This window comes from Typha angustifolia, chromosome 13 (assembly GCF_048772165.1).
Source record: "Typha angustifolia cultivar Huaian chromosome 13, ASM4877216v1, whole genome shotgun sequence".
Lineage (NCBI taxonomy): Eukaryota > Viridiplantae > Streptophyta > Magnoliopsida > Poales > Typhaceae > Typha > Typha angustifolia.
Genome location: NC_133251.1, coordinates 37,501 through 496,471, shown reverse-complemented (window position 1 = coordinate 496,471; position 458,971 = coordinate 37,501). Strand labels below are relative to the sequence as shown.

General features: G+C 38.7%; 78 protein-coding genes, 4 long non-coding RNA genes, 3 other non-coding genes and 2 pseudogenes across 135 annotated transcripts in view; 50 read left to right on the top strand and 37 right to left on the bottom strand.

The window, feature by feature from the left end:
• The first annotated feature begins 429 nt into the window (after positions 1-429).
• LOC140774344 (UPF0481 protein At3g47200-like) lies at positions 430-3,165 on the top strand. Its single transcript, XM_073117306.1, has 2 exons — positions 430-560; positions 1,222-3,165. Exon 2 carries the CDS (start codon positions 1,343-1,345, stop codon positions 2,999-3,001), a length of 1,659 nt encoding a protein of 552 aa, XP_072973407.1. The 5' UTR covers positions 430-560; positions 1,222-1,342; the 3' UTR covers positions 3,002-3,165.
• A 6,461-nt stretch (positions 3,166-9,626) lies between these two features.
• Positions 9,627-13,286, top strand: LOC140774338 (UPF0481 protein At3g47200-like). 3 transcript variants are annotated; one of them, XM_073117299.1, is made up of 2 exons: positions 9,627-9,637; positions 11,442-13,286. In XM_073117299.1, the coding sequence occupies exon 2, from the start codon at positions 11,503-11,505 to the stop codon at positions 13,066-13,068; it is 1,566 nt and encodes a 521-aa protein (XP_072973400.1). In that variant the 5' UTR covers positions 9,627-9,637; positions 11,442-11,502; the 3' UTR covers positions 13,069-13,286. The 3 variants fall into 3 exon arrangements, with proteins under 3 accessions (XP_072973400.1, XP_072973399.1, XP_072973401.1); XM_073117298.1 differs by lacking the exon at positions 9,627-9,637 and adding an exon at positions 10,787-10,879; XM_073117300.1 differs by lacking the exon at positions 9,627-9,637 and adding an exon at positions 10,837-10,879 and having other exon boundaries at positions 11,452-13,286.
• Positions 13,287-15,202: 1,916 nt separating this feature from the next.
• LOC140775184 (UPF0481 protein At3g47200-like) lies at positions 15,203-17,877 on the top strand. 2 transcript variants are annotated; one of them, XM_073118460.1, is made up of 2 exons: positions 15,203-15,284; positions 15,945-17,877. In XM_073118460.1, exon 2 carries the CDS (start codon positions 16,039-16,041, stop codon positions 17,719-17,721), a length of 1,683 nt encoding a protein of 560 aa, XP_072974561.1. In that variant the 5' UTR covers positions 15,203-15,284; positions 15,945-16,038; the 3' UTR covers positions 17,722-17,877. The 2 variants fall into 2 exon arrangements, with proteins under 2 accessions (XP_072974561.1, XP_072974560.1); XM_073118459.1 differs by having other exon boundaries at positions 15,212-15,284; positions 15,935-17,877.
• A 938-nt stretch (positions 17,878-18,815) lies between these two features.
• Positions 18,816-21,530, top strand: LOC140774019 (UPF0481 protein At3g47200-like). 2 transcript variants are annotated; one of them, XM_073116837.1, is made up of 2 exons: positions 18,816-18,944; positions 19,772-21,530. In XM_073116837.1, exon 2 carries the CDS (start codon positions 19,872-19,874, stop codon positions 21,405-21,407), a length of 1,536 nt encoding a protein of 511 aa, XP_072972938.1. In that variant the 5' UTR covers positions 18,816-18,944; positions 19,772-19,871; the 3' UTR covers positions 21,408-21,530. The 2 variants fall into 2 exon arrangements, with proteins under 2 accessions (XP_072972938.1, XP_072972937.1); XM_073116836.1 differs by having other exon boundaries at positions 19,762-21,530.
• Positions 21,531-22,572: 1,042 nt separating this feature from the next.
• LOC140774010 (UPF0481 protein At3g47200-like) lies at positions 22,573-25,189 on the top strand. Of its 2 annotated transcripts, none has more exons than XM_073116824.1 (2): positions 22,573-22,726; positions 23,445-25,189. In XM_073116824.1, exon 2 carries the CDS (start codon positions 23,882-23,884, stop codon positions 25,064-25,066), a length of 1,185 nt encoding a protein of 394 aa, XP_072972925.1. In that variant the 5' UTR covers positions 22,573-22,726; positions 23,445-23,881; the 3' UTR covers positions 25,067-25,189. The 2 variants fall into 2 exon arrangements, with proteins under 2 accessions (XP_072972925.1, XP_072972924.1); XM_073116823.1 differs by having other exon boundaries at positions 23,435-25,189.
• Positions 25,190-26,012: 823 nt separating this feature from the next.
• On the top strand, positions 26,013-30,733 carry LOC140774252 (UPF0481 protein At3g47200-like). 2 transcript variants are annotated; one of them, XM_073117167.1, is made up of 2 exons: positions 26,013-26,037; positions 28,812-30,733. In XM_073117167.1, the coding sequence occupies exon 2, from the start codon at positions 28,869-28,871 to the stop codon at positions 30,564-30,566; it is 1,698 nt and encodes a 565-aa protein (XP_072973268.1). In that variant the 5' UTR covers positions 26,013-26,037; positions 28,812-28,868; the 3' UTR covers positions 30,567-30,733. The 2 variants fall into 2 exon arrangements, with proteins under 2 accessions (XP_072973268.1, XP_072973270.1); XM_073117169.1 differs by having other exon boundaries at positions 26,014-26,037; positions 28,825-30,733.
• A 4,192-nt stretch (positions 30,734-34,925) lies between these two features.
• LOC140774136 (auxin-responsive protein IAA30-like) lies at positions 34,926-36,533 on the bottom strand. The gene is made up of 5 exons (XM_073117000.1): positions 36,172-36,533; positions 35,832-36,064; positions 35,435-35,576; positions 35,273-35,334; positions 34,926-35,202 (listed from the first exon to the last, which is right to left on the bottom strand). Exons 1-5 carry the CDS (start codon positions 36,396-36,398, stop codon positions 35,165-35,167), a joined length of 702 nt encoding a protein of 233 aa, XP_072973101.1. The 5' UTR covers positions 36,399-36,533; the 3' UTR covers positions 34,926-35,164.
• A 2,286-nt stretch (positions 36,534-38,819) lies between these two features.
• On the top strand, positions 38,820-39,765 carry LOC140774925 (auxin-responsive protein IAA3-like). The gene is made up of 4 exons (XM_073118111.1): positions 38,820-38,941; positions 39,048-39,241; positions 39,351-39,450; positions 39,539-39,765. Exons 1-4 carry the CDS (start codon positions 38,820-38,822, stop codon positions 39,612-39,614), a joined length of 492 nt encoding a protein of 163 aa, XP_072974212.1. The 3' UTR covers positions 39,615-39,765.
• Positions 39,766-40,286: 521 nt separating this feature from the next.
• On the bottom strand, positions 40,287-42,889 carry LOC140773845 (uncharacterized). The gene is made up of 2 exons (XR_012106533.1): positions 42,673-42,889; positions 40,287-40,922 (listed from the first exon to the last, which is right to left on the bottom strand). It is a non-coding gene; the product is annotated as an uncharacterized lncRNA (long non-coding RNA).
• A 772-nt stretch (positions 42,890-43,661) lies between these two features.
• LOC140774704 (histone acetyltransferase GCN5-like) lies at positions 43,662-57,191 on the top strand. 2 transcript variants are annotated; one of them, XM_073117792.1, is made up of 13 exons: positions 43,663-44,368; positions 45,039-45,103; positions 45,291-45,371; positions 45,578-45,649; positions 51,819-51,987; positions 52,515-52,558; positions 52,831-52,930; positions 53,902-53,970; positions 55,109-55,163; positions 55,949-56,064; positions 56,280-56,373; positions 56,450-56,591; positions 56,733-57,191. In XM_073117792.1, exons 1-13 carry the CDS (start codon positions 43,769-43,771, stop codon positions 56,794-56,796), a joined length of 1,671 nt encoding a protein of 556 aa, XP_072973893.1. In that variant the 5' UTR covers positions 43,663-43,768; the 3' UTR covers positions 56,797-57,191. The 2 variants fall into 2 exon arrangements, with proteins under 2 accessions (XP_072973894.1, XP_072973893.1); XM_073117793.1 differs by lacking the exons at positions 56,280-56,373; positions 56,733-57,191 and having other exon boundaries at positions 43,662-44,368; positions 56,450-56,586.
• Positions 57,192-58,185: 994 nt separating this feature from the next.
• On the top strand, positions 58,186-65,678 carry LOC140774703 (histone acetyltransferase GCN5-like). 2 transcript variants are annotated; one of them, XM_073117790.1, is made up of 13 exons: positions 58,193-58,935; positions 59,425-59,489; positions 59,672-59,752; positions 59,954-60,025; positions 61,180-61,348; positions 61,908-61,951; positions 62,214-62,313; positions 62,741-62,809; positions 63,642-63,696; positions 64,583-64,698; positions 64,916-65,009; positions 65,087-65,228; positions 65,374-65,678. In XM_073117790.1, the coding sequence occupies exons 1-13, from the start codon at positions 58,318-58,320 to the stop codon at positions 65,435-65,437; spliced, it is 1,689 nt and encodes a 562-aa protein (XP_072973891.1). In that variant the 5' UTR covers positions 58,193-58,317; the 3' UTR covers positions 65,438-65,678. The 2 variants fall into 2 exon arrangements, with proteins under 2 accessions (XP_072973892.1, XP_072973891.1); XM_073117791.1 differs by lacking the exons at positions 65,087-65,228; positions 65,374-65,678 and having other exon boundaries at positions 58,186-58,935; positions 64,827-64,966.
• Positions 65,679-66,212: 534 nt separating this feature from the next.
• On the bottom strand, positions 66,213-68,733 carry LOC140774702 (pentatricopeptide repeat-containing protein At3g62890-like). Its single transcript, XM_073117789.1, has one exon. The coding sequence runs from the start codon at positions 68,623-68,625 to the stop codon at positions 66,397-66,399; it is 2,229 nt and encodes a 742-aa protein (XP_072973890.1). The 5' UTR covers positions 68,626-68,733; the 3' UTR covers positions 66,213-66,396.
• A 1,024-nt stretch (positions 68,734-69,757) lies between these two features.
• LOC140774642 (chitinase 2-like) lies at positions 69,758-70,917 on the top strand. Its single transcript, XM_073117719.1, has one exon. The coding sequence runs from the start codon at positions 69,878-69,880 to the stop codon at positions 70,784-70,786; it is 909 nt and encodes a 302-aa protein (XP_072973820.1). The 5' UTR covers positions 69,758-69,877; the 3' UTR covers positions 70,787-70,917.
• Positions 70,918-71,045: 128 nt separating this feature from the next.
• On the bottom strand, positions 71,046-78,093 carry LOC140774641 (cyclin-A2-1). Its single transcript, XM_073117718.1, has 12 exons — positions 77,828-78,093; positions 76,470-76,832; positions 75,931-76,249; positions 75,507-75,613; positions 75,107-75,199; positions 74,797-74,930; positions 73,552-73,627; positions 73,407-73,483; positions 73,260-73,293; positions 73,016-73,165; positions 72,786-72,920; positions 71,046-71,710 (listed from the first exon to the last, which is right to left on the bottom strand). The coding sequence occupies exons 2-12, from the start codon at positions 76,767-76,769 to the stop codon at positions 71,654-71,656; spliced, it is 1,482 nt and encodes a 493-aa protein (XP_072973819.1). The 5' UTR covers positions 76,770-76,832; positions 77,828-78,093; the 3' UTR covers positions 71,046-71,653.
• Positions 78,094-80,751: 2,658 nt separating this feature from the next.
• Positions 80,752-84,339, top strand: LOC140772900 (GDP-mannose 3,5-epimerase 2). The gene is made up of 7 exons (XM_073115150.1): positions 80,752-80,907; positions 82,016-82,456; positions 82,963-83,056; positions 83,166-83,295; positions 83,421-83,553; positions 83,680-83,887; positions 83,979-84,339. The coding sequence occupies exons 2-7, from the start codon at positions 82,041-82,043 to the stop codon at positions 84,132-84,134; spliced, it is 1,137 nt and encodes a 378-aa protein (XP_072971251.1). The 5' UTR covers positions 80,752-80,907; positions 82,016-82,040; the 3' UTR covers positions 84,135-84,339.
• Positions 84,340-84,779: 440 nt separating this feature from the next.
• LOC140773853 (uncharacterized) lies at positions 84,780-87,282 on the top strand. Its single transcript, XM_073116623.1, has 3 exons — positions 84,780-84,917; positions 85,019-85,237; positions 86,702-87,282. The coding sequence occupies exons 2-3, from the start codon at positions 85,046-85,048 to the stop codon at positions 87,062-87,064; spliced, it is 555 nt and encodes a 184-aa protein (XP_072972724.1). The 5' UTR covers positions 84,780-84,917; positions 85,019-85,045; the 3' UTR covers positions 87,065-87,282.
• A 1,958-nt stretch (positions 87,283-89,240) lies between these two features.
• Positions 89,241-90,916, top strand: LOC140773224 (calmodulin-1-like). The gene is made up of 4 exons (XM_073115698.1): positions 89,241-89,438; positions 90,149-90,306; positions 90,427-90,507; positions 90,612-90,916. Exons 1-4 carry the CDS (start codon positions 89,366-89,368, stop codon positions 90,744-90,746), a joined length of 447 nt encoding a protein of 148 aa, XP_072971799.1. The 5' UTR covers positions 89,241-89,365; the 3' UTR covers positions 90,747-90,916.
• An 868-nt stretch (positions 90,917-91,784) lies between these two features.
• LOC140774843 (ATP sulfurylase 1, chloroplastic-like) lies at positions 91,785-95,524 on the bottom strand. The gene is made up of 5 exons (XM_073117989.1): positions 94,923-95,524; positions 93,249-93,654; positions 92,537-92,797; positions 92,310-92,396; positions 91,785-92,207 (listed from the first exon to the last, which is right to left on the bottom strand). Exons 1-5 carry the CDS (start codon positions 95,513-95,515, stop codon positions 92,070-92,072), a joined length of 1,485 nt encoding a protein of 494 aa, XP_072974090.1. The 5' UTR covers positions 95,516-95,524; the 3' UTR covers positions 91,785-92,069.
• Positions 95,525-96,285: 761 nt separating this feature from the next.
• LOC140773223 (uncharacterized) lies at positions 96,286-105,495 on the bottom strand. Its single transcript, XM_073115697.1, has 11 exons — positions 104,786-105,495; positions 103,501-103,765; positions 101,293-101,455; positions 100,402-101,194; positions 99,847-100,270; positions 99,556-99,737; positions 98,799-98,958; positions 98,459-98,689; positions 98,016-98,366; positions 97,736-97,837; positions 96,286-96,850 (listed from the first exon to the last, which is right to left on the bottom strand). Exons 1-11 carry the CDS (start codon positions 105,277-105,279, stop codon positions 96,617-96,619), a joined length of 3,399 nt encoding a protein of 1,132 aa, XP_072971798.1. The 5' UTR covers positions 105,280-105,495; the 3' UTR covers positions 96,286-96,616.
• Positions 105,496-105,868: 373 nt separating this feature from the next.
• On the bottom strand, positions 105,869-125,929 carry LOC140773320 (protein SPIRRIG). Of its 2 annotated transcripts, XM_073115806.1 has the most exons (19): positions 125,245-125,926; positions 124,545-124,614; positions 124,360-124,445; positions 123,295-123,430; positions 123,135-123,191; positions 122,424-122,600; positions 120,889-121,080; positions 120,738-120,803; positions 120,282-120,396; positions 119,009-120,174; positions 117,102-117,804; positions 116,904-117,006; positions 115,697-116,796; positions 113,957-115,607; positions 110,738-113,803; positions 109,708-110,016; positions 109,251-109,557; positions 108,988-109,134; positions 105,869-107,710 (listed from the first exon to the last, which is right to left on the bottom strand). In XM_073115806.1, exons 1-19 carry the CDS (start codon positions 125,457-125,459, stop codon positions 106,532-106,534), a joined length of 10,845 nt encoding a protein of 3,614 aa, XP_072971907.1. In that variant the 5' UTR covers positions 125,460-125,926; the 3' UTR covers positions 105,869-106,531. The 2 variants fall into 2 exon arrangements, with proteins under 2 accessions (XP_072971907.1, XP_072971908.1); XM_073115807.1 differs by lacking the exons at positions 105,869-107,710; positions 108,988-109,134; positions 109,251-109,557 and having other exon boundaries at positions 109,830-109,996; positions 125,245-125,929.
• Positions 125,930-128,643: 2,714 nt separating this feature from the next.
• LOC140774025 (uncharacterized) lies at positions 128,644-132,410 on the top strand. Of its 2 annotated transcripts, none has more exons than XM_073116844.1 (7): positions 128,644-128,798; positions 129,535-129,875; positions 129,993-130,112; positions 130,219-130,377; positions 130,978-131,150; positions 131,651-131,756; positions 132,047-132,410. In XM_073116844.1, exons 2-7 carry the CDS (start codon positions 129,633-129,635, stop codon positions 132,074-132,076), a joined length of 831 nt encoding a protein of 276 aa, XP_072972945.1. In that variant the 5' UTR covers positions 128,644-128,798; positions 129,535-129,632; the 3' UTR covers positions 132,077-132,410. The 2 variants fall into 2 exon arrangements, with proteins under 2 accessions (XP_072972945.1, XP_072972946.1); XM_073116845.1 differs by having other exon boundaries at positions 128,681-128,798; positions 129,559-129,875.
• Positions 132,411-132,736: 326 nt separating this feature from the next.
• On the bottom strand, positions 132,737-135,895 carry LOC140774027 (transmembrane emp24 domain-containing protein p24beta3). Its single transcript, XM_073116847.1, has 4 exons — positions 135,567-135,895; positions 135,036-135,222; positions 134,753-134,860; positions 132,737-133,085 (listed from the first exon to the last, which is right to left on the bottom strand). The coding sequence occupies exons 1-4, from the start codon at positions 135,795-135,797 to the stop codon at positions 132,952-132,954; spliced, it is 660 nt and encodes a 219-aa protein (XP_072972948.1). The 5' UTR covers positions 135,798-135,895; the 3' UTR covers positions 132,737-132,951.
• Positions 135,896-136,202: 307 nt separating this feature from the next.
• LOC140774453 (probable aldo-keto reductase 1) lies at positions 136,203-140,813 on the top strand. The gene is made up of 7 exons (XM_073117459.1): positions 136,203-136,396; positions 136,475-136,642; positions 136,763-136,966; positions 137,065-137,237; positions 138,005-138,101; positions 138,222-138,375; positions 140,461-140,813. Exons 1-7 carry the CDS (start codon positions 136,331-136,333, stop codon positions 140,652-140,654), a joined length of 1,056 nt encoding a protein of 351 aa, XP_072973560.1. The 5' UTR covers positions 136,203-136,330; the 3' UTR covers positions 140,655-140,813.
• Positions 140,814-143,624: 2,811 nt separating this feature from the next.
• LOC140774189 (protein indeterminate-domain 12-like) lies at positions 143,625-146,525 on the bottom strand. Its single transcript, XM_073117079.1, has 3 exons — positions 145,993-146,525; positions 145,525-145,924; positions 143,625-144,412 (listed from the first exon to the last, which is right to left on the bottom strand). The coding sequence occupies exons 1-3, from the start codon at positions 146,177-146,179 to the stop codon at positions 143,878-143,880; spliced, it is 1,122 nt and encodes a 373-aa protein (XP_072973180.1). The 5' UTR covers positions 146,180-146,525; the 3' UTR covers positions 143,625-143,877.
• Positions 146,526-149,865: 3,340 nt separating this feature from the next.
• LOC140774914 (acireductone dioxygenase 2-like) lies at positions 149,866-154,268 on the bottom strand. Its single transcript, XM_073118101.1, has 7 exons — positions 154,129-154,268; positions 151,421-151,532; positions 151,181-151,275; positions 150,975-151,089; positions 150,740-150,864; positions 150,161-150,231; positions 149,866-150,086 (listed from the first exon to the last, which is right to left on the bottom strand). The coding sequence occupies exons 1-7, from the start codon at positions 154,144-154,146 to the stop codon at positions 150,032-150,034; spliced, it is 591 nt and encodes a 196-aa protein (XP_072974202.1). The 5' UTR covers positions 154,147-154,268; the 3' UTR covers positions 149,866-150,031.
• A 4,749-nt stretch (positions 154,269-159,017) lies between these two features.
• LOC140773010 (probable UDP-glucosyl transferase 73B6) lies at positions 159,018-160,747 on the top strand. Its single transcript, XM_073115316.1, has one exon. It carries the CDS (start codon positions 159,075-159,077, stop codon positions 160,560-160,562), a length of 1,488 nt encoding a protein of 495 aa, XP_072971417.1. The 5' UTR covers positions 159,018-159,074; the 3' UTR covers positions 160,563-160,747.
• Positions 160,748-161,614: 867 nt separating this feature from the next.
• LOC140774917 (probable UDP-glucosyl transferase 73B6) lies at positions 161,615-163,134 on the top strand (annotated as a pseudogene).
• Positions 163,135-164,386: 1,252 nt separating this feature from the next.
• LOC140775143 (uncharacterized) lies at positions 164,387-167,126 on the top strand. 2 transcript variants are annotated; one of them, XM_073118407.1, is made up of 2 exons: positions 164,387-164,712; positions 166,168-167,126. In XM_073118407.1, exons 1-2 carry the CDS (start codon positions 164,445-164,447, stop codon positions 166,884-166,886), a joined length of 987 nt encoding a protein of 328 aa, XP_072974508.1. In that variant the 5' UTR covers positions 164,387-164,444; the 3' UTR covers positions 166,887-167,126. The 2 variants fall into 2 exon arrangements, with proteins under 2 accessions (XP_072974508.1, XP_072974507.1); XM_073118406.1 differs by having other exon boundaries at positions 166,165-167,126.
• Positions 167,127-169,180: 2,054 nt separating this feature from the next.
• Positions 169,181-173,952, bottom strand: LOC140773477 (ETO1-like protein 1). Of its 2 annotated transcripts, none has more exons than XM_073116063.1 (5): positions 173,153-173,950; positions 171,336-173,045; positions 170,939-171,230; positions 169,912-170,221; positions 169,181-169,607 (listed from the first exon to the last, which is right to left on the bottom strand). In XM_073116063.1, exons 1-5 carry the CDS (start codon positions 173,284-173,286, stop codon positions 169,387-169,389), a joined length of 2,667 nt encoding a protein of 888 aa, XP_072972164.1. In that variant the 5' UTR covers positions 173,287-173,950; the 3' UTR covers positions 169,181-169,386. The 2 variants fall into 2 exon arrangements, with proteins under 2 accessions (XP_072972164.1, XP_072972165.1); XM_073116064.1 differs by having other exon boundaries at positions 169,484-169,624; positions 173,153-173,952.
• Positions 173,953-175,771: 1,819 nt separating this feature from the next.
• On the bottom strand, positions 175,772-181,213 carry LOC140774060 (protein TIFY 4B). Of its 5 annotated transcripts, XR_012106552.1 has the most exons (10): positions 180,826-181,205; positions 180,587-180,738; positions 180,313-180,470; positions 179,992-180,076; positions 179,745-179,913; positions 179,504-179,578; positions 178,248-178,305; positions 177,938-178,155; positions 176,656-176,807; positions 175,773-176,571 (listed from the first exon to the last, which is right to left on the bottom strand). XR_012106552.1 is itself a non-coding variant. In XM_073116899.1 (9 exons), coding segments are annotated over exons 1-9 (1,038 nt in total). In that variant the 5' UTR covers positions 180,947-181,206; the 3' UTR covers positions 175,772-176,785. The 5 variants fall into 5 exon arrangements, 4 of the variants coding, with proteins under 4 accessions (XP_072973000.1, XP_072973001.1, XP_072972998.1 ...); XM_073116899.1 differs by having other exon boundaries at positions 175,772-176,787; positions 180,826-181,206; XM_073116900.1 differs by lacking the exon at positions 176,656-176,807 and having other exon boundaries at positions 180,570-180,738; positions 180,826-181,213.
• Positions 181,214-182,847: 1,634 nt separating this feature from the next.
• On the bottom strand, positions 182,848-184,479 carry LOC140773719 (hydroxycinnamoyltransferase). The gene is made up of 2 exons (XM_073116424.1): positions 183,984-184,479; positions 182,848-183,901 (listed from the first exon to the last, which is right to left on the bottom strand). The coding sequence occupies exons 1-2, from the start codon at positions 184,410-184,412 to the stop codon at positions 182,978-182,980; spliced, it is 1,353 nt and encodes a 450-aa protein (XP_072972525.1). The 5' UTR covers positions 184,413-184,479; the 3' UTR covers positions 182,848-182,977.
• Positions 184,480-187,180: 2,701 nt separating this feature from the next.
• Positions 187,181-188,393, top strand: LOC140774494 (EPIDERMAL PATTERNING FACTOR-like protein 4). The gene is made up of 2 exons (XM_073117509.1): positions 187,181-187,508; positions 187,906-188,393. Exons 1-2 carry the CDS (start codon positions 187,436-187,438, stop codon positions 188,142-188,144), a joined length of 312 nt encoding a protein of 103 aa, XP_072973610.1. The 5' UTR covers positions 187,181-187,435; the 3' UTR covers positions 188,145-188,393.
• A 1,021-nt stretch (positions 188,394-189,414) lies between these two features.
• On the top strand, positions 189,415-190,950 carry LOC140773992 (protein LIFEGUARD 2-like). Its single transcript, XM_073116799.1, has 4 exons — positions 189,415-189,877; positions 190,024-190,137; positions 190,259-190,416; positions 190,512-190,950. Exons 1-4 carry the CDS (start codon positions 189,625-189,627, stop codon positions 190,716-190,718), a joined length of 732 nt encoding a protein of 243 aa, XP_072972900.1. The 5' UTR covers positions 189,415-189,624; the 3' UTR covers positions 190,719-190,950.
• Positions 190,951-192,893: 1,943 nt separating this feature from the next.
• On the bottom strand, positions 192,894-194,955 carry LOC140773967 (uncharacterized). Its single transcript, XM_073116768.1, has 2 exons — positions 194,642-194,955; positions 192,894-194,442 (listed from the first exon to the last, which is right to left on the bottom strand). The coding sequence occupies exons 1-2, from the start codon at positions 194,918-194,920 to the stop codon at positions 193,258-193,260; spliced, it is 1,464 nt and encodes a 487-aa protein (XP_072972869.1). The 5' UTR covers positions 194,921-194,955; the 3' UTR covers positions 192,894-193,257.
• Positions 194,956-195,231: 276 nt separating this feature from the next.
• Positions 195,232-205,683, bottom strand: LOC140773500 (protein NETWORKED 1D-like). Of its 2 annotated transcripts, none has more exons than XM_073116098.1 (8): positions 205,413-205,683; positions 205,122-205,182; positions 204,859-204,955; positions 204,672-204,756; positions 203,688-204,018; positions 198,985-202,895; positions 196,812-198,779; positions 195,232-196,529 (listed from the first exon to the last, which is right to left on the bottom strand). In XM_073116098.1, the coding sequence occupies exons 5-8, from the start codon at positions 203,788-203,790 to the stop codon at positions 195,384-195,386; spliced, it is 7,128 nt and encodes a 2,375-aa protein (XP_072972199.1). In that variant the 5' UTR covers positions 203,791-204,018; positions 204,672-204,756; positions 204,859-204,955; positions 205,122-205,182; positions 205,413-205,683; the 3' UTR covers positions 195,232-195,383. The 2 variants fall into 2 exon arrangements, with proteins under 2 accessions (XP_072972199.1, XP_072972198.1); XM_073116097.1 differs by having other exon boundaries at positions 203,688-203,963.
• A 2,475-nt stretch (positions 205,684-208,158) lies between these two features.
• LOC140774316 (serine/threonine-protein kinase 54-like) lies at positions 208,159-211,918 on the top strand. Of its 3 annotated transcripts, none has more exons than XM_073117270.1 (7): positions 208,159-208,294; positions 208,780-209,224; positions 209,988-210,109; positions 210,262-210,470; positions 210,553-210,727; positions 210,967-211,101; positions 211,525-211,918. In XM_073117270.1, the coding sequence occupies exons 2-7, from the start codon at positions 208,918-208,920 to the stop codon at positions 211,729-211,731; spliced, it is 1,155 nt and encodes a 384-aa protein (XP_072973371.1). In that variant the 5' UTR covers positions 208,159-208,294; positions 208,780-208,917; the 3' UTR covers positions 211,732-211,918. The 3 variants fall into 3 exon arrangements, with proteins under 3 accessions (XP_072973371.1, XP_072973370.1, XP_072973368.1); XM_073117269.1 differs by lacking the exon at positions 208,159-208,294 and adding an exon at positions 208,301-208,591; XM_073117267.1 differs by lacking the exon at positions 208,159-208,294 and adding an exon at positions 208,301-208,591 and having other exon boundaries at positions 208,721-209,224.
• A 1,252-nt stretch (positions 211,919-213,170) lies between these two features.
• On the top strand, positions 213,171-217,572 carry LOC140774317 (homocysteine S-methyltransferase 2-like). The gene is made up of 7 exons (XM_073117271.1): positions 213,171-213,497; positions 214,278-214,334; positions 214,416-214,645; positions 214,764-214,893; positions 215,305-215,508; positions 216,322-216,393; positions 217,005-217,572. Exons 1-7 carry the CDS (start codon positions 213,321-213,323, stop codon positions 217,152-217,154), a joined length of 1,020 nt encoding a protein of 339 aa, XP_072973372.1. The 5' UTR covers positions 213,171-213,320; the 3' UTR covers positions 217,155-217,572.
• Positions 217,573-217,828: 256 nt separating this feature from the next.
• LOC140774314 (uncharacterized) lies at positions 217,829-222,521 on the top strand. Of its 10 annotated transcripts, none has more exons than XM_073117259.1 (5): positions 217,829-220,025; positions 220,729-220,812; positions 220,887-220,970; positions 221,328-221,848; positions 222,404-222,521. In XM_073117259.1, the coding sequence occupies exon 1, from the start codon at positions 218,295-218,297 to the stop codon at positions 219,981-219,983; it is 1,689 nt and encodes a 562-aa protein (XP_072973360.1). In that variant the 5' UTR covers positions 217,829-218,294; the 3' UTR covers positions 219,984-220,025; positions 220,729-220,812; positions 220,887-220,970; positions 221,328-221,848; positions 222,404-222,521. The 10 variants fall into 10 exon arrangements, with proteins under 10 accessions (XP_072973360.1, XP_072973364.1, XP_072973363.1 ...); XM_073117263.1 differs by having other exon boundaries at positions 221,328-221,410; positions 222,404-222,507; XM_073117262.1 differs by lacking the exon at positions 222,404-222,521 and having other exon boundaries at positions 220,887-220,960; positions 221,328-221,410; positions 221,511-222,367.
• Positions 222,522-222,586: 65 nt separating this feature from the next.
• LOC140774313 (ATP-dependent RNA helicase SUV3, mitochondrial) lies at positions 222,587-231,659 on the bottom strand. Of its 5 annotated transcripts, none has more exons than XM_073117255.1 (17): positions 231,347-231,658; positions 230,846-230,966; positions 229,656-229,777; positions 229,381-229,571; positions 229,087-229,227; positions 228,367-228,489; positions 228,119-228,196; positions 227,335-227,503; positions 226,671-226,783; positions 225,910-225,990; positions 225,280-225,345; positions 224,899-224,963; positions 224,756-224,801; positions 224,564-224,680; positions 223,861-223,952; positions 223,671-223,772; positions 222,587-222,940 (listed from the first exon to the last, which is right to left on the bottom strand). In XM_073117255.1, exons 1-17 carry the CDS (start codon positions 231,372-231,374, stop codon positions 222,907-222,909), a joined length of 1,689 nt encoding a protein of 562 aa, XP_072973356.1. In that variant the 5' UTR covers positions 231,375-231,658; the 3' UTR covers positions 222,587-222,906. The 5 variants fall into 5 exon arrangements, 3 of the variants coding, with proteins under 3 accessions (XP_072973356.1, XP_072973354.1, XP_072973357.1); XM_073117253.1 differs by having other exon boundaries at positions 231,305-231,656; XM_073117256.1 differs by lacking the exon at positions 231,347-231,658 and having other exon boundaries at positions 229,381-229,549; positions 230,846-230,863.
• A 2,677-nt stretch (positions 231,660-234,336) lies between these two features.
• Positions 234,337-239,756, top strand: LOC140774199 (type I inositol polyphosphate 5-phosphatase 4). The gene is made up of 15 exons (XM_073117091.1): positions 234,337-234,913; positions 235,015-235,102; positions 235,408-235,476; positions 235,654-235,741; positions 235,839-235,943; positions 236,044-236,544; positions 236,772-236,907; positions 237,203-237,396; positions 237,496-237,604; positions 237,872-238,020; positions 238,101-238,389; positions 238,480-238,539; positions 238,662-238,756; positions 238,926-238,983; positions 239,074-239,756. The coding sequence occupies exons 1-11, from the start codon at positions 234,884-234,886 to the stop codon at positions 238,321-238,323; spliced, it is 1,692 nt and encodes a 563-aa protein (XP_072973192.1). The 5' UTR covers positions 234,337-234,883; the 3' UTR covers positions 238,324-238,389; positions 238,480-238,539; positions 238,662-238,756; positions 238,926-238,983; positions 239,074-239,756.
• Positions 239,757-241,534: 1,778 nt separating this feature from the next.
• LOC140774648 (FCS-Like Zinc finger 13-like) lies at positions 241,535-244,400 on the bottom strand. The gene is made up of 2 exons (XM_073117724.1): positions 243,938-244,400; positions 241,535-242,064 (listed from the first exon to the last, which is right to left on the bottom strand). The coding sequence occupies exons 1-2, from the start codon at positions 244,321-244,323 to the stop codon at positions 241,938-241,940; spliced, it is 513 nt and encodes a 170-aa protein (XP_072973825.1). The 5' UTR covers positions 244,324-244,400; the 3' UTR covers positions 241,535-241,937.
• A 1,964-nt stretch (positions 244,401-246,364) lies between these two features.
• Positions 246,365-250,686, top strand: LOC140774926 (F-box/kelch-repeat protein SKIP30). 2 transcript variants are annotated; one of them, XM_073118112.1, is made up of 2 exons: positions 246,365-246,536; positions 249,299-250,686. In XM_073118112.1, the coding sequence occupies exon 2, from the start codon at positions 249,362-249,364 to the stop codon at positions 250,403-250,405; it is 1,044 nt and encodes a 347-aa protein (XP_072974213.1). In that variant the 5' UTR covers positions 246,365-246,536; positions 249,299-249,361; the 3' UTR covers positions 250,406-250,686. The 2 variants fall into 2 exon arrangements, with proteins under 2 accessions (XP_072974213.1, XP_072974214.1); XM_073118113.1 differs by lacking the exon at positions 246,365-246,536 and adding an exon at positions 246,813-246,836.
• A 274-nt stretch (positions 250,687-250,960) lies between these two features.
• LOC140774231 (FCS-Like Zinc finger 8-like) lies at positions 250,961-253,991 on the bottom strand. The gene is made up of 3 exons (XM_073117138.1): positions 253,204-253,991; positions 252,104-253,090; positions 250,961-251,456 (listed from the first exon to the last, which is right to left on the bottom strand). Exons 2-3 carry the CDS (start codon positions 252,952-252,954, stop codon positions 251,366-251,368), a joined length of 942 nt encoding a protein of 313 aa, XP_072973239.1. The 5' UTR covers positions 252,955-253,090; positions 253,204-253,991; the 3' UTR covers positions 250,961-251,365.
• A 4,717-nt stretch (positions 253,992-258,708) lies between these two features.
• On the bottom strand, positions 258,709-263,718 carry LOC140773744 (uncharacterized). The gene is made up of 10 exons (XM_073116460.1): positions 263,529-263,718; positions 262,526-262,690; positions 261,502-261,682; positions 261,090-261,146; positions 260,932-261,002; positions 260,424-260,502; positions 260,285-260,344; positions 259,651-259,751; positions 259,491-259,551; positions 258,709-259,248 (listed from the first exon to the last, which is right to left on the bottom strand). The coding sequence occupies exons 1-10, from the start codon at positions 263,660-263,662 to the stop codon at positions 258,844-258,846; spliced, it is 1,314 nt and encodes a 437-aa protein (XP_072972561.1). The 5' UTR covers positions 263,663-263,718; the 3' UTR covers positions 258,709-258,843.
• A 1,012-nt stretch (positions 263,719-264,730) lies between these two features.
• On the top strand, positions 264,731-267,058 carry LOC140773445 (uncharacterized). 2 transcript variants are annotated; one of them, XM_073116004.1, is made up of 3 exons: positions 264,731-265,490; positions 265,634-265,789; positions 265,899-267,058. In XM_073116004.1, the coding sequence occupies exons 1-3, from the start codon at positions 264,747-264,749 to the stop codon at positions 266,193-266,195; spliced, it is 1,197 nt and encodes a 398-aa protein (XP_072972105.1). In that variant the 5' UTR covers positions 264,731-264,746; the 3' UTR covers positions 266,196-267,058. The 2 variants fall into 2 exon arrangements, with proteins under 2 accessions (XP_072972105.1, XP_072972107.1); XM_073116006.1 differs by having other exon boundaries at positions 264,732-265,490; positions 265,637-265,789.
• On the bottom strand, positions 266,835-268,313 carry LOC140773446 (uncharacterized). Its single transcript, XR_012106477.1, has 2 exons — positions 267,281-268,313; positions 266,835-267,160 (listed from the first exon to the last, which is right to left on the bottom strand). It is a non-coding gene; the product is annotated as an uncharacterized lncRNA (long non-coding RNA).
• Positions 268,314-270,618: 2,305 nt separating this feature from the next.
• LOC140774720 (uncharacterized) lies at positions 270,619-275,546 on the bottom strand. Of its 4 annotated transcripts, none has more exons than XM_073117811.1 (6): positions 275,317-275,546; positions 274,023-274,248; positions 273,717-273,889; positions 272,015-272,571; positions 271,815-271,881; positions 270,619-271,358 (listed from the first exon to the last, which is right to left on the bottom strand). In XM_073117811.1, the coding sequence occupies exons 2-6, from the start codon at positions 274,238-274,240 to the stop codon at positions 270,859-270,861; spliced, it is 1,515 nt and encodes a 504-aa protein (XP_072973912.1). In that variant the 5' UTR covers positions 274,241-274,248; positions 275,317-275,546; the 3' UTR covers positions 270,619-270,858. The 4 variants fall into 4 exon arrangements, with proteins under 4 accessions (XP_072973912.1, XP_072973911.1, XP_072973913.1 ...); XM_073117810.1 differs by having other exon boundaries at positions 272,015-272,577; positions 275,317-275,545; XM_073117812.1 differs by having other exon boundaries at positions 272,015-272,577; positions 274,023-274,229; positions 275,317-275,545.
• A 1,160-nt stretch (positions 275,547-276,706) lies between these two features.
• LOC140774915 (uncharacterized) lies at positions 276,707-279,619 on the bottom strand. Its single transcript, XM_073118102.1, has 4 exons — positions 279,537-279,619; positions 278,924-279,242; positions 278,497-278,608; positions 276,707-277,373 (listed from the first exon to the last, which is right to left on the bottom strand). The coding sequence occupies exons 1-3, from the start codon at positions 279,617-279,619 to the stop codon at positions 278,501-278,503; spliced, it is 510 nt and encodes a 169-aa protein (XP_072974203.1). The 3' UTR covers positions 276,707-277,373; positions 278,497-278,500.
• LOC140774930 (uncharacterized) lies at positions 279,506-284,767 on the top strand. Its single transcript, XM_073118118.1, has 10 exons — positions 279,506-279,665; positions 280,320-280,379; positions 280,462-280,501; positions 280,849-281,027; positions 282,445-282,483; positions 283,114-283,200; positions 283,299-283,359; positions 283,666-283,790; positions 284,183-284,274; positions 284,365-284,767. The coding sequence occupies exons 1-10, from the start codon at positions 279,618-279,620 to the stop codon at positions 284,477-284,479; spliced, it is 846 nt and encodes a 281-aa protein (XP_072974219.1). The 5' UTR covers positions 279,506-279,617; the 3' UTR covers positions 284,480-284,767.
• Positions 284,768-284,899: 132 nt separating this feature from the next.
• On the top strand, positions 284,900-286,287 carry LOC140774929 (late embryogenesis abundant protein D-34-like). The gene is given in 4 exon segments (XM_073118117.1): positions 284,900-285,208; positions 285,211-285,447; positions 285,518-285,808; positions 285,914-286,287. Coding segments are annotated over 4 exon segments (873 nt in total). The 5' UTR covers positions 284,900-285,025; the 3' UTR covers positions 286,076-286,287.
• A 1,411-nt stretch (positions 286,288-287,698) lies between these two features.
• On the top strand, positions 287,699-288,791 carry LOC140774608 (late embryogenesis abundant protein D-34-like). Its single transcript, XM_073117673.1, has 3 exons — positions 287,699-288,043; positions 288,213-288,503; positions 288,630-288,791. The coding sequence occupies exons 1-3, from the start codon at positions 287,699-287,701 to the stop codon at positions 288,789-288,791; spliced, it is 798 nt and encodes a 265-aa protein (XP_072973774.1).
• Positions 288,792-290,504: 1,713 nt separating this feature from the next.
• LOC140774603 (uncharacterized) lies at positions 290,505-291,484 on the top strand. Its single transcript, XM_073117666.1, has one exon. The coding sequence runs from the start codon at positions 290,570-290,572 to the stop codon at positions 291,209-291,211; it is 642 nt and encodes a 213-aa protein (XP_072973767.1). The 5' UTR covers positions 290,505-290,569; the 3' UTR covers positions 291,212-291,484.
• A 968-nt stretch (positions 291,485-292,452) lies between these two features.
• Positions 292,453-302,116, top strand: LOC140774698 (uncharacterized). Its single transcript, XM_073117784.1, has 10 exons — positions 292,453-292,682; positions 292,881-296,122; positions 296,471-296,585; positions 296,688-296,776; positions 297,493-297,731; positions 298,243-298,329; positions 299,127-299,226; positions 300,077-300,290; positions 300,369-300,973; positions 301,490-302,116. Exons 2-9 carry the CDS (start codon positions 292,952-292,954, stop codon positions 300,920-300,922), a joined length of 4,569 nt encoding a protein of 1,522 aa, XP_072973885.1. The 5' UTR covers positions 292,453-292,682; positions 292,881-292,951; the 3' UTR covers positions 300,923-300,973; positions 301,490-302,116.
• Positions 302,117-302,674: 558 nt separating this feature from the next.
• On the bottom strand, positions 302,675-304,889 carry LOC140774789 (photosystem II D1 precursor processing protein PSB27-H2, chloroplastic). 3 transcript variants are annotated; one of them, XM_073117908.1, is made up of 4 exons: positions 304,756-304,889; positions 304,181-304,323; positions 303,660-304,086; positions 302,675-302,945 (listed from the first exon to the last, which is right to left on the bottom strand). In XM_073117908.1, exons 2-4 carry the CDS (start codon positions 304,240-304,242, stop codon positions 302,808-302,810), a joined length of 627 nt encoding a protein of 208 aa, XP_072974009.1. In that variant the 5' UTR covers positions 304,243-304,323; positions 304,756-304,889; the 3' UTR covers positions 302,675-302,807. The 3 variants fall into 3 exon arrangements, with proteins under 3 accessions (XP_072974009.1, XP_072974008.1, XP_072974011.1); XM_073117907.1 differs by having other exon boundaries at positions 303,660-304,081; XM_073117910.1 differs by having other exon boundaries at positions 304,213-304,323.
• A 261-nt stretch (positions 304,890-305,150) lies between these two features.
• LOC140774790 (putative H/ACA ribonucleoprotein complex subunit 1-like protein 1) lies at positions 305,151-307,372 on the top strand. The gene is made up of 4 exons (XM_073117911.1): positions 305,151-305,419; positions 305,512-305,660; positions 305,783-305,898; positions 306,974-307,372. The coding sequence occupies exons 1-4, from the start codon at positions 305,278-305,280 to the stop codon at positions 307,137-307,139; spliced, it is 573 nt and encodes a 190-aa protein (XP_072974012.1). The 5' UTR covers positions 305,151-305,277; the 3' UTR covers positions 307,140-307,372.
• A 379-nt stretch (positions 307,373-307,751) lies between these two features.
• LOC140773203 (myosin-12) lies at positions 307,752-318,531 on the bottom strand. 2 transcript variants are annotated; one of them, XM_073115653.1, is made up of 40 exons: positions 318,305-318,531; positions 318,066-318,194; positions 316,999-317,142; positions 316,752-316,897; positions 316,515-316,671; positions 316,339-316,397; positions 316,094-316,253; positions 315,855-316,004; positions 315,640-315,776; positions 315,419-315,565; positions 315,063-315,164; positions 314,892-314,949; positions 314,696-314,797; positions 314,564-314,601; positions 314,093-314,219; positions 313,838-314,008; positions 313,597-313,728; positions 313,401-313,507; positions 313,205-313,265; positions 312,930-313,107; positions 312,635-312,840; positions 312,374-312,493; positions 312,157-312,255; positions 311,867-312,082; positions 311,567-311,706; positions 311,346-311,447; positions 311,127-311,241; positions 310,980-311,054; positions 310,814-310,879; positions 310,515-310,685; positions 310,264-310,419; positions 309,671-309,877; positions 309,429-309,575; positions 309,242-309,312; positions 309,029-309,128; positions 308,892-308,948; positions 308,751-308,807; positions 308,594-308,674; positions 308,285-308,367; positions 307,752-308,187 (listed from the first exon to the last, which is right to left on the bottom strand). In XM_073115653.1, the coding sequence occupies exons 1-40, from the start codon at positions 318,305-318,307 to the stop codon at positions 308,061-308,063; spliced, it is 4,704 nt and encodes a 1,567-aa protein (XP_072971754.1). In that variant the 5' UTR covers positions 318,308-318,531; the 3' UTR covers positions 307,752-308,060. The 2 variants fall into 2 exon arrangements, with proteins under 2 accessions (XP_072971754.1, XP_072971753.1); XM_073115652.1 differs by lacking the exon at positions 318,305-318,531 and having other exon boundaries at positions 318,066-318,293.
• On the top strand, positions 316,754-318,112 carry LOC140773204 (uncharacterized). 2 transcript variants are annotated; one of them, XR_012106434.1, is made up of 4 exons: positions 316,754-316,895; positions 316,980-317,058; positions 317,646-317,789; positions 317,974-318,112. It is a non-coding gene; the product is annotated as an uncharacterized lncRNA (long non-coding RNA). The 2 variants fall into 2 exon arrangements; XR_012106433.1 differs by lacking the exon at positions 317,974-318,112 and having other exon boundaries at positions 317,646-317,967.
• Positions 318,532-320,546: 2,015 nt separating the features above from the next.
• LOC140775120 (uncharacterized) lies at positions 320,547-323,247 on the bottom strand. The gene is made up of 2 exons (XR_012106686.1): positions 322,475-323,247; positions 320,547-320,899 (listed from the first exon to the last, which is right to left on the bottom strand). It is a non-coding gene; the product is annotated as an uncharacterized lncRNA (long non-coding RNA).
• Positions 323,248-324,005: 758 nt separating this feature from the next.
• On the top strand, positions 324,006-328,702 carry LOC140773137 (YTH domain-containing protein ECT4-like). Its single transcript, XM_073115529.1, has 9 exons — positions 324,006-324,219; positions 324,824-324,897; positions 325,031-325,169; positions 325,393-325,466; positions 325,815-326,402; positions 326,733-327,320; positions 327,412-327,624; positions 327,706-327,849; positions 328,055-328,702. The coding sequence occupies exons 1-9, from the start codon at positions 324,192-324,194 to the stop codon at positions 328,301-328,303; spliced, it is 2,097 nt and encodes a 698-aa protein (XP_072971630.1). The 5' UTR covers positions 324,006-324,191; the 3' UTR covers positions 328,304-328,702.
• Positions 328,703-330,057: 1,355 nt separating this feature from the next.
• On the top strand, positions 330,058-331,208 carry LOC140774306 (NADPH-dependent aldehyde reductase-like protein, chloroplastic). The gene has a single exon (XM_073117244.1). It carries the CDS (start codon positions 330,165-330,167, stop codon positions 331,047-331,049), a length of 885 nt encoding a protein of 294 aa, XP_072973345.1. The 5' UTR covers positions 330,058-330,164; the 3' UTR covers positions 331,050-331,208.
• A 542-nt stretch (positions 331,209-331,750) lies between these two features.
• On the bottom strand, positions 331,751-331,834 carry TRNAL-CAA (transfer RNA leucine (anticodon CAA)). The gene has a single exon. It is a non-coding gene; the product is annotated as a tRNA-Leu (tRNA).
• Positions 331,835-331,887: 53 nt separating this feature from the next.
• LOC140775073 (PHD finger protein ING2) lies at positions 331,888-336,345 on the top strand. Its single transcript, XM_073118321.1, has 7 exons — positions 331,888-332,042; positions 332,145-332,216; positions 332,880-333,070; positions 334,749-334,812; positions 335,236-335,486; positions 335,591-335,629; positions 335,961-336,345. The coding sequence occupies exons 1-7, from the start codon at positions 331,997-331,999 to the stop codon at positions 336,060-336,062; spliced, it is 765 nt and encodes a 254-aa protein (XP_072974422.1). The 5' UTR covers positions 331,888-331,996; the 3' UTR covers positions 336,063-336,345.
• Positions 336,346-337,125: 780 nt separating this feature from the next.
• LOC140774256 (uncharacterized) lies at positions 337,126-341,842 on the top strand. The gene is made up of 4 exons (XM_073117174.1): positions 337,126-337,493; positions 337,719-338,627; positions 340,943-340,990; positions 341,075-341,842. Exons 1-4 carry the CDS (start codon positions 337,299-337,301, stop codon positions 341,507-341,509), a joined length of 1,587 nt encoding a protein of 528 aa, XP_072973275.1. The 5' UTR covers positions 337,126-337,298; the 3' UTR covers positions 341,510-341,842.
• Positions 341,843-341,982: 140 nt separating this feature from the next.
• LOC140774856 (glucan endo-1,3-beta-glucosidase 8-like) lies at positions 341,983-343,810 on the bottom strand. The gene is made up of 3 exons (XM_073118007.1): positions 343,767-343,810; positions 343,335-343,678; positions 341,983-343,212 (listed from the first exon to the last, which is right to left on the bottom strand). The coding sequence occupies exons 1-3, from the start codon at positions 343,788-343,790 to the stop codon at positions 342,099-342,101; spliced, it is 1,482 nt and encodes a 493-aa protein (XP_072974108.1). The 5' UTR covers positions 343,791-343,810; the 3' UTR covers positions 341,983-342,098.
• A 360-nt stretch (positions 343,811-344,170) lies between these two features.
• LOC140774096 (protein EMSY-LIKE 3-like) lies at positions 344,171-351,452 on the top strand. The gene is made up of 8 exons (XM_073116952.1): positions 344,171-344,470; positions 345,732-345,934; positions 346,139-346,248; positions 346,346-346,538; positions 350,009-350,239; positions 350,588-350,653; positions 350,751-350,808; positions 350,892-351,452. The coding sequence occupies exons 1-8, from the start codon at positions 344,443-344,445 to the stop codon at positions 351,077-351,079; spliced, it is 1,077 nt and encodes a 358-aa protein (XP_072973053.1). The 5' UTR covers positions 344,171-344,442; the 3' UTR covers positions 351,080-351,452.
• A 416-nt stretch (positions 351,453-351,868) lies between these two features.
• Positions 351,869-353,584, bottom strand: LOC140774913 (cation/calcium exchanger 1-like). Its single transcript, XM_073118100.1, has one exon. The coding sequence runs from the start codon at positions 353,543-353,545 to the stop codon at positions 351,869-351,871; it is 1,677 nt and encodes a 558-aa protein (XP_072974201.1). The 5' UTR covers positions 353,546-353,584.
• A 345-nt stretch (positions 353,585-353,929) lies between these two features.
• Positions 353,930-361,019, bottom strand: LOC140774857 (phosphoserine aminotransferase 1, chloroplastic-like). Of its 4 annotated transcripts, none has more exons than XM_073118011.1 (5): positions 359,579-361,019; positions 358,058-358,183; positions 357,809-357,883; positions 357,633-357,704; positions 353,930-354,766 (listed from the first exon to the last, which is right to left on the bottom strand). In XM_073118011.1, exon 1 carries the CDS (start codon positions 360,980-360,982, stop codon positions 359,744-359,746), a length of 1,239 nt encoding a protein of 412 aa, XP_072974112.1. In that variant the 5' UTR covers positions 360,983-361,019; the 3' UTR covers positions 353,930-354,766; positions 357,633-357,704; positions 357,809-357,883; positions 358,058-358,183; positions 359,579-359,743. The 4 variants fall into 4 exon arrangements, with proteins under 4 accessions (XP_072974112.1, XP_072974111.1, XP_072974110.1 ...); XM_073118010.1 differs by having other exon boundaries at positions 357,809-357,930; positions 358,063-358,183; XM_073118009.1 differs by having other exon boundaries at positions 353,931-354,772; positions 358,063-358,183.
• A 2,052-nt stretch (positions 361,020-363,071) lies between these two features.
• On the top strand, positions 363,072-368,460 carry LOC140773707 (5-methyltetrahydropteroyltriglutamate--homocysteine methyltransferase 2-like). The gene is made up of 14 exons (XM_073116403.1): positions 363,072-363,606; positions 364,138-364,491; positions 364,606-364,693; positions 365,305-365,432; positions 365,509-365,700; positions 365,796-365,998; positions 366,078-366,241; positions 366,463-366,543; positions 366,632-366,798; positions 366,880-366,985; positions 367,096-367,346; positions 367,462-367,534; positions 367,618-367,746; positions 367,848-368,460. Exons 1-14 carry the CDS (start codon positions 363,491-363,493, stop codon positions 368,211-368,213), a joined length of 2,418 nt encoding a protein of 805 aa, XP_072972504.1. The 5' UTR covers positions 363,072-363,490; the 3' UTR covers positions 368,214-368,460.
• Positions 368,461-368,597: 137 nt separating this feature from the next.
• On the bottom strand, positions 368,598-375,507 carry LOC140773724 (uncharacterized). 2 transcript variants are annotated; one of them, XM_073116429.1, is made up of 14 exons: positions 375,356-375,507; positions 374,897-374,948; positions 374,671-374,762; positions 373,948-374,566; positions 373,792-373,859; positions 373,578-373,660; positions 372,624-372,723; positions 372,212-372,297; positions 371,677-371,759; positions 371,410-371,534; positions 371,224-371,325; positions 370,596-370,889; positions 370,384-370,506; positions 368,598-369,300 (listed from the first exon to the last, which is right to left on the bottom strand). In XM_073116429.1, the coding sequence occupies exons 2-14, from the start codon at positions 374,898-374,900 to the stop codon at positions 368,911-368,913; spliced, it is 2,169 nt and encodes a 722-aa protein (XP_072972530.1). In that variant the 5' UTR covers positions 374,901-374,948; positions 375,356-375,507; the 3' UTR covers positions 368,598-368,910. The 2 variants fall into 2 exon arrangements, with proteins under 2 accessions (XP_072972530.1, XP_072972531.1); XM_073116430.1 differs by lacking the exon at positions 368,598-369,300 and adding an exon at positions 369,311-369,727.
• Positions 375,508-375,646: 139 nt separating this feature from the next.
• On the bottom strand, positions 375,647-376,736 carry LOC140773725 (uncharacterized). The gene is made up of 2 exons (XM_073116432.1): positions 376,557-376,736; positions 375,647-376,433 (listed from the first exon to the last, which is right to left on the bottom strand). The coding sequence occupies exons 1-2, from the start codon at positions 376,663-376,665 to the stop codon at positions 375,772-375,774; spliced, it is 771 nt and encodes a 256-aa protein (XP_072972533.1). The 5' UTR covers positions 376,666-376,736; the 3' UTR covers positions 375,647-375,771.
• A 1,654-nt stretch (positions 376,737-378,390) lies between these two features.
• LOC140773640 (binding partner of ACD11 1) lies at positions 378,391-382,254 on the top strand. Its single transcript, XM_073116301.1, has 8 exons — positions 378,391-378,551; positions 378,676-378,779; positions 378,963-379,041; positions 380,248-380,322; positions 380,397-380,459; positions 380,548-380,885; positions 381,172-381,295; positions 381,952-382,254. Exons 1-8 carry the CDS (start codon positions 378,546-378,548, stop codon positions 381,970-381,972), a joined length of 810 nt encoding a protein of 269 aa, XP_072972402.1. The 5' UTR covers positions 378,391-378,545; the 3' UTR covers positions 381,973-382,254.
• Positions 382,255-382,637: 383 nt separating this feature from the next.
• On the top strand, positions 382,638-384,706 carry LOC140773639 (ammonium transporter 2 member 5-like). Its single transcript, XM_073116300.1, has 2 exons — positions 382,638-383,915; positions 384,026-384,706. Exons 1-2 carry the CDS (start codon positions 383,039-383,041, stop codon positions 384,538-384,540), a joined length of 1,392 nt encoding a protein of 463 aa, XP_072972401.1. The 5' UTR covers positions 382,638-383,038; the 3' UTR covers positions 384,541-384,706.
• Positions 384,707-385,919: 1,213 nt separating this feature from the next.
• Positions 385,920-390,435, top strand: LOC140773638 (uncharacterized). Its single transcript, XM_073116299.1, has 10 exons — positions 385,920-386,124; positions 387,208-387,466; positions 387,597-387,801; positions 387,896-387,986; positions 388,131-388,276; positions 388,443-388,686; positions 388,856-388,960; positions 389,188-389,370; positions 389,460-389,661; positions 389,749-390,435. Exons 2-10 carry the CDS (start codon positions 387,247-387,249, stop codon positions 390,234-390,236), a joined length of 1,884 nt encoding a protein of 627 aa, XP_072972400.1. The 5' UTR covers positions 385,920-386,124; positions 387,208-387,246; the 3' UTR covers positions 390,237-390,435.
• Positions 390,436-390,652: 217 nt separating this feature from the next.
• On the bottom strand, positions 390,653-402,876 carry LOC140773868 (serine/threonine-protein kinase TOUSLED). Its single transcript, XM_073116642.1, has 16 exons — positions 402,135-402,876; positions 401,355-401,444; positions 400,941-401,135; positions 400,616-400,666; positions 400,274-400,381; positions 400,147-400,191; positions 397,418-397,530; positions 397,092-397,158; positions 396,210-396,276; positions 395,012-395,109; positions 394,675-394,854; positions 394,272-394,482; positions 393,397-393,661; positions 392,101-392,155; positions 391,595-391,756; positions 390,653-391,065 (listed from the first exon to the last, which is right to left on the bottom strand). The coding sequence occupies exons 1-16, from the start codon at positions 402,339-402,341 to the stop codon at positions 390,970-390,972; spliced, it is 2,010 nt and encodes a 669-aa protein (XP_072972743.1). The 5' UTR covers positions 402,342-402,876; the 3' UTR covers positions 390,653-390,969.
• Positions 402,877-403,209: 333 nt separating this feature from the next.
• On the top strand, positions 403,210-406,208 carry LOC140773869 (uncharacterized). The gene is made up of 4 exons (XM_073116643.1): positions 403,210-403,562; positions 404,011-404,169; positions 404,610-404,691; positions 405,847-406,208. The coding sequence occupies exons 1-4, from the start codon at positions 403,242-403,244 to the stop codon at positions 405,996-405,998; spliced, it is 714 nt and encodes a 237-aa protein (XP_072972744.1). The 5' UTR covers positions 403,210-403,241; the 3' UTR covers positions 405,999-406,208.
• A 201-nt stretch (positions 406,209-406,409) lies between these two features.
• On the bottom strand, positions 406,410-407,594 carry LOC140774903 (uncharacterized). Its single transcript, XM_073118087.1, has 4 exons — positions 407,309-407,594; positions 406,968-407,071; positions 406,653-406,771; positions 406,410-406,500 (listed from the first exon to the last, which is right to left on the bottom strand). The coding sequence occupies exons 1-4, from the start codon at positions 407,592-407,594 to the stop codon at positions 406,410-406,412; spliced, it is 600 nt and encodes a 199-aa protein (XP_072974188.1).
• A 1,126-nt stretch (positions 407,595-408,720) lies between these two features.
• LOC140774902 (ubiquitin C-terminal hydrolase 12-like) lies at positions 408,721-411,625 on the top strand (annotated as a pseudogene).
• A 790-nt stretch (positions 411,626-412,415) lies between these two features.
• LOC140773787 (uncharacterized) lies at positions 412,416-415,596 on the bottom strand. The gene is made up of 8 exons (XM_073116524.1): positions 415,444-415,596; positions 414,964-415,176; positions 414,511-414,702; positions 414,243-414,442; positions 414,059-414,140; positions 413,665-413,800; positions 412,800-412,892; positions 412,416-412,691 (listed from the first exon to the last, which is right to left on the bottom strand). The coding sequence occupies exons 1-8, from the start codon at positions 415,546-415,548 to the stop codon at positions 412,621-412,623; spliced, it is 1,092 nt and encodes a 363-aa protein (XP_072972625.1). The 5' UTR covers positions 415,549-415,596; the 3' UTR covers positions 412,416-412,620.
• Positions 415,597-415,653: 57 nt separating this feature from the next.
• On the top strand, positions 415,654-415,726 carry TRNAR-CCU (transfer RNA arginine (anticodon CCU)). Its single transcript has one exon. It is a non-coding gene; the product is annotated as a tRNA-Arg (tRNA).
• Positions 415,727-418,448: 2,722 nt separating this feature from the next.
• On the top strand, positions 418,449-427,455 carry LOC140775121 (kinesin-like protein KIN-12G). Its single transcript, XM_073118383.1, has 21 exons — positions 418,449-418,850; positions 419,430-419,585; positions 419,685-419,768; positions 420,041-420,160; positions 420,243-420,356; positions 420,582-420,674; positions 420,891-420,980; positions 421,170-421,240; positions 421,429-421,503; positions 421,599-421,686; positions 422,232-422,290; positions 422,402-422,465; positions 422,548-422,613; positions 422,993-423,151; positions 423,231-423,335; positions 423,700-423,935; positions 424,173-424,242; positions 424,323-424,379; positions 424,674-424,733; positions 424,842-424,921; positions 425,444-427,455. The coding sequence occupies exons 1-21, from the start codon at positions 418,662-418,664 to the stop codon at positions 427,239-427,241; spliced, it is 3,834 nt and encodes a 1,277-aa protein (XP_072974484.1). The 5' UTR covers positions 418,449-418,661; the 3' UTR covers positions 427,242-427,455.
• A 920-nt stretch (positions 427,456-428,375) lies between these two features.
• On the top strand, positions 428,376-432,139 carry LOC140773549 (myosin-binding protein 7-like). Of its 2 annotated transcripts, XM_073116163.1 has the most exons (4): positions 428,376-428,620; positions 428,793-430,014; positions 431,732-431,778; positions 431,865-432,139. In XM_073116163.1, the coding sequence occupies exons 2-4, from the start codon at positions 428,869-428,871 to the stop codon at positions 431,959-431,961; spliced, it is 1,290 nt and encodes a 429-aa protein (XP_072972264.1). In that variant the 5' UTR covers positions 428,376-428,620; positions 428,793-428,868; the 3' UTR covers positions 431,962-432,139. The 2 variants fall into 2 exon arrangements, with proteins under 2 accessions (XP_072972264.1, XP_072972263.1); XM_073116162.1 differs by having other exon boundaries at positions 428,376-430,014.
• Positions 432,140-432,616: 477 nt separating this feature from the next.
• Positions 432,617-436,531, top strand: LOC140773550 (E3 ubiquitin-protein ligase SINAT2-like). Of its 2 annotated transcripts, XM_073116165.1 has the most exons (5): positions 432,617-433,057; positions 433,826-434,152; positions 434,924-435,012; positions 435,211-435,597; positions 435,825-436,531. In XM_073116165.1, exons 2-5 carry the CDS (start codon positions 434,119-434,121, stop codon positions 436,140-436,142), a joined length of 828 nt encoding a protein of 275 aa, XP_072972266.1. In that variant the 5' UTR covers positions 432,617-433,057; positions 433,826-434,118; the 3' UTR covers positions 436,143-436,531. The 2 variants fall into 2 exon arrangements, with proteins under 2 accessions (XP_072972266.1, XP_072972265.1); XM_073116164.1 differs by lacking the exon at positions 434,924-435,012 and having other exon boundaries at positions 432,629-433,057.
• Positions 436,532-436,778: 247 nt separating this feature from the next.
• On the top strand, positions 436,779-436,935 carry LOC140775221 (U4 spliceosomal RNA). Its single transcript, XR_012106709.1, has one exon. It is a non-coding gene; the product is annotated as a U4 spliceosomal RNA (small nuclear RNA).
• A 195-nt stretch (positions 436,936-437,130) lies between these two features.
• Positions 437,131-440,316, top strand: LOC140773487 (uncharacterized). The gene is made up of 5 exons (XM_073116078.1): positions 437,131-437,532; positions 437,880-438,756; positions 438,836-439,212; positions 439,384-439,673; positions 439,800-440,316. Exons 3-5 carry the CDS (start codon positions 438,957-438,959, stop codon positions 439,800-439,802), a joined length of 549 nt encoding a protein of 182 aa, XP_072972179.1. The 5' UTR covers positions 437,131-437,532; positions 437,880-438,756; positions 438,836-438,956; the 3' UTR covers positions 439,803-440,316.
• Positions 440,317-440,897: 581 nt separating this feature from the next.
• Positions 440,898-444,621, bottom strand: LOC140773486 (uncharacterized). Of its 2 annotated transcripts, none has more exons than XM_073116077.1 (10): positions 444,451-444,621; positions 443,990-444,134; positions 443,677-443,902; positions 443,536-443,594; positions 443,350-443,414; positions 442,890-442,967; positions 442,700-442,790; positions 442,535-442,606; positions 441,787-441,897; positions 440,898-441,376 (listed from the first exon to the last, which is right to left on the bottom strand). In XM_073116077.1, the coding sequence occupies exons 2-10, from the start codon at positions 444,131-444,133 to the stop codon at positions 441,008-441,010; spliced, it is 1,215 nt and encodes a 404-aa protein (XP_072972178.1). In that variant the 5' UTR covers position 444,134; positions 444,451-444,621; the 3' UTR covers positions 440,898-441,007. The 2 variants fall into 2 exon arrangements, with proteins under 2 accessions (XP_072972178.1, XP_072972177.1); XM_073116076.1 differs by having other exon boundaries at positions 442,700-442,793; positions 444,451-444,620.
• A 981-nt stretch (positions 444,622-445,602) lies between these two features.
• Positions 445,603-448,887, bottom strand: LOC140773842 (protein STRICTOSIDINE SYNTHASE-LIKE 3-like). The gene is made up of 4 exons (XM_073116612.1): positions 448,411-448,887; positions 447,218-447,493; positions 446,455-446,622; positions 445,603-446,364 (listed from the first exon to the last, which is right to left on the bottom strand). Exons 1-4 carry the CDS (start codon positions 448,740-448,742, stop codon positions 445,971-445,973), a joined length of 1,170 nt encoding a protein of 389 aa, XP_072972713.1. The 5' UTR covers positions 448,743-448,887; the 3' UTR covers positions 445,603-445,970.
• Positions 448,888-454,351: 5,464 nt separating this feature from the next.
• Positions 454,352-458,971, bottom strand: part of LOC140772970 (phospholipase D alpha 1-like) — a 5,017-nt gene continuing 397 nt past the window's right edge. For all 3 annotated transcript variants that reach the window (XM_073115249.1, XM_073115251.1, XM_073115250.1), the window contains 3 exons: positions 457,121-457,195; positions 455,069-457,016; positions 454,352-454,901 (listed from right to left, as the gene is read on the bottom strand). In XM_073115249.1, coding sequence (XP_072971350.1) covers positions 454,465-454,901; positions 455,069-457,016; positions 457,121-457,195 — 2,460 coding nt within the window. In that variant the 3' untranslated portion in view covers positions 454,352-454,464. The remainder of the gene's footprint in view (positions 454,902-455,068; positions 457,017-457,120; positions 457,196-458,971) is intronic.

Below are 458,971 nucleotides of genomic sequence, written 5' to 3'. Positions count from 1 at the left end.
CAGCCAGACGTATGCAATTAGAAAGGAAATCTTTTTTTATATAGTGAAGATCGAAATAGACTACGATTAGCAATTTATTATTTCGGATGCAATCAAATAGGCAGTCTTTTTTTATTTAGTCAAGAGAAATAGACTATATATGACTAAATGCAATTTGATAGACAGTCTTTTTTTATTTAGTCAAGAGAAATAGACTAATATGACTAAATGCAATTAGATAGACAGTCTTCTTTTTTTATTTAGTGAAAAAAAAAAAGATTATGACCAGCAATTGATTATTTCGCGTGCAATTTGATGGGCAGTCTTTTTTATTTTTATTTTTTTAGTCAAGAGAAACAAACAATGCCGAGCAATTAATTATTTTTAGTTTGTCAATCAATCCAATAACGAAGGCATGCTCTTTTGCATTTCTATACACCCATCTGTAAGCTTCTCTCTATATATATACAACAATGATGTGTTTGTTATGCGAGTAGAAGACGATCGAGCTCACTCGCTAATTGCAATTTGCTGGTGATTGATACATATGTTACTGCTGAAATTAGAACGGCAAACCTAAGGTATGCCTCTTTTGCTAATTAGGCCTAACTATATGGTGAAATATTCACATGAAATCTCATATATATATATATATATATATATATAAAAAGAGGGGTATGATGTACGGTAGGATTCAATTGCGAGAGGTAAAGAAATAGTTCTGCTGTGGAACAATAATTTAGGATGTGAGAGAAAGATAAGATCTTTTATTAAAGTACTTTGCTTTCTTTATAGCATCGATTATTGATATGTTCTTCCTTCAAACGATTCTCCAACCAAATAAATATGTGCCTCCTGTTTTTATTTTTGACGTTTTGTTTTATGTTTTGGTTGTGGGGAGGCCTCATGCTTGTTTGTTTTAAATTAAAAAAAAAACTGAAAATTTTAATAGTGCTTTAATTAAATTGATGTTATTGTGATTTAAATTTTAGCTAATATTAATGTCTATTATGGTAGAAAAGATACACGTATAAGATTTTCTATGATATACATAAAAAGATAGCGAGTGCGCGTTAGGATAATATTATAATATATTAAAGCTAATGATGCTAAATTGATAAATACAAGCTCCGTCGTATAGAAAATCGAATGCATAAATTATCTCATGCATTCTTAGCTACTCAAAAACAATTTCCTTTAGAGTAATTCTGTGAAATCTAAATTGCCATAGCTCTCTTCTAGCTATCTGCAGGTGGAATAAGTAAGGATCTTAATTACCAGTATATAATTAAGTGTGATCAAGCGGTTTACATACCTGTTGCTATCTATTACGAATTGGGGAGCAGCCGATCAGTAATAAAGAATGAGAAGGGTCAGCCGAGCTTCCGAAACAATAGTTGGAGCGGCGGGTCCAAGAGACGTCTCTCAAGAGATCGAAAATGCTTCCTATCTGAAAGAAATAGAGATGAGAAATGCTTTGCTATTATCAAAGGACGATTGCATTTATGAAGGACAAGGTGGAGAAACAACTGAAATCAAGATAAGAAATGACTTCCGCCAAGCTAATTCCGAAGGACTAATTTGTAAAGCGTCGGCTGGAAGTCTCCCTCGAGAGATTAAAAATGCTTCGAAGTTTTTAAGGGGCTTTTTCTCTCGTGAAAAACGAGATGAAGAACATAAAACAGATAGAAGTGCATGCTTTCTGAATTCCGTCCATGATCAGGTCAGACGAGATAGAAAGGTAAACGATAATATCTCGTGCACAATTTACCAAGTCCCACCTAAAATCCGCTCAACTCATGCGATGGCCTACACACCTATGTCTGTATGCATCGGTCCCTTCTTCTGTTCTGACCGAATTAATGAAGAACTAAAACAGATGCAAGACTACAAGTGGACTTGTGTGAGAAAGTTGATGTCCCAAGACAAATCTTCTCCTTCTCTCCAAGTCTGCTTAACAGAAATGAAGAAACTGGAGAAGAGAATCCGAGCCTCCTACTCAGATGAGATCAACATGAAAAATTTGAGCAGCGACGAATTAGCTGAGATGATGCTGCTTGACGGATGCCTCATTCTCCATCTCCTGCTAATGCATTCTGAGGGTGCTGAGATAAGAAGAACAGAGGCGACAGATGAAGATGGCATGCAAGTTGTCGGTATCTGGAACTTAATGAAATATGATCTTCTGTTGTTGGAGAACCAAATACCTTTCTTTGTCATCATACGCTTATTCAGAATGTATAAGAACAACTCTGGACCGGATATTCATGATGAACCAGATGATATTCTTGTGGATTGCGGCCTCAGGCTATTCAGCAGTATCTATCCATGCAGAAGAACATATACTTCCTTCTCTATTAGCAGTAAGCAAGTGCATCATCTGCTCCATTTGGTTTACCTGTCAATTCTTCCATCCCCTCCGTCGCAGCCGTCAACCAAAAACGCTATATTAGAGGGATCACCGCATCGGATACCAAGTGCAAGGGAGCTCCACGATGCTGGAGTTAAGTTCAAGAAGAGTAAGAATGCCGGCAGCTTCTTGGACATAAAGTTCAGCAAAGGAGTCATGGAGATCCCATCTTTGGAGGTGTATGATTACAGCAACTCACTGTTTCGGAATCTGATAGCCTTCGAGCAGTGCTACCCCAACACCCGTTGCCAGATAACCACCTATGCTGCCTTCATGGATTGTTTACTCAGCACTCCCGAGGACGCGAGACTACTGCACCAGAGTGAAATTCTCACCAACAACATGACTACTGACCAAGACGCAGCTCGCTTCTTATTCTTCAGCCGCCTATGCAATCAAGTTCACTATACAACTGACAATAGTTACCTCAGAGACCTGTGCGTAGAGGTGAACAAGTATCAACACTCAAGATGGCGCAAGTGGAGGGCAATCCTTGCCGGCAACTATTTTAGCAATCCGTGGTTGATCATTTCGTTAATTACTGGTGCCATTCTGCTGCTCCTCGCTGCTGGACAGACCTTCTTTACAATCTATCCATTTTATCACAAATAAATTTATTAGTTATGCGTATATGCCATGTATCTCTTTATATTTGTCGTTACGCTTCCTGTGTTATTGTGCCTTTTATCTGATATATTAATTTGTCAGTACAATCTATGTATTTGTATTATGTAATAGCTTTCATGCTAATAAAAGATCACAACTTTCGTAGTGTCCATTGAGCCATTTCTTTTTGTTGGAAAGGAGCTCTCTTTCCCACCCAAGAGATCTATGACAATGAAAGCTAAAATTGATGCCAATTAAGAAACATATGCAATTAACAACACCAAGCACCAAAGAAAGCTAGAACACCATGTTTATGTGTAAAACCCTTCTCAAAGGGAAAAACTCACGGAGCATGAATTTGAATCCACTATCAAGAGAATTGGTACAAAGAAGATCACCACAACAAGTCTCTTAAAGTCACAAGTATGCCATCCACAAAAAACCAATAACCCTAGCTTCAAGTTAACAAGTTTAGATAACACCTCCAATAGATAAACCCAAACCTTCTTGAAGTAAGAAAACCCTTGTAGATGTGAAGAAGAAAATCCTTGTGCCTTTGATCCCAACCAAGAAATCTTCTAGTTGCAAACCCTTGTTGTATGTAGAGAAAAACCTCCTTTTCTCTTGTCTTCTTTTTCACTAAGTGGCATGAGCAAAAAGTACACCTTAACAAAAGTCTCACTCAACTAATTATTGGCCAAGTGAGTCACCTCATGGGGTTAGCCCAAACCAACTTGGTTAAATAAACCCAACAATCTCCCCCTCTAGACCCATGAGGGGAGTCTTCATTCTCTTAGTGAATTTCATGCCAAATGCCAATACTCACCAAACATCAATATACACCAAGTCTCTACAAAGTTCTTGCTTCACCTTTGTAAGAGCCTTGGTCATCATATCCGATGGATTATAGTCCGTGGATATTTTCACAAGTCTCAACCATTGCTTCTCCAAAACATCCCGGATCCAATGGTAGCGGACATCAATATGTTTGGTTCTAGCATGATAAGTTGCATTTTTGCTAAGATCTATGGCACTTTGACTATCACAATGGATTACATATCCATCTTGCTCCAAACCCAATTCTTGCAAAAAGTTCTTCAACCACAACATTTCTTTGCAAGCTTCGGTAGCGGCTATATATTCCGCTTCGGTGCTAGAAAGAGCAACACACTTTTGAAGCCTTGATTGCCATGATACGGCTCCCCCTCCAAAAGTAAATATATACCCCGAAGTAGACCGTCTAGTGTCGACATCACCGGCCATATCGGAATCCGTGTAGCCCACTAAGTGAGATTTTCCACCTCCAAAACATAGACATAAATTAGAAGTGTCTCTTAAATATCTCATCATCCACTTCACGGCTATCCAATGCTCTTTTCCCGGGTTAGAGAGAAATCTACTAACTATACCAACCGCATATGCTATATCCGGCCTTGTGCAAACCATTACATACATCAAACTTCCTACGGCGGAGGAGTAGGGAAAACTCTTCATTTCATTTTTCTCCTTCTCACTTGAAGGACATTGCTTTGAGCTCAATTTGAAATGACCCGCAAATGGTGTTCCAACCGGCTTGGCATTATTCATATTGAATCTCTTTAGAATTTGCCCAATATATTTCTTTTGTGATAGCCACAACTTCTTTGCTTTCCTATCACGTTTAATTTCCATGCCCAAAATTTTCTTTGCCGGTCCCAAATCCTTCATATCAAAAGATTTACCCAAATCTTTCTTCAATTTCTTGATCTTCTCTACATCCTTGCCAACTAGAAGCATATCATCTACATAGAGCAAAAGAATGATAAAATCACCATCCGCAAACCTCTTAACATAAACACAATGATCCGCATTTGTTCTTTTATATTTGTGGCTCATCATAAAACCATCAAATTTCTTATACCATTGCCGAGGTGCTTGCTTCAATCCATACAAACTCTTCTTTAGCTTGCAAACCAAGTTTTCTTTGCCCTTATGAACAAAACCTTGGGGTTGCTCCATGTAGATCTCCTCCTTCAAATCACCATGAAGGAAAGCAGTTTTGACATCTAATTGCTCCAATTCTAAGTCTAGACATGCAACAAGACTTAGAATAATCCGGATAGAAGACATTTTAACAATCGGTGAAAAGATTTCATCAAAGTCAATACCTTTCCGTTGCTCAAAGTCTTTAACAACTAGTCTTGCCTTGTACTTGACTTGATTATCACCTTCATTCTTCAATCAGAACACCCATTTATTCTTCAAAGCTTTTCGGCCCTTTGGTAGCTTCACCAAATCATATGTCTCATTTTTATGTAAAGAATCAATCTCCTCTTGCATAGCCTTTTGCCATTTGTCCTTTTGTTCATGCATATTTGCTTCTTGAAATGTTTCCGGCTCTCCAACATCATTAAGCATCACATACTCATTAGAAGAGTATTTTCTTGATGGTTGTGAGACCCTTATAGATCTTCTAACTTACGGAACCGGTGGAGGTTGATCTTGAGAAGATTGCTCATGTATAGGTTCTCCTTGTTGGCTAGAATCTTCAAGAGGATTTTCACCAAACATTTCATGTTCATCTTCTTGAATATCTCCCCCTTCATCATGAATCACCGGAGGAGAAATAGGCCTCAAATCAACAAGTTCACCTTCACTAGCTTGTGGCTTCTCAACCTTGTCAACATCTTCAATAGTTTGGTCTTCAAAGAACACAACATCTCGGCTTCTAACTAACTTCTTAGTTTTTGGATCCCAAAGCCGATAACCAAACTCTTCACCTCCATAACCCAAGAAGATACATGGCCTTGACTTGTCATCAAGTTTACTTCTTTGACCTTTTGGAACATGAACAAAAGCTTTGCACCCAAATACCTTCAAGTGCTTGAAAGAAGCATCTTTACCGGTCCATACCTTCTCCGGATAATCACCATTCAAAGGCTTTGAAGGAGACCGGTTAATTAAATAGCATGCGGTCCGCATTGCCTCTCCCCAAAATGATCTTGATAATTTGGCATGTGACAACATACACCTCATTTTTTCACAAATAGTGCGATTGATCCGCTCCGCCACACCATTATGTTGAGGAGTATCGCTTTCCGTCTTCTCACATCGGATACCATGCTCCTTGCAATAGATTTCAAATGGACCTCTATATTCTCCACCATTATCCGTCCGAATACATTTCAAAGGCTTTCCGATTTCCCTTTCAACTTTTACATGAAAGTGCTTGAAAATGCCAAATACTTCATTCTTGTGCTTCATTGTATATGCCCACACCTTTCTAGAAGCATCATCTACAAAAGTGACAAAGTAAAATGCACCACCCATAGATTGTTTTCTCATGGGTCCACATACATCGGAATGCACCAATTCCAATAAATCATGCTTTCTACTAGAAGTATATGAAAATGAAATTCTACTTTGCTTTCCAATAATACAATGAGAACACCGGTTTAATGCATACCTTTGACATTAGAAATGAGTGCTTTATTTGCAAGTACTTGGAGACCTTGCTCACTCATATGACCAAGCCGTTTATGCCATAGATCCATAGATGTCTCTTTCTCTATGGTATTAATTTGCCCATTGTACACCTTAGCTTGAGTCCGGTAAAGTGAGCAACATTTTCTCCCCCTTGCTAAGATAAGTGCACCTTTGAGTAGCTTCCAATTTCCATTAACAAACCGATTTTCAAAACCATCATCATCCAATTTGCCGGTGGAGATTAAATTCAAACGAAGATCCGGAATATGCCTTACATCCTTGAGTACTAGCTTATTACCTAAACTAGTCTCAAGATGTATATCACCCAAGCCCACAATTTTTGCAACTCCATTATTACCCATCTTCACAAAACCAAAGTCTCCAGCCTTGTAAGAAGTGAAGAAATCCAACCTTGGGGTAGCATGACATGAGACTCCACTATCAATAATCCAATCCAAGTCTTGGTTTGCAATGGCAACACAAGTTTCGTCACAAGCGGATAATATCATCAATTCTTCATCCGAAACCGCGGTGGTATCATTATCCTCTTGTTTGCTTTCACTTTTCTTCTCATTCTTCTTTCTTGGAAACTTGCAATCTCTCTTCATGTGGCCGGGTCTACCACAATTGTAACAATGTATACCTTTTCTTGACTTGGATCTACTTTTAGATTTATCACGATTGTGAGAAAAACGACTTTTGCTCCTCCCTCTATTTTCTGAAATAAGAACTTGTGAGTGTGAAGAATCTATATTCTTCTTTCTTGTTTCATTCTCAAGCAAACTAGCTTTCACCATGTTCATTGTCACTACTCCGTTCAATGCCGTTGTTGTGAGAGTAACCACCAATGTTTCATAACTTTCCGGAAGAGAACTTAAGAGTAGAAGTGCTTGAAATTCATCATCCAATACCATCTTCATGGTTGCAAGCTCATTCACTAAACTTTGCATTTCATTCAAGTGATCCGCCATTGGTGTGCCCTCCTTGTACTTCAAATTAACAAACTTCTTAAAGACATAAAGTTTGTTATTTGCACTTTTCCTCTCTTGCAAGTCTTCTAGCTTCTTCCATAATGTGCTAGCCGATGTCTCATTCTCCACATGATGGTAGGCATTATCTTCCAACCATTGCCGAATGAAACCAACACATTGCCGGTTCAAGAGCTTCCATTTATCTTCCGACATATCCTTTGGCTTAGCATCATCACTTTCCAATGTAGCATGCATTTCTTTGCAATAAAGCAAGTCTAGCATCTTGCCCTTCCATGTCCTCCAATTGGCACCATTTAAGCTCATCATTCTACTTGTATTCACTTCCATAGCTTTCTAGGGAATTTTATCAAACACCTTATGTGCACCAACCAAGGCTCTGATACCACTTGTTGGAAAGGAGCTCTCTTTCCCACCCAAAAGATCTATGACAATGAAAGCTAAAATTGATGCCAATTAAGAAACATATGCAATTAACAACACCAAGCACCAAAGAAAGCTAGAACACCATGTTTATGTGTAAAACCCTTCTCAAAGGGAAAAACTCACGGAGCATGAATTTGAATCCACTATCAAGAGAATTGGTACAAAGAAGATCACCACAACAAGTCTCTTAAAGTCACAAGTATGTCATCCACAAAAAACCAATAACCCTAGCTTCAAGTTAACAAGTTTAGATAACACCTCCAATAGATAAACCCAAACCTTCTTGAAGTAAGAAAACCCTTGTAGATGTGAAGAAGAAAATCCTTGTGCCTTTGATCCCAACCAAGAAATCTTCTAGTTGCAAACCCTTGTTGTATGTAGAGAAAAACCTCCTTTTCTCTTGTCTTCTTTTTCACTAAGTGGCATGAGCAAAAAGTACACCTTAACAAAAGTCTCACTCAACTAATTATTGGCCAAGTGAGTCACCTCATGGGGCTAACCCAAACCAACTTGGCTAAATAAACCCAACACTTTTTCCTCATTTCACAAGAAATTTCAAACATATCATTATTTAATCTTAGTTGCAACGCACATAACACCTTGTCAGAGCAAACAGGTATCTAAAAGTTTCACCGAATGCAAAACTTTTAAGCCGCTATGAACAAATAAAATCGCAATCTTTTCGAATCCAACTAAGGAATCCCCATATAAATGACAATAGAGTGTCACATTCCGCCGGCACCACGGGCGATCTCCGTACGAAATCGTTGCAAATGGTGAAGAGATCGAAATCGAAGTGGTTGCGGTTGAATGAGAGCAACAGGGGAGCAATCATGAGGCTCATGTTGTATTATTTCTTCCAATCCATGAACCAAAGGTAGCAGCACAGGAATAATAATTAGATAGTAACATATATAATTATTACACATAATAGATTGTCTTGCTGATACGTACAATAGCAAGACAGGATCAAGCATCACATAAACCAAACAATAAACAAGCAAATCTGCATAGTCACATAGCAAGAGAGAAGTATTATTTCTTCCAATCCATGAACTAAACATACCACATTACTTTATCTTAAAGATAATATTCAGTTGGTTAAAAGGGCTCAAATTACCGGAGTATTTTTAGGTTCAAACCCTAACAGTAATGGTTTAAATCTGAATATACCACTTCTCCACCCTTGTTGTTTGCTTATCATTGTCCACTACCATATTTACCTAATTCGCTCGAGTCCGACATACTCTCCTTATTATGGCCATGTTTTTGGGGATTCATAGAACTATATATCTTCGACATACTCTCCTTATTATGGCCATGTTTGTGTCTTAGTGCTTGAAATCCTATTTTTCTTTGGTGATGTTTACTCTTTGAAATAAATATGAAGCTTTTGTCAAAGAGTCATTGCCTACTTTTCTTCTTATTTTGTGTATCATACCATCTTCAATGAATAAAAGAATATATGTCTATGACCTTTCCATTAAAATTAAATTTAACTTCTCTTTCAAAAAAGAAAAAAAATATCACATTACTTCAAACAACTTTGTAGTTGGTGCTTCTTTTCTTCCCCTCCCGCTCTCGCAACTCCTCTTTTGCTCTCGACCGGTCTTCATTGTTGACATCGCCAATGTTGTCCCCTCACCATGCCAGGATCGTCCCAAGACCTTCTTCCTCCTCTAGCGGTTGTCGGAGCCTACGTTGGTCAAACTTTTTGCCTCACTGACATCGTGCTCACCCCTTTCCATTAACAGGCACCACAGTAACTACAGCAACATCTCTCACCATTCTTCTTTCGCTTGTTGGTCCGGGTCATTTTTGCCGAGTATTGCTTTGTCTGTGAGATTGTTGTTCTCTGCTTTTTTTTGTAGCATTGGTTATTGTGGGGTTATTTGTATTGTGGGAGGTTGTTCCTGAATTGGTGGATGCTCTGGCCTAGCTAGTATCTCCTATCTCATTTTCTCAGTAGATTTAGTTGCTTATGTTGCAGATCTGTATTTCAGGTCTATTGTGCCATCGCATAGAACGTTGAATCACTTTTGCCTACTTTATTCTCTCAAGCTTCATGCTGCTCCTTCTTATGGTGCAGCTAGTATTGGCCAAGCGGCTTACTTATTCTAGGGCAGTTATCCTATCCTCTCTATTCATTTGCAAGACAGCTTGTGTAATGCTTAACTTGATATTATTCTTCTCCGTTGGTCAGCCTGTTTGTGAGCGAAGTATTAGGACTTGTAAAAGCTTGTCACTCTATTTTTCTTCTTCATTCGATATATCTAGCTATATTTGCTAAAGTTAAATGAATCACTAGTTTATGAACTTTCTCTCTTATAAATAAATAAAAATATATATATATATATATATATATATATATATATATATATTAAGAGCATCACACACAACTTATTTGGTGATGAGGATCTCATTAAGGTACAATAGTCTCATGTCCCCAGGAGTGTTTGAGCAAGCAATTCATTAAGACTGCTGGGACAGTTACGTTGCATCTGGTAGCATTGTTTCGAAGCCAAACAGATCGATTCTGAGTCCTCTACTACTTCAATAATTCAGCCAACAAAGTATGTGTTGTTTTCAGACATTAGGGCCAAAATATAATTCGAGTCAGACGCATGCAATTAGAAAGGCAGTATTTTTTTAATGTTATTTAGTGAAGAAAAAACAGAGTATGACCAGCAATTGATTATTTCGCATGCAATTTGATAGGCAGTCTTTTTTTATTTAGTCAAGAGAAACAGACAACGCCGAGCAATTAATTTATTATTTTTATTTTGCCAGTCGATCGGATAACGAAGGCGCTCTCGTTTGTATTTCTATATACCCATTTGTAAATTAATTGCTACTCTCTCTCTCTCTCTCTCTCTCTCTCTCTCTCTCTCTCTATATATATATATACAACAATGGTGTGTTTGTTATACGAGTAGAAGACGATTGGCAATTTACTGGGGATAGACGCAAATGTTAGTGCTGAAATTAGAACGGCAAGCTTACGGTATGCCTCTTTTGCTAATTAGGCCTAACTATATGGTGAGATGGTCGCATGACATCTCATCACTAAAATCTCTTTGCTGATGAAACACTTCTTTCTTGTTTGTCTAGCTTTTATTTTTCTTGTTTGTCTAGCTTTGGAGTAGGTTCTCTCTATTAAGGCGTGATATGCTCAATATTGATTTCTCTTAAGCCTACAAAATGATAAGAGTTTTCTGCACTCAACATTGTTTTCTGTTTGACGATAAGAAGATAGCGGGGTGATTTTTAAAAAAAAAAAATAGAAAATTTGGAATTTAATAATACCTTAATTAAATCGATATCACTGAGATTCAAAGTAATATCATACTTTCTTTAATCATCCGAGCACGATTCCATTGCTAAAGATCGTGAGTGTTTGTTGGGATAAATTTATAGTATATAAACCTCTAGTTATGCTAAATTGAGGTAATCCAATGCATCAATGGCGTTATCCAAAGCATTTTCAGCTACGTACCCAAAGGAATTAATTTCCTTTAGATTAATTGATTATTATGTAAACCTAAACTGTTATCGCTCTGTTTTAGCTTTCCCCAGGTCTAATATAGAAGTGTGATCAAGTGGTTCACATACCTGTTGCAATTTACAATGAATATTGGGAGCTTTCTCTCAAAATTTCTGAATGTTGGGAGCAGACCACGACATTCATCGGGTCCAAGGCAAAACCCTCCAGAGATTGAACATGCCGGAAATTTGTTTAAGGACAGGAAGATAGAACTGAGAGGCTACGATTTCACTGATGAAGATCAAGATGAAGAACATATAATAGATATAAGTGAACACTTTCTGAATTCCTTCCGTGACCAGGTCAGACGCCATAGGAGGGTACTTGATATCCCGTCCACAATTTACCGAGTCCCACCTGAAATTAGATCGACTCATGCGAAGGCCTACACACCTATGGCTGTACGCATCGGTCCATTTTTTTATTCTCGAAGAAATAGTAAAGAACTAAAACAGATGCAAAACTACAAGTGGACTTGTGTGAGAAAGTTGATGCATAACGATAACTATTCTCGTTCGCTCAAATCCTGCTTCGCAGCAATCAAGAATCTGGAGCCCACAATCCGAGCCTCCTACTCGGATGAGAGCACAATGAGCACATTCAGCAGCGACAAGTTAGCTGAGATGATGCTGCTTGATGGATGCTTCATTCTCCATGTTCTGCTAAAACATTATGAGGAGGCTGAGATAAGAAGAACAGAGGCGATTGAGGAGGCTGAGATAAGCAGAACAGAGGCAATAGATGAAGATGACATGCAAGTTATCGGTCGATGCTGGATCTGGAACTTAGTGACATATGATCTGCTGTTGTTGGAGAACCAAATCCCTTTCATTGTCATCGTACACTTATTCGTACTGTATAAGAACAATTATATCCTATGTATTCTTGACGACCCACAAAATCTTGATGAGCCAAGAAAACATCTCGTGGAGTGCGCCCTTGGGCTATTCAGAGATATCCATCCACACAGAGCAGATGTTTCCTTCTCCGATAGATACCGTCAGGTGCACCATCTGCTTCATTTGTTTTACCTGTCAATACCTCAATGTGCCCAGCCCACCAAATCCTCCCGAGTCGATACATTGGAGGAAATACAACATTGGGTACCAAGTGCAAAGGAGCTCCAAGATGCTGGAGTCAAGTTCAAGAAGCGGAAGAATGCCAGCAGCTTCTTGGACGTAAAGTTCAGGAAAGGAGTCATGGAGATCCCACCTCTTGAGGTGCATGACTACAGCAACTCCCTGTTTCGGAATCTGATCGCCTTCGAGCAGTGCTACCCCGACACCCCTTGCCAGATAACCGTCTACGCTGCCTTCATGGATTGCTTACTCAACACTCCTGAGGACACGAGACTGCTGCACCTGAGTGGAATTCTCACCAACAGGATGACTTCTGATCAAGACGCAGCTCACTTCTTCAGCCGCCTATGCAATCAAGTTCACTATCCGACTGACAATGGTTACCTCAGAGACTTGTGCGTAGAGGTGAACAAGTATCAGCGGTCAAGATGGCACAAGTGGAGGGCAATCCTTGTTCGCAACCATTTTAGCAATCCGTGGTTGATCATTTCCTTCTTGGCTGCCATTTTCCTGCTGCTCCTCACTGCTGGACAGACCTTCTATACGATCTACCCCTTTTATCACAAATAAATTTACTAGTTATGCATATATGCCATCTCTCTCTCTCTCTCTCTCTCTCTCTCTCTCTCTCTCTCTCTCTATATATATATATATATATTTGTCGGTACGTTTTCTGTGTTATTTGTCGGCACAATCTATGTATTTGGGTGACGTAATAGCTTTCATGCTAGTAAATCGTGGCGAATGTTGAAGAGATTGAAATCGAAGTATTTGCGAATGAAGAGACAGAGGAAACGGTTAACTTGGCTCTGCTTTAAATTTCCATTGCAGTTGCTAATCTTATTTTGTTCAAACAGTTTGGGGCAGATGTTTTTATAAATCATAAGTGACCGTGACGCGATCGTTACAAGATTATACTGGTTGACTAGAGAACCAAGTGTATCACCACCACCACAGACAAGAGGTAAACTTAGCCCGGCCTGGGTCTGTAATCGGGACCGGATCGATTCGAAACCGGACCGGCCTTCAGCCTTCGTTGGAAACTCGATTTGGGCTCGGGTTAGGCTTCCTCGGCCTGGGCCGAACCGAGCCGGTCTCCGGTCCGAAAACAAATTAAAGTATATAAGTAATAGTATAACAGTCTAAGACTCACATTCAATCAAAACTCGATAGGCGACATGATAGCACTCTAATTATTATTAATAATATAACAGTCTAATTTGATGTAAAACATACGAACGAATATATAGATATATACATCATATGCGTAGATAATTAATTTCTTGGGTTATTAATAGATATATCATAAAGAATGTTTGTCCAGCTAGCAGTCAAGAGCAGGCAACTGACGTTATTATCTCCCACAGATTGCTAAAATAGACGAACAACTCTACAAGGTAATTTCTGTACATGTTGAGCAAGCAATCCACCATAGACAGAGTCATGATTCGACCACGGTCGACTCAAGTCTAGCTAGTTAAATTTATTTATTATTTTTAATTTTAAATTAAAGTAAATGTAAGTTTAATATGATAAATTGGATTCGATCAGCTATGATCTTACTTCTATAAATATGAGTAGTCATGGATTAATTAGGATGTGTGGGATGAATATTAGTTTTAGCTATTTTATTATTGTATATTTATTATTTTATATAACTATTAGATCGTCTTTATTTTTTTAAGAGTAGATGTTAACCCTAAAACGCTTTCAAATTTTCAAACCTTAGTTACTATATTCCTCCACGAGCCACCCTATCCTATGGCCGACTATCACACCACCACCCACCCACCCTCCCGGCAATTGTCGCAACGTCGAGTATTTCTATTTCTACCATGTTCTAACATTTTTTCACTATTTCGATCATATCCTTTTAACTTTGAACTCCAAATCCACTCAAAACAAAAGTCAAAAAAACTTAACACATAAGGCTACCTCCCATTAATTCATAATTTTCTTATATACAAATCATTCTAGATTTGATCAGTTGTATTCAGCTAATACCCAGTCCTCCTAATGGAAGAATTCTAGGTATCCAGAGAAAGAAGGTTACAAAATTCGGAGGGGAAGAAAGGAAGGCCCAAGAATACAAGTGACACTAGAACCTCCCAGTCGGCTATCTCTTCAAACATGCACAAATTTGACTTCCCTAAAATCTAAAGTCAGTCTAGAACAATCGGCCACAAGCTTCTTCACTCTCCACGACCACTTGGCTTCTTTCCTCAGCAGTCTCACCGCTTCTAGGCAGTCTCACAGCATATAGATAGTTAGTCGGCAGTAATTAATTTGGTGGCCGGGTAACACTGTTCCAATGCATTCAGATCGATTCTGAGTCCTTTACTGCTTGAATAATTCAGCCAGTAATGCATGTGTTATTTTCAGACGTTAAACCAAGAAATAATTTAGCCAGACGTATGCAATTAGAAAGGAAGTCTTTTTTTATTTAGTGAAGATCGAAATAAGCTACGATTAGCAATTTATTATTTCGGATGCAATCAAATAGGCAGTCTTTTTTTATTTAGTCAAGAGAAACAAACAATGCCGAGCAATTGATTATTTTTATTTTGCCAATCAATTCGATTAGGAGGGGCGCTCTTTTGCATTTCTATATACCCATTTGAAAGATTTTCTCTCTCTCTCTCTCTCTCTCTCTCTCTCTCTCTCTCTCTCTCTCTCTCTCTCTCTCTATATATATATATATATATATATACAACGATGATGTGTTTGTTATGTGAGTAGAAGACGATTGAGCTCACTGGCTAATTGCAATTTACTGGTGATCGACGGTATGCCTCTTTTGCTAATTAGGCCTAACTATATAAATATATATAGTGAAATATTCGCATGATATCTCATATATATATATAAGAAGGGTATCATGTACGGTGGGATTCAATTGTGAGAGATAAAGAAAGAGGTTTGCTGTGAAATTAGTAACTTAGGATGTGATTGGGAGAAAGATCAGATCTTTTTAAGTACCTTGCTTTCTTTATAGCATCGATTATTGATCTGGTCTTCCTTCGGAGGGTTCTCCAACCACATGAATGTGTGCCTACTGTTTTTATTATTATCTTTTTGCTTGTTTTTTTTGTTTTGGTTCTCGAAGGTATCATGCTTGTTATCTGTTCTCTTTGAAAGAAGTAAAAACTTGGCCAATTAATCCGATGCTAGCTTGCGATTCAAATCTTAGCCAAACATTGCTGTCTGTTATGCTTATGATGTATAGGATTTTCTGTGATACACAGAAAGATAGTGAGACTTTGTTATAATAAAATTATAATATATTAATGCTAGTGATGCTAAATTGATAATTACAAGCTCCGCTGTATAGGAAATCTAATGCATGCATTATTTCATGCATTCTCAGCTACTCAACCAATTTCATTTAGATTAATTTGTTATCCTGTGAACCTAAATTGCCATAACTCTCTTCTAGCTATCTGCAGGTGGTACAAGTAATGCTCTTAATTACTATTATATAAAGTGTACATACCTGTTGCTATCTATAAGAATTCAGGAGCAGCCGGTCAGTAATAAAGAATGAGTAGCGTCAGCCGAGCTTCCGAAATAATAGCTGGAGCGTCGGCTCCAAGTCACATCCCTCAAGAGAATACAAATGCTTCGGAGTTGTTAAGGAGCGATTTCATTAATGAAGAGCAAGATGAAGAACATCAAATATTCATAACCGATTTCATCAATGAAGAACAAGCTGAAGTATATATAATTGAAAGTTCTTCGGTACCAGAACACATCTCTCCAGTGATTGAAAGTGCTTCGGCTCCGGAACACATCCCTCCGGAGATTGAAAATGCTTCGGAGTTGTTAAGGGGAGATTTCATTTATAAGAAACAAGATGAAGAACATAAAATAGATATAAGTGAACACTTTCTGAAATCCGTCCATGATCAGGTCAGCAGTCATAGAAAGGTACATACTATACCGTGCACCATTTACCGAGTCCCACCTGAAATCCGATCGACTCATCCGGAGGCCTACACACCTAAGGCTGTCTGCATCGGCCCCTTCTTCTATTCTGAACGAAATGGTATAAATCTAAGACAGATGCAAGACTACAAGTGGACTTGTGTGAGCAAGTTGATTCCCAACGATAACTCTTCTCGTTCTCTCCAAGTCTGCTTAGCAGAAATGAAGAAACTTGATAAGAGAATCCGAGCCTCCTACTCAGATGAGATCAATATGAAAAATTTGAGCAGCGACGAATTAGCCGAGATGATGCTGCTTGACGGATGCTTCATTCTCCATCTCCTGCTAAAGCATTCTGAGGGTGCAGAGATAAGCACAACAGAGGTGATAGATGAAGATGGCATGCAAGTTATCGGTAGATGCTGGATCTGGAACTTAGTGACATATGATCTGCTGTTGTTGGAGAACCAAATCCCCTTCTTTGTCATCTTACACTTATTCGTACTGATTAAGAACAATTATAGGCCATGTAATCTTGACGACCCACAGAATCTTGATAAGCCAGGAAAAGATCTCGTGGCTTGCAGCCTTAGGCTATTCAGCAGTATCCATCCACACAGAGCAGATGCTTCTTTCTCCGATAGATACCGTCAGGTGCACCATCTGCTCCATTTGTTTGACCTGTCAATACCTCAATGTGCCCAGCCCACCAAATCCTCCCGAGACGGTACATTGGAGGAAATACATCATTGGATACCAAGTGCAAAGGAGCTCCAAGATGCTGGAGTCGAGTTCAAGAAGCGGAAGAATGCCAGCAGCTTCTTGGACATAAAGTTCAGGAAAGGAGCCATGGAGATCCCACCTCTTGAGGTGCATGACTACAGCAACTCCCTGTTTCGGAATCTGATTGCCTTCGAGCAGTGCTACCCCGACACCCCTTGCCAGATAACCGTCTACGCTGCCTTCATGGATTGCTTACTCAACACTCCTGAGGACACGAGACTGCTGCACCTGAGTGGAATTCTCACCAACAGGATGACTACTGATCAAGACGCCGCTCACTTCTTCAGCCGCCTATGCAATCAAGTTCACTATGCAACTGACAATAGTTACCTCAGAGACTTGTGCGTAGAAGTGAACAAGTATCAAGGGCTAAGACGGCACAAGTGGAGGGCGGCCCTTGTCCGCGACTATTTTAGCAGTCCGTGGGTGATCATTTCCTTCTTGGCTGCCATTTTCCTGCTGCTCCTCACTGCTGGACAGACCTTTTATACAATCTACCCCTTTTATCACAAATAAATTTACTAGTTACGCATGTATGTCATATTGCCATGTCGGTACGTTTTCTGTTTTATTGTGCTATTTATCTATATACTTGTCGTTACAATTTATGTATTTGGGTGATGTAATATCTTTCATGCTAATAAATCGTGGCGAATGTTGAAGAGGTCGAAATCGAATTATTTGCGAATGAAGAGACAGAGGAAACGGTTAACTTCGCTCGGCTAACTAATGACTAAATGGTCCGACCTTTGACCGAGTCAATGTCCCATCTGATTTTGACAACTATGCTTACAAATTGAAAGGTTCTGACCATGAAACCCTTACCACCACACCTACAAATCTTCTTAGTAGCACACTAAGACTTACGTTGAATCAAAACTCGAAAGGCTGGAATTAATAGATATATAAGAGAAAGCAGCAACATTACATTTGGCAAAGCACTCGACATGATAGCATTCTGATCATTATTAATAGTACAAAGGATGCAAAACACAGGGACAAATATATAGGTATATACATGATATGCGTAGCTAATTAATTTCTTGGGTTATTAATGGGGTAGATCATAAAGAATGTTTTTGTCCAGCTGGCAGTCAAGAGCACGATATGATCACCCACAGATTGTTAAAATAGACGAACAACTCTACGAGGTAATTTCTGTACATGTTGAGCAAGCAATCCACGAAAGACAGCATATAAGATAGTTAGTCGGCAGTAATTAATTTGGTGGCCGGGTAACAATGTTCCAAGGCGATCAGATCGATTCTGAGTCATCTACTGCTTCAATAATTCAGCCAGTAATGCATGTACTATTTTAAGACGTTAAACTAAGAAATAATTCAACCAGACGTATGCAATTAGAATTCTTTATTTAGTGAAGATCGAAATAGACTATGATTATCAATTTATTATTTCGCATGCAATCAGATAGGCAGTCTTCTTTTTATTTAGTCAAGGGAAACAAACAACGCCGAGCAATTAATTTTATAGACCATGATTAGCAATTTATTATTTTGGATGCAATCATATAGGCGGTCTTTTTTTATTTAGTCAACAGAAACAAACAATGCCGAACAATTAATTTTATAACACAAATAGGAGGCCTCTCTCTCTCTCTCTCTCTCTCTCTCTCTCTCTCTCTCTCTCTCTCTCTCTCTCTCTCCGGAGCAATATGGTATATTCATTGTGAAAGTAGAAGACCGTCGAGCTCATTTCAGATCTGAATTTTGCACAGCAAGGTATATCTAGCTCTTGTGCTAATTAGGGATATATAACTATATGCATGGGTGACTTCACATGACACCTTCTCTTGTGAAAGTAGAAGGCTTTACTTTTTAGCATCAGTATAAGAAATTAATTTGTGTGTTTCTTCTATATATAACATATATATATATAGTTAATTTCCCAGAACTTCTTTTTGGATGGGGTTCCAGTTTGGAAGTCCAAAGCTCTTCTTGAGTGATAACTCTCCTCTATGGAAGCCCATGTATCTAAGAGGGTAATCGTATACGGTAGGACTAAATTGTGAGAGATCAAAGAGATTTGCTGTGAAATACCTTAATGTACTTTGCCTTCTTCATCGTAATCGATTACCAAATATGTTTTCTCCTATGAATATCCATACAAATGTGTGACTCCTCTTTTTATTATTGGATTCTTGTTTGTCCTTTGCTTTGGCTCCCCTCTCTCTTAAGGCGTTGTGCACTCAATACTGTTGCCCCATTCTTTTTCAGAGAAATGAAAACTTAATAATAATTCTATTAAAATAATATTATTTAGTCAAATTAAAAAGATATTCATATAATACAAATATTTTTAACCGTTTAAACATTATTCCATTGTTGCTAATATTGCCGTTTGTTATGCTAATAAAAGAAGCTGCATAGGATTTTTATGATACACAGAAAGGTAGTTAGTGTTTGTTAATATAGAATTATAATATATGAAATATATATAGTAGTGGCTGCTATTATGCTAACTATTTTCAAAGCAATTAATTTCCTTTAGATTAATTGGTTGTTATGTGGAACCTAAATTGTTAAAGCTCTCTTTTAGCTTTCCGCAGGTAATAGTAAAGAAGTGTGATCAAGCTGTTCATATATATATATATATATATATATATATAGAGAGAGAGAGAGAGAGAGAGAGAGAGAGAGAGAGCTAAAATGGCAGAAACTTCAGTCTTGGCCGGCTTATCATCAGTAAACGCAAGCGGCCTAAAGAAGTGGAGTGTCCGAGACGTGATGGACGGAACGATCGACGAGACGATTGAGAATGAGGGAAAGTTAGGAAGGGAGAGATATACACGACTGATGGACTACGGATCCTACGTTTACACTGATGAAAGACAAGCTGAAGAACATAAAATAGGTATGAGTGAGTTATTTCTGAATTCCGTCCATGATAAGGTCAGACGTGATAGGGTACGTGACCTCCGGTGCACAATTTACCGAGTCCCCCCTGAAATCCGATCGACTCTCCCGGAGGCCTACACACCTATGGCTGTCTGCATCGGTCCCTTCTTCTATTCCGAACGAAATGGTACCAAACTAAGACAGATGCAAGACTACAAGTGGACTTGTATGAGAAAGTTGATGCCCAACGACGAATATTCTGGCTGGCTCAAAGTCGGCTTAGTGTTAATGAAGATTCTGGAGCCCACAATCCGAGCCTCCTACTCGGATGAGATCAAAATGAGCAGCGACGATTTAGCTGAGATGCTGCTGCTTGATGGATGCTTCATTCTCCATCTCCTGCTAAAGCATTCCGAGGGTGCTGAGATAAGCAGAACAGACCCGACAGATGAAGATGGCATGCAAGTTATCGGTAGAATCTGGATCTGGAACTTGGTGAGATATGATCTGCTGCTGTTGGAGAACCAAATCCCTTTTGTTGTCATCATACACTTATACATACTGTTGATCAACAACAATTATGGACCAGAGGATTTTAATGGCGCAGGAAGTCATCTCGTAGCTTGTGGCCGCAGGCTATTCAGCAGCATCCATCCAAGCGGAGCCGACGCTTCCTTCTCTGCTGAATGTGATCCAATAGTATGCCATCTGCTCCATTTGTTTTACCTGTCAATACCTCAATATGCCCAGCCAACCCGATATAGGTACCGAAGCGCTCTATTGGAGGAAGCACCGCATGGGATACCAAGTGCAGAGGAGCTCCAAGATGCTGGAGTCAAGCTCAAGAAGAGGAAGAATGCCATCAGCTTCTTGGACATAAAGTTTCGGAAAGGAGTCATGGAGATCCCACCCCTCGAGGTGCATGACTACAGCAACTCACTGTTTCGGAATCTGATCGCCTTCGAGCAGTGTCACCCCGGCACCAACTTCCAGATAACTGTCTACGCTGCCTTCATGGATTGCTTACTCAACACTCCTAAAGACTCGAGACTGCTGCACTTGAGTGGAATTATCAACAATAGGATGACTGCTGACCAAGACGCAGCTCACTTCTTCAGACGCATATGCAGTCAAGTTCACTATTCATCCGACCGTAGTTACCTCAGAGACTTGTGTGCGGATGTGAACAAGTATAAATTGTCAAGACGGCACAAGTGGAGGGCGGCCCTTGTCCGCGACTATTTTAGCAGTCCCTGGGTGATCATTTCCTTCTTGGCTGCCATTTTCCTGCTGCTCCTCACTGCGGGACAGACCTTCTATACAATCTACCCATTTTATCACAAATAAATTTACTAGTTATGCATGCCATGTTTCTATACATTTGTCAGTACGTTTCCTGTCTACATTCTATGTATTTGGGTGATGCAATAGCTTTCATGCTAATAAAAGATCACAACTTTCGAATTTTAAGGGCTTATCTATGGTGCTCATTAGTCCAATTATTCTTATTTCTCAAGAAATTTCAATCCCAAAATTCTTTAGTCTAAGTTCCAAAACACATAACACCTTGTAAGGACAAACAGTTATCTAAAACTTTTAAGCCGTTATACCACAATACTTTACATGTAGTAAGCATAATAGAATTTGAGAGGAGCAAGCAAAAATGCAAACTTTTTCGAATCTAACAAAGGAAACTCAAGTTCCATATCAAAATAATAAATACAAAAATTGAGAGAGAAAAAATAGCTTAAGCTCTGACCTCTGAGTCACACCAAAGCATAGCTGCCCTAAAAAAAAGTGACACACTCTGTGCAAGCTTACCCGCTTCTCTTTCTTTCAAAGTATAACTCAGAATCTCGTTCGTACATTGCCAGATAGTACAGTCATTCGACACTTCTCTATGAAAACCGTATTTCTCCAATTCGAACAAAACAATAGATAAAAAAGATTGAGAGAGAAAAATAGCTTAAACTTGACTAAGAATTTTGTGTTGTATTATTTCTCATGAACAAATAGAATATTTATAAGTATTTAAGACATTTTGAATTTCTTAAAAACTTATGACCCCTAAATAAATCCAGCCTATTAATTATTTTAAAATGACCGTACGGTCGTTATAAAACTTTTAAAATTCTTGTAACATTTGAGTTTGTAAATTTCTTTAATTACTAAATTGAAATTTAACTAAAATTCTAACATTAATAACAGCATGCACTTGTATCCTGCAGGAATTAGTATGGATACAGGAATTAATATAAATTTGAAACCAGCTGCAAGACTGCAAGCAGATCTGTCTAATTAAGCAAGTTGATACATATATACATATATATACGAAGAAGAATACCCTCTTTGTGAGCCACAAAAAACATATTAATTATTTGACCTTTTATTCCTCCTCATTTCTTGCTCCATTCATTGTTTCAGCATTGTCTGGCAGTAGACAGCCAAGTTGAATGTTACACGTCGACTTATCCCATCAGAACATTACAAGTTTCATTAAACTCAACACTGCAATTTTGATTTCTAATCATCTAAGGGGAAGCACTTCACTTATTTGTTCCTGGCGCCTCTCTCTCTCTCTCTCTCTCCGAACAATATGGTATGTTCATTGTGAAAGTAGAAGATGGTCGAGCTCATGAATGTCACTGCTAAATTTGCACGGCAAGGTATTTCTCTTGTGCTAATTAGGGATAACTATATGCTTGGGTGACTCAAATGTCACCTCATAATTATGAACCCTTTACTTTTTAGCATCAGTATAAGAAATTTGCGTGTTTCCTAATTATACCCAGTTAATTTTCCAAAGCTTCTTTTTGGATGGTTCAAGTTCGGAAGTCCAAAGCTCTTCTTGAGCGATAACTCTACTGTCAACTATCCTCTGTGAAAGCCCATGTATCTATTATCTAAGAGGGTGTCATGTACGGTGGGACTAAATTGTGAGACATAAAAGAGATTTGCTATGAAATACCTTATTAGGGCTTAGGGTGTGGGAGAGAGATATGATCTTTTAAGTACCTCGCTTTCTTTATCGTAATCGATTACTGATATGTTTTTCCTGTGACTGGAGGGTTCTCGTACCATACAAATGTGTGCCTCTTCTTTTTATTACTGTCTTTTTTGTTTGTGTTTTGTTTTAATTCTCTCTCTCCTTTTAAAGCGTCATGCACTCAATTACTGTGTTTATAAATTTAAAATATCTCAGTTAAAATAATATTGTTGGGATTGAAATCCGAAAATAACCTCTTTAACCATCTAAGCAAATAGATAGTGGAGTGTTTGACAATCTCCGCAGCTTCGGAGATCTAATGTTGCATGAATGGCAGGCATTATCGAGAGCATTAATGCGAACCTAAATTGTCAACGCTCTCTTTTAGCTTTCCGCAGGTCTAGTATAGAAGTGTGACCAAGCGGTTTACATACCTGTTGCTATTTAAAATGAAATCTGCAATTGCGAGCAGCTGGGCAGCAGTAGTAATGTACTGGAATGCTATCTTCTCGAAAAGAAAGAACAGTGACGGGACGACTAAGCCCAAACGAATTTCAGCATCAGCAAATTCAAATTCCTCGGCTCCAGGAGAAATACCTCGAGAGATTGAGCATGCTGGACAGTTACTAAGGGACAGAGGTATACACGACTGACAGTCTACAGTAACACTGATAAACAACAAGCCGAAGGGTATAAAATTGATATTGGTGAACACCTTCTGAAGTCTGTCCATGATCAGGTCAGACGTAAGGGTTCGGTAAACAAAATTATCCCGTGCACCATTTACCGAGTCCCACCTGAAATCCGATCGACTCATCCGGAGGCCTACACACCTATGGCTGTCTGCATCGGTCCCTTCTTCTATTCTGAACGCACTAGTACAAGACTAAAACAGATGCAAGACTACAAGTGGACTTGTGTGGAAAGGTTGATGCCGGACAACAACACTCGTCGCTGGATCCAAGCTTGCTTAGCAGCAATGAAGAATCTGGAGCCCACAATCCGAGCCTCCTACTCGGATGAGATTAATATGAGCAGCGATGATTTAGCTGAGATGATGCTGCTTGACGGATGCTTCATTCTCACTCTACTGATGAAGTATTCTGAGGGGAGAAGGAAAACCGCAAAAGAAGATGCCATGGAAGTTATCGGTAGATGCTGGATCTGGAACTTAGTGAGATATGATCTGCTGCTGTTGGAGAACCAAATCCCTTTCGATGTCATCATACACTTATGCATACTTCTTAATTACAATTATGGACCAGAAAATCTTGACGAGGTAGGAAATCTTCTCGTGGCTTGTGGCCGCAGGCTGTTCAGCAGAATCCATCCAGGCAGAGCAGACGCTTCCGTCTCTGCTAAATATGATTTAGTACACCATCTGCTCCATTTGTTTTACCTGTCAATACCTCAATGTGCCCGGCCGACCAAATCCCCCCGAAACGCTCTATTGGAGGAGAAACCGCATTGGCTACCAAGTGCAATGGAGCTCCAAGATGCTGGAGTCAAGTTCAAGAAGCGGACGAACGCCAGCAGCTTCTTGGACATAAAGTTCAGGAAAGGAGTCATGGAGATCCCTCCTCTTGAGGTGCATGACTACAGCAACTCCCTGTTTCGGAATCTGATCGCCTTCGAGCAGTGCTATCCTGACACGGGTTGCCAGATAACTGTCTACGCCGCCTTCATGGATTGCTTACTCAACACTCCTGAGGATGCGAGACTGCTGCACCTGAGTGGAGTTCTCACCAACAGGATGACTGCTCACCAAGACGCAGCTCATTTCTTCAGCCGCCTATGCAGTCAAGTTCACTATGCATCTGACAATAGTAGTTATCTCAGAGACTTGTGTGTGCGTGTGAACAAGTATCAACAGTCAACATGGCACAAGTGGAGGGCAGTCCTTGTCCGCAACTATTTTAGCAATCCGTGGTTGGCCATTTCGTTAGTTGCTGGCGTCCTTCTGCTGCTCCTCACTTCTGCGCAGACATTCTTTACGATCTACCCCTTTTATCACAAATAGATTTACTAGTTAATGCATGCATATGCCATGTAATAGCTTTCATGCTAATAAAAGATCACAAACTTTCGACTTTTAAGGCCTTATATGTAATGCCCATTGATCCTTTTTTGTTTACTTCATTTCACAAGAAATTTCAATCCTAAAATAATTTGATCTAATTTCCAAAGCACACATCACCTTTGTAGGACAAAAAGTTGTCTGAAAGTTCCAGCAATACTTAAGAGAATGTGTTGAGGAACAACTAAGAGTCCCCCAAAGTTTTCGAATCGAACTACGGAATCCCCAAATAAATTAACAATAGGCGATCTCCAACGAATTCATTGCCAATGGTGAAGAGATCGATTGAGAGCAGTGGAGGAGAAGGGGACGTGTGGAGTGGAGATACATATAGGAGAGAGGTCGCCGTGGCTGTCATGGTCTCGACCGGTTTGAGTGGGCGTTACAAAATAGAGTAACAGAAAAACAAACTATATTTTTAGCCACAAAAGTTCTGAAAATTTTGGGAGAAATTTTTTAATTATGTTCGATCTCCGTAATTCTTTTTACAGAGCTGATTGAGAATAACCCTCTCTGACGTCTCTCCCACGATATCCATCATTAGTAGGCCATAAATCGATTGATGTTAACTTTAGTGTCGAGTTGGTCCCCTCCTCTCTCACCCGTTCTCATAAGAGCAATACGATATTTTGTGCAAATTTTTTGTAAAATATAAAGCTTGATGCACAAACATTGGAGGTGCACTTCGTTACTTTAGGATTGATTCCTAGAGTGTTTAGTAAAATATACGTCCAAAGTCTAAAGTTATGGGAATCAATCCCTTTCTCTAATTAAGAAGCATCCAAATAGCTCTCTTATCATGTAGAGTCGTTCCTCACGGTTCTATAAATATCATTCATGTGTGTCACTCACTCTCTCTCTCATATAAAGACAATTGCGTTTTTGTTGTATGAGTAGAAGACCAGCTCACTAAGGTATGCCGCTTTCACTAATTAGGCTGAACAATATGATCAAATATTCACATGACATCTCATATATATATATATAAGATCTTTAATATTTTAACTACTACTCTTTTCTTAATAGTAATCGATTGATGATATGCTCTCTTTGGAGGTTTTTCGAACCACATAAATATGTGCTTCAGCTATTTATTATTATCTTTTTTGTTTTTGAAAAATGAAAATTTAATAGTGTCTTAATTTCATAGAAATTTAAATCTGAGTCAATATTGCTGCCTGTTATGTTTATGAAAGATGTTATATAGAATATTCTATGATAAAAAGGAATACAGTGTGGTGTTCGTTAGGATAAATAATAATATATTAATGCTATTTTATGTTAAATTAGATAATTACAAGCTCCGGCGCACAGGAAATCGATTGGCATGCTTTATCCCATGCATTAATTATCAGCTACTGGGAAACAATTTCCTTAAGATTAATTCGGTTATTCTATGAACCTAAGTTGGCATAGCTCTCTTCTAGTTGAGTGCTGGTGGTACAAGTAATGCTCTTAATTAGCAGTATATAATTAAGTGTGATCGAGCGGTTTACATACCTGTTGCTATCTATGCGAATTGGGGAGCAGCCGATCAGTAATAATTAATAAAGAATGAGAAGGTTAAGCCGACACAATGGACAAGAGATGCAAAGTGCTTCGGAGTTATTATGGTGCGATTTCATTAATGAAGAACAAGCTGAAGTACATGCACTTAAAATCAATAAATATAACAACCTAAATTTCGAAAATAAATAACAAATTTGGAAATAAGTATTTAATTATTCTATTCTATAACCTATGGCATTTTAGTCCTAGACTTTTGAGAATATTTAGTTTCTAACATATTTGTATTATAATTTTTTTTTCACATATATCCTTAAAAATCACTTATTTACTTAGATATGCATCTAAAGTTCATATTTATATGTATATTACTTATATTACTCATATTTAAAATACTAATTTTTTACATGAATACTCTTTGGAGTAAATTTTTATTAAAATTTGAATAATTTAAATATAAAAAGATAAAATATCCTTATTTTAGGTTTTAAGTATTTATCTTAGTTGATGGTAAATTTATTAATTTTTTATTAAATAACTTTATTTGAAAGTAACCACAAGGGTATCTATATAAATAACATATATTTTGAGGGATATACATAAGATCATACTACTTTTTTAGATATCTAATAATTTTTTAATTATGTAGAATGATATAGATATTATTTTAAAAAAATCACCAATTCGATCGGGTGAACTATCAGTTGAACTAATAACCTAATGATTCGACTTTTGACCGGGTCAATGTCCAATTCGATTATGATAACTATATGAAAATTAAATAAATTGGGATTAATCGATTAAGACAAGTTTTCATTCATATTTTCTTAAATTTTATTATTCTTAATAATGTAAAGTTGATGAATTAAAAAGTAGATATTTTTATTTATTCTTTTCATGTACAATTTGATGAGATAAGAAATTTTGGTATAGAGGATATCAATTATGCTACATGCATTAGAAATGAATAAATTTATTATTCTAAGAATTTTTATTGAATAATTAGAGATGTCATGATTATTTATATTTTATAGAAAATTTAGATTTATTATGTTTTAAGTATAAAAAGAGATTATAATATTATATTTCTAACGAATTAGAAATATTTTTAATTTAAAATAATTTCATATTTATGAAAATACTTAATATTTATTTTATTTCCAAAAAATAAGATATAATATAAAACCTTCATTCTCATATATTTTATTTACGATAAATAAAATATAAGAGATATTTAAGGAAAAGTTTTTTGAGAAGATGATCATAAATAAAATATATTATTTATGAGATGTAAAATGTTACAAGGTGAAATATTAGATTATTATTTATTTATGTTTATCTATACATGACTTACAAAAAAGTGTTTATATATATATATATATTAGAAAATATTGATATCTTGAATTATAGATAATTTATAAATAAATTATAGTTAGAAAAATTGAGAATCCAGACAATAGTGGAATTATAATATATTAGATTTAGAATGAATAAGTATAAATAAATACAGATAAAAGTGAAAATTAGAACCCAATTTGAGAGATAAGTGTGATTTTTTAAATGTAACAATGCAACGTTCTATTAGGTGACTTTTGCGGGATTAGAAAAAAAATATTCTTAGATTTTCAACCGTTGTGATTCTAATATTACTCAACATCTAGTGAAAAAGTCAGTACGACACTACAGAGGTATCTACTGTGATATTAGACAGATTAGCTATCTAGAAAAATTTTAGACGCTAACTCGATGATAAATAATAGTGGGATGTGGCCATAAGTTAGAGTATCTAACAGAGATATTACGATATATTTACAAATTTTGGCAGATTTTGATGATAGTAAACTTTTATAGATCAATTCTTATTATATTAATTTATATATTACGAATAATTTATAATTTAATTTAACATATAAATTTTGATTAAGTAAGATAGATAAAGAAAATTATATATTTTTCGAGATGGCTTATATATTATTAAAACTTATTTTCTGGTACATTAATATTTATCATTAAATATATTGTTAGTAGAGTAAATTATTTGTTGTGCGTCTGCTCATGAGAATTTGTCGGTTTGCAAAAATTCAAAACGCTGATAAGGAGGACTTTGGATGTTAAATACCTTTCGGCTGTTTCAATCAATTTTTTTATTTGATTATTATTTTGACTTTCGTAATTTTGTTAGTTTTATCGTACAGATTCGCGAACACCGTAAAAAAGATTTGATAGCCTACCAAGTTTGATGGAAACACCATCGTTCCATCCAAAATGTATCCCTGTAGAGATTCAAAACGTTTCGGAGTTGTCACGGCGCGATTTCATTTATGAAAGACAAGATGAAGAACATAAAATAGATATAAGTGAAGACTTTCTGAAATCCATCCATGATCAGATTACACGAGATGGAAGGGCACAGATTACACGAGATAGAAGGGCACATAGCGACAACTGCACCATTCATCGAGTCCCACCTGAAATCCGATCGACTCACGAGATGGCCTACACACCTATGGCTGTCTGCATCGGTCCCTTCTTCTATTCCGAACGAACTGATATCAAACTAAGACAGATGCAAGACTACAAGTGGACTTGTGTGAGAAAATTGATGCCCAACGACGAATATTCTGGTTCGCTCAAAGCCTGCTTAGCAGCACTGAAGAATCTGGAGCCCACAGTCCGAGCCTCCTACTCGGATGAGATCTATATGAGCAGCGATGATTTAGCTCAGATGATGCTGCTTGACGGATGCTTCATTCTCCATCTACTGCTAAAGTATTCTGAGAGGGGCAGGAAAAGCACAGGAGAAGATGCCATGGAAGTTATCGGTAGACGCTGGATCTGGAACTTGGTGACATATGATCTGCTGTTGTTGGAGAACCAAATCCCTTTCATTGTCATCGTACACTTATTCGCACTGCATAAGAACAATTATTTGCTACGTATTCTTGACAACCCACGAAATCTTGATGAGCCAAGAAAATATCTCGTGGATTACGGCCTTGAGCTATTCAGCAGTATGCATCCACACAGAGCAGATAATTCCTTCAATGTTAGTTACCATGTTGTGCGCCATCTGCTCCATTTGTTTTACCTGTCAATATCTAACTATGTCGGCAGTACCAGTACTAACTATGTCGACAGTACCAGTACTATCTATGTCGACAGTACCGGTATAGTCTACCGACCTTTCTCCTCCGTATCTAAAATAGCTGGGATTCCATGGAAATCCTCGCTAGTCCGTTCAGGGAAAGAAACACTGCAACCAGCACGGCATCCAAGGAACATTTTGTCCTCCGAAGTCGGTCCATTGAAAGAACAGCATCGGAAACATAAATGCTTTGGGCTGAAAAAAGGTTCCCCCCGAGACGGTCCATCGGAGGAAACACCACATTGGATACCAAGTGCAAAGGAGCTCCAAGATGCTGGAGTCAAGTTCAGGAAGAGTAAGAAGGCCAGGAGCATCTTGGACATAAAGTTCAGCAACGGAGTCATGGAGATCCCACCTCTTGAGGTGCATGACTACAGCAACTCCATGTTTCGGAATCTGATCGCCTTCGAGCAGTGCTACCCTCACGTCTCTTGCAAGATAACTGTCTACGCTGCTTTCATGGATAACTTACTCAACACTCCTGAGGACTCGAGGCTGCTGCACCTGAGTGGAATTCTCACCAACAGGATGACTGCTGACCAAGACGCAGCTCACTTCTTCAGCCACCTATGCAGTCAAGTTCACTATGCAGCTGACGAGACTTACCTCAGAGAATTGTGTAAAGATGTGAACAAGTATCAACAGTTAAGATGGCACAAGTGGAGGGCGGCCCTTGTCCGCGACTATTTTAGCAGTCCGTGGGTGATCATTTCCTTCTTGGCTGCCATTTTCCTGCTGCTCCTTACTGCTGGACAGACCATCTATACAATCTACCCCTTTTATCACAAATAAATTTACTAGGTTTGCATGCATTCCATGTTTCTATATATTTGTCAGTACGTTTCCTGTGTTATTGTGCTGTTTATCTATATATTTGTTGCTACAATCTATGTATTTGGGTGATGAAATATCTTTCATGCTAATAAAAGATCACAACTTTCGAATTTTAAGGGCTTATCTATGGAGCTTATCAGTCCAATTGTTCTTATTTCACAAGAAAGTTCAATCCCAAAATTATTTAATCTAAGTTTTAAACAACAAAACACCTTGTCAGGACAAAACAGTTATCTAAAAACTTTTAAGCCGTTAATCCACAAATACTTTATATGTTAGGTAACCATAATAATAAGGGAAAATTGTATTTCTCTCCCTTTCTTTTTCTTATTATCATTTCGACTCTTTTCTTTTTACCTGCCTAAATCAACTCCTCCTTTTTATCGTAAATTTATAAAGAAGTCCTCATTTTCCTACCTTATAAGAATGAAATTTCTCTTTTCAATTTCTTCTTTTCTTTATAAACTCATCTTTAGGTATCAAGAACTTATCTTGGGTTCTACATTAATATTCTGATAGAGTTATTTTTTTTCATTAATTTTTATCTCATCCATGGTGTTGTGGGGAGCAGCCCATGCGCATGTGATTAGAAACCAATTAATATAAACTTGATTGATAAGTCGAGTAATTAATTTTGGGAAGGCCAGCGCTCCTTCATGGGGAAGGTCTTAAATATTCTCAGCTAGAAAGTAAATTGATTTTGGAAACAGTTCTAGCTTTGGAACTCAAGCTACACTATTTTGAATTCACACTAATTTAAAGGCAAAAATGAGAATGGGATTTTTGAAAGAATTCCCAACGATTTTAATGCCAATTGTTATATTTTGAACAATACAAGGGTAACGGTGATATAAGAAGTGGGAGAGAGTTGGCCCATGCTAATCCAGCCGCCTGCCGGCCACTTCCCCTTCTCCTCCACCGCTATGATAACTACTCTGATCTTAGAAGTTAGAAGTTTCCTCCCTCTCTTCATCTGCAAATACTTTGATTTCAATCTCTTCACTAGCAACGATTTCGTCGGAGGTCGACCGTGGAGTCGGCAAAAAGGTCTGGATTTTTGTTTGCTCCTCTCAAATTCTAAGGACAATTTTATTTTACCCCCTCTGTTTTGCCTTATTTTTATTTCGAAATCGACGTCTCCTTTCTACACTTGTTATCAACTAAACCCCTGCCATTAATTTTCATCACAGAGACTAGCTAGTTGGATTTCAAGTTAAACTAACACAAATTACTAGTATAGCTTTAGATATTTATATCCATTCTGTCAGTAAATCCGACCCGTGAAAAAAAGAGTCAACGACTTGAGGAATGGAAGTTATAAAATTTTAAAAGTTTTCGGTTGGAATTATATAAAAAAGAAACCTAATTTTCAAACGGTGGGTATGCATCAATTCAAGCAAGCATCAATCTCAAGTAGATACAAAGAAATACAAACGAAGCTGCCTTGGTTATTCGCTAAATTGACAGAATGATCTTAATGGCGTACGTCTCGCTCGTTGTTTAATGCCCGAAAAGAGCAGGTTATTGACTTTCTATTTATTAACAAGAGTGGCTAATTATTTAAGGGTATGCAAGTCAATTCTTCCTCAAGTGGATACAACATGATCATTAGTCTAACCGCGTACATCTCGCTGATTAATTAATTAATAATCTCTTTTTTTAATGCCAAAAAAGAGGAACGTCAATTGACATTTTATTTTGAAACAAGGAAATACCGTTTACTTATTGCCTTCTTAAACTCCACTCTGCAATCTTGATTTCTACTCATCAAGAGTTTGGGGTTTGTTTACATGTCACCTCATAATTAAGAACTCTTTACTTTTAGCATCAGTAGAGGAAATTAAATTAACTTGCGTGTTTCCTATACATATACCTAGTTAATTTCCCAAAACTTCTCTTTGGATGGTTCCGGTTTGGAAGTACTTTCTTCATCTGATCAATTAATAATATATACTTTTTCCTATGGATAATTTACACTCTAATTTTTTAATATTTATAAATTAAATTTTATAATTTTACTAAAAGTGTGTAGAAAGTATTTTAGTGCGAAATTTAAACTAACACCATTTGAATTATCTACGAGTGTATAGAAGTGTGATATTTAAACTGGCAGGAGTTGTCAACTGGAGTGCCAGAATGGTGATCGACGAGACGAAGGCCGTAGGCGAAAGAAGACAATTATCAAATGCAAGACAAAGCCCTCGAGAGATTGAGAATGCTGAAACTTTGTTAAGGGAGAGAGGCATACACGACTGGTAGGCTACGATTTCACTGATGGAAGTCAAAGCTGAAGAAACATGAAATAGATATAAAGTTTCTGAATTCGGTCCATGATCAGGTCAGATGCAATAGGGTACATGATATCCGGTGCATAATTTACCGAGTCCCATCTGAAATCCGGAGGTCTACACACCTATGGCTGTATGCATCTCGGTCCCTTCTTCTATTCCCAACGAACTAACTAATATAAATCTAGGACGGATGCAAGACTACAAGTGGACTTGTGTGAGAAATTTGATGCCCAACTACGAATTTTCTGGCTCGCTCAAAGTCTGCTTAGTAGCAATGAAGAGTCTGGAGCCCACAATCCGAGCCTTCTACTCGGATGAGATTAATATGGACATCAATAAAATAGCCGAGATGATGCTGCTTGATGGATGCTTCATTCTCCATCTACTGCTAAAGTATTCCGAGGGGCGCATGAGAAAACACAACAGATGAATATGACACGCAAGTTATCGGTAGATGCTGGATCTGGAACTTGGTGAGATATGATCTGCTGCTCTTGGAGAACCAAATCCCTTTCTTTGTCGTCATAATCTTATTCGTACTGCTTTATAGCACTTATGAACCAGAAAATTTTGATGAGGCAGGAAATCATAACATAGCTTGTGGCCGCTGTCTATTCAGCAGAATCCATCCAAGCAGAGCAGATGCTTCCTTCTCTACCAGATAGTAAACCATCTGCTCCATTTGTTTTACATGTCAATACCTCAATGCGCCCCGCCAACGAAATCCTCCGAAAACAAACTATACGAGGACTCACCTCACTGGACACCTAGTGCAAAGGAGCTTCATGAGGCTGGGGGTCAAGTTCAAGAAGAGTAAGAATGCCAGCAGCTTCTTGGACATAAAGTTTCACAGAGGAGACCTGGAGATCCCACCTCTTGAGGTGAATGATTACAGCAACTCTCTGTTTCGGAATTTGATCGCCTTCGAGCAGTGTTACCCTGCCACACGTTGTCAGATAACCTTTACTGTCTACTCTGCTTTCTTTGAATGCTTACCTCAACACTCCTGAGGACGCGAGATTGTTGCACCTGACTGGAATTCTCACCAACAGGATGACCACTGACCAAGACGCAACTCATTTCTTCAGCCACCTATGCAGTCGAGTTCATTATGCTTCTGACGATAGTTACCTCAGAGACTTGTGCGTAGATGTGAACAAGTATCGACTGTCAACATGGCACAAGTGCAGGGCGATCCTTGTCCGCAATCATTTTAGCAATCCTTGGTTGATCATGTCCTTGTTGGCTGCCATTTTCCTGCTCCTCATCACTGCTGGACAGACCTTCTATACAAACATTTATCTAAAAGTACGTTTCACTATATGCAAAACTTTTAAGCCGCTACACTAACAATACTTAATAGAAGTTTAGAGGAACAAATAAGAGATCGAAATCCAAGTGTTTGTGGATGAAGAGAGGGAGGAAATATTTATCTTCTGGGATAGGATTATGACTTATGAGAGCGGTGGCGCAGATGGGGAGGTTTGAGACAGAGGTCGCCATGGCTCTCCTTGTTTCGATGGCCTTCGAAAGAGAGCCGCTCTTCTTGGGTATTTTTTAAGTCATTTTGGATTAATAAAAGCCCATGGGTTAAGTGGGCTGTATTAGCATGGCCCCAACTATCTCAGTTCTTATAGAATAATCACCATTAATATTGTTCAAAATACACCAATTATTGGATTCTCTCCAGAATCCCATTCCCTTTGTTCCTTTAAATCACTGTCAACCCAAAATACTGTAGCTCGAATTCCAAAGCTAGATCTGTTTTCCAAAATCAATTTACTTTCTAGATGATAATATTTTTAAGTCCTTTTCTTCGTTACTTTGAGAAATTGTATCCCACGAAGGACCACTGGCCTTAATTATCAAAATTAATTACTGGACATATCAATCAAGTTGATACTAATTGGTTTCTCACCACCATACACATGGCCTGCTCCCCTCTACATGACTGTTGATATATAGCAGTTAATTACCAGAACAGGAATAACTAATCAAGATTCTCATAATTAGATAGTAACACACATAATTTTTTATTACACACCAAGGAATAATATAATAAGATTGTCTTGCAGATACAACTAATAGCAACAGTACAGTGCATCAAATAAACCATACATTAAACAAGCAAATTAGACTTAATAACATAGCACAAGAGCAGTATTATTGCTTCTAATATCCATGAACTACACATACCACGTTGCTTCAAACAACTATAGATATCTATATTTAAAGAGCATCACACACAACTTGATGGTTTCAACTTCAGATTCTCCTCTTGCATTTCTCCATGGCTCTTGGTGCTGTGACAGATATCCAAGTCAACGAGAATGGCCAATTGAGGAACAAGTAATGAATGAAGAGATTACTGACCGAGTCCTTTGGCTTCTGATCCTCTCATTATCCTCAAACGCTTGCATGACTCTACAAACATTCTGGATATTGATTCAAGAGAGGTCAAATTTTAATACTAGAATTAGGGTCAGACGGGTACTTTACTTTAAAGATCAAACGGAAAAGAAAATTCTTTCTTACTCCCAAGGGACATCGCCGACGAGCATCCAGTCGCCGTCTCTATCTTCGTACGTCGGCACGAACTCTGAACCATTTAGAAGATCCTTCAACTTGTTCTCATTCATGAAGTCTTTTCCTTTAATTCCTTGTGAATCAAAGTTGCCTTCATATTTGATAGAGATACATCATTAATTAAGTAGATTATGTTCTTAATTTTTAGGACAAGAATCTTAAGAAAAAAAAAGAAAAGAAATACTTATCATTATCCATTTCACAAGATCTTATATATGCAATAAACAAAGTAAACATTTTAGCTAACTTGGTGGTTTAGTTATTACAAACAGCGTGCATAAGCTTACAAAAAGTCTGAATAAAAGAAGAATGGAAGTGTTTTATGAGTAACTTTTTACGTACGTACTTATGGTGAAACAGCTGAACATTGACTCCAATGCGGTGGATAATTCCTGGTAACTTTTGTACATCTTCAAGTCCACCTTGCGTAGATAAGGTGCGCCGTCCATGCTGACCTTCACGAGCGATGCGCCGTTTAAGGACTTCTCACCTTCGTGATCTATCTTGCTCTTCTCCGCTTGGACGGTCATGATGTTCTTCCTATATGATCGGACCGGCGGCCAACCCACCACCTGTGCCCTAATATTCTCAAAATTTCCATAACAATAAAAATAAAATAGACTTTATTTTGTTCACACAAAGAAACACACACAATATTTTGAAAATTAGAAAGAAAGAGAACGTACTTGGGAGCGGGAGGTTTCTCAGGATCATTGACAGAAGCAAGAAAGTTAGCACTCTTCGCCTTCTCCGTCTTCTCGTCCTTCCTAGTCGAGAATTGAAGCTTTAAGTTTACCATCTCCCCGAAGCCTCTCTTCGCCTTCGCCGAGTTCTTCATGACTTCCCCATCACCCGGTAGCCCGAGGCGGAGCTCCGTCTCCTCAAATCCTAACCCGAAATTATCCGGCGCCATGCCGCCACTCGAACAACTCGACCAAATTCTCCAGCCCTAGTTAACTCTCTCTTCCTCCTCCTCCTCCTCCTCTCCTTCCCTTCTCAAAAGCTTAGTTAAGGTAGCAAGAGAGAAGAAAGGATACCAATAGACTATATATATATCCCACATATACATAGATAGCAACTTCAATAGTTGTATAGAGTTGAATGATATATAGAGTGGGGGCTCCCTTTGTCGTCCATTCCATGGTTGGCGGGGTGCATGGAAACGTGATCGGTTGGGCCAAATGAGTAACCGACACGTGTCGAGATAGAGGAGGGGCCGATTTTTTTCGAATATATAAGGATATTCTTCTCTTAATATGATATAATATAATATATTATATATGGAATAGATGCGTGGCAGTTGGAGAAGCAGCAGCCAATGGGAGGGCGAGATTCTGCTCGGCTCCTCGTGGGGCCAGGTCAACGCAGGTCTAGGGTTGGAGTAGTAAAGCATGTGCATGGGGTCAAAGTGGGGGGTAGTGTAGAACGGTTAGAATTAGAAGGCCTTTCTAACGTGGGTTTAGGTTGGCATTGTCGCCAAACGGTCGTCGAACCCGGTCAGCTCCTATATCGAGCTAGATTCGAAGAGTTAATAGATATAGTGGATAATATTAGGTACTTTGATGTCACTTTTGAAACCATGCATGCATATATTTATATATATATATATATATATATATATATATATACATATATGTATATGGTGAGTGCATTAATTAATTGGATGTCACTCAACTTGTCCTTAATTCGGCCACAGATATTGCTGCTGCTTCCGGTGGAAGCCCACATGACTCTCCTCTCTCTTCTTTCACTATATATATATCTGCAAAGCCCTGTTATATGAATGGAGATGGCACCAAATTCCAATTCAAACTTTGGCACGCATTTAAGGAAGCAATTAGTTGGATCTTATTAAGATTACACGTGCAAGTGCTCGTACAGGTCCAGACAACTCCACATGCACACGCGAATGCTTAATTGCTTCTAATTATACGTGGGTACGAATGTGTCTCGGAACACGCGTGTGTGCAGTCACTCACTCGATCGCTGGCAAAGACAAATGTGTAGGTCTTTGTTCATTATCTGCTGCAGTTACCACGTACATGCATCCTTGAGTTAACTACAAGATATGTTTGTATATATCTATCTAGTTAGCTAGCTCTAATATTTTCTAACTCGAGTGATTAAATTCTGTCCCCACTCGTGGGGGCCACTGAATGCTCGATCCATATGTGCATGCATGAGTGGATCAATCAAAGGGGATGGTGATGAACAAAGGAGACATCCAACCACAAGCTTTAAAGGGATTTGTACTGCCTTGGCTGGCATGAAGGGGAATAGGTTTGTTTAATAAACATCTAGTGGACGTGTTGTGTTGGCTTTGTCTACGTGTAGAATCTAACGGAGGAGATAAGTTTTTCTCCTGTCTCCTAAGCTTTCTTATGCTAACTCATCAAAATTACAATTTCTCCTCAATCCACTTATAATATTATTGATAAAAAGTCCAAAACTAATTCCTCCTCCTCATTTTTGTTTCTTTTTCGTTTTAAATGGTAAGACCAAGCACACTGATTCAGAGAAAAGTAGCAGTAGTGTACATCATCGGTGGATGTTCCATTAATTATTTAATTTCCTAGCTTGGTGTCATTCCCACTCATACATGGACCAGAAGTTGGACAAGAAGTCAAGCTATAGTTGGAGCATCATCATCTTGCCACTAATTATGTCTATACACGTGGGGATTGCTACATGACCATGGGAGTGCCCAAAACTCAAAGCTTTGCCTACAAACTCACAATAATAATATAAAAATAAATTAAAACTTTTAATTTATTATATATATATTCTAACACCGAAAAAAAAATCTAAGAGAAAAGAACTTTTTTTATTAATTAAAAAAAAAAACATATCATGTGCATGGGTGTGGCCCCCCCCCCCCGAGATATATTATACCTTTGTGGGGAACCCAACATGAACCGCATGGCCCATGGGCCAAGACCCCACCCACATGCACCCAAGATCGAATTGCTAACAAGAATATATTAATATAGTCGATCGGACCACCCTCCAAGGAATTTTGTCCACCAAACCAAGGCCAAATGCCCAATCTAGTGGCCTGGCCTGCCCTACATTAGTCTAGCATGGCCCTTCAAATGTGCCCCCCCAAACCCCTCTCTACCCAAACTGTCACCGTCCCCACCTAACTCCATGCATAATAATGCCTTGAGAGAAAGAAAGTATAATCACATTCCCCTACCTAGATCGTCTACTATTAGTATATATATAGATGCAGACTAGCAGTTGTTAGTATTATATACAATTCCCTCTATATCTTCTCTCTTATATATGTAACATCTGTAAGCACATCACCTTGAGCAAGTTGCAGTTGCAAATAATGGAGCAAGAAGCAACCGAGTTGAGACTTGGACTGCCAGGAACCGGACCGAGCGGCCCAAAGAGGAGTTCGTCGGAGGTTGACTCGGCCGAGAGCCGTTGCGAAGCTAAGCCTGCGGCGAAGTAAGTCATTCTATGAGATGAGCATGATTCGTATATATATTAGATATGTGCGTGCGTGCTGCACGAGTACTGGAGAAGTGATTGCTTAACGATTATAACACGGCAGGGCTCAAACAGTAGGATGGCCGCCGATCCGGTCTTATAGGAAGAAGAGCTTCCGAGCAGTGAAGACGGGGCGAGTGTATGTGAAAGTGAGCATGGATGGAGCTCCTTATCTGAGGAAAGTTGATCTCAGGCTCTATGAAGGTTATAAGGAGCTTAGAAATGCCTTGGAGGACATGTTCAGCTGTTTTTCTCAAGGTACGTAGGAGGATCGATGGTATTGCCTCATATTAGTAGACAATCTGTTATATGTATGGAAACTATATGGCAACTTATAGTCTTGATCTTTTATCATCTTTTATATCAGGAGAAAACTTGATGATGGATGGGGATTATGGTTCAGAATATGTAGTCACGTATGAAGATAAAGATGGGGACTTGATGTTAGTTGGAGATGTTCCATGGGAGTAAGTAGATTGTTTGATGAGAGTGTTGGATTTTATTTTATGGGCTTTTATGTTGACATCCCTCTTCTTTCTCTGTGCTCTTCTGTAGGATGTTTGTCTCCTCATGTAAGAGGCTAAGAATAATGAGAGGCTCTGGAGCAAGGGCCTCTGGATCAAGCCACTGAAGGTAATGGAAGACAAAAGGAGATGACATGAGCTATATATGCATTTTCTTTTTTGTTGCTTCAAGTTCAAGAGAAGTTTCTGAGGTAGAATGCTTGATACTGAAACCAACCATTAGACACTTTCTTGCGTATTATTCAACTGTATAAAGGAGACTTGCTTGCCATGTGTAAAAAGATTTTGAACAAGTTCATGATGAGCGCAGGAGAAAAGATAAGCAAAGGAATCATATCAGTCATACATTTCTTGTCTTGGAACACCTGTGCTATTCTTCTAAGACATACAATATTATTGATGGGAAGCTGATTGCTTAGTTTAAGTAGGCAAAATTATTTGTTAAATTGGGTTGCACAAGAGAATAAACACCAATTGCATTGTTATCATTTCAGCATAACCAGAGGAAGTAAGCAAAAGAGAGATTATCAGCCTGATGACATAGGCATCCTCTTTAAGTTGGATTCTGCATTGGCGAAAAAGAAAGATAAATTTTTTTTATAACCAACTGTGAAAGATGGTGTCAAGCCAATCAATCTGGATGACTGAAAGAAGCAAAGAAGGCAAGGCTTCCCATGAATCCACCCTCCTCAAAAAACACTGCTTATCAATAATTTAATTTCTTTATTATTATCTACATAAGAAAACCTCTGTATGTTAACACACATTATGCACACAAATAAATAAAACACATCCAATACATCACTTAACCTGATCTGTCATATAGCATGAAACAACAAAAGAACCCCCACAATGAAGTATTGTGAGTAGTGAATGGTCGCCATAGTAACAAGAATAACAGTATTGACCTTTGCCGACCCAACCTTCACTCTCCATACGACCAATTGAGAAAAAAAAAATTACAGTGAGTTCTGCATAGTAGGCTCTGTAATCACCCCAAAAGAAAAGATGAAAGTAGAAAAAACATTGCTTGCAGAAGGTTCATGATGTAAGTAGTAGAGCCTAAGCTCAGGAGTAGTTGCTGGGCACGTGCAGATGAAGAGCTCAGCCTATAAAGGGGCATTTGGTTCGGGCTTGATGACAGAGGCTTCTGACTTGCAGTCGGAACGATGGATGAACATCTCGAGGAGAAATGACATTATGTAAAAGGCCCTGGACACAATGGATGGCAGTGTTGTCCTAATACCTTCTTCCATGAACACTACTAGCTGCCTTCCTGCACCATCATTTGACCAGTTCCCACAGACCTGTTGCTTGCTTGCACCCTCAATTTCCTTCCCATCTATACATATGAATAAGATCATAAGATATAGAGTAAACATGGAACCATGCAGTTGGCAGCAATCCTGTGCAATCTGAGGAAGAGAAGTTTCCTTGTAAGAACAGAGAATAAAGGAAAAACGTTCACATTGAGAGGTATGGAGAAGAGGCTAATTTTTTTTAAAAAAAAAATGAACATGTACATCTGCAAGTTTTTGCATATCAGTTCAGCATGCACACAAGTAGAAATCCATACCAGAAACAAACTTATAGACTTAAATCTCATAAATCATATTGAGAGTTTGACAAAGTGAGACTAGAGAAACATATGCATAACAAGCTTTAGTAATAGGCTTTTAGTTCCGTTCAGAAAGTGGAGAACTAACATAGAACATTCTAATTAAAGAACTCTGAGTCATTCCAGTGCTTGAGATGATGAACTTATGGCGGCAGCAGTAATATATTCTTCGTGACTTGAGCTACAAGCGAATCAACATTGATATTCCATTGCACATCCATTTTTCCAGAACAAATGCAATGCATTTTGCTCCAGGTCCATTATATCCATTAGCAGCTGTGAGTATATTAGCAGGAAATTTCTACCTATGTGCAAATCAGCTTTTGAATCTCTTTGTAAAGTCACTCCCCTTCTCACTTCCTAAGTGCTTCAAAGATCATTCTTTGCAACAATATAGCATATGTTGACCCATTCCCATCCCGCTTCGAGCAACTAGGGATCTCAGTAACTCCCAAACCAAAAGATGTTTATTGCAGGATGAGTACCAAACACTCTAAATGTCAGATGATTAACCCAATTCTATTGTTCCATTTGGAAAAGACGTTTAGGCTATTGTTCTTAACTTCCAATGCCCCATGAGATTTTCTCTGAAATGGCATGGACATATTTGCTTGTAGGAGGAGTTGAACTCATGTCAAAAAGCAAAAGAATAGGAGCAGAGGCAAGAATCAAGTCGGTTAGGTTACTTAAGGCTGCAAAAGACTATTACTGGATAAATAATTAAAAAGCAGAATTGTTGTGTGTAAAAAGTAGAAACTAAACTAGAGGAATGAAGCACATACTGAGTAAAAGCACAGTGGATACACAATATACATAAGCATCTCTTGTTGCTACCTCTATAGGTGGGGATGGATTATTGGCTATATGTTGCACCACAGAATCAGTAACACATGGCCTGCTCATATTGCGTGACATTTGGTAAAAGAAAAACCAAAGATTGAATTAAGTAAGTCAAGCTAGCTCTAAAACATGAAACAAGTATACCAAGCTACTTGCTGGGAAGAAAAGGTCACCTCTAGCATAAGAATGGGAAATTGAAACATGACAAATTGGCAACCTAACAACACGATCTTATTCTCAAGGCTGATCAAAGAAAGCTTTCAAGAAACTTAGTATTGGTTCAGAAATCCTACGAAAGGGGAAGATAATACATCTCTATACATAAACATCCAGGACGATAGTATGTCTTAGAAAGTTAATCAACAAGTTGGATGAAAACAAACTATACACAAGTCGCAGTAAGACTAAGTAATGAATGTTCACAGGCAGGCTAAAGATGAAATACGCAGAAGGATCTATATCAAAAAGGATGATAAAGAGTTTGCATAAATAAATGGAATAGAAATCGCACGCATTCTTTCAAAAATACACATTCTTAAATCCTCCAATATTCAAGCTTAAAATCACAGACGAATGCATTAGTTACCAAACCAAGAAGGGACGCAATTGCAAAAAACGGAAAATTGTCTAAATATAAGAGACACAAAGGTTCCCCTCACAGGCGTCGTCCTTCTCCTGCGCCTATGCAACCGGGCACGTGTACTCACCAGAGAGGCGGCGGAGCCACGCCGGTAGCGCCGCCTGTGGTAGTCCGCTGAGGCGATGACCCAATGGCGCGTCTCCGGCGGCCGCGTTGTCCGTAGATCGGAACGACCCGACGGGGAACGTTTGGGGAGTAGGGGGATGAGATTCGAGCGATCGGAGAGGATGAAGAAGAAAATCTATTACAATATCTGGAATAGGTGGTTAGGTAAGTAGGTTAGGTGTTCCTTTTTCCAAATATCCCCTGCAGTAAGGTGTATATTGTGAGAACCCACCATAACTTTTGCAAATTACATCAGATTTTGTGTTTATTCTTTTTATTTGATATATATTATTTTACGTTTATAAGATATGGAGAGCTTTGCATGATTGATCTAAGTTTTGTACTGGAACAATGCCTATGAGACTACGACGTGCTGACTCGTATAATGAACCAATATTTATACTGCTCCATTATATATTAAGGAACAAGTGAAGATAAGAATAAGCCCTTCTAATTTATACTACTACGAAGGGATGAGAGCATTAAGAAGGAGAAGAGTTGATCTGAGTGAGCTATCTATTTATTACCTTCTACAGACTGTTGAACGGGTCATCGGATTGGATAATATTTTAATGCAGGCAAATATTAATTATCTACTTACTTTTGAAAGATTGAGATGAGAACTTTAAAAGCAAAATAATAATAATAATAATAATAATAATAATAATAATAATAATAATAATAATAATAATAATAATAATAATAATGGAGATGAGAGGAATCCATCTTATTATATGATATTAATAATGACATCTCGATGGGTTAAGTAGGGTTGGATTAGCTTAAACTTATTAATTAAGCCGTCGGATGGCACTGGACCACTCCCATCACCGGATGGAATATCCCATTGGGCCGGCCCGTGTTGGTTGGACCACTTAGCTCATGGGCTCCAATTGAATTGAAGAACGACGGGGCTTCTGGAAAACTCAGCATCCATATACGATGATTTAAACTAATTGGTAAAACTTTCTTGGTCGGTCGAAGCCGTACCGGCGGTGAGGGAGAAGCAAGCTAGAAGTAAAAGCGTAATTCCTCTGCACACCCACGACGAACCCTAGATGGACCCGGTCCGATCCCGGAGCTCTCAAACACCTTCCCCCTCCCACTCCGCCTCCGCCTCTGCCTCCAGCGCCGTCCATCACAAGCGCAAGTTTCCCGGCGCCCCCGGCCCCTCCGCCGCCTCTGCCGCCGCACCCTTCTCTCTCTCCGACGCCGGTGCCGTGACCTCCAACGACGACCTAGACAGCATCAGCGCCCGCGAGGAGGAGGACGACGACTCGGATGAGGAAGACGACGACGATGACGAGGAAGACGATGACGATGACGAGGAGGAGGAGGACAACGACTCCATGAGGACATTCACCACCGCACGCTTAGAAACCCCTGGGGGAGGAGCCGCCTCTGGTAACCCTAGGAGCAATAAGCCACCGAAGCCGGAGAGTAATCCGATTCCTAAGGTCGAGGCTCCGGGTAGTGGAGCAGCGGAGATTGGTGGGAAGGATGGGAATGCCGCTCAATCAGGACAGCAGAATGCCGCCAATGCGGCGAGCTTGATGCCTGGGATCGTAGTGAAGGAGGACACAGTGAAGGGGATTTTTACCGAGAATATACAGACGAGTGGGGCTTACAGTGCCAGGGAGGAAGGGCTGAAGAGAGAGGTAAAACATTCTGTTATTTTGTTGGAAAAATGATTTTTTTTTTTTTTCGGTTTGTTGTGTGCGTGTGTGTTGAATTGTAGAATTGGCTAAAACAATATACAGAGTCATAAACTGCTTCCTGAAATTCCTTACGGTGAAACCTACTTTTGGAATAAAAGAAAATCTGAAACTTCTAGCTGTATTGCTACTAAATACTTTTAAATATGGTTGAACCGATTGCTCAATCGAGTAGATGTTGACAACCTTGGCACATAGGCTACAAGAAATTGTAAAATTAGCTAAACAGTTTACAAAGTCATAAACTGCTTCCTGTAATTCTTTAAGGTAAAACCTATGTTTGGAATAAAAGAACATCTGGAACTTCTAGTTGTATTTCTATAAAATAGAACTTACATCACCAAAAGCATGTGTTCTATTCTATTATAACAGTGGACGAGATATTTTTCTCTTCATATCACATAATTGAATATAGCGTAATTATTTAAAGGAAAAAACCATGGAGCTTACCTGCAAAAGTGTATGTATTTTGGTTAACACTGCAATTAATGTTCCCTTAGTCATGGTTAACTTGAAAGGGTATGAAATAAAAAATCTGCTAGTCAAAAGAATGCTGACATCATAATGTCTGTTCTTTCCTAATATGTATTTGAATAGTTCTTTTTACTCCCAGGAAGATGCTGGAAGACTTAAATTTTTGTGCTATGCAAATGATGGAATTGACGAACATATGATATGGTATGTTTTTTAGTTGATCCCCTTCTCCTTCCATCTACTGTTCCTCTCACTAAGTTTGAAGGCTCAGCTGTATAGTACTTTATTATATATTCATAATCTCAATGTATTTGAATGTTATTGGGAAGTACCTGAAAGTTTCAACTGAAATTGCACATTTGTAATTAAGATTTTGATTTTCTTTCTTTAGGCTTATTGGATTGAAGAATATATTTGCTCGGCAACTTCCTAATATGCCCAAGGAGTACATTGTTCGCCTTGTCATGGATAGGTAAAAAAATCTTATTTCTTTTGTTCTTTCTCGAATAAAATTTCCGACTTCTGATAGATAGGTAGAAGAGGCTGAATCTGTTCTGTTCTGTTCTTGTCATTATGTTGAGGAATGAAGAACTAACTTGAGTTCTCTGAATCAGAATTCAATATCTTGCCTATTCTATGCATCTAACTAAATTTGCATTTTCTTTTTAATTGCTGCAGAAGCCACAAGTCAATGATGGTTATCAGGCATAATTTGGTTGTTGGAGGCATTACATACCGTCCCTATAAAAGGTGAAGCTGATGATATATTATTATCATATTGAAAATGTTCTGCATTTTAACCTGGTTGGTCTTTAGATAGCCTTGAGACTCTTTAGATAGCCTCTCTCTCCAGCGGGATGTCTGCTATTTCTTTTCATGAATTGCGAGATATGTAATTATCAGTGTTTACTTAAACATATTTGACCTATCTATGACCCTTTTTTTCTCTTGCTTTTATCAATTAAAGGATTTTTTGTGTGGTTTTACAGTAGATTTTTAGTGAGGTCCATGTGAGCAGCGCATGAGTTGGTCTTTACTTGTCTAAGAATGCATAATTGATAATTTGCATAAGGAAGAGGGGCTTGATAATTCTGAAGTAATCAGTTTAGGGCCCAAGTACCCTGCAAGTTTGGGCTATTTGTTTCACCTCCTGCCCTCCTCATATCTTTTGTGAGATACAACATTTGTAAATTGATGACCTAGGCCTTTACCAAACTAAACAGAGAATATATATGCTCAATGTCTAAGATCTGATTTCTGCGGTCCAACATTCTTTCTTTTGGAGAACCATGAAATAAGTATCATCTGGTGGGGATAGCGGCGGCTACGATGGCAGCGGCGGTGGCGGCAGGGGGTTGCAAGAATGACAGCGGCGGACGCAACGACGGCAGTGACAGGACCACGCAGGGGCTACAGCGACGGCGGCGACGACGATGGAGATGGGCTGCGGCAGGGGCAGTGGAAGCGCTAGCAGTGGTCGCAGCAGCAGAGATGGCTGCGGATGGGCGGTTGCGATAGGAAATTGCAATAGCGAGTGACTATGGCAGGGGCTGCAGAGGCGGGAGCAACAACAGGGGAGGCTGCGGCGAGGTGCAAGGGCAAGGACGGCCGCGACGAGGCTGCAGCGGCAGGGAGTGCAGCGACTGGTGGGGTTGGGGGGGTTGTAGCAGCAATGGTAGGTAGCGACGGTGGTGAAGATGATGGCACGCCAGAGCAAGGGTCGTGGAAATCGGCGGCGACGTTGTCCGTGGAGGTCAGCGGCAGCGTCGGCGAACAGAGAAAGATGGGATGATATATGTGAGTGACAGCTGAGGCTAAAGAGGAGGAAGATGACGATGGGTTTGGATCGGGTTGGTTCGGTTGGAGAAGATTGGGTTTAGTTAGATGGGTGTGGGTTATGGGTAAACGGGTCGAGTTTGGGTAGGTATCCACCAATTCACTAAGGCTAAAAGATGGGCTAGGTTAGGCTGGTGGGTTTAGTTGGTTAGTGGGCTTTGGGTTTTGGAATGATGAGAGGTAAGTTAGTGGGTTAATGGGTTTAGGCTTTGGGTTGGTTGGGATTAAGTTAAGAAGGTAGATAAGATAGGTATTAATCCTAAAATTATGGGAACTAATTCTCAAAATTATGGAAACTACTCCCTAAAATTATAGAAACTAATTTCCAATATTATGGAAACTACTCTCTAAAATTGTGGAAAGTAATCTCCAAGATTATAGAAATTAATTCTAAAATTATGGAAACTAATTTCTCAAAATCAAGGAAAAATAAATAAGGAAAAAAATTATCTTCTAAATTTCGAAATTTTTGAATTTAAAATTAAAGATAAAGATGAAACAAATAAATTGAATTTTGGAATTTGATTTTTTTTTAAGAGACGCTCTCTTATTTTTATTTTTTTTCAATAGACGCTCTTTCTTTTTCTTTTTTCTTTTGATCTAAAATGAGGAAAGAAAATTTATTGAATAAAGCTTACTTGTGATGATCTCCTTGTGTGGAGATTTGGTGATGGTAATGGTTTATTGTTTTCCTCGTTGAGGGTGATCTCCTTGCGTAACTCAGATCCTAATGTTATCGAGCGATGGATCTCATAGCAATCTGGTGTTCATGGAGTGATTGATCTGACGAAAAAAAGATGAGGCGTAACGTAGAATCCAGGCGGTGGAGCATTCATAAACTAGGAAACGATCTGCTCTGATATCAAAGCTGATGCAGGACAATGTAAAAAGTTCGGAGAAATAATCAAACCCGTGAAATCCACCAATCGGGTGTCGAAATCTTAGAAGGTGACTGGTCACAACCCTCGTTAAGCCAAAGGGCCACGGGTTTTAGGGCTATTTTCGTCTTTTGTCTTTTACTTTATTTTACCTATATTAAGGTTTGTAATTATCTTTTATGGGTTAATAAATATTTTGAGAGCTTTTACATATTGAGTGTTTGTTGGTGGATTCCAACGTCGGTGGATTCCGACACCCCGATTGGTGGATTTCACGGGTTTGATTATTTTTCCCTACTTCTTCCCAACTCTGCAATCAAGACGTTGTCCTACATCAGCTTTGGTATCAGAACAAATCATTTCCTAGTTTATGGACGCTCCACCGCCTAGATTCTATGCTATGCCTCATCTTTTCTTCGTCAGATTAATTGCTCCATGAACACCAGATCGCTACGAGATCCGTTGCTCAATAACATTAGGATCTGAGTTACGTGAGGAGATCATCCTTAACGAGGAAAACAATAAATCATTACCATCACCAAATCTCTACACAAGGATATCATTACAAGTAAGCTTTATTCAATAGATTTTCTTTCCTTGTTTTAGATTAAAAAAAGAAAAAGAAAGAGCATCTCTATTGAAAAAAGAAGAAGAAAGAGCGTCTCTGAAAAAAAAAATCAAATTCCGAAATTCAGTTTATTTGTTTCATCTTTATCTTTAATTTTGAATTTTGAAAATTTTAAAATTTAGAAATTCAGATTTAGAAGATAATTTCTTTTCTTATTTATCATTTCTTAATTTTGGGAAATTAGTTTCCATAATTTTGGGATTAATTTCCATAATTTTGAGGATTAGTTTCCATAATTTTAGGGAGTAATTTTCATAATTTTGGTAATTAGTTTCCACAATTTTAGGGAATAGTTTTCATAATTTTGAGAATTAATTTTCATAATTTTAGAATTAATACCTATCTTATCTACCTTCCTAACTTAATCCCAACCAACCTAAAATCTAAACTCATTAACTCACTAACATAAACCTCTCATCATTCCAAAACCTAAAGCCTACTAACCAACTAAGCCCACTAGCCTATCTTTTAGCCTTAGTGAATCGGTAGAAACCTACCCAAACCCGACTCGTTTACCCACAACCCACACCCACCTAACTAAACCCAATCTCCAACCAAGCCAACCCGATCCAAACCCATTGTCATTTTTCTCCTCGTTAGCCCTAGCCGTCACTCATATCCATCATCCCATCTTCCTCTGTTTGCCGACCTCCACAGACGATGCCGCTGCTGATCTCCACGACCCTTGCTCTGTCGTGCCACCATCTTCACCACTGTCGGTGCCTACCGATGCAGTAGCCACACCCCCCCAGCCGCTGCAGCCGTCCCTATCGTTGCACCTCGCCGCAACCTTCCCTGTTGCTGCTCCCCGCCACTACAGCCCCTGCCGCGGTCACCTTTGTCGTAGCCACCCGCTGCTGTAATTTCCTATTGTAGCCATCTCTGTTGTTACTTCCGTAGCCCATCTCCACCGTTGCCGCCATCACGCTGTTGTTGCAGCTCCTGCGTGGTCCTGCCACTGCCGTCCCTATAGACACTACTGCCGTCGCTGCTTTATTCCGACCACGAAGCTCTTCTATTCCTAAATTCTCAGAAGAAACTAAATTCAAGATATGCTCGTTGGATTGAGTTCTTACAAAAGTACACTTTTGTATTCAAATATAGAGCTGGGATTGAAAATAAGGCGGCTTATGCGCTTAGTTGAAGGGTTAACCTTCTGTCTGCTTTTAGTATCAAAGTCACTGGGTTTGACAAAATGAAGGAGGATTATACAACTTGCCCGGACTTTAGCGAAATCATTCTCACTTTGCTGACTGATCCAAATTTAGCTTTGGACAGTTATTCCCTCCAGGACGGCTACTTATTTAAAGATAACAAGCTTTGTGTTCCCCGTACGTCCGTGCGTGACTTCCTTGTTTGGGAGATTCATACCGGTGACCTATCGAGTCATTTTGGATGTGATAAAACCATTGAGGAAGTGGAGCGCCAATTCTATTGGCCAAGTCTCAAGCGTGATGTCGCAAAATTAGTTGGTCAATGTAGGACTTGTCAATTAACAAAGCACAGAAAACAAAACACTGGACTTTACACCACGTTACTTGTACCTGATCACCCGTGGCAGGACGTTGGTATGGATTTTGTCTTGGAATTGCCTCGCACATATGGAAAACATGATTCAATCCTCGTGGTTGTGGATCACTTCTCTAAAATGACTTATTTTATTCCTTGTGCTAAGACCTCTAATGCGTCACATGTGGCCAAATTGTACTTTGCCTATATCGTCAAGTTATATGGTCTTTCAAAACTTTTGTTTCCGACTGAGATATTTGTTTTATGAACTATTTTTTAAAAACCTTATGGCACATGGTTGGTACAAAATTAAAATTTTCTACTATCTATCATCCTCAAACCGAGATTGTTAATCTAGTTTTGAAAATCTTTTGCGCTGTCTCGTAGGTGATCATAACAAAAATTGGGATGCCATTTTTTCTATAGCCCAATTTGCATATAATAACTCCATTAATAGGTCTATTGGCATAAGCCCATTTGAAGTTGTTCATGATTTTAAAGCACGCAAACCTTTAGATCTATTGTTTATGTCATTTCATTATAGAGTCTCTGAGTCTACCGAAGTATTTATACATCATATTCATTCTTTGCATCAAGAGATTACTAAGCGAATTGAGACGAGTAATCGTTAGTATAAAATACATGTCAATTTGCACAAACGTGCCAAGGAGTTTGATGTTGGAGATCATGTTATGATTCGTCTCAGACCCGAATGATTCCCTTCAGGAGCCGTTCGGAAGTTGTATGCCCGTTGTGCAGGACCTTTCCAAGTTCTGAAACGTGTAGGTGCTAATGCTTATGTCATTGATATTTCTCCTGATTATTGCATTAGTTGTACTTCTAATATTGAGGATCTAGCAATCTACTAACCACCTATACACATCCTCATCGAACCCTATGCTACATCTACTACCATTCCAAACATCCCTGCTGTGCCACATACTACTCCTTTCCCATCCACATCACAAGAAAAGATAGATACTATTTTGGATGATCAAATAACATCTACTGCAAAAGGAGGGGTTCACCATTTTCTCGTTCGATGGCACGGGCGATCAGAGTCTGATTGTACGTGGATCACTCGCGAGAAGTTACAGTAGCTTGACTCTGACATTTTGGAGTACTATCAGAGCCAGTCGACTGGGTCGAGTTTCTTTCACCCTAAGAAAGTTGGTGGGGACACCACTTTTCGTCACGTTTATTTTCGTAGGCACAAAAGGGCTGCACCCGTGGTCTTTTGGCTTAACGAGGGTTGTGACTAGTCATTTTCTAGGACTATTTTCTTCTTTTGTTTTTTACTTTATTTTGCATATATAAAAATTTGTAATCATCTTTTATGGGTTAATGAATATTTTGAAAGCTTTTGCATATTGAATATTAGTTGGTGAATTCCAACGTCGGTGGATTCCGATGCCCTGATTGGTGGATTCCACGGATTTGATTATTTTTCCTACTTTTTCTTCCCAACTCTGCAATCGAGACGTTGTCCTGCATCATCATCTCACTCGAAGTGAGTTGTTTTGAGTACATTATCTCCCTTTATTATCAAAGATTGGCACCGCTCAAACAAGCATATCCATGCAATCCAATTGGTGGCACATTTTGCTTGGTAGCCTCCTTTTAAATATTCTTTTTAAGATATTTCCTTTTTGGAATTCTTTCTTTCAAGCTAGGAGGGACAAATGCTAATAGCCTCATTTCACTAATTTTTGTAGCACTGGGTATGTGCTAATAAGAAGTGTTATTATATTATTAGTCTGATGAGAAGAAGCATGTTCAGTATGGTGGATGAAAGAAGAGCATCAGTCTATTGATGATCTGTGATTTGAGGTTCAAATCTGTTATGTTTTAAGCTCAGGCCATTATAAGGTCTCCCAAGTGGAAGATATATTCTTTTCCTTTTCCTGCTCATCTGTCTTGTCTAATTTCCTGAGTTCTGACATATTCCACTGTATATATATATTTAGTATCGTGCTGCTGTATATATACTATTACATCGCTTTTTTCTTTTCTACCTTCTGGATTTCTGCATACTATATGTTTACATATTTTTAATAATTTCTTGTAGTCAAAAATTTGGCGAGATAGCATTTTGTGCAATCACATCAGATGAACAAGTTAAAGGTTATGGCACAAGATTGATGAATCACTTGAAACAACATGCTCGTGATGTTGATGGGCTTACTCATTTTCTAACATATGCGGACAACAATGCTGTCATCTATTTTATAAAACAGGTGCACTATATGAGTCTTGTTAGTTGATGTTTATAGTTATATTTTAACCCCTTTGGTTCAAATTGTCTTTGTTCCATGATATGATGTTGTGAAGCCATGAAGCCATAGGATGTGCTTTGTCCAGCATATTTCCTCGTCATAATTTACTGAAAATTGGCAAAACAGAGGCATTCATGACCTTATTTTGCAAGTCTTGTGAAATTTTGTGTTAGCATGAAACTATATGCTATGTCTCTCTGATCTCTCATGCACACACACACACACACACACACACACACACACACACACACACACACACACACACACACACACACTTAGAGACACACAAAATATACTTGTGTTCCACTTTACAGTTGCTTGACCATATATTCATCTATAAATTGCAGTAGTCATCCTTGTGGAATTTGATATTTTTATCTGTACCCTGCAGTTATGGTTAACTTTATCATTGAACAATTCCACATACTCTCAAAGAAAGTTCTTTTCTCAAGCATCTACTTACACTGTGCTGCACACATACATTGTAGGGCTTCACAAAGGAGATCACCTTGGAGAAAGAAAGATGGCTGGGGTACGCAAGTTATTTTGCAATTATGGATTCCATTTGTTCAAAGTTTGGTGACTGTTAAGTAATAATGAAGTTTACTGTAAATGTTTCTTTTTACATTTTCATTGATTACGTAGTGTACCTTAAAAATCGTGCTCTACATGCAGTCTCTGCCGTAGTTATTCCATCTACATTATGTTTAGCTTGATACCTTACTTATAGTCTCCTCCATAATGATTCCATCTGCATTATATTTAGCTTGCCACCTTGCTTACAATTTGCTTTCTCCAATACAGGTATATTAAAGACTATGATGGAGGAATATTGATGGAGTGCAAGATTTTTCCAAAACTTCCCTATACAGATTTGGCAACAATGATACGCAAACAAAGGCAGGTAAAGTGGAAAATGGTTACAATAACCAGCCCCGACGTGTCCATTTGAGTTCAATTATAGCTTATACTAAACAAACACTGCTCACTCAGAGTCTAATATCAAATTATCCTTTCATCTTGAACTCATTTGCATAGGTGTGAAAACGAATCGAATACGGACTAGATAGTATTCAACCCATATCTGGATCCATATTTTTAGTCCGAATGCAAATATTGGATGGATAACAAAATTTAAAACCATATTCTAACTAAAAGGATACAAATAATTTTCAGATTGAGGATCGGATCTTAAATAGATATTAATCGAATTTTAAACGAATTATGATTTTTTAGTTATATATAATTAATACAAAAATATTAAGAGTTTAGAAAAATAAACTTTTTGTATATCAAATATATATAAAATTAGAAAAATTAATCTCTATAAATAATATATAACATATCATTAATAACAATATTAATATTCACTAAGCAAACTAAGAACTGTAAATCATTCAAAAAAGTATGTGGGTAAATGGATATTCGATATCCGTATTCGAATCCGAAAATTATATCCGACTCATATTCTAATTCGTATCCAGTTTTTTTTTTAAAAAAAACTTTTATTCATATTCAAGTCCGTATCCGAATCGAGTTGGGTAGCGAGTCTGGTCGGAATTAATTTAACCCGTTTTCACCCTTACATCTGCATGATTCCAACTCTTATCCTTTAGCCCTCCCCCTCTCTTCTTTGACCTGCTATTGATATACAAGACTTTACCTGTATCTTGTTTGACGGAGACATAGTTGACACAATGACCAATTGAGTCAGCATGATCTCTGATACTTTTCTGAAAATTTTGAAGATAGAACAGGCCATGGACACCGATAGTTGACAAATGACAAGCCTTTTGCTATTTGGTTTCTTTTGTCACATGTAGTTTATTTAAATTATCATTTCAGTGCATCTCATATACTTATATTTTAATGCAGGCAATTGATGAGAAAATTAAAGATCTCTCCAACTGTCACATTGTTTATCCCGGAATTGACTTTCAAAAGGTTATATATATGGTCCTTAAGTCTGTACATATTGCTTATAATGATTTAGTAAATATAATTGATACTCATTTTCTCTATTTATTTTGTTTTCCGATGGAGATTGAAATAGTGAAGGCAGTCTTTGTTTGCGAAAAATTCTATTTATGTCTTCCATGGTTGCTCCTTTACGGCATATACCCAAACACCCAATCTATAGCATCTTGAGAATTTATCCTGCTGAGAGTATGAGGGATCATATGATGTGTGACACCATTGATTGTTTACTTAACTGATATAAAACAAGTCAGTAGGTAATTTTGGAATATGCGAGATGGCAGAAATGGACAAAAATAATATGGTGTTCTGAGGTATGCTTATTGGCATCCATGATGACCGTAGTTCAAGGTAGATTGGCATTGATACCAATTTTCAACTTTTGAAGCAACTTGAAGGTATTTCCAATTGCAGAAGATGGCTTAATGTAGGTATACCAGAACTCATCACCAGATTATGTCATTTGCTGCTACTTCATCTTTTTGTTTTTACATTTTATCTTAAATTTACTTGACCTGTTGTAAAATGTGGATATCTTAGTGAAATTTCAATGCTGGCCTCAAGTTAACTTGGTATTCAGCAGCCGGTACTTCAGTGAGATACTTATATAGTTATATGCTCATATAGAATCAAGATATCTATTGCTGTCCTATCTGAGCAACTGGGCTATCATCCCTGCGTCCTCTCAAGAGTATAACCATATTGCTGCGGAGCTTTTGGTATCTTATGATAATTTCAGACCATTAAGATTATGAGTAGAGAAGTAAAAGCTTTTAAGTGTCATACCATAAGGGGCCATGGTGTGACTGGCTTATGAAAATCTGGCTCAGTAAGCCTGTATGTTCTAAGTAGAAGGCTCAAAGTATGAACAGTGCAAATTATGCATTGCTTGACCTTCTTGAAGAGTGAGAATAGAACTGTTATGTCATACTTCTAACAAACTGCTTTAGATTGTTTCTGCAGCAGAAGCTCTGTTATCATGACCTTTATTGTATTTTAGCTCTGTTATCATGATCTTTATTACAGTTTAGTTGTTTATCATCTTGATTTTTTATCTTCAATTACCAATAAATAGATTCTAACAAAAAAATTTCTTCCTGTCCAGAAAGAAGCAGGTATCCCAAGAAAACCCATGAAACCTGAGGACATCCCTGGTCTCAGTGAGTAACACAGCTTTTCTTAGAAAATTTTCAGGTCGGACACAATGTTTCTTATGAAAGGGCTTTATTGCTAAATCTGATCCACAATAGGTTGCAAAGATATTTTCATTTGACTTGAATTTGTCTCCAAGAGAGAGAGTTTATTTGATTGCTATTCACCAATGAATAGAGGTGCATTCATGAACAAAACCCACTATATCCGTTAACCAAATGCCCCTATGAAAAAGATCAGCTGAACCATTCTCTGCTATTGGTAGTATGGTGCTGCTGCTAGTATCTAGTGTTGATAATATATTTGGTTGTTAATTACTTGTTACATTGATAGCAGTATATTATGCAATGTCAATGTTGCATCAATGGAAATACTTGCATTCTAGAAGCTAAAAGTGCACTGCAGTGTTACAATACTAGAAGAAAAGAATCTTTTGTTGTATTGAAATATAAGCAGGAAAATACAGTTGACTATTCTTACAATTATTTCTTCCAGTTTGCTCAGGAATTGTCATGAATTTGTTTTAGTCAAACAATTTTCTTCCTGCTGCTACTATATTTAACATGTTATCTTGATTGTTAATTTGATAAAAATGATATTTAAGAAACCCATTTTTCTGTTGCAAATGAACTTGTTTATATGAGCATATGCATATGATGTTTTCTTAGTAGCTATGTTGGAGGTCTTTACTAATATATAAAGAGCCTCTAAATACTGTTATGTAATTTCTAGAATATTGCGCACCCTTTTGCTTATTGATAATTTTCTGATTCAAGATTATATTGCAATGCAGAGGAAGCAGGTTGGACTCCTGATCAATGGGGACACTCAAGAATTAAGACAGCAAATGGAACAGATACCGTTGCCTATCGGCAACAACTGATAGTCTTTATGCGAGGACTTTTGAAGGCAAGTTTGGTGGATTGTTTCTCTTCCTTTTGTTCTCTTCTCTATGAGCTTAATCATGTTGTTTGCAAGTATGGTGCATTAAGTTTCTTCAAAACTGTTTTTTGTTATCTTTCAATCTTTCAATAGGATAAACATACACGTTGGCCATTCACATAGTATATCCTACTTTTCTACTGTGTCATAAACATATAGAATAAACATATAGCTGCTGACAGATGATGAATGAGCATCCAGATGCTTGGCCATTTAGGGAACCGGTAGATGCACGAGACGTACCTGATTATTATGATATCATTAAAGATCCAATGGGTAAGTAGCAAACTGTTTGTTCTGAAGACATGCTTGTATCATTTAAAAATGATTTGTGGGCTCACTTTCTTTACAGATTTGAGGACAATGTCAAAGAGACTGGAGTCAGAGCAGTATTATGTTACTTTTGAGATGTTTGTTGCTGACGTCAAGAGAATGTTTTTAAATGCTCGCACATACAACTCCCCTGAGACCATATATTACAAATGTTCTACGCGGTAAGGCATCATTGACTCTGCTGTTTCACATTCTTTTATCTTGCTTCTTTCTACTGTCATAACAAAATTATTTATTTATTTATTTTATGGGGGAAAATGACCCTTTCTCTAGCTAATTTCTCTTTCCTTCTTCGGCTGCAGGCTTGAAAACTACTTCTCGAACAAAGTCCAGGCACATTTATTTCAAACGTCAAACAAGAATTAGTAGGAACACAAAAATCAAGCTCTGCTTGATCATTTACTAAAAGTTGGAGAGTTAGACCTGCAACTGTAAGAAGGGACTTATGAAGTCGAGACATGTAAAATGTTCACCAAGTGGCTAGGTAACAGAGGCCGCTCCATTTCTTCATGTTGCAAGTGCTTAAAGATTAGCATTTTAGTTGACCAACATACTGCACTGATTATTAATCAGCATATAGGTCAACCGATACTGTTTCTGCCTTTTTCTGATGAGGTAAAGATTCTAGTGTAAACGAAACACGAGCCTTTATGGTCCTTCAAAATTCATCATTGTCTAGGATTCTCTACGCCAGATGTAACTTTTAGGAAGTACTGAATTGATTCATTTGGAAAATATCTTGAATGCGCGTTGCTGCAAGAGATAGTTTCGTATAATGTTTGATAAAATCAGTGGATTGCAGCACAGGTGGAACTCTTAGAATACGGCAGTATTTATGTTGCATTCATTCCATATGAAATGAATTCTTCCAAAGTCCAGACACCCATTGTCAAGGTAACTAGAGCCATCGTCTTCAAAGTAAACTCTTGCGGTTTCAATAAGCAGGAAGCTCGAGGAGCAGCACCCCTTACGTTCTGATACAAGTATTGTGGTATAGGGGTAAAAAGAGTGTTAATCTAACGAAATTTGATCTGGATAAAAAGGAGGGAAGAAATACCCTACATGATGGTGAGAGACTCTCACCAGAAATCGTTACAGGAACATCCCCGGTCTTGAATATGGTAGAAACGACTAACGATCTCGAACCACAGTATCCCTATTCCACATCTTGGATATCCACTTAATTGCAGAGTAGCAGTAGCAGTCCTCACAGACTTTAAAAGGTTCTTTAGGACATGAATTGGCACAGGTTAGATGTCAATGTCATAATACTATTTGGGTGGATTACTTTGGAGAGCGTACGAGTGAAGGGTATATGATGAAATCGGTTCCTCTCCTCTTGGTCGGTCGTCGTGTGTTTGAATTCGAACAGCAGTTAAAAAAGTTGGCCGTTAGAATAGTGCGATGACTTTATGGTCTTCTAGTGAGAGTGTTATACTTTGTGAGTATTATTATGATAAAAACTCGGTATTCCTCCTCTACAGTTAATCAATAAAAGTTTACTTAGAAAATCTTCGTGAGTATTATTACAAATGGCCGTTTGAATAGCTCGGATAATAGAGAGATTACATTGGATAAATCGTTTTATCTTAGAAAATCTTGGCAAATAAGAAATGGAGCTGGATATCTTTATCACGCGAGAGAACATATGAGTTTTATCAGTGGGCCGGCCCGTATTGGTTGACCCACTTAGCCTATGCGCTCCAATTGTTAAAAAAGTGAAGGGGCTTCTAGAAAATTCAGCATCCATATAACATAAGACGACGATATGGAGGACTAATTTGCAAAAAAAAAAATTCTCAGTCGATCGAAGCCGTACCGGCGGTGAGGGAGAAGCAAGCCAGAAGTAAAAGCATAATTCTTCCGCACACCGACGACGAACACTAGATGGATGGCCATGGCTCCGCCACGGTCCGATCCCGGAGCTCTCAAACCCCCTCCCCCTCCCACTCCGCCTCAGCCTCTGCCTCCAGCGCCGTCCACCACAAGCGCAAGTTTCCTGGCGCCCCCGGCCCCCGAGCCGCCTCGGCCTCCGCCTCAGCACCCTTCTCCCTCTCCGATGCCGGCGCCGTGACATCCAACGACGACCTAGACAGCATCAGCGCCCGCGAGGAGGACGACGACGACACGGAGGAGGAAGAGGACGACGACGAGGAGGAAGAGGACGACGATGAGGAGGAGGAGGACAACGATTCCATGAGGACCTTCACCACCTCACGCTTAGAAACCCCTGGGGGAGGAGCCGCCTCTGGTAACCCTAGGAGCAATAAGCCACCGAAGCCGGAAAGTAACCCGATTCCTAAGGTCGAGGCTCCGGGCAGTGGAGCAGCGGAGAATGGTGGGAAGGATGGGAATGCAGCGCAAGGAGGACAACAGAATTCCGGCAATGCGGCGAGCTTGATGCCTGGGATCGTGGTGAAGGAGGACACCGTGAAGGGGATTTTTACCGAGAATATACAGACGAGTGGGGCTTACAGTGCCAGGGAAGAAGGGCTCAAGAGAGAGGTAAAACATTATGTTATTTTTTTTTGGAAAAAATGATTATGTTTTTGTTTGTTGTGTGTGTATGTGTGTTTGATGTTGACAACCTTGATGCATAGGCCAGAAGAAATTGTAAAATTAGCTAAAACAGTTTACAGAATTCTTTAAGGTAAAACCTTTGTTTGGAATTGAAAATACATCTGAAACTTCTAGCTGTATTTCTATAAAATAGAACTTATGTCACCAAAAGCATGTTTCTTATTCTATTATAACAGTGGAAAAGATCTTTTCTCTTCATATCACATAATTGAATATAGTGTAATTATTTAAAGGAAAGAACCGTGGAGGTTACTTGCTGTGTATGTATTTTTGGTTAACACTGCTATTAATGTTCCCTTAGTCATGGTTAACATGAAAGGGCACAAAATAAAATATCTGCTAGTCAAAAGAATGCTGATGTCATAATGTCCGTTCTTTCCTACTATGTATTTGAATAGTTCTTTTTACTCCCAGGAAGATGCTGGAAGACTTAAATTTTTGTGCTATGCGAATGATGGAATTGACGAACATATGATATGGTATGTCTTTTAGTTGATCCTCTTTCCCTTAGTTGTTCCTCTTGCTAAGTTTTGAGACTCAGCTGTTTAGTACTTTTCTTATATCTTCATAATCTCAATGGATTTGAATGCTATTGGAAAGTACCTGAAAGTTGCAACTGTAATTGGACATTGTAATCAAGATTTTGATTTTCTTTCTTCAGGCTTATAGGATTAAAGAATATATTTGCTCGGCAACTTCCTAATATGCCCAAGGAGTACATTGTTCGCCTTGTCATGGACAGGTAAAAAAAGCTTATTTCTTTCGTTCTTTCTAGAATAAAATTTCTGACTTCTGATAGATAGGTAGAAGAGGCTGAATCTGTTCTGTTCTTGCCATTATGTTGCGGAATGAAGAACTACTTTGAGTTCTCTGAATCAGAATCTAATCTCTTGCCTATTCTATTCATCTAACTAAATTTGCATTACATTTTTAATTGATGCAGAAGCCACAAGTCAATGATGGTTATCAGGCATAATTTGGTTGTTGGAGGCATTACATACCGTCCCTATAAAAGGTGAAATTGATGATATATTATTTAAAAGGTTAACCTGGTTGTTGCTCTTCAGATAGCCTTGAGACTCCTTAGATAGCCTTTCCTTTTCCAGTGGGATGTTTACTATTTCTTTCATGAATTGCAAGATATGTAAATTTGTTTACTTAAACTGTTTGACCTATATTACCCCACTTTTCTCTTGCTTTTTATCCCATTGAATTTTCTTTTTGTGGTTTTACAGGAGATTTTGAGTGAGGTCCATGCGAGCAGCGCATGAGTTGGTCTTTACTTGTCTAAGAATGCATAATTGATAATTTCCCTAAGGAAGATGGTTTTGATAATTCTGAAATAATTATTCTATGGCCCAAGCACCACAAAAGTTTGGACTAGCTCCAACTGCTATAGCCATGTTAGTGGGCTATTTGCTTCGCCTCCTGCCCTCCTCTAATTTTCAGTCAGATTCAACATTTGTAAATTGATGTCCTAGGCCTTTACCAAACCAAACAGATAATATATAATGCTTAATGTCTAATGTCTGATTTCTGCGGTCCAGCAGTCTTTCTGAGAACCATGAAACAAGTACCATCATCTCACTCAAAGTGAGTTGTTTGAGTATGTTATCTCCCCTTACTATCAAAGATTGACACCGTTCAAATAAGGCATATCCACTGGTGTTATTCGATGCAACTGGTGGCACACTTTGCTTGGTTGCCTCCTTTTAAATTTTAAATATTCTTTTCAAGATCTTTCCTTTTTGGAATTCTTTTCTTTCAAGCTAGGAGGGACAAATGCTAATAGCCTCATCTAGTTAATGTTCATAACACTCGTATCTGCTAATGAGTCGCTAATGTTCAGTATGGTGGATGAAAGAAGAGCATCAGTCCATTGATGATATGTGATTTGAGGTTTAAATCTGTTATGTTTTAAGTTTAGGCCTTATAAGGCCTCCCAAGTGGAAGATATATTCTTTTTTTTTTCCTGCTCATCTGTCTTCTAATTTCCTGAGTTCTGACATATTCCGCTATATATATATATATATATATATATATATATATATATATATATATATATATAGTATCGTGCTGCTGTATATATGATATTACATCTTTCTTTCCTTTCTACCTTTTGGGTTTCTGCATGCTTTATGTTTACATATTTTTAATAATTTCTTGCAGTCAAAAATTTGGAGAGATAGCATTTTGTGCAATCACAGCAGATGAACAAGTTAAAGGTTATGGCACAAGATTGATGAATCACTTGAAACAACATGCTCGTGATGTTGATGGGCTTACTCATTTTCTGACATATGCAGACAACAATGCTGTCGGCTATTTTATAAAGCAGGTGCACTATATAAGTCTTGTTAGTTGGTTCAAATTGTCTTTGTTCCATGATATGATGTTGTGAAGCCATGAAGCTATAGGAGTGCTTTGTCCATCATTTTTCCTCGTCATAATTTACTGAAAATTGGCAGAACAGAGGCATTCATGACCTTATTTTGCAAGTCTTGTGAAACTATCTTGAAATTTTAGTTGTGTTAGCACGAAAACTATCTGCTATGTCTCTCTGGTCTCTCATACAAACACACACACTCTTGATCTGAGGTGCGAAGAGAAACATCTCTTATTTATGACTTACACTCCTCAATCCCTGCCTGGAAAATTGAACACATGGAAACACACACAAAGTATACTTTATGCCCCCACTTTACTGTTGCTTGATTCCCATATATCCATCTATAAATTGCAGTACTCATCCTTGTGGAACTTGATATGTTTTATGATTTTATTAGTACCCTGCAGGTTTGGTTAACTTTATCATTGAACAATTTCACATACTCTCAAAGAAGGCTAGTTCTTTTCTCAGACAACTATTTACACTCTGTTGCACACATACATTGTAGGGCTTCACAAAGGGGATCACCTTGGAGAAAGAAAGATGGCAGGGGTATGCCTGTTATTTTGCAATTATGAGTTTCATACTTTCATTTGCTCAAAGTTCGATGACTGTTATGTAATAATGAACTCTAATGCAATTATGCTCTTATTATTATCATATTCACCAAGATTGATATTTTTTATTTTTACATTCCCAATGATTACTTGGTGTACCGTAAAAATCATGCACCACATGCAGTCTCCTCTGTAATGGTTCCATCTATATTATATTTAGCTTGCTACCTTGCTTACCATTTATTTCTCCAATACAGGTACATTAAAGACTACGATGGAGGAATATTGATGGAGTGCAAGATTGATCCAAAACTTCCATATACAGATTTGGCAACAATGATTCGCAAACAAAGGCAGGTAAAGTGGAAAATGGTTACAATAACCAGTCCTGGCATGTCCATTTGAGTTCAATTATAACTTCTTCTGAACAAAAACTGCTGACTCAAGAGTCTAATCTCAAATTATACTTTTATCTTGAACTCATCTGCAGGATTCCAACTATTATCCTTTAGCCCTTCCCCTCTCTTCTTTGACCTGCTATTGATATACAAGACTTCACCTCTATCTTATTTGATGGAGACATAGTTGACACAATGACCAATTGGGTCAGCATGATCTCTGAATAATGAATATCTTTCTGAAAATTTTGAAGATAGAACATGTCATGGACACCAATAGTTGACAAATGACAAGCCTTTTGCCAATTGATTTCTTTTGTTACATGTAGTTTATTTAATTATCATTTCGGTGCATCTCATATACTTCTCATATCTTAATTATGCAGGCAATTGATGAGAAAATTAAAGACCTCTCCAATTGCCACATTGTTTATCCAGGAATTGACTTCCAAAAGGTTATATATGGTCCTTAACTCTATACATATTGCTTATAATGATTTAGTAAATCTAGTTGATATAACTCCATTTATTTTGATTTCTGATGGAGATTGAACTTAAGATGGCAGTCTTTGTTTGTGAACAATCCAATTTATGTCCTCCACGGTTGCTCATTTATGGCATATACCGGAACACCCAATCTGTTGGCATCTTGAAAACTGGTCATGCTGAGAGCACGAAGCATCATATGACACTTGACATAATTGATTGTTTAGTTAACTGATATAAATTAAGTCAGTAGATGATTTTGGAGTATGCGAGATGGCGGAAATGGAGGAAAAAATGTAGTGTTTTGAGGTATACTTATTGACATCTATGACAAGCGTAGTTCAAGGTAGATTGGCATTGATACCAATTTTCAACTTTTGAATCAACTTGAAGGTATTTCCAGTTGCAAAATACATCTTTAGTGTTCTCTATACCAGAATGCTTCACCAGATTATGTCATTTACTGCTACTTCATCTTTTAAGTGTCACTCGTAAGGGCCCATGGTGTGAATGTGAATGGCTTATGAAAATCTGGCTCTGTAAGCCTCTATGTTCTAACTTCTAAGTACAACACCCGAAGTATGAGCAGTACCAGTTATGCATTGTTTGACCTCGAAGAGTGAGAATAGATGGTTTCTGCAGCAGAATTTCTGTTATCATGACCTTTATTATATTTCTTTGCTCTGTTATTATGATCTTTATTTCATTTTAGTGATTTTTCTTCTTGATTTTTTACCTTCAGTTCCTCATAAGTAGAATGGATAGGAAAGATGTCTAATGAAATGTTTTCTTCTTGTCCAGAAAGAAGCTGGTATCCCGAGAAAACCCATGAAACCTGAGGACATTCCTGGTCTCAGTGAGTAACACAGCTTTTCTTTGACAATCTTTAGGTCAGACACAATGTTTCTTATGGGAGGGCTTTATTGCTAAATCTGATCCAATAGGTTGGACATGCAATGATGTTTTCGTTTGACTTGAATTTGCCTCCAAGAGAGGGTATATTTAATTGCTATTCACCAATGAGTAGAGGTAAATTCATGAACAAAACCCACCATATCCGTGAACCAAATGCCCCTATGAAAAGGATCAGCTGAATCATTCTCCGCTATTGGTAGTTTGGTACTACTGCTAGTATCTAGCGTTGATAATATATTTGGTTGTTAATTACTTGTAATATTTATAGCAGTATATTATGCACTGCATCAATGGAAATACTTGCATTCTAGAAGCTAAAAGTGCACTGCAGTGTTACAGTACTAGAAGAGAATAATCTTTTGTTGTATTGCAATATAAGCAGAAGAATGCAGTTGACTAACTTTTATTCTTACAATTATTTCTTCGAGTTTGTTCAGGAATTGTTATGTATTTGTTTTAGTCAAACAGTTTTCTTGCTGCTTGTCTGCTACTACATTTAACATGTAATCTTGATTTTTAATTTGACAAAAAATGGAGATGCTACATAATAGGGAGGAAGTACCTAGTATTATCATGAATGGATATTGAGAATGCTTGATAAATATTGCTATTTGTTAGGGCCTTTATATGATGTTTAAGAAACACATTCTTTTGTTGCGAATGAACTTGTTTATACGAGCATATGCATATGATGTTTTCTCAGTAGTTATGTTGTAAGTCTTGACTGATATATAAAGAGCCTCTAAATACTGTTATATAATTCTAGAATATTGCGCACCCTTTTGCTTATTGATAATTTTCTGATTCAAGATTATATTGCAATGCAGAGGAAGCAGGTTGGACTCCTGATCAGTGGGGACACTCAAGAATTAAGACAGCAAATGGAACAGATACCGTTGCCTATCGGCAACAACTGATAGTCTTTATGCGAGGACTTCTGAAGGCAAGTTTGGTGGATTGTTTCTCTTCTTCTTCTTCTTTTTGTTCTTTCTCTATGATCTTAGTCATGTTGTTTGCGAGTATGGTGCATAAGGTTTCTTCAAAACATTTTTATTGTTTTCTTTTTAATAGGATAAACATACACGTTGGCCATTCACATAGTATATCCTACCTTTCTACTGTGTCATAAACATATAGAATAAACATATAGCTGCTGACAGATGATGAATGAGCATCCAGATGCTTGGCCATTTAGGGAACCGGTAGATGCACGAGACGTACCTGATTATTATGATATCATCAAAGATCCAATGGGTAAGTAGCAAACTTTTTTGTTCTGAAGACATGCGTGTATCATTTAAAAATGATTTGTGGGCTCACTTTCTTTACAGATTTGAGAACAATGTCAAAGAGACTGGAGTCAGAACAGTATTATGTTACTTTTGAGATGTTTGTCGCTGATGTCAAGAGAATGCTTTTAAATGCTCGCACATACAACTCCCCTGAGACCATATATTACAAATGTTCTACGCGGTAAGGCATCATTCACTGTGCTGTTGCACATTCTGTATCTTGCTTCTTTCTATTGTCATATCAAAATTATTTCTTTTCCTTTTTCCTTTTATGGGAGAAAATGACCCATTCTCTAGCTAATTTCTCTTTCCTTCTTCGGCTGCAGGCTTGAAAACTACTTCTCGAACAAAGTCCAGGCACATTTCTTTCAAACGTCAAACAAGAATTAGTAGGAAAACATAAACCTAGCTCTGCTGGTTTATTTGCTAACAGTTATGAGAGTTAGACCAGCAACTGTAAGAAGGGACTCAGAAGTCGAGACATGTAAATATTCACCGAATGGCTTATGTAAATATTCACCAAATGTCTATGTAACATAGGCTAATACTCCACTGGTATTTTTATCTTATGATGACTGATTACAGGCAATGTAAATTTCTATTTATCATAAGCAGTATGTTGGTTTTTTAATCTTAAGAGGAATGAGTATATCGGTCAAACAAAACTGTTTCTTCCTTTTCCTGATGAGGTACAGATTCTACTGTTGCGAAAGAAATAGGATCCACGTGTATTTATGCTCTCTCAAAAGCCGACATTGTCTACGATTCTCTATACGAGATGTAACTTTAGGCTCATTTGGTAAACATCTCGAGTGTGCTTTGCTGGGAGAGGGATCTTCGTATAATGCTTGACAAAATCAGTTGGATTGCAGCACAGGTGGAACTCTTATATACGGCAGTAAATACTGCCATTTTGAAATGGATTCTCCCAAGGTCCAAACACGGTGGTCATGCTGTTTTAAGGTTACTAAAGCCATCGTCTTCAAAGTGCCCACATGTCTCTCGGCCATTATTAAACTCTTGCTGTTTTAATAAGCAAGAAGCTCGAGGAGCAGCAACCCTCACGTTATTTAGCATCTTCCCATAAAATCTTGTCCATCTGGACTCGGACAGAGCAAGTGGATTCCCGTGTGTATGCTTCACATTTATTTCCAACTAGATATTTCCACCGCAGATTTCGTGTCATGTTGCTCTTTACAACAGTAATTAATTTATTTATTTTTTAATTATATTTCCATATCTTATTCTGATACAGGTATTGTGGTACAGCAAAAAAAAGTGTTAATCAAACGGAATCCGATCTGAACAAAGAGGAGGGAAGAAATACCTTACACGATGGTAAGAGACTCTCACCAGAAATCGTTACAAGAACATCTCCCGTCTTGAAAATGGTGGAAACGACTCCGATCTCTAACCACAATATCCCTATTCCAGATCTTGGATATCCACTTAATTGCAGAGTGGCAGTCCTCACAGACTCTAAGGTTCTTTAGGACATGAATTGGCAGGTTAGATGCCATTGTCATAATACCAAAAGCAATTGCCATCTTTTCACTGTGAGCAAACAATGCGTGCTCCTTTTCCTCCTCATCCACATCGACTGTTATTTGTGACACGATCGGCGAATACCCTGCCGACTTCAATCTCTTTGCAATTTCGTCCATCATAGCTTTGATTTCCATAATTCGTGGATGCGATTGATCACCAGCAATGAACTTGTGGATTTGACCAGCGACGGCGATTGAGCTGTAACCTGCAGTCTTTCTGACCCCCCTCTGTTCCATTAAGCCCCTGATCTTTGAAGCATCTGCCCACCTTCTTGAATCCACATATATGTTATACAACTGGACGTACACAGCGTCTTCGTGAGGCTCTAACCTGAGTAGATGCTCTGCTGCATTCTCAGCTAGACTTATTTCCTTATGCATTCTGCAGGCGCTTAAGATGGAACCCCATATCACAGCATTTGGTTCCATCGGCATAGTATGGATTAGCTCCATTGCCTCTTTTAAACGCCCAGTACGACCAAGTAAATCAATCATGCAGCCATAGTGCTCAATCTCAGGCTGTAACTTATACAAAGATCTCATCTCTTCAAAGTACATTTGACTGTCCTCCAGTCGGCCGGCATGACTGCAAGCAGTCAAGACACTAAGATAAGCGACTGCATTGGGTCTTATGTCATCTTTCTTCATCAAAGAGAAGTGCTCTAGAGCAAGATCTCCCATTCCATTCAATGCCAGGCCTGCTATTGTTGCAGTCCAAGTGCGGACATCTTTTTCATCCATTCTTCTGAAGACAAGCATTGCCTCATCCACCTTCCCACATTTCATATACATGTCCAAGAGTGAAGTCCCAAGATATACATCCCACTCAACCAACCTCTCCTCAACACAGGCATGTAACGCTTTACCTTGGGCCAATGCACCTAAGCTTGCACAGGCTGTGAGCAAACCCACAATGGTGAAGTTATCTGGTCGCATGTGAGAAGAACGCAGCTCTGCGAATAAGAACAATGCCTCCTTAAGCTTACCACAGTGTATGTACCCAGTGATCATTGAGTTGAATGAGATGACGTCATGAACTTGCATTTGATCAAACAAGGAACGTGCTACATCTACATCACCTATTTTGCAATAACCATCAATGATTGCATTCCATGCCTGAGGAATCTTGGCACCCATTGAAAGGAAAACCTCATGGGCAGCTTTAATATCTCCGCATTTTGAGTACATATCGACAAGAGCAACCACAAGATTGTTACTAATGGCCATCTCATCCTTAACAAGCCCATGGATCCGTCTGCCCAGTTCCAAATCCTTCAACTCGGCACATGATGACAGAACAACAACCATTGTCACAACATCTGGCGCAACATTATCCGACAACATTTTATTGAAAAAATTGACAGCTTCTGCAGCCTGGCCAGCCCGACAAAACCCTGCAATCAGGCTAGTCCAAGACACCACATTCCTCGCTGGCATTCTATCAAACAATTCCTTGGCTTCATTGAGAAACCCAAATTTGGCAAGCCCACTGACAATGGTGGTCCACGAAACGACATCCTTCTCCTTAACCTGATCAAAGGCTCGTCTTGCATCATCTACCAGCCCGAATTCCATATACATATGAATTAAAGAGTTCATGATGAGACCATCCGATTCAGGAAAGAGTTTAGTAAACACCCCTTGCACCATCAAACCTTCAACTTTTGACAAGGAAATGCTGCAGGATTTAAACAAGAAATGGAAGGTGTAGGCATCAGGACCCACACTGTTCCGATGCATTCGGTGGTACAAACGGATGGATTCTTCGGGAGCATGGACTCTGTAACAAACGCGGATGACGGTGTTCCAGATAAAAGTTGAAGGGGAAGGCATTTCGTCGAACAGCTTGAGGGCATAGGAGAGAGCGCCGGGTTCTGAAGAGTCCGCGATCGATTTCAAAAGGTGGGTCATCGAAGGAGGGTGGAGAAGAGCTCCTGACACAACCATTTGGGCGTGGAGTTGGGCGGATCGCTTTAGAGAGGAAGGAGTTTGCCATGGGAGGCGTTTGGAGAGCGTATGCGTGAAGGGCATATAATGGAATCGGAACCTCTCCTCTTGGTCGTGTTTAAATTTGAACGGCAGTTAATTTTGGCGGTTTGAACAAAGCGATGGTTTTATTGTCTTCTAACGAGAGTGTTATCTAATTAATTATCTTCGTGAGTATTATTATGATAAAAACTCAGTACTTATCCTCTCCAATTACTTAATAAATGTTTACTTAATAACGACGATGCAAGACGTATCAAACTAAAACTCTAGCGTTACGTCTTGTCATGTGCTGTCTCCCAATTTATTATAGAAGATAATGACTGGCTACCAGAATCTGGAAGAAAAGAGGGACATTTAAAAGTTTCAACGCAGTACTTTTCTAAAGTAGAACATAGAGGATAAATTTTCAGGGATGCAAGATAGAGGAACTTTAATGCCGGTTTTAATAGCTGGGATAAAAGAGATTGCATGACATAAATCTTGCCAAAGAAGAGACAGAGAGCTAAAAGAAAATTAAAAAAAAAATAGAATAAAGGGAGTTTATCTGGAGCTTTTGGTTGAGGTGAAAATTGCCAATTTAATCATCCTCTACAAAGAAATTCTAAATTGAAATTAGTAGTCGTAAAATGTAATAACCTAATGGAATTTCAAAAATAGTTGTAAGGAATTCTGAAAATAAGATAATATAAAATTCGTCACATAAAATTACAGTTTGTATTTCATTTTAAACGTATTTACTGTATTTTAGAGTAAAGATGGAAAAGAGCAATAAAAATTACTTTTACAATTGAACTATATTTAGTTTTTATATATATAATAATGAATATAAGTATGGCCAGCATTATATAACAATTATCTCAAATTTGTTTCAACCAAACACCCTTATCTTAAAATAAGTCTTTGTTTTATTTCAATCCCATTGAAAAACGGGAACAAAACGTCTCTGTCATCTTCTATCATCTTCTCTTAATCTACCAGTCTTCTATCATTTACTAGAATTACTAGTATCCTTAAAGAGTATAGCATCAGATTAATATGTCCCTTGCCTATCGTCGAGAAGGATAACCATTGAAAAGTCCATACCAGCAAATTCAACCAAGAGGAAATTGCTAGGAAGTGATTAAGTTTAATATGGAATTTTGACACTTCTCTAGGATGCCTCCCAAAAGTCTTGGAACCTTTGCGTTCTCATATCTACCTGCTTGACCACCGCACAGCTATTAATAACAAGGTGCCATCTCAATTCTCAGGAAGCCTTCAGCAGAAACTAAACTGCTCGAGTTCTTTCTTCCCCATGGCTTCCTCAAAGCTACTCTCACTCTTTCTACCTCTGCTTCTCTTAGCCCTTCTTGCGCCAATTATCGCAGCGACAAACTCGAACCATTTCGCAGAGTACATCGGAGCTCAGTTCAAAGGCGTCAAGTTCACCGACGTACCCATCAATCCGAGCGTCGACTTCCACTTCATCCTCGCCTTCGCCATCGATTACACGACTTCAACCACGCCCCCCTCACCGACCAACGGACAGTTCAACGTCTTCTGGGACACCGCCAACCTCTCCCCCTCCGACGTCTCCTCCATCAAACAGAGCAACAGCAACGTAAAAGTCGCTCTTAGCATTGGTGGAGACACGGTCAGTGGAGACCCTGTAAACTTCACTCCTACCTCTATAGAGTCTTGGGTCAGCAACGCCGTCTCTTCGCTGACTACTATCATCCAACAAAACAACCTTGACGGCATCGACATCGACTACGAGCACTTTGAATCCGATCCCGATACCTTCGCAGAGTGCATTGGGCAGCTAGTGACAAACCTAAAGAACAATGGGGTGATATCATTTGCTTCCATAGCTCCCTACGACAATGAAACGGTGCAGAGCCATTACCAAGCATTATGGAGCAAGTATGGAAGTGTCATAGACTACGTAAACTTCCAGTTCTATGCTTATAGTGCAAGCACAACGGTGTCGCAGTATGTAAGCTTCTATGATGCGCAGACATCGAACTACAATGGAGGTATAGTTTTGGCTAGTTTTGCCACAGGTGAGACTTCAGGATTGTCGGCAGAGACTGGTTTCAGTGCCTGCCAAAGCCTTCATATGGAAGACAAGCTTCAGGGAATCTTCCTATTTTCTGCAGATGACTCCAAGAGTGGTGGGTTTCAATACGAAACACAGGCACAGGAACTTTTGGCTAACGCATAGTAACTCCATCGTACTGTTCGGTTTCTTGATGGGAATGAAGCTGCAGTGTTAGTAAAGAATAAGAGAGAGAGTTCTCACAATGTAATACTACTACCCCAAGTTTGATATCAGAATTATTGCGTACTTCGAAATCTTGAGAACGGTGATTTTGAACTTTTATATTCTAACAACCGATGCAACTCATCTCTGTCTCAAAACCAATTTCCATCAGAGATTGAGCAAGGGCCCACAATTATTAATTAGCACATAAAAGATAATAGCATTTACAGACAGAAAGAACTTGCATTTGGGAAAGAAATAGATGAGTCTGGCTTTGAAACTCGAGAGTACATACTAAGTTACAAAATGTAAGGCAGACAAATATGCATATTAAAGACAGTTAGACAATCCTTCAGATACAAACAAATGTAAGAAATATTGAAAGGAGAAAACAATGGCACTTCTGATGACAGAAAAGAAGAAAATGGAATCTTTGTTTTCAATAGTTACAATTTGATCTTACAGATAAGAATATCGACTCCACGTACAAGCAATGGCTTTACATGGGACAAGAAAAGCTCAACACGGTGTTGGCCATTTGTTTTCGCATGTAATCACAAGCTGTGTTTGCCACTCACATCCCTCTCATAAAAAAAATTGCATTACACACAGACAGACTTGAAATTAACAAGGTCACCATTGGACAATGTAAAGAAGACGCACACCACAAGCAAACAAAAATTATAAAAGATGAAGACACAAATGAGAAATAGATAGAGTGGACAATGTAATATACGCTGGAATTCCAGGAAGGTAAAGAGACAACGTTAGGTGAGGCCAATCATCAATTGGTGACAGCCGAGTGGAGATGGAAGAGGTCATTGATTGTTAGCAGAAGAGAGACGGAAGCAGCTCTGGAGACGTGAGAGTAGCCACAGCCTCAAACTGTAAAAGGCAATGATAGTCACTATAGGCATCAACATGACAAAATGTTTTTTTATTTTTCTTATCGTCTAGCTACACGAACATATATTTGGAAGTGCAAGTGTTAAACATAAGAGAAGGAAATCAGAAGACAATGCCAACAAGCTTTATTGTTTAGGAGACAAAAACAAAGTTATAGAGTTGTAGATTGTCGTGGGTTAGACAACAAAGGTAAATCTGAAAACTTTCCAAAATGGGTGACAAAAGGCAATATTTTCAAAATCGATGATTAACCAAATTTGTTCACCGTAGATATATGCAGCCATTATCATCCAAGAATTTTCAGACAATATGCAATCACTCAAGAATGACACAAATTAGTGTATGGTCCACAAAGTATAATTAAAATGGAAATGCTTTGATCCTTTTAAAAACTATATATGTACAGGATACCCTATGTGGCAAATTTGCAATTGAATATATGGTATAAAAGCTCTTCATGTAATATACTTTTGGTCTACTAATCTGTACCACCTTTTCCTGCTAAAAAAAATTCCTACCACCTTCTCCTGCTAAAAATAAAATACCTACCACCTTTCCATGTTTACATGTTTACTCCCATGACATCAGGACATCCTACTTAACCAGTAACTTTGAAATGGACACTACAAAAGACCCACAGTAATACTCGATCCAAATAACCTATCGGGCTGCTGAGCCTCCAGAAGTTGGTGCTAAATTAAAAACTATGAGATATGACAGGAATAGAAAGTGCTCGCTATGGAACTATGTAAGTCATAAAGCCTAATGTCTACTGATCTAGTCCGCCAGTGATGTTAAGCCTGCCTAACTTCATGAAATGAGACTTATATTACTAAGGGCAACCTTCAAAAATATAGTAAACATTTACGCACATACATGTTTTGCAAGATCTAAGCATATCTCAAGATTGCAATGTCAGAGGCAGAACTTTATAGTATCATTTTCCCAACTCTTGATGAGCTCGGCAAGAAATTTAGACTTTTGAAGGACACATTTGCATAACATAATCCAATTATTGCATTAAAATTTCTAAAAGCATGTTCGAGATGCATACCTTCTGTTGCCTATATTTTTCACGTATTGCATTAAGGGGACAACTCTTGGAATTTAGTTGTAACTCTTGTAATGCACGGACTGTTACTCTAAGATCAATGCTCTTGTAAGAGGTATAATGCTCAAGAGTTAGGTTCTGCAACAAAAAAAAAAAAAAAAAAGAATCAAAGAGTCACGATAATTTTCTTTACTAAAAGAACATAGAAAAAGGAATAAGAGTCCACCACAGACCCATGGGTGGTCAGACTGATCCAGTGTCCATCGGGCTAGGAAGACAGCAGATGCTGCCACTCTCGAAGGAAGAAACTTTAGAAAGCTATATTCCACCAAAGTCAGCTCCGCCAGGTAATTGGTCAAGTACCCCAAAGCTAGACAAGGAGCCTGGAGACAAAGTTGGGACTTACATATCCAACTAAATGTAAATAAACATAGTAGAACAGCTAATTTTCAGACCAATATTTTTCTGAAGACTTACCTTCTGAGAAGCTTGTGCTGCTCGAAGGAATCTCCTGAATAAATTTAAGGAATTGCAATCAGAAGAGATGGCTTCATTGAGATTAATAGAAAAAAAAATTATACAGTTATTGACTGAAACATAAAAGACAACTAATGACTTAATAACCTGAGAAATGTTTTTACGGTGGGTACGGAAAGTTGAAAACCTATATAGCTAAGCACTTGATTCTCCATTTTCAGCACCTGCTTTTGAGAAGTTATCAGTACGTGTACTAAAACACAGTTTTTTTCCAAACAAACAGAGGAAGTACCTCAGCCTTCGAATAAGTGTTATCAGTGATAAAGCAAAATTCTTCCACACGAGGAGCACAGATCTCTTCATATTTTCTGCATGCAGTAAAAAGCAAAAGGTTACCCTTATCCCATCGTAAGATTATCGTTTGACCACATCATCATTCAAAACTTTCCTCATCAAACTTGATTCAGTTACATTTTTACAACAAAATACCAAGAAAGCTCCCAAAAATTAAGTAATCCTCCAAGAAAACTGCAATTTTATGGAGATTGATTGCATGAGAAAGACAGAGAAGATTGTAAGACAGGGCTACTTGGTTGAATAGGAGACGTGTTAGGACAAGCCATTGGGACATCTATAATGAGCAAAATTTCACAACAAATAATATAGCATACAATAGGTAGAGAAGACATTCTAGGAAACTTGTAATGATGATCCAAGGAGACTTGTAATGATGATCCGTCACATCTTTTCTCCAATGATTCTATTATTTCTATTTCGATAGCGCCAAGTGGACAACAACACTTGACAGCGGGACTACTTATAGCAAGAAGGGGCTAGAAAGAAAGCGGTTATTCCTGGAAGGGAGAATGCTAAGTTAAGAGTGAAGATGAGGATGAAAGACCGAATGATGAGCAGTGTCCGTGTGTGTTATATCTTACTGCTTTCTCTAAACTCGACTCACACCCTTTTACATGTCTCAAGCTAGGCCAAACTTATGCAACTCTAGACCAAAAGTTTGCATGATTTGATGTGATTTATCTAGCAAATGATTAAAAGCAAAGGATGCAAGCGAAAATGTGGGAGTCACATGATGCATATTACTTAAGTCAACCAGATAAAGGCGATGACAACTTCGAGCTCCAAATATTTGACTAGATTAAAGGGCATCATTCTTTGATAAGATCAAATTTCGGTAGTTCAATAAGATTTTTTATCCATGCATTCAGCTTGAAATGCTTAATGATGATATTTGTTTCCATTAGCTAGTTTTCTGTCTCAAATATTACTCAGCAGAGTCACACAAAAAGCAAAATGAGTTATTAGAAGTATTCATAGAAATCGTGATGCTATAATCCATGAGAATGAGTTCTTCAAGCGAGATGTTTCTAGTGATTTTTCATAACAAAGTATGTATAATTTATTGAAAGATACAGTCAGCAACAGAATAAAGATAATCACACCATTTATTTATATCCCTTTATCCACAAGTGTTAACCAGGAAGAAAATGAAGCCATTATACCACAAGGAGAAACTTACGAGGCAATTAGCATGCAGGTAATACCAAGAAGCTGCAGCCTCTGTCTTTCAATATAATTTTGAGAGAGAAACCAGTCAATGAGATAAATTGTAAGATAGAGTGTATCAGGAACAAGCCTATATTCCTCAGAAACCTGGAAAAAAAAAAACATAGTTAAATTGACAAGATCCTCCAATATGCTGACAGCTCAAAAATTTGACAATCAAGGAGTTCATTGTTATGTTAGCTTTGTAATAGAAAAGGGCAACAAGCAACAAAATCTCAACCAAGTGTAATATGAAATTGAGGGAGAAACAAACGCTCACAAACCTCCACAAGCCAATCAATCAAAATGCCTCGCATGCTCTGAGTAATATCTCGCTGCAATGTTTCCATGAAATTGGAACAGGGTCTTCCAGAGAGCTGAATAATTAGAAATGCTTAAAAACCACCCATATGAAATAGTGATTCATGTATGAAGCATTAAACAAGTGCTGACCAAAGATGATTACAGGTAGTACTTTAGAAGGTACCAAAGAAACATATGCACATTATGGCATCACAACAATTTATAGTGGTCCTTTAATGAAAAACCAGTTGACTGCACTAAATTTGATAACTAGGACAGTTGTAGATGAATACTTATGGAAAGGGTACTCTCCAATTTTAAGAAATTATATGTAAATTCATAGCCAAGACAAGAAAGTATAACAGTGAACATTACGCATACCTCTGCAGCACGTAGATTAGTATATATCTCCGAAGCATAAATGCTACACATTTGAGGATTGGCATTTTCATTGTCAATATTTATGATGCCCAAGCCAATGGAATCTCCTGAGTCAACACAAAGCTTATCTTTAGCTGCACTATCCTATTAATCCTTGCAATGCTTGATGCACATGTAAGTTAAAAATTACACGATAAATAATGGTTACATATACTCAGATCATCCAATTTTATCATAATAGTGATTTCAGGTGAAAAACGTACAATGCTCAGTGATGTGTTGAAAACAGTGCTCTACTGTCTAGAATGCTGTTTTTGGCCAGAAAAAATTCTAAATAACAGTAGATTGATAATTTGACACCAACTCATCATTCAACAATCAACATAAAAGTTAATACACAAAAAGAAACTAGAGTTGGACTGACCATTCTTTGAGTCACCATTATATCCAGGCTGATCTCTGAAGCTATTTTCCTCAAAGAAAACTGTATCATAGACGCTTTCCTCATGCCTGACACTCTCCTCATTTTTCAGGGATAATATGTGTTCCTCCACTTTCAAGAAAGCAGCGGATTCATTTGACTCTAATGCATGAAAGTCTTGTACTTCATCAACTTGCTTACTACTTGTGATACCACAAGTCGACAACTTTTCGCAAGTGATAGTAGGGTTCACTTTCAGACCTTTCTTTGTACATTGTTTGACCATGCATGTACCCAATTTAACGGATTGAGAGCCCCTAGGCTGAAACATCAAAAAAAGCAAATTAGTTTCTTAAAAATACTTGAAGACCCATAATAATGAGGGAATGGTGATAAATGGCAAGCTTATTATTTTCACTTTACAAAATAGAAGTAAGATTTTTCTCTTCCTTCATATCTTTGATATTATTGTATAGGATCACCTTCAAAGCTTAAAGAAAAAGACAAAAAAGAACATATAAAAACCAAGTAAGAATGCATACATTCAGCTTTGCCATAGGTATGCAATCTTTGCGTAAATTCTCACAGCACACATTAGTGACATCCTTGAGCACTGCCCGCTTTTTATGCTGGAAAGTTGAAGTTCGTGAAGAAGCAGTATTGTTCTCATCCAAAGCTGCTCTCTTCAAATTTCCCCGTATTGCATGACTCTGATCAGGTTTCACGCGTGGTGGTAGCAAGGGAGGCACCCCACCATTTGCACGATTAGCAGCAGCTCGAGCTCGTGTGATTCGACCAATAGGCACTTCTTGCCCAGCAATTACTGGATTGTCCTTCTTCATGGCCAAGTAGGCCTCAAAGAAGAACAGATGTAAGATGTTCAGATGAAAAATTGCTCATAGACCCTGTCAATCCATTTAAATTGCATAGTCAGTAAACATCAGTCAAATATATATTTCCCATCTGAATTCAGTGCATAAATGGGGTTGTCTCAATGTCTCATCTACCAAGTAACAAAGTACAAAGGCAGACCAAGATTAACAATACAAAGAGACTCTTTTACTGTGTTTATCAGATTTTCATACATTCAACATCTGACAATCTGATAATAATTGAGTTTAAAAACCAATCACAAATTGTCACCAAACTTCAAATTAATTACAATAATCAAAAAAAAAATTGATGAAGTTATTTTTGTCATCAACTTCATACACATCTCTTCACTTCACCTAAACACCCAAATCTTTTCCAGTTTACCCATTCCTCACCCACTATCGAACGACAGTGTTCAGTTTTTTCAACTTTCTGTGAGGCTGAACTGCCACTAGTAACTAATGGTACTTAATGAAGCTTATAAAAACAGCATCTTGTAGAAATGTAGAATGTACGCTTAATTCGAGCGCTATAAACAGTGTGACGTAACAGCTGGACAAAAGTAGAATTATCCACGCAGATCAATAGAGATATCTACAAACTACACCTCATTAGACTAATAATGAGGAATAGATGCATCGAGATATTAGACAATTTCCCATATTGAGAAAGGAAAACCACCACTTCGCTAGTGGCTGCAACAAAATGACAAGAAGTAACAAATTTAACTGAAAAACTCCACATTTAACGAAAAAGAACACATTTCTTGAAAATGCAAGACAACAGATGAATGAAAATGCCAAATCCCTAGATCCGCGGCCACCTGAGCGAGGCTTCGATGAAATCCCCCAAATCTCGATCTAGGGATCAAAACCACGGTCCCTAAATCTTGCCGCAGCATCGTAACTAAATGCAGGTAAACAAAAACAAAAAACAAAATAAAACCGGTAAAAGAATATTTAAGAAACAAACGAGAGAGGCGAAAACAAACAGATCGATCGAATGAAATCAACTAAGAAAACCCTACCTAAACCCCAGAACCTCCCGCTCGCACTTCCAGATCCAAGACCTTCCGTCACATTCGCGTCAAAAAGAGAGAGAATTAGGTCGAGCGGAAGAGAGGCAACTCCCAAATCCCTGTCGCCTTTCGAACCGAGGAGAGAGAAAGAGAGAGAGAGGAGTGAGAGCGACTTCTCTCTCACTCTCTCTAGATTCTTGAAGAGCGACGAGGACCAAAAGAGCGAAGGCGAAACCCCTTGCTTTCTTCCCAAATTTGGCGCTCGATCCCGATTTCAATTTCGAAATGGGTTCGGGTTCGCCGCAAGTGGATCGATCCGCGAAACCGACCGTATTAAATTAACCCCTTGCGCGCGGTGAGCAAACTACGTACCGTCGGATCTTGAACTAAGGGTTAGAAATGGCTATTGAGTAGAGTAATTCAAATTCCGGTACGAAGGCAATAGGTAGCCGTGGTATCAGAGTATTTTAGAGGGAGCAATTCCATAGAAGCATCGCATGCGCGTTTGTCACATGAGAGACGATTAATCTCCGGGCCTTTTTTTTTTAATTAAATCTCTGCAATTGTTTGTAGTATAAACTAGCCTCGTTCAAAATTTGGTTCCCTCCTACTCAAATGTTACATTCGAACAGTACTTAATATTTGAATCAAACAAAGTAATGCATGTGACTCTTTTGTTCGTATTTTCCTATCTTAATTGAGACCTCTAATAAAAATAATGCAAATAAAGTATGCTTCTTCTATTTTTTTCAAAATATTGTGTGCATCACTAAACACAAATCATGGAGTACTACAGACGAGATCAACAAACACTTTTATGTACTCTTTTGGACATGATTTATAAATAAGAAGCAATTGTTTTTTCCTTTCTTAAAGGAAATTAGTAAGATCCAATTTTCATTTAGTCATAGATGATTTATTATAATTTTATATCTCAATTACAGTAGGAGTGAGTTTTAAACTTCGCTGAAATACAAATTTAATACTAACAAAGAAATAATAATATAAACTCTCATGAAAGAAGGAATTGGAGGATGATGAACGACGATCTTAGAAACAAGTTTCTCTCTTGGACCATATGGACTTGCGCTGCAAAGAGAAATGACAAGAGGCAAGTAGGAAAACACTATTACAACCCGTCATAAAATTAAACTAACAAATTTACAACAATAAGACTACATACACTGCTAATAACAATCATCCATTACTATAGCCCACATAGCAAAACAACCTAGACAAAATAAATATAGGGCACCGAGCATTGGTCGAGCCATGTGGAGACTAAACCCCAACTGAGGATTCGACTTCAAAACAAAGCCAGGCTCAACTCTTCGTCCCCAAGCCAAACTAGCCATGCATAACACCTTAAACCAACAAACTCAACTCCGATCATGGCTAGAACACAAAATTATTACAAACCCATGGCGAAACTCTAGTTAAGCAATATTCAACCATGTCCATGAGGGGCACGGTGATTATCAACCCTAGGAGAGAGACAATTATGATAAAAAAAAATGAGAGAGGTAGAAGAAGCTCAGCCCGCCAACAAAAAGGGCAATTATACAATGGACAAAAAGATTTTGAGATGAGATAGTTGAGAAATTGTGAATTCGCTCAAAAGGATAGAAGAAGAAGAAGAAGAGGAGGAGGAGAGGGAAGGAGGGGAGAGGGAGACCAAAGCTAGGGAGCTAGAGGAAGAAGGAGAATCACCTCTATCGGGAGACGAGCTCTCTAATGAGGAGGAGAGAAAGAAATGCAGTAGATACCTCGGGAGAGTTAGGGTTGCCGTACAAAAATAAATAAGCGATCAATTTTTATTTAAAAAAAGTGCTCTTTTTGTTAGAACCAAATGTTACACAGGAGATCAATTAGTAGAAACTTTGTGGTAAAGGTAGAAATATTATTTGGAAGCAATTATGGTGACTTAAAGGGGATTTTATGCAATTAATCAATAAATTCACTAAATAACTCTTATGTAAATCAATCAAGGTGATGCGTACGCAAAAACGAATAATATAGTATAGAATGATGTGTTGATATCGTATAGGATTACATTACATATCGGTTCCTCTGCAATATAAATCTGCAAGTCAGATTACTTAGAATTGGCATAGATGTGTTTGTAGTGCTGGATATGGATACAAATTAAGATTTAGTCAAGATGGAAACCATTAAGAGGTGATTAAGTTAGTACGCAATCTCTCAATTGGATATGGTGTTAGATTTGGATTCACCTGCCAGTTTACACAGTGGTAGGATTGATGCTAACAACCAACCAACCTCTGATGTTAACCTCTCTCTACCTGCCGCTGTGTTCATTATTCTTAGATCTCTAATATATCTTTAAATAATAATAATTCAAATATAAAACTATTGTTTTAAATGGACATATATGCATATATACATTGCAAATTACATCAATGAGATTACTCTACAAGAGGCGACTTTACTATAGTCCTATAGTTTAAGTGCTATAACTTATGACAAAAATCACCGGTTAAATTCTTTAGGCCTGGAGCATTATCTGCTTATATTGTAAGCTCGATTTAAGGAAATTGATACAGTTAATTTAATACTAATCTCTCTGTCTAGCCTATATGATTAGTCTGCTCATGATCTAATCCTCGCAAATTCTATCCGATCAATCACCACCATCCATTATGCCAAGTAGTCATCATGTGGATGGTACACCGTACATCAAGCAAAATATCCGGCAGAAAAGTGATCACGTCGGTCCAATGACACGCCCGGATCTACACCCTGCGACTTGGGCCCACAATTATGGCCCAACAATTTCGTAGTTTGACCTGGTTTTTGGATCCAGAGACACGCCTGACGACGTGCGAACCGCACCTATCAATCAAAGCTTACGAGGTCCAATTATTAAGTCGCAAGTTGAAGTGCCGTCTTCTGCTACCGGATTTTAATATGGAAAGCGAAAGCGAGAAAAAGAAAAAAGAACACGACATTGATGAATAATTGAATGGCAACAGTCGATGACTCGATATATAGGGGAAAGGAGCACTTGGATCTCTCCGTAGACGTTGCTTTGTTCTCGTTTTGGGCCACTTGGGTGTTCGACTTTGGAGGTAAAAATGCAGACGTACAAATCTCTAGTATTTTCCGAATTTTAACGCAGCTTTCGTTAGGGATTTTGGTGGGCATCTTGATTTCGTCGAGGTTGAACGAGTGGCGTGATTTTTATTTTTAATATTTCGAGTTTATTTTTCACGTTATACTCGCTTTGGTCGATCTCTAGGAGCGGTAGTGTGGATGTGATTGTAATGCGAGAAGGTAGGCCCTTTTTTTTCGCTGGTGGAATTCGAGTTCTAGTTTCCAATAGAGTGGGGAGAAGCCTTTTTTTTTTTTTTTTATGTGGGTGATGTGTTATTTGAAATTTTCTTTTATGCTTTATAGCTGGAAGTACGTTTGTTTTTTCTTCCTCTGTGTTTTTTGGTTTTGATGAGATGATTATCTTCTTCTTCTTCACCTCCTCCCTTGGGCTCAGCAATGAAATCCTTGCAAAATCCACTTATCGTGTTATACTTTTTAAGGAGAAGTTACTTGTTCCTCACATTAGTCTTTGCTTGTATCTGTAAAAGTTCCTTATTCATCACAATATCTTTGCTTGTATCAGTAAAAGTTACTTATTCCTCATAGTACTCTTTGCTTATATTGACAATCGTTTAGTCTCCCCATTAAATGCTTGATGTGGAGTTGCTGGTTTCTCACTTGCATGATTTAAGCTATATCGATCTTGTCTAATCCCCACAAAGAATCTGGTGAGAGTATATTACTAAAAGTTATGTTATGTATGTTTAGTTGCATTTTTTTCAGTCAATGTATGCGTAACAGAGGGAAAGGACTCACTCAGTCAATCATGTATAGATGCAATACAAGGAAACAGCTATTGTCAGTTTTCGCAAGAAAAATTCGATCTGCCTTTCTTTGAATTTTCTTGGACTTAGTAGCTTCCGGTCATCTATTTGTCAACCATTGTCAGGGTTTCCTTTTCTAAATTTTAACTTTCAGTGTCCTCCAACCTTTGTTCATCATCGACCGTTATGAAATTAGTATATATTGATTGATATAGGTCTGCTCCATCTCCAGTTCATCAGACTAACAGGGTTTGATATTGCAAATAGTGTTACTTTGGCAGTTATCAGTCGGTAATTTTGCTTTTTGTTTATTTTGCAGAACTTCCAGAATTCACAGTTGCAGAATGGGAAGCAGTGGAAATGATGGAATTGTCTATGGCGAGTACACTTACTCGGAATTGGAGAGGGAGCCATACTGGCCATCCGAGAAGTTGCGGATCTCAATAACAGGAGCTGGTGGCTTCATTGCCTCACACATTGCGAGGCGTTTGAAGAGTGAGGGCCACTATATCATTGCTTCTGATTGGAAGAAGAATGAGCACATGACTGAGGATATGTTCTGCCATGAGTTCCACCTCGTTGATCTGAGGGTCATGGACAATTGCTTGAAGGTCACCTCAGGTGTAGACCATGTCTTCAATCTTGCTGCTGATATGGGAGGGATGGGCTTCATTCAGTCAAACCACTCTGTCATCATGTACAACAACACTATGATTAGTTTCAACATGCTTGAAGCTGCAAGAATTAACAGTGTGAAAAGGTCCGTTGTTTCTTAATTGGCATCAACTAGTCGTAGAATTTCTTTCCTATATATATAAGGTGGATTCTTTCACAATTTATGTTCATTTTCTTTCTGCATCTTGCTCTGGAATATCTGAATAGGACGAACCTAAAATTATGTGTGTTTTTTATCTTGGGGAAAGTTAATATCAGCGCTCATAGGAAAACAATATGCACTGATGAAGATATTATTTTGATTTAAATTGGGATTCCTCGGAAAGCAACAATGTTAGCAATTTCCTTTTAACTGTGGCAAAGGGTTTCAGTAAGGTGGTATTCTCACTAAATTGGAGTATGGATACATATGGTATACTTTTGCAATATGTTCTACAGAAATGCAGTAACTTCTGTTGATGTTTTATTCGTTTCTCTGCGTGCTTTTGAGATTTATTGATTTAAACGGTAAAGTTATGATCTGTGATTCTCTTTGCCATGCTTGCCTTTTACTTCACCTGAGAAAATGGAAATTGGTGGTCCAACTTGCAGGTTTTTCTATGCCTCCAGTGCCTGTATCTATCCTGAGTTCAAGCAGTTGGACACTAACGTGAGCCTGAAGGAATCTGATGCTTGGCCTGCAGAGGTTTTTTGATCTCAAACTATAAACTTTGTTACTTGTGTGCAGACTTGACCTCTTACATCTCTCAACGGTAAACTAAGTTAATATCTATCCTCTGTTGGCACTGATGTAGCCTCAAGATGCTTATGGTTTGGAGAAGCTAGCAACAGAGGAATTGTGCAAGCACTACACCAAGGACTTCGGTATTGAGTGCCGCGTCGGCCGATTCCATAACATTTACGGTCCATTTGGAACATGGAAAGGTAACCTGTGAACCTTATTATTGGCTTATGATTACGTTTACTTCCTACAGTCATACTAATCATGGTGGCTAACATCATAAGCTGTATATACTAACCATGGAGGCTGTTCTTGACTTGCACTGTAGGTGGGAGGGAGAAGGCACCTGCTGCTTTCTGCCGAAAGGCTCTTACTTCCACAGATAAATTTGAGATGTGGGGTGATGGGCTGCAGACTCGATCATTCACTTTTATTGATGAGTGTGTTGAAGGTGTCCTGAGGTAAAATTTCGTTTTCTTTTCTCCATGGATCATGTCTTTACTGTCTCAGAGAACATGAAAACTAGTTGGTTGTTGAGCCTGCGAAGTTTTAATTTCCCCTTACAATTACTTTTGATACCTCTTAAGATTGACGAAGTCAGATTTCCGAGAGCCTGTAAACATCGGAAGTGATGAAATGGTTAGCATGAACGAAATGGCTGAAATCGTACTCAGCTTCGAGGACAAGAATCTTCCCATCCATCACATTCCTGGTCCGGAGGGTGTTCGTGGACGTAACTCCGACAACACTCTTATTAAAGAGAAACTGGGCTGGGCTCCGGCAATGAGACTGAAGGTACTTTAAAAGAACCAAATCCTCTATCAAATGCATGCAACTTCTTCCATTGTTTATTACTCAGTGATGCTATAATTCCAAATGACAACAGGATGGACTGAGGATTACATATTTCTGGATCAAAGAACAAATCGACAAGGAGAAAGCTCGGGGAGTTGATCTATCAGTTTACGGCACATCTAAAGTAGTGCAAACACAAGCTCCCGTTCAACTGGGCTCGCTCCGCGCAGCAGATGGAAAAGAATGAAAGTTTTCATATATTTCACGTTATTTGATCATTTGTTTGTAATTCCCTATTACATTTAGAGGGTGAAAAATTTCCGGCTCTGATACTAGCCGAGTGTCATTGCATATGTTCATCGTGTATGAACTAGTTACCTTATATATATTGAGTTGTAGTCTTTGTATGTCTTGTACTGTGAGATACAGAATAAAGTTTGCGCGTTTACAAAGGAGTATTGTGTGATTACATTGTTATTCTCTTATTGTAATTTAGAATTTTTATATTCTGCTATCGAATTCACTCCTTAATCGTAGAGTAACTGTACTTTGCAATCCAATTCAACCCAACAAACTTAAATTGCTGTACAAGAACTAGGCGGTACTGTTTCTTTTACTTGGGACTATTCCTTAAAATCACTTATGATTAATGTCTTAAGCTAGGTATGATAAACCTGATGAGAAAAATTAGATATCACAAACCACTCAAATAATTACTAATAAACCAGTTTCTTATATGCGACTCGGAACTTTACGAAAAAGTACTCTTTCTTTTCGAACAGAGCAGCCCAACGAAAAAGCCCAAAAGAAGCCCAAAAGTAGGCCTCATTTTGAAGCAAAACCGTGAAAATAAAATTCCACGTAGTAACTCCACTTCCGACAGCATTTAAGAGAAAGATTCGATTCTATCCTTCTCCCCGAACGAGTTCCTTCCTCCCCTTCATCCAAAAGGTTAGGGTTTCTCTGGTCTTCTTTCGCTGCTTTCAACTTTCTCTAAAGGAAAGGGCTAGAGAGAACCGCTGTCTTCAAGGTAAGATCTCCAATCCTTAAGCCTAGTTCGCCGTGGGAATTAGAATTTGAAAAGGCCGGTCTGTTAAATCTGGTTTATTTATGTTTTCCTTTTTCTGTTAGATTTGAGTGTTGCGCTATTGGATCGAGATGGGAGCTTTTGTATCGAGGTTTTGGTTCATGTTGTTCCCTGCTAAGGAGTACAAGATTGTTGTTGTTGGATTGGATAATGCCGGGAAGACAACGACGCTCTATAAATTACATCTTGGAGAGGTCGTGAACACGAATCCTACCATTGGGAGCAATGTGGAGGAGGTGGTTTATAAGAATATACGCTTCGAGGTCAGTAATTCTTGCTTCTCGTATTCATCTACCCTTTTTTATTAGTATTTTTATTGGAAGGTTGCAAATTTGGGACTTTTTGTACGTCGATGATAATTACAATCAATTAGATCTACTAGATTTTGGGCCTAATAGTGTATATCAATCCTTTTTTGCTTCATTGATCGAAGCCAAGTTGGGTGGGCACGTTAAAGTCTTAAACTCACCAGTCCTTCGCTTCGCATGTGAGCTGGATCCACCACACTACTTTGAATCAAACATTATACTCGATTTCTCTTCCTCTCATATTAGCCCCAATACTATCTATCATTCGTTTGAATTTATAACAAATAATAAATAAATAGTATATAAAGCTATGAAATAGTTGTCTTTGGATGTGATGGATGTGGTCTGTTGAGGTATTTATTGGCGTTTACTGAAGGACCTCGAGCTGATGACAATATCAGCTAGAATACAAGTGTCAGTTAAATGAAGCCATAAGGTGAAATGTAAGGATTCGAACCTGAGGTACAAACTTGAATTGCATTCTTGCTGGAGAGTAGTTGCCTAGGGATTTCGTAAATAATTTGATTCCACAGAAGAAGAAAAACAAAGCATTGTCACTTTGAGTTAAGAGGTCGTCTTATTTTGCTTTTGTAAGGGACAAAATTGAAGGCTCCAAGGATCAGTGGCCACATTCTTCTTATTTTCTTGCTTGCTTTAGTACTGAAAGGTACTTCTGTTGTGTTTGTGCTGGATGGAAATTAGGAGATCATCAAATTTGTATATTTGTCATGAAGGTGGACATTGTAGTTTGACTGAATGCCACCACAATTTTACGAATTATCTAGCAGATAGTACAAATCTGGATTGCATACTGTCATTGGATCTTCATTAAGAGTTTGAGGACAATGGTGATTGGTTGTGTTATTACCTTAGGTCTCTGATTGGTATATTTACCCTCATCTGCTGTTAGATATTGATGATGATTTTGTTGGGAATCAGTGGTGATTATTAGATGAGGTAGTTGAGGCATAGATGATACTTCTTGGCCAGACCAATAAGGTTGCTGAATCGGATGATTAAGTTTGGCCTCTCGACAATGGGGTCGGAAGGCTTTTATGTGAGCAATACATGCTGTCTGAAGCTGGTGATCGGAGTATCTAGATGTTGCTAAAAAGAACATCTCACATTATGTAGAGTTAATAGACACATTCACTATTATGTTATGTTAATTTGTCGGAAAATTATATCTATCGAATGCCGCCATCCACTACATCAGATGCATCATTGTCTATCCCCATATTGTGTAGTTAGAATCCCTTGGAAACAGATTAGGAGATTGTTTTGGTGCAAGTATTTCTGATAGTGATATCTAAAGAGAAATATTATTTTTATTTTATTTCTTAATGATTCTAACTCTGTTCTGCTCACTCCTAGCTCTTGATCTGTAAATATTCATCTTGTGCTCTCTTAATAAACCAGGTCTGGGATTTGGGAGGACAAGATAGGCTTAGAACGTCATGGGCAACATATTATCGTGGAACTCATGCTGTCATCGCTGTGATAGACAGCACTGACCGGGCTCGGATCTCCATTATGAAAGATGAACTCTTCCGGTTATTGCAGCATGATGACCTTGAGCATACTGTGGTACTCGTATTTGCCAACAAGCAGGACCTCAAGGATGCCATGTCCCCAGCTGAGATCACAGACGCTCTTTCCCTTCACAGTATCAAGAACCACGATTGGCATATCCAGGCTTGCTGTGCCCTTACAGGCGATGGGTTGTACGATGGCCTTGGATGGATAGCGCAGCGAGTTGCTGGAAAGCCAACGACAGCCTGATTTAAAATTAGCTGGTACAAATCTTCTTTCTTCAGCAGGACTTTGCTGAAGGTCACCAGAGGAATGATTCTTTTCCCTGTACTCCACACAATCAATGTGTTTATGTTGCAAACTGATATATCACACAATGTTTATATTCCAATCTGTTTGAAAAATAAACAAATTGTACGTTTCTTCCGGTCATCATACATGAGGGAGTATAAGTTTGATTGGCTCCAGATATTCTTTTTTCTTTTTTCCTTAGCTTGTCGTTCAGTAGAGGAAATAAGACAAACTCTGAACCTATGCAGAGTAGTTTGAAAGCAATGCTTCTTTCATCTGACAAGAACTTTCCCAGAAAGCCAGGAACAAGTGCAACTTAACTAACAAAAGTACATACATGAATCGACATATCTGGCCTTTTTTTTTCTCTCCACATTTACTATTTGTCTTCTTGTCTTTGACCTACACATGTAGGCCCCTACTTATATATGCGACACATTAATTAACCTAGAATCATCGACCGTACTTCCACTAGCCAACGTTGATTTCCTTAATTGGGTGCTGCAAATCTAAGCTAGAAGTAATTGCCCGTCGCCTTCCATTTCCGGAGGTACATTAAACAAAGTGTTGAAAGATTACGCATCCCTGATGTTTGACAATAAGTAATCAGGCTTAAGAGCTTAAGACCACAAGACAAGTTAATTAATGTTTGAGAAGATTCAGAGAAAGTGGGTATTTTTTTTTTTTTTTTTTCACAACGCAATTAAATGAGGATGGCTGTTCTATTACATGCTCAATGAATAATATATCATTTGAGTAGGAACAGTATCTTAATTAAAGCCAATAGAGTTCTATGCCACCGATGTATGAGCATATGCAAGAGTCTGGGATGGGCATGCATGCATGCATCCCACCCATACGCACGAGATGACGAGATGGTTAACAACGCGTGCGGCAAAATATGAAAACGCGTGAGAGTGAAAAAAAAGAAGAAAAGATTCTCCCTTAAAACTAAAAGTGAAGTATTTTTCGTTTAGCACCTCGTACTTAATTAAATCCAGTAGTATCTTGTGAGGCATCCATCATTCCATTCACCCTGCACCAGCCTCCAGGGAGAATTTAAAACATTAAGAGTTCCCGCGCGAAGGAGAGGAGGGTGGGAACGGAGAAACCTACGTTTTCCTCCGGGAAGATACGCTGACACGTACAGTTTCGTGAAAGCCAACACTACCGGTGGTGACGTGGACAAGTTTCCGTCGAAGGGGCCCCACATGCACCCCCCAGCACGTGCTCGCTCGCTCCTTTTGACGGGAGAGCGTCGTATCCACATGTGTGGGACCCACGAGAGGAGCACTCCGGCGTTGGATTGGGCGGGGACCCACACGCTTGTGCAATCTTAGCCACAAGCAACCAAATTGGAATATCATATCATAAAATCAAATCCATCCAAAGATTGTAACACGTTAATTAAAAGGATTACATCAAGCTACACCAAATCCAAAATTTATGACGGTTCTTATCTATAAGCAAGATCAAAGATCCGATTTCAAGATATACTGTCCTTTTAGCTGTCGTTTTACTTTCAAATATCCTTCTTCTTGTTCTTTGTTTTTTAATTTTTTAAAAAAAAAATATTATAGGGGAAAGCCCGTAGGAAATTTATGTATGTAGTGAAAAGGACCAAAATATATATATATTGACGGCATTTTATGACTTGTTCATTAAGAGCTCCACATATATGCTATTATCATAACTTGAATACTAGCGATATGCGACATACCAGATAAGCATCTCCATCATACCCTGAATTAATTAGGAACTTTCCATCCCACAGGCTGAAAAAAAAATGATACCTTCTACTATATGGAATAGACCATGAACCGACCAAGAAAAAGAAAAAAAGAAAAAGAAAAGAGTAAGTCAATCTACTTATTAATGACGACTTATATACATAACACAAGTGAGTGGTGCTATATATTAGTTATTAGACGGTATTAACCGTTTTAATTAACTACATATTACTCAAAAAAAAAGAAGATTTGGGAAATAATTTCGTTTCAGAAAGTCAATAGTACCAACTTCTCGCACGCACACATACGCACGTACTAAAGCCTACAAAAAGAGGTGGCTTTCGGTGCGTGATCATCATTTTCCACCATAAGTATATTTCTTCCAACCTTCCCTCCTCTCTCTCTCTCTCTCTCTCTCTCTCTCTCTCTCTCTCTCTCTCTCTCTCTCTCTCTCTGTGTGTGCGTGCGTGTGTGTGTATATATATATATATATAGTTATATTCTCCAACCATAATTCTCTTGCACTTGCATGGAGAACCTGACACAGGAGCAGATCTGTGAGTTCCAAGAGGCCTTCTTGCTCTTTGACAGGAATGGAGATGGTTTGCTCTTCTTCTCCTTTATACAAATTTTTTTTCTTCTTTCTCCAATATTTCCTGTTATGTTCACAGATATGTCGTTTGTTATTGTTTGTATATGCTGTCCTTAATTTTCTTGGTGGTGTCCTACTGTTTTAGATAAGTTTGAATAGTTCCTGTTCTATTATGTTCATCTAGGTCTTTTCAATTACTCATTGGCCAATGATCTCTCTCTCTATCTCTCTCTCTCCCCCCTTTTTGTCAGAACTCAGAAGAAGTCTGCGGCTTGTAGGTCCAAAGTTTGGTATTGATTGGAGAATGGTAGTTCTTTTGGTGTTTTCTTCTTCTTCTTGTTTTCTAACGTTTAATTTCTATATATTTTGTTTGTTTGACGGGAGACTCATGATTGATGAAGTCTTCGTGTAATTAATTGCCTCAAATCTGAAGTAGTGAGGTTCACTTATTCTTTTGATGGCTATATCAATTCCATGTGGTTATGCTAAACCTATTATTCCAACTACAATCTTCAATTTATCTATTCTTTATGAATTGGCTTTAAGAATAGTGAGCTGCTACTTGGTGGTGATTAATCATAGTTTTACTCTTTATAGAGTTTTTCGTAGCTTGTACTTTTGAGGAGGTTCGTATGGAAATCCTAGTGTAATAGTTGGTATCATGCATGAAAAATAAATAAATTAGTATTGGTTTTGTATCTAATACATTTTATTTGATAGGCTACATCTCCTTGGAAGAATTGAACACTGTGCTTCAATCTCTGGGGCAGAATCCCACAAATGAAGAGCTGCATGATATGATAAAGGAAGTTGATGTGGATGGTAATGGAACCATCGACTTTGAAGAGTTCTTGAACCTAATGGCTAAGAAAATGAAGGTAAGATTAATATTCTATACATCACTGACATTATATATATATATATCATGAAGTCCAGAAAGTTATAGCTCACCTGCAATGATTTTAAAATCATCGACTAGATTTCTTTGGAATTTGCAGGAGACTGATGCTGACGAGGAACTTAAAGAAGCTTTCGATGTCTTTGACAAGGACAAAAATGGATTTATCTCACCCAGTGAGGTATAATATTGCATGCATATAGACCATTTGTAAGGACTAAGGAGACAACTTATTTCTAGTATCTGCAATTGTCCAACTCATGTATTTATAATTCATTTATACAGCTGAGGAGTGTCCTGATCAATCTTGGGGAGATAATGACTGATGAAGAGGTTGAAGAGATGATCATGGAGGTTGACATGGATGGCGACGGGCAAGTGAATTATGAGGAGTTTGTGCATATGATGAAGGGTGTTTAAACTTGATTCATGAAGATCACTACATCTATAAGTTTGATTCTAGTTAATCTCTGTCAATTAATGAACTGGAGTAGTACGTCTGTAAAATATGTAGTCATCCGTCATTTTGTGATGCTAAAAGATAAACAAGATAATTAATACCAAATTAATGGAGTTAGTCTACTTCCTCACTTCCAAGTGGTGTCTAATGTTTATGCCGTTCCTAAAGTAGCCGAGCACGGAGGCAGAGCTGGGGAGTCCACACCGGCTATCACCAGTCGACACCGGCTATCACCAGTCGACACCGGCGACATCCAGTAATAGGTGATCCAGCTATTTGGGCCATCCCATCCCAGCCCAGCCCAACCCACAAAGCATATTTTAGGCCTCAATCAAGTGGGCTTTCCAAATTCGACTTGGGCCCAGATGATATATTGAAGATCCCAATCACAATTATTGATATATATTTTTTCTTTTCTCTTTCTAGTGAAAGTTAGACCAATTTATTAACTTCCACACCGTAGATTACAGCGTCAATCTAAGAGATATAGTATTAAAGTACAAGAAAACAAGCAAGCCACGATGGAATTTTAACCTCTTTTATCCCTTTAGCCCAAACAATATAATAACATACTGTCTGTTCTAAAACTGTACCCAAAAAAATACGATTTTAATTTTATCACCAAAAGAAAAGACACTTATTACTTATGTAAATTATACATATATAGAGAGATTATATTTAGATTGTTCTCCCTCTTCTCCTTTCAATGTTGTGGGGTCCTTCCCCTTCATCACATCAACCTAGAATATAATATATATAATTTTATTTTGTCAAAGTTCAGATGCGTACGCTTTTAATAAATACTAAATAAATAAAAGAGCCAAACTTTGCTATTTAAAACAATTAGAACTGCAGTCTTTTTCATGCAAAGTTGCCCAAGAGGCACAGATACCTTTTTATAAAACAAGCCATAGATTACATCGTCGACCAAGCAGGAGAGTTATTAATTTAGAGGGTATAGAGCTTTTGAGAGGTATACATCCAATAAGACACTAAGATGCAAATATTCTTCATGGCTCACTGGATAACTTCGATTCTATACACTAATGAAAGCTGGCAACAACATTGTAATGTTACAAGAAAAGTTTATTTTGTACAACACCACTAACTTTTCCGAAAAGCTAATGGCATTACTTGCTCTTCAACACGTTCTTTAAGTTTCTTTTGCCACAAGTAAATAAACCAAGTATAAAGTTTGTAGTTTTCATTGGTTCTTCATCCACCTAGGAACCATTATATCTCTCTCCATGGGACGCATATAGGAATCCAAAATAGTTTGCAGGTCAAGCTGGAATTGCTTCCCGGGGTTTGCTGCCTTCTGATGGAACCAAACTATCATAGTATTCAACAAGTACTTTCCAACCACCAGGGCACATAAAACCATCGGGTGGATTTTGCCGATTTTTTGCTAGAGTTCTCATCTGCGTATAATCAGGTCATTTTAAAAACAATCAGAAAAGGAACTATTTCAAAATACTATCTTTCATTGCCTGATACTAGTATTCATCAGTATAGACAACTACCTTTGTACCAGAGATGAAGAGAAAATCATCTTTTCTTGAAGGATTGAAGAAATCCATTTTCTTCTGCTTTGTATCATAGGCAGCCACCTAGATCCGAAGTCAGAGAAATAAGATTAGATATAGACAAGATAATAATGTCTGCCTGGAAGATTATCCTTATTCATTTTGTAAAAATATTGCCAATAGTAAGACATAATTAGCAGTACTACTTCGAAGATTTGAGTTACCTTGAAGGGTAGGATGTTGAGCTTTTCAAGTCCAGGAGCCATACTAAGCACCTTCTTCCCATGATCAGCATCAAAGAGATCTCTTTTCTCAGTCGGGTGACTCATACCTGCTGGATCTCTGCCCACAATGTAGAAGTTTGCACCAGCATTAATGCGAGATTTTGCATGCCATTGTACCTCAGTTGGGCCCGCATAATGCATTGGGGAGGGGAAGATTGCAACAACTGTTGTTTCAGGATTAAGAACGCCTTCCTCGAGAACCTATAATATATGAGAAAAACGAAATTCCTGTTAGTACCTTTATGATAATCTTTATGCATCTATGCTGCCTTGGCGCTACTGAACGACATAGTACAATAGATCTAATATTGATGGATGAAACAAGCGTCAGAATGCTCCCTCTCATTTATGAAGAAAACAAAAAGGTGCACAAAAGTACTCATATATTGGAGGAAAATTAGTTAATGTGACAGAATATGTGAATTTCTTTCCGAGCATTAAGGAATTCTGATTCTCCCAGTAACTTGGTTTTGCCTTATGAATCCTTTTGCCTTGTTTGGCTCTATCTTGGCTACTCCATTAATAGAAGACCATCATCTCTTTTCATGGGGTTTAATTATTGGACCAGATAGTCTAGTCTTCTTGCAGTGGCAGAAAGAGAAATGCATGATATTACTATAGAAAAAAATGAGTAGAAGTTCATCCATAGTACCTTCTCATGTTGCTTCATTCTCCAACTAAGAGGCACATCATCTGCTTTTGTGTAGCCTCCCAAGGGATGAAGCAATAGGATAGGGTTTTTATACCCCATTTCTAGAAGACGTCGACGTGTATCAGTCATGAGCAAAGCATGCCCATTATGTACAGGATTCCGAAGCTGGAAAGCGAATACTGCATCAGCATTACGTGCAGCAAATTCCTCACGTAACTCAGCTGGCGAAAGACGATATTGATCGAGGCCGTCATTATACTTGATTGGCTCTATAACCTCCAAGTCTCCACCAATCAACCAGTCACCAGCATTAGTTATAGCTTGCTCAACATATGGTAGGCCTGGGGCAGTTGTTCCCCATGTTCTTGCAATTCGTTCTTCTTTATTGTTCTTATAGATCTCAATGCTGAAACCAAAAAGTAATAGAAAACATCATACTCAAAATTATATGACATGACAAGATAAAGATGCACCCTAAATCAAGAACCATGATATCACAAGATAATTTTGGAGATTACAAACACTCTGTAGTTGAAGAAGAGGGGGCTTGTAGAGGTGGATTTGGGAAAATGTTGGGTTATAATCAGAAATAGTCAAATAGGAAAAGGTGGAAATAAAAAAATTCCTTATTTTTAATAGGAAGAATTAGAGCCTCAAGAGGAAAGCAACTCTGAAATAAATAACCAGTCAAACAACAAGAAAAAAAAAGATCATTGAAAACGGTTGTCAAAGACATAGAATTTTAAATCTTAAGCTATTATATAAATTATGAAGGCCCAAGAGCCTATATAATTTTTTTCTACTTTTTGCTCCTTCATCGACATGAGATTAAACTCTCATATATGATGATCTTTCCCTTCACATTTTTGTCCAACATCAACAGTTCACTCTTGAGAATCTATTACTTTCAACTAAATCTTGAGGTCAATTTCTCTTCCGATTATCATTCTGGCTTCCATACTCTTTATGAGTCACAGTGTCCTAAATCTAGGATTCTTACCCCCGAGTTAATCGAGCTGGCATACCAATCTCGTATGTTTGAGCCCAATCGCAGGGTTTAGATCTATTAGTTGGACCCCACCAAATTGGTCCCACCTACTTATGAGTAGCCCATAATTGTCAAACCAATCACTTTTGATATCAATTGTTGGGAAGACAGAAATTTTAAGACCCATCTCAATCCAAAAACGTAAGTCCCTGTTCACTTTAGGAATTTTTTTTAAAAAATTATGGAATACAACTCTATATTCCAGAATAAGGTGAACATAAAATTAGTTATTTATATAATATAAACCTAGAATAACCAAAAAGAAATACATATTCTAGAATTGATATTTCCCTTAAAGTAAAAGAGGCCTAAGCTATGGCGAAAGAGTATATAAACCCTTTTTCACCTTTTGTTATCTTCCCGATGTGAAGATTTAATACTCAGACAAAAGCATTCAATGGCATAAATATTAGACATGACAAAAACACTCTCCAAAATCAATTACCTTACATTACTCTAATCCCCACTAGTCCGAAAATTTCTATCCAAGCAAAGCCCATCAATTTAATTCAACTTCCCATGAACAAAGAAACCAACTTTACAATAAACAATGAATCCCACTACAAGAGAAAAGAGGAATTTAAACAACGTCTATATAAGAACAGATCAAGACAAAGTGCACTCACTTGCTTAAGATGGCAACGAGCTTATTCTTCGAATCGACGAGCGCAACCCTGCTCCGATTCCCGATCGCCCGCTTCTGAGCGTCATCGATCGCGAGCACGATGGGCACCGACATGTTGACGATCGACCCATCCTCGAGCCGAAGCGAGTTGAAATGAAGCGTTTGGAGGAACTCCTCTTCCCTCATGAACCCTCGAAGCGGGCTGGCCCACCCTTCACTGAGCACATGGACCCACTCCAAATCGATCCTCGAGAGCTTGATCCGAGGCATCTCCTCCGCCTCTCGTCTCTTTGCATCTCTCGCGAGGCCATTTGGTACCACTAAATCCACCAGACTTCCACCGTCCGGCTCGATTAGGCTGCACGAGATCCTGGGGCTGAGATGGATCCGAGGGTTCCGGATTGGGGCGGAGAGGCGGGGGAAAGGGATCCGAGGGCGAGATTGGAGGTGGGTTTTAGAGGAAGTGGGGAATGGTTGGGTGGGTGTCGCGGATTTAGCGAAGAAGGTGGACATGGAAACCATTGAAAATGCGAAAAGGAAGGAGCTTTCTCCGTTTCGTTGGGTGACAAATTGATAGACTGCTGTTTCGTTCATTCAAATTTATGATATATTCTACTAATAAGAGGGATGGGAACGAATGTGGTACAGAAAGAGAGGTATGTTCATGCATGGGAAAGTGACAAAAGACAAGACAGATCTTGGACCCGTGGATTGTGGATTTTGGTGTTACACATTTGTTACTTTTGGGTGAGGTTTATTTTATTTTAATACCTCCTTTCTCTCAAATTCAAGAGGCGGCTCAGAAGAATTCAGAATCAACTTCGTTACGTTTGATCCGTCTACCAAATATACTTATTTGGGAATTATCTTGAGGCAGGCTATTCTTTTTAAGCATGTCAGGTGTTCTCTACTAGTGTCATTAGCAACGAATACCGACTTTTGACCAAACTAGCTCATCTTTTATAACTTATTTCTGCAAATGAATTATACCTTAATTTAATACTAAAATAGGTTTGCTGTCACTATAATCTTATATAAAATACACAAATAAAATATTAATTATATTAACATCTTACATTATAAAAATATTTAAGAGTTAATCATTTAAAGTTTAGAAGAGCTACAATTTCTTTTTCTTTTTTCTGCAAAGAATGACTAAGTTATTCTAACAAATAATTTTTTTTTAATATTTACAACTACGTAAAATTCTTTTAATTAAAGTAAATAATCAAGCATAAAATTATATATATATATATATATATATATATATATATTTTTTTTTTTTTTTTTTTTTTTCTTTTCTTTTCTTCTCGTTCTAGAGGAGGTCTGGCCTCGTCAAAAATAAAAACTCACGAAAAGCTGCACATTTGGATAAGTAAATTGTCCTTCTTACTGTTGCTCTGGCTGGAAGCACAATTATTCATTACAAAGACTCGAGAGATTACATCACCGCTTAGATCATCACTCCTGTGACAATGAGGTACTTGCATAAGCAATAGCTATTGGAGGGAATCAGGAGGGGGGTTGGGGTTAACAAACCACAGAGAGAGAGAGAGGATAAAACAAGATAATCATGTAGACACTGTTGCTAATACAACACTTCATCTGGCACAAGGGGAACAATAAATAAATTGAGAGAATTCGAAACTACAAAACTTCCTGGAGCTGCACATGATTAGAGCTAATTCTGAAATATCAAGTCGAAGTAGTATCTGGATGCCGGGAAACAGAACGAAGTGAGTCGTATATGTGCTTCGCAGTAGGACGGTCAGCTGGATTTCCTCTAGTACACTGGTGGAAAAGGTCTATCAGTAACTTTAGTATATCAGCATCAGTATCAGAAGAGATCCCCAATTTCAGCCGTGTAACTGGTTCATCAAACGATGATAGTAATTCCAGTTCTTGCGTGAGACTTGGACTTTGTTTCACCTATTGATTATAGATAAAAACCTTGAGCACAAAGGAACCACAAAATCATGAATGGAAAAATATTAAATAGAGGCGAGTAACCCATTTCTCAGTACAAAATCAAGCAGAGAATAAACTTCTAATGGTTAATCATTTTTTGCCTGCAATCATGAAGTGTCAGCACCAAAACATGGGGTGGTGATACCGGCAATCTCAAGCTTGCACTCCCAAATGAATGCAAGGTCTCAGCTAATTTTAGTACTTGGCAATATTAAAGGAGCTGACAGTAGGGACTTTTCTTTATTGAGCTTGTTGAGCTCTAGTACACGGATAAGCAAGTTCAACTAAAAAGCTAGTAACTAATCATAACTATTTTTAGTGCAGAAACCAACCTGGACCAAGATATTTACCACTTAAGTAATTGGTTTTGTGAACAGGTCTATCTAAAAACTTTACTGGAGGTCCTTATGTATGCAATCTCTATTTGTGTACTGCATACTTCAGTTACTGAATGGATAACATCACAAACTTCGTTGGCTCAAACTGTTACCAACTTATCTTTAGAGCTTCTTTATTTATTTCTGTCAGCTCAACCAGCAAACAAATGAGAAAAGACATACAAAGTGGACTGCTTACAGCCTTAAGAAAGCACAGTCAATCGAGAGAGATATGAAATCACCTAAATTTCCCTTCTCAGTGAGAAAACACCAATTCATGTTAGGTCACACAATTTTAGAGTGCACAGTGAGATAATAGCAGAAAAGTACAAAAAGGAGAGAAAGATAAAACACATACAGATTCAATTTAGTCATGTGCTGGATATGACTAACATAAACATGCTATGCCAATTAAGTAACAATATAGGAGAGAAGAAACTATACAAATTATTCCAATTAAATAATTCACCTGTAAGAGATCATATATTTCTGATTCAGACAATCCTTGATAAGGGATCTGAAGGGTTAGCAACTCCAACAGAAAACACCCATACGACCATATATCCACCTCCTGCAGACAAGAAAGATTGCCAAAGTCATGAATAAGTACTATCACTCGAATTTCAAAGTACTTTGTTTAAAAACAGGTAACAACGAGGCCTCAAATACTTAATATCAAGTTTGGTAGCTGTCCATTCCTTTATTTTCAATTGACTTAATCAATATTTCCCATAATAAGCAGGACTTACCAGTCCATATTGATTTTTCTGATGCATAGCCTGCACGACTTCTGGTGCCATCCAACGAGGAGTCCCAATACAGACATCGGGTGGATGTATGCCAAGGTGAGCAATACAGCATGTGTGTTCGGAAGACAGCAAAGGGACTGATGTATCAAAATCACAAAGTTTGACTATAGGTGCACCATCACTTCCCTTGCAATCCAGATCTATCACAATGTTTTCACTTTTTAAATCGCGGTGAATAATGAGCTTAGAGTGAAGTTCAACCAATGCACAGGCAACATCTCTAGCAATATAAAGAGCCAACTCAACTGGGACATGTTTCTCGCCCTCTTTAAATAGTTTCTCCAAATAACTCTGTGAAGCATGAAGCAAGATAAACTCAGAATTCAAGTAATTAAGAGCCAACTAAGAATGAAAATTGACAAGCATGTCACTAACCAACTTACCTTTAGGGAACCCCCTTTTACATACTCCATTACAATTAAAGACTGAAACAACCTATACTCTTTGCTGCCATCTGCTGGAAGAACCCATTTAGAAGAAAGTTGATGGCCATAAATATCTACTATACATCTGTGTTTCCTCAAAGCACCTAGCAATCTTACTTCCCCTAAAAATTTGTACTCGAAGTCTCTAATTTCCTCATTGGATGCCACACGTGAATCTAGGTTCCGCATCTGCATAGAAGAGTCAGTCAATATTATGATTACCATACAAACTCTATAAGTGTAGACAAGTTACGATTGATAAGAATGCAAAGTGGAAGTTTCAAAATATTATACTAACCTTTACAAAGGCATCAGAATTTCCAATTTTGCAATAGATGACAGAACAGGCAGATGTACTCTTGATCTCTTGGCATGTTGAAGGAGAAGGAAAAGAGCACGCAGGTATGGAGGAATTCTTGCTTTCAAAAGGAACATTAACTCGACTGAGTGGAATATACCTGAAAGAGAAGGCAGCAATCAACAATTATTAGATTAGATTCAGAGACATAAAATACAGCATTTAATTGTTTCCTTAAAATTAATGTTTTCTCACATCCCTCTTTTTCCCTCAACAACACAGTGTACCACTGCACCTGCTGCAATGTACCATTCTGAAACCTCACCAAGATTATCGTGTGCCACTTCTCCCTTTCCATGATAGGAAAGGAAAATAGATGGCAAACATGTATTATGCTTTTCATTTATTAAGATGCCAACAGTATCTCCAATAAAAAAGAAAAAAAAACTAAAAGTAAAAAAACACAGATAGAAATTTTGCACTAAAAGATCAAACAAAATGAAAAAAAATACACCAATAAACAAAAAGAGTTCAAAGTGTTTCCTTTTCGTTTCATATTATCAAGGAGAAGATGATCCACTGAGTTCTGTCATAAAATAGAATACCGACAAACTACCCTTCTTGGCAGACATTTATGAAGTCTACCATAGATATGGCGGAACATATGAAATAAGGAAAGATACACATTACTCTGCGGTTTATGGAAGAATTTTCCACTTATGAGAAAGATTTCACCATGAGAACACCAATAGCTCACCTGCAAAAGTACTCTGGATCCGTTTCTTCTCGTATGTTAGTTGGATAGCATGGATCAACAATCATCCGTGTCCAGGTATTACTTCTTCTGACAAGAACAGTGTTCCAAGCATGGGGCATAAAATCTAGATAGCCCCTTACAAGCTCGCATGGTATTGGAGGATCTGCCCGATCACAAAGATACTGCAACAAAATTAATTATAGTAATATCAGCACATCCACACACACACACATATATATGGATAATGAGCTCGTATGTCCATAGAAAGAAGCAATGAAATTGAGAAGTAACCTTCATTAACACTGCTCTGTGTCTACAGACACCAAGTTGTACTGCTCCCAATGGCACAACATTTGAATTGCGCCTTTCCTTGATAATTTGTAAAGACTTGTCACACAGATCAGTGAAACTAAGGTTTCCCACAAGGCCAAGCATCTGTTTAGAGGATTCACTGTTGTTGTAAAAGCTACCGACAGAACAAGTACATATGAAAGGCTGCTGCTTGTTCAAACTGACAACAGCTCTTCGGGTCCTCATAAGAGAAGCACTTCGGTCACTACCCCCAAAGCAATCGGACACAAAGAGAGCAAGAATTGAGGCCCTTAGTAAGTCGTCAGCTGAATAGTCCTCTGATTCAGATATACTTGGCCTTCTGAAATTGGACAACAATAGTTGTGCTGAAAAAGCAATTGCATCCAACTCTGCATCCTCTTTCCTAAATGAACAAAGAAAATGTGTTTTTGTGACTACATGCAAGTAGACATAAATCAAAATCAATATTCTGCAAATAGTCTTGAAGTCCTAAAATTTTACAACAGAAATTACAAAAAGAACATATACGCTAACCTGTCTAAAAGAATAACCTCACGTGACTCTAAGCAGAGGCTCTGCTCATATTCTTGTATCGACATGAAGGGTCGATCACGTCCAGCATCATAGAACCCATCTGGTAGATGGTCATCCGAGCTGCAAAATGATTCTGTATTATACTTGTAAGATAGATTTGAGCACCCACCAAAAGGTTTACGGAATTTGCTTGGTTTAGGATTACTGTCCCTATCAGGATGCCTTTTCGAATTTAGAGTGAATTTAGATGCCTCATCATCTACCACCTCAACTTCGTTAAGAGCATAGACTGAGGAACCACTGTCCTCTAATTCGTTTCCAAAATCATAATCCTTGTTCAAGCAGGTAGACTCAGTAGTAATGCATGAGAAATCATCTTCATAACCTCTCTTATTCAGGCAAATTTCCTCTTCTTCAGCACAACCATGTACTGTCAAATCACCATCTTTGACAAGGCTACATACATCATTACTGACGGTGCTTGACATAACTTCTGAAACAAAACTTGATTTTGAAGAAAACTCGATTTCTTCGGCAACAGACACCTGTAACTCAGAGTGTTTGCTTCTCATATCAAGCAATTTACAAGAATTATTTTCTTCAACCATCTTCACTGTCATATCATCATTGTCATCCTCACTTTTCCAGTTCCTGCTACCGTTAAAAAATTCTTGACGAGCTCTTTGTTGAAGGTAATTTCGGCGCTTCCAGCCCTTCCTTGTTCTTTGTGTTGCATGAATTCTTAAACTTGATGAAGCTTCAGAATATATACATGAACAAGTTCCATGAGAATCTGGCTTCAGAATAAAAGGAGAGATCAAATCCAGCAACATAGACAAATATCCTACTTACTGAAGATGATGAAATAAAAAATAAGACAATGATCAATACCATTACGTGAGTGATTGACACGGTTCCTACACGCTGCAGCATCATCAGCACACACCTCAACGAAAGATCGGAATTTCTCACCCATTTGAACATCTTTTCCATTTCCTTCGAAATCACAACGTATCCATGAAGGTAATTGACAAGAAGAGGGAATCCTGTTAAACTACAGAAAATTTTAAAAAGACAATAAGAATCAGGTCCACAAGTCACAATACATCAATAAAACAAGTGGAAAATTTAATAGTTAAAGTTTTTGCTTCCCCATAAGTGAGCAATTGTAAAGACAATGACAGAATTTTTATCCTCAAGAGATGGGTTGCAAAATACAGACATGACATAATATTTTCTGAAGATCTTTTTTACTATTAGAAAGGATATGTGAAAAATGAATAGACTTAGTGAATAGTATATGAAATAAAGGAACTACTAGGGTTCCATAATTCCATTCTAACCCGATTCAGTAAATGAAAGAAAAGTTCTGTCACAATTTTTTAAATAAATAAATAACAGAAAGATTCTCATTCCAAAGCACAAAAGGCACATATAAGATAACCCACCAAAAAGCCATGCAAATTATATGATAAATCAAGTAGACAACAAAGTTAAGAAATAAGTTTTTCCGAAGTAAAGGAGAGCATGTAACATAACAGTACTTCATAGTGTATTGCCATATTTTTTTCAATTTCTTGTTCACTACTTTCATAACTGTTCGTAACAGAGTACTAGAGTCATACAATTATGCATAGGTCAGTTCCAGATCATCTTTCGAAATTCACTAACTGCTGAAAATAAGCGGCTATTCATCTATGACAATATAGTTGTTTAAGAGTTGGCTCAAATTCAATTTTCAGCATTTTCCAGACCTGCGGTATCGGGGCGTTCGAACGGGCCCTTGAGGCATTCAAACACAATAACCCAAGAGTAATTGTATCTGCAGACGTTTGAACGCAAAGTTTCGAGAGCATTCGGATTCTGCAGGCGTTCGAACGCCATTTTGCGTTCTGAATTTGAATTCTGGGGGCGTTCAAACGGGCCTATAGGCATTCGAATGCCCCGTAGGATTTTCCCATCTTAAGTCAACCCTATAAATTCTGAAATGGGATTTTAGGGCTTTTATGCTTTGGGAAAAATCAAGAGAGAACTAGCTACCATTGTATTAAGAGAGATTAAAGTTGAGAAACTTTTTGTAATTGGGAGATTTGCATAATGAAGAAGATTGCTCTACTGTAGATGTAGGAACATCGCTGAACTATGTAAATTTTGTCTCTCTCTTTCTATTGTCTCTATTACTTCTATTCTTAAGATTACTTGCATAGGGTGTCTAATACGTGATTAGAAGTTGTTTATTGCTATTCTATTAATATTAGCACTATATTAGAGTTTTCCCTAAATTGGTTGGTTTTGCTATTACTATTCTATTGGTTAAATTAGGGAATGAAGGTTTTGCTTCCGCTTTCCTCACCCATTTGGCTTTTAGCACAACAATAGTTTAATAATAAAATAAGGTTACCACAAGAATGACTAGTAACTTTACTCCCAAAAAGCACCTAGTATTACCTTTATCTATAATAGAAGTATTCTTCTTTAGTAGGTAGCTCTCCCTCTGTCGAGACTGAAAGGTGCAGAAACTCAAGGCCACTTACAAAAAAGCAAGACAAAAGCCTTTTTTTGGCAACTTACTGCCTCAGGTCAAATTAGGAACAAAAAAAGACAATATTTGACAAACGAGACAAAGTGAAGGTATGGAACAACTAGTTCATATAGAAAGCAATCTAGAGCCGGTTTTCTCTTTTTGTTTGGGAGTTCACATACAAAAGTACACCTAGAATGTGTGGAGATGAAAGTATGCATAAGTGATATCTATGTAAATTTACTAGTGTAAACTTTACTTACATTTATGTGAACAACCTTAGAGTACATCTATGTATGCATGCACATATTATATACTTATGGTGGATATGTATTATGACCATTTTTTTATTTTGGAAACAGCAACAGAAGTTTGCAGCAAAAGTGCATGCATTAATAAGTCAAAGCATCAACATGAAGTGTGGATTGCATTACAAGAAAATGCATCAACAATATAACAAAGTCAACACTCTGCTGAATGTAGATAAGCTCACCAGAACACTTATAGCAAACTTACAAAAAATTCAAAGTATTGAAAATAAGTACAATGATAAATCATGAAATTGTAGTGTATGTTACCTGGAGATTTAAATACTGGAGGGTAAGCATAGAAGAAAGTTTAAGCGATGACAATGAAGTCAGCCTGTTATTTGACAAGTCCAGCCTTTCTAGACATCTCAAAGATGAGATTCCTGAGGGTATATCTACCAGCTTATTATTAGCAACTTTCAGTAACTTGAGAGCACTTAACTCCGCTATACTGTTGGGCAAGTTCTTCAACTTATTGAAAGAAAGATCAAGCTCCTGAAGTTTCTTAAGGGAACCAACTTCAGGGGGGAGGTATCTGCAGATTAAGGAAAACATCAAATTAGACATCCTTCACAAGAAACAAATCATTATCTAACTCAGCAACATGTTTTACAAGCACAAAGATCAAAAATATTTATAGCAAGTATTCCAGCAGGTTGCCTTACATATTGAATGTTTTAGGCAAAAATGAGCTAGAAGTAAAGTTGATACCCACTACAATGTTAAGATTAAGTAAAAAAAATCAGAAAAAAAAAACACATACAATGCCTAAATATTCAATACAATACCAATATCTTTCTAGGGGATTTATAAGCAGCAAGCAGGTACTTCAGGATGATTAACTCACATCTAAATTAAGATGCATATTAGTAAGAAACCAAAGAAATCAAGATAAGACTTGAAAATTTTTGCCTAGAGCTGAGACATAACAATAAGAGGAAATTATATTTTACCCTCATATGACTGGCCTAAATTTACTTCACCCCCCAATAGTTTATATTAATTTACAAATTGAATTTAAAAATACTTAAATAGAGACAAAGTTGCAAAGAATTAGATAAACTTTTTAATATATCTAAAATAATATTGATTGAATTTCAAATAAGAAAGATATGATAAATTATTGAGAATATATATATTTTTGACATATCTTTGTCATTTAAAATCCGACTAGTATTATTTTAGATATATTAAAAAGTTATTTCAATCTCTGCAACTTTGTATCTAATAAGTATCTTCAATTTCTACTTGTAAATTGGTCGAATATCATGGAAAAAAATAACAGCTCCAGTAAGTGATACATTGAAACTAAAGAGGGCGAAATAAATTTAAAATATAATTCCCCTAACAGTAAAACAAAACAACGATATATAGCTAATGGAATCAACCAACAAGACAACCATCAACAATTAAAGTGAATCACTTTACTCAATTAACTACCTAGTTTACTTCAATAATCTGAAATGGTCACCGAGTTATCAGGTCAGAATTATCCAAACCCATTAAAAACACCCAGAAAAGAATCACCATCACATTCTTGATCAAAACAGTCCACCTGATAGAGAAATGGCAGATAACGAGCTTCGTGAGGCACTTAAGCCCTGAGATCTCTGACAGTATCGAGAAGGCCGACGGCCTAGGCGGCACCTTACAGAGCTCGAGCTCTTTCAAAGACTTGAGCTTTTGGAACGGTATACCCGAAATCCGCGGCGACGAGACCTTCACCTGCAACCTTTCGAGTTCGACCAAATTGCCGGCCTCGGGAGGAAGCACCTCGATCTCGTTGGCAAAGAATTTGAGTGTCTTGAGCGTCCCCAATCCACCGATCGCCCTCGGGAACAAATGGAAGGTGTTGTGGTACACATACAAGCCCTCGTGCACGCCTTTCTCCGAAGGAGACCTCTCGAAGAGCGCCACCTCCCACGTGTTACCGGAGACGTCGGCCACAGCCTCATCCCGGCAGTCCGATCTGGGGTTATCCTCCTCGGCTGCAGAAGACTCCTCACCTGCCATGACGTCCGCGATCTCCGGCGACGGGGATGCCTTCATGAAACTGCCGCAGCTTTAAAGTCATGAAAAGTTGGGAGGATTCGAGGGCTGGAGCATCGCCAGAGTCCTTTCCTTGGAGCAGGAATCAATCCGGCGCTGGTCGAGATTTGAGGGTTTTGGGCCTTAGGGTTAGGGTTTCGAAGGAGCGAGAACGGGGTTAATGGGTAGAAAGAAACACTATTAAATGAAGGAGACGCGGTGAGGGCCCCGCCCGCATCATCCAAAAGAATAAAGAAGGTAGACAAAGGAAAAGAGAGAGAGAGGGAGAGAGAAAAGTGGGAAGCGGAAACCCAACATTAGGCAGGCCGCATATTACTAGCATTCGTACCGGTCTAACATTAGTCAACTAATTCCGTTTTCTTTTGATAAAATTTCATTCTATTTATAGATGACTAGAGTGAAAGAGCTAGTAAATGCAAGACATTTTCTGATTTTTAAGCCGTTATTCAGATGATAAACATAAGAGAGCGAGAGCGAGAGCGAGAGTTGTTTTCTTTTGGCGTTTGGTTCCGGACATAAATTCTCTCTTGTTTCGACGCAGTAGCAGTTCTTTTTCTTTCCAAAAAAAAAAAAAAAGGAAAACAAAAGCTTATATAGACTGTGAGAGACCACTATAATAATTAAAATTTGGAACAGGAACAAAATCTTTTACATGTATCCCATGCAAATGAGCTGAACAAAGGGATGCCAAATTACACCCTGTCAAAGAATGAACATGAAACCAAAAAAGAAAAAGGAGAAAAAAAAAGAAGAAGAAGAACAAAAGTAAATAATGTTCTGTCACCCCCTTCACCCGAAACACGTCGCCCTATGTGTAATAATACCTTACAAGCCCCCACAGCCCCCAACCTCAAGACATTTACTCACCCTATACAACTTTACATGCACTGGATACCACCTATTTACACCAAAACAGGTAAAACCAGTAGATAAGTACGCGGTATAACATTAAGGTAACTCCTCATCTCCAATACTTGCCACATATAAATTGTTAAGCCCATCGGATGTATAAATTCCCATCTTTTTGATCCGTTAGCAGCTTTCCTGGTACCCCCATTGTCCCAATTTTTCATCTTATTGACATAGCTGCCGAATGGCCTAGTGTGTGAACAAAACCGTCTGCTTCGATTCTAGGCCACCTCTTAGCGGCACTCTTTGACCGAACAGACATCATCGAGTCAAGAAAACCTAGTTCCAAAGAAAAGGAAGCAGGAGATGGAACATAGTCAGAGGTCTATTTGTCTAATCATCATCATCCTTGACCGTTGGAAGCTTTAAAACTGTCATCTCGCAGTGTCCAAGACAATAAGTGGCCCCCTGAGTCCCCGCTTAACAACTGCTTTAGATCCGTTGTAAGACAAAGGGCTGTAACGGGGTGCTTATGTGACTTGAGCACCTTCTGGAGAACCAGCTTATACTCTGGTGTCTTCCCATTCAATGCCAACCCTCCAGTGCCATTTGTGGGTGACTTACTTTTCCCATTCGTCTCATTTGTTGAAGAATGCACCATCTTCCAGACCTTGACAGCACCACTCTGGTGCCCCGTTACATACCAGTTTGTATCCAGCCAATCTGAATGCATTGCACTTGTCACGGATAAAACAAGATCAGAAGGAAGGTGAGAGGTGTTGACAACAGCAAGACAGTCCCCATTGATGCTCCACACTGCAAGGAGAACTCCAGCAGCCGTCAGAATCTCCCCCGTGAGGTCGTTCACATGTACAGCTGACACTGGTGCAGGGAATTTTGGCAGCTGCTTCACAAAGATCAAACTTGTTAGATCCCACAAGATCACTGTACAATCTTCAGACCCAGTTATAATCAGTGAATAAGGCTGGCTGACATAGAGGCAAATTATCTTGGCAGTGTGGGCACAGAGAGCTCGCTCCAATGTCAAGTGGCGTTGACCAGGGGAGCCATCTTTTACAAATCTCCAGACTGCGACCACTCCATCATCAGCACCACTGACGAGAATGTGACCGTCATGGCTCAGACCGGTGCACTGGATTTGGTTTCCACCATGGAGGTTCTCATGTGTGGAGAGAAGTTTATCCTGATCATAGCTCACTACTCTCAGGCTTCGATCTGGAAATCCCCAAGAGATGTACTTGCTGTATGTTACTGGTTTCAGCAAGCTATTGGCACCAGCAACCAGAATCTTCTCATTGAAAGTCACAATCTGTGAGATATAAGAAGTTTTGCGAATTTCTTGGGCAACCAGATAAGCACTATAACGTAGAGGATGGGGAGGAAGTTTCCTGTCTGTTCGCCGCTTGATATGTGGCTTGGGAAATAACTGCTTAGGGGTCTGACCGAAATGATTGATTTGAGCTAGAATTGAGGCCTTCATGGTAGGGTCTGAAACTGCATCTATATCAACATTTCCTTCATAAGTATAGTGGTAGAAAACATTGATAGCTTCTTCTGCTGCCTGTAAAATAGATAAAAGAACTAATTTAGATTTTTTTTTACAAATCTATAAAAACATGTAGCAAAATCATAATGACGAAAAGATTGGAAGACCAAATCTGAAACTAATCTCGGTTCCAAGCAGTAGCTTGACAATTAGGCTGGTCCAGTATCAATAATCAGATAAATCAGAACTAGGATGGCTTCCAAAGATTTTCTGCAAGTTTAGCAATTAAAGGTAGATCTACATGATCTTCCCTTCAATAGTCATCAATCTTAACCAAGCTTTCTATTTACAATTTTTTGAATCTGGGTTAACAAATAGGGAAATTGATTTTCCTTAATTTGACCCAAAGTTCAGGCTGCCATTTTTAGATACTTCAATGAGATAATCCTTAGAAATGCATATGATCTATCCATCAATTATCATCACTTCCACTAATTTTAGGCCTATTTTCAGATTTCTCAAGTTCTTTGTGCACAAATAGGAGAAATTAAGCTTTTCTCAACTTGACCTAATGTTTCATCTTGAAGGAGATGACTCATTAAAGGAAAGACCTACACAATTTGTCCTCTATCAGTCAACAATTAAATTTAAGGAAGACCTTTTTTATTTTTGAAATTTCAAGGAAATCTTTTTTTCTATTTACATAAAATCCCAACATTCTACTTCTCTCATATCTCATTGGAGATGATCCGTTGTAATATCATACACATTCCACGGGATATCCTTAGACTAGTAATTGTCCTGATGGGTGTCTAGAATTCCAGTTGCCAGATCATATCTGACCATGATCAATTTGCAAGCCTACGTATTATCTTGTACTAAAAATAGATAAGACAGTAAGGAAGCTCTTGAAAAGGATATTTCCTACAATCCATAAACTAAGAAGTGATTTTATATTGCATTTCATATGTTACCCTTGAGATTTTTGTAGTTAATATCCTATTAAAACAAATTTGGCTATTGAGGAGTCAAATAATAGTAAAAATAACCTAGCTTGTGTCACTGCTAAGAATTTGAAGATCACCAAAGATAGCTCGACAAGTGGCAAAACCAAATGATGAAAAATTTTAGAATAAGGATTGGAAAAACAGATGAGATCACATTTCTCCCATCTTCCAATGCGTTAGTAATTGATGATACATAGTCATAGACAAATAAAAAGATATTACATAAAAGCGTCAAGAGTAAGGGCACAATAAAAAGGTAATTACTGCACCATGACAATCTATTCAAGATTTAACACAAGACTTGCGAGTAATCACTGATCAATTTAAACCCAGACAAGTACGCACCTTTCCTCTTTGTTTATATCCAAAGATAAGGTCTATCCAGTGATGCAGATTCTCAGAAACATAATCTGATTCCAAGGCTTCCCGGTGCTTCCTTATGAATTCTCTCACACTGCCTTTAGCCCAAGGGGGCAAAACAACATCACCAACCTGCAAAACACCCTCATAAAAGCATTAAACATTATCTCCAGTAAAATGCGGCTCATTGTTATAGATCCAATTAAAATCAGAAGTAGCTACCAACTAAAACTTTTATTATAATTTACCTTCTCTCCTGATTGTTTCTCTCCCAAATCAAGATTAAAACTGTTCTCCAAAAACTCTGGCATATAGAAGAACTCAGGAATCAGTTCCTTCACATCTGATGTGTTACTCTTTCCAGCTGCACTTAACCATGTATCCCTCACACTATTGAACAAACGATCTGCGTGGTCAAACTGCCCACCTTGCAATTTCTGATTCTCAGTACTGAATGGCGGCAACCTTAAGAGATAGAAAAGAACAATCCCAGCACTAGAATAATGAGAACCATAATGAAACTTCGGAACGTCAGGGTCATCCCAGCTTTCATATCTGGGAACAGAACACAAGACCCAAAGGAGAAAGGTTAGCTTGTTCATAATGAGAAAAAAAAACTACTAATAGTAACTTAAGTAAAATATGATGGTAACCTTCCTAGCAATGAAAATGATTAAGAGCCTTAAGTAGATAAAAGAAACAAACCTTTTCCTGAATTCCTCCTCTCCCTCTGCCGTTTGGCAACCCATTGGCTTATCAAGCTTACGGAAAGTTCGTGGATTTGCCAGATCCAAATATTCACTATCATAGTCTGCGAGAACCCATGGAAATACTGGATACTGAGTGAGGTCACTATATCCACGACCTGCCAGCGTGTTCAGATGCATAAGATACTGAAAGTTACTAATTTCTCCATTCTGCCACCTCTTCGAGAATGATTTTGCCATGATCTTGAAAAGACGACCTCCCTCACTGCTCTCCTGCTTTGATGAACCTGAAATCGTTGTGTCTAACCTGTTGAATTAATGCTTATAAGTTTCCATAATCGAAGTTTAAGCATATCAAGAGATGAACACAATCTGAAGGTTTTCGAACTGTTAATAACTTTTCATATAACTTTTACTTCAACAAGTTCATGTAACTTGCTGTTCAATTCCTCTGATGTGATACACAGGTGACATAAAAGTAACAGCAGCAAAGTTGAAGTTCACAAAATAATTTTATAAGACAAAGCTATTCAAAGATGTCACAATATAGATCAGCCAGTGAGCCTCCATAAGAAGAAGCTAACTTGAACATGTGGAATATTCTACAAGCTAGCAATTCAGTAAGCAACATATAAAGCTAATATACCACCGTATGGACCTCGCTGTTAACAGTACAAACTTTATTGATTCATTATCTAGCAACCTAAGCTTCTGGATCAACTGATTATTAATATGGTACCAGAGCCTAATCTTCTAGAGGTCTAAAGTTTCAACCTCGTTTGGCCTTATTTAATCCAAGTTTTCTATCATTTCTTCTTGTGCGGTGTGGAATGATGCACATATCATTTTTAGATTACCTTATTAAAAATGAAGAGAACTCTAAAATACCTTTCTCAAATGAAGAATGCAGTCAAAATTTACACATGAATTAAACATCCAGTAAACAGTTCTATATGATCATGTAACATGCATAGTTCTCAATTAGCAATGCAGAATAGCATATGTAAAGCTTATTTTAGAGTACTTACATGCTATTCCTTGGGAGATTCATAGCAACCAAGTTTCTGAAAACTTCCTCCCTCTCTTTCTTGTGGAAAACCAGAAGATCATTACATCCATCCATGCTAAATATCTCAATTGCAACAGGACGCAGCTGATAATCACGCTTTAGGAGTTCATGAACACTATCAAGCTTCCACATATGCCATGGGTGGGGCAGATTACTGCTGCTAAAGACCTTCTCCTTTCCCCAAGCACCCCCGTTGTATGCCCAAGCTCTTCCACCAGCCAAAGACCTAGCTGTTATGCTCCATGATGAAGGTGCCTTTAGCTGGAAATCACTGCTTCCTGAAATATCCTTCTTCACACCCAAAGCTTGGTCAATCACAGAAAGCTCATCTTCACTACTTTTTTCACAAATGCACCCAGAATCATCAATGTAGAAGTTTTCAATTATATATAAACAAAGCTCTCCGATTAGAAATATACCATCATGCTTGTCAAGTCCTACGACACGTTCACAATTGTATCTGTACCTTATCTTTTCTGAAGGTTCGAGATAAGGTCTGATAAGATATTCTCCATTATCAAGCAATTCCTTCTCTGACTTGTCATCTGCAGTTTTCATTTCATTGACCCTTGTAGAAGATGACTGCCTAGGAGAGCCGAGTTCAGATCTTGTATTCATACTATCTGTTATTTGAAAAGAGAAGGTACTTGATTTGGCACCAAACTCCATAGCAGAGTGAAGACTAGGTTCATTCAAACTGCTACACCGATCATCATTCCAACCAGTCTGAGCAGATTTTGAGCTTCCAACTTTGAATCCATCACTGTCTTCTTTTAAGGATTCATAGTCAGCACTATCAAGTCCTTTCTGATTAGCATCATCAATTGAATTATTCAAACATGAATCTGTATCAGATCCTGATATGCCTATACCATTTTCACGATCTTCCTTTGCCACCTTTATGTCTTCCAGCTCAAAACCCCTAGTAAGAACGTTTTGAATTGTATTAATTTGATATTTGCAACGCTCAAGCTTTTTCCGCATTCTGTATGGTCCTTCGGTAGGACAGAGCTGCCATTCAGTTTCCAAGAATGAACGTCGTATGGGAAATATTCCTCTTTCATGTACGAGTTGTTGAAGCTGATTTTGCCACTCGCTTTCCGCATGAAGAACCCATCCATATTTATCTTGACGAATGCCTCTAAGCTTAGTGGACATATGATCACGGCAGGACTCAAGAGCATATCTCCGCTCAACTATCTGATCCCAGTGTTTTAGATCTAATTTTGCAGCATCCCGTGACTTTCTTCCCATTTCTCTCTTGCGTCGGACTTCCATGCCTTTTATTCTCACCCCAGGGAATTTTGATGATCCAGCAATGTACTGAATCCACATAATGAAAGCACACTGCTCCAAGACTTTATTGATAGTTTGCTCTGAGCTCTGAAGCCATTCAAAAAAGACAGAGGGACTTCCTGTCAGTAGTTTATCAAAACCCCCATGCAAGACATCCAATTGTGGTCCTTGATTTGGTCTAGACACAAGTAGGTCCTCTAAAGCTTGCCGACGATGCAATAACAAATACTTAATCAAATCAACTGCAAGATTCTGAGCAGTCAATCTCTTGTCATGAAGAAGAATGATCAGATTTATGCAAAAACAGCAAATTAAATCATTATCAATATTGCTTGGACAAAGTATAAGTCGCTTGTTAGCAATCAATAGCTGCAAAACAGTGCATATATCAATAGCGAATTCTTCATGTGGTGCTTTAACAAGCAAGCTTTTGCCCGTTTCCATCTGAAAGCCCAAACCTGAAATGTGATCATCTTCTCCAATAGACTTTAAGAAAGAAGGCAGGAAACAGTACATTATCATGCGGTTTGTGTTCTTCAAAATAGCATGAATATATGCCTCAAGTTGCTTGCTTCCCCTTCCAATGGACAGGATGCCTTTTCCTGAAGGTGCTACTTCTTCAATGCGGCCATCTTTATTTGCAAGTTGTAACATGGACAATAAAAACTCTAGTGTTCGTAGTACTCCAAGTGGTTCAGGAAAGGAACCAATATATACACGATCTACGACCATCCAGCAAAGAGAGTCCAAATTTACAGACCAACGGTTCTTATCAAGTTTTTTGTCATCCTCTTCATCATCTCGCAGGAGTCGCCTTTCAAGAAAGTTCATCAATCTACTAAGACACAACCCTTGGAAAACTAAAGCAGAATCAACGTCCACATAGAGAGGTACAGACTCTAGAATACCCTCAACAAAAAGGGTTGCTTTGAGTTGTTCCGAGACAATATCAGCAAGGATTTGTGCAATAAAATCTAAAATGGCAGTAGCTCCAGCAGAACAAGGGCCACCTCCGTAGCCCAAATCGTCAATCTCAAGCAACAGTTTGGAACTTATTGGGAAAAATGAATTTGCTGTAGATGTACCTTGCAAGTTTTGCTTTACATCAGGAGATACATCAGAGTCATTCAAAGAATATGTCGAAACCATGGATGGGGTGGCAGAAAATTGTGCTCCGGTGTCAGTATTATTTTTTGTACTACCAAGCCAGGATGTCAATGCAAGCACAGGTGATGCATTAGGTGTAGTCACTGTTTTGGAATTTGATCTCTCAGATAGAGCAGGAGAACCAAGAATATTCATAGAAGCAGAGCTGGGAGAATCCATTGGATGGCTACGATCAGGAACCCCATTAGAATTATGAAATTTAAATTCAGAAGCATCAGAGTTTACTGAGATCGGTCCTAAATCTTGATCATCAAAATTCGGAATTGTTTGGGCATCTTCGCCATCAAATGATTCACCAATATTCACCTGAGAAGAGTCATCACCTTTTATTTCAGCAACATCCAAAGGATAGTTTTGTGTACCAATATCTTCAGAGCTAGTACTTTTTTGCTCTTGAGGGAAGCTTCCAACAGTCATGGAGGTTTTTGCAGACTGTTCCTGATCTGGTGGCAAACTAGAGAACGTATTTTGTGAGCTCTCATTATCATCAATATCATTAAGACTCTTCTCATCTGATGGTGAAACTGTAAGATCTTTTGCCATCTTCAATGCACAATCAGCCCTATATGAGATTAAAACAATAATGATGATAATAAAATCATACTCATGCAACTGTATAGTTGAGAGAGCTAACTAATTAAACATACAATATACACAACATTAACAAGAAACTCAAAAAAACAAAGTCAAACATAATAAAGCATGTTCAACATACCTTACACAAGAAAAATATAGATCAACACAGCTTTCAAGAAATTCAGTTCGCCTACATACAACAGAGAAAGGAGGACACATCTTTGCCAAATCAACCATGAACCGCAGGATTGCAGTAGCAGCAGCAGGGGCTGCTGCTTCACCACCCATTAACCTTGCTGCATATGTCTTATGCATTAAAGCTTCACCTTGAAGATCTCCTGTCAAGTCAGTTGTTGCTTCAACAAGCTCTGCAACTAAGCTACCACTGAGATGTGAAAGATTACCATTTTGATGTGCAAGCATTGACTTCATGCTTAGTTTATCAAATGTAGCTTTTGCCATGGCAATTACAGTTTCTAGCAAGTCCACAAACTTCAACTCTCCATAGTTTCCATCACTAGGCATAAGAGCATGAAAATCAAGCATGCGAACTTCTGGCACCCTTGGATAGACTGCCTTCCCAAATACTAAACAGAACAATATGTAGTATAATTCAGGAGAATCATAAAATCCTGGAAGCACACGTGTCAGGCCTTGAAAACCTCCGCTGGTGCGAAATTTGAGAGCAAATGTAGGAGAGGAAGCAAGGCACACTCCCAAGAGGGTCATGATCCATCTCATACTGGTAGGATGTACGGCTTCATCTAGAAAAAATGTGATCAATTTGGACGAAACAATCTTATGCCATTGCTCAAGCAACTCTTCAGCATTGATAGTAACCTGTAAATCAATAAGCATCTCCAATAACATGTTCCTGACAATCACATGCTTTCCCATCGTCTCACGAATAATCTGATTACGCGGAGTAGGTTCAGGTGGGTCAAATGTCATAATTACAAACTTGACAACAAGTTCCAACTCGGGAGCCAGAAAACCATTTTCAAGAATGACACCAAGCAATACAACCAGTTTTTCTAAAACAGGAACTTCCACATCACCACGCTGCAGAGTTACAAGGAGATGCTGAACAAGGTTAATTCGACGCAAAATTGTAAGGTTGTGATTTCTGTACCAATGCATAGATACCATCCTTTCAAGGAATCCAAGAAGTGTAATTTGAACTGAAATAGGAGCTGTAACCCAGAGAGTCCAGTCTAAAAGAACATGTTCAACCATGTCAGCATTTGATAAGACAATGCAGTTAGAAGGTCCTCCAGATAGGTCAGTATTCTCAAGCTCAGAAAGATGACTAAATGAATCTTTTTGTACAGAGAATTCATCCAAATCTCCATGAGATCCAATTGAAGAAATTTCATCAGAAAATTTTGGTAATGAAAGATCATCGAGGCTGTCCTCCGAGGAGATTCCAACTGGAAAACTGACGGCTCGGTTTACATGTGACTTCTGTGGTTCGGGAAAAGAAGCCTCACATGCAGCAATTCGAAAGAAGATATCAAGCGATTGCATGTCAAACAATGACATCCTACGATGCAGGAAAAGTGCAAGAAGATGATAACCTCTTAAGGCTTGCATGTCCTTCACATTCTGAGGACTTTGATGAAGCGAGAATGCAAGCAACTCTAGTGCCATGTGCAGCATGTCCCTAGTTTCAGCAGCTTCAACAAGAGCAAGTACAACTGCCATTCCACCTACTGTCTGAATACTATCTCCAATTGTGCATTGATTACAGATGTAAATATCTCCATTAAGACGCCCATACCGTGGTATACCTGCAAATAAAAAAGAGTTGTTAAATTCACAAAATTTTGCAGCATGATGACAGATTTCATAATATTACATTGGATGAGGGTATACGCACCGCCAATAGGGGAAGCTGCAGCTGACATTGGATCCACAAGATTTAACAAGGACAATGTTCCAGATGCTCGAAAAGCCTCAGAAGATGTTCCATCAAAAGCAAATATGAGTTTCTTCCCAGAAAGTTGTAAAGAGAGATTCATCAATCTTTCCAAATCCCAGACAATCCCACTACCGTCAAGCCTAGAAATTCCTTGTCTAATTGCACTATCGATTCGCTGGTTATTTGAAGCCAAGGGCATTTCTGATTCCAACGAATCAAGGATTGCCATACTCTCACCACCACAGGCTTGGTTGGGGACAAACCTCAGAAGGTCTGCGTCCTGGAACAATCCCCTGTATCCTCGACCAAGAATATACATGAAACAAATGCTACCTGATGTCAATACCTCCTCAAAAAGATAACAACAACGGAGCCTCCATGATAGCTCAGAAGTTTTTCCACGGGTGACAGGGGTACCGAGAGTAACTTGCAATGATTTACCAAATGGAGACGGTGAATACCCAAGCTTTCCTGTGTGTCTTAACTTTCCATCAAGATAGAGATGTGCTACACTGGCTTGGAAAAGTCCAGCTAAAGCATTCGGCTTACTATGAACAACTGCTAAGTGATGCCACTTGCCTTCTTCTATTTCTATGCCAGGAAACGACAGTTGGCTGGAGTTGCTTGTTGCAAGAGTGAATACACCATCATCTTGGAGGTAGAGTTCTCCATACAATGTATTCCCTTCATCCACTGCACCAACGGAAAAGATCCGCAATACTTGCCCACCTGGTGTACTTCTTTTGCCAGAACTGCCCTTATACAGTTGCTCAAATTCTTTGGATTGGCACTTTAACAGATTATGAAACTGAAACCAACAGACAAAAGAATACCCAGAAGCAGGGGGCCATGTTCTTTCTCCCAATGACACCTGAATGGATGCATGTCCAACTTTTCTCATGTCCATCTCAATAAAAGGAGCTAGAGAAACATTTTGTGACCTCATATCTTCCATTTGAATCAACTTCTCCATCATGTTAACAAGAAGATGACTTGAATTCTTCACTTTCAGTTGAAGAATATACCTTACAAGCAGACGAAGCTCAGAAGAGGACAGCCTGATACCATAATATACATCAATGAGTCAATAATTAGACAAATCCAAATATTCTTCCTTTCATAGTCGACAGCAAGGGAACATGTAACGTTAAAGCATAAAACTAACCTATAAGCACCTAGAACCTCCACGATTCTCAAAGCATGATTAAGAAGTGGAGATGAACCCTCCAAATATGGGTTAATTGTCTCGAGGAGAAGACCAACACACCCTAAATTTTTGGACAAGCAAACATATAAGATTAACTGTGATTGAACTAATGCATGAAAGAACTTACAATGAAGAGGATATTGTCTGGGTCCTTACCGACAGATGTCAAATTCTCCTGATTAAAAGGGCTGGAGTTTGCTAGCTTTTCGATAAATCTTAACAAATCAAGCTGAACTTTTGGAGTAAAGAGTAGCAAGGAACGGATCAAAACAGCAACTGCACTAGCATTATATACCCACTCCCTATCAAGCCTAGATATTCCAAGTGATGCAGCTGAAAATAAACTTGACACATCTTCATTTGTCTCAGATGAAACATTCTCCGATTGAAAATTGGTGGTTGGTGGAAGAACAATCTCAAGTGCAAGCTCAAGCAGCAACCGGATAATATGTTTTTCCCAATCCACACAGAGCAACCCAGACTCGCATAGAAGATCATAAAAGGTCTGTGATGACATGATTGTGTGCATCCTTAACCTGTTAATTGCATTATTGCAGACACCAGCTGTCACAGCTCGCATGAGAAAACTGTAAACCTTCATGTGAATGGCCAAAAATGACTGAATGTCTGTATGTTCTTCACTGCTCTGAAAACTATGCAATATTGTTAATAGAAGTGAAAATCCAGTAGCCTCTCCGAAAACCCTCTGAGCTGAAATATTTGCCCCAAGAATACGCCATAATGCAGCTAACGTATCGCACTTTGCATCATTTTGAAGGTTGTATTGCAACCCCAAAACACTAGTTACCATTCCACTTTTAAGAATCTCAATCAGTGTCCCTAGTTCCTCAGGATGAGCCTGGTAGGAGACAAAGGCTGTGAAAGTCTGATGAAGAGAATTTGTAACATCTAATGTTTTTGTTCCATTAATTAAAAATATGCTTACCAAGTGCAGTGCCCAGAAAACACAGAAAGTACAGCTAAAAAAACTAAGGGCCTCTTTGGCATTGTTTCTATTGTATTTTTTATTGTGCATGTTCGAAAACTGGAATTATGTCTCATGACCCTCATTTGCATTCCAATTTAAAAAAAGCAAATTAGATATATCTGGCAGACAGGCACTGCTTATTTCTTTCTTTTTAGGAAATATGGCTGATAAGAAGAAAAAAATTTGATCTCTAGTGTCAGAAACTGCAATAGTCAAGATAGTAAGATGTGGAAACAATTTTTTTCTCTTTTGAACTACCAAAAATCTCAACACAAATGATAGTAAGATGTGGAAACAATAACTACAGAAATGCATTAATGACTTCCATATAGTTATAACAGAAATGAAAAAAGTAAATAAAGGAGAAAAAGAGCAATACCAATGGCTCCCTCAATTATCTTAAATGAATAAATGAAAGTATTTTATTTTGAAAACCCAATTATGTAATGTAAGGATTAACATAGATAACAAGACGGAATCAATGGGAATTTATAGAAAAGATCACAAGTCCATTGTTAAACAAGAAATGAAGGCAAATTTGAATGTTTAAGACTGTACAGTTGGAAAAATATGGGAGAGAACTATAGTCATACAAGTCACCATTGTAATTCAGTGATCAAGTCTTACCGGTCCATAACAAAGGTCATGAGTTTGATACCCAATAAATATTGGGGTCAATATTTAGTGAATGTTCCACTGAAGGTTATGTGTGTATGGGTTGTCTCTTGTGATCCGTTTCTTGAAAAAAAAATTCTATTCTCTAAACACTAGCCCCTTTGTCTAGTCTATGATTGGTCTATGAGCTCATGATCTATAAAAAACAATAAAGAGAGTGGTAATTGATATAATGGCATGTTAAATGATATAGATATCTAGCATATATTGGAGGAAGAAGCAAATCGAACAGTACAGCCATAACCCTGTAGTTAATACTCCTATATCTTCAGTTGCAAAGTACTTGGATAACCAGGATCAAGATCAATTAGTATGCAATTCAAAAGTTTGGGAGTATATAATTGGCAACAAAAGGATTCCAGATAAGACAATTGAAGCAGAATAAGACACGGCTACAAACCTGAAGAGTATCTTCAATGATCAGACAGGATAACAACCTAAGAACCCCAGAACGATGGTTATCTGATACCAAGAATGGAAGAATGATGCTGACCCCATTAGATGATCGGAAGGATTGCTGGTTAGCTTCAGCTCTCTTCAACAAATAGAAAAGGCAATCCCATGCCACATTAATCGTGCTCTCATCTTCAAATATAGGACATCTTTCAGAAACAGAGCTCGTTAGCTTTGGAGAAGAAAGGATTACATCTTTGTTATCCATGTGCTTTTGAAAGCTACTAGAGCTGGACTTGCTTTCTAAGTAGCTAGAGAACTTACTTTGCTGCTCTGCTCCAGAGAGAAGCTTGTGTTGTTTTAGATCATCTAGTAGAACTTCCAAAACTCCAACTTCCCTAATAATCTTTTTATACTGCTGATCAAAGGACAGGAGCTTTACAAAAAAAGCAAGAATTGTGTGCTTAAGGGTAGAAGAAATTGGTTGCTGCAATAAACAGCAAAGTGACAACAACTCTTGCTCAGGAACACAGTTCACAACAGTCACAGCATATTCTAAAATTTTCAAAATAATTTCTTGCAATGAAGCAGGAAAACCTGCCATATTTAGGATAAATAGGGGCACCGTACGCAATTGTTGGCACAACTTGTAGTTCTCTAGATGGCTTGAAAAAATTTTGAACATTCTATTGAGAACTTCTGCCTGAAGTTCAATGTTCTCAGCCTTTAGAAATATATCTTGCAGCATCTGAATAGCTTCAAGATCTTTAACCTTTGCGCTACCCTTATCTGACATATCATCACTAAGTCTATCAGAAGATGGTGTACGACTTCTGCTGTGGCCTGCAGCCTTACCATGAGCAGATTTTGAACCTTTCCCCCCAGAAACTTCTGCAGGACCTGTTTGTGCCAGATTTACAAGAACATCAAGTAACCTGGACAGTACTGGAGAAAGATGGGCAGGAGAAGTATCCCCTCGATTTTCCTGCTGTGACAATTTATAAGATGCACTCAGCCCATCACCTTCAGAAGTCTCCTGAGGCAATAATTTTGAAGTAGCAGATTGAACACCCTGATTCTTATGCAAGATGGAAAGTGTCAAAGCAAACTGAACAAGAAACTGGTAACCATGAGCATTATGTATGTCTTCCCTGAGCCTGAAGGAACCAGCTTCTACACACAAAAATAAAAAATAAAGTTCCAAATAAGCACATAGCTTTTGCATTTTGGTCACCTCTAACCTAAAAGATGAAATATTAATTCTGTCACAAGAAGTTTACCAGGTCTATAAGACAATTCAACGCATTCAAGTAACAAGTCCACTATCCCCATGGTGTAAGCAGCATCACCTTTCTCAGGATCAAAATCTTTCACTGCCATTAGGAAGACTTTAATCTACAAAAGAAAATAAATAAATAAATAAATAAATAAAGAAGCTGTTTAATCCATTGAAAAAGTATGATGCATTTCGATTCAACTTGAACGATATGCAGAACATGTAAAACATAGGAAAGAGATAAAATTACATTTTCTATTCTTGTTCCGAGGACAAAAGCAGAATTTGACTGCTTTTCTAATATCAAACCAAAGAACTGTACCAAATATCATGACTACCTTTTCATGAGGACGTACAAAAGAAATCATTTTCACAATTTAAAGTAAAATTTTGAAACATATTGTGCTAAAAGGTCAGAAGAGGACAATGTGCTATCATGAACAAGAAGGAAATGACATACTAAATGATGTTTGCGTATGTACTTTGCAGTGCTTCCATTGTCATTCACAAGAAGGAGACCGAGAATCTGTAGTATACTAACAACAATATATTAGCAAGTTGAAATGGGAAGGGAACTGATAATAATATACACAAGAGGCTGCTGTAAGAACCTGCATGGCATGTCGATGTAGTTGAATTGTATGTAAAGGAACAAGGCCCTCTCTAAACTGAGAAAATACAGTCAATGAGCCCTTTGCAACCATATGAAACAGAAGCTGGAGTGAATCGTCTTCAACCAAACTTGGTGCAGCAGATGGATGGCTCGCTAATGCCTTCATAATATGCACTATGCTTCCCTCTATCTGCATAGTATCATATATGTTAAAAAAAAAAAAAAAAACATGCCGCTATAACTGACAGAAAACTTATCACATGGAATTATTCATCTCAGGAAATATTGTCAAAACTTTTCTTCCAAGTGCATTGGAAAGAAGTGACATAATTTTGGTGGAAAATGCCTGAGGGAGAAAAGACCAAAACTACTTGCCTAGGAATATTGAAACAAATAGGCCGGCTCTTTTGTTGGTGAAGTACATTATAAATATAGAGTAAAACACAAACTCTTTCATGTAGATACAATCATACAAGGATTTCATGTTTTCCTTTAAGATATAACTGTATCTAAAGACTTGATTTCCCTCATCTCTGCACCTTTTATAGTTACACCCTAATAAAAAGCCTAATCACAAGAGTAAGGATGAAAGGATCTATTCTTTCTTATCTGCATTTTTCTTGTACACAAACTAATCCCAGGAGAAATATATTTGTTATCAAAACATAATTTTGGCAGATCAAAAATTCAAAACCCTTACGCTGCCTTTTCACCCGAAAAGCAAGATAATGTAAAAATTGATAGTAACACGGTCAAAACATAATATGCTATTACAGGAACCATTATCAAGGATTTAATAAAAATAAAAAGGATGATATCATGAGAAGTGCATCACCTGTACACTAAATTTTATTCAACTAATCAATCCACGCATATCTAAATATGAGACAAATACTTTGTCTGACCTGGTCAGCAAATAAATCAGGGAAGAAAATACAATGCCCAGATAAGAGCAGTAAGAATGACAGTTTTGGCAGAAACTTCTAGGATATAGTGCAAGTAGACCTACACTTTCAACCAAAGATATATGCATGAATAATTGCTCTGGATACAAAAGAATTAAGAATAAATCAATCAATCATAGACTAAGATGATCAAACAAGCAATTCAGAAAACAATTAGCTCCAATTAATACTAAAATGAACTGATCATAGAGAGTAAATCAAGTTCTACAATATGTCAAGCCCACAAACTTGGCTGCAACACCCACCAACCATATAACACCAACCACCACAACCCTAAACATTTTGAGGCTTCCTAGGACATTCCAAGGTTTTATATGCCAGAGCATCATGAAAAAATTGGCTGGCATTAGAAATACAGTTATTTTTCGGCAGAAAAATATCAACAGTGATCCCTTAAATAGCAGTTAGCCTCAAGTAAGCTGTATCATATATATGCTACAGTAGCTTCAAAAATGTTTTCTAGAGAATGCAGCACAAATATTCGAAAAGAGATCATTTATGAAGCCTTGAACTGTTAGGATCATAAATTGTAGCATTTTACTTAATATTATCAGTGGGTTTATCATACCTCAAGTCGCCTCACCCGTACAGCATATGCATCCGTACTTTTTTCACTTGCAAGTGATCCTTCTTGGCCAGCCACTAATTCTCTTTGTTTGGATTCATCAGTACTCAATAGAGAATTAAGAATATGAATAAGACAGCAGAAAATGCCAGAATCCAAAAGTGGTTGTTTATCAATCACCTGGAGACAAATAAAGAATGTGGTCTTAAAGTTCAATTACTTTGAGCCTTTGAGGTAAATACACACATAGAAGTATATTATTTGTGTGAAAAAATTTCAGTTAGATAGTAATAGCAAGTTGTTCCCATATCAAGCAGCAAACTCTTGGCAACAGCTTTTTTCTACTTAAAAGATTAAACCCTTATTTCATCATCAGTTGTACAAGCACTTATCATGCTTGTATTTTTCTATTCCTTAATTAGGGAGGGGAACTTTGTATGCTGCTATTAAGTATTAACCATAACTTCTGCCATCTTCTTCTTTGATACTCTATACTTCAACAACTACCATGCTTTTAGGCAGAAATTAGAAACTGAAGGAGTAAAAGCTTCAGCCTTCAAGATATAAGCACACAAAACTACAAGGACACAAGTGGCCAGCATGATATTCACTTTTTCAGCAAATTCTATAAAAGGACATTTTTTGTAATAATACAGTAGAAAAAAATAATAATAAGTCCATCTCTATGAATTAATAAAAATGAGATGCACATACCCCTGTCACCAGAACTTCTACTGCGTATAACAAACTTGAACCAGGACTAAGACCATCCTGTCACACAACATCAATACTTCATCAACATAACGGGCCTACTAAGATACAAATTTTGAGAACTGCAATCAACCAAAGTTGCTGGAAGCCTGGAACTACTGACCTTTGTGACTTCCGAAAAGAAACCAATGACATCTGCAACATGCAAAAATCTTTCCTTGCTGTTAATTCTTAATTTCTCCACATCAGTTACAAAGGCTCTTCCAACAACAAAAGAAAAAATATGTGCTTCGACTAACCTGTGATCAAAATTATGCAGGCATGAGAGCCACTAGTGAACATGAAATTGTTAGGCAATTAACCAATAAGTCATTAAAAGCTGGTATTTAGGACAACAACATTGCAGAATCTTCCTTATAAATGAAATAACATAACTCAGGTAGCAGAAGATTCCTTAACTTCAACCCTAAAATTGAAAACATGTAATACTTTACCACACTCAAAGTAATTTGCCCTATGATTTGGTAAATATTATTTATAAACTTAGGTTGCTGTTTCAAGTTTCCACTGCTTTTTATGTTCTTTAAAAGTTTACATATACTCTCAGCCGTCATCCTTAATGTTACACAAAGCATCAATCAAAGCTGGCTTCTAGACAAACAAGAATGAGATTCTGAAATATAGGTCTGTTCCTTATTAAATTTCATATGGTGTTCTTCAATGAAATGGCCAACTTGGTCCCAGAGAAAACTGATCCAGCATAGTAAACACTAAATTATTTCTTCTAACTAATCTGGTCAAACACTCAATATTGCTAAATCCTATGTGGTGAATTCAAATCAGACCTTGTGGATTTCCACCGCTACCTGGTAATCTAATTAAAACAATAAAGCATCGTTATACACTTTTTATTCCTTTGAACCATCATGAAGTAAAATGTGGCACAGACACAACACTACAGATACATTTAAAGTTCATGATAAAATAATGCCACCAAGATGACAGATTCAATGTAGAATATTTTCTGATGTTTCCAGGAACTACTTCTGAAAGCATCTCAAATGGCAATAGATAATTGGGTCTATGTGTTTCCAGATAATATTTCTTAAAGCAAAAGATACGAATGTCCAAAGTCAAATGCTTCTGAAAGCTTAAACTCGTATTAGTAAAGCAAACAGTATGGGAACTGTAACTAAAGTGTCAAATTGAAAAAGAGATGCTGTCATACTTGGTAACTAAGTACGCTACACTAGACTGCTGCTTGACTAGTCTACAGAAAACATCTACTGCCATGTTCAAGGCTGTTTCTTTCTCCTGCAAGTGAAATTTAGAAGGATAAGTATCCATATAATTAGCAGATATTAAGTATTATTGAGATAAAAACAATACACATAAGAAGAAGCATTAAAAAACCTTTTCAGAGCTGGAAGAGCGGAATGCTTCCCAAAACTTCTTAAAGTCCAATTCCAGTTCATGCTTACCTCTGCAATTCATCACAAAGTGAAAAGAAAATTACTTGCAGCACATCGTCTGCGATAACAAGAACACTAACTTTCTGTTTATAAGATAAAGCAAAATTTTGAATCAATTGCATAAAAGCTCTAAAATGAATCACATGCAAAACGTTCATGGCTGCTTCATCTTTTCTCGGTAAGAAGTGAGAGCATTCAAAAGGACAACAGAATACAAAAGGAAAGATGAAGCAGAAATAGGAAGAAAAAAAAATCAACCCGGCCTATCAGTGCAGATAAAGGGGAGAAAAATATCAGATAACACTTCTTTAGAACCATGATAGTTGGTCTTTGGAGACATAAGATTCACCCACCGTACCATTTTGTAAGTAAGCTTTGCTGCGAAATTAAAGATCATAACCAGCAAAAGCAAAAGCCGTGTGTACTAACTTATTTTCCTCCAATAAAAGATAGCAAAGGAATTGTTCAGTGTGATCTCCATTTGTCCATCACTTTCTAATAGAAGGATGCATCAAAACCATATATTTACCTTAGTTATATTAGAAAGCTCATAGCTGGCTATTGATATCTACTTCCTAACACGCATAAAATCCACGAAAGAGCAAACTTTATTACACAACGAGAGAAAAAGATCCGCTGACCTCGCAGCGGACAAGCCAGGTGACGCATTCCCGGACTGCGCCGATGAATCAAACGCTGCAGCTCCAGCTCCAGATGCATCCGAAACCGGGGCGAGCGACGAGGACGAAAGCTGATTGGATTGTAGAGGCTGCGGCGAACCGGCGAGTCCAACCTTTTCTTTGATGTCCTTAAGCAATGTCGACCATTTCATCGTTTTCCGCGAGGACTGGAACATAATGTGGCTCTCTCATCCGCCAGCCTCCTCGCTTCTTCTGATCAAAACCCTAGATCCGATCCAAAGGATACGAACGCCTCTTGATCGATCCCTTGCCGCGCCTCGCCTGCGATTCTCCTCACGGGATCGAATCGGAGGAAGGGGAGGCGACCGATGGAGTCTACTTTGACGCCAGATCTTGGATGCGAGGGGGTTTTATTCGGATCGGAAAGGATTGGAGAGAGTTCGTTTAAATTAGAAAATTTGGAATTTGAAAGATTCGGATTGGGGGAAACGGGGATTGGGATCGGGCAGAGGAGACGAGAGCTAAAAGAGATAAAAAGAGATGGGAGAATACACGATTTCGGTTGGGCAACGAAGGCGATACGGTGGGATTTTTCTTTTTTTCTTTTAATTTTCTTTTCCTTTTCTCCTCTCTCTTCCTCTTTCTTCTCTCTCTATCTCTCTCCCTGTCAGAAGCTCCGAATACAAAGAGCTCCGGTCGGACGCGCCCTCTTTTTTCTTTCGAGGAACATTTTATAAAGAACACCCCAATTTTAGGAACTTTTCCATTGAAGCCCAGTATTTCCGGTATTTACAAATGATATATTATACTTCTTTTCCATAAAATTAGCAAATAAACCCCGATATTTACAGAATATTACGGTCGATTCGGTTGAAAAACCCTCAGCGAAAAGCGGGGGTGTTGCGTATGTTTATAAAAGTGCAGGGTTTGAACTGCGAATGCTCAGAGTTATATCTCATCTCGGTATGTCGCCGGCGCCACGTAGGATGACGAAAGCGTGCCACGTGCCAACGCGGAGCGGACGTGCGGACCTCTCTCTTAATGGAGTCCCACCGGCCGGGTTAACTAGTCCAATGAGCAGTGTGAGTTTGTTACTGCCCCACCTAAACCACGCGAGACGTGGACTGTAAAATTCCCGTTAATTTGGGATGGAGTCGTTTGATGTGCCTCGCCTCGCGGCGCACCAGCCGTAATTGGAGAAGGGGGTTAGTGGATTCGTTTAATTTAATCGAGTCGCATTAAACAAAGGATTTAAAGACCGCTATTGGTGTGAATGCAGATGAGTGGACGCCTACGTCGTTGTATTTAACGACGACATTTGGGGGGGGCGGAATAAATACGTTAATTTTACACTTTTCTAATTTATCTAATTGTAATTATATCATATGTTGTGGTATAAATCCAATCAACTAATCACAATTTCCTAATTTGCCTCTCTCAATCGATCACGATTAGATTAGTGTAGATCTCGGAGATTATTTAAAACAATATATACATATACATACAAAAGAGTCATTATCTAATTTAAACGCAACATGCATGTGAATTATAATGGAGGCGTAAGGAGAAGCATTCAGCTCATCAGACTTGGTCTCGAGTAATATACTACATAATAAAAAATAATAATAAAGACTTATAATAGTTGATGAATAAGAAAACGACTATATAGTAAATCTCAGACCAAATAGTCCTTATCTAACTAAGCCAGGTAGATCGAGTGATAATTAAGTATACTTATTTTCTTAATTGCGACTCCTTACCTATTCATTAAAACCTCGGTAAAATGGCATATATTAATGAGGTTTTTGTCACGTCAGCACCTGTGTTATTAGCCCAGTGTTAATATATATATATATATATATAGGTAAAATTAAAAGTCCCAATTACGTCTTTTCTATTCCACATCAAATATTAGACGATGGATTGGTCTCTTACCTTTCGTCTTTATCGAACGTCTCTGCTTTAAAAGAGGGCAAGTGATGCCACTAAATGAATCCTACACGTTCCGCTGACTTCATCTTTAAAAACCTCATGCCTAAGAATAGATCAAGTCAATACCTCCAGTCAAATGTGCGACCTTAACTAAACCATTCGTTTCTTAGTCCTAATCTTGGAACCGGGGATCTCTTTATACTTTTAGAAAATACGAGGTTCTATCTGCACGGATCGGGAGAGAGTTAATCATGTATGTATGGTCTGGTAAAGCTGCACACGGAACTCAGGCGTACAAGAATAGCATGGGATTTCCCTGGGTCCCAGTGAAAGGAAAGCTAGTATTGGTTGGTGGGGGCCAGAGTGGCCGAGCTTTAAATAAACAGCAAAAGTGGAAAAAGTCTCGGGCCGGGGAGTCATCGCGCGAGTTGCGGAATAAAAGGTTTGCTGGGTGTTATTTTGGAAAAATATCCAACAGAACATGACACGTCGGAAATAATTAAAGAATATGGAGGGGGTGGGGGAAGCTCACATTACTCCGGAGACGTGCAATAGTTTAGAAACTATTAGTAGATTTTTTTGCATGTCATGGATTCAATTATCCATCTACTCAATTGGTTTTAGCAAGTGGCTTTTGAATCCTTCAACCGTTACATTGTCTTCTTATTTTCCATACATTAATTGAGATCTATTGGCACCCTTAATTATGTACATCTACACCTACGGGCCATTGGCTATCTTTCTTAGAACTATCTCTCCAATCCATTGACTAATGATTCACTTGGGAGGACAATGAAAGCGTTGCATAACATAGTGGATGCGTACAATAATCCATAAGAATTTTGAATAAATAAATATAAAGTTGAGAAGATTGACTTCCAACTGCAATCTATATACATATATATATATATATATATATATATATATTTGTAATTGGCCAAGTCAGTCTCAACTTCTATATATTTCGATGGCTCATATCTAATTTAAGAAGAATAAGAAAAGGTCCACCTAACATATACGATGTGTATGAATCTGGCTACCTATTAAGCATAACTCTATATCTTTAGAAGCACAACTGTGCATGCGAATATGTTAAATTATGACGTGTTATGGATCTCACAAGAGGGAAATAGAAAGGTGCAAAGTATCATGCATGCATTCTCTTAATATGTTGGCATATATGATCTTCTCTGCCAACCTTATTTGACCCTACCTACTCCACTGAATGGACGGTGGTGATTTGACCGATGGAGTTTAGACAAGGAGGATGGTATGCTTCTGGCCAAAGTTTCATTCGTTTCGGATCTTGTAATTTTTAGTAAACGGGTGTAACCCGACCCGAAGCCTAGTTATTGGGCCGTGGTGGTAGGCCAGCCCATTTAATATTGGGCCGGTTAGATTCCGCGACAGCGAGAGCCCGATGAAGGCTTCTCCGCTGCTCTCCTCCTCTTCTTTTTCTTCTCCGCGGCCGTCACCATTCGTTTGCTTGTGGTTAGAGATTTATTTGTTTATTTCTCCCATTTAATTTCGTCTTTTTTTCTCCTCTCTCGCACCTCTTCTCGCCCAGAAGTTTATTCGAAGCCGCTTTCTCTTTGCTTTGGACAACTCGGAGATGATTTCTGGTATTTCTTTCTCTCATTGCTGTTCTTCTTCTTTTGGATGCTTGTGGACAACTCGGAGATTATTATTATTTACTCGCTATTATACTGTTGATGCAGTGTTGTGGGTTGTGACTAAGTTAAGCTAGTAAACCACTTGAATGCGTTCTGATCAGCTTTTTTTTTTTTTGTATCTGCATGTGTTATTTTGATGAAGCTAATAGACTGCTTAGATTGGGTGTATTTAAAGCATTGTAAAAGAGAGAGAGAATATGTAACACTTTTTTTGTTAATAGAATAGTGCTATCTGTTACACAGAGTTGATTATCGTGGAATTTCTATTTGATTGAAATGTTCTGTTATGGATATTCCTTATATGGTTTTTATGATGGACAATGGTGCATAGCAGCACCAAAACATTGAATGAGAAAAATTATGGCCCTTGATATATCTTCATGGATGAAGTGTATCTTCATGGATGAAGTGCTAGTGAGTGAAAGCCATCTCCTTTACATATATGATGATAGGCTTGCAAACCAACCAAGTGAAAATACAGTAAGATTAGGAAGGCATATAAAAGTTCATATGGAATATATCAATGTTCTGACACAAAGAAAAGAAAAACAAAACTGCTTGATGGCACCTACTTTGAATCAAGTGAATTTGACATATATTTGAAGCCTTTTTGCTCAAAATTGCCTTTGCTTTCAGACATATAAAACTTGATTTATAAATTTTTTCACTACATACTGTTTTGCAGATAAAAAGGTTCTCCTGTTGTCAGGTAAATATGTAGAAAATCCGGAGCTTGTATCTGAAAAGATCTCTGTCTAATACTTCACTTGGCTATGAAGCAACATGCTGACACTAAATGTTGCAACATCACTAAGAAGTCTGCGTGTCGATCAAGAACCAAAAGCATTTTTGCAGGATGTGCATGCCAATGCTCTGCATGCTAAGTTTGTTAGCAACAATGTAGCACATGATCCATTGGAAAGCCATTATGTGCCGAAGCTGCATAATACCTTTAAGAATAGCTTTACCAGACTGAATCCTCATCTATATAGAAGTTTTAAAGAAAGAAGCAAAAATAACTGGCTGGTACTCTATTTTCTTGCATATTTTTTTAATTATTTTGCAGTGTCCTAAAGTGCTCTTTATGAAGAAATTAATTATATGCTTCTGTCTTAATTTTTCCAATCTTTAAATTCTGTGTAGCATCGTTTTCATATTAATGCATCATCAGATGATGATTTCCGCTCATCCCGCAACATAGCAATCAGCCTGTTTAGGCGGTATAGAATTGTTATTGATCGTGGAGGTGGAGACAACTTGAAAGTATGTCCTCTGGCTTGATAACTTTGTACACCATATATGATGCATCTTATTGACGTGGTGTATTCTTTTTACTGTCTAAAAACTTATGCATTGTTCATTCAACTAGGAATTCATCAGCGCTGGTGTCAATGCATATGCACTTGGTTGTACTGATGAGGGTTTAAGGAAAGAACTAATGGATATGAAAGATTCTGGTGATGAGATTGAAGGCCTGCAAACCTTTGGAGGAGGAACTAGTGTGAAATTCAAGATTTTCTCTGAGGAGGTTGGAGATTTTTAAACTTCTGTTATAGTTAATAGCTGTGACTCTAAGTTTTTTTGTTTGTCTTGTAACGCAACAATTCTTCTGCATGTGCTATTCATTAGCAAATTGAAAGGCAGTCTAACTGTACTTGGGTAAATTGGATGATGGCTGGCTGACTAGGCTAAAGAGTGGAATGTGGACATGTATAATTGTATTTGGATTGATAACTGGTTGCAACGGCAGAGCCAGAAGTGACCAGTAAAGGGGGCTACTACTGCTTTGGTCACATTCTATTGTACAGAATATTGGAACCTTAACTAAAAGTTCGTTATAAAATTTTCAAAGTCTATCGGGCCGTTGCCCCCCAGGATGTATATGGCTCCATCATGATTGGCTGTATGATCTCTTACAATTGTTGAGCTCTGATATCTCTGCAGCTGCTTGTAGTCATCTTACTTTGAATAGATAAAATTTAGTTTCTCAAAGAAAACAAACATTATATATGTTTTTACTCAACTGGTAGAGCAGCGGGTTGGATATTTTGAAGCATCTTACTTGCAATATCATAGTCAAATTATAAAATTTTCAAAATGTAATGCCAGTTTGTTTTGTCTCATATAGGTTCATGAATGTATTTTATGGCTGAGTATTGTGTTTATCACAATCCTATGCACTCCACAGCCAACCGTTATTAGATGGTCTTCTACGCCACCAGTGTCGACTGAGATCTTGCATCAGTGGAAAGGGTTTTGTGCTCTCATTGCAAATGCTTATTATATAAGAGGAATGGCATGGTAAACGTATTCTGTTCTGAGATGATACTCTTTGTACTACCTCCAGAGTTTAGACACCTTTTGTTCCTATTGTTTTCCTTTTCTAGATTTGCTTCTCTAGCAATTGCTTTAACAAACATCTAGAAGGGACTTGTTACATTGTTTCCTTGTAATGTTTCTGTCTCAATCAATGGTAAATACTAGCATTTTGTTATCTAAAAAGCACATCGTGTTTTAAAAAAGGTACATGATTGTAGTTTTCTTAATTCTACAGATATATGATCTTAGAGTGCCTTCTTCCCCTTATCTGAGTATACTCTATAGTAGATAAGATGTAATAAAATGAGTTAGTGGTGTTGTTGTGTCAACTGAGTATACTCTATACTTTGCTGATTGTTGCCAGCTACTTGAATTGGAAATCACCTTGCTGACTGGCTCGACTAGATTTTATCATATTTTGACTTGTTAAGCTGTGAGTTAGGTCTCTCTGTTGTGACTGTTATCTACATGTGCTGTTACAGGTTACCTGTGAAGACTCTGCAGCTAGAACAAATGGCTGTGGTTGGCCGTTCGGAAGAGCCATCAGTTGTAGCTAGCCGGATGAGATTAGTCTTCAGCACATTAGAGGTTTGTGGATTTACCACCCTTTACCTGTCAAAATATAGAGCAAGAATATTTTTCACATCCCTTCTTGCATGTCAACTTGTTGATGAGCTTAGTCAGAAATTTTAGCTTTTTAATTGCTTAGTAGCTACCTATTGCCCAGTAGGCTTACTGGCAATTTTTTTTTCTTTTGGACAGAATACCACTGCAAGTGCCTATGTTTACATATGTTCTTCGTATTCAATATATATTTTGACCAATACAATTGGAATTCCAATTGAAGTCCTCTGACAGCGTTCTGTTTGCTGCTGCAGGTAGTGAGCCCACAATGGCCAAGAGTTTAGAGTAACAGATGTTATACCCTATAGCTGTACAGGTTTTATACGATGAAACACGTCTCCTGCAAAGCTTTTAATGTCATTGAAATGGGAGAGAACTTCTAATATGCTTGTTTCGATGGGAACCACTCCTTTATATAGCAAAATCAAATGTAATCTTGTGAAAGCAAAAGGGTGATCTGTGTGTGCAATGCAACTTACCTGATATGAGCTTCTATTGGCAGGGGGCAATGGTATCTGAAGCTTATTGATTACGAAAGGCAAGTTCTTGTTTATAGAAGTAACATTTGTAAAACCTCTGTGTCGTACTATAAGAGTTTCCTTTCATCTTCTATACAAATATGTTTGTCGGTTCCCTGTATTGAGATACCTCATGTTTCAGAAGTCAATTCCAGCCCTTCCAGGTATTCCACTTTCTCAAATAGCCAAAGTGGATCAGTACCTCAAACTGACTAACTTACGTTTCACAGTTTATTCAATGAAACAGCCCTTCCTATAAACTCCCAATAAAAAGAAAAACAAAGAACGAAGTCCCAGATACCGCCCATTTCATGGGCGGGCAATCAGCCTATAAAAGAGAAAAGAACTCCAGGAAATGGTACATATTCTCAGATGACATGCTGGAGTATGCTAGAATTGTATAACCACATTGTCGAAACCAAAAAAAATAAAAAAATCCTCTGTTCTTAAGATCAAGCAATACCTGTTTACTTTCCAGAAGTACATCAACACACCCTCAAGATACAACAACTTTCTACACTTAGCTGCACGGTTTTGGCAAAGTTGATTGATAACAAGATTTATAACTTACAAGTCTGTTTTAATTAGAGAAAAATGACATGTGCTGGAAGTTCTTCATACAAGACATAATAAATTAGGTACTAAACCCTATTGTATGCTGCAGCCTTACTAAACAGGCGCCGGATGTAAGCTACCTGAAGGAGGCTTGCACAGACAAGTGCAAGGTACTCTGCTAGTGTGTAGAAGATAAGTCGCCCCCTGGTGCTCTCATTTGCTGCATCAAGTAAGCTACACATGAATAAAGGGGCCACATACTGAAATAAAGAAATATCATATACAAAAGTCCACTCAGCACTTAAAAGCTACAGTATTGGAGATATAATATAGGACTGCTAATTGGGAGATTGGTTCTATTGAGGGTTAAGAATCTATACCCAGTCCGTATATGGACTTCAATATCAATATGCAACTTAACCCATACATATTAGGTTGATCAGACTAAATGCAAAAATATCTTTCAGTGGTTTTCATGATGGATCCAAGGCTAAAGCATATTTACAGAATACTCAGCATTTACAGAAATGTATATATGTCCCACAAATATGAAGTTAATTCTTTAACATATAGGGAAGAACAAATGGAGATGGGTTTCAATTGGTATGTATATTGATTGAATTATTGGGTTTGCACTTCACCTGAGCTTAATGAAACTCAAGCTTCCAATCTATCCGAAACCAAAAAGCAGGCTGTTTGGAACAGATATAGGATGGCCTACCCAAATAGTATCCCATAAGAGACACAATAGAGAAGCTTGAGTGTGTGCAAGGCCTAGTATGGTGCACAACAGCAAAGTCACATGTGACATCGAAATGAAAATAAACAATTTTGATAGGCTTACAATGATTCAGGGAAACGAGCCACCAAGAGGTTACATAATAACTTTTTCATACAACAAGATATTTCACTCAATCATGAGCTTTTGTTCACTTGGTGATAGAGAAGTTCTTTTTTGTGAGTGTGTGGGTGGGTGGGGCTTGGGGGAACAAAGGTGCTAAAAGAGCAATAACAAGAGTAGTTATTCCTTCTTTGTAGTTGTCAAATAAGATATCCATGCAAAGAAATCACATCTAGTCAAATGAGAATACTCCTAAAGAAAGGTGCTAAAAGGGATTAACCAAGGCAATAACAAGAGTATTTATTCCTTCTTTGTAGTTGGCAGACAAGATATCCGCGCAAACAAATAACATCTAGTCAAATGAGAAAACTCCTAAGTCCTAAGCAAAGGTGTTAAAAGAAATTAACCGAGGCAATAACAAGAGTAGTTATTCCTTCTTTGTAGTCGTTAGACAAGATATCCGTGCAAAGAAATTACATCTAGTCAAATGAGAATACTACTAAACATAGGCGCTAAAAGAGATTAACCAAGGCAATAACAAGAGTAGTTGTTCCTTCTTTGTAGTCGTCAGACAAGATATCCGTGCAAAGAAATCACATCTAGTCAAATGAGAATACTCCTAAACAAAGGTGCTAAAAGGGATTAACCAAGGCAATAACAAGAGTAGTTATGCCTTCTTTGTAGTTGGCAGACAAGATATCCGCGCAAACAAATAACATCTAGTCAAATGAGAACACTCCTAAGTCCTAAATAAAGGTGCTAAAAGAGATTAACCGACGCAATAACAAGAGTAGTTATTCCTTCTTTGTAGTTGTCAGACAAGATATCCGTGCAAAGAGATTACATCTAGTCAAATGAGAATACTCCTAAACATAGGTGCTAAAAGAGATTAACCAAGGCAATAACAAGAGTAGTTATTCCTTCTTTGTAGTTGTCAGACAAGATATCCGCGCAAGAAATAACGTCTAGTCATATGAGAATACTCCTAAGGGAATACAAACAACCAATAAACTTTTGTTCTCAATAAGTAATAAATTTTAGCTTACTATGACGATGCCGAGCTTCACGCGCTTTCAGGTATTTCTGCTCAGCTGTCACAGATTCCAGTGCTTCCCTAAGCTGTGCGATTTTCACATTAATAGGATCCAAATGTTCTGCAATATAAAGAGAGAAACAAATATAAAACAATTTGAATAAGTCCAGCAGCTTATTGTTATTGAAAAGAAAGGAAACTGAAAAACTAAATTTGGCATCTGTTTTTGACTGCACAGAAAGATAAACAGCTGTTTATCATAATTAGAGGAGCTATTACAATTACATGCTACTAACCATCTTTAGCTAGGTCATGTTCATTAGGAATATGCCCAACATGTATGTAGAAAGATACAGTTTCTGGTGCACCATATGGATTATGGAAGCAAAACTTGTACATTCCAGCCCTCGGAGCCTTAAACTCAAATTTGTCACCAGATGTCCCCTTCATTGTTTGCACTGTGTTTCCCCCAGGAGATGTCACCTGCGTAGGAGGTGAATGTTTCTTGTTAAATTTATGAAAATTATCTAATAGTCAATATAAATTTGTTAGCTATATTGCTATAGGAGAAGACGTGCATCACAAAGGGTACATCATCACAGCATCACAAAGGCTAATTATTGAAGGAAACTAGAAACGAACGGTTTAGCCTTTACTCTCAGAACTTGATGCAGTTAATTCTAGCAGTTCTGAACGCTAGAAGCACAAAAATCACAGATCTAAACTCAAAACCACCGCCTTTTCCACTGGATCCATCATAATTTTTTTTAAAAGTCCAAACTTTATGACAAAGAAAAGAGAAACCAGGGGGGAAATGCTACACTTACGACGAAATCGAGGCCGGGGTGATCGGAAGTCCAGAAGACATCGTGGTCGACGACGACGAAGTTCCCGGAGACGTTGTCGCCCTCGTAGGGGACGAACTCGTAGACGCACTCCATTTCACTGACAGTGACGGAGAGGGCGGAAAGGCGGCGAAGGAGGCAGCTCGCGACAAGCGCCAGGACTAGAAAGATCTCCGCGGACCCGATCGATCCTATCCTTCTCCTTCTCTCCATGGATCCCTCTCTTCGTCTCTCTTCGACCCGAGATCGATAGTGTTCTCCTCTTCTTCGACCTAAGGTATCGATACGATCGGGGACGGGCTAAAACGGCATCACGAGAATTTAATTCTGCTTATCGTGTTCTGGCGGTGTAAATTAGCATTGCTATATACATGTGATATTTGTATAAAAATGTCGAAAGAATTTGTAATAAATTTTTATTATGATTATACAGTTTTTGTATTATAATTTATTATAAATTTAAAGTATATTTGTCGAATAAGATTTAATATTTATCTATAACTTTTATATGTCAGAAAGCTATTAATGCCAAAACATTTTTTACCTGATATTATATATATATATAGACCAAATTTATTTATTTTTATTCTGATATACACTGCTTGGAAAGGTCAACATGAGAGGCAGCAGTCCAGTTACTCTCGTTACTTGCTCATGATCTCCTCCACGAATTTAGCACACCCGACTCCTCTCTCTCTCTCCCTCTTCTCTGAGAACTCCACTATTCCGAAAAAGAGACCGGAGAAATGGAAGAGCCAATCAAGATCCAAATCCAAATCCCCACAGTAAAGTTGGGGTCTCAGGGCTTGGAGGTAACGTCGTTTCTTCTCTATCTTCTCTCCCTAATCCACTTCGTACTACCCAAATCCTTCTCTCATGCTTTCCTCCAGGTTTCCAAGTTGGGTTTTGGGTGCATGGGCCTCACCGGCATATACAACTCCCCGATGAGCGAAGAAGCGGGGATTTCCATCATCAAGTATGCGTTCAACAAAGGGATTACCTTTTTTGATACTTCCAATGTTTACGGCCCCCATACCAATGAAATCTTGCTCGGAAAGGTTGAACTCGATGTTTCTTCACTAAATTTCATGATTTTGGATGTTTGGTAGTTCTTCATGTGAGGAATTGATTAGTGGGTAGTGAGCAAGAAGTGAAAAAAATAAAATGGTTCTTTGTAGGCGCTGAAGCAGTTGCCACGCGAAAAAGTTCAGTTGGCAACAAAATTTGGCGTCGTAGGTGTTCATAAGGACGGCATGATCGTAAAAGGCACGCCGGAGTATGTCCGGGCGTGCTGTGAAGAGAGCCTTGAGCGTCTTGGTGTTGACTACATTGATTTGTATTACCAGCATAGGGTAGACAAATCAGTGCCCATTGAGGAAACGGTGAGAACTAACTTTACTTGCATCTGCTCATGTTGTTCTGGTCTTGCAGTGAATGGATGGTAAGTGTGATAGGCTATTCTTTTATCTGGTTAAGGTAGATGGGGGAGCTGAAGAAGTTGGTGGAAGAAGGGAAGGTGAAATATGTTGGTCTATCAGAGGCCAGCTCGGATACCATTAGGCGTGCTCATGCAGTTCATCCTATCACGGCAGTGCAAATGGAGTGGTCACTGTGGACTCGCGATATTGAAGAGGAGATAGTCCCAGTTTGCAGGTCTGCTCTGTATTTTCTACTGAATGAATTGTGCCGCATTTTCTTACGACTTCACAAGGATCTTAAAGCCTCTTTAGATGGCTTCTGATCACTGTATAGAAGATATGATATGAGAATATACAATAGTAGTTCTCTTTTCACAACCAGTAGTGGTTCTTACAGCTAGGATGAATACTTAAACCGTCGTTGGTTTTACATTATATGTTTTACTCCTATATAATAAAAGTAAATCAGATATTCATGTCTGCCCTTGAAAATGCAACAACTGGCGTTGTTTCAACTTCCAAAACCTTTGTAATCCTAATTGGTACTACTTATCCTTGCAACTTCTAATTTTTTCCTCCTAAAATGGGTTAATTCCATTCTAGGGCAAAAATAGTTCCGAATTTTCATTGCATGAAAATCTCAAATTTGCTAGCTAAGATCTCTATTAAGTATTAGCTGCACCTTGGAAAAATATGTAACATGTTCTTCAAATTTAAACTTTGAGGAGCTTGATCAGAGAATTAATAAGACATGGTGGAAAGCTTTTATAGCCACTTGGCTCCTCATACATCAATTTATACAACCACAAGTTACTTGAGTGACTGCCCCTTAATATTTGCTAGATGGGATTTTCCACCTAAAATTCGAAGACAATCAGCTCCTTGAACACTGCCCCTTTTCTTATTAAACATATTTTGCTTGGTTGCTGCGCTCAAGTCGTTATACTTTCCAACATTGGATGTTGTCACTCTGATATTTGAAATAGACGATTTTGACTTCAGGGAGCTTGGCATTGGAATAGTTCCTTACAGTCCTCTTGGACGTGGGTTTTTTGGTGGAAGAGGAGTGAAAGAGAATTTGCCTGCAAATAGTTTCTTGGTAAACAAAGAATAATAAGGCAGTTGTTCTTTAACTTATTTTATTGTCAAGTATACCAGATTTTGCTTATAAATGCTGAAATTATTGTGCATCAACTTATTGTCCTTCCTATTTTCTCAGAGTATAATTCCAAGGTTCGCTGGAGAGAACTTGGAAAAGAATAAGATTCTATATGCACGACTAGAGAACTTAGCTGTGAAACATATCTGTACCCCTGCTCAGCTTGCTCTAGCTTGGGTTCTGCACCAAGGAGATGGGGTGGTTCCTATACCTGGTAAGAAGTTTGAAATTTAAAAGTGACAGTCCAGAAATGGTGTCTAATAAATGCTAGAGAAATCTCACTGCTTTGTTGAAACATACAGAAGATTGTTGTCTTATAGAAATGTCTTACACATCTTTCGATGTTCCATATTTGTTTGTTATGATTAAGAGCAATGTGAGCGTAGTTGCTAGATTTCTTTGTTAGATGACCTTCATGACAACTCTTAAAGAACTAATCCAGCTCTTTGATTTACTGAATACGAATGTCACGAACAAACTTGGTTGTCCCGGTTGATCACAAGGTGGTGGAGAATTATGGAGAGTTTCTTTTTATCTCTTCCGCCTATCCCCTCATGCAGCCCAATATATTGTACAAGAGTTGGTCAGCCAACAACCCAACTCTCTTCTGGACACCACAGAATGTTGATGTTGGATGTGCAACCTTTTATTTTTCTTCTTTCCCTTAGACTTTCATCAGAGTTTCTCTAATTGCCTGCATGTTGCTATGAATTGCATTTTCTTGCTCTTCATTCTTTTTGTGTTTCTTAGATTTCAACTTTCTACAGATGCTTGCACATCAGCAAATTTTAGTGTGGTGTATTATTCAAGTTCTTCATTTTGTTTAGCTTTATGCACTTCACCTTGTGTGTCATCTTTTAGAGATATGGCTATGACTGTTTTTCAGCTGCGTCATTTGCATGAGATATTGCATTACCCTGATGGCCTGACCTATTTGTTAATTGCATTATTAGGTTAACTTCAGATGGCACTGTTCTTTGATTTATTCTTTCATCCGGTTGAATTAGTTGCTCCTTGTATAACAGAAAGCTTTTAATATACTCTATGCCCTCTTTAACTTGCTTATTCTGTTCTGATAGCATTTCATAGGTTCCTTCATGGTAAACCTTTTTGATGCATCTGATATTGAATTAGCAGAAAATATTTAGGCTAGGGAATCTTGTTTCTCTACTCAGTCATCACTTGTTTTATAAGTACCAGAAATAAACAAGTCTTTGGTAATATTCATCAGTACGTATGCGGCTGTCATTTGGCGGTCTGACCGCCTTAGCAGACTTGGCAGAGCAATGGTGCTTTGCCCTCATAGTGGGTTGGGTAGGTGCGGTCTACCCGATTTAGTTATAAAGATAAAAACTCATCACTTTCCCCATAAAAACTCATTACTTTCCCCAATCAAGCCCTAAATCCTCTTGAGTCTCTTCCCTCTCGAGCTCTCTCGGTCTCTCCTCCCTCCAGTGGCGAGCAACAGAGTGACAAGGAGGCTCACGACGGCGAGTTGTATTTGGTGCTGATCAGTATCTGTAATTACTGATAAACCTTTTGCAATTTTGTCCTTATCTGTTGACTTGAGTTATCTTCTAAATCATATTCATTTTCTGTTGCCTATTGGACTTGATAATAGCTTCAGTAGTATTATCTTCATTTTCCACCTTGGTTAATTTCTTTTAGGCCACTTTCATAGTTGCATATGTCATCTAGGACAAATTTATTTTTGATGGTCAGAGTTGATGTCATTTTCATTCTGCTGTATATACCTTAGTGACTTGTTAAGATTGGATAGGAGGTTTGGCTTTGAGAACTCCTTGCACGTGCATCATAGTTTGCATTCCACATAGTACTAGTCCTTTATTGTCAGAGCATTCATAGATTAATGATCCCTTGGTATTGTGTGCCATCAAAGTAGAAGAGGATGGTCCTTCAGCTTTAATTCCAATATCCAAGAATGGTATGGTGAGATGCATGGGTTTATTATCAGTCACTCTCTTGTTGGTGTTTGTTGCGACAATAAGTTTTACTCTGTCTCAACATCAAGCTGAAGTAAGGCCTACAAAATCAACATGTAGCTGTCTAGATGGTGGCAAGAGCAGCTGCCATGTACTTAATGTTTATGAATAATAGCTCACCAAGGGATGTATAAGACTGCCCAGCCATTCATTCTTGAACCTTTTATTAACTTTGAGAATTTATGAACACTCGCGACTTCATAGGACTTTGCGTAATCTATGGTTACTCAAAGTTCAAATGTTAGTGGAAACTATCGCTGTTCATGTAGTTTGATTCTTTATTTCCTATTTATCAGGGACAACAAAAGTGAATAATCTTGATGAGAATATTTACTCGTTGAGTGTGAAGCTCACTGAGAAGGACATAGAAGAGATTTCAGCTGCAATTTGTGCCAACGAGGTGGCTGGTCATAGGGCCCCTGAACATGTTGAGGACTATTCGTGGAGGTTTGCAAACACTCCATACAAAAATAGCAATAATCTGTCTTAGGATTCTGGGTAATGAATGCAGCACCCTGATGATGCTGTGCCATCTATATGTCTCATTTGACTGGCGAATACCTGTTTGATACTAAGAAAGTTATACTTCCTTCTGTACAACTACTTGGTCATGTATGTTTGCATGGTGAATAAATTTAATTTTCCTATCTATCTCATCCTATCCTGAATCATTTTCAAACTTAGATTGGTACAGATGGTAGACAGAAAAGATTGCAGAACTGACAAACATGTTAGCTGACATGCTGGAAATTTCAGCAGATACTCAGAAGCAATGAAGTAGTCAAGATAAATAAAAGAGGTGACAGAGTATATTAACTGAACTCTGTTCCTTCATTGGTTCTTTCCTGCCTTAAAGAGGACTCCTGCTGAACTTGTACAGAGAATTTTCACTTCTTGGATATACCTGCTTCAGTAGTTCAGTATATTAACAAGAATATCCATGGGAATTTTTTGGAGCTTAACATACAAACATATATACAGCAAAGGAGAAGAAGAAGAAAGAAAAATTATAGGCCTATTAATTATACTATTCTTTTTTTGAGCATTTCCTAACTCTCTGAATAGAATTATCACAGTAATCTACTACTGGTGCATGCAGTGCTCTCTCTATAAAGCCATTCTTTTGAATGTATTAATTTTGTATCAAATCTATTCGGTGAGGTGAGGTATATTTCTTGTGATAATAAACTTTAGCTATGAAGGCATGATCAGGTGGGGCTTATCGCACCCACGCCGTCCTTCTCAGCAAGGCTAGACAACCACCTTTGGAGCTGACCCAGTATTCTTGGTAGATCTCGAGACAAAACATGTCCTTGGTTTGCTACCCATCACGCACTCCGAGCCTTAGAGGTAATGTGAAGCCCACTATATATATGACCCAATGGAGCTTTACTTACAATTGGACCACTGCAATCATTTCCCAATTCAAACATCCACATGTACATATGTTGACTTATCTATGATGACATAAAATTTACCAACACCTTTGGCTGCATGCAGTGATATATATATATATATATATATATATTTTTTTTTTTTTTTTTTTTTCTTACCCCCTTCCTTCTTTGGAACCTGTGAGTCAAATAGAAGCCTGGAACTCTGCCTCTGCATCGTGTGATATTGTGATGTAACATCTCCACCTTTCGTGAAAATTTTTTTACACATAAAGTCACTTGTACTGCAGAAGATCACCATCATATTGAGTGTACATCTTTCTTGACATTGTTTCACCTCTTGGTATGGATCAACTTAGTTCTCAATTCATTAGTTTTTTCTTTTCCCATGGGAGCGTAATGATTTGGTCTTTGAATAATTAGGAGAATGATGAAGAGGGCAAGGCCTGGAGAGAGTGAGGAGGGAGATGGAGAGGGAGCTTTTGGTTTTGTCTGGTTGTGAAAGGCAAAGGAATAAAGAAGGAAAAGGAAAAAAAAGAAAAGAAAAGGAGGAAAAGGTAGAGCAGTCTTTTTTAGGAGGCAATTGGGATGAAATTGTACTCCTAAGCTGCAGTCCACATGCATGCATATATACCTTAACCCCACATACTTTTTAAAAGCTAGTTAAGTATATACCACCCATGCAACTTCCTTAATTAATTACATCCATCTTTAGTTAATCTCTCATAAATATATATTAACCACTCAAGAATAAGTTTCCTACTTTAAAATTTTTTTTTTCTCTAAAATATATCTTTCTTCTAGAAAGAGAATTAGAGTCAATTAGATCTTCTTCTCATTAAGGCAATGTATAATATCCAATATCTATGATGTTTCAAACTTTAGAGATACGTGTACTTGTGGGCTGCATTCTGTGTGATAGGTGTATCTTTCTTTTCCTTTATTTCTACCTCTTTAATCTCTAAGTTAATTTAGCTAATCAACAAGAACGGTCGACCTTGAAATTAATTTAATCATCAGATTATATGCCCTCTCATGAATAGATAAGATAAAAAGAAACAAAAGAGAGAGAGAGAGAAGGACCAAAGTAAAGCACAGGCGAGAATATTCATTCCACTTTAACATCTAGTAACAATTCCAAGCACCAAGTAAAGGACTAGATATTTCAAAGAGCTGGGATTAGAATCATATATGATTATATGAAAGGAGATAAAAGGAAAAAGAGATCGATGCTTGAAATTTTTTGCAACCCAGTTGGTAAAGCTAGCTTCCTACAATCCCAAAACTGGCTCGTAATTTAAGAAAGTTGATTCAGGAAAAGGACGTGAGAACTATGTGTTAACCGTTGGGCTATCCCTTCTGACCATCTTTTTATCACGCGTTGACATTTCTATTGCACCTTTTTTTCTTAATTTCCACCTTCTTAATCCCTGGTACAATAATTCCATCTCTAACTTATCCAAGGATGATGGACCACTCCTGGGGATGACGACGTCTCTCTTGAATACTTAAAAAAAAGATCGGAAGAAGAGATCGAAAAGAGTTTAGTAGATTTTTTTTTAATAAAAGCAGTACTATGATTAATTTGAATCAAAGTGATGAATCTTTGATGTAATAAATTAAACACCAATCAATGTATATTTCATGAATATATATATATATATAGTTTATAGGAATATAAACCTGAGGGTATATAACTTAGATATTGCAATCCTTTCTTCTAGTCGAGATATTTAAAGAAGCATGGTCGGTGGTCGATGGACCTACCACAACCACCCAATTGTTCAAACTAAGAAGAGTCTCGGATATCCATAACTTGGTAACTAGTATTACTTATTTTGAATAACAACAAGTGCTCAATATCCATATTTATCCAACATTTCTTAATCAAGGAGAAGGCAAAGAAGACCAAAACATATCAAAGAGATGATAATATATTAATTATAACCCAAGGAAAATAGCCATTATTTCTCTTCTTTTATACGGGCGTATATATATATATATATATATTCACGTGCCCACGTACTATAGACAAAGTTCGCATGCACATGAACATTACTTTGTCACGTGAGATCATCTCATGCATGCATAAGTTGCCCGAATTTTACCATCTTTTATACGATAAACTACCATAATGCCATTACCTCGACAACCACTTTCCGCAAGACAAATTAATTCTACAACGAAATTCCACGTTCGTAACTTCTAATAATTCTAACAAAAAGCGGAAAGGAAAGAGAAAAGAGAGCTACAGAGAGTCCGAGTGGCATCATCGAAAAATAACACAAACTTCAGGGCCACAAACATTAGATAGCTGGCTCAGCAGTCGCCCCACGTTCCGGTCACCGGCGGGAACCGGGAGAAGTGCCTCGTGGCCGTCCCGGGGCACCGAAGGGAGGTGACCAGGTCGAGACACGTGAGCGGGAGCATCTCCTCCACTTCGCCGACCTCGTCCCCGGCCGCCGCCCCGAGGAAGTCCCTCGTCAGACGGTCGCTGTTATGCCACGTGGAGAGATGCGCTACGTTGGTGGTGGTTATGGGGCCCATGGAGGTGGCTCGTTGCAGGAGCGCGGTGGCCGAGAGAGGAGGAGAGGAGATGGTTGCTGGGAGTTGGAGAGGAGGGTATCCTTGGTAATTGAACTGAAGTGGATTAGGGTTAGGGTTAGGGTTAGGGTTGGGGTTGGTGAGTGGTGGGTCCCATGAAGAAGAGAAGGGGAGGAAGAGAGGGTGGTGTTGGTGATGAAGTGGAGGTGGGTTAATGGTGGAAGTGGTGCTAGTGCTGTTGGCTATGAGCTTTGCAGTTTCTTCTGCTAAGGCATCACAGAAGGCTCTGTGGGTGATGAAGCTGTCCTTCCTGCACATTTACCAAAACAACAAGTATAAAGTAAAATATGAATTAGTATACTGGAAATTAACATCAAATAATCATAACATATTCTTCTCTTCTTGTTGTCTTATATGTGTGTGTGTGTGTGTGTGTGTGTTTTCCTTTCATAATTATAACTCCTGCGAAATATAGCCAAAACAGGGTTCCAGTTGTTGTCAGCATAGATTATGGCAGTGGAGAGTTTAATTTGTCAGCTTCTCTTGACCACAATGCAATCATGAGCTGAGCTGAGAAGTGAATAAAAATTCAACTGGCCGGATGTTAGCTATCACTTAGGGTTCAAGAAAGCTGTCATGCATGCAGCTTGCCTAGCTAGTTTCTAGATGCAGCTATCTGTGGAAGAAGATGGACCATTCAGAAACAACTCCCATGATCTCTTTGACCTAAGAAGAATTACATGATGACATGAGCTGGTTATTTACCACTTCTCAGGATTTTTCATACAGCTTTGCCTTAGATACCACAAATTAAATGAGAAATTAGCAAAAATCTACATAGGCAGACAAAGATGAAGAGCACTCCATGAATACCCTAACAGAATTTAAAAAGTCAAGACTATTCAGCTCTATGGATCACATCACGAGGGGTCCATCATAATTGAGGACCTTTGTGGTTCTTCTTATTCTGGTACACGTTTCAAACACTCCTTTGTTTTTGTGATACAACTGCTTCTCTAGTAGTAAGGAAAGTAGTGGAATGAGATGATGGCTAAGTGAAGAGAACAACAACAAATACCTCACAGAGTTACAGCACACATAGTAGTCATATTCTTGAGCAAGATGTGAGTACAATATGAGAAGAGGGGGAAGAGTATAGAAAATCAACTGAAACCTACATGAAAGACAACACAAGGGTGTAGAATTTGATGTCACAAATTAAGAAGATTCGAGCATGTAAATTGGAGTAGCAAAAAAACTAGAATACGTAAGATAATAGATCAGTGGAGAAGGGATACTGTATGGAAGAACACGAGGAGAAGTATACAGGAGAAAGATCAACTTCTTCTACCAAATTAGATTATCATAGGATGATAGCATAAAGAATGAAAGTTAAATCATCAAAGTCAGTCATGCACAAACCTAGAGAAGAGGGTTCCACAGTCACATCTATACTCCCTGGTTCCGCATGTCTTGACATGTGCCTTCCAATCAGACTGCACAGCATATCTCTTGGAGCACTTGTCACACTTCCACTTCTTCTCCCCATGCTTCCTGGAGAAGTGCTTCTTTATCCCTGTGAGGTCCCCAAGAGCCCTTGAAGGGTGGTGATGCACACACGATGGCTCTGGGCAAACATACACCTTCTTCCTCACCACTTCTTTGCTACTCCGCTGCCTAAGTTTCCATGGCAGGTTGTGCCCTCTCCTGTGGAGCTGCAGGTTTTGATCTCTCTGAAATCCCTTGTTGCAGATTTCACAAACAAACCTGTTGGTGGCCATCAGGGTCTTTGGTGATAGTGCTATCACTTCAGCATCTGGGTCTTTACACAATAAACAAATTTGAGAGGAGACTTAGATAACTTAAAAGTTGAAGAAGGAGGATTCCTACCTGGGTTCCCTGGTTGGTTTCTTTTCTTCTTGGTCTTAGGTTGTGCCTGTTGATGATGGTGGTGGTTGTGAGAAGTTAGTGGGAAGACATAGGTTAAGATATTGGAGTCAAGAGCTCTGGTCCCAGAAGAAGCACTACCTTCTTCAGACATGGAGGTGGAATTGGACAAGGCAGCTGATGGGAACATGGTGAATTTGTCTTTGTTTCTTTCTTTCACCAGATGAACAGGGATTGAAAAGTGCCGAAATAGGAGTATGTGGTTTGTGTTCTTATCCAAAGGTCTTGAGAGAGAGAAGAGAGAGGGAGAGAGAGAGAGAGAGAGAGAGAGAGAGAGAGAGAGAGAGAGAGAGAGAGAGAGAGAGAGAGAGAGAGAAAGAGAGAGAAGGCAATTGGGTTTGTTTGTAGGTGGCTACAAGGAGAGGGACAGATGACAGTGGGCTTATAGTACCAGAAAAGGCATCATTAGAAGGGTGGCGATTTCTATGTCAAGATCTCGTGAAGGTGGGAGGGAGGAGGGGCTGCAGTTTGCCTGCAGTTCTGCAGCTGGAATAAGCAAACATCTCTTTCCATGTGCTCTCAAACACATGCAGTCAAATAATAAAAGTAATACAAATTTCGATTTTTTAGGACATCAAATGTGTAGTACTATTTCGAGAGTTCTATTTCTCTCCCTTGCTCTAAAAGGGACATAACAGAGAGATTTTAGGAACTGGGTCCAGAAGGTAGTGGGTTTTCTTTTTCTAATATGAGGGTCAGCTATAATTGCTCTTCAAGGTTGGGGTAATTAAAAAAAAAAAAAAAAGAAGAGTCTGACGAATTAGAGAAAGGTCCAGAAAGCAAAAGTGCTGCTCAGAGAACTGAGAGAGAGAGAGAGAGAGAGAGAGAGAGAGAGAGAGAGAGAGAGATTCAAAGCAAGGTAAGATAAGGTTCACACCCAGACTACTCATCCACTGTTTGCACTTGTAGATCCTTGTGAAGATTAAACCAAAGGCCTCACGTTGATAAACGCTTCAAATTAAAGATAGCAAATATCTGGAGTTTATTTTTTTATGACTCAATACGATTCCTCTGTTTACAGATCTGGAGTGCCTACTAAAAAGAAGTCGAGTTGATATTGATGATCTAAGGAAACAAAACTTTTTTTTTATAACTCATAAGCATCTCAGGCTAATATGGAGAGCCTTTTAACTAGACCTCCACACGCATGATTGATCCGTTCTTTTGCTTCCCTCAGGTATTTAGTGAAGGGTAATTAACTCGTCCTGTGTCTATCTTATCATCTTTATATCCTTCTTTTCGTGTGCTCCTCCTCCTCCTTTTGTTATTCTCTCCAAGCTTTCATTGCCTTCGCCAAAGTGCAAGAAGTTAGCCCCACCCTGGATAGAATTTGAGATACTTTTCCAATTTTTCTTTTGCTTTTCGTTTTCTCTAGTGCTAAATATATATATATATATACACACACATAAGTTGTATCTGTTACAAACATCAGGAGCTAGCTTATATTAAATCTTTCAGAAACTCGTATCTTGAAATCAGTTTAATTGGAAATTATCAATCAACCTTTACGTACTCTTTTATCCACCCTTGGCAACATGCTTAATTCACTTTAGCAAATTCCGATAGTTTAAAATCTATCCAAAGAGTTGATTGTAAGTTATAAATCGATATGTCAGGCTGAGGCAACTAGTTAAGACATTAACCGGCAAGTTAACTGTCCACCTCTATAGAATGGGACCAAAGAATATAGTGAGGTCTCATCAAACAAAAGCAATATATTCCAAATTCAACTTAGTACATGAATGTATAGTATAAATCTCAAGAAATTTGAGAACTTTTTTTTTTTGGTTTAAAAAGAAAAGAACATAGCTACCAGTTAATTTCTTCCAGCCATGTGTCGTTTTACAGATAATTATGGATATCTGGAAAGGAACTTCGAATGGAATATCCAACGATCTCTTTACTTCTTTCCCTTTTTCTTTTCTTGATGCGATTGATAGGTCCTCCTCAATTAGAACTATATTTGTTGTCAATAGGGATCTGTACCTTAATACGATAATAGTACGTGAAGTAAAAAATACATTAGAAATCAAATGCCTTAAAGCGAATTCCCGAGTAAACAAACTCTCCTTAAGAAAATTCAAACAAGTAAAAGCACATAAAATATTCTGTGTTGACCAACAGACATACAAAGACAAATCTAAATATCATGTGTACGATAGATTTGCTGCAGTAAATATGACTATAATAATTTAATCCTACTGGGATAAGAAAACTGTTGGATGATGCAAAAAATTGGATCTTCCAGGATAGAACATATTGCAGTAATTAAGATACCCCTATAGCATTAAGTGCATATTTGTCACCTTTTGACTTGTTTTCACAAGAGATCTGTTAACTATTGTTTAAGAAAGACTAATTAATCAGCTGAATATTGTTTAAATGCCTTTTTTAACCAGAAAAAAAGAAAGAAACATGGGAGACATTCTACAGAACTCCTGGCTAAAAAACACAGCGATAAGAGAGATGGTGAGCCTGTGGCAATATTTCTGAAAATGAAGGTAGTCATGGATAAATGAAATAAGCATACTAACAACTTTTAGGATTAACAAACCGCAAGCAACAGAATAGCATTTGGAGAAGGTAACAAACCACACATGCAGCAGTCCCTTGTCAGTGCAGAAGCTGTTGTGGTGGGGTACGGGCCAGCATCTACAAGGCTCACAAAGATACAGGAGACTTACTGGAGAGGCAATTTATAAGGGCTCTTAATGCTTCATCGTTTCAACTAAACTGGACCAAGAAGAGACTGACAAGTTTCAGCTAGTAGATAAGAGATCTGAGTGGATCATACCAAGAGATTAAAGAAATCTGAATGAATCATGAAAAGAGAATTAACAAACTATGCAAAAATGTCGGGGGATAAGGTAATAGATATTCCAGACAACAATAGGATCAAGTTCGCGACGCACAGAAGCACACAAGGGGAAAAGGATGTCTTTCTTCTATGCAAAGTGATGTGGTAAATAAACTACACAGGTGTCAACATTAGTCCTATAGAATTAGGATTAGATCACATAAGACGACATAGTTAGTCAATTAATTATGATAAGTAACTGCAGTTTACTATTCCAGACATCAATACAAGATGATAGTCTAGTAGACAATATGTACATTAAAAACCCATTTTACATTGGCATACAGGTGTGAACTGTGTCACATTAAATCACATTATAAAGACATTGGACTTAATAGATCAGGTCTATTATCTTTTAGTTATTTATATTTATCTCTCTGTAAGTATTTAAGGCAAGTCTACTTATATCATGTCATGTAAGCTTTTAAGATAAATTTACTTATGTCATATAAGCCTTTAAGGCAAGTCCAATTAAGTCATGTAAGCCTTTAAGATAAGTCCTAGTTTGAGTCATGTTAGCTTTTGTAACTAATCTAAGTATGACTCATTTTACCCGACTTTTATATATAGAGGGGCTGACTTTTTTTGTTTAATGATTTAAGCATCCAAACATTAAAAAAATTATTTTAGCTTTGAGTTTATCTTAGGAATAAGAATAATAAATATATGAGTAAAAGTAAATTAATCACAATCATTTATTTTCCTAGAAGTAGATCTAACTTAAAATCCTGATTCTATCTCCAAATCTTAGTCACCATCACCTTCGCGAGCCACCCTATCTTACGGTCGTCCACCAACACTCTTGGCCGTTCGCCACCTTTCGATGATCACAATATCGGATAATTATCAATCTATCCAATACTAACATTTCTCTATTATTTTATTCATATTTTTTTTATCTCGAACTCGGATTTAAGTGAAACTAAAATCATTAGAATGTTATCTTTCAAGACTACCACTAAATAAATTTTTATAATTTTCTTATATCCAGATTAGCCAAGATCTAGTTCATAACAACAGGAGCCTCATGCTCGACTATAACCTTGTGCAAGTACATGTTTAACACAAGTACATCTTATTCATTAACACACGTAGGAGAAATGTACTCTATTGTGATCAACTAGCTTAAATAGCCAGGCTTCCAACTTGCTTCTTTGATAGAGCTCCAAGATAATCTTTCCTGAAATCGAACAGTTTATGTAAGCTCATGACCTAAAAAGAATGCAGAGCATTAATAACCTAATGGTCCTATACCTTGCAGCAAGGTCGTCATGCGGACGATTGTAAGGGGTCCAAACTGGCTCACCAACGAAAAGACGCATTGCCTGCAAAGAGAAGCTTCATTGTCACAAGTACAAGGAGTAAAAAGAGAAATAGTTTCACTAGCAACTAAACATTCTGAATGTTCCGAAGAAAATTAACATCAACTATCATATTAAAGGTTAGGAACTCCTTTAAAAGCAAGCTTCCAAGTAGTTAAATTAGAAAAACAAGTAGCACCATTTAATTAACAGCTCGCCGCCAAAATTACAATTCTAACACACAAGGAACTTTAGTAACTAGTCTTGAAACAAAATATTCACTTAGCAATGTCATCATCAATTTAAGGCAATAGAATAGCTTTTCAAAGGCATGTGAAAAAAGTTAAAAAAAAAACAAATAACATCTAGAGAAGGTTTAGATGCAGGAGTAGAAATAGCAAGAGTTCAAGACATTTCCGTCTCCTGACAACTATGCCTTCATACTGTAAGAGTTATCATGACTGATGTAGCACCAAATATACAAGTGCTGAATAGAACTAGTTATAGCGTAGGGCCAGATATGTTCTAGTACCTTAATGTAATTGTTTGCATCCAGTGTAAAGCGATGGTAGATTCCTGCAGGTAAGACAATCATACCCCCTTTCTTCACTGCCACCCGGATCCAGCAATCATTTTGATCCCTCACATCAAAATACCCTTGAAAAACCATTGAATGGGATAAGAAGATAAAAAAAAGTGTCCAAATTATGTTCGACACTTGTGTCATGCAAGAAAGTTTATCCAGTATCAGATGTACGACCACATACCACTCCCCTCAAGACAATATCGTATTTCTTCATCAGTGTGAAGGTGCTCTTCAAAAAAGCTCTTTATCTTGGCCTCGTAATTTGGCAATTTCTCTGGGCTTACATCGCATATGTCCTGTGCAAACAATATCAATAGATTGATTCATCAGTTATTTCTTAACCTGTCTATTTCCTTTGCCAAAATGAAAGAGCAAAACAAAGAAAACCATATAAGAGTAGCCTCTCGCATCGCAAATTTTTTTCAGGTTTTCATCAGTTTCATAGTTATCAGCATTCAGGCGCCAGCTGACTATCCCGAGTTCTGCAGAAAGGGAAATACTATTTGTCTCAGCAAGTTCAAGTGCTCCACTACTACTAGGTCTCAAAATGCAATATACTATCAGCCTCCAAAAAATTAGCCCATTATATGTACAGTCAACAAAGGTTGCAAAAACAAGTATGTGAACCTGCAAGCTTCTCCAAGGAAACGAATTCCTTTGGTTCACGATGATGAGGAAGTCTCTGGTCTTCTTCACTATCATCCATATACCAAGCTTGGAGAACCTCCTCTTTGCCATCCTATATTGTCATTACAGAGACAAAACATTGTATTAATTAATGTTTATAATTACATATACACTGCATAACAGGGATATTTAAACAAGACAACATTGCAACTAATAAAAACATAATAGGAAGTGTGAAAAAAATCAAAGAAGTTCCATAGGTAATAGAGGTGACAGTGCAGATTGTGCCAATTCAATTTCATGGTTCATGTGACATCAATTTTCAATCCAATTATCTAATTTATATACATGCTTTGAACAATTAAAACATTAGCATAATGTGGGAAATGTCCACACCATTTTACTTGGTCATTAAATTGGTTATTAGACTAGGTAGTCAATTTTGGCTAGGTTTAGTAAGGTTAATGGGTTGTCTCAACCATTTGAGAATCCTCAAGAAACCTCTTAAGGTCTATTAGGGCAAGTTAAGAAAAAAAATTCAGAGGAATTCTAGCATGTAAAAATTAAAAACTGCAACTAAGGAATCCTATAGAGTTATTTTCCTTAGGATGGGTTTATCATGTTTGGATAGTTTAGGAAATTTTGGAGGGGCAAAAAAAAAAGGGAAATAAAGAGATAGGAGGAGTATGAGGGGTGGTGGTTGTGGTTATGGTGGTGGGAGGAGGATTTTGTGATAGATGAAAGGGGAGGAGGAGAAGGTGGTGGTGGTGGGCGGAGGAGGAGGTGATGCTGGTGCTGGTGGGTGGAGGAGCAGAAAGAGGTGGTGGTGGGCGGAGGAGGTAGTGTTGCTGTTGGTGGTGGAGGAGGGGAAGGAGGTGGTGGAAAGGTGAAGGAGAATGTGGTGATGGTGGTGTTTGGCTGAGGAGGAGAGAAAAATAGTGATATGAAAAGGAGAGGGAGAGATGCGAAGGGAGAAAGTGAGAAGAAATTGAAGGAATGAGTGTAGGAAAAAAAATTTACTCAAAAGTCAATTCATTTTTTCCCTCAGGAAAGGGGTGTTTCCTATAGAAATATTTTATTTTAAAAAATCATCCAAACACTGGCACAGGGAAATTTTTCTATCCCTTTAAAAATTTCCTAACCCTTATTCTCACAAAATCCAGTGGGAATCTGGGCTATCCAAATAGACTTTTAAGACTTATTCTCAATCTTTGAATTTTCCAACATAAATCCTTAACTTCTCAACCTTTGGACCTAAAAATTCTTTAAACTTCTCAATGCAACTCCTTAACTTCCCAACATAATTGTTTAACTTCTTAAAACTGGACCTCCTAAAAAATCCTTTGGTCTTCCCATCCTCTTTATAAATGTTATGCAGCCCCTATTAAGGGATCATTGAATATTTTTCTTATCCATGGAAAACTCAAGTCTCTCCTCTACTATACATTCCACACTATTCCCTCCCACAGTCATTGTGAGTTTCCATCATTTATCTCCTTTTTAAAAATCAGTCTACTTTGTCACTTTGCTCCATTTCCATGTATTTGCGCTGTCTTGAAGAATTTAATGCAAAGAATGAGGACAATAGGTTTCTAGAGTTGAAGACAAGGGCAAGGCTTAAAGCTAAACACTGTCATCCATATCAAGTGAGATCCAATAGCCTTCTACTGCTTATATACTTTACCTTGGTTCTACATCCTGCAATCATCTATGAGTACTAGACGCCTAGACCTATCTTTAGTCTGCTCTTGATTGATCTAAGACTAATAGTGACTCACTGTTCTCTTTGGCTTATAGATTTCAGATTGGCTAATTTATTAAGTTTAAGTTAGACTGAATTTTGTCTTGCTTATATTTTAATATATGATTTATGATCAATTACTGCTTCTATTATTTATATTACTGAATTCACTTAGCCTATATTTGACAATATTTTCTCCAACATTTGTTCACAATTTTGGGTTACATTAGTGAAAAAGTGGCTTAAAAGATTACCATTTACAGGATACACGTCCTCAATTTTGGATTCAAATAGACAGTCCACACTTACTCCTTAAGGCATAGTATTCATAGCCACTTAACTTCATGTAAGATGAAAAAGAGGAAGGCAATACAATCAACACAAACTTATAAACGACTCAGATCTCAACCAAGAAGGAACACATGCATAATGTTCTTGTTCCAAAAATACGTTCTCAACTGCAAGGCCATTCATCAATCCAGTGAAATTTAACTGAAATCTCTTAAAATCTTTTAGCCCTATTATTCTTTTCTATTTAAACTGGTGCAAAATTAACAAACACCCATAGCAAATTTTAGGCACCCAGAACAAGAATTGGTAGGTCAATACACCATTAATTACAAATTTTCGCACACCCATAGCAAGTTTTAGGCACCCAGAACAAGAATTGATAGGTCAATACACCATTAATTACAAATTTTCGCACGCCGACGCATTAATTTTTTGACACATCTAAAGATCCATTTTCTCGTCTATTTCATATAAATCAAATACCAGGAGGAAAAATTCTCAAGGTCACTCCTTACCCCTTGGAGTAAATTCCTATTATCGATTATCGTACCCAAATTCCAAACATTCCTAAGGTAGCAAGTCTTTTTTCAAGCGCAATCGCTTACGAATGGTATAAATCGAAGCAAATAGGAAAAGAAATAGATCAAGATTAAGAAGAACGAAGAAGAAGAATTACCTGAAACATGTTCTCCATGGCGCTCTTCCTCTCTCTCTCTCTCTCCCCTGAAAATTCTGAAAGCTTCAGGACAACGCGATGATGGGAAGAAGCCTATAAATAGACGGAGCTAGGATATTAATATTATATGGAGCCCAAGCTCCTCCATATCGCTTGATGAAATGGTATTGTCATCAGGACCGTCCATATGAAAGCCCAGCCGTGTATACATTAACACGTGGACATGGACCTAGCCTTAACCGGACCATAGACCTCGATACTGGTAAATGATTAAAAAAACAAATTATTTGATTCGGATCCGGGTCGGATTTAGTAAACCCGGTCTTCTTCAGTACGGACTACAGCAGAGCTGCGTCGCTCTCCTCCTCAGTCTCTCTCTTTCTCTCTCTCTCTCTCTCTCTCTCTCTCTCTCTCTTCCCATAAAGTCCGCGAAGCGAGAGGAGAGACTTCTATCCCTTCGAACGGAGGCCTCCGCCGCTTCCAGAATCACCGCGACGCCCCATATGCCGTTTCCGGCGCCGGCTCCTCCTTTGCTGGAGGCGGCGGAGATGTCGCGACGTACCCCTAGGTTCGACAACTACACGAATTCCGGGGCAGCTTTCTCAGGATCCCAGAGGAAAAGTGGATTTGTAGCCTCTCATCTTCTATCCCTCCTCAATGTACTCGCCCTTAAGGTAATCTCACCAAAATCCTCTCCTTTGTTCACTAATTTACCTCCATTTATTCTGCATATCTGATAAGCTGATTCCGAATGAGCACAACTTTGAATTCAATTTTAAGTCGGTCTAATATAAATTGAATCGGCTTAGGAGTAGCACTGTACTACTTTTGTTTGATACTTCGATTTCTCAATTTGGTTGAATTAGTTAGAAAATACTGTTTTTACCTGCAACCATCAAACTTTATCTCTCAATCTTACCCGTCTTGTTGAGCTTAATTTAGAAAAGACCTTTGAGCACAGTAGCACAATAGATTCAAATAATATTCCTTTTTGTACAATAGCACGCACAAGCCCATAGAGTTATAAATTATGCTCATAAATATTCATGCATTTCCTTTCTCCATGCTTCCGCATTATATTGATGTATGCAGAATGAAATTGCAAACCAACTTGGTTAATGCTGACATGATTTGAGAATCTTTTATCCTAATGGCAAACACAAGTCACTAGCTGAGACTTGGGAAGCCACTACTATCTCCGTAGTGTTGGAGTAGGGCATTAGTCATTGAAGATGAATTTGATAGCAAGAAGGACATCTCACAATAGCAGTTGAGATGCAAGATACTAGAGTTAGGGATAGTTGGGAACGAATTCGGTTGTTCATGGTATATTGCAAGATGGTTGCTAATGACAAATCTTGCTTTATGATTTAAATTTTATACTTCTGTGATCACGTAACTTCTGTGCACTGTGATAATTCTATGTGCAGAAAACAAAGAATTCCTTCATTTTGTCAATTTATCATATGAAAATATTTGAATTTTTTTCACCAAATTAAGAGCAAATTACTTGGCTTGATAGCCTTTCTAGGAGGTTGCTAAAAATAAGGGGCTTTACATGCTGCATTGGAAACCTATGCGGGGATGTAAGTTGCATGATGACTGTCACTTTTCTTAGGAGTTGGATATGCACATTGCATGCTAAGATCACCTGCAAACTGAAAATGATTAACCCCTTCCATGCCTAAAACTGCATTACTGAAGCTGCTGAAAGTAAGTTTGCATAATTTAGATCATGAAATTTTGGGTTTAGAAGTTCTGATGACTGGTCTTTTCTCAATGAAGATTCTTGTCTTTAAAGATTCCTTGCACGCCTTGTTTATGAATAAAGTGTGATCTGCACTTCATCTGTTCACCAATCACTTTCAGTAGAGTATGAGTATCACTATCTTGAAGAATTGATGAAATGGACCGTTATTTATCCAATGGGCTGACCGTAAAGAGGGCAGCATTAGAATGGGAAAATGCATGATTTTTTGTGTCAGTTGAGCTCCTAGTAGTTGAATGTGTGAAGTTTCTCGATTACTCGTCTTGTTCATGACTTCATTCGGCTTTAATATGGAAATTCTTTTATAGAGTTTTTTTTTTGTTTTCTGCAGAACTTACCTAAATATCCATCTTAATATCTGTGATTTATTATCTTTGCACGATATAAAAGTATAATTCAGATGGGCTGTGGCTTTACCATGCAAAGTGCAACTTTAGATATGCTGCCCGTGAGTAGATCTTATGAACTAGAGAGAAGATTTTACTAGTTATTAGTTTATTTCTCTGAAGTGCTAAATTAGAACATCTAATCATGTTTAATTTTTCTCAATCTTTGCTTGTTTAGCAGGACCATGGAGCTATTACGTGGTTCCAAGCAATCCTCCTGCACAGCAGTCTGATACAACTCAGCTCCCGGATAACAACATACCATTTCCCAATGCTGCCACAAGCACCCCAAAAACAGTCCATGGAGGAGTCCAGTTCAATTCCAAACTACCTTCTCAGGTCAACAAGGAACTTATTCGAGTGGTCCAGGTCCCTGGAATGCATCAGTTCAATTCCAAACTACCTTCTCAGGTCAACAAGGAACTTATTCGAGTGGTCCAGGTCCCTGGAATGCATCTACTGGTTCTTTGATGCATGGATTTTATCCTAATTCATCGAGAGGTGGTTTCACAAGCCCAAGTTATGGGCGAGGCAGCCCTATGGGTAATCCTGGAATCAGAGGTAGCCCTTACTCATATTCTGGAAGAGGCAAGGGCAGACAAGATAGCAGCAGCCCTTAATACCAGAGGAAGAGGTGGGAGGGGCCAAAGTTTCAACAACCATTCAGGCCAGGAGGAACCGGAGCACTACTACAGCAAGGCCATGGTAGAAGACCCATGGCGTGAGTTGAAACCTGTAGTCGGTGATACTGAAGCCCAGAAATATCTCTACGTCTTGGCTTCCAGAATCGTTGACTGATTCAAAAGGCATATCTAACCAGATTAGTCTTAAGTTGGATATTAAGGAGTATCTAACCAGAATCGTTGCTGAATATCTTGACCTTTCCTTTAAGGAGAATATTGATGAAACGTAGTATTCTTTGCTTCTTTTCTGGGAAGTAAGTGGTAAAATGGGCTTTATCGTGCTCTCCTTAATATCCGGAGTTGTATAATAGGTAAAATGGGTAAAATGTAGACATGATCAAACGGTCCAGCCCGCCCGTGTCCGACCCGGTTTGGATCGGGCTAAGCTTGGCCCGGACCTGGTTTAGACCCGGCCTAGCCCGAGCCCGAACTATCCATGGGCAGCACGGGCTAGCCCTTTGCCCGCCCGACCTGGCCCGAAAGCCTTCCCTTTTGCTACAGTACTTTGCCCGTTTTGCTACAGCTATTTACTACTGCTACAGTATAAATATTTTGGTATTATACCGTTTTATATTATTTTAAGCACACCTTTAAAAAAATTTAATTTTTAAAATTTTTTTAAAATGGAGGAATATAAATATTTTTTTTAAAAAAATAAGTTAATAGTTAAAAAAATTCTAAAAATAGCTAAAATATGGGTTGTGCCTAGTGATTAGTGAGTCGTGCCGGTCCGGGCCCAACAGGCGGTAACGGGCTAGGCTATTCTAGCTTGGGCCGAACCCAATCCGGCCTGAGTGATTGGTGGGTCGGGTCATGAATAAATACTTTAGCCCGGTTGACCCAAAAAGCCCAGCTCGAACCTGGCCCGCCCGGTGTCAGGTCTAGTAAAATGGGAAGTAAGTTGTTTATACTATAATTAACTGTTAGAAAAATTATTGTCTTAGACAACTAATTTTTTTCACCATTATTTCTATATAAATCGCTTTCATCGGAAACCACAAAATTACTTTATCTGAAAGCGATTTATATAAATAAAATAATTAAAAATCGTTGTCTGAAAGCGATTTATATAAATAAAAGTCCGAAAGCGATTTATATAAATAAAACAATTAAAAATCATTGTCCGAAAGAGACTTATATAAATAAAATAATTAAAAATCGTTGTCCGAAAGCGATTTATATAAATAAAATAGGTAAAAATCGTTGTCCGAAAGTGATTTATATAAATAAAATAGGTAAAATTCGTTGTCCGAAAGTGATTTATATAAATAATATAGTTAAAATCGTTGTCTGAAAGCTATTTATATAGATAAACTAATTTTATTATGGTAATAAAATATTTTTTACTGTAGTAATATTTTGGTCCAAAACTAGCTGGTAAAAGTATTTTTTTTCCTATGCTGTTAAAGAGGTGAAGTAAATTTGTCGCCGGTTTTGCTGCATTCTTGCTTTTTATTTCTGTATGCGCGTTGGGTTGGTGGGCAAAGTTTGGTTGGGCATAATAAACCTACTCAACCATCCATCAAACGTGCATCTTGGGGCAAGCAATCCGACTGCAAATAGTTAAAGTGTATATAATATTAATTGTCCATTACATCATGACGAAGATCTGCTCTCGTTAGCAATGTTGTGGTCACGATGGAGATGTGAATCGGATAAGAACATTTTAATGGGTAAGAAAAGAGAATGCTACATTAGAGTAAGTATTTTCTTATGAACTAAGAAGAGATTTATGATATGTAGTAAAATTAAAAGGAAATTGGATGTATATATTTTTTATAAGTAAGACTAAACGATGGGGCATGCTCATGCACGTATGAAACATTCATCATCGAGCACTAATTAATAGCAACCGCAAGCAGCAAGATACGTACAGTGGCATTCATATGCCACTGTCTATATTACAGAATAGTAGACTTTAAGCAAGTTCTTTTTTTTTTAACAATGGAGAATATTTACACGTATAGGTCCCTCGAAAGAAGACGTGAGCACCTAACCTCTCGCACGAGTTTTCCATCGCCCAACTAGATGGTTAGATGGATTATATAATATGCTCCGTCTTCTTCCATCCCTTCTCACTTCTCTGGCGCCTTTCATTTTTCCTGTCTCATGGCTTCTCCTTCGCCCCCACCGCATGCAAACACCACCGACAGGAAGACAAACCCAGCAAAGCTCCGCGTATTCTTCATCCCCTTCTTCGCCACAGGCCACCTCATCCCCATGACCGACCTCGCCGTCCTCTTCGCAGGCAACCCAAGGGTCGAAGCCACCATCGTTGTCACCCCTTCCAATGCCGCTCTCATCTCCGCCACCATATCTCGCTCCTCCAATCCCATCCGCCTCCTCACCTACCCATTCCCTTCCGTCGGCCTCCCCGCGGGTATCGAGAACCTCGCCACCGCCTCTCCGTCCGAATCCCACCTCATTTACGCTGCCGTCGACTTGGCCCACCAATCCCACGAGGCCCTCCTCCGCCGCCACCTTCCAGACGCCCTCGTCGCCGACATCCCGTTCTTCTGGGCTGCTGCCATCGCCGACGAGCTCGGCATCCCGCGCCTCACGTTCCACGCCGTAGGCGTCTTCCCGCAGCTAATCATGAACAACCTCTTCCGCATCCGATCCGAGATTGCAAACTCCGGATCTGATAACACGGTAGTGACCGTCCCGGGTCTCCCGGGAAAACAGATCCGGATCCCAAGACGTGAACTCCCGCAATTCTTAGTATCCGAAGATCACATGAGCGAGTCGTGGGCCAGGATGAAGGAGGCCCAATTAAGGGCCCATGGTGTAGTGGTTAATACCTTCTGCGGGCTGGAGCCCGAGTACTGCGAGATGTATAGAAAGGTGGATGCAAAGCGGGCCTACTTTGTGGGGCCAGTCGCGCTTTCATTATACGGGTCGGATCCAAAAGGGGGAGGCCTACGTGGTTGCAACAGTGGGTCCCATGTAGATTGTTTGACGTGGCTGGATAGGTGGGAGGTCGGGTCGGTGGTGTTTGTTTGCTTCGGGAGTTGGTGTCACTTCTCTCCGAAGCAGCTCGCCGAGCTAGCACTGGGGCTAGAGGAGTCCGGGAGGCCGTTCCTGTGGGCGGTGAGGGGAGATAGGGCGAGCGCAGCGGAGGAGTGGATCCCGGAGGGGTGGGAGGAGAGGGTCAAGGCAAAAGGGATGGTGATTTGGGGTTGGGCCCCTCAGGTTGCCATACTAGGACATACAGCGGTTGGGGCATTCATGACGCACTGTGGATGGAACTCGGTGCTCGAGGCGGCGAGTTCCGGAGTGGGGATGTTGACGTGGCCATTGGTGTTTGAGCAATTCATAAACGAAAGGCTAGTGGTGGAGGTAACGAGAAGCGGCGCTCGGGTGTGGGAGGGGGGGAGGAGGAGCGAGAGAGAGGAGGATAGCGAGCTAGTGAGCCGGGAGGTAATCAGGAGGGCAATATCCCGATTCATGGAGACGGGAGGGGAAGGGGAGAAGGCGAGGGAGAAGGCCAAGGAGCTCGCACGGATGGCCAAGGAGGCGGTAGAGGAGGGAGGGACGTCGAGGAGGAATCTCGACCATCTAATTGAGGACTTAATCAACGCCAGGGGACATGTGTAAGCTCCTTGGCCTTCTCTATCTCAATAAATTTCCTACCGTCGTCTAGTTCAGTCCATACCTATTTCTATATATGAACGAAATATTTGACACTGTTTCCTCCCACTTTGAACATTTATTTACATACAAAAATACTGAGGGGAAACACTAGCTCTGATATTTATTTTGGAAGCTACAATAAAATAGTTTATTACGTACAAAACATAAATAACACACACACAAAAAAGAAGAAGAGAAATTTTTTATTTTTAAGTGTAGATTTTATTTTGATGAAGCATTAATTGATAGACAGTGGTTCATTGGAGATGCGATTCCGACGAGAACATTTTAATGGAAAAAGAATGGTAAACTTAGATTAAATATTTCCCATAAACTAACAAGAGATGTATGCAGTGTGGTTCGCATTAAAATCAGAAGGAGACTGGACGTTAAAAAAGAAAGAAATAGAAGAAAAGACTGTAAATTAATGATAGTACAGGATGGTCTTCTTCATCATTGAGCACCAATTAATGCCGATCAGACCAAAGCCCGCTTCTAATTTCAGCATGGATTACTTAGTATATTAACATACTAATAATTGTTTTATAAAAAGTGTATTAAATTTGTATGGTTTAGAAGGTGCATGTTCTACATGCAAGTGGCTCTGCCACCGCCGTATAAGAGATGTAAATATTATTTAACATTTATTTATTCCCCCATTAAATTAATCAAAATCTACTTATCTAAGAAACATTTCAATGGAAAAAAATAATATATTGTATGAACTAACAAGAGATGTGCGTGCGGTTTGCAGCTCTAGTAAAATTAGAAAGGCATGCAACTGGACGTAAAATAAGTTGAAAGACAGGCTGATGATCGATGCACGTTTAAAATATTCATACCGTTGACTAGTAAAGTAATACCGTTTAAGGTCTTAAACCGTTGGCTCAGATGATGTTAAACTCACATTAGTGAAATTCACTTAAATCCAAAAGTTATCCTTTAATAATATAGTCCAACGTCTCCCAAAAACCCTCCTACCCTGCAGCGACTCTCACCTTCCATTTTCCTCTCTCATGGCTTCCGCATTCGCATCATCCACCCTGCCGCACGCAAACACCACTTACAAGAAGACAAACCCAGCAAAGCTACGCGTCTTCTTCATTCCTTTGTTCGCCACCGGCCACCTTATCCCCATGACCGACCTTGCTGCCCTCTTGGCCCGCGACCCAAGGGTCGAAGCCACCATCGTCGTCACCCCGGCCAACGCAGCACTTATCTCCGACACCATCTCCCACTCCTCCAACCCCATAAGTATCCTCACCGTCGGCCTCCCCGCCGGCATCGAGAACTTCGCTGCGGCTTCCTCCCCCTCCGAATCCGACCTCATCCACTCCGCCGTCGACTCGGCCCACCAGACCCACGAAGCTCTCATCCGGCACCACCTCCCCGATGCATTCATAGCCGACATCCCGTTCTGGTGGGCCGGCGTCGTGGCTGACGAGCTCGGCATCCCGCGCCTCACCTTCCACGCCATCGGCGTGTTCCCGGAGCGAATCCTGAACAAACTTTCCAGCATGCGATCCGAGATCGCAAACTCCGCATCCGATAATCCGGTAGTTACAGTCCCGGGTCTCCCTGGGAAACAAATCTGGTTCCCGAGAGCCACGCCAGCTGGCCGTGGACCAGGATAAAGGAGGTCCAGTTGAAGGGCCATGGGGACGTGGTTAATACCTTCTACGGGCTGGAGCCCGAGTACTGCGTGATATATGCAACGGAGGATGCGAAGCGGTCCTACTTCGTTGGCCCGGTCGCGCTGTCGTTATACGCATCGGATCTAGAAGGGGTCGGCCTACGTGGCGGAGACAGTGGGTCCCACATGGATTGTCTGACGTGGTTGGATGGAGGGGAGGCCGGATCGGTGGTTTTCGTTTGCTACGGGAGCTGGTGCCACTTCTCCGAGGAGCAGCTCACCGAGCTGGCGCTGGGGCTGGAGGCTTGCAAGAGGCCATTTCTGCGGGCACTGAGAGAAGATAAGGCCATCGTGGAGACGGAGTGGATCCCAATGGGGTGGGAGGAGAGGGTTAACGCGAAAGGGAAGGGAATGGTGGTCTGGAGGTGGACCCCGCAAGTGGCGATACTGGGACACGCCGCGGTGGGGCTTCCATGACTCAGTGCGGGTGGAACTCAGTGCTAGAGGCGGCGACGGCTGGGGTGGGGATGCTGACGTGGCCACTGGTGTTCGAGCAGTTCATAAATGAGAGGCTGGTGGTTGAGGTGACGGGAAGCGGTGCAAGAGTGTGTGGGAGGAGGGTAGGAGGGGAGAGAGAGAGAGAGAGAGAGAGAGAGAGAGAGAGAGAGGCGGAAAGGGCGGTGGTGAGCCGGGAGGTGATTGAGAGGGCTGTGTCCAAGGGAGGGGAAGGGGAGAAGGCCAAGGAGCTCGCACGGATAGCGGAGGCGATGGACAAGGGGGGGACTTCGGACAGAGATCTTGATCGCTTGATTGAGGATCTGATCGAGGCGACAGGACACGTTCATGCATATTTCTAAATATCAACGAAATATTTGACATCATTTTCTCCCACTTCGATTTTTATTTACATAACAGAATACTGAGGATAAACAACTCTAATATTTATATTTATATTTTTACGAGAGATTAATTACAAACAAAATAGGGTGAAATTTTATATAATTGGTGATGCACTGATGCTGCACGTAGTATTAATGTATTGTAGAAATTAGAGAGTCCAAAACTCGCAAATAATTTTTTTATATAACATAAAATATATTTTATTTGATGAACTAGCCAAGTAACATCTGGTTATTGTTCCTACTAACTAGTAGCTAGTCTCTCTAAGCTGTGGGGTGCATGATGGTCCTACACTACTAAAGTCCTACCAAGTACTAACTAGTCTGGCCATGTCGCACTTTGCATCTATCTTATCATATCTTGACTAAGATCAAAACTTTAGAGATCTGAGGTCTCCTTTGGAGGCTAGCTATGTGGTCGTTGCTAGCTCTGCTATAACTTCTTCTTCTTCCTTGTGGTTAACTGGTTATACCCATCAGCACGGATATTATGAAAACAGATCAATTTTCATGTCAGATAAGAAAAAGCAAGGGCCGTAAAAAATAATATCGTTGGTGACAGGCAAACAGGATGTCATCCCTTCATAGGTAGAGTAAGTGAGATAACTATGAAGATCTAGAAACCAACAATGGATGAAGGAGATCAATGCAGACCAACATAGTTTACAAATTCAATAAGCAGCTCAATGTTAACATAAACACTTGCAAGATTATTCAGGGCCTGCATATATCATGGTGAACACGATGCAGATCATCGAAATATATATATATATATATATATATATATATATATATATATATATATATATATATATATATATATGAGAAGAAGAAGAATAACCTGAAACACGTTCTCCACCGCGCTCCTCGATCTCACTCTCTCTCTCTCTCTCTCTCTCTCTCTCTCTCTCTCTCTCTTGTGGAAAGTTCTGAAAGCTAGCTTCATGATAACGGGAATATGGGAAGAAGGCTTGAAATAGATCGAAACGAAACGCGCGGGGCAACGGCGGCTATCTAGATTCCAGCGACTAGGATATAGCGTCCAAAGCTCCTTTTTACCGGTTGATGAAATGGTATTGTCATCAGGACCGTCCATATGAAAGCCCACGCGTGTAACAGATGGGCCGAGCCTTTACCGGCCCCACAGACTTACTATACTGGTAAATGATTAAGAAAACAAATTATTTGATTCGGATCCGAGTCGGATTTAGTAAACCAGGTCTTCTTAAGTACGGACTGCAGCAGAGCGGCGTCTCTCTCTCTCTCTCTCTCTCTCTCTCTCTCTCTCTCTCTCTCTCATCTCTTCTTCAATCCATGGAGGAGTCGGCGAGGCGAGAGGAGAGACTCGTAGGCCTTCGTACGGAGGCCCCCGCCGCCTCCCGAATCACCGCGACACCCCATATGCCTTTTCCGTCGCCGGCTCCTCCTTTGCCGGAGCAGCTTCCGAACCCTATGTTCCCGGCGGCGCCGGCGGGGGATATGTCGCCACGTACCCCTAGGTTCGACAACTACAATCCTGCGGCAGCGTTCTCAGGATACAAGAGGAAGAGTGCTACCCCTACTCAATTTACTCGCGCTTATGGTAATCTCTCCAAAATCCTCTCCGTTGTTCACTAATTTACCTCCATTTATTCAGCATATGTGATAAACTGATTCCGAATTAGCAAAAATTTGAATTCAATGTTAAGTTGGTCTAATATAAATTGAATCGGCTTCAGAGTACAACTGTACTAATTTGTTTGATACTTCGATTCCTCAATTTGATTGAGTTAGTTAGAGAACAATGCTTTTACCTACAACCTTCGACCTTTACCTCTCAATCTTCCCGTATTGTTGAACTTTATCTAGAAAAGATCTTTGAGCACAATAGCACAATAGATGTAAATAATATTCCTTTTAGTACAATAGCAAGCACAATTCTACAGATCTCTACTATGCCCATATATGTTTACGCTCCTTATTTCTACATGCTTATGCATTATCTTGATGTATGCAGAATGAAATTGTGAACAAACTGCATTACATATAACTTCTAGACCTTGCCAACACTGGTTAATGCTGACATAATTTAAGAATCTTTTATCCTAATGACAAACACAAGTCACTAGCTGAGACTTAGGAAGCCACTACCATCTCTGTGGCATTGGCATGGGGCATTGGTCATTGAAGATGAATTTGATAGCAAAAGGGACAATTCACAATACCAGTTGGGATGCAAGATACAAGAGTTAGGGTCTTGGGGATAGTTGGGAAGGTATTCAATTGTTCATGAGATAGTGCAAGATGGTTGTTAATTACAAATCCTTCTTTTTTTTTGGTCAATGAGGAGTTCCTTTTTTATTGCATATGTGCATTGCATGCTAAGATCACCTGCAAACTGAAAATGATCAACCCCTTCCACGCCTAAAAATGCAATCACTGAAGCTGCTGCAAATTAGTTTGCATATAGATCATGAAATTTTGGGTTTAGAAGTTCTGATGACTGGTTTTTTTAAATAAAGGTTCTTGTCTTTAAAGATTACTTACACGTTTTGGTCATGTACATAGTGTGATGTGTACTTTATCTAATCTTTAATCACTTTCAGTAGAGTATGAGTATCATTATCTTGAAGACTTGATGAAATGGACCATTATGTTATCCAATGGGCTGACTGTAAGGAAATATATATTGGGTAAATGCAAAAATGTCACTTGAACTCCTAGTAATTAAAGGTGTAAACTTTCTCCATTACTCGTCTTGTTCAGTCAGCTTAAATATGGAAATTCTGTTACAGAGATTTTCTTGTTTCAGCAGAGCTGAACTAAATATCCATCTTAATTCTGTAATTCATTACCTTTGCATGATGTAGAAGTATAATTCAGATTGGCTGTGGCTTTACCATGAAAAGTGCAACTTCAGATATGCTTCCCCTGAGTAGATCTTACGAACTAAAGAAAAGCTTTTTACTAGTTGTAGCTTATTGCTTATTTCTCTGAAGTACTAAATTAGAACATCTAATCATGTTTAATTTTTTTGTTATCTTTACTTGTTTAGCAGGACCAAGGAGCCATTACGAGGTTCCAAGCCATCCTCCTGCACAGCAGTTTAATACAGCTTGGTTACCGGATAACAACGTACCATTTCCGATGTTACCACAAGCACCCCAAAACAGTCCATGGAGGAGTCCAGTTCAATTCCAAAGTTCCTTCCCAGGTCAGCAAGGAACTTATTCGAGTGCTCCACGTCCCTGGAATGCATCAGTTCAATTCCAAAGTCCCTTCTCAGGTCACCAAGGAACTTATTCAAGTAGTCCAGGTCCCTGGAATGCATCTGCTGGTTCTTTGATGCATGGATTTTATCCTAATTCATCAAGAGGTGGTTTCACAAGCCCACATTACGGGCGAGGCAGTCCTATGGGTAATCCTGGAATCAGAGGTAGCCCTCACTCATATTCTGGAAGAGGCAAGGGCAGACAATACAGCAGCAGCACTAATACCAGAGGAAGAGGTGGGAGGGGCCAAAGCTTCAACAACCATTCAGGCCTGGAGGAACCGGAGCACTACTACAGCAAGGCCATGGTAGAAGACCCATGGCGTGAATTGAAACCTGTAGTTGGTGATATACTGAAGCCCAGAAATATCTCTACGTCTTGGCTTCCAGAATCATTGACTAATTCAAAAGGCATATCTAACCAGAGTAGTCTTAAGTTGGATTCGGAGTTGAGCCTTGCTGAATATCTTGACATTTCCTTTAAGGAGACTATTGATGAAACGTAGTATTCTTTGCTTCTTTTCTGGGAAGTGGTAAAATGGGCTTCATCACTCTCTCCTTAGTATCCTGAGTTGTATAATAGAATCAAAAGCCCTACACGACATATTTATTTAGTTAAATTGTCGTCGTGGCTCTAACGGTTGGTAAAGCTTCTCTTTCTTTCAGTTTTTCCATGCTTTGAAACTTGTAACTGAGGTGAAGTGAATTTGAGGGGGTAAAGATTTATTATTGTGGGTTTTGCAACATTCTTGTTTTTTATTTCTGTATGCATGCATATGCTTCTGATCAGGCCATTTCCGTGTTCGACTGGTGGGAAGGTTTTTTTTTTATTTTTCTGTTCAAGGGTTGGTTGGTACCAAATGTGCAAACATCTTAGGGCAAGCAATCCAACTGCAGAGGGTGAAGGTTATCAATCACCATCGATATATAATGTATATTCTCCGTTAATCAAGGAGATCTGCTCTCGTTTGCAATGTTGGTGGTCCCAGTGGAGATGTGAACCGGATAAGAACATTTTAATGGAATAAAAAAGAAGACAACACTATACCAGAGTAATTATTTTCCTATGAACTAACAAGAGATATGATATGCTTTTAAAATTAAAAAGAAAATTGGGCGTAAAAAATTTAAAAGATAAAGAGTATTAATGAGATTAAACGATGGCCATGCATTCTATGATTGAGCTCTAACTAATGGCAACCACAAGCAGCCACATACGTCCCCAAGCAGCAACAAACTTGCAAAAGATGCTTTCGTATCTCACTGTGAGACATGCTGCTAGCCCAAATCAGATCTTCGGGCTTAGTCCGCAATATCAACACCTTGTAATTTGGGCTACCGTAGCCTTAGTTGGCTGCCCCAAATTCTTAAGTTACATCAATGGCATCAGAGCTAACATTCCTCATAACCACCATTCATTCAATAGAACATCATGGATTTGAGTTCGTTGACACTCACACCACTCAATCCATCAATGGAACCTGAGATTGAGGGTGTACACGAGGAGAGACTGACTACAGTAAGCCCTAATATCACTCCTCTAATAGTTATAATGTGCTCTGTCCTCACTTAGTTGGAGATGATCGTCATAGAGAATACTTGTCTTTATCTCGAGATAAAGAACAGAAGTGAATTCAAACCATCGAATCACCCACCATAGTTGCCATGGCCTTGCCGATGCACAGCCTTGAATTCACTCTAGTTATTTGATTATTTTATTGAGTTGAGTCTATGTAATGTTCATTCCAAGCCTATTTAATTATGTATTGCTTTGGTTGAGTCTTATCAGAGTCCACAAGTTAGTTTGATCTAGTAAGTTAGCCTCTATAAATAGTTATGGAGTGTAACCCAGTAAGAATATTGAATGATGAATTGAGTCGGACTAATCTTCTCCTAATCCCTCTCGTCTTTAAATTATCACCCTTTATTCCTCTTAGCTCTACTTGTCTCTACCTCCAGTATGGCTCTTGCTTGCTTGCCACCGATATCGACCAACTATAGTTGCTAGAATTCTTTCGCATTCGCAAGTCATCACCACCATCCCTTGTTGATGCATCCTTACTACCCTGCCTAACCACCTTATCACCTCCAGCATCTCCTCACGACTAACCTCCATTTCTAGCCATACCACAACCTCGGCTCTATGCCACATCATCTCCATCTCTTAGTTGCAATCCTCCGAGTCGTTGCCGGTCCTTCTTGGTACAGTGGCCTCATCCACCACCTAGCCACCTTCCTCTTTGAACCACTACACCCCAAAACCCTTGTTAGGTCGGTCTCTTTTTGTCAAGGTCGGCAACCCTCCAGCCTCAAGCATGGCACTACATGCAAGGGGCATCCCCAGGACCAAGCCGACCTAAGCCAGCTTACATATGCACCCACGAGAGATAGTGGTGGCCCAAACCCTAGCCCATCTCTCATAAGTGCCTCGCTAGGTATCTTCAGAGTTATCTCTTACCAAAATCTAGACCTATCCACCAAAACTACTTGCAGCCTAGATTCGATCCAAACAAACCATGACGTCCAAAAGCTCTAATTGGCAAATATGCGGCCAACTGATCAACCTAGATTCAAGTCAGAGCTTTTTTCTGTCCAAACCCTACAAAATGAGACACACCTACCTCTACCCGTAGCCCATATCAACCCTACGCACAAAATTAGGCTAAAGTAACCACCTTTTAATTTGGGAAACTTAGCCTTAACCGGCTGGCCCCAAACCCTCAGGTCGCATCAAGCCGTCTCTATTTAACTTCCAGTCTCAATAATAAATCTCCTACCGTGGAGTTCATGCATAATATTTTTAAAATATCATCGAAATATTTGATGCCTATCTTCTCCCACTTCGTTTTATTATTTACAATACAAAATACAAAATACTGAGGGTAAACAGCTCTGATATTTATATCTGAAGCTACAATAAAATAGCTTATTACAAGAGATAAATTACAAACAAAATAGGGTAAAAATATAAGCAAAATGTAGTTGCTGTTGCTGCATGTACTGGACTCAGGGTTCTTGGCTATTAACGCGATTGTGAAGCTCAAGCATCTCTTGGTGGTTTGGATCCACGGAAAGAGCAGCCCTGCAGTCTCGAAGAGCGCTTGAGATGTCACCGACGTGCTCATGGAAGGCAGCTCGCAGGTGAAGCAAGTGGAGGTCAGGTTTGAAGGCTATGGCCCTCGTCAGCTCTGCTATAGCTTCTCTTTCCTTGTGGTTATCCATCAACACTGATATTAAAGTAGATCTATTTCCATGTCAGGTGAAGAAAAGGCACGGACATAACCAACAACATAGTGACAGGCAAACAGATGCCAGCCCTTCATATGTAGAGAAAGTGGGAAACTAACTATGAAGAGAAGCTAGCAATGGATTGAGGAGTTCAATACAGATCAACATGGTTTACAAATTCAGTAAGCAGCTCAATGTTATTCACAAATTTGGGGTTGTGCCAAAGAAAGTGCGAGATTAAGCTGAGTACTAACTAGAATACAGCAGACTGTGCAAGTAGGCATTAGAGGGAATGGGGCTTACCAGCAGCACGGTATCTGTAAGGGTACACCCGTAAAGGGTCCAATTTGGTCACCATATGCAAATCTGCTTTTGTAAGTTCACGTTCGCAGTACTCTGACCTCTTTTCATATGCTGATGCATTATTCCGGGCCTTCTCTATTAATTTGGTCATTTCCTCATATGCAGCATTCCTATCATCCCTAAGGAAATGAACACGAGCAAGACCCTGATGGGCTCGTGTGTGTCTGATCTTTAGGGCACTGATGTAGCATTCAGCTGCCAGGTCTAGCTTCCCACAGTCAACATAAACACTTCCAAGATTGTTCAGGGCCTGCATCATGGTAAAACATGTCGACCATTCAAATATTTTTTTTTCTTTCATACAGCTATATCATGCAATATATAGTTACTGACAAAGCATGTCAGTGCCTAGTACATTCCTGTATTTCTAGAACAATCTTATATATAAGTCATAAAAGAATATTATAATTCACTATAATTAGTGATTGCCTTGCAAATCAGTCACAGATTAGTTGCTGTCTTTGAACTGACGCACTAAAGCAATGAATTGAGTTGGTTTCATTCAGGAGATAGGGTGAAATATTCAAGCATTAGATGGTGTCTTAAATCTTCTATCAAGGAATGAAAGTCATAATGCATCCAAAAAGGAAACTGAAGTTAGGTAACAAAGAAAAGTTTCAAGTTCTGTACAATAACGAAAAATGCCATTAGTTACATCTACAACCATATCAACCCATTGTGTGCTCTCAGACTAAGCTCTAGGGTTGATCTTGAAGGCTAACAAATACAAACTTGGTTGAATATGCACAGACCAATTGAGCAGTATCTTTGGAATATTAAACTATATAAATTCTTCAGTGGCACAGAAAGTAATCTAAGCAAGAAAAAGATGGTGCTGATGAATGAATAAAGAGAAATCAGAATGTCATGAGTGTTGATAACAAGAGATCAAATGGTAGTTTAATGTGCTGGATAGGATATACATGTTCCTTCAAAGTGGAAGAATGGTAAGTCTAATATTATATACCTGACCCTTACGGAGTCTGTCGGAAGGACACTTCAAAGCGTCTTCAAGAAGTGAAATGACAGTAGCAGAGGATGACGGATCAAGTCCTGAATCTGCCAAAGCATAGGCTTTCAGAAAGAAAGCCTCAAATGACCTTTGCAAGGAGATTGACTCCTCCGCTTTACGCAACCCTTCCTCACAGTGACCTGTATCATACAGAATCCATCCTTCATATACCAACCGTTCATGCTCACTTGCTGCATGCTGGCGTGCAAGCTGCAAGCTGCGCATGGCTGCTTCAGGACAGTTCAATCTGATAAAAAGAATCAAATTCCTACATATAAGTGCACAAAGAAATGATAGAATGCAAATTACAATCTTGATTATGATTTTGCTCTCATATATATGTAAGAATTACCTAAGGAGAAGCAAAGATTGCCTAAAGTATAATACTCCTTTGGGTGCATCTGACTCTAGCATCTGATAAATAACTGAAAGTGAACCGATATCATCTACAGATGACCAACGATCATAAAGTTGCAGCCAGCACTCTGCAGTTGTCCAATGCTCCACATGTTCCCCGACAAGAATTTGCAATTGCTTAGCTGCCACACGCCCCTCAAACATTCGATAGTCAGGAGAGAGTGTAAGGATCACCTGAACATCACGTAGAGCAGCTCTATAATCTTCAAGAGCAAGGTGCAAACAGAACCTTATCTCTAAGCATTCTAGGGCCAGCTTGAAACCCAGAATACGGTTTATCTCCATAAGCCCAGCTTCAACACTTTGCTTGTTTATCAAAGATGCTGCTCGAAACATGTAAGGGTAAAGAAGAGTGGGATCCAACTCTGTTGCCTTATTAAGATCTTTCCACTTGTTATCATCATCAGAATGTAGAGCTCTCTCTTGATACATCCAACCAAGTGGCAAACAGGTAGATATAACAGAGCTAAGTTTCTTATGAGCCAAATGTTTATTGCCCCTGAGGTGAGCCAGTCTTGCCAAGCCAGCAACAGAGTAGACATGCCCAGCAGCAAAGGCTGCATTAAACAGCCGCTCAGCTTCACTGTACTCTTTTCTTAAAAGCTTCACGCAACCAAGTTTGTGAAGGGCGAATTGCTTTTGCCTGTTATCTGTTGCCGATTCTACTAGCTTTTCCAAGAAAGAAGCTGTAACTTCTGACCTTGGATTGTTGCTCATTGAAACTTCGCTAAGCAAGGAATACAGAGAGAATGAGGCAAGGCCAACCATAATCGATCTTTGCTGTTTATTTGTACTGCAGAAAATTTTGACCACCCTCTCATCACTCAAGCACTGAGGAAGTTCATATAAGAACACCTGCAAACATGAAGTGGCAAGGATAGAAGAATCTAATTCCAGTGCGCACTCCATGAAGTCTATAGCATCTTGCCGTGAAGAAACAAAAGATGCAAGTTTCCGATCACAAGCATCTTTCAGCCCATTGCAGCAAAATTTATTTGCAAATATCAATATTTCCAATAAAATGTCTGGAGACAAGTCAAGCAATCTACCTGAAAAGCTGAATTCACAGATAGCTCTCATAGCCAGAGGGGAGATACCGTTCTGAGACATATCTATGACATCAAGCTGTGACTCCATGAAACCCCCATTAAGCATCCTGTGAAGTGGAGTGGACAAAGCTGCAATCTTTTCTCGATCACAGGCTATCCTTTGATCTCCTATTTCAAAATAGACGATCGAGGAAACTTGCAATCCATTAAGATCACGTGTACTCTTTCTCTCGACTTCCTCAGAAGAGACTTGAGAAACAAAGTCCAAGAGCCTGAATTCTTGAGAACACTTGTAGCAGGAAGCAAGAAGATCTGATATAGGTTCTTCTCCTTGTTTCTCATACTTCAGCCATGCTCCAAATATGAGTTTCTCATATATGGTGCTAGCTTTCTCCCACGCAGAGCGGAGGCTCCTATGAGACAACTTGAGCTCTCCAAGACCCCTAAACACCTGAAACTGGAGCAAGTACAGGTTTGACCTCTCATCTGGTGGGCAAGATTCTAGCTCCTCATGTATTGCAGCTAAGACTTCTACATGGTCGACTGGCTTAAAGAGTGGAAGAACAGGTGGTTCTGGAACCTTTATGAGAGAATCCCTACAAAGATTTGAGGACAAGAAAGAAGCAAATTAGTATCCAAGCGGATTAAGCAAGTGATGCAAAGAATCAAAATTAAGTGACAGAGAAAGAATGAGAGTGCTTACATTGAAGAAGGAGAATGACCATAGAACTTTAGCAACTTTCCTCTTTCAACTTTCAGCCAAGACTGAGGGTTCATATTCATAGAATGGAGTTGGGTTTCTTTGCAAGAGGACCCAGAGAAGAAGAGCTTCCTCATGGCATCGGAGAGAGTAGTAGACCCCCAAATCTCCACAATTCTCAAATGGGATTTTCCTTCCCCCAAAATATGAAAAATTAGAAAGAAGAAATAATGATTCTACAACAAATTGAGCTCTTCTTCCCACACCAACAGCCAACTATAAGATGGCTTCCGTATGATTTATATCCTCTCAAGCAATATCGTTTCAGACCAAAAGGGGGTACGAAAGTCTGGGTCTGGGGAATGAGACGGAGAAATCGATTCTAAACACATTAGAATAAACAAAGGCGCCTCCTTTTTTTTTTTTTTTTATCTAAATGGTGAACCTATGATTCGCATCAAATTGATAAAGGAGAGGCCTTTACGGTGAATCGCCAAAAACCATCCTCGTAGATCAAAAGATTTATAACGAAAAACAGAAATAGAAATCGGCCAAACCGACCAAAGTAGGACAGGAGACAGAAAGCAGCAGAAGAGCCCACACTGTTGGGAGAAGCAACGATTCCGACTGGGGCTCCGAATCCCAAATCCGCAGAGGAATCCAAAGCTCTCGATCTCTTCTTTCTTTGCCTGAAAAGAGGAGCCGCCCCCGCCCTCTCTTTATCCTGCAGCGGTAGTACTCTTTTCTTTTTGGGCGAGAAAGGAAAGGAGTTTAATTCGATAAGCACTAGAACAACACTGAGTGCTTGAGTCCAATTGGTAGTCCCATGTTCTTGTCTTAATATAAAATTATGTACCTTGGAGTATTAGCATCATAATTAATCACATAATTATGTAATTAGGCCTTTAAACTTTGACAAAAGTGACCATTTTGCCCTCTCTCTCTCTCTCTCTCTCTCTCTCTCAAAGTCTAATGATCTAAAAATTGACCATCGTTATGACTAAGTTACATGCGTTATATAGCAAAAACTCTTTTCTACATCTTAAGACCTTTTACAAATAATCTGCATAGTAGGATAGTGACACTGACAGAGCTATCAATCAATAGATTTTAACTTAATTAATACCAATTAGATGAATAATTAGTACCATTATTCTTTTCAATCCTATTCTAGTGGCTCTTAAATTGTGGAAAAGGAAAGAAGGGAGACAAATGACATAATAACGGCTATATATCACAGAATAGCCGACAAGCTCATGTGGGCATAGAAGAAGAGCAAGTAGTAGTAGGTGAGGATTTGGCCACCTTGAACTCAACGGTTTCTTTTCGAGTTTCTTCAAACTAATCCCCTCACTCACCTACCCTTTTTAATTTCACTTGGTTATATTTGATCACCAAGCTAACCTAAAAAGCAAAGCAGTTGGGAGATGATGATGAAGTAAAACTAGAGTCACTCACTGACCCCATGACTGTTCTTGTCCTCTTAACCATGGAGGATTTGGTCAGACTTGGAGTAGTTTAGAGAGTTAATGTTGTTAGTTGTTATATCTTTAAATTGCCTTTTGTTTTAGTTGGGAATCTTTTAGCAAAATAAGAGTAGGTTGCTGCGTTGGTCAAAATTAAACCAAATACGGTACGGGAAAAGAGATGCATTCGCTTCACTTGGTCTGAAGATAGGATTGATTAGTTCTTTGCTTGCTCCAAATAGGTGGGACTACCTTGTCAAAAATAATCTAAACCCTCTAACTGACTTCTATATTAACCTTTTGATTTACTAAATACAAAGCATTTAAAAGTTTTCTATCCTGGCTCGTGTTCAGCGACGTGCCTTCCTAACTGTAAACCATCATCATCTACACTTCTAAAGTATACCAAGTGGTTGGGAGACGGCGTGGCGTTTCTTTTCATGAACATTTTCTTTTTTTTCTTGGGGGTAAAAGTTTTATAAAAGAAGAAAAGAAAAGGAGTATAATAAATTCACCTAGATAAGATATCGAAGAATTATGGCTTTCTTGTTAAGATATACTAATCTATGTCAACTATCAAGTGTTTGCAGTGAAGATACTTGCGCATGCTATTTCGTATACTTAACAAGGTTAGTTCAGTAGATAAGCTACTATACTTAGATTGGACCTAGTAAGTCCATCATGAAATGATTGATTTCTTCAGAAACAATATATAAACTGAATCACTAATGCAACTGATGGATAAAAAAGAAAAAGAAAATAGAGGTCTAATAAGTTGATGTCCATGGCATTCAACATCTGCTCAACTACTTCACTGAAAGCAGGGGGGCAATATTTGATATGGAAAATCACATGAGCAGGCCCACATCAGTTGATCAAGGATCTTGCTGTTGTTTTATTATATCAAGTGTAGTTTGAATAAGGAGTCTACAAATTGACTCCTGGTCTTATACTATTGGCACAAAATTTATATTATGGAGTACACTTGTAACTCTAGGATAACACTTCAAAAGAAATAGTACCACAAACAAAGGGAAGTCCTCTAGACATTTATTTATGTGTTCACATTAATACCCACATGAACAGGCATCACTGGAAAAAAAAAAAAAGAAGCAAATTCAGAGCATACATTCTAGTGAAAGTTTCAAAGGATTTACACACATTTAAATGGCCATACAATGATACAATATATTCTGAAAAAAAAAAGCAAAAACAAATTGCAGCATTCTAGTTGAACAATCATGATAGTACATCACAATTATTCGCCTGTTATGCACCAGCTTTCCAAGAATTGAACATATCTGCATTCTAACAAGCATACCTAACCATAATATTATACATATTAACTATATAGAGGGCCCCCTTTTACTAAAGGAGACGTCGGAGATAGTATTAGTGTTCAGCAGCTCAACACTCTTAGCATAAAATGAACTAACACTAGCTTTTAGAAGAGAAGCTTAATGCAAGATTATTATAACTTCATCTCCCGTTACATAAAAGAAAACTCATGTCACATTCATCTAATAGTGGAGACACTACTGGTCCAGATTGAACTGCAACACAGGCCTAAATCTAGGCACTTCGGTATTATCTGCATCAGAGTTCATCTGACCAAAAGTGCTATAATACTTGGCCCTCATCTATAAAGACTTAAGGATGAAGCTTGCATTCTTACATGTGGTCCTCAGATTGGCTTGTTACTTCTCTCCAACGTCTTACTTCTCTGGTAAGCTGTAAACAAGCTTGTAGCATCCCAATTGATGAGACAGCCTCCGCAGGCAAATAACTTTCAATGCGTAAGAGGACATGATAATGATAAAATGTAGGGACTTCAGAACAAAGTGGACCACAAATTTACATCCATCCTGCAAAAGGACTGGGCTTTCATTCTCGCACCAAAAGATTTTAATCAGCAACAATTGATCGATGAAAAATAGGCTCCTTAATTGTCACCGCCTGTTTGAATTTAGATGGAAGCAGCAATCAAATCTTCAGAGTTTGATGCTCAAGAAATATGTATAAATTAAAACAATATGGTACCAGATTTATGAAGCCATATGTCTATGCCAGCTGAACCTGAGCTAAGAGGAAGTTGACTAAAAATGGCTGACACACTTAATATGCGTGAGAAAGCAGATAGCATAAAGCATGATGCAGCATGACGGCATGTTCCTGATGCACAATGGTTCAGCCTAGATGAACAAATTATCAGTAAAAACTACTGTGATATGTAAAACTTCTTCTGCTCAACAAATTAAATTAAAGTCCATATTACATAAATTTGCAAGGGACAATCATTCCTTTCCCATATGTAAGTTGTCTTCATACAAGATCTCCTTAAGCTTCCCTATAGAGATGCTGTAATTTCGGCCATAAGGCTAAAGCAAGACGAATTAGAACTAGCTTATCACTGTACTTAAAGTGGTAAACCAAATCTTCAAATTGGACTTTCAATACAGAAATTAACCCTACTTTATTGTTTATAGAAACTGACCTTATAACCATAAAACCAAACACAACCAAATTTCCAGTAAGATAGCTACAGTGAGTCTTCTCTTATATTAGTGGCACTAACTAGTATAAGCTGTGTCTGGAATCACCATGTTCTGTAAAAGCTCGAGCTTATCAAGAATAGTGAATTCAAATTTTCCTTTCTATATATTTGAGATTGAGACTTCAATAGGTTCAAGATATTGATTTAAATTAAATGGGCCGAGATCCTGTTCACAAATGACCTCGAAAGTATCAAATTCAGTATCTCCATCTTGGTTACCATAAAAATCATCTGATTTCTCTAAAATTTAAGCTAATAAAAAAGCTCCGACTTTAATCTTCCAACACTGTGATATTAGTATATTACAGTAGTCACACCCAAGAGAAATATTCGGCTCTTGAGATTACTATAGTAATAAGCAAGGATTATGGCTCACATTTGCCTAGAAATGTTTAAACATGAAAACTAGCATGGACAGTCTCATATTACACCCTAATGATTTCTTAGTTGGTAGATTTAGTCCCTTGCTTTTTGGGAGAAAATAATGTAATCACCCTACAGGGTGCAGAGAAGACACAAGGCAGAAGGGGAATCAAAATGTTGTAAGAAAAGATAGATGGTAAGTAGAACGAAAGGGAGAAAGGAAAAACCAACAAAATGCTCGATAAGCCATTGTCAACGAGCTAACTCAAGATTGTAAGGTGTTTATTTTATAAAGCGTCACCTCATGCACTCACTCCAGATTCCAGTTTTTACTGACTTTCTGTAGATATGTGATTTAGAAAATAACTATCTGCTAGGTAACTCTGAAAGATCACACTTCCTTACATTCATCATTAAGATCGATGGAGAAGCAGATCTTTTCTGCCTGGTTTTCCACTGAGCTGCACCTAGTGGGTGTGCCCGGTGGTCTCGGTGGTGCTAGTGAGCTGATATTTGTTCTGTTTAATTGCTCATTTGATGTCTGGCCCTGGATCTTCTGACTAAAGTACATCATTTCCGTTCTCGAAGAAGATGAACCTCCATGAACCCTTTTTCCCTTAAACCTTCAGGTGCAATATGTCATTGAAGCCTGTCACCGCAGAACTAATAATCCAAGTAGAGGTATCAGGTCAACTCTAATGTAAGAAACTCGTACCTGTCTTTCCTTTTCTCTATGTACCTTTGCAGTGATGCTTTTCTACTTGTAGGACATTCTGTTGCACGTTGAGAACGACATTAAGTTATAATAACAGTGAAGGAAACAGATAACATACGTACTATGCCCCCCAGCAGTCAAGTAAAGAACCTATCTTTCGTGTCGTTGATAGGTAAAGAACCTTACCGAATATATAACTTCATGCCTCGTCAATAACCTTTTCGATGTTAATTGATAACATAGGACTCATTAATAATGATACTAGCGTTAGGAAAACAAGGAGCAAGGAAGAATTGGAGCTCTTGAGAAGAGAGAAAAATCAAACGGGCAACAATCGTTTGTCTTGTTTTATTTTTTTTTAATCCTTTTACACCGGAGAGCTGACTAGCGCTTAAAATCACAACGGGAAAGCAAAAGTGTGCAATCGTACATGTTGGAATGTCCTGGATTTTGTACTAGAGGAATTTACATAAAGAAATCGGCACCTCTTAGAAATTTGAAAATTTTGGTGTGTTGACTTGGGTTACTCCACCAATAACAAGGGTTGTCGGTTGAGGGTGGGACGCAAACTCCAGTGCCGACCCATTAATAATCCCATGGAGCTTAGGCTCATTCTTAATTTCGGACTGGGCAGAGACTACAAATTGTTGTAATTAAACACCACCCACCCGTAACTTGTAAAACAAAGGGAATTAAAATAAAAATTAATTCCGAGATGAGACATCCGTCCGTCCATCCATCCACCCATCCATGAGAAAGGAGTGATAGGGGCGTAGCTAGCGACAAGTGTTACGGAATGGGTAGGTGTGTAATATCGCAATTTGCAGGGGGAGGGGAACCATGGTCCATGGCCATGGGGTCAGCAAGGTGGTGACCAGATCCAAATCTTTAGGCAAATATAAACAGGGGGCTCGGTGGACCTGGCTGGCTAGCTTGGTTTCAGCGGGAAGATGGGTGTGGTGGACCATGCAAGAGGAATGGACGACGCAGTGGTGGGTGGGCCCCACCAATCTAAGACAAATCACGTCAATGTGTGGGACTCATCATCGCCTCACTGGGCCCCACAGCCCACTAAAGCCCAACCACACGCCCCGAAGGGTCGCCCTTTCGACCACGTCGGACGGGAAGGAGGGGTCACATTTTACTTGGTCGTGAGTCGTGAGTCGTGAGTCGTGAGTTGTGAGTGAAGGCAAAGGCGAATTAAGGATAATTAATAGCAGCAAATTTTACCCGGTAGCCTTGCTCCGCTCTCTTACCATGCTCGGTTTCCCGCAGGGATCTCCACTCCACGCTCTCCTGGACCTGGAGACTCCGAGGCGACTTGCCTAAACCTGAATCACAGCCGTCCCATCAAATCTCAAGCCGATAAAAACTGGTACGCTCTTTTCTGTATGTATAATATACATTTTTTTTTCCTTCCTAACGTTCGTACGAACGTACGTATCCATAGATCGTACGTGGCGGAATATAGTGTAATTACTAATTAGAGTTGTTTACCGGCCGGCGAGGTTGGAAAAATGCCGGCGACTGGGGAAGCGGGATGGACCGGACGCGGAGCAAGAAATGTCGGAGGGAAGCGAGGAGGAGGCTGCCGGCTCAGGGGAGGCGGAACGGGTCTACAATCGTAGCGAACCGGACTCGACGCGAGATGCATGATCGCCCGAGCCTGGAAATTTATTAAACCGGGTTCAAGTGGGGTTCGTTTAAGGTCACCGCCGCAGGAGACATACCAGGGTTTTGTTACCTTATCGGGCGTTACACCGTCGAAGACGTTGACCTTGCCGTCGTAGAAGATGGTCATTTGCCCAAACGGGAGTTCCGCCGCAGTCCTGAAAATATCACGTATCAGATGCAATCAAGGCCGTCCAATCCATCACACTCCTTTTAGCGGTCCCGATGAACGGGAGTCCATCCAATCGGGTTCTCCCAGCCGTAGGATCGGATAAAATACTTTACACAAAAAAGAATCTTACTCCACTCACTGAATGGCGCAAGTTAGCAACAGAGTGGTGGAAGCTTAGGCACAGAGGGAGAGGGAGAGAGAGAGGGGAGGGGGGGGGGGGACCTGGGAGAGACACAGCGAGTTTCCGGCGGGATCCGGCAGGAGGGGTCGACGGCGGAGAAGACCGGCGGTATCGGGTCTCTTCTCCTGTAGGGCGACGGATCATTCGCCGGAGCGGGTGAGTCGCCGGCGGCCTCCTTCCGCGGAGAGGAAGGAGCGATCTAAGGAAAGGGAGCTAGAGTTAGCCATATATAGATTATTTAATTCCCTAAAGATAGAAATATGAGAGGGAGGAAGGAAAAGGAGGTCAGCATTCGAACGGGGGCGTGCGGCTCACGTGCTGCGGAGCTGGAGACGGATGAACTTTCCTGCGGACGGCGGCTCCGGCAGCGGGCGGATCGCCTTCCTCTTGGCGACCTTCGAGGATGGCCTTGAGGGAGATGACCTGCTGGATCGCCTGCGACTTGTTCCATGAGGGCCGTCGCATCCCTGCGCCAACCGGTACGTGGGGGTCACCTAGGGGTTAGGAAAGAGAGCCCAGAGAAGCGATCGGAAGAAGAGGAAGAGGTGCTGCACCTTTGTCCTTGAGGAAACGGCGGCAGTCCTCTCGGGTGAGCTGGGCGATGTCCTCTTCGGTGAGCTCGGCGAGAGGCTTCTCTAGCGGTGACTTCATACCCGCCGCGTCACCGGTGTTCATGGCGACCAATCCCGGCGATCGATTAGGTTTCCGGTAAGATCCCTCTCCTCTCTCCTCTCTCCTCTCTCCTCTCTCCCGGATCTTTGTTCGAGCTTACCTTTTATTTTTTTTAAGTAGGAAAAAGTTCTGAGTGGGGTTATTTTTGGAAAGTGACAGAATAATATAATAATCTATAGGAAAAATTATATATAAAAAAAATTTAATAAAGTGAGGGCGGGTGGGGGGAAGAAGAATCATGAGGAGAGAGAGGTGAGGGTTTTTGGGCGCGGCGTCTGCGCTTCGTCGGGTGTAATGTAAGTGTAACGCTGGCTTGGGGAGTTTCCCCATCAATTTGGGGGCACTGCTGCAACCCCGTCGTGCCACGTCACCCCCCTCTTACCCATTGTTTTCTATGGACCGACAATAATATCCTTTTATCCTTTCTTCATTTTACTCATCTATATTAATCCATGGAATGGATGGGAATATTAAGGGAATGCCATGTCTTCCCCACCCCCCCAAGTCCCCCAGTCCAGTGACCCTCTTTTCTCCCCATTCCCCACCATATCATTGATGCAAACAAGTGAATTCACTACTATTTTAATCCCAGTTATATTTATATAAATAATAATAATAATAATAAATTAGAGAATCTTTCTTCTTCTTTGTTTTCGTCGTCTCACTATTAATCCCCCAACTCTACTTGCTCTTTTCTGATACAACACTATCGAACCTTAATTTGGTGGGCCTGTCCCTCCGGATAGGATAACTAAAGTTATCCGAGGGGATGAACAGCTCCTCCTCCTCCTCCTCGAATAATTCCCTCTCAATCAAAACTCCCTCTTGCCGTGGCCTGGATAGGTAAGGCCCCACCTTGTTGGGCTTTTAGGTGACAGGGCCGTACAGCGGGAGGCCCAATAAAAATAAAAATACTACGGGCCGACGTGGGGCTTCATCTTCCTCACCTTTGCCTCCGCAACTTGGGTCGATCGATGGTGACGTGAAGCATGCAGAGGGTTATCATGCACATCAACACGAGTGGCCCCGACCTTACACTTGGATCTTTACAAACCATCGCCGTTTCGTTTTTATCAGCCAAGTTGAGGGCGGAATTAGAGGATTTATTAGGGTCCAATTCAATCTGCCCCAATTATATATGCCTATGCTCACCTATCCGACCTAACCGCTTAAATTGCCAAACGGCCTATCTTAAAATTATTATCCAAATTCATGACAACTACTTGGACATGTGTGTTTTTTTCTTTTTTTTCTTCGTTACAACTTAATATACGAGGATATAAATAAAAAAATAAAGAGAGATTTTAGAAATCATCTTCACACGTTTAGACCAATTAAACTATAATAATAAGTATCAAGTGAATAATAATAATAATAAATCACTCTTGCAATTAAAGAAACAAGCAAACTGGGGGAGGGTAGTGGCCCTGTAATCAAGTCTAAAACAACACTAACACTTCTTTTTTTTTTCTACATTAACGAAAGAAAAAATAAAATAAAATAATCCCAAAAAAATTTGACATAGTATATATGCAGTGATAGATACCTCCACGTGCTTCTTCTGGTGGCTTCTGTGAAACTATAAAGGCGGTTGCAGTGATATCGTCCTTTGTTTTCCTGTCACTTCTCATTTCACCATTATTGTGGTATTCCGTGCTTGCATGCTTCAAAGTCTACCTACCTTCATCAAACTCACAATAATAGACCACTACAGCCTATTCTTCTCTACACACACGTTGGGAGTTGGGAAACCAGTTTTAGTGTTATCGAACACCTCACGTGCCTTCGTATACTCTTATTATTATTATTTATTTTCATTTTTTTCCTCCATGTCATCTTTGCGTGGTTTAAACTATTGATTGCTCTGTCCGCTTTAAGATGAAAGAAGACAAAATATCCTAAGATTGTTCAAAAGTTGAAACTAAGTTGTGATCAATGGCAACTCTGATCTGTGCGTAGTGCATGCATTACGCACAGCATGACAACAACCCAATGGACTCGGCCCACATTTAAGCCCAACTTAATAAGCCCCAGTTACGCCTTTGGAGGGAACGCAATGGTAGGCCCGTACTGGAGTATGACATCATCGTCGCAGAGCTCAGCGGTCAACTCCGTCGGCAGCGTCAACACCACCATCCGAGCCAACGACGCGTCCCCCTCTCCCTCCCCCTTCTCCGCAGACGCCGGCGCCGCCATCACCACGATGAGTCCTTCCCCCTCCACATCGCCGACCCGGCAGGCCACGTGTTCGGGCCCCACACCGGGCTCGAACTCGACGCTTTTCACCGGCACGTGGTCCAGCTTCAGGCAGGTGAGCTCTGGCCCGTACATCCGGAAAGGCTCCCCGCCGCCGCTGCTGGAGTGCGCGTGCAGCCACTCCACCGCCGACCACAAGTCCTCCTCCTGCATCCCCTCCACGTGCCGCGCGACCTCGTCGGCGACGCTGCCCCACCCAGCCTCGAGATTCGCTCTCGCGCGGGAGAGGAGCAGGGTGTTGCCGAAGAAGCCGAAGGGAAGCGGCGCCTGCAATCGCTTCCGGAAGTCGACGGCGAGGGTCAGGTACTGAGCAGTGGCGCCGCCCTTCACGTATGAGGCGCGTGCTATGCGGAGCCAGAAGAGGGATGCGAGGGCGTCGAACGGGGAGGCGGAGGAGGCGGAGCAGTCGGCGATGAGACGGCGGACAGCGGCGGACGAGAAGAGGAAGGTAGCCGAGGAGACGGCGGCAGCGGTGGTGACGGAGGAGGTGGTGATGGATTTGAGGGAGAGGAGCGGGGAGACGGGGTTGGGGGAGGGGCGGGGGAGGAAAGCAGGGGGGTGGAAGAAGGGCGGGAAGACGATGGCGAGGCGGCGGTGGATGTCGGCCCAGGCGTGGAGGAAGAGGATGGCGCACGTGGGATCCGCATGCATGTGGGTGCAGCTGAGTCCTATGGCGTATGATTTGTCTTTGAATTCTGTCAACTACGATGACCCAAAATTTAAGAAAGGTGAGCCCGTTTAATTACTCTCATTAGAAAATAAAAGGGCGTATCTGCAAAATTACCTGGACGTAGAAGGGAGACCAAAGAAACGGATCCTGGCCCATGGGCTCCCAATACGCTAACTCCAGTTCCTCCTCATCGCTCGCCGACCGCAGCCACTCATCCAACGTGGCATCAGCACGCGCTTCAAGCATACGGACGCCCGCATCATTGCACTTGACAAGCCACCCGCCACCCTCCTCCTCCCCCTGCCTCGTCATCCGCCCCGTCATCGCCGGGTAGTACGATAACACCTCGGAGAACGACTCCTTGAGCTTGACCGGGTCCAGCCAGGTCCCGGACCGGTAGTAGAAAACCAACCGAACCGTGTGCCGGCCCATGGACCGGTCTAAGATTGATAGAGGGTACGTCTTACCGGGTCGGACCGGCGTCACCGAAACCGCCGTGGATTTGGCCAATATAGTAACTCGACTCCTTGCACCGGCCGTCATGTTGACTCCTAGAGAGAGAGAGAGAGAGAGAGAGAGAGAGAAGAGAGGAGAAGGTATAAAGTATAAACCATTACTATATGGTTATTATATATGGATAGATTATAGTAATTAATTCACGGGAGGGGGAGAATTTAAGGTGGGACGGTGGGCGTTAGGTCGGGGTCGTTGGACGCATTTACTCGCACTGCATGGGGACTGGGTACGTGGCGCGAGGTTATTGGACAGATATTCATGACGGGCAAATCCGATGCTGCTGCATTTACGTTCCCGTTCGGGCGGTTCCAAGATTCACTGCAGCTCCGGTTGCAGGAATTTTCTGCAGTAAGGTTTGTGTTTTGGGCCTTCACCTTGGTAACGCGGACATATGTACGCAAGTGGTATTGGAAGCCCACTAAGTTTGTTACATATATATATATATATATATATATATATATATATATATATATATATATATATATATATATTGAAAGTCCGTAGACTAAGTTCTGTTGTCTTTGGATCTCCAAGAATGGATTGTTCTCTTTGGCTCTGTAAGAATGGATGGTTTAAAGAGGTGGGCTCTTGCAATATTGTTCATTCACATGGAGCAATAAAAGGAGTACACTATGGAAACGACACATGCATACCCAATCTACGATATCTCTTCAGATTTGCTGAAATGAGAGTAAGCAAGGGGTTCAGGTGTGGCCAAACTTGATGGGAAAGGTTAGGGGAAAAGACCAACCCTGGCTACTTTGGCTGTTGTTGGCCCATACTTGTTTGAGCTAATACCAAGAAATTTCTTGTCAGAGATGCATGAATGAATGACATGGTTCAATAGCTACCTCTCCTAAGGTCGCATGGAGCAGTAGCTTGTTCTGCACTAAAAGCTGTGCGAGAAAAAGATCAAATGCATCTGATTTGATCGCTCATCGATAGATAGATATATATAGCTAGTAATTTAAGGCTTTCAACTTCTGAACTTGGTTGTTTTAGTTCGTTGGACAATTGTCATAATTAAGTATTAGTTTCATATAAATATACAGTATTTACATGGACACTCCTATCTTCTGACTTTTGTGGTAGGACCATTAGGGGGTGCTATAATACAACCTGAATAAGAAGTCATATCATCAATAGTATAAGGACTTGAAGACGCAGTGTCCAATCCACACATAAAAGACTAGCAGGTTCGAATAGGTTAAATATATACGAACCATATGCAGTATCTTATTATATTTTATCCATGTACATTAGCAGAATCCTTGTGCACTGAGGTGGTCTTTTTTAGTTGATAAAATACTCACTTGATCACTATATATATATATATATAGAGAGAGAGAGAGAGAGAGAGAGAGAGAGAGAGAGAGAGAGAGTTCTGTAGATATATGTTTGATTAAGTGGATCTCATTGTCGCATACTTGCATACATATATTCTTTAAGCTGTTGGTGTCAAAGACCCAAAAGAAAGGAGAGGAGAGGTGGTGGTTGGAGAGTTGGTAGCACGTATTGATTAAGGACGAGACAAGAGGTAGAAGCCACACAAGCTGGGAAGTGCATCGAACCAAACAGTACGTAGCACAACGCTGTTGGCCTAAGAGAGATCGATCACACGGCCATGACAATGTGACAGAACCCCGTCAACCGGATACTTCACATCACCATCGATCGATCAAAACACTTGTCTATATATATATATTCGTAATCTATTAATTTCACGTAGGTAGAAAATATACACGGTAAGTAACAATGCATGGCATCCACCACCTTTTTTTTTTATTTTAAATTTTCGATCGGATATAGAGGACTTTGCGATCGACCACACGATTGGGTTTTAGTATGGTCGGTCAACAAAGGGAGTGGACCAGGAGAGCGAAAGGGGTTGGAGGCCCACGTGGCAAATCCGAACCTGCTACTATTGGCAGTCAACAGAGGCGGGTGAGTGATCGAGAGGTTGGCCGAGAAGTCCCCATCCCACACCCACTATTTGGCCACATATGGAACAACACCGGCGGGGCCCACGAAAAGGAAGCAGGTGGTGAGGCGTGGGTCCCCCACCCGCATTTAATAAGCCGTCGCAGTCACCGGGGATTCGTTTCCTCTGCTCCTCTCTCTCTCTCTCGCCCTCTCCCCATCTCCACCTCTGCCCCCTTCCCTTAGTCGCAGGAGGAGAGAGAGAGAGAGAGAGAGAGAGAGAGAGAGAGAGAGAGAGAGAGAGAGAGAGAGAGAGAGAGAGAGAGAGAGAGGAGTGTGAGTGTGCCTTAAAAAAAGGGGTCAATAATTCCATTGCCTCTTTTTTACTTTCTCTCTATGCACACATACATATGGATGTTGAAGTCGTACGTGACAGAGAACGCACATGCACAAGGTCACACGAGTGACAGCTACATCTCATTCAAGTTTCCCTTTCCCCCATTTGGGACCCTCCATTCCTCTCAAATGGTTTACCTTGTTGCTCCTAGATCTCCCCCTAAACCCCTCTCCTTTTGATCTTAGAGATCTAGTGAACTCTCAATCTCTCATGCATGCATTCACTACTACAATTATTGTGGTTCTCATTAACATGCTGATTAGCGTACCCTTTTATAGGAAGACGGGTTCTGGATTTGGATGCTTTCCAAATTCCATATATCCATGAGATGTGGTAATTTTATAAAATAGTAAATTACTCTTGGGTGGGTGGGTGTTTATAATATATATCTATAGCAAGCAATTAGTAAAAGAGAGTAGGGTCAGCCTAAAGAGTCATGTGGTAGGGTATTTAGTCATCTCCTCTCCCCCAAATCCCCATGTTTGGTGTTCCCCCCACACCTCTCTGCCGGTCTCCTCCACAATTTGGAAAACAACCCTACCTCTAAGCCTCTAACCCTTCTCTCTCTCTCTCTCTCTCTCTCTCTCTCTCTCTCTCTCTCTCTCTCTCTCTCTCTCTGTGACTTGACACGCACGCCATTGCAATAACATCACTAGCTTGTTATTTGCACCATCCCTGCTCTCTCTCTCTCCCCTATCTCTGTCTCTCTGAGATCACGACTCTGAGCTCGGCTATGGGCGTTTTGCGCCATTGGAAGCATCGCCTCTCAGCCATCTTGGCCATTCTCTTCTTTGGTGCCGCTCTAGGTAAGGCTACTACTAACATTATCGAACTCTCTACCCTTCTTCCCCTGCTCACTGCAAAAGTTCCATCTTTATTTTTTCTATCAAAGATGCGTTTTAGATAGAAAATCTCAAGACCCATCGGCGCATTGTCATAAAGAACTCAACACTCATTTTCTCTTCTCGATGACATTAGATTGCATTTGTATAATTTCTCAAACTCTACCCACTAAACTCTTTCAGTTGATCAGCTCCAATATCACTCCTTTCTTCCCCTGGCCACCGAAAAAGATAAACTTTTCCCGATTTCTTCTCAGAGATGCCTTTTTTATGTAAAATTTTAAGAATCCGTCTGCACATTCTCATAAAAAGCCAAACTTTTTCCTCAATCTATAACATTAGGCATGGTTTCTTAATGTAGGAGGTGCATTGGAAGGACTCGTTCAAGAGGGCGATCAGGACAACTGGGAGCCAACCGTGTGGGCCCGACGACGCCTGGCGGGCCCAGGCTCGTCTCCTCCGACGTGTCGTGCCCGGTGCGGCAAGTGCTTCCCTTGCCGGCCAGTACACGTGGCGATCCAACCAGGCCGTAGCATCCTATTGGAGTACTACCCTGAGGCTTGGAGATGCAAGTGTGGCAACAAGCTCTTCATGCCCTGAGAAGAAGAAGAAGAAGAAGAAGAAGAAGAAGAAGAAGAAGAAATCCCACCTTTGATGTCTAATACTATTCTTATGCAACCAGAGCTAAGAATCCCCTGACTTCCATTGACAAGTTCTTTGTAATCTATGTATGTATGTAAGAGCGTATGATGCTTTCTTCCTATATAGTGGCATTAATGCAGATAATATTATTGTTGTCTGATATCCATACTGATTTTTTGACATCCAACATTGGAGCTTATTCTATGATCATGGTGAGTGAGTAGTCTATTTACTTCTTCATATAGGACTTGCTAATGATAGTAGTGGTGATTGATATGTGATATATGTGTTATGGCCTTGGGTTTCAACTTTTTGCTTGTTAAAGTTAGACACCACTTGTCCTTCTCCAAGAAATTTAATTTTGACTGCCACTTGCCTTAATCACTTATTTCCTTTCTTTATCTTTTAGCTTTGGCTTTGTCAAATGTTAAATATTTATCAACAAAGTTAGTAGACTGTAGACCCACCCCACCCCACCCCACCCCACCTGGGTAAATTCAACCACTCTTTAGATTTGACATTGTTGTGAGAAGAGACGGACATAAAGTGGCCTTTCCCTTTTTTGAAATCCCTCTTACTTTAGATTCCACGTGTTGGACTTTTGTATCTACTGAGTAGCTAGCGTCATCAATTGATCTATAGATAAGATTATATATAATCCAGTAGCCTGATCCAAATCTAATCGAACCATCTCTGGATTAATTGTAGGCTAGTGGATTGCTTAAAGGTTATCCTTGTGATCTGGCGATATACATTATCTATATATATGTCTGTTTAAAATAAACGGAGCTGTGAAAAAGAACAGCTAGCCAGTGACATGGGAGACAACTGTCAGCCTTATCAGGTGATGCCAAAACACTTGCTTCTAGTAAACTATTTATTACTAATGCTGCATCGATTGTCTAAAAAACAACAAGTGTCAACTTGTTGACATAATCATGCAGTCTATTTCCGAAAAGAGAAAGATTTACTTTTTTTTTTTAACTCCCCACGTCCCAAAGTCCTTGAAAGCTTTTCACCACTTGCCAATTGTTTAATTCTTTCTTAGTGGGCTGGGCTTCTATCCTTTAAGCCCAACAACATAAGAAGAGTATAGTATAGTGGGCCTGCAATCCATACTAGATGCTAACCCCTTGGATTCTATAAAGAATCTAATACCTTCGAGGCAAAGTATAGTATGCGCTCAACTGGTGGTGCTGGTGGACACCTGTCACGTTTCCATTCGCCATGGGAGGCAGTTTTTAGTACCAGACCAGTCTCGAACCTTCGTCGCGTCTCTCGCGTTCTCTCCCTTCCTCTCTTTGTTCGTGTATTCTCTTCAATAAATCCCCTATCCGGAAGCCAAAGATTTCCATCGACATCGCAAAATTAGAAGGTCTCTGTCTCCATCGTTGATTCGTTAATTTCTTCGCTGTTTACGAGGAGGTCGCCGGCGAGGATGTTCCGACCGCCGTACGGGAAGGGAGGTGACCTGGAGTCAGGGGCGAGGCCCCTGTACCCGATGATGCTGGAAAGCCCGGAATTGCGATGGGCGTTCATCAGGAAGATCTACTCGATCCTGACCATCCAGATGCTGATCACCGTCGCCGTGGCTTCCGTCGTCGTGTTCGTGCGCCCCGTCGCCCTCTTCTTTGTCTCGTCCCCTGGCGGATTTGCGCTCTATATCTTCCTTATAATCCTTCCTTTCATCGGTACGCTTCTTCCTCGGTGGAAATTGCCTTTCCCTGTGATTCCTTTTGTCGTTTATTTTTGACTCAATAATGTTCTTCTTCTTCTTCTTTCTTTTCGTTTTTTTTTTTAAAATTTTAAAACAAAATTTTATTTTTAATCGTTGCAGTGTTATGTCCTCTGTATTATTACTACCAGCGTCATCCGGTGAATCTGCTGCTCCTCGGTGTCTTTACGGTGTCCATCAGCTTCGCAGTTGGATTGACATGTGCCTTCACCAAAGGTATACGAGAAATCATTAAAAGTTTAGTTACTCAACGTATCCTATAGATGCGACGGGGTAAAATCATTGTTTGGATATTTGAAATCTGGAGTGAAACTGTGTGCATTTTCTCTGGTTGCAGGGAAAATTATCCTTGAATCTGTCATCCTCACGGCTGTAGTTGTCATCAGTCTCACTCTTTACACTTTCTGGGCGGCGAGAAGAGGCCATGACTTCAACTTCCTCGGTCCCTTCCTGTTCGCGGCAATCATGATACTAATGGTTTTTGCACTCATCCAGGTAATGCTTAGCTTATCTTTGGCTTATACTTTTTTTGTCCAATCGTGTGAATTATATTGAAGCTGATCACTTTGTTTTCCTTCTGTGAACTCCAGCTCTTCTTTCCACTTGGGAGGATTTCTCTCATGATCTATGGCGGACTTGCTGCGATCATCTTCTGTGGCTATATCATCTATGACACCGACAACTTGATAAAGCGCTATTCGTACGATGAATACGTCTGGGCTTCGGTGTCTCTATACCTGGATATCATCAACCTCTTCTTATCTCTCCTTACCTTGTTCCGAGCTGCCGATTCATGAGAGCTGTTTCTCGTACTTGATCAACTTGATGAGATAATTGATTTCAAGTTGTTAACCCTTTGCAGCAACATATCCAATAGCAATTGTTGTACTAGATAAATAGATGTAACTTTCATGTACTTTCTCTCTTCTTTGTGTTTTCCTTTTTCCTCTCTGTATAGATGTGATGCTTTGTGGAAGAAGTGCTAGCTTGGTTGAGATGAAATTCTAAATGAATCGCGTAGTCTCTGAATCAGTCTCTTCTACAATTCGAAAACATTTGATGTAGATCCTTATTGTCTCTAACTACAACCGTCCAATAACAAAAGTACCAAACAGCATTCAGGCTAATGACGGCACTTCCAACAAAAGAGCAATAAAAAGAGCACTCATAGAAGACTATAATTCTTTCTGGCAATCAGGCGAATTAATTCTTTAAAATTGTATCTACGAAGTAAAGCTCAATCCTATTGCCATGTGAACACCAGTTATGGACTTCTCCTCGTACAAATGCAAGTAAAAAAAGAAAACTCTATCAACGCCTGAAACAAACAGGAGGATCAGAGACTGGCCGGACACAGACAGTGTGCATTATTCTTGTTCTAATAGAGGTGAAGAAGACAAAAGCTCTTTATCCTTTCTGGGTTTGGTTCTTCCACTATCTAATCCTCAAAATTACATAGTTCTTGGGCTTCGATGGGATTTTATGCTCCTCTCTCCTCTAATGGGTAGCATACGATTTCTCATCTGGGTTTCTGAGATTTTGGGGTTTCTTGTGATGGATTTTGGTGACAGCTCTGTGGCCGATACTGTGATATCGACATCGACATCGACATCAGCCTCCTGCGATTTTGGTTTGCCTCGCAGCGTTTCACGTTCTTCGAGAGCTTACCCGTGGGGTTGGGTTGTTCCGTTGTACACTCACGTCTACGTTCAAGGAAGGTATGACCGACCATAACTTTCATATTTCTCTGTAGGTTTAAAGACACGAGTGCATGGGTCTTCATGATAATGGTAGTTAACTTAAGATTTTATGAATTGGAAAAGATGGAAATTTGACATTTGACTCCACCTGGTCATGGCAACGTTGAAGACGTACGATCAAATAAATACTTGCATACTGCTACTTTGACCACCCCCTTTTTTAACCCACTTTCCTGTTAAAGTTTTCACCGGAGGAAAATTATTACTTATATATGGTTACTTTCATAAGCCTTGTATGACGAACACTTCGGACTCCAACAATGCTCCTCCTGTCGTGGACTTCCATCTTAGCTAGATTTAGTCCTGAACACAAAGTTTACCTGAAAGGCTGAAAGTACCTCAATCACACTCCGCCACCAAGATCTGCCGAAGTATAATAATTTTTGCCCCTTATTTGTTGAACACTGAGGTTTTCTTCCTTAACCATGTATTAAATATTAGTCTGCCCTGAATAATTAGAATGGTCAATACTTATGGAATGGGGACTTGGCTCAGCTCGAGACTCACCAGAGTCAAACTGGATTTTGAGCTCAAAAGATTAATTGAGCTAAACCGAGCTCAACTTGAATAGACTCGATATAATATATATATATATATACATCAAAATAAAAGTATAAATAACATATAATATAATTGGTTAAAATAATTTTTATTAATTCAATCGTTAATACTCTTCGATGTTTAGTCTCATATCAAAATTTTGATAATATAGATATGACTTTATATGCATCATTCCTCCAAATAACCTAATATAACATTTAGATTTTGGATGTAGGTCCATTAAGCAACGAGATGAGCCGAGCCGAGCTGGGCCAGGCTAACTCAAGCTCGGCTCTTTTGTACCCCCTGCACCCCTATGACTCATAGATGTCGAGAGTTTTCTTTTCGAGACAGCATTATTCTCAAAGTGGGCCACTGCAGTAATCCCTCCGTGTGTCCCTCCATCCCTTGTACTAGTAGTTTCAGATTCTTATTTCCCCTATCTCTGTTACCATGAGACTAGGCTTTTCTACCCTCAACTTTTGCCGTGAATTGATTTTGTTATTCTTTCATCTCCATGTTACCAGCCTTCCTATAGACAATATTGTTTGATTACATGTGGGAAGGCTTGTATACTTTTATGTACAGTAGTAGTTATCTTCATACATATATATATATATATATATATATATATATATATATGCTTAAACGAAGAAAACGACCTTCTGACCGCATGAAGTTATGCTCATTTTCCTTCAACTAAAGTATTACAAGACTGATGGGCATTGTTTGTCCTGCAAGCTGTATTCTAAATTGCTACCGTAGTCGTCGTTCTCACCTTCTATACAGTTGCAGTCAGGCTGAAGAAGATTTTTATCACGCACACACTCGCAAAAAGAAGAAAGAAAAAGAAAAGAAAAGGAAGTCATCTGTTGTTTTTCTCAACAGCTTACTGCAGTTAACCATAAACAGCCTGGTTGAGCTTGTCAGACATGCCTTTAAGTCAGAATTGCTCTTCAATTCCTAACAAGCACGAATTCTTCTTGATGATTAGTTTGCTTGAATGGATTGCGAGAACCTCGACTCGAAAAACTTGCTAATTTCTGCACTGTGTGCCACTGCCACCATAGTACTGCTTTGTTGTTTCGCGAGAAAATTCTGCAAATGTCATTCCATCTTTCAGCCGAGATGTCAGAGGTGGGATCTTTTTAAGTATTTCTTGCATCGATTGATCAGCTGAGATGTCCGAACTCAAGAGCAGATCTCGTTTACAAGGCTCAGATGGCCCATCTCTTGATGCCAACTTCTCTTCACTGTTTGTTTCATCTTCAGCATCTAACGAGTACCCAGAATAAGAGAGAGTTTTGTCCCATGCTGGCTGCAAGAAAACAACAAAAGTCTCCCTGCTGATGTTTCCTAGTTCTAGAGGTCTGCCAACAGAATGAAGTGTAGATCGAAGTTCACCTCTCGACAAGATGTCAGCTGCTTCCCCTACCTGAATGATGAAGTTCTCAGGTGAGGATTTGACTACAAAGACCTTGTTCTTCTTAGTGTCAAATAACTGCAAATATGTATGCCTATCTGGAGAAGGACATTCTTGACTTATTGATGTATAAGAACAATCTTCTGCAGGGTAAGATGAAAAAAACATAGGCGCCGTTAAAACAGTGAAGATTCCATAGTCATAGTGCCATTGTTGCCACAGATTGGAGAAAGAAGTTGTGCTGAATTTATCTCGAATCAACATGTTCTCCTGCTTCAATGGTGTCTGCTCATCCAGAATCATATCTTCCAATCTGGTGGGAGAGTTACAAAATGGTCTAGACTTGTATGCAAGTGAGTGGCAGAGTTTATTTGGTCCAACTTTTTTCATGGATGCTTTTGTTCTTCTGCAGGTCTCTTTTAGAGTAATGTTATCCAGTGCCGAATGATAATGAATAAGCCGTCCCTTTGCACTGCCCGATTCCACAATGCTTCTCTCTAGCTCTTTGCTGCCAATGGCCATATCGCAAACTCGTGCAAGATGGATCCCAAGTTCCATCATGCAAAGACCAAGTTCCTTGAAATAATCCCCAAGCTGCTCGAAGTCATCATCATTGAAATCCTGGAACATATGGATAATTGGATTTCGTTCTACATTATCCTTGTCTTTCTCCATGTCGTCAGGAGTACTTGATGATGACACCGATCTAGATTCTCCAGCATATCTTAGTAGCAAGGCAAAGGAGGAGACACTCCTTCCAAGGTTCTTTAAGGAGACATCACTGCCCAATCCATGCTTCTGTAAATTTCCTAGAACACTAATTAAACGATCCATCGAGTAGTTCAAAAGCGAAATGTAAGCCCGCTTTTTTAATGATGGCATAATATAGCAGTCCAAGGAGGCGAAAATTCGCTAAAAGTCAATTTTTTTCCTCACAAATCAAATGTAAAACCCTAGAACGGCGACAGAATCCAAAGAGATAAAAAAAAATTGTTACCTTGAGGACTCGAACGCGGTCCTTGTGGCCGAGGAGGGCTAGCTTTCGAGCAAGAGGTAGAAGAGATCGCCGGAGAGCGGCGGCTTTCGGGATCCCCGAGATCGACAGGAGACCGGGTCCCGAGGGCCCCAGTGTTCGCATTACGGCGGCGGAGATGGATTGCAGGCGGATAAGATCCCGTGTAGAAGGAGAGATTTCATTAGAGGCGAGGGAGGAGAGGAGGAGGAGATCGGAGAAAGAGAGCTCGAAGAGCTCGAGCGTCCCGGCCTCCGGTTCCATTGTCTCTCTTCCTCTGAGCTAGACGAGGTCGGACTACTCGCTATTGGTTTTGGTTTATAATTATCCCAGTTGTATGATATGAATACAGCAACTTATTCCTGTCAAATTGCAACAATTACAACTAAGCCTAGCATATACCATTCGATATCAGCTACCTTTTAATTATATTCTATTTGATTATTGATTATTATTAATTTTTGCAGTAATGATTGAATGTTGATCACCAAACAGCAAAAATTATATAACAAGCCTACTGTATACTATTTCCACGAAGATAAATACTAGAATACAGCACTCCAACTTAACCAAGGTAATGCAACTATAGCCTGTAAAAACTATAAGAAAAATCGCATGCTTCTGTGAGCCGATACATCCTTTATTCCTGTCTAGAAACAGCAATTGCTTGAACTAGTAGATCTAGCTCCAAAGTTTAATAAATATCCTAGTAAATTGAGCACAAAAATTAGTCGCCTTTAGTTTTAGGCCTCATGCACCCACATAAGGTGCCTGTTATCTTGCGTCTGCGTCCATCTTTCCTCCCGTAGAGATAATCTCGCAGAAGGACTCGAGATGCTTTATCTGGAAATCTAGTTCTTCTGTTCTCGTATTCTTCCTCAAGTTTCAGCAAGACATATTGGATCTTCTGAAACTCCAGCTCTAACCTTCCAATCTTTTCCGAACTTCTCTGCGCCTGTTCGGAGATCTTTCTCCTGCTGATGCATCCAGTATGTTCCTGTCCAGTAGCTATAACATCAGATGATAAAACGCGATCTCCTGCTTTCTTTGTGTAATTGCTGTTGACATCAATCAGCTCATGGACAGCTCTCTCAGTCTCCTCTAACTGCACTTTGATCGTATTGAATTCAATACTCACTGGTCGCTTACACTTTTCAGATCCTTCCATCTTCCTCTTCAACTCTACTATGCTTGTTTTAAGAAGTGACAGCCTTTGAGCATCAGAAGCAAGCATGTCGAGCACCTTTCTGCTCCACTCTTGCTCGGAATTTAGAGCTCTTTCAGATATCTCAAGCTTGTCAATGGCCAACTCTTTTTCTGCTGCTAGTTCAGAAGAAGGGTACCCACTCTTCACTTCCACCACAGCCTCTATATCATGCTCACCTGCAACTGATGATGACTTTCCGCTCTTTCTGTTGAAGTCACCTTCAGTTGTTTCCCATAGTTGAAGCATTTGATCATCAAGGTCAGCATTTTCATGTCCATTCATACTAAATAGACTATCAGTGTTACAATATGATGAAGACTTAGATGCCTGATCAAGTTCAATATCTTTCATCATCTGTCCATTCTTTACTTTGCAGTTTTCAGCATCATCATCTTGAAGATTATCATATTTATTTAGTTCCTTGACTTGTTTGCCTAAGCCACCATCTGCTTTAAGCTCTTCAATTTCATTCTTGGTGGTCTCTGGTTCAGCAATGGAATTATACAGTTCACGCTCCAAGAGAATCCTGGTATCTACTATCAAGTTTTCCAGTGCTTCAACTTTGGCAATTGATTTCTGCAACTCAAGAGCTCCTAACAGCTCAGGGGCTTGATCGTCGTTTTGCATACTGCTTTCTTCATGCTGATGAAGCACCAGAGATGTATCCTGAAAAGGCACCAGATAGAAGTTTTAGGGAGAGAAAAAATGTACAATGGTTCAGACTTGTATGAGGACAAAACACGACCAGAGTAAAAGATCTATCTTATTTTGAATGGCATCTCTTGCATTGATTGTGTCTTGTGTTTCAGACCGGAAGGATCCGAGTGGAAAATCTTCTGCTTGCTATGGTGTAATCCTCTAATTTAGGATCACCAACCAGTACCTAAGTTCCCCGAGATGATATTATAATAGTACCTAAGAAGATAAGAAAGCAAGAATAGATATTACCTTTTTGCTTTTCAACCTCTGAAGCTTTAACAGTGAAACAGTGTGTAGTTCAAGAGAAGCAATGTGATCCCGTAGTAGCTTTGTGAAGGGAAGATATGCATTCAAGTCAGCCTTCAATTTTATGTTTTTTTCCTCCATGTCAAAAAGCATTTTCTTCAAGTCATCTAAATATTCATCTCTTAATATGATTTCCCTCCTCAGCATCTCTCTTTGGATTGCACCATTTACCATATTACTCTCACCTTCTATTATGAGCTCAAATATCTTTTCTTCCAACACCGCAGCATTAATTGTAGAAACCATAACTTCAGTTAGCAAGATAGCAATTTCCCTTTCACATTGTTCGACCTCATCTCTTCTGTTATGCAGTTCACAATGCAGATGCTCTTCTTTGCTTAGAAGAACACTAACCTCTTTCAGCAATCTACCGTTTTCTCCTTGCATCATCTCATTTGCTTGATGAAGACGCACAATCTCAGTATCCTTCTTCGCATTCCCTTCAGATAATGTGGAAATGGTATTTTCTTGCTCTTTTATTGTCAATTCAGCTCTCTTGATATCCAGTTGAAGGGCCTCCTGGATTTTGCATATTTCCAAGTTCTTTTCTTGTATAAACTGAATCTTATTGTCTGCTTCTGCAAGCTCCATGTCCTTTTGTATCAGCAGTGCCCTTCCACCTTCAATTTCAAGGTTCAACTCATTTCTACTGGTGTTCAAATCATTCTCTAAAATCTGCAAGCGAGCCCTGAGCTCCTCCAAGTAGGCAACAGACTCCTTGAGGTGCATATTTTCTACTTCTAGTACTCCCATTTTTGCCTTCAGTTCTGTGACCTCATAGTCAAGTTCATTCTTGGCCAAGTGAAGAGATTCCATCTCATCATTCATCAACTTTAAATTTGACGTTCTGTCATTATGAAGACTCCTGAAGTACAAATAAAGGTGATCCAGCATCATGCTCTCTCTCATGATAATGCTGTTTTCCTTTTTCAGAATATCACATTCCTCGTTCAGGAGCAGAAAATCTTTCAGTGTTGATTGATTTTTCTTAATCAAGTTGTTAACTTCATCTTGTGATTTCCGGTAAGCTTCTTCTGACTTAGATAAGCCTCTGCTAAGAACTTCCATCTCGGTCTTCAACATTTCTTCACTCTGGTTGCTCGTTTGCAGTCCTTGCCTAAGTTGATCATTCAACTCCAAGAGTTCATGATACTTGCTTTGCAAAGCTGATAGTTCTTCAAATCTGGTCTCAAGTTCTCGCTCAAGAAAACAATATTCTGCTTTTAGATCTGCCACATCCAGTCCTATTTGCCGTAGAAGGGTGGTAAGAACTGATACCTCAAGATCCAGATAATGATTTGTATCCTCAGTGTCTGCAATTGAAATTAGAATATTTCTGATTTCATACAAAATACACTGCAATAGGACTTCGGCATTGATTCTATCTGAAGTTTCCAACTCCTTGTTGATGTTAAGTGTCTTTGAAAGCTGATGAATCCCCACTCGTAGCTTCTCATTATGCGCTGACAATGATTCGACCTCTCTTGATTGCAAGAAAACTTCCTGCTTAAGCTCTGAAACTAGCTTCTCTGCAAGTTCAGATGTGTTTATATGCTTCTGACATTCTTTCAAAAGAATCAAAATTTTCTCCTTCATTTCATGCACATTTGTTTCTAAGATAAATATGCTGAGAAAAGCATTCATGCTTTTTAACTGCTCCTCATCAAGCTCCTCCTTCATTAGCCGTTTTTCTTCTTGCAGAAAGTGAATCTGGTTCTCTAAAGAGAGCAGCTTCATCTCATGCGACTGGACGACAGTTGCATGCTCTTGATTCTTTAAATGCAATCGATCTTGCAACTCCTTGGCTTGATTTTGTGTGAGATCTTTCTCCCATGATAGGCATGAGTGCTTCTCTTCTAGCTCTACATGTCTTCTCTCCAGGTCTTTTAGAATGCTTGTGATGTTTTCAACCTGAAACCAACTTGTAAATCAGGATTTATCCGATGGCATAAAAGCATAATCCAGTAGAAGACTGATTGGAATGTCACTTCACCAGATGATAGATATATAAAAGCTAAAACTGGTCAATAAAAGATCTGATTTAAGAAATCTGAATAAAGAGGACCCTAGGTTGTAAAGTGGAGGACCAAGGGGAGAGTGTATCTTGAAAGATTACCTGCAAGACGATATCTTCCTTCTCACCAAGAAGACTAGAGTTACAAGTTAGGAGAGACTGGCAGTATTCATCAGAATTTTGTAACTTTGCTCTCAGACTCTCGCGTTCCACACTCATGTCAGATAATGTGTTTTCCAAGAAAGAATTTTGCTCTGATATCCTATCAATAGTCTGAGCACAGATCTCTAACTGAGAAGCAAGATCAGCCTTTTCAGAAATATGTGTCGAAATCTCAACATTAAGAGAGTTATTTATAGTTTCCAGCATTTCTTTCTTCTCTCTCAGTGCTTCTAGTTCAACATTTGCATCTAAAAGAGAAATTTCCAAGACTGTATTCCTTTTAGAAATTTCCTCCATATTTTTCAACTTTTCTGAAAGAAAGTCTTTCTCAATAGCATACTTCTTGCAAACCTCCTTCAGCTCGGCACTCCCATTCTGCAACTCCTCCACTAACACCTGGAGGTTCTCTGTGTTTTTCATTACTGTCTCCATTTGCTCTGTTAATTCTTGGTGCTTGTTTTCCAGATCATTTCTCTCTCCCTTCTCACAGTTCAGGTCTTGCTGAAGAGCTTCCATTTCTGTTGTATACAATTCCACTTCATTTTCAAGTTTCTCCTTCATCCCCGTCAACAAATTAATTTCAGTATTGAGATCCTTTATCATCATAGCAGAAGAAAGATTTTGCTCATGTAGGATGTTAGTTTCCTCCTCAAGCTTGCAGACTATTTCCTCCAGATCAACGTTATGCTGTTGCACCTCATTCAACTTTCCAGCCCAATTGCAGATCTCCAAATCCAACCTCTTCACATCTTCCTGAGACTGGGAATGCAGCTTCTCAATAGAGAGAAGAGCCACATCAGCCTCCATGCGTTTCTTGCACTCACCTTCTAAGTTAATCTGGAGTTTTTCCATTTCTTCCTGCTTTTGCTCAAGTTCTTGTTGTCCTATCTTTAGTTTCTGTTCTAACATGTTCAACTCCACCTTTAGGGTATTATTGAGTTGTTCAGCTTCTTTTAGCTTCTCGACTTCTCTTGCAGTATCATCAGAGAGCTTCTTAAAGTCATTCTGTCTGTTAATAAGTTGCAACTCCATATTAGAGCATCTGTCAACAGACTGTTGATATTGAAGCAAAGCTGCATCTTTCTCAGAGTTCAAAAGTGAGAGCATGTCCCTTAAGTTTTGTATTTCACTTTCAGCTTTATGAGCACGCCCAGATTCTGATATTATCTGTTCTTTCAGGATAATCTGGACTTTTTCCATCTCTTCCTGCTTTTGTTCAAGTTCTTGTTGTCCTATCATTACTTTCTGTTCTAACATATCCAACTCCAATTTTAGGCTTTCATTGAGTTGTTCAGCTTTTTTAAATTTCTCGACTTCTCTTGCTGTCTCATCAGAGAACTTCTTAAAATCATTCTGAATGTTAATAAGTTGCAATTCCATATTAGAGCATCTCTCAACGGATTGCTGATATTGAAGCAAAGCTGCATCTTTCTCTGAGTTCAAAAGTGACACAATGCCCCGTAAGTTTTGAATCTCACTTTCAGCTTTATCAGCACGCCCAGATTCTGACATGATCTGTTCTTTCAGGATAACCTTGACCTTTTCCATCTCTTCCTGCTTTTGTTCAAGTTCTTGTTGTCCTATCATTACTTTCTGTTCTAACATGTCCAACTCCAATTTTAGGCTTTCATTGAGTTGTTCAGCTTTTTTAAATTTCTCGACTTCTCTTGCTGTCTCATCAGAGAACTTCTTAAAATCATTCTGAATGTTAATAAGTTGCAATTCCATATTAGAGCATCTCTCAACGGATTGCTGATATTGAAGCAAAGCTGCATCTTTCTCTGAGTTCAAAAGTGACACAATGCCCTGTAAGTTTTGAATCTCACTTTCAGCTTTATCAGCACGCCCAGATTCTGACATGATCTGTTCTTTCAGGATAACCTTGAACTTTTCCATCTCTTCCTGCTTTTGTTCAAGTTCTTGTTGTCGCATCATTACATTCTGTTCTAACATGCCCAGCTCTGACTTTAGGCTTTCATTGAGTTGTTCAGCTTCTTTTAGCTTCTCCACTTTTCTTGCTGTATCATCAGTGAGCTTCTTAAAGTCATTCTGTGTGTTAAGAAGCTGTGATTCAGTATTAGACAATCTCTCAACAGATAGCTGGTATTGAAGAAAAACTGCATCTTTCTCAGAATTCAGTAGTGAGAGGGTGTCCTTTAAGCGTTGTATTTCACTTTCAGCTTTATCAGCATGCTCACATTCTGATATTATCTGATCCTTCAGGGTAATCTGGAGTATTTCCATCTCTTCCTGCTTTTGGTCAAGTTCTTGTTGTCCTATCTTTACTTTCTGTTCTAACATGTACAACTCCATTTTTAGGTTGTTGTTGAGTTGTTCAGCTTCTTTCAGCTTCTCAGCTTCTTTTGCCTTATCATCTGTGAGCTTCATAAGATCATTCTGTGTATTGTGAAGTTTTACTTCCATATTAGACAATCTCTCAACAGATAGCTGGCATTCAAGAAAAGTTGCATCTTTCTCGGACTTCAAAATTGAGAGTGCGCCCTTCAAGCTTTGGATTTCACTTTCAGCTTTATCAGCACGCTCACGTTCTGATATTATTTGATCTTTCAGGGTAATATGGAGTCTTTCCATCTCTTCCTGCTTTTGATTGAGTTCTTGTTGTCCTATCTTTACTTTCTGTTCTAACATGTCCAACTCCGATTTTAGGCTGTTGTTGAGTTGCTCAGCTTCTTTCAGCTTCTCAACTTTGTTAAGAAGTTGCACTTCCATATTAGACAATCTCTCAACAGATAGCTGATATTGAAGAAAAGATGCATCTTTCTCAGAATTCATTAGTGAGAGGCTGTCCTTTAAGTTTTGTATTTCACTTTCAGCTTTTTTAACATTCTCAGATTCTGATATTATCTGATCTTTCAGGGTAATCTGGAGCCTTTCCATCTCTTCCTGCTTTTGGTCGAGTTCTTGTTTTCCCATCTTTACTTTCTGTTCTAACATGTCCAACTCCGCCTTTAGGCTGTTATTGAGTTGTTCAGCTTCTTTCAGTTTCTCAACTTCTCTTCCTGTTTCATCTGCAAGCTTCTTAAGGTCATTCTGTGTGTTAATAAGTTGCAATTCCACATTAGACAATCTGTCAACAGATTGCTGATATTGAAGTAAAGCCGCATCTTTCTCAGAGTTCAAAAGTAACTGGATGTCCTTTAAGCTTTCGATTTCATCTTCAGCTTTATTAGCACGCTCAGATTCTGACATCATCTTATCTTTCATGTGTTGGCTCTCTGTTGATAGACGAGATACTTCTTGTTGTAGACGCCTAATCTCATTATTAACTTCCTCTTTCTCTTTAAGGACTTGCTTCTGGAGGTCTTTGGACTCCAAAGAAGATACATTTATCTCTTCCTCTTTAAAATTGAGACCTTTCCTAACTCCACCTTCAGATAAGTTTCCGCCTGAGAACATTGCGTTCAACTGCTTCAAACCTTTCCTGCTTGACAAGGCATCACTTTCTTCAGAGTATCCCCCATTCCTTTTAATGGCATGGAACTGTGAGGACAATACTAATGCATCATCAGGGTCAAAAATTGCACGAATGGTTGGGGCCATTTCAGGAGTGTGAGGTTCCTCCTCGATGCCAGAAGAACTGGATGGTGATTCATCAGGCAATAGTAAAGGGATTTGGTTAGGAAATGCTTCTGCCATCGTTCGATGAGCCTGACGAAGCGCTCCAGTTGCATGATCATATCTTTCTGCTAAAGCACGGTATGCTCGGTAGAATTCTTCCACCAATTTCATAAGTTCGGGGCGTTTCTTGTAGTACATTTCTGCTCTTCTTGCAAAGGAATCAGCATCTTCTTCTATGAGCTTGATCATTGCTTTAACCTTCATGTCCATATCTGTCACAGGAAAGCACATCTTTTAGTTCCTTTGTTTTTTTCTTTTTTGGTGAGAAGGATCTTTTAGTTCCATTAAGAGACTGATCCGTAACATAAAATTACTGCAATATCTACTATCACAAAGTCATTCTAAGTACACTGAAAATTCAGGCCAATTCAGGGAGATAATGATAAAGAATGTTATAAAGATTCACTTGTATCATATAAAAATAACATCAATAACTGAAACATACACTAGAATGCCACTCAACGATGGTGATAGAAAGAATTCTATTCTGGTGAAAACTGGTTATACATTACCCTTTTGGGTCACAGACACCCCAGACTCTATCTCTGTCTTTTTTTGTTACATTCTAGTTTCTATACGAGTATTGAAACTATGTCAATGAGTACATCCAAATTCCAAACATGATGAACATCAGTGAGTCGTGTACAGGGGGAGCTGTTGAGCATATAAAGTTTGTTTCTTTACGGAACATAATCATTCTCCCATGGCATGTCCTATGTAGGTGTTTACCCCAACTTGTACTGGATACACCTAACACCAATGGCAACTTTTGCAAACAACCTTTCCTAGTTGCGTGGCATGTTATTTTTCCTAGTTGCTTTTCCCAAGTAAAAGAGAGTGTCATTTCATTTGGGGAGGAGAATGCAAGTATGCAATCCACCCATAAAAATTTGCATTTGATTGGTTAACTTATAGAAGATTTTTAGAGGCTCAATAACATGAAAGTCATTCAAACTTCAATCCAATCCCTCCATTGTAAGACCACTTAGGATAAAAAGACAGACCTGTAAGATTGTCCTGAAGCCACTTAGAATTCTTTGCATTGATATGGCTGCCCAACCACCATGAGGACAGTCTTCTTGATTCAGGGTGTGACAAAGTTGCCATGATTTTAAAAGAGCAAACCAAAATAATCTAATTTGGATGAGAGAACTGGAGCTAATTAAGAACTAGATCCAAGCCAGAAGGAGAACTGAAGAGACCTTTGTGCCACATAATTAATATAGCAAACTTGGAGCACTCAATATTTTGAGCAATACACCCTCACTTAGAACAGCAACCTATGAAATCACATTTACAAATCCATCAGAATATGTAACCAACTGTATTGCTTTTCTGCAAAGCAAAACAATCTAGAGTCAGGTAACAAGATACAGGCAGAAGTTAAATTAGTTCGACTACTTGCTTAAGAATAAGTAAATTTACAGGAATCAGTCACATCCAAATAATATTTTCAAAACCTTGATACAGGAGACCAGATACAAACTAACAAAAACCTGCTTGAATGCCAAAAGGAATGAAAAATAATTAATCTAATAAATGGAGACAATTAGAAAAAGAAGAATAAAATAAGAGAGGCAAGGAATTTCCCCTTTACTTTTGAAATTTTAATGGAATTACTTGGTCAGCATACTGGTCAGAATAACATTAATCTGTTGAACTTTTAACTATTTTATCAATGTCAGTACCAAAAGTAGTAGATAAATAGTAGGCCTATCAGATAATATTTTGGCCCTTTTAACTTGTCCTGTTTTCTCTTTTGTATCTCCTTTAATTTTGGAATCACTTTCATCAAAACTGTGAAGAAAATTTGACTATTGCATTGGTACTTCCAAAACACACATTATCACTGGAAGTGTAGTAGTGGCATAAAGGAACTCGTAATGATATGGTTCTCTGGGATGGATTTAGAATTTAGAAACTTAGATCATACCAAGAGGTAAACGAATAAAAGATATCTTGGAATATAGTGGGGCAAAAGGACCTACCAGGTATTTGGCAGTGAAGTTCGACAGAAATTGTACTGAGGGATTCAAATCTGTCTCAAATTCCCATCAATATCAAAAGAAAAACCTACCGCAATCAAGAGTAAACGTAAGAACAAAAGATGTGAACTAACTAAGAAAGGGACAATATCCGGTAAAAAGATCACTGGTAGTATCTTAAAAATCAAACCTGAGAGCTAGATCCACCAGTTCAGTTTTCATTAACACCTCTACTTCCATGTGCCAAAACAAAGAAAAGAAACTAAATACCTGCAAATACAGCGCCCCTGCAAAACAAATTTAGACAAAGAACACAGAGAAATGAATTTATTCGCAACTGGAATGAAAAAAGAGACCTACTTCTGTTGGATTTAAAAACTACACGAGAGAAAAGATCAATTGCCAGGAGCCAAAAGAAGAGATCAGAAAGCAGAAAACACTACTGAATCTTACCGCCAATATGGATGATGGATCCCAACTACCCATTTAAGTCCGTAATGAACCAACCGACAACCTAGAATATCAAAAGAGTGGTCTTTGTTATAGAACTAGTAGCCCGCATTACAACAAGCAAACAAGCCAAATCAGAGAAGATTTGAATCCCAAGTTCGAGACAAAGAACGATACTTAAGAACGCAAGAACATAAGAAGATTGCAGAAGAACACAGAAGATCGCATAATATGACAAGATTCTCACAAAGAACATGATAAAGATTGAAACTTTATTAGGGAGCAGAAGCCTACCATCAGCCCAAAAAAATGTAGTGGGTTCTCACTAGTAGCAGTGATGATATTAGATCTCTAGCTCCCTTTTTTTTCACCCACTCTCACCCCATTTCGTAACTCTCACTCACTCTCCCTCTTACTTGTTTTACATTCCTTTTTCGTACTGCCAAGAGGAAAGCAAAGGCTGCAACCAAACAGGAAAAGGGTATCCATACGACAAGACAGCGAAAGGAGAAATCTTAGGTTTGCGAGTGGATTTTATTTAGAGGGTATCGGGGTTAATGCCAACTTGCCGAGAGTAAGGGAAATTTTATCCAGCCCTCTACTGGCGACATTGATATGGCCAAGAGAGAGATGCTTCTTTCTATGGGAGGACTCAGGACTGGCCTGGCCTAGCCTGGATGAATGTGCAAAGGACTCGAGTCTCCAATGTTATATTTCATTTACTTTTAATGCCATTGGTTTGGATTCCCAAGGTTCTAATGTTTCTCTTATTCCCTCTCTGCTTCCATATTATATCAAATAATTAAAGACTAAAAAATGGCATCTTTGTAACTCTGATTCCAATTCTTGGGCATTTAGTAGGTAAAGCTAGTGCGCGGACTTTGGTGGAATTCTTATAGGTGGGCGGTGGCGCCGGCCCCACTAGGTCGGGAAGCTGATGTGTACATACTCTCCTCCTATGTACCTCTACACTTCCTTGCTGTTTCTCAGATAGGATTTGATACTTAAAATACTCTTTTTATCAAGTTATTATCGATGCATCTGTTGGACAGTTAATGGAACTGCTGAAGTTGAATATTGTGAGCATAATAATGTCACTTCTTCTTCTTCTTCTTCTTCTTTCCTTCCTTTTAATTATTATCAGAAGAGACATTTATATTGGGGCCTCACATGTGCTCCTACTGCATATTCACATGGCTCACACCTCTGTCTACCATATGATGCTTAAGGATGAGAATTAATCACACTCTTACATACATGATAATTAAACTTAAACATCTCACATCCAATCCAAGACAAGAGTGACAGGTTCTCTGATTAACAAAGAACAAATCCATCAGTTTTCATCACCAGGTGACAATTATTTTATTTTATTTTTTTCCTTTTTCTTTTTTCCTCCAGGTGATCAAGACAAAGAAGGTTAGCTTTATGTCACTTGAAACAGACGGGGGCCTTGAATTATAGCAAACAACAGCAGCATTTGGAATTTGGAAGTAATTGGCACAGGGATTAGGAAATTTGAGGTTGTCTACTCTAACTTTGCAATTGAAATTTAATGCATTCGTATAGAAGTTGATGTCCTTTACAGCAACGCGTACCAAATTTTATGCTCCATCTGGTAGAATGAAGACAGAAGAACAGCTCATTTGACAACAACAAGGAAGAAATATCACATTTTTATTGGGTATTCAAGGGGACTGAATTATTTATGTGCTAGAACTATAAGATGCCAACACTTCTTTTATTGTCGGCTCCTTGTCTTGTAGCTATATATCAACATTTGCACCTACAAATCTTTATATCAACCTCCAAAGTCCAAAGTGCAAGAATTGCAAGTAAGAGATAGAGGAACTATTATTTTAATGTCAAGATCGTATTCATTAACCATGATAAGCCCACATTACAAGCCCAAATTTTTTAAAATTAGGCCCAGTTTGCTACTTGATAAGCCCATAAAGGATATGTATTGGGCCAATTTTATCCTACTAGTATTTGCTAAAACTTCTTAAATATCATAAGAGTCATTACATTTTTAAGATATTATAATTACTATCAAATTATTAAATTCTTTCAAAAATATTAGTAGGTTAGTTAAAGTGGTAAAATATTTTATGCTCTAACTTCAAGAAATAAAGGATATTTTAGTGCTTTGCCTATTATATTCATTAACTTTAATAAGTAATTGTTTGCCATATTCATAGAATATTCCGTTAAAACTATCTGTAAGGATAATTCGGAGAGAGCTAGCTAGAAAAAGGATCCCTTAATCTTATCCCTTGGTGATGTTAGCATGAAGTAATATTTACGCAATCCTAGGAAGATCCAAATCCCAAGATGGTTATATTGTTCCAAAATAGAAGACATAATTCTGGCCTTGGTAAAATAACAAGTTCATATATCTTAATTAGAGATTTTGTAAGGTTGTCTTAACGTTCATGATTAAATTAATTAAGATCACTAATCTGCCCATTTGCTCAGAGGGAACAAATTTCCTTGTTTGGAGTTATTAGCAATGCGAGCAAGGAACAAGAAAGGAATCCAACATAGGAGAATATTGAATCCATTTGATTTCCAGGTTGCCACCTTTGTGTCTTAGTTGTGCTTGTAGTCATGCCACTGACAACACTTGTACTTGACGATGACTTCTTAATTATTCCTAGTGACCAACAAATCCGATTCATAGGTGACATCATACAATCCGATTCATAGTATGAGATTCAAGTTGTCCATACTTGTTGATAGGGATTCATTCCTATCTAGCTAATAAGAGTGATTTGCTTCAACGGAATAGAATCTTTAAAAACTAACTAAGGCTGAGACTTGCAGGATCGTTGGTTCTTACTAATTACCATGGCTGAAAGCTTGCCAAAAGTTTAATGCCAACAACAGATATAAGTAGAGCTTTGTTGTGATGAGTCTGAGAAATTTATACTTATTTGGTTATTCGTCAAATATTTTGAAGGTCAGAGAGTGTGATTTTCCAAAGATAAATTCTTCTTTTTTTTCTCTCTCTCTCTCTCTCTCTCTCGTCGTTGTTGTGTTTCTTAATTTGGTTGTTGTCGTCCTCCGGGTGTTTGTTTGGAAGCGGTTGTTGGAAATACTATTTTAAGGCCAGAAATCTCGCGCCATTTTCTTCTCCACCATCCTCTCTTTCCGTTGCTCGCTTGCTATCAAAGGTGCCTCCTTTCCGCATATATTTTTCCTTTTATTGCCCCCCCGTTTTCCCCAATCCCAGATCGTCTTTGCCTCCTGCATGAGATCGTTTCTAGGGTTTACTTGCTAATAATCAATGAAATTAGCCGCCTTTTCTTTCGGGTCTCTCGTTTTCTTCCGTTTCCGATTTCTTTATCTATCTCTGTTTCTGGATTTCGCTATTCTGATGCGTATTCTCGATCCAAGTTCTCCGAAGTTATTGCCGGCATGAAGTGATATTCGTACCGCGTCTGCATCGGATTATATTCTCGTCCCGGGAAGTTGGTGTCACGATCCTTATTCTAGCTTAAATTCTGTTTTTCTCATCTCTTGCTGTTGCGATTCTTCTTCTCTGACGTGAAGTTTTAGTCTTTTAATCCGTGGGCCTTGGGTCTTTCATTTTTCTTTAGGTTTTTACCCTTTCAAGGAATTAATCGAGGAAAGTCGTGAGCTCTCTTCCAAAATGCAGGTGTGGTGAAGGAGAGGCCTTTCTCCGGTCTCTGGATCGATATGGAAACAATCTTGTAGTATTAGAGTGCAGAAAATTAAAGAGGGCCTTCATCTGGGTTTCTTCTTTGTCTTGTCTGGGACTGCTTGATTTGGCGATATGGATTCGAATAAAGGTGAAGAAAATGAGAATTCAAGGAAGGAGGGAGTAAATTCAAAGCTGAATGGTGTGGGAAGCTTCAGCAGCAAAGATATGTTCGTGAGAGCTGATAAAATTGATCTCAAGAGCTTGGATATACAACTGGAGAAGACACTCTCTAAGATTTGGATAAAGGACAATAGTGCTTCACAGAAGCCCAAGGAAGAATGGGAAATTGTTCTATCTAAGCTGGAAATAAGGTACGTCCTGGCACGAGGGACGTACGGTACGGTTTATCGAGGTACCTATGATGGGCAAGATGTTGCAGGTACTAAATTCTTTGCTTTGGCATCAAGAAGGAACAGTACATTGATGGTCTGTCGATGCTAGTTTATTTTCATGATTTATACAGATTTCCTTGTTATTTTATTCTAGGCAAATACATGTGTAGGAATTTTTTTTTTTAAAAACAAAAAATAGTTTCTTAGTCAGATGAAAGCTGCTGTGGAGGAAATATAATGTTCCTCAGAGACATACTGATAAGAAAGAGATCTCTGCCAAAAGAATTTTGAGCATACCAGCTTGTTGATGCTTGATGTCAAAAAAGATGATAAATTGAGTTCCCTCAGAGCCCTTTTTAGCTATGGCCCCGCCAATTTTCCATTACTAGGTCTTTGATTGTAGTTTTGTTTGCAAAAGAATGTTTCATTCAACTTTCAGTAGGCTCAGGATGAGTCAAATGAATAGTCTTTGGTGCCATAGCCAAGGATGCATGATATAAAGAGCATGTTTCTCATGAGGAGTGAGAAAGAGAATATACTCCTTATGCATGTCCTTGGAGTTGGTTGTTTCATGCTATCATAGCATCAAGTAAATGCTCAGTTAAGCATTTTGTAGTGATAGTCCTACTACCATTCTCTATCTCTTGTTAACCAACACTAATGAGAGGCATTTGTTGTGCACAAATTTCCTTTCTTATACCAATCCAGCAAAATGGTTTCATACAGTCCTCCAAGTGTATCTATTGATTATATATATGCAATTCCCTAAACTTTTCATTGTGTAATTGTTTTCCCTTTCCTATGCTGTAGTGAAATTGTTGGATTGGGGACAAGATGGGTTTGTTTCGGATTCTGAATCTGCTGCTCTTCGAACATCTTTTCAGCAAGAGGTTGCTGTTTGGCATACGCTTGATCATGCAAACGTTACTAGAGTAAGAACTAAGAACTTATTTTAGTGGTAAATAGTCTCAAAGTGTACACCTTTTTTCACTTATAACTCAATCCTGAAGAGGCATATGAATATTTCTATGTTGCCATTGCAAGTAAATCTGTTAGAACTCACTTGTTGATTGAATTATTTCAGTTTGTTGGGGCATCGATGGGCACATCAGACCTGAAGATTCCACAGAAATGTCCCACAAGCAATGACCACAGCTCCTTTACAACTAAAGCATGCTGTGTAGTCGTCGAGTATCTTGCTGGTGGAACATTGAAGCAATACTTAATAAAAAATCGGCGAAAGAAACTTGCTTATAAGATTGTGATTCAACTAGCACTAGATCTTGCCAGAGGGTGAGTATACCAATAGCAATGTTCTGCAGCTGCTTTACTTAAGTGGCAAAACAAAAAATGTAATTATCCTGTTATCTTGCAGCTTGAGCTATCTACATTCGAAAAAGATAGTACATCGTGATGTCAAGTCTGAGAACATGCTATTGGATACCAATCGAACTCTTAAAATTGCTGATTTTGGTGTTGCTCGTGTTGAGGCACAAAATCCCAAGGACATGACTGGTGAAACTGGCACCCTTGGATATATGGCCCCAGAGGTGCTCTTTCCTTTTTCCATGTCAACTAGTCTTTATAGATGAAGGTTGACAGGACAAATTGTCTCTTGAGTTCAAACAACTCTATTGAGTCTATATCTCAATATTTCGCTCTCTGCATGTCGTGATGAACTAATGTAGAAAGGAAAATGCTCTGACCAAAAATTGGATCAATTGTGAAATGTCTGTATGATGATATTCTAGTTGTCTAATTTGGATGGAATTCTGTCTTATATGTGCAGGTTCTTGAAGGCAAGCCATACAACAGAAGATGTGATGTTTACAGCTTTGGCATATGCTTATGGGAGATCTACTGCTGCGATATGCCATATCCTGATCTCAGCTTTGCTGAAATATCCTCTGCTGTTGTTCGACAGGTTTTTCTCATTACTAATAACAATAATTATGTCAACTATATTTTTCTCTTCGCCTTTCCAGAAACCCACATCTGAGACTTCCATAATCAAACCTGCAGTGGCGAAAGCATATTGTACTCATGCACGTATGATTTTCCTTAGATGCACCATACAACAATATATCTGGACGTCGTTCACTCATTTGTAGATCCATATTTGCAAAAGATTTAAGGATTGAAGCAAAGTGCATGCATTTCATTGAAAATGGGGTTTTCATGTGAAAGCACACTTGAGGGATTCAATAATTACTAGTTGCTGTAGATAACCAAATCAATATTTAATCGTATGTGAATCCTATACCTCACTTGAGATTTGAGAATTGATAGAATCCAGTCATTCGATAAGATGTTAAACATACATTGACATACTCTAGCCTTTTGGCAGAACTTGCGGCCTGATATTCCTCGTTGCTGCCCTAGTTCATTGGCAAATATTATGAAGAAATGCTGGGACTCAAACCCTGATAAACGACCAGAGATGCATGAAGTCGTGAGGCTCTTGGAAGCAATCGACACCAGCAAAGGCGGGGGTATGATACCTGACGATCAGGCTGGTGGATGCTTCTGCTTTAATGCTACCCGTGGTCCATGATGATTTCACCAAAGTTTTTTTTTTCCATTGTTTTGCAATATACTGGTGGGCTAATTGTGATCTGTCTAATACTGTCATTTGAGGTCAGTGCTAGCGAGCTTCATTTTTTTGGATGCTTTGGTTTAGTACATGAAAGTTAAAAGTATGAAACCATCTTTCTTTGAATCAGTGTACTTAAAAATTTCAATGCTTCTTGTTAGCTGTGTGCTCATTAAATCCTCAATTTCTGCCCATGGTTTTTACTCAATGAAGGTACTGTGAACATTTCTTCTTCTATTTGTTAAGAAGAAAAGATTACTAAGCTGTTAAAGTTCAAACCAGGAGTATCTGAATTCTGGTAGGTTCACTGGGAACTGTGATTCTTAGTCCATAGTTTATGAATTCGAACAGACTGAACATTTACCTAATTGAACTGTTTCTCCACGATATCGACAATATGATCATAGTTTAAAAAGTCTTCCCCCATGGAAAGAAGCTTTAGTCCAGCTCCTTTTGGTCTGCAAACTAGGAACAGTGTTCAATTGTTCATGACTAAAAACAACAGTGTTTGTGATCAGTTCTTGGTCAAAACCACAGAGTTCTCCTTGTATTTTGACTTGGAATATGAAACAAACGAAGGATAGAGTCGGTTATGTGGGCCCACTTTGACACCCAAGTTGCATGGACGCCACCACAGAGGAATCCAATCGTACAGATAAGGTTTGTTGGGAGAATAGTTCCATATCCTCAACTTGGCTTCTCTTAATCCAATTTGATCGGATCGAACCGAATGAATCGAATCTAATTCTTACTCCCAGTTTCTGGGTGCACTGCGTTAGCATAATGGGAGTGGAACATTTGCAAAAATTAGCCTGTGAGATTCATTGTATCTGGACCCTCCCATCAGCTCGGGAACAATGCATCTAGTCTCAATCCCGTCCACCGTACGTTTTTCCCTCAGAAGAAAATTAACTCACTTCATTCAATGCTCCTCACCCAAGAAGGTAAGAATTTGGAAATAGAATTCTCCTGCCATTAAATTCTTCCTTTTTTTTTCAAACTGAATTAATATGATTTTTTTTTTTTGGAAAAAAAGAAAGCTATGGAATATAATAATAATAATAATAATAATAATAATAATAATAATAATAATTAACTTCCTTAAATTTTTATTTCATCTGATCAGAAATCTAACGTTGACGCCTTGCCTTCGGATATTAGAATAAAATTAATGCTGAAAAGAAGATAAAATATGTTAAAAATGAGTGAATACTTTTCTAATGAGTAAACGGTTGCCAACTAAGTTTGGTCCCCAGTCTTGGACTGCTGCCTTCCTACCCATGGTTTTCTCTTTCCCAACAGTTTGAAACTTCCTCATTCTTCCCAAAATACCTCACAGGGGCACTTCCGGAATACTATTTTTTAGCTCCTCTATATAAGATTGAAGAGAGGAGAGACACAGACACAGACAGAGACAGAGACAGAGACAGAGAGGAGAGGAGAAGAGAAGAGAAGAGGCGTTGCGGCGGCATTTGGTGATTTGGGTCTTCTTCTCTCTTTGTCCCTCAAGAACCCAGAGAGCTGAGAACTCTTTCTCTTCTGGAGATTCGATGGCATTGGGTACCACAGATCCGACGGCTGGGATGCGGGAGTTCCTCCGGAAGCGAGGGGGGTGCGCCGTGATCGACGGTGGGCTTGGGACGGAGCTCGAAGCCAATGGCGCGGACATAAAGGATGCGCTTTGGAGCTCGAAATGCCTATTCACCTGCCCTGATCTCATCAAGAAGGTATTTTTGCTCTCTTTCTTGCTCATCTGCTAGCAAAGTTTGAACGTTTTTGCGCTTTTACCTGAATGGATGAACATTTATGTTTTCAAAAATTGAATTCAAGAACATAAGTTTACCCTTTTCATGATAGGAAATGGAAAATAATGTACGGTTATGACTGATATTGATTTCTGCATGTCTTAGTGCTTGAAGAAACTAATTCATGAAGTGGATAATTCTGCTTATGGACTTATTGGAATTTGTTGTGCTTTAGGGATAGAGTAAACGGCCCTTTTCAGTAAATTTGTTGTAGTATAAGAATAGGTCGATGCTTTCTCCTGCAGTGTTTATTAATAAAGGTGGTGATTGTTCTCGTAGTCATGGATGTTGTTACAAAATTAATATTTGTCATTTATCGTAATTGTCACTGAATTTTTATATCTACTTGCGTTCTTCTTATCTATTTGTTGTTAGTATGAAGTCGTTCTTTTTGGAATATATTATGCTCCCAAAAAATTCTCAGATCCATAAACAAAATATTCTATGCTTGCATGAAAGCAAATGAAAACCCTGTTTATCTTATGGTTTTATATATAATTAGGTCAGGAATCATCCATCAAGAGGGAAATTGTACACATCTGGCCCACCTTATGTCGGTTTATCTATTTGTAATTGTTTTCATGATTCATTTTTCTCCGATTCTCTTTTCCATTATTATGGTTGTAGCACTTACGCACTTCTCTAAATATTTTTCTCTGTCATCTCTTTGCACCTGATAACCTCCAACTGTTACTGGAACAGGTTCACTTGGATTACCTCGAAGCAGGTTCAGATATTTTGATAACAGCATCCTATCAGGTAATTTTTCTTCATTTTGCATCCTTAAGGTCAAAAGCATCTCAGAGAAATGTATAACTGTTATCATCCTGCATTAAGCAGGCTACGATTCAGGGATTTGAATCTAAGGGATTTTCGCGGGAGGAAAGTGAATCATTGTTGCGAGGAAGTGTGGAAATTGCACTTGATGCACGGGATACATTTCTAGAGAAATATCCAGCAGCTCCTTGCGATGTATCCAAAGATGAAATTAATTCCAAAAGGCATTCTATATTGGTTGCTGCATCCATAGGGAGCTATGGAGCATATTTAGCAGATGGCTCTGAATATAGGTGAGTTTTGCATAGCATCAGCAGGTTCACATTTATTTTCTTGTTTATGTTTGTGAATGCATGTCCATCTATTTCAAGGTTGTTGCCTCTGTTTCTCTGATTTATTACTATTTTGCAGTGGTGACTATGGCAAGGAAGGTACTGTGGAGTTTCTTAAAGATTTTCATAGGAGAAGGCTTCAGGTTATTTCAGAAGCAGGCCCTGATTTGATTGCTTTTGAAACAATTCCTAACAAACTAGAGACACAGGTACTAGATGATTTGCCTATAGTGATTAGTATAGCTTCATTAATTAAGTTATGGCTGTGGTTGTGGACCTTTTCGTACATTCTCCATTGGACTTGCTACAGTAGCTTTTAGAATGCTCAAAATCTTTCAGATACAATTTGTGTTGCATCTGCAGTAACACAGCCATGATAAAATTGGAGGCTTGGGCATCTAGTATTGTTTTTTCTGAAAGTTAGGATTCTAATGGTAGGCCTGAGAGAAAACTTAAACTAATTTCAGACAAAAAGAAGTTTTGTTTGTTGAGGAAACATGTGATAAGGTCTCAATTATCCATCCAGCCTCCCACCTACTTGCTCAGAAATTACAATCATTGTCAAGTATTCTTATTACCCCCTCATTCGGATTTCCATATTTATGATTGTCCTTTTGCAGGCATATGTTGAGCTGCTAGAGGAATGTAATATACAAACTCCAGCATGGTTTGCTTTTAGCTCAAAGGATGGAGTTAATGTAGTTAGTGGAGATTCTCTGCCCGAGTGTGTTTCCATTGCTATATCATGTAAGAATGTTGCTGCAGTTGGAATCAACTGCACTCCTCCAAGATTTATCCATGCATTAATTCTATCTATCCGAAAGGTACTCTCTTTAACCTGATATTTTGTCTGCTATCAATTATTCTGTTCAACAATAAGCATACCCTTATCGGTAGTACCATTATGCCATATTCTAACTGTCTAATTTGCCTTTTTAAACTTTAAACCAGTAATAAGTTATCTTTTCCCAGGCAATTACTATAATAACAGATTAAGCTGCTTCTGATGTGCTGATATTTAATTGTTGCCCTTTCTACTGTTGCACATTTGCCCTAGATTGCTTGCGATAGTCAATAAATTGAGCTGGAATTCCAAAACACAGTAAACCTTTGTTTGTAGAAATGCAGAAAGTAAATTGCAATACAACGATATTTAAAATGGTCTGGTGAGAGCTGCCATTTAGTACAATTCTTGCAAATGCTAAGCCTATAAATTTAAGTTACGCTGGCAAGACTTGATTAACCCATTGGTGGACATCTAATCCAACAACTAGAGTGTATGATATCCATTTTGCAACTTAAAAATTTAGCTAAGTGCAACACGTTTTTGGTAAAGGTTTAATTTTTCCTCCTCTATTAGTTTTTGTACTTGCACTAAAATCTTTGCTAGATGTTGCTACGGTATTTTTAGTTGTTATTTTATTAGCTCGTGATAAAATTACTACAATCAATGCACTTATCATTTCCATTTTAAAGAATTGATGCTCTTCTGATGGATTTCATGGTGTTTCTCTTAGTACCTTCTATTATCTTGTTCTTTAATGGTTCTATAAACAGTTTGCTTCACAGTCTGTTATTTTGTGGCCCAATTGTCCAGGTAATTATAGACTTGATCTCTGATGCATTTCTTTGCTCAGGTGACAGATAAACCAATACTGATCTATCCAAACAGCGGAGAGTGTTATGATGCTGAGAAAAAGGAATGGGTGGTGAGTATGCCGTCCTGAATTTTTATTAGAGTGCCAAACAGCTTGAGCTTCTCTTTTGAGTTTTGACTGATCAAAATGATGGTCTCACTTTGGACTGTTGCTTTTTATTAGAATAATAAAACCACAAAAGTTGGCAGAAAAAGAATTTTTTGGTTAATTTGAATCTGACATGTCATGCATGACTTTAATCTATTTCTCTGTAAGTTGAGATTGCTATTTACAGCAAGTGCCCTATATTGCTTATCGAACATCGGAACATACTCTGAGAATTTGCTGGGTTTGACCCTCCTGATTATGCACTTACTGCAGTATGCTTCTCCAAATTCAAACACGTAATTGATGTTAAAGTAATTTATAGTTGTTATACTGTACCAAATCTTGGTGTTATAGGGTTATTTCCTATGTTCCCCATTATTTTAATATCCTCTTTTGTACTATACCATCCACTTTAAATAATAAATATCAACTTCTCATATAGAAATTATTCAGCATAATAACCCCTTTTCTATGATCATAAAAATGAAATTTATATTTGAATCGATCTTTTCCTATCTTGATTTCATGTTTAAATACATATAACAGCCCCTAATACACCCATATCCTTGTTGCAGGCATCTACAGGTGTTTCTGATGAAGATTTTGTTTCATATGTTAGTAATTGGTATGAAGCTGGAGCATCCCTTATTGGAGGTTGCTGCAGGACAACTCCAAACACTATAAGAGCAATATCAAAGGCTCTGCAAGGCGTCAGATGTTCTTAAATCAGATCATCGATATCGACTGTTCTCTTAAAGCAAGCATTAGCTCTTAATTCCTAACCATGCTGATTCTCCAGTTTCCCTTGGATTTGTCGAACATTTTTTATCCTCTACTGCAGATGTTACAATCCAAATATACATATTTTTGTCTTGAAGAAATCGATGTTTGGGAAGTGGCAGTGGTTCCTTGCCTCCATCTTTTCGTCTCTCTAGGATTTTATTGAAATGCCAATGAGATGTATTTCGTGTAATCATCTTTGAACTGCAAACTAGTTACATTATCCTCTCTTTTTTTTCAAATCTTCATGCTGGTACCATGTGCCCAGGAATAAGTTCCAGTTTATGTGCAACTGTGTACAATTCTTTGTTATCTTGATTGATTTCAAGTCCATTGTTAACTTCTCATGACAAAACGACTTATGAGCCGAGCTGTTTGTTTGTCTTCATGTATTTGGAAATAACTGCGTCTACACCTATCATTTGTAATATACAAAACTATATTTCTTTTACAATGTTTTGGTACACCAATTAGGTGGTGCTTACTGCCGATAGTAATCAAAACAGATATTGCTTGTTAGGAAAAAAAAAAAAAAAATATATATATATATATATATATAGAAATAATTGAATGAGGGGGGTTTGAATCTACAAAATCATATAACTTTAATAAGTAAAATTTCCACTAGATATCTTGATACGGAAACACCTCGAGATGCGTGCATCTACCGGAGTTCGAAGTTCTAGGGTTTCTTTCCCACCTCGTTATATTGCGTTTTTGGCTTTTGATCTATTTCGCAGTTCGAAGGAAAGCATAAAGAAAGGCGCCACCTTTGCTCGAAATCTGCACTATTTTCTTCATATTCCTATCTTTTCCTGATACTTTCCCGTTTCTAATTGGCCATCTCTTTTTATCCGTTCTTCGTCTTGCAATGCTTATGAAGAAGCCTATGTATTTTCTTTCCCATGATTATAACCAAAAGTTGCAATCTTTAACCCTGGGGGGATCTACGGCAATCATGCTTTTGCGTGTTGGGCTCTTTTCGGGGTGCAGTTCAACTGTTCGATCAAATTCCCTCTGTGTTTTTCCTTGATTTGGTTGTCTATTTATGCTATTTCCTGGAACTTCTATCTGGGATTTAAACGATGGGTGTATATAACCGAGCTCTTATGGTGCCGCTGCTATTTGCGTTTAGAAGTCAAAAAAGACGGGTGCTTTGCAGCTTTTCGTGTGGTTTCTGTAACTTGGTTGAATCACCCGAGCTGCCCGATTGGTTCAAGAACCCGCAGGATAATCCTTCCGATGTGGGCTCAGATGATGAATTTGTCCTCCCAACGAAATTGGAGGTTTTGGAAGATAGAGGTAGTAATCTCAAGGCCCATGGTAGTAGAGCTGATGTTAGAGTTATCTCACATGATATCGTCGAGGATGATGCTGATGTTGATGAAATCTGTAGCATCCTGAGGTCTAAGTCCACATCTCCTGAGACAGTCTTTCTATCTCTTGATGGTTGCTCTGTGAAGATCTCAAAACATTTGGTTTATAAGATATTGCACAGGTTTAGCAATGACTGGATTCCTGCCTTTGGTTTCTTCATGTGGGCTGGTACTCAGATAGGTTATAAGCATCCTCCTGATTCTTATGATATGATGGTTGACATTTTAGGTAAATTTAAACAATTTGATGTAATGTGGGGATTAATTGGCGAGATGGTTCAGCTTGGTGGTTTAGTTTCCTTAGCAACTATGACAAGGGTCATGAGAAGGCTTGCCGGTGCTGGAAGATGGAATGATGCTATAAATGCACTAGATGACATTGAGCATTTTGGAGTTAAGAAAGATACAATTGCCATGAATGTGCTCTTGGATACCTTGTGTAAAGAGAGGAGTGTAATGCGAGCAAGAGATGCTTTTTTGAAGCTTAAGAGTGAGATACCACCTGATGCTAGTAGTTTTAATTGTTTGGTTCATGGTTGGTGCAAGGCACAAAAGCTAGATGAGGCTCGCCAGACTATGACTGAAATGCAAGAATTTGGTTTTAAGCCCTGTGTAATAACGTACACTAGTCTGATTGAAGCATATTGCTTGGAGCGAAATTTCAGAATGGTTGATGCTGTTCTTAGTGAGATGCGCTCACAAGGTTGTCCTCCCAATGTTGTCACTTATACTATTGTCATGCATGCGTTGGGGAAAGCAAACGAAAACCAAGAAGCTTTTGAAATTTTTGATAAGATGAAGAAGGATGGTTGTGTTCCAGACACATCATTCTACAATTCTTTAATTTATATACTTGGTAGGGCTGGACGACTTTGTGATGCCAATAATATATTTGAGGAGATGTGTAAAAATAGAATTTCTCCAGATGTGACAACATACAATACCTTGATTTCAGCTGCCTGTGATCACTCTCAGGAGGAGTATGCATTAAAGCTACTTGTTAAAATAGAGGAAAGCTCATGCAAGCCTGACATAAAGACTTATACCCCCTTACTGAAACTGTGCTATAAGAGACACTGGATGAAGATACTTTATTTCTTATTAGCTCATATGTTTAGAAAGGACATTAGCCCTGATTTCAGCACATATACTCTTTTGGTAAATGGGCTTCGTAGAAATGGAAAATTAATACAGTCATGCTTGTTTTTTGAGGAGATGGTCTTGAAGGGCTTGGTTCCTAAACAAGATACATACAATAATCTAGTAGAAGCACTTGAAAGGATGCACATGTATGGACCAAAGACAAAGGTTCAGAAGTTGATGATACAGACTAAAAATGTGAAACCATCTGGTCAGAATCCTCAGAGGGTGATGGTTGATCAGATTCAGAATGGATGACAACCTAATGGATTGTCATGTTGATATCACTCAATTGCAAGAGTAAGTTTCGCTATTTTTTGGTCTAGTCATGCCTCATTGTTGCTTTGTTAAATGAACCCTTTCTCTATACTTTCTTTTATTGTTTGTACTTCGGTACTTCCTAACTGCCTTTACTAAGAATGAAAGGAATACCTATTTAGACACCATAACACTCGATATATCATTTGAAAAAGAAATGAGCTTATGCCTACTGTAAATATACCTTTTGGGTCTCAAATTGACCCTTAATTCTGCTTATTATTATTTCATTCTTGTTATGCTATCATAAGGCTATCCAAAGTACAAAAAACCTTCCATCTGAACCAACAGTTACACATTACCAGGTAGATGTAGGAGGCTTTTGAAAGTTGCTAGCCGCAAAAATGTTCATTGTTAACATATATGATGGAGATGTATTGTGTATAGACAGTATCTTCATACAAGCAATATAAGCTTCTGGATCACTATATTGAACATGTATAGTTAAAGATAAGAAAAAGGACATGTGGCTTTTACTCTGGGCACTTAACAGAAATCAGCCATATTCCTGTGTCAGGGTTGTATCTGCTTCTTTCTATTGAAGTGATCAAGGGAGCAGTTCTTTTCTTCTTTTTCAGTAGTTTCTCCCATTGAATATTAAAATCGGATTGTCAATGCAGCGAACTTAGTTATGATCTTAAGATTATCTTTCTTTCTTTTTTTAACCCTTGCCTGGTTTTTTCAGTTTAAGTACATATCAGTAAGAATGGATGTTGATCAACAGCGTGAGGAGGGATTTGGTGTACTCTTGAAAGAGGGAGCAGAAGATGTATGCTCACATAGTTCATTCAACCTTCTTTTTGGCATGTTTTATCGTCTTTATTTTAATTAAACTTTTTGCAGAAGATGTTTGAATCAACGTTCGTGGGATGGGATACAAGGACCTCTGTGTTAACAGCAGACACATAATATGCAAGGCTAGTGCCAGTAAGATACAGTATAAACACATGTTCTTGTTAAGTATGTGTACAAACTTCTAATTGTATCAAGATAGTTATCTAGTCATAGTTAAATCTCTACCTTTTCGTAGGAGATTCACATCCCTCAGTTGGGACATTTTAAGAAACCTCTTTCGTTTCTTTTATGCCATGTAAAGAAGCATTTTCATCGGATTCAAGCCAAAATTTTCTCTTCTTAAAAGTTTCTGTTTGAACTGACAAACTCAGACTTACAATTGCCATTAGAAAATCTCTAGCAATTGGTGGGTTTTGAATATCATTATACCTGTCTTAGCAATTTCCTAATCATATGGTATGGCATGGTTCCCTCTCTCTCTCTTACCAGATGGATAAGGTTCTATGTCTCTTACCTCATATAGAACTGCATCGAAGCAATTTGGTCATCAACGCCTAACCAGCTAGTTCAAGGTATGTGTATTATAGGCTTATAGCTGACCTACATTAGACCACATATCTTTGCATGCACTTTTTGCGATACATTGCTTCTTCCATTTTCTCCATTTTGCAGTAAGATAATGTATCTGAAAATAACCGGAACTGACCGTTGTATGATGAGCATTCTCCATGAGAAGTGACGACTGGCTGATTTGGTAGCTATCAGAATGAAATGGAGTGCTGGTGTCTCCCTGTAGAAAAGGGGATTGATACACTCTAGTACATCACCCTAACGCTATGTGGTTGGTTCTGCACAGCAAATTGCTGGAATTACTATGAAATTGTAGATGGTAGAATGCCCTCTTAGCTTAGCATGTGAGAGGTGCAGGGAACGATACCAGCATTGCCACGAGAGTTTAAAGCTGGAGAAGGTAATGGAGTCATGGGCAGCTGGACAAGGTTTTGCTTCAGGTCGGGTAATGTGTGGGAATTCTATTAGATCGGATCTAATCTGACATGTCAAATAAATTTTGATAGCTAATTGCATTTGAATTAACAGAAATAGATTACCGAAAGTATCTGCCATCTCAAAATTCGGGGGTTTTGTTTAGTGTCAGTAAGGAGAATCTACAATATTGTGCTGTTAGGAGACGAACCTGTCCAAGCCTCTTGTAAGGATTAATTGTTGCTGGCTATCTCCTGTGCCATTGGTGACACATCCCCAATCCATTGACGGCAACATCAAGAGCGAAAAACCTTGACATCTCAACCGATCGAATGACTCAAAACCATATAATCTCCATCCAGCAACTGCTGTTGGCAGTAAACACAGCCCCAAATTTTGAGATGACTGGAGCTTTTGATAATCGAATTCTATTAATTTAGTATTAATATCGTATTGATACATTATTCTAACTCCAAGACAACTATGATTTAACTTGTAATGTATGCTAGTCAGTCTCATGATCTCATGATTTGTTTTTTTGGTGATACATTTCTTCTTCTTCCATTTTCTTCATTTCACAGTAAGACAACGCAGCTGGAAACTGACCATGGTAATGGTACGATGTACATTCTCGACGAGAAGCGACCACTGGCTGATTTGGTTGTGCTATCAGAATGAAGTCATAGGATAACGTAAGAAATAACAATTTATATGTATCTTTGATTTCAGAGGAAAGTGTACTAATCTACAAAAATGTTAACGAGTAATATAAAGAAAATCTAAAGATGAATGATTTCACTAAAGACAAGTGTACAAGTAATCACATGTACAACTTCTATTTTGTAGGTTAATCTGTCATTGTATGATCACTGATAAGTAGTTATACAGAAGATATCTGAACTTGATGCGCTTCAGATTACAATGCTGCTAGCACCTTCACAAGACCACAGGAGAAGCTATACCATCTTTGGCATCCATTACTCTGTGTAGTTTCGGATGATTACCAATGTTGCATCAGATAAACATGCTGTAGCTATTTCTGTTACAGATATCCAGTGAGAACGTGGCATTGTTTGGATGCGTCTCACTCTGAGTCCACACTAGTTTCTGGGAAGCACCTGTGCAGGGTTATCAATAAGCCAGTCAGTTTAAAGGAAGAACTTTCCGTTGCACCATCAAAATGGTTAGATTATATTAACATTTAATAGATGAAAGCATAAGACCAATAAAAAAAAAAATCTGATCTGACAGATTCGTAATACAGTATGATTGGATTTCGAATTCTAATGAAAATATACCAAAATGTTTTGGTTTTGATTAGCGTAATGATCTATAGACCCATCAAGGAAATTTGACACAGAAAGGTGTTAACCAATGTTGAACCGCATGAAAGATCATATGAATAAAGAACGAAAGCAGGCGCCTCATCAAACAGCCTAAGTACATTACTTCTAGTTAGTAGCATTTCAAGCCAATAAAGCTAGGCTGAATCAAGAGGGGTAAACAACATCAATGTTATCCAGCAATTCAATCCTAACATCGTCTTAATGCGACACATTTTTCGAAAAGCAAGATCAACCTAAGAGCTCAATAAAACAACTGTGGTGGTGGTAGTTTCTAGAGCCAAACTGAAGAAACAAAAGAATTGAAGTACTTAGACAGCTGGACTTTCCATTAGCAGGACCATATTAGAATACAAATAGCTTTAAAATTTACTGGAAAAAAAGAAAGAAGAGAATGCAGTTGCTAAAATCTGACAAGAGACTTAATAAATGAAACAACAGAAACAATGAATCCTTCCAAGTAAGAAAAATACAAACAATGGTATATCTAAAGCAAAGATCTTACAGTTCTTTTCTGTGATAGTTATGTTGTAAATGCCGTGAATTATGCTGGTGGCTTTTTCCTTGTTTCCACCATCCCAACCTCTCCAAAAATTCTTCAATCAATCTGAGAGAACCCATCAAATAAGACTAATTGCAATTTGAAGTGCATACTATAGCATGGCAGAAAATTCAGAGGCTTGGTTAACACTCACAAGCTGCAGATTGACTTTTGAGAAGAAGCCAGCTCACGGTCTGGAAATGAATCTTCCATCCGGAAGCTCAACCAGACATATAGATCTAAGACCTTCATTTATGACATAAGAGATAGCCAATCAATCTAATTTACAGATATCAGTATAATAGTGTTTGATACTCCTGTATATTCTTAAGAGCATACCATATTATTTCAAAACTTTCTTATAAATTTGGGCATCTTTCAGTCAAATTAAATTATTTCTTTTGGATATAAACAGTAGAATGTCTTGAACTTTCTTATCCATAGAAGCAAAGTGGTCAAATCTTCTCCAATGTCAAAACCATGCTGTTGTACCCTTTAACATTGTGCCTACTAGCCAAATCCTGTTCTTTATAGTTGGGCACATTTAAATCCAATTTTAAAATGCATTGTGCTTAATAAACCAAGTCCTGTTTCTAAAGGTAGATTGATCCTTATATCCAACGTGGGTTTTGTAGCTGTAATCGGTCCTGTCTTAGTCTAAATAGAACCCAGGTGACTAGGTTAAATAACGCTTTCATTCTCAATGTAAAAATTTCTCAGTGTTATGTAAATGTTTCTCAGTGTATTAACTATTTTCTGTAAGTTCTTGAAGATTCCGAAGTAATCAACACACACATTTAGGTTTTCTCCAGAATGGAATATGTTTGTAGTTGCTAGCAAAAGAAAAGGATACTTACCTTGTGAATCGATTCAAGCTCCTTGAGTGCAGTCTGTGATCTTGGCACTTGAAGCGTACCAGGTGTAAATATTTCTTTAAGTCGAACAATGCCTTTCTTTGCATAATTTTCTGCAAACTGAATTTTGGCAATGAAAGTTAATTTCAATTCCATTTAAAACAGATATCTTGATGTAGAAAGAAACCTACTCGCCTGGATCAGACCTTGAGCTGCAACATCATCATTCATGTCTACTGGACTGCAAAACAAAACAATGAACACTAAGTCCTAGCATTTGAAATCAGATGTCACACCCAGAAAATTATTATTATGGTGTTCCAAAAGTATTGACTTACCTGATACAGAAAAGGTACTTATCATACAATCCAAGGGGTAACTCGTCAACAACTGCAGCAACTTTCTGTTGTCAAACAATGAGTAAACAAATATTTATTCCAAGAGCTGCAAGATAATTTAATTGATATAAAATGAGTGACTTCAATGAATTAAACAGGGACTTTCTTTGTCAGTTTGGTTATAAATGCTATTGTGTACGACTGTCTATAAAGGACAACAGATATTCCAGCTAAGCATTTCACTAATGTGGTGGATATGATTTGCTAATGCTCAATATTTTCCTAGTTATGACTTGAAGAGGAGTTCTGACATCAAAATAACATAGATGAAACTTGCACTAATACAAAACATATTGTCAAGCGCCGAGGAAGGATGTCTACCAATATTTCTTCACAGTCAGAAATGAAATAATCAGGAGATAATTTAGCCTTCTCCAAGAATTCCTCCTGCAGTAGAACCAGGTAGCTTTAGAATGAAATTTATATCACTAGATGCCTAACCATTGCTCCAAAATTAGCATGAGTATGTACAGCAACCATGTTGGTAGATCAGAATAAATACAACATTCACAGGTGAAGTGAAGAAGTAAACACAAATTGAACATTTAAAGGTTCGCTGGGCTCTACTAAAGGCATTAGGGACCACACCAATAGAAGCTCTGTGAATAATTAGAAGAAAATCTTGGGTTCAAATTGTTTGATAAAATTCTTTTCGATCAGAAATGCTCTAAGGTAGATCTTAGATTTCATTGACAGGAATTGTTGGCGAGTAAGGAATTACAGAGCTGATCTGGATTGAATGGCAAGCATAATGACAACTGCTACAGTAACAAGTTTGTCATTGGCAAAATAGATGTAGCAATGAAGTAAAACCAGCTAGTATTACTGCACCAACAAAACATGCCACACAAGATTTGCCTATGTAATAGTTTTCAGATAATTCATTATTGACAACAAGAAGATATGCTATCAGAGTGTAAATTGACTGCCAGATCATATACTTCTACATACCAGTAAAGGGTGGAATTTCTTTGTTGGGTGCAATCGTGCATAGAGGGACAAAAGATCAAAGGTGGGAAGAAGTCCAGCACGCTGCATAACAAACAGAAAAATGTAAAAACTATTAAGAACAATAACAATAGGACCATTTCACATTGTTTTGCAATATCAAAGTAGTAACAAAATATTCTTATAAGTAACGCAATAGATAAATCATGATCAAGCTCATCTACTTGGCAGAAGTTGTCTAAAATTGTTCTCATTTGTTGTGGCATGGTGTAAAGAGCACCCAAAGCAAGCTTTAATTTTCTTCTGATTAATTATTCCTAAGCAAAACCTTGCAGGCAAAGTTCAAGAGCAATTTATCTATCATGTATGTCTTCTATATCCATGACAAACTGATTACTCATGTACAATCCCTTGTGCATCCTCTTCAACTGATTAATAGCCAATTATGGTGAATATGTTATAGCTATCATCTAGTTATGAGTAATATAATACTAAAATCATGAGATTCCTGTCTCAGTTCCCCATATAATATTTTGCATAAACATTTTCAACTTGAGAGGGAGATCCAGCATAGTGCTTTCTGCATCTGTACTTTAACAGTTTTTAGTATATACCGATGTAAATTGTTCTACTTAATATCAAGAACTAATTCTGCACATGCACAAGTTCATAAAGTCAAAGCACAAAATAAGTATAACTTCAATTTAGCGAGTATGCTCATCCACCTACAAATTCTATTTAATCAGCAAGGACCAAGAATTCACCTCCAAAACAGGAGAAGAAGATTTAAGAGAAGAGTGCAGCAAAGGTAGATCTTCGGCACCTATACAAGTCACTTCACCAACAGGAAATTTAGATCCATACCTCCCAGCCCTCCCTGTTCATTCAAGTAGAAGGCACCTTTAAGCGAAGGGGACGACCAAAACTAACATGGAAGAAGGTAGAAAGAAAAATAAGAAAAGGCTCAACACATGATTTTACATAGCACATGGTGAGAGCTTTCCCCTCTGGAAAGTAGACCTTTAGCCTCCAGTTTTTGTTGATTAAAAAAGAGAAAAGAAAAAAGAGGATACTGTGTCATCATTTTCCTACCAAAGAGCTAGTAAACTTTCTGCAACAAACATCTAAATTTTCATCTAAACTTAACTCCCTAGTCTTGACTCAAAAGTATAATGATACAAACAAGAAATTATTTGAAGGAGCATGATCATCAAACACAAGTAGAGCAGAAGAGCAGTTCTTGCATAGCTGTTTCATGTGTATGGTAGCAGTTGCTAAGTGCCAACAAGAAGAATTAGGCAGACTGTTTCTTATATTCTTAATTCTTCTGACAGGTAGATCATAAGAAAGACTACTATTTCAAACTAAAATAACTCTGAAGATGAGTAAAAAATGATAATAATCAAGATTTAGGAGTAACTATGATACCTGCAATCTGTTTGATTTCGGGTACGGTGAGTTCTCGAGTATACACACCATCAAACTTCTTTAGAGTTGAAAAAATGATTCTAGAAATGTTCAGATTAAGACCCATCCCAATAGCATCACTGGCTACTAGAACATCGAATTCACTGCTTTCGTCATTGAACATAGTTGCCTGGAAGCTTAAATAGCAAAGTCAATCAGCTAACCCATTGGATGACAGCATTCAGCAGCAGAATGAGACTACTTTAAGACCAGTTTGTCAGGGATTGCCATGAATTTTGAATCATACTAATTGCACCTATTGGCTAAAACTAAAATTTGCAATTCGTGATTGAATTTGATGGCCCAACTAGTTGGCAATTTGGCATAAGCTTCTTTTTCTGTATAACTACAAAGTTGCACTCAACATAATTGGGCTCACTAGCAGGAGTTCTTGTTGCAATCAGCACAGATTGAGTAGAGACAGACTACTAAAACTTTCTTTGTCAATTGTAAGAAGTAGCACAATGGAGCAATTAATTATGAGCATTACAACTATATGTAAGACATCTGAAAAAAGATGAAAAATATATAGATATAGCTAGCTTGACAAGAAATCCCTAAGAGAATCAGGTAATCATAAGAAAGAATAACTTAACAGAAGAAATTATATCTGAAAATATGCAGAATAAACTTAGCAGTTTAGTGGCCCTGATTCCTAAACAATTTAAATAGTGAGAAAAATTTCTTGTGTCACAACAGAAACATACTACCTAGTAATCACTCATTTGGTCTTGTTAGACTGTACCTGCTTTGTTCGAGTTTCTGGTGGCAATGAGCCATAGACTACAGAACAGAGATGCTTTCCCCCATTTTCAATTCTTTTCTGTATAGCAGATAAAAAGAATATGAGATACTATAGACAGATCTATCACATGCAGCATGGGATCCCTCACACTCTATCAAGTTTGTTTACATAAATAGCTACATCCATTACTCGATTTAATTACTACGATAAGAACATACTCAAGCAGCATTCATAAACTTAGTACTAACCTTTAACTTATATAACTCACGTCTTGAAAATGTGACGATGCAATCACCAGTCTTAACATTCGAAAAAGAACCAAGTGGAAATTTTAAAGGGATCAATGGGGAGAGTCTTTCATAATATTGAACCTGAGAAATAGCATAATGTAGTTATCTAAGTTAGAATGGTAAACAGAGACTACAGATACCTGAAAGTATCCCAAATATTCCTATGTATATAATCCACTGAGATATCAACAACTGAAAAACGCACAGAAAAATGAAATACTGTACCGAGCAGCAATAAGTCATATAGAGATTATAAGTTGCAATTGCTATCCAGCATACAAGTCAAATACAACTACAGGAGTAAAGTTTGGTTATTCGGTAGAGTGATGACGTTGACTAAAGATGGATATGCAAAATGAATCTTTATATTTACAAAACTGTTATATTAGCTCAATAACTTTAACCACAAAAGAATTACACTTTGGTGATATTTAACTAATGGCACATCACGGGTTATGTTGATTATGCATATCCTTATTTCAATATTCAAGTTGAACATATTAACAATTATTACATTATTCTGAATTCTGATACTATCAAACACCAAAGCATGCTATTAGAATTTTGTACTAAACAATCTTTAGGATAGTAACGTCTAATCAAACTTATTATATGGTACACAAGAGAATTATGATACAGGCGAGCAATTACTATCTACAGACTCTAAAGATAAACAACCTTAACCACATCTCCAGTGACCTCAAGTATTCTCTGAATAAGAGGAACAGCAGCTGGATCACCACAAACATGAAGTTCATCTGAAGAAATCCCTAGCAGCGCACGTGTGAATGAAAACCCCCTCGTTCTACAACCGACCATCTATTAAAAGCAAAATAACAAGGGAAGATAAGAAACTACAAAATAACAATGTGCCAAAAGACATTGAGATAGCTATCCACTATGAAGATGCGATGTAGCTTTAATACAGTCTACCGATATTTGATGCAAACATTGCAGAAAAAATTTACATACCTGAATTTCATCAATAACAACACATTGGTAATCACTTGTCACATCAGCCATTTCAACTGTTATAGAACTATGCTTTGCACCATCAATTTCCTCTCGTTCTTGTCCAGTAATCAAGTTACATGGAACATTTGCTCTGTTTAATCTTTGTGCCACCTCCCATGCCAGTAGCCTTAAAGGTCCACAGTACAATCCTTCAACAAACAATAGTATACTAATTCTAAATTTCTAATGAGCGAATAAACATGCGATTTAGTATTAAAATAAAATTATAGTACCTGAAGAGCTAGATTCTAATCGCTTTAGAGCATTATATGTCTTGCCACTGTTTGTAGGACCCACGTGTAAAAATACATTGCGCTTCTTTCTCCGTGCGTTTGGATACCATGTATGAGGACGACTACATCAAAGTTGGCAATGGAAATTTCATCACAACGTTTTCATAATCAATACATAAAGCAAGCAAAGCTAATAGTCAAAGCTGTGATATGTAGTGCATGCTAGATGTTATCGAACATTAAGCCCCATTTGACAAAGTCAAAAGGCCACTTTACAAAATCATTATACTCTTATCTCACGGAACATACTAACTGTCAGCTCATGAGTTGAAATTGATGACGGAGAACAGGAAAATTTTTGCCTAGAAACTAAGCACAAAGGAATGGTTTCCTGAGCAAAATTCTTGAAGTAATTCTATCCTTTCACCACTAAAATGAGAGAGAAAGGTAAATCATGATTATCCGGTACAACAAATAAAGTGAATGTAAGAAAGAACTCACACATGCACAAACACCGAAATCCACCCTTCCCGCATGAATATACACACAAATGCGGAGGAGTGACAGCGATGGGATTTCATTTGCTATATTTCACCTCAGCCTAACATTTTAAAGAAATTTCGTAATTGCAAAGAGTGACATCCTGAGGAGCATATTGAGACTGGATTCATTCTCTAATTTTCTAAAGTGTGTTAATCTTAAAATCAATCAGGGAAAGGGCTAACAAATTTTGCAGCAGTGATTATTATTTTATCCTCATCTGTCATGTATATTGGATGACCCGACTAAATTGACTTAAATGAAAGAACCGTGAAGGCAAGATGGGCACTGAGGATATGAGTAGCAGAAATATGTCTAGGAATATTTTTTAATAAAACTAAGAATTGTAAGGGCAAGGTGTAACTAGAGAAGCATACATATGAAATTAATATGAGGGAGTTTAAAAAAATAATGAAGTACATGTACTAAGGGGTGGGTTCTTGACAAGGAGATGCTTGGGAGCATGTCCAGATACGGGGACAGGAGTAACATCAGAAAAGTAAAGGCAAAAGATTTCAAATGTTGCAGCAAACGTTATCCTCAATAGGAATAATTGCCAGGCAAAGGTTTGTATATCCATATTCGGTCCATCCGCAAATAATTTGGTTATATACCTTATCATTCTAGTAGTGCAGCAAATGCATTCTTACGTTAAATCAGTCAAGTCAAACTTCCCCAAGTCGTGGTAGGCACGCAAAGACCCTAAATTGCATTGCGCGTGTATCCAGGAGTTACGGTCAATAGCCAACACCACCGAGCAAAAAATGAAATCTGCAAATAATACATACCATGTTAGACAAAATTTTCAACCAAATCCACCCTAGTATCTACAAAAACTTTTGTATCTCTTCAGAGGTGCGTAGATAATTGAGAAGAATAAATTCAGTCCTGTTCGTCATTACATCGAACAACCAGTTAAAACCAAATCCATGAACAAGATCGTCTAATGGAACCCATTATCTCATGCCAAGATTGCATCGTTCATTTCGCAATACCGCTTGAGCAAAGAATCAAACATTTGTCGGGCAAACACCAAAATCAAGAACTAATCATCCAAAACGCTACTTTTTGGCAACAGTAACGGACGGAAAGACGATTAGTACACGAACCACGAGTAAGAGAACGGATTAAAGAGGAGGAAGGGGACTTGCGAAACAGAAGAAAACGGGCCATTGTCATCGATGATATTCTCTGGATTTCTCTTCTAATTTGTCTTCGAGGTTGCTCGAAGGCATCAATTAGGTGGGAAAAAAGAGTCGGTGAAGGGGATGGAGCAGAGACTAAGACGACCGAGGGGGCTCCAGCCGGGAACGCTCGTCAGTCGGGAACTTCAAAAGGGCAAAACTAGTCGATTTGTGTAGTCTTGATGTAGGATGATGAGAGGTCAATCCTGGACGTCCAATGTCGACGGGCAAAATAGTAATCATACGAACGCTTTCCTTTGGTTAGTGATGCTAATTGCAAAACCACCAGATTAACTCAAATTTTCCTCTATGCATTCTAAAATCATATTTTATTTCTCTCTCTTCTTGTATTATTTATTGAAAGAATATTATCTTATATATGTGTATCCTTCATAATCCAGAATTCCAGATCCAGTAGAATAGGTTCCCCGCCCCCCCCCCCCCCCCCCCCAAAAAAAACAAAAAAAATCTCCTTTTCACTCTTCATTCAGCTTACAACCCACCATCGCAAATGAGGTACGACTACTTGGTCAAGGATCACGATAGGGAGAAGCTCTGCTACTGCCTCTCTCAACTTTGGCCTTCCATAATTGCGTCTAGCGAAGATGATAGCTTATGACCTATGCACTGCCTAAGACCCCAAGAGTCATCCCTTCCCTTGTGACGGGATCGCGGGAGAGGAAGAATATAAAGGAAAAATTAAAATTAAAAAAAAAAACTAGCTCTTTGAAAGAAGAGTAAATACAGAGGCAACAAACACCTTTAGCTCTGGGGCTCTGCCAATCATAGGTAGCAAGCAACAGAAGAGAATGACAATGATATCTAAGAAAATACGAGGAAAGAAGCCTACGATTGCAGTACACGGGTACACCATACATGTGGGCTAACAATTAATAGTTAATTTGGTGCCAAAGCTACTTTGGAGATGTATACATCTTTCATTCTTTCTATGTGAAGAGCTTCAGAAAATGACACGGAGAAAAAGGCCAAGATGGAGTACAGGATCCACTCCCTCTCTCTCTCTCTTTCTCTCTTTTCTCTCTGGTTGATACTAAGGAACCGTTAAAGGAATGAGGGCTAAGTGAGATTGGGGAGAAGTTTTTAAAGCTGAAAAGTAAAAGAAAGAGAGATACTTTGCTCAAAGTACGGACCAAGGATCTCGTATGAGTTTGACTGCCCCCACTCTCCATCATCAAATACGTCCAGCTTCTTAAGGTTAACAAACTGCTTCTTAGTGTGTGTGTGTATATATATATAAATAAATAGTGTTGCCATCTTCTGTATTTTAGATTTTCTCCATGAAAAGGTTACTGTTTTAAAGAACATTCCATATGAAAGTACTTTTTGATAATTATCGTCTTTGTGAATATACGAGAAGATGCTAATTAGTTAACAGGAGCAATATTCATGATATGCATACACGATAAAAGCCAGAACATAGTATCTAGTTTTGGATGTTTTATTATGAAGATTAGTGCCTTGATCTGGACTGGTTGGTGGACATATCATAGAATAGAGGCCAATTAAGGCCAACTCATTGATTATGAAATGGATAGTAGATATCAAAAGGGCAGCGGACCGCCACGTCATCATGGCACTTTAAAATCAAAATCTTGGTTGGATATTGTCTTAGAAGAGCATGGATCAGCAGCCAATTTAAGTAGTAGCCTAGTAGTAGGTTGAGGTGGTGCATACTGATATCAGTTTTGGGGATTCTCATTTTGGAGATTAGGAGAAGAATATGCACGGCGTTCATTATCATTAGTATGGCATTTTTTTTTTAATGTTCCAATCATTTAGTTTATTGCTGCACTTGATAAGCAAACTAAAGTTTTCCTGCAAATTGGAAGTTTGAACTCAATCTTATATGCTCTGAAAACAGAAAAATAATGAAGCTTGAGCACAATGTCCTATGGTGGTCAAAAATCTTTGGGAAGCTAGCATTGGGGGAGCCCATAGCCTAGATATACAAAGAAAGGTTATGATTAATTCAACAAGAACGCCACACTATTGAAATCGCGAACACAAACTCGAGGAGGAAAAGATGTATTTTAAACTAGATTAAATTCTTTATACCTTATCTTAGGATTCTTCAAAACTCGTGTTGCCGTCCGTGGGTTATCGAGAAAAGAAATGGCCACAGCACTTCTTTTAATAATCTCCTCTTGAAATTAGAGAAGAGAGAGTTTTCTTTGGTTTCGATCAACTAGAAGAGAGAGTTAAGCAAAGCAAAGATGCTTTTCTATTATCTGAAAACGAAAAGGACAACGGCGAGTTGACCAATTATATATGGATGGGTAAATGTATGTGTATAATTGGTAACCTGGATTCAATAGAAGCAGGAGAAGTAAGCTAACAAACAGTTATACAGTCCATTAACTATTTATTTACTTGTACTAGGAGAGGAGAGACAGGTGCCTAGATGAAGTGCCCAAAGTTCCGAAGTCCCAGTACCAGTGGGAGGTTGGGGAGCACTGAAAAGCCCTGCCCGAGAATGCCCACAACTAGGAAAAATTCCAAACACACATTTAAAGGAAATTCTTCTCCGTCACCCAAAGCAAAGCAGTATCCATGCAGACACAGTTACCTAAACACAAGGTAAAATTTCGAAAGAAAGAAAGAAAAGAAAGAGAGATCTTACTTGCCTTTACCCTTTTCCTTTTAGCTGCTTTTACTTGTCCCTGCCGAATGGGGGAGCCCAACGGAGGAGGGGAGTCTTGTAGCTTGGTAGTAGTTAAGCAATGCCCAGGAACAACCAGTACTATCCCATTTCTCTCTCATAGATTTTTATTTTTATTTTTATTTTTATATAGGACCATCTTTTATTCGCTGCCTATTTTGGGTTTGCCTTGGATTTGGAGTAACAACAGTACAGAGGAGAGAGAGAGAGAGAGAGAGAGAGAGAGAGAGAGAACTTTATTCTGTTCAAAATTGGATACTTTAATCAACTCCTTGGAACGAGGATTTGAAGGCGAGACGACTCCCTCTCTTCTCTTCCACCCAGCAATTAGTAGACTTGCTCTCTCTGCTGCTTGCATTGCTTCCGTCTGCCCAAAAGTCCTGCCTTTGTTCTTCCATATACACCTCGAGTTCTCTTTTTCGCTTCCACTGCTCCAATCCCTGAGTTCGTCACCATCGTAGTTCAATCTCAAAACCCCTTTGTTAAATGCCACAAGACCCGTTCTACTTGGATAAATAGAATCCTGCAAAGATCCTATCTTTCTTCTTTTTTGGTCTTATTGGACGACAAAATTTTTTTTGGAAATTTTGTTCTGTTTTCTGCCAAATCATTGCTTGTTAACTGCCTCTGACAAGAATCCAACAAATAGTTTTGAGGACGGGAAGTGGCTTCTTTGTCTTTAGTCTCTCCTTTAAGAGAAAACTCAGAAGACATCACTGTCTCGCCTTTCGTTTCATTCCAAGACAAACCCAGATGTCCGGAGAGCTATAGCAGGGGAAGGGGGGCAACCATTTCGAACCTCTGTATGAGGGAGCTCTGGAGCAATGAGAGATGAGAATCCAAAGAAAAGCAAGGTGTTTGGCAGATTCGATCTCTTTCTCCACTGGGTTTTTTTTTTCCATTGCTCTGCTCACTCGTACTGATCATGTCCTCGGTCCTCGGTTTCTTCTTTTAGCTCTCATGGTCGAAGTCCTTGATGAGGAAATGGTTCAACATAAAGAGCAAAGCTCAGGACTTTCATGCAGATGATGTTGTTCGCAGAGGTGGGTATCTCTTTCTTCAATCCATGCATTCTCATGTACTGGTTTCTTTCTTCTGACCTCTTTGTTTGATTCGAAATTCTAAGTTCCTTTAATTTCTCAAGTTTCAGTCTTCTCCTGGGTTTTTCTTTTTTCTTCTCATACGACTTGATGATTATAGACTATAATTTACTCTTCTGCAGATTAAAAAAAATTATGCTTTTAATTCATAGTTGGTACCGTTCAAATTCTTGACTCTTCTGCATATTACTGCTAGCAGCAGCAGTGTCTTCCTTTGTCTTTTGTCTTGAAACGTGTGTTCCTTACAGGAGGTGATGAGGAATGGAGGAGCAGCTTCTCAGAGAGGGAAGCATGCACCATCAAGAAAAGCAAGACAGGTAATACAGCAACAGTAGCATGCCTTACCCTCGCATCTTTGGACCACATTAGAAGGCTGCTAACTTTACTTTTACTTCTACTGTATCTTCCTCTCTCTAATTCCTTTGGATCGTAGCCTCTTTGGTGTTCCTTTTCTTCTCTTCATTTCTCACACTAACTATGATTTGGGTCCGCAGGAAGATTCTCCAGGAAGAATAAGGATCGAGCTCGCCGAGGAAAGATTGACCTTGATGCGGCTGAAGCTACTGTCACTTTAGACTACAGGTATCCCATATCAGTTTCGCAATCAGAATTCACTTGGCATGCTTTAAATGTAATTTCCTTATGATATGTCTCTACTCTCCCAATCTCTTTGAGATAGGATCTTTGTTGCGACGTGGAACGTGGGCGGCAAATCCCCCCCGAGTCATATGAATCTTGAGGATTGGCTCCATACATCACCTCCTGCAGATATATATGTATTGGGGTATATTCTTTGACTTTAAATTTATCCTACATCATCGAAAATTCAATATTCCAGCTGCAGAACTTCAAATGACCAATTGTTGGTTCTTTTGGTTTATTAGTTTTCAGGAAATTGTTCCTCTGAATGCCGGGAATGTTCTGGGAGCTGAAGATAATGGTCCCGCGAGGAAATGGGTTGCACTTGTTCGGAAGACGCTGAACAATCTTCCAGGCACAAGCAGCAATGGAAGCAATCAGACGCCTTCTCCTGTACCTAACCCTGTTGTGGAGTTGGATGACGATTTTGAGGGCTCATCAACAAGACAGAATAATTCATCATTCTTCCACCGTCGGTCCTTCCAGGCCCTGAGTCGTAGTTTAAGGATAGATGGAGATATAGTGCCACCACAACCAAGGCTGGAACGTCGGTATAGCGTCTGCGACAGGGTTATCTTTGGGAGCAGACCAAGTGATTTTGATCCTAATTTCAGATGGGGTGGGTCTTCTGATGATGATAATGTTGCTGGGGATTCTCCCAGTACCATGCACTTCTCACCGATGTCTCATGGCTACAGTAATGCCTCAACAATGGAGGAAAGAGATAGGTCAACAGGACGCTCTAGGTATACAGAACTTATTTTCTGTTAATAATTTGCTCGTACTATAGCAAAACTTTTTTTTCTTTTTTTCTTTTGGATTAAAGCTACTATAGCAAACTTCATTTCGTATTCTCCACATTCATTGTGGCTTCTGGACTACATATTCTCTTTCATGGATTCTAATTCTTAACTTCTTTTTCCTAAGTTGCCATCATCCGAAAAATAACAACCTAACTTCTTGGATTTATTAGGTACTGTCTGGTTGCAAGTAAACAGATGGTCGGGATATTTCTGATGGTTTGGGTCCGGAGTGAAATAAGGGACGATGTAAGGAATCTGAAGGTCTCTTGTGTTGGAAGAGGACTAATGGGTTATCTTGGAAACAAGGTAAAACTTCAAGGTTCAAGGTACTTTACCTGAATCTGCTAATATGTCATTAACTAGGACTATCCATGTTTAGTTATTTACCTATTTGAATGGTTGAACTATAAAGTATTGCCATGGTAGTACTATATTACCTATTATCTTATGCGCCTTATCGATTATTTATGCAATATCCAAATTAATTTGGAATACTCCTAGAGCCACATGGTGCTTCTCAAGACTGGTTCTTTTGCTGGTTTAAACTTGTGATATGATCTAAACTTCTTAGAAAAGACAATCTAAAACTTGTTTCTTCCAGGGTTCAATTTCAATTAGCATGTCTTTGCACCAAACAAGCTTCTGCTTCATCTGCAGCCATTTGACTTCGGGGCAGAAGGAAGGGGATGAACTTCGGAGAAATTCTGATGTTTTGGAAATCCTGAGAAAGACTAGATTTCCACCAGTCCATGGGCTATGTGATGAGAAGGCGCCTGAAACTATCTTTGAGCATGAGTAAGCCTCCATCAGATAGCTCACTGACCAATCTTGAGACATGTTATTTTTTATATTTGATCATATATTTATCCATATCTTTCTGTGTTTATGTTGTAGTCGAATCATATGGCTTGGGGATTTGAATTACCGGATAGCTCTTTCATATCGATCTGCAAAGGCTCTTGTTGAAATGCGCAATTGGAAAGCCTTGTTGGAAAAGGATCAGGTATTTGAGTGCTCCTTTAATTCAATACATCTTATATCATTTCTTCCTTGATGCAGCCCTAAAGTAGCGTAACTCTTTCTCAAACCTTGCTGGAATATTTCTTGGTGTTATATGGAATACTTTGTGTTTTCTTATGCTTTACTTTACCTTCCTTCTCTAAATAAATGCTGTGTTCCTCACAGAAGATTTCTTGTGATGTAGAGAAAGCCATGGTCCTAAAGTAATCCTTGGACATTGGTCTAAACCTTTTGAACTTTTCTTTACCAGCTTCGGATAGAACAAAGATGCAGACGTGTCTTTGAGGGCTGGAATGAAGGAAGAATATATTTCCCTCCCACATACAAATATTCAAACAATTCAGATAGATATGCTGGAGATGACATGAATCCAAAAGAAAAGCGTCGAACACCTGCATGGTCAAATATTAGAACTAAAAGCATACTACTTTTGACCATTTTTATGGTTTGTTAATCTTATGAGTTTGCTTGCTTATCAGGTGTGATCGTATCTTGTGGTATGGAAGAGGTCTCAACCAGCTTTCTTATGTTCGTGGGGAGTCTAGGTTCTCTGACCACAGACCAGTTTATAGCATCTTCATAGCTGAGGTTGAATCTATCAACCATAGCCGAATCCAGAACACGAGTTACTCTAGCTCCCGAGTAGATATTGAAGAACTCCTTCCATATTCACATGACTATACAGAACTTGGTTTTTATTGAAAGGGTTCATTCAGAACTTGAGTTTCTTGTGGAGCAATGCTAGTTTTCATTTGATAAGACAGAAAGGTCCTTTTGACTCCATTCATCTCTGCAAAAAATTTACATAACCTGCAACATGTTCCTCATCTCAGAATCTGTATTCTTGATCTCCTGCAGGAATCTCATTAGCAAAAGGTTTAATGAGTGAATCAAGCCTAAGCTACTGCTTTTTCTAACGTGAGCGATGAGGATTTAATACCCATAATTTATTTTTCGTTAGGTGTGACAGATATATCAGGTCTGATACTACAACTAACTGCAGACATTTTGTTTGATCTTTCTCTTCTTTTTATTGACAGCTAACTTCAACTGGGAAGCTCTGAATATCATGATTTTAGAAGAAGAGTTTCAAGCATTAATCCACCTATTTACGGTACATCTTCTGAGGAAATAGGTATGCAACAAATAATTACCAGCTGTTTTGTGAACTGCTGATTCTACAAATGGAGTTTTATTTTGTATTTGTTGACTTCCCCATTTCTTTTTCTCCCGCAAACTAGTACTACCTTCATCCTTAAATCATATTAAACTTCAAATAACTCATTAAAATGTAACTCCTGTAGTTCCATCTTTTTCCCGGGCTAGTCGGACATATCCTGCGTCGATTTTCCTTTTGCAGAGGTGTAAGAGGAGCCCATTCGCCCTATATTTTCTTACTGATGTCCCATATATGGGATGGATGTGTCAAACTTTGCATGGTATCTTTTGCAGGAATACTGTTCAGTCTTAACAAAGTCAGAGTCTTTAAACATGATCACTGGAAAGTAATTCTGCATTATATTGCTCATAGGCTCATCGTACCCACTCTAAGTTCTCAGAGCTCCCAGCAACAGAAAGTGATGCAGCACTGTACCGACACAGAAGAAGCTTTATTCATATATTCTTTTGCTAGTTAACAGATTTTTAGCAACCCTAGATAACAAAGGCTCTCCTCGGAGACACTGACGGCACGCGTACAGCAACTGAACAACATCAGACATATATACATTGGATTCTTTATATGATTCTTTTGTTCAGACTGTACAACATTTTTGTAGTTTTTGGTAGGAGAAAAAAAAAAGGAGGATGGATGTGCAACCACCTATCGAGTGTGTATACTTCTTTTTCTATTTCTGAAGTTGGAAAGGGCAATGGAGTTCTGGATGCATACTCATTGTTGTGGAGATGAAAGGAGTGTAGGTTATCATATGTTGCTCAGGGGCACGTCTTTGATGATTTAAGCGGCAAAAAGGCTATTCCATTGAGTTTAAGTCTTCAGAATAGTTTTGTTCTACACTCTCTCTCTCTCTTTTGTATGAATTGTAAAAGTCAAGAAAAAGGACAGGAGGGTTGGCATCTCTAGGAACATATTCTCCATGTCTTGAAAAAGAGAAGAATCTATGCCAGATATATAAAGCCCATAAGTAAATAATATATTTACCTTGTTATATATATATGTGTGTGTGTGTGTGTGTGTGTTGTTGCATGGACTATTCAACTAAACATTTGGTAGGCTTTGCTTACATCCTTGAGAATTGTTCTTATCCTTCTCTCTGTGGGTTGTGTACAGAACAGTACTCTTGTGTGTTTTAAAGTCATGATTTGTCTACACCTGCTTTTTTTTGCTCCATGTGTCCTCTGCGCATGTTCATCTTTTGTCACGTCAAGTATTTTTATTGCATGAGTAGCCTCTTTGGAGACGTCCCATAGAAACTATTAGATGAGTAGCTTTGCTTTCCATCTGGGTGGAAGTGAAAACAAATACATAACTGAGAGCTGAAGTTTATTTGAAGAGTTCAAAATAAAATATAAATAAATAAAAATCTAAATATATAGAACTATTCGTGCAGATTTCAAATCGATCTCCAATATCCTGTGCAGCTTATAAATAGTCTACAAATTCAAATATTATAGACCGGAGGAGGAGGAGGAGGAGGAGGAGGAAATAATCTCAATCAGCGTTGGACTTGGAGAGCAAATTAATGGCAATGACATCCAAATGCAACTTCGAAAACGGAAGATGGGAGAGAAAAGCCAGTATGCATGATTTGACCTTGATAGGAAGATAGGTAGACGAGAGTCATAATACCAGGCAAGTTGCTGTGTGCCCAAAGTGGTATGGGACCTAAGAATCTGGTTTCACATCAACCACAGTAATCATATGGATATGCAACTAAAAACTGCATGAATCTAGCCTGCTCTTGATGATTGGATACCACTAAGAATCCATCGTCTATTGGGAGATTATTTTGGTCAATTATAATTACGAACAAGTTGTCCTTGGGAATGCGGGATTTGCGTGTGGTAGAAGTTGTCAGATTCTTGAAGGAAGGAAGGAAGGAAGGAAGAAAAGAAGAAAGAAAGGAGAGAAAGTACACACACCTGCAGAGATTAATAAGATCTGAGGAGCCCCCGGTGTTGCCGCTGCTAGCTGTTTGCTATGAAGAACTGGAACACGTGTGTCACTCACTTATTGTATCTTTATATATTAACTATTGCTTGAGATGTTTGGCGTGAAGGATCTGATAGGAGGAGGTGAGGACGAAGTCAGATCACTGTGACCCAGAAAACCATGCCACTTCTGCAACCGTACGTGTTCACGTGTACTTACACATCTGAGACTCAGAACTCTGAAGAGAGTTTTCTTCTCTCTTTGTGTTGTGTTGTGTTGTGTTGCTCACGGCCTCTTCTTCTCTTATCTCCTTCCTGTGATTCGTACACTCCTATTTATTAGCTTGGTCAGGTCAACCAAACAGAAGAAGCCAACAACAAACACAGATCCAAATTGTTAATTGTTTTGGAATGGAACCTTGTTGCTCGGGAAACAGCTCTGCTGGTTTGCTTAGAATTGAAGTAAAATGAGGACATGTTCATGAATAAATAAATATTTTTATTCTATTTTATATATAGTGTTTGGTCGAAGAAAGAAAAATAAATGCTGGAATAAGAACATGAAACAAAATGTTACCATGGTAATAGTTGAAATAAGAGATAAAAAACAATCAAAATAAATATTTATTTTTTTTGAAAAAAAAGAATAGAAAATAACTAAATAGTTCTAAAACTACTTATCAATCGTAATTTTATTTTACAACTATTACACACTATCTTCTTGGCTTAACTTAATCGGTCATAATTTACACAATATAAATATTATGAATATCTTAATTTATTAGCCTTATACCACAATATGAATCCTCTTAATTTATTATTCTTCCTTCATTCATCTACAAGCAGATGAAGAAATAAAGTTAATATCCACTCGATACTTGCGAACAACCAACTACCAAGCAGCTTCTGTCAAGTATCAACACCTGCAGTAGATGAAAATATTTTGAAGAACCTAAGGGGGAATCAGATATGTATCTGTACAAAATCATTAGCATCCATGAAACTAGCACTTTTGAACGAAGTTACAAATTGAATTGAACCGAATCAATCTTCTTTACTTCAAATCAGCTGTCCTTCAAAAGCATAAAAGAAACTATTCATAACCCTGTAGTTTGAGCACGAATGCTGCTTAGCAGGTTAAAGCTATTCATGTGCCAACTCAAATCACCACAGTAAGTGGATCAAGCTTAATGATCATCTCGCAGCTAGGACCGTGCACCATTTCGAGATCGCATACCACCAGTTGCTTCCTTGTTATCATCTAGCAACTCTATCCCCTCGAAGATCATTTGGTACCGCCTACATTCACGGGAGCAGAATGTGCGAAAATGCCTTGCATAAGAAAAATAGCAGTTCATTTAGCATATTATCAAATAGATCAATTGCAAAGGGGCATGCTAAATCACTAAGTGTATGCATGGAATAACAAGTTAATAATCAATCCCATCGAACAGTCTGTCTGATAAAGCACCTAAAAGGAATTCAAGGATCAACGAAATTATGATGGTCATGACTTTTTGAAGGTATTTTGAGGTGGAAACAAACCATTAGAATCATGCAGGATCAGGACAGTAGAGTGTTTCATTTCTATTTATCCAAATAGGACCTCCAATCCTATCAATCTAGATGGGATCACCGACCTGTAAAGCTGCAAGCTGAATCACACCTCACATGCCAAGTAGATTGTCCTCTGCGTCGAAGGAAATCATACTAATTTTTCTTATCACACCGTTGAACAGTAGGCGGCCTATCTTCTAATTCCAAACTCTCAGTTGCAGGCCTTTTAATCACAGCCATTGAGGTTGTTGACAATGTCTTTTGACTCTTTTCCATTGAGAAATAATTACTCCACAATGCCATGGCATCATCAAAGTCATGCCCGGACTCTCAATGAGAAAGTTCATACATAATGTCTGCCTCCAGAAATCTCGTGCTATATGTATCAACTGCGCAATTCTCTGTATTAATTTGTCATACCCCCAGTAGATTATCTGTGAACCCACTTCAACAGACTAATTACCACTACTGCTAGATAATGTCCGACTCTGTTAAATAATAAGGTGTATGCTATTAAGAGATTGCTTTATTTATATTCTCCTGAACCTTGAAATCATTATTTTAACTGGACTCCATAACAAAGGACTTCAACTTGTTGGATCCAATGTCTGTCACTAGTATATATAATCCATCACTAATGTATTGATTTCTGCAAGAATCTGGATTGGACCTCTGCAAGTATTGCTATAGTTATGCTAAGGTAATCATTCCACAGAAGTGTAACATTGACCCCAATTGTGAATAATTAAAATAAGAAAAAAGATCAGACATATGCCTTTATGACAGGGGAAAAATATTTATATGGCCAAGCACCATTTTGTTGTTGATGAGATGCATTTGTACTCTAAAGTGAATGAGGTGTTGAGGATAATTATAGATCAGGAAAATGCAGTGTAATAATAAAAAAGATACTTAATTATAACATAGTCCATTGCTATTCCAGGATTAGGATGAATCTGAGTGGTATGCTAAATTGCTAATTAATTAAAATTCTGAAATAAATCTTTCTGAACTTGCATTTGCTACTATGCAAATTTTGTGCTGCAAGAAAACATGATTAATAGAAGATGATGGATTATATAATAAGATCTTAGAGGGTGGCCAGTTTTCAAGTACCGTTAACATTATTGTAGAGAGATACAGTTCTTGTACATTGTTTTCCTGGTGATTCCATTATTCAGGTCAACATGCAATCATGAATCATATCAATAACAGGGGAAACTAATATAGTGTTGAGTTAGAACTTGGAAAGGCGGGTACGAAACCATAAAATTTGGTCATTGGAAAAAAGTAAAATCCCATGAAACATACTTACAGGAACCACATAACATATGTTGATCAATATATAGATTTTACACTTCAGATTGTTCCTTTATAACATGATGATATCATTGATCTCCTAAAACAACGGTAATTCCATTGTAAGCATTGAAAACAACAAGCTTGTAATTATATTACTGAAGAGCAAGAAAAAGGAGAGCTTTTCTCGAATTAGAAGGAATGGAGCAAAAAGATTCAAACTTTGATCCAAAAGTACAGATCGAGGAAGAGACCAGATTATATCTACATCAACACCAACACTACATAAAAACTGCAAATTTAATGAGGAAGATATAAAGAAGAAGTGAAGCGATTAGAAATGACATACCCAAACATGTACAGATCGCTCTGTATTCGCCTCTTGCACAAAAAACAATGCGTCAAAAAATCCCCACTTTGTTCCACAACATCACCGATCGAGACGTTCGGCAACGGCGACGATTCCACCCAAAGAAGCGGCGGACATCGCAGCTCAAGCTCGAGCGTCGGCGAATTCTCCGGCGCGGACTCCTGCGCCGGGAAGCCCCACATGCGGCGCCATACCTTGGCTGGGCCGGGGCACGGTGCCCGATTTTCGGGGGCGGCGGTGGTGGTGACGACGTCGGCGCCAGAGATGTGAGGTGGGCAGGAGAGTCGGTAACGCTTGCGGACGGCGTCGTCGACATCGTAGGAGTCGTAGGAAGGGAAGAGGTAGGCGGCTCGCTGGGGACGCATCGTTGTCTGTTAGGGTTTTGGAGGGGAGGGGAGGAGAGAGGAGAGCGATTTGAAGAGGGTTTAGAGGAGGAAGAGAAGCGAAAAGTGCGAAGATCTCGCGCAGTGTATTTATAGTTTGCGGAACGGAATTAAAATAAATATATATTTATAGATATATATATATATATATAAAAGGTTGGACTCCGTTCTAGATAGAGGGGTTTTGATAAAAAAAAAATAATAAAAAGGAACAGGGGGAATTTGGATTTTGGAAAGTCCACGTACACAGTACACTTGCACCTCTTAAATTATGGGCCAAAATATTACTCATATCTCCTCAACAAATTAACGCCATGTGGCATTGGGCTTCATCGTTAATCTTTTAATAAGTACTACTAGAACTATCAGACATAGTGAATCATACATAACATACGATAATTTAGATAATATTATTACAGGTAGTATTATTTTGACTATGATATGATTCAAATACAAAAGGTGTTCCAATTATTAGGAGTGCATACTCTACGTTTGGACCAAAATCAGGTCGGACAATATTATAATCAGCACCTTTGAAATTGTTATAATTTTGCATGTTCGTATGATCGGTGTGTTTTTATTGGTCCGCTCAGTCTGAAAATAAATAAATAAATAAATAATAAAGTAGAAAAGATAGATTCAGTATTGCTCTCTTTTCTACTAAGGTATAATTTAATCATTATTATCTCTTGAGAGCAATCATTTAAAATATTTCTGGCATTGATCACATTAGATATAGATATAGATATAAATATAAATGTAACTGCATAGGAGCAATGTCAGGAGTTAGCTTGATGTACCTCTTAACATATTATTGACATATCAAAGGATGGTACCAGGCTTCAACTACTTTGGAGAATCATGGCATCACCAACTGATGGGTGTAGCTAACATCATCGACCAAGATATATGCCAAGGTATCCCTCCCAAGTACATCTATAACTCATATCACTATTTAAATTAGTTAATCAGCCTGTATAGTTATTAGCTTCTTCATGATAGATATATTTGACTGTAAAATAACTGTAATATGAAGTTAAAAATTTATAATCTTCAATGAGGGGGACACTGGGTAGGGGCCTTTAAAAATGTCCATTAGGAGTAGATAGTCGATTTCCACCTTCAAGTAGGTGACTCCGCGGTGGTGCAAAAATAATAGAGTAAATACCTCAGTAGAGATAGAATATTAATAAATGCCACTGCACTGTTAGCTATAATCCGGGAACCTAATAGGGATGAACCTAAGGCTTTTGTTTTTTGGATCCAAGAATGAGCCCAATGGGCTAGATCATATTAAGCACAACCCATATAGCCCCATGCAAACAATGTATTAAGAGTAAAGAGTTAATTTCCACCTCAAAGTGGGTAATCATAATCAAAGAACTCTATAGCAAGTGTAAGATCCACCGAGTTTGTTGGGAATAGCAAAGGACCTTGTCTAGATGATCTTAGTGGGTACTTTGATATAGTTGAAACATATATTTATTCTATGTTTTCAAATATGCCACAATATGACTGAAATTATAATTTGTATGAGATCAGGGAGTCATAACTCATAAGCCGTCGGCCCAAAATCCAAATAGGATTGGAAGACCCGATTGGCTAAACCGTGTTAAGTGTGACCCACATAGCTCGCACAAGAAATGATCGATACGATCTCACAGGCTATGGACGGACCTCACAGATGTTGGGTCGAGTTCAGGCCCCAGACCAGACCAGACCAGCTGGATGAAAATTGAAACTATAATTCCAAAACCCAAACAAAGTGACACGGTGATATATATACTGCAAATAATGAAGGATAAAAAGATAACAATATTAAGGGAATTGGGCCCCCAAGCATAGGCCCATAGAGTCACTGGAGTACGACCTCTATCTTCTCAAGTGACTTTAGGGAGGGGATCCAGACCGTCCATCAATCGACTCCTAAAATCGAAGCCGTCCATCCTGTGTACTAATTGGGGCCTCGTTTGACCTCTCGAAACCCAAATGGGGAAGAAAACCTTCAATTACTTGCACCAAATCCAAGCGCATATGCGCATATCCGTCCCAGAGCTCAAAGGACACGCCGCTGTTCGAAAGCTCTCTCTCTCTCTCTCTCTCTCTCTCTCTCTCTCTCTCTCTCTCTCTCTCTCTTGCCCCAATAGCGAAGGAGTCCACGGACCTCAGGAAACAATAATCCGCTTTCCCCCAAGGTAGAATCTTTTCTCCTCTCCGCATTTTTTCCAGTTCGAGCATAAAAAATTGGAATAATAGCCAATTCCTTAAGAATCTCGCGTTTTTCTTGATACATTTTTGTTCCTTCTTCGGAATGTCTTGATAAAGATCTCAAATTGACGGGTGCCCATTTGTTCTAGAGGGTAATTAGAGGTGGGTTTTGTCCCAAATCGATAAGGGGCTTCATCGTTCGGAAGTATCGGCTCCCATGATGTTGTATTGCAGAGCAGCGTGATCTTATTTGCCTTTGTGCAATGCCTCCAATCATGAAACTTTTGGTCTTGATGCAATTAATTGTTTTGTTCAGATTTGTTGATCGCTTGATTGGATGATCTTTTAGGGTTTATGTGTTACATGTCTTACTTTGCCATTATTGAAAGAGAACTAGTGAAGAAATTTTAGGATGTTGGATCTCTATTGTGTCTCATGATTCTCAATTCAGTAAAACAAGAACAACTGTAGAGTAGAAACATCATAACCTTGAGAGAGAGAGAGAGAGAGATCTTATGGAAACTTTTCTGTTCCTGTGCCACTAGGTGTCAGTTTGATTTGATGCTTCTTGCTCCCTCTAATTTATATGTTATGCTTATGAAATCTTTGGGGGTGCTCAAGTTAACAATTTGTCTTTGATTTTCTAATTGGCACACATATTTATGAAATTCTTGGCTTGATGTTCTTCTCTAGGTTTTTGGACTATGTAGTATCCGTCACTCTACTTTGTTTTCCTTTTTATTTCCCTAAATGGGAAGCAGTGTCTTTAACAAAAATTTTAGAAATAATTATTCTTGTTGATATTCTAGTGTTTTCTTTTGTTGTATAACCATTTTCAATGAATAGATACAGTTTCAAAGTTATCATATAATGTTCCGCTTTCCACATGGCTCCTTTTATTTATTTTTTTAAGCTTCATTGTTGACCCAGTAGATGCTCAAAGCTAATGATTTCGCTTAAGCTTGATGTCAGATTGCACTGGTTTTCCTAAAGAGAATCTACAAGAAAGCACATAATAAGCATATTATGCATGCCTTCGTTTGGCAAAAGAGAGGAATATATTTTTCCATCATAATCTTCCAACAAACCATCTTGTGAGGAAATAGTGAGAGTATACATGATTTTCTTTTCCAATTATTATTAAACTGCAATTTGAGGGAATAGCGCATGCCCATAGTTAGGAGATTATTATACATCGTCATGAATCCCTGTTCTCTTATATCCTTTTAAATTACCAGTTTAGGCTCCTACTTCTCTCACATGATGATGTGGATTGATGTGATTTAGATTTCTTTTAAGGTGGAATTTTTGTGAGGAAAATTTACTTGTACACAAGAAAGTTATGTCAAAATATATCAGGAAATTATTTGATGGATAGAGATTAGATTATCTCATAGATCACTAAGACCTCCACAAGAAATTAGAAATGTAGCCATCCGTCAAATGTTCTTGCTTGAACTATTGAACCATTACATGTTCAAATTGTGGTTGAATTGAAATCATCCTTCTTGGCTTTCCTCTTGAATGGTGGGCATAATCTCATAGAATTAAACTCTGGATTCTCAAGATTGGAAATGCCTGCCTTTGAAGTACTTTAGTAAATGTAATTGGAATATGGGCTCTTGTTTTCCATAACATATTTTTGAGATAAAAAAGGGAGCATGTAATTTTTCTTAGGAAAATATTTGTAAGGTCAATAAGAGAGAACACAAAATCAAGGATGGTGCCATCGTGGCTTCTGGAGTGTATGAGACTAAATGTTGGGTCAGAAGTTAGAGCATGGAATGGAACACGTATCATCTATAGTCAAAATCATGTCTGTGGGTCTGTGCTAGTTAGTCAACGATCACTATACTGTCTATGACCCCGAGGATTCATATTTCAATAATTGGGATGTTTGGCATTTGTTTGTAAAGAGCTTTTTGTGGCTGTTGTGTTCGTGCATATGTGCACATGATGTTTACTTATTTGCTTTACCTTGACCAGAAAACCCGTTCATGTCATAATTGGTCAGCTTTCTGGTTAAGTTGAACTTACAATTCTGAACCTTGTGTTATCCTTACTAATTAAGACCACATTTTCTGCCAAGGCTACTACTTTTGGAAGTCAAGTTGAGTGCTTTCTTGACGGTTCTATAATTTATGTCTTGCAACAAGCAAAAGGTTTATAAAAACTTTGGATGGTTTTCAGAGTGCCTTAGAACTTTATTTTTCCACTTATCTTGCTGGTTCACAGGGAATCAATCCCCTAAAGCTGAACTCTATAGGTCAAGTTTCAAGGAATGAATGAGTCAACTCGGGACTTTTGGCCCTCTTACAACTTTCTTCTCCATCTTTAGTCTCTCTTGACAACCTTTTTTTTTTGTCCAATCAATCTTCGGTAAGATCTCCCTGACACACCGACCTGGAATAGATGCTATTTTCTGTTATTTAACCTCCCACCCTTAGTCCTCATCTGCCCTAGTTGCCTTGCTGCTTAGCAGGGCTTGTGTTTGACTCATTCCTCAGCCTATTAAAATGGTTCATGCAGATGGATAAGCTTTGTGCCATGCTAGATATTATTCCTTGATTGGAATTGGCAATTAGACATGATTCCACTTGTTGTGTTTCTTTTCTTGTACTTTTTTATCATTATTTGTTGATCTGGTGGTTTTAGTTGTTTTCTCTGCCTGATTAAAGATGATCTGCCTTTGGTTTATTGCTATAGTTTATTCTATGTTAACAAGCATCTACAATCTGTGACTTTTTAGGTTGTGAATTTCACCATTGCTGCATCAGTTTGCCTGAGGAATTTTCTAAATGCTTAGGGCATTATGTCTCGCTTGATTGATGGTCTGCCTAATGAAATAGCTATCCAGTGCCTTGCAAGGGTGCCCTTCTTCGACCATTCTCACCTCCATCTAGTCTGTCATTCATGGAGGGCTACCCTTCGCAGCCCTGAGTTTTGCAAGGCCCGGTGTGAGATTGGTGCTTCAGAAGAACTGCTCTGTGTCTTAGCCTTCGAGCCTGAAAATATTTGGCAGCTCTATGATCCTGTCAGAGACCACTGGCTAACCCTCCCAGTTATGCCATCCCCAATTAGGCATCTTGCTCGTTTTGGAGTGGCCTCTGTTGCAGGAAAGCTATTTGTGATCGGTGGAGGTAGTGACAGAGTTGACCCATTGACTGGAGACCATGATGGCATATTTGCCAGCAATGAGGTTTGGTCATATGACCCACTGTGTCGTGAGTGGATCCGACGGGCTCCCATGATTGTTCGCCGTGCAATGTTTGCATGCTGCACATTAGAAGGCAAAATTATCGTTGCAGGGGGTTTTACTAACTGCCGTGAATCTATATCGAAAGCTGAGATCTATGACCCTGAGATGGATGTGTGGGAGCCTCTTCCAGATCTCCGGCAGACCCATAGTTCTGCATGCTCTGGGTTGGTCATTAAGGGGAAGATGCATGTCTTGCACAAGGGGCTGTCGACAGTGCAGATATTGGAGGATGGTGGAAAGCAATGGGTGGTTGAGGATTTTGGTTGGCTGCAGGGTCCTATGGCGATGGTTCGTGGGGAGTTGTACGTGCTTAGCAATAGCTGCATCTTGAAGCAGCGGGGGGAGAATGTGCCAGATAAATTGGTGTCCTCTGCATCAGAGTTCCAGAGCCGGATCGGTTTTGGGATGATTGGTGTACGGGATGATATATATTTGGTGGGAGGAGTTATAGGACCTGGCCCAAGAAATCAGTGTATCAAGCAGCTATCCGATGTTGATATCCTGAATGTGACGAACGATAGGCCAAGTTGGCGCCCAGGATCACCCATGTCCCGCTGCTGTGGAAGCATTCTAGGGTGTGCTTTGCTAAGGATTTGAGATTGTACCAAACTTGGAAACTAGAGTACAGGGAGCTTTTATTTTATTTTAAAATTTACGGTCTGTTGTTGAGCCGTTTTGTTTTCCTATTGTACTCTTGAAAAGCTATTAAGAAATGCTGTTAGTCTGAAAGGCCAGAGGAAGTAGAGGTCATTCAGTTACCCATTTAGGCAGTTATCAGTTGCTTGTAGCTGAATGTTATAACACAAATCATATACCTTTTTAATGTGGAAACTAACAAATGAGCAACATTTTATCTTCATTCTTGGATGTGGAGCGCATCGTGAACAATGTAGTTTTGATACAATGTAATCTTGTGAATTGTACAAGCTGCAGCCTTTTACTTTGTAGTACTCCAAGGGTAAACAAGGTCATAGCTGCAGAAAGTCCTTGTGGGGATATTGATTAGAACATTTATGTACTGCTTTCAGTCTGTTAGCTTGCCAACATATTTGAGCTCAAGATATCTTGAAGGGTTGTCCTGTGAGCTACTTCTTTACCCTTACAAATATATACTGCTTACTACGTTCTGCTGTGAGTTTTTGGTAGTAAATAAAGTATAATTATTTTGAACAAAAGGAGGTGGTGGTTATGCTATTTACTTAGGGTCCTGAGGTAAATAAAACAAGACTAGAGTAATCTTGACCAGGTTTTTCCACCCTAACACAGCATGAACTAAAGTTCATCATACATGTCTGCCCCAAAAAATGTATAGAACCCCAGGCAGCAATTTAACAGACATCCCTACAACTACAATAACATCTCTCATCTCACAAGCTTTCTCCTCCTCCATTAGAAGCAGTCAAAGAAAGGAGATACAATTATAACCCACTCCAATTTACATTAAAAATAAATTTTAAAAAAAAATAAACAAAGAAAATGCCCTTCTGAGCCTGCTGAAGAATTTCTTTTGTCCTTTCTTTCAATCAAGTGGAGCATTGCCAATGAAACCACCTTCTTCTACAGAAGGTCTAGTGAGCAATTCTCTGGCCCTTCATCAAACAGCATCTCCTGGTATCGGCACTCACTGCTACAGAATGCTTTCTCTCCCCTAAAAATTGTACAAAACTTTGATGTCATAAACTTACTTAAGGCTAGAGTAATTCATTAGAATCTAACAAGAAGCAACAAGTTGGCATCGGAGTACATCAGTCATTGGTGCAAAAAGGTTAGGGAGGTAAAAGAAATGAGGAAGTTGGTCACATGGCTATATAATGGCTTATCCAAGTGAAGGAAGGAAGGAAGCAAGCAAACATTGGGTCTGCTATGGAGAACATCAACAGAGCTCTGGTCATGGGTCGGCCATAAGGCATGCATAAATGGAGACCCAACAACGATGGATCACATGGTATGTAGACCCCCAAGACTAACTGCACGCCCATATCAAGTGGACGTAGATGCTAAAGAACAAGATTGGAACGGCAAAAGTAACATTACATGCAAAAAAGCAAACACAAGGGTGAAAGTATAAAGTACAGGAGAACACCTTTTAGCACCCAATTAATTTTGATGAAAGTTTAAATATATATATATATATGCCATCAGGTGGTTTAACATTGGAGGGGATATTTTCACCTTTAAAATTATGTGTATATATATATAGGATTTGATTTTCTAGATATTACCTCAAAACAAGATGAGATATTTCATTGCAGAAACAAAAGAAGAAAAGATAAAATTGAGTTGGGACTAACAAACCTGTACATGAAGATATCCTTCCCCTGGCCAAGATGCTTCTTGCAAGCATGGCAATAGCTCAAGAAATCATCCTGACCATACACCAGTGATATATGATCAGGAGAAAACCGGTTGTCCTTCCTCAGAGGGATGAATCCATCACTGCAGCTCTCAACGATGCAGTTATCAAAGATGTGGGTGGTCCTCGGATTCGGACCATGCGAGATGACACAAGTGTAGTCCTCCGAGAGCTCCATCTCTCGCGGCGAGAGGCACCCGGTAAAATGCTGCGGAGAGGAGGATAGCATGTCAGTGTCCAGATTGGTAGACCCCATCGGTGATCTGCGTGCAGGGGAGTAGAAAGCCAGTTGAGAACTCTTGTTCTTGATGCCGAATTCTATAGGGGAGTGACGAGATTCCAGAGACCCAGTTGGAGATATGGGGTTGGATCGAACTGGGGGTATTTGAATCTTAAGCTGTGATCCAAACAGCACCATCCTACTCTCTGGTTTCCATGTCCTTGCATCACTCTTATCATTGCTGAGAGCATCAACAAGGCCAAGTCCAATGGCTTTCGAGTCTCCATTCTCCCAAGGGCGTTTGTTCTCATCAACAACAGAGGGAGCGGTAGACCATCTTGTGGTCTTGTCAGAGAAGAAGGGCTTGGTTTCCAGTTCCAGTGTGGAGGTTGGGCTCGTGGAAGACTCGGAATCCAAGGAACGCTTTGTAATGGCGAATCCGAGAAAGAGCTTTGGAGAGAGAAAGAGAGAGGAGGAAGTGAGCTTATTGTTGAGATTGGCAAGTGAGAAGGTGGTGGTCTCAGAGATTAGATTCTGTTTGCTGCTAACTGATTCAGGCTTCTTCCTCAGCATAATATCTTGAGTGTTTGATCTCACAAACAATAGAGCAACAAATGCAAATTCCAAGTAGAAACAACTATAAACCTCGCAACAAATGAAGAGAAGCTTGCCTTTTCTTTTCTTTTCTTTTCCTCCTAACTTATGTTCCCTACCATTTGAAATATATATATATATATATAAAGAACAGTCAAATAACATAAACAATTTAGAAGAATAAAGGGTACGATAATTTAATAAAAGAAAAGAAGAAACGCGAATCACCTGCACTGTCTTGCGGTTCTGCTCAATGATCTCTTTGTGTTTGGTCAAACTTTCTCAGTCTTAGACACACACACACACACACACACAAATACTACCTTTAACAGTGTTAGACACTCTCCATAACAAATAAAACCCAAATGCTACAACCACTTCAAATGATCCAGAAGTCAAAAAACAAAAACACCAAGATACTTCAGAATAAGCTTAATAAAATGAGATTAAATTTTTTTGTTCCTTTCAATGTACTACAAATCGACCAAAAAAAGTAGACTTTGTCAAGTAGACAAAACTAAAGAAAAGGATTTCTTGATATCAACAGCGTCTGGTTCTTCTCAGCGACGCATTCAAGAGGGCATTTTTACTCATATATAGGGATCGATTATTGATAAAACTAACGCACTTCCTATCCAAAAACAACCTAAGAAAGGGAGAAACAAAAAAGATTAAACTATGTAAGAAAACCAGGGAGACCCAGATCACGAAACGATAATACAGAAGTTAAAACCCCATAAAAATTGCTCCTTTCCTCTTCCTTCCTCCTCTACCCAAACACCCAACTCATAAAGCGACCCTTCTCTCTCTCTTTCTCTCTGCAATTCTACGCAGTGCATAGAGAACGGCTCAGCCCTGTTGCCTCTCTAATGGACTCGCATTGATGCAGCTCTGAAGGCGATTTAAGGAGCAAGTCTGCAAGATATGAAAAGAAACTAAGAGAGAGAGAAAGAAAGAGAGCGGGGGACTTCCGTTAGTCGTTTGCTCCGCAGAGAGGCGAGAGGTTTAGGCCCATGGGCCCCAAAAGCCCATGCTCTCAGCGGTACAATCACTCGCGGCAGTGAATCAAACAAGTAAATAGATCCCAGTTCCTAGTTCTCAGTAGGCGTGACTCGTGAGCGCGAGGTACGGAGTTAAGAGGGTGGCGGTAACTTTACGGGGGGAGTTGAGCGCAACGCGACGAGATGACGGCACGATACGATTAATGTGGCGGTCAGTGCGGGGTCTGTTTCGGCTTCCCGTTAAGTTGCGGTGTGGGAACCGGATTAATTGGAAGCACTCCCAAGTCCCAACGGTTCCATCCCATCCCATCCCTCACTCTACTACACTTAACATTGGTGGTGAGTTTAATCTTTAACACGAGTCACGATGACCCATCACTGTTCATCAACTCAACTCGACTCGTCCGTCTCTCGTTCACGGACTTCCCTGCAGATTCGTACGGGCCCACTTCCTCCTCCTCCTCCTCCCCTCCCCCACTTGACTTGTTCCACTTCTCTCGTCTTCTAACTATATCCCCCCCCATTGCCCCCCCCTCAATCTCCATCTCCATCTCCATCTCCATCTCTTAAAATTAGACTGCTGCAGGCCAAAAACTACCCCGACTACCTACCACAAGTGACAAGTTGTCGTATAGTTACTCTACCAATCTACCCCTCCCCTTTCGTCCCCCGCCACGTGGCCAAGTGGGCCCGCTCCATACACGTGTGACGGCCCACGTGGACCCCACCGCACGGATTGGTCCACTGTGGCAGCGACGCAGCTGCGTGAAGGATAAGATTATTCTAAGTCCTTTGCATTCAAAGTGGGGGGAATGCTACCCATCCTTGAGACAAGCCATTAAAAGTGGTGCTTGTTTATTATATATATATATATATATATATATTAAATAAATGCCATTAGACTTCTTAGCCCTTCTACCATCTTTCATGCTACAAAGAGTGATGTGAGACCTAATCTCTTCTTTTTTATTATTATTATTATCACCATCATCATCATCTTAGTAAAATTAGTGTGGATTTGTGGGAATTAATGATTGAATTCTCCTCCCTATGCTGCAATTATTGCTTTGCATTTGATACCTATGGGCATTAGGGAGGAGGAGGAGGAGGAGGAGGGCGAGAGGGCCATGGGCATTACTCTTTTGGATTCATTAGTGGAGAAGTGGCTTAAACTTGATAGGATGATGCCTTATTATTGACTCATGCATGGCAGGGAATTCAGGAGTAGGTCATGAAAAACTAGCTAGGGTGTCCTTTTCTTTTCTTCTTCTTTTTTCTTTCTTTTTTTCATCGTTATCTCTTTCTTTCTTCGTTTAGCTTATCATGTAGGCATGGTGCAATGCTAAAGCAACTAAAAGATTAGGATAGACTCAAGTTCTATGGTCCTCTTGTTTATGCATGCTTTGGAGAAAGAGAAAGCTTATATTTGTGCTACTCCAATTTAGGCCAATCATATAGCTAGCTTTTCCATATATCGTGGTGTATTAGGATGTGTTTCTCATGCTGCATTCTCTTCATTGAAATAGTTGAGATCAACAATTAAAGCAGCCCAGTACAATGGTATTTGACTGTTTTTCTACTTCACCCTTTAATCCTTACCTTTTTGATTGATTTATTTTCTTTTTTTTTATTTGTTTGAGAACATTCCTGTTTTGTTTAGTGGCGCACTACTCCAGACATGGGTCCATGCATTAAACATTTAAACTTCACTTCATAGTTAGAAAATTAGAAAACAAAAATAATTATTTGTCAAGATATGAAGCTTTTACTGATGATCAAAATATATTGCATATATATCGTTAAATCTAGGGGGTGGGGGGGGGGGGGGGGGGTGGGGGAAATAGAGAGAGAGGAAAGGAGTAGCATGCCTAGGAATACTGCTCAAATGAAAGAATACAAGACAAGAAGCTGTGCACCTTTTTTTGTTTTTGTTTTTCCCTTTGGAACTTTTCTTTCTGTTCACTTGTAGGAGAGTAGGAACAAATCCTAGTTAATGCAGAGATTTATTATAGATGGTTGCATGATTGACTCACTGCCAGCATCTTTACATCCAAATATGAATGAAGGAATGACAAAGTTGGGGTAAAATTTATGCCCTCTGCACTAGGTCAAAAGCTAGGAAACGACATGCCATTACGAAGGGATGCAAGTTGGGGGTAGGCCCATTTCTCTTCTCATCTCTAATTTGAATTGCTTTCTATAAAGCTTGCAATGAACTGCTATGACCCACCAATCCAAATATAACGTATATATGTACATACATTCATTACTTGTATATATATATATATATGTATGTATATGGGTGTATTTAAATCACATTAGCATATATCCTATCTAACAATGGGATTAATATTGAATACATTTTATCCTCTACGGATCTTGCAGACACCAACCAATAGATTTTATGCCTGTATTTGGTCTTTCACGTCAAACTTTTGTGTTAGTTCTTTCTTTTGGATGCAATCATGCATGGGTCAGGTTAATTTAGTGGTCTAAGGGGGCTTTCAATACTCTTTCAGGCATGCTGCTACTTTTGAAAGATTGAGACAATCTCCACTGAGTTGCTAAGGCCAAGCCCTACATAGGAAATCCATATATAACTTTCTGGTGCATATATCTAAGCTAACCAAGTTGGACTTCCCACTTGCCTCTCTTGATGTCATGTAGACATTGGAGCGAACCCATTATCTAAATTCTAAGCCAAAAAACAACATAACAATGTCATGTAGGCCTGAAACCAACTTTGGAGATGACAAATATAGCATAAGATCAAGAGGGGAAAGAGACATCACACTATAACATATTATAGGTCCCCTCCAATTTGCATGACTTCCTTCATAGCTTACAGTTATCAGACATAGTATCTCAGGAAGAGTGGAGTAATGGGGTGCTCATCATCATGCAGAAACTGGGCCCAAGAATGGTCCACTGTAGATTGATTGCTAATGTGGACATCTCATCCCAAATGATGAGGGTGGATGAATTGTAGATGGGTCCTCAATTTGCTAGGCACCATTTGTGGGTGGATAGAGACCCTAGAGATAGATGACAACTAGGAGCACTGTATCAAATTCATACAACATCTGGTTGCGTAGGAAGATTTGGGTTCTCAACCATTAAAATCCAACAGTAGCATCTTAACAAGGACATTTTGGTTCAATGATATAAAGAGAATTATTTGTACAAGTTACCAACTATTCCAGTTTCTTCCTGGGACCAGAATGGCTTCAAATTATGGCTGTTTCTGATCTCCTGTTCTTTTCATGCATGTAAATTTACTTGAGATGAAGGGAAAAAGAAGAAAGAAATAAAAAGTTAAGCATCATACAATCAAACAAAATATATATATATATTGTTTTATCCCTTTTCATCTCCATGTGAATATTAAATGCTGCTAGATCTGTCAAATTTTATTATCTCTTTGGCAAATAATTTCTCCAATATTGCTTCAGGCCTATACATCTTCTATATCGAAAAGAAAGAAGAGGTATCTAATTTCCATCCTCTCTTAGTACTCACATGCTCCAACAGTTAGTACTTGAATGCTAGTCTCTTACCTCTTTTTTATAGAAAATAAAAGAGAGTAGAGAATATATTAGATTTAAGTTTTTTTTTTTTTTTCTCTGAACTCAAAAGATCAGAGGCACACATCCCTTTCATTTGTTTATTCTTACTCCCACAGCTCATTGGCCTATGGAGCTACATTAGGGTAGTTGATGAATGCAACCATGCCTCCTTTGTCTTTAGTAATCACATCAACTTCCTTTATAAAAAGATGTCACTGCTATTGGTTCCCTTTCTGAAACTAACACTGCCTTCAATGTCTACATCCAATCCAATCATGTCTAAGCTCCTGTGTGGCTTGTAACTTTCTACTATTTGCTAGTAGATCTCTCTCTCTCTCTCTCTCTCTCTCTCTCTCTCTCTCTCTCTCTCTCTCTCAAAGTCTTGGACACATACCATCACCTTTAATGAGGTATTGCTAATTTACTGATATGTTAATGGAGTTAGGTTTTGTCAACAGCTCCCTCTTTACCTCCTTTGAATATGCCAAATGTTGGTTTGCATGACCTCACACCAACAGTGCCAATTCAACTGCCCCAATGGATGTGTCTTTCAAGTGGGCATCACTCTTCTGCATGCAGCCTTGATTAACCCAAATGCTTGGCACCATCATAAATGACCCACAGACTGCACCCAGTCTTTGTCCTTTGTAAAGGAAACAGAGCACCATTTTAATGCCAAGTTCCTAACATATACCACAATCAATAAGAATGTAGAGGGGAGAGAGAGAGGGTTAATTTCTGCACTAAATTGGATATAAAGATAGTGTAGATATTAGAGCTTAAACTTACGAATATGACGTTCTAATTCCCTTCTGTATGTATTGCAATGAATGTGAATGTGATCATTGCAACATTGCATGAGAGAGACATGGCATCTTTTGGTGAGGAAAGATGTCAGTAAAGTGGTCATTGTTCATTGCCTTAATAGACCACTGTATTGTTTTTAAGCCCGCATAGCAAATCTAGGAGACAAGTAGCGACACACTCTTTCTCCTCTTTATATTCGTTTCTTCCCCCTGTCATCATCGCAGACAGCTAAATTTACTACTCTCTACAGCCATTTCTTAGATTCTACGTGGGCTTGCATAATTAAGCATATTCATAACATCGATGCTATGGAAGTTCACTGCTATGACTCTTATGAGTGAGTCTCGAGCAAATTTAAATGGAAGCAAGGTAGAAATCCTTCAAGGTTTAATAACTAGAATAAAGTACATCATGGCACAAGCAAAAAATAAATAAATTCAGCACTACCACATAAACTGAGTTCGATATGGCTGGAAAATCCTTGCATAGTAGATTCAACAGGGTTTATTGTTGAGTTTCTTGTCATTTCTGCTCCTTTTTCTGAGCTCTCTTTTCTCAACTGAGTACTGCTTCTTTATTAACATATTGTGCATAGAAACTCTCAATGCTGCTGCTGCCGATGCTAACATTGCTTCTTGCTCTGCAACGTCTACACTTCCCTGCAGTTGCAAGAGAAGTTTCTCGCCACCAGGTACTTCATCATCCATCAAAACAACAGGATCATGAGATTGGGAAGCTGAAGAGTCTCTGCAGAAGCCAGAGACAATCTTTACACGGGTCAACAACCGAGTACAACCCGAAGTGGGTGAATCAGAGGCACCCATCATAGTCCATAAGCGTTCAGCAGACAAACTCAGCCCTAAGCTTGTAGGGATATAACTCTTTTCCATGGTAAGAACCTGCAAATAGATATGACTATATGAGTAACTTAGCTTCACCAATGAGATTATGAAATTACAGTTGCCCATCTCCAACAATCACAGTAGTTAGATTAATTAATTGACAATCCGTGCAGAAACGGGTGCTCCAGTAATAACATGTTAAAATTTCCTTCAGAAAAGAAAGGGACAGATGCAGCCAAGATTTCGTATCAGTTGGCTCTAAGCGGTTCATTTCAGATAACTATATCCTAAGAACTCACCTTGGCAATTGACAAGGTTTTAGCTGAGAAGTTGCAGCTCAAAAGAATAACTCCATTCAAGCTGTGCAGTCAAATCAGAAACAATTCTAAATATGTCAAGATTGACTAAATGGGAACTTAAGAATACCTTAGCACACAATATATCACATTCCAAACTTGCCTTTGAATGGTAACAGCAACTAGTGAACCATTACAGGAGGCACATATATCAGTGACAGCTGGGTTACTCTCTTTGATTTCATCTAGCTGTAGCAATCCTGACTATGCAAGGAAAACAAATTAGCTCAGAGGAAGAATATTGATATTTGGGTTAAGCAGGAAACTGAAGAAGCAGAGAGCACAGCAAAACAGATGAAACTTAATTACTGCCAATTTTCAGAATGAAAAGCTACAATAACCATTATCATCAAGCCTCATTCTCATTGCTAAGCATTCACTTTATGAAGTCATCTTTCAATAATAGTTCCTGGTTATATTTCAATATGTTCTGTGTTCATAAATATGGATCAAATAAATGGCAGAATACAATCTTCTACTTTAAACATCAATAAGCATATTCATACTTTGAGCTAACTAGGAATTCTTCATAAAAGAGCAATCCCTAAAAAGCCTAGTTGTCCCAGAATGCAGTACCGATCATAAATGAAATTGCAAATTCGCATGGTCATGAGAAGTGAGAAGTTGTACAAAAATAAAGCCTCCAAATTGATCTCATTTCATGTTCTTTCATGCTTATAGCACTGTCACCGCAATTGACATTTCATCCACAGAAAGTTAAAAATCGAGCATTGTACCTTAGCTCCAACTTCACAAGTATCAAGAAGGCGCCCATTAATGAAATCCCACAAACGAACCTTAAACCAAAATGAAACAATATTAAAATCTGCCTCTTGATAACATGCAGATAAACGAAAAGGACATGAATGTACCCACAGTTGAATCACCACTTCCAGATAAAAGAAATCCCTCAACGTGAGCTGAAGGGCATGCAAATGTAAGGCATGACACAAAACTGCAAAAAACAACAATTGTAATCATGAATTATATGAACAAGTGGTAGAATGGCGCTGCATCCAAGCCTGATATATCCAGGGTCATCAGCTATTATATGGAAAATACTACAGATTCAAATATAGTCATAATAGGGTGAGTCAATCAAATTATCTCATGTAACCAACTAGTATTGTATTAAAGCAACCAGAGGGCACATACATCAAGTTATCTCGTGTTCACAAGAGTACAATGACTAAGAGAAACTAGTGACAAGGCTCCAAGAAGCCATCAAATAGCTTGTGAGTGACAAGGCTCCAAGAAGCAATCAAATAGCTTGCGAGTGTATCTTCATATCTAAAAGATCTAGATCTTGAGAACGGACAAGGAAACTTTTGAAAAGGAAGAAATTACTACAAAAGAACACAAATACAAGGATACAAAAACATACTCTGTATGGCCAAGGCAGAAACTTTGTATTTCATGTGCACCCTTTAAAGGCTGTTTTGGGAATGAAGTGATCTACAATTAGAAAGATGGTAAGAGGTCAAATAGGTAAGCAGTATGGAGAGAAGAGGAAGATATTAAATAGCACAGAGAGCTTAATACACGAATTTTGAAATCCCGATCAGCAGTAGCAATGAATTGTCCATCTGGTGAGAATTTCTGCATGTCAAGAAGTAAAAATACAATTCAATATAGTAATCACCATAGCTCACAAAAGGGACGCTGTAACTTGTAGACTCCAGGAATCCTTTGAAAGTATATATTTTATCGGTATTATTTCCAATCACAGTGACAATAACCTATAAAGAGAATTTTGCTAATACCTCGTATCTTCTCATTTCTAATAAGGAAAGTTGGATTACAATATTTCTTCTTATTATTCATCTATCTTGGATCTTTCAAGGAAAAAAAAAGGGCATGTCGAGAATCTTTAGTTGTAATGAAGAAGATTAGTTAGTCATAAAAATAGATGAAAGACAACTATAAGAAAAGATGTAAGATTTTAAATTCACACCATGCTAGTAATTATGCTGCAGTAATGACCTAGAACTGGCACACCCCTGTTATCAACTGATGCATGCCCATCACCATCTTCACCCAATCTCACTAACCAAACAACTCCAAATTTATCAGCAAATGTTACGAATTGGCCATCATTACTTATAGCAATTGCACTGACTCGTTTCTCAGCACATCTGCAGAAACACAAAAGGAGTGTGAAGATTATTAATAGCCAAGGATTTTAGTTAATGAGAATAAAAGCCAAAAAGATATCAATTAGCCATTTAGAAGCACACATTGAGGCACCTAATTAATAAGATTATTCTCCAAGATTTCCACTATTTGTTATAATGATAGCACCAAAATGCTTTATGAAAATAAACAAAAGAACTCTCTTAATGAAAAAAAAAAAGAGTTGACATAGCAACTCCATCTTCAATGCCAAAAAGAATCAACAGCCAAATAAGTTAACTGGAGTCATTGACATGACTTTGAGATATATAAAATGCTTATTGAAAAAATAATCACCTAAAATCTAGATTGTTTAAAAATTTTATGCCCCATGTCCATCAACAACTACTCGAAAAATATGACAGAAACCACAAAACAGAAATAATTGAAAAAAAATGTAAGAGGCCTCAAAAACAGAAACAAACGTAATGTTTACACTTCACAATGCCAAACACATAATAAGATTCTTTTCATTGATCACTTAGTAGAAAAGTACATCAGAAATTACAAAATCATGACAGAACAAAAGTTTAAAAGAAGAAAACGTCACCCACCATGACATCTGATTGGTTGAAATTTAATAAATGTTCATACCTAGTGTATGTTGATGTTGAGTGAATGGAAGTTTAAAAGAAAATAGGTCTCAACCTATGACATTTTATTAGATGAAACTCTGTAGATGTATTATCAAGTATGCATACTTTTTACTTTTTACCTACATGTAGGAAAAAATATCATAAAATAGTGGAAAATGGTTAAGTAATGTTTGATTTAGTAGAATGGCAACTCTGAAGAGTATCACTTACACAGTCCGAATGCAATTCCAGGAACCAGTTTTCCATATCTTAACAAGTTTATCATCACCAGCAGATGCAAAGAGGTTGCCATTTGCACCGAATGAAATATCTCTTACAGAATCAGAATGAGAAGGACCACCAGAATCGTCTAACAGACAAATTGGGCAATCACCTCTAATTTGACAAAGAACAAACAGCAGCATAAGCCACTAAATATAAATAATATGTCAGCAAATAAAATCATAGTGATTTTAGCAACAGTGATTCATAAAAAGTGCTAAAGTTTAAAACTACTCGAGAAGATGGAAGAGACTCAACTAAGTTTGCTACTATCATCCTTGCTATGACAACTTACTATTGTGATAAATATTTAAAATTTGAGCATAGTTAGGCAAATCCATCAGGATTAAAAAGAAGTATACAACATCAAGACAAACTTGCATATAATATTTACAAAAGATCTTGCATTGATCTCTATGTATGAGTGATCAGAACTTCTTTCCTATACTATATTGGTATATCCTGAAACAGCAGTTAATATATAATAAAAACAATAAAGATACAAATTTGCGGCTCTATCAGAATTCTAATTCTCGCTAAAATCTTGAATAGAAGCTAATCAGGAATTTGTATTAACCAACCTCAAAGCAGAAACTCTTCGTGAAAAAGGAAGATTGACTATTTAACTACTGAATCTGGCATGAACTAAAATGAATTGATCCAAAATGTCATAACTTTGTTCCCAAGATAGGAATTTCCTTTGCAGAAGCTGAACGTTCAAAATTATACACTAAAATCTTGAATGGGAACTAACCAGGAATCTGCATTACCTGCCTCAGAAAAGAAACTTTTTCTGAAGGGAAAAAAAAAGTGATAATTTTATATTGACTCTTACATGAACTAGCAAAAATTGATCCAAAGGTCATAAATTTGTTCCCAAGATACAAATTTTCTTTACGAAAACTGATCAAAATTCAAAATAATAAAAAGCATGACTGGTCAAAAACCTCACTTTAAATCAAAGACGCGGAGCTCGGATCCGACAGCAACAGCAATGAATTGTTCGAGAGGGTGGACGGCGATCAAAGCTGGGGCGACCTCCGCTCCCGTATTGCTCTCTCCTTCTTCGATCAAATCCTCTTCCATACTGTAAAACCCTACAAATCTCGACTCTAGGGTTTCCCTCGTGGCTGGAGGTTGGGATTTTAAATACGAGTCCAAATTCCGCCGGTGTCCGTTCCGACCCTATTTATGGGCCGGGCTGACTAGGACTGGAACTCGTGTTGTCTGGGCCGACCCAAGGCACCAGCAAATTTCTTATTCTAAAATTTTTCTTATCAATAAAATTTACCTTTTATTATCATGTTATATATAAATATTATTTTAATTCACTCTCCTCCTTTTTCTAAATTCTTAAATAACGTGCAGTCCATCAATATTTTTGTACTCAGGAGAAAACTAACTAATATTCAGATATTCTACTATCTATCGATTATTAGGAAGTGTCACACAACAACTACACGATCTTCACCAAAGTATTAATATGATTATTGAAGCTAATAATTTTAATGATCAATTGCATACTTGCACGTTGGCCCATGTACTATTTGGAAGCTGGTCCTCATCAATTTCGATGTAGTAATTTTTTACGGTCTACTATCTGATACCATATGAATAACTACTGTGTGACTCACAAAGACACTCGACCCGACATATAATTAACTCCTTAATCTTTATTAAAGATCCAACTTATGAGTGACCATTTTGTCGTCCCCACAATAATCAACTCTCTCGTTCTCCTCTATTATCAATGAGTTCGTAGGATCAACTATAACCTTAAATAATTAATATAAAAAATTATTTAGTAATTTAGTGATTTAGTTTAACAACTCGATAATACGATTGATTTGAAGAAATCAACTTAATAACGTAACGACTTATAGCAGTATCTAACTGATTTTTAATTTAAAATAATAATTTAGCGATACACACAACATAACGTGAAATCTAAACTAAATGATTTAATATATTTAGCTAAAGTAAAATGTTTAAACCTTTGCAGAGCTAATATGTATAGTTCAAAGTTATTGAATGGAAAAGAAAATTGGGCCGACGTGGAACCAAATAGGCCCATGTGCCAATTGTGCCACGTGTTCTAACCGTTTGAGAAGAATGTTATGGATTCAAAATTTAAAACCCCTCTTTCTTAGTCTTTTGACTCCTTCCCAAAATGAATCTGAGAGAGAAATCAGTGGAAGAGGAAGGTAAAGAAGCAACGAGATCAGAGAAGTCAAGGATGAAGTCTGTGACCCTAACACCAACCTCACCAGCAAAAACACCAACCACCGCTGGAAGCCGATCAGAGGTCCGGAGCTCCGACAGCTGCTACTACCCGGGATGCCGAAAGGACACCAATTGCCACTGCAACATGTGCCTTGCCAGTATCCGCGCGACACGAGATCTCGTCGGCTCCGGTAGCTTAGTGTCCCTGAATTCCCTCACCAAGATCTCGGCCAAAAAGGCGCTACCACCCATGAGGCCGCTGGTCTTATCGGATCCTATGACACCTCCAGCTACGCCTGAAACGGGTTCCACCGTCATGGTGCCCGTAACGCCCCCGCCGCCGAAACAAACCCAATTGTCTCAGGCGATGGAATCCACCGCGAAATCTAGGCTAGCGGAGAAGAAGATCGTCGAAAAGGAGAGATCTTGGGTTGCTGGTCACAGGGCGTTGAGCTTTCTTGTTGGTGCCCTCTTGTTATGGGTTGTCGATTCGGGATTCTCGGCGGGGGTATTGAAGGGATTTGGACCGAGATTGACGCCGGAGGCGGTCAGGCAGGTCGGCGAGGAGTCGCGATCGCTTGCGAGTGATTTTAAGGGGAGGTTGGAGGTCTTGCAGAAGAAGATTGATGAAATGGTCGAGGGGGGAGTTTCCAATTGTGGATCTCAGGATTCTGTTTGGGAATTGAATCAGGTTCTTTTCTTCTCTTGTTATTACCGAGAATAAAATCAGATTACTGTATGAAAATTGATAAAGGTTCATCAAATTTATCAAAGCTTAAGGTCTTAAATGAATATGTGGTTACCTTAACCGGCTTATGTTCTTTATGATAATAGCAGGAAGGCCACCTTTTCTTCCACTGGAGGTGTGTTATATACAAGTCCGTAGCAGAGGAAGTGAGTATTTGGGGAAGTCCCCTAAGGACATCGGGCTTGCTTCCGACCATGTTTTTGCCTCGATGGCTAACCCTTCTCTCTGGCAGAATCACAGAGGTACAGATGCTATTATTTAGCTTCTCTGAAGAACTCTTTGCATATACTGGAGTAGTCGCAAAGTTTTGAGTCTAATCCTAGATTTCTTCTAACTGCGTTTAACTACCAGTGGCCTGATGGGAAGCTGATGTCTACACTGCGAGCAAGCAATAGCAGCTCGTGGACTTACGAAAAGTGGAGCTCTGCTGCAGTGCAATTAGATCCGAACACCTGGGTATTAGAATACGAGAGGAGTGCTCTCTTTCAGGGACCAAGAATGATTCCAGCTACATGGGAGCTGCTGAAATTGAGATTCTCAAAGATGGCGATGAAACTGAAGCAGATGATTTGGAAATTGCTTCTGGTTCACTCATTCACGGGCTCTCGTTACTACAGTACAGAAGATAAACTCACTCAGCCAACATGAAAGAGTGATACCATTAGAACAAGAGCGATGATGCATACAGTTTTCTCATTTCTTGTGAGAGAGATAATTCAAGAACTAGAATGTTTAACCTTGTATTGTCAACAGAATAAATCCTCGGAGCTGTTCTATTTTAATCTGCCACTGCTCTTCTCTTGCTAGATATCAACTCTGTCAACATGTCCAGATCTGATGTAGCCTCAAGTAGATCTTTATGTAGTCACAAGCATATAGATTTTTACAGGCATTAGCATCTAAAGACTCACATTCAGTCCGTTGGAGGAATAACCTGCTTGTGTGATTGTGTGTCTGTCCATGCAACGATCGTCTTCAACGACCCGCCGACCTGAGACCACATTTCATACACTATGCTTCTAGGCATAGAATCTCCCATATATTGACACCTACGAGAATTTGCTACCCGTATATGGAAAACAAAATCACACGAAACATATCAAACTTCAAATTCTGGCAACACATCAACCTTATCGACAAAGGAAATGAGAAGTTAACGAGCATCGGGTAGTGACCTAGCTCTAGTTTGGTCCAGATGAAACGTGATGAACATAGAATCTCAAGCTGCAAACCCACACCCATAATATCGAGGTTGGGAAAAGTGTAACTGTTCCACAATAACTGAAATGGTGACTTCAAAGAGAACAGTTTTTTACTAGAACGGATATAGTTGATGAGAAAGAAATATTACAGAACTAACTACACAAGTTCAGCCAGTACAGTACATCTTCTGGTCAATAGCCAAGAAGTGCTACCAAGTAACAAAAACAAAACAGGACCTTCTACCGCTTACACACAGAAACTAGCTGCAGAAAACTCGGGCTGGACGAAATCAGCTAGGAAGAATTAAACCAACCATCCGCCACAGGAGTAATTGCAGTACAAACATGTACCTAAAAAAACTACAGCTACAGGGGTATTTTGTTCTTCGATAGTTGTTTCCAACATAACCCCTGCATAAACATGCCAACCAGTGAATTAGTCGATGCATTAATTTTACTATCCCAAGGACCTTTGTTTTTTGTAGAAGAAAAGGATAAAAATAAAAATGGTTGAAGTATGAAAAGAAGTACCTCAGTTCTTTTCTCAGCTTCAACAGCTTTATGAAAGGCCTCCCAAAAGAACTAACTTCAGAACTTGGCTGACAGATTTAGATTGAAGCCAACGATGATGACCGTTCTATGCAACTTTCCGGATAATATGAACAGCCTAATAGACCATAGCAAGGACCAAGAGATGGCATGCTAAATGACAACAGACAGCTTGACTCTATAAGCATGGCGAAGATGACAAACTGACAGAGAAAGAGAGTGAGTTGTCGCTCAAGTTACCTCTCAATTTCTTCCATCTAAAAGCCGGAAGAAGTAGCCGAGGGAACTTGGTGCCCCCGGAGAGCACCACAGCAAGTCAGATATTAGGTCAAACATGACAGGGGAAAAGAAAAAAGAGAAAAAAAAGGAAACATGACAGAACCAAATGAACCTAAATTTTAAGTTTGGGATAGACATGTAGCCACTAGACAGGATGCAAATGCTAAAAAGAAAGAGATGCAACTGAACCACAGATAGTTGATGCTGTGACACACGAGACCTCAACTACTGAAACTGAAGGATATACACAATAATCTATACAAGTAACCATGAAGATGGGAAGTCCTAACTAAATACCATACACTAGAACAGAACAGAGGATAAGAACTACCTAATTAGCAGGAGGAATTGAAGAAAACGGCAAGTTTGTAAAACTGATGCTTAATTCCAACTTCTCTTCTCAACACTCAGACCAACCTCTTAATTCCCTTCCTTTCGGTTGACATGAACAGTCCTTTTCACACCCTAAGTAGCTCCATATTTCTAAGTCAGTCTAACATCCTTCCGTTTTTCCCAATTCCGTTGTCGTTTCCCAGATTCCTTCCTACAATAACAAAAACCACCATCTTGGAGATTCTTGTTCTGCACCTGAAGCTACACTTTCTGAAGTATACTTCCAAACCCACCATTACCACCACCAAGCTATTCGCTACCCTCTATACAAAATAGAAAACAAGGAAACTACCAACAACACATAAAATATGTACAAAACTCCAAGCCCTTGATCATCTTTAGTGATCAGCAATATCCAAATGGAGAATCCTTCTCAAATTCTCGGTAGCAGTCAGAGTGTTGAGAAAGAAGCCATCGGCCGGCTCCCTGGTAGGAGAAGATGGAGCCGATTTTGCAGCGGCTGGGACCACAACTTCGGGCTCAGAAAGTGGCAATTCGAGTGAGATACTTCGTCTCGGGCGAAGAGAGAATTTGGGTATCGGTACAGAGCTTGGTGGAGGTGAGTTCGAGTAGGCAGGCCCTGCCCACAGCTCAGAGCAAGAGATATCAGCAGTAAAGTTAATGACTTTGGGAGACAGTGAAGGACTTAAAGTAAAAGATCTGTTCCGTTTTCCCTGTTTGGTTGGCTCCGAGTAAAAGAAGCGAGCAGATTTGGGATCAGAGATATTGGCGAACGACGGAGGAGATGGGAGAACACCGGGGCTTGAATGGAAGGCTCGGCAATTGACCCTCTTGAAGCTTCTAGAAGGAGAGGAAACTAAATGATCGGAGATGTGAGACTTGCTTCTGTTGTAGTACTGATTCCGATGCTGGGCAACAACCACAATGGTTTCCATCTTGGGACCTCGAAACCTTGCAGATGATTCAAAAGTTTAAAGCTCTTGCGACCTGATGTTGTCAGCTTGCGACCGAACGCAGGATAACCTAGAAAGGTAAAGGAAACAAAGGTGTCAACAGAAGAATCTACTAGAAACGGCTCCAATCCGTTCGGGGAGCACTCCATCGAAATCCAGATGGTCAAAAGCTTACGACCGGAACTATACCTCGCGAAATCGATTTTCTTGAGTCCAGATCCGCAGTCAAAGGAAATATCGAAGCAGCAAGAACCGAGAAATACACGAAAACGGCATTCCTGCTGTCGGAATTCGCTATTCCTTATCTTTCCAATCAGATCTCCGCAGAATAGCCGCAAACCTAAAGATCGAGCACTAAAACCTTCAGATTACTCGATTAGAAAAACATCTAAACAAAAGAAACATAGAACCAAACTCACAGATTCACCAAAGGAAGCGAGAAATGCTCGTGCAAACAGAAAGGCTCGCCGTCCCGTCGGAAACTTCAGAACTAGGTGAGAAGGACAAATCTATGGCTGAAACCTTCTTAGAACTTGGAAGCAACCAAAATCAACACGAAAAGCACCGTGGCGATCGAGAAAACGAGACAGATCGGTCGAAGAGATGACAGAAACGATCTGCGAGATCTATAGCAACCCTCTTGAAGCATCCGAGATAGGGTTCTGAGCAAGCCGTCGTCTTCGTCCTGCGCTTTGCACCCAGAACCTACCACGGATCTGAAATGACTCTTACTTGCAATTAAGTAGCCGGAGGACAGGTGCACGCATCCTGTTCCCTTTTAAAAGAAAAGAAATGAATGTCGTCATCGTCCGGACGACCGCATATACTTTTGTATGCGCCGAATTGTTTGTCCGTCAACGTGCTTGATGAGTGCATCATCCACCGTAGAATGCTCTTCGAGTAAGACAAACTCACAGGATCCGCAGATATTTTTCCACAGATGAAAATATGGAGGATCGTGGACGAAATTAGCCCGAGAATGAAATGGTATTTGCGAACGTGCCACTCGTTCTCAACAACCCCGTCCACACCGGCGTCTAAGAGATCCTAGAAATCTAGAATAAATAAGAAAGTTTTTACTGAGCATTTACTATTTATTATACTCTGTGAATCAGACCAAGAAGAATTCACAAGTATAAACTCATAACAGGAATGAACACGTGTTGAGAGAAGTCTCTCAAGGAAATGCACAATGTAACGGCAACGGGCGCTTCTTTCATACCCAGAGATAATTATTTATTGATTATTTTAATAGAAATTTATCGGTTAAAATTCTCAAGAATATAATAGAAATATAAAATATTTAAAAAATATTATCGGTTCAATAGGTAATTATTATTTTTTAAATATATTACTTTACATATTATTCTTGATAATTATATTATCTTAATAATTTATTAAGTAAAAGATATATATATATTTTTAACTAAGAGTAATATATATATATATATATATATATATATATATATAGAATAAAAAAAACAGCTGATCCATGTAATCTAATCTTCTTAACTAATATATTTTTTTTTACATAATATAATTTAAAAATTGGTACTAAATATAAAAACCGACTATTATAGTATTTAGATTAAAATTATAAATATTAGAAGGGTATCAAAGTATTTTTAAAAAAACGAACTAAAGATGCATGGCTTTCATTTGGAACACGACTCATGGGAGAAGAAAGCAAAAGAAAGAATAGGACAGCCTGCTCATGCTTTTATGAAATTGGCATAAAGAATAATAGTGCTATGTATTACTTGAAAAGCATCAGTGTTTTCAAGAATGAAGCAGGCCAAGTCATCAAAGTTTTTCACATCAGCAACATAATTCTGGATCAGAAATTTGTGGTATAAATTCTCCTCTTTCCAGGGTCAACAAGCAGTGCAGTCCTATTATTTCCTGTCGTGGGAACACAATGTATAGCACAACATGTAGACAAATTGATACAAGTTCAAATGATACGAACACAGTTCAATCATCAATTATCATCCCAAAATGTTCTCTGAGGATATGTCTTGGTGTTCGTGCAAATCCGCTGGCAATTTTCATCATACTCCTAAACTTTTCCTCCTCGTGCTTTATTTGATCCACTCTGTTGAGAACATTGGAAAGAAGAGCATCATAGTTTCCACCACTTGATAAAGACAAAGGATGGGCAAGTTGAGACCTCTCTGTATCAAGCAAATGGTATAAACTAAGAAGGAAATCTTTATGAGAATAAAGCTTTTGCTCTGCGATTCTGTATTCTGATTCCTGCGACTTCTTTAATTCCTGAAGGACCTGATCTACCTCGTCTTCAAGTTTAATTGACACATTTCTGTGATCTGATGTTATATACACGGGCCAATTAATGTTGCCATCCATCATTTCATGTTTCTGCATCGGTTTAACCATATTTGTGCAATCCACTGTTTGGGAGACACGCTGAGCACCTAGCACTCTTACCTCACTAGGTTGATAGGGCATTTCTCCTGTAACAAAAAAGAAACAATTTGTATAAATTCAACAGCAGATAATGAACGATTGCAAGTAACTAAAAACTGTTAGATATGAGAATTCTTATCAGCATTAGATATCTAAATTGCTGCACTACTCCAGTGAAGCAGCAAAGAAAGCAGAAAAGGTAACCCTGAATCACGAGAGCAAGCCTCACCAATTTCCCTAGAGCAGACAAAAGATAGTAAATATCATAGAAAGACCCTTTTCGGATTACATCCTTGATGATGGCTACTATCATGGAAAGGGAACGGGAGCTCTCTCTATATTATGCACTCATGGGACTAAGTTTGTTAGCGAGCATATGTCAGTTGCACCTTTAAAAATTGGCCCAAAGTAGTAAACAGAAATGAGGCCTATCCCTGTTTACAGTTAGGATGATACCTGCCGCCATACTAATTCCAGAAATGGTAAATTTCCAAATCACTGACCTGCAATAGGTACTGAGATGTTATCCTCCACTTTCCAGATTTCATCAAGATGAACTCCATGTTTAAGCTGGATTAAACATCAGATGGTCAAGCTGTTGGTTGAGAGACCATTAATTGAGAAGGCAGTAACTATAGGGACAAGGCCAATTTATTACTGATTCAGTAGCTCAGAAATGAGTCTATTAAGCTGTGAGTAGTACCTTAGCCATGACTGATTCAATACGACTATGCAAGCTCTTTGCTTCCTTCTGTTCTGAGCCACGCAAGATGCATAAACACATACTCAATATTTGCTCGATTCCTTCCCGTGAATCAAGAGATTCACAGCTTCTAGCAAGTTTGGTCACATGCGGCATGAGATCAGTTTTATTATCACAACACCTACAATAATATTCAACATCCAGACCAATGCTTCCTCCAACGGTTCCAGCCATGTAAGAACGAAGAGCACATTCAGTGTGAGCAACATGACCACAAAAATAGTTCTCATCCACGGTTGCCTCACATCTAACAAAATTATAACCTTCATAAGCCAAATCAACAGTTTTGCTGCAAAGGATACAACAACAGACACAGCAAAAACCAGCTTCTGCACAGCATATATCACAACCCTTTACCGCTAGTGGATCAGTTCTTGTTTCATCTTGGAGGGGGCACATCTTATTTTGAGCCTTACAGCCTCCAGCTCCAACTGTTGACTCGCATTTTGAATTTTCACTGACATCTTTGCGTGAGGAATCAATATGAACATCTTTTGCTGCACCTGCAAAATGTAGGATCAGGATACATCCAGGGGCTTCATTTAACAACGTCATATATACATTGGAAAAGCAGGATTAAGGTTTTTCTTTTATAACATTATAGTTGTTAAACAGCAGAAAAGCCTGGTTTGCATTTGAGCTTACTGTCAACAAAGAAAGTATAAGGGTAAAATAACAAAATTCAAATGATTTGCAGTTGGTTTGCTTTGCCTTGCACACATGGAGAAGGAAATTGAAGTGAAAATGTGTAGAATTAACCAAAATTGAGCTACAATAAGAAAAGGATGACAACAAATTGGTTTCTGAAATAATGGATAACAGAACAAAAACAATATTTTACTGACTAATTCTGCACAAGTGCACATCACTTGTTTGGTGATGAGAGCTTTTAAATAATGCTACTAGAGAAGGAAGTCAAAATAAGTAGGTGAACAAGATAGTATAGCACAATTAATGCCACAGAAAAGCACAAGATATTTGGTTTTCAATGTTAGTCTGTCTTCCAAACTGCAGGAATTGATGTTTCAGTTAACATGTGCTTGTGTGCATGTATCTTTATTACATTTTTGGGGAAAAATTATATCTAAAAACCCAATATAGATAATGATATTAGCCATTCTCTTTTATCTTCTTTATTAGTTTTATTCTATTATTTATCTGCATCATCTATCCCTGTGAAGTACCATCTGAAAGATAATTGAAAACGGGTATAATGAATTCTAGATTAGATCTTCTCATAAGAACAGCTTGTCTTGTGATCTTATCTTCAACATAAACATGTCTGAGGCCTTGAGGAATGAGAGAAGACAATCTCTGGTGCCATTTCCCGTTTTAAAAATTCATTGAGTTACTTGCAGAAATTCAAATCATTCTTCATTTTACCGAGGCCTAACATAGAAGTGAAGGTTCACAGCTCACCTCTCTAATAGCTCCAAGAAAGCAAGTCTGGAGTACCATAGATGAAAAATGACTGAAAAAGTTAAACATCTTATTAAGAGGCAAAGGGGTTAAAAGAAATAACAATAAAATGTACCTTATACAAAGCAGCAAATTGACTAAACCTATCTCTGTTGGACAACGGTTAGACTATCTGACATGAAAAAAACAACAAAAGAAGGTAGAGCAGAGATCAAGAAGAAACCTTTTCTTGGGTTATGGCCTTTGCAAGGAACCTTCCAGATAAATGAGGCAAAAAAGGAGTCAGCATCCATCTCCGGAAATTCCTTTCGGAGAAAGTCTTCAACCGATGATTTGCTTTGAAATGGCGATTTTGTACCAATAAGTTTATGAAGATGAGAGGGGGGATAAAGGTACCTGTAAACCAACAAATACTTTAGTCAGGAAGTCTTTTCAGAAGAATTCTTCATCTGTGCCCTGCCTTGGAATCCTGACTTGCTACAAGAAACTTTATGGCAAAGAAAGAAGGCCTTGGGGGTCCAAGAGGTACCTATCAGCCCAGTGACCAGATGCTGTTTGCCTATTTCCCACCTTCCAGCCCCATATATCTCCATGACATGGCCAATCCACAGGAGCATAAGGTAGACCCTCACCAGATGAACCAGCAGCAACGGGTGTGCCAACCAGCCCTTCTTCATTTAAAGAAGGCACATTAGAATTGCTTCCATCAGATAAATCGATTTCCATGGATTTGTTTCTGTTGGTCATTGACAAAGCTGTTACATGTATAATAATAAAATAAAAATAGATCACTTAAAAGTTCCATCATTCAACGTCGCAAAAGATTTACTATACAGTACAAACATATGTTATGTATCTGCTTAGTAATTCAAAAGAAAAGGACCACCAGATAGCAGTTCTCATGTCACTGAAGAAAAATGAAACGATTCTTTACTACACATGACAATAAAGGTGCAAACAAAACTTATATTATCCATGTTTAGCTAGTGGCAATTTGCCAGAAACTAGTATCTTATCAAGAAAGGTGAACTAGGGGAGGAACAAATCACAAAAGAAAGAAACCATGACATTCAAGTCTCATCCTTGTTTGAGCCCTTTTCCATGAGCTATGGAAAAATCAAAGAAGCAGTTGTTTTAGATCATTTTAGAGTAGCAGCTCTCAGATATATATATATATATACATTTTTTTTTCAGATAACAACTGAAATTTCTTTACTACAAATAAGAACAAAGGTAGAAGGGGATGATACTCACGAAAGAACTTACTTGTCTACAAGTAGTTTTCTCCGTAAGTCTAAGTTTATCGACAGATCATACAGACTTCAAGAGAATCAAACTGCCCTAGTAAATATTTTGCAAGTATGAAGGGATTCTCTTCAAGGCAAAGATCACACATAAAGAATATGGCCGTACCCGCATAACTGAAAAGAAATAATCTACAATCCCCACTAATATCATAAGGACCACAAATAAAGATATGATCTACGTTGATGATTTACAAACAGTACCCTTAAGTCTAAATACAAAACCAACAACTGCCTAACTGCATATAAAGAAAACCTAAAAGATGAAATTTGAAGAAAGTTGAACCAAAAGGCTTCTCCAGCTCACTGAAATTGGACTTCACTCGAGACATTCAAGACCGCTGTGATATGTTGCGCAGGACTATAATCCACTAAAAGAGGGGGGGGGGGGGGGGGGGGGGGGGGGGAGTTCTCGCCGTTAACTTACCATTTGATCAAGCAATCCAATCCAGCAAAATGTACAAAGTACAAAAGAGAAACAAAGAGATACTCCGATAAATCTCACATAGAAAGCCTTACCTTCGAGAGAATCCAATTAACAAGGGGTAGATCAGAAGGGAAGCCCAAAGGAGTTGTTTCCTTCGCGGATCCAGCAAGGAGAGATAGAGAGAGCGAGAGCGAGAGTTGGGAGTGGAGTCTTTGCGACTTTTTAGCTCTGGGTTTCAAAACCCGGCAGCTTTTTAGAGCATCTTGAGCGGTTCGAACGAGAAAATTTACGAGAGAAATCTCTCTGGTTTAGGTAATAATTTTGATAGGGCAACACGTTGGTTGGTGTTTGGAAATTAAATTGTTCTTAAATTTGTTTTTGCAATCAAATATTTCAGTTCAAACTTAAAATAAAATAAGTCGTATCATAAGTCATCTATAGAATTTTATCACACAAGCGGTGATAAAACTATACACGATTCTATAGCTAAAATTTTAGTACAATTAAGATATTTATTTTATAGTTAATAATTCAATATAAATCTTTATATAAATTTATTCAAAGTAATTATTGTGTTTTATAAGTAAATAATAAAATATAAGTAAAAGTATAGATGAACCGAACTTACATTTAAGATATATATATATATATATATATATATATATAATTATTCTTAAAAAAAACTTTATGCAAAATCCAAGATCATAATCTCAATATAAACCTATTAGTAGAAAGCACTGCTTGAATAGAAACATCCGACGATGTCAAAACTACCTCTAATATAGAGTTAAAATAAATAAAGGAGTGATTTTATAAAGTAGCCATCTCAATTACAAAACGAAGATCAAACTCAATAAAGAGTAGTAACTTTTTGAAATACATAATTAGCTTGAAAATTATTAGTTAGGTATTGATACCGTCAGTAATAGTGTCAGGAGATCGACCAAGACAGGCTCTATTTATCATGGTGAGTTGGTGACCAACAGCATAGAGTTAAAACTCCAAATTAATGTTTGGAAGGTTTATCTTTCTAAGCAGAAGAGTTCATAGCTGACGGGTTACCAATCTGAAGTTTTCACGATGGACAAGACGAATGTATATCTCATTTTATTTAAATTTAAAATGGGTTTCGATTGCTCTCTAAATATCAATCCACTTCATTTTACTCTTGAGTTTGATCCAAGTTAATATTTTCTTTCAGTAACATGCTCGTCAGTTAATCATGCCAAGATAATATTCTTTTTCCCAATCATTCATCTATCCAATGCAACCAGGTTAAACTTTATTTTTTATTAGTTTGATATATGTGTGGAAAAGCTAGAGGAAAGAGAATAAAAACTAGGGTATAACTACTGTGAATAAAGAATAAGAAACAGAGAGTGGAAAGAAGAAAAAAAATTACAAAAAGTTCTTTCATGAATCATATTCCTTGTGTAAGAGAGATAAAAAGAGAACAAGAATGAACAGGAAAGTAAAACTGGACTCAGATACCCAACTTCAACAATCTTCTACTATACACATCCCAGCACTCAAGCCTATTGTACACAAAGTTCTATTAACCGTGATCAATGTTACACATGTTCTGCATGTTCCAGATCTACTTTGATCTGAATAACATATAAGATCTGAGAAAATGTAACTGCTGCTTCAATAATGCATATGTCTTCATGTTGAATTAGAGATGGCAAACATTCTGCGAGTATACCATGGCATGGCATAAAATTTACACCAGAGATTTTACTTGCTAACTCCGGACAATTCTGGCTCATCAGCCTCTGTGACCAAAATATTCTCCAGAATGGACATCAAAATCCCCAGCACATCTTCGACTACTAAGTTAGTATAAATAATATTCCCATAAGAAAGTCATTTTATGCAAAAGCAGAAAAATATGAAGAATAGAATGTTTTGAGGACAGACAAACTAGGCAGCTCAACATATTAGGCTTTTATGATATGATCACTTGTTTCTCTGCATGCTGCCGATTGACTAAATAGCCCTGTTTTGCCCGGTTGCAATTGGATCCATCTCCATCAGGTTATTTTTTTTATGGCAGCCAGCCTATCCGCACCATTTATCTAGGATTGGGTACATAGATCATCACTACTGACAAGGTTCCTCTGAACCTTGATGCATTCTTGTCGACCACCTGTATCAGGATTTACATCTTAGAGATGAACGAGTTACAGTATTTCCATGCAAATAAACAGAAAGGATAAATAACAATCACATCTGTTTTACAAAGCATTTGTTAGAATGAACAGAAAAACATACTGCATTTTAATGACCTTTCACTACATAAAGGAAGTATATCATTCAACCTTTTCATCTTAACATCAAATCATGCAGTTTAAGAAACTAATCACATGAGAAATAAAATGGTAGAACCTACTCTTACATCACATCAACATCGTAGCACATTTCACCCATCTTATTCAAGTTTCAAAAACTTTCTATAGAAAAGCAGAAACCAATAGAAATAGCAAAGATTCAGAAGCTTATATATTGCAAATACATGAACTACCTGTACCTATTTTCTTCTTCTCTATTGGATAGATTCAACAATCATCTACCACTGTTTTCTCCAGTCAAATTGCAGTGATTATGATACAAAATATGCATTTGGCTCAGTCTTACATATTTCGAATTTCAATAATGGCCCTTTAAAAAGGTCAAACTAGAAACTCAATCCTGTGAAGATCACAAGGATATGGAAAATTGTGGCAAGCAGTCTCTTGATTCACAATTTTTTTAATGATGCATCCTTAAACTACTAACACACAACATATGTTACATATCCTGCATCCACATTTGACAATGTGCAAATACTTTCCTTCCATGTATTACCCAACTGAGAATCTACATCTAGAAAGCCAGATGATAATCTACATATAAAGAAAATACCTTTCTAAACAACAACAACAACAACAACAACAACATAGCAATCTTCATGTTTATGTTCTAAACAACAACAACATGAATCAATCCTGGAAAAGAGTGCCAAACCATAAACAACTAATACATATTAACATGATAGAAAAGTATGACTAGAACCATCAAGTTGCCAACACTGACAAGAAGAACATGGTAATAGGACACGTAGATCTTACCAATTTACAATACAAATAAAGCTTACAATAAGGTACATACTTTCTCAAACTTCCACTTTTACAGTTTCTACCACTTGGCAGACAGGAAAGTTTGTTCTAACCTAGAAGAAAATGCCTCAGATACTTATGTGATATTTGAGACAATAATTGTACTGAGATCACCTGTCTAAACAGAGGAATCGGTTGTCGAAGGAATTGACCGTCTCAGCTTTTCAGTTGATTCATAAATTCCCTGAAGGCAACCTTCACGCACAATCATCAACTGTTCTGCAATCTGTTTAATGCATTGATGCCAATCGATTAAATTCAGTAATTCATAAATTTAGCCATCAAGCGTATCTACAATATACATAAATTAATATAAACAAATAAAAGTTAAGCACAATATAATATAATATGTAGCTGAAAACGAAAAATGAAAAGATTAGCTCTTCAACGCTGCCGTCCTCGATCGCTGCATTGAAAGAAAGCACCATGTTCTCCTCCAACATACTCTCCAAATAATCAATATAAACAGGATCTAAAACATTAATTAGAGCAAAAGAACAAAAGGTGTGTCAATTAGAGAGAGAGGTAGGGTACTTAGTACCTTCGTATTGGGAGAACAAGGAGAGGAGGGTGGAGGGTTGGAGGCTAGCTCCTCAGACTTGCGCCGGGAGTCCCTCCCTCCCCACTCATTCTTGATCGCCATTTGGAACGCCGACCACCGATAGAGCACGATATCGATCCGTTCCTCCGAGAGAGAGGAACACTCCTGAGTGAGAGGAGGAGACGGCGTTCTCTCTCTGTCTCTCTCGTTTTCTTGAGGGAGGCGGGAGATGGATACGCCGGGAGAGACGGGCGGAGCAACGGAGAGAAGTGAACCATTCAGAAATAGGCTTTGGGCTGGGAGATTCGATTTAGGCCCACTAAGGCATTCACCGTGGCAATTATAAGCCCAATCATCCAATGGTTACGAACCTCGTCAAGACTCAAGACTATTGATGCAGAAACGAACGGCGTAGATCGTTTAGAAAAAAAAAATGAAACGCCGCTGACGTAGTAACAACGAGGCAGACGCAAACACGTCAACGAATGCGAACAAACCAATAGAAAGACACCACGTGGACTGTGGACCATTACGAACCAAGCAGAGAACCCATTAATCTGATCATCCACCGTCCAATTTTTCCATCTTATTAGTTCCGCGAGTTCAAGGTAACGCTAATGGCGCCTCGAAGCCTTCGATCCGATCTCTGTTGATCGACTCGAAAGCTTCGAGGAGAGCTCGCTGCTCCGCCGTCATGGCCGCGCCCTTTTTTTCCACGCCTTTCCAGCCCTATGTCTACCAGGTGCGTTTTTAACCTGATTTATGTGATATTTTTTGTATTTCTCGAGCTTCATGCCATGGATCTGAACTGAAACCGAGGGATCTGGGAGAAATTTTTGCAAATTGGTAGCGTAGGAAAGGAATTTATTGTACAGGTCATGTATATGGAAGTTGCTTTATTGAATGATTAAAGCTCCTGTGATCAATCTTAGCACAGGAAACGCTAAAAATTTGACTCGGGGTTTAGGGTTGGGGATAGAGGAAGATGAAATTTCAAACTTGCTTCTGTTTAATAGATTGAACTATTCTTGTAAAGCTTTTCAATAGAAAATGGCCCTCGTTACCAGAGAATGATGTTGTCGGTTTGTGTCATTCTAATGGCAAGCTTTTCCATTAGATGTCCTTAAGTTTTTGTTTTTGTTTTTTTTGAGACGATTTCTGAAAGTAATCTCCCTTTCTTACTCTTTATATGCTTATATCGAACTACATACAGGCCCGTCAACTGGACCTTCTTGCAAAAAAAAAAAAAAAAAAAAAAAAAAAAAAAGGAAAATGTTTCTTCTTGTGTGTTTCTTTTGCTGAGGTCCATAAGTGCATAAAACACTTATGCAATTATATAGCTTCGGCGGTTATTGTTCTAGTCTTGCTAAGCTTGCTGAGCTGCTGTGTATTTCAGAGTCCACAAGAAGTAGTGACAGCTTTTCAGATATTGGGTGGAGACTCACAGATTGTTCAGGTACTCTGTCATGATTAACTGTTTCAGACCTTTTCTCCAAGAGAACTTGTGAATTTATTAATTTGATTGAAATTCATTCCAGATAATGTTAAAATCACAAGAGAAGGTGACTGCGAAACCTGGTAAGTCTCCATTTTCTTTTGTACATGTGTTGTATTATTGCCTTTTCGAGTCCATTATTGCATTTAATTTTATTACTGGGTTCAATGTATGGTATCTTTACTTCTGCTGATGGTTAATATAATTTGTTGTTAAGTATATTCTCCTTAGGTGCTGTTTGTCTATGTAGATCTTGTCGCAGATGTATTGGCTTTATCTGATCATATTCCTGTATAATATTTGTTAACTGACTTCTAACTCTCAATATAAGTGTATTCACTTCTTCATATGTCTAAGAGCTTGTTGTTTGTGGCGCACATAGTCCGGAATATTGTAAACATACTTAACTTTGATGCTCGTAATCCACTAGGTACAATGTGTTTCACATCTGGATCCATCCAAATGGATAACAACTACTTCCCTGAAAATGAGGGGGGCATTTGGCAATGGCTTTTTGGCAAACGGTTGTCAAGCATAGTTCTTTTCAATCCTGGTCCCGACGATGGATTTGTTGGAATTGCGGCACCATCTCTTGCAAGGATATTACCGGTTAGTATGCAACAAATTGTATTAATGTTTTAGCATGAAGATTTCTGTCTCAAACTGCATTAGAAGGATACTTTTAATTTTATTTTTTATTTTTGTATGATTTCTATTAGGTGAGATAATTACCCTGATACATACTAAACTACAGGAATAGTTCAATTTACAATGAAATGAAATGTATGTCTGACTATTGTGACTTCCATATGGCTGCGTGGAGGCCTAGATCTTTGTCATCTCTTTGGATATTCTACATTATTTGCTAATACCTCTTTAAGATTTTCTATATTGGTAATCTGAAGTTGTGGAAAAGCTGAATAAAATATCAATTACCTTTGAGAATTCTCATTTATGTTATGAAATTATGAAATATTAATATTAAGAACATATTTGTTTACTTACCATAGTAGAGTGAGGTTAGTTGATTATGAAAGGCTTACCTGCTTAATTATATAAGAGCTCATTCAACATGGAATATGATCTGTCTTTTGATGTATATCAATTGGAAAGTTGGAAGCCACAGCCTAGCCAAGATTTCTGACCCCATTAAGGACAGCATAGGTGTTATCTTACAATATGTGTGCCATGAATTCAAAGTCTCTTGCCTTAATCTGCCTAGCCCAGCATAGGTATGTCTTCCTTTGGGTTTTTCCTCCAAATTTATTTTAAGGACTGTATCAAAGGGTGAAAATAGATCGGATAGTGCTCAATCCATATATGAATTCATATTTTTGGTTTGGATACGAATTCAGATATAGATATTGGGTAGGTAGCAAAATTTAGAACAATATCCTAATTAAATGGTTAGGTATAATTTTTGGATATGGATCGAATAATTTTCGGATAGATAATTAGATTCTAAATGGATGTGGATCAAATTTTAAATAAATTATAATCTTTCTTTTGGAGATAATTAACACAATATATTAAGACTTTTAAAAAAATTGCATGTCAATACATATATATTTAGCAAAATCAATCTCTACAAGAAAATATTGGACACATCATTAGTAACAATATCAATATTCATCATTTAAATAAGCAAACTAAATAATATAAGTCATTCAAAAATAATGCAATTAAACGGACATACGATATTTGTATCCGTATAATTATATCTAACCCGTATCCATATCCATATCCGAGTTTTTTTATTCATATCTGAATTCGTATTCGAATTTTTTTTTAAATTTATTCGTATTCGAATCTGTATTCAGGTTGGATAGGAATTATTTACCTTATCCGAATCGGATCATATAGCGGGTCGGATCGGAGTTAATCCAATTTGTTTTCACCCCTAACTGTATCTGTAGCAAAGGCAATTATACTGTTTGTCCTCTTCTTATTCTTGCTACAATTCACAAAGCCAAAATCTTCAAAAAAGTTTTATGATATTGATTATATTTTATCTGCTTTCTTGCAGATAGATCTAGCAAACTTTGGTGGACAAATTCTCATCCGGGTATAGATTTGCTTTCCCACTTGGTCCTTGTTATTTTCTTATTCCATAAGAACTAGATGGAAGTTGTCATATGTGACACTAAAATTTTGCAATTTTAATTTATGTTTACACATTGCGCAGTCTCATAATCAAATTTGTGAACTTACATCAAAACATTTTCCAGGTCACTTCTTGAATATTTATCCTAAGCTGGTTCCCAAGTAGTAATTTCTATTGCATTGGATCCTGAATCAAACGTGCTGTACTATCACTTAACACCTATAGTTACTTGCATAATTTTGTTCTCTAGGTGTTCTTGTGTCCCTATATACTGCCTGAAGTAGGCAATATATGACAATGTACATAAAGTACATGTCATATACATTCAACTTGGTGAATGTCACGGCAAAGTGATTTTAAGAACTGGGGGTTTTGGAATGTTCTGCCTAGAAATAAAAATCAAAGCTGAAGCCAAAAAAAATACAAGGGGGAACTGAATTCTTCTGTTTACTATTTATCATATTTCATGTCAGCTCATCCAAGATATGCACACAACTATTTGATTAATATCAGAACCATTTGGATTTTATCTTTTACCTTACTACGTCAACAGCAGAAATTATATATAACGTCTGAAAATGGTGGTTGCAGTCGGATGCATTTCTTTGCTCTCTCAATGATGTAACAGTGGTCAGTACAACTGATCAGAGAGCCCAAAATGTAGATGCTGGAGCAGAGGTGAGTTTCTCAAAACAATTTTTTGGTCTGTTTCAGAGTCTTTGCTAAACCTTTCTCTTCCTGCTAGTTTTGATTTGTCTAATGAAATACAATTACAGGTTATCCTTAAGCAGAAGCTAAGAGGTCAGGGGCTTGCTTTCCTTGTTGGTGGTGGATCTGGTATATCTGAATTCTTGTTGTTCAATTATTCTTTTGTATTAACCTACATATGCAAACAATCTTGAAGCTTCTTTTCACTGTCTTCTAATTCAGTTACGTTAGATATATAGTCAACTTAGAAAAACCATCTTTTCATCCGTGCTTCTTGTAATTAAGGATTCTTGAGTTCGTTCAGTATTTCCATAAGTTATTAGGAACAAGAAGTGAAATAACTATGGAACAGGATAAACTAATTTCAGTTCTGGAATTAGTTACGCTTCACTGTGTTTCTCTAATTTTGCATCTGCATGGCATTTGTTGTTCCAGTTGTGCAGAAGATTCTTGAGGATGGGGAAGTACTCGTCGTTGATGCTGCCAGCATTGTCGCTATGACGAGTGCAATTGGTTTCCAATTGAAGAATTCCAACCAAATGAGAAGAGCTGTATTTGGGGTGAGCAGATGTGGTTTGTTTTCTTTATTTTATGATCTTGTTCACAAATGTGCATCCTTCCAATTGGAAGTAGGTTTGCATTTTTGGAATTCTGTCGGTCAGTCATGATGTTGTTTTAAATTCAGATGTTGGTACTTTAAGAAACTTACGGGCAAAGCTGATACACTTGAGAAACATATGCGATGGTTTAACTAGAAACATCTGTAGTCCTGTATAAATCTGCTATTGTTGATAAAACTAAAGTAAAAGATATAATTTGTCATGGGCCAAAAATAAGTAGCTATAGCTAAACCGCTGTCATGTGAATATCATTCGTCAATCAATAGATGCAGCAGTTTCATTTATATTGCTCCATGATTTGGCTTTGAGAGATTGGCTGATCTCCTTTGCAGGGCGACAATCAATTGACGGCTATTCTGACAGGACCTGGAGTGGTTTTTATTCAGAGTTTACCCTTTCTTCGATTTTCTCAGCGTATTGCTAGGTAGGTTGTAGTTTCCGGTTCAATCTGTGCATCAGAATTGAGGATGTTGATACGATTCTCTTATCTCACTTTTGTGTTTCGAATTTGCAGAGCAGTAGCAGCTCCAAGCCTGAGAGATAATCCAAAATTCTTGATTCAGATTGTTCTCTTCTTCTGCCTTGCTTATGTCATGATTGTATCATCGATACTTTTGACTGATGTTTAGATTCAATCTTCGCATCCTTCCTCACTCTGCGTTATTTGTTTTTCTTTTATATGAAAATTCATCGGCATAAGTTTCCCCCTTTGTAGATACCTGCTGAGATCAAGCTGTTGTGGAGGAAGAAAAATTCATTCAGGCTTAATTAATTTCTAAGGCCTTCTTTTGTCATTTCATACTCTCTCTGAATGCAGGCAGCCTTAGCAAACAAGCAGCTTCTTGACTGTAATTATTATCTTGAAATGATCGTATTGTTGTTAACTTCAAGATTATATATATATATATCTTTATTTATATTGGTGTTTAACGATTTATTATGCGACTGCCCTCACCGCTGTCCCGAAGCACCCCCGTGAGGCTCCACCGAGGCATCAAGTAGGCACCAACATCACTCCACGACCACCCCATCTTAGAATTCCCCCCTGGACATCAATCAACAAGCCCCACCTGGTGACCTCGTGTCACCCTTCGATCTTGCCACGTGACCGCTGTCCTCTGATTAATACTCGTAGCAACCAGGACACTACCTAATCTCCCTCACGTTCCATTCTGATGGTATCCACCATCCTTAGAAGAACCACCGAATCGAGTAGAACCTATCACTTCCTCCTCAGTACTCAAGCCAGAAAGATGAGCCAGCAGCAGCCTAGAAGACCACAGCAAGGCCAAGGTCAGAACCAGGACGAGCCCATCAAGTACGGGGACGTCTTCCCGGTGGGGGGCGACCTGGCGGACCAGACCAGACCATTGCACCACAAGACGCCGCTATGATGCAGTCGGCGGAGAACATAGTTATGGGCCAGACCAGGAAGGGTGGCCCGGCTGCTGTTATGCAATCAGCCGCCACTGTTAACGAGCGCGTGGGTGCTGTCCGCCATGACCAAGCTAGTGATATCCCACGCGAGCAAGGCGTCACGGTTACCGAGACAAGGGTTCCAGGCGGCCGCGTCGTCACTGAATTCGTCGCTGGCCAAGTACGTTATCTATATATATATCACGCAAATGTAAGACTATTTATTCTTTTTCTTATTTTATTCTCCTTAGGCGGTAGGGCAGTGCATGGAAGCAGATCCAACGATAGGAGGAGGCGGAGTAGGGGCAGTGGAACCCACCAAGTTAACTATTGGCGAGGCGCTGGAGGCGGCGGCGATAGCAGCTGGCAACCAGCCAGTGGAGCAAAGCGATGCAGCAGCGGTCCAAGCTGCGGAGGCGAGGGCGACAGGGTCCAACGTGACTCTGCCTGGAGGCGTCGCCGCCGAGGCCCAGGCTGCTGCTGATTCCAATGTCTGGGCTTTGCGCGACGAGGAGAAGACTAAGCTCGGAGATGTCCTCTCGGTAGCTCTATTAATATCAACACACACACACACACACACACACACACACACACATTAAATATATATGGCTTACTAACTTTGTGGTGGTGATGAAAATTGAGAGCAGGATGCTGCGGCTAAGCTACCAGCTGATAAGCCGGTGGAGAGGGACGATGCAGCGAGAGTCGTGGGAGCGGAGATGCGGAATAAACCCGATGCGACTACGCGGCCTGGCGGCGTGGCGGCTTCCGTGGCGGCGGCAGCACGGCTCAATCGAGATACGATTTAGGTCGGAGTGGAGCGTATTAATGTAGTGGTGACCTGCTGCCTTTTGTAGTGGTAACTAGTGGTAACTAGTGTACGTATACGTGCGTGCTTGGTTGTTCCATCTCGGGTCTTTTGGTTACAAAGAGTCGTTGTGTAGTGTATACAACGTAACTACACACAAGTATGTATGTGTGCTTGTCTTGGTTAGATGCAGTCGGTGCAGTATCCGTCCTCTTCCTCTGTCTATGCATGGAAATAAAAGGTATTTACTTACTTGGACATCTGAACTTAATTCTCTAACAAGTCGCTATGTCAGGTCTCTCTCCATGACACCATTTTCACTTCCCACCTCTCCACATGTCCACCCTTCTGCTCCTCCTCCTCCTCCTCCCAAATCTCCTATTTAGTGGGCTCTTCGTCCCAACCAAAAAAGAAAACACACGAGCCCCCATCAAGTATGACAGTAAACGTATTTCCTCTCCGAGGTGAACTTAGAGACGCGGTCGGGTTGAAATCCGCAACGCCTGGCCGGCGGTGTGACGGCGGCAGTGGCAACGACTTAATTCACGCCTCAAGACCTTGATTAGGCCGCTTAATTAATGCGTTTGTATATGTCGAACGTAGGGTTTATAATTAGTATGCCATCCGCCGTTTTAGATCTTGTTTGGTTTAGTAATTGGTGAGTTAACATAGTAAGAGCTAAAACTAAAGGTTATGGTTCGCTCAAATTCTGTTATGCTGCTCACTTTTATTTAAAAATATAAAACTCCAAGTTAACAAAGTTGTATGTGTACGTACTTTTCCGGCACTAATAATAGGTGTCAAAGAGTTAATAGTAATGGTCGTCTTCGCCAGCCCAAGCCCTGCCATGTAAATTGAAGTATACACACGATTTCCTTCCCTTTTTTTTTTCTTTCTTTCTTTCATGAACTCTCTAGTTCGCTACCTACTTTATTCTTCCTTTCTTTTTCTCCTAAGCTAACTTAGCCAGAACTCGCGGGAATAATAACTCCTTCGTTCTGTCAAAAATTTAAACTGTCTTTAAAGAATCAAATTTAATTTGTTTAGTATTAATAATATTTCCTATAAAATTTATAATTAAGATCTAATTATATTTATAGTCTAAGAGAGAGAAATATTAACGATACAATAAAATATATAATCTGGGAGTTATGAATCTTTATAGTTAGTACATTTCTTTCTATATTACCGTCGGATATATCAAAACTGTCTAAATTAGAATTATAAATTTAAAAGGGATATTGAAGTATTTGACACAGGAGATAAGTCCGGGGATGGCCCGGCCATTGTATATAGCAAAGTGCGCCGACACTGTTGGGCAGATTAATAATATGTGTGTAGGGGGGTGTGGTGGGAAAAATGATTAATTTTGATTTATTAGCAATATTTTTGCATCGTCCACCGGTTTATCCTACTGTATTATGCGCCGCTCACGTACGGCAATTATCGGACACGTAACCTTGGTCTTATCGTGAAGCCGTCAGTGTGTCCACCGCCGACGACCTCCACGTATCACGTTCAGCTTGCGTGTCCTCACCTCTTAACTCCTCCGACGAGTCTGAAAAATATATAAACTCAAAATCGATCATTGATAGGCATGCAAGTAGAGCGGAACCGATCAAAGATGAGCCAGCGACAACCCAGTAGGTCTGAAGGTGGTGACCAGAAGCAGAAGCTGCAGGGCGAAGCAATTAAGTATGGGGACGTCTTTAATGTCACAGGTGATCTCGCGGACCAGCCTATAGCACCCAAAGACGCCGCCTTGATGCAATCCGCCGAGAACCTGGTCTTGGGTCAGACCCAAAAGGGCGGGCCCGCCGCCGTCATGCAGTCTGCCGCCACCATCAACGAGCGTGCCGGCGCCGTAGGCCGCGACCAGTACAGTAGCTCTCCGGGTGACGAAGGCGTCTCTGTCACCGAGACTGACCTGCCTGGCCGCCGCGTCATTACAGAATACGTCGCCGGACATGTAATTATGGCTTTGGATTATTACTGTTATTATTATTGCTTCACCCTGGACAATTTTACAATTCAAACCGTGCGTTTTACGCTATTTGCAAATCTATCCATTCCGCGGAATAGTGAACAAATGCAGGATTCGAAATGTAATTCTCCTTTCGTTCCTTGTCATGATTAAGATTGTAGGCCAGTACGTGACGCCGACTCCGGTGACTATGAGGAAACCTGCCGGGGCACTTGAAGGGAGTGCTGTAACTATAGGCGAGGCGCTAGAAGCAGCTGCTCTGTCCGTTGGTGGCAAGCCGGTGGATCAGAGCGACGCGGCGGCGATTCAAGCTGCCGAGATAAGGGCGACAGGTCACAACCTCACTATTCCGGGCGGCATCGCCGCAACGGCTCAGGCGGCGGCGGACGCCAACACCCGCGTCATGCCAGATGATCTCAAGACCAAGATCGCCGACGTACTCTCGGTACTACTATCTCTCTCTCTCTCTCTCTCGCTCTCTGATTTTGATGTCTGAATCAATCATTGTAGAGATAGATCGATTTTAGTTTTGTTCAGATATATTTAGGCGTCGTACGTTTTCGATTCACAGGATGCCACGGCGAAGCTACCGGCGGATAAGGGGGCGACGAAAGAGGACGCGGAGAGGGTGGTAGGAGCGGAGATACGAAACAAACCGGACTTAGCGACTACTCCGGGTGGCGTGGCGGCGTCAGTGACTGCGGCGGCGAGGTTCAACCAAGAACGGCAGTAGTTTGTCCTAGTATAGTACTTTTAGTTGACTCTGTTTAGTTTACGTTCGTTGCTTTGTTCCTATGATACAGCCGATCACTGTTGTTTTGCGTACGTTAGTACTGTAAGTAGCTAATTATATCTGGACGTGTACTACTGGATGCATGTGGCATGCATATATGCCATTATATATTGCCGTACGCACTTGGTTCATTAATTATAAGTAAACTCCAAGTATTTGCCTACAATCCACATGTGACGAGGCTTGAATTATGTTTTAGAGAGTCGTCAGTTAAGACAACATGATCGTCTCAAGTAGGACACACAGTAGGACTGTCATATCAATCACTTCAAGCTCACTTTTTAATGCCATATCCTATATATCTCTAATAGTAGCCACTTGGGAAGAAGGTGCTCCCCACTTCTCTTGGCCTTTTCCTATTCTACTAGGCTCATGGAGCCCCACACTCTGATGAGCAGAGAGCCAGCTGGGGAACTGAGTCGCGTGTAGATTAATTAAGGACCCAACTAATTAGTTTAGCTCTTTGGGTTTCTCCAACGCAGTCAGAAGTATTCGAGGCAGCGACAAAGCTTAAGCTTCGTGACCTTTGGATATGGTAGGCCTTCTACCCTAGATCGGTTAATGGTTAATTTAATTACTTTCACTTTCACTTCTGTGGGTGAAGAGGCCAACATGGTAATGGTAATGATATATAGATATATGATTTTGGGGCGAGTGAATTAATCGTTGTACCAATTAACAACGACCGGGAATCACGGATCTTGTCCCAGAAGGATTTCCTGTGAGAAAATCTCAACGGTCCATTGATTATTTAATTCAGGGTTTTCATTTAGTTTCAGTTGTACATGCATGGATACATACGCTAATCTCCGGTTAGTTTAATTACTGTCTCTAAATTTTATGCGAACTGGTCCTGCCACGTGCAGCCCAATATTCCTTAAGTAACTTATCCACTTCTTCCGTTCTCAGCCGTAGTAGGTAAGTATGTTGTTATTTTTTCCTCCACCTACTTCAATCTATATGTTATCTTAAGTACCAAGATTAAATCTTTTCGTAAGGTTAAAGTTTAGTAGGCCAAAATATACATATATATATATATATATATATATACGTAGCTGAAAATGCCTGTACGTGAATGAAAGCAACGTTGCATCTACTAGGCATGTAGAAAGGGACGGGTTCAATGCCTGCACATGCATTATTGGCTAATTGGGTGGTCTCCAAGTTGCAACTAACTAGTCGTGCAAGAGGATTTTGGCTGCACCCACAACTGAGGAATAAAAATAAATAGGCTTGTTAGGGTTCATGATTAGTTCTTAATTGCATACGTGGCCCTCTAATTAATACATTTTTGTGTCTTTGTATATATTGTTAGAGGGGACCTATTTTGATCATATCCACTACATAGAATCCAAGATAATATCTCTCTCTCTCTCTCTCTCGAGTGTGTGTGTGTGTCTTAAACCTCCTCTTTCTATCGCTTGCTCCGAATCCACCGTCAGTTTGCCATCAATCAAATCACGTCCCTTCATTTATTTACAACGTCCCACCGGCGCGATGCCATGCACGTAATGACGGTAGACTCCACTTCTTTATCGGACGGCAGTCCATCGCGTCAGTATTCAATGCGAACGGTGATCCGCTCCCCGAATAGACTATGAATAATATACAAATTATTCATCCAATTTCCAACTGATTACCAGCTATAAATAAGTAGATCAAAACCACTTCCCGGGATAAGAGAGAAGAGAGAGAATAGAGAGAGCTTAGTGAGAGAAATGTTTGGTGAAGGACTAAACCAGTGCTTCTATCGCCTCAAGCGGCATTCCCGTTCTACCCCTCCGTTAGCGATCTCGAATTCCCGGAATGTCTCCTCCACCGCAGCAACGTCGTCGTCCTCCACCTCAGCCTCCGTCGTGTTCAAGAACTTCAACTCCCTGTACGACCCCGCCGCCTCCGATTCCGAAACCCTAACCCTAACTCTCTCCTCAGGATCCGCCGCCACCGCCTACTCTGCCCTCTCCTCCGCCTCCTCCTCTATCTCTGGCGAGGGAGGATCGTCGCCTACGCCTTCGGATCGGGATCTTTCCACGGCGATCGCCTCGCGCCGCTTCTTCCCGGCGTCCCCCGGCAGATCCAAGTCTATCCTCGACTCCGCCGCCATCGCCGTCGTAGGGAAGGGCGCCGGGGTCGCTGTGTCGACCTACTCGCCAGATCCGTACCGGGACTTCCGGCGATCGATGGAGGAGATGGTGGCGGCGCTGGGGTTGGAGAAGGGGGTCCACTGGGCGCACCTCCATGAGCTCCTGCTCTGCTACCTCTCGCTCAATCAGAAGCAGGACCACAAGTACATCATCGTCGCCTTCGCCCATCTCCTCCTCGGCCTCACATGCGAAGCCGAGGAGGAAGGCGACGCCTAATCATGCGCCGCCACCGGTTAAAATGTGCCGACTGTAGCATTGGCTTGGATTAATGTGTAGTGATTAGTATCGTACGTACATTATACGGGTAAGAATTAAAAATGGATCATATATATTTAATTTGGTTGCTTGCACAATACATACCATGCTTGCATATATATATATATATATATAATAATTAGAGTGGTGAATGAGTTAATAATATTTAGCATGATGGGGGCACTGCGGTCGGGGGCAGGCACCAAATGTGTAACAGTATGCCCCAGGTCATGTCAGGTGAGTGCAGCGAGGACGCAGTACACCTGGTGATGGCGACCGTAGAGAAGAATAGTGGGGTTGCTTGCACTTGTACTACTAAATACTAATATTATTAGCCTTTGCCTTGGCGCGTATCATTGCATATCATATTCTCACAACAATCGATCAATATTAATTGCTGCATGCTAGTGCTCAAAATGAAGTCAAAACTACAGTTTGCTCGCTAATTAAGATTTATGTCCTAAAAATCTAGCTTCTTATCCAGGGTCAATGTTTCCAAGCAATATTACTATTAAGATTTATGTCCTAAATAAAAAAATGATTCTAACATGAATAAAGTCGAAAGTAGAACAAAATATATAATTGCCTCCGAATTCACACTACGACGATGACTAGACGAAGTTGCTTTGACTACTGAACCATGCCCGGATCTTGGAGCGAATTGGATGATCGGACCGAGGGCTGCCCCCTCTTCCCCTCGCTCTCCTTTTCTTAATATGAACCTTGAGTCATCAAAGCCTTGTTCTTTTGTCTTTAGCTCTAAATCTTTTTCCCCTCTAAAATACCATGAAGACTATATCTATGTTACTTCCATGCCACCACTAGGTTGGAGCTTCTAAGTACTTAGTTATATATACAATTTCAATTATTCAATGAAATTAGACGTCAATAATTGTCGGTGCCCATTTGTCGTCGGAAGAAAAGAAAGGTTGAAATAAATCAGAAAATTTCAAAAATAATAAGCATAATAATAAGAAATTCTAAACCCAATAATTAATTAAAACGGAGTAGTGCCCGGACAAGGAACTATTCACATCCCCAATTTAAATGGCACAAACATTGGAGGGAACCCACTCAATACAAGAAATTTAAATTTAAAACCATCACAGAAACGATTCCATTCGCGGAAGCCGTTTCCCGGAACTTATAATCTAATTGCTAACAATCAAGCCCATATACCACGGAGAAAATGGTCCGCCGTATCCCGTACCGTATCCCAGTCACGTTTCTCCTCACTCCGACCAAAGACGTGAACGAAGTATCTTCCCCAAACTCTCAAAACCCCTAACCCCTCGTCTCCCTCCTTCCCTTAATTGGTCGTCTTCTCCGTTCTCCAAAGAGATATTTGCTCGCGATCTCTCTTCTCCTCTCTATTGCTTAGACCCGATCGATAGCTGCTCCAAGAATTTGGACAGTAAATTTCTTCAGAGAGGTAGGCCAGCTTCTTCTCGGTCCATTTATTTTGTTTGATTTCAGCTACATGTTGGATCTAGGTTCTATTTTCTTTCTCGACAATCGAAGCATTGTTTGTTAGATCAAAACCATAGGGATCATTGTGCTTCCATTATTCCCATTATTCTGTTAAATGGAAACTAGTTATTTGTTGGGTGCCATTTTTGTCTGATTTTAGGTGTTCTATGTCGGAAAAGATTCTAAAAGAGGTGGCTTGACTAAAGTTCTCATTGTAATTGGGATTCTGGGATGTCTTCGTCGGAGGGAGGGGACGAGGCAAGAGACTGTGAATTAAAGGAGGATGATATGGATAAATCGACTCGGAGCAAGCAAAATACTGCTTCCGGAGCTTTGCAGAATGGGAGCAGATCGACTGCAAGGAAAAGGATGAGGAAGGATTGGCGAGCAATTGCCAATGAAAGTGGAACTGCACGAAGGAGACTTTTGAGATCAGATGTTGCAAAGTTAAGGGCGGAGATGGAAGCTGTTAAGAGAAGAGTAACGCACGAGGGTGGTAATGAACGTCAACAGGACCGGACTAGCTTTGACCTCAGTGAGTGGAATGACTTGGATTGGATAAAATGTGGGGATGACGTTGAAGTTGCCAAAAAGAAAGTCCTTAAGCCCAATGTTGTCGAGCAAAAGGATATGGCACTTGTTCATGTGAAAGAAGTTATGGAAGTGCCTCTGCGATCTGCAATCAGCAAACATGATGAAGCCGAGGTTGTAATATACCAGGAGGCTGAGGCTGACAAGAAGTTTGTGATGTTGATGACAGAATCTTATAACGATGAGAAGAAAGATGTGGAAGATGCTGATAACATGATAGAGGATCTTGATATGATGGAATTTGCAAAAGGGACATACTCCGTAAGCAAAGATACCGAAGAGTACTATACTAGGAAAGGAAAAGACAAAAGAGAGCATTCTTTTGAAGTTCACCAGAATGGAAGCATCTGCATGGCTGTTGGGAGTAACATGACTACGCAGATTAATGTTGGAGCTGAGATCATATCTGATATGAGGGCACAAGTGACCTTGGATGTATATGGGAAAATGGGACAGCTTGAAGGAGTCAATGACAAGGTGGAACCAAGAAATGAAATGATCACAAACAACTCTAGTTGCAAAATCTATCAAGCAGTAGAATGTGAGACTATAGTTGAGCAGGGGAATAAAGGGTTGGATAGGAGGAGAGAGCAAGATGTTGACATTAACGATAAGAAGGCTGAAGCACACACTGACATAGTTACAGAGGAAGCGGCGGGAAATGCTGGGACCGATAAGAAGAGAAGTCCAGTGGAGACTACTGCTAGTTCTGATTGGCAAGAAGGGAGAATGACAACTACTCCAAGTAGTGCCATAAAACAGACGGAATGTGAGAACAATCTTAAACTTGAGGGGAACAAGGACAGAAGGTCGGATATCTCCAAACATATGAATGAGGTTGATACTCTTGGGAATGATATGAAGGAATCAGCTTCTTCTGGAGATAATAATAAAAGGAAGGGCTCTATCACCAGCAAAAGGAACGCCAAGCTGAGGATAGAATGTGAGGGAGGGGCTAGAGTTGAAAGGAGAATAACAAGGTCAGCTGTTGCCAAACAAAGGGAAAATACTGAACATGGTAAGCAGAATGTTACAGAAGAGGCTGAAAGTGATGCTAAGGAAAGTAGACTAGATGCTGCTAATGGCGAAATAGGAGAAAAGGCTGGTTCTGTTGAGAGCAAAATAAGGGGATCAAGTGAGCCGGCTTCAGATACTGAATCCTCCAGAAAGAAAATCGGAAGATCATTTAATTGCCAGCAATCACAGGTGGAGGAATGCACTGGAAAGAAGCTTCCTTTTTGCGCTTTAAGAGATCAGAGAGTTACTTCCATTGGAAAGACTTTTCCGGATGAGAAGTTCATGGGATTAGAAAATAAGAAACATATCAGATCAATTGCCAAAACTGGTTTAGTAACACGGTCAAGTGAAAGAACGTGTATGATGTCAGAAGAAAATGAACCCTGTTCAATGGATGCTGAAAAGCAGGAAGTTGGCACTTCACATCGGAGAATTCTTCGACGGCACGGCAAAAGAGGTTTCTTTATGGTTTTAACAAATAAAAACAAGGTGGGGAGTCCTGAGAAAGCTTGTATGGTAGGAAAGGATGAAGCAAAAAGACAATACTTACGACAACAAATTGGAGCTCAAACTGTAGGGAAGCAGTATCCAATTTCTGCGAACAGAAAAGATCTTGTGAAATCTCATAAGGTTAAAATGGAATCTAAATCTTTATCTCAACAACTGGAACCATTGAATTTGATATCTTCAAATGGCAAGGGTGAGTTACAAAGGACTTCCAGCCTGGAAGCTCCTAGTCTGAGCAAGCAGAAAAATGCAGCAAGTAAGGAGCAGAGTATGGCTAGACAGAAAGTCAAGAATCAGATCAAAGATATGCTTGTAAATGCTGGTTGGAAAATTGATTTAAGGCCCAGGAATGGCAGAAACTATGAAGATTCTGTCTATATATCTCCTCAGGGATCAGGATATTGGTCAATAACAAAGGCCTATGATGTGTTTCAAAGCCAAAATAATTTTGCTCATGAGGAAAAAGGGAAGAGGACATCTAAAAGTTCATCCATGACGTCTAAGGGGAATCAGTACAGTATCAGAGGGACAGATGCTGCAACTTTTCCTATACCGGATGAGCTCCTCAGTATACTGAAGAGAACCATTGTTAATAAGAGGAGTGATAAGGGGCTTAAAAGGATTAAAAACAGAAGTAATAGCAAAAACTCCAAGAATATACACAACACAAAGTACCCAAAACCTAAAAAGTCTAAGAATGATTCTGAGGACATTAAGGGTAAAATAAAGGAAAACAGCAACCAGTATTTAAATTCAAAGAGCCCAGGTCTAGGGAGACATAAGAAAAGGCAAGGAGGATGCACTTTGTTGGTTCGCCAATCAAACCAGACTGGGACCAGCACTGATAGTTATGCTCCTTATATTTGGAAGCGCACCATCCTTTCCTGGATAATAGATTTGGAGATTGCACCTGCAAATACTAAAGCAAAATATATGGACCAAAACCATACAAAATCACTGCTGGAGGGACTAATCACAAGGGATGGCATCAGCTGCAGTTGCTGTAGCAAGATCCTCTCACTATCGGAATTTGAGATCCATGCTGGTAGTAAATTGTGTCAACCATACCAAAATATATTTGTAGAGGAGGCAGGAGTTTACCTTTCTCAGTGCCTCTTAAAGGCATGGGAAAAGCAGAATGGTTCTGAATTTCAAGGTTTCTACTTTGTAAACATTGATTGTGATGACCCAAATGATGATACTTGCGGCATATGTGGAGATGGTGGTGACTTGGTCTGCTGTGATAATTGCCCTTCAACGTTCCACATGAATTGCTTAGGCATTCAGGTATGTAGAAATAGTGACTTGTTTTATGTGTCTTGCAACTTGCAGTTTCTCTTCAAGTAGAGGGATTTTTGTCTTTGATATTTTTTCATCATATTGCAAACCTTCAGCAGTACATGTACATTCTTATTATTAGCTTATAGTCTTCTACTTGATTGCCTGAACCACATAAGAGATATTGATCATAGTCGATTGGAAATGGCAAATAACAGGGAATTGGAGAGAAGCTCAGTTTCTCTTGAGAAAGAAGATCTTACTGAACTTTTTCTGCATCTACTTTCCTTCCGGATGACTTTGCAATGCCTAAATAGTTAGCTATTGCTTCCACTTCATTATATTTTTAATATGCAGATGCTTCCTCCTGGCGACTGGCATTGTATAAACTGTTTGTGTAGATTTTGTGGGGTATTTTCTGGCTGTGATGCTGAAGAACCACTATTTGCTTGCTCCCAATGTGAGGGAAAATGTATGTAAATTGCTTATCATTAACTTAATTTTGATCTACAGTGAAGTTTCATCATGCTGACTTTGTGAAAGTTCCTGAGAACCTCTAACTCTTATTTTGTAGTCCACCAGACCTGTGTTCCTGAGCTGGATCTTTTATCTGTCAGTTTCAATCATTCAGGCATTTCATTCTGTGGGCAGAGTTGCAGAAAGGTATAAATAAGTTTGTTTGATTTGAGGAACCGTCGCCTAGTTTCTGACTTTAATATGCTTGTGCTGTACCGCAAAGTAGAACTGTTGACATTTTTCTTAGACAATACAAGATTTGTATAAGTAACCTATTACTCTTTTCTAAGTAAAGAACACGAACAATCAGGTCTTTGTCAAAAGACCTCTATTATGGGATTTGCTTAAATGGCGTTCCTGTTATCATCTTCTTCCCTGTAGAAGTTTCTGAACTTCACTTAACAGGAGGAACTCAATAAGACAATTTAATGATTTTATCAATTATTGAAATTAATAAATAGTAGTTTCATTAGATGTTACCTCCTATATTAACTTTTTAGGTATTAACAATAAATAATTCTTAAGGAATATCTACGTGGAATGGCTATTGTCTATTCCTTTCTCAGCATTCGAAAGACTCTGAACTTTTAACTGATGTGGCTATTCTATATCGAGTTATCACTTCTGAAAGAAAATTTCATCACGAACATGCCTAAATTATGTGACTACTAAATTATTTTATTATGTACAAAATATGATTAGGCAAACTTTGATGATGCAGAAAATATTTTGCTTGGCATAGATAAATCTGCTTTTGTGGAAATTTGGAACCAATTTCTGTTTTCTCACTATAAGGGAATTAGCTGAATAATTTTGATCATTGCCTTATAAAATTAAAACTAATATTCTTGTTATGTCTCTAGCTCTTTGAGAGATTGCAAAGTCTTCTTGGCATAAAAAATGACCTGGAAGCAGGATTTTCATGGAGACTTGTTCAGCGATTTGATGAGGATTCACCAAAAACAATATTTGGGCCAGATCAAAGAGCTGAATGCAACCCCAAGATTGCAATGGCACTTGCAATCATGGATGAATGTTTTCTGCCCATTGTTGACCAAAGGAGTGGCATAAACCTGATACATAATGTTGTCTATAACTGTGGGTGGGTATCAGTTACACACTGATTGTTGAATCATCATTTCTTTTTCACAGAGTCAATTTTATTTGTTGTACATCATTCTAAAGGATATCTCGGTAGATGGTTATTATGACATTATCTCAACCTTTTCCTTTTATATTATTTGAAATTACTAATTCCTTTTGATACATAAGGATATTTTCTTTATGTTGTGTCTCCTTTTTGTAGTCCTTATTCATTCAATTCCCTGGCAGATTTAGCACATACGTATTTGAATAGTTAAACTCAACATTGCAATATTTGTAAGCTAAACCATATGCTTCTATTTTGGGTAAATAGTATGAAATGGGAATATCTTCTATCTTCTGAAAACCAAAATTGTAGACATTGTGATCTTATTATCTTAATCATCATACTTTTTTCTAATTCTATTCTTATTCTCCTTGAGAGCTGCTCTCTAGAATTCACTCTATGTCTGAGGCCATTAGACTTTGATTGTTCTTGTAATCATTTAATAATCCATCTACTTTGACAGATCAAACTTTTCCCGGCTCAACTTTCGTGGCTTTTATACTTTCATTTTGGAGCAAGGTGATGAAGTTATCTCTGCAGCATCCCTTAGGTAAGGGTAAATTGCTGTCTTGTGCAATTGAGTGCTTTTGCAATATGATGTGCGTGTCTGCATGAAGGTCTGTGGATATAGGCATGTGCATGCATCTAACTGCTGTCCTTGCAATGAGCCTGTTGGTTTTGTTCTCATGGTTGTCTAATGGTTGTCTATGCATGTGTATAATGCATATATGTTGCCTTGGTGTGTGCACGATGTGTGTTCTGCATGTCATGAATGTTGATAGTGACATATCCAAAAGCCAAGAGACAGATACAATTTATTTAATGGAGAATAATGGAATGAGTTGGCTACATCCTGAATTACTCCTATTTATTAAGGTAAGTGTAAGCCATTTTGGTCAAGCAACATCTAGATAAAATTGACTTGGTGACTAAATGTGCGGAAACTACTATATCAACAAGGAAATGCTTTTTAGCATCGAAACTCGAAAGCATACTATCCTAGAGATAGCCTTTACTACTTCTTGTAAGTTTCTTGGAGATAAATTTGTTCAGACTTGTCTCCATATGTAGTTATGAATAAATTTGTTCAGACTTGTCTCCACATGTAGTTATGAAGCAACATGTGTCAACAAAGAATTTGTGTCCTAGGAAAGTTTCTTATGGCCTCTTTCTCAATTTATCTTAAGGATACCATAAGGATACTCTCTTGGTCTTTTGAAAGTTCTGTGGAGATAATAGCTACTTTTGTTGCACTATCTAAAGATGTCTGACATTATTTGGTTCTCTTAATTATTAGAACTAAATATTCTTAGTGCCGAATTTTAGTTATCTATCTTGTTGAAACAGAATTCACGGACCCAGGGTAGCAGAGATGCCTTTCATTGGGACACGGAGTATGTATAGGCGCCAAGGGATGTGCCGCCGGCTTCTTCATGCAATTGAAATGGTACTTTTCTTGGACATCAGATCTTCTGAGAATACTTGTTGCTGTTGTTAGAGTTCTTTCTATTAAGTATAGTATAACTGTAGTCTGTGTTCGTGTGCGTGTGTGTCAGTGCAGCTGCAAGTTTCTCTTCTTATTTTTAATGTACCACAGATGTTGTATGTAATAAATGAAAACTGCTTGCTCTCTTTGCCTCTAAAAGCTCAGATCATACAGTTTGCGATTTTCAGATCAATAAGTCTAGTCTATAACCTTTGTTAGGCAGTTTCAAATTTAGATTTTCAAGCTACCCTGGTGGTAATTATTGACCTTCTTTCTGCCCAAGCAACAATGTCTGCTTTTGCTAACTAGAATTATAACAACACTTGGTTCCATCACTTTTTCTTCATGAAAGCAAAAACACGGTTATTATAAAAGTAGTGATAAGACTTGCATGTGGAAATCTGTGAAAAGAAAGATAAGCTCATAACACTTACAGAGGACTTATTCCCCTAGCTCTAGGTGTTCAATCTGTATAAAAACTGATAGATTGAATAGACCTAAGCAATCTAGTAAACTAAATGCTGTCCAGCATGTAAAGTGGCCCTTTTGGAGTAATAGATGAATTAGATCTTTTCACTTATTCTGGGTAAACTTGCCAAGAACCTGGCTTAGTTATATTATATCTTCTGATTCTTGATACTAGTTTAACTTAGTGGATATATTCATGATATGGATGTAAATTCTGATCTATTATTTCAGGTAAATTATATTATTACAAGTTCTTGGATGATTCAAAATATTGCCTTACAGTTCTTTCATTAATTTGCCCTCCTTTTCACTGTCATGTTTACAGTTCCTTTCTTAATTTCAGATGCTCTGCTCTCTTGATGTCGAGAAATTAATTATTCCTGCTATTTCTGAACTACTGAGCACCTGGATTAATATCTTTGGGTTCAGACCTCTAGAGGGTTCAGAGAAACAAGAAATTAGGTTTATCAGTATGTTGGTCTTTCCTGGTACTGGTCTTTTACAGAAGGTATTATCAAAGAAGGATTCAGCTGAAAAGAGTGGAACATCTGAAAGAGGTCACCAATGTTATGCACTAGTCATACTGCCATTTTTTTATTGTCATTGTCACTTGATTCATATTACTGTTTTTACAGCTGACAATGTTCTACCTGAAAGTGAGCATCATATCACACCTGATGTGGCAAATAAAACTTCCATTTCTTTTGCTGGGGATGAGCCCCAGGCTTCTAATGAAGTTGTTGGCGAATGTAAAGGTGATGCTATAGACACAGGTCCTTTGGATTGCTTGAACTCTGGTAATGTTATCTCGCATGAATCTTCCAATGCTTCTTATGCATCTAAGTTTCAAGTTCCAGAAAACAAATCCTCAAATAGTATTGCTAGTGAAGGCTCAGTACTGCTCGCTGAGACATTTTTTAGAGACAACAATGTTCGAGCTAGTAAATCTCACGACGGTTCCTCTGAACATGAATCTAATTTGGTACCTGTGGAGGCCATGCAAATCAGCAAAGCCAGAATTGGTGATGCTGGTGACGAAAGGGAAGTTCTTGTTGTTAATGATGCTTCAAGACAACAAATTTATGTATGCAATTCAGTGGATGTTGTTGCTTCTACCTTGCAAGATTCTGGTGCAGAAAGTTCACCAAGCCACCTCTTGGATGAAAGAACTGTCGTCTCAGCTCCCTGAAACTCAATTACCATCTTCAGATGCTATTAATTCTTATTTTGGAAGAATCAGGTTTGTTTATTCTACGTAGTCAATTTCTAGTAAGTTCATGAACTTGTTTTGTTGTCTATTAACCTAATAACTCCTAGAGGGTCACAGCCAAGCTGATAGCTTGTCCCTTTTGCTTTTCTTCTAAGAATTCATATCGAGTAGTTGCTCCTCCATGTTACTTGAATGCGCTTTGCACTTTCCTTTGTCAAAGTTTTTATAATAATTTATTTACATACCTATCCAATTTTCAAATAATAATATATGTAATCATTCATTTCCAAATATTCTGATTGTCTTTTGAGGGACTGTTCTTTTTATAGTTCCGCACTTCTGCTTTAACTGCTATTTCAGTACTTACTGTTAATAACTTCATTTATGTTGACTGCCATGGGATTTCTGAATTGATTATTCTGTGTTTTCTTTGGTTATAATCTGATCTACATTTCACTTAGATCTTTGATTCATAATATAATCTCTAATAGTTGGAACATTATGAATTGTCATTTGGTTGCTCTGACTGGTCATATCTCTGCACAGGGCAACCTCACTAATCAAGAGTGACCTGAAAATGCTGGAATGAGACCACAACACTTCGGGATGTAGACCATGCTACAGCCAGCAGCAGAGACCTCTATCCTAACACATTGTGGTCATAAATGGCAGGGACACTTTTTTCTCCATGATCTGATGAATAACATCCCTTTGTGAGATGGTGGGCCCATTTTGGTGCGAAACTAGGACATGGTTGAGAGATGGGATTAGGTAAAAGGCAGGAAAGGAACAACAAAATTAATGGTTTTCAAGCAGTCTTTTCCTTTCCTTTATCAATCAGACCAGTGGGCTTGAAGTTTAGATTACGTCTCCAAAGATCCTGGTGCTACCACTGATCTACTGTACAGATAGATTACTAGTGTAAAGTGAAGCCAGTCTGACATACAGCTAACTCTGGAGTATACGCAAGTATAGACCTGCTAATGTTTAGATACATAGCCTTCTAGATTAACTCTCGTGAAGAACCACTTTGATGTAATTGTTTGTATCCCATTTAGAAAATTACTTGGATTCACTTTTTCCTAACGCAAAGTCGGCCAAATCCCTGTATCTATTTGAACATCCAAATTTCGAGGATTGAGTTTATCTGATTTTTCTCTTTTTGCAGCTTGACCATCAATTGCCTTCATTGGATATTCCTGTTGCTTTCCATTGCATTAATAACCATTAAGTATTTGCTGATCTTTATTGCTAATAAAGTTGTATGTATTTTGTCTTGTTCATTCATGACTTATTAGAGGTCGAGAGAAATACTTTTTAAAGCTTGTCCAGTAATTGCTGATATATTGTTGATCAACTTCTAAATAGGGGCAAATTGTACCAGTTCGTGAATCATGAGTATCACTATCCTTCGATCTCCTTAGAGGTCATTGATGTAACGGAGAAGATTCAGATATCATCTTCTGTAACCTTTTCTCAAAAAAAAGAGAAAAAGAAAAGAAAAGAAGGAACACTTCTGTAATCTCACAAATATCTAGTGGATTTGCTATTTTTCACCAATTATACTTCTCTGGAAATTGTATGCACCCTTATCACCAATGATGAGCAACACTTTTTCTTCTTGCTGGGCATAACATATGAAAAAGAAACACTAGTATTAAGCGGCACTTCATAACAAGTATTTTGCTGCATATGCTGTCAAATAAAAGACACTAATATCACAAGCAAATCTGCAGTGGAATATAAGTTTCATTTCTTAGAACTGTTTTCAGCGAGAAATATGATATTCGCTTACTCTTGCTATTCTGAGAATAATGAAGGAAAGAAAATTACTAAAGAAAACAGACAACTTTTACTGAAATTATTACAGAAAGGATTCTGCAGTCTTCAGGTCATCCAGAATGCTTGATTTAACCTCATTAGAAAGTGAAGCAAAAGGGCCTGCTTTTGAATAGAAATTGGCAAGTGATCTTATAGCTCTCTCCAGTGCAACATATGACTCCTGAAAAGAAAATTGGATAATGATGCAACAGAGAGCATTTGACAACCGTAAAATAATTAAATTGAATAGTGGAACCATAACAGATGGAGACCTAAGTAGGCATGAAATTTCAAAGGAGCTAGTACTTAGTACACAGGTAAGGAATTAACAGAAAACATATCAGGAAGGGATATTCCATGTTAAGTAATTTCCACAAAACAAGTCTGAAATCTACTCTGACCCCTAACAATGTCCATTTTGTTCTTCCAACTTCTTAAGAACTATGTACCTCCAGGTAAGAAAGTGAAAGAAGAGATATATGCTGTTGACTAAGGGATTTATCTATAATATGAACAATACGAAATATATCACAGTTAGATCTAAATTTACATCTTATACAGGAATATGAAGAACCATGGCCACACCATGCTCATGTCTGTTACAGATAGAAAAACGAACATGTGAAGTTACACTTTAAAGATGCTCATATTCTGAGAATCTTTCATCTGAGCCAGCTGATCAATATTCAGTGTGGCAAAGTTCAAAAATAAGCAGTTTGTTATGCTTCTTCTGAATCTTAAGGATATAAAAGCTCAGAATATCAAAATTTAACACTTTTAAAAGAATCTGGAAATATACATATGATGACCCGGAGCATATACTCACAAAAATGATATCTTTTTAATCAAAGTATGGGAGGGAAAAACTCAAGCCTCAAGGAGTAAAGATATGCACCTCAGCCGCAACAGCTTTCTGTCCCCTCCAACCATTCAAGTATTCTCTAATTGATTCCTTTGCAGCATCAGCATTCCTCCTAAACCTGGCAACGTCCTTGGTATCTTCCTCTAATGATTCTCGAAGTGTCTTCACCACTTCCCTTGCCGCCTTCAGGTAGGCCTTGGGTAGTACTTTTCCTGATTTTGTTTTCTCATTTGGGTCAAATATCAATTTGATCGCCCCTAAAACATCACCATTATCCTCGCCCCCTTGATCTTTAAGATCCTTCTCTTCTGCCTTCACAGGTAATGCAGTCAGGCCACAAGTAATGGTTAAAATGGAAACCAGGGACGCTCCGCTGCAACTTATAGCAGACCTTCTGCTGAAAGAACTCCCTTGTGAAGCTACAATCAAAGGACTCTGCAACTGATTTTTTCTGCCTGTTCTGTTGCACAAAAGAAGGAGTAAATAAAGAAAGTGAAAATACTATTTTAGTCATTTTATGGATAAGAGATGCAAAGAAATAAGTAATAAATTACACAAGAAATGGTATTTCGGCTTGTGCTCTAACTGTTTTGACTTGGAGGAGAAAAGGAAGCATTTCTCCAAAAAGGAGACAGTAGCAATCATTCTTCCTTATATAATAATCAACAAAGAAACAGACAGCTTATCTCAGAATCTCCTGCACACCCAACAATTACTTTGGTTAATGGCTTGAATTTCACAAGGAAGATGCTAATGGTACTTGATTAGTAAATAGTATGATGCTAAATTGCTAGTATTTCTTAGAAATTTATCTTTTCCCTGGTAATGTCAAGTTTAACTCCTATAGAAGTACACATAAATTTGAATACAATTTCGGTGCGGCATAGCCATAGATACATCTACTGTCATTAGTAGTTCTTACAGCAGAACTGCAACTAAATCGTGGCAATGAAAAATCATGGATCCAGCTATCAAGGCGATGTGAGCCTCACAACGTGGTCAAGAAGAACATAACAACGCATTATGGAAGTAGAGAACGCAAGAAACATGAACATTTCCGTTAATTTTTTGTCTGTAAATCGTTTCAGAGGAGCGGGAATTAGAAGGCGATGTGAAGAATGGAGGATACCTTGGTTGTTGTTTTTTTTTTGTGCTGCCACAACCTTAGAGCTTGTGGTCGGGAGATCCTCTCCTCTCCTCTCCTCTCCTCTCCCTCTCCTCTCCTCTCCTCTCCTCTCCCTCTCCTCTCCTCTCTTGTAAAATCTTCCAAGCAAGCGCCTTATCACCACCACCACCAAATAAATGACCAAATGCATCTTGGGGTGCGAGTCTTGATACAACTTACGAAATGTGCAGTCGTATTTGCCTACAATTAAAGATGTTGTATCGACAACAAAAGAAAAGGGCATGATGAGGCCCGGGGGATCGTAGCCGTCCATCGAGGACCTAATTCTTCGGACAAAATAACACCGCGTGCGCCTCACGTGTTAATAAGACACTTCGCCCGCTCTCTCGCCCGCCCGCCCGCCTCTTAAACCCTCGCAAACCCCCTTCGTCGCGCTCCTGGGGCTCTCTCTCTTTGTCTTGAACCTGACGGCGGAGAAAAGCTAGGGTTTTAGGTCTAGGGTTTCTACCGACGCCCTACACGAATATGCGGCCACCTAGGGGAGGAGGTAGCTTCAGGGGCCGAGATGGAGGACGAGGCGGTCGTGGCGGTGGTCGGTTTGGTGGCGGCCGCGGAGGCGGAGGCCGCTTTGGTTTCCGCGACGAAGGACCCCCCTCTGAAGTCGTAGGTTAGTAAATCCCTCCTTCCTAAGGTACCTATATATATGTAACTCATTTCGATCGCTTTGATATTAAAGATAAGGCCTTTGGATTCGTGTAGAGATCTCTTCATTCCTTCACGCTTGCGAAGGCGATGCGGTTACGAAGCTGACGAACGAGAAGATTCCTTACTTTAATGCCCCCATCTATTTGCAGAACAAGACGCAGATTGGGAAGGTTGATGAGATCTTTGGACCCATTAACGAATCGGTGAGATATGTGGTTATCGAACTTGCTTTTCTTTAGATCGTTTTAGGTGTTTCCATTGTTCGAAACCCCTTTTGAAGTGAATCGATGAGTATCTTTCTGATTCGTGATCCCATTTATTTCAGTACTTTTCCGTCAAGATGATGGAAGGAATAATTGCAACCTCATACTCACCGGGGGACAAGTTCTATATCGATCCGGCTAAGTTGTTGCCACTTGCACGATTTCTTCCACAGCCAAAGTAAGTTTCTTTCAGCCATATATTCGCTATTTGGTTACATACAGTACGTGTTGGGTAGAATGTTATGCAATGAGACTCTGCTGAAGGGAGGAAGGGGTATAGGCGCACTAAGAACTGGTTATAGATGTTATAAGACTTTCTGCTTTGTCGCTTGGGAGTGAGTGTCATAAAAGTTCTTCGTCTTATGACCTTAACTGGCTTGGTTTTGTTTCATGGTAATCCCTGTAGATGACTAAAAGAGCTGCCGTGTTGGAATTTTTTATTGATTAAGCATTTGCTCCTTTTCTCCTCTTGTTCCGCCCTCTATGGTTGATTATATGATGAAGATCTTGTAGTCATATACCCTGTAAATTGTTACCTCATGGAGTATTGTCATATAATTGTGCATTTTTTCTGTTTTGGATGTTAGAGCCTATTACTAAACTAGCCTATCTTCTGAAGCAGATTGCTTTCCAACCAAAGTGTTTCTTCCGTTTGTTTAATACAAGGAAGCTCCCATGATTTGTGGGCATGGTCACTTACTGATTTAATCATGATTTGGATGTACGATATAATTGGTTGAGGATGAACCAACTGCAATTGTATTTTGGGAATGTGTTGTTTTCTTTTATCTATGAAACTTCTCTACTTGACCATTATGCTCGTTACCCTTTATATTATTTCAAAATGTGGTAGGACACATGCCCATATATCATTGAAGACATTATGTTGTTTATCGCGATTAAAAACCTAACAATTTGTTTTACGTTTGGTGATTTGTGAAATGTGATGATCGTAATTATAGGTTTTGCAGGAACTTTCCCTACTTAATTTAGTTTATTAGTAATTATAGGCTTTGCAGAAACTTTTCGAAGATACCTTTAGTTGTGACATCATTATAGAAACTTTATCAGCGGCTATCTTATCATGGTAGAAACTTTTCATACAACTTTGTTCTCATGTACCATGTTTCATACATAATGGTTTTCATGTATACCTGAAGGTTCGATATTGCTAGTTCATCAATCTTTTTCCTTTTAAGTTTCACATAAATCAATAGCTAGGTTGACTAGATTCTTGATTTCCTGGATTGCAGGGGACAAACTCAGGGTGCAGGTAGAGGCGGTGGGCGTGGCGGTGGAAGGGGTGGTGGTCGCGGAGGTGGAAGAGGTGGTGGTTTCCGTGGTAGAGGTGGTCCAAGGGGTGGTAGAGGGGGTCCTCCAAGAGGCCGTGGTGGTTTCAGGGGGCGAGGTAGATTTTAGAGCACCTATTTCAATGTTTGTCTTTTAGTTTGCTAAGCACCATCTGTAAGAACTTGAACCTTGTGATTCTTCGAATCTGTACTCGTTAAAATTTCACCAAAATCAGTGCCTATTTTTGCTTGCAGTCAAGCATTCAGAAGTAGAGCACGAACTTATCTGTCTCTTTATATCTTCTCGTAGAATTGGAATATGGTTGGTGGCTATTGATTAATGGTATTTTAGGGTCTCTTTATCATCATGATCTGTCGCGGATGACAGTCATCCGAATTCCATGTACCTGCTTCCCTCAATTCTCAGTTGTTTTTGTTTTCCTTTATTAGTTGAGGCTTTGTTAACTCAAAAATGTCAGGACCCCATATTTGGAACTCCTGAGCAATTTAGAGATCAGCGCCGTAATGGTAGGATATTCTATTATGGTATTATTCTAAGAATATATTTGCTCATATCAATGGCTTGACTAGTGTCATCTTGACATAATCTCTCAACACAAAAATAAATCCAACGTAGCTCTCTCAGTGGAGTAATGTTATTGACTCCAGGATTATAATGCTTTATTTACTTATAACTAAGAGCCAGTAGAAGTGCAGAAATAGATAAGAAGCAGAGTAAGTGAAAGATAAGAACTATAATTCATCCCTTTCTCATCTTATTGCAAACAGGAAGTAATAAAAAATGGACAAACTCTCTCTTTCTCTCTGTCATCTCCTTAACAAATTATAAACAAACCCAATCTCCAAACTGCACGAGTATCACATCTGGGAAAATAAAAGAAATGGGACCTTCAAAAATGAATAATAGAAAACCCAGCACCCAACAAACAAACCCAAAAAAAAAAAAAAAAAAAAGGAAGAAGAAAAAGAATTACAATACAATTTCTTTTCTTGTATAGAAAGAGATTGAAAAGAATAAAAAAAGAATCTCTCAATCCGTGCGCTGTTGCAAGAGGAAGTGGAACTCGGAGTTCTGCCGAAGGAGCGGCGGCGGTTCCACGTCGGTCAGATTGATGTCCATCACCGACCGCGATATGTCGTCCAGCGAGAAGGGTATGCTGCCATGATTTATACATGAGTATTCGCAATGCCATAAAATAGAAATTTCTGCTTGCTTTTAGATAATTTGCTCTTCTACGCTTAGTTAGTTCTTACCTCGAATCATCGTCCAGTAAGAAAGAATTACTCGGCATGTTGACTGAATCATCCGTTGTCATGGCTCTCATCTTCCCAATTACCTGAAAACGAATATGTTTGTGCAAGTTGTAACGAGATATCATTCATTTTTGTCACTTAATATTCTGTTCTTTTTATGCACATCAGCTGTTTGATATGGGTTAGTGGTTGGACGAGTGAGAATTGGGATTCTATTTACTGTGTAGGCATTAAATTTCTGTACGGAGGTCCTAATCTCTTTCTAGATGAGATTTGTGTAGTAAACGAGTGGAACAGAGATGTACTCACATCCTGTGATAAGCCCTGTGTCCCATATTTGTCATCCCAAAACATTGTTCCAATCCGGTAGATTTGAGGAATGCTCAAAACCTGGAAGAAGTAGATTATGATATATGTAAATTGTGGAAATTATATAAATGATATCCGGGGTTTGTCTTTGACTTACTGGGCAGAGTTCATCCTTGATTTCCTCCAAGGATTTGTGTGACTTCTGATGCAAAACCTGCATAAGGAAGTTATGGAATTATTTTCTAATGTTTATGAAAGTAAAGTATTTGGGTTTCACTGAGTGTCATGTAGAATATACCAGAAATACAGTTGCTTGTCTTATGTGTTGGAGCTCATCCCATGAGGTTCCAGCGTACTGCATGTTCATTGATTGTGTTAGCAACAGGTCTTTCATTTGCACCTATCAGAATTATGCTAGAACACCAAAGAATTTACCTCTTCTGTTGCTTTGGTGCACCACTGCTCCAATTCTTGCAAGCCAGCCTTCACATATTCCCCATTGCTAAATGAGCAGCATTCTCGTCGGAGCAGTAAACTGCGGACAAAACCAATATAGTGTGTTACCGATCATTTAAATTTTTCATAATAAGAAATCAATATATGTTTAATGATTTAGTCATGATGAAAAAGAAAACCTAGGATTGTTACCTATTGAAGAGTTGTACATTAATAAATGCAAACACTTGGCTGAAAGTTTTTCTCATTATCATTGAAGGTACCTGCCATTATCAGGTTGAACTTATTTAGCATTACCACAGCCTGATAATATTCTTAATTTCCCAATTAAATATCATAAGTATGCTGAAGCCATAAATAATTGGGTGCTTTTGCTTACGTAATTCTTGCACATTATTTCTAAAGTGTGATCCAAGCATTTGACAATGCTTTGCCAATGTATACTTGATGCTTGCTTTGCTACTATGTTGGAGTGAATACTCTTTGATGGCCCCCGAATTGATCTCGCTCTCATAGATCGAGGTGCCTTTTATGTTTAACAAACAAAATAACATATGTAAGGAGTCAGCACTCAGCACTATGGTTGAAAGAAGTTAATTTCATGAAGAGGATGAGAGATACCTGTATGCACATAGTTAAAAATGGACTTATCTCCTTCTTTAGACTATCTCGAATCATTGCGTAAATCTTCTCAACATATGCTGTTAGGTGTTGCTTAAATAGGAGGGCAGGATATTTTGCTTCTACTCTCGATTGGGTATCAGATTTTGCTGCCATTCCACTGTAACCACTGGAAATCCCCATTACTGATGATGACGGACGAGCATTCTGACAGTACATTTTTTTTACTGTCAGTATAAATTTACTGCTTAAATGGTAACAAACATGAAATACATGAAAGAATTATATATATATATATATATATAGAGAGAGAGAGAGAGAGAGAGAGAGAGAGAGAGAGAGAGAGAGAGATACATGAAAGGATAATTGCATTTGCCATATAAATAACTTGGAAAATGTGGAAGCTTGATGTTGCATGGTTGCATGGTAGTGTCATAATTCAAAATGAGGCAGCGCGTTGTCATACTTAAAAATCAGATATAGGGATTTAAAAGTTGAAAAACTCATGGTTTATTTTTGAAATCATAATACTGTTCCAAATACTATGACTGTGCTTAGTTGATGGAATCTGTCCACTATATTAAAGAACTTACACGTGCCATTCTACTGAACAAGGTGAGTGTTGTTGTTCGACTGCGGTATGAACCCGTGCTTGATGCATTGCTAGCTTTCAAAGTATTTTGCAATAGAAATAGGAGAGTTGATGTCGTTGAAAGCCAGTAAGCAAGTTCACTAGCATTTTCCTGATTCTGTTTGAAGACAACAAGAAATTAGTCTCTTGATTCTTGTCATTCTGGTAAATATTGAAAATGAAATCCAGAAAAAAAGTTTATAGGTGCACCACCTCAACTGAAGACCTGATTGTGTGGATGATTCGATCGAATATGTTTGTTTTATCTGCTTCAAATGAGTGCCATTGAAGCAACGATTTGTAAACAACACATGCTGCAGTTGGTCTCTTGTTGTCAAATCTCTTATCTTCCATAAGACATTTGATAAGTGCATCATGATTTTCCTGTGAATAAAGTAACAACAGATTATTATGATTGAGTACCTGTATTAGACATGTGTAGATATTTTCACAAGTCCTCCATGTTTATTTCTGACGTAGATATCAGGAAACTTAACGGTGTTAGAACATACTTGTTGTCTATCTGTTAGGGACTTCTGTTTGCTTAAGGCAGGTGCAAGAGTGACCACCGCAGACTCCTGCAAATGCAACTTATGTTATTGTGACAGTGAAATTTGTACACCAGATACTTTTCAGCTTATTATTTGGGATGAGCATTAAGGAGAACATTTCACGTACTTTGGTGATTTTAAGATCTTCATTCTCTTTTGTGACTTTAGGTACTTCTCCCTCGTAATTTCCATTCTCGAGACTCTGGATCTTTGTAATAGTTAGGAACAGTATAAGGTAAAGTATCAGGAGAAATGTATATTTTTGAATTTATACCTTTGTGATGGGTGGTTCAATCAATTCATGAGTAATTACTGGCTGAACAGCTACTGCAGGACGACTACGGAGCAACTGATTCTCTGACTCCAATGTAGAAATCTTGCTCTCGAGACTGGCAAGAGAAGTTAATTAGGCACCGGTATAAAGCTCTTTGGTATTATAGCTGGCTAGAGATGCAATTTAGAAAGAGGAAGTGAAAAAGTCAATTTGTCTTACCTTTTGATTTGTTCTGCTTGATCCTCGTTTGTTGATGCAACCAATGCCTGCTGGCGTAGCACCTGATTCTCAGACTCTAGGTTTGATAAATTTGTTTCAAGTCTGCATAACAAATGATTAAATAGTTACATTTATAAATTGGAAGCTTCCTAATTTTCCAAAAGAAGATATCCAGAAAATTCTAAGAGAAGTCAGCAAATAGAGGAATGCTGGCATTATACCCTTCAATCATCTCCTGAAGCTGACTTAGTTTTGACCTATTCTCTTCCATGTCCTTGAGTAATGTCTCGGACTCCTTTTGCACTTCAGAAAATCTCTTTTCAAATTCCTCGGCCTTGTTTTTGTATTTACTAACTTCATCCTACAATATTTCAAGAAGCATATTCCGTCATGTAATTCTGCTTCATGAAGCTAAAAGCTCTAGATGATCTTTCACCTTGTAATCCTAGTAGTAGTTATATTATGAATAAATGATAGTATCCATTTCAAATGAAATGACAGGGCCTTGTAAGTATCTTTACCTCGAGCTCTTTATTGCGATCCATCAGTAGTTCCAATTTGGTGTTGTCCACAACTGGCACCTCCTTAATTACTGGTGGTGCTTGTTCAATTGCTATTTTTGCAGCTTCCTTTTCCTTGATGATTAATGTATGGGCTTCGTCAAGCTTCTCCTGCATTTCTTGTAAAGCAGATTGCAGCTTCTCTATTTCTTGTCCCTTAGATTCTTCGAGGTCAGTCTACCAATAAACCTTTTCATTAGATAAGTTAATAAATCAATAAATTACACTTTCTGACCAAGATAATAAAGTACCCTCATATGCTTTTCAAGCTCTAATCTCCATGTTAGCTCTTCAACCCGTTTTTCCAACTTGTCCTTGGCTTCTTTTAGTGCACCTGTCTCTTTTGCGGCCTGTATGAATCATTTTGTTTGAGGAGTAAGTTTCTTGATGCAATCAACAAAAAGAGAATAACTAAAGCAGGAGAATATTGCATCACAATAAATGCTCTAATCAAGCATGAGCACACACCATTCGGAGTTTTCGGAGTTCTTTTCTTGCTATGCGTGCTCTCCAGAGACATTGGAGTATCAATGTAGCCTTCTTTTGCTGCTTATACGCCAAATAAGCTTTATGTAGACGCCATTGAGTCTGTAAACAGTATTAAAGTGAATCAATCTTTGTGAAAGATAAACATAACTTAGATATTAGCAAGATAACTTAGGAATTAGTTTTCTATATTATGATATTTATACCTAGTCAATTTAAGCTTCATCCATTTCTAATGCATACCTGGATAACTATAGCAGCCTTGGTTCTTCTTCTGTGCCTATATTCATTGTGTGCTGCCATTGCACGTAATCCTGTTTGTATAACTACTGCTGATGCCTGCAATTGTGTATAAGCTTTTCTTGCAGCATGACTTCGTGCATATTTTTGTATACGTATGGAAGCATCTTCTCTCCTCATGTACTCATATAGCTTTCGTGCAAGCCGTGCTGTAGGGTGTAGTATGTGAAATAAATCATATGTTTTAGCAGTTCTTATCTACACGAAACACCACTATGAACAGTAAAAAAAGATAAACCTCTCCAAAACTTTTGCAGTTGAATTGAGGCTTTCCGTAAGATGATGAATTCCTTGCGTGTAAGATGTGTTCTTATCTGCCTCTGTAAGAGTCTTGCAGCATTAGCCAAGATTTCTGTTCTTCGAGCGTCTAGTTCTGCCATTTGGCCAGCTCTAAGGAATACCTTGGTTTTCCCTATCTGATACCAAAATATTTGAGATATTTGAGTCATACTATACATATCTCTTCAAAATATTGTTCTTAGATTCTTACATGTTTTTCATTTGTAAACTTACCTGGTAGCCCTTTAGGCCCATTTTGTCACATATAGCTGAACACACTACCTTCTCATCAGAGCTACAAAAGAGTTAAAATTTCCAGCACATCAGGTGAGTAAGTCGGACTAACCACATGTGGCACACCATTTAAAATGCTTACCTATAATATCTCTTTCAAATGATAAAGAGTAAATTTCGACCTTATAAAACATACCTGTCAATAAGATCTGGTGCAAGCATTCCAAAACGATCAATGAACTCATCAAAAGTCCTTTTTGTTGGATAGCCAGCACAACTGATCCTGATTGCTTCTAGCACACCCTTTATTGAAAGATGATTGGATATTAGCATTATGATTAGTGTGCCAAACAAGATTCTTATCTAATATCAGTAACAAAGAACTTGCATACCCCACATCTCAATTGGTTCAAGACATTGAAGTTTTCAAAAATTCCCGGTTTTAGGACAGCATTAGGTTTCACACATCTGATGTAATGTGGCTCCGTTGTGCTCAGTGTTTCCATGAGAGCTTGTAGTTGTTGCTGCAATTTACATAATATAGAGATAAATGAAAATCCAAGACTATGAAGATTGTAATATAGTTCTCGTAGATGTAAGGTTTAAACATGTAAAATTTATATGCCTGCATACCTTAAAGCGAGTGCCAATGGAGGAGAACTTGGATTGCTTAGAAGTTTCTTCAGGTAACGGGGGAATGAGATTTGCAACAAAAGGGCATTTCGAGTCATTCAATAGAGCTTGATGTTCAGCCACTACATAGTCTTTGTTCTTATCAAGGAACTGGTCAGCTTGATATGTGACCTGTTAAGTAGAAGGGTGTTCTTTAAATTCCTCGATGATAGGAATAACCTGATGATTTTAAGATGTTTGAGTTTTGATTCTTACATCTCCTGCATAGTGGTTTATTGTGAAAGCAGTACGAGCAAGTTTTGGCTTGGCGAAACGCTTGTGTCCCTTGTACGTTTGGTACATCTTTTGTGCGAATGTTTCATGAGTTGACTTAGGAAACATACTGTATTAGATAGTAAGAAATAATCAGATGTTTAATAGTATCATATAAATTGAGAGGATAATTGGATAGAAACAGTAGAAGAAAGTTTACTATGTATATCTTGTACTTCCTGAAGTAGATTGTAAAAATTTTCAACTTGATTTAGAACCCAAAAATTAAAGGTATTATTATTGTGCACATACAACATAATAGATATGCAAAACATCATGCTAAGCTGTTTTTTATTTTACTGCTTATGAGCAAAAGTTACACACTAGTAATTCATTTGCATCATTTTAGATCAGTAACTGATCTCTCATAAGCATACATATCAATTTCTTCTGAATCAATAATTATTAACATACCATGCCTCATCCAGAAGTGCAATTATTCCTCCAGGTTTCTGTGTGCAGACTTCGGATGTCAGTGATCAGCAAATAATTAGTAAATAAGTAGATTTTCACGTACTTTTGCCAGATAATATGCTCATTTAGTACCTTCTCAATAAGATCCAATACATCTTGGTTATCTACAAACTCAACATAACTCCAGTCGATCTCTTCCCTCGTGTATTCTTCTTGCTCCATTTTAAAGACGTGCTGCAAGATTAAGTTGGTTGCTTAGAATAATTAGATAAACTTCTGCATGCAAAGAAGTACTGTCAAGTCTCAGCATTCATGAATTTTCACATACTTGATTAAAATGCTGCTGCAATTTCTCATTTGTAAAGTTGATACATAATTGCTCAAAACTGCCAGATAGAGAAAAATACCAGATCAAATAGGTAAATTACTTATGCATATGATACATAACTATATATATTATGTTTCTAACTTACGGGAAAGCTTAGCGTTCGTATCTTACCTGTTGATCTTGAAGCTCTCAAAGCCATAGATATCAAGTACTCCAATTATATTTATTGCATTAGGATCCTGACCAATTGAATTGTTGATCTTGTCTACTATCCTGCCATAATAGATAGGAAAACCATGCATAACTAAATAATGTACACTCAAGCTTTAGCCTGTAAGAAGTAAGAGCTTAAACTGTGAAAAATCATAAGGTTAACATACAGAAAAGTTGATAACATTTTAGCATTTAGTGGAAGTCGATGCCAGTGTAAAAAAAATTTTGGAAGTCACATTGCCAATGTTACCATAACAATGTCATGGTATTCTTTCATTTCATTTTTCTGGTGAAGGTAGATCATTAGTGCTTACCAGTCAAATAGCCTTGAGTATACTGTCTTTGCTAAGGCATCGCGGTTCAGTGCAGCAGAATCTGGATCAAGAGGCTTTGTTATATTACCATCAGGTGTGACTATGACACGCTCACACAAGGAGTCTTTGAGGGCCTTCTCATCGCACCTGAGAGTAACTATCTTCAATATAAAAGAAGAAAGAAAGGAGAAGATTATAAAGCAGAAGAGACCGTTGCACACATTAGCATCTCCGCCGCTGTTTTAAGATGATAGATTGACTTCTCATCTTTCAACTTGGAGGAATCAATTTCCTTCCCTTTGGCAAAGTTGATGTTACCCAGGTGGAGGATTGCAGCTACTACACGGAAGATTGCATCCTTAGAATGGATAAAGCACCATGTGTCATTTTGGATGTTTTCATTTATGAAGCAAAATTTGATGACAGCAATCATTACCTGTTCTTCTTGACTAATTCCGACAATATCCATAGCATTTCTAGTCTCTAGATACTCTCTTGCATCATCAACATTAGATACTTCATAACAATTTGTTTGGTTTAAATAATGGAACGACCTTGGATCCCCCACTTTGAACTTCTTTACATCCTGACAATATTTCCCACTTACTATAATAAGACGTAGTATTTATGCAACTTAAATAAGAGTGTATATATAGCAATCTTCTGTAGAATTACCTCTGGTGGTGCATTACAAAGCATATAGAAGCAATGATAGTTCCTTTCAGGGTCAGACACCTGGCAGACTCGTGAGCGTTCAAGGAGATATGTGCGGACAGCAGCTCCAGAAATCTTCCCATATTTGTCAAATTGGATTTCCACAAATTTACCAAAGCGACTGGATCAACAGTTACTGATCTGGTAAGTATAGGTGACTTCTTATTATTCCCTTTGAAAGCACAACATTCAACATAATCAATCACCTTGAATTGTTGTTCTTAACAGTCTTAGCATTCCCAAATGCTTCCAGCACAGGATTGGACTACAGATTGTTTACAAGATGTATTAGACATTTTAAAATGTTAATTTCCGTGAACGTCTGATGGATGTGTCACTGTTCAAATTTTTGGAAAAAATCTAATGCCAGCAAATCTTTTACCTCCAAGACCTGTTGTTCGACCGTTCGACCCTCTGTACCTGATCTTCCTCCCATAAATGCAAGGTATCTCATGAGCATTTTTGTTGTCTCCGTTTTACCAGCCCCACTCTCTCCACTTACTAATATAGATTGGCTCCCGTGGTCATTTATCATTGCCCTGGTATATTCACGGGAAAAATTGTTCATACATTATACTGTCGCAGTGCTTTACAATGGTTGAAGAAATACATAATTTACCTGTAACAAGCATCTGCAACAGCAAAAAGATGTGGACTTAATTCCCCAAAAGTTGCTCCCTTGTACTGTTCCATCATGTGCAAATCATATAGATGTGGTAGCCTTCGGAAAGGATTCACTGCTATCAAGATATTTCCAGTGTAGGTCTGTTGAATTCATGTATATTTTTTAAAATCTTGTTCTCACATTTATACCTTTACTGATGAAGAATTTATTTTGTAAGAAAAGCTGGACGATGGATGCTCACATAGATCTCATTCAGAGTGTAGCGGCACTCCAGGTTCTGCAGAACTCCTGGTTCATGGAGGTAAGCCAACTTGGTCATGTCATCTACTCCTGCTGGAGGTGCTTCTGTGTCTTTTGGGTAAATACTGGCCAAACTGGCCACAATCTGAATAAAGAACAATGAACCAAGGCAACATACATGTCAACCCACAGTGTTGTACTACCAATTATGTGAGAGGAAACCTTTTTCAATTTTGCTCCTTCAAAATTAGAATTATGGAAGTGGTGGTAAACTCATTAAGACTCTCAAGACAACTCATTACATGCTCAACCCAATAAAAGAATACAAGAAATCATTTCCTGCAATTGGCGAGACATAGTAGCACAAGTATAATATGTTAATTATAACCAAGAATTATTTAGTTTGTTCTTTTCCCTATCCTTAGTCTTGAGGCAGCTGATTTACTCATTTATGACTTTCAAAATTATTCAAAACATGCTTGTTATTGAAGATTCTTACTCCTGAGAATGATTAGTGGTAAGTAGCAGTAATAGATGTTATAGTCATTAGTCATCCTAAGGATTGGATAGGCTAACTGGTTTAACAGGTGATATGGCATCAAACTTTAAAGGAAACTGCCATGTTTGTCTGATTGGAAATTTTTACAGAGGATGCGGATAAAGAGAACCTGATAAAGATGACACAATTTAGTCCGAAAAGTTGATTGAGGTATATTTTCTGAGAGCATTTGGAAGTTTTATCAGATAATCGTTTGTAAGGTACAAAGACAACTCCGAATGAGTAAAAGCAGGGTATGTTTACTTATCACAGTTGAATCTTGTTGCTAAATTATCTATGAGAGGCCAATAGAGAACTCCTCTGGTTCACTACAGCAGCATCAGATCATTTATGAGCTATGATTGTTCACCTAGCTATCTCGTCTGAACATATTGCAGTATTGTTGTTGAACCAAAGGCTCATAATTCTTTCTATCAGGTGCAGGATGGCATAACCAGAGGCAGAGAGAGAAGCAGAAACATGAAAAAGGTTGCATCTCTGTCAAAGGTGAAATCAATATTTAGACATACTGTTTTCCCATTAGTGGTGATGATGGTGGCCTTGCCGCTCTTGATCTCCGTGACCTCTCCATCGATCCACGCGATCTCTGGATCCTCCACCCACACGTGCGACCCGACGATTATGTTCACCGGAGTCCCCTGCCCAAACCAAGATGAGCAAATACCATCAAAGCAATCAGCGCATAGCAATCGCATCGGAAATCGCATATCTCTTGCATAGGTAGAGAACCCAGTGATCGGAATCTAACCATAATTCAAGTGCCGTTTTGGTATTGGTCATTCAACCTCAGATTCCACTGAGAAGAGGAGACTCCAGAGAGAGAGAGAGAGATAGAGAGAGGTGTAGAGAAGGTGGGTGGATTTTTCTTTCTTTCTTTTTTTCCCTTGGGCAAATGGTGGGGTGTTGAGAAGGAAAAAAAGAAGAGAAGGAAAATGAAAGATTGGAACGGTTAATAAGAAGCTCATTGCAGAATGGTGGTGGTGGGGTGGTGGTGGTGGTGGTGATGTCTGGTTGTTTACTCTCCCAAAAGTAGAGAGAGAAAAATAAAAAAAAGAAAGAGAGAGAGGAGTCCAAAGCTTTCGGTTTGGCCAGGTCAGATGATGATGTGGCAGCGTGTGAAGAATAGTGGCGGCGGCTTGAGTAGTAGTTATGTTGTTGTCTCTACACTAAATATTTGTGTGTTGGCGGCTATGTTAACATCCAAACATACTCTAACCGTTTCCTTTCTTTCTATATACAAGCTGAATTCTATGAGATGTATATGTATATGTACATATAATACACTCTGTATCATGTTCATTCATCTTCAAATATCTACTATGGCCAAGTAATTGGCTGGCGCTAGTTTTAGCCGACAGAGAAAGAGGGAGGCTGGAACTGAAGCATGTGGGGATTTAACTTAATCTTGTCCAAATATTCTGGTGGCAAAAGAGGGACCGGACCCACCACAAAGTTTAGGGGAACGGCAACATCACTCAAGTTGTAGGCTGGGCTGGGCCCACAAAACCTTCTTTTTAAGCCTTTGAATCCTTTTTGAGGGAAGGGGGAAGGGGGAAGGGGGAAGGGGGAAGGGGGGGGGGCGGTGAGAGAAAAATACGATAGAGAAAGAAAGAAAGAAGGAAGAAGACGACTGAAGTCGCCTTTCGGCCGTTGGTTGGGAGGAGACGAACCTCCCCACCCCTCCAGATCTCACACCGTTCCCACGTGCCCTCTAGAAGTCGCCTTGCTGGCTATACTCCACCATGGACCCCCACCTCCTTTCATTTATTGGATACATGAGAGCAGGATAAAAGGGCGGGGAGGGGATAGGTGGGACCCCCCCATCACCTCCTCTTCCCCTTATTCCCTATTATATGCTTGCCGACCAAGCCTCCTCTCTCCTTATTATTCTTAATTACTACTACATCTTGTTTACCTTTTCTTTTTCTTTTTTTACTCCCAAGATCTTATTGGAATTTGATGGAGATCGCAACGATTTACAATTGACTTTGTATGTATTATTGACTTCCTCCTTACTCGTCCATTCAACCGCATTTCTTTTTTCTTTTTAAAAAAAAAAAGAATCACGATTTACGTGGCTATTCTCAAGGACATCGTGTTGATTAGGTGAGAAGCTAATTATCTAATCTAAGCTTATAGTTTCAAGCAAGTATCACTACGCATTTGCTTTTGGTCATCCATCATCAATGGGTCCATTCCACTGAAAGCACCTTTATTTAATCTCTCATCAAATAACTCTTCTTCTTCTTTTCTTTTCTTTTAAAAACACTAAACTAATATCTAACAGGATCATCCATAAGAAATATATGTCAATCCATTCCCTGCAAGTCCGAGGAATGAGCGACTATTTTAGGATTAAGATGCAAGCTAGGCAATCAATGATGTCCACTAAACTATGAAACAAAGGCTTATGCCCATTAACTTCATAACAGTATGTCGTAGTATTTGCAAGTCCCAGAATAAGCATCAATATATTACCTTCCAAAGAAAAACTCAGCAAAGAGAAGGGTGGGGGCAGTAAGACATCGCACTGCATCATTATGTTGCTACATTATGACTCATAAAGAACCTCCTAGGCTGGATGCAATTAATACCCAATATAATTGGGGTTCACAGAATTCAGATCTAGTATGCCATCAGATGAGATCTCATCTAAGCACTGTGATCAAGGAATTAAATCGAAGTTGGCAAATAAAGAAAAAACTGAAAGGAAAACATAACTGTAATCATTACAAACAAGCATAGCAAATGGGGAGTTCAATATACATACTACTTCTGAACTCAGGAAAAGGACCAAACGACATGGTGGAATTCGCGGATAAGATGGCTGGATTAGGGACTGCTTACCGAGAATCAGATGGTCAGAACAAACGAACCATGACAATCTGACAGGCTATGATCATATCTCGGCATCCAAACTAATACTTGTCTGTCTTGCTTGCCAAAATAAACTAAGATAGCTTTTGAGATACAGAAAAGAAGATAATACTGAAAAAATAGAGCAGCGTTATGCTATCATTTATAATGGGAAACATCACTGTACAAAATAATAACAAATGACACCCAAAAAAACAGAGAGTAAAAAGAAAGAAAAATGAACCGTTCCTCCAAGGTAACCACGATATATACAAAAACAAGAAGGAAGCTGCTTGAATAGTTGAATTTAAATGTTGTTCTGGTTAGGTCTACAGGTAGGATTTTCCTACCCTGTAAGTCCCAGAACAGTGAGTGATGAAGCTTATCTCATTGCTGAACGTATATATACAGCTACGCGTATGGCCTTATGGGTCATTGAATATGGCAGATATTGATATCAACTTTGCACTTTGATTTTCCTGCCTCACTGTTTGAAAACCAAAATGGTCAGAAAACTCGCGTAAGGATTCATGACAGCAAGAAATCAGTCTAATTCTTATGCAATTATAAAAATGGGTCACAGTTAAGCAATCAACCATGACTCCTTAAAGTTTAATGGAAAAAAGCATCTCGCGTGCTATATTTTAAGAATTCACACCGTGGACCATTAGCTGATCCGCTGCTCAACTAGACTATGGCCCAATCTTAGATAAGTTTGTTTATTTATTTTATTTAGTCCCCAAGATGCATACTTTAAGTCTGGACATAAATAAGGAATTGTCGATAGGCAAGTTCTAGTTATGAAGTGCGTCAATCAATTCCATTTTGTTCCGAGATGATAGTATTGTTGTTTTATAAGACAAATCCATCCTCTTAGTATGTGGCATACATCATACAGAGTGGCACCTTACTGCTTTAGAGAGCCCCCAGTATGTCAGATGTATAAATATGCATCAAGAATTAAAAGTTGTATATTTTGATCATGAGGTAAATACTGATATGATATCGACGAATAAGTCTCTAAAACAAAGAACTCAAACCTATCAACGACTGAAATCCAGAAGAGATGGCCAGTGCATATTCCCAATTACCTGCTGAACTTGCAGGATGATCCACCTGGAGTGCATCTTTACAAACAAGCTGTTGTGAATGTACAACGGTACAAGTTGCAAGATGCATGGGGATTTCAAACAATAGAAATAGTCAGCTAGCAAAGAAACATTCTGATTGTAGTATGTTATGGAAGAAGCCTCCTTTACTTTGATTATTATTTATTGTTGTGGTGACTTAGTCTAAGATGCCACAAGTTTGAAGAAATTATGCTTGCTTTAACAAAAAGAGAATGTATGTTATGTCCCATTCTTAATTCGCTTAATTAACTATACTACATGTCCTTAATATCGGAACTCATTAAGATAAATAAAGATCTCCATTCATGTGTCAAAGGTACAAGACCAGAGGCAATGATCCTCACTAGCGAATTTCATGCAAAAACACCAAGGGTGTTGTGTTTGAGGTTATCTGCAATAACACTAGGACCCAAATGCTCATATTGGGAAATTTAACTCGCTAAATATCGCCTACCTATCCAGGCAAATACTAAATTCATCTCATATGAATCTCTCACACACAGTCCTGAAATCTGCCACATATTTCCTTAACATATATTGTTGACATCAAATGGCAAATTGGAGAAATCTTTCGAGACTATTTTGATTCCTTATCTAAACCAAATATATGCATAATCCTAACAGTCCTGACTTCTTAGGGTCTTTGAGCTTCCAGCATACTACAAATCGAGATAGATGAAATCAAAGGATGAATGTAATTCCAAGGGCATGGATCAGTTTCATACCAAATATGTGTTACTGTTTGCTGAAAAATAATATGAAAAGAAAGAGTAGGGATTCAGGGTTACAAATATATCAAAAAGTAGTTCTGCAGAAAATCTCAGCAACTATTAAAAAGTTATGATAGAACAAATAAATTAAAACATAAGAAACAAGTCAAAAAGATATCCCTTTCATGCTAAAGGAAGTAATTAGAAAGTTACGAGACTTACATACATGGGTACAAATTCTCTGACCTCAACAAGCTCTTTTCCAACCATTTCACTCTTCTCCTGCCAACTTCTTTGCACCCAGGCTCTGTTGGTCTCTTGAGGCTACTCTTTGGCAAAACTGCAACACTCCCATCGACTGATCCATTCTTGTCGCCTTCAATCCTATCACCAGGCGATTTAATCTCCATATATTGAGCATTCCTCAATGGGCTAGAATAAGAATTCTGGGTATCTTCCAACTTGAGAGGACAGAGGCAGATCGATGACTTTGGAAAGCAGGTAAAGTGGCAGCCAAATTTGCATGATAAAAGCATCGTTAAGAATGACTTGAGAATGCCCATGATCCAAAATTTGCAATAAAAATGGGAAAAAAAAATCTGTCTAAAAACCTTAACCTTTTCCAACTCCTCCAATGGCAGAAGAACTCAAGAGATACAGTGCACCATGAGCCAAGAGAACCCAACAGAGGAACTTAATCTCTTTATCCATAACCAAATCGGAAGAAGAAGAAGAAGAAGAAGAAGAAAACGAAAACTAACTAAATCGCAAAGAAATCCGAGTATATCGATGCTAACCAGATACAAGCAAATATCTGGTCTATAGTCTGTACCATTTGGAGATCGAAACAGTAAGTAAATTGCGAATAGACATGCGGATAACGACGGGGAGAAGATAACAGTTAATCTTTTGATGGGTTCCTCTTATCCGAGGAGAGGCCGGCCCAAAGTAGCAATTTATGACATGTAAGCAATTTTTTCAGTGCATCAGTTGCGAATAAAAGTTGTTCACCAGTCGGTTGAAAAGGGAACTAACAACTGTTTCTTATTCCTCTTCTGACCTTTATGTCCCTTTCTTCTTTGGTATAGTTGGTAGTTTGGTTATGGAAAACAAAAATAAAATAAAATAAATATTAAGATAAAGCATGATTTTTGCAACTTATTCTCCCTCTATTTTCATCGTTTCCTGGACCACATGTAGGCTAGAATGTCTTTTTTTTTTTAAAAAAAAAAATTAAATTTAAAAAAACTTTCAATAAATTTGCTCTGCATATGAAAATCTAAATTGAATGGCATTAAAAGAAGTGTTTGAGATTGTCTTCGCAAGAGATGCCTCAGTGCTGTTTTATCCACAAGAACAAAGTTGTTCAAATAGTGGTAGCATCCGGAATTGGGTACCCAATCACATCATCTTGCGTGTCAAACAAACTATCTTGTGGCCCATTTTAATAAAATGGGCCCTGAGATAATAAGAAGTTGGTTAGAATTAATAAATAGGATTTGGAAATAAAAGTTTGAGTAATATAAATATGAATAAAATTGTCTAGTATTTTGTGACAATTCCTGGGCCCGTTAAGAGAGAAAAAAAGCCCAACCCAAGAAGCTAACTGGAGAGATTATTATTACGATGAAAAATTTTCCCTTTTTATTAAAAAAATAAAAAAAATAAAAAAAGGAATTATTATTAGAAAATAATATCCAGTGGTGATGGAAGCAGAACCGTGGTGCTATTTGAGTCACCGCTTTACGATGCGCAAAACCCTCTTTCGCTTGATCCCCAACTCCCGTGGCGGCTCTACCTCTCCCCCTCTCACTACTACCTCTTTCTCTCTCCTAGGGTTTCTCTCTCTCTCTCTCTACCCCGGGGTTAGGGTTAGGGTTTTGGATCCCATTCAAATATCCTGTAGATCGCGCTTCTCCTCCTCCTACGGATCTGATCCATGGCGGCCGTCGCTCCCGCAGCTGACCGTATCCTTCTTTTCGATCATGCCCCTCTTAGGTTTAGGGTTTTTGTGCCCCTTTTTCTTGTTTTCTACTTGCGTATTGATCTTGTCATCGGGATCGCCCGTGGGTTCAGCGTCTATCTGCTTTGTTGCGGTTTTAAGGCTTTATCGCATAGATCGGAGTTGCTGTTCGTGAGATTTAGTCTTATATGACGTCGCTTTGGCTTTCCTCTTTCGTGTATCGAGCTCTCGCTGTGTTTATTTTATTTTTACTATTTTTTAAAATCTAATTGAAGTATAGATTTGGGATTTACGAATCATAAATTGGAGGGAACTAATTTTAGTTTATGACTCAGTTACGAGTTGACTTACTGTTTTAGTTTATGAGCTTGCGTTTCTATGCTCTTACTTTGCCCCAAAGGATACGTCTTTGATACTTCTTTTCCTGTAACAAGTAGATGGATCTTTATGCTCTTGCACTTGAAAAGCGTTTATCATGTGTTTCTTCCTTCGCCCTTCACTTGCTTCTATCTTTCTGTGATCTGTCATGGAGTATCTGACTATTTTAGTTTAGTTTTATCAGGATTTCTTTTCTGTAGTTTATTGCTTCCTTAATTTACCTGTCACAGAAGCTACTGATTTATTGCAAAAGTTGACATTGGATTCTCAGACCAAGGCCCAAGATGCTGAGGCTACTAATAAGGTAGTTGTTTCATCCGATCTATGATCAATCTATGAGCAGCCACTTTTATTATTATTATTATTATTTTTAACAAACGATGAGCGAAATGGGTCGGTTTTCTTAATATTTCTCCTTTCATTATTCTGTTCTGTAGCCCTCTGCAAATGGTGGAGAAGCGCAGAACATGTCTAACCAAGCAGAACGATCATTGACACCTCTGCTTCCAGAATTTATAGATCAGGGCATGTGCTATGTGCCCAATGGTTATGCATCTACAGCTTATTTCTACGGAGGTGTGTTTGTAGCCATCCATATTTTTAGGTTTATTAAGGCAGTTCAGTATAGAGTTACTGTTTCTTGGGAGTTCCTATCTATGATTTAAGCTCTTGTTATGGGTAAAGTTAATGTTTTCAATTAGAAAAGTTAAACCTTCCTTGCTTATTTGGCTGTGAAACTGGTTTTCCTTGGAAATTCTTTTTCTATTAATAGTGACACCAATGGAATTTTGGTCTTCAGGTTATGATGGTTCTATCAATGAATGGGACGATTACTCTAGATACGTGAGTCCTGATGGGATGGAGATGCCGCCAGTAAGTTTCTCTCAAATCAGTGGTCTTTTATGTGCACTGTATATTTGTCAGAAGACTTGTTTGTGATACTGATGTTTAGATAGTGTAATTCAGTTATTATGAGAATTAGCTTGCAGTTTTTTTAAATAAAACTTTTTTAGGTAGCTTTCTGTGTCTGTTCCTTTTACTTTGTGCATCAGTTGGTTATAAGGAGATACAGGTCTTAAAGGAGTTTGACATGTTGGTGCTTCAAATTTTATTTCTTCCTTTCATGTATTACATGAGCTGGCTCACACATCCAGAGCACTTTCTGCCTTTTAGCGCTCCGCAAATTGATTAGTTTATCATTGCTTTATGTGGCACTGGCAGGGAGTTTACGGAGATATGTATCACCATGGATATGGTTATGCTCCTTATGGTGCATACCCATCACCTGGTTCCCCTATACCGACTGTTGGGCATGATGGGCAACTGTACGGGCCACAACATTATCAGTATCCTGCTCCATTTTTCCAGCCACCTACACCGACCAATGCATCACATGCGCCTACAAAGACTCCTACTTCCCAAGGCGAAGTGCCTACATCTGTTGCTGCTGATCAACCAATTGTTCCTGTGGATACAGCCAAAACTAACTTGAATGGAATTGCTAATGGGGCTGCAACTGGGAATAAAAATTCAGCTCCTTTGAGGCAAAGTCACCAAAATGGATCTGTGACATCCAATGGGTCGTATGGTAAGGGAGCTTTGCCGACTGGACTTCCCTCTAGTGGTTACCAGGATCCTAGATTCGGTTTTGATGGAATGAGATCACCTGTGCCATGGTTCGATGGACCTCTTTACTCTAATGGCCAGCACAGGCCTAGTACTACTAGTTCAATGTCTTCTCCAGCTGCGCATAATGCTAATTATCCTTTAGCAAGAAATCAGAATCAGCATCCAGTGCCTCACCTCATGGTATGTTATATATATCGTCTTGCCTCTTTGTTGGTGGATGTTTAAGGAACTCTATTCCGTGTGTTAGGTTTTCCTTTTTCCTAATAGCAATATACTTAATGGTACTTTGATCCTAGTGTTGCCACTCTGCAAAGGCTAATCAAATTGTAAAAAAAAGGAAATCATATGTATGTCTACCTCTATCTAGCTCTAGTAAAAAATAATTTATACTAAAAAGTATTTTTATCATATGCTATAATTAATTGTACCCATACTGAGGTCTTTGCAGTAAGATATAATATATTGTTCTCACAGTGGAATCTTAGTTTTTGATTTCATGCATATTTTCAGGGCATGCATGCCCCAAGACCTACATCTGGGATGGGACCAACAACTCCTGGCTTTCTAAATAGAATATACCCCAACAACCGGTTGTATGGTCAACATGGGAATGCCTTGAAAACTGGTCTTGCCTTTGGATCAAATGGTTATGATTCAAGAACAAATGGCCGTTGGGGGATGGTTGCAGATGGCAAGTACAAGCCTAGAGGCCGAGGAAATGTGTTCTGTGGTTTTGGTAATGAGAACCAAGATGGCTTCAGCGAACTCAACAGAGGGCCCAGGGCTGGCTGCTTTAAAAATCAGAAGCCACTGGGACCTACTGTCACAATTGCTGTGAAGGGACAGAAGCTCCCCTCAATTGGGAATGATGATCCTAGTGTTGTACCAGATAGGGAACAATTCAACCGAGCAGACTTTCCTGAAAATTACTCTGAAGCAAAATTTTTTGTTATCAAATCATACAGCGAGGATGATGTTCATAAGAGCATCAAATATAATGTTTGGGCAAGCACTCCTAATGGAAACAAGAAGTTGGATGCTGGATACCAGGAAGCCCAGGAGAAAGCCAGCGGATGCCCTGTGTTTTTGTTTTTCTCTGTAAGCATGAAGATTGTGCCTTGCGACCTATTCTACTTTTTCTAATTGATTACTTAACCAGTTTATTGAGCCTTTATATGAAATGTTTCAGGTAAACACCAGTGGCCAGTTTGTTGGTGTTGCTGAAATGGTGGGTCCAGTTGATTTTAACAAGACTGTCGAGTACTGGCAGCAAGATAAATGGAATGGTTGCTTCCCGGTTAAGTGGCACATCGTCAAGGATGTACCTAACAACATTCTAAAGCACATCATATTAGAAAATAATGACAACAAGCCAGTCACGAACAGTCGAGATACACAGGAGGTCAGGTTTTTTTCTTAAGAACATATGAGAATATTAGTTTTCCTAGAGCAGCATTTTACTATTTCTTGACATCATTTTCAGGTAAAGCTTGAGCAAGGTCTTGAAATGCTCAAGATTTTCAAGGATCACGTCAGCAAGTCCTGCATTCTGGATGATTTTGGGTTCTATGAGAACCGCCAAAAGTTGATGCAAGAAAAAAGAGCGAAGCAGCAGCAACAGAAGCAGGTATGTTGATCCTCTACCTCGCAGCTTTCAGCATGGTGGAACCTTTGACTGAAACCCCTTTTTTCGTTATTAGAGCTTCAGGCTAGACTTCTCATTTATTAGTATCTTTTGACTTTTAAATTAGTATCCATTTAGCTCATCTACTACTGTGAGATTATCTTCCAGTTTAAGTTATCTTATCTTTTAGCTGCCATTAATTTATCAGGCCTGGGATGGAAGGACTGATGCTATTGGTGGGGAGAAGGATAAGGAAGGGATTGTTGGGAAGCCGAGATTGCAGAAACCTTTGGAATCTTTTTCCATATTGAACAAGGAGGCAGCCCATGGTGGTCTCGGAGAAAGAAAACCATCTGAAGAAAATGGTGAGGGCCTAGTTGCTGGTGATGCGGTGAAGATTGCGAAACCAGCAAATGAGAAGCATGCTGTTTCTACTGGTGTTGCCAAAGACTCTTAGACAAATCAATTTATTGTTCGCTGGCTCTGGCGATTGGGTATTTCTTACTGGTGATTTTCTATGGGGCCATTGGTTCCAAGAGCAAGTTGAAGATAATATACATAGTCAACCAAGATTGAAGTTTTGAAGGCTTCAGGTGGGCCTGCGAGGTTGGGCAATAAAGCCTTGTTTTATAACCACTGGAGGAGTGTGGGAACCAGTTAAATTTCCATTGCATTGAATACCAAGTTGGTTTAATGTTTTCCTCTCTAAGAGTCTTAGGTTTAAGAACTCTGATTATTTTGGGTTTATAGTGAGTAATGGAGTGTACTAACAAGTTCTCGATTACCTTTTAGTTCTTGGTTTGGATTAGCGTTCTTTTTCTTGTCCTTCTAATGAAGCTTTATCTTTTCCTGTAAATCCGTCTATTTTAAATCTGCATTTGGGTTAGCCTTTTCTTTTCACAGTGAATCTCTCTCCTGCAGATCTACCATTCTATCCGCAAGTACTAGATGAGTGAGTACTTAGTACTGCACTGATAGTTGAAGAGTCATTTTGTCGTTGTTTTTACATGATTAATGCTAGATTACAAAACCTACTTATGGTTTTTTGTTTTGTATCATCATATCTGATGGGATTTTTATAATTTAATTGTATATAATTTTTTGATTTGCAGTAATTCATTATGTACCGAGTTTTAATATACTAAATTGAATAATTAAATATAATTTAATTGTAAAAGTCTTCGTATCTGGCCTTTGTATGTTTTATTATGCTCTCGTGGTGTGTTTGGATGTAAGATGGCTGGGTGATAACTACGATTTTGTTGGCCTAATGGTCGTATGTTTTGTCTGATCTGTTTTATCTCCTATCTTTAGCCGTTCGCCTGTTTCAAGTTGGTAGTAGTTAAGAATCAGTGTCATGATCCCAGTTGTAGAGGTTTTATTTTAATGCTCATCTCGCAAATAAGCAGTCTTAACCTTTTATTTTTATTTTTAGCAGTCTCTAACTTATCTGCCATGTGGGTTTTCAGAATGTCGTGTTTGATTCTTATCATTTTCCGGTCGGAAGGAGATTTAAATATCTTTTGCGAGCCTGTTTTGGTGAATGTGTATGTTGTGAAGTGAACCGAGTGTTATGCTGCTCTATAATCCCAGGCTCTCGGAGACTTTCAGTTCTCTTCTTTGGATGGATTTTCTCTCCCATCATTCAGATTAATCGTTTAGGCCTTAAACCTGGCGTGAGATTGGGCTTTAAGAAATGGTCGATGTTCTCTTATTTAGGTCTTCTATATGTATATGTATATATATATAAGAAAGGGAAGTTGGTAGGTAAAGAACAAGTTAAATGCTTAGAATTCTCGTCATTAATTTAGTGCCTTAACCCTTCTGTGAGTCGATTGATGTTCTATTGAAATCAGCAATGGAGAGAAAAAAAAAAAAAAACAAAAAACAAAAATTATAGAACGGAAACGGGTAAGCAGCCTCATTTTAATTGAGTATGGAACTGGCTGGCTTTGTTTTAGGTCTGTGAGTGAGTGAGTGGCCGTGAGCAGGTGAAAACCACCGATCACAATATTCACAAGGTTAGCTTTTTAAAAGAATCTTTCGCGGAAGCAAGTCTGCAGGATCTTGGAACCGTCCCAATCTGTCAGGCCTGGTGAGGTAAGGCTGTCGGTTCTAGAAAATTCAAGCATTTTATTTTTACAGACTCGATCGACTGTCCTGTCCTGTTCTGTCCTGTTCTGTCTTCCCTCGCCTTTCACGAGCTGTATCTTATTAATGCCAAGTTATCTTAATTTATATCTCTCTATCTGCGTCGACTTCCTCCACCTTCCAACCACTACTACTATACTATCAGCAAGAGAAGCGGGGAGGGGAGAATGGACAGCTCTGACTCTGTTTCCAACGGCAGCCAGGCCTCATCAAATGGAGGTCCAATTGTTAGTTCCAAGATCCCACCACTATTCATGGATGGACTGAATAACTTAATCGGGCAGCATCCACTTAAGGACCGGGTTGCCATCATAACCGGCGGATCTGGCGGCATCGGAAGCGCCATCACCACCCATCTCGCATCCTTAGGTGCTAAAGTGGTCATCGGCTTCGCCGGCGATCCGACCCCCGCAGACCACCTTGTCTCCTCTATCAATGCTGCTGTGCGGGCCGACTCAGGCCCACGGGCCATCGCGGTGGAGTTGGACGTCTCCGATCCAGGCCAAGTGGAGTCGCTCTTCGATAAGGCCCAATTAATTTTCGGCCCACGAATCCATATAATGGTGGCGGTAGCCGGCGTCCAGGACCCGGAATATCCGGCACTTGCTGATACTAGTTTGGAGCAGTGGGAACGGACATTTAACGTCAATGCAAAAGGAACATTCTTATGCTGCCGAGAAGCGGCTAGGCGGTTGGTCCGAGATGGCGGCGGACGAATTATAACGATGTCGTCGTCCACCGTGGGCTCGCTCAGGCCTGGTTACAGTAGTTATTCGTCGAGTAAGGCCGCGATTGAGGTGATGACGAAGATACTAGCGAAGGAGCTTAGAGGGACCCGGATCACCGCGAACGGAGTGGCCCCGGGCCCGATTGCAACACCGCTGTTCTACGCCGGGAAGTCGGAAGAGCGGATCAGGGCGGTGGCGGCGGAGAGCCCATTGGGTCGGCTGGGGGAGCCGAAAGATGTGGCACCTATGGTGGCCTTTCTGGCTAGCGATGCTGGGGAATGGGTGAATGGCCAAATCATTAGGCTTAATGGTGGCTACGTTTAGTGTTAGTAGAGTATTCGAGTGGGTTACTCAGAACTGATGAGGTCTGAGCTCCATTAATTATCTTAGATCTTATCTTTATATATCTTATGGTGATTAATGACTTTATATTTACAGCAGTAGATTAATCTTTATCTTATCTTATCGTGAGACTTCACGGCACGTCGTAATTACCTGTACCTACTACTGTCTCTTTCGTTTATATTTGTCACGTACCGTAAATGGTACGTTCCATCATTGCGTTGCAACACTAATATTAAACAAGACATATATATGCTATATCTACTACACGGACAGCCCTGTCCCACCCGACTAAAAAGTCCTGCTAGCTAGTCTGGTAACGTCGTTTTGGTTTGTCTTTGTAATTGCATTATTATATATTCGTATCGTGATTTTGACCTTGTTTACAGTCGTAGTAGATGATGTTTGTGAATGTTCTTCCATGTAATTGTCAACTGAACAGATATTTTCTGTTAATTTTGATTATTCCGTTTTGAGTGTCTTTTGCTTATTTAGAACAAATATTTGCATTCATTCTCGACTTAGTTGCAGTTAAATTGGATCTCAGCGAAAGGCTAAACCAAAAAACAAAAGTAGTAGTGAGATAATACAGGAGCTGTATCAAAAAAAAAATAAAGCGGGCTATGTCTCGGTAAAAAAAGAAGAAGAATAATAATAATAATGAAAATAAAAATGAAAGAAATTGTCAGAAGTGGGATTTGAACCCACGCCCTCTCACGAGGACCAGAACTTGAGTCTGGCGCCTTAGACCACTCGGCCATCCTGACATGTTGAAACTCATCAAAGTTTATCGACTTATGGTATTTACCAGATTGCCCTCCTCTTCCAGCTATCGATTGAGGAGGCATACCTCTCCTCTCCCTTCCCTTTCGGAAAAAAAAAAAACAAAAAAAGCAATTGAGAAACCCTAAGCTTGACGATAGAGAAAGATGGCTATCGCAAGAACAGGCGTCTTCGTCGATGATTATTTGGAGTGTAATACCTCCTTTCCTCTTCTATCCTGTCACTACACTTGTCGCGCTTGCTTTCTTTCGGTGATTTTTGTTGTTGTTTCTTTTTGTGGGTTATGAATCGAAGATTCGAGCACGTTGGCGGGAGAGATCCAGAGGCTTCTCTCGACCATGAGGGAACTCGACGAAAGAGCCCATGGTATTGTTTTTAGTCTGGCCACCGAATTACTATTCTTAGTTTATTCAGTTACCAATAATTGAGCAACTTTATTAGATAGTATGTTGTGTTTAAGGTGTTCTATCCTTGTTCCTATCTGTTGTCTTGTGTTGTTTGATATGTAATTCATCCTTTTACAGAAATTTTCAATTGTGATCTATGAGCCTAATGGTGAAGTTAAACATGATTTGCGTGTAGTTCTGGAACAAAGTGGACTGAGCAATATTAGCATCAGCCTTGTATAATTTGACAAATTTGACTATTATACAGCGCGTTAAATTAATTTTGATGTTGAATTGAGAAGAGAAGATTACAATATTACATCTTTTTCTTTGACAATTCTTAAGGTATAAAGAGTGATTAAGTAATAAATACTCTTTGGACAAAGTTACCTGTGACCCATGATATGTGCTAGTTTGTTTCTCTTGTCTATGTTAGTATAAGTGCCTTGCACATCTTCATTAAGTAACATTGTAATCTGAAATGTTCATATAAATAACATTGAAAACAAACTAGTAGCTGTGCCCACTTTATGTGAAATGTTTTCTTTTTTCATTAGCACAAAAGGATATATACTTGATGTTAATACCTTCAGCTGCTTATGTCTTAAACATTGCTTTCTGGTTATTTCACTTTGTAATATAGGCATCATTAGTCAGACAAAAGAACAAACAAAGTATTGCGTGGGAATGTTGTCTCGTAGTTCAGAAAAATTTAATCATGAAGATGATGAAACGGCATTTGAGAAAATGAAAAAGGAGATTGAAGCCAGCCAAGAAAATGCATTGAGCCTTTGTACTGAGAAGGTTCTGCTAGCGCAACAAGCTTATGACTTGGTAAGCTTCTGTTTCACATCGAACTAACTTTAGTAGAGTTGTAAGTTGAACTTCTAAATCAATGGATCAATTACTGCCGCATTTGAACTCTTTTGACATTTGTTGAATCATCTGGCTTAGTTGACATTGTTACTTTTGTATTTTGACGTAGTTCTCTGCTTTAGTATGTGTTAATGATCTTCTCATAAACAAGAGGTTCTTAATCGCGTTTACTTGAGACCACGAGTGCAAAGATGGTCTACACAATCTATTTTTTTTCGAATTATCTGGATTCTAGAAATCACTTTAGATGCATGCTATATCATACTGTTATGTAGAATTGGCAACAGGAATAGTTTACTAAACTGTATCATACAGGCCAACCATCATATGAGAAAACAACCTTTTCTTTTCGTTGAGTTTTAATGAATTGCAATGGCCAATTTCCCTGTCAGAATGTCAGTGCAAGCCCTTTACTTGCTAAAAGATTGCTAGTAGATTGATGGCCCTTTTACTATCATACGATGTGCAAAATTAGTCAAGAGTGGAGACAATCATTAATGCAAAGCAATTATCATCATTTGTACAACAGTAGCTTTCCTAGTCCTTGAAGTTAAGCTTTGAGAGTTTTACTAGAACATCCTTAGTAGAAAGTTAACAAGAAGTAATGAGAATGGATATTCACTATAAATGAAAACTAAAGCCTTAATTCTAATACTGTAATGTATATGAAAGTGTGTGCTGGATGACCTTATCTCAAGCAGTAGGAAATGCAAAAATCTTTCCTTTCGTTCTTTTTTCCCTCCCAAAAGATAATTTGTTGGACCTACTTTAGGAAGAAAGTTGCATAAAAAAAGCTACTCTATCCTCCTTCCAAACCCAGCTAGGTAGTCTTGAGGAATAATTCTCGTATAAGAGTTTTTACAACTTGCATATCCATCTAGGCACATTTATCATGGGTGGTCTTGATAACTTACTTGCAAAAGGAACTTTTAAACAATGATATACCCGTGTACAATTTTCCTTATATATCATATATATATATATATATATAACACATAGATACAGAATGGTGCATACTTAAATATGAATCATTTCTTCTCTTCAGGTTCTGCCTGTATTTCCTTGTTGTTCTGCTAAAAACTGAAGATTTCATTGGAAAATGAAATGCTCAATGGCTATTTGAAGAATCAACTGATCACATATCAGCATAGTTTTTCTTGGGTATAGATTATCCATTCACATGAATTTAAAGGTGTAAACATTAAGATAATCTTCTTCAAATTTCACAAAGTACAATAAATGAACAAAATCAAAGATTTAGATGATAAAAAAATTGAGAAACACTTCTGGGTCAAAGTACATAAAGTCTATCTTTGTTTGGTTGCTTATATAATGTGTTAAGAGTGATTCTAAATGATTGCTTTCTTGAGTCTACCATCATTTGGTTAATATTTGCATAAATCCTTCAATGCTGAGTCAAATCCATCTCTATTTGAATTTTTAAAGCAAAATCTTATTGGCATTGATTTCCTTGATTTGCATAGGTCTGTAAGGGAAAAGGATTTTGATTTGAGATTTCCAAAGCTTCATATTGTGAAATCTACTTGCCTTGTGGTGCTCTCATACTGGTCTATTCTTCATTCTTTCTGAAAAAGCTGGGAATTATTCATTTGTAACTACTTGGAAATGCATGCAGATAGAGAGCCATGTTAAACGGCTTGACGAGGACTTGAGCCAGTTTGCAGAGGATTTAAAGCAAGGTTTGTAAATTTTCTTGGTTTATCCAATTACTCTTGATTCAGGAATTTGAATGCCAAGCCCAGTGTTATGCTTTATGATGGTTTAACTATTCAAGGTATCTTGAGTTTGACTTAAAAATCTTACTTGGAGATGGTGCTACAGAGAATCTCCAGCATTGCTGTAGTTTATTCACATTATTCAGTTTGGATTCTTCTAGAATTCTTGACTTTGAAGGCATATTACTTATTTAAATATTTAGCACGTGTATTTTATGTCATCTACTTTACTATCTTTATGGAACTGCTGTTATTAAGTTTTAAGTTGATGTTGAGTTTCTGAAAGGAAAAGAGAGGAAACAAAGAACTGTTCTCTCTAGGAAAATTCTCAAAGTATTGATGATCTGTACCTTTGTAATATCTGATTGATGATTTGCGTGTATACAGAAGGGAAAATTCCACCAGATGAGCCAGCAATCCTTCCTCCACTTCCTATAGTTACAAGGGACGAAAAGCGCAAGGGAAGCTACATAACACCTCAGTCAAAGCGATTCAAAGAAAGGGAATGGGATAGGGAGAGGGGTATGGATCTTGATCTTATGCCTCCTCCAGGCAGCAACAAGAAAAATACTCCCGCATCTGTTGATGCAGAGCAATCCGTTGATCCTAATGAACCAACTTATTGCATCTGCCATCAGGTTTCAGTTTCCCACTTAGTAATTTTGTATGCTCATCTGTCAAGCCTGGCTAAATTGGTTTTTCACGACAAGTTTTATAATGGGAAATGAAATTGTGTTTTCAGGTATCTTACGGTGACATGATTGCATGTGACAATGAAAATGTAAGTTTCTTATATCCACACAAACAGTTCCTCCTAGTCTTGTGTTTCATCGACAACTACTGCTTAGCATGCTCTTGGAATTACTAGCCAAAAATATTGGTTGCAGTGGACTTATCACCATTCATGTCTCAGATCATACTAGGTTATGCATTAATGATTCCATGCATGTCATATTGAAGTTTTTCGTAATGCTCGAGTCTGGCAAATATCTGAATAAGTCGATGTTGTGTTGTATTGGTGGACAGTGGCACTAACTCTATATGGCATTTTTCTTGGTAAACTTAAAAATAAGTTATCTGCATCTTTTGATTATTTCTTTTCTACTTGGCAGTGTGAAGGAGGTGAATGGTTCCATTACTCATGTGTAGGCCTCACTCCAGAGACAAGATTTAAAGGGAAATGGTTTTGCCCAACCTGCAGGAGTCAACAATGACATGTTGGTGAGCCGACTTGTGAAGAGCATCTTTAACAGAATGAGTAGGGTGCACTGCTGTTTACGTTTCTTACATGGAGATTACTTGCGAAGAGGCTGTTTCATAGCTGTGATCCAGTAAATTCTTTGTTGTATTTCAGTTTTTTCAGCAGCTTGTGTTTTATCGTTCTTATCTATCTTCTTGAACAATCAAGTCCTCTTTGTCATGCAAGGAATCTCGAATCAAATATATGCAAGGGTGTCGTTTCAATCTAAAATCTCTGGTGCAATATCTGTTTTTGCATTCTCATATGCATGCATGCTTGCCATATTGCTATTCCTTCCCTCTTTGATGGAATTTTTCTAAGCTTAACTGCGGAAATAGCCTATAGACAAATACAAATTAGGAGTAAATTGAGTTTACAGCCTATGTCTCGCAAGTCGTGGATAGTTTTCCTGCGCGCCTTATTAGCGCACGGATTGCATATTTTATTAGAGCAGATGAGAGTTAAAAGCGGAGGAATTCTATGTTTTGGGCCAAGCGGCAGAAGAACGCTATACCTGGATAATGTGTACCTTTATAACTTTAAGCAGATCCAGGTGCAGCTCGAGAAAACTCCGAATCGAGCAAGGAATCAAGCTCTCTCTCAATCTTTTCCGTGAATATTTATTCTATCTTTTATGCTATCCAAACACCAAGGGAGAACTCACACAGGACCTGGACCTTTTAGAAAATATTTTAATAAGCTATATAAGAATTAAGAATTAAAGGTTGAGATGTCATCAGTCCAATACACCAACTCCTTCCTAACTTTTCTCAATTAAGTTTTTACTTCTCTTAGCAGCACAAACCACTGTCCCAATTTTAATCTGCCAAGTAATAGATTGTGGGACTTCTCCTATAACCAAAATTATTTCTTCTTAATTTTCACTCTAAAATAGCATCCACCGCTCCTACTTCTCAATTTAGTTAACCAGTTCCATTTCATATTAGGTTGCCCACGTAAGTTGACAATATTCCCTGTTTATACTTCAATAAATAGTTAACTGCCAACGAAGGTACAACATTATTAAATATATACTTTTTTTTTTTTTTTTTACTGACGCCGATCGAGGGAAGCGAAGAGGGGGTGAAGACGACTGGGAAGAGCAAAACCCTAGTTCTCAAATCCTCGACGGAGGAGGAAAGCGTTCCAATTGCGAGCGGCATCAAGTACTGTGCCAATTGGATCTCTACGGTGAACCGGCGGCGATTGGATGGCGGAGGAGGACGGGCGTAGCGAGAGTAGCAACTACACCTCGGAGGACGAGGGCACCGAGGATTACCGGAGAGGCGGCTACCACGCCGTCCGAATCGGTGATTCTTTCAAGCAAGGGACCTATGTCGTCCAATCCAAGCTCGGGTGGGGCCACTTCTCCACTGTTTGGCTGGCATGGGATACCATTCACTCCGTAAGATCCATTGAACCATTTCTCTTTTCCCTCCGTGGAGGGGAGTAGTTTGAATCCTACCTTTCTTACTGAAAGAAGGGAAACCCATCTCCCATTTTGCTCAGAAATAGATAGATTGTGATCAAGATTTGAACTTGGTTCCTTCAAAGTGAGAAACAATTTCTATTTATGCTGAAAGAATGGTGATAATGACCATGGAAATTGGATAACTTTTCTTGGTTGCAGCGATATGTGGCGCTTAAAGTGCAGAAGAGTGCGCAGCACTACACGGAGGCAGCCATGGATGAGATAAAGATTCTGAAGCAGATCGCAGAAGGGGACCCCGATGACACCCGGTGTGTGGTGAAGCTTTTGGACCATTTCAAGCACTCGGGACCGAATGGGAACCATGTGTGCATGGTGTTTGAGTTTCTTGGGGATAATTTGCTCACTCTTATTAAGTATACGGATTACCGGGGAATTCCTCTTCCTATGGTGAAAGAGATTTGCCGCTATGTCCTTGTTGGCCTTGACTATCTGCACCGTGAGCTATCGATCATTCACACGGACCTCAAGCCTGAGAACATACTCCTCGTGTCTTCCATTGACCCTGCCAAGGATCCGCGACGGTCAGGTGTTCCCCCTATTATTTCTCCTACTGTTAAATCTGATGATCCACCACTTAAGACCCCTTCCTCAATTAATGGAGACCTCACAAAAAATCAGAAGAAAAAGATTCGGAGGAAGGCCAAGCGAGCTGCTGCTGCCACATCAGAGAGTGGCATAACCACAGTATCTGGTGATGGGTTAGATGACAAGAGGGATTTACATGTTGTGGATGATGACGGTGGTGGTAATGGGGAGAGTAGAGGAGGAGCACATGGCCATAGCCGTGGCAGCAGAGCAACTAGGAAAAGGCTGGCATTGGAAGCTGACCTTCAGTGCAAGTTAGTGGACTTTGGGAATGCATGCTGGACATATAAACAGTTCACAAGTGATATCCAAACCAGGCAATACAGGTGCCCAGAGGTGCTTCTCGGGTCCAAGTATTCTACATCTGCTGACATGTGGTCCTTTGCTTGTATATGCTTTGAGCTTGCAACTGGGGATGTGCTCTTCGATCCACATAGTGGAGACAATTACGATCGGGATGAGGTAAAGGACTTGAAAGTTATGTTCTTTAGTTTGCTGTGTTGTTAGCAATTATCCGGTATTGCATTTGCTATATGTGCTCCGGAACCTTCATTACTTGGACACACTTTATAGAAATTTTCTTTCTGCTGCCTATAAACAAGGACCAATAAATTCAATATCTTTGATGCTTGGATTTGGTGGGCATCCCATCTGTCCCTGTATCTTGATTATTATGACAAACTTTGCACAACTTTTTTCCTCTCTGCCTATAAACAAGAACCAACAAATTAAATATCTTAAATGCTTGGATTAGACGGCTACCTGAATTGTCCCTCTGTGTATTAAAAAAGGCAAAAAAGAAGGAAAACAAATTATCATGCAGTTCTTATAACAAAGAGCAAACAATTCATTGGGTAGATCTTATTTCTAAATACAGAGACCTCTGTTCTAGTAAGCATTGAGCACGCAATTACCTCCTGTTGTGTATTTGTACACATTACTAAACAAATGTTACTACCTTACATCTATCTTTATCGCCAAAGGTTCTTGCAGCTATTCTCATATGACACATGGAAGTATGTACCTCTTATGTAGTAATAGAGCATGCCACTAGAGCAGTTATTTTCTAGTGTAGACTAGTTTTCTTCTGAATCATCCAGAAATGAGAAGTTTTTTTTTCTTTGTGCTTATTGTTTGGTGACAAAGCATGATTACTCAAAGAAAACATTTCATCAAATTATTTTTCAAGGATGAAATGTAGTTATGTCATTCTCTCTCAATTGTTGATTTGTATGCTCAAGTCAAAAGGGCTAAAATTTAGGTGCTAGGCTGTTGTCTGAGCATACCTCTAGAAGTCAAGGCAGTAAAATAACTATGAAGTAAGTAAAGTAGGAGTCTATATGAATACACCTAGGTGGTCATGCATGCTAAATCAATGCCAAATATGATGCGAAAACAGGAGGATCTCTCTTTTGGATTCTAAGTCCAACTATGAGAGAGCAATTTTTTTATCAACAAAAAATGTATTAAATATTTGGATATTGATTCAATGACGTTGACACATATTAATTGCATTGAAGGATGCAGTTTCTTTAAATGTTCTAGAGGAACTCTCTTTTAGGTTTAGGTATCAGTATGGTTTTGTTTAAGTGGACTAGGGTGACTAAACCCTCAGCTGGCTAGGAGGATAGATATTTCTTTCCTTATTTCCTTTTCAGGTATCCTAAATGATTCGTTTTTGGTACTGTGATGTATTACGGTCTGCTAATTCGCTGCTCACCTTTAAGATTTTTCTGTTGTCACTCCTTGATTCTTTGTGAGAAGAATTTTTCATGGTGAAAATATCCATTCTCCATTCTAGAGGAAAAAAAGCTCTATGTTAGCTGTCTTTTACTTAGTGACTATATCTTTTTCATGGTGAAAAAATCCACTGTTCAGTCTAGAAAATAAAACTGTATGTTAGCTGTCTTTTACCATCTGGGGATTTGTGAGATGGTATCTGCTACTTGCTTATATTCTTTTGCTTTGACACACTTCTTAAGCTTAGGAAAAAAAAATTATTGGATGACTGTGTTATCCTGATTTGGAAATTATATACACACACATATGTATCTATACACAAGAATATAATTTGGTTTCAACCATGTACCTGTTCATGCCACCAGTCAGTTGACATTTACTGGATTATGACAATTAGCATAAGAGAAAAGCAAAACCACGTGGAAAAGGGAAGGAAAGGAACAAGCCAATTTGCAAGTGTTCCTCCACAATTATGTACTTGCAACAACCTCACACCATGGACTTTAATTTCCAAACCCATTCCTGACCATCCTTGTCCTGGTCAATGAGGGTTACTTCCACCATTCTTGACGAAACAACACACTTTTACAAGACCAAAAATAGCTCTCATAGGATGGCTTACAGAAATATCCCCTTCTGACTGTGTCAGAAATCTATGCAAAATAACATAGGAAATTCGCATGTCAATATGTGTGGTGGGCATTTGCAGGAAAACCCTATGAACTCTCTTATTTTTACAGGAAGTTCAAAATAAACCAGAGATGGAAAAAGTATAGTGTATCACTGTAGCGTCATACACTTATACTTAAAAGATTTAACTTGGAGGAAAGGGTAGCTAAAAAGGAACTTTTTGAGGGTGTAGACAATTGGAATGATTGTCTACAATGAGGTTAAGACAGCTCGAGGGGAACTCGTCAATAAGATGGGCACCTTTAGAGCTATGTCATAACGGTTAGTGGTTGCTGTTGTAATAGACAAATATTCCTCCACAAAAGGTATAGCTACTGCAGCCTCATGTTTATTACTTTGTCTTACAGGATCACCTTGCGCTTATGATGGAACTTCTAGGAATGATGCCACGCAAGGTAAGCCATCTATACCTGACTTTGTACTGCTATTTCATTAGTGATTTTTAATTCGAATATTCTCAAAGTAATTTTCCTTCCCAGGTTGCCTTGGGTGGTCGCTACTCTCGTGAGTTGTTCAACAGGTATGGTGACTTGAGGCACATCCGTCGCTTGCGGTTTTGGCCCCTCAATAAGGTGCTTGTGGAAAAGTATGAATTCAGCGCGAGAGATGCAAATGATATGGCCGATTTTCTGGTTCCAATACTAGACTTTGTTCCAGAAAAGCGTCCCACTGCTGTCCAATTGCTTCACCACCCATGGCTTGATGCAGGACCTATGCTATGTGAGCCGAGGCCTCCATCAGATCAATCCCAGCATACAGCTGATGGTGTATCTGAGAAGCAAAGGAAAGAGAACGACGAAAGAGATGCAATGGCTGTGGGATTGGGAAATATTGCAATTGGAGCTTCAAAAGCAGCAAAAGATCCTCAACCTAGCAGTAAACCAAGCAAGGCAACTAGTTTTTCTTCTCGGTAGTAAGTTGCGCTCCAGCTTTCAACATGAGACAGTTTTTGGTGCAGTTATTTTTTCCCTTGCTGGAGCTTGGCTATCCCTTCTAGTTTGAGATATGTTAGTAGTGGCTGTAAAATCGAAAGATTAGATGCAATGCGTGTCAGTATTCTGTGGGAACAGTGTTTGAGACAGCCTAATAGTTATTAGGGTTACCAAGACTGTTCCCCGTGGATTGGACATTCTTTTTAACATAAGTTAACTTGCATATTCTTGGAATTCTTTTCGATCGAGTTTGACAGAGGGACAATTTTCTTGTTTCTGAGTTTTGGATCTCTGGTTATCTTGAAACAATGACCGATTTATAATTTGGTATAATTTGATAGAAACATTGAGATGGAAATTCTTACAGACAGGCATCAAATTTTTTTTTTAATATTATATTTCTTACTCTCACTACAAAATCTAGTACGTTTCTTTTGAGGCCTGAGAAGCTATCCAGAAGGGCATTCATCTTAACAAATTAGTAGTGAATACGTTCAACAACTATGAAATGGTATGTGATTCCTCTGGTACACATCCAAAGAATGGTATCAACTCAATACATCACTACACGCTAGAACAAGAGCAGAGCGAAAAGAGTGAGGACCACTGCTCCGAACTCTGCCCATGAAACCGTAGCTAAGGAAGCAGCAGAAGTAGTAATCTGGATGGTGAAGTTGCACGAGCCCTGAGAATAGTTCTTCGTCGTCACCATTGCCAAGCCTTGGAAGTAACAGCTCGTATCCTTTTGGTTCTGACTTTGGAAATACATATTGAAGGCATAGGAAGCATTGCCTTGGGCATCCAAGTTGTTGCACGACGAACCATACCCAAGCGAAGTGCAGTCAGCATAGTTGCACGCAAAATACACATTGTCTCCAATCTTGCGGATATCAGTAGAGTTGGGTTTGAGAACACACCATTTCTGAGGCAAATACTCCACGTTTTTTGCGCTGGTGAGTGGCTTGTTTTGCCCCTGGCCGGATAAATCCATCGGAAACTTAGGCTGGCCATCGTAGCTAAAGATCCCCCAATGGCGCTCAAAATTCCCTGGAGCTATACTCTTGGCATCCTCATCGATCAGGCTGAACAAATAAACTGCAATTGGAGTGTTGGGCCTGAGTGGTGTCCCTTGGTTAGCAGCAAGGCGTTTTAGAAGACCATTGTAGAACCTCTCAGCATAGGTAATTCTTGCGTTTATGTCACCATCAGTTGGCCAACCAACTTCTCCTACAATGATAGGCGTATCACCATGGCCAACCTTCTTCATAGCAGAGACCAATGTATCATAGTTTGCATCAAATACATTGGTGTACTGGACGCCATTGTCAATGACTGGCGTCGGAGTGCCGTCAAAGAAGGCGTAGTCGACGGGGAAGTCGTCGTTTCCGTAGAGACTCAGAAAAGGGTACACGTTGACTGTGAAGGGCGCGCCGTTCTTGTCGAAGAATTCAAGAATCTCGGTCATCTGGTCGGTTATATCAGCTCGGAATCTTCCTGCAGAAGGGAGGGGGTTATTCGCCGGAGAGTCGCAAACATCGGCGTTCAGGGGAATGGTTGCCTTGATGGCCTCTCCAAGCCCTGCTTCATTGAGGGCATTTTGGATGTTCTGCAGCGCAGGAAAGGTGGCATTGTCAAATGAACCATTGTATGCTTTCAGGAAGGGCTCATTTCCAACTGCTATATATCTGCAAAAAAAAAGAAAAAGAAAAAAAAAAGATCTTAATTATTACAACGACTCTTGTTAGCTCTTTAAAAGAAAGAGAAAGAGAAAGAGAAAGAGAAAGAGAAAGAGAAAGAAACAAGATACTTGATTTTCACTCCACCATCGAAATTATATCGAACTACGTTCTTCTTCACCCACTTCTTTGCTGTGTCGTAGCTATTCATCGTAGACAGCATGTCATTTGGGACAGCGACCATCACCTCGATCCCTGTCCCAGCCAATGCACTCATTGTGAACTTATCAGAATCGAACAGCTTAACCTTCTTAATGCCATTGTCTTGCAACATCTGCACTATGGTCTTAGGCGGCAACTTGTGAGTTGCCATCGTCCCCCAGTTAACTCCAAGGCCTTGGACCATTATGGAATGCCAGAGTTTCACCAGGAGAATCCATGAAAAGAACTTGAAAAGAAATCCCATTGTGTTCATCTGAAACCAACAGAAAATTTCAAGTTAATAGAGTTGGGTTTCAGTTTTCTGCAGGGAAGACAGAGTCGGCTTAAGAGGCACGCGTTACTCGTGGGCTCTTCAAATGGAGCATAGAACTTTGCAAGATAGCTTGAACTCATAGACCAAATGAAAGAAGATGATTAAAAGAGAAGCCCGAAATGAAACAAGAAATAGGGAGAGAACAAATTAAAGGAGAGCATAATTTAAGCCGAAGAAAGCTGATTCTTCCTTGATCATGAGAAGGAAAGTAGGAGAGAGAGAGAGAGAGAGTGAAGGGCTTTTGGACCAAGTGTCCGTCCGGTCCGGGTTTGAGCCCATTATATTAAAAGGGTAGGGTAGTTTGTTTAATAATACCAAGTTTAGGCCCGGCCCACCACCCAATGTACGCCGGTACCTGAACCGCGAACAAGTCGAGAATTCCCGGTGCTATAAAGTATAAACCAACTGCTGTAATGTAATTATCCCGAGTCCGAGTGACAAATGATTTAATAGTGGACAACGTACGTGCACTTGTATTATTGGATGCACGTCAAGCTTGGCCTGAACCTTTATGCGAACAGAGATGCTTCTCAAGTGCCGCGGCCTTTCGTTTCCACTTCTCTTCTTCTCCCGCGGTTTAGGGTTTTAGGTTCCGGTTATTCAAATCCGTGCGATAGCCCGTAGCTGCTTCCGGCATTGTTATCCTGTGTCTTTTCTTCGATTTTGATCGGTTTTTAGGATATTCTCGCCGCCTCTTTGCATCGATGGAGTTCTTGAAGAGCGATAGCAGCGGTATCCTCTATCCCACCTTCTCAAAGATTTTCCATTTATTCTCTATTTCGTATTACTATTTTTATCTATTAGTGTTCGTTCTTGGTACATTTCCGATTCTCGAGTTCTTTCAAGTGTTTGCGGATGTTTCTTGGTTTTTTGTGTGTATGTTATTGACTTATTTATGTGGAATACTATGTTCGGAGACTTTCATTGCTAGTTTCTGATGATGAATGCTCTATCAGCCATCCAGTGCTGCAGAGCTGTCTTAATGTATAATGCTCATCTGATGCACAGTAGGAGATGATGTTTAATTAGGGAGTATCAGTTCAGAAACCGAAAAAAGGCTATAATTTGAAACGACGATCGGATGATGCATGCAATTGATAGAAAAAACAAACGCCAAGTAATTTATTAAGATCTTAAACCGTGAAGGAAAGGTCAAATCAGGTTAAAACTTTAAATCGGTCTCAGTATGTTTCTAACACTGTAATGTTTCTTTAATCTGAGAAAACCTATAGGTAATGTGATTGATCAGACTAGCATCTCGGATTAGGGATGTAGCCAAGGATGGATGGTGGGGGGAAGAAGGATGCTTTCTGGCGATATGACAGCAGCTTCGGGGAGAAGAAGATAGGAAACTTGAAAAGGCTGATCATAGGGAGGAAGGAGGTGAGGTAGAATAGGGAAACTAAAAGAGGAAAAAGGGAAGCATGTGGGCTGTTGCTTCCCTATTTTATAGAGGAAATCCCCATCTCTAACCAAGTCAGTCTATATCCTAATTTATGGCTGCTCGTATGTCCTAATTAAGTTAGCTTTGCCATCTTACACATTTTAGGTTAACTTAAATTGACGTCAGTTGAGCCCAAACAACTTCAAGTAGGTTTGATTGAACAACGATGCTCGCATCATAATGGCACTAGGAATGTTGGATTCCTAATTGATTTCCTTTCCAGGTTCCACTTTGACATGTAGATTGATTAACAGATTTGCTGCAAATCGGTATGTCTTTACTTTTTCTAAGCTAACAATCGTTTTCAAATTTTAAGAATCATTTTATGGTTGATTTGATTGATTTTGAGTTTTGACATTGAAATCAAGCTATGGTTTCTTCACTTTGAATAAGAAACTACTTAAGGAATGGCCCTGTTGCACCCAGATATTCTAATTTCAACTGACATTTTCCAACAGACCGTCACATTCCTTAAAATATATGTTATCTTTCTTTCTTTTCTGATCATCATAATTCACCAGGATAACCTTGCTTGTATCTTTTCAATAGGAACTGATGATGATATACCAACTCATAGCATCCTTCGGGTTTCAAGAAGTGTCCATAATTCTGGAGCTGTGAAGATTGCTTCACTTCCAGTATCTCAAGGAACAGATATAGTAGATAGGAACTTTCAGATTCACTTCTTGGAGTTAGAAGCATATATTGGTGTTTTGAGAGCCTTCAATGCTCAATCTAATGTTCTTTCATGGGTATCTGTCACAGCTTATTTTCTTCCCTTTCCGTCTTTATTATGAATGTGTTGGTAATTTGATATTAATTAGCATCATTTTCTTTTTCTCTGAAGGCTTCTTTAGTTTCTATGGCATGACTATTGTCCAACATATTTGTAAAAAAAAAAAAAGATTTTCTATGCTGTTCTTTTTTCACTTGCCTATCTCCTATCTTTCTTATAGGGGAAGTTAGGACTTATGTCTGACTTGAGGAAGGAACTTAGGGTTTCTGATCTTGAGCATAGAGAAATTCTTGCAAAAATCAGTTCAGATGAATCGACTAAGGCTCTAAGGTTCATCTGTATGCTCACAACAGTAGATATTTTGCTTATCTGATCTGTGAAATATTTGTTGAGAAGGCTTGTTTATATTTTCATTAATATTAAGCAGGGAACGGCCTATGAGCACTGATGAGCAGATGAAACTTATGGATCCTGGTTTTGATCAGAATGCAATGTTATCCCATAAAAGGTTGCGATCTGGGCAAGCAACTGTTACAGTGTCTCCAAGCTACTCAGCATTGTCTCCAAAATACCCAGCTTGTGCTCAATATTCGCCAACTGCTGTTCCATCTTCATTTGCAGTAAGTAATGGTGCTTGCATTTGAATGTGGAAATCATTTTAGCTCGACAATTATCTTTTCTTTATATCTTTTCAATATTTTTCATATAGTGTTGTATTTTAGTGTACACAGGAATTTTGCACAGGCATAGTTAAATTGCTTAGAGAGAGTTAACAGGGTATGGTCATTTATATGCAGAGCGAATACCGTTTATTTAGGATCCTATGGATCGATTAAAAGATAAAATGGGAAGTCCTCTGCTAGACTTAGTGGAAGTTTTATGGAAATAGTTTGATTGATGATTGCTCAGTGTTCTAGCACAACCTCCATAGTTTACGGGAAAGCAACTGTTTTTATAGATTTGTTGGGGATCAAGAATCTACTAGTGGAGATAATTAATAAATTTGTCTTGTGATTATTTTATTTTCTATTTTGTTTATTTGGTGCATTATCATATTCTTATCTGGAAGCTGAATTGCCTTCTCATCTGATAAGTTCTATGATTTGTTTGCATATTGTAGTAAGAGTCTCTTTTCTACTGCACTTCTCAGACTATGTTGGTTTTCATCTTTTGGATTTCCTATTAAGAAACTGCTTTTCTCATATTCTATTTATTTAGTTAAGTGCTTGCATAAATGGTTACTCATATATTTGTTTTAAACACCTTCTATCTCTCTCTTTTCATTGATGTTTCTGCTGCAAGATGCCTTGCTCATCTAACATCCTATGAGGCTATTGGAAGTGGATGCAGTTTCTTAGAGTTATTAAATAATATTTTATTGGCTCTCCATTTATGACTCATTGGCAAGAATTGTTGATGATCCATTAAAACGTGGCACTATGTTTAAGCTTGCATGACCATGTATCCACATTATATGTAGGATATGCTAAACTACCTTTAGTACTCAACCCCCAAATAAGTTCACATATGTTGAAAAGTCATAAATTATCCAAGGTAGTGCAGCATGCATTTAATTCGTTTGTTTTTTAGGGCATCATACATCCACACCTGTATTAAGAAAATGATTAAGATGATAGAAATCTATTCGATAAGTTTTAGATTGAGTTTTGTTGAAAAAGTGTAAGATTTACTGGTCTAAAATCACCCAAATTTGATTGAGCTATTGTTAGTGTAAGATTTACATGGTTGAAGATGCTTAGTGTAGTAACTGGTTTAAAAAAGGCTCTAAAGCTTCTGATATTTCTAAATGCAGTTGTTAGGCATAAGTGTCAAGATAGAACATCCTATTTGAAAACACTAAACATAGAATTAAAAATTTTATGTGAAACAATATGGCTAGGGAAACATTTATACAAGTTCTTTTTTTTTTCATTTGATTCATCTTCCTAAATGTTGTTTGTGAACCACCTGAGGAGGAGGACGTCCAACCTCTCAAAGGCCTCCACGAGGTTGCCATCGAGAAGCTCCTTTTGTCGTGCAAGAATGCCACCTATCAACCAAAATTTTGTGCACAACTGAATAAAATATTGATTTCTCATTTTTCATTTTGCCGTCATGTATGTATATGTTTGTTTTCACATTTTCTATTATTGTATCCCACATCTTATAAATCAAGTGAAGGCAAAGTTTATCGATGTTGACAATCCTTGGCATATTATAAATGGGCTCGGTGAATGAGAGTATAAAATCAATCTTGTCCCATCATATGTCATCAAGGACCTTCTCCTTCAGGAATTACGCTTTTTTGGTGTTATCTTCTCTATAGGAATTTTATTTGTCACTAATAACTATGGATAGAAGTTCCTGTTTGATGAGTTTGAATTTTCTAAGCATCATAATGACTGACACAAATCATGTTTCTATAACTGTAAGCATCTTCAAATTCACAAACTTATTAAAAATAGCAAGCCACATAGAGTGTTGCATGATGAAGGTTTTTATATACGTAGCATCTCCTACCACAATAAATATTCAATTGCGCTTATAGAATTTTTTTTATTCTCAACTCATCCGCTTCTGCAACTCATTTCATCTTATTAAGATGACTATTAACTTAGGGCAAAATTTGATTCCACACCATGGTTTCTCAACAAATGTGTCTTAAAATAAGAACCATTACATATTTGCATACAATAGTTATATTAAAATCTAGTATTATCTCTTTTTTATTTCATCTTTTCCAACTTAGTCACATACTTCCAAACAATAATCATCTACAATTTTGTTGGTTTGAACTCATATTTTCAAAAGAAGCACTAGCACTAGCCATTTCTGTGATAATTGAGGTGAAAACATTTTTATACAATAACACAATATAGTTAGGCAGTGAGGCACTGAAACAACATGCTTTAATTTGATATCCTAAATTCTTTCTAAACAATTAAAAAAAAAACCAAAGCATCCTAAATTAGTCATTTAGCAGCAATTAGGATTAGCTCATTGTAATCAAAACCCCAAATTTAAAAACGAAATCAAGACCCCAAATTCTAATATCATAGACGGAGAGAGCTTTTTGTTGCCATGTGTGAGAGGGAGATAAAGTAAGGTAACTCAGTCACCGGAAGGAGTTACCATTGAGTGGGAGAGTTGCTGTCGAGGGAGCTGTTGTCTAGTGAGGGAATTGGGAAGCTTTCATCGCCGGTGCATGAGGGAGGAGGAAGGCCTTCATCGTTGGCATGTGAATGAGGGAGGAATGCTTTTTGTCACCAGCGCACGAGAGAGAGAAGGCTTTCTATTGCCAGCGTGTAGAAGGAAGGGAGATCGTCGTTGCTTCGTGTGGGAGGGAAGGGAGACCATCGTCGCCTCGTGTGGGAGGGAGGAAGCCTTTCGTTGTTGGTGCGTGAGAGAGGGGGAGGCCTTCGTTGTCGACGTGCAGAAGGGAGGATGGGAGAACATCACCGGCTAGGTCACAAGAGGGAGAGGAATAAGAGAGCGCAAATAGCGAGTTAGGTTTCGATATTATTAGTTAAATGTTAACGGGTTGGTTAGTAGGTTAATAAGTTTTTAACCAGTTTTAATTGCAGACTCGATCTATTTAACCTAAATAACTCATTGTTGTATCCTTGCCATATCCGGTTGTATTCTCACTATATTGGATAATTAAAATTATTTATATTAAATTAGATATTTTTTAGTCGTATTTGATACGTATCAACCTATCAAGGCCATATCGGTATCCAATACGAATCCGATACCGGTACGAAGGCCTAAGTGAAGTATCCATGCTTCATAGGGCATGCATCACACGGCTCGGCTCAGAGGCTGATGTTTCGTCACATGTCACATTAGTACAGTGCTCATCACTTTACTGATTTCGTGCAATGGGATAAGTTGGTCACACGGGTTGGGTTCGGTCATAGTGTGGCCAACTGGCTACACGCCTATTCTATTTTTAAATTTATATTACGACTTTAGATAATTGACTATATATGTGCACTATGTCTTTTCCTTCTGGAGCTGCTTGGTAAATTTACTCATAATTTGGAGTGTAAATATGTATAGATCTTAATGATTCCACATTCTTTATCAGGCACATGTTAGAGATGATCAGCAGGGTGGCAGCAAATTGTCCTCTCAAATGAATATCAGACAGGTCCTGATACCTGTTCAGCAAAATAGGCAGGCCCCAAACACATGCAAAGTTGGACGTTTGCTTGTTAGGCCGAGTACAAAGAAGGCTTTCTTGCCTTCTGGAGCTGAAAATTTGAAACATGAATCTGGCACAATTGAGATCCGAGCAACCAGCAAACTAATAGATGAGGTGAGTGTGTAGCACTATTAGGAAGATACTTGGTGGTATCTCATTAGATACTCTGATTCTTGTTAACACTATTGTACCCAGCGCGCATGCTCTTTTCACAATGTAATGATGATAAAGTTAGTAAAGAGGCAATTCTATCTTGGATTTGCGATTATCAAGTAGTAGTTGCAATCTGAGTGGAACTGTGTTTATAGTAGTTGCAATCTGAGTGAAACTATGTTTAAGTGTGCTGGTTATAGTCCATCTTTCTATCCTAGAATGTAGATCCATGATGTAATGGAAGCTTTACCAGCATTTGGTTGTTCCTCTTATCCTAACTGTTTTTCTGCTATCACCTTTACGTTACAGGTTGAGAGATATTGTGGAGAGAAACCAGATGCGGCTCATTTAGAGAAGGCAAAGTTAGTACTCAGAGTGAGTTGACAAATCTATTGCCACTTTCCACTTAGTTCCAAACATTATCTTTGAGTGAGTAGATTGTAATCAAATTTATTATCTTAAATTGGACTAGGATCATGAGAAAGCTCTTTTGGATGCGATTGCAAAACTTGCTGATATATCTGATGGCGGTGAGTCAGTTATTTTTGTAGTCTCTTTTGTTTCTATAGTTGCCTAGTGTTAAGATTTACTGGTGTAAGCTTTTGAACGCCAGATGCCTCACCTGATCAACGCCTGCATTGCTACTCTATGATAGACCCACAAAGGGATGGAAGTGGATGTCTTAATGTTGTTTATGATAAGCTTGCTAAGACTGGGAACTATTACAAGGAAGGCTATGACAAAGAGAGTGCAGCAAGAGCGGGGAATCCTTGCACTTATCTGCAAGATAAAAGAGTTTAACTGAGGCTGCTACTGTGTCATACCATGCAAAGCCGATCTAACAAAGTACTGACCTACTGGTAGTTTTTGGGTGTACATAATGCCAGATTGACGGGGGGGATGCATCGTTTTGAAACAGAAGATGCATCGTTTTGGAACATAACTCATTAACCTGCTCCCAGTAAATAAATTTAGAGGATAGTATGGCACTTCCCTCATGCTAACATCATTTGTATATCATCGGGTTATGGGTTTTGTGCGTCTCTTGTGCGGTTTTGCATCCACCAATCTGGTTGCTTCTCCTTGTCTGTCTTAGGTTTCAGTTACATTTTTCTTCTCCTTGGCCACTATATTCTCGGTTGAATTTTGTAGCTCCATCTGTGAGGAGCTTGAATCGCCGTATATATATATATATATATATATATAGTATTGATCATATATTCTCAATGCTTATTTCTCATTATGCATGGGCAACTAAATTCTCACCTTTAGAAAACCTTTCTTTCTGCACTCCTTTTCCTTGCGTGATGTCGCCATCATTTTCGTGTATTCGTGTACGTTATTGCCAAACCTATTGATAAACTATCTACTGTTATATATCATTTTTCATATACTTGGTTAAATCAGACGAAACGAATGAACATCTTTCTAGGATATCTTCATTTTGTGACGCAGATGAGTTTCGAGCTGTGTTCGTATTATAGTCTAGTCTATAGTCTATACTAGGATTCGGTGGACCGAGAGAAGTAAGTAAAATTTTCTGTGGGATCAAAAGTAGCGAGGGTTAAAACTCAAAACACCAAAACTTGTTCAATCTTGCCCATGATCTAAAAATAAGCTCCGCGACAGTCCCAAGGACATAAAGCATAGGTAGATAGCCAACAACCCGATTCCCAATGCTCTGTCAAGCTTCACGTCTTTCTTGAGGAGGATGAGCAGAGCCCACAGTAGTCCACCAATCATAAAACCCAATGTCTCAAAGAGTGCAGGGCCTACAGGGATCACAAAGCGGGCAGGATGGACAGCCCAAGCTGACATCACTAGTGACATCCCAAGCCCAGCCAATGTGTTAAAGATTGGCCCAGCATAACACCCAGAGATGGCAACCTGGGCCCCAGACTTTCCTCCACTTCTGGCCATCGCCACATTTGCTATGAGGTCCCCCATGGAGTTCCCCCATGCCAGCACTGTCACCGCTACAATTGCAGGGCTTACGCCCAGGATGAAACCCAAAGATACCAACAGCCTGACCAGCTCCTCAGCTATGATGTACGTCCACAGCACGCTCATAAGAAATCCTCCTGCTAGCCATGGCAACAAGGCTTTCTTTGGTGGCCCGGCCTCATTCGTGGTGAAGAGCGCTGCGAGCCCAAACGCTAAGCCCACAAGACCTGCACACAGATAGATGGTTAGCCCTTCTTCGGTGCCCACGCTTACGCTCCTGTACAGTGTGGCCACTAGAAGTGGTGCAAATGTGGCCGAAGCCACTGCATATGGCCGGCACCACCTCTCCGCCGACATATCCGGTATCGTTAGCCTCCTCGGTAGGTAGAGCGGCATGTGGATGAGATAAGCGAACCATCCTATGTAGCAACTTGCCATCTCTTTGAACTTGGAGAACCTCGAAGAACTATCTCCTTGTTGTCTCTCTTTAGAGGAGGACTCTTTGATGTTTGACGTTGGCTCGTCAACCTCCTTGCTATCGATGGTAGGCACGACGGCAGTATCGTTCTGAGTGGTTGACACCATGGAGACATAGACAAAGTAGAGGGAAGTGAAGGCCAATGCTCCCCATATGTTGATCCAGCCAACAACAAGTATGGCGAGGAGAGATGACAGAACGGCGAGGAAGAAGCAGACATCACGCACAAAGCACGATCGGTCAATGCACGCCGCTGTCGGAGCTGATCCAGATCTGGCAGCACATAGGTTGACGACGCTGACCACGACACACGACACAAAAAATGCACCACCAAGAACACTATTTAGGCCCACCTCTCCCGACCCCGACCGGAACGAGACTATGCTCGCAAGCACGTCAGCCGAACCATTTCCTAAGGACAAGAGTGTAACACCAGCAATGGCTGGTGAGAGCCTCAGTTCCCTTGAGAGGCTCTCCACAGAAGAACAGAAGTAGTGAGAAGCAGTGTCGCCTAAGAGATAGAACAAAACTAGGAGCCAGAGTGCTCCGAGTGCATAGCCGATTGCCGAGTATCTCCCACAGATGCAGTAGAAAATGAAGAGGTAGTTAACATAGCCTTGGGGCACACATGGGATGTGGGTCTTGAGGTGCAGGCATTTGGAATGGTGACCATTAAGCTTTAGTAAACTAATGCTGCAGCCATCTGTCTTTGGTGGAGCATTAAGGGTTGGGATGTTAAAAGAAGGTGAAGGAGATCTTACGTGGGTTGTGAGGAAGAAGCATAGTAGTAGAAGGAATGCTGTGCTTACCAAGGCCTTCAACTTGTCGGACAACCCAGAAGCCATATACACAACAAATCAATAAAACTAAGGAGTAGAGGAAGAGTCTAGTCTGTTTTGGAGCAAGCTACTCTGCTATATATTCAAAGGAATAATGGACCAAAAAGGGAGTTTAATGTAGTGAAAGGGAAGACGAGGAGAGGTAATATATATGTGTGTTGTGGGGGGGGGGGGGGGGGGGGGGGGGGGGGGGGGGGAGGGAAGAGAGAGAGAGAGAGAGAGAGAGAGAGAGAGAGAGAGAGAGAGAGGATGGTGGTAGAAATTCGATGAACTTTTTACAATAAAACCAAGGTATTATGCTTTACAGGGATACGAGCCACTGATAATGGGATCTTGTGAATAGTCACTATAAAGAGTATCAACTTCTTTTTTTTTTTTTCTCATTTGTAGCCTTTATTTATAATTGAAGAACTAGATATGATACGAAGATACTCAGATGACGAAATTATGCAAACCTTGAATGGATTTTGTACCCACTACCTGGATGACGTGCAGAATCACAAGCAACTAATTCAGGTAGAGGAATGCTATGCCCATAAACTGCTAACAGAAAGGTAAACATAATATCTGTGACTTTGATGTAAAACAGAGAGGTTATAATAGGCTAAGATGGGAGGGTGGTGGCCATGCCACACAAAATCCTCAAGTATTTCTAGACAAATTAATGCTAAATAGAGAGTGGCAATTTTGCGCAAAGAAAACTGTTATTAACACCGTTCAGGGATAAAGTGTTGGAGCTGAAATGAGAAAACGGACAGAGGAGTTGGACACTCCGAAAAGAGAGGGAAAAAATGAAGAAGAAGAGAGATTTGCATATGATCCATTAGGAAGCTGGACGGAAACTTCCTTTGAGCAACACTCTGTTAAGAAGGAAGAAGATATTCTTCTATCTTCCCTAGGTATCATATATTTGCTAATATTGGTAAAAGACAACAACTCCTGTTAGCAGCTAGTGAGTAAAATTTTGACATAATGTGATGTACAGCTAGATTGTTTCCTTACATGGTCTGGTGTGGTAAGGGTTGCGCATTTCATAGAGCATTGTGATCAGGAAACAGTTGAGGCGAGATTAATTTATAATGCTCTGTTCTTCTGGTGGCATCTTGTCTTTGTTGCTGCCGTTTACGACACCAGCACTGCCTTGAGTGCACAAAAACTGAGATCTCCGCATACCTCAGGAGTCAGGATACCAGTCTCCAGCTTACTTTTATGTGACACCCCCTAATCCTGTGACTATGATTCATCAGATCACTAATTAGTCGTACATGATTTGATATACAAAAATGTGTTCAGCCTGAAAAAGAATGGCTAGTAAAACTAATGACCGTACACAATGACTGAAAGATTCCATTAAACAGATGAACAGCATTAGTTTCCTTTAACAAATAAAAATGACTAATAAATACAGCAACATAAAAACTACAGGAGAATCTATAATTTCTCTGGAAAATTTATCTATACTCCCTATTCTACCATTAATAATGCACTATGCAATCTTATCCATAATGAGCATTGGTTCCCTAGTCAGGGAAAAGCCAAGTAATTGCTTGGCAAAGCATGCAGCCCATGAGTACTCTGAAACTTACAGAAGACTGACAGGGAATTGAAAAAATGGCCTGACCAGCTGTACCATTTGTGAGGCAATGATTTTCCAACAGGATTGGATTCTGTATGTAACATTTTTCACCCTCTCCAAAGTCCAAACTAGGTTCCCCAAACCACTCATCATTAATCCTTCACAATAGGATTACCAAAAGGGTTGCCAACTAAACTAATACCTTATAAGTTATCACAGTTATTCATGTTCATTCAGAGTAATGCCTGAGAAGATGTTAATAGGTAAGTAGCAGGAGCAAGTGAATGATCGGTCACGTAGTCGTCAACTGTTGGTATGCAGGACTTGTTAGGACTTACCATGCAACATTATTCAACAGTCGACAATGGTTTGTTTGTGGGTTATGTCATTCTATTTTATCATGGTTTAGGTACTAAATTATTCAACATCTTCATGAATTTGTTACTTGAAGGGCAATAAGATAAGAATAAGTGTTTCAATATTTTGCATCTTTGCATGTACAAAGAACACATCATGCATACAATGGATATAACTTCACAACTGTATCCATATTTATTAATATTTGTACAACAAACTTTAATATCAATGTTCTATTCATTCAAAAGACTTTTCAAAACACAGATACAACAAAAGGAGGATTTCCTGAATTCTAATTGGATCCGTAAACTGTATAACACATTGACCCTGTCAAATTACCTCACAATAACTCTAATCATTGCCAGAGCTAGGTTTTTTATCACAAAGAAGCACATGGAAATACATAAAACCTGGGAAAATATGCTTACTAAAAATTAATTGCAGAAAAGATATATACAAAATATGCTTAGTTTATATTTAACATTATATTTATACCACAATGCTAAAGAAAAGATAAACTAAGGATAAATTTTGCTATATTTTTCAATTGAAGCATAATAACATACTAACACTATATGCTAGCAAGTAGTGATAAACCTCAAGAGCTTGATACCTAGGCATACTTTAAATTCAAGTAATAGAATGTGCACAGTTCATCGGATCTCTTTGTCCAATGACTACAACTAATAGTGAATGGATTTTCTACAAACTACAAAGCAATTAGTTACCTCTTTAGGTTGATTTATTTCAGTTTACACCAAAGGCCACTCTTAAATTAACCCTAATTAAAAACATGAAATGCTTATCAGTGATCTACTTGCAACATGTGCTACATGAACAATATATTTGATATGTATCATCAGCCTCTCTATCTTCATAGTGTTTTGAGGTCTCTCTCCCTCAATTATTTAGAACAGATGAGGGAACAATATGTATGAGAGAAAGAGTAGCCAACCAAACAATATTTTAAGTTAAAAGATATGTATAGATGGTTTTATTATTTACATTTATTATGCAAGGTAAGTATTCGTTTTAGAAACCCATCTTTTAGGGGACCTGCCAGACAAAGCAAATATTTCATCTCTGTTGGGTTTGAAAATCCAAAATCTTTAAATATAGTACAAGCCAACCATCATATAACTTAGAATGAAGAGTTAAATCTCTATAGAGGATAACCTAATTTTTCTAGTGGCCACCACATGATTACCTAAGGGTACTAAATAAAAGTTTCAAAATTTTGGAGAGTAATCACATGCAAGAGCGGAGGAAGGAGGGGTCAGACCGGTGAACTGACCACCAAAGTTGATTCGGTTTTGTTATCGGAGAGGTAATACAATTGACCTGATAAAAACTAATTGACCCTAACCGACCTAATCATTCAACTGGTGAACCGTGCAATTCGGATTGGTTTTTGCTAACCAACTTAGTTGCTCATTTTTCTAAAATTATCTAGTTGTCCTTAATATTCATTTTTTTATTATTTACCTTAGGGATAATTTAGTCTAAAATTTAATATTTATTTTGAAAATTAGAAGTGTAACTAAGAAATGATTTGATATATTTAAGCCTAAATATTCGTTTAAAAATGACTAAACAATATAAATATTAAAATGGCTAAATAATAAAAGGAATACAATGAAATTGCATAATATTCTAACTAGTTGCATCAGCTCAAGAACCTAAGTCAGCTTTATAGGGTCTTTTATCCTCTCCTTCAAACTCATCCCTCCTATCCTAGGATACAACTATACCCACAATAGTTTACATTGCAAATAGTTTTAGAGTAAAAGTTAGCACAATTTCTGCATAAAATTTACTTAACAGAAAAACACAAATGTAGAACCCAAGTTGTTCTTTTATAAGGCAAATTCAAAACTCATGACCTCTTAACAAACTACAACAAAATATATCCAGATATACTATAAGTAACAAAAAGGAAAAAATGAAAAATCCCCCCTTGCCCAATTCTTTGGGGTTATTCTTATTTTTGCAACACTATGCTCTATACAGTCGGTTCACAATTTATAAAATGCAGGTTAAAATACAAGATCTTTTCCTCCATTCAAATTCATTGGAATTAACTCATAAGCAATAAAGCATGAAATATAAACAAGTCAAGTCAACCAAAGATAAAAATTAGCATTTCAGGTGAATACTTACATCTTGCAGGTATACAGCCTACAGTAGTTGGATAACATCTTGGCTTTCTCTAACCTTCACCAACCAAACAGCCTACACATGAAAAGTCATGAGTATTTTAGCATGGCATGTAACTTTTACAGTTCTGCTTCAAGAAAAAACAGCAATGTTAAGCCTCTATACCGATTATGAGCTACCTGAAGGCATTCCATAACTTCAGTAAAATAATGCTCCTTTCCCATTCTTAATTTTCCAAACAATGTTCTGCAATTCTGAAATCAATAACAGAGAGCAAACTTCAGAACTGGTTTTCTAACACCTGCGATAACATAAATATTGTAACTGAATTAACTTTGCTAACATTCAATAAACAGGTTAAAGAGCCATTCAACTTCAACACAAGCACACAGCAAGTCTTTTAGACATGCTTCTAAATTTTACTGGACCTTACATTTCTCTCCTGAAGAGTGCTTTTTACGGAATGGCATAACAAATAACTGTTTCCTGCATAACCTCCAGAGCAACCGGAAATCTCATGAAGATGCCCTTCTTTATCAACTTCACTCACTCACCTGCATTGCGAAATAATAAAATTCTTTTCATCTGTATCTCTGCACTCGGACAAGTACATAAGAAGAAAAGTATAACCAAACTTGTTACTTTCAAAGTTCAAACATTCCTAATCAACAAGAAAAGGAACCACAACAAAGCAAATTGTCACAATTCAAAAGGTGCCAAATTCATTTTAAAAGTATCAACAATATAAAAGTACCAGTTAGGAACTTAGGATTGTTTTTAGTAAACCATTCGACTCCTCTATTAACATAGGATACTGCTAGGGAGAGTAATTTCAGGAAACTCTTGGTTTTCCTTTTTTGCTAATTTAAGAAGTAGATTCTAAGAAAAGACATAAACCCTATATCAGCATTCTCTTTACATATTGGTTTTTATGGTCACCCCCTTTAAAAGTCAGAAAAAAAACTGCTGCAGGTTAGAGGTTTTGAAGATGAAAGGATGGCATTGAAAGCTATAAGCTCATGCTTAGTTGCACAGAAATCTCTGATAATTCAAAATGGCATTTTCATCATAAGTGTGGAGAACATTAGAACCAAGAGAAATTTCAAACTTTCCCAACTAAAAAATAGCATACTTAAGTAGAGGTCTTAATTCAAAGGAAAATATAGGAAGTGTACGCACACACGTTCAAAGGTATTCACTCACTGAAGTAAATTGCAAGTTAAAGAATAAGATAAAAAGAAGAAACTCATCCCATAAACTAGGCACCCCTAGTCATCCCTTTTAAAGACAACATGATCCAACTAATAATAAACAAACATGACAATCTTTGTCTCTGAAATAATATCACTTCTCCTTTCAGAGGGACAAGCAAAACCCTGCTAAACATAGCTAACCTCTTCTAATTTCAATATGTGTGTGCCTATAAGTAAATAACAAAAAACAAAAGAACACAATACCCACATTTCGATATTGATCTGACGGAACAAATTAACCAAAATAATGAATGTTTTATATTCTAGATTCAATTGGAAGCAGTAAAATGCACGCTATCTAATAAAAAGATGAAACAACAGGGTGAGTTAAGGTGAATTGATACATCTTAGGAAAATTAGAGATATAAAGGAGTGATAGAAACAAAATCACTCCATATTTCTTTTAAATTCTAAAGACTAAGCGCATAGAAATCGAATATCTAGCTTTCAATATAACATCATACGGAAAGTAATTCAATCCCTACCAGTACGAATATTTCCCCTGCTCTGAATAAATAAGAAAGAAATAAGCTGAGGAAAAAAGAAATCATGACACTATTAGAACACGGTAGTATTATCCTAACCTCTAAGCGAATAAGAATTGGCATAGAAAAAGAAATACATCTAAGATTTTGAATTATTATTGCACTACGACATACAGAAAGGACTAATCTGCTAACAACACAATCGACTAACCATCATGCTCTTCTTTCTTCCATTCAGAAGACCAGAGCACTTTCAAAGTCAACCCAAAACAAAAAGGAAATGTTAGATTTGCATCAAAGCCAATCTAACACAACCATCAAAGTACCGATGGCAAAGAATTTATTGTGAAATATAGCTAAGACATATCGGGCTGGATCAAGGGTGCCTAGCTTGGAAATCCTTCATAAAAGCAACCAGTTTCTCCACACCTGCCAGTGGCATTGCATTATATATCGATGCCCGAACACCACCAACAGACCTATGACCCTTAAGCTGAACCATGCCTTCCTTAGCTGCCTCCTCAATGAACTTCTTCTCCAGCTCAGTCTTCAGCAATGTGAACGGAACGTTCATCAGAGACCTAACTGATCTCTCAACTGGACACACATAGAACCCACCACTCCCATCAATGGCATCATACAGAATCCCGGCCTTCCTTGCATTCTTCTTCTCAATCTCCACCAGCCCCCCTTGCTCTAACAAATCCTCAAACACCAGAGCACAAATATAGATCGCAAAGCAAGGTGGCGTGTTATAGAGTGATGCGCTATCCGCATGAATCTTGTAGTCCAACATCACTGGCGTGATCGGCTGCGCTTTGCCGATCAAATCTTTCCGCACAATCACGATCGTGACGCCTGACGGCCCAACATTCTTCTGCGCCCCGGCGTAGATCAAGCCGAACTTGGAGACATCCACAGGCTTGGAGCAGAAGTTGGAGGACATATCAGCCACCAAGATCGCATCTTTATTCTTGGGCACAGGGTATTCCTGGAATTCTACCCCGTGGATAGTCTCGTTTGCGCAAATATGGAGGAATTTGGCATCAGGGTTTTGCGCAACGGAATCGAAGGGCGGGATCATGGTGTACTTGTCGCTTTTCCCGGAATAGACCAGGTTGGCCTTGCAGTATTTCTGGGCCTCCTTGAAGGCCTTGTCGCCCCACGAACCCGTAACGATGTAGTCAGCGGTATCGTCGGAGTTGCAGAGGTTGAGGGGGACGGCGGCGAACTGGGTAGTGGCGCCGCCTTGGAGGAAGAGGACAGCGTAATCATCGGAGATGGACAGAAGGGTTCGGAGATCGGACTCAGCTTTCTTGATGACGTCGTCGAATTCTTTGCCGCGGTGGCTCATCTCCATGATGCTCATGCCGGAGCCGCGGTAGTTACAGAGCTCGGACTGAGCCTTGAGGAGGATGGATTCCGGCAAAGTGGCGGGGCCGGCGGCGAAGTTGAAGACGCGCTCGGAGGATGAGGAAGAAGACGAGGGGGAGGGACGTGAGGAGGTTGCGGGGGTGGCGGCGCAGGAGATGGAGTTGGGGGTGGTGGCATTCTTGGCGCCAATGGAGGAGCTGGGTTTGAGGAGGAGGGGGTTGGGGGACGTATTGGTTGCCATTGGTAGTGGTGGAGAGAGAGAGAGAGAGAGAGAGAGAGAGAGAGAGAGAGAGAGAGAGAGACCGCAGAGCCAGAACGATAAAAAAGGTTGCTTTGTTACAAACATATATATAGAGAGAGAGAGAGGAGAGAGGAGAGAGAGAGAGAAAGCTAAATTTAGCGATCGCAAAGAAAATTCGAAGATTATAGGACATAGATTTGGATCATTAAAAACAAAGTCTGTGTATAAAAAAAAGAAAAGAAATCGTCTCCATAAGCAATTTAGATATAGAAATGCCCAAGTTGGACTTGGACATGCAATACTTAATGCTCATGTTGTTCTTGTACTACGTCCTCCGATCGATGTATATGGATGTGATTCTGGTCCTAAACAGGAGGATCCTCTTAACTCTTAATTTGTACTTGGCCATTTAGCCAATCATAAAGTCGCTAAGATTGGCACGCTCCTTCTAAATAAGTCTATAGAGATTAGAGGTGGTCATGAATGATGTAATACATTTAGTTTTCATTAAATTATTTATCTTCTTTAATCAGATCACCAAACCACCACTTGCAACTAAAATTCCAGTATTAAATCCATCAAAATCTCCTGTCTCTTTTTAGGTGATCAGAGTTGTGGGCAAGGGCAAGTGTCGTATCGGATTCGAACTTCAGGGTGTATATTCTCTTCAAAACATAGCATGCCATTGATTGTTTTCTTCATATAGTTTGATTCTTAAGAGGAGGCATAGGGTAAATGAATTTCGAATTTATCTCATCGGTGAAATCTCAGGCTTCTTTATTCATTTTAAATTAGTAGTATCCATCTTTTCCTTTTGATAGACATATCTTTTCTCCAGGTACGTTCAAACTGATGCTGCTGCAGCTCACAGAAGATTTTCCACCAACTGTACGGTTTGTCTCACGAATATTCCATCCTAATAGTAAGTTGACATTTTTAACTGTGAATATTTTCCTTGGGATGTTGCTTCTGATCTTCATATTTAAGAAGCTTTGGGACTTTGTGTGTTGCTTATATTTGGCATTTATAGAATTTGTCATATATGTAAAATTTTGTAACAGAGTAAAAGAAGAGGACTTCCACACCTATTTGGGCTATAATTTTTTGCCTTGTATGACATGGGTTTGTAGAAATGACCAAAAGCTAACTCAAGGTTCAAATAATTCATTTCATTTTGATAGCAAATCTGCCGATTGCAGCAGAATGCCTTGTTACTCCAAATGCAAGCAGAAAAATTCCAACGAGATGTCCAGAAATTAAACTTCCATGCTGGCGTACTGTATTTTAGCAACTAATGATGAGAAAATAAGAGAACTTTGCCAATTCTGAGAAGGCACTTTTGACATGTACTGTAATTTGCATTTGCCGGCTGACAGTGTTCTAACCCTTTATATGAGGCTATGTGGCCCTACCAGATATTAGGGATGTTGTTTATAGAACTGAAAAGGAGCAGAAATGATTGTGTATTCGCATAACGGATTTCACAATATTCTGTTATACAGCTAACTCTTCTTAATGGCAAAAATATTACTTCATGAAGCATTCAAGTATGCACAGGAGAGGACTGCACAATTTAAGAGTTAGATGTGAACTGTCTAAACCTTAACATGCTTGTATGTTCTGCCATTTGTACTTTATTTTTCTTGTGGCCTATCATCAATTTCAATAGTCAACTTAAGCTGCTTGAGTGAATACTGTGTTGTAGATTAATTATCATGCCATTGAATAATATTTTGGCAAGTGATGTTTTGGCCTTTGTTTCTACCTTCAGTCTCTTCTCTGTGACTCAAATCCAAAGTCGCCTGAGGCCGCTCGCATGTTCAGTGAGACCAAGCGCGAATACAATTACAACTGCTGCAAAGTTGGTGAGATAGTGGAGCAGAGCTGGACAGCTGACTTAAGACACGGAAACCTTTCTTTCAGAGATGTTAGGGTAGGGACTAGGGAGTCAATCTAACATCTGTAGCTTTGTAATAACATAGAAATATGGATCATTGGGGGTTCGGTTCTGTAATGGGATCTGCCATCAACCTGCCGCTGGTTCGGCTTCATAGTACCTGTTTAACTTCTCCTCCAATGTAAACACTATGCAATGTTATAATTCTTTGTATGCAAGTAGTGTTATAGTTGATTTTCTCTCAATGAATATTCCTATGGCTGCTCATAATTAAGGAAGATTCCATTTAACTGAAACTTTATTTAGTTCTCTTCCTATAATCCTAGTGTTGTGGTGTTATGTCAATCTCAGGCGCAGGAACTTAGTTTTTAGAATCTGCAGGTAGGATAACTATATATGATTTATGTTCATTAAAAGAAATCGTATCTGTCGCTTTCCTTCATAACAAAAAGGAAAAGAAAAGAAATCTCCTCTAGTATTGAAGCAAGAGATTGAGTTGCGTTTGTCTACTTTTGAGGTAGGTAGTTATTCCAATACCAGTGGCAGTGAGAGTTTTAAAATTAAGGAAAGCCGTCTCTCCCTCCGACGATAGAATAAAATAAAAACGAAGAATGCCTTCCATCTCTCTCTTCCTCCTTGCGCGGCCTTCTGCTCTCCTATCTCCGCCCTTCGCAATCGCCACCCTCGCCTCATCCTCTCGTCATCATCGCCTCCATCTCCCCAGAAGGTAGTACACCTCTCTTTCTCTCTCTCTCTTCTTTATCATTATTGTGTTTCCAAATTCTTAATGTGACCCTTAGATGTTCGATGTTTTTTCTCTGAGAAGTTTTTCTTAGTGTTATCGTTAGTTGGTTTTCTATATCTGCTGTTGGATCTTGCCGTCAGTTTTTTTGTCGCGAATTTGTTGTGTCGTTTATGCTTGTAGGTTTATATGTTGTTCACAAAGCGTACGCTTTTTGTTTTCTTCTTTTTCTAGTTCCAAGTATTACAAATGCATTTGATATGATTTCGTTGCTTCCTTTGCTAAGTTAGTCCTCCATTTTGTCGAATCGATGAAGAAGTCTCTTTGTTGCCATGACACACATACGTACATGTTACAGGACGAGAAACTATTAAGTAGGACGAAGTATCTGGTAGCCAAGTTTCTATATCTTGCTGCAGTAACCAATCTGTACCATACTTATGTTTCTAGAAGTAGATTTTACCATTTCTGTGTGTTTTTCTTCTTTCTCTCAATACAAGCAATTATGTCTTCCAGGAATATGGCTTCACATATTATTGGGTATCCTCGAATAGGACCAAAGAGAGAGCTTAAGTTTGCGTTGGAATCCTTTTGGGATGGGAAGAGCAATGTAGATGATTTGAAGAAGGTTGCTGCAGATCTCAGGACTTCCATCTGGAAGCAAATGGCAGATGCTGGGATTAAGTACATTCCAAGCAATACTTTCTCATACTATGATCAAATGCTTGACACAACGGCAATGCTTGGTGCCATTCCCTTGAGATATGGGTGGAATGGTGGTGAGATTGAGTTTGAGACCTACTTCTCTATGGCTAGAGGAAATGCATCTGTACCTGCTATGGAGATGACCAAGTGGTTTGACACTAACTAGTAAGTGATTTCAATTTTCAACTTCTACGGGTGCCCAAATTATGTTAATTTTTATCATGTAGATTTGTCTAGGACAAAATTCACCAACTTGATTCTTTGGTGTTGTCTAATTAGCCACTACATCGTCCCTGAATTGGCTCCGGATACAAAGTTCTCTTATTCTTCTCATAAGGCAGTGTCAGAGTACAATGAAGCAAAGGCAGTAAGGCTCTCGATAAACTCTCCTATAATATTCTGCTATTAAACTTTGCAATGTTTGGAAGGTGGTCAGACATGTATAGCCCTCCTTTGCACTGTACTGTCAACCATGATAGCAACTAGTATTTCAAGCTCAAGTCCATTATTAGAGATGGTTAATGCTGGTCAGTTTTGATCGAATAAATAAGATGCCCATCTACCAGAAATTCTAATACAAACGAAATAATATAATCAGAGAGATAAAAATGTTTAAAGTTCCATGTCGTCCTCCCAAATCATTTTTGTTTTGTTTTCTGCTATTATTCTGCTGTTTTAAGTACCTGAAATTTTGAAGTGACCTTTTACATGCACAAATTATATGATGTGATAGGGATAACTTCTTGAGACGTCAAATTCTCAAAAAACCTAGGTATGACAAATTAGTTGCGACATATATGTGAACATTGATATGGCAAATTCTCACTACTCTTTCATGATATGTTCTATTGAATTAACATATTACCTTGTAGTATATGATGCTCCTATTTGGTACTCTTAGTGAAATGATCACGATGACATTTTTTTTTTTGTTTGAGTTGAAATCTTTTGCTCATTTCATTTTCTATCTGGATGCAGCTGGGCATTGATACAATTCCGGTGCTTATAGGACCTGTCACATACTTGCTGCTGTCAAAACCTGCTAAAGGGGAAGATAAATCCTTTTCTCTTCTCTCACTTCTTGGAAATGTCCTGCCTGTCTACAAGTAAGGATTATTACTACATGCTTTGTTGGATGGGTTATATACTTGAATTTTGATCATCAGTCAATATTCATGTCAGGGAAGTTATTGCAGAATTGAAGTCATCAGGTGCTTCATGGGTCCAGTTTGATGAGCCTACCCTTGTATTGGACCTTGACTCTCACCAACTGCAGGCATTTAGCAAAGCCTACTTAGAGCTAGAGCCATCTTTATCTGGCTTGAATGTGCTCATTGAGACCTACTTTGCTGATGTTTCTTCTGAGGCTTACAGGTATGCTATTTCACATGTTTTCTTATTGAACCAAATTATATATGTCTAATGAAAAAAGAAAACAAAATGCTTGACTAGTACTTTTGCCTCAACAGAACCATCACTACATTGAGTGGTGTGTCTGGTTTTGGGTTTGATCTTGTTCGTGGATCCAAGACCCTGGACCTAATTAAAAGTGCAGGTTTTCCATCTGGCAAGTATCTTTTTGCTGGAATTGTAGATGGAAGAAACATCTGGGCAAATGATTTAGCAGCCTCCATGAAGATGCTTAATTCCCTTGAGGCTGTTGTAGGCAGAGGTCATTATTACCTCATTAAACTATACCTTTTCTAAGCAGTTCATCTTATTCCTTTATGCTATTTCATTTTGCTTTGCAGACAAGCTTGTGGTCTCAACGTCCTGCTCCCTTATGCATACTGCTGTAGATTTAGTAAATGAGGATAAGCTAGATAATGACATCAAGTCTTGGTTGGCTTTTGCGGCACAAAAGGTGTTTGAAGTGAATGCGCTGGCCAAGGCATTAGCTGGCCACAAGGATGAGGTATGATCTTTTATAGTTAAAGACCTGGTAAGGGTGGTGACTGGCTCTCTCTCTCTCTCTCTCTCTCTCTCTCTCTCTCTCTCTCTCATTATAGGTGGTTTTTCATGTATACTATCACTCTCCTACAATTTTGTCAAACCAATTTTGCACATGCAGTCTGGTTAATGACTTAATGTCTAATTGACAATATCTAACCATTGTATTTCTGATTTTCTCCATAGGCGTTCTTCTCAGCAAATGCTGCTGCACAGGCTTCAAGAAAGTCATCCCCCAGAGTGACCAATGAAGAAGTTCAAAAGGCTGTAAGTAATTGAAAATATATAGGAGCTCATTTCTAATGTCAAACATGTGGGCCTCCACGTAATTTTAACTACGATGTTGGATCCCCAGGCTTCTGCACTGAAAGGCTGTGACCACCGCAGGGCTACAAATGTTAGGGCCCGATTGGATGCACAACAAAAGAAGCTAAATCTTCCTATCCTTCCTACCACTACCATTGGTTCATTCCCGCAGACAATGGATCTTCGGAGGGTGCGAAGAGAACACAAGGCCAAAAAGTGGATTCCTCTCTCTTTGTTATTTGATTATGGTTTTCTTACTGTGTGCTGTATTCTCCTAATCAACGTACTTTGCCACAGGATTTCTGAAGAGGAGTATGTGAAGTCCATCAAGGAGGAAATAGGCAAAGTTGTTAAGTTGCAGGAAGAACTTGACATTGATGTCCTTGTCCATGGGGAACCTGAGGTGAACTTAACTGCTTATGTTGCCATAGTTATAAGTCATTGTATCTTTGTTTGATAGAATCACAGATGGTGATAGCCTGGTTTGCTTATGATGCAGTCTCTCTTTTGCAGAGAAATGATATGGTGGAATACTTTGGGGAGCAACTATCTGGATTTGCTTTCACAGTCAATGGTTGGGTGCAATCTTATGGCTCACGATGTGTTAAGCCACCCATCATCTATGGTGATGTGAGCCGTCCCACGGCTATGACTGTGTTCTGGTCAACAATGGCCCAGAGCATGACCTCACGTCCCATGAAAGGAATGCTGACAGGCCCAGTAACAATCCTCAACTGGTCTTTCGTCAGAAATGACCAACCAAGGTTAGCTCTTCTGCTTTGATAACAATCATGTATCCTCTTGTAAATGTTGTCAAGTCCTCAATGACTTTGTCGAATTTTTATACTTATCATTAACTAATCAAATTGCATCTATTAGATTCGAGACTTGCTATCAGATAGCTCTTGCGATCAAGAAGGAAGTGGAAGATTTGGAAGAAGCTGGTATTAAGGTATGGTTCTTTTCTGAAAAACACTTTTTAAATAATAAATGGAAGATTATCTCAGCTTCTTTCCTTTTGTGGGGATCGTCCAGGTCATCCAAATTGATGAAGCAGCTCTCAGAGAGGGGTTGCCTCTCCGCAAGTCTGAGCAGGCCTTCTATCTTGACTGGGCTGTTCATGCATTTAGGATCACTAATTGTGGTGTCAAGGATACAACACAGGTTCATCTCTTGCTTTTGCTTCCTATGTATGCTTTAAAAAACTGTGAGGCTGTGACAGCCCTCATAACATTCTTGTTTTTTATGATCATGGTCCTATTTAGATACATACGCACATGTGTTACTCCAACTTCAACGACATTATCCATTCAATTATAGACATGGATGCTGATGTGATTACCATAGAGAACTCCCGCTCTGACGAGAAGCTCCTCTCAGCCTTCCGAGGGGGTATAAAGTATAGCGCTGGCATTGGCCCTGGGGTGTATGATATCCACTCTCCTAGGATTCCGTCGATGGAGGAGATTGCAGATCGGATTTACAAGATGTTGGTAGTTCTTGAGACGAACACCCTATGGGTGAACCCTGACTGTGGTCTCAAGACGCGCAAATACTCTGAAGTGAAGCCTGCCCTCACAAACATGGTGGCTTCAGCCAAGCTACTCAGGAAGCAGCTGGGCAGTGCCTAGTAACGCGCTGCATTCCTACATACCTCCTACTTTGCTCGCCATTACTACATAATCTTTATACAGGTTATCCAGTGTTGTTTGCTGTAGTAGTTTATGTAGTCGTACTCCTGAATGTAATATTCCGTATCAGCAGCACTAACTGGTACGACATTTTTTTTTCTATAATTTTGGTTCAATCTTGTCTGTTACATCGTGCAGACATCAGCAATTTATCCTACTTGATAGTTAAATTATTATGCTAAGTGTACTCGTGCAAAACTAGAGTATGTGATATTGCTTCACAACATGCTTGTTTGTTTTAGCAGATCAATTCTTGAGCATAACGTGACAATAGTTCATTTCTCCCAACAAAAATAAAAAAAGAAGAGAGAGAAGTCTTCTGCGTAATAATGTAATTTAGCTTTGCATTAATTGCTCATGCGTGACATCTTTGTGTAATTTCTTGTCATCTTAAACAGGCAACAAATCAACACCTTTTGTTTGCACTTCTGATGTTATCTACTGACTGTAGGAGTAAAATATGCGGACAAAGTCACGATCCCACTATACTCAATTACACAAGTTACGTTTCTGACCAACAACCAAACAACCATAAGATACAAACCGACGCAGAGAAAAGAATAAGGGAACCCAGCCATGGGATCCACAGAAAGGAAAAACAAAATTGCCTTTTGTCTAACACTACCTCTAAGAGCATTTACATCAAAACTCCAGCAACATTATCAAGTGCCTTCTTTGCAATCTTATATTTGCCAGCTGTAGACTTTCCGGTGCCTGCAGCAACAACATACTGCTTGATGAAGAAAACGAGGCTGCTTCTCAGCATTTCAAGCTCTGGGAGTGCAGCTATGCGGGTAAATATGTTCCAGACAAGGGCATCGCCATTCTCAAAGATAGATTCAAACAGCATTCGAAAATGCATGACTGTTTTTGGAGTCAGATGCTTAGGATTTGCAAAATCTACAGTCTTTAGAATGGCAAGGGAGAGTGAGAAGCGTGCTAGCATCTCTGCAACAAATTTTGCAAGGTTCATTGATCGCTGCAGTTCCATGTTTTCAAGTTCTTTAAAGTGATCCCATATGCAGTACTGGTGTTGCAAACCAGAAAGAAGAGATTTAGAAACCATGAAGAAATCAAGAAAGCAACTGCTAGAGGCTTATCTTCATTAAAAGACCCAACAAATAGGCATACACATGTAGAGATAGATATATGCAAATGTTAAGTCTGGCTGGGAAATGAGAGACAGTACCAGACAGACGTCTCCTTCAACAGATAAAGCAATCTATAACACATCAAAGGATATTAAGCATGACATAATTTGTTGATTGTAAACATGAAACCTGTGCTTTTTGCTTGTAAAAGTCAAGACTTCATGACAGACAACTTCACCAGCCTACATTCACCAGAGCTGCCAAGGACTTGAGCATCAGTATGCTGCTTAAAACTTCTTGTGCTGGTGGGAAAACAGCATCGTAAATAGGTCACAAAATAGGACCATTTTGTATCACTCTGTGCTGCCCAAAACATTAGGTTTTGAATCAGCAAGAGTTGGCATCATGCAGCACAATATCGAAACAGAGTCCTAGGTGGCATAGTGTTTAGTTATAGCACAATGGCCACTCTGACCGGCAAAGCATGGTAGGTGGTACTTCCCGGCCGGCCAAGCTGTGGGACAAAGCGTGCCAGGATCTAAAATCCTTGACCCTAGCTGTCCACATGTATAATTACATCAAGAAAGAAATCCTGATGCAAGTCTAGTTCTAGAACATGGCTAATTATGAGTTATGATAGCATATAAGAGCAACATGATTAAATGAGTAAAAGCTCGTCAAATGTCACATATGAATTGATCTACTTCATTTTACTTAATTTAGAAAGAAGGCCAACTTGGTAGGATAAATTTTGCAAGAAGAAACTTCCAAATTTAAATTTAGTTCTTCAAAGAGATAAAGTATGGGACACTCCAATTGGAAGAAAATAATACCAAGACGTCAGCCCAAGTATGCAATGCAACATTACTTCGAAAAAAATTCAGCACAAATCAGGTGTATCCAAATCATAACAATACTACTCTAATCCCTGATCCAACTGCAAGAAGTAATTATTTCAACCAAACAATTGTAAAAACTAAGAAATTATCTTCATCGACAGGGAAGAATAGTCTAGATACCTGTAGGCTGAACTTGTGATTTTTGTCATGGCTACATAACTTGGAAGCCAAGACAGTATAATACTTATTAAACATCTTTTCTTGCAAACAGCAATCAACAAGGACCCTCATGATTTCCCGATCCTGCGGCTCATCATAAATAAAACAAAATCAATATTGAGATGAGAATAACCAAGAATAGACAAATTACATAGTATGCATAGTGCAAGCACCTGCTTCCCAGAAAAATCCAGCCTCAGAAGTTTCTCAAAAGCATCTATGTAGTCTTCCCCACTCATAATTATGCAAAAAATTGCTTTTCGAAGGTCGGTGTTCATTCTCTGTGCGGCTGCAAGTTGAACCAACTTTTGTGCCTCTAAAACCTCCTTGCTAATTGTAGTCACACCATCTTCAACATTTTCTATTGTTGAGACAACATCCCCTGACAACCACCACTGCCCTTTCTTTTCCAGATCAAGCAGCTTGCTCCACTTGAGCCCCCGCAAAAGAATATCTTCTGCCTTAAGCTGCAGAAACTAAAGCCATCAGAGTAGAGACAGTGTTTTGGACATGACAATGATATCTCACTTCCAATTCTCCACAGATGTTAAGACGTTAAAGGAAGATCCATTTCTAGAGAAACCAGGCTGCAAAGCATTCTTAAATCCAATATACCCACATATACTATCATGAAATTACAGGTATTACCCATGAGAACAGCACCTCTACTCTTATAGCTTGCATGGTTCAGTTGACAGAAAACAATGCATGATTCTCTGGCACACATAAATTATTGTATGTATAATACATACTAATTATGCTGTGACAATGTTTAAAAACAAAAGGTGTAATATGATGGACCTTTTGTAGCCACTTTTTTATCCGTGTATGATGCACAGGATCCTCTTTAGCCCTTCTCTTATTGTTTTTAATATCACATATTGTCTCAAGCATGAATTCCATCTGTACAGAAATCAATCCAGAAAATCAATAATATATTCAAGATACTACAGTTTGGAACGAGAATATGAAATATAAGCAGCTTACCCGTCTACAGTTTATCTTTCCTTCTCCTGCAGAAAGAGATTTCAACTCATTCACTCTATTCTGAATACTAAGGACAAAATCTTTCATGGCAATGGGATCTTCGCCCCTGAGCTTCATTCCACAACCTGTTTCAGTTCAAAAGTTACCACAACAGAAACTTACTGATAATAACTTTCAGTGAGGAATAACTGCACCATCAGATTTTCCAATTAGTGTAGCAATTAACGTTTATCAATAAGCAAGGTCGTGGAGAACTCAAGATCATACTCTGTAAGATTGTCAAGATTGTTGAGACGTCCAACTCCGTCAAGCGCTTGCTCAACTCAGAAAGAAGGTCAAATATGAGATCGCTGCATATTAGGAAAAAGGTCAATAATTAGTACAAATATTACTAGACTGCTCCAGCATAATAACTTCCGACAGTCTGCTGCTTCCAAAAAAAAAAAAAAAAAAAAAAAACTGTTGAACAGAATCAGATGTCAGTATATGCACGTATTTACATTAAAATACAGATTTTTTTTAACACTTGGAATTTTCTCAATATCTACTTGGATAACTGAATCGACTTGGCATGAGAATAATATACCACCTCTCAGTAAGTCAAAATTTACCGATGACATTTTACAAAGTTCTAATGTTTTTTGCATGCTGAAGCTTCATTCTTCTCAATAGACATTGCCTTGATACATATGCCAGTCAATGATGTCAAAAAGTAATACATATGTGTAAGATCTCCTATTGTACAACTATTGCAAGCTTGCAATACTAAAGAGATGCAAATTGTGTTATTTATATCTCACACCTTGAACAGACACCAAATATGCACATGTAGGACAGTAACAAGGTGAGATTTCGCAAAGATAGGCCATCTTCCTTCAAGTATTCAACCTACGAACAAAGGAATGTGTTCATTAGGAAAGGCTCAGAAGTTACTCCATGATGAAACATTAATACAACGTATTAATTTTTCCATCAATAAAATGTAGTGGTTCTTACAATATTTGTAACACCTTAAGAAGACCAAAATGGAAAGCAGCAAAATTGTAAATGATATTACATTATAAATAGGATAAAATGAACATTATTGTGCACTCTGAACATACTATAGATCTTTGACACAACTGTTGAAGACAAAGCTGCTTAGGTACAAGAATACTGTAACTAAAATCACTTCTCACAATGACGAGTGCTCATATTACGTATTTGCCTTATACCTCGAATGATTCAGCAAGAGAAGCAAGAAGCTTTGCACTGAAATCAATGCCAACTAAACATGCCATACCTGCAACAAAAGCTGAAAACACAGCAGCATACCTACATAGATAAATGGTCTGGTATTAATGCTAGAGTTTTCAACACTTTATGAACATAATATAGTGTAAACATTCAAGGTTTAATAAACTTTACATATTCTTCTCTTTGATTTCTGGTTACTAAATTGGTTCTTCAATGACTTAATGATGTAAAATAAATTTTATTCACTGGGTCAATTTAAACAAACAAAATAGGCAAGAACCCTGTCTTCTATTCTAACAAAGTTCTTTCAAGTTTTTCAGCAACTACAGAAGAAAGTCCATGAAGTCCTTCAAGAATTACTTTGACCAGTAAAGAATCCTTGACAGTGATTCCTATTATAAGGTGGGCAAGATATATAACCATGACATCTCATTATCTCCAATATATCAATTGAACTTATATTCACTGAAGGAACAAGAAGCAACAAGCATGTCCCAGTAACTCACTATATCCTTGGAAGATCAAGTTTGGACTTTGGAATATCTTATCATGTATGCCATGCTTCCTTCCCAGGATTGTAATGGAAAATCAGGTTTCAACGGACAGTTGGATATGAATCACCAATCATGTAGCTCATAATTTTTCCACAAGAGCACAAAATCTCAAATAACTTCAAGGCTGTTAGATGCTTATTTTGCAACACAACTTTCTGAGTTGTGGATATATATTTCATAATTGTAAAGTCCATTAAAGTGCTTCAAGTTCCTTGTAGCACTTAATTATATAGAGTGCCTATTATCTATTATCTGCAATTTATGATAAGGTATTCCTTTGATTGCTAGACTAGAGATTTTTTTTATAAAAGAAATGGATTTAGAAATGTAATAATAATGCTTGGACCAGAGATCAAAAGGGTATAAAAGAGCTCTAACTGTTCATTGCCACGAGGCCCTCCTGAACAAGAAGTCACAACCTCTCCACCTATTACTTGACAACCGACACTGCGAGAAACTGACTGTAAGAAAGTTAGGTAAATAAGTAGAGGAGAAAGCTCCTGATTGAAGACACAATAGGAAACTGGGAACAACATAAAAGATTTATTATAGTAGCAGAAATTAACAAAAGTACTTTTACGAATGGACTTACCCGAAAGATTGCAGCAACCTCTTGTGTAATAGACTCCACATTTGACTCAGAAAGCCTATTCAAAAGTCCTGAAACAATTATAACGGTAAGCATTTAATAAATAACAGGAGCCAAATCTCATTGGGAAATACCCAAGTGAACATAAGAAACTCATACCTCTCACTCTGCGGCGAATCTGAGAAATCTCTTCAGATTCAGTATTCGCACAAGCTCGCAGGTTAGGGGGCACATATTTCACACTCACATCCATGACAGGTGGTTCCTCCACATGTTGATCTTCTTCATCTGATTCCTGGAGATACTCGGCTTCTCCATTCTCTGTCTCTGAACCTTCAATATTCACTTCCTCAGCAACCTCACTCTCTTGTCGCTTCTTCTTTCTCTTACGTTTATTTCTATCACTCGATGCAGTAGCATTTATTCTCTCACAAGTGTCTTCCTCCTTTATTTCACCATCTATATCAATGTCATCAGCAAAGACAGAGTCTAGCTCTGAATGGAGTCCCTCAAATAGCATATTTATCCCATCATCAGGGCCACTCAGCCTTCCCTTTTTAACCTTGAGCTTCTTTGAAAGCCTTCTCTCCAAAACTCGATCCTCCTCTATGCTAGCTGCACCTTGTCCCATGTCAATTTCAAGAAACTCTTGGAACTTGGTCTTTGGCTTACCCTCTAGATCTTTCTTCTTGTTCAAACCAACAGGTTTTTCCTTAAATTTCTTCTCCACAACTGGTTTTGGATCCAATGTTGCCTTACTTTTCTTATTCTTACCACTCTAGATTCCATGTATTCCGTATATTAGATTCAAAAGTGACAAATTCTTTAATTTGAAACAATTATTTGATGCATTTAAGTGAGGAAAAAGCGATAAATGATAACCTGATGCTCAACCCAAGAGAGGAATCGGTTTCTGTGCTTCTCCAATCGTGCTTCCTTCCGCTTCTCTCTCCGAGATTTCTCTCCAACTCCCTCTGCAATAAGAAAAGTTTAAGAAGTTGAGTAGGTCAAAGAACAACCACTACAACAACAATAATGAGCCAAAACTGGAGTTACGATGGTCAAATCGGAGAGAAAGAACATAAACTTGTGTTGATTAGTTGCGTACCCATGATCAATTTCTTCACCAAATCTTTGGTTGCTCGTATTCAGGGAAAATCCTTCAAAAACAAACATCCAGGAGAATAGAGAGTAACAAATTTTAGTCAGCTTGATAAATCCCTACCGCGGTTGGGACTCGAGGAAGTGAAAACACTCAACTCTCAACTCTATTAAGATTAAAATGATAAAATAAAATTGTACTTCAATGCTCCTCCTGCATTAACTTACTGCAGACGGCTTGAAGAGGTGCTAACGGTGATGACAGCAATGAAGGGGGTGGAGGAGGAGGCGATGGTAATGGCGTTGGCTGAGGAAGACAGTGAAGGCGGTGGTGCGTAGGCGAGCAAGGGAAAAAGTTGGGTTGGGTTGGAGAAGAAAGACGAAGATGGAGGCGGCGGCGGCCGCGAAACTTGGGCGAGAGAGACAGCGAGAACAAAAATAGCGAAATGATAAGAGAGAAACTTACCAGAGAGAGGGAAGGGCAAGGGTATCTTCCACGGCGTCTCCGTCTCGGCAGGGTGCAGATGGAGGCGGCAGCGAAATCGCACGACAGGAGGAGAGAGAAGAGAGACGGAGGAAGAGTGAGGAAGAAAGGTACGATACGAACAAATACGACGCCCTCAGCCTAAACGGGTCGAGCTTTTAGTCGAGCGGGGATCCGGTTTCGCGGGCGGAGGCTTCAAAGGGCCGGGCCTTTGACTATGGGCTTGGGCTTTGATACTTGTTCTTTTCATCACAATAATAAATTCCCCTTAATTTTTTTTTTATTGCTTATTGCGTAAAATATTATTCACATTGTTGTACAAATAAAAATGCGGGGAGCAATGCATCAAATCCACATATATGACATATGACATATGACATATGTAGTAGAAGAAGCTATCACTGAGCTGATTCAGTTGGCCTGTTCGTTTTGCAGCTGTAATAATACACCCCCAGACTCACCAACACAACAACAACCGCGACTGCGCTCCACATGCTCTGCTTAGGCTTGTAGAAGAAGCTCCATTGCCTCTCGCCTACCATCCTTTTCCTGCCAACGTCGACCTCCGGTGGTTTCGAAGCCTCTCTCTTCTTTCCGGCATCGACTTTTTCATCACCGTTCTCACTACGTTCTTCGCGTTCAACTTTGTTCTTAAAACTATCCTGTGCGTCTTTCCAGCTATCTTTACTTTGATCCATCTTTCTCTCTTCCGTTTTGTGTGCATCTCTTGCAGCATCAGTTGACTCGCTTTTCTTCTCATCGTTAGGACTTGTGGTGGTTGGTTTTGGCTCCATCCGCGCCTCGTTCTTATCATCGGGCATAGGCTTCTGGGGATGCGCACGCCGATCTTGAGCTTTTTCTTCAGTGATGAGCTTGGGCAATGTGATTAAGATCTGACCATTCTCAAACCTTGCACGAATCTCGCCACTGTTGCAGTTCTCTGGAACTTGGAATTCCTTGCGGAAGCGGCTCCACCGGTTGCCAAGCAGAGGCCGCGCGCCGCTGATCCTTAGCTTCCCATAGTTATCGATTTGAACCTTGATGTGCTCCTTCTTAAATCCTACATCCGCAATTAAGTCCGTATAATTCATGCGAACAAATAGGGATAAAAATTAAGAATAAAATAAAATAAAAGGTTGAATTGAATTGAGAATATATATATATATATATAAGCATGTCATACCTGCAAGGCCAATGATGAGGATGTCGGCTGCTTCTTCTTGAACCAATTCATGTGGAGGAATAAAATCCTGGTAGACGCGCTGTCCATCGATGAACGTAGATGCTTCCATGTGAGCTAGCTTCTATATATTTGTTTGCTTTTACTCGGGTCCTGAATACCTAGCTGTAATGTGCTTGTATATGGATGGATATGGAGGTGGAAGAAATGGCTGGTGCTTAATGCATATTTATACTTGCAAAAATGGATGGAGCTGCTCATCTTATTACGTCGCCTTCAAGATATCAGTTATGCTTTGGAACATGGTGAGTGAGATTAGTTGTTTTGGAGGTTAGGTTATACCTTTTCGTTGGTCTTCTCTTGAGATCTCCTTGTAGATGGGGTAAAGGGGAAGGTTCCTTGTTTTTCTTGCACTCATCGACAACTTTTTTAACTATATATATATATAACAATTTGTTGCTTTAACTAAATGGAAACTTAATAAAATAACAGATTAGTCGAGTAATGGATAACTCTGGTCAGTTATCTTAGTATATATTATTCGGAAGATTGTTGACATCAGAATATGTTGAATACTATTCGATAGAGATGGTAAAATTAAAATCTAAAGGGCTGTGTCTGATTAATCCAAGAGACTCGCGTTTGTTAACACAGATGCTCCAAGCAAGAATCGTAAACGCCTGGAAGTCTCGCTGATTAAGCCGATTTCTTCAGTCAAAACTGGAAGGAAGGACAAACTCCGTCTCCACTCTCCTTTCCAGAGCATCAGCGTTTGTCAAGTTTTCGGTTCAAATTGGTAAACGATTAAGTTCTCCAAATTTATCACGTACAATCTACCTCATACATAATCTAGTAAGATATCAAATCAAACTGACAAAGAGATAGATTTTATGTAGGAAAATCTGTCAAACTCTGAAGCAAACATCTCAAGTCAGATGTGGACCGCGTCCATGTATAAAAAATATTACATGTTTCCTGTAACGTCTCTCCCACCAGAACATTGGTACGGATAATAATAAAGATAGTTAGTGGCATTACTCACTCAGCCCAAAAACTTTTTATTCACGCTTCGGCATTCGGGTTATTCTTCCCGCCGAGAACGACATAGACACAAGTGGTCAACCTAACAACGTTACAGCAAACAGCGATTGATGTAGCCCCCACAGTCTATATATATATATATATATATATATATATATATATATCTTGGTAGTATAACCATCGTGTATATTTAATTAGAGCTACTCAACTTTAAAAGAGATTAAAAAGTGCTATGCCAAACAAGTATTCAAAGTTCTTTAATTTATAAATCCTTGTCATCTTATTAATTGGAGATCACATGATTGATGATTCCCAGCCAGGACAAGGCATTCATAGAATATATATTTAATATAAATTACTCCATCCTGCTTAATTTACAGGTTGCGTCGGCTTCGTTGCTCAAACTTTTAATTCAAAAGCAAATCTATCTACTCCGCCTCAAGCAGCCATGGCCTTAGAATGGAATGAATGTAGCTGGAGAACGGAGACCGGTCTAAAACTGAGCTCCTGGAGCCCACCATGTGATGTGGGCTAGCCCAATCATCACCTCTAGGAATTCATCAGACGGTCGAGATGCTCTCTCTCTCTCTCTCTCTCTTGGCGAAGGAGGGTATTCTGGTCATTCCATCCGCCGCTGGGGACGACTTACAGGTCAGTGAGGTCGCCGTCGGGAAGTAAAGAATCTATTGGGTACCCATCCTCAAACCTACCCCCTCAAGCCTCTTTAAATTACATCCGTTTTCCTTCTCCTGCGGCAAAATGAAGCAAGGGTGGCCAAAGGGTGTTTTGGACATTTTAGCCATAGGGAGGTATTTTAGCCTTCCTTCAATCTTCTCCTTTCCGCCAAATAAAAACGCTCCCACGGAGTAGCCGAGAAAGTGACGGAGATCGAAACGCGCGGATCATAAAAAGGACGTCTTATTTTCCCCTTTCTTTCGCTCGTGTTTCTTTATGGAGGTAATTTGAAGAAATAGAAGCCTCTATTTGTTGTTAGTTTTGATGAATCTTATGGAATCGAACTCGATTAGTTGATGGCATCTTCTGTTCTTTCCTTTTTGTTTTGTTTTAATTGGCTTGACAGACCAGAACAGTTCGAGTGAGGAATATCTCAGATCTGGCCGGAGAGAGGGAGATTCGGGAGTTCTTCTCCTTCTCCGGAGAAATCGAGCACGTCGAGATCAAAAGGCGAGTCTCTTTTCCTCTTTCAGTATATCTTTGAAACAATTTCAGGGATTTCACCTTTTATTTTGACCGATATATGACACTCGATGCCGATTTGGGGTTTCTCTACGACTCTCTTGATGTCTCCTATCGATGGAGGTTAGGGTTCAGAGCTCCTCTAACATTTGTCGTGGTTTTTGGCGGCAGTGATGATGGAGGAAGTGGGAGGACTGCATTTGTTACGTTTAAAGATCCAAAAGCGCTTGAGATCGCAGTGCTGCTGTCGGTAGGTCCACTCTTTTCCTTAACATTTTGTTCCAATGGATTTCTTCGTGACATTCTCTGGATTATTCAAGACACTACAAGTTAATTTCCGAAATTTGGATCTACGTATACTACTTGTGTATATAGATTTTATACTCGTAATACCTTTCCTTTTTGACGGAAAAGAAACAGCATATTATGTCTGCCAGTATAGTATAGCATAGATGAAGCTGATGCCCCTTTTGCTTCGCTTTCATCACTCCTCCACGCTAATTATGTCAAACATCTAGCTCAGTTAGTAGCCTAAGTTTATATATATATATATATATATATATATTTTATAAAATTTTAAAAAAAAAAAAGGTATTTCTTTGATTTATGATGTTTCTCTAACTTGTTATTTGATGCCTTTATGTTAAAATTCGACTTTCTAAAGAGAGACACGGTTATTTGTGCTAGACCTTGTAAGTTCAATAGTTATGTTCGTGAATCTTGATGAAGTTTTCAAAAAGGTTAATGTTCCTAAACCGGAAATGCAAATGTTATTGTACTGCAAAACAAGGATCATGAGCATGCCATAAATGTAGTTCATTTGTTTGCCTTTTCATTAAGCTGACTGCTCGATGGTATTGTAATACTGTTTTAGAGGAACAGGTTATAGTGGTATCAGTTTTTGTACTGGAAGTCCCTTCCGACAATGTTTTCATGTAATCACAGCATCATGCATATTCTGGTGAGGCACTCTTGCGCACAGTTGATTTTAGTTGGAACAATAGAACATTTAGAAACAATTGAAGTTAGACTAGGGCATGTGGAAACATCTATGTAAATTTTGGAAGTTAGCATTTTCATTTTCCAACAGGAAACTAGGTTTCAAGATTCAAATTATTTGACAAAACATGTAGATTGAAAGTTCATCTGGACTTAGCCTGAAGACCAGATGTTCAGATGGTGTTCCAATCATACCAAAACTTGATGGTCTTACCCAAAAGGGTGTGAAGATGAATTAACAGAGATGCATTGATTTGGTGATGACCATTACCCCCTGTTTTGTTGCCCTAGTGTCTCTTTAGGTTGGAATGGAAATGGCCGTATACTGCATTTTCACAATTTACCAAATCATAATGGTTCTTGTTTGAGTTTGAACTGCCTATTGGAAAGCAATGTTGCTGAAGGCTTTGATTGTTTCTTCACACTGATACTATTTACCCTGATTTGCCTTGTGCAGGGAGCAACTATCGTAGACCAGATCGCGCATATAGCACCTGCAGAAAATTACATTTATATCCCTATAGAAGATGAGGTAACGAGCTAATTTTCAGGTTAATTGGCTTAATTGCCTCATTTTTGTTTCTCTAACCTCTGTATATTCTTCAGCAATTCATGGTAACTGATGTAACAAGCTCAGTTTCTGCTGGAAATTTTGTGCCGACTAATGAGGTATCCTTTTGCTTCTACTATAATTTTTCCCTCGTTTCAGAGAATATGTTTGTTGCTAATTATATATTCCTTTTCTTTCACTATGTAGATTAAAAGTAGTCCCATTGGTGGCCGGGTTTATGCCAGTAAAGCTCATGATGTTGTAACGAGTATGTTAGCAAGGGGTTCAGCAATTCGACAAGATGCTGTGAACAAAGCCAAAGCATTTGATGAGAAGCACCGGCTGAGAGCTAGTGCATCAGCAAAGGTTACTTCCTTTGATAGGCGAGTTGGCCTTTCAGAAAAAATAAATGTTGGAATTACAGTTGTTAATGAGAAGGTGAAATCAGTGGATCAAAGGCTACACGTCTCTGACAAAACCATGGCCGCCCTAACTGTAGCAGAACGCAAGCTGAATGACACAGGGACTGCTGTGAAAACCAACAGGTTTCTTCTTATCCATCCTTAACACTCTTCCCCTTTCTTCTGATTAGGCTCATTCTCATAGGTAAAAAATAAGAAAAAGGGAATCTTGAGATAATGAACCAAACTACTCTCGGCAGTATTCTTTTCTTGCTAGACTGCAGATTTTTGCTGGCTACTATATAATTTGCCTCATGCTACTATTTTTGGTTCCCTTGTTGCTATTTACAATAATAAGTACAAATTTCTGAAGTCCACATGGATAAGATAACTCAATCAATTAGTTGATTTGCCTTTTCATGATTTACAGGTATGTAACTGCTGGAACAACTTGGTTAAATGGTGCTTTCAGTAGGGTGGCAAAGGCTAGCCATGTTGCAGGCAATAAAACAAGAGAGAAGTTTCAATTTGCAGTGTCGAACCTAACTGCAAAAGTAAGTTGATAGTTTAGGAATTCTTTTATAGTGGTTTCACTTGCTGTCTGGATGCTCTTTTGAGATTTCAAAACATAATATCGTTATTGAATCCCCAAATAGATTGGAGCTTCTTTCTCTTTCTATATAGTGGCTTTCAGTTTAGAAGTTTTATAGAATTAATTGTTGATGTTCTATGGATTTTGAGAGCGATGGCTTCATCTTTGTTCACATCTGTAAAATTCCTTGAAATTTTGATTCCTCCACTATTCTTCTTGTTAATGAATTAAATTGGTCGTGAAGATACCCATCTTAATCTCATCTCATTTATTCTGATTCCCTGTGGGATTTGACTTTGTAAGTTGAGCTAGGATCCATCAAAGTTGGGAAATCTACAACATTGGCAAGGGAGTGATTGCAATCCTCAATGCATTTGTTGCAATCTCCAAATTTTGTCTGCCATTTAGCATGTTAAGCTCACTTTTATCTCTAGAATATGAGGTCCTCAGATCCAATAGGATTCGCCCTTCAAGTTTCAGTGGGAGGTGGATGAACAATCATCTAGGGTTGGTCAATCCATTCGTGGAGCCTTCTCTTTGAAATCCTAATATCCTACTATGAATACTTCTATCCTCTGGCCTCTTGCAAGTTGTCTGACTTCGTTATTGTGCGCACAGGATCCAGCCGTTGCTGCATAAAGAAAGTTAATTTGGCATGGGATGAAGCTTTATTTCATTGTTATGAGACATTCGATCGACTCCTTTACAACCAGTGTGCCTTGTTGGTTACATTAGATAAAGAATTTTAGCTTGTAACTACCCCCCCTTCTTTTTTAGCCTTTCCTTGTCAATTTTTCCGGTGTGTGTATCGAAGTGAGTGATAGTGCCAGCTTTGGGTAAAATGTGCAGCTTCTTGTATTCCGTCTTGTAATGGTGGACATTCTTTTTAGGGTGTTCTGATAGCATAATGCTTTCCAAACATGCGTTGTTGTGCACGTCTTTCGAGCTGATTAGCTTCTGTTTGGAATGCAAACGATTGGGCATTTCACTTTGTTAATATTGATCAGTGCAATGTAACAATCTAGTTTTAAGCGGTTAACAGGCGAAAACTCAAGCCGAAGGAATTGAGGGAGCACTCTTTTCCTCTATAACAATCATAATAGAAAAACTAACGGCCGAGTCGGTACCAATATTGGCGACTGGTGCAAATCGTCACCAGGAATAGAAAGTAACTGGATCTTTGAATTGGTTGATAACCCTCATAGCTAACTAACAACTAAAAATTTTATGAATTCAATTACAACCAAAGATAAATAAAAATAAATATCTGAATTCTTATTTTCATGTATTTCTCTCAGGCCTGACTCAGAGCCAGAGAGCACAGTGGGCTAGCCTCCTGCTCGCCCGGTGCTGTCTGAGAACCTCACCGCTAGCCGGGCAGAATATCCGACGCAAGCCCAAATTCTAATCGAGCTAGTGGATGTTTTAACGCCCATGATCGTGCCTTCCCCTCCAGTCAAAACAGAATGCCAGAATAGATGGGAATCTCTTCCTAAAGATTTGGTCTTTCTCCACATATTTTGGGTACAATACAACGCATCTCCCTATAAAATCTTCCCATGGAATCTCCCTGCCTTAGGTTTGTGGCAGAAAGCTCCATTGCTACCCACTCCAACGTTGCGATTCAGCTTCTCTATCACATCCCTCCCCCATCCCCTCCCCTCCCCTGCCGCCTTGGGTTAAGAGTTGAAGAAGAGATATATAAATGTCTCTTCCTCAAAGCCTTGTCCCCACAGAGACTTCCCCCGAATGGCTTAACAAAGGCGACAACGCATGGCAACTCATGGCGGCGACGTTAGTGGGCGTCCAAAGCGTTCCGGGTCTCGTCATCCTCTACGGAAGCATCGTGAAGAAAAAGTGGGCCGTAAACTCGGCCTTCATGGCCTTGTACGCCTTTGCGGCAGTGTTCGTGTGCTGGTGTTTATGGGGCTTTCGCATGTCCTTCGGAGATAGACTCTTGCCGTTCGTTGGTCGGCCTGACTTTGTCACGCTAGAACAAAAGGTGTTGTTGGAGCAAGGGTTCGCTGGGCTGTACCCGAACGCCACGCTTGTCTACTTCCAGTTCGTGTTCGCGGCCATCACGCTGATACTCATCGCCGGGGCGCTGCTTGGGAGGATGAATTTTAAGGCGTGGATGTTGTTTGTGCCACTGTGGCTCACCTTCTCTTACACGATCGGCGCCTTCAGCGTCTGGAGTCCTAATGGCTTCTTGTTCAAGGCTGGGGTCATGGATTTCGCCGGGGGCTTCGTCATCCATCTCTCTTCTGGGGTCGCCGGCCTCACCGCCGCTTATTGGGTAGGTCCAAGGATGCCAAAGGACAGGGAGAGGTTCCCCCCAAATAATATCCCACTAACACTTACTGGAGCAGGCTTGCTATGGATGGGCTGGACCGGCTTCAACGGCGGTGCTCCTTATGCCGCCAACCTTGATGCCTCCATGGCCATCATCAACACCCATCTCTGCACCGCCACCAGCCTCCTCTTCTGGCTCTTCCTCGACATCCTTTTCTTCGGCAAGCCCTCTGTCATCGGTGCTGTCCAAGGCATGATCACTGGTCTCGTCTGCATTACTCCCGCTGCAGGTTAATTAAATATAATATAATCTATATTAATTCCAATTACAAACACTAAATTATATTGGTTATCATATATGTATATACATATTAAAATAATTAATTCGATTCTCGAGCAGGATTGGTGCAAGGGTGGGCTGCTATGATCATGGGAATTCTATCAGGAAGCATTCCCTGGTTCACCATGATGGTGCTCCACAAGAAGATCGAATTCCTCAAGCGAGTAGATGATACCTTGGCTGTCTTCCACACTCATGCGATCGCCGGCACCCTGGGCGGTATCCTCACCGGCATCTTCGCTGAGCCGAGGCTCAACCGCCTCTTCTTCGGCGACGATCCCAAGTACGTCGGCCTCGCTTACGCGCTTAAGATGGGCCGCAGCTCCGCTGGTCTCCGCCAGATGGGGTTGCAGTTAGCCGGCATTGCTTTCATAGTAGGAATCAACGTTATCATCACCACCATCATTTGCCTGCTCGTCAGGCTTGTCGTGCCTCTTCGCCTCAGCGACGATGAGCTGGAGACCGGAGATGACGCCATCCATGGCGAGGACGCATACGCAGTATGGGGCGACGGGGAGACCTACGAGAATTCGATCCACGGAGGGATGGCTAAGGTTTCAGATGAAATGCTATAACTATATAAATATTATAGGTCGATCTGCATGCAGTCTGACAATTAATATATATAGAGGGTCTAGTAGATATATTAAATTCAAGTATATATGGATATTAGAATATTAATTCTGATCTATCAAGCCCATTGTACATGCATTCTTATATAGATAGTAACGCTCTTTTCTGTTTTAAATATATTTTGCACTGCTTCCAAGTTCCAACGCATGCAACTGGTTTGCATGACTCCACGAAAAAGATTAAATAAAAGCCTTAAAAGGGAGAGAAGAGTTGGTGATAAGGTTATTTCAAAGAGTTATAAAAAATTAAATTAAAAATAATAATTAATTAATTAATTAAATTTATAGATTATAGAATACAAAATTTTGAATAGTTGTTACAACGTGAATGGATGCACCATTTCGAGTAAATTTGGACTGACTTACAAAAATAGGTATCCGTATTAGGATCCAAAACCCATAAGAAGTTTGCTACTTATATAACATACTAATATTTTTCAAATATTCATTATAGTATTAAACTTATTTTTTTTTTTTTTTATTACCATGACACCTACTTCAGAATCTATTTTTATTTACTTCCTTTTATGAATTTGACTAAAGTAAATATATGATAATAAAGCACTATTTAAGCTAAATTAATTTATAATTTAACTATCATTAATAATATATAAGTACCATTTAATACTTAGCTCAAAATTAATAAAAAATGTATATCAAATATATAAAATTACCAACAAGAAGATACAGCGAGAGGACACGGCCAATCAGCTCTTTCTTTGCCAGCTAAGATTAAAAAAGAAACTAAAAAGAAAAGGCAACATATATACTCTACTAATTTAATTAACTGGATGTCACACTTCGACATGGCCCAAATAAGGTCCAGTAGACAGTAGTGTATGCGCGCAGTTGGTATCCTCATCGTCATCGGCCACCGTGATACGACCGCCTCCATAGTCCCCCAATGGGCAATGGCATGCATGCATCATGGAAGGAAGACCCACGTGAGGGAATAGTGCTTAAACAATCCACGACCAATAGTTATTGGCAATGGGCGTTGCATCGAGGAACGTGACAGCATGGGGCCGGCCGATCCATCCGTTACTGATAGTCGCACATGCCATAACGGCTATTTTCCCACCATTGCCGGCACCCACTCTTTCTTTTTTCCAATCAATTTTCCCGTTTTCCAACTCAAAATAAAAAGTACCTCAAATAAAAATAAAAAATCAAAATAATATTATGATTTATTACTCTATCATTACCCCTTTTTTTTTCTTTATTAATTCTGCCGACCGTTACCTTTTATTATATTTATTCCTTTTTGGTTTCTTATATATAATAAGTAGCCTCCTCTTCCTTACTCGCACTCTCACGCCACATTCGCCACACTTCCTTCATTTTGCGTCTCTCTCTCTCTCTCTCTCTCTCTCTCTCTCTCTCTCTCTCTGACACACACACACACAATCTTGGTAGCTTGCTTGGGAGAAGAAAGGAAGGAGGCAACCTTGGGGGTCAGTGGAGTGGTAGCGAAGATTTCTTCGTAATTCTTGCTCCTTTGGCCACTTCTGGGTCTTCTTATTCGCGGTGAGTTCCCATTTCCATTTCCCTTCATCTTTTGACGATTTATACAAGGAGACGTTCTTCTTCTTTGGATTGCAATGAAGAAGCTGTGGTCCTATGTACATTGAAGGTGGCCGCCATAGACTACGCTTTTGAGCTTTTCGTTATTCTGATAATTCTTAGATTTTCGCTTATTGGGTGCTCGACTTGTTCTTTTTAACCGTTATTTTGGTGATTTTCTATTCACTTTTTAAGGTTTTTGGTGGGAATGGATGATTTATTGCTACAATCTGCGTATGCTTTATTTGATAGGAGAAGGAATTCCTTTTCTTTGTTCCTCTCCGATGTTTTACAGCATTAATGGGTGGTTCTTTTGTCTAATTTTCTTTCTCTGTCCCATATCAATTGCAAGCCACAAAGTTCAATTGCCTAAATATAACCGTAACACCTGAATAACGATAAGCATATTCTCATCTACCAGCTCAAAAGTCTCACCAAATTTAACTGTGGCACAGCCCGTCTCTCTTTTATTTGTACTAGTTGCTGGTCTCAACTCTGCAACTACTGCGAAAAATACGCAGCTGCAGATCCCATTTCTAACCGACCAAAGAAGTTGGTAAAATCGTGTAAATCTTTTTAACTACTTTTATCCTTGTTCTTACCTGTCTCCAAGCCAATATTGCATTTTTTTTTTTAATAATGTCCTTTTTATGCCTCGCACGACATCATATCCCTCCCTACTCTGTTCCTATAATTTATTTATTCATTTTTAATTTTGGACGTTCTTGATATAAAAATATTAAAACGAGTAATTTCAGATCTATGGTTGTTTTGTTCATTAACGGATTTGTTGCGGAGGAACAGGGGATAGTGGACTTCGTTCATGAAAGTCATGCAAAGAAACATCTTTTGAGTAATTCACATGAATGATCTCTTCTGTTATTTCCTCTGCTATGCCTATCATAAGATCCAAGGTGTTCCTTTCAGTTGACTACTAATCCGTATCTTCTTCTGCTGTCATATAGATCCCAAATTCTAGTTCCATATTTATTTGCTTGATTTAAGTCATAGTTTGTTTTCCCCTCATATTGTGAATTCTGGATTCAGATTAGAAGAGCTCAGGCGCACATTCCACTCTCTCCAAAGATGGCAGTTCTTGGGACGCCATTTGTGTTTATCGCCTTCCTCTTATGCTGGGCATTACTTGGAGAAGCAGATTACGTGAAGTATAAAGATCCCAGCCAGCCGGTTAATGTTCGAGTAAAAGATGTTCTGAGTCGGATGACACTCGCGGAAAAGATAGGTCAGATGACGCAAATCGAAAGAAACGTAGCAACGCCTGATGTCTTGAAGGGCTACTATATTGGTAATTTGTTTTTGTTTTTAGCTTCTTCTTTTTTTAACTTGCTTACTTACTTGTTGTCCTTCCCTTCAATTATGAAGAAAATAAAAATAAAATTAAGAGGTTGTTTGTTATTTATACCTACCACTACCAGGTAGCTTACTGAGCGGCGGTGGAAGTGTTCCTGCTCCGCAGGCATCTGCTGTGGATTGGGTGAATATGATAAATGGCTTCCAAAAAGCGTGCCTGTCGACGCGTTTAGGCATTCCAATGATATATGGGATCGATGCTGTTCATGGTCATAATAATGTCTTTGGCGCAACAATCTTTCCTCACAATGTTGGCCTTGGAGCTACAAGGCAAGCATCAAGTTTGTCAAGCATCCATGGTTTGAATTTTAAGAGCAGAAGAGAAAATATCTTAAATCTAATACCGACACGCCTTTCTCTGCAGGGATCCTGATCTTATAAAGAGGATTGGTGCGGCAACTGCCCTTGAAGTCAGAGCTACTGGCATTCCTTATGCCTTTGCGCCATGCATTGCGGTAAACATTCGTAACAGGATATATTTCCAACTCTCTATATATGCAATGTTATTTCGACTATCTATCTTCCTAGAATTATTCCAATGAAACAAACATGTTGTCTTGTTTCCTGACTATGGATCTATCTATTTGTGATGAATTCAGGTTTGTAGAGATCCAAGGTGGGGTCGCTGCTATGAAAGCTACAGCGAAGATCAGAGGATTGTTCAGGCAATGACCGAGCTCATCCCTGGTTTGCAGGGTGATCTCCCTGCAAACTATACAAAGGGGTTTCCTTATGTTGCCGGAAAGTAAGACATTGGAGAATTAATTCTCATCTTTCTAAGAAAATGAGCGATATTTTTCATTGGAGAATTTCGGTTTACAGCAGTAGCAGTAGCAGCAGCTCATAAAAGCTAAAATAATATCAAGAGTTGTTTTGTGAGTGAGAATGATTGAATATTGTTGTTATTACAGGAACAATGTTGCAGGTTGTGCCAAGCACTTTGTTGGTGATGGTGGGACCCATGATGGCATCAATGAGAATAACACCATAATCGATCGTAAGGGGCTCTTCAGCATCCACATGCCTGCTTACTATGATGCCATTGCGAAGGGTGTCTCCACCATCATGGCCTCTTATTCTAGCTGGAATGGGATGAAAATGCACGCCAATCGTGATCTCATCACGGGTTTCCTCAAGAACAAACTGAAGTTCAGGGTACGAAATTGATGAGATTGATTACATACTCTTCTGCCGAGCTGAACCATAAATCACTAGTTTTGCTTTCCCTCTTACTCAAAACATTTATATATATATATATATATATATATATATATATATATATATATATATATATATATATATATATTTAAATAAAAATCTTCAGGGCTTTGTGATCTCGGATTGGGAGGGCATTGATAGGATTACAACTCCTGCTGGTGCAAATTACACGTACTCTGTCCAGGCTTCAATAAGTGCTGGTATTGATATGGTCAGTATCCTTTTCTGCCAAAAGATGCTCGTTAAGTAGTCAAAAGTCACACATTGCTCTGTTATTTACTCTTCTTATATAAAGGAATGATTTCTTCAAAAACATCTTAACTAAACTTTTTAAGTTTTTATATTTTTTTATACACAACCAATAGCTTCTCAAAATACTGTTATTTGCTCTCTCAACATCAAAGTTCTGATATACTACATACATATACTCTTTGGCAGGTGATGGTTCCTAATAACTATGCTGAGTTTATTGATACCCTGACTACTCTTGTCAACAACAATGTGATTCCCATGAGCAGAATTGACGATGCTGTAAGAAGGATCTTGCGTGTAAAATTTGTCATGGGTCTGTTTGAGAACCCTTTGGCTGATCTCAGCTTAGCCGACCAGCTTGGGAAGAAGGTATTATTGCTTATAAATAGCCTCTATCTATGGTGAAGTACAGATTAGGCAATCTTAATAAACATGTTCTTGGTTTCTCTGTCATGCAGGAGCACAGGGAATTGGCCAGGGAAGCTGTCAGGAAGTCACTTGTTCTGCTAAAAAATGGAAAGTCAACTGATAAGCCATTGCTGCCTCTTCCTAAGAAGGTTCCTAAGATACTTGTTGCTGGAACTCATGCTGATAATTTAGGTTACCAGTGTGGTGGATGGACCATTGAATGGCAGGGAGCTAGTGGAAAGATCACAGTGGGTATGTTCATGAAAACGAATAGTTACTACTGAAAAGGCATACACGATTGTACTTGTTTCAATATTTGATTATTCTGGCGTGTTACAGGAACAACTATCCTGGATGCAATTAAAGCCACCGTTGACCCCTCAACCAATGTGATGTTCTCCGAGAATCCTGATGCCAACTTTGTCCAGAACAACAACTTCTCTTACGCCATCGTCGTCATCGGTGAACACCCCTACACGGAGACAGCCGGCGATAGCCTCAACCTCACCATCCCTGACCCCGGGCCGAGCACGATTCAAACGGTTTGTGGTGCAGTCAAGTGTGTCGTTGTCGTCATCTCCGGGAGGCCTGTGGTGATGCAGCCTTACGTTTCCATGATGGATGCACTTGTGGCTGCTTGGCTTCCTGGTTCTGAGGGGCAAGGCGTTGCCGACGTACTCTTCGGGGATTATGGATTCACTGGGAAGCTCCCTCGTACGTGGTTCAAGTCTGTTGACCAGCTCCCTATGAATGTTGGTGACCAGAATTATGACCCATTGTTCCCGTTTGGCTTTGGGTTGACTACAAAGCCAACGGCAGCGAGGTAGAACTAACTGTACAAGGATTTTTCCTACGGACAACTCCGAGAGTTGTTTACTCTTCCAGTTCATATAATTATATATTCGTTTCGAATGTTTGTCTCATCTCATGAAATTTAGATTTATTGTCCTACTGACAAATATAGGAATTTGTTTAGACTAGACTACTGCTCAATCGTAGAAGAATGCTATCCAAGCTATCATTATATATTCGTTTCGATATGCTCACTCATTTTCACGTTGTGTCTGCTGGCTTTTGCAACTATTTTGATCAATAAGAAAGCACAAGTGAATGGAAGACATGTTACTGCTGTGAACACCATTATCGTAATAGATTGGGCATATAATTGCGATGTTTTTCTGACTTAGTAAATGAGTATTCATAATTGCGATGTTAAAGGGTTCCGCAATTGACATAAGATCAAGAAGGAAATCCTTCGTCCCATCTTTATATATATATATATATATATATATATACCTTAGCACCAATAAACAAGAGTCACTTGCTTTTCCTATGGAAATACGGATTACAGCATTAGAGAAAAGACCAAAAAGGGGCACACCTTCTTGAATTGATGCCCCCATGTAGATTAAAAGAAACAAATGTTATTTGGAACACTACTTTTTTTATGAAGAAAACGGGATATACAAATATCTACAGAATATAGCTTTTGGCATATTCTCCTTTTCTCTTGTGAGTACTCCCTGTATAAATATTTTCTCAGCTGGATATGCATCTTTTCTATCTCTTTGAATAGGAAAGATACGGATCTTGAGTGATGGTTAGAACATCAGGCCTCTCTGCTTGATTATATGTCAAACACCGACGAATCAATTCCTGAAATATTAAGGAAAATTATACTATTAGTGGTCAATAAACACGGATGCCCAGAGAAAGAAATCACTGGCCAATACGCACTTGGATACACTTGCTATTGCGGTTTATGAACATAAGCTAGAAAACCTAACACAAAGTTCTTAGCGCATAAAGAGGTTCATCAAGTGCAATAGTGCTTCTTTCTCCAGCATGAGCAGGGGAAATTACTAACAAGGCTTCACCCTAACTTACAGAAGAAACAGACCAAGATTTCATGTTGATTGCTAACTTTGCAGGGATCTTCCCGTATAATACATTCTAGGAAGCAAATGATTGTGTGGACATGGCATAAAAGGAAGAAAGAGTCGTACACAACAAAAGGAGGGATAAGCAGAGAATACAGATGATGAACTAGTAACCTATTAAGCTTATTCTACTTAATACAACAAACCCCAGTTACTTACCATGCATTAATAAAACTACTCTACACAACCACGCAGTTCAGATAAATATAATACAGGATGAGATTATTTGACAAAAAATGACTGACCTTTGCCTCATTTGAGACAGATGGCTTTGAAGGAAACTCCACCTTCCGCGCATTAATTATTGTGTCTTCGCGAAGAATCCTCTCTTGGGTCTGGTCATGACCAAAGGGGCGTCTACCAAACAGCATCTGATACAATATTACACCAGCTGACCAGACATCTACCTATATGAAGCAAACAAAAAAGGTTAACACACCAAATTTTGAGAAGGAAGCAAAATTAAGTCCATCACAAATACTCAGCAGATTAAATAGGTGGAGAATTAAGGCTGGTATTTAGTATTTACATAACATTACCTATATGAAGCAAAACAAAAACAGCCTACAGACCAAAGTTTGAGATGGAAGCCAAATTAAGCCCATCATGCTCAGCAGATTAAACAGGTAGAAATTTAAAGCTAGTATTTACGTAAGATGCATACCAACTAATTAGATTTATTCAATATTCATTATAGAATATGTAGGAGCATATAAATAGGAGCAAATTTATTATCTTCACAACTGCACACCTTTGATGATATGAATGGTGTTTTGCTGAGATCAAAGCATTCAGGGGGCAAGTACCTGAAAATAGATGCAATGCAGACAGTCAGAATGAAAAATCCCACATCTTAAATTTCTGTTTTAAGGGTTATAAACAAGGATTTAGTTTTCTGGAAACTATGTAAAAGTCTTAAAAGAATCATAAATTTAATACAGCTATGTGTTTAAACTAGCTATTTGGAACTGAACAGAAGGAGGTTGTACTATAAATCTATAATATGGCTAAATCTTACAATCCATTCCACTATTGTACCACCATGGGGAATTGAACGTCCGGTGAGATCAGTGAAGATTTGCCAATTTTTTAGAAACACATAGTGCAAGAAAAGAATTTAAATGGTAACATAAATCACAAACAACAGCTTGATAAATAAAATCTATGACTTGACATGTGCCCTATCCAATGTACTTGTGCCAAATATCCAGCGGGGTAAATGTGAACTGGCCACCTAGATAAGCATGGTTGCTCGTGACCAGTTCGATTTTGCATGAGTATTAATCCAAGGGTAACCAAAAGCCTGAGGCAGTTCAATAATATGTAACCCTTATATTGGTATAATAGATATGACTATTTAGAATGATGGAAGCAAACATTAAACACCAAGCCACAGCCAGATCAATACCATACAGACACTGCAACTCCTGGTGTTGAAACCTTTTTGGCAGACTAATTCTGTTTGGAACATAAAATTTAGTGATTTATTATACAAAATTTGGTTGCAACTTTCATAAAACCAGCAAACTAAAGGTTTGTTTGTACTTTGTAAAGTAATGAAGCAGCTGCACATTTCTCTTACATGGAACTACACTGGAAGCAAAGAAACATGATGTCACGTGGATATACACATTATCAGAGAAGACAACAAAGATAGCATGTAATCAATAAAACAATGCATCTTAACATTAGAGAATCATGCCAAACAATTTGGAGTGTTGCTAACTCACAGATTATTCTAAAAAATTAAGTTATTAGAGAATGGTGTTATTAAATTTTATATTTCGACACTCCTCTTCACTCCTTAATCCTGACAAAGTAGGCATAATATGATTTAAATTTAGGACTCTTGCTTTGATATTATATTAATTCAACAACTATTCTAAAAATTTAAGCTATTAAAAAACGATTATTTTTATATTTTATATTCTATCAAGTATTAAGGATATTTTCCATAGAAAATTAAGGAAAATTTTTCACCTAAAAATAAAATTCACTATAGATGAGGTAGAAGAAAGGACGATAGGAAATACTACGTAATACTCACCAATATGTTCCAGCTCCTTGAGAAGTAAGCTCCATACCCTGAGATCCAACATCATCCTCTACTATCTTGCTGAGGCCAAAATCTGTCACTTTTGCGGCACCAACCTCATCAAAGAGAACATTCCCAGGCTTCAGATCATAATGAATGATTTTTTGAGTTCTCTTGTTGAGATAAACAAGGCCCTGAAAAATCTGAACAATTATAATTCTAGCCTCTTTCTCAGGAAGAACAGGTGTCACTTTAAGGACAGCATCAAGATCCTTCCCTGAGTAAAAAAAAAACAAGCAAGAATGAGGTGCTATCGCATTCCATGACAATTTCATGATTCAAAGTACTCATGAAAATGAACATATATTAACTAGTAAATTACAATTCTGCCTATTCCATTGTTGAGACAAAATAACACGTGTTTGACAAGAAAATCTTCTCAGAGGAGAATAGAAGCCTGGGAGACGGTATGTTCTAAGTCCTTATGATGAGCCATGGTATTCAAATTTGAGACAGTGATTAATTCACTAAGAACATTAATCTAGACAATAGAGGGGAAAGGCATCATAGTAAACAATGAACCACAACATATGGAAAGTTCTACAACAATATTACAAATGTTCGGATGCAGTAAACTTAGCTTACAAAGGATGCGAACTTGCAATAGTTTCCAAAGGCAGGAAGTGGTCCAGATCTACAATTTGTACAAATAGCTTAAATGGCCATTTCCTTCCATTTGGAGGTTTCTCATACTCTAAGTCTCTAACATACCCAAATTTGCAGATCGACTTATGCCGTGCAACATGTCCATTCAAAGTTAATAAATCACAACTTTAAATTCATCAGTATGATGTGATAAATAAAAATTTGAAGGAAATTAACTATACCACTGCAGTACTCTAGGACAGTACAGAATGTGTTGTGATCAATCTCAAAAATATCCCACAGCCGGACGATATTAGGATGCACCAAAGTCTTATGAATGTTATATTCACGAATAGCATGGCGTATATAACTCTGCTTCTTCTCTTCACTCCATTGAGCATTCAGACCATGAAGCTTACATGCAACGTACCGGAACTCCATCAAATCAAAAGCCTGCTTGAAAGTATCCACTTCAGATCACTACAAAAGAGTATATGCTCACTAATGCCTATAAAGGCAAAGTTTTGAAATAAAAGTTTACTATATATAGGTCTGGCCTTCAAAACATTAAAAGAATATGATATTTACTTCCTAATAACTCTAATAAAATATAGTATATGCTCTCATACAAAGGGAGCATATTACCTTGTAAACCTCACTGAACCCTCCTTTTCCGAGGAGGTTTAAGAGAGCATATCGATGGTTAAGAATTTGGAAATTGTTAAAGCGTGAACCATCTTCATCTCTTAGGCGCTTCATTTCACGTATGAGCCTTCCCTTCTCCAATTCGTAGCGATCCCTTTCTCTCAAATAATTTTCTTCCTCCTAACAGAATCCACAGATAGAGAAAATGAGATGATCAGGTGCGTCATTTTAATAAAGACAAAGTCAGGAGATTAGCAATGTTATATCTTGCAAAAAACTATACAAGAAAGAAAGAATAAACAGCTCAAATGGTAATCAGATATAGGGAAGGAATTACACGTTTGATGCTTGCTAAACGGGATTTACAAATCTCATCCTGTAGGAGGTAATCTTCTTCAACCATGCCAGTTTCAGCATCATTGCCATCACTCTTATCTATAAGAAAGAAGAATCACAAGAACAGTTATGACCACCACAGTTAATCATAAATAGACCAGCAAGTACCCCCTCCAAAAAAGAAAAAGAAAAGAAATACATTCCATGTTATTGACATTTTCCAATAAAATACCAAACTCTTTGTAGAACCTACAATAGAGCAAAAAGATCTGGATGCACTAAGTAAAAGAAATGACATGCATGTTATGGATCTTAAGTCAATTGTGCATCAGCAATCATGAATGATGTAGGACAAAGTAGAAGTAGCCTAACTCGACAAATAGAGCGACTAGAGAAGTAGAAGATAAAAAGAACGAGAGAGAAAGAGGGAAGGAGAGTAGATAGGGAAGGAGGATAAACAAGACAACCTGGTCAAAAGAAAGTCTTCATTTCATAAATCTATCGTTAGTTACAATTTTCAGTCTCTGGTGGCCTTCTATAAGAAAAATCTAACTTGCTTTCTAATCGCTCCTAATTGGGCTCTTTAGGCCACCAAATGAACTCTAATTTAAAGTGTTTAGGATTCCTAAAGATATTAATATAAAAAAAACTTTGGTAATGTTCATGTAATCAATCACCATGGTTACTAAAGTACGAGTACCCCAGTAATTTCATAAATTACTGTATAGTTTACCCTAGACTATCATCCTTCATCAGCTAGTATTTTATTCATCCCTCATTGATTCCTTTTGAGGATGACATCCTCTATAGAAATTTCTCTCACAACGCAAACAAGATGTTCCATCTACAAGATAAAAAGAAAGTCTACTGGAGACAATCTAACTAACTTGCATGTCTAATCCCACATGCCCTGAACAGAAAGAACGAGCACAAGAATATTGTACTTCTTAAACTCTTGGATAAATAATCATCTAGCTACTGCATCTCTGTATCAGTGTATTGGGACAACTTTTTAAACTTTAAGGTCCCTGGACAAACATAGAAGCAACAAGGATGAAATTTACCATTTTGGTTCAACTCTTTAAATTGCACTAATTAGTGTCCCATGCTTTAGGCATGCAAGATTCATGAACTCGAAGGCCCATCAATTGCTTACATATAGGGAAACCGGAAGAGAACAAAGAGAAAAACAATCTTACCAGATTGCCGTTTCTTAAGTGATTTCCGATGCCTTTCAATAGCCTCTTTCGTCTCCAACAAAGATTTCTACAGGAAAGTAATTGCATGAATCATTTGCCTGTTAGAAAGACAGATGGAAGAGTATATATCGCTTGATGATCAACATTACTGAAAGGTTGAGTGTAAATAATAAGTTCAAACATAAAGATGCACTTAGTAGATTTAATGCAATTTTAACGATGTAATAGAAGTAAACTGAATTTGATATCAGCATCATCTTCACAGTATTGACCAGCTTAAGGACACAGGTCAGCAGACATATTGATACATGACGAGGTACATAGACAGATGATGTCACCCTATCTGTTTCATGCATGGTATTAGATGATTAATTAAAAATCTCAATAAATATTTTAACTTTTTGGAGAAAGGGAATGCACTGAGGTACATTCAAATAATTACAAAAAATGATTGTACAAGTAAATGACTATAGCATCAGTGAAAAAGATGAACAAAAATCTTCCACAGGCAAATTAGTTCAACTAAAGAGTCAGACTGTCCATTCAGAAGACAAGATAAAAGTCACAAACTATATGTTGACCAATAAGCAAGACGATGGTTGAAGGACATACACCACAACAGCTGAATAACCAACCCAACACTTTTCCCAAGGCCAATGCCAGTATGGTTCAATGTGACAAAAGATGCTATAGGAATTAAGTATATATGAACATCAAGTAGTCAAAGCACATCTTAACATCATAGGCAGATTCAAAAGAATCACATATATTATTCAGCTATCTAAGTCCAAGCATCATTTCCATAACATCAAGTTCACTTCCAAGATGTTTCTTTATTTATAAATATGATAATATATTTACATAAGTACATAAAAGACTTACAAGATGAGAATTAAGATCTTTTATTGCTTGACCGTCCTCCCAGGTCTCAGATATGACAGTTCCTGCTCTGCATTTTTAGTTTTTTACAGAGACCATGTCAGGAAATGAGAACCATCTTAAACAACTCTACCCATAGATATGAGTCTGCTGAATGGGTGCCATGGGGCATCCTTTGAGAGACACGCAAGCAGAAAAAGATCAGGCAATTGCTAATTCTAGTATTTAACATTATGGACTAGATGAAGTAAGCAGCAAATTTAGCAATCTCTGTTTTAATATAGGATTTCCATGTTAACACAGCAAAAATGCATCAATAAGAAATCTACCTCATAACACCAACATTACCAAGCCTGAACGATTCTTGCCGTATCCTCATTCTTGCTTCTTGCCTCTCTGCTTTTGACACAGCTATCAGTAGATCTGATAGGACTTTAATTCGCTGCAATTGTGTGTAACAAAGATTTAGCAAATAGGTAGAAACAGCAACAGGGTAAATGTGGCAAGCATTTATGTTGATTTCCGAGTATCATAATAGATCTGAGATACATCAAACAACTCACAATCATGAGACAGATCAGGTCATTTGGCATCAATATCCATATTGGGGAAAGAAACTCTAGTGCAAGAGTAGGCAGCCGATAGTTTGCCACCATCGTCGCCAAAATGGGAAGGTCATCTATCAATGGCTTCAGCTATTATACTTGCTTAAATGAATATTGTGCCTACTATGCATATACAAATAGAAACATATTGACGTCATTTTATATTATCTCCTCATGCCAAACAAGTTAATATAAAGAACTTCAACCGTCATTATCCTAGCATCATGAAACCTCTAGATGTAAGTGCTCTTAATACCTCTGTGATTTGGTCTAAAAGTAAAATTTTCTAACCAAGAAAGAAATTAAGTGATGATCCGTTTTAGATTTTTAACTCACTAAAACAATACTTGTTATAGTACTACTCAGCAAGTTGTCCAATAAGGCAACTTGATAGGCAATCATCATGAAAATTTCGAAGGATCCTTAATGAACTTGACTGATGGAAAACAGAAACACAAGTCAGACTCCTATCACATGATGCCAGCCTGCCACAACAGTGTGGAAAGCCAGTCCCTAGAAAAATAGTTGGTGGACGTAGTGCTTTATTCCGTCAATAGCATATTTAAGAATATCTGATTCAAATCTCTTTAATAGCTAAAGCTATCAAGAAATCTTTAAATGCTTTACAAATAATTCTAGGCCTCCAAGTAATGTTCCCAAATACAAAATAACATGTCAACTTCTCTTAAATAGATCAACATTGAACAGATTTTAAAGTACATCAAATTAGTATTTAATTTATTTGTTCCCATAAAGCCGCTTCGTGACCTAAAAAGCTTGACTACACTACTATCTGAATCTATGTTGAACTTCTCTATTCTGAAAAGTGGTCGTGTAGATTGCATATGCAACCTTATAGGCAATGTTGGTAGGTCAACCAACCTGCATATGCATTATACGATCCTATATGCAGCCCAAACATATATAGACCGCATATACAGATCACATACGTATGTGCACTCGCATATTAATATTTATAACACTTCATAAAAGTTATTGGTTAATTTTGTTTGTGCAAATTACAATATTTGGAAATATTATTGAGTAATGGTATGATTGAAGTAGTTAATGGACAGGATATCAAGATGATTCTCCATATATTACATTGCAATTTAACCTATTTCTTGGCATATTGTGGTAAAATATTCAATACATTAGAAAGGTAAATTATATATAATTTATTTTTAATCTTTTTTACTACTAGACCACATATGTGCATGCATATGCACCTGTATACCGCATATGCACATGCATATGCACTTGTATACCGCAGGTGCACTACGCAGGGACTTGATCACCTGCATAAGGTGCTTTTCACAATATTGTTGAACCACATGGATCTTAATATCTCTTTGATTTAAAGCAAAGGGCGTGATGGCCCAAACAGAACTATTCATGGATTTAAATGCCAAGAGGCAAGGTCGGCACCACATGGCACATACCATGCCGGAAAGTGCCACCATGGTATAGAAACACCAGCATGGCTTGCTGTAATATTAGGCTTGACAAGAAAATGGCACATACCATTTGTTGACACAGCACTGATCCAGCGGTACTTAAAGCCTTGGAACTACTAAGCAAGGGCATACAGGTTTAAGCATATAGCATCAATAACCTATTCACTCAATCAAGCATAGGACTAGATCAGCAAATACACTGCCGTTTAGAAAAAGATAATAAATAAACAGATTAGAATTTTGATTCGGATTCTATATCTTCATATAGACAATATACCACAAAGATGTTGCATGCTGAATTTAGCATGTAAAACACATAGAGACTGCACTTGTCTTAGAGGACACCAAGGATACTAAAAATTACAGCAGTACAAATATGGCAAATTAGAAACTTCCAGCACAAGCTGCTAAACAGGAGATGCAATCATGCGATATAACATAAACCACTTTATTGTTTTATAGGATATCCATGAAAATAAGTAACAGAACGGGAAAAGCGACCACCATGTTTTACCAAAATAGCATTGTCCACTATAGTTGGCAAAAATTGATCTCAAAATCACTGATTATGAAACTTCCTTTTTCTTCCCTTATCGTTCTCCTTGCACCTATCTTTTATCTCCCTTTAGAATGATTAAAGTAAGAAAGTATCTAGTGGAAGGTAGACTATGGAAATTAGTGATATTTTACATATAGAAACTGACTCACTGGATATATACATATAGTTCTCCTCAGTGAAAAGTCTCAAAAGAAAAAGATTATTTGGCTGAGAAATAGGGAAACAATTTCCAAAAGCTCAAAACAAAACATCATCGTCCAGAAGGTCTATAATGGAGTTAGTAACCAAATAAGATGTTCCAACATGGCTTAGTTACGTTTCTCCCATGGGCTTCAAGGCAAGCAACTCAACTATAGATAACATACCTAATATGCAATAAACCACAAAAATGTAATGATACACAAGAACTTATATCATGATTACAATCAGTTTACAACCTTTGCCTTCATCTGTTGATCAAGCTCTTTGACCTCCTTCAATTCCTAGACATACAGAATAAAAGTAGGAAAATGGTCATCCCATCTATTAGTCTATCATCTAGTAAGCACTAGAAGTTGAACATACCTTTTCTAACTGGCCACACAGATGGTGATGATTTGCGGCTTCTTGGCGTGATTTACTAAGCTCCTCCTCCAAGAAAGTAACTCTTGCATGTAACAATGTTATCTCTTCCTATGAACCATAGAATTGAAAATTCATCAGAAACCTACTCTATTGTAGATGTTATTTATAATAATAAATGTCCACATAACCATATGACTACATGCATGTATTTTTCTGCAGTTATCAGCAAGTATAGTTGTGCCGGTCAGCATGCCCCATGTTGATAACTACTGTAGAGTAGCTCTCTCATTGTAGCCTGCCTATAGTAAAAGTAAGAAAGTGATATATAAGAGGACTGTCTACCTGTAGAGCAGCTTTCTCATTATTCCCAAGCTGGAGACTTGACCAAGATTCCTGCCAAAATAGTTACTGTAAGATAACCCGTGTACACAGAATCATTTCAAGATTCAGTACTTTAACCATTTTTTCATTCAAACACAAAGGAGAAAAAGAAAAATAAAAAACCCTCAGATTTTCTGACAATAAAGTGTTAAAAGCATGTCACTGGGGTATTTTGCAATGAACACAAACCAAATAGTGCCCAAATCTGTTCGCTCCCGTTAGATTGATATCATGAATGCTTAGCAGATACAAAAGTGAGTTCATGAACCCTTAGGTAATTTCACACCTTGGTGGATGGCTTGTCCTGTTGCCCATTTGATGTAAGTAATGAGGAAGCTGATAAGGATCGCATTTGATCATTACTCTTTGACCCACGTCCCGCACCTGTTGCAACACGACCTCTACCACGACCTTTCTTTTTCCGGCTTGAGTCATTCAAGCTTGGTCTTTTGTCAATGAGTATCCTTTCATCTGCTGCTGCCTGATGTTTCAATTACTAAGCAAATCATGCCAATAACAGAACAAAACTATATAGTGCTGATATTTGAGAATAATAGAATGGCCCAAACTCCAAAATTTTATCATTAAAAGCAATACATGCTAAAACAATTGAAACCTAACACACTGCTGCTCGCAGAAAAAGGTGCACCATTAGAAATATACTGAACTTCAGTACCAAGTCAGAGAATAAGGAAGGAACCTCGGATTGTTGAAGAGTTACAACATGGCCACCTTCTTGAACTCTGACTCGCTTTTGAGTATTGTGTTGTATCAAGAATTCTCCACCATTCTGGTTGATAAATACGTGGAATGTTAGCCATTTAATGATACACCTTATTTATTTCTTAGATCCAAGCAGTCTTCATACAATCTAGAACTAGAGAGAGAGAGAGAGAGAGAGAGATTATAAGAATAAGTGAATAACCATTGTCAAAATCAGATGCATCAGCCTCAACCTTAGTTCCGAAATCACAAAGAACTATTCTAGATATCAAGATAGGAAACTACATGAAGATGTTATGTGATCTGCTTCCGAATGAAGGAAATGATGGGTTTTGCTCAAACAGATGATAATGACAATATCGAAGTGCAAAAGGAAGACACTAATTTGAATATTTCAATAAAAAAGAGTTAAATCGCATTAGATACTGAGTCAATATCGGAGAGAACATACACTTGATAACAATCATGAATACCACTATGCATTTTAAGTACGATATTGAAGAACAAGGTAATCGGTAAAGCAGAGCAAACCCATGTTGATCAGTAAGATAATAAGTTAGGATTGCTTCAAAAGCAACACAGAGTATCAGAGATTAGCCGATACCAAAACAGCATTTGATAAGAAGGCATAAATTTCCAAAAAGGAATAAACTTTTGACTCGAATTCCTGAATCATTCTAATGATGGAGAAACTTTGATCTAGAAGTTACGATTGATCGCTTTCCTATTCAAGTAGATGAATGAGGTAAAAACTAACGTCATCATCGGAGGACGAGGACGAGGGCAGCTCTTCTTGTTCCAAGAACCTCACTGGAGGAGCAGGTTGCCACCCCGACTGGACTGACGGGGACGAAGAGCTCTTTCCGGCCATGCGAGCCTCCAGCTTCGCCAGCTTCGACGGCAGCGACGCATTCGAAGGGTTGGAAGAATTTGACGAGAGATGCATTACGATGTCGTCCGACATGGCCGAGCGCGTCAAAATCAAAGACTGAAAAAACGCTGAAGGAAATATAGTCTCAATAAACCCTAAATCAGACCACTCCGGCAAAAGAAGTTTTTGGAATCAGGAGAGATTCTAGTTTCGATCGTTCAGACTTAAGAATTCGGCGAAATGGTTGAAGAGAGGCTGGCGATCTTACGACCGGCAATGGCGAGGAGAAGGCTCCGAAACCCTAATCCTAGAGTGATCTGGTGGTGTTAACATGCACCACCAAGGCGCCACCGCCTCGCCGTTGACGGAGACGAGGGAAGGGCGGGCGACGGAGACGATGAGGGAGTGATAGACGGGAAAATAGGGGTGTTTTGGGAAAAGGGCTGAAAGGGCAGAGAGGGGGAGGGGGGGTAATCTGAGGATGGTGGGCTGAACAAAAATGGGCCTGCGGTTTGAAAAAGGGATTTAGTTCTCCCCCCACCTAATACGTTTCAATTCCGTCACTAGGCTTTGGGGGGTTTGTGACAAATGTTTGAGGTGATAGGGGAGAGCCTGGGCAGATGGCAATGGCTTATGGGAATAGAGTGCAAGTTTGGAGAGGTTCAGAGGTAAGTAACTGATCTGGTCAAAAATCTTACCTTGTGGATTTGAGAAATACTCTTTAATGCGGATTTGGCTCTTTTTATGGAAACAAACAGGTGTTGAGGTGGGAAGATGAATGCCATTGGCCTTTTGCTAAAAAAGAAAAACATTGGGTGTAAAATTTTTAATGACTTGCGTTAGATCTCAGTGGTTTTAGCCTGACTAAAAGTCTGGTCAGCCCAAGATAGCTTGGCCCAATCCCAAATTATCGGACCCAGTCGAACAATCTGAGTGGCCCTTAAAATGCCCGTATTTGCGCTCCTCGGTCTCGTCTCTCAGTTTTGGGCCGATATGTCGACCCATGTGGAGGAGGACGAAAGGGCGAAACCCGCCGCCGTGGATGGCGACGAGGACGACGATACGCCGGCGTTGAGCGCACAAGCTCTCGCAGCCCTGAGGGAGTTCCTTAGCGAGCAGGGCTCCGGTGGCGGCGGCGAGGACTCGGAGGAGGTGAAGCTGGTGGCGGAGGATTGGAGGCTGAGCCAATTCTGGTACGATAAGGAGACGGCAGAGACAGTAGCGGAAGAGATCCTCCGCCTCTGTAAATCATCCACTTCCGCTCCCTGTACCGTCGCCTGCATCGCTTGCCCCACCCTCTATGTTTACCTTAAGGTCAGATGCCTGATGAAGCATATTTTTTATGTCTCATATGCCATTGTAGTCAATGTAATCTAAACAAATAAGAGTGTATTTTCTTAAAAATATTATCTTTGGGCAACTTATAATGCCCTAGTAGGCGAACAAATGCATATGCAAGTTATAAAGAAAGAGAATCAAACTTGGCGCGAGATGCAACCAGAGACTACATATCTTAAACTACTTCCAGTGAGAAGTATGAATAGAGGACATTACCAAGTCAAGAGTTGAATGAATAAAAGGGGTAAAGTAGTCTGTTAAACCTATTATTTGGGACATATTTCCCTCCTTTATATGTGTTATTTTTGTGAAGATGCTACAGTTAAATGAGGCGTTACATGAAAAATTGCTTACATATTAAATTTCTGTTTTCTTTTGGTGAGCAGCTTGGCATTGACATGTACTTTCTTAATAACTTTCTCAGAGGATCAGCCCTGACATATCAGCGCAATTACTCGAGTATGATAAACGCTTTGAACAATATGGTGATGATTTCATGTTCTATGATTACAATCAGCCTGAAGAGTTACCACTGGCGTTGAAGCATACCTGTCAAGTAGTTGTTGCAGATCCTCCTTATTTGGTATGTAAAGTACATCTGGAAGGAAGTATTGAGTATGTTTGTTTTGTGTTAAATGAAAGAATGTCACATTTTTTTTTAGAAGGAATGTGTTATCTTGAAGCTCCTGAAACTGACCTGTCTTCATCTCTTCTGGTGCCATAATTTGGGCTTATTCTCAAAATTAAATCATCTGCTAGTGCATTACTGTATATTATAACTAAAGGAAGCAAAAGAATAATAGAAGTGAAAAGGAATTCCTCTTTTATGTGATTGTTTGTCTTTTTCTTGAGGGTCAGTTTCTGACAGTGCTTAGTGTTTTTATATTTTTTTGCATTTTTTCTCGGTTATAAATCAAATATGTCTAGCAATTAGATAGAGCAAGGGAGACCTTTTTTTGTAATGCACAAACTGTGCTTTGGTGAATTGCTTTTGATTATCTTTGATTTGTTTTGTATATGCAGAGCAAGGAGTGCTTGGAGAAAGTAGCTCAGACCATTTCTTTTTTAGCTAATCCACAAAGTTCATTCTTACTGTTGCTCACAGGTAATTGCTCATCTATCAAATGAATTCAACATATTTTAATCTTTAAGTCATGCTTATTTCTTGTGATATGTCTCCATTAACTGATCAATTACACAATATCCAAGTTTAATCCTCCCAGACCTGCACAACTAGAAGGGTTCGACTTTTAAACAGAGGGGAAAATGAATATTCTGTTAATCTAATGATCATTTTTTTTATCTGGTGGTATGGCATGATGCAAATTATTGCCTGCACTTATCTTGTTTTTATTATTATTAAAAGACTGTTTATTTAAACATAAAACCATTAATCTTCATTCAGAGATTATATAGTTTCTCAATAACCAATACTGCACCATTAAAAAATTTAACCATAAAACCTGCATCAACCAACACCTTTCTACCCAGACACAACCAGCTATGAAGAAACATCCCAGAACAGGGGAAAACAAAGTCAACACCATACACCACTATCACAGGGACAACAAAACTTCCAGTTTTAACATATAACCGAAAACAAAAAGTGTATCAGTCAAGAGAAGCAAAAGCCATCAGCTGCTAGTTCTCCATGCCTCCCTCCTGGCAATCATCCAACAACACCGGGCCTTCCATATCCTCTCCATGTCGCATCTGTTTTGCCTTTTCTGTTGCCGCTTCCCCTTAAATTCCTGCCCAGCATATGAAAAGAGACATTATTCTGAGTTAAAACATAGAATTGAGCAATTTCTAAAAATTCTACACTTCTCTTGTATAAGCTGCCTTCTAGCACACAAGATTTGTCAGCACCTGTTACTGCATTTCCTCATAGTCCACATAATATTGCTCTCTGGCTAACGGTTCAGCTGAGAGGATTATCTTAACTTGGTTCTGAAGCCTTTTACATACGGAATAATTGAGATCGATTGTATGATGGAATTATCTAATATTTCTTGTCATCTTGTAGAAGGTGCTCCACATCTTTATGGGACTCGGATTTATGCTCTTCCGTGCATTACACTATATCTATGAAACTGCTTTTTTTTTCTACAAGTCTTCTCTATGAGATGATCCATGTTACTTGCATACACCTCTATGGTGTTTATTTGTGATGTTCGATGACCACATGATGCACTTGATTAGATTGTTCTTATTTCTGAATATGTGGTAAACTAAGATACCTGTGTGCAATTTTGAGCAGGAGAGATGCAAAAGGAGAGAGCTTTGAAACTCCTAAATGCACATCCATGTGGCTTCAGACCCCAACACTCCAACAAACTGGGAAATGAGTTTCGCTTGTTCACCAACTACAATCCTGCGGAGAGACTAGGTGGCTGGGAGACAATTGAATAGACATAAGCCTACATGTTTCATCAGTTACACTCCAACAGTGTGACTTGTCGAGATGTATGAGAAAAGGCAGCATCATATTTGGTTATTCAGAGAACAACTACTTCTCCTTTCTCTTCTTAATTGGAAGAACATCTACTTGACTGCTAATGTGTACTCTCGATTGTTTTGATGTATCAATGAACTTAACAGTTGTTATATATGTTTTACAAATCCTCTGCCTCGTGTGAAGCGACATAATTAGGAGCTGTAGATTTATTTCCTTCTCCGTTTACACACGCTAATTTACACATGATTAATATATATATACATCATACAAACTGTGAGAGCGTTTATTTAGTAGAACACTGCCCTCTCAAGTGTCAACTCATATAATACAAGTGCTAAGCCATTAGATTTAGGGGGGAACCCAAGTTACTGTTGATCTGATCTAGGTGGCTTCACTATAAGGACGGGGCATCTTGCATGATGTGCCACGTAATCGCTTACGCTGCCCAGCAGTGCCCTGCAAGGTGCAAGGGAGTACGATGCAATTAATGACAGCGAGGTTATGATGTTCATCCACTCGATATGAAGTTTCTTAACAATGAAGAAGAAGAAGAAGAAGAAGAAGAAGAAGAAGAAAGGGTAGATCGAACAAGAGAACTTGTCAGTTACCTCTTGATTTTGCCGAGACCACGACTTCCAACTACAAGAAGATCAGCTTGCATTTGCTCTACGGCTTGGCAGATCGCATCCTTCGTATCACCATCCACAACGGCTGCATCTGCAGTGACCTACAATTAAAAGATCCAATATCCACTGAGATATATATTGCTTTATATATCCAAATTAATCACTGTCTTAAAAACAAGATAAGGTTCTACTGATCTAAAGACGTAAAACTTCTATATGTATATGCCCATTGTTTCCAAAATTTTAGCTAGTGTTAATCGACATAAATAAAAAAAACAGCAGGCAATTATAATTTACCTCCCTCTCTTGGCAAACTTGCATTGCTCGGGAAATAACATTCTTAGTGTTCTGTTCCTGAGACTTCCTTATGGAATCCACCACTGAAGATGTGGCATAAATAGCTACATTATATATGATAGGACGAATTAATATTAAAAGTGATTATGAAGAAAACCTGGAAGAAATAATTGAAGGAAAAAAAAAAGGGTCATAAAATAATAGGCCTGTGTAGTGATATGTCTTGGAAACAGATTTTGGAATGCGTTAAAGCAAGCATATAGTGTTCTTGCCTAAACGATGACTTGTATAAGAAGTAGGTAATTAAAAGTGTGAAGAGAAGATGGGGCGTATAAATTTACATCCAAATGGAGTACCATGTCCAGCAACAGGATAGACGAAGTTCTCAACTGCATGTTGTGCGTGGAGAATAACGAGATTGCGATTGGGAACTAGTACTACTTGATCAGTTCTGGTCTTCAATTTAAAGAGATGGTCGATGGTCCAGGTCAACGCATAAAAGCTCCCATCGCTTTCATCCACGGCCACCACCACCTTCATCGCGGCCGCCTTCTCCTGCTCACTACTACTCCTCGCCACCTCCCTCTCTTCCATTTTATGTACCTCCGCCTCGCTTGGCTCCTCCATGTGTATGTATGTAGTTCTATATATTATTTAGCTGGCTCTAACTTTAATTTACCACGCATCTAGCTAGCTGTATATATATATATTCGTTATAACTCAAGGTAGATGATGAATCCTCTTAAACTTGGCTGCTGTACGCGTGTCTTTAATCTGGTACACTCTAGATATATATACGTGTTAAACAAATGCCTTCTGTCTTATGGATAGAGCTGATCAGCAATGCGGCCGGAGGAATTAACCGTTGTTATCCAATCGAGTTAAAAGTTTTAACTGCATGCAGTCTTCTTTTACTTTTACTCGCACGTACGTATGGCTTGATTGCTATTATTTCTCAGCAAAAACTCATCTTTCTTTATAGTTTAGTATAAATTTAATCATGGTCAATATTTGTACGTACGTGCTGAGTAGAGGGCATTTGTCCAGGGCATATTTACGCGTGCCATCTGTCACTGCAATTCCTTCCTCTCTGCGAATTAATACGAATGCACGGTTGTTTGTGGAATGAATTAATTATGGTACCCTTGATACTTCATTGCTGATGGGACTACTTCCCTAGCTTCCAGAGGTTGAATTTTAGATCGATCTTTGCTTCAGATATGTATACGTATATAATTCAAAGAAGAAAGAACCATTAATTTATTATAGACTTCGATCGTGCTGTGCTCGCAGGACTCTCTAGGCTTTTTTTTTTCCCCCTCTTTTTTTCTTCTTAATAATTTGTATTGACCCAGGATTTGGGCCCAGAAATGCATGGCCCACCCCCCTCTGGCCACAATAACTATCATATTTTATACATTTAAATATGATTTTCAATAAGAAACAAATAAAGAGTTTTTCTCCATAAAAATATAAAAATTGTCTCAAATATTTACCTCTATCCGACTTTTTTTTTTTAAAATAAAATATTTATATAGCATATGTATATGTAATAGTAGTATCACTCATGTAATAATTATCCACCTGTATGTGCCACATCGGACTCTCTAGCTTCTACCGTCGCAAAATCCCCAAAATGCCCCTAGTATAAATTTGATCTCCCGACTCTGCCCGACTAGGCTCTTTCGATTCGGTGGCGTCGTTCGCTGCTGAGAGTCCAGCCGGTATATTCTTATTCTTCCTCCTCCTCCTCCTCCACCGCTGTAGATTAACGTCCTCCGTCGCCGCCGCTTCGTCTCGAATCCGATCCTCCCTCTGCCTTCCCCGCCTAGCCCATCCATGACTATAATGGCCTACTCGCATCAGCCTAAACCTCAACCTATCAAGTACCGGGGTGTAGAGCATCTGTCGGACATGCTGGTCCATTACAACCAGGTATTATTCTTCCTTTTGTACTTTATGTTCTGGTTAGTTGTTACGAGTTGGCTTGCTTTCTAATTGTAAAGTAAGGGTCTGCTAGATTCTGAATCTGTGATGGCTGTCTGGAGCAGACATCTGATATATTGTACTATGAAGTGCTGGACATTCCCCTACCAGAATTGCAATGCCTTGAAATATTAAAAGTTGCATTTCATCATGCCCCAAAGGATGAGGTGGGATAGCTTGCCAGGTCTCTTTCGATGCTATTTATGATATCCATATGGAGGAACTCTTCATAAACTTATTTGTTTTCAGGTTGTAGTCCATAGCATTAGGCTTGCGAGAAATAGCACAGTGGGAGATGTGACCAACTATCTGAAGACAAAGTTGAAATTGGCAGCTATTGCACAAGTTTGCTGTCCAGTTCATGCTTTCTCTGTATGCATCTGTAGTACACAAGTAACTGTGATCTTTCCAATCTGAATTTTTATTCTGGATAGGTTGAACTTTCACATCCTAATGCTGAACTCCGATTGCTTGAGGTCTTCTATCACAAGATCTACAAGGTGCTTTCTACTTCCATGCATCCGTATATATTTAATAACCACCTATTCATTTGCAGAATGACTGTCCCAAAGAGTTGGAAATATCAGTCCAGCTCTCCTGTCTGCTATCCTACAAGATGAGAACTGAGAAGTTCTTTGATTGTTCTCTGATATATTATATATCAGCTTGGTCTTCTTGCTGCTGAGTTGTTTGAGCTTGCTGCGAGAGCTGGGATTCATTTCTTTCTCTTAATATACTTTTCATCTTCCTATCTTTAGCATGCTATTCTTTATTGCAGATCTTCCTGCTTGGTGAAAAAAATAGAGAATATAAACGATCAGTACTGGACGTTGCATGCAGAGGAGGTATGCGATGGGTAAATTCTTTTATGTTTCTGTTCACTTAGATGTTTCTAGAATCCATTTATGATGTAGCAAAAATCTATTTTACTCCCAACTGTCGTATGGAGCATCTTAGGCATATATATCATCGTTCTAATTATTACTTTTCTTGATGCTACAGATTCCGGAGGAAGAAAGGAACCTGGGTCCCCATGATCGCTTAATTCATGTTTACCATTTCATGAAGGATCCAAATCAGAACCAGATGGTAAATAAGAACAAAATATAGGCTTGCTTGGTCTGCTGTTTTAGATTGTTGAGTTGCAGAAGAGAAATGGTTTTTTTTTTTAAAATGGATCTCTGGATATCAGTTTTCTAGCTTTGATTTGTCAATATGTACTACTTTTACTTGCGAAAGTTTTTGTGCATTCTTTGCAATGCACTCTGCTGTTGTATTTTTTTATACAAGAAGCACTCCACTACTCTCCCTCCCTTCTCACTGAATCAATTTTGTAATACTGAAGATAGCACTGATTAAAAACTTGATGTTGCGGTATAGTCACAGTAGGGACTGCCCTTATTTTTGAGGGAAAAGAAGTACTGCCCTTTTTTATTTATTCTCATTATAATATCAGGTTCAGAACTTTGGGGAACCTTTCTTTCTATTATTTCGTGAAGGCGAAACTCTAGATGAGGTGAAGGCTCGAATCCAGAAAAAAAAAAAAAAAATACACATTCCGGATGAAGAGTTCTCTAGGGTCCTTTCTTTTCTCGACTACTTCTTTTCTTGGATTTGTTGTAAATTTTTTATCAACTGGCAGAGCTGTTGATGTCTCATGATTCAGAAGAAATTCATTGAGTATATTTTTATGTTACATTATGAGCATGTAAGTGAAGTATGACTTCGTGATTGTGCTTAATGCAGATTATAAATGAATATAACAAGTCGTTTATTAGGAATTATAGATGTCCTCTGTCTGCATGGGAGACATTCTTTTGGAGCATTTCTGCAAGAAGAAACATCATCATTTCCTACACCGAGTCCTCCTCTTGGGAATGCAGATTCTCTAACAATTATACTAACTCTTGAATAATCATATTTGACCAGTGGAAGTTTGCATTTGTAGCAATGAATCGCCCTGAATACCTTCAGGACTCAGATATTGTGTCTGGCCGTTTTCAGGTATGTTATTCTTTTTGTTATGAAATTTGTTCATGCTAAAGGATAATTGGAATTTTTTTTAATAATATTTGTATAGAGAAGAGATGTTTACGGAGCATGGGAGCAATACCTTGGATTAGAGCACTCAAGACACCACTCCAAAAAGGGCTTACACGGCAAATCAGGTAAATGCCTGAATAGTATGTAATTGTTGATATTGAACTACAATTTGGGCCATAATATCATGATGATACTTCTCGTTTAAGGCCCTGTTATCACTTTGTTGTGCAACTTGGAAATGGCAATTTCCTTCTGAATTGTTGGCTGTTGCAGACTTTTACTATTTGGTTATAAGAAGATTTCCATTGCTTTACATGGCTATTATTCCTGCAGAACCGCCAAATTGAGAAGCCTGTGAAAATCTTCAATTAGATTCAGTCTTCCCTCCTAGAACTTGTGCTTCCGGACAGATGCCGTGACTCTGAAATAGCACTCAAGTCGTCGATGGGAGAGTACAGGACGAGATGCAGATTCATGATTAAAAAGCAGCAGCGAAATGTTGGCTGTACAGGTTCTTGCTTGTGGATGTTGTTGGCCGTATAATTTATGCTGGTGCTGGTTGGGTGAGGGCGTCTGGAGTTCAGGATCGAGCCTTTTATAAGGGATACCATGCCCCCGCTAGGATAGAATTTTTTTAATTTCCAATGCAATTTGGTACATTAAAGATATATTTTGGAGTAGGGCCATCTATACAGGATATATAGTCAGTTCTGACTTTATCACCTATTGCGTTTGCCTCTCTTCTCTCTTTCTTGTAGTTAGGCAAAATGGGGGTTGTAAAATGTGATAATTGTATCAATTGGTTTCTGGTTTCATCCCAAATTATGTAACAGAACTATCTACCTCCTCGTATTTTATTTAGATTGATCGTACTTCAAAATTATGCAATTCATGTTTTATTTTAGTTTGATTGCACTCCAAAATTCTGCAGTTGAGGCCACGGCAATATACCGAAGCAAACAACTCGTATGCGCTCGTACCAGCAACGAAACAATTGACATAAGCAAGAGCGACCATGTCCAAGTAAATACAGTTAGCATCAGATTCAGTATCATATGACGATAGAAACTCATAGCCCTATTTAATTCAGCTGCCGGTATATATCCTGGCATGGATGGCTTCTACCAATCATATGATAAGCAAGCAAGAGAAATTACTACCAAATTCACACGGTCACGATTTGAATTTAGTGCTAAAGGAAACCAATTCCAAATGCAATACTATGTCAAGGTAATCTACTCTTGAGCCTTTTAGACAAGAGTTAAACCTTAAGGCTCTATTTGCTTTGAAGCTAAACTCTAAACTCGATTAGTTAATCTCATATTTTAGCCTACATGTCTCAGAAAGTATAGCTTAATTAAATATAAAAAAAATTTAAAAAAAATATTTAATTACTAAATTAATTTACGGGTCCTTGAATTAGTTTAAGGAGAGTCCTAAACTCAATGCAAACAAGACCTAAAAGCCTAATACAATTGCTATCTTGGAGTATCATTGGTCAATTTCCTTTGGGCCATTGCTACTCCTCGTCTCCAAACAAATGTTCCTGAATAAATAGCAGTACTTTACATCAACACTATTATCTAATGCCACATACAAGTGTAATCCAAAGCTCAAGGAACTTTTAAGGAGGAGACCATTTTCCAGCTCTGAACTCCTTGTAGAAACTAGATTTCTTTGAAACGACAAAGAACACTACAGAAAGCAACAAAAAACCAAAGCATGAGATTGACTAATGCCACTGACTTAAAAGATGACTATGATAAAACATGATCTCTGTTGAACAACATAAAAGAAACAAACCTGGAATTGCAGGGATGATATAATCTGCGTGCTGCAAGACCTCTAAGAGAGTCTTTCTCTCATTCACTTTGACCCATTTACCATAGTCATTGCCTGCACATTGGTGAAATTTTATCAAGTCTCCATAGCCATATATTCCCAAAAAAGTTTGTTCTAGCATATAAAAGGAATGAAAGATCAAGGTGAATCTTGCAAGATCCTGATAAGCTCACAGCCTACAAGAACTTCAACACCTCTAAATTTCCAATGAACTTCTAACTCATTTAAAATTGCAGGTAACAATTAGTTGCCAATTTGGCAGCATGAACAAACACACATAAAGCCCCTGTTTTAATCTTAATCATTAAGTTTTTTATGCCTAGGTAGAAGAAAATGTTGGACTTTAGAAAAATCTTCATTTCTGCATTACTGCTGTAATACACATCAAACTTTATAATTTACTACAAGATAAAGTTCTCATCTTCTACCATTGATGGACTTAGCACTTACCATAAGCTATTTTCGGACTCAATTATCAGGGAATTGACTTATACAATCTAAGAAAATTGATAGATATGATACATGACTGAAAGCATTTGTCAAATATGGGGAAATACAAAGATTTTGTTATAAATATTTAAAAAAAAAATCTACTCCTAGTATCAGGGAAATAAATCATGAAAGGAGAAAAGGAAACAAGATGCTAAATAGCTAGACACAAGACAACAAGAATATGGATGGGAAAGTAACATATATAACCAATGAGTCTTTCTCCCTCTGACTTCTGCTGATATGATATGAAAACTTCTGATATGTGATATCTCCCATCACTTGAATTAGGGAAAAAAGGAAAAGTGTATAAAAGAAGGGCAAGGTTGAAGCATACTTGCTGGCGAAGGTGGATTCCCTACATCATATTCTCCATCTTTTTCCTCAAAAAGACTGTCTGCAAAGGAATCCAAAGTGCCCTCAAGGAGATACTTCAGAACTTCTCTCTTTGGCAAAAGAGTGCCAATGCCAGCCTATTTTGTCAGAATCAAAGAAAAACTAATTAAATTACAAATTTAATAGTGTCCAGACGCCAGAGCTCCGGAGATCTTCTCAGAAGCCTAGCAAAAGTTGCTGCATTTGCAATAAACTCGAGTCTCAAAATAGAGAAGTGTGAAGTGACTCATAAATTCACCGCCTTGCAATGAACTTCCATTCTCATTGACTGATGGTATAACCTTTCCTTTTGGAACTCCAAGGTGACCAGGTAACTCAAAAGGTTAGAGACTCACCTGATAGTACAATTCAACAGTGTCCCTCATGTAAGCATGATCTGTATCCCATGGTAATGGCAGAGAACTCTCTGAAAACATGTATAATCGTTATGGATATCTCAATTTGCAGATGTTCTATCAGACATGTACGTAAAGTATATAGAAACACATAATATATGTAGCATCAGTATATAAGGATATGATGTCAAGATGAGATGAGAATGTATCAGCCTCGCAGAAATCCTCTATAAAATCACTTGACATGACCTCTGCATAAAGAAGAAGAACAGGCCAGTGAAGAGTACTGCCTCCATCTAATGTTGGTTTTTTTAACCCAGTAAGTTCTTGATAGATTGCCTTTCCAAGTTTCAGCCCTCTCTTCTCTATAGTAGAGGCAAGATCCTAGACATATCACATTAAAGTAAGTTTGGCTGCATGTGCTAAGAAAAATGTCCTAGCAAAAGACAAACCTTTGCTGAAGCCACCAATTTTGAAACTTTGGCCTTGCGATAGTCTTGTTCTCTCTTACATGCATCAACTTGTGCTGATAACTTTTTAAGCTCTTCATTAGAAGGAAACTGTTCATGTCCTTTTTTGCAGAATACTGCTGCTTCAGTCAGTAGGTTTAAAGAGAATGCAGCCTTGGCTGCCCGATAGTATGCCTAGATACAATTTTGATCTATTAGAATCTAAAAAATAAATTCAAATCCTTCCAAACCAAAGTCAAAAAGTAATATAACACATAGGGTTTACATAATTAACAGCTGAGAAATAACAGCAAGACGAAACAAGCTACATATTTTAAGTGACCTCATAATTAGCGCAAACTGCATGCAAGTGTTGTTCATGCGCATAAGTGACCAGTGCGTCAATTTGCATATTCAATGCATGTAGGGGAGTGGGCAGCACAGCAAGAGTCTTACCTTTACATTCGATGAGCATAGCCTGATCGCTTCCTCAGCATCCATAAGAGAACGCCTATAATTTCCCAGTAGCAAATTTACATGTGCACGATTTGCAAAGAGGATCGAGTTATCCGAGTCACTTAAAGCTTTCTGATTTATGGCCCTCGTATAGCAATCAATAGCATCTACATAATGCTTTTTACCCATCTTGACAAACTGGTTACCTTGCTCCTGAACGACAAATGTTATAGCGAAGTAAAAGAAAAAAGAAAAAAAGAAAAGCATATCTAGGTCTCACACAATCTAAGGACACTTTTACTTGCAAGATTTCAATTCATGCTAGACTAATAAAGCGTGTTTAAAAGACTGTAGGTCGTCTATTGTACCTTCTTTCTTTTCAAGATTGACCATACTATAAATCTATATGTGAATATAATTTTATGATCGAAGTTGGGAAAAGAAGAAGGGGGGGGAGGAGGCCGGAAGAAAGGACAAGACCTTGAGCTCGATAGCGGCGGATTCCTTGAGGGCGGCGATGGCTTCTAAGTCCGCCCTCTCGCTATCCGTTACGGGTTCGGAGCCCGCCTCCATCAACAGCGCCATCTGCTCTCCGTTCTTCTCCTTGCGGGTGGAAACAACAGAGCAGAGAATTTATAGCAGAAATTGAATCGTAGAGAATTAAGTGTACAGAACTGCATTGCTAAGACTGCGCCTGTAGCTCAGTGGATAGAGCGTCTGTTTCCTAAGCAGAAAGTCGTAGGTTCGACCCCTACCTGGCGCGTACAGATTATAATTTTTCACTTCGGCCCTTATAATCTTATGTTTACAATTTAGCCCGGTCCAAATTAATATTTTTGTTTTGACCCATAAATGTTTCACTTGCTTTTGAGAGTTTGTCGCAAACTCTCTTCTTTATTTCGAGTTAAATGCATTTTATCTCTTAATCTAAAAGTCTCACATAAGTTAACTAAGTATTATGACTATTTTGATAATTTAGCTGCATTATCTCATATGTATGTTTTTTCTAATAAACATGACAGATGTATTTTAATTATTTTAGCATTATATTAAGTTCAAAGGAAAAATTAATAATTTTAATTTAGTCATAAATATAGGAATTAGTTTGAGATTTTTAAAATACAAGGAATAAATAAACTAATTTTCGGCATAAGTACGAAAGATAAAATTTATTAACTATTTTACTTATCAAAATAAACTACTCAAATTTGATATCAAAAGAGGTCTATTTCTATCCACTCACCGTTTGAGAAATTTGCATATAACACTGTATTTTTTAACTTAATTATAGTTTACATTCTATATTTTTACTATTTATAAATTAAGCTTTATGATTAGTGTATATGTATAGAAAATATCCTGGGTTAGATTAACACCGTGAGAATTCTATTAAGTATAGATATTATAGATATTTTATTTCTAAATTAATTAAAATGCCCTTTTATCTAAAATAATTAAAATATCCTTATTTCTAAGCTAATTAAAATGCCCTTAGTATGACTTGGCAAAAGGTATTTATATAATTTTTTTAGTATAGTTAACTTAATTTATATATTTAGTTAAGTTTAACTAACTAATCTAACAGTAGAGTATTTTTTTGCATACAATCACCAAATCATAAGGCTTGATTTACAAATAATAAACATATAGGGTGTAAATTATAATTTCATTAAAAGACAGAATATTATATGTAAATTTTCTTTTCCTTTCAGTTGAAATTGCTAACCAATTCAATTGCCCCGAGGGTAACATACTAATCTGTTTAGCATTTTACGTGTAGGAAGCCAATATCATGTTTGTTGCAATTAATTAAGTAAAACACTAATTTGATTAATAATTTTTTACATAAATCACTGATTGCTAAGCATCTACCTTACAAATAAAAGATAAGATTAGCATTTTATACGTAACAAGCCATCTCCATCCATATTCAGTAAGGAAAATTTGTAAGTTTAACCAAATAACGAGGATTTGATAAATGGTTTATTTGGGTAAATCATTGACCTGATCAGCACTACCTTGTATCTAACATGCTAATTAGATAGGAGGGAGAGAGCTCTTGAGGGGTGGCTGATGCTAGATGGAAGAGAGAGGGTTTAACCAACCAAATGTTGGAAGAAAAGGAAGAGAGAGAGGAAGAAGAAGGGAATGGTGAGGTTTAATTCATCTAGGATTCTAATTTGTTATTAAGATCAGCAATTTAGTCTTAAATACTATTAAATTCTCATCAATTTTTCTCTATAAGATTAAAAATAATCATGCAAGAGTCTAAAGACTAGAAAGACTAGATACAGCTAGACAAAATAACTAACTATCTCAAGATATAAATGTATTAAAGTTTCACTAAAAATATTCTATAGATATGCTTCAAGCTGTTGCATCGTCAAGCTACTCCTCTAAGTTAACTGTACTGTTGAGTTATCAATCGAATTGAACCATTGAACCAAACAATTAAATTACTAAATAATTTTTTTAATAATAATTATTTAAAATTAGAATTGATCTGTGAACTACTTAGTCATAGTGAAGTGTTGATAATTTCTCACAATAAGATGCTCATCGAATTCTGTGTGCTCTTGCCCACAAAATTAGCCATAAGGGCTTAAAAAAGAAAACCGAGTAAAATGCAGAACAGTACGCATTTTCAAAAATAGAAATGCTAAACTTCTACATGTTTTTTTTATATGTGGATAAAGGTGCTGAACAAGAAGAAAACATCTTATAATTGATACCTAGATAACTAATTCACCAAGTCATTCTATTAGTTTTCTGATCTGATTGGTTTGCCCCATGTGAAATAGTGATAGATCACTGACTAAATGAAACAAGTAATTTTATTTAATTTCTTTCTTTGTATTTAAAAAAAAAATTTTAAATTAATTATTGTTTTTACGACTGACTAAAGTGATACTCTTTTTTGTCTAAACTAACATGGCTGTGTCCAAATGATTAACCGACGCGGTATCTAATTTTTTTTTTATTTGAATAATTTTATATTCGATTTTTGAGATTAGGAAGAAACAATGAGAAATAGGTTATGAATTGAAAGAAAATAAGAAGAGAAAATGAGCTATTAATATTAAAAGAAATGTTTATATAAAAAGGGGATTGATATTTTTATTCATAAACAAATTAGAAAAAAAATGAGAAAATAAGCTCACTGTTCAGTTTTTTAAATTATTTAACCATGCCACGCTAATTTAGACAAAAAATAAAATATATTTAATATAAATATTAATTAGTTCAGCGTTTTATCTGGACCAATGGATGAGATGATAAAAATAGATCACTTTCAATAAATAAAGTTTGGGAGAGGGGTAGTTTGGTCAAAACACTCTTTTGTATCTAAAGTCTAAACGGTCACGAAATTTGAATTCTTCCCATCTCCACCGTCCGTCGACCATCTTCACACCGTCCATCAAAGGAGGAGTAAATATATTGCAAGAAAAAGGACTACATCTTTTGAATCTCCTCCGCCTCTCCACTCTCCTTCCCTACCTGAGTGACTGAGTCCCTTCCTGTTTCTCCTACTCTCCCCCTAAATCGCCATCACTCCTCCGATTTAGGTGTTCAGAAACCCTAAAATTTTTCTATTACAAGACTCTCTCTCCCTCTCTCTCTGCGGTCGTCGCTTGTTAGGGTGCTCAGATAGCCGATCTCTATTTTACTATTCTAGGGTTTGATTTCTGATCAATAGGATGCCGGCGGTCGCGGATCCAGTGAGAAACCTTGTTCGATTACAAGATCCTGAAGGGGAGGAATCCGATGCGGACAATACAAGTGGAAACGAGGGGAACGGTGATACCAGTATCGTCTCTTCTGGGTTCCCTGTGCATAAGTTCGAACTTCATGAAGACCCGTCCTTTTGGAAGGATAACAACGTTCAGGTAATTAAGTTTGGGGTTCAAGTAACGAGACTCTACACATTTTTCCCTATAAAGTTTTCTCCTTTGTTGCAAATGTTTATTTCTTCTTATTTATGTTTGAAAACTTGTTTTCGTATTATTTAAAACTTCACTTTTATGTTGAAGGAGAGCACTGCATCTTTGTAGTTTCTGCTAATGGTCAGCAGTCCCAGAAAGTACAAAGTGTATCTATATACATATTACCTATCGAGCATTACATTTGATTTTTTTATTTATTTATTTTATTTTATTTTATTTATATGTTCTTCTGAAAACCAAGGCTTTGTTGTCTGTTTACACTTTAATATTCAATGCCTCTTGGTATTTGAGTATTAAAATTGTCTTATAGAACTGCCAACTGATTGGTGGTGGGGTTAATCATGCATTGGTTCAAAATTGACTAGTCAAAGCAAACCGGCAGTTGAGATATCTAGACTGCTTTGAGTTTTTCAATTGCTCTTGTTCGTGTCAGCTAGCACCTGCTACTTTTGTCCCTCCTTGCTTCTATGCTGTGTGTTCATCTCTTGCTTTTAAATGTTCTCATTATTTCGCGGAAAGCAGGTTGTCATTCGTATACGACCCCTCAGCAGTACTGAGATATCCCTCCAAGGACAAAACATATGTGTTAAACAAGATAGCAGTCAAACTATTACTTGGATTGGACACCCAGAATCCCGTTTCACTTTTGATCATGTTGCTGATGAGCATGTTAGCCAGGTAACCTTTTTTTTTTTTTTCCTTTTTTTCTTTTCCTTTGTAGATTTATTGCTTTGTGGTGTCATTGATCTTATGAACTATCATCCTGGTCCTTAACAGGAAAAGCTGTTCAAAGTGGCTGGAGTGCCAATGGTAGAAAATTGCGTAGCAGGTTACAATAGCTGCATGTTTGCATATGGTCAAGTGAGCTCTACCTACAGCTTCTATTTAATTATTTACTTGAATACATCCACATTTAGAAGTTCATTGCTTAGATGCTTTGAATTCTCACCTTTACAACACTATGCTATGGGGTTTTGCATATTAAATTATGTTTTGGCAGATCATGCTGTAGAGATCTTTTAGTTTTTCCTGGTGTCCTGATTACTGGGTTACTACAGATATAAGAGGTTGCCCTAGTGCTGAGCTACAGCTACATGAGGACCCTGACTTTCTAATTCATTTTCTTTTTTCAGACTGGTAGTGGAAAGACGCATACTATGTTAGGAGACATTGAAGGTGGAACACGTAGGCATAGTGTTAATTGTGGGATGACACCTCGAGTATTTGAATATCTCTTCTCTAGAATTCAGAAGGTAAGCTTATTCTCACCTTCTATTCAGTTTCTTTTCTTCGTTATATTTGCTATATTGTTGATTCTTTGATTGTTACTGACAGGAAAAAGAGATTCGAAGAGATGAAAAGCTGCGATTTACTTGTAAATGTTCATTCTTGGAAATATATAATGAACATATTTTAGATCTACTCGACCCAAATTCTGCTAATTTACAGGTAGACATTAAAATTGCAAAGATGGTAGTCAGTGTCTTGTGCAATTCTCTATTGCTTGTCAGTGTATTAATATCCAGCATCTCAATTATTGATTATTTATTCTGTGTGCACTCACCTTATAAACTACCATTCTAGTGCACATTTATCATCTCTATAGCTGTGTATTATCATTTCATGCATACTTTGAAGCATGAAATTAAAAGAATAAATATTTATCTCTTGCAGATAAGAGAAGATGCAAGAAAAGGTGTATATGTTGAAAATCTGACAGAATATGAGGTTTCAAGTGCTCGAGATGTTATGCAACAACTTATTCAGGTATTGTCAACTATTTTTTTATTATATTTATGTTAATATTGTAATCCAGATTACTCTAGAAATTGAAGTAGCCTTCTTTTGACTAGATCCATGGTATGTCCAAGTAAAATGGTAGAATAATTTGATATACCAAGCTAAATATGTTACAGTAACTTTGTTTATGTTGGTTATTTTCTGGTAGAGTTGATTTTACATTGAAAATCAATTTCTTCTCAGGGAGCAGCAAACAGAAAGGTGGCTGCCACAAATATGAACCGAGCAAGCAGCCGTTCTCACAGTGTTTTTACTTGTGTCATAGAAAGTAAGGTATGTAATCCAAATCTCTTTTGCATTTACACCTATCACAAAGCAGCATTACTGCTACGAGTTTATTGATAAAGGTTTGGGGCCTTGGAAGCTTTTGATCCTAAGTTGAATTACAACTAAATAATTATATGGTGAAATTCACTTCAGTTATTTGAGTAACTCTGAATAGCATGACATTGCATTTTTCAGTGGGAATCTCAAGGCATTACCCATCATAGGTTTTCGCGGCTTAATCTCGTAGACCTTGCTGGTTCAGAGCGGTGAGCTCTTAGGCTCTTTGATTATATGCTAGTGATGACTTGTTATTTAATTATTTCTTTTCAACACTTTATATGCCTGGACATATTTCTGTTTTTGTTGACGCAGTGAAATATGCAGTGGCTATAAATATGTTTGAAAGTAATTATTCTAGGTTTCTTCATACTTGTGCATAATGGTTCAATTGCAGGCAAAAGAGCTCAGGTGCTGAAGGGGAACGCCTTAAAGAAGCGACCAACATCAATAAGTCACTTTCAACTTTAGGGTTTGTAGACTAGATTCTTTCTGTATGCATTTTGATGTTTCTAATTCGACCTTATCCACCCTAACCATATTTGATGCTTGTTTTGATTTTTACAGACTTGTAATTATGAATCTTGTTGGTCTCTCAAATAAGAAGTCACTCCATGTACCTTATCGTGATTCAAAACTGACCTTTCTTCTTCAGGTAATGAAGTTTGTGACATCGAAAATCTTGTTTGAGCTTGTCTTAAATGCATTATAATATTTATAGCTATGAGATGTACACTACATAGTTACATCCTGATTAAGTTTAAGTAAGATGTACTTTAGGAAGGGGAAACAACAAATATTGACAAGTATTCATTCTCTATAATGTTGATGTCCAATTATTATATTCTTCTCAAAACTAATCAGTTTTCTAACTGAGAGTTTGATTTTCAGAAAAATATATGAAGTTAATGACGATGGGAAGTCATAACTGGTTAACTTTTATTGTAGAATTATTACTTATAACAGTGACCTTAATGCTCAGAAAGAAAATGAATATGCTTGTAAGTGCTAGTGGTTAATTTTTAGGTTTAGAGGTGGAAAGAACAATAAAGAGACTCCTCTGTGAGATTCTTATCCACTACAAGATGTCATATTTTGTTTTCAGTTTCCTATCTTTCTCATTTTAATGACTGTGAATGTTATTGGCCTTGTGTCATGGTAGAATTACTCAATATTGTTGGTGTATCTTCTTATTTTCAGGACTCACTTGGAGGGAACTCAAAAACTATCATTATTGCAAATATTAGCCCATCTAATTGGTATTGCTTTTACTAGAATTTCTGGGCTAAATCTAGTACTCAACTAGTCAACTTGTCTCTTTCTTGTACCTCTTCGTTTTACATGTTAATTAATTTCTTTGGATGCTCTAGCTGTGCATTGGAGACCTTAAGCACATTGAAATTTGCTCAACGTGCAAAGTTTATTAGGAATAATGTGAGTAACCCGGCATTTCAGATTTAGCTTTACCTGTTTGCTATAAGCATGAACATAAGTCGGTTGAGGTGTCTATTTGTAGGCAATTGTGAATGAGGATGCCTCTGGAGATGTTCTTAGCATGCGTATGCAGATTCAGCAGTTGAAGGTACTATGGAGTATATACTTATGTGCTGATAGCCTGATACTTGCTCCATTCCTTCTATTGCTTGATGTAACTAGAAAAGAATGGATAATGTATTGCAATTTGTATCCCTGCTTAATTTAGTGGGAGCCTCATGCACTGGAATGTCTACTTTCACCTGCTACTTTCACTTGTAGACCAGTCGTACTTCTAATCAATGCATATACTGAACAGTAGCTATCATTACTGTATCTTGCAGACTCCATGCTCTCTACGCAGGACATAAGTATTGAATGCTAACTTTTAAAATGAATTTTCCTGGTATTTCTATCTAATAGATCTTTCGTAGGAAGATTCTTGCACTTCCATTTTCTGAAGTCAACTGTCCATGGAATTCATGCAGAAAGAGGTGAATCGGTTACGAGGATTGGTCAACGGGGGATCTGAGAAACCTGAAGGTGATGGCTTGTGTGGAACTATTTTAGAATCTCCTGGCTCCTTCAAATGGGATGTGGGTCAAGGAGAATGCAGTCCTCTTACATTTGATAAAAGATTATCACAGGTATACATCTCTTATTCTTGTGCTTTGTTAAATTTCTTCTTTGACTTTCTTAGCCTTTTCTTTTTCTCTTTTATTTTAGAGGAAGGAGTATGAAGCTGCCCTCGTTGCAGCTTTCAGAAGGGATCAGGAAAAAGAAATGACATTGAAGTCAATATCAGCTGGGAAGCAGGCTGCAGAGCAGCTGGTCAGCAGCTATCTTCTTTTAATTGATCACCGAGTAGTTCTAACTTCTAAGATACTTTATGATGTATGACCAAAATAACGGTGCGACATGGGCATAGTAGTTTTCCTAGATTAAATGTTTTGCGAGATATTCTTAGACTAACCAATGGATTTGTCATTTTTTCTTCAAAAAGCCTAAAAATAATCTAATTTTTTTTTTAATACATCGGGAGCTCTTCTATATGTTCACTGGATCACTGCTATGGCCAATGTAGAGTGTATACTCTTTCTTGCATATTGTGCTACTACTAGTTTAGTTGCTTAAAATGTTAGACATGGATTGTCTATCAGTTGTCTAAGTAATATAATGACACTCTGCTCTTTAGGCTGCTCAAAGAACAGAGGAAGTAAGAAGTTTGAAAATGAGACTCCGCTTCCGTGAAGAAGCTGTTAAAAGGTTGGAGGCAGTTGCTTCTGGGAAATTATCAGTTGAAGCACATCTTTTGCAAGAAAAGGATGAGCTTCTGAAGGAAATAGAGGCTCTCAGGAACCAGATTGATCGTAACCCAGAAATCACTAGATTTGCAATGGAAACTTTGCAGCTCAAAGAAGAATTAAGAAGGTTTGCATCATAATTTCCCATGCATTACACTTTTTGGTTTTTCTATGACCTTATAGACTTCCTAGTATGCTTACTACATTTTCATGGTTTATCCATTCTCACTCTGCAAATTAAAAATACAATTGATATGGGAAATAAGATGATAATGCATCATGTTTGCTGTATGTTCAAACTGTTTATTCATTTTAGGTGAGAATCTTGTCCATCATTATCAATTATATATCTTTGCACTTTTAGATTGCAGGCATTTGTTGAAGAAGGTGAAAGAGAAATTATGCAAGAACAAATCACTGTTTTACAAGATAAGGTGTCAATTGATATTACATTAAACTTTCTCAACTTTGTTGCTGTTCTAGTTTCTCTGCTTATACAGGATGTTTCTTGCAGTTGTTGGAAGCACTGGATTGGAAACTTATGCACGATAAGGAGCAAGCTGTTGTTCAGGTTTCTGTTGTAATTTTGCATAAGTGAATATTGCCATCAAATTTCGTAGCAGGGTCATATATTTTTAGGTGTCTTGGGAAGACGATTAGCCATAGATTCTTAGAAGGCTCTTTTCTTTTGATCAATCTAGTAGGGTACTAAAGCTGAAGATATTGTATACCTTCTTTAATGATTCTCGTAGCCTTCATGTATATCAGTTTGTGATGGACATGAATAGCTCTAAATTTGTGAGCGAAATAGTTTCAGTATATTTTCTTATTCCTCATTTATAATCTCTCCCACATTTCTGTGCAGGAACTCTCCTTATCTTGGGAACCTTCAGGCAATGAAGAAAATGAGTTCCTTCATCTGCAGGTTGGTCATATAACATCGTTTCAGCTTCTTCTTTCGAAGATCTGGTATTGTTTTGCTTCGTTCAGTCAACTGTAGTCTTACATATCAACTAATAGATGACTTTTACAGGCTATTCAAAATCAGAAGGAAATTGAAGCACTTCGTAAAAATTTAAATTGTTGTCTTGAAGCCAAAGAAAAGTTGGAGAGGTATAAGTTGGTTCCCTAATTTTGTCTCTAGCATTATATAATGTTGATTCTTTTCATTGTTTTGCTCGTATTGTTTCATTTATGTGCTTGAGTCTCCAACTTAAGCAAATTGCTTGAACTATTCTTACTGCAAGAAAGGCATCTAGCTCTTCATTTCCTTGTTCATTTCTATTTTCTTCTATTTGTTGAAGTTCACTCCAGTGCAACATGGTCTATTATTCTATACACACACAGTTGTGATAGTTTATTTGATTTTGTTCCTATGAATATGATATAATGAAGTAAAAAACATCTATCTACACTATATTTTTGTGTGCATGTACACTCTTTAATTTCTATTTCCTCCCCCAATGAATTTAGGATTTTTTTCAACTAGAAACTGGCTTTAGAGCCACCCATCTTCTGCTGAGAAGACAGTTTAGACAGCGCTTCTTAGTAATAGATGTGCAAGCGTCAGTTTAAATATCTGTTCTGTTCAGTTATTTTCATGGATTTATATTTATAAGAGTTATAAATCTGCAGGCGTGTTGATGAGTTAGTCTCTTTGTTGGAAGATCAACAAAAGTCTCATTCTTCAAATGAAGACGTGCTTCTACTCAGTGGCACAACAGATTCAGATCTACACGAGTTACCTGATGCTCAGATGGAACTTAAGACAATGGTTGATGCAATTGCTGCCGCAAGTCAACGAGAAGCAGAGGCTCATGAAACTGCAATTGCATTAGCCAAGGAGAATGAGGAATTGCGAGTGAAATTTAAAGTTCTGATTGAGGATAACAACAAATTGATTGAGCTTTATGAGCATGCTGTATCAGAAGGTGTCACTTTTCAGGGTGAGAATATTTTTCAAATTGAGAATACTCAGGAGCAAGATAACAGCTTATCTTCCTGCAATGATGATAAGTATTCCAGTCACAAGAATGACGTCGTAAATAAAGATGCCGAAAAGCTGGAGCTTCAACTCCAAGAGATGCATGAAGAGAATGAGAAATTAATGGGTTTGTATGAGAAAGCCATGAAGGAGAGAGATGAATTTAAAAGAATGCTGTCTGAGCATAACACATCTCTGGATATGGAAGAGATAAGATCTCCTCAGATGTTTGTGGAACTAGACGAAAAAAGGTATTCTGAGGAGCAAAGGGAAAGATCCGAGGTAGATGCTATGCATGCAGAAGTGTCAGAAGAGGTGCTGTATCTAGTCAAAACTAAGTTGGGCCAGGTGGAAGATAAGCTTGCCTCGGCAGAAGAGGGTGTTAAATATTTTCAATTATTTGAGGAAACAATTGCTCAGGTTGATGAACTTTCAGAAAATGTCAAAAGATTGCATCAAAATTTTCATTCTAAACAACAAAGTATCACTGCCCTCAAGCTTGTTCTCTCCCAAGCACAGGAAAGAAAAAGAATTGTGGATAACAAATTTATGGCAATAAAGTTAGAACTCCAGAACTTTTGCTTAAAAGTTCAGTACTTAGAAGAAAGAGAAGCCCAAGCTAGGGCTGGGATCAGTGCATGTGTTGGACATCTGGAGCAAAAGAAAGAAGAATTAAGACATCTCCGGACCTGTAAGGATGAACTCTCTTCTGCTCACACAAAGGCTCGGCAATCTGAATCTGAGTTGAGAAAAAAAGTTGACAATCTTAAACTGAAACTCCATGATGCAGAAGCTAGGAAGAAGGAGACGGAAAGAGTTTTATTTGCAATTGATAATTTGGATAAGGCTGATGTTTCAGCACCAAAAGTCCTGAATTTTGGCAAAGCTTCTGAACTTCTGAAGTCCGAGGAAGAGCGAACTAAGGTTTCTGCTGAAATAAAGCAGTCAAGGGAACAGCTTGCCACACTGCAAAAGGAAATTGTGAACTTGACCAACAAGTCTGAAGTTCTCGATACCAAGATCGGAAGCCTTGAAACAGGAATCAAGGACTGTATTCTCTCACTGCAGGAAGCTGAGCAGGAGTGTCAACAGGTAGTCCAGGAGATGAAGATCTTATTGGAGATGAGAAATGAGTGGAAGACTGAAACGGAGACTTTGCTACTCGATTATCAGCAGTGCATTTTTGAAGTGGACTTGAAAGAGGAAGAGATTAGGATGTCCGAGGAGGTTGCACAACAGGAGATGAGAAGTTTGGGTGAGCTACAAACCAAACATCACTTAGCGACACAGAAATTGAATGAGCTTTCGCAGGGAAAAAGATTCATAACGCCCTCCAATTCAGATGATTGCTCACCGTATTTGTCTGAAAAAGTAGTACGCGAGCTTGGTGAAATCCGGATGTGTGTTGTTGAAGCTAAGTCATTGTTACCTGTTGGTAGTGATAGGTAGTTTGTTGGCCTGCCGGCCTGCTGGTTAGCATTAAATTTCTTCACGGTGAACAGGCAAATAGGCTTAGCTTTTCTCTAATAAAGCTTACCTTTATGTACATGGCCTTTGAACCAAAGAAGTTTGACTCATGACATTGGAGATATGGATGACATATGTAATTTTTCCACCCTAAGTTGGAGAAATAATGAAAGGAAAATGTATCTTGTGTGTTGCATCAAGCATGTTTCCTTTTTCTTCAGAAAGAAGAAACTTATCTTTGGCCTTAGCAAACTAAGCTTATGGTTTCTTCTTACTGATGCAGTCTCTTAGCAGGGAGAAGATGGCCCCTCTAGTGCAGTAGCATCTACCATCTCTACCCCTTGTCATGTAGTTTTCCAAAAAAAAAAAAAAAAAAAAAATGTCACTCCCTAACTGTTCATCCAGTGTTAGTTGTAATATCTCGAGTGCAGTTGCTCAGAGATTGCTTCTCTTTATTATTTTTTCTTTATATTATTTTTCTTTTACCTGGTAGCTGATACCAACTACCAAGTAATGTATATGTGGCAGTCGATGAGTTTGTTAGCTTCGCCCGCCCTCAAATTTCTTGGAATGAGTCTAGTAATCATCATCATCATCATCTTACCAGATATGTCAAAAACATTAAATTTTTCTTTAAAGATTTAAAAAATTGACCTCCTCTTAGGTTGAAAACGGGCCCGTCAGATAATTATACTATATCTATTTCTATATCTATATATTTCTATTATGTTCGAATTTGGACAGTGAATTTAGTTACATATAGATTGAATCTTATATATAATCCATATTTATTTTGTAAATACATATCTGTAATTAATAATATGTAAAAACTAGATTAGACTTCAGAGAGTCATATAAAAGTATTAAATTATATATATAATTTTATAACATTTTAAATTAATTAATGTGCTAGATATTGTTCTTTAATCTGTATCACGGATTCAATATAAATTGGAATATCACAATAGATAAGATCTAATCCATTCCGTTTTCACCTCAACTGCTTGACCGCTCTTATAAAAATAAAACTAAAAATAAAAAGTGGTCGACTGCCAACTGCAGGTAGGTAGGTAGTAAGCGGGAGGCTTAATAAATAAAAAGGCATTGTTTTTGGTGCATTCATCTGACACGCTCCTCCTCTTTTGCTTTGCTTTTTCTTCCCTCCTCCGCCTCCGTCTCCGTCTCCGTCTCCATCTCCGTCTCCGCGTCCGCCTCCTCCTACCCGATCCCATCCTTTCCGACCCAAGTTATGGTTAAAGCCAAATGTTGAGCGAGCAGGTAGAAAATAATAATACTAAAAAACAATGGAGAAAATCCAAGGCAGGAAGAAGAGGAGAGAGAAGGAGGGGCCGGAGAAAGAAGTAAATTTTCTTATCTTCTCATTGTTTCCTTTATCCTAGTCTGCCCTATTAGGTTTTTTTTTTTCGAAAACCAAAAATTCGAACTCTCCTTCCCTTCCCTTCCCTCCCCTCCCTCCGTTTCTCTCCTCTTCTCCTTTCCTCTCCAAATAATACCTATTTTTCGAATCATTAGCCCCCTCGACACCTCGACGGCAACGCGGTAGCCCGTGCGGACAAGCGTCGGGGCTTTCGATCCTGGTCGCGCATCCATGGATCCGGAGGAGCCAGACACGTGCGCCTGCTCCTGCCTCTGCTGCTCCGCCCCCTCCGCTACATGGCGATGCTCGCTAAAGCGAAAGCTGGAGCAGTTGGAAGAGGAGGAGCAGGAGGAAGTTGTAGCCCTAGTCGACATCGAGAACGAGGCCGCTGCGCTACGCGAGGCCCTTGTTAGCCACCAACAGTTGATTCGGAATCTAAACGGAGAGCTAGAGGCCGAGCGGAATGCGGCGGCCAGCGCCGCGAACGAGGCCATGTCGATGATACTCCGGCTCCAGCGGGAGAAGGCGGAGGCCCAGATGGACGCCCGCCAGTTCAAACTCATCGCCGAGGAGAAGATGACTCACGACAACCAGGAGATCACCAACCTTGAGGACCTCCTCTTCAAGCGCGAACAGGCCCTTCACTCCCTCTCCTGCCAAGTCGAGGCCTACAAGCACCGGCTTCTCAGCTTCGGCATTCCCCTCTATTCTGATCCCCAAACCCCCGACGCCTATTATGACTACCCTCCTTTGAGGTGTTGCACCATGCACTCCGTGGATGCTGCTGATCCTGACAATCTTCAATTTGAGGGGACACCGCAGGCCCATTTAGAGAGGCTGGAGCAGCGCATCGACCAGCTGGAGAGGGTGCCGAGCAGTGGCAGCCATTTTGGTAGCTTCGTAGAGAAGGGAGTAGTCGATCAGTCTCCCCTCCGGCCAAGGCATCTTAGGAGGTTCTCTGTCGATAGCAATGGCTCTGGATCAAGCCCATTCAATAAGGGAGAGGAATTCCCTATGGTCGTGGATCGCGCATCAGACGGTAGTGGCAGGGATGATATGTGCGATAGAGTCTACACAATTGATGCAGTACATCTGCCACCTAATGGCTACACAAGCACACCAAGAGGTTTTGGAAACAGGAAGGATGCTGATCTTGTGGAGGAGGAAGAGATAAGGAACCTGTACATGAGGCTGGAGGCGCTCGAAGCAGATCGGGAATCGATGAGACAGGTTATCATTTCCATGGGCAAGGATAAAGCACAAGCGGTTTTGCTGAAGGAAATTTCACAGCAACTTTCTAAGGAGGTGGCACCTGAGAGGAGGGTCTTCAGAAGGACATCATTTATCAAGAAGTTCTCGATCATGTCAGCAGTGAAGGTAATTTCCTGTTATTAGATGATTTCCTTATTGTTTCTAGGTTGGCTAATTATATGAGGAAGCTTGAGTTATTTATTACTTATTTTAAGCTTTCTTGTTCTAGCGGGTAAAGAGTAAGAAAATGTGTCTGAATAACCCAGAAGTAGTATCACCTAGATTCCTAATCAATCAACATATATGGAAGTAGTTGAGAATGCAAACATGACATAGATGTCCTGCAAATAGAAAGTACATGCTGACAGGAAGGAGGTATAATTCAAATTGTTATGGTATATACCAAAAACTATAAAAATTGCTTCATTAGTATGTTAAATTTTCATGCACAGTACTTTTCAGAATAACTTCCGGCGAGAATGCTCCTCGACTCTATGATTGTATTTTGGTTTGGTTTACTGCTGTGAGCAGGAAATTCCCTCTTTTTATTTGTTTGAATGATAGCTGATGACTTAGCCATAAACAAAGACTCTTTCATCATTTGATAAGCTTAACAAATATTTCAATGTGATTTTCACTTGTATAATGCAACAACAATCTTTACTATTATTGAGCTTGTTGTTGAGCTTGTCCTGAGATGTAAACACCACATCAGTACTTGGTAAGAAAATATGACAAGTTATACCTAGGTACCAAGAATCACAGTGACATGTACGTGATAAGCCAAGTAGAGTGATGCTAAGGTCTAGATAATATTCAAATCAGATTTCTCATGTATGATGGAGATCATGACATAAGAAGAAGATTGAGGTGGTAGATGATTACCCTGTTGAGATTGTTCAATATTATTAAGTTGATGCAATTGTGTTAAAGTCACTTCATAAAGACTGTTATTAGTGGAATAAAATAGTCTATTTGGCTCTTAGTGTCCATCAAGCTTGGCAAAAGGAAATCGCTTTGTGGTCAGTTCGTTGCTTGCGACTGATAGAGCCGTAGAGGTATATTGGATGACACTAGGTTAATCTATAGTTTTTCTGGTTTTTTGCGAGTCTGCTTGTTGCCCTGCATTCTGCATGTGTACATTTAGTCCCAGGGTCTCACTGGAGCAGGCTATTGAGAACTTCTCTAGGGTTGGTTTGGCACCTATAATGCTTATTCTATTTTTGTTTTTTCTTTCTTTGCTTTTAGTCCTACAACTTATACAAACCTTTGATCTTATGAAGCTAGATAATCGATACTGTTTAACACAATCTCTTTAGGATGTTCTTGCATAATTCTTAGTGTCCTGATTCATTTTCTGATATGAATTCTATAGTAATTCAGAGATAACTAACTATGCTTGGCCATTGATCTGATGGCAATACTTTTGCGGAGAAGCTATTATCCACTTCTCAGATTGCCAACAATATTTCAGATTCCCCCTTGCTCTAGAAAGTATCAGGATTCCTTTTTATTAATTTCCTATCGATGCTTTTCAAATATGGCTGAGCCAAGTGTCTGTGGTTGTGATGAGAAAAATGTTGTGAGCCTTAATTAGAGCAATTACATGGCGAGTGATGATCGTATCTTAGCATACAATTAAGCGTATTGCAGTGGTTTTTCTTCTTGCCTTTCACAAGATTTGATTTTTACCAATAACTTGGCGATTAGGTTGTCAAAGTATAATATAGTAGCTTCGGATAGAATTTTGTTTCCATATTTCAGACATCAATATCTGCCATCAGAGTTAACATGCTACACTGGGTATCAACTCTAACCTTTTTTTATTTTCATTTTGCTTCAGTGGATTGCATCTATTTTTTTCTGGAGAAAGAAGCCAACCCGAATCAAGTGAGTTACTTTGTCATGTTTGCTGGTTATGATTTTCTCTACAGGTTTTGATGATGTTTAACTGCTTCCTTCAATGTCAACGGCAGGTATCCTTTTGGGTTGTCCCGCAGCAATGCTGGATTATTGCTGCTATTAGACAAGTATCCTCGCCCAAGGCATCGAAGATATCTTACAAGAACATAGGGGAGATTCAACCAATCATCTCTTTGAGTTTCCTCTTAAAGAGCTGCTCATTGATTGTAGCCCGAAGTAGATGTTGCTTTCTCTTTTCACTGGAGATTGGTGCATTCTTTCATGGATTTTATGGGATGTAGTTGAACAAGAATTTTTTCGCATTTCTGATCGGCTTTTCCTACTTGAATATTCTTTGTGCGCCCACCGGGTGAAAGGTAGGCATGTACATGTAAAGGTAGGCATGTACATGTAAAGGTAGGCATGTACATGTAACGTTACATGCATGCTTTTATTTCTGATGAAGTTTTGCTATTTTCCTTGTTAACCTTATTTCTGACGAACTATCTTCTTCTTCTTCTTCTTCTTCTTCTTCTTTTTCTGTTCTTTTTTTCATGGAAAGATTGTATGTAGTACTTTACAACAATTTACTCGTCAATTAAAGAAAAACTTGATGCTCATTGTTTCTTCCTAATAAATGGCAAAATAGGATATGAGCCCAAAAAATGGCTAGTATCCTCCCTCCTATAACCTCTTAGACATCACGTTTAAATTTCGAGTAATATTATACCTACAAACAGGATGATCGTCTGGATAAAATGATGCCACGTCAGAAATGTGTTTGTAGGCATAACAATATTCTTTATTAAGTGTTCGTATTAGGATTTAGGACAAGGGTATTTGAAGTCCTATCAGCTAATAAGAGTATACCCATCCGAACTAAGTTGACCCACCCTCTCGTGTACGGCCGGGTACACCGGAACCTATTCGTAACGCCGTAATCTTCTTGTTCGGAGACCAACAACCACCGACCTGCAGCATCTCTTAAAAATATCTGATCTCCAAGGCCCTTTGTTTTGGAAACTGATGAGGGTACTTTGTGTCTTTACGTCAAAGCCGTTTTGAGAAACCCGTACGTTTGGGAGCGTCCACGCGGCGTAGTTGTCTACTTGTCCCCCCAATCTCCCTTTGGTTCTCCGCTCATTCCTCACCGTACCATTCCATTCCCTTAACAACCAACAAAGCCTTCCTCCCTCCCTCGCTCGCTCTGAGGAGATCCTTTGGATCGCTAGGAGAAGAAATCAACTAGAGGTTGTTATATTATTTGGTAAGTGCTTCCAATTTCGATGCGATGCCTATCCAAGTAATGCTGTTTGGTTTCCGATCTCTATTTCTCTGGCCATGGACTCGTTTGGATCTAGGGTTCCTATTTTTTATGTGATTTCATGTCTTCTTTCCCTTTCTTATTCTACCGATGAATTCGATTGATGTTTAGATGGCAATATCAAATTGGGGGTTCGGTCGCCTCTGATATTACTATGGCAATCTCAAATTCGTTTTAAGTGAAATAAACCATTCCTCTGTTTTTACTGGAAGGGATTAGTCTGGAGGAACAAGTACGTGCATTCATGACTCAATCTGGAAATCATTGGCAGCTTATTACTGGCTACTTTTCAAAGTTTCTGTCGTTCATGTTTTATTTTGGCGATAAATCTTGGGAATTTCCACTAGTTGCTATGATTTTTTTAGTCTTATCTAATAAAGATCTCCTCTGATTCCGTTTCCTTTTCTTTTCCTGTTTTCTGTACTACTATTGCTTATTTTGTATATTTTTCTCTGCGCTGTAGCCATGGTTCCAAATTCCTCTGTTCTAACCAGTTCCTTGAAAGAATTACTATGCTTTGATAAGCAGTTCATTGTTTGATATTGTGATGAAACTATGAATTTTTTTTTTTTGAAATTGACCCTGGATAGGAACTTGGATTATGATGTTCCATTTCCAGTACCTGAACATTCTTGATTAGGAACATACTTATTTGCTAGTGATCAAGGATCGTTGCAGCTTTATATGATACAGTTATGCATGAATCTGCAGGCTGATGTTCATATCTGCAGCTTCATCTTCACAAAGATAAAATGAAGGCGGCTTTTCATCTATGCGTATCACGACATGATAAATCTTAAGATGGGGAAGAAACAGATGCTTGGTGGATCATCTTCTGCGTCTCATCCTATAAGCATAGATGACTCATCTTCATTATCTGAAGATTCCAACTGCAGATCCATCAGTTCAAAGAAGCAGATATACACCCAATCCAAAGTTATGAAGGGAAAGAAACCTGCTATACTTATAAACAATGACATCGATGGATTATTGGAGTGCCCTGTATGCAACAGTGCTATGTTTCCACCTATTCAACAGGTTTGTCTGCACATCATTGAACTAGATATTGTTCCATTTAATGACTCAGGTTTGCATTTTGAGTAAGGAATTTCACATATCCCAACAAATGTTATAAAAGAAATTTGTGACTCCTTAGTCATAACAAGTTACCTCAAATTCGTTGGGCTGGCAGATTGTGCTACTTTCTCATTAGTTACATATATTTATCCTCTGTAGATTCACTTACATGCACGGATTCACCTGCTATATGTTTTGTTAACAAGATTTTCTTCAATTTACCAATTTACTGTTTTGTCCTACATCAAGATTAATTCAACTCCCTGCCATAACCTCTTCTGAGTTATTCTGAATCAATTTACAGGAAAAGTTAAGTAAATGTGCTATCCATTTTTAATCAAGATTCCACATAGTATATGAGATATGACATATCCAGCTGACAATCTTTGATAAATTATAACTGGGCCCAGTCCTTTTCTGTCCAAAATTAGAAGTATACTACTTTTGGATTTCTCTTTTTGAAGAAATGGTAGTAAAACGAATACTAGATGCATATGTATCTTGGGAAGAATAGGACACATCTAATTTCTAACAAGTTTTCAAAATGCATACTATGTCTCAGAAGCATTTGACACAGAAGGGAAAAGGCATGATTTATTTTAATTTTAATTTTAATTTTTTTGACTTCCTTTATGGAAGCCATTACATGCATTTGGGCATACAAAACCCTTTCTTGCCTGAAGTTGATAACCAATAGTCCTAGATTCACCGATTAGGGTACTGTACATACAGGATTATCTTTTAACGTTGTTGCAGAGGAATTGAATGCATGTGCTGACAGAATAATTTTGCAATCAATTGACATTTGCTCTGTTATTTCTGTAAGCCCTTGATCCCTATGAGCTTTATATATAGCCAAAAGTCAATTAGTGAGCTAGTCACTTTAATTAGTAAGGTCTCTTACGTTATCAAACTCCAATTCTGTGCACTAATAGGTAGTTAAATCTCGAATTTCTTCCGAGTTTATCTTATCTGGTGAAATACTTTCAGATGGTTTAATTTTCCTTCTCTTTATCCAGTGTCCAAGCGGTCATACCCTGTGCTCTTCCTGCAAAAGCAAAGTTTATAATAAATGTCCAATCTGCAGAAAGGAAATTGGGGATATAAGATGTTTGGCACTGGAGAAACTTGCTTGTTCTCTTCACCTGCCCTGTGTATACCATCATTTTGGCTGTGGAGAAATGTACCCTTATTATAACAAGCTGCGGCATGAAGTGCACTGTGCTTTCAGGCCATATATATGTCCACACCCAGGTTCAGATTGTCCTTTTACTGGAGATATTCCTGCTCTTCTGTCACATCTTCAGGAGAATCATAAGGTGGATCTTCAAACAGGCTGCACCTTTAATCATCGTTATGTCAAACAGGACCCTTGCTCAGTTGACAACGTATCCTGGACATTAACAGTAAGCTCAGTTAATAGCTATCTTTCCTCGTATACATACATAACCATGAGGCTTATTAGAATCTTCTACTTTTGTCTGAGACACATGCCACACATATGAAGCAAATGGCTCTTCATTTGTTTCTTTGACATCTTTTAGTACAATTATTTCGGTTTATTTTCATGTCTCTGCTTTCCTTTTGAGCTAATCAGTAGTTGTTATTGCCTTTTCTGGTACTTGGATCCTAGCTTTTCAACTGCTTCGGCCAGTACTTCTGTCTGCATTTTGAGGCATTCCTTCTTGGTCGTGAACCAGTTTACATGGCCTTCGTACGGTTCATCGGTGAGGAATCAGAGGCAAGGAAGTTTGGCTATAGCCTGGAGGTCGGTGGTAATGGACGGAAGCTGACATGGCATGGTGTTCCTCGGAGCATCCGGGCCCACCATGGGACAGTCCGAGATAGCCATGATGGGCTTATAGTCCAGAGGAGTCTGGCCCTCTACTTCTCAGGCGGTGACCAGGAGTTGAAGTTGAGAGTCACGGGCAGAATCTGGAGGGATATTTGAGAGAAAAAGAAGAGAAAAGAAGCGATGCTGTTCCATTCACAGTTGTCTGATCTCTGCGGCAGTCCCTGGATGGAACCATGTTGCCTGCTCAGCAATGCAGAGAGATGTTATACTGCATGATGCAGCAAATGAGTTTCTTTCTATCTATGAGTGCACTTGTATTCGGCAATCGACGGCTGGCTGCCAGAAACTATAACTGAATCCAATAGTGTGTGTGTGTGTGTGTGTGTGTGTGTTTTTTTTTTTTCAATCATCTTCTTTTCTTTTTATTTTTCTAGGAGGAATTTATCTTGGGCTGGCTATTTGCTTCCATCAGTCAGCTAGCTAGCTGTATCACACAGTTTTCTGAGTTCTAATTTCCAGACAGTTAAAAAATATAGAGTTTAGAATAAGCTTGGAAGGTTTAGCTTTTCAAATAAATAAGCTATAAATGAGGAAGGATAAGGCCCGTTTGAGAGATGTATCTATTATATCTCTAAGCCTAAAATTCAGGGGGAAATCATCAGAATTTCTTCGCCAATGCTAATGAGTCCGAGACTCGGAGTCAAAGGTGAGAATTTAGTCCCACATCGGTCGCTAGACAGGCCAAGAGTCCAGGGAAGGCTATAAAATAGGAAGGCCTAAGCTCAAGGAGGTATCTTTGCGCTTGGGGCAATGACGCAGCTAGTGAGGTTATAACCGAGGCGCGTCAATTGCTGGTTGAAAACTATTTCCAAACCCCCTCTTAGGCCTGGGTTCAGCCCAGCGCTTTTGAGAATTTCTGGAAGGGCTCCCTCTAATCCAGGGGAAAGCTCTACAATATCAAAACTCTAAAGTTTTATCTAATATTTGATTATTAAACGAGTTATAGGGTATCTTGTTAGTTAATTTCATTTTATAGTAAACACGATAGAAGATAAATTGTATGTAATAGGTTTAGGTTTTTATGTTGATTAATATGAATGTAAAAGTGAATATATATATATATATATAATTTTTTTTTTTTAATTCATGCGCGAATCTGGTAACAATAGAGAGACAAAAGTTTTGGGAATCAGTATGAAGTCAAGTTTTTGGGGCCTCGTTAGGGATAGGGACTCTTGTATCCTTCGTCCTCAATCGCAGTAACCGCTACACTACAGGTCGAAAAAGAAAAGGTGGGAGCAGGAAGCCTCATGGAGTAGGAGTCCGGTTCCGCCGAATCCCCCCTCTCCGATCGATAGTAAATAGAATAGAAATAGCAAGGAAAACAAGACTACTTTGGCTTGTCTTCTCGTCTATCTAGGGTATCTCTTGATCCCCTCACAAGGAATGTAATAGCATCTTCGCCGATCGGAATTTGACATGGATCTCTTCTAGCGCATCTCTACGGTCGATCCCACACATTAAACATGGTGCAATTCATCTCAAGGTATCGTTCCTTTTATGGTCTTCCTCCCTATTTTCTATGATTTCTTATCTTTCAACTCAAAACATTGTTTCTGCATTGCTGGTTTCTCCTATTCGATCAAAATAAAAAAGAAATAAAAATTGGAAGAGACAAATAGCCGATGCTTTGTATTTTGACTTGTACGTTTTACGACTATTCCATCAAAATATAAAGAAAGAAAAATTGAGAGAGACAAATAGCCGATGCTTTTGTATTTTGATGCTTTTTTACTTATGCAAAGGGGTGGTATATATAGGTGTTTTAGAGGTTGATTTGAATTCTGAAATTAATAACAATGATCTGATTCCTGCCACTGTTATTATATCTAGATTGATTGATCTTTCATAGTGATGATGGATAAGACCACAAAGACGGCGAATAATCATCTATTATCATAGGCTGCAGCTTTCGTGGAAGGTGGCATCCAAGATACTTGTGAGGATGGATGTTTGCAGCATATGCCTTGAACCCTTTCCGGATAGATATCCTTCTACAGTATATTACTATTTGAGAGAGGACTTTTTTTATCATGCTCTTCTGAAGATTATATATATATATATAAGGAAGAAGAAAGAAAATCGTTTTCACCAATTTTTCTGTTGCTGATTCTCCAAGTGACTAATTGCAAGCATGAATTGCACCCTTCAGTGTGCTCTTGCTCTTGAATGGTACTCCTAAATTATTGGTGTTCAACTTTTACTATGCTACTTGTCGTGTTGCCCTTTTGTATAGTCAGCGGTATGGCGTCTCTTAACTCTTGAGCCATTGTGGAAAAATGAAGGGAAGAGGAATTTGAAGCTCCTTTTCCATTGGATTGTCTGATGTACTTCTCCAGTCTGCCAAATTATTGGACATATATATATATATATATATTTATTTATTTTTGTTTCTATACCATTTTTTGGGCATAGCTTGGTGAAGTACTACTGGCTCTAAACTTTTAAACCTGAGCTCGTCGACTGCCAATATATTCTTTTAAAACTAAGCTTTCTTTTATAGTAGCCAGAGAAGTTCATGTGCTGGTGGCAATCTATCAGTTTGAAGGATCCAACCAGGTACACACTTTATAACAGGTAGTCTGTTTATTTCTGTCTTTTATTACTGACTATGACAGTCAAAGAACTACTTGAGGCCGTTGAAAAGGAGAGGAGCATTAGAAATGACCAATCACAGAGCACATCCTACATTAACAGACGTTGAATTGCGGCACGTGGGCTGTTAAATACTGATTTGTGTTTTTTGTCCATTACAAAATTTGTTTGATTAATAGAAAAACTTATTGCAGTTATCGGTTGGAGGAAACTATGCTGAACTTGAAGATCATATAATTCAGCACTTGGCTGCTGCTCTAATGGAAGGAACACATCGCATGTCCAGAAGAGTAGGGCACCGTAGATTGGGAGCTCATGGCCACCCACAGTTGTTTGGTTTTCTCGACCCAGCCAAACATGCCTTCCATTGGCTCGTTTTTCTGCATCTTGTGCTCAAAGAGAAGAGAAAATGAACCATGCCCTATTGTCATTGCTGTCGGTCAGTCACTTCACTCACTGCTTTGGGAGAGCAATGCACAGCCACGGGCCACGGGTAATCCTCATTCCCCAATCAAGCTGATGATTCTTCTGACAGTAACTTCACAGATGGGGCTAGTCTTCCAAATAGCAGGTACTTTCTGGAATTAGGTTGCTTACTAAAGGTACTATTTTTTATTTTTTATTTTTACGATTTAATGCTATGTCAGTGAGGTATCCATGGTTTTCCTGCAACCCTTAGGCTATTATTGGAAAATGGAAGTTGGCTCTGTGTCTTATGTCTAATATTTAAACTTCTTACCAGATACAAAGAGTGTATTACGTACAAAGAGCAGTCGAGGATGGGCGGAGAGGAAATTTTCAGGCAATACATCTATATTTGATCTTGGTTTCCAAGACAGAAGAGAAGTTAATGCTGGAATTGCTACTGTTTTCACACGTGATGGATGGGTTGGACAAGGAGGAAATGGTGCTTCAGTTATACCTAGCATGGAATTTACTCACTTGCAGGCTAATTCCAGTACTTGTGCAAACAACAGTGACACATCAGCTTCGTGTGTGATACAACTTCAATTTCAAATTAATCTGTTGGAGGTACGCTACTTGCTTCTCCTGCTGTTTCCATAGGAAGAGCATAATTTGTATTATACTTCTGCGAAAAAGAGTAAATTCTGTGGCTTCTGAAGCAAAGATTTTTGATATATTTTTTGTACTTTCTAGTAATTGGCTGCTAGGAATCATAAAAGTAGTAGCTGTTATGAAGAGCCTTGGTTGGTGCAGTTGGGAATATTACGATAAGATAGTTTGGTTTAGGGTTGGTCTAACCAGCCGGTTATGTTGGTCTGGAGAATCTCAGGACTAAAAGTGGATAGAACAACAATGTTCTCTTTGGCAGACTTGACATGCCACATTTCCACGGTCAAAGTACTGTATAGTGCCTGTGTGATTGGCCTATGTAAATACAGTTTATATTCTTCGAATATGGTATGCGCCGGATGAAAAGGAGCTGTGAAAGACTTGAGAAGGAAAATGTTAACACAGAAGCTTTGCAAACCTGCTTAAGTTTATTCGAGTATATTGTTTCGTAGGGAGATCATGATTAAGTTCAAGTAGGGGGGAGGAATTGGCCTTGACCTGAGAAGAAATATTGGGAGGCTACTGTTTGGACTCCCACATATTTTCCTCTCATTCCACTATGTAAATCTGTTGATGGAAAAACTGCTGATATCAATTATGGACAGAATCTTTGGGCAATAATTTGACTTCTGTTTGCACTTGTCTTTGCTTCTGGAAGATAATAACGCAACTTATTATTGTAAATCTTTTATTGGTTTTACTCATCTAACTAGAACTGGTCAACTCGAATTTCTTGAGCCGTTCGATTGAAGACAGACCGGTCCTGGACCTCCTGGTGCCAAGCTTTTGCCGCTCCAACTATTTGGGTTAGGATACTATGGGAACGTAGCATGGTAGGCTCCGTCCTCAAATTTGAATGGGCTCTCAAGTCAAAATCATCCTATCTGGCCTCTGAATTTTGAGTTTGGTCTGTTCTTCTGGTAATGTAACTCGATTGATTTGGTAAAAATATTTTCTTTATCTTTTGGCAAAAAGGAGGGCCGGCCAGATCAGATTTATCAACAATCCTAGAAAACTTGCGCTGAAACAAAACCCTAGTGGCTTCGACTGAAACACATCATATGGAGGCATACCATCTTTTCTACCCCAAGTTAAACAGGAAAATAACTACCAAATAGCGTACATAACGTAACTCCGCAAATAATATATCTACTACACATTCCACCAAGGTATTCACAGACGTGCAAAAGAAAAACGAGGATATCTTTCAACCTTGAACTGGAACTTCAGTAGGAGCAGCTGTCGGATTGGGTTGGTTGAGAATAACTTAGTCCTTTTCAACCATGTTCTCCTCACAGATCCGACCCTACTGCCACAACTGTTTCAGGAACAACTTCAACTGTTCCATCATCGCACTGTTCTTCTTTTATAATTTTGGGTTTTATGTTTAAAACCCTTGGTTTCGTGCTGAGAGGTCTCTCAGACTTTGCTGCAGTTGGCTTCTTGGATGGCAACTTTGAAAGTGATTTCTCAGACACTTTCTTCAAAGCGGCAGAGTGCAATTTAGTCCTGGCTTCACTTTCATCTAAATTAGTTGAATTGGCAGTAGTGCATGCGCTTTGAAATGTTGATGAGATGCACCCTTGTGCAGGATTTTCAGGGGCAGAATTAGTGGGTTTGCGGCGTCCAAGCTTTGGTGACCTAGCTCGTGTTGGTGGGATCTGTTACATACCAAAATATTAGTGGCAGAAAGATGCAAGCATTTCTTATGAGAATGATAACCATTATACGATTAGAAATGTCAATGAAAAAACAGGTCCAATAAGTTGAAGGCGGAAATCATTATATCGGATCATAAGATTTATTGACAAATTTCAGGAACTTGAAATTGTCAGTCTTATAAGTCATAAACATTACTTTTCATACTTAAGATCCAATCAATACATTTTCAAGGAGAGTTAAAAAAGAACAAATGTAACTTATTTAATAGTGACAGTCTATTTCTTGCCTGAAATACTTTATATGATTGAAAGTTCATTTCTTTCAGCTACATCAACATACCTTGTACAACAATAAGCTACAAGGAGATTTTAACATGTTCTCATGCAGATAGAACATAGATTTAGCATACCTTCTTCAACTCAACTTTTGGAGGACCAGCTTCTTGATAAAAACTTGGCATAGGCTTGGCTTTAAAAGTCAGGCTCTTTCTTAGCTGCTTGATCTCGGCCTCCCGGTTCTCCTATATTTGGTAAAATATGTTAGAAACTAATTCACTTCAATTCTCATGTCAATAGAAACTTCTCTAGCTTATTTGTTAAGTACATGAGAAACAAAAGCATGTAAGAGCAACCTAACAGTTTCTTTGTAAAAGAGAAATTTATGAGTAATTGTCAAGTTAAATTGGGTAGTGAAGTTAGTAGTTCGTCATATTTATAAGTCGAGCCAAATAAAGCAAAATCATTTAAAGCATTGTTATCTATCCTTCTACTGATCCAAATATATCCAAGTCTTCTAATCCAAATATCAACAAAATATCTGTATGAGTGATTAGTTTTCAGTAAAATAAAAGGAACATATTTTCCTGTGCATTGTTTGTCTGAAAGCAATTTGACATAATGGAAAAAAAGAAAAACCATAGTCGGTACATCAGCAGGCTGAGTATCTGCACATACTCTCACAAGGCGAGTAATATAATGAGTTTTTTTTTTATAGTCATATATCACCATGTAAGCATGTTACATATTATACAGGATTGGCTAAAGCCCATCTCAATTTGTGAAGGTTCTCAAAAGGAATTGCCAAAAAATTGCACTTATTTACCAAGTTGGCTTCAACTCTCTTAAAGGAATGTTAAAGAGTTATATTTAAGCAAGTACCTTAAATTTTGCTTGTAGATCAGACCTTTCCAATTCCTTTGCATGACTTTTCTCTTCTAGCTTCTGGAGAAACTGAAAGACAGCCACCAACGGTTTCCTTCAATGTAAGCGAAGGAAGTCTGAGGAGAGATGCAGGGAAAGAACACATTTTGATTGATCAATTACCTCCTTACGCTTCTCAGCACGCTTTTCTAATCTGAAACTGAAACCAGCACTAGTCCTCTTTTGATCAACCACTGCAAGATGAGTGGTGATACTTCTAGAAAATGATATTATATGCCTTAGTCTAGATTCAAGAGCATATGAAAAGATTCACTGATATAATACAAATTGAGAAATGAGAATGAAGCTTTACGAGGTAGTGGAATGTGCATCATCATCAACTTTGGCTGGTAATTTGTCCCTCAAAGGTTTTGTATTGACATCATGCGACCTGTCATGATATGTCAATCCTTGCAAGCCAAAAAAATATCTAACATGTTCAACCCAGTAGAAAGGTACCGTATGAAACGGGAGAATTTTACCATGATGCCAAACATAATTGTTAGAAATATATTATACCAAAAGTGGTAGTACTTTGCCCCATAGTTGGACCAATATCACAAGTTGTACTAATACCATAATCCATTTAATGTTTGCCAGCTACGGGTTTGCTCATCACAGGAAACAGGTGCTGAAAAGTAATGGTAACGCGAAGAGATGCACACATTTTTTATGTTGGGAATTCAACGGTTTCAGAGAATTGTTTTAGAAATTGAAGTGAACAAAAACAGAAGGAAAGATGCAGTGAGACCGCCTATGAAACCAGAACTTACAGCGCAACTTCAGCTTCATAAGAAGTGTCATTGACAATTTCATCGTGAGATCCAGACTTTTCAGACTTGTTCAAATAAATACATGCCAAGAACAAATAGAAGAACACATAATTTTGAGTCTAGGATTATTTCTGGTTATAAAAGAAATAGTATATATCAGTTGCAACGTAGATTCTAGAGACTCACCAAAGAGCATTGGGTGCTACCAGTAGCAGTGAAATTAGACAATTTGGTAGGAAGAGGACCTGCATTCCAGTACATAAAAACTAAGAATGGAAGAAGGAGCTAGATTATACGACAAGAGAAATAGAAGGGAACTGCTGCCACCTTCTGAATCTTTGGAATGTGGACTTTTGGCTTTCGGTTTTGGTTTAGGTTGCTTCAGAGATAGAGTAGTCTTTATCGAACTGTTGGCAGAAGTAGCTGTGGCAGGAAATGAAAGGCTTTCCGGGAGGCTAGATCTTTTGTTCTGAGATTGATCAGCTACCACAACATTTTGAACGCCTCGATCGTTTTGTCTTCTAACATTGTTGCTTGAATGGCTTACAGCTCTCTGCATATATAATAATTGATTGTTAGACAACATTCTTTCTACAAATTACATGCGCTTGCAGTAGAGAGAAGGAGATTGCGCACGCACCTTTGAAGGATTTGGCGTATCATTCTCTGCTATAGTTGCACAGCCTTCATTTTCTGTATTGAGGCTTTCTCCCTTATCTCTGAATCCATTGACTACTGTGCCTTGCTCCACATCTCCGTTGGTGAGGCCCACCTCAGCGTCCATCCTGTAAGAACTCAATTATATATTATCCCCAAATGGCATATGACGCCTATAAGAATTAATTTGTGAATGGATCACAAAAGTATGCGTCGTCTCATAATCCAGTAGTGCTGCTCCATCTAGTTAAATCCTACTGATCTACAAATATTCCACATGAACTGTGCACTTTCGCATCGGTACCATATCATGAATTGAGGATATAGTGAATAGAAAAGATGAATCATATATGAACTAAGCATCAGTTACCAAGCTCGATCGATTAGGGGATCTGGGGATCTATGTAAGCACGAATAGATCACAAGTAAGAGAGTGAAGTGAACCTGGAGGTCAGTGATTGTGGAAGGAAGCAAGAGAGCTCGAGCAATTGTAAATCGAGATCGCGCACTTATAATTAGAGAAATATGGCCAACTCCAGATACCGAAACCTACTCTCGTCTTCCGCCATCTCTGATTCCCTCCCCCCTCTCCCTCTCTCTCTCTCTCTCTCTCTCTCTCTCTCTCTCTCTCTCTCTCTCTCTCTCTCACATACACACACACACAGCAACCACCACCACACGGACGGAAGAAGCAGACGAAAAAATTATAAAATAAAATAATAAAATAAAAAAACGAAACGGACGGCATCCATTTTTCACGACATTGCTACTACTGTTGTACCCAGAATACCCCTACCCTTTGCAATTAGTATAGAGCGGTTGATCAGGGTAGTTTGGTCCGTTCGGGGGGGGGGGCAAACGAAATGGAGAACGTGGAGGGGTCTTCTGTAGTGTATTTCTCGTTGACGTGGCATGTCCAGAATAGGGTCGCTGGGAGCACATGTACAACCGTTTCCATGCGATACAAGGAGATCCTCCATCTTCTCTGTTTTTGTCCCCATTCGACGGTGCAAAGGTGTTGTGTCGACCAAAGGAACGTGAGCCGGCAAGAACGTGACTGGGCGGGTGGGGTCGGTGTAGGTCCAACCGAGATTGGCACCGTCCGGTCTAGGGGCTGCCGAGTTCTGATCTAATTTGAATTAAAATTAATTTCGAATTTAATCATAAAATAAAATTTAAATTAACATAATTTTAATTCAAGCCAATTTTAATTTGCAACAGAGCTCGAGTCTATAGAGCCGATCAATTTTAAGCCTAAATCGCTGAGAAAACCACAGTGTGAGAATATTCCTTATAAACTGTTAGATCACATATATTTTTCTCTCTCAAAACTACCTGAAATGAAGAAGCCCTTCCTGCGTACAAAAATAGTAAGCACCAAACCCATGTGGGATTGTGGGTGCGGTGCGCACAGTTTCTCAAAAAAGCTTTTTATTGTTCTTGTTGAAGGGAGGTCCAACGATAAAACTAAGTCAAATTATAGAACTATGACACAATCGAACCGTGGTTTTGAGGTGGAAGCCTCTTTTCAATAATGCACAAAATTGCAACCTGAGGTGATGACAAAAGACAACGGAAAAAAGACAAAGACAGAAATTGTCCAAAGCCAATATCTTATGAATTACCAAAATTCAGATCCATATGGTCTAACCATTGTGCCTTAAGAACTTCAAAAGTTCATTTATTCCTAAAACAAAATTTCCAGGAAAGCCAAATCAACAATGAGATAAACTAAAAAACAAGGAAACTTGCAACTTGTCCTTATTATAATCCTCCCCACAAATGAAGCTACTACGACAATCAGCACTACCTGGTGTAGAAAAATTAAAAGCACAGATGCTATTACTTGTTCTTTTTTCTTGTATAGGTTTTGAATCATCATCTTTAGGTAACCTGCAAATTCAGTCATCTATTACTACATATTACACATACAGCACCTGGTAAAGACATCAACTCTAGTATCATCAGTAAACAGCAATGAAAGGCATGAGAACAGATCCAATCCAGAGTTTTCCATCCTTCTCTTCCACTTCGCTAACTGCCCTAACAACCTTACCTCGCCTGTCCTCTAAAATTTCAAGCAGTTTTCCGTCCGGACTATACTTAATGATCATTGCATGAAGTTGGCCTCCTATTTGCATCAAGTAGTGATACTTGGCTGGGATAGGGAGTTTGAGTAAAAATTTTCTCAACTGAGTATGGCGGCTCAGAACATGTGCATACACAGTTCGGCGGCAATGAATTGCCACCCAGAATTCACCCTTCTCATTAGTTCTCACATTGTCTGGAAATCCTGGTAGGATAGCAAAGACATCTGAGGTTCCTGCTTTTTCTCCCTTCAACCAATATCTGCTCAACCTACATTGGCAGTAACATTCTAATATGATCAATACTTGACATAACATATGGAATAACAGGCCCAGATTGTTTCACAGAATGGATGCCAACCTGCCACTTAATCCTTCAGAAAACAAAAAGAATGACCCATCCTTGCTCATTGATACACCATTAGGAAATTGAAGGTTCCGGAGAAGAACTGTTGTTTCTTTTGTAAGGGGATTGTATCTTAAAACCCTCCCTGAAGGCTCGGAGGCAAAGACTAGCTGCATGAAGTTCCTGTATAACTTGATGACTCCTCATTAGTATGAAAATTACATGAACAAAATCAAGTACTATACAGATTGTCATGCTGTATATATGCACAGACAAATTTATATAGGAGTGATCTTGAATTCTTGATGCAAGTCATGTATACAAGAACTGACATATCGAGTGTAATGAGTGATTCAACACACCTGGGCTAGTAAACACTATGTCAAAATCTCAGTAACGAGTAATTCAACATCTAAATGAACCTGTTCTTGACTATCAACTATAAAGCATGCCAGGCATATGAATACTGACATAGTCAACAATAAAATGGAATTGTGAGAAATCAGAATTAAAGGTAAACTACCATACATTAACTTCTGCAAGCATATGAAAATGTGCGACACAACCCAGACAAAGTGAGTATGCAGGAGATGATGGTGATGATGGATGTTCAAATTCTTAACCACTATGAAACTTATAAATTTTACGCCCTTATCCTAAGAGAGTAATCTAGCCAACTAATTTTCTTTTAAATAGATAAATGTGATGTTCCTTAACTTAAAAAGACATAGAAAAATAACAAGAAGATGAAATGTTAAATTATAAGCAAATCACTTGCCTTCTTTGATAATTGGTGCTGCTATCTGTAAAATATATATTCCCTTCTTCATCTAAATCCAAGTCATTTGTGAAATTCAGTGGGACACCTTCAGCCTGCGTGGTAAGCGGCTTTGCCAACCCACCTTCTGGACCTACCTTCAACAAACCAAAATAGGCATCGGCGATGTATAAATATCCAGTTTTCTTGTCAAATCGAAGACCGAGCGGACGCCCACAGAGATGCTCATTCTTCAAGTAACTCAAAGGTGATGGCTTCGGATTACAAAGCTCTGATCTACGCAGCCACATTTAAAGAAGACAGTGATCTATACAAGTAGGCAGCTGAGATTAAAGAGGCAAATAAGAATAATTAACTAATCAAACATTCTCAACCCAAAATATATTGAATGGTAATTTGAAGTTGAATTTGACGATCTGAAGTTTCAGAATAATTAATTGGATCCCACTTGATCCTGTCTTGGAACACTAAACCAGGAACACGACAGCATACACTGATTCAACACATGTAAATATAGAATAATAATAATAGTAAATTATTGATCATGTACGGAATTCAATTAACATATCGTGTGAAAGTAGAATGCTTGTCTCAAATGACGAGCGGAAGGGAGGGATTTTTGACTTGGACGAGTACGAAGAGGAAGAAGAAAAAGAAGGATTTTATATTTTATCTGTCCTTTTTTCCCTTATAAAAATAACTCAAGCAGCAACCAAAATAAAATTATCTGATATGTACGAACAAAATGTTTGGATTCCAGTAGGTAATAACTACTTTTCCAAATCAAAAGATTTACTTTTCGTACTTGGATTCATTCTTTTGAGTTGTCTACACGATTCATATTTTAAAACAACTCAAATTAATAAATCCAACTAGAACATACGAAGAAATATGATTTCTCCTCGCAAAAGTAAAACTGAAAAGTAAATCTGATTCGAAAAAAATGCTGCATCTTAACCAGACGAGGTGAATGCTGGGCAAAACTCCAATAGGGTGGCAGCGGAAGCGATTCCGAAAACACCCACAAAACAATCCAATTTAATAGCGTTGGATAAAAGCAATACAAAATTGGGGAAAAAAATGCTCCATCTTAACCAGACGAGGTGAGGAGGAGGAGGAAAGTATTAATTAATTACACATAGATGGAGAAAGAAAAAAAAAAAAAGAAAGTAAAAAAGGAAACGAGAAAGGACCTGTTGGGAGAGGTGTATGCGAAGTCGGACCAAGAAGTGCCGTCCCAGAAGAGGACGCGTCCGTCGGCGATGCCGGTGTAGGGCCCTCGTCCAAGTGGATCGAAAGCGATGCTCTCGGGGCCCTGAACTTGGTTGAGGAACCTGATCTCCGCCCCCTGGAGCCGATCCTCCGTGTCCCTCTCCGTCGGTAACTCCGACCACGGGGTCAGCTCTACCCGATACGTCTCGAAACCCGGGAAGTCCGCCATCGAGCTCTGCCGGAAAGGATCCGTCCCGCAGTACACCGCAGCCGCAATCGCCAACGCCGCCAACACCACTCCACGGGCCGCCATAGCCTATCTATCGTTTCCCCAATCCCCACCTTATACTTCTAGTACTTGCCAGTTGCCAGTACTTCTATTACTACCACACTCTCTCTATTCGTCACTTGATCTTTTATCGGGAGATCGAGAAGGGTAGGTGGGGTAGGTGGTTCACCATTATTCGCAAGTGAACAACAATTTCCCAACTAACCTAATACTACTACTACTACTACTACTACTAATAATAATAATAATAATTGACCCCTCCAACAAACAGTCTAAGCTTGACCCCTCCAACAAACATTTATGCTTGACCCCTGTTATTCTCTATTTCAAATTCTTTATTTCGATTTCTCTGTGCTCCATCTTTCACTTTTCAATGTGGTGACGTTGATTCTTAGAGAGCCCCCTATTATATTATGTACTGCTTTGTGTGTGTATTGTACTATTGTGTAACCCATGCTCCTGTGCTTAGTGAGTTCATTTCATCCAAGAGTGAGCTTAATATAGAAGTGATGACGACATGTCAGCTCAGGCTGTTTTAAGAGTTTACTATCCTATTATTAAGGATGGATTTGTTTGTAGGATTAAATAAAAAGTCTCTATATTTATATTTATATTTATATTTATATTTATATCAAGGGATAACATATTTCTAGAAGATTACTAATCTCATATTATTTAAACTAAAATAATTTATACAAGACTATATATGAGATAACTAAAACAAAATTCTATTATTATCTCAATAAAAAATTTAGTAAAGGCAATTATTATTTAAATTTTTATTGATTATCTCAAATTTAAATTATATCAATAAATATTATTAATTATAAAAATTAATCACGTTTAATTCAAAAGAAATTAGAATTAAAACTAAAAGTAATTCGAAATAATAGAATAAATTACATAAAAATGTTTAATAATAAAAATATAATTTTTTTAAAAAAAATAGCAAAGGAGCATCCTCATGCAAGGTAATAAAAGCCCCTTTTGCTATGCAATTAGAATCTATTAGTTACCGGTCCACTCTTGGTTTTTAAAAGTTACTTTGGGATTAAAGATACTTTGAACTATAATAAAAAAATAAAAATAAAATTTGAGTAACTAAGATGCATTAATTTTGTTATTTATATCTCTAAATTTATTATTTTTTATATAAAGATAATTTAGTAATAACGAAACCCTTAACAAACAAACGCTAACTTAGAGTTTGTTATCTCTTTAAGAGTTTATCTTATATAAATCAATAGGAAGATGATACGTAAGAACGGAGAAGACATCATTCTGAGTTCTTCTCGAACATTCTCTCTTATTTCAGGACCTCGTTTATGGTATTAGAGCAATCAAAGAATTCGCTTCCTTGAGGACTCTCATTCTTCCCCGATCTGAGTTTATCTCCATCGATCCGTGGAGCTCTCTCAAGATCTCTTCTTCTACATTCTCCGTGTGAAGATTACTGAAGGTTCATCATGGCTGTCTTATAAATTTACAACTTCATTCGTGATATCTATAGTTGCTATGAAATTATCTGCAATAAATCTCCTATTTTGGAGATCTCAGATCATTCCGGTATTGAAAAGAAATAATCTATTTGACTTCTTGGATGGATCTTATTCTTGTCCTCAAAGCAAATTTCATACTCGAGTGGAAATATGATCACCGACACGAAGCATGTTAAGCTGGATTCACCAAAGATCAGCTTGTTCTTTCTTGGATAAATGCTATTTTGTCATAAAGCATTCTCTCTCAGTTCGTTGATCTCAATTTCTCTTTTGAAGTCTGGGCTGCTATTTTGCTTCACAATCTAGATCACATGTTATTCAATAGAAGACTCAACTACAAGCACCGAAGAAAAGTGATTCTTTCGTTTCTAATTGCTTAAAGGCTATTAAATGTAGCTTGGCGTCAGCTTTCTGTGTTAGTCTCAGATGAAAATTTACTTCTTTATATTCTCAATGTTTTACCATCGGAATATGCACCATTCCGAACCTTTTTTATAGGGTTCTATAATAGAGATAGAAGAGTTATGTACTCTTCTTCTTCTTCTTCTTCTTCTTCTTCTTAGTAAAGAGGTTCATGTTAAATCTATTCGTCAGGATTTTGACTTAGTTAGCATGGTGTTTGCCACATCTAAATCAAATAAACAGAATGTCTTTAAGAATTGTACGTTAGGGAGCAATGATAAAAGCATATACAGAGGCTCTTCTAAATGATCCAATAATTCCTATTCAAACAAGAATTTGAATAATTTGTCTTCTTTCAATCAAAATGCCAACAAACAATCTGAATCCAGGTCACATCAGCAATCCTTCAATCCAAGGATCCCTTTCCAGATCTGCAATTGCACTGGCCATGCTGCCCTTGACTACTATCATAGGATGGATTTCTCTTTTCAAGGTCGACATCCACTTTGCAAAGTCGGCTGCTACGGCAGCATCTTTCCCTGGCTCTGGCAATCCAACGAACACCTGGTTTACAAACACTGGAGCATCCAATCATATCTCTCTTGATTTGGAAAACTCGACATATCAAGGGAGTAGACTATATTACATGAGCCATTAATGAGTACCAATTTATTTTCAGTATCCTAATTCTCTAATGTAGTTTTATATAGCTTCTGTGCCCAAGACAAGGGGTCATAAATTACTTTTTTAGAGAAATTTGCAAAGATAGTTTTTACCCACTTTACTTTCTCTTTTGTTTCACAACAAAATAAGCATAATGCCATATTTGGTACCATGGTAACCAAGTCTACATGGCACTCTAGACTTGGTCATCCCTCTGGCTCTGTTTTGAGGCAAATTACAATTCATCAGTTCAGAACTCAGCTCTAGAGATCTTCTATGAAACATTTTAGCTCAGCAAAAGTTCTTTATCTTCCATTAGGAGCTTCTATTAGAGATACCTTATCTCCACTCCAATTTTAAAAAATTTGACGTCTCGAGACCCATGACGAGTTTCAATGGTGAATACAAATTTTCTATCTCATTTGTAGATGACTGCACTAGATATACTTGAATTTATCCTCTTAGATATAAGAGTAAAGTATTGTCTGTGTCTTAGCTTAAAATATGCTTTTAATCCTTCATATCTAATCATGGCATCACGCATGAATTATCATATCCACATGCTCCAAAGTAGAATGAAATTTCTGAGCCGCTCTAGTGTGACAATAGCCCGCTCTCTTTAATGGCTGAATTTGGTGTACCCAAAACTTTTTGGGTTGAAGCATTTTTTACTTCAACTTATTTGCTGAATAGACTTCCATCTCCAAAAATATCCAAGCTGTCACCATAGAAGGTCTTATTTATGCGTAAGCCAACTCATTTATTTTTCAAAGTTTTTGATTTTGCTTGTTATCCTTGGTTAAAATCTTATACCTCTTCAAAATTAAATTTGCGATCAAACAAATGCATATCATAGGATATAAACCTTAATCCTAAAGAATATCGCTGTCTAGATCCATCTACTAGTAGAGTCTTTGATCTCTCAGACATGTGATTTTCTAAGAATCTCATTTTATCTTTCAATCTATACCACTATATCTTTATCACCCATTTTGATAATCCATATCAACCACCTTTTGTGTCAGGTCCAATTTCATTCTCCATACCTCATAAGGATCACCATAATCCTTTACCACTTATATACGCCAATAGTACTTCCACAATTTTCTAAACCAATTCCACTTCAGAATCCACAACATTACATACCTACTTAAATAACCTTGTTTCTGAACTTGTTTCTACAATAATTCTCATTGCTGAAATAAATTGTCAGTCTATTGCAAATAAGTATTCTACGATAACTAGAGCTAGGTCAGGCATCTCCAAGAAAAAGGCCTACACAGCTGCTTCCCTACTAAAAGTGTAACTGAACTAACAAACTACACTCAAAAGTGCTAAAAAAAACAAAAATGGGTATATGCCATGAAGGAGGCATTCTCTGCCTTACAGAGGCAGAATACCGGGATTTTAGTTCCTAAACCACCAAATAAGAATGTCGTAAGATGTTAATGAGTTTATGAATTGAAGTACCAAATTTAGATAGCTCAATCTCCAAATATAAATCTTACTTGGTTGCAAAAGAGTACGGACTGGACTATCAATAGACATTGAGCCCTGTAGTAAAATTTATAACAATTTGAGTTCTTCTAGCATTGACAATCTTTAAACAGTGGCCCTAATTACTTCAATTGGATGTAAGTAATGCATCTTACATTGCTTTCTTAAAGAGGAGCTTTGTATTACAGCCACCTGGATTCAAGCAGAAGTATATACCAATCATGTTTGCAAGCTATTAAAGTCCCTCTATGATAAATTCACAAGTTTTCTGCAAAGTTTTCGCTTTGTAGCTTCTAGTGGTGATACTTTGTTTCGTCTATCATTAGGGTACCATTTACATTGCTCTGACTATATATGTCGATAATATCATAGTGATGGGAAGAAATGCACATTCTATCAAACAGTTAAAGGGCATTCTCAAGGCAAACTTTGAGATGAAAGTGCTAGCTAGCCCCATTAAGCTATTTTCTTGGAATAAAAGTGACCAGGGATTAGGGATTCGTCTAGCATCTTTCTATCACAGCCCAAATATGCTTCTATATTGGTTGAATCGTAGGGATGCATCAATCAAAATATTGTAATTCCCTTGTTTCGACAACAACTTGTCCTCTTCAAGATCCCTATGAGTACAGGAACATTGTGGGTGGACTCCGATACTTAACAGTCACAGGATATGATCTTTAATATGGAGTAAATCAGATGTGCCAATTTATGCATGCACCTACCTTCGATCACTTCTAGGCGGCTAAAAGATTACTTTGGTATGTCGCTGGAACAAAAAGCGCTTCGGCATACAGTTGTGCTGTGGGGATTTACGATTATAGGCGTTCTGTGATGTGAACCAGGTAGGTGACCCAGATGATCGAAGATCAATCTCAGGATATCGTATCTTTCTTAGGAATAATGCGATCTCATGGAGCTCTAAGAAGCAACAAATAGTGGCCAAGTCTTCCATGAAAGCAGAATATCGATCACTGACTCAAAGTCACTGAGCTTTATTGGATTCAATCCTTATTCCGTGATTTCCATAGCTAATTACTTCACCAGTAGTATGGTGTGGTAACATGTCAGCTGTATATTTGGCCTCCAATCTAGTTTTCCATGCCAGAAATGAACATATAGAGATCGACTTCGCAGAAGGTGGTAGCTCGAGATTCTTAGTTTATCATGTGCCCACATAACAAGAAGTTGCTGATATTCTCACTAAAAAAGTCTCACGTTTCCGATCAATTTTGTCTTCTGTGATGTAAACTTTTCCATGGTGATGGAAAAATGATATGTAAGCATCATAAATTCTATAAATAGAATAGGAACGATGGAGAAGCATAGTTCCGTGACTTTATTCTCTCATTTTGTGAACTCGTTTACTTAAGCCTACAATATTTTCTGACACCTGATTTAGTTGCACACGACAGAATAGGAGATCCTTTTGAATTGATGGAAGCTGCCAACTCCATTCAGGGAATATACTTGGGTTCCTGACAACATGCTTGAGATTGTTATTAATTGTGAAAGTGGTCTAGTACAATTTTAACTAGTCAGATTGATTCACTGTTCTGAGAAATAGTACTAATTACTGATTCATCAAGCAAACAAGAACTGTCAGAATGAATATTCTTATACATTGTAGTTAACGAGAGAAGAAAAGTAGACATGATCGATGTACAATTAACTAAGTCGATCAATTAAGTAGTGAGGATAGGGGGAAGGTAGTCAGACTTCTTCCCCAGAACACGGGCTTCTGTGTCGGGAAAGAATTCCACCCCTGGCAGTTGTACGACCTCCCCGTCAGCAGTGATCCTAATGGGGTAGCTTAGGAGATGACCTGGGAGGTCATTATATAGTGTCTCACTTGCATATAGACGCCAGTATTGTTCTGCAATTTCGTTCACCTTCCGCATGCACGCGATGCTTTGGGGCTGGAGGAAGGCATTGTCAAGTCTTCTGAGGTGTTCGAACCAGAGTGCCATGCGGAAGCCATGGATTTGTCCCCTAGCTGGCTGCTCATTGTTCATTAGATGGTTCGGCTGGTATGCACCCATAGCAATCTCCGAGTCCCTGCCCCCGTCCATGGATCGTTGATTGATGTTGGCAGACCCGATGATGATATACTCGTCATCAACTAAAAAACCAAATGAATTAAAGATGTATGATTAGCAAGCAGAAGATAAAACAAGAATATTGATGCTACTATACAGTGTATATATATATATATATATATATATATATTAATTAATTAATTAATTAATTAATTATACGTTCTAGTCAATTACGTATACACATACGTACCAATCATCATCTTTGCATGAACATAGATCATGAATCGCCTCGCTTGCTGTGCTCTGCTGTAATCTGTGTTGGGTTCTGGTTGTTCCTCAGGTCTGTACTCCCCGCTCCTATACACCTCTCGATTGCCTAAGCAAAAGAAGCTGAGGTAGTCCTTGGGGTTCGCTTGAAGCCCCTTTGCACGGAGAGCTTGGGCAATGTCGGTATACATCATCTCCATCGTCCTCCGCTGCCAGTCCAAGATGGCTTGAACCGACGCACTCTCTGGGACACCCTCTGGCCACATCGGGATGACCACATACACAGCAAATTGCTCCCCTGCCTCAATTTTACTTGTGATCTTTAGTGAGAGCTCTCTGGGGATAAGATGTAGTGCGCCGATGTCTTCGGCCTTGATGTCATCTGACTTCCAACCATAAGAGCTACCTAGAAAGTATTGGTTCTCTATATAGATGAAATTCTTGGCCCTACGAATGGCATGGATGTAGGCGTCCTGGATGCTACGTTCGATGACATGATCTTTCCCAGTGACTAGCCCAAGAGATGCTGCATCCTTTGGTGCCTCAGGGAATCCTACGACAGCTCCCCCGTCAATGGATCTAAACACTTGGACGTTCCATGCTTCTACTTCCTCTTGAGCAATATGACCCTCTTCCTCCTCTGCAGCCCGCGGCCCAAAGTTTGAGTAGCCGGCGAGGGGCACCAGTAAATCATCCCCTCCACCTTGCTTCCTCCATCTTTGCTCAAAGTTATACAGTACATCCCACGCAGCTGGTCCTTCTATTCGACAGTGAATATCATGCCATGGCTCTCTTGGGCCTCCTTTCCGTATCGACGCTCCGGCAAAGTTTGGTTGATGGAAGTCGGCATGATTAATGTTGTCCAGTGTCCGGAACAGAGGATGGTCTTGCGTATCATATCTTCCATCACAAAGGTCGATGCCTCCGACAAAGCTTATGACGCTCCTCTTCCTCCTAGCCACAGGGCTGCAGTCCACGATGACGGTCTTTTGATGATGTGTGAACATAGTTGCGACCTCAAAGCCCTGGACGTAGCTTCCTTCTCCATCTGGGTTCCGAGGGCATAGGATGCAGTGAACATCTGTGCCACGAAAGTAACTAGCTGTATCCTGATCATGCGTTGCCATGAGGCCATCCTTCTTCAGGGGGCCTAGTCCGAGCGACGTCCTATCGTCCCAAACAAGAATCAACACCCTGACGCCTTCCTCGGCCTTCCTCTTGAGTAGCTCACCAAGAGTTGCATCTCCCCCAGGCTTGGGCCTTTGTGGATCCCTTATCAAAGTAATGTTAGTGTAGATGGACCAGCCGGCGATGTAAATCAGCTGTCGCGCATTGGTGATGGCATCGAAGATGTCCTCCCAGCATCTGCGCGGCTCATAGTAGCGACCCTTAGCGAGGGAGATACGCGGGGCGAGGTTATTTGGGACGTGTGCGTCCTCATACAATGTCACCCTGCACCCGCGTCTTTGTGGGAAAAATGTTTTGGGAACCCCGGCCGACAATATCGGACTGTTGATGATTCCCTTCCCCCAATTTACCAGTTCCTTGGACACCGCCAAATACTGCACCCTCACATGTATCCTTCCCCGGCCTCCTGCCACTGGCTTCCTCTCCTCGTTAAGTATCCCTAACCATCTATCCACCTGCTCACCGTTTACGATTTCCTCCACCGGCAGATAAGCCCTTCCAATCAGCGATGCTCCGATGGGGTTGTTCGACTTAAGTGTGAAGATGACATCGGCTGTCCAGTGCGCACAGTAGATATGGAAGGACTCATTCCACTGGATCTGGGACTGGGACCGAGAGCCATTTCCTTCCTTTGCTATCATTCTGGTTCGACCCAGTCTCGCATTCTCTACGTCAATTGTTGCGTACAGCTGGTTGTCGGACCCTTTGCCAGCACCCACACTGTCCTCGATTCCTTGAACAATCTGTGCCACAAAATTAATTTAGTCGTCAGACATAAAATACGCAAACAAGTGACAATCATATTGTATATATATAACTAGAATCGGCAATTGCAAGAATTAATAACCTTGGGTTGGCAAAATGATACTCTCTTGATCCATGATAATCTTCTCAAAAGACTTCTCCTTGATACAGTCGGCGTCTCCAAATTTTCAATCAGTATAACACAATATGAAGATCATCAGTTCAATACTAAATGACTAGGAAATTAAGCTAACTATTGTTCATCCAAGTTAATTTCTTAAAAGATTTCAAGTAGCTTGATTTGATGTTTCTTTCAAGACAGAACAACATCAATTAAACCTAGTTAAGGTTTAAAACTAATTGGATCACAACAAGTAAGGTCATTGGTATAGTTTATATATATATATATATATATATATATATATATATATCAAGAGAAGAATGCATACGGGGAAATACATCTTTCTGCATGCATGCTATTAAAGTGCCTACGTAGCTAGTACATGACAATAACTTTATGTGTTGACATTCCCCTGTATATATCCTAGGTTATTCTTTTCCTATGGTTAAAAGAAGTCATGACACCAATTTGAGAAATTTATTCATGCAGCTGAACCTCAGAAAAGGAATAAAAAAATCTTTACCAAAATGTCCTTTTCTAGGTAGAGAAATATAATCTCTTAATGGTTGTAGATTTTATATTTTATATAACAAATGAGTTTAGCAAAATTCGGATTCAAGACTTCTATAAAAAATTATATATATAATTTATATTTAACACCCATGTCATAGCAATTAGCTTAATTCTTTAAATTTACAGAAGTACAGATAACGTAAATTGGAGTACAAGATGGGCAATCATATCATTTTTACCATCTACCTACAAGTAGCTAATGTAACACCTTGAAACCACGTTGGTCCCGCACACATCAAAATACATATATATATATAAAATCCTAAATAAAAGTTTCCCTACTATTTGAAAATGATCTTAACTAATTAAGAAACTTTCCTAATTTGCCTATAACCCCAAAATATTTCCATTCATTCTTTTTCTCTCGCCCACACACTAGCCTCTATAATATCTTATCACTCCAAGGTTCTACTTCTAATATCTCTCAATGTTATACCCATGTTAATAGGGAAAGAAGCAAATATTAACGTGGACGCTTAGAGTGAGAATCGTGAGAGGAAAGAATTCTAGAGATTGCTTGGGAGTTTAACAAGCAAAGATAGGTGATTTAAATGATTAATGACTAGTTATGTCGATATGCAATTTATATTGTTTGATCTTCCTTCTTGAATCAAACTGGGACATGAAGAAATCATTTTTTTAAAACTAGTTGCTCTCTGTTCTCCTTTTGTTGTTCCCTTCTCTTGATAAAACTTTAAGTGGTTGATCAGCAATTGATTAGCTTATGCAGAAAAAGTGATTCATATGTTTATGGCTAGTTAATTTCACACTCAGGACATTTATTAAGGCAACACTTATAGTCTAGGTGTATATTCTTTGCTTAAAATATCATGATTGGTGTAAGATTAATTTTTGAAGTATTTGAAAAGTAAACTAAGAATAATCCACACGCAACATATTAGAATTTTATAATCTCCCTTGTAGTTATTATTGCTCTTCTAAGCCGAACATATACATCTAGTCTGTATATGTTCAATGTTTATATTGTAATCAAGGAAAAGAAAGACATAACATTACCTACCGTAAATAGTGATTCTCATGTTAGATTAGAATCTTTCACCCTAAATGTTTAGTCTTGAAGGGATTGCTCCCTCTCTAAAATCCAGATTATGACAGCTAATGAGTCTAAACGACATTAAGTTAATATCTCGTGCAAACTCATAAGCAGCTCACAGATGCTATTTGTTCCGTCTCTCTAACTCATGCAACCCGGAAATTCATAAGAAGTACCGTAAATAATAACATCAATCATTCTCTGCT

Bases quoted from the DNA above. Each gene is read 5' to 3' on its own strand.
- LOC140774344 (XM_073117306.1), top strand. From the start codon at position 1,343: ATGAGAAGGGTCAGCCGAGCTTCCGAAACAATAGTTGGAGCGGCGGGT.
- LOC140774338 (XM_073117299.1), top strand. From the start codon at position 11,503: ATGAATATTGGGAGCTTTCTCTCAAAATTTCTGAATGTTGGGAGCAGA.
- LOC140775184 (XM_073118460.1), top strand. From the start codon at position 16,039: ATGAGTAGCGTCAGCCGAGCTTCCGAAATAATAGCTGGAGCGTCGGCT.
- LOC140774019 (XM_073116837.1), top strand. From the start codon at position 19,872: ATGGCAGAAACTTCAGTCTTGGCCGGCTTATCATCAGTAAACGCAAGC.
- LOC140774010 (XM_073116824.1), top strand. From the start codon at position 23,882: ATGGCTGTCTGCATCGGTCCCTTCTTCTATTCTGAACGCACTAGTACA.
- LOC140774252 (XM_073117167.1), top strand. From the start codon at position 28,869: ATGGAAACACCATCGTTCCATCCAAAATGTATCCCTGTAGAGATTCAA.
- LOC140774136 (XM_073117000.1), bottom strand. From the start codon at position 36,398: ATGGCGCCGGATAATTTCGGGTTAGGATTTGAGGAGACGGAGCTCCGC. The intron at 36,065-36,171 runs GTACGTTCTCTT...TGAGAATATTAG, and splicing joins GAGAAACCTCCCGCTCCCAA to GGCACAGGTGGTGGGTTGGC. The intron at 35,335-35,434 runs GTAAGAAAGAAT...ATCAATATCCAG, and splicing joins GTCGGCGATGTCCCTTGGGA to AATGTTTGTAGAGTCATGCA.
- LOC140774925 (XM_073118111.1), top strand. From the start codon at position 38,820: ATGGAGCAAGAAGCAACCGAGTTGAGACTTGGACTGCCAGGAACCGGA. The intron at 38,942-39,047 runs GTAAGTCATTCT...ATAACACGGCAG, and splicing joins GAAGCTAAGCCTGCGGCGAA to GGCTCAAACAGTAGGATGGC. The intron at 39,242-39,350 runs GTACGTAGGAGG...CTTTTATATCAG, and splicing joins GTTCAGCTGTTTTTCTCAAG to GAGAAAACTTGATGATGGAT.
- LOC140774704 (XM_073117792.1), top strand. From the start codon at position 43,769: ATGGACCCGGTCCGATCCCGGAGCTCTCAAACACCTTCCCCCTCCCAC. The intron at 45,372-45,577 runs GTAAAAAAATCT...TAATTGCTGCAG, and splicing joins GTTCGCCTTGTCATGGATAG to AAGCCACAAGTCAATGATGG. The intron at 52,559-52,830 runs GTACGCAAGTTA...TCTCCAATACAG, and splicing joins GAGAAAGAAAGATGGCTGGG to GTATATTAAAGACTATGATG.
- LOC140774703 (XM_073117790.1), top strand. From the start codon at position 58,318: ATGGATGGCCATGGCTCCGCCACGGTCCGATCCCGGAGCTCTCAAACC. The intron at 61,952-62,213 runs GTATGCCTGTTA...TCTCCAATACAG, and splicing joins GAGAAAGAAAGATGGCAGGG to GTACATTAAAGACTACGATG. The intron at 65,010-65,086 runs GTAAGTAGCAAA...CTTTCTTTACAG, and splicing joins TATCATCAAAGATCCAATGG to ATTTGAGAACAATGTCAAAG.
- LOC140774702 (XM_073117789.1), bottom strand. From the start codon at position 68,625: ATGCCCTTCACGCATACGCTCTCCAAACGCCTCCCATGGCAAACTCCT.
- LOC140774642 (XM_073117719.1), top strand. From the start codon at position 69,878: ATGGCTTCCTCAAAGCTACTCTCACTCTTTCTACCTCTGCTTCTCTTA.
- LOC140774641 (XM_073117718.1), bottom strand. From the start codon at position 76,769: ATGAAGAAGGACAATCCAGTAATTGCTGGGCAAGAAGTGCCTATTGGT. The intron at 73,628-74,796 runs GTAAGTTTCTCC...TACTGCATGCAG, and splicing joins ACCTGCATGCTAATTGCCTC to AAAATATGAAGAGATCTGTG. The intron at 73,166-73,259 runs GTAAGTCTTCAG...CTTTGTCTCCAG, and splicing joins CAGCACAAGCTTCTCAGAAG to GCTCCTTGTCTAGCTTTGGG.
- LOC140772900 (XM_073115150.1), top strand. From the start codon at position 82,041: ATGGGAAGCAGTGGAAATGATGGAATTGTCTATGGCGAGTACACTTAC. The intron at 83,057-83,165 runs GTTTTTTGATCT...GCACTGATGTAG, and splicing joins CTGATGCTTGGCCTGCAGAG to CCTCAAGATGCTTATGGTTT. The intron at 83,554-83,679 runs GTAAAATTTCGT...ATACCTCTTAAG, and splicing joins TGTGTTGAAGGTGTCCTGAG to ATTGACGAAGTCAGATTTCC.
- LOC140773853 (XM_073116623.1), top strand. From the start codon at position 85,046: ATGGGAGCTTTTGTATCGAGGTTTTGGTTCATGTTGTTCCCTGCTAAG. The intron at 85,238-86,701 runs GTCAGTAATTCT...TTAATAAACCAG, and splicing joins ATAAGAATATACGCTTCGAG to GTCTGGGATTTGGGAGGACA.
- LOC140773224 (XM_073115698.1), top strand. From the start codon at position 89,366: ATGGAGAACCTGACACAGGAGCAGATCTGTGAGTTCCAAGAGGCCTTC. The intron at 89,439-90,148 runs GTTTGCTCTTCT...TTTATTTGATAG, and splicing joins CTTTGACAGGAATGGAGATG to GCTACATCTCCTTGGAAGAA. The intron at 90,508-90,611 runs GTATAATATTGC...TCATTTATACAG, and splicing joins GATTTATCTCACCCAGTGAG to CTGAGGAGTGTCCTGATCAA.
- LOC140774843 (XM_073117989.1), bottom strand. From the start codon at position 95,515: ATGAACGAAACAGCAGTCTATCAATTTGTCACCCAACGAAACGGAGAA. The intron at 93,655-94,922 runs GTGAGTGCACTT...TTTTGGTTTCAG, and splicing joins CTCGTTGCCATCTTAAGCAA to CATTGAGATCTATAAGAACA. The intron at 92,798-93,248 runs GTACTATGGATG...CATATATTATAG, and splicing joins GAATGAAGCAACATGAGAAG to GTTCTCGAGGAAGGCGTTCT.
- LOC140773223 (XM_073115697.1), bottom strand. From the start codon at position 105,279: ATGAAGGCATCCCCGTCGCCGGAGATCGCGGACGTCATGGCAGGTGAG. The intron at 103,766-104,785 runs GTGGACTGTTTT...CTTAATCTGCAG, and splicing joins ATCTGCCATTTCTCTATCAG to ATACCTCCCCCCTGAAGTTG. The intron at 97,838-98,015 runs GTAAGTCCTGCT...TCTTGTCTGCAG, and splicing joins AGAAAAATCAATATGGACTG to GAGGTGGATATATGGTCGTA.
- LOC140773320 (XM_073115806.1), bottom strand. From the start codon at position 125,459: ATGTTCCAGTCCTCGCGGAAAACGATGAAATGGTCGACATTGCTTAAG. The intron at 116,797-116,903 runs GTTAGTTTTATG...TTATGGTATCAG, and splicing joins GAGGTTCTAGGTGCTTATAG to GCTGTCCTCTTCTGAGCTTC. The intron at 109,135-109,250 runs GTAAATTATAAT...GGTGTTTTGCAG, and splicing joins AGAAACAATCAGGAGAGAAG to GTTGGTGATGTTGTTTTGCC.
- LOC140774025 (XM_073116844.1), top strand. From the start codon at position 129,633: ATGCTGACACTAAATGTTGCAACATCACTAAGAAGTCTGCGTGTCGAT. The intron at 130,378-130,977 runs GTTGGAGATTTT...TGTCTCATATAG, and splicing joins TCAAGATTTTCTCTGAGGAG to GTTCATGAATGTATTTTATG. The intron at 131,757-132,046 runs GTTTGTGGATTT...TTGCTGCTGCAG, and splicing joins TAGTCTTCAGCACATTAGAG to GTAGTGAGCCCACAATGGCC.
- LOC140774027 (XM_073116847.1), bottom strand. From the start codon at position 135,797: ATGGAGAGAAGGAGAAGGATAGGATCGATCGGGTCCGCGGAGATCTTT. The intron at 134,861-135,035 runs GTTAGTAGCATG...TTTATATTGCAG, and splicing joins ACATGACCTAGCTAAAGATG to AACATTTGGATCCTATTAAT. The intron at 133,086-134,752 runs GTAAGCTAAAAT...TACTTGATGCAG, and splicing joins TGAAGCTCGGCATCGTCATA to CAAATGAGAGCACCAGGGGG.
- LOC140774453 (XM_073117459.1), top strand. From the start codon at position 136,331: ATGGAAGAGCCAATCAAGATCCAAATCCAAATCCCCACAGTAAAGTTG. The intron at 136,967-137,064 runs GTGAGAACTAAC...TGGTTAAGGTAG, and splicing joins CAGTGCCCATTGAGGAAACG to ATGGGGGAGCTGAAGAAGTT. The intron at 138,102-138,221 runs GTAAACAAAGAA...CTATTTTCTCAG, and splicing joins TGCCTGCAAATAGTTTCTTG to AGTATAATTCCAAGGTTCGC.
- LOC140774189 (XM_073117079.1), bottom strand. From the start codon at position 146,179: ATGTTCCCATCAGCTGCCTTGTCCAATTCCACCTCCATGTCTGAAGAA. The intron at 145,925-145,992 runs GTAGGAATCCTC...TATTGTGTAAAG, and splicing joins AAACCAACCAGGGAACCCAG to ACCCAGATGCTGAAGTGATA. The intron at 144,413-145,524 runs GTTTGTGCATGA...GTAAATGTGCAG, and splicing joins TGTGGAACCCTCTTCTCTAG to GAAGGACAGCTTCATCACCC.
- LOC140774914 (XM_073118101.1), bottom strand. The intron at 150,232-150,739 runs GTACTAGAACAT...TTCTCTTTGCAG, and splicing joins ATGCAAACAATTACATTAAG to GCAATGCGTCTTTTCGTTGG. The intron at 150,087-150,160 runs GTATAGGACCAT...GTTCGATTTCAG, and splicing joins CATGACGACCTTGCTGCAAG to GAAAGATTATCTTGGAGCTC.
- LOC140773010 (XM_073115316.1), top strand. From the start codon at position 159,075: ATGGCTTCTCCTTCGCCCCCACCGCATGCAAACACCACCGACAGGAAG.
- LOC140775143 (XM_073118406.1), top strand. From the start codon at position 164,445: ATGGAGGAGTCGGCGAGGCGAGAGGAGAGACTCGTAGGCCTTCGTACG. The intron at 164,713-166,164 runs GTAATCTCTCCA...TTACTTGTTTAG, and splicing joins TCAATTTACTCGCGCTTATG to CAGGACCAAGGAGCCATTAC.
- LOC140773477 (XM_073116063.1), bottom strand. From the start codon at position 173,286: ATGAGGAAGCTCTTCTTCTCTGGGTCCTCTTGCAAAGAAACCCAACTC. The intron at 170,222-170,938 runs GTATATAATATT...ACCATGATGCAG, and splicing joins ACAGACTCCGTAAGGGTCAG to GCCCTGAACAATCTTGGAAG. The intron at 169,608-169,911 runs GTAAGCCCCATT...CTTTAATATCAG, and splicing joins TTACAGATACCGTGCTGCTG to TGTTGATGGATAACCACAAG.
- LOC140774060 (XM_073116896.1), bottom strand. From the start codon at position 180,946: ATGAACACCGGTGACGCGGCGGGTATGAAGTCACCGCTAGAGAAGCCT. The intron at 180,739-180,825 runs GTGCAGCACCTC...CGGTTGGCGCAG, and splicing joins CCGTTTCCTCAAGGACAAAG to GGATGCGACGGCCCTCATGG. The intron at 180,471-180,586 runs GTGAGCCGCACG...CCCTTTCCTTAG, and splicing joins CGTCTCCAGCTCCGCAGCAC to ATCGCTCCTTCCTCTCCGCG.
- LOC140773719 (XM_073116424.1), bottom strand. From the start codon at position 184,412: ATGACGGCCGGTGCAAGGAGTCGAGTTACTATATTGGCCAAATCCACG. The intron at 183,902-183,983 runs GTAATTTTGCAG...GGGTCATCGTAG, and splicing joins GGTCTCCCTTCTACGTCCAG to TTGACAGAATTCAAAGACAA.
- LOC140774494 (XM_073117509.1), top strand. From the start codon at position 187,436: ATGGGCGTTTTGCGCCATTGGAAGCATCGCCTCTCAGCCATCTTGGCC. The intron at 187,509-187,905 runs GTAAGGCTACTA...TTCTTAATGTAG, and splicing joins CTTCTTTGGTGCCGCTCTAG to GAGGTGCATTGGAAGGACTC.
- LOC140773992 (XM_073116799.1), top strand. From the start codon at position 189,625: ATGTTCCGACCGCCGTACGGGAAGGGAGGTGACCTGGAGTCAGGGGCG. The intron at 190,138-190,258 runs GTATACGAGAAA...CTCTGGTTGCAG, and splicing joins GACATGTGCCTTCACCAAAG to GGAAAATTATCCTTGAATCT. The intron at 190,417-190,511 runs GTAATGCTTAGC...TGTGAACTCCAG, and splicing joins TGGTTTTTGCACTCATCCAG to CTCTTCTTTCCACTTGGGAG.
- LOC140773967 (XM_073116768.1), bottom strand. From the start codon at position 194,920: ATGGAACCGGAGGCCGGGACGCTCGAGCTCTTCGAGCTCTCTTTCTCC. The intron at 194,443-194,641 runs GTAACAATTTTT...GGAAATTTACAG, and splicing joins ACCGCGTTCGAGTCCTCAAG to AAGCATGGATTGGGCAGTGA.
- LOC140773500 (XM_073116098.1), bottom strand. From the start codon at position 203,790: ATGGCAACTTTGTCACACCCTGAATCAAGAAGACTGTCCTCATGGTGG. The intron at 202,896-203,687 runs GTCTGTCTTTTT...TTCCTGTGACAG, and splicing joins GCTTCAGGACAATCTTACAG to ATATGGACATGAAGGTTAAA. The intron at 196,530-196,811 runs GTAATATCTATT...GTGCCTTTTCAG, and splicing joins AGAGGTTGAAAAGCAAAAAG to GATACATCTCTGGTGCTTCA.
- LOC140774316 (XM_073117270.1), top strand. From the start codon at position 208,918: ATGGATTCGAATAAAGGTGAAGAAAATGAGAATTCAAGGAAGGAGGGA. The intron at 210,728-210,966 runs GTGCTCTTTCCT...TTATATGTGCAG, and splicing joins TTGGATATATGGCCCCAGAG to GTTCTTGAAGGCAAGCCATA. The intron at 211,102-211,524 runs GTTTTTCTCATT...GCCTTTTGGCAG, and splicing joins CCTCTGCTGTTGTTCGACAG to AACTTGCGGCCTGATATTCC.
- LOC140774317 (XM_073117271.1), top strand. From the start codon at position 213,321: ATGGCATTGGGTACCACAGATCCGACGGCTGGGATGCGGGAGTTCCTC. The intron at 214,335-214,415 runs GTAATTTTTCTT...TGCATTAAGCAG, and splicing joins TGATAACAGCATCCTATCAG to GCTACGATTCAGGGATTTGA. The intron at 215,509-216,321 runs GTACTCTCTTTA...TTCTTTGCTCAG, and splicing joins TAATTCTATCTATCCGAAAG to GTGACAGATAAACCAATACT.
- LOC140774314 (XM_073117259.1), top strand. From the start codon at position 218,295: ATGGGTGTATATAACCGAGCTCTTATGGTGCCGCTGCTATTTGCGTTT.
- LOC140774313 (XM_073117253.1), bottom strand. From the start codon at position 231,374: ATGACAATGGCCCGTTTTCTTCTGTTTCGCAAGTCCCCTTCCTCCTCT. The intron at 228,490-229,086 runs GTTGTTTATCTT...GCTATTTCTCAG, and splicing joins TCACTGGAGATGTGGTTAAG to GTTCAATATTATGAAAGACT. The intron at 228,197-228,366 runs GTTAGTACTAAG...TCTGCTATACAG, and splicing joins GTGAGTTATATAAGTTAAAG to AAAAGAATTGAAAATGGGGG.
- LOC140774199 (XM_073117091.1), top strand. From the start codon at position 234,884: ATGAGAGATGAGAATCCAAAGAAAAGCAAG. The intron at 235,103-235,407 runs GTGGGTATCTCT...TGTTCCTTACAG, and splicing joins AGATGATGTTGTTCGCAGAG to GAGGTGATGAGGAATGGAGG. The intron at 235,477-235,653 runs GTAATACAGCAA...TTGGGTCCGCAG, and splicing joins CATCAAGAAAAGCAAGACAG to GAAGATTCTCCAGGAAGAAT.
- LOC140774648 (XM_073117724.1), bottom strand. From the start codon at position 244,323: ATGCGTCCCCAGCGAGCCGCCTACCTCTTCCCTTCCTACGACTCCTAC. The intron at 242,065-243,937 runs GTATGTCATTTC...TTCTTATGCAAG, and splicing joins AGCGATCTGTACATGTTTGG to GCATTTTCGCACATTCTGCT.
- LOC140774926 (XM_073118112.1), top strand. From the start codon at position 249,362: ATGTCTCGCTTGATTGATGGTCTGCCTAATGAAATAGCTATCCAGTGC.
- LOC140774231 (XM_073117138.1), bottom strand. From the start codon at position 252,954: ATGCTGAGGAAGAAGCCTGAATCAGTTAGCAGCAAACAGAATCTAATC. The intron at 251,457-252,103 runs GTTTGTTAGTCC...TACAATTTTTAG, and splicing joins AAGGATATCTTCATGTACAG to GGGAGAGAAAGCATTCTGTA.
- LOC140773744 (XM_073116460.1), bottom strand. From the start codon at position 263,662: ATGGAAGAGGATTTGATCGAAGAAGGAGAGAGCAATACGGGAGCGGAG. The intron at 262,691-263,528 runs GTGAGGTTTTTG...TTGTCAAATTAG, and splicing joins CTCCGCGTCTTTGATTTAAA to AGGTGATTGCCCAATTTGTC. The intron at 261,147-261,501 runs GTGTGAATTTAA...CTTGACATGCAG, and splicing joins GCAGCATAATTACTAGCATG to AAATTCTCACCAGATGGACA.
- LOC140773445 (XM_073116004.1), top strand. From the start codon at position 264,747: ATGAATCTGAGAGAGAAATCAGTGGAAGAGGAAGGTAAAGAAGCAACG. The intron at 265,491-265,633 runs GTTCTTTTCTTC...TTATGATAATAG, and splicing joins CTGTTTGGGAATTGAATCAG to CAGGAAGGCCACCTTTTCTT. The intron at 265,790-265,898 runs GTACAGATGCTA...TTTAACTACCAG, and splicing joins TCTCTGGCAGAATCACAGAG to TGGCCTGATGGGAAGCTGAT.
- LOC140774720 (XM_073117810.1), bottom strand. From the start codon at position 274,240: ATGACCAACAGAAACAAATCCATGGAAATCGATTTATCTGATGGAAGC. The intron at 273,890-274,022 runs GTACCTCTTGGA...GTTGGTTTACAG, and splicing joins TCTGGTCACTGGGCTGATAG to GTACCTTTATCCCCCCTCTC. The intron at 271,359-271,814 runs GTCAGTGATTTG...TTTTTGTTACAG, and splicing joins CATCTCAGTACCTATTGCAG to GAGAAATGCCCTATCAACCT.
- LOC140774930 (XM_073118118.1), top strand. From the start codon at position 279,618: ATGGCCGCGCCCTTTTTTTCCACGCCTTTCCAGCCCTATGTCTACCAG. The intron at 280,502-280,848 runs GTAAGTCTCCAT...GTAATCCACTAG, and splicing joins GAAGGTGACTGCGAAACCTG to GTACAATGTGTTTCACATCT. The intron at 283,360-283,665 runs GTATATCTGAAT...TTGTTGTTCCAG, and splicing joins CCTTGTTGGTGGTGGATCTG to TTGTGCAGAAGATTCTTGAG.
- LOC140774915 (XM_073118102.1), bottom strand. From the start codon at position 279,619: ATGACGGCGGAGCAGCGAGCTCTCCTCGAAGCTTTCGAGTCGATCAAC. The intron at 279,243-279,536 runs GTTACCTTGAAC...TGAATGCCTTAG, and splicing joins GGCTTCGAGGCGCCATTAGC to TGGGCCTAAATCGAATCTCC. The intron at 278,609-278,923 runs GTACTAAGTACC...TGCATTAAACAG, and splicing joins CTTGTTCTCCCAATACGAAG to ATTGCAGAACAGTTGATGAT.
- LOC140774608 (XM_073117673.1), top strand. From the start codon at position 287,699: ATGAGCCAGCGACAACCCAGTAGGTCTGAAGGTGGTGACCAGAAGCAG. The intron at 288,044-288,212 runs GTAATTATGGCT...GTCATGATTAAG, and splicing joins CAGAATACGTCGCCGGACAT to ATTGTAGGCCAGTACGTGAC. The intron at 288,504-288,629 runs GTACTACTATCT...TTCGATTCACAG, and splicing joins AGATCGCCGACGTACTCTCG to GATGCCACGGCGAAGCTACC.
- LOC140774603 (XM_073117666.1), top strand. From the start codon at position 290,570: ATGTTTGGTGAAGGACTAAACCAGTGCTTCTATCGCCTCAAGCGGCAT.
- LOC140774698 (XM_073117784.1), top strand. From the start codon at position 292,952: ATGTCTTCGTCGGAGGGAGGGGACGAGGCAAGAGACTGTGAATTAAAG. The intron at 296,123-296,470 runs GTATGTAGAAAT...TTTAATATGCAG, and splicing joins TGAATTGCTTAGGCATTCAG to ATGCTTCCTCCTGGCGACTG. The intron at 296,586-296,687 runs GTATGTAAATTG...CTTATTTTGTAG, and splicing joins CTCCCAATGTGAGGGAAAAT to TCCACCAGACCTGTGTTCCT.
- LOC140774789 (XM_073117907.1), bottom strand. From the start codon at position 304,271: ATGATTGCTACTGTCTCCTTTTTGGAGAAATGCTTCCTTTTCTCCTCC. The intron at 304,082-304,180 runs GTAATTTATTAC...GCAACAGAACAG, and splicing joins GCCGAAATACCATTTCTTGT to GCAGAAAAAATCAGTTGCAG. The intron at 302,946-303,659 runs GTGCATATCTTT...TTTTCTTTTCAG, and splicing joins AGAAAGCTGTTGCGGCTGAG to GAGTCATATGTTGCACTGGA.
- LOC140774790 (XM_073117911.1), top strand. From the start codon at position 305,278: ATGCGGCCACCTAGGGGAGGAGGTAGCTTCAGGGGCCGAGATGGAGGA. The intron at 305,661-305,782 runs GTGAGATATGTG...CATTTATTTCAG, and splicing joins TTGGACCCATTAACGAATCG to TACTTTTCCGTCAAGATGAT. The intron at 305,899-306,973 runs GTAAGTTTCTTT...CCTGGATTGCAG, and splicing joins CGATTTCTTCCACAGCCAAA to GGGACAAACTCAGGGTGCAG.
- LOC140773203 (XM_073115652.1), bottom strand. From the start codon at position 318,263: ATGCGATTTCCGATGCGATTGCTATGCGCTGATTGCTTTGATGGTATT. The intron at 309,129-309,241 runs GTAACAATCCTA...TTTTGTCCGCAG, and splicing joins AATGTACAACTCTTCAATAG to TTTACTGCTCCGACGAGAAT. The intron at 308,368-308,593 runs GTGAGTACATCT...ATTCGTTTTCAG, and splicing joins CACAGGGCTTATCACAGGAT to GTAATTGGGAAGATGAGAGC.
- LOC140773137 (XM_073115529.1), top strand. From the start codon at position 324,192: ATGGCGGCCGTCGCTCCCGCAGCTGACC. The intron at 324,220-324,823 runs GTATCCTTCTTT...TACCTGTCACAG, and splicing joins CGTCGCTCCCGCAGCTGACC to AAGCTACTGATTTATTGCAA. The intron at 327,625-327,705 runs GTCAGGTTTTTT...CATCATTTTCAG, and splicing joins ACAGTCGAGATACACAGGAG to GTAAAGCTTGAGCAAGGTCT.
- LOC140774306 (XM_073117244.1), top strand. From the start codon at position 330,165: ATGGACAGCTCTGACTCTGTTTCCAACGGCAGCCAGGCCTCATCAAAT.
- LOC140775073 (XM_073118321.1), top strand. From the start codon at position 331,997: ATGGCTATCGCAAGAACAGGCGTCTTCGTCGATGATTATTTGGAGT. The intron at 332,043-332,144 runs GTAATACCTCCT...TATGAATCGAAG, and splicing joins CGTCGATGATTATTTGGAGT to ATTCGAGCACGTTGGCGGGA. The intron at 332,217-332,879 runs GTATTGTTTTTA...TTTGTAATATAG, and splicing joins ACTCGACGAAAGAGCCCATG to GCATCATTAGTCAGACAAAA.
- LOC140774256 (XM_073117174.1), top strand. From the start codon at position 337,299: ATGGCGGAGGAGGACGGGCGTAGCGAGAGTAGCAACTACACCTCGGAG. The intron at 338,628-340,942 runs GTAAAGGACTTG...TTTGTCTTACAG, and splicing joins ACAATTACGATCGGGATGAG to GATCACCTTGCGCTTATGAT. The intron at 340,991-341,074 runs GTAAGCCATCTA...TTTCCTTCCCAG, and splicing joins TAGGAATGATGCCACGCAAG to GTTGCCTTGGGTGGTCGCTA.
- LOC140774856 (XM_073118007.1), bottom strand. From the start codon at position 343,790: ATGCTCCATTTGAAGAGCCCACGA. The intron at 343,679-343,766 runs GTAACGCGTGCC...TGTTGGTTTCAG, and splicing joins TCCATTTGAAGAGCCCACGA to ATGAACACAATGGGATTTCT. The intron at 343,213-343,334 runs GTATCTTGTTTC...TTTTTTTTGCAG, and splicing joins GATGGTGGAGTGAAAATCAA to ATATATAGCAGTTGGAAATG.
- LOC140774096 (XM_073116952.1), top strand. From the start codon at position 344,443: ATGGAGTTCTTGAAGAGCGATAGCAGCG. The intron at 345,935-346,138 runs GTATCTGTCACA...TCTTTCTTATAG, and splicing joins AATCTAATGTTCTTTCATGG to GGGAAGTTAGGACTTATGTC. The intron at 346,249-346,345 runs GTTCATCTGTAT...AATATTAAGCAG, and splicing joins GAATCGACTAAGGCTCTAAG to GGAACGGCCTATGAGCACTG.
- LOC140774913 (XM_073118100.1), bottom strand. From the start codon at position 353,545: ATGGCTTCTGGGTTGTCCGACAAGTTGAAGGCCTTGGTAAGCACAGCA.
- LOC140774857 (XM_073118011.1), bottom strand. From the start codon at position 360,982: ATGGCAACCAATACGTCCCCCAACCCCCTCCTCCTCAAACCCAGCTCC.
- LOC140773707 (XM_073116403.1), top strand. From the start codon at position 363,491: ATGCCTTCCATCTCTCTCTTCCTCCTTGCGCGGCCTTCTGCTCTCCTA. The intron at 363,607-364,137 runs GTAGTACACCTC...TATGTCTTCCAG, and splicing joins CGCCTCCATCTCCCCAGAAG to GAATATGGCTTCACATATTA. The intron at 364,492-364,605 runs GTAAGTGATTTC...TTGTCTAATTAG, and splicing joins AAGTGGTTTGACACTAACTA to CCACTACATCGTCCCTGAAT.
- LOC140773724 (XM_073116429.1), bottom strand. The intron at 374,567-374,670 runs GTTATCATTTAT...CATGGAATCTAG, and splicing joins TCTCTTGGGTTGAGCATCAG to AGTGGTAAGAATAAGAAAAG. The intron at 371,326-371,409 runs GTAAGCTGCTTA...ATTTCTGTACAG, and splicing joins GAAAGATAAACTGTAGACGG to ATGGAATTCATGCTTGAGAC.
- LOC140773725 (XM_073116432.1), bottom strand. From the start codon at position 376,665: ATGGAAGCATCTACGTTCATCGATGGACAGCGCGTCTACCAGGATTTT. The intron at 376,434-376,556 runs GTATGACATGCT...TTGCGGATGTAG, and splicing joins CCTCATCATTGGCCTTGCAG to GATTTAAGAAGGAGCACATC.
- LOC140773640 (XM_073116301.1), top strand. The intron at 378,780-378,962 runs GCGAGTCTCTTT...TTTTGGCGGCAG, and splicing joins GAGCACGTCGAGATCAAAAG to TGATGATGGAGGAAGTGGGA. The intron at 379,042-380,247 runs GTAGGTCCACTC...TGCCTTGTGCAG, and splicing joins AGATCGCAGTGCTGCTGTCG to GGAGCAACTATCGTAGACCA.
- LOC140773639 (XM_073116300.1), top strand. From the start codon at position 383,039: ATGTCTCTTCCTCAAAGCCTTGTCCCCACAGAGACTTCCCCCGAATGG. The intron at 383,916-384,025 runs GTTAATTAAATA...ATTCTCGAGCAG, and splicing joins CTGCATTACTCCCGCTGCAG to GATTGGTGCAAGGGTGGGCT.
- LOC140773638 (XM_073116299.1), top strand. From the start codon at position 387,247: ATGGCAGTTCTTGGGACGCCATTTGTGTTTATCGCCTTCCTCTTATGC. The intron at 387,987-388,130 runs GTAAACATTCGT...TGATGAATTCAG, and splicing joins CCTTTGCGCCATGCATTGCG to GTTTGTAGAGATCCAAGGTG. The intron at 389,662-389,748 runs GTATGTTCATGA...GGCGTGTTACAG, and splicing joins TAGTGGAAAGATCACAGTGG to GAACAACTATCCTGGATGCA.
- LOC140773868 (XM_073116642.1), bottom strand. From the start codon at position 402,341: ATGTCGGACGACATCGTAATGCATCTCTCGTCAAATTCTTCCAACCCT. The intron at 401,445-402,134 runs GTTAGTTTTTAC...TTTATCAACCAG, and splicing joins CCTCGTCCTCCGATGATGAC to AATGGTGGAGAATTCTTGAT. The intron at 394,483-394,674 runs GTAATATGCTCC...ACTTTCAAGCAG, and splicing joins GGTTCAGTGAGGTTTACAAG to GCTTTTGATTTGATGGAGTT.
- LOC140773869 (XM_073116643.1), top strand. From the start codon at position 403,242: ATGTCGACCCATGTGGAGGAGGACGAAAGGGCGAAACCCGCCGCCGTG. The intron at 403,563-404,010 runs GTCAGATGCCTG...TAACTTTCTCAG, and splicing joins CCCTCTATGTTTACCTTAAG to AGGATCAGCCCTGACATATC. The intron at 404,170-404,609 runs GTATGTAAAGTA...TTGTATATGCAG, and splicing joins TTGCAGATCCTCCTTATTTG to AGCAAGGAGTGCTTGGAGAA.
- LOC140774903 (XM_073118087.1), bottom strand. From the start codon at position 407,594: ATGGAGGAGCCAAGCGAGGCGGAGGTACATAAAATGGAAGAGAGGGAG. The intron at 407,072-407,308 runs GTAAATTTATAC...TATATAATGTAG, and splicing joins ACATGGTACTCCATTTGGAT to CTATTTATGCCACATCTTCA. The intron at 406,501-406,652 runs GTAACTGACAAG...TGCACCTTGCAG, and splicing joins GGTCTCGGCAAAATCAAGAG to GGCACTGCTGGGCAGCGTAA.
- LOC140773787 (XM_073116524.1), bottom strand. From the start codon at position 415,548: ATGGCGCTGTTGATGGAGGCGGGCTCCGAACCCGTAACGGATAGCGAG. The intron at 414,443-414,510 runs GTTTGTCTTTTG...TGATATGTCTAG, and splicing joins AATTGGTGGCTTCAGCAAAG to GATCTTGCCTCTACTATAGA. The intron at 412,692-412,799 runs GTTTGTTTCTTT...TGCTTTCTGTAG, and splicing joins TATCATCCCTGCAATTCCAG to TGTTCTTTGTCGTTTCAAAG.
- LOC140775121 (XM_073118383.1), top strand. From the start codon at position 418,662: ATGCCGGCGGTCGCGGATCCAGTGAGAAACCTTGTTCGATTACAAGAT. The intron at 424,734-424,841 runs GTTGGTCATATA...TGACTTTTACAG, and splicing joins ATGAGTTCCTTCATCTGCAG to GCTATTCAAAATCAGAAGGA. The intron at 424,922-425,443 runs GTATAAGTTGGT...ATAAATCTGCAG, and splicing joins GCCAAAGAAAAGTTGGAGAG to GCGTGTTGATGAGTTAGTCT.
- LOC140773549 (XM_073116163.1), top strand. From the start codon at position 428,869: ATGGATCCGGAGGAGCCAGACACGTGCGCCTGCTCCTGCCTCTGCTGC. The intron at 430,015-431,731 runs GTAATTTCCTGT...ATTTTGCTTCAG, and splicing joins CGATCATGTCAGCAGTGAAG to TGGATTGCATCTATTTTTTT. The intron at 431,779-431,864 runs GTGAGTTACTTT...TGTCAACGGCAG, and splicing joins AAGAAGCCAACCCGAATCAA to GTATCCTTTTGGGTTGTCCC.
- LOC140773550 (XM_073116164.1), top strand. From the start codon at position 433,901: ATGATAAATCTTAAGATGGGGAAGAAACAGATGCTTGGTGGATCATCT. The intron at 434,153-435,210 runs GTTTGTCTGCAC...CTCTTTATCCAG, and splicing joins TGTTTCCACCTATTCAACAG to TGTCCAAGCGGTCATACCCT. The intron at 435,598-435,824 runs GTAAGCTCAGTT...CTTGGATCCTAG, and splicing joins ACGTATCCTGGACATTAACA to CTTTTCAACTGCTTCGGCCA.
- LOC140773487 (XM_073116078.1), top strand. From the start codon at position 438,957: ATGGCCACCCACAGTTGTTTGGTTTTCTCGACCCAGCCAAACATGCCT. The intron at 439,213-439,383 runs GTACTTTCTGGA...ACTTCTTACCAG, and splicing joins GCTAGTCTTCCAAATAGCAG to ATACAAAGAGTGTATTACGT.
- LOC140773486 (XM_073116076.1), bottom strand. From the start codon at position 444,133: ATGGACGCTGAGGTGGGCCTCACCAACGGAGATGTGGAGCAAGGCACA. The intron at 443,903-443,989 runs GTGCGTGCGCAA...TTATATATGCAG, and splicing joins ATACGCCAAATCCTTCAAAG to AGAGCTGTAAGCCATTCAAG. The intron at 443,595-443,676 runs GTGGCAGCAGTT...ACTGGAATGCAG, and splicing joins ACATTCCAAAGATTCAGAAG to GTCCTCTTCCTACCAAATTG.
- LOC140773842 (XM_073116612.1), bottom strand. From the start codon at position 448,742: ATGGCGGCCCGTGGAGTGGTGTTGGCGGCGTTGGCGATTGCGGCTGCG. The intron at 447,494-448,410 runs GTCCTTTCTCGT...GTGGCTGCGTAG, and splicing joins GCATACACCTCTCCCAACAG to ATCAGAGCTTTGTAATCCGA. The intron at 446,365-446,454 runs GTTGGCATCCAT...CTGCCAATGTAG, and splicing joins TCTGAAGGATTAAGTGGCAG to GTTGAGCAGATATTGGTTGA.